This window comes from Cibotium barometz, chromosome 37 (assembly GCF_041138505.1).
Source record: "Cibotium barometz isolate CiBa-2024 chromosome 37, ASM4113850v1, whole genome shotgun sequence".
NCBI classification, from domain to species: Eukaryota; Viridiplantae; Streptophyta; class Polypodiopsida; order Cyatheales; family Cibotiaceae; genus Cibotium; species Cibotium barometz.
The window spans coordinates 36,016,251-36,503,022 of NC_141082.1; the positions used below are offsets into that span (position 1 = coordinate 36,016,251).

The 486,772-nt window shown below is 44.1% G+C and overlaps 1 protein-coding gene and 1 pseudogene across 10 annotated transcripts; one reads left to right on the forward strand and one right to left on the reverse strand.

The window, feature by feature from the left end:
• Positions 1-218: 218 nt before the first annotated feature.
• LOC147617231 (uncharacterized) lies at positions 219-258,348 on the reverse strand. 9 transcript variants are annotated; one of them, XM_086776855.1, is made up of 42 exons: positions 256,910-258,302; positions 204,720-205,150; positions 198,263-198,619; positions 197,690-197,902; positions 197,439-197,590; positions 195,615-195,819; positions 195,066-195,470; positions 187,100-187,354; positions 186,853-187,005; positions 184,023-184,283; positions 183,332-183,595; positions 182,978-183,229; positions 182,159-182,749; positions 151,813-151,971; positions 150,272-150,502; positions 149,340-149,843; positions 145,821-146,093; positions 144,603-145,538; positions 144,291-144,488; positions 136,801-137,013; positions 130,448-130,695; positions 129,905-130,196; positions 104,958-105,128; positions 104,556-104,792; positions 104,092-104,190; positions 103,852-103,959; positions 103,296-103,439; positions 93,437-94,165; positions 93,161-93,342; positions 81,672-81,882; positions 81,334-81,516; positions 73,233-73,478; positions 15,112-15,261; positions 14,171-14,957; positions 13,748-13,843; positions 13,480-13,634; positions 13,133-13,371; positions 12,820-12,926; positions 11,376-11,829; positions 11,103-11,202; positions 10,862-10,959; positions 219-722 (listed from the first exon to the last, which is right to left on the reverse strand). In XM_086776855.1, the coding sequence occupies exons 1-42, from the start codon at positions 257,961-257,963 to the stop codon at positions 626-628; spliced, it is 12,240 nt and encodes a 4,079-aa protein (XP_086632981.1). In that variant the 5' UTR covers positions 257,964-258,302; the 3' UTR covers positions 219-625. The 9 variants fall into 9 exon arrangements, with proteins under 9 accessions (XP_086632981.1, XP_086632977.1, XP_086632984.1 ...); XM_086776851.1 differs by lacking the exon at positions 219-722 and having other exon boundaries at positions 9,913-10,959; positions 256,910-258,241; XM_086776858.1 differs by lacking the exons at positions 219-722; positions 204,720-205,150 and having other exon boundaries at positions 9,913-10,959; positions 256,910-258,348.
• Positions 258,349-331,879: 73,531 nt separating this feature from the next.
• LOC147617232 (omega-6 fatty acid desaturase, chloroplastic-like) lies at positions 331,880-335,431 on the forward strand (annotated as a pseudogene). Its single transcript, XR_015262401.1, has 11 exons — positions 331,880-332,053; positions 332,169-332,312; positions 332,387-332,421; positions 332,681-332,887; positions 333,000-333,143; positions 333,260-333,411; positions 333,562-333,687; positions 333,829-334,008; positions 334,107-334,225; positions 334,849-334,963; positions 335,194-335,431. The product of XR_015262401.1 is annotated as an omega-6 fatty acid desaturase, chloroplastic-like (transcript).
• The last annotated feature ends 151,341 nt before the right edge of the window (positions 335,432-486,772 follow it).

A 486,772-nucleotide genomic window follows, 5' to 3' on the forward strand; every position in this document is an offset into this window, starting at 1 on the left:
TATCTTCTTTGATGAAACTTATGTCAAATTCTTGTAAAGTCATAATCCATTTTTGTACCTTTGGATTGTCACTTGGATATCTCATCACATGAGACAACAAATTACAAGAGGTAAGAACAACAAAAGATCTATAAATCAAATAAGATTTCAATATTTTAGTGGCATACACAAGTGTCCATATTAACAACTCAACCTCATGACATGTCTTCTCCATCTCACCCATTGTCTTGCTAATATAAAAAACGGGCCTCATATAAGATTGCTTTGTCCCTTTCTACATAAGCACTGCTACTACTGCATGCTTTCCAACACTAAGGTTCAGATAGAAAGGCTGGCTCCAATCTGGGGGCATCATTATTGGAAGAGCATAAATCATATCTTTAAGATTCTCGAAAGAATTCTCTTCCACTTGACTCCACATAAATGGATCTCTTTGACTGGCTTTTTGCAAAGGATAAACATGTTCTGCAAGCATACAAAAAGATCTAGACAAATACTTGAGTTTTTTTAAAAAACTCATTAGCTCCTTGGTTGACCTTGGGCTCTCCATTTATAGTAAGCCTTCCACTTTTGAAGGATCTGGGGCTATTCCATTTTCACTTACTTCATGACCCAAGAGTACCACTCAAGCTCTTGCTATCTTACATTTAGCTAGATTGAACTGGGCTCCATCATCATCAAGGCGTGTAAACATTGAGTCAAGCCTCTCCACATGTATCCACCTGTCAATGTAAACACGGAAGTCATCCATAAATATCCCAACAAAGTTTCCAAGGATTTTGTCTACCCAACTTTAAAAACTAACATAAGCATTGAGAAGTCCAAAAGACATAACTCTATAACAAAACACTCCCCATGGAGTAATAAGCTGGTCTTTTTCTGATTTTTTGGGGTTATCCTAGTTTGAAAATAGCCACTAAAACCATCAAAAACTAAGTATCTCTCATGCCTTGCCGCCTGGTCTAATATCTCATCCTGAAAAGGAAGAGGATAATGATGCCTTTTTGTAGTAGCATTAAGGGGTTTGTAATCCACACAAACTCTCCACTTGTTACCCTTCTTAGGCATAATGACTATAGGGGAAACCCATTCTGCATCATCAAGACAGAGTATATGAAACCAGTCAGTATTAATTTAGTGACTTCTGCCTCCAAGATCAGTCTTTGAATAGTCCCTAATCTTCTCAATTTCTGGGCTATGAGCTTTGCTCCCTCTTTTAATTTAATCTCATGAACCATACTCAAAGTACCTCTCATTTGAGTATAGTCTTTGGAAAAAAGTTTGGGGTGTTTGTCAAGTAATACTCCATTGCTCTCTTTCCTTATCACTGGTTGGATCACTTATGCAAGCATCTCCATAAGCTCAGTTTTTGGAATGTTGGGTTTCTCACCTTGAGCACAAGCTGGTCCCGTTGTGTGGTTAGTCATTTGCATGCCACAAATATCTACTTCAAGTTCCAAAAGACTTTAATCCATTGCTGATTCCTTATCAGTTTCATTTGAGAAGCCTATAGAATAAGCATCATAGCTATCAAAAGAGGCTGAACCAGCTCCTTTTTCTGACTCCAGCTTTTCCCCAATTTCTAGAATCTTGCCAATGTTTAAATCATATCTTGTCCTCTTCTCTTTAGGTCTGTCAACAAATAAATCAATGCAACCTCTATACCAAATCCTGCCTAGATTTCATTGCAATTAGCCAGGGTCTTCCCAAAATGATGCGATATGGCCCAACCCCTACTGGCATGACATGCATATCAATGACCACCTTTTGTCTAAGAATATTTAACTCCGTGCCCTCCATCACACCAAGACATTTACCTTTGAACCATTGGCCATTTTTACACTGAAGATAGACTTGCCTGTTACTTCTAAACCAAGATCATGTACAACTTCTTTACTCATGACACATACCTGAGCTCCACCATCTATGTAGACTTTGCTCACTTTCTTGCCCCATGAATCCAAACATCATCAATATGCAAAATATCGGAAACCCTACTTAATTGAACCACATTAGTCTCTTGCATTTTAAACTTAGCTCGTCTAACACTTGCAAGTTTATGCCATTGTCGTCTTATTATGGAGTTCATTTGTAAAAGCTGACCATACGTGATATCTGCCTTTTTGTGCTTCACATTCGCCAAGAGACTATAAGGAGACTTCCCCTCACCCAACTGAAAATCATCCATGCCAATCTTTCTTCTTTTAGCTTTAGCATTTCCTTGCATGCTAGATTCTGGTTTCTCCATGGTTGACTTTCCCTTTTCCCTTTTTTTTCTTGGCCCTTGATTCTTTATCTACACCTTCAAACTTAGATCTTTATATTCTTGTTCTTTTATTGGCCAACATATCATCTTCATCCTCATCTTCCTCAAAGGTTTCAAGTACATGCACATTACCCAAAGGACCTTGGGGTTGTGCTTGCCCTTGCATTGGTCCTTGATTTCCATTATTTACATTTCTATTACCTTCCAGCCTTTGAATGATCGGATACACATCTCCTGGCTCTCTCCTTGGTTGAGGACATTGAGGAGCTATATGTCCCCTCTCCCTACAATTGTAGCATTGGAAGTGTTCCATTCGATTTATTTATGGCCTTCCTCCTTGTGGTCTTCTAACTTGGTTCTGAATAACTTGCATAGAAAGATTAAGATTTCCAATTTGCTCAGTTAATCTTTGAATTTCTTGATGTAGACCATGTTGTCCTCTATTTGGCTCAACAGTCCTTAGAGTCTTAACACGATGCTCCCTTTCTACATGTATGTCAACAAGCAAAGGGTCCACGACATGTCCACATGTTCCATGGTCATATCTAGTTGATATGCCTATTTCTCTTTTCTTTCGAGCCAGCTCTTATTTCCTTACCTTTTTCTTCCATTGCTTTGTAGCCAACCTAACTGCCTCGTCATAAGTGTTCGGGTCCTTTGAGTTTCAGCTTTTCCTTTTAATAACACCATGTAACAATTCTATAAATTTGTCTTTCTTTAAGAAATCGGGTGGTAATTGATTTTCTCCCAAAACCCTCACAATTCTTCTCCATACCTCTTCAAACCTATTTACAAAGGCTATAATCCCTTCTTGTTCCCCTTGATACAATATATTGAGTTCCCTCCAAAGGTCCTATGGATTATCAGCCCTCCCATACTCCCTTCTTAAAGTATTCCTCAAGCGCTCCCAATTACCCTTGTCCTCTTTTGCTAACACATCCTCATACCACTCTCTAGCTGCTCCTTCCAGGAGTAACCCTACCATTCGGACTTTGTATGCATCATCATCCCTATTTTTGCTAAGGTCTGCCAATTCTATCCCTCTTAAAAGTATATCCACATTCTCCCCATTTTTTCCTATGAATAATTCATACCCTGAATCAGCCACCATAGGTCTTGAGTTGACCCACAAGCGGAATCTGACTTATTGATCAAAGCTCTAACACACATCTTCTTTCTCCTCTGTGGAGACACCACAACATGTGAGACTTGGCCTTTGAACCTGAGTGTCTCTATAGTTGACAAGTTGTACAGTAAATCCCTAATGAAGTTACACTAAACAATTCTCATCACACACCAGCACAAGTCCTCTTTCCTCAATCAAAAAAAACTTCTCTTGTTATGCAATAAAAGACATTTAAATGAAACTTTGAGACAATGGTAGATAACAAGAAAGCTCTCATTTTCACATTGAGTATAATATTGATAGCCAACTAGCAAACTAGAAACTGACATCATTCACAGTAACTGACAAACCTAAACTAGTGATATATAACTTGGATCAGTAGAGATCCTCTTCATCACACACTTTTGCATGCACGATTTCTTCTAGAAGATGTGGAGATAGGTGGACATCTCTCATCCATTTGGAAAGACTCGACAGTAAGAACCATTTGTACTCCGTTCTGAGGGAGCTAAGCACCTCCACAATGAACCCAAGACATAGAACATTTCTGACATGAGGCTCGAGGACCAAAGATTATATCATTGTTGTAAATTTGAACTCCAGCACCCATAACAAGAAGAGGTTTGTGATGTTTATGATGCTATTTAGAGAATCTCGACCAGACAATCAAAGTAAACCTTGGAAACCACTCAAACTTGGGGAGGCAACACCTGCCTACTTTCAAGATAATCTACTTATATATCCCTTGTCTCACTCACTTACAGGGGCAAAAGGTTTTATAAAGTGTATAATGATTCTACAATGATTGTTTATATGTCAACTCCAACTTTCATCAAAATCAAATGATGACAAGACCTTATCACAAATATCCACAACACAAAGGAGGCTGACATAGGGTTGGTGCTTAGACTTGCAACATCTTTCCTATTCTATTTGGGTGCTTTTAGGTGATGGAAAAAGAGGAAGGATCCCCTTTCACATATAACAAACACATGTTATTGCTTTGATATCTTTTCTTTTGTCTTCTGAGACCTTTTTTAAAAAGGTGCCTTACTCCTCGTCTTGGAGAATCTGTCATGGAGAGAGCAGAATTTTTGCTAACATCTGCAGATATAAGAGGTTGATACTTACAGTTGTTTCCTTGCATGATCTCATGTTTTTCATACAATAAAATTCCATCAATGTCATGGTCAAGGCTAGAGTTCTAGTGTGTGACAAAAAACCATGATTTCAAGAATGAGCTTGAAGGTGTAAGAGAGTGATGGAATTTCTAAAAAAATAGTAGAAAGAAGAGCTGAAAATTGAATCAATACCAAAAACTTGCAGTCTTATTCTCCCTTGAAGTAGTGAAGACCTCATGCACTTTGATATGTAGCTTCGACTTCTATTGTTGTCAAATTGCAGCAATGATAGGATCCTTCATATAGAAGCTTGGATAGCACCTTGATGTAGGACTATGAACTGGAAGCTTGTCAAACATCCCCTGTGCTCATGCTAGCCCAGAGCATCCCTCTCAGGCTAAGGCTTCCTATCACCCACCCTCTCTACTCAGTTCGTTGAGACTGGTTGGGCTTTTATAGCTGCGCGTCAACCATCCTTGCACACAGTTCCAAACCAGCTTCTCCGCTCTCGCTTATTCTGGCTTTTGCTTCCTGGCAATGGCCACCTCCTCTGATTACTGTTCTAGGCCGGCTGTTTCCTTACACTAATTGCAAACTATGGTTGATCTTCACTATCTAATGTTCCTACCTGGACTTTACCATTGTCTCCATTTTGCAGTGTCAAAGCCATGACCAACTGCATCTTGGATCCTGATTTCACCATCTGACAAGGATGCAACTTCACAAAAATAAGCCATGTCACCATTAACATGTGTTGCACAAATCTAAGGTCCTAGATATTGAAGGTTTAATGTTTGTCCTCCCCATCTAGAGTTTAGAAAAAAACACCTTGGAAATAACTGATAAAGAGCCATGTTCATATGTCATTGTTGCCTTCTCTTAATTGATCTTGTATTATATGTGCCATTAAGGGTTTTATGTGCCTTTATATTTGGCCTAGATATTGAGAGCAAATCAGATGCTCAACACCTGCTTAGACTAAGAGCCTCTCCAAGATGTTGTAATCCCACTCATGTGTGCCCAAGGTCAACAATTACCACTTCCATATTGCATTCTTCGTGGGTTGTGCCTTTAGCCTCAACTATTTATTGCTTTCAATTTAGACAAAGCTAGGAAAGAGATAAACCTTCTGTCTTTGTTCCTGTGGTCTCATAGACCTCGCGTCCCTAATTGAAAACAACGCTTAGTGATAATGACCTTTCATCTTTGTAGACATCCCACTTACCCGCTCTATGGACCTCATGAACTGTCACCATCACCTCACGTTGGTGTGCCACCAATGCTGGGGTGAGATCATTCCCCATGTACACCAGTGTGGCCTTGAGGGCAGCCCGTCTGTCTAAGAAGGTTGGTGGCATCAGTAGATAATTTGATGATGAGAGGCCACTCCCATGTCATATCCTTCCTTGCCCTCATGTATCTGCAAAGGTAGGGGGGGCCCATCCACTCCTTTCATTTGGCAAAGTGTCATGGCATCTACCTTGGGGGAAAATCCTGAGATGTAGCCCCTGCACTCGCACATGGAGGGTCCTATCTTTCTTGTGTTTCTCCTCAAGATTCTCATGTGTGATGCTCTATGGGGGTTTGTTCTTCTTCACCACCTCCACCCAATCTTTCTTGGTGGTTTGCAGTTCTTCCTGCCGCAACTTATCACTCGCAGCCTTTAGCTACTCCAAGTCTGTTCTTAGATCCTCTTGTATATTCAATTTCCCTTACTTCACTGTATGTATGGTCCTTGATAGCGGCCTTCAGGGCTTCCATTTATGGTGGGAGTTTCACTATCATGCAGCCTCGCCTGTTGTTGCATCTGGGTCTTTTTCAACGATTGAATCTCCTCCTGATGGTATAACTTTGCCTCCAATTCTTCAATCTTGCTTTTCTTACCCTGGACCTCCTTGAAGAGGCCTTCCAACTATTGGTTGAAAACCTTGTCCAACACCTTTTTCCGCTCAATCAATGCCTTCTCGATGTTGTCCTCCATGGTCTTGATGTATGCCTCTAGCTCCTGTAGGTTCATCTTGGCTATTCCCCCTAGTTGCTGCCTTGGGGGCTTGAACAAGGTGGGTGGGATAAGGGATACAAGGTGCCTGCAATGCGTCATAGATGGCAGCACCACCAACGCACAAAAAAACATGAGAGAGAGAGAGAGAGAGAGAGAGAGAGAGAGTATCTTGCATAATATCCTTAATGTTCAAATAGGTTGAAAGGGCAATGGTAGCTTGCCCTTTGTTTGCGAAAGCTTCTAGGTTGTATATAAATACCTAGAAGTCAACCCTTTTTAGTTGCATAGAGAGAGATTTACAGGAGCTTGCTTGGTAGGATCATGTTGTGCCGCACGTGGGACCATTGTATGTCACTTGGGCTATCCTATCGAGGTGGATGTCACTAACAAGCGACTTTTAGACTGGATCTCAAGCCGTATTGGGGATAAGGCTGTGTACTAGAAGTCTCAGGCATGGCCGTTTCACACCCGACTCTGAAAGTGGCACATGACATTATGCTTACTTCCTTGGTCTCGAAAGACTTTGATAGCTCTCACCCAGTCGCTCTTCGATTCATGTTGTGGAAAAAGAAAGGCAATAATCCACGGTTGTCTTGGGTTTCATGGAAGCATATTACCACCCCGAAGAGATTGGGAGGGGCATCTCTACTGGATGTCTGGGTACACCTTGCCTGTAGGTGGACTTTACTTTAGGCTGTGTGTGTTGATTCCCAACCATGGACAGATATGACTTGCATTTTTGGAGGATGTGGGTATTGTGCATGGGAAGACTTGGATTGTTGCATCTTGGTGGGATGTTTTAAATGCTTCACAATCTGTGCGTATATCTGCTTCTCCTCTATTGGATCATTTGGTTAAATCATGGCAAGAGGTTATACGGTTCACATCTTGGAGACCTCCAGATTCTCGTCAAGATGAGAACTCCCTGCTTGCAGAGGTGTTGGCCACCTCTCGTGTGACTACTTGGCTAGAGAAGAATAATTGTAGACGGCAATTCAATTGTATGGCGATATTGGGTGTTGTGAGGATGTTTGATACTTTGTTTCCTGGGCGGCTGCGAATGTTATCCTTCCACTATGCTTGTCATAGATTTCGTGTGCCCTGAGGTGTGTATTCGGTTTTCTCTGGGGCGCCTTCCTAGGATGGATTCTTCTCATGCATGGGATGATTGGGTGTTGGGTCGCAAGACCATGCTGTTGAAGGCTTCCGCTAATGTTGTATATCATCTTTTGGTCCAAGAGAAGGGTTGGATTGCAGAAAAAGCTAATAAAGTATGGAATGTTAAGAAAACGACCTCCTGGTGGAAGCGCATCCTATTTTGTGGTTGGCATTCGAAGCTTTCTTTTCATGGCAAAGTGTTTATTTGGCGAGTCATGGTTGGGGGCCTGCCTTTGGCCACTGCCCTTCAGCGTTGGAGACTTTTGAATGGCAACTGTTTCTTCTGCCAGACTTGTCCAGAATCTGGTCGGCACAAATTTATTTCTTGCTCGGTGGCTCGCTAGATATGGGAGTTCATCTTTTCAGTGTGGCAAATGGTGACTGGACACACTTTGTCACCCAAGCAGTGGATATTTGGACATGATCAACCCGGGGGGAACAATCAGCAACATGAGGTCTTCTTCTTTTTCTTTTGATGGTTGGGTCTTTGGCATAATTGGCTCATGCGAAATGCTTTCATCTTTGATTCACAATCAAGGGTGAAAGGTCATGTCCAACATGTTGGTGGTCTATTGCTTTGGCAATGGTAGCGCCCTCGAATCTCATAATATGCTGTGCAACAACAAATGTAGTGCTCCTCCATCTCTGGCTCTATCCAACAAATCTGACAAATCGTGTCCCCTGGAGGTATGCCTCTAAATCTACCTATCTTTATCTCTAACTGATGTGAAGAGGTGCGGATCTACCCAATGGCGCACCTCAATCCATGAGACAGATGGATATCCATGTATCTCGGTCTAAGTATAAAGCCATCCTCAATGGTGCGGAGAAGATGGTCTCTATAGAAAGCCATCTTCGTCCCCGACTCCTGTGAGGGCTCTAGCCATGTCCTCCTAGTGTCCAGCTGAATGAGGTCTTGTCTGATGACACTACTAATCTCAAGAATGTGTCAAGGTGAGAGAGGGTGCCTCCAGAGAGTACTGGAAGGGTGGAAGTCTGTCTAAACTGAACCCATGGAGCTCAAACCAGGATGCTATCTGTGCATACCAACATGAAGTGTCTCCCTCCATGGCTAGCTGATGAGAGGACTCTAAAGCAAGTCGTGCATACCTGTGTCGGGGAAGCTCCCAGGTACTATGAATGAAGGACACTGATCTGGCAAGAGCCTCGACTATGATCGGTGGTGCTCCCATCTCGGCTCTGATAATCTCATGGGCTATCGAGGCCTTACCCTGAATCATCCTGGAGATCATGGACACAAGCGGTCTCTCCATCGATCTCCATCCATCGTATGTGCGTCCTGATCGACTGTGACAATCTAGAGAGAGAGAGAGAGAGCGATCCCAAGTAATGGACGAATTCGGGGCTTAGTGCTGTGGCAGCTTTTGGCCATGGCTTCCGCGCATGTGATAGGCCGAGAGTTGGCTGCCTCTTGGATTTGGATCATCCGCACAGTTCCATTGCTTGCATAGTTAATAGAGGGTTTTTTCCCGGCGGCATCGTCACTGCTAGGGAAAATGTATCAGTTGTCTGGACTGTCTACTGTCTACTAATTCTGTCCCCCCTCCCCCCTTTTTCTGAGTTTGTTTGTGTTCTAGCCCAGCTGTTGGCCATGATGCCTATGTACATTACCTTTGCATAATATTACATTCTTACCTTTACGAAAAATGAAAGAGAGAACGATCCCAAATAATGCATGTCTTGTTCATATTTCATAAGAATCAGACCATCAAAGAAATATCCACGATGAAACTAAAGAACAAACAAATTGGGCAAAATGCTTTCAAGGCACACAAGCAACAAATTTAACTGACATGCAATATTGACATAAAGGCATCAGAAAACTGACCCTCCAGCACCTTGCAAGTAAACAAATCAACACAATGGTACACTGAGTGAGGTGGCATTCTAAAGAGTTTTAAAATAGCTAGAGTCCATGACAATTGTGTGCACGCAAGTATGATTTGTCATTCAAACAACACACAACTCTTGAATAGGAAGAGGATGAGTAAAAATTATGATATGAAGCCATGATAAGCTCCCTTGTGAAGTAGGCTTAAAACAAGTTATCATCTCATACAGACACTACTGGCACCTAGCTTGAGACATTCTATCACAATGTGTCAGCATGAGATTTTGAAGTAGAAATGTGTGCACCTTGCTAGTTATCTCTAATGTAGGGCTTCATAACTGCATCACATTTGGCATAAATCACTCTCAAGAGGAAGCATTCTTCAGGTTTGTTCAATCTTCAGTAACCATGTCAATCCACAAAAAGACATTTACAAAGTGAATATGTATTTAAGTAGTGCACACACTTCAAGTACTTCCAATCTTTCATCCTGGGACTCGTCCATGTTCACACATCAAGTCTATGACACCACAAGAACCCAGAGATCTTTGCATGTCCATAGCCTTATCATCGTAAGGGTAGTGTGCGGATGTCCCTATGGACATCAATATGCAATAGGCCATGTGCTCCATACAAAGGCAAAATGGACTGTGTGATGTCCCAAAGTGCCCATTACAAGACACAGAAGAAGGCACCGAAAATGGTGGATATAGAGCCTCTGCCAAATGTTTATACATATTTCCATCATGCTCCACACATCATTGTAACATATGTCAGCAGATGTGCTCTTTGGATGCTTTCATGTACTCACCATAGTGCAAACGTCCTCATCTACACAATATGCATGTGGAAGTTCTACTCACTGAGGGAGCATATCATAGCCACTCCACGCTGTATCCAGTGGCTTGAAGGGTGCTTAGAAGGCAGCCTTATACTCATGAGAAAGTTGGTTGAATGTCCTGTCGTGGCAAGGACTCCCCTTCTTTCTGCCGTCCTGTAAACCGGACAGTTGTAATGGGGATAAGGTTGGATTTTTGCTGCTGGAGAAGGCTTCAGCCAGACGATTGGGGCAGGCACATGGATAACTTTTGGCTTCGATTCACACAAACACCTCTCTGCAGGATCCCATGCACATCCCTCTAGGAAAAAACCCTTGATGAACACCCCCTCATCAGGTGCAGTTTTGGGTTCTTTTTCGAGAATTTGGAAGTCAAATGCAAGTGTATCAATGGCCAGCTTGTGTTTTCGAGCGTAGTTTTGCAGTGAGGCCGTCATGAAGGATTGTGCAAAGAAGAAACCACTAATCCAATGGATAACTGGAGGTCCGCTTTCATACCAGGCTTGTAGCATTTCGATACGTTTGAGGAGATCGGTGAAGTATGAAGAGAGTGATTTCAAAGAAGGATACGAGACTTTCTTCCAGATATCAGGAACCTAGAGAAAAGTGAAACAGATTAATTATCAGAATCCAAAACTTTGTTCTAGTTCCACTCCCACCCCCCCCCCCCCCCCCCCCCCCCCCCCCCCCCCCTTTATTTGCAGAGTACAACCAAACCAACCCCATGAAAGGGACCCACCTGGTTTACAGCAATACTGTGATAAGCCTTTTCTATTTCAGCAGACATGACGACCACTCCTCGTATTGCTTTCTCCATGCTTTTCAGTGTTGTCCTGATCCTGCAATGATAATCAGAGGGAGGTAGGTCTTATCTCAAACTCTTTGAAGATAGTCCTTCTAAACGATTAGGGTGTGATTAATCCTTTAATCAAAAGGGGCCGGTTCACATTTTCTTCATCCTCTACTGATTAAGGAAGGCAAGAGACACTTGCACAGTAGGGAAACTACATACCGATCAAGAAGTTTGTTGAAACGAGCCATTTCTTGGCTAAGGACCGAGTGCATGCTTTCTTCGTACAGAATGGGATACTTTCTCTCACAAGCCTCTATATCAAAGTTTAATGGAAGCATTTTTATAAGGTTTCCAACAACTTCCGCGATTGTTTCTGATGCTTTTGGGCCACTGGAGCTCCCCCCTCCTGTAGCCATTGAAGCTTGGAGCATGGATGTCAAGAGCAGGTTTGTCTCATTCAAGTCCTTGGTGATGTCTGCATTAGCATGTAAACCAAAGGCCTCTGGCATGGGGATCACAGGAAAGTCATCAATATGAGACAGGTAAGATCCCAAGTCCCCTGGTGATGGGGTGACATATTTTCCAGATTCTGAGAGCTTATAGCCAGTTTGAATTATATCCTTACAGTAGACTCTCTTCAAGATTGCAATCAGCAAGAGCCTGTCTTTGTCATCTAAAAATCAAATAAAAACATCAAATATAAACATGGTCAAAATCAAGGATGAAGGCAATTAAGAATGCCAACAGGCTCTAGCCCAAGCGGTAAAACCCTGGTCTGCCAATGTGCAGATCCAGGGTGCGAACCCTGACATATAAATATAATAAATAATCTCTGAGGGAAAAAAAGAAAGAAAGAAAAAAACAAACAAGCTGGTTCCCCCAGTTATTCTGAGCTAGAAGATCATGGAGAAGACTTGGCTGGAGGTGGTTCAGGTCATCCTCTCCTGATTCCAGCATCCCGGTTGATGTCCCCATTTGTAAAAGTCAAGGAGTGAAATGCACTTTCTTTATCTGCTCCCAGAAAAGAGACTTCTGTTGAGTCGTATAAAATCATACAAAGGGAGATCTCAACCAATTGGGGGCACTATGCTGCCATAAAATCCCCATAAGAGTGGAGGAGAAGAAAATACCATGGTTCCACTCTCTTATAAATCTGCTGCGTTTTGCTTGCGCAGCTCTAGAAGATCCCTGTATACGGGCCTAGATGGCCAAAAGAGTATGAACGATGTCACTCCATATACTGCAGATACACTGGGTGTCAAAAACATGAATAGCTCGGAAGGCCTCTGAGCATCTGGTCTTCCAGATATGCCACACCGTGATACTAGCAATAATCTCCCAGGTCGTGTCAATACTGGTGTGTAACGTAATTGAAGGATATCCTGAAGCAAACATCTCTGAGCTACTACGGACAAGAATAACAGGATCTGCATCACAGGTGGCCTCAAAAAGAAGCAGTGGGCCAGACTGAGTCAACCATGCAACAGCACTCACCTTCCCGTTTTCACCAGTTCTAATCCAAAAAAGAATGCATCTATGCACGATCATGGTCACCAAAAAACAGATTCATCGCCCAATATTCCCAATACATGGTAGAAGGGAAAAACAACAGACATGGAACATTTAGAAGAAAGCGTTTGATAGCTGTTGCAGATGCGGGTACCTGTAACCCGTCCGCCATAATTGCATTCTCCAGTGACATAGTTTAGTGCTTGTAATGGAAGGTTACTTGGAGTGCTTTCATTTATAAACATGTGTAGTTGGCGTACACTGCAAAATGTCAAAAGCTGATCAGCAAAGACGATAAGGATGCTTACACCAAATGCGTGCACAAAAGCTGATCAGCAAAGATGATGAGAGTGCTTACACCAAATGCGTGCACACACATGCTCACGCAAGCACACGCGTGGGCACGTGCACGTGCACAAAAAAAAAAAAACTGTTTTACATGCCTTTGACTGGCGTAATTCGCAAACCTGATTCTTAGATCTCCATCGTCAAATCCATAAGGTATGTTCCAACCCAAGGGCCCAAATTTTTTCCTTTCTTGAACCACGGCATGGAAGAAACACAGTCCAAAGAGGAGACATTTGAACACTGCAGGCTGATTACAGCTCTCGAAGAATTCCTCATTGCATATTGGGTCAAGCCCATATGACCTTTTCATATTTGCTCTCAGACCTTTTGGCGGCTCATTAGTCATCTTGACTCCATTCTAAACACATCATAAATAACGTTTCTAGCCTCAAGACCCTTAACATGGTAGCAGCATTCACTGTTCAAATATGGTCAGACAGATCTAATATTAAAAACAGAATAGTACCTGCAATACAGTTATTGGAAACTTCGGGCTTGGATATGATGTCATCCACAAGCGAAAACTCGGATTCACTTCACTGGGAACGTTTTCACATATCCTCTCAAGCTCTGGCATCCAGGATGGTGCCAGATGACAGTTCTGAAGTAGCACCCATGAACCTGTCCATATATAAGAGTACATTAAAAAAAGTGCCCCTCTCACATGAAATCACACTAGAAATGTATGCATGGTGTTGTGTTTCTTCCTTGCAGGCAAAAGTGGTTAGGAACACCTGTGGCCATAGCATCCATTATAAGTGATGCTGCTTTGGGTCCTTGACCTTGACCAAGGGAGACAGGTGCAATTTTATCTGCCATTTCCTTCTCAGCTACACGAAATAAGGAAAAGCACAGATGGACATTTAGCTTCTATTAAACAGGATGCTTGGGCATAATTGCATTGTTAGGGCCTTTACACAAATACTCCGCAAGATCTGGGATGGACAGGTGATGACGGGCTTGATTGGCCAACCATGAGCAGCTGGCCCCTGCCCATTGTCAGATCATCTAAGCACAAAAGACCTGCGGCGTATATCTGTAAAGGCCCGTCGGTTGCATTCTACTCAAAGCGAATTCAAAGAAAAAAAATAAATTTACAGCTAAAACTGAACCCATTGAACATGCACAGAATAGGTTTGTGAGGGTTAAGAACTCACCTGCAAATGTGAGCAATGCAGCCGTAGGATCACTTCCAGCTGATAAAACAAAAATAAGTGGGCAGATGGCACTTGACTCTTGGTAACATGCTTCAAGATTGAACTGTGGAGGCTGGACAAACTCAGGCCCCATTTGCTCAGCTACAAACTCATGAATTGCTGGGATCACTTTGTCTGGTCGAATGCAACGCAGAAGAAGCAATCTCTGAAAGGAGCCTAGTTGTGATAGTTTCCCAGGAAACCTTTGTTTGTGAGGCTCCATAGACTCATAAATGGCTTTCCAATCCGATGGATAGGTTGATATATGAAGGTCCAGGTGCTCAAAGGCTGATAGCTTACTGAGTCTCATGATTTCTCCCCATGATTTCTCAGAAAGCCATTCTGAAGCCGGGTTGGACCTCGCAACCGAAGAACCCATCCCTCCAGTCAAGAGAAATGTCCACTCTTCTGGAGATATCTTCTTCTCGACCTCCAAAACCCGATACGCCAAGAGGCAAGAGAACAAAAGCTTGTCCTTCTCAAATAAGGACCGGCATATGTTTTTGTAGAGAACAAGGAGGAAAAATTTGTGGATGATGGCCAGACGTTTTTTCAAATCAGATGACTTTTCACTTAGAGTGATCGATGTGACGAACAGAGAAGAAAACCATGGCAGGCTATACTGATACATGGGGTCGATATTAGCCAGATCAGAGATGCAGAAGAACAGGACAGCAGCAGATTCGCCACATGCTGCATAAGCTTTTCGAGCTTCATCAATATTTTTTTCTGTTTCTTCTGCCAACGTCTGGAGAATAATACTGGATTAGGCACTGTGTTAACAACAGGTGTGTAGCCTGGCGGTGAACGGTTTCTGCCCCCAGGGCCGGGCCCTGGATTAAAAACCTGCCAGCCTACCCACTGGACACTTAAAATTTCTTTAAAGATGAAAATTCACTAACCTGCTTCACTGTGATATCGTTGCCAACAGTCTTAGCCTCTGAGATTATTTTCACTGCAGTTTCATCCTCCAATATGTTGCCCTCACTGCTAGATAAGACTTGCAAAATTTGATCCTCCAACTCCTTGAGTCTCTTCTTATTTTCAGCACTCTGCAGGATGAAATTTTAGATCAGCAAAAACGTCCATGTTTACTATCTCTATCACCCCCCTTGATTGTATATTTACTGTTAATGTTTCTTTTTTTGTTCATACTTGTGTGTGACAATATATATATATATGTGTGTGTGTGTATCTGGCAAGCATTTTGTGGCACAAGCTTATGCAGATGATTCCTTCTTCATGCCACAAGATGATCCTCGTGATCTCCGCTTTGTGATGGATGCCTTGGATCTGTTTGGTACAGCTGCAAGTCTCCGAATTAATTTCCAAAAATCCAAGCTTATCCTTCTCAAGCCACAAGCCTGGCATGATGTATTGTGGCCAGGGACTCTTGTTCCCTCCAATCAGTTGGTTAGACATTTGGGTTACCCACTTGCATGGCACACGTCATTCAAACTCAGGCTGATTGGGTTTTGCAAAGAATAAATGCTAAATTGCAGTATTGGAAGTTGGCCACATGGCCCTTTTACATGTTAAGACTCCGTATAGTGCAGTCCATTCTCATTGCATACATACAGTTCTTTTTGTCTCTGCTTGCTTGGCCAAAGAATCACTTGGATGAGTACATGTCTACTATACTAGAGATACTTTGGCAACCAAGCACAATACTAAAGGCCTCAATTGCTGCGAAAGGAAAAGTTATGTACGCCAAGACATCATGGGGGCATACATTCTCGACCTTCATACTCATGTCATTGCCAGGAAAGCCACTTTGCTCGCTGATTTTGTAGCTCAAAAATAGCCTTGGGCACAGATGTTAGCAGTGAGCCATGTGCACCACTTTGAAATCCGCCACATTTGGTGCATGATCCATGACTACTGGGAAGTGATTTTGGGCACTTTTACAGGAAATTACCAGGCTACCCCTTCAACTCTAGGTTAATCATGGACTGGAAATAGCTAACAGAGAAACTAGAATGGCATGGAAGATCACCTGACGTTGGAAACACCATGTGCTTGGAAAGCATACATTGGAGTAGGTTGTTTCGTGCTCTGTTAGGCCTGCTTGAACCACGGAAAGCTTTCTTCCTGTCACAAAAGAGTGTACGTTTTGTGGCAGATGTGGTCAATGATGAAGGCTATGTTATCTCCTTCCCTTTCTCGTACTGGTACAAACCTATTCGTACCGTACAGTTCATATGGTATGGTTCCATACGGCATGATTTTTTTTTTCGTACGGTACGGTTTCGTATGGAACGATCCCCCCCCCCCCCCCCCCCAAACTTGAGACAAAAATTCCAAATGCTAAAAAAAAAAGAAATCCTGCTCAACCAAGATCCCAAATGCTTGCAATACTTTGCAACTTTCGTGTCTACTCAGCATTCCATATGAGGTTGCTGAGAGACCCAAAAAATCTGGCAAGGTAGACTGGTCGTGTACACTTGATTGGTAGGATGAGAAGAGAATCTTGCAACATCACTTGGAGATCCCTGGTAGAGGTAGGCTAGATAGTCAGATCCTCAAGTTATGTACGAAGGAGAAGATTTGGACAGGGCCATTTTGATCTACAGAAGAGTCCCTAAACCTATCGCCTTAGATGCACTGCCCATATCGGTGCAAGGACGGTCCCTTAGTCATAACACTACATTGGGAGACATTTGGAATCACATTACCCATATAGGCTCTTTTTTGGAGACAACTTGGAGATCCAACTAGGAGAGAGACATCTCCATGTTCTGGTTCATCATGCATTGTGGACTGCTCCCCCCCCCCAACCTTCCCTCACATTCAAGCTTAAAGCTCCATAATTTGTAAGTGTGAAAAAAAAAACCGTATTTTATCATACGGTATCCCAAAATTTCATATCGTACCAAGAATTCCCGTACGGTATCGTACTGTACGATATCGTATTTTCGTACCGTGACAACTATGGTAGCAGCAAGGATATACCAATTGATTATACCACCACCTTGGTTTTCAAAGCATGGAAATATGCTATGCAATATGAGAGAGAAAATTTTACAATAAACCAAGGTGTGGGTGCATACAGCACCGGATTTTGCACAAAGCATCAACACATCTCTTTCCCAGATCTCAGTCTAGAGACAAGATACAAACATCTCTAGAAGCTGTCCAAAACTGTCCTAAAACAGTCCCCAAAATCAGCCTTGAACCAGCTCCAAACACCGCCTGTTACACGGCCAGTAACATTGGAGGGAAGGACCCTGGCTGAATCCACACGTGGAGACTGCAAGGCTACTGTATGGCTGCCTAAACTGACCAGCTGAGAGAAACGATCAGCCTCAGTATGCTGTACAGCCAGCGTAGTGTAAAGAAACTCCATAAGATAGCTGTTGCGTACAGCTAGGACTCAGAGAAGAGATATAATAACTGCCTGCTGTACGGCCAGCGCATGAAATACCACCGCAAGGACTGCTGTCCGGCCAGCGCATGGAAACAATACCAGAAACTGCTGTACGGCCAGCGCAAGAAATGAAATGAAATGATATATTAACGTCTCTAAGAGGCCATAATGGCCTATGAGACCAAAACTGAGAGTACATCTGAAGTTGGTGTCTCATCAAAGAGAACAACTAAATGAGACTAAAAACTACAATAAACTGATTGTCCTACAGTTATAAGAACAGAACTGTAAGACTGCAAGATGATACCAAGTAGAAAATACTGGAAAATACTGCAAAATGTATATCAAGTAGATCCGTGTATGCTGATCAGTTGAAGTGTTGCCCTCTTCTTAGATCAAGTATCTCCGCCATGGGGCTATCTAGAATGGAGAGGTCGTAGAAGCGAGGTAGGCGCCTCCGATACCGAGCAATAATGGCTCTGATCTGGCGATGGTGAGGATGCCGTGGTTGGGATCTTGGTGGGCGTGGACGACGAGCATGACATAAGATAACTGCTCTATCGATGGTGACTGCCTGGGAGCGTGGTCGATGCCCTGATGGCCCAATGGAGGAGGTATCAGGAAGTGTGTGGGCTGGGTTGCTGGTGCTGGTGCCGGTGCCGGTGCCGAAGAAATCTGTGAGGGTCCTCTGTCTAGGTACATCATGGCTTGGCCTCCTGTATGCCAAGAGGGTCTCTCTGTGTCTCCTGAGCTCAAGTAGAAACAATCCCAGGCATCTCTGATCCTCAAACTCCATGACCCTGCGTAACGGCCCAAAACCCTCTTGGAAGAGGTAGTGATATCTCCCTCGGATCTCATAATATATTGTACATCGGCAAATGTAGTGTTCCTCTGTCTCTACCTCCTAATAGCATAGCTGACAAATGCGGTCATCCAAGATCTGATGCACATATCGCCCTGTCTCAATCCGCAGCTGGTGTGATGAGGTTCGGGCCTGCCCAATGGCACAACGTATCCCATGTGATAGGTGTACATTCATGTACGCCGGGCGGGTGATAAAATCATCTGGTGAGAGGTGTAGAAAATGGCTCTTGTAATGAGCCATTTTCGTGCGTAAGGGCTCAAGGGGGCTAGTCCATGTCCTCTCTGTGTCTACTCTAATGATATCCATCCTGATCATGCGGTTTTGCTCTGAGCGGGTGAGATCCAAAAATGGACAATCCAGCCTGTACTGAAAGGGTGGTAGTGCCTCTATCCGCAAACCATGTAGGTTAAACCATGATCTCATCTGAGCGTACCAACAATGAGTATCTCCATCCTCTGCCAACTGTATGGATGAGGTCAATGCCAATCGGGAGTACCTCTGCTGAGGAAGCTCCCATAGCCGCTGTAAAAAGGTAACTGCCTGGAATAGGGCCTCGGTTACTACTGGTGGGGCACCCAACTTAGCCCGAACAATCTCATGTGGTACTGCTGATTTGCTCCGAATCATGCGGGCAATCATCATAATCAGTGGTCTCTCCATTTGCCTCCATCCCTCATCTGTCCCTCTTTGAGATCTGTGATGTATACTGGGCCCCCAAATTGGAGCTCCGTACAGGAGGGTCGGTGTGACAAGCGTATCAAATAGCCACAATTTGGTGCATGGCTCCGGAAACTGTATGTGTGCACACTGCCTCTCAAGTGCCCCCAAGGCTGCATGCCCTCGAGCTAATCTAGCTGTTGCTGCCTCCTTTAGGGAGAAACACGGTCCTGTGAAAGTAACTCCCAAGTAGACATATGACCTGACGTACTCTACCGGCTCCCCTCGGAAAGTGAACCAAGGCTCTGATCTCGTCACCCATGCTTGTGTGGTGTTAAACACCATAACCTTGGTTTTCCCAAGGTTCACTGTCAGATCTCTATTCACACAGAAAGCCTGTAATGCATCCAGGTGTCTCTGTAATCCCTCCGGAGAGTCTGAGATTAGAACAATATCATCAGCATATAACAAGATGGGTATCAACACCCCTGCCAGGCATGCCCCTGGGCCTCCAATCTGTCTACATAATCAGAGACCGCATCAATGTACAGTCCGAAGAGGGTGGACGATAGCGGGCATCCCTGCTTCACCCCTATCGTGCTGGTCACCCTATCGGATAGTCCGCCGCCTGGAGCTCGGACTCTGCCTGTCACAGACTCATACAAAGCATATATCCCCCACTGCATATCCTCGGGTACCTCAATGTCATGCAATCTGCGCATAAGCCTGGCACGTGGTACGGTATTGAAGGCTTTGCGGAAGTCAGTATATCGTTCTCTTCTGTGCCCTGCCCTCTTCAATAAGTGCCCGAAGTGTCAGTATGTGATCCAAGGTAGTAAATCCTTTCCTGAAGCCAGCTTGTCCATGTGCTCGATGACCATGCCTCTCTGCCCATCGGCTCAGCTCCGACTCCAATATAGAGCCATATAGTTTGGCCAAGTAATGACCAATCATGATCGTCCTGTGGTTGCTTGGTGGTACAATGATATACTCTGTCCAGCTTGTCGGGAAACCCTCACAAATGGCACGATTAAACACATGTACGATGAGCGGAGCCAAAGTGTCTCGTGCATATGAGAAGTGCTCTCCAACTAGCCCATCATGATCCTGTGCCTTTCCATTTTGTAACCTGTTTATTGCATCTAGCACCATCCGCATAGTAAAAAAGGTGCTGCTAGCTGGTCTAGCTCCCAGTGGAGGGGGTGTGGGGGGGTGTCTTGGTGTATCATATAGTTCTCTAGCATAAGTATGCCATGCCTCAGGTGCAGTAATCGGAATACCAGGCTGTCTCTCCTGAAACATCTTCCATGCCCTCTCGCTGTCCTTCCCCAGGAAGAGTTGCTAGATCTCCTCCTCTAGCTTAGCCAGATAGGCTCGTTTCTTCCTCCGCACAAGGTGTCGAAAGATCATCCTGGCCTGTCTATGCGTGTGAGACCCAATGGCAATCTCACGCTATAGCTGTGCTCGTGTCTCACGACATTCATCATCATACCAACTGTTTTGTGGGGCAGTGCTACGGGGGTGGGTGGAAGGGATCATAGTGCAGGGAAAAGCGTATGAGGCGGATGCATGTAGTACACCTGCCAATCCCCTCGTGATCTCGTCTAGAGGGCTATGCGGGTCTAAAGCGAACAAGCCATCAAATACTGCATCTTGGTAAACCCCAACTGTCTCACGTGTAAACTGATATCTTGGGTACCTAGGTAGATGAGTGGCTGGCCCATCTCTCGGGGATCTACCTACTAGTGTGAAACTCAGGTATGCATGATCGGCTGCTATGCCAATGGGCCTACTGGGAATTGTGAAACCCCGCACATCAGGTATCAATGAAGGAGATCCCATCAAGTAGTCCACTGTGCTCGCTCCCCCTTTAGAGTTCCAGTGTATGAGAGCATCTGATCCTTGCCATCTCGATAAGCCATTGTATATGACCAACCCATGTGCATTCCCGAGTGTGAGAAAATGCCTGCCATAATCTGTAATCTCCCCCTCATCCTGTGCTGATCTCTGCAACCCTACATCCTCTGCCGTGATCTCCCGGTACATAGCCTCTTGAGTATCATACAGCTCTGTCTGCTCTGTGCTTGTACGTGCATTAAAGTCTCCCAATAGTAATATGTCTCCCATGCCGGCAAACCTCATGATATCATCATATAGTGGTATATAGGGTGACTCTCCTGATGGTGCAAACCTGGACTGGGCTGGGGGAGAGTAGCATACCGCCACATGTAGCTCGCAGAGCCCCTCTCTGCATATTCGGACCCACATGTACCTCGCATCTGCATCTCTATGTACCACATGTATTTTGTCACGAAGCTCCTCCCTGTAAAGTATTGCCACTCCTCCAGATCCTCTGGTACCTCCCATTGTGCGTGGCTGAGGGCGGAAAACTGATTCCCATCTATAACCCCGTACGTCAGGAACCCTCTTGTTTGTGCACTGATGGGTCTCCGTATACATAGCAATATCACTGTGTCTGAAAGTATCCTCAAAGTATCCTGCATCTGTTCTAAGGGCTCCATTGCAATTCCACACCGTGAATCGCAAGGTCTCATAGGCCGCGCACCGTCAAGCGGGCCTCCTCTCCGTAATGATGTCTCGGCCATCTCTATATACCGCCCATTTCCCCTCTTTCCTTGCCTCAAGCACACGCAGCAAGTGTTCCTTCCGGTGTGCTATCTGTGCCGGTGTAAGGTCCTCATCCAAATAAATCTTTTCCCCCTTAAGGGCCATCCTTTGGAGAGGAAGGCCTTCTTCTTCTCCAAGTCACCAAACCTGATGATCAATATCTTCGCCCTAGTTTCATCTCTGCCTACTCGCCATGCTCCGGTAATGGGTACATCAGTGGCTCCAATTTTTGTTGCAAAAGCTTTTGCATCCTCTTGGGGATTTCCCTTTTCTTCCCACCCAACTACACGTACATGTAAGGCACGTGCCCGTCTCTTGGCTTCCTCTTCCAATGTAGCATTCATCACCTCTACTTTATTGACTGGTGTATCCTTCTGTTTTTTTACTACTTCAATCCATGGGTTGACTTCCTCAATTTGTTTCTTTGTGGCACTGGCAATTTCAGCCCATGAATGCATTTCCTTCTCACCTGCAACCACTTTTGCCTTAACATGATTCCAAAGTGTTTTGCATTTCTGTGATGTCTTTTTCACGGTCAGCCATACATGTCTTCAAAGTGCCTTCGTACGATGCAACTGTTGTGCTAATCTCTCAGAGCATGTCATCCTTCCATTTCTGCATCTCTTTTTTCATTTCCGTGTGCATCAAGGCTTGGGCTAATTCCATCTCAACCCGTTTTGGGCTTCTAAGAGAGAAGAGAGAGAAAAACTGCAGTCAGCCAGCCCAGAGAGAAAGAAAGAAAGCTGTATAAATGTCTACTAGAGGCCGAACTCGACCTATGAGACAAATCAATGTACAACTATCAATGTCCTCTGGATGTCTAGAAAAAAAGGACAAAATAAACATGAAATAAACTATGAAAGTACTAAGCTAGTGGGGGGGTGTGATGGATGGAGCACTACTGCTAGAGGCTTAGTATGCAACCTATATGTGTAGGGTATACAAGAATGCAATGCAGAAAGATATATTACCATTTGCGAAAGGCCAAAGTGGCCTATGAGACCAAAACATAGTACACAACTGATGGTGTCTCATCAAAAGTAAGACAAAAAGGACTAAAACAGTCCAAAACAGCTATGAAAGGAAAATACTCCTACTGAGGTACAACAAAAGTGTATAATATCTACAACTAGCATAAGACTGGTGTAATCTGCTCATCTCAGTATCTCTCTCATGGGGTGCTGTAAGATAGAGAAACTAAAGTGGTGGGGCAGTCATCTCCTGTGGCGGGTGATGATGGCTCTAATCCACCGGTGATGAGGCAGCAGTGGACGAGGTCCTGGTAAGCGTGGGCGACTTGCTCGACAAAGTGCTATGGCTTTGTCAAGGGTGACTCCTCCTGAAGGACATCTATGGGACGTGTGGCTCGCTGAGGGGGTAGTGGAGGTCCTGGTTGTATCTGCCGGGGTGGTCCTGGCCTTGAAAAAATCTGTCATGGCTCCCTGGCGGGGTGGATCCTAGTGTGCTGTCTTGGCTCGTAGGAGAGCCTCTCGATGGCGTCTGAGCTCCAATAAGAAAAGCCCCAACCACCTTTGATTCTCAAACTCCATCACATGTCGTAATGGTCCAAAACCCTCTCGGAAGAGACACCAATATCTCCCTCGTATCTCATAGTACACAGTACATCGGCATATGTAGTGCTCCTCTGACTCCACTTCCTGGTGACATAGCAGACAAATGCGGTCTTCTGGCTTCATCCCCTCGTATCTGCCAGTCTCTACCCTCAGCTGATGTGATGAAGTGCGGATCTGTCCAATGGCATTGCGAATGCCATGTGAGAGATGGGTGTCCATGTATGTAGACCGTATCTGCCAGTCTCTACCCTCAGCTGATGTGATGAAGTGCGGATCTGTCCAATGGCATTGCGAATGCCATGTGAGAGGTGGGTGTCCATGTATGTAGACCGTGTCACAAAGCCATCTGGGGAGAGATGTATAAAAGGGTCCTGATAGTGGGCCATCTTCGTGCCTAGTGGTAGGGGGGGGCTGGACCGTGTCCTTTCTGCATCTAGCCTCATGATGTCCATCCTGATCACCCTATTCTCCTCAGAGTGACTAAGGTCCAAGAAGGGGCAGTCCAGGCTGTAATCAAATGGAGGGAGTGCATCAATCGTCATGCCATGTAATCTCAGCCACGTACACATCTGAGTGTACCAACATTGTGTATCGCCGTCTGCTGCTAACTGCCTGGAAGAGGTAAGTGCTAGGTGGGTATCTCTGTGTAGGGAGCTGCAAAAATGTCACTGATTGGAACAGGGCTTCAGTAACCACTGGTGCGGGTCCTATCTCTGCTCTGACAATCTCATGAGGTAGCGATGGTTTGCTCCGAATCATGCGTGCGATCATAGTAACCAGTGGTTTCTCTAGTACCTGCCATCCATCATAGAAATCTCTCTCTGGTCTAACCTGGTCGACAAGCGGCTCCCTCCTCGTGTGCTAGAGGCTGGGTCCCCATATGGGTGAGCCATATAAGAGTGTAGGTGTGACCAGTGTGTCAAACAACCAGAGTTTGGTGCACGGCTCCTGAAACTGAACGTAGGCACATTGTCTCTCTAGTGCCCCTAGGGCTGCATATCCACGTGCCAATCTAGCCTCTGCTGCCTGCCTCATAGAAAACTGTGGTCCGCTGAATGTGACTCCTAGGTACACATGATTTGGTGCACTCCACTGATTCACCTCTAAAAGTGAACTGATGGTCAGATCTAGTCACCCAGGCCTGTGTAGTATTGAAGACCATAATCTTAGTCTTCCCAAGGTTCACTGTGAGGTCCCTATCTGCACAAAACGATTGCAAAGCATCCAAATGCTGTTGCAAACCCTTAAGGTCGTCTGCAAATAAGTACAATGTCATCATAGCAGTATGGGTATCCAAACCCTTGCCAGACTGGCCCCCCCATCCTGTCAATGTAGTCGGATATCTCATCAATGTTAAGTCCAAAAAGGGTGGGTGATAGTGGGCATCGCTGCTTCACCCCAATGGTGCTAGTCACTGTATCCAACATGCCTGCGGGAGTCCATACTTTGCCTATCACCGCCTTATATAATGCATAAATGCCCCACTGCATCTCCTCGGGAACACCAATGTCATGCAATCTCCTCATGAGTTTGGCACTTGGCACCGTGTCAAAGGCTTTGCAGAAGTCCACAAAGCAGCATTATATCCTCTTCCCCCGTGCTCGTCCCTCCTCAATGAGAGCCCTGAGGGTAAATATGTGATCCAAAGTCGTGAATCCTCGTCTGAAACCTGCCTGCCCAAGTGCTCTGAGTCCATGTGTCTCAGCCCATCTACTCAGCTCTCGATCCAAAATAGATCTGAATATCTTGGCCAAGCAATGGCCAATCATGATGGTCCTGTAGTTCCCTGGTATCATGGGGTCACCACTCTTAAAAAGAGGTACAATAGTATGTGCCGACCAACTGTCTGGGAAACCTTCGCAAATGGCCCTGTTCAACATGTGTACTAGCAATGGTGCCAATACATCTCTGGCATGTGAAAAATGTTCTGCTACCAGACCATATTGGTCTTGGGCTCTTCCATTACGTAGTCTGTCAATAGCATCCAAAACCATCCAAATGGTGACAAAAGTACTATGATCCGGGCAAGTTGCGGATGAGGGGTGGGGGGGCTGCCCTAGTACTTCATATAAAGTTCTTGCATATTCATGCCATGCCTCAGGTGTTATGATAGCTATGGGTGGCTGTCGCTCATGGAACATCTTCCACGCCCTCTTGCTGTCCTGCCCCAAAAATAGTTGGTATATCTACATCTCAAGCTTGGTGAGGTAATCCCACTTTTTCTTCCACACAAGGCGTTTGAAGAGCGTTCTAGCCTATCTATGTGTGGAGATGCCAAGGGTGATCTCCCGTTGCAGGTGGTCATGAGTCTCGCGACATTCATCATCGTACCAACCATTCTGTGGGGCCATATGGCGAGGAGGGGTATACGGGAAAGCATATGCTGCTGAACCATGTAATACATCTGCCAACTCTTTCGTAAGCTCATTAAGTGGACTGCTCGGGTCAAGAGCGAACATAACATCATATACTGCACTGCCATATACCCTAGAGGGCTCCCGAGTAAAGTGATATCTTGGGTATTTGGTATGACTAGAGGGTGGTGTGCCTCTAACATATCCACAAGTCATAGAAAATGTCAAATATGCATGGTCTGCTGCTATCCCAATGGGTCTGCCTGAAATGGAGAGATCTTGTATATCATGTATCAAGGTAGATGAGCCCATCAGGTAATCCACTATACTGGCTCCTCCTTTTTTGTTCCAGCATGTGAGAGCATCTGAACCTGGCCAATGGGATAGGCCATTATAGATAACTAGCCCATGTGCACTCCCCAAAGCTAGGAAGTGTCTCCCATATTCTGTCACCTCTCCTGTGTCCTGGGCAGATCTCTGCATCCCTATCTCATCCGCTGCTAGCTCGCGGTACATGGGCTCATCCGTAGCATAGAGAGCTGATTGTTCCCGGCCTGTATGTGCATTAAAGTCCCCCGTTAGTAGTACATCTCCCAAGCTTGCAAATCTCATGATGTTCTCGTACAACGGCATATATGGTGAATTTCCCGGCGTAGCGTATCTGGAATGTGCCAGTGGGAAGTAGCATATTGCAATGTAAATGTCCCGAGGTCTATTTGTGCTACTTTGATCCACATGTAGCGTGCTCTGCACCTCTATGCATCACATGTACTGCCTCCCATAAGTCCTCCCTTAACAGTACTGCTACCCCCCCACTTCCTCTAGTCCCCCCCTGCTATGCGTGGTTGGGGTCAACATACTGATTCCCATCTATACCCAGGAACCTCCGGTAATTTACTCCTTGCACATTGGTGTGTCTTTGTATACATGGCAATATCCCGGCCTTTGAAAGTGCCCTCGAAGTACCCTGCATCTACCCGTAGGGCTCCATTGTAGTTCCACACCGATAATTTCAAGGTCCCATAGGCCACGCCCCGTCAGTATGACCGGCGCTCCCGGATGAGTACTTGCCCATCTGTATATACAGCCCACTTCCCCTCCTTACGTGCTTCGAACACTCGAGGCATGTTTTCCTTCTGGTGTGCTAGCTGGGCCGGCGTAACATTCGCATCTAGATAAACTTTCTCTCCCTTAAGTGTGGCCCTCTTAGCCAGAAAGGCCTTCTTCTGATCCATATCTGCAAATGGAGAAATGAAATGATATATTAACGTCTCTAAGAGGCCATAGTGGCCTATGAGACCAAAACTGAGAGTACATCTGAAGTTGGTGTCTCATCAAAGAGAACAACTAAATGAGACTAAAAAGTACACTAAACTGATTGTCCTACAATTATACGAACAGAACTGTAAGACTCCGAGATGATACTGAGTAGGAAATACTGGAAAATACTGAAAAATGTATATCAGGTAGATCCATGTATGCTGATCAGTTGAAGTGTTGCCCTCTCCCTAGATTAAGTATCTCCACCATGGGGCTGTCTAGAATGGAGAGGTCGTAGAAGCGAGGTAGACGCCTCCGATGCCGAGCAATAATGGCTTTGATCTGATGCCGTGGTCGGGATGCTGGTGGGCGTGGCCGACGAGCACGACATAAAATAACTGCTCTATCAGTGGTGACTCCCTGGGAGCGTGGTCGGTGAACTGATGGCCCAATGGAGGAGGTATCAAGAGGTGTGTGGGTTGGGTTGCTGGTGTTGGTGCCGAAGAAATCTGTCAGGGTCCTCTGTCTAGGTACATCATGGCTCGGCCTCCTGTCTGCCAAGAGGGTCTCTCTATGTCTCCTAAGCTCAAGTAGAAACAATCCCAGGCATCTCTGATCCTCTAACTCCATGACCCTGCGTAACGGCCCAAAACCCTCTCGGAAGAGGCAGCGATATCTCCCTCGGATCTCATAATAGACTCTACATCGACAAATGTAGTGTTCCTCTGTCTCTACCTCCTGGTAGCATAGCTGAGAAATGCGGTCATCCAAGATCTGATGCACATATCGCCCTGTCTCAATCCGCAGCTGGTGTGATGAGGTCCGGATCTGTCCAATGGCACAACGTATCCCATGTGATAGGTGTACATCCATGTACACCGGGCGGGTGATAAAATCATCTGGCGAGAGGTGTAGAAAATGGCTCTTGTAATGAGCCATTTTCGTGCCCAAGGGTGTGAGAGAAATGAAATGTTATATTAACGTCTTCAAAAGGCCATAATGACCTATGAGAGAGAGAGAGAGAGAGAGAGAGAGAGAGAGAGAGAGAGAGAGAGAAATGAAAATGAAATGAAATGATATATTAACGTCTCTAAGAGGCCATAATGGCCTATGAGACCAAAACTGAGAGTAGATCTGAAGTTGGTGTCTCATCAAAGAGAACAAGACTAAAAAGTACAATAAACTGATTGTCCTACAGTTATAAGAACAGAATTGCAAGACTCCGAGATGATACTGAGTAAAAAATACTGGAAAATGTATATCAGGTAGATCCATGTATGCTGATCAGTTGAAGTGTTGCCGTCTCCTTAGATCAAGTATCTCCACCATGGGGTTGTCTAGAATGGAGAGGTCATAGAAGCGAGGTAGACGCCTCCTATGTCGAGCAATAATGGCTCTGATCTGGCGATGGTGAGGATGCCGTGGTCGGGATTCTGGTGGGCGTGGCCGACGAGCACGACATAAGATAACTGCTCTATTAGTGGTGACTCCCTGGGAGCGTGGTCGGTGCTCTGATGGCCCAATGGAGGAGGTATCAGGAGGTGTGTGGGCTGGGTTGCTGGTGTTGGTGCCGAAGAAATCTGTCAAGGTCCTCTGTCTAGGTACATCATGGCTCGGCCTCATGTCTGCCAAGAGGGTCTCTCTATGTCTCCTGAGCTCAAGTAGAAACAATCCGAGGCATCTCTGATCCTCAAACTCCATGACCCTGCGTAACAGCCCAAAACCCTCTTGGAAGAGGCAGTGATATCTCCCTCGGATCTCATAATATGAGAGATTAAGTGTTTACTAAAGACCCAATGGGCCTATGAGACCAAAGTGATAAAATAATGTCCATGGCATATCTCATCATGGAATGGAAAATAAAACAGAAAGAAAACATAAACATAGCTATCTCACTGGGGTGATACAAGACTGTCCATGGAAACTCATCATGGAATACTAAGAACATAAAAACATGGGAGCAACATCAGGTCCGAGTAGATGGTATACCACTCTCCAAAATATCAAGCATGGGGCTAATGAGTATGGCCGAGAGGTCTCCCTCAGCTATGTCACGTGGAAAGGTAGCTCGATGGCAGTGGAGCATGTCTTGGATCTAGAGCTGATGAGGTGATCGTGGCTGACGGCGGGGTTGAGGACGTCCGGCACACTGGAGTGCAGAGGCTCAGTCCGAGGTAACTCCTCTTGGGCGAGGTAGTCCAGAGCAGCTCGTGGAGGGTCCACAAGATCCACTATGTCGGTGTCCTCCACCTCCTGGGTCTGAAAGAAACTAGTGATGGTTGGCTGGCGAGGGAGGGGGCGGGGTGGCTGGGGCCAAGGCTCTCTCAAGAAGGTGTCCCTGTGTCTGCGGAGCTCAGGCAGGAAGAGGCCCAGGCAACGCTGGTCCTGGAAGTCAATGATCTTGGAGAGTGGACCAAATCCCTCATGAAATAGACGGTGAAACCTCCCGTGGATCTCATAGTATACTGTGTAGCGGCATATGTAATGCTCCTCTGTCTCAACCTCTGTGTGGCATAGTCGGCAGATCCTCTCCTCTTTGGGTCTCCGTATGAGCTTCTCGGCTCTGAAGATGCGCTGAGCTCTACCTGTCTCCACTTTGAGGCGGCGGGATGAAACCCGTATCTGGCCAATCACAATCCGCATGGCATGGGACATGTGAACACTCAAGTAGCCCGGCTGCTGGATGAATCCATCCTCAGTGAGCGTGAGGAAGTCATCTCTGAAGAAGTGCATCTTCGAGGGGAGCTTTGGAGGTGTGATCCATGTGCAATGTGTGTAGAGGCTGACGAGGGATGCACATCATCGAAACAGCCCCAAGCCTTGCTTTAATAGAGTCGACTAGCTCAATAATAGCTATGCTTTCCCTTTTGGCCCAAAATAGCTGAACTTGCCCAACAATATCAACTTTATGCTTTTCTTGGCTTGTACTCCGAGTTTTAGCCCAAAATATCAACTTTTGTGCTTTTCCCAAGCTTGTTAGCCAAGTTTCAAGTAGGTGCCTCCTTTCCATGCCCAAAATAATAATATGTCCAGCCCTTCATTAATGATGTGTGAAAACACTGACTTACAAACATGGTAAGTCACTTTGATGAATAAAATCCCATGCTGCACATGTTGTATTGCCATGTTTCAGGCTAAACCTTGCCAATAAATGCTTTTGCTTTCTTTTGTGGAAAAATCCCTGTTCACATCTTGGCTCCACTCAGTGTGTGAAACATTGGTCAAGATTGGTGAAGGGACCAAATGGTGACAACTCTTCTACTTGGTTTTATAGAGCAAGTCAAGCCATGGGCACGTATATTGGGAGCTACGTGCACTAACATGCGTACCGATGCATATAGGCATTGGATTATCAATTATCATGATATAGTTTCATTGGCCGTATTGCGGACTCCTCATATGTGATTGCTCTTATTCAAGATTGGCAAGTTATCCTATGCCATCTACAATGGTTTGGTAGGCCTCCGACTTGGGGTAACTCAATGTTGTTGTGGAGTAGGGTATTTGATTGAGCACCATCCTTATAATATGTAGAAGCTTCCCTTTCCAAGAAAGGCCTACAATCTGTCTACATTGGGGATTTGTCACGTACGTGACATCGTGGATAAAAAAGGTTATGTTTTCACACGAGCTGTCAGTCAATGTAATTTGGGGACGCATCACAGGCCAATCTGGAAAGTCATTTCAGTCAGTCCCAATGCTTGAGGAGGCAATGAGACTTCCAGATTGGTGCTTTCATAGGCAACTTCCAAGATATACTCCTATTCGTTTTTACCAATTGTTTGCGGCCAAGGCTTACAGGTTGCTCCTACAGTCCCCATGGATTGAGGATCATGCAAATCGCCTCTAGTATATGTCAAAATCTCTTGCTTGGTGGAAAGCTACATTGAAAAGAATTTGGAAGAGCGGATTGTCCCTCAAGCAACGGTTGTTTCTATAGAGATGTCTAGTTGGGGTATTCCCAGTGAGAACTCTTTTGGCACAGAGGCATATTGCCACTGCATCTTGTAGATGGTGCTCCCATCCTAGAAATGAAATGTTATATTAACGTCTTCAAAAGGCCAAAGTGACCTATGAGACCAAAGTTACAACCATGTGACATCTGATACACTGTCTGGAAAAGAAAAGAAAGAACTGAAGGTAAGTATCTAGCCCTACAATACATCAGTAGGGAGCATCCGAAAGTAGCAACTAGGGAGGGTGGGAAGCTAATGCTACTAGTCAAAATGGGGTACATGAGTACATGGATACATGAATACATGAATATGGGGGAGTACAAAAGTGGCAATGAGTACAACAGTATATGGCTGGAGTGGTAATCATTGAAAGAGTGCACAGAGCGGAAGCAGAGTGGCACTAGAATGTGCTGAACAGAGAGTGCAAGAGCGAGAGAGATATGGAGAGAACTATGCTGAATATACTGAAGCAAAACAGTCCCAAGAAAGAGACACTACAAGTCTCATAAGTGAGGGAGCAAAATATGTACAAGATTGAATGAGAAAAGAGAGGCCAGCACCCACTATTTATAGTAGGGGAAGGCTGGCCGACTGGAGCTGCAAAACAGGCCGATTGGAGCTACTGGACAAGGCCGATTGGAAAATGCCAGAAAGGCTAGGAAAAATCCCAGCAAAATACTAGAAAAAGGGGTGGCCAGCCCACAAGCAAGGGCCATGCAAAAGGGACCAAATGGGCACCACAAAAGAGCAGAATCTGGGGATGAATGTGCTAACACCCCCTCTCAGCACTAGATGCTGAACAAACTCCGAGAATCCGAAGATGAGGGGCCAAGGAAGCCTGAGAAACCGGATTGGTGAACAAATCTGTAGCATTCTCCGCGGAAGGACAATACTCCAAATGCAAATCTCCAGCAAGAACCCGTTCACGAACATAGTGATACTGAATCTCAATGTGTTTCGTACGAGCATGAAACACAGGGTTCTTAGCGATGGCGATGCAACTCTAATTGTCACACCAAAGAAGAGTAGATCCGGTAGGAGGACAGCCAAGCTCCTCCAATAATCTCCGCAACCATATCGCCTCACATGTAGCATAACAAATTGCACGGTACTCTGCCTCGGTAGAGGAAAGCGCCACAGTAGGCTGCTTTTTATTGCTCCAAGAAATGGCTCCATACCCAAGTGAAAAAACACAACCAGTGGTCGAATGCTGTGTATCCGGATCTCCAGCCCAGTCTAAGTCAGACCATCCAACAAGAGTGCGTCCTTGGCCATAAAAGATGCCAAAATCCAGAGTGCCACGCAAGTATCGAAGAACTCTGAGAGCACACCGCCAATGCTGCTGACGGGGTTTGGATGAAGGAACTCAATAAACTGACTGCGAAGCATATGTCCAATTGGGAGTAGGTCAACCATACCAAACAACCAACGAGAATCCGATACTGTCCCTGATCAGTCCCTGGAGAAGCATCAAGTGAAGAAAGCTTCTCACCAATATCCATAGGAGAAGATACTGGTTTGCACCCGGTCATCTGAGATCTGTCGAGAATCTCCCGAGTGTACTTCTGTACTTCTGCTGAGAGAAGAAAATGCCCTTCGAGGTCTGCTAAATCTCAAAGCCAAGAAAATAATGCAAGAGGCCAAGATCCGTCATCTTAAAACTCTATCTCCAAAGCATCCATAACAGAATGGATCCGCACAAAATAAGAACCTGTAAAGATGAGGTCATCAACATAGACCACAATGATAACAATCAACCCCCTCTCAAGGAGGATATAAAGGTTCGAATCTGCGTGAGAACAACGTAGGCCGAGCTTCTGAAAGAACTCATCAATCCGCTGGTACCAAGCCCGTGGAGCTTGCTTCAGACCATATAAAGCCTTCTTTAGCCGGTACACATGATCCTGTTTTCCTGGAACAACAAATCCTAGCGGCTGATTAATATAAACCTACTGTGTAAGCTCTCCATTCAGGAAAGCCGACTTGACGTCCATCTGGAAAACGGGCCATCTATGATGTCCTGCAAGTGCAAGAACAGTGCGAATGGTAGTCATCCGGGCCGTCGGAGCAAAGGTCTCATCGAAGTCGACACCACGACGCTGAGCATAACCCTTGGCAACCAACCTTGCCTTGTGCTTGTCCAAATTGCCATCAGCTCGAAACTTCGATTTGAAGATCCAACGCACACCAATCACCTTACGCTGCAGTGGCCAAGGCACCAAAATCCAAGTGCCATTCCGTTCGATAACATCCAGCTCTGCCTGTATAGCACGACGCCAAGGCTCATGTGGAAGAGCCTCGTCTGCAGAAGTGGGATCAGAAGGACCATTAATGATAGTAGACATAAGAGCATAATTAACAAACATGTTGCCCTCATGAATTTGTTTCCTTGTAACTCTGGAAGAACGCCGAAGAGAACCAAGCGGAGGAGCAGAAGGAAGCTCATGTAACCCAGAACCACGAACTGTCTGATAATACCAACCAGGTACAGATCTGCTCGAACTCGCCGGAGGAGGAGTAGGGTCATCATCATCTGACTGAGTATCCTCAGCTGGAGGTGTAACAGAAGCAACAGGAGCAGGAGGAGGAGGAGGAGGAGGAGAAGAAGGAGGCGGAGACGGAGGTGAAGGAAGAAGAAGCTCACCACTCCCCTCTGAAGATGTAGGAGTCTCGTCGAACACCACATCACGGCTCACAACAACTTTACCGGCCTGAGGATCATAAAGACGATATGCCTTGGACATAGTGCTGTATCCGAGAAAAGTCATGCGCTGAGACTTTGAGTCCAACGTGGAGCGATGCTCCTTAGGCACATGAACATACGCCATACACCCAAATATTCGGAAATGAACAACAGAGGGCTTCTCACCATGGAAAGCCTCATAAGGAGTTTTATCGGGAAGAGCAACAGTAGGAGACCTGTTCTGAATGTAGACAGCAGTAGAAGCCGCCTCAGCCCAGAAACGTCGAGGTAATGAAGAATGCTCAAGCATAGCACGGGCCATCTCCATAATGGTCCTATTCTCTCTCTCGGCAACTCCATTCTGTGATGGAGTATATGATGTAGTAAGCTGTCTCCGAATGCCATGTGTCTTGCAATATTGCTGAAACTCCTGGGATGTAACCTCACCCCCTCCATCGGTCTTGAGAGCCTTGACCGAGTGACCGGTCTCTTTTTCCACCTCAGCTTTCCAATCACAGAAGTGCTGAAAAACCCAAGTATATGGGTAAAATCTTCCACCATCACGAGCATGTACAACGGCTTACTCAAAGACGCAGTACTCATAGGACCACATAAGTCTGGATGAATGAAAGCAAGTGATGTCGAAGACCTGTATGTCGCCTCCTTCGGAAAGGCGGCTCGGTGTTGCTTCCCCTGTAAACAAGAGGAACAAGCAGTAGACGGAGCCTCCGCTCTCTGTGGTCGAGTGTGCTCGTCGCCCTCTTCAGAGGGCCGCGTAGATGATCTTGTAGCTCACGACACCAGTGTGGCTAGGACGTTGAGCGAGTTGTAATGTTAAGTATTAGTAGGATCTCTCTCGTGGAAAAAAAAAAAAAGTTCAAGATCATGGTTAAGAAGATTGGGGAGTATGGCTCAACCCATACGCCCCCCTCATCCGAGAGCTTGCGCACTACATTGCTCGAGAAGGAGAAGTGCATTGTAGAGCAAGCGGCTGACAACACAAAGCGGCAGTGGGAGAGGAACGGAGTCTCCCTCATTGTGGATGGATGGAGTGACACCCGCAAGAGGAGTATTCACGGCATGGTTGCATATTCCCGCGGAGAGATGTACTTCATCTCATCTCATGATGCATCCGGCACTGGGAAGAGCGCGGATGTGCTTGCGGCGGAGTGGGCTACCACCATGGAGATCGTTGGCCCCGAGCATGTAGTGGGCTTTGTTGCGGATGGGGAGCCTTCCAATAGGGTGGCAGGAGCTATTCTCCAAGGTATGTATGGACATGTCACGGTGTCCTTTTGTATGGCTCATTGCCTAAACAACCTCCTCAAGGACATCGGGGCATTACCATGGATCAGCCCGCTCATTGAGGAGGCCAACACCATGGTCTCCTTTGTCCTCAACCACCAAAGACTTCGGCATGAGTTCAACAAGAGGTTCTGTCTCTCTCCTCAAATATTCCGACACCCGGTTTACCTACAACTTTCTGATGTTGGGCCGGTTGAAGGATTGTAGCGGTGCTTTGAGGGGGCTTTTCCTTAGCGACGAGTTTGTCGCCATGCAAGAGTCCCATACAAACACTGGCCAAGAGTGTAGGCTACGGGCAGATGACGCCTCTTGGTGGGAGCGTGTGAAGACCACAGATGCTATGGTGAGGCCCATAGTCCACCTATTGAGGATTGTAGACGCTATGCAACCATGCATAGGCAAGGTCTACGAGGCCTGGAATTCCTACTACTCTCCATTGCATGCAACAGCTTATGTGGTGGACCCAGAATTCCAAGGCAACAAGCAGGAGAGCGACCGGGAGGTGAGCGCTGGATGGAGGATCATCTTGGATCGTCTTGTGCCTGATGCATCGGTTAGGCGCAAGATCAGGGACCAACTTTCGATGTACAGGTCATTTCATGGCTTCTATGGCTGTCATGATGCACAGGTTGACCGCTCCAAAGTTGGTGCTGCTCTATGGTGGGAGGACTTTGGTTCAGATGGACAGGAGCTGCAGCAGCTTGCCATTCGCATACTTAGCCAGGCCGTCAGCTCCTCTTGCTTGGAGCAACTTTGGAGTACCTGCAGCCACATTGCCTCTAGGAAGAGGAACCGACTCGGGGTAGAGCGTGCCAATGACCTTGTCTTCGTCAGCGCGAACTTGCGCGAATGCTTTGCAAGAGCGTGACCAAGAAGGCATATTCCTTCACCGAGTGGGAGATGAGTCAACAAGAAGAGCAACAAGAGGATGAGGTGCAGTAACTGAACATCGAGGATCTTGCTCACATCTGCAAGAAGGCGGGCCTGGAGAAGATCCCAGATCTCCACTCTGCTGGGGCGAGTGCCGACTATACGGCAGATGGTGGAATGTGCTTGTAGGCGTTCCACCTTTGCGGCGAGGCTCGCTTCCTCTTTTGGCGAAAGAGAAAGCCTGATGGGGGTATCCTCAGGGGCGGGCGAGGGGGCTGCGGAAGAGTCCCTCTGAGGTGGGGCGAGAGGAGCCTCCATCAGTGTCTGAAGCTAGGTCGGAGGCGAAGCGAATGCGGAGAGTCCTGCAAGAACCGAGCTGCACAAAAGGCGGAAGGCAGAGAAAAACAGAGGGGACGAAAAAAACAGAAAGAAGGGGAGGGGGGTAAGGCGGCGGCGAAAAAGCAGGGGGGGGTGGAGGCAACGCGAAAGGGGGTGGGGGGGGAGAGAGGGCGGAGGCTGGCGGAGGGGTGGGTCGCTGAAGAAGGGGAGAGTCAGGGGGGCGCGAAGGAGAGGAGCAGGGGGCGGCGGGCGCTACAGAGCTGGGGCGGGGGGCGCAAGAAGACCAGGCGGGGGGGGGGGGGGGAGCAAACGCGAGGGCGGCAAAAAACCAGGGTAGGCGGGGGGAATAGACGCGAAGGCGGGGAGGGGGGAGTGCGTGCAGGTTGCAGCGCGAGCAGGGGGGGGGGGGGGGGGGGGGAGCGGAAGCTTGAGCGAGCCGTTTTCAGGAGGGCATACAACCTTACCTAGTGGTTTAGCCAAAAAAGGCAATGCAGGGCGCATATACACTGGGCGATCCACCACTTCTACCCATACAAGGCATCTATGCTTGATAAAATTGTGATAATCTTTGGTGGGTGACCAAGGGTGAACATGCACCATTTGTTGTCCAAAGAACAAAGGTGACTTTTCCAATTGCATTTGTTTGTACTGATTCAGTGAGAATCACCTCACAAAAACCTCGCACTGCAGAGTAAACCCCTTCTACGAAGCATCCCCCAAGCATGGATTTTATCCATTGACCAACATCTGTTGGAGCAGGCATTTTACTAGGGGAAAAAAGAATTACTGCCTTCTATGACAATTTCTTCACAAGATCAAAGAGAACATGGCCCAAGATTTTCAAACGAAAATTTGGCACAGGCGCATCACATGCTCGTCGAATGTCGGCAAATCCTTCCTCAAGAGTGTCACAAAACTGCTGCAATTCTGGATTGTCACAACGAGGAAGCTGCTCTAATTGTGTACGTTTGAGCTCGACTGAAGAATCCCATCTACGATGAGTAGCTATAGGCTGTGCCATGAAGAAAAGAAAAGAAAACACACTTTTTTTTTAGTGAAACTAGTCTCTCATTGGAAGATACAATGTACATTCATAGTTGTCCTAGAGCGGGGCAGCTACTAAGTTTAGAAACAGTGGGAAAACACTTCTAGTTGCAGGAGGAAAGCCCTCCGGTTTCATGAGAATCTTGGAGGGATTGCAGAAGGGCTCTCCAAAAGTAAGTAAAGAGCTGAACAGGAACTCCAGAGAAGAGCAGCTAATTCCGAGCATGGTAGATGGTCCACAATGCCCAGAATCTACTCCAGTCAAGGAAGTCTGTACACTATGGCAGATATCCAGGCCATCCGGTAGAGACCCATGCTAGAGCTCCTAGGATGATTGTTAGCACATTCATCCCCAGATTCTGCTCTTTTATGGTGCCCATTTGGTCCCTTTTGCATGGCCCCTTTTCCATTTGGTCTCTTTTCTCATTCAGTCTTGTACATATTTTGCTCCCTCACTTATGAGACTTGTAGTGTCTCTTGCTTGGGACTGTTTTGCTTCAGTATATTCAGCATAGTTCTCTCCATCTCTCTCTCTCTCTTGCACTCTCTGTTCAGCACATTCTAGTGCCACTCTGCTTCCGCTCTGTGCACTCTTTCATGGTATCATCGCTCCCGGTTTAGCAACCTCCTTGTTGCCCCAGTTTCAGCACTGTTTTCAGCACCCTCTCCTCTATGTTTTCTCTCAGATTTGCAGCCCTTTGCTGCTGCGTTTTCTGGACAGCACCTGCTGGTCACTTCTCTTCCAGATTGGCTTCACCAATTGCAGCCATCAAGTATTCTCTAATCAGCGTTTTCTTTCCACGTGGAGATTGGACATAGGCGGCCTGTTTTTCTTCAGGACAGCAGCCTTCTATGCTGCGTTTTCCTCTCCAATGGGCTCTCCCCTTTGCAGAGGGGGTCTATGGTGTTGCAGGCTTTGGTGGCACGCTTAGTACCTGTGGAGGACACTTCTTCTTCAGAGTTTGTGCATTTTTTGAGATTGAGCCCAAGCTTTTGTGATAGCTGCACGACTTCTCTTCATATGTTTGTTGAGTCTGCAAAGTTGGATGGTTCCAACTACACCCTATGGAAGGTGAAGGTGAAATCGGCCTTGCGTGGCGTGGATCTTTGGGATTGGCTTGTTACACCGGCCAATGCCACCCCTCCCACCCTTGCTTCCGGTGGTGCGACTTAGGCATAGCTTGATATTTGGTAGTCGAATGATCGATGCGTTTTCTCCTTTCTGATGTTGAACTATCAGGATTCTGTTCTCTCTCATGTGCGTACAGTAGATGTTGCACATGAAGTTTGGAAGGCTTTTGCGGATCTCTATGAGATTAAGTCTCCGGGTCGGATTTTGGCGTTGGAAAAGCAACTTATGAACTTATCAATTTCTGCCTTTCCATCTTTATCTGCTTTCATCTCGAAGATGAAAGATCTCCGGGATGTTTGTGGCAAGGACATCTCTACAGAGGACATGGCTATTTAGCTGCTCTCCAAACTTCCAAAGAGGTTTGATGCATACTTTCAGTCTCTTGTTTCTTCTCCTCGTCCTGTTCCAGTTACTTGGGAGAAAGTTCTCCCCTCCGTTATGCAGATTGAGTCTCGCTTTGAGGAGCGGGCTCGCACCTCTGGTGGCCCTGATGGAGCTTTGGCAGCACGAGATAAAGGGAAGAATCAACAAAAGAAAGAAAAAGGGGGTTCTGACAAGAACTCCAAGGATTCCGACAAGGATAAAGACACAAATCTTCAAAGAATAAGGACATTGAATGTCATTATTGTGGCAAGAAGGGTCACAAGTCACCCCAATGTCACAAGAAGAAGCGTGATGAAGCAGCAAAGAACTCTCCTCAACGGCGGTGTCTCAACCCAAGAAGGATGATGGCATTCTTCTCTTAGCAGGTACTCGGCGTATACTTGCTCTTGTGACTTCCCAGTCACGGTCTTGGATTGTTGATAGGGGTGGTACTGCTCATATGACACCCCATCGAGATTGGTTCGAGGACTTCACTGCCAGATCAGGCGACAGATTGTCGCCGTGGGCCACGTAATGATTGAGAGGCCATGGCGATGGAGGGTGCTGGCGTCGTGGATGGAGTAACATTCCAACTTGATGGTGAAGGTGATGGCGTGCATGATCCCGATCCACCACATGACTCCATTGTAGAGGCTTGAGTTCCTCTCCCCATCGTCGCGGGATCCACGGCCACTTGTGGTGTCCTTCTTGTCGCTTCGACTGCTTCGTAGACGCTAAGCTTGTCAAGAAGTTCCCGTCTCTTCTCGAGCGTGACATTCGTGCAAAACCTCACCTCATGCCCACTCTCATGCAAGAGGTGGGCTCGCACTTTGTCGGCGCCACCCGTTCGCCGGTACGGGCAAAGCTTGCATACCCATGGCCGAGAACCGCCTCCATGAACGGATGTAGTGTAGTTAACCTCCTCCCACCATGTCCATCCCGTTGTCCTTCTACGAGAAGCCCCGGCACGTGAGGAGGATGCCATGGTTGAAGATGGCTTGACTCTTGAGCCTTGAGGAATGTGAGAGAGAAAGAAAGAAAGAAAGAAAGATTTTATTAACGTCTTCCAAAGACCGAACTCGGCCTATGAGACAAATCGGAGTACATATATGGGGTATCCTCTGTCATCCCAACAAAATGAAAAAGTACTGAACAAAAAAGCTGAATCTGGGTGTGCAGGGGATGGAGCTCTACTACTAGGAGAATGCAAAGCTATAAGCATGGAGTATACAATCATGATATGCAACCTAGCTAGCTCCATCCTGTACCATACTGGGGGTATAAAATGGTGTACATCAATGAAGGGGGTGTCCACAGCTCCCTGAAGAACATGCCTGGGTGTGCTCCGAAGCGAGCCAGTCGCTCCGCACCCTCTCTGTGAAACTGAGCTCTGATCTCTATCATCTCTCTCTGGTATAGGCGTGGTGTCTGAAAGCCAGGTGTCCTCTGTCTCCTGCGGGCTCTAAGTGTCTCTGCTCTCTCGAGAGTAATTCCCTGCCGTGTAGGGGCTAGGAGGGGGATGGATCTCTGAAAAAATGTAGTAATCTGTGTCTGTCGCCCCCCCTCTGGAGCTGTCTGAGCCTGTAATAATGTCTCTCTGTGGCGCTGTATGTCTAGAATGTATCTCCCCAGTATGCGCTGGTCTGCTGCCTCAAAGATCTGGCGTAGGGAATGTGGCTCTCTGTATAAAATGGGATCTCTCTCTCTGATGGCTGTATATGCTCTGCATCTGCATACATAATGCTCCTCACTCTCCACCTCCTCTCTGCACAATCTGCATAACCTCTCCTCTCGGGGGATCCGTGCTGCTCTGCCAGTCTCAATCTCCAATCGGTGTGATGAAACTCTAAGCTGACCGATAGCCACTCGGGAGCCGTGTGGCAAAAAGCCCTCCATGTATCTAGGTCTCTCTATAAATCCATCATCAGTGATACTCATGAAGTGATCTCTGTAGTAGAGCATCTTCGGTGGAAGAGGCTGTGTAGGCGATATCCATGTCTCTCGTGTATAGAGCTGCCATAGATCCTGTCTCAATACTCTGTTCCTCTCACTATGAGAGAGACGTATATGTGGTGCATCCCTGTCATACTGGAATGGTGGTAGATGATCCATGTCTAGGCCATGCTGTGACAACCAATGTGTGACCTGTGCATACCATGATCCTCTGTCTCCTGCCTCAGCCAGCTGTCTAGATGCCTCAAAAGCTCTGTATGACAATCTGTCCTGTGGCATCTCTCTGAATCTGTCTAGTAGGCATATAGTCGGAAATATGGCCTCTACCATCATAGGAGGCGCAGCAAACTCTGCTCGGATAATGTCATGAGGTACTGACGGTTTGCTGCGTATCATTCGTGCCATCATGAGGGCCTGTGGTGAAGCATGTGGCTGCTGCTGAACCCATGGTGAAGCGTGTGGCTGCTGCAGAGAAGGTAACCCCTAGGTACACGTATGATGTCACCACCTCCACCTGGCGTCCTGAGAGAGTGAATGTCAGCTGACTCCTGCCCTGTCTCGATGTATGAAAGACCATAACCTTGGTTTTCCCAAGGTTCACAGTAAGACCCCTCTGTGTGCAGAAATCATCGAGTGCATGTAGATGCTGCTGTAGACCACCTGGAGACTCAAACACTAATACAATATCATCCGCATAGAGCATAATATGTACTGAGGTACCTGCTAAATCAACTCCATCTCCGCCTCCCCGTGTAATGAAGTCAACCACCTCATCAATGTATAACCCAAATAGCGTGGGGGAAAGTGGGCATCCTTGCTTCACACCAATGGTGCTAGCAATAGTCTCGAACATACCTCCTGGACATCTGACTCGCCCAAAAACCTGCTCATATAATGCATAGATGCCCCATGTCATATCTGCTGGTATGCCAAGAGACTGCAGGCGCTGAAAGAGCCTCTCTCGTGGTACTGTGTCAAATGCCTTGCGGAAATCCACAAAGCAGCAATAGAGCTTTCTCTTCCTCACTCTGGCCTGATCAATCATACATCTCAAAGTGAATACATGGTCAGTGGTAGAGAAAGCTCTCCTGAAGCTTGCCTGCCCTGATGAGCGTAAACCTGCTCGCTCAGCATATAAGCTAAGCTCTTGCTCCAGCACTGCACCATAGAGTTTGGCCAACACGTGGCCAACCATAACCGTCCTGTAGTTGCTCGGATCGAGCATATCCCCTGTTTTGTGAATCGGCACAATGGTGTGCATCGTCCACTCCGCAGGCAAACCCTCTGCTAATGCCCTGTTAAACAGGTGTGCAAGAAAACCCATATGGTCGGCGGCCCGTCTATGCTGTAGGTGGCGGATAGCTTCCTGTACCATCGAGTGGGTAAAGAAGCCAGCTGTGGTAGGTCGAGGTTCTTGTGGCTGAGGTATAGGTGGCTGCTGTGGGGCATGGTATAGGCCCTCTGCATATGTGTGCCATGTCTGTGGGTCTGCAATAGGTGTCGGGGTCCGGGGCTCTCTGAAGTGCCGCCATGAGACAGGGCTATCTCTACTCATGAAGAAATGAAAGATCTCTAGCTCCTATATCTCTGCGAAGGCCCGCCTTTTGCGGCGAGTAAGTCTCCTCATCTCTCTCCTCGACTCCTGCTCTGTGATGGCTCCCAAGGCTCTCTGTATGCGAAGCCGTGAGTATAGGGCTCTGCACTCATCATCATACCATCTGTTTTGGGGCATAGTCCCAGGTCTCGCAGGCTCTCCTGAGTGTACACGATGTGGGAAGCTCTGTAATGCAGCTGTGTGTAGGAGTGATGCCAGCTGGGCTGTAATGGTATCCATAAGTGCCAGGGGATCCATGAGTAGGAGCCCATCCTCTACTCTGCCAGTGTATATGTCTGCCATGTCATGTGTGAAGTAGATGGTAGTGTGTGGCGTCGGTATGTGGGGGGCTGGTGATACTGTTGATCCGGCTAGTGAAAATGCCAAGTATGTATGATCTGCCCCGATAGGACGAGGTGGAATGGAGAATGAGGTGACAAGCTGTGATGCCTCCAAAGACCCCATAATGTAGTCTACCACCGTGCCTCCGGTCCGTGTATGACCCCCATGTGGGAAGCATGTCAGCCCTCCTGATCCCAGCCACTGTAGCATCCCGTTATAAATAATGAGACAATGCCTGGCTCCCAACTCTAGTAAGTGGTCCCCATAATGTCCTCTGTCTGGTCCAGTGTCCTCTGATGTCCTACTAGCCCCTATCTCCTCTGGATCCACAGGGTGGAGGATCTCTATGTCATCATAGTCATACACCTCACACTGTCTGCTCTGTGTGTGGGCATTAAAGTCGCCCGTAAGAAACACTTCCCCTAGTGTAGAATAATGCATAATCTCCTCTGATAGACAAGTGTATGGTGAGGCTCGTGTCTCCTCCTCCTGTGGCATGTCCTCTGTAATGACATAGGAGGATCCTGATGGAGAAAAGTAACATAGAGCTATGTATATATGAAAAGATGCAAGGGGGAAGAGAGCTTGAGCTCTTGCAAGCATACACACACACTCACAAAACCCTAATAGAGAACACACAAGGTGAGAGGCTGAAAATCTTCTTCTTCTCTACTCAACATTCAACACACCATATACAAGAATAAGAGTACTCACAATATGAAAGGTACTCAACCAATACATACACGGGTTCTCTATAGTGTGAACCCGACTAAATGAGCTGGCACTATAACTATGCCAGTCTCTAGAATGGCTGTCACACAGCCTGTCATCCCACTGGCCGCATATCACCCAAGATCTCACCAACTATGCCAGTGGTGTAAGTGTGGGGCCTATCCCCCAGGCGGGTCATCAGTGTCCACCGCCTCACTAGATGAGCTCGATATCTCAACACTCCTCCTCGAGCTCAACTCCATCTCATGTACACCAAGCGAAGCCCTGAATCTGCGGAGCTTCTCTGTACCCAATGCTTTGGTGAAGATGTCAGCTACCTGATCCTCTGTACTGACATAAACAAGGTCAATGTCTCCTGCTAAGACCTTCTCTCTGACGAAATGGTAGTGGACCTCTATGTGCTTCGTACGAGCATGAAAGACTGGGTTCCTGGCCAACTATATACTGCTAATGTTGTCACAGAAAATGACAACTTGTCTATCCACTGATAGACCCAAATCTGCAAGTAGCTTTCTCAACCAAACTACCTCACATACTGCCATAGCAGCTCCTCTGTACTCGGCCTCTGTACTCGATAGAGCAACCGTAGGCTGCTTCTTGCTGCTCCAAGTCACAGCAGCACTCCCCAAAGAAAACATGAAGCCACTGGTAGATCTTCTGTCTGAGATACTACCAGCCCAATCAGCATCTGTGTACCCATGTACACATATCTCTGTCCCAGTCTCATAGAATAGTCCACAATGCAAAGTAGACTTCACATACCTTAGTATGCGTCTCACTGCATCCAAATGCGGTTTCCGTGGAACCTGCATAAACTGACTCACCAACCCAACAGCATAGCTCAAATCTGGTCTGGTGATCGTCATGTAGATCAAACTTCCTACTATGGTCCTGTACATAGTAGGATCCTCCAAGATCTCTCCTGAATCTGCACTCAACTTGCCATTCTGATCCAATGGCACGGAAATAGGCTTACAGCCTATCATACCATACTTGGACAATATGTCCAAGCCATACTGTCTCTGCAGTAATCCAATACCATGTGGTGACCTAATCACCTCAATGCCCAAGAAATATCTGAGCTCCCCCAGATCCTTCATCTCAAACTTCTGTCTTAGCAAGATCTTTACATCAAAGATCTCTGCATCATGGTCCCCTGTAATGATCAAGTCATCTACATAGATGACAACAAGCACAAGTCATCTACATAGATGACAACAAGCACAACTCCTCTATCACCATGTCTCACATACAATGAGAAATCTACATTGGCTACATGAAAGCCAATAGTGACAAGATATTCAGAAATCTTGTCAGACCATGCTCTTGGTGCTTGCTTTAAGCCATACAAGGCTTTCTTCAACCTGCAAACATGTTCGGGGTGACCCACATCCTCATAACCAGGTGGCTGCAACATATACACCTCTTCTTGCAAATCCCCATGCAAGAATGCATTCTTTATATCCATCTGATGTAAAGACCATTGCTTTGACGCAGCCACTGCTATCACAACTCTCACTGTTGCCATCTTGGCAACTGGGCTGAAAGTTTCGTCATAATCAATCCCATATGTCTGCGCATATCCTTTGGCTACCAATCTAGCCTTGTACCTGTTTATGCTTCCATCTTCACTGTTATGTTTAACTTTGTACACCCACTTGCATCCAATGGCTTTCTTGCCTTCAGGCAATTGCACTAAATCCCAAGTTTCATTTCCATATAGTGCATCCATCTCCTCATCCATAGCTTTCTCCCAACACACATTTCCAACAGCCTCATCAATGCATGTGGGCTCAACAACCTGCACAACCTTTGCCATATATGCATAGTGATGTGCCACATAATCATCATAAGTAAACCTCTGCACAGGGTTCTTCACTCTACCACATCTTCGCAGCTTTTCATTCATGGCTTCCATAGCCTTCTTTACACCAGGTGTTCTCATAGCTGGGATCCCAAGCTCCTCATCAAGGCTCATATCTGAGCCACTAGACTCTCCATCAACATGAGAATGCCCTGCAGAAATGTCAGGCATACCAAGGGGCTCAACCACTTTCTCTTTTCCTTTACGTGATGTAGTAATCACATTTGCAGGGCTGATATTATGACGCAGCCTGCCACTCCATGGTCTATCAACAGACCCACTAGATGAGGACTCTCCTGGTCCACTCAAAGACTGTGATTGCTGACCTGCATTCTGTGCAACCACACTTCCACTCACATCAGTCCCAACAGCTTCTTTTTCAGCAACATACCAGCTGCTCATCTCATCAAACACAACATCCCTGCTTATCCTCAGCTCACGTGTAGTAGGGTTATAACACCTGTATCCCTTTTGCTCAAGGGAATATCCAATAAACACACATTTTTCAGCTTTCGGATCCAGCTTAGTTCTCAGCTCATCTGGCACATGCACATATGCAATGCATCCAAAGACTTTCAGATGAGACAAATCTGGTTTTCTGCCAGTAAACCTCTCCTCTGGAGTTACATCATGTATGGCTGCAGTCGGAGTCCTGTTCATGATGTATACTGCTGTAGAAACAGCCTCAGCCCAATAGCAATGCGGCATATTCTTCTCTTCCATCAATGCTCGCGCAATCTCAGCAATGTGCCTGTTTTTCCGCTCAGCAACTCCATTTTGCTGCGGAGTGTATCTACATGTGAACTGTCTCCGAATACCATTCTTCTTCAAAAATTCAAAGAACTCATTGGAGAAGTACTCTCCCCCTCCATCTCACCTTAGGCACTTTACATATTTTCCTGTTTGCTTTTCAACCAAAACTCTCAAATTCTGAAAGTGAGTGAACACCTCACTCTTCTCCTTCATGAAATATACCCACACTTTCCTTGTGTGGTCATCAATGAAAGTCACATAATACCTACAGCCTCCCATAGATATGGTCTTCGTAGGACCCCATACATCTGAATGTACAACATCTAGTACATTTCTGCTCACATATCTGTTACGTGGAAACACATGCTTTGCTTGCTTCCCAAATTGGCATGCTTCACATATTTTCTGCATACCTTCCACTTTGAATTTTGGCAGCCCTGTCACAATTCCTTTTGTCTGCATAGACTTCAATCTCTGCACATTTACATGTCCAATCCTTTTATGCCAAATGTCTGTGTCTGCAACAATTCCTGAACCATTTGCAAACATCACAGCACTCATTTCAGGCATGTCTACATTCAACGTAAACATTCTGCCCACTCTGTTGCCTTTTGCAACCAACCTGCACTTGTCTTTAAAATCTTCAACATAACACCCATCAGGGTTAAAGCGAACCTGCAAACCCTGCTCAATCATCTGGCCAACTGAAACCAGATTCTTTGTTATGTTCGGTACATGAAGTACATCTGCAAGGTACTTCACTTTGCCATCATGCATGGACAATGGCACATCTCCAACGTGGGCAATTGGATGAGCAGTGTCATCCCCTGTTTCCACAAAACCTGGTCTTTCCGGGTTTTTCATCTCCTTGAACCACTCCCCATGACTTGTCATGTGGTTCGAAGCACCTGAATCCACATACCATACATTATCTTTTTATGCTGCATCAACATTTTCAGACATGGCATTCACGACATGCTGCATAACAAACAACCTTTCATTATCCTCATTATTTCTGCTTGAGGATGCATAGTTGTTTTGCTGCACTTTCCCATTTTGCATGTCAGCCTGCTTCTTATAACATTCTGCCTGCACATGTCCAGGCTTACCACAGTAATAGCATTCACATGCATCATTATATTGCCTTTGCCAATTTCCACGGCCTCTTTGACTCCCCCTGCCTCTGAATTTGTCTCTTCCACCTGTATGTTGTTGTTGTTGTTGATTCTGGGACTGTTGCTGTTGCTGCTGCTGCTGGCCATAATTCTGATTACCTGTTCGGCCACCTCCTTGACTGCGTCCACGGCCTCCTCTACCTCGTCCTCTTCCTGAACTCGTGTAGAAGGCCTGTTGCTCTGAACTGTTTTTGCTTTGTGAAGACTGTTGGTCTTCACCCAAGCTCTTCTCTTCGATAATCAGCATAGACACCAAATCTAAAGTTGGGAATGTTTTCCCGAGTCTGAATAGACGTCTTGAACGCCTTGTATTGTGGCCCAAGACCACGTAGACAGACTTCCACCTTGTCATCATCATCTACTGACATACCAATAGATGCAAGGGATTCCACAATACCCTTTATCTTCAACGCATAGTCATTCACAGACATGCTCTTTTTCTCCACAGTATGAAGTTCATTCTTCAACTGTATCTTGCGTGCCTTGGTATTTGTTTCATAGAGCTTTACCAAGGTGTCCCACGCCTCCTTCGGGGACTTGGCATCCTGAATGTACCCAATCATGGTGTCCTGTATACTAATGGAAAGCCAATACATAACCTTCCTTGCTCCTTGGTTCCAGTCTTTAAACTCTTTCACATCTGCAGCAGTCAGATTTATATCCGGTATCTCCGGTGCCTCTTCATGCTCACCTTCTTTTTCTTTTTTTTTTCCGGAAAAACGATCCTTCTATTAGTTAATGAGAAAACGCCATAAGGCTACAAAGCTCACCTCGCAAGGAGGGATAAAAACACAGTGAACACCTGAGCTCCACCCCCGTGGCTGGCCGCTCTCTGGGGGGGGCTACCTAGTAGTACATGTGGGAGGTGAGAAAAGCCAACCTGGAGGCCTATAGTGCCAAGTGACATCCTCGCCCCTCGCGGTGAGGAAAGGGCCAGGCTGCCACGTGCGGAGGAAAGCCTTGCGGCGCCCTCTCATGCGGTCCGAGTCGCCCTGGAGTTTCCCCCAGTGTCCTCTCAAGGTGTGAATGATGTCCACCCAGAGGGCCTGTATGACCTCCGCCGGTGGAGTCGCCTGACGGTCAATGGCCTCCCTGCATCGGGCTCTCCATATGTGCCAAGCCGTCATGCTGCTGATCATCTCCCATCTGTGCCCGACCCCCTCCTGAGGGGCTGCCGAAGAGAAGTCTGGCGTCGGAACCACCGCCATCGCCCTGTCAAAGACCTGGATGGTCGCACTGCCAGGGACGTCCTCATATCCAAGGGCCGGGCCGCTGTCCGTGGCCCAAGCCACCGCACCCCACGTCACCAGCATCTCACCTGGTGAGCCTGCAAAAACCATCCTGAGAGCGCGCTGCCATACCTGCTGTGCCTGTGGGCAATCCCATAAGCAGTGCCGCTGCGACTCCTGTGCATGGCCGCACCGAGGGCAGGACGCTGGGTGTCTGCCAAAAGCTAGCCAAGCCCCCACAGCCAGTCCTCTATGCGCTGTGAGCCAGAGAAAAAGCGTCACCTTCCGGGGCCGGAAGCTGGCCCAAAGGCGCTGCCAGAAGTCCCTAAGAAAGGCAGGGGAGAGCCCCTGTCGCCGCCAATGCTCGGCCGCCGCCCGGGTGCTCGCTATCCTGTGCCTCTGAATCCGCCGCCCCAGCCTCGCTGTGTACTGAAAAAAGGGGATGCCTGGGCTGGTGGGGGCCGAGTAGGGATCTCGCCAAAACCACTCACCTTGATCCCACTGAAGGCGAATAAGAGGCCTGCTGTCCCAAGCCCATAATCTCCAAGAACAGTCCTCCCCTATCGAGGCCGGTGAGGGGTCTACATGCCACTGTCTCTGATGAAAGCCGACCACCCGCACCCTCTGAAGAATACAACCCTGGAGCCCATCCAAATCCAGTCGTGTCCTCTGAAGCTGGCCACCCTCTCCCACCTCGAAAGTGAGTGGGGCGACTCTCTCCGCTGTGCCGCAGACCGCTAGAAGGATCTCATGCCGAGTAAAGACACCCATCCACTGTGGAGGTGGAGGGTCCTGTACTGGGGTCCGCCACTCCCGGGGGATGGCCGCCTCAATGTCCTGTCTCATCGACTCTCTGCCCCTCATCCCACTGAGTCTCCTCTCCTGAGCCTCTAGAGGCAGCTGCTGAAAACATATCCAGTCGTCTAGGGACTGGGCTGGGCCGGAGCTCAACGGGCCCCACGACACGTGAGGCCGCGATCCAACCATATGGCCACACTGGGAAGTCGAATCAAGGGGTTCCAGATCAATGGCTGCCTCAGGCGCTCCTCATCGGTGCCCGGGGGAGTCTGGAAGAGTGACGGCCTCAGATGCGCCCAGGCCCTCAGAAGGCTAGCTGCAAAACGCTCCTCAAAGCCAAGGCCTACTCCTCTGGATCACTGCTCTGTAAAGATCCACCTGATGCTGGGGGTCCAGGGGCCGCTAAGAGAAGGAGTGCGGCTGAGCATCCTGGAAACAAGAAACTCCTTCCACGGCTCAGCGCCTGGCAGGAGGCCACGAACTACCAACTTGCCAAGCAAAGCTCGGCTTTGGCAAATAGGATCAACAATGCCCATGCCGCCTCTCTCCCTCGGCTGAGTGATCACAGCCCATGCCACCTTGGCCCTGGCGGGCCGCCCGTCGCCACCGGACCAAAGAAAGTTCCTGATGAGCCTCTGCACACCTGGCCAATGCACGCCCGCGAGAAGGCCCAGCAAGAAGTGATGTACCACATGGTAGCAAGCAGAACTTGGTTGGCCACAACTACTCGGCCAGCCAGAGATAAACGAGCGGTACTCCAATACAGAAGCTTCTTCCGAATGCTCAGAAGAAGGGGGGCTATCTGCTGCTCCGGAGATATGTCAATGCCCACGTAGCATCCCAAATAACGCACTGTAGTGCCGGGGGGCAGCCACTGAAAACCATCAACTGGCCTCCAAGTCAAGGGGGCATAGAACTGACCCACAACCCACACGACTTGTGCCAGTTGATCAAAGCACCCGAAGCTCTGCAAAACCTGTCCATGGCTGAGGCGAAGTGGCGGAGGTTCTCGTCACCTCCCTGAAGATAGACAGCAGTGTCATCCGCAAACTCCGAGTCTAAGAGCTCCTCCGAGGTGCGGATGGGAAGCTGGAGGCCCCGCAAACCTGTATCCTGTGCCGTCAAAAAAGTGCTCATGGCCTCCGCCACAAAAAGAAAAAGAAAGGGCGCCAAGGGGCACCCCTGCCGCACCGAGCGCGAGAGCTGGAACCTCTCTCCGCGCACGCCTTGTATCAGCACCACCTGGCTATGAGCCGATGTGTAGAGTGCAGAGACCCCACGGATCCACTGAGGGGGGAAGCCCATCCTCTCCATAGTGCCTTCCAAGAAGGCCCAGTCCACCCGATCATATGCCTTCTCGAAGTCGAGAAGGAGCATTGCCAGATCCTCCTGCCGAAATCTAGCCAAAGCCGTAGCCTCCCAGAAAGAGAAAATGTTATCCAGAATGCTCCTATCCTGGATGAAGCCTGTCTGCGTGGAGTGGATGATGCCCGGAAGGTGAGGCTGAAGCCGCCTGCTGATCGCCTTAGCTAGGACCTTGTAGGCCGTGCCTAGCAAGGTGATCGGTCTCCACTGTCTAATCTCCAGTCTGTCTCCTCCCTCTTTGGGGATCAAGTGAATCAACCCCTCTGCCATGCTGTCCAGCATGACTCCCGACTCCATAATCTCCTGGAATGCCAATCTGAAGCCCCTATGTAATAGGCCCCAATACCTCTGGAAGAAAGCCACTGAGAGACCGTCCTCTCCTGGGCATTTGCCCCGAGGTAATGCCTGAAGAGCCTCCTCCAGTTCCGTATCCGAGAAGGGGGAGAGAAGGGAGTGCTGCAAATGGGCCGGCACAACCGGTCTCGTGAAGCTCCAGACTGCCTCCCGAGCCTCTCTCACCCTGTCATCTGCTGGCTCAGCAGAGAGAAGATCCCTGTAAAAATCTCTGGCTATCGCCCGAACCCTGGGGGGATCCACCACAACCTGGCCATCAGCCTGCCGAAGACGCCTGAGACCCTCTCCTCTGAAGCGAGGCCCTGTCGCCTCAAAGAAATCTCGAGTCACTCTGTCTCCAGCCTGTGTCCAAAAAGAAGCCCGAGCATGGAATCGGAACTCCACCCTCCTCTCCTCGATGGATCTGATCTCAGTGCGAGCTGACTCCATCTGCTCTGAGATCCAAGGGCTCGTAGGATCCCTCTCCTGGAGTCTCTGGAGGGACGCTAGACTCCTTCGTAGGCTCCTCTCCTACTCTCTGAAGGCCTCCAGACGGTCCAAGGCAGCCTGTCTGAGCATCCGACTGATCTCCTGCAAGCCACTGGCAAGATCGCTGGCTGCCGTTCCTCTCCTGAACTGCAGCTCCTGCCAGACCTGCTCAACTCTGATCGCAATCTCGGGCTCCTCTATGAGACAATCTGGAATCCGGACGCTCTGGCCCCGCTCTCCTCTCGTAGGGTCCTCGATCTCGAGAAGCACTGGAAAGTGGTCTGAAAACGAGGAGCCTGCAAGTATGCCCACAGTGCCACCTCTATCACAAGCCCACTCATCAATGTAAAACCTGTCGATGCGGGAAAGGTTAATTCCTGTGGCCCGTCTATCCGAGCGCGAAAAAGATAGACTCCCCTGCAACCTGCCAAACTCCGAGAGAGTCCACGGATCCTGGCCTCTCACCTGCAGCACTAGTTCCTCCCAGGCAGCAAGCTCCGGCCCATGAATGGTCTCCTGGCTGCCCCCCATCCTGTCCTCTGCATCCTCCAGCATGTTGCAGTCCCCTCCTAGGCACCAGTGGTCTGCCAAGGGGAGGGACTGCCTAATGGTGCTCCAGAACTCGGCTCTCCCGGTCGCCCCATTAGGGGCATAGAAGTTGAGGAAGCCAATGCGGTCTTCCCCAACCCGAAGGATGATCCACTGCGCTCGACCCTGGACCAGAGTGCCAGAGTCCACAACCTCGGATAGAAGCTGCTCGGTGACTGAGATGCATACTCCACCCTGGTTCCCCTGGGAGCCATATGCCGGTGACCAAAAAGTGTGACTCCTGCCTGGCAAGATCTTCCCGCAGGTGCGGGTACGCCCGGCAGAAAGGTGGTGCTCCTGGATGAAAAGGATATCTATGGGTCCTCCAACGAGAGCCCTCTGGATCTCTTGGCGAAGTCTGCCCCGACCAATGTAGCAGCGATGTCCACCGAGACCCTGGATGTTCCATGAGAGGATCCTCATGGATGAGCTATGGCAAGTGAAGCAGCCGCCACTGGCTCACCCCTCTCAGCCGGCCCGGATGATCTGCCCTCCACTCTGTGAGTCTTGGGCGCCGGCTTGGAGGGAGAATAGTCACTGTCTGTCCGGGTGCGGAGTCTCTCCAAAAAGAGGGTGACTTGTCTCTGTGTCCAGCCCCACTCCGCCTTCGCCCTGTCCAGGGCATAGGCGTGAGACCAATCCTCTGCATATATGTATCTAAAGGTCGGCTGCACCCTCGGGGCGGCATGGAGGAGAATCAGTAGCACCGCCTCAACTAAGGTGTGGACCGGATCCGCCCGCCAATCTCCTATACCAAACAAGCTCATGCGGGCTGAGTGTAATCGGGTCTGCAATAGGTCCGTGAGCCCCAAGTCGCTGAAGTGGTGAGAAAACTCCAGTATCTGATCACGCAAAACTTCCTCTACAGAGTTGCAATCCCATGCTGTGTCTGGGGCAACACTGAGAGGAAAGGAGAAGGCCACCATGCTGCTCACCACTGAAGGAGAACGAGAGGGATGGCACACCACGCAAACTCGCAAGGGCGCGACCAGTGTCTTCTGAGCTGGATGGCCACCACTCGGGTCTCCTGCAGGGGGTCCAGAGGCGGCATAGCGTGAAGGATGAACCCCCTTGCGGGGACAGGCGCATGCGAGATGGCCCATCTCCCGACATGTGTAACACTGGCCGGGGAGGCCCAAATACTCCACGCGCTGTATCAGATGTCCTCCAGAAAGACAAGGGAGGAGGATCGTCTTCGGGAGGGACTCTGGTGACGGAACCACAACACGAATGGCCGGGAGTCCTGCTGCGCGAGCAATCACTGAAGCCGCTGTCTGAGGCGTCTCCACCACCTGCCCGAACGCCTTGCCAATGGATGACAAGAGGGGCAAGTACTCCCTACGGAGTCCAGGAAAGCAGATAGTGACGGGGAAACCTGTCGCGCCTGCTAGCGGGTCAGAAGCGGGGTCGAAACCATGAGTCCATCGCGCCAGGAACGCCCGGGATGAGCGGAGGGCAATGGGGCTCCGAGCCAACACCATCTGAGCTGCCTGGGGGGACTCGAAATCCACCTGGTAGTAGCCACGTCCCAAAAAATCTACGCTGACGATCTTGGCGGGCACGCCAACAAGGCTGCCTTGCAGAAGGTCGCGAAGCTCTCTCCGCATCGGACGGCTACCCACTATCTTGCAGACCAAGGAGGAGGCCTCAAGACCGGATACTGTGGAAACAAACAACTGAAGATCTTCAGCTGTGAACTCCAGACAGAGACCGGAATCGGCAGGGGTAGTCGGAGCGGCTTCCATGGAGTCCTCCAGAGGGAAAAGGCTAGAAACCGGGGTCACCAACGGGAGGGACACAGCCCTGCGAGGAAAAGGAGAGGCGGAGGGCTACAGGATAGCGGAGGCGGGGCGCCGGGGGGGGGGGGGGGGGAGCTGAGGCGGGGGGGAGCTAGCGGTGGGGGGAGGGGCGAGACGGAAGGGGAGGAGAGGGAGAAGGCGGAGGAAAAAAAAAACAAAAAAACAAAAAAACAAAAAAACAAAAAAACAAAAAAACAAAAAACAAAAAACGCGCAACGGAGGAGAAGGCGGAGGGGGGAGAGGTGGCGGGAGAGAGAAGAGAGGCGGAGGAGACGAAGGCGAGGGGGGTAGAGAGGCGGGGGAAGAGAAGTCGGAGGAAGGAAGCAAGCGGGGGGGGGGGGGGGGGGGGGGGGGGGGGGATGGCGGGAGAGGCAGCGTGGAAGGAGGCGGAGGAGGATAAGGCGGGGGGGGAATGGCGGGAGAGGTAACGAGGAAGGAGGCTGGTGAGCGATGGCGGGGGAGGATGCGATGCAGAAGGCGGAGGAGAAAAGGCGAGGAAGGGCGCAATGAAGGGGGCGGGGGAGAGGACGGAGGAGAATGCGGGGGACTGGCGGGGGGGGAGAGGGGGGGGCGACGGCGAGAAGCAGCGGGGGGGGAGGGAGAGGCGGAGCTTGCAGGCGAAGTCGTACAGCAGTCGTGCGCTACCACTCGAAATCCACACACACCTCATGCTCACCTTCTATGTAGTCCCAATAGCCTTTTCCCATCAGGAAATTCGTCAACCTAAACCTCCAAGCATGGAAGTTATTCTTATCAAGCTTCTCAGCCACAATCTGAGTTATCCCATCATTCGACATCTTGCCAAACACACAATTTTACCAGAAACTGCACTCTGGTTTTTCTGCACAAACTGTTGTATTTTTGCAGAGCGGTACTGTAGTACTCTCAAATGTCACAACCAGTGACTTCAATGTGCATACATACACCCAATGGCAACTGTAGACCTCTTTGCAGCACCCACAGTGTCTGCACAGTCAATCTGTCTTCCTGCAGTTCTTAAAACAGAGTTCTACAGAGAATCGATGACTTACCCGCAGTGCTCGAAATCGCCTGCTTTCTGAAAAACGGAGGTCCAGACGCGCCCGAAACGCGTTTTGGCCCGAAAAATTGAGTCCGATAGGACTGTATAGTTGCCCTATAGCTTTACTCCCCCGAAGAAAGCTCCTCAATCAGAGACCGTTTGTTGGTGCCTCCCGTAGAGCTCCCGACAAGGGTGTAGTCACCAACACAATAGGGAAGAGTAGTTGAAGCTCTTACCCTCGTACCGCTTCTTGTGGTTCTCTTGCTTGCAGCTCAGCCCTTAGCACGAACCAAGCTCTGATACCATGAAAAGATGCAAGGGGGAAGATAGCTTGAGCTCTTGCAAGCACGCACACACACTCACAAAACCCTAATAGAGAACACACAAGGTGAGAGGCTGAAAATCTTCTTCTTCTCTACTCAACATTCAACACACCATATACAAGAATAAGAGTACTCACAATATGAAAGGTACTCAACCAATACATACACGGGTTCTCTATAGTGTGAACCCGACTAAATGAGCTGGCACTATAACTATGCCAGTCTCTAGAATGGCTGTCACACAGCCTGTCATCCCACTGGCCGCATATCACCCAAGATCTCACCAACTATGCCAGGGTGTAAGTGTGGGACCTATCCCCCAGGCGGGTCATCAGTGTCCACCGCCTCACTAGATGAGCTCGATATCTCAACAATATAACCCTGTCCTGTGAGAGCTGTAAGGTGATCCACATGTATCTGGCCTCTGGATCCTGTGCTACCACTCTCAGTCTCCCCTGTAGCTCCTGTCTAAATAGGACTGCTACTCCCCCCGACCCTATTGAGGTACCCTGGCGTGTGGTCCTCCTGTATGCTGACTCCCACTGGAATCCCTCTACTCGAGGTAGCCCTCTCTCTGGGCTCTGATGTGTCTCTGTCAGAAGTATGATCTCTCTCCCCACCATAACATGCTCCAGTCGTCCAGGCTGCACCCATAGTGAACCATTACAGTTCCATACTGCCATGTGTATCTCTGTCAGTGGCCTAGTCTGTGTCCCATAGGCCCAAACCGCTAATCCATGGGCCGGCCATCAATGATGATCCGACCATCTCGATAGAAGGCCTTCTTGCCTTCTCTCTTCGCGTGTAAGACTCGTGGCATGCAAGTTCTCCTATGCTCAAGCTGCATCCTCGTGAGATCATCATCCAAGAAAATAGGAGCTCCCCCTAAACCCCGTAGTATGACCCTCTTCCTCATGAAGGTGACCCTCTCCGTCTCTCCTGCAAACTGTAGGATGAGGGCTCGCTTGCGTGTTGAGTCTTTCCCGGCTCTCCATGCTTTGGTGAAGGGGAGAGGGTGCTCTTCCTTGTAGCCGAGCTTCATGCATAGAAGCTGTCCATCTTTCTCGAGAGTGGAGTCGAGTGTCTCGGCTATACCTGTGACTCGAATGTTGAGGCGGCGGGCATGCCTCATCTTCTCCTCCTCAATGGTGGTGTGAATGATTTGGTGTACTTCCATGCCCTTTGTGATCTCCTTGGAGATCTCTTCTTTGATGGCCGTGAGAGTGGTCATTGATCTCCCCTTCTTCCTTCTCAGTATTCTTGATGGCTACCATTTCAACTTTCAATGCATTCACCTCCTCCTTGAGTGCCGTGTTCTCTTGTTCGAGGTTCGTGACCCGTGCTTCGAGAGCTATTAACGTCTTCCAAAAGACCGAACTCGGCCTATGAGACAAATCGGTGTACCTGTATGGGGTATCCTCTGTCATCCCAACAAAATGAAAAAGTACTAAACTAAAAAAGCTGAATTTGGGTGTGCAATAAGTACAATGTGAGTGGTGAAGGGGATGGAGCTCTACTACTAGGAGAATGCAAAGCTATATGCATGGAGTATACAATCATGATATGCAACCTAGCTAGCTCCATCATGTACCATACTGGGGGTATAAAATGGTATACATCAATGAAGGGGGTTTCCACAGCTCCCTGAAGAACATGCCTGGGTGTGCTCTGAAGCGAGCCAGTCGCTCCGCACCCTCTCTGTAAAAACGATCTCTGATCTCTGTCATCTCTCTCTGGTATAGGCGTGGTGTCCGAAAGCCAGGTGTCCTCTGTCTGCTGCGGGCTCTGAGTGTCTCTGCTCTCTGGAGAATAATTCCCTGCCGTGTAGGGGCTGGGAGTGGGATGGATCTCTGAAAAAATGTAGTAATATGTGTCTGTCGTCCCCCCTCTAGAGCTGTCTGAGCCTGTAATGATGTCTCTCTGTGGCGTTGTATGTCTAGAATGAATCTCCCCAGTATGCGCTGGTCTGCTGCCTCAAAGATCTGGCGTAGGGAGTGTGGCTCTCTGAATAAAATGGGATCTCTCTCTCTGATGGCTGTATATGCTCTGCATCTGCATACATAATGCTCCTCACTCTCCACCTCCTCTCTGCACAATCTGCATACCCTCTCCTCTTGGGGGATCCGTGCTGCTCTGCCAGTCTCAATCTCCAATCGGTGTGATGAAACTCTCAGCTGACCGATAGCCACTCGGGAGCCGTGTGGCAAAAAGCCCTCCATGTATCTAGGTCTCTCTATAAATCCATCATCAGTGATACTCATGAAGTGATCTCTGTAGTAGAGCATCTTCGGTGGAAGAGGCTGTGTAGGCGATATCCATGTCTCTCGTGTATAGAGCTGCCATAGATCCTGTCTCAATACTCTGTTCCTCTCACTATGAGAGAGACGTATATGTGGTGCATCCCTGTCATACTGGAATGGTGGTAGATGATCCATGTCTAGGCCATGCTGTGACAACCAATGTGTGACCTGTGCATACCATGATCCTCTGTCTCCTGCCTCAGCCAGCTGTCTAGATGCCTCAAAAGCTCTGTATGACAATCTGTCCTGTGGCATCTCTCTAAATCTGTCTAGCAGGCATATAGTCTAGAATATGGCCTCTACCATCATAGGGGGCGCAACAAACTCTGCTCGGATAATGTCATGAGGTACTGACATAGTCTGGAATATGGCCTCTACCATCATAGGGGGCGCAGCAAACTCTGCTCGGATAATGTAATGAGGTTTGCTGCGTATCATTTGTGCCATCATGAGGGCCTGTGGTCTCCCTATCTGTGTCCACCAATGGGTAGCAAGGCCTGGCACCCATACCGCTGCTCCATACATCAATGCCGGTGTGACTAATGTGTCAAATAGCCACCCCTTCGTCCGAGGCTCCTGAAAATGCGCCTGGTGGCACTATCTCTCTAGCATAGCCAATGCTGCATATCCCCGTGTCAATTTAGCTCTGGCTGCTGAACCCATGGTGAAGCGGGTGGCTGCTGCAGAGAAGGTAACCCCTAGGTACACGTATGATGTCACCACCTCCACCTGGCGTCCTGCGAGAGTGAATGTCAGCTGACTCCTGCCCTGTCTCGATGTATGAAAGACCATAACCTTGGTTTTCCCAAGGTTCATAGTAAGACCCCTTTGTGTGCAGAAATCATCGAGTGCATATAGATGCTGCTGTAGACCACCTGGAGACTCAGACACTAATACAATATCATCAACATAAAGCATAATATGTACTGAGGTACCTGCTAAATCAACCCCATCTCCGCCTCCCCGTGTAATGAAGTCAGCCACCTCATCAATGTATAACCCAAATACCGTGGGGGAAAGTGGGCATCCTTGCTTCACACCAATGGTGCTAGCAATAGTCTCGGACATACCTCCTGGACATCTGACTCGCCCTAGAGAGAGAGAGAGCCTAGGCCCTAGACTCTAGAGGCTTGGAAGTTGGAAGACTCAAGACTCAAGAGGCTTGAGGCCCGAGGGAGAGAGAGAGAGAGAGAGAGAGAGTCTAGATTCTAGAATCTAGATAGTAGGGCGGCGGCCCGCGGGCCTTGTGTGAGAGCCTAGAGGCTTGGAACTTGGAAGTTGGAAGAGAGAAGAAGCTTGAGCCTTGAGAGTTGTGAACTTGTGTGTGCTTGTAGCCTTGTAGAGGCTTGTTCTTATATAGATAGGCAAGAGAGAGAGAGAGAGACGAAAGCCTCAAGGGCAAGAGAGAGAGAGAGGGCCAAGCCTCAAAGAGCCAACAGCCATAAGCGGCTAGAAACGGGAAGCGAAACGGCTAGAAACGTGAAGCGAAACGGCTAGAAACGGGAAGGCACAACGGCAAAAAACGCGAGCAACGGCTCTCTGTCGTCCCCACACAGTGCCGTCCCCGACCGGCGTCCCCCGTCCCTGCACCGTCCCCGTCGCCGCCCCCTATGAGAAACGCGCCAAGGGGGACGTCCGTCCCCGTCCCTGGTCCGTCCCCGTCCCTGGTCCGTCCCGCATCGCCGTCCCGGCGTTCCAAGCTGCCGTCCCCTCCGTCCCCTATGACTATGCTAGGAGCATTGGTGGGCTCCGTGCTTGAGACTGGCCCCACAACAGCTTCAGTGGTGGCTAGAGCAGCTGGGCTACCTTCGGTCAGAGTTTTGGTTCCTGACATCTCCTCCCTTCCAAAAGTCATTCAGCTACCTAGGATAGAGGGGGGGATGGATTGATAAGAGAGTGGAGTTTTCGAGGCTCCCGAACTAGTGTTTTATATGGAGGCAGGTCAGCCACACGGCCAAGGCCTGGCTGCCCTCGCAGGAGACCCCGACCTTCACTGCACAGCAGCAGGCCCCTGATGGCCCGCCCACAGATGCGGCTCCACAAGCAGCCTCCGGGACACCTGCTCAGCCCACCGAGACTCGGAGTGGCAGCCTGGACAGGGGCGCCGTAGAGGGAGACAGCCACAGCAGCACGCCCAGAGACCGATGCAGCAGCAGCCACAGTCTCAGCATCACTGGGTTCCCGTGAGGAACAACTTTGCTCCCCTCCAGGAGGAGACCCCAACGCCGACTGAGGACCAGGAGATGCCAGCACCCCCTCCTTCGCCCCCACCCCCCACCCCCCCTCCCCCGTCCCCCCCTCCCGCCTCGCTTTCACCTTCGCCTCCTCCCGTTCCCGCTCCGGTTTTGGCAGCGGCTCCTTCTCCACCCCCTTCTCCCCGCCCTCCTCCCCCTCCGCTTGCCTCAGCTCCCCGGGAGGCCCTGGCAATTCCTTGGCGCTCACCTGCAGTCTGGCGGGCACTGAGCACCGACCTTGCTCGAGCACCGCAGAGGAGACTTACCATGTTGATTCGGGCTTCACGGATATCCTCTATCCGCAGACGGCTGAGTTGTCTCGACACTAGACAGCGCTCGGAGGCCTTTGACTACTCTTTCACACGACTTTTTGGAGCGGAGGGGCCCCATGAGCCAGCACCCATCAGAGTTCATGTAGTGATACCTCCGGCTCGAGGAGAGGAGGCACTTGATTCAGCGGTGGCCATCTCCTTCCCTCTCTGTGGCCCTAGCGACCGGGAGTGGACTCTGGATCTCGCTCTTAGCATTTTGAAGACTCAGGCGGTTGAGTTTTCTCACCATGTGAGCGATCTGGAGGTGATAGACGCGATAGGCCGACTCTGAGAGTTGGCTCATTTTTTCTTTGATACCGGGAGTGTGGATGCCTCCGGGATTCGACATTTGGTGGTTCGCATAGTGGTAGACATAGCACGCGACCCTGGTTATGTATGCATACACGAGGTTGCTCTCTCTGAGCAAGAGGCAGTCGCCATGGGACACAGCCACTAGCGCCTGATCCGAGATTCTTGCAGCACACCGGGTGGCCAGATTTGTAGCCGCTTGGATGGCGACTATTCTCCATCCAAGCCGCTTGCGAAGGCCCGCCATACGGCTGAGACAGCCTCCACCTCAGCAGGTCATCCATGAGGATCATCTCATGGAATGTACAGGGCCTTGGCGGCGCACACTATGTACGTTATCGTGGTTGCTTGACGCAGGAGCTTCAGAGATGCCTCGTTGGGGGCAGTATTGATATTCTGATGATGAAGGAGCACCATTTGGGTGAGAGCAGGATCCAGAGATACGGTTCGGTGATGCTTGGTAGATGGGACACATTTTGGTCTGCAGGGTTTGGCCCCTTGGGTGGGCAGGGAGGAGTATGTATGGTCATTGCGGATGTATGGCGGCAGGCCATTATGGATTGCGGGGTCATTGTGCCTGGTACAGCACAGTATGTCATTCTGTGGATGCATGATGAGCTCTTTGGCGTGCTCAATGTCTATGCGTCCAACCATGCTAGTGCCAGAGCAGAGTTCTGGACTCTTGTTACGGATGCATTGCCAGAGGCCGCACATTGGTGTGTCGGGGGAGACTTCAACATGCTTGAGGACCCGGCCGATAGGGTGGGAGGCAGTCATGTTACAGTGCGGATCACTGATGCATGGCAGCATGAGGCTTTCTCCTGCTCTCAGGACAGTCTTAGTTTTTCTCGGTCGGATCGCCGGCAGGGAGGGACTAATCTATCACGAATTGATCGCTTCTATGTGGGCGACAGGTTCGGGGAGCGTGGGGGCTCCGTTGGCATTCGCGCTGGCACCTCTTTTTCAGACGATGCGCCAGTTATTTTGACACTTGAGGAGAGGACACGGGAGACCAGCTTGCAGTTGAGGATCCCAGAGAGGGTACTTACAGATCCTAGTCTTTCTGAGGACATTGAGAGGATATGGCATGATAGCCAGAGCTCTAACCAGGATGTAGCAGGCCAGTGTGCCCAGGGACTCATCGAGCTCAGCTCTTTTTTGCACGCTGTAGCCTTGACACACCTGGGAGAGACTCAAGAGCAGGAGTGTCGGTTGAGACATAGCCTTGCTTCGCTCCAGCGCCTTCAAGAGCAGCAGCCTACATGTGAGTGGGTGGCGTCCCAGCTGAGCCAGGCACGCCAGGAGGTTAGAGAGGCAGAGAAGCAGAGACATGAGTTCTACTATCGCCGCCAGGCCTCTCAGTGGACGCAGCTTGGTGATAGAGTGAGTGGGGAGTTTTTTGAGATTACTGGACCTTGCCATGCTCAAGCAAGAGTACGCCAGCTCAAGAGGCAGGACGGATCGGTAGCCATTGAGCCCGGGGAGATCAGAGCCATTGCCACTGAGTTCTATAGAGACCTGCTTTCAGCGGAGCCAGCCACCACGGAGGCTCGGATGCTCGTAGATAGACTGTGTGGGCCCATGTGCAGAGGAGGGTCATAGATCATATGCACACAGTTCTGGGTGAGCCTCTTTCATAGGTTGAGCTTGCTGAGGCTTTGAGGGTCCTTCCGCGCCATAGTTGCCCTGGGGAGGACGGATTGACGCCTGCCTATTTTATGCGCTATTGGGACCTTTTGGGGCCAGCCTCCGCAGGGGCTTTCAGTATGTTTTGGACACTGGGGTGATGCCACAGAGCTTTTCAGAGGGCTTGATCTTTCTTATCCCCAAGGGGGAGGGAGTGTCAGATGATATTCGGCATTGGAGACCTATTACGATCATCAATACTGTCTACAAGGTCTTAGCAAAGGCCTTGAGTTTGAGGATCCAGCCCTTCCTTGGGGAGTTGATTCATGCTACCCAGATAGGATTCGTCAAGAAACACAGTATCCTTGACAACATTTTCACCTTCTGGGAGGCGATGGCCCAAGCTAGATTTCTCGGTGAGGACTTGGTCGTGATGCTTCTCGATTTTGAGAAGGCATACGATAGAGTCGATTGGGATTTCTTAGAGGACCTGGTCGTGATGCTTCTCGATTTTGAGAAGGCATACGATAGAGTCGATTGGGATTTCTTAGAGGGCACTATGCTTCGCCTGGGCTTTGAGCCAGTTTGGATTCGAGGAGTGGCGGCTCTATATTCCACAGCTCGTAGCCAGGTGCTGATGGCAGGAGGACGGGGGCCGAGTTTTGAGTTGACCAGATCAGTCCATCAGGGGTGTCCTCTCGCCCCGTTTCTTTTTCTCTTCTTTGCTGAGGCTATGAGCATGTATCTGACGGCAGAGGAGGTTGGTTTGAGAGGACTGCAGCTCCTAGTCCGAGGTGAGGACCTACTCGATGCTGAGTTTGCTGATGACACGGGTTTGTTTTTGCATGGCCAGGAGAACAATCTTCAGAGGGCAGAGCAGTCGCTTCAGGTTTTTAGTGCAGCTTCAGGAGCATTGATCAATTGGCGCAAGACAGTGGCCTTTTGGATCAGTAGCGCTCCCACTCCGGCATGGAGCCCAGACCCGGGTTTTAGATGGATTCCTCCTAGCATAGCAGTGCGGTATTTGGGACGCCAGATTGGACTAGATCTGTCACCTGAGCAGCAGATCGCCCCGCTTCTTCTGAGCATTCGGAAGAAGCTTTTGTATTGGAGTACAGCTTACCTATCCTTGGCTGGGAGGGTGGTGGTGGCAAATCAGGTGCTATTAGCGACCATGTGGTACATCACGTCTTGCTGGATCTTCTCGAGCTCTTGCATCAGCCAGGTACAGAGGCTGATCAGGAACTTTCACTGGTCTGGGCGGGATGGTCAGCCAGCCCGGGCTAAGGTTGCTTGGGCAGTTATTACTCTTCCGCTGGCCCAGGGGGGCTTGGGCATTATAGATCCAGTTGATCAGAGTAGAGCCTTATTGGGGAAGCTTATTGTTCGAGGGCTGCTTCCAGGCGGCGTTGAGCCTTAGACTCCGTCTGGCAAATCATGCAAAAGTGAAGTGTCTGGGTATATGTATAGAAGTGCCAGTGACTGCTTTTGGTGTGGTTTGCAACATAAATTGCCATATCATGCCGGCTGGTTTGGGAGCTTATCCAGATTTTGGGCAGACCTTGGCTCAGACAGGTGGGTGCCATCCAAAATTGGAAAAGGGGAACTATAACAGTACATAATAGGAGAGGGAGAGCCAGGAAATTCAACATGAGTAGTAAGCGGGAAATGAAGAGTGAGCCTGAAGAAACAAGTGCTGATGAGTATACAGATAGTGAAACTGAAGAAGAGAGTTCTACTTCTGATGATGAGAGCCAGGTATCATTTATAATGAAGGAAGAAAACGAGCATGTGATGCAAGCTGAAGAGGAGTTAAAGAAGGAAGAAGAGAGCAGGCTTGAAGATATGGACAGTCTGATGCAGCCTCCATCACCCAGTGCAGAGAAAGAGAAGCTGTTACAGGGCATGCTGAATCCTAAATTGCAGCCAGTGGAGAAAGAAGAGTATATGAAGGTAATACATAAATTCCCTCATTTGTTTATTACTTCATATGAAGAGATTCGAGGATTCAAATGTGAACCAATGCCTATAGTAGTGAAAGAGGGTGTGAGGCCAGTGTTTCAAAAACTGAGGAGGATAAATAGAGAGCTATTGCCTGTATTAAGAGAGGAGCTGAGTAAGTTGTTAAAAGCAGGGTTAATTTATCCAGTAGATCACTCAGATTGGGCAAATCCAGTGGTCTTTACTCCAAAGCATACAGGTGGGTGGAGAGTCTGTATTGATTACAAGCCTCTGAATGCTGCAACAAAAAGAAATCACTATCCTCTGCCGTTCATTGATGATATTTTGGACAGGGTAGCTGGATATGAGAGATATAGTGTATGCGATGGCTTCTCTGGGTATTTTCAGATCTCAATTGCTGAGGAAGACCAGGCTAAAACCACTATCATTACACCGTGGGGTTGCTTCTGTTACCGAGTAGTACCATTTGGTTTGAAAAATGCACCCTCGTGGTATCAGAAAAACACTGATAGAGTACTTGCACCTCTTACAGATCATTTTGTGAGAGCTTTTTTGGATGATATATGTGTGTATAGTTCTCAAAAGGAGCATGGTAATAAATTGGAGCAAGTATTTTCTAAAATGGATGATGCAGGTGGACAGCTGAATCCAAAGAAGTGTCATTTGGGATATTCAAAGGTGAAGCTGTTGGGGCATATGATATCTCAGAATGGAATTGAACCTGATCCAGAGAAGATAAAAGCTCTTGTCTTATTATCTGCACCATCAACATCCAGGCAATTGCAGACTTTTGTCCAAAAGGTAAAATATATGGCAAGATTTGTTCCTTTAATGTCTCAACTGCTTTACCCTCTTCAGCAGGCTATGAAGAAGGAACCATTGCAATGGAATGAAGAATGCGAGGAAGTGTTTGAGAAAGTGAAGGAGGTATTGGGAGGTATTTCCAGTGTAAAAGCTCCGGATTTTTCTCAGGTCTTTTATGTGAATCCATCTTTTGGTCCGGATGTAGTTGGAGCAATCTTAATGCAGAGAGGAGATGAATCTAGATATATGAAGCCTGTATATTATGCAAGTAGAGTGAAGACAGAAGCAGAGAGGAAATATACTGAAGCTGAATTGGTTTTGTCAAGTCTAGTATATGCTTGCAAGAAATTCAGGTCATATCTCCTGATGAAACCATTTGTGGTGTTGACAAATTCTACTTTACTCCCTCAACTGGTGAATGGTACTTCACTCTCAAAAGGTATGATGCGATGGTTAGTGGAGCTTCAAGAATATGATTTCTCATTTTTGATTGAAGATACTTGCAAGGCAACTCTGGCAGATCTTCTAACATACAAGGATGGCCCGATACTGGTGAAGGAAGTGGATTCAAAGATAGAAAAAGAGGAACAAATTATCATTCTTGGAGCTCATGTTTTATTCTTTGACGGTTCATATAAGAGGAGTATACATCAAGCCACCGGGGGGTATATAATCCAGGATTCAGAAGGCGTGCTGATTCTAAAGGATGGGATACTTCTGGAAGCTGAAAGTAACAATGAGACTGAATACACAGCATTGTTTCAAGGGTTGCAGGCTGCTTTAAAACAGAAAATTCAGAAGTTAATCATAAAGGGAGATTCTCTATTAGTAGTAAAACAGGTCTTGGATAGCTGGCGAGCAAAGAATCCGAGATTAAAAGAATGTCTGGCTAATGTTAGAAGGCTGCTACATCAATTTACAGCATGGAGTATTCAACATGTGCGGCGGGAGGACAATCATATGGCACATAAGTTGGCTTAGGAGGCAATTAATCAGGATCCAGTAATTGCAAAAATCGAAGAGCCATTATACAGAGGGAGCGAATACCTGTCCAGAGTGGTGGATTATTTACTCTCAGGTCGCTTGCCTGAGGAGCTCAAAAAAGGCCAAAAGTATCATTTTATCAGGAAAAGTAAGCATTATGTCATGATTGGGGATGAATTATACATGCAGGGAGCTGATCAGGTATTGAGGAGAATTCCCTGGAGGGAAGAAATTTATTATATTCTATCTTCAAATCATGGGGGAGCATGTGGGGGTCATTATGCATTTAAGATCACCTTGCAGAAGGTATTACTGGAGGGTTATGTATGGCCTTCCATCCAGAAGGATATTCAGCACTGGTGCAGGTCTTGCCATGAGTGCCAGAGAATGGGGAAGAGGATCTTAAAAATGGAGCCGAGAAATATTATGCTGGTATATGACATTTTTGAAAGATGGGGAGTGGATGCAGTTGGACCACTTCCCAGGACAGCCAGAGGAAAGTGTTATGCGCTTACTGCAGTGGATTACCTATCAAAATGGGCAGAAGTGAAGGCAGTAAAGAGAGTGGATAGTAAAGAGGTGGCTGATTTTGTGTATGAACATATATGCTCTGCAGATTTGGTATTCCTCTGGAGATATTATCAGATAATGGACCTGAATTTCGAGGAGAGGTAGTTGATCATTTATGCAGAAGATTGAATATCAACCACAAGTACTCCACTCCTTATCACCCTCAATGCAATGGCTTGAATGAAAGATTCAATGGTGAATTTAAGCTGATGATAACCAAAATGACAGAAGGCCATATCAAGAATTGGGATATAGAGATGAATCGTGTATTATGGGCATACAGGGTTGCAGTAAAATCTGGTACACAATTCTCACCCTTTCATTTAGTTTATGGGAAAGAAGCACTCATGCCTATTGATGTGGAAATTCCAGCTTTGAAGTTCCTGGTTGAAGAAGGGCATGAGCCTATTGATTATTACAGAGAAAGATTACTGGCCTTACAAATAGTCCAGTTGGACAGAGAGCTAGCATTTGATCATTATGCAGCTATGCAATTGAAAAGACAAGAGAGAGAGAATGAGAAAGTGGAGCAGAAAAAAATTGAAGAGGGTGATCTGGTTCTCAGGTATAATAGCAAGCTGGATAGTACTTTTCATACTGCATTTCAGACAAAATGGGAAGGTCCGTATAAAGTTGAGAGAGAATTTGATAATGGGAGTTATCAGCTTGCTGATTTGAATGGAAAGAAGCATAAAAGGAGAGTGAATGGTTTACGACTGAAGGAATATTTTGCTCGATTGATGTTAGCCGTGAAAGAAGAAGATCAGGAAGCTTGTGATGCATGTCAGGAGGTTGTGGAGGATACAGAGGAAGATCTGAATATTTCATCCCTGTTTGTACAGCTGCTGGACATGAATGTCTCAGCAGAAGTAGGGGGTTGCTAAATATGTGTGGACAAAAAAAGAGTTGGTAATGTGTACATACGTGTACATGGCGTGTGTGAAGGTTTTGCTTTTGAAAGCGTTGCCAGGTGTACAGAGTAGATGGTATTGATGTGAGCATGTGCAGGCCTGTCCGGTGAGAGGTCCATAGGATGAGGAATCAGCTGCTCGGTCGCTGGAAGTGTGTGCGCGTCCCCAAGGATACAGTGGGCACTAGAAAGTTATGTTGGAAGATGTGGAAGCATGAGAACCATAAAATATTGATGTGCCCTTGAGCATAATGTGAAATGAAGAGTGATGTAGCCATTGTTGAGGTTTTAGGAAAATAAAATAATAAGTTACATTATTTATGTGGCCAAAAAAGCATAACTACGTGGCTGTTTACATTTTTGCCAACAACGGCCAGCACGTGAAGAAGACGCTGCTTCTGGAAGTTGGCGAAGTGCGGATGCTTGGAGGCGGCCTAGTACATGAAAAAGGGGGGATTCTAGAAGAGTTGAGGGAGTGCCGCTTGGGTGATAACTGGTGAAGAGCAGCGGGGGGGAGCAGACAGAATTGCCAAAGGAGAAAAAAGCTGCAGCAAGGGACGTGAGGAGGCCGCCTCTGAGAAGGGCGAGTGGATGATAAAGGAAGTGGTGTGTTTTGCTTGGACTGAGAACAACAGGCTGGCAACAGAGGGGTGGCCGAATACAGAGGGAGGTAAAGACGGGTTGTTGCTGCCTGGAGGACGAGTGGAGGGTCGCAGAGCATACAGGTGAAGAGTAGTCGCCTGGTGGATAAAGGGGTCATTTTCCTGAGGCGCCTGCAGACAGAAAGTAGAGAAAGCTTTGTTTTTTTTGGCTCGGGCGCAGCTGGAAGATAAAGCCAAGGTTTGCGTTGAAGGTTCGGGTGTTCATGGCTGCGGGCGACTAGAGAGTTGATGTGGTGGAAGGCGACGGCTGGTGAGAGAAACCGCCTTGGTGAAGGCCGCCGTTTGGATGGCTACCGTAAGGAGGACATGCAAGTAGGTAGAGTGCAGCCGGAAGTGCAGCTGAGGCACACGTGAACGTGGATTCGATGGGGTCCCCCTTGTGAAGTACAGCCACAGACGAGTAAAGCGAGTGCAGTGGTTTGCAGAGAAGCTGAGCGTGGGCTGGTGTTTGTGCGGGGTTTTGGAGAGCTTACGACTGCAGAGGAGCTGCCTAGGGTACGTGAAACAAAGGCTGGTGATATAAAGGGTGGCTGGTGAGGCCGGAAGCACGGCAGATAAGTTGCAGAGCTTGGGCTTGAAGTGTAACTGACAGAGGATCAGCACAGAGAGCCAGAGGAAGAGGGTGTGTGTGTGGTTTTTTGTGGATTTCTACCTTTTCTGAAGACTCAAGCCAGAGTTGTAAATTCTTTTGATTAGCTGTGGCTGGTGTTTGGTGATGCCAGAGAGTTCTTTTTGTTTCTGTGTTTGTTTGGGTACAAGTTGTGACAGCCAGATCTGAAATATAAAGTCTTGTTCATGCTCTTTGATCTGGTGTTCTCGTGTGTTTGCATGCATGTGTGGAAGTGTGGCATTCTATAAGGGCGTAAACAGCTTTACCGCTTCCGTGCCATCACCGGGGCTCTCTCAGAGACCTCCTTCTTGAGATGAGGAGCGGGCCAGACAGCCACTCATTTGGAGCCCAGCGGTACGCACAGAGCAGGGTCATATGCTGGGTTCTCGGCCTCGTCTAGCCTGGGGATCATTGGCGGCAGGCCCAGCCCGTAGTTTTGGAGACTGGCAGGCCTTCTGTTGTCTCCCAGAGGAGATCCAGGTGGAGAGGCTGAGTCACTTCAGAGGGGGGCTGATTATGAGGGATGACATTCAGGAGGCACTCACAGAGGAGTGGTTCACGCCTCTTGAGCCAGTGGCTCCACGGTGGATGGGAGCCTTTACACAGTTGGAGATCCTGATTGCTGTCAGAGCTTGCACTGAGGATGGTAGATGCCTCTACTATGAGATACAGGATGAGGGCAGACTTCAGAGAGTGGAGGCGGAGTCGCCTTTGGTTGCAGAGTGCATCTTTCAGAGGATACGGGTAGTGGCCGCCGCTTCCTGGAAGTGGCATATTCATCCAGACCCTGCAGATGTGGACTCTGATTGGTGCATATGGACATATGCTGCGCGCCCCTTGGCCCGGCTCCAATGGGACCCTGGCGAGTACGAGTGGCACGATCCTTATGCATCCCCCGAGGCCACAGAGATCACCTTTTTCCAGTACACTGTTCGGTTGAGGAGACATATTTTGAATGCGAGGAGGATGGTCTCTTTTGCTGTATCGGAGCATTGGCGGCTACAGGGGCTCTCACAGGAGTTCCTGCAGGATTTTTCTGGGCTAGTCGACAGGCACGCAGGATCTCGACTTTCCAGTGGCTGGTCGCCCACAGGGGCTCTGCAGTTGGCACCTGGCTTGTCTACAGTGGTCTTCCGGCGGCCTGCGTCCGATGCGGCCACCCTTTGGAGACACGGAGACATTGCCTATGGGACTGTCCTCAGGCGCAACACATTTGGCTGCGGATGCTGCGCATTCTGGCCCCCCTCTCTCCAGAGGGCATGTATACGTGGGGTGCCGTTGCTTGGTCGACTTCGTCAGGGCCTGCTGCGGGATATGAGACGGAGCAGGACAGCCAGGCCATCAGATTCATTAGGGGCCAGCCTCGCCTTGTTCCTTCACTGGATTTCTCGTCCGCCGGGGCTGGACACAGGAGAGGGATCTACGATGGGAGCTCCTCAGTAGCCTCACCATCTGGTTCACCTGGAGAGCCCGGTGTTTCAGGGCCTTTGAGGGGAGTCTGGAGCCACCAGCAAACATTGTTCGGGGGATTTAGCAGGAGTTGATCCACTCCCTGCGAGGACAGTATGACCACATCCAGGGCGACTCGGATGAGGCGATCTTGCGGCGCCAGGCCTTTCACACCACTTGGCGCAGCGGCCCCTTCTATACCCTACACGCGGGCTTCCTTCGCTGGCACTACAGGCCACCTGTTTGGTTTTTCCCCCCTCCTATTGTATGATATAGCCCCTCAGTTCTTTGTACTGATATTTGTACTTTTTTGCACCTAGGGAGAGTCTCCCTAGCTGCCTTGATTGGATCTCTGCTCTGTTTTCTTATGAGCAGGAGAGGGTCTTTTGTAGCCCTACGGGCGTTTTTTATATAACTAATGAAAGGATCTTTTCTCGGAAAAAAAACAAAAAAAGGTTGTATGCCCTCCTAGATCTTCTGGTAGCGTAAACACATTTAGTATCCTTTGGGGCAGAGACAAACAAACCTCTGACAGGGTAGCAATGGATGTCGAAATGCAAGGAATCCCAACACAAGAAGTTTTCTTTGAACTTAAATGGAAAATTTTGCGGGTTCTTGTTTCACTTGCAAAAAGTTTGGGCACATGCAGTCAGAATGTCCGTCGCTTCTACTATAGCCGCTTGTTGTGGCTACGCCCTCTCCACAAGCTGCTCTTGCGGCCTCAGTGCAAACTCAAAAGAAAAGAATTCTACTCAGTTAGAGCATGCATGCTTGGATAAAGGGAAAGCAAAAGTTGCAACAACAAGCTCTCATGTGGTAAATGGAAAAGATAAAGATAGACTTGATTTTGATGCATGGCAGACTCCCAAAAATGTGTCAAAACAAAGGAGCTCAAAAACCAGCCCTGATTAACTTGGCTACAATTGGCTTTCTAGATGACTTGAGGCCAACTCTGTCCACATATTTCTCCAAGCACATATTGTTTGCCGGATGGGAGTCCTCAACGTTATTCGTCTCTAATATGGAGAAATCTGACCAAAGGATGTTGAACTCAAAATGGCCTCAAAACAAGCGAAATGATCCTTTCTTCACCAAAGGAACAACACAAAGCCACACGATGCTTTCATAAAACACTTGAATCCAGGAGTCATGTGCCCCTAAATTAGTTCAGAAGTAGTAGAAACATGTAAGTAGTATCGAGGTGAGTCCAGTTGAGCACAATAACATCTCTAGCACATCCAAGTGCATGTTTTTAAGTGAGTAATGAGTCACCTCGTCTAGTTGCCTCAACCCCAATGAAAACAAATCCCTCCCCCCTTGGATGGTTGCACGTGATAAACAGGCCCAAAACTCACCAGTCAATGCTCCTCAAGTTCATCAATCAGCTTATAGAAATGATGTATTATCTGGGTCCTCAGTGTCTACTAGATCTTCCAACCTCGAGATTGGTAACTTCAATCCGTTAAGTCAACCCCAATATGGCTGATGAATAAACTTTTTGCCACACCACAATAAGGTAAAGGATTAGAAATCAGATACTCTTACTTCTTCTGCCTTCAAGCTGAATTGTAAAGAGCAGAGATCACTGTAATAGTGGTTATGGAACCATTAAAGAGAGCAACTCCTCCCTGACCAGTATACAACATGCAAAATAAGCATTTAATAATGCTTGCATGCATTCTGCTTCTACTCCATGGTTGGTCTGCTCAGACATTTGGTTTTTGGGCTCCATGTATTTTTCCTTTTGTTTCAAGCCCAGCACTCTTGCATTTCCCTTCACATGTCTGCACCTAGTCTAAGGTCCTGTTCAGTTCCCACATGCATTGGCATGATACACGTGGCAATGTTAAAAAAATACCTTCTCTCATAAATTGGTTCAATTGTCATGTATCACCTATGAGCAAGGGCTACACTATGAGCACGTGTCATGCATCACCTATGAGCAAGCGCTACACTAAGAAACTTAGCTAGCTGTTGCACACTCTTCCATTTAGTATTCCACCTTGGCTATTTTCAGGCATCTCCATAATGTCAAAAGACCCTCCTACAAAACATACATGAAAGCCATAGTTATCAGAAATTTCCAATAGAAAGAAAATGGGGAACCTCCATATGGGAAATGATATGCAAACAAGTTCCAATGCAATGTCATTAATTCACAACATAGGAAAGGAATAGCAATATGAATACATAAAAATCAAAATCCTAAGATACATGTCCAAAACAAACCAATACATTATGAGTTTTTTAGGAAACCAAACATTCTGATGGGAACCTTGCCGAGGAAACATGATGGAGAGATTAAGCACTAGCAATGTGCATGAAAAATTCCCAGCTTAAGGTAAAACTGATTGCCCAATGAAAGACAAAATAGGGAAAAATGAGATATTTGAGTCACCAGGCTAAACTGCAGAGCATCAGTCCCATTTCTGCAATTTTCAGCTGATTATGGCTTGTGCGAATCAGGCACACTTACAGGCAAGCAATGGAGAAGAGTCCACTCATGTTTTGAGAAAAAATAATGCAAAAGACTGACATCAAAAAAGGCTGTATCAGGAAGTGAATAGCGCTTCTGGCTTGCCGATTTCCTCCCCTTGCAATGTTTCATGCAAAACTTCGGTACATTTTTGATGTGGCTTAGAAAACGGGCTAAGCAAGTCAAAACAGGCAGTCCATAGCATTTGGAAACAGCCCAATAACGAACGTTGTGGCCAATTAGCTCTCTGCCGTTGCAATGGTGGGTGACAACGGCTGCCACCTCCCCCACATGTGAGAATGGTGTTGGGACCCTTCCAACATCACGAATTATCAAGGTCAGCTTTATCCTTTGCCAACACCCCTGTGCCCTTTCCGAAACATGGAATTGTGGCATGACATTAGAATCTAGACAATTGCAAACTTTGTTGCATGTGGGATCTCTTTGTAACATACAAGTGATTTTCCAAGTAAGTTCCCTTAAACTCTATATTCTTGATTATGTTCATGCTCATCTAGCAAGGAGAACATTGAAATTAGAAAGATAGATGGGAGGTGATGGCTGACAATGCAATCACCGATCTCGATATGCCCATTCTTTTGTCGTTGGGATGCCTAGCTGTTGCTGCTGCTGCTGTGATGCGAGTATTCTCTACTGCAGATGCCTACTCAAGCATAACAGCTGTGTGCAAAGGTAGGCTCAACTTAATATTCTGACAGCTTTGTAAGCACAAGGGTACAGCCCTACCAAACCTGCACACACAGCCCCCACCATCCCCTCCCCCCCCTCCTCCTCTCTCCCCCAGCATGCACATGTGCGACTGGTGTGAGTGTGTGTGCATGCACACACATGCGTGCGCGTATTATGTCTGTTGGACGTATTGCAACTTTATACATATTAATGCTATAAAGGTCGAGACAAAAGGGAAACAAGAAAATGTCCCTTATTTGTAAAGTTTATTGAACCATAAACCTTAACCTAATATAGGTATAGAGCATGGAAATACAGAAAAATATTGCAGTTCTTTCAAGTTAAACATCCAAAAAAAGTGAATAATTTACCTGGACAACAAGTTCATTCTTTTGTTGTTCTAAATCAGGCCGTTCTCGCGCTACCACTACACCTAAAAGCTGATCAGATAGTCCCTCCTTTGTTATCATGAAGTTTAGTAACGTGACTTTGACTGATGTTTCTGGTAGATAATGTGGATTTCTTAATTTTGTGGTGATGTAAAACCGAAAATCGTTGTTGTATTCTATAGTTGCATCTCCAAGTCGTATGCACATCATACCACCGGATTTGAAGACCTGTGAGCATAACGCGACTTAAAATTGATAACTGCATGCATCTAGGATTAAACTATGGCAACCTCTCTCTCCCCATGTTTCGAGGTTTATGTTCATCATCAGTTTACACATGGAACTAATGCAACACATGGAACTCTTTGTGTCTTTAGTAGATGTCAATAAAATCATTGCCTTATAGGAGTCAGATTGGCAGGGTAGGATGCTCGGGGGAGGACTCTTTGAGGAGGTCTCTAGCACCATCAGAGTGAAACAAGGATGCCCACCATCTCTGACCCTCTTTGGACTTTACATAGATGAGATCTCAAACTTCATTGACAGAACCGGAGGCAGAGGAGATTTTCTAGGAGGTATTCTTGTTTCCATCCCTTTAAATGCTGATGATATTGTGCTCATTGCAGATTCTGAGGAGGGGCTACAGAAGCACATGGATACTTTACAAGATTTTTGCACATTGAGGGGGCTCTCAATCAACCTTGGGAAAAGCAAGGTTATGATATTCCACACCTCCTACCCAGTTTTTGAAGGCCGTACACAGATCACTTATATGGGTAGCAGGGTTGAGGTGGTGCACTCATATGTCTATCTTGGAGCTACCTTCACGAGTCCAAGCTTCTCTATGAGACAGATAGACTCACTAGAGGATATGCAGCTCTAGCCTTATTGGGGAGGCAGTGTTTCCAGGCGCATTTTCAGGAGCAGAGGAACAAGGGTTGGCTTTTTGACACCCTAGTCAACTTGGCGCTTATGTACACAAATCCCTTCTGGGCACCAGATTTATCCCCGGCAGATTGGCAGTGCATAGAGCGTCCACAGATCATGATGCTATCACGGATGATACACGGCAAGCCATTTGTTCCCCACCAAATCATCCAGCCAGAGTTTGTTGCAGCTCCTATGTTGGTGGAGGCCCTGTTCCAGACAGTCACTTATATAAAGAGGGTGAGGGAGATGGATCCGCTTCAACTCCCTGACTTGCACTACAGTCATCACAGGAGAGCGGCCAGGGGAGAGCATTCATCTTGGTATGGCACAATATTCACCTGGTTTCAGGCACAAGGATTACAGATGGACCGGCTCCTTCCATTTCAGTATGATCCAGATTCCCCATACATTAGGCTCACACATGAGGATAGGAACCGGGTGATCCAATATGATCTACTAGGACTATACACACATAACACATGGATCATGCCGTAGTCCCATTGCCTACCAAGATACAATACTACAAAAATCATTTCTCGTTATCTATATGCCTTCATGTCGCATGCTATGAGGATAGCCATTGGCCAGCTTAGGGTATCATCCCATAGACTGAGGATAGAGATTGGTAGAACTGGAGTGGATACCTAGAGAGGACAGGATATGCAGACTCTGTCAGATGGGGGTTGAGTTGGAGGAGCACTATGTTGGCCGATGCCCAGTCCACTATGAGATCAGAGGGAGATTTCATTGTCTATTCAGAGAGGGCTTTGGACCTTATCCCGGCTCATGGGGTACCCAGATTAGAGGTGCCTTGGACTCTTCCTACTGGAGCTCAGCCAACATAGAGAGTCACTACTCAGAGATCCTCGTCCCCAACAGCCCTCCTCTCAGCTTACCATCACCAGTTTTTCCAACCTAGAGGGGTGGATAGGTAGGCACCAAAGCCCACCACAATGGATACGGAAACCTATACCCCTTGCAACAGGCCCATGGGAGCACTCCAGAGAGCTAGACACCCTTGTCCCATCGGACCCCAACCACACCCAGCTCATCAGCCCCGGATTCAGGAGTCCTGGCCTGCCATTGAGCAGCCTCATCCTCACAGTAGACTATCGACATCTCTAGAGCCTTCTTATATCACCCATGATGGACATTCTAGATGGGCCCTTGCCTGACATACAAGGTTCATTGACTGTTTTTATTCAGCTTTCCCATCCCCATTACTTATTGTATCCTATACCTGGAATAGTAGGATCTAGATTTTTCTTCTTGTATAATCTCAGAGTTTGAGATCTTAGCTTTCAGTTTTCAGTTTTAGTTTACTGTTGCTTTTTCTTATTTCATCCATGACGAGATTTCATGGACACTATACTATGTACACATCATTTTGGTCTCATAGACCCTTTGCGTCTTTTGAAGACGTTAATATAACTTTCTTTCTTTTCTTTCTCTCTCTCTCTCTCTTTTGGTCATGATGTATTTCATGGACACGATGTAACCTTTTGGTCTCATAGGTCATTTTGGCCTTTTGCAGATGTTAATACAACTTTCTTTCTTTCTTTCTCTCTATGAGGACACGTCACATGCTACGAGGATAGCCATTGGTCAAATTCAGGTATCATCCCACATCTTGAGGATAGAGACAAGTAGATATGAGGGCATAGAGGAGGAGCAAAGGATTTGCAAAAGATGTACCATGGGGGAGGTAGAGACAGGAGCATTACATATGCAGATGCCCACTGTACTATGAGATACGATGCTGATACCATTGCCTATTCAGGGAGGGTTTTGGCCTACTCTCCAAGATGAGCCCCCCACCCCCATCACCGATCAAGTCACATGGCATGGGTATGGCCAAGGGCTCTATGATGCCCCAGATCAGCCACGCCACAGATCCCCTGGCCAGACAGATCTTTGCTCTTCATGGAGGCTAATGTCACAAGGGGCATACATAAGCTTAAGAGTGGTGGGAAGGCCAAGGACCATGAGGATCTCCTAGATGAACAAATCATACATGCATGTGATACCCTTGCACCCTTCCTTGCTGAGCTTTTCAACACTGCCACATGTGAAGGCCTACCCCCCTCTTGGGCTACCAACACAATCTTTCCCATCCACAAAGCCGGGGATACCCTCAACACAAACAACTACCATACTATCACGATAGGACACATCCTAACCAAGATTTTTGGTTCAGTCCTAGAAGCAGAAATCAGCAATCATGTAGAGAGACATGGCCAATGAGCCAAGGGACAGGCGGGGTTCAGGAGGTCCTTCTCTACCTTAGATCACATCTTCACTTTGAGGGCCATTATTGAGGAAGGCAAGCATAAGGGGAGACAGGTGTACTGTTTCTTTGTAGATTCTGCAAAGCTTTGATAGTGTCCCAAGAGGCTTGTCTTTTCACGAGACTCCAGGAGCTTGAGATCCCAGCAGATATGATATGGGAAGTACTTACACTATATGAGCTAGTGACAGGGAGAGTAGAGGCACCTGGAGGTATATCGGAGATCAGGAGTACTATTGGGGTGAAACAAGGATGCCCACTATCACCCACTCTCTTTGGACTCTATGTTGATGAGATTGAGAACTCCATTGACAGATTGGGAGGGGCTGGATCTACACTGGCTGATACACTAGTACCCATCCTCCTCTACGCGGATGACATTGTCCTAATTTCAGATTCAAAGGAGGGACTGCAGAGGCATTTGGATGCTTTTGGGGCTTTTTGAGAGGAGCATGACCTCAAGGTGAACCTGGGAAAAACCAAAGGCATGATTTTCAACACATCTAGGGCAGCAGCAAAGAGAAATCAGTTTACATATGGTGGCAAAGTGGTGAAGATAGCCTCATCATACCGATATCTGGGCATTACTTTCTCAGGACAGATCTTCACAATGAGGTCAGCAGCACAGACACGGATGGCACGAGGGCCTGCAACCTTCTAGTCCCACTTCCAGGAACCAAGCACAAAGATTTGGCTCTTTGATACCTTGGTCACTCCCGCAGTATTTTATGGGATAGCTTTTTGGGGACCAGATTTAGGGCAAAAAGACTGGCAAAATTTAGAGAGGATACAGATCTTGATGTTGTCCAAGATGATCCAGAGCAAAGCATCGGTAACACATGAGATCATTAGAGCAGAGTTTGTAGCTACCCCCTTGGTACTGGATGCCCTTTTCTATACAGTGACATACTTACACTGGGTATACGCACTAGGTAGAGACCACCTCCGCAGATTAGCCGTAGGGTCCTTGCTGAGACAGGAGACAAAGGGAGTGTTTTGTTCATGGTATGCTCGTGCCGCAAGGAGATGGTTCGCCTCTCACTCCCTACGCATTGATGGTCTACCACCTTTCTAGTATAGCGTTGACACCCCCCTCTTGCCCCTCAATGCACCAAGAGATCAACTGCCTCATCCGCACAGACCTCACTCAATTAGACATCCGTATCACATGGTTAGACCCTCAGGAGCTGTCCACCAAATCTTGGTTCTACAATAAGCATTTCCTCAGGTTCACACCACATGGATTCATACAACGGCCACACTACCTACAAAGACACATGTCACATGCCATGAGGATGGCGATTGGCCAGATCCGAGTCTCATCACACTCACTCAGGATATCGACGAGGAGATATGAGGGCATACAGGAGGAGCAGAGGATCTGTCAAATGTGTACCATTGGGGAGATAGAGATAGAGGAGCACTATATCTAATTCTTTCTATTTGCTACTTCCCTTAGTGCTAGGCTTCATTATGGCTGAGTTTGCCCTGCATCTCCGGAGGTTTGACAGAACCTCAGTACGAAGGGCTTCGTGTGAATATATGCTCTTATGTGTGTGTGTGTGTGTGTGGAGTGCGTGTGTGAGAGTATCTCTTGATACAGAGTTCTACACCCACTATTGGGCACTAATGACGTTAGTGTAGCATTATATGGTAGTGATGTGTGTGAACACACTTAGGACCACCAGGGCATTTTTTCCCTCACTAGGAGATTTTTTCCCCCGTGAGAATGTACACCCTCTTATCTACTCATTTTGGGGTGTGTACTTATCTTTTGTATCTGGAACACATTTGTTCATTCTATTCTAGTGAGTTTGTGTGCTCTCAAGCTTCTCTATCTTGTGTGTGTGCATTGTTGAAACCCTAACCCTAATTCCAACAATTGGTATCAGAGCTAGCTTCCTTCACACTTGATCTAGTAGTCTGCCTCTCTCCTCACGACCCTATTTTTCTGTCTCGGATTGAGATACCCTCTTAGGAGAAGAAGGTGTATACTGTAGTGTGCTGTATACGAAGTATACTAAGTTTTCGAGGTCTGCGGCGTGATTCGGACGTGTTTCGGGCACGTTTGGAGCACCGCAAGGTTTCTGCAGACATTTCTGGAGGAGAGGCGTCATTTTGGATTGGTTCTGCTTGATTTTGGGTGTTTGGGCTGTGTAGCGGCAAAGATTTGGTGTGCAGCAACATCTACAGTGTCTTCAACAACATTGACCATCATACTTTTGCCAATAACACTCTATTCTCTACTCTGTGTTATTTTTCATACACTTTGCAGGTGATTCAGTCAGTTGGCAACCATCCAGGGTTGCATCCAGTGAATGCTGAGTACTTGCAGTGTGTTGAAAGATTTTGCATTTGGTAGAAAGTCATGGCTGGCAGTAGTGATGTATTCAACATGTTGTTTGCTGAGGACAAACTTGATGGGACTAACTACCCATTGTGGTCCTATATAATGAGGCATGTACTGGTTACTAAAGGCCTTTGGAATGTGGTCAGTGGTAGTGAAACTTGTCCTGTTTCACAAACCAGGTGCTGCAGGTACATCTGAAGTAGAATCTGATACAGATGTGGCCCCTCCACATGCACCACCAGTACCTCCCACTGCTGCTCAAACGAGATGGGATGGAAGAGATGCACAGGCACATGCATTGCTTGCACTTTCTGTGAAGCGAAGCATTATTCCTCATATTCGGTCATGTAAGACTTCAAAACAGGCATGGGATGCACTTGCTGCACTATACCAGGTGCGCAATGAAGCACGTGTTGTATATCTGTGCAAACAGTTGGAGTTTGAGTACATGAATGAGGGAGACTCAATGGATAGCTTCTTGACCAAGATCAAAGATTTTAAGGAGCAGCTTGCTAGTGTGGATGAGATATATCCTGATAGTACATTGGTGCCCATAGTTCTCAATACATTACCGGATTCGTATCAGAGTTTTGCCTCTACCCTTAGACGCATGATGAAGGGAAATCCAAATGCCCTTACATTTGATGAGCTGGTTTCAGTACTCTTACAAGAAGAGCAGTCTAGGCTCTCCATAGCCATACCCAACTTGCTAGGGTGTTTTCCAAGCTTCCAAGAGTGTTTCCAAGTGCTAATCACTCGGGGAAGACACAATCCCTGAAGCCCAGTCTCTTGGGCAGAGAGAAACTACTCATGGCCTCGGCGACGAATAGGAAGAGGTAAGGTGCCAGAGGACAGCCTTGTCTAACCAAGCAGGAGAGGGGGAATCTGTCGCCATGGGCTCCCTGAATGAGAATCTGGCTGTGTAAGGCCGAGTAAAGTCCTGAGACTCCACGAGATAGCCCTTATCCACATGCCCCTACTCAACATGCCAAGCTGTGCACATTGACAGCACATGTGCCACAAGTGCCATCCCCCCTCCCGGGCATCTCCCTAGACAGAGCAATCCAAGTGCCGCAAACTACACACCCGATACCAAATGGTCCGAGGAGATGCTCCACCCAACAGCTTCTCCTTGATTCATCTTCCAACAAAGTGTTGCATCAAAATGTATTTTGAACTTTAGAAACGGTACGAAATGTGCAAGAAACATTTCTAAGCTTTGAAACGTGCTTTTGACATGTTTCTTTTCTCTCTTTTTTTAAGGATGAGGAGGATCTTAAGGAGGGAGAGTAATGATTTCTCTTGCAGCTAGTAGGTTTCAACTAAAAGCCATTATCCATACTACATAGTAGCCTGAATACTGTTCACACTTCTATTTCATTTGTGTATAGTGTACTCAGTTAGTGGAATTGTCATGATTGTAGTCACTAGTTCAATTTGATCTTTGACATTCGGAGTCTAGAATCCAGACATTGTCACATTTGCGATGCTTTTTTCTATTATACAGCATGCGGCATGCCTTGGTGTTTGGCATGAATGATCGATCATATTTTATGTTCCGTGTTCTTGTATGGTCTTTTACTGCATGTTCAGTGTCTTTGCATCACTTTTGTACGTATTTAAATGGTGGAATGCTCAAAAAATACATTTTTGAACAAACATTTTATACCCCATTTAATATATGAAACATTTTATAAAAATATGGAACATATGAAACGTTTTGGTAACACATTTCTAAAATGCCTCCCAACACTACATCCACCTTGTTTTGCTTCCGTTTTTCCAAAATCTTCCCATCATTTAGGCCATCGACTCCCACCTTACTGCAGCAGGCTGTCATGTCTTCTTTTTAATTCCTCCTTACATTCTCCTCCCCATGTTCTCCTCTTTTCCCTCCTCTTTCCTCTTTCTACTCACCCCTTCCTCCTCCTCTTGTTTTTCTTTTTTTCTACTCCTTTTTCCTCCTCCATTCTGCTTCCTTCTGTTTCTCTTTTCCTCTTTCTTCTCTTCCTCTTTTCTACTCTTTCTTCCTTCTCTTCCTCATTCCTTCCAAAATCCTGCCATATCCTTAGTACACTTAATGTATTGCTTTGTAATTTCATTTAATTTACAAGAGACAGTGTAGTTCCTTAGCAAGTTACATGTATTTTTCAATCGTTCTCTAGTGGTTTCTATAAGCCTTGACTACATTTGTTGATAATTTAAAAACAATGGTTTGTTTTTTGGACCTTGTGATTTCTTTACCAGGACATGAAACATTTCAAAACAAGACCTTAAGACCCGCAAACCATTTCTTGTGACTATCCTCCTACCAAAAAGTTGTGAGTTTAAACCCCGCAATCTATTGGAAAAAGGAATATTCCTTACATAACATGTTACATCTAATGGATTGGTGTTTATAAACAGGGCAAACTTAAATAACCAAACTCATTTCCATCAACAGCACACTATGCTCACCATATCTTAGAGATGATTTTTCCAAAAGTTTCACATACAAAGGAGATTTGTTTTCTTACCTGTCTCAACAATAATGGCTCAAGTGATGGATCAAGCTCCTCTCCAATGTTTTCTAGGAGAACTGGCAGCCCAAATTGGATCGCATTCTCCAAAGTTCGCATGTATTCTCCACCCCCAGAAAGCTTAATTATTTGCAAGTTTCTTTCCCGCTCCATGTTTCTGATCCACTTGTTTGCCTGGCCCTAAAATGTTCATGGGGGAAATCTTAAAACATGAAGTAGTCCAAAATATGCCTTCTTTTCCCAAAATTATTTTTTAAACGTTCTACAAACATCCATTCTTTTTTTGGGCCTGAAATAGCAACTTGAATTTCAAGCAATCACAAACCTTGCAATACCTGTGGGTCTATTAATAAAGGCCATCTTCTGGAGTTGGCCACAATAATTCCATTATCTGTGGAGAAGGAATCATTGGGGAGCCCTGAAATGATCCAATCTCGAATTTGAACAGGATTCCCCAAAACCGCCTTCAAAGAAAAGCTTGGAGAGCGTGGCAAGTTTTCTGATCTACACATTGTCATCCACATTTCGACTATCTCTTGACGATAGCTGCCATTTAAGATTCACAAAAGATATAGAAGCAACTCGTGAATTGCATCCTGCTTTTTTTTAAAAGTATTTAATTACAATAGATAGTGTATCATTATTTTTCTAAACAACAGAATACTCTCAACAAAAGATAGGTGTGTCTGATGCATCTCTTCTCAAAGTTAATGAAACAATTGACGTAATTGTCCGTACAACAAATCTGTGACAATACATGCGGAGTTTGGGGTAGCCCCACTGTTCATAGATAGTCTCTTCCACACCATTACTTACATTCAGCATGTATCCCTCAACAGAGATGGTATCACTAGAGTCTTCTATGCAGCTGTATCATGAAAGGGAGAGGGAGCAGGACAGATAGGCCAGACTGCCCTCCATCTCGCGGAGAAGACAGCCGCCAGCCTTACCAAACCAGGTATGGTACTTGGAGGTAGATGCACATGGATTGCAGATGGATCATCTCCCCCCATTTCAGTACAACCTAGACTACATGCAGATGCACATGTCACATGCTATGCGCATCGCGATTGGTCAACTCAGAGTATCCTCCCATCACCTCTGAAAAGAGAATGCAAAAGCCACAAAACATCCCAGGAGAGGAGCGATATGTAGAGTATGCACCATAGGGGAGATAGAGGATGAGGCCCACTATATGTTCAGATGCCCAGCGCATTATGAGCTACAGGCGAGATTTCACTGCCTCGTCAGGGAGGGGTTCGGGCCACTGGTACGGGTGATGCAGTGTGAGGATCACAGATGTCTCCAGATGTACCGGATGAGCTCAGGTGCTGACTGAAGGAGGAAGAGTCAAACACAAGAGTTGTTAGAATCAGTGCAGACTGAAGCAGTGCTGACAGATACAGCGCTAACAGATACATATCTGACTGAAGGAGGTAGAGTTAGGCTCAGTACTATCTGAATCAAAACAAACCAACACCTTCAGTTTTTGTTTGTATTCTTTGGTGTTTGGGGGTGGTGCCTTGTATACCTGATCTCATCTTGCCTTCCTGCAGTGCTAGCTAGTTTTAGCTAGTGTGGGAGTTAAAAAAGCTCTCATAGACTGGTGCCCCACTAAGGAAGGCTCTGAATCAGGTATAGCTTGTGTTAAGAAGTAGGTATTATGGAGCACAGATATATGCCTACCTATTTGGGGATTCCTTTGTTCTTTGGTGAGGAAGTGAAAGATGCTTAATCATTTTTAGAAAATGTGACTTCGTGTATTTTGAGCAACAAAGATACACCAGTAGATAGGAGGACTACCTTGGTCTTGGGTCTGAGGAAAGAGGTCAAGGAATGGTTTAATAGTTAAGACAGATAGGTTCAGCAGGACCCTGATCAGTTGGAAGCAGCTTTCAAAACTCAATTTTGCAAAGAAAGAGATGCAACAACCTTATGGCAGAAGATTCTTGGTTTGAAACAAAAGAAATTGGATAAATACATTGAATATAAAGTGGAATTTCTCAAGTTACAGGGCAGGTGGATTAGAGCCTTAACCAATCCTAGAGAGGTGGCAGAGCTTTTGAAAAAAGACAAATTTATCGTAGGTCCACATCCTCTGCTGAAGGCCAAAGTGGAAGAGGTAGAACCTGCTAACTTTAAAGAAGCACAAGCCAGAGCCTTGTATAAGGCAAAGCAGTACAAACACAAGAAATACATGCAAGAGGCAATAAAAGATGAAGGACCATCAACAACAAAAGGAGGGGAAATAGAAATAGAGAGCAAGAAAGAGCGGACTATGCAAGGAGGACACCCTTAGGCCATAAGAATGAGAGATGGTGAGAACAAAGAAGCAGGTGGGGCAGATAGAGGTAGAGAAATGCAAAGAGGTAGAGGATGGATCCCTAATTTGCAATGTTGGAATTGTGGGGAGTTTGGTCATGGTATGAATAATTGCCCTTGGCTTAGAATGGAGCCTGGTCAAGCTGTCCCAGCTTATCCACAGGTTGTTTCACAAATACCACAGATTTTACCAATGGGAAATCAGCAAGTGCAAGGTGGAATCAACAAAGTAATCTATGAGCTCAAGGACCATGACAAGAAACACAAGAGAGGGTAGTACATTTGGTTGAGTTGGAGAAGCCAAATGAAGCAATGCAAGATGATCTTTCTATGTGTTCATCCACAATTACAATGGGCAAAGTTATGTCAGCTCGGATGACAATATGGGGTGTATGTGTGATAGTCAATTGATGAATGAATGAATGGGTTTTTGAGGAATTGTGTGAAGTTAATGGCTTATTTGATGAGAATGGTGAGAACAATAGTGATGGTGAGTACATATTGGAGATGGGATCTAGTGCAGAGGTAGAGCCAGGTGAGTCTTGTGTGTGTTTGCAAGAAGAGATGCCCATGGTAATGGAAAGCCAGGTGATGTCGTCGGATTGCTCACCAAAGAGTGATAGCCGTGAGTTAGGTAAGGAGGATGGAGAAGCGGTACATCATGAGGCTATGCGCATAGATTTTTCCACATGTTTTGAGAGTGTTGATACAGTAGGACGGATCGTTAGCCACTGAGCCCGAGGAGATTAGAGCTATTGCCACTGAGTTCTACAGAGACCTGCTTTCAGCGGAGCCAGCCACCACGGAGGCACGTGATGCTTGCAGGCAGACTGTGTGGGCCCATGTGCAGAGGAGGGTCACAGATCGTATGCGCACAGCTTTGGGTGAGCCCCTTTCAGAGGATGAGCTTGGTGAGGCTGTGAGGGCACTCCCGCGTCATAGTTGCCCTGGGGAGGATGGATTCACGGCTGCCTTTTTTATGCGCTATTGGGACCTTTTGGGGCCAGGCCTCCGCAGGGGTTTTCAGCATGTTTTGGACACTGGGGTGATGCCACAGAGTTTTTCAGAGGGCTTGATCTTTCTTATCCCCAAGGGGGAGGGAGTGTCAGATGATATTCGGTAGCGGAGGCCTATTACGATCCTCAATTTTGTCTACAAGGTCCTAGCCAAGGCCTTGAGTTTGAGGATCCAGCCCTTCCTTGGGGATTTGATTCATGCTACCCAGACAGGATTTGTCAAGGAGCGCAGTATCCTTGACAACATTTTCACCTTCTGGGAGGCGACGGCCCGAGCTAGATTTCTCGGCGAGGACTTGGTCGTTATGCTTCTCGATTTTGAGAAGGCATACGATATAGAGTCGACTGGGTTTTTCTAGAGGGCACTATGCTTCGCCTGGGTTTTGAGCCAGACTGGATTCGAGGGGTGGCGGCTCTATATTCCACAGCTCGTAGCCAGGTGTTGATGGCACGAGGACGGGGGCCGAGTTTTGAGCTGACCAGATCACTCCGTCAGGGATGCCCTCTCGCTCCATTCCTTTTTTTTTTCTTTGCAGAGGCTAAGAGCATGTATCTGACAGCAGAGGAGGTTGGTTTGAGAGGACTCCAGCTTCCAATCTGGGGTGAGGACTTGCTTGAGTCTGAGTTTGCTGATGACACGGGATTGTTTTTGCATGGCCAGGAGGCCAATCTACAGAGGGCAAAGCAATCTCTACAGGTTTTTGGTGTGGCTTCGGGAGCATTGATCAATTGGCGCAAGACAGTGGCTTTTTGGATCAGTAGCACCCTCGCTTTGGCATGGAGCCCAGACCCGAGTTTTAGATGGATTCCTCCTGGCACAGCAATGCAGTATCTGGGATGCCAAATTGCACTTGATTTGTCACTTGAGCAGCAGATTGCCCCGCTTCTTCTGAGCATTCGGAAGAAGCTTTTATATTGGAGTACAGCTCAGCTTTCCTTGGCTGGGAGGGTGGTGGTGACAAATCAGGTGCTTTTAGCGACTATGTGGTATATCACATCTTGTTGGATTTTCTCGAGCTCTTGCATCAGCCAGGTACAGAGGCTGATCAGGAACTTTCTTTGGTCTAGGCGAGATGGTCAGCCGGCCCGGGCTAAGGTTGTTTGGGCAGTTATTACTCTTCCGCTGGCCCAAGGCGGCTTGGGCATTATAGATCCAGCTGATTAGAGTAGAGCCTTGTTGGGGAAGCTTATTGTTCGGGGGCTGCTTCCAGGCGCTGAGCCTTGGAAGGAGCTTCTTTTTCAGCGGCTGCAGGCTAGAGCTCCCCCAGGAGAAGGGGGCACTTGGGCACTAGAGATACGGTGGATCTTCACAGAGATGAGGAGGACAGGCCTCAGTAGAGGATGGGAGGACAGATTTGCCTTGAGTATCTTGCGAGCTTGGGAGTTGCTAAGATCGGGGCTTTCTCAGAGACCTCCCACTTGTGAGGAGGAGCGGGCCAGATAGCCGCTCATCTGGAGCCGCGCGGTACACACAGAGCAGGGTCATATGCTGGGTTCTCGGCCTCGTCTAGCCTGGGGACCATTGGCGGCAAGCCCAGCACGCAGTTTTGGAGATTGGCAGGCCTTTTGCAGTCTCCCAGAGGAGATCTAGGCGGAGAGGCTGAATCATTTCAGAGGGGGGCTGATTATGAGGGATGACATTCAGGAGGCTCTCACTGAGGAGTGGTTCACACCTTTTGAGCCAGCGGCCCCACGGTGGATGGGAGCCTTTACACAGTTGGAGATCCTGATTGCTGTTAGAGCTTGCACTGAGGATGGTAGATGCCTCTACTATGAGATACAGGATGAGGGCAGACTTCAGAGAGTGGAGGCGGAGTCGCCTTTGGTTGCAGAGTGCATCTTTCAGAGGATACAGGTAGTGGTCGCCGCTTCTCGAAAGTGGCATATTGATCCACACCCTGCAGATGTGGACTCTGATTGGTGCATATGGGCATATGCTGCGTGTCCCTTGGCCCAGCTCCAGTGGGACCCTGGCGAGTACGAGTGGCATGATCCTTACGCGTCCCCTGAGGCCACAAAGATCACCTTTTTCTAGTACACTGTCCGCTTGGGGAGGCATATTTTGACTGCGAGGAGGACGGTCTCTCTAGCTACAGGGACTCTCACAGGAGTTCTTGGAGGATTTTTGGACCAGGCTCTGGGCTAGCAGACAGGCACGCAGGATCTCGGCTTTCCAGTGGCTGGTTGCCCACAGGGGCTCTGCAGTTGGCACCTGGCTTGTCTACAGTGGCCTTTCGCCGGCCTGCGTCCGATGCAGCCACCCATTGGAGACACAACGACATTGCCTATGGGACTGTCCACAGGGGCAACAGATTTGGCTGAGGATTCTACACATTTTGGCCCCCCTCTCTCCAGAGGGAATGTATACGTGGGGAGCCGCTGCTTGGTCGACTTCGTTAGGGCTAGCTCTGGGATACGAGACGGAGCAGGCAAGCTAGGCCATCAGATTCATTGGGGGCCAGCCTCACCTTGTTCCTTCACAGGACAGCCGGTTGGACACAGGAGAGAGAATGGGAGCTCCTCAACAGCCTCACCATATGGTTCACCTGGAGAGCCCGTTGTTTCAGGGCCTTTGAGGGGAGACTGGAGCCACCAGCAAAGACTGTTCGTGCTATCTGGCAGGAGTTGATTCACACCCAACGAGGCCAGTATGACCGCATCCGGGGCGACTCAGATCGAGTGATCTTGCGATGCCAAGCCTTCCACACCACTTGGCGCAGCGGTCCTTTCTATACTCTACACGCGGGTAGCCCCCGCTGGCACTACAGGCCACCTGTTTGGATTTTCCCCCCTCCTATTGTATGATATAGCCTCTCAGTTATTTATACTTTTCTGCACCTAGGGAGAGTCTTCCTAGCTGCCTTGATTGGATCTCTGCTCTGCCTTCTTATGAGCAAGAGAGGGTTTGTAGCCCATTGGGCTTTTTTCTTTTTACAACTAATGAAAGAATCTTTTCATGGAAAAAAAAAAGGAAGTTAGGCTAAATAGATGTTGAATTAAGTGGATGTTGACTAGTTCAGTGCTGATAGGATCAGTGCTAACTAAGGGAAGAAGAGGAAGTCCAGTGCTGAAAAGTTCAGTGTTGACTGGAGGAAGATTCAAGCACAAGAGCTGTCAGAATCAATGCAGACTGAAGCAGTGCTGACAGATATAGCGCTCACAGATACACATCTGAGTGAAGAAGGAAGAGTAGTGCTCAGTACTATCTGAATCAAAATAAACTTTAGGGAAGAAGAGTCAGAATAGGAGTTGACAAATGGGAGGTTGGTCAGGTCAAGAGTTGTCAGATATGAGTCTATTTGAGTTAGGTACAGTTAGATTGTGAGCTAGTCAATACTGAAGTGTCACGATCAATGCCAACTGAATCGATGTTTATAGAAACAAAGCTGACTGAAAACAAAAGTGATAGGATATAGAGCTCGTGTTGTCTAAACCATACCCGACTAATAGAGACAAAGGAACCAAGTTTACAGAGTAAGAACGGACTAAATCAGTGCTGAGTGGAAGAGGGAGTGAAGGAATGGAGCCGAAAGGATGAGAGTTGAAGTAGAAGGAATTTAGATCAGTGCTCATTGAACCCAGGTTGATTGAACCAGTAGAACCTGTATCTGCAGACTGAATCAGAACTATTTGAAGCAAAGGGTGTTAAGATCTTAAAACGTCAAAAGCAAGATCAATCTGAATATCTTGGATATGGGTTAGTCAATCCTAAGAGATGGGGAAATCCTCTGTCAAGGGCACATTGTGCGCCATGCATCAAAAGAAGATCGGGTTAATATTTCCGAACCAGGACGTGGCGGTGGATGGCAACGTGAACGAATCTACAGACGTCCGGGGGGGGGGGGGGGGGGCCTGGGAAGAGTTCTCTTTTGTTTTTAACAGCCCGCCCACCGGTCCCAACTTCGAAGCTCCTACCAAAGAAAAACCTCTATAGAGATCACTCCCTCACGCTCACTAAGGATTGATTCATCCAGTATCCGAGCTACCTAGGTGTTCACATGTTCCATGCCATAGGGATTGTGATTGGCCAAATACATGTTTAATGAGACTCCCCCGTTCGGGATTGATCACAATCTTGTCTTACACTTAAGCAATTAACACAATTAAACAAATTGAAAACGGCACGAGCTGAAAATTGAAATCACTTGCACACTGCACTAGGGCCGGGAAGGGCTGACTCCCCTTGTAATAGATTGTATTATCAAGGTTCCTCTTACAAGCTTCCCGGTCATTCACATGCCAAACTGTCTATAGGCATTCATGTAAATGAAAACAACATTGCAAACATGGTTGTTGATGCGGTTGATTACTTCCATAGCTTCTATTTGATTTCCGAGTCGCACTCCTTGATCTCTCATAGCTAATCAAATGCAACTATGCTCCATTGGCATCCATACACAAACATTGTGTGTGCCAAGACCAAGACAGGACCATAATGACTAGTATTCGGATCTTGAGTAAGTGAAAGAGAGCTTAAATGAGATCTTACCGCAATTCTGCTTCTCGCCTTTCAGTACAACCATCGTAATTCTCCTTCTTGTCTTTGATTGATGTCCACGCTTCCACGGGTCGATTTCTACTCCCAGCTGAAATTAGGGTTTCTGTAAATTAGGTTTTTCAGGAGGTATTCAAACTCCAAAATTAGGGCTTTTGGGTGCAATGGATGGCCTAAGCAGAGGGCTATAGATTTACTATAGTTGCCCCAAAAATAGGGTTTTTGATAAAATTAGGGTTTCTATAAATTAGGGTTTACAAAAAATTTGCAAACAACATAATATTTAGGAGGCCCCATATTCATGAATAGAAGAGGAATTTTGCAAATTGGTGATCATATGGAGACTATATAAGTAGAAGACAAGATTTCTCAAGCTTTCAGGGCTATGGGAATCATGAAAAAGAAGTAAATCATCTTTTCTATAAGTGTGTGTCCAAAAATGAAAAAAGAAGCCCCCATATGGTTGGTGCCCACTTGTAGAGACAGGAGAGAGAAGGAAGATAACTTTTCCCAACATGTAGAGGATGAGTGGAGGGTGCCTATTGGGCCACCCGTCCAAACCATCCCTCCTCTTGGCATGTGGGAGGCCGCCTAAAGCTCATAACCTGCAGAAAAGGGCGCTTGAATATATGCTTGGCCGACCGGGAGTGGAAACTCGTCCAACCTCTTTATAAATTGTCCGCCTGAACTTTAATAAAGTGTGGACCTACAAAAGAGAAACAATTGTCATTTGGTCAAAAAATGAGGAACATAGAGTAAAGGAGTATACTTACCACCTGTCTACATCCCACAAGCGAGGTCAGAAGACAATTTCACTCGCACGGTTCACAAGAGGGCGTCCCCAACTCATGAACTACATGCACAATTCACGCATGCAACAAAACAATTCATGCGAAAACAGGTTAAAAACCTTACACGCATAGATGCAATGCAAGAATGCACCATGGTGCAGTTTCCCATTTCATTTAGCTAGTAACCCATGGTACCATATTCTGGATATGGGCACGGATCAATATCCCCAGCCTACATAACCAGCCTATTGGCTCTTGGTGTTGACAACAAGTCCTCGACGATGCCAGACCATCTCATGGAACTCGTCTATAAGCCTGAAGCGCAGAGAATGCCCCAATATTGACATCCCCCCCCTGCTTCTAAACACTTGACCGCAGCTGAAATGCTTCCAGGTATGCTCAAAGGAGCTGCAGATACTCCTGAAAGTAAGCTTCATCCATCCACTTTGCATCCATGGGAGAATAATTCTCAAATTTCACAAGATAGTGTCTTTGTAGCTTGCCACTTGCAAGTATACGCTCTTTATGAAAGACAATTTGTTCGGGTTGCAAAACCTCTTCCACCTCATCCACTTCCGGTGGATCCTCTAGGATTGGTTCCATAGGTGGAGGTCCCACATACTTGCGCAAGAGGCTCACATGGAATGCATTTTATATCTTCTAATGATCTGGTAGATCAAGCCGGAAAGCCGCATCATTTATCTTTTTGATCACTTTGAAGGGTCCATAATACCAGGTAGAGAGATTAGGGCATGCTACCTCCTTATCAGGTCTCTTACTAAGCCTGGCTTTCTCAAATTTCAGCAATACCAAATCATTTTCTTTGATATCCAATTGCCTTCTATGCTTTACTTGAGAACGTTCAATGGTTGTCCGAACCTATGCATAGGCAATACCAAGGTCCCTTACGTACTCATTGGCAGCAAAAATTTCATCCTTAGTGCATAGGATGGGTGGCAATACCACTTTGATGAGATCTGCGAGAGGTTTCAATGTCTATTCCATGAGGGATTTGGCCAACTTTCTAAGGTGATTGAATTCTGAACCAGCATTGCCTAGGACTCTTCCTGCTCGAGCTTCGTAAACACAAGGACACTTTCTTGAGAGAGCTTTGGCCCCAGCCACCCCGACCCCTCCCTCACCAGCCAACCATCACCAGCTTCTTCCGAACCTAGGAGGACACCCATACATTGGATCACATGGATCCACCTCGGGTTGCTATGGATCCACCTCACCCAAGAGGAGTTACCTCAGACCAGGCCTCCGCATTCCAGCGTGCCCGACGCCCTTAGCCTCCAAGCGTTGGCCACGATCCCCTCATCAGCTCCGGATCCAGGACACGCTTTATCACCATCAAGCTACCTATCCACATGATGTAGCTGAGGGAGATCTCGCGGCTATATTTATAAGCCCCATGCTTGATATTTTTGGAGACTGGTAAACCATCTATTGGGAGCTAATGCTCTTCTCATGTTTCATGCTCCTGGTATTCCATGATGGGATTTCCATGGACAGTTTTGTATCCATCTTTGGAGATGGTTTTGATTTGTTCTATTTTATTGTCCATTCCATGATGAGACACGCCATGGACATTACTGTATCACTTTGGTCTCATAGGCCCATTGGGTCTTTAGTACATGCTTAATATATCTTGCTTTCTTTCTTTCTCTCTCTCCTGTTTTTTGCCTGCATTTCCTACACATTAGGGTTAAGCCTAACCCAACAAACGTAGCAATGATCCTTCTTTATGCATGTAAATGATAGATTCACATGTATGGTATTTTGACAATGGTGCTTGAAAGCACATCACATCACAACGCCAGTTGTTTACTTCATTGGGAGATGCCCACAAGGATTCTCGTCATGCATCTAGGCATCATGGTGATTATGCTCTTATGAGCATCTTGTGCGATGAAGAAGAGCCAATTTCATTTGATGAAGCACAAGAGGATCAAAATTGGATGCACGCCATGCAACAAGAATATGATTCCATTTTGAAGAATGGCACTTGGGATCTAGTGGACTTGTCTTTTGGCAAAAAGGCTATTGGCACAAAGTGGGTCTAAAAGATCAAAAGGGAGTCTGATGGTAGCATTGATAACTACAGAGCTAGACTAGTGGCAAAGGGCCATGCAAAGCAAAAAGGCATAGATTATGAGGCCGCCTTTGCTCCCACTTCACACATGACTACCGTCAGGGGTGTTATTTTATAGACATCTTTGTCATGGGTGGTGTGTGAACACTCTAGGACCGATAGGGGCACTTCTCTCATTGGGAGGTTTTTTCGCCGTGGAGAAGAACACACTCTATCTCACTTTTGGGGCTGTGTGTGTGTGAAGTGACTTTTGTACTTTAGGTCGCTCTCACTTATCATCTCCAGTTGCATTGTGGTACACCCAATGATCATCAATTATTGTGCCTCTTTGCTCCAACTGCTTCACTATGTGTGTTTGTGTGTGTTGTGCATTGCTGCAAACCCTAAACACCATTTGTATGCAGGTTATATTGTACTCATATCAAATTCAGCCGAGAGGTTGCAGAGGCAATTAGGTGCACTTCTGACATTCTGTGAGGAGAGAAATCGTCCAGTGAATCTTAACAGACCAAGAGGAAATGTTCTTTAACATGTCGCATCAGGTAGCCACACTAGACATACATTTCACAAGCAAGGCAGACCAAGACAAGATGCTATTTCACATGTCGCATCAGGTAGCCACTAGACATGCATTTTCATTCACAAGGCAGTTGAGATCCTCACCTCTTATGTATACTCGTGAGTCACCTTCACTGGGCCTTTTTTCACCCCACGCCCGGTGGCAAAGGCATGGATGGCTAAGAGGATATGGAGCCCTAGTCCACCCGCTAGAGAGGCAATGTTTCCAGGCCCACTTCCAGAACCAAGTACGAAGAGCTGACTTTTTGACACATTGGTCAGACCTGCCATGATGAATGGAGTTTCTTTTTCAGGACCAGGCTTCGGAGAGGAGGATTTGTGGAGGATAGAGAGTTTGCATGTTATGACACTTGAAGTCAACAGTGTACTACAACAGAGAGAAAGGAGATCCTTTGAGAACATCTTTATTGTAATAAGTACTACAGGAGAGCATTAAGCATTGTCCAAAGCATGTCCTTAAAAAGCTTTACCAAATAACCTAGGTGCCCCGCTACATACAGTAAAAAGACTCAGGTAAAAAACAAACCTTGCAGGGAATGCTCCAAGGTATGCTATTATTCCAGCAGCAATCAGGACATCACCGATCAGGTTTCCATATTGGTTTCCTAATTCCTTGGCTGCAGCCATCCAGCGAGATCTCTCACCACCAAGGCCTCCAATAAGCTGCTCTGCTCTCTCAAGCTTTATAGTACACATCTTCACATCATGCTGGGAGCCGGAAAAAGAAAAAAGGTTATGTGGTTGGAGAGAACCCAAGCACAACCAGATTCCTTGTATTCTTCTGAAGGCATAGAATCAATACCTGGAGATTCTCTTTCTTCAGCATGATTGCTTCAAGTTCCGCTTCTAGCCTTGCAAGTTTCTCGAGAATAACTTTCAATTCTTCTTGTTTCGCTCTCAAACCTTCCATGACTTGCTGATACTTCTCTTCTGCAGCTTTGAGTTTCTGCCTTTTCGGAGCAACAAATTTTGCCACAACATCATACTTGTCCATGGCAATAATCCATTTGCATAGCCCCTCGGCTGCGGCGGAGGCATTGGCTGCTCTCTCTGGAGTGAAATCAGCATTACTGATATAGTTCTGACGTACTTTTACCATGATCTTAGGATCTATGTTATCTTTATCATAATCTTTTAAATTCAGAAGGAAATCACGATTGTTCAGCAACGTCACTGAGGGTTTCCAATAGTCCAGCACAAAGCCACCTTTACCATCAGGTTGCTTTGCTGGTTTCACATCTAGGACTACACAGACGGCCTCCATCACCAGCTTCACAGCTGCAGGAGGGTTTGCCAACTTCTTCACATAGTTGATATCATTGGCTGAAAGGGTATCCAGAGCTGCTAATGCTTCTTCAAGAACAGGCATAGCACTTGCTAATGCAGCTTCGCATTCATCTCTTATAAGTTTTGCTTCGGCCGCCTGTTTACTGGCTTCTGCCTCGTCACGCTGTACAATGGACTTTTTTGGTTCAACTACCTCCTTTTTTTCCCGTTCCACTTTAACCATGAGCTTTTCTACCTCCTCCACCTAAATAATTGTATACCCAGATGCAAAACAAGTCAGAAAGTACAAAGCTGTCACAATGTACAATATGTTGGTAGCATCAAGTGAGACAAATGAACCACACTGCAGATGTATCCTCTTTGAGCCTTTTGGAGGAGAGAGAAAGAAAGAGAGATATGTTAACGACTTCAAAAAATGCAAAGGGTCTATGAGACCAGAAAAATAGTACAATGTATCATGATGAATACTTAACCATGGAAAAAGAAAAAAACCGTACGAAACTAGCTACATAAGCTAAAGTATCCATGTGATGCAACATGATAACAATGTGTGGTCATACAATGATACCATCCTGCTCTAGAATACAATGCAAAGCAGCTATAACATCTTCCCCCTTGTGACGAGGGGCGCCAGAGGCATTAGGCACACTGGAATGCAAACGCCTAGTCCCCTCTCGGGGGAGGTGGGTCCCTTTTTTTTCCCCGGAAAAAGATCCTTCAATTAGTTAAAGAAAACAGCCACAAAGGGCTAAGTACAACCACGAAGGGCTAAATACAAACTCGCCTCATATATGGGTGGGAAACAAGTGATCATAAGGGGAAGAGATGCTTCTCCTCCGGCTGGCTATTCTATGAGGAGAAGGCTATCTCATACAGGGGGAAGGGGGGAAGGGGCAGGGAAACACACAGGTGGTCTGTAATGCCAAATGGGGTCACCGCCTCTATCTGTGAGGAAAGGGCCAGGCCTCCAAAGTCTCAAGAAGGCTTCCCGCCGCTTCCGCATGCGGTCAGAACCTCTCCCTGTAACTTCCCCCACTGACCGTGGAGGGATCCCAAAGACAATGTCGCTGAGACTCCTAATGGTGGCCACACCGCGCCCAAGCCGCTAACCAACCTCCTACTGGCAACCAAGTACCAACCGCCAAACTCCTATGTGCCATCAGCCAAAGAAAGAGTGTGATCTTTCTAGGCCGAAAGCTGTCCCAAAGCCTCTTCCAGAAATCCGAAAGGAAATGCTATGATAGGCCCTATGACTACCAATGTGCTGCTGCTGCCAGTGTGCCATCTATGTCAGGCATCTAGATCTTGTGGCCTAGATAAGGGCCCAAACCGCTCTCTCAAGAGACAATGGAACCTCCCTCGAATCTCATAATATACGGTGCACCTGCATATGAAGTGCTCTGACTCGATCCAGTCTATCTCCTGTATGGTCGGCTCCTCCTGCTCATATACAAATGCCTACTCGCTCCGAGTCCTTGTGTCAAAGTTGCCTAAAGAGAACTTCGCCCAAGCATGAGAACTCAATGATGTTTACATGGAGGGGATAAAACTGCTCTCCCTCCTCTAGAATAGCATATGAGGACTTCCTAGGTGGAAAGTAAAATGCTGCAAAGTGTATACATCTCTCCGGTACCCACCCACATAAAGCGTCCCTCTGTGTCCTTGCAAACTATGGTGATCATGGGCTATAGATGTGTCCTGAAAGTACCTGCTACTCCGCCAAACCCGCGTACCCCAACACATCCTCTCGGTAGGTAGATGCCCACTCATAGCCTGAAATGCATGGTGTCCCCCAATGTCAAACCATGGTGTCCCATTGCAGTTCCAAACTGCCAAATCTAGGCCTCTTGCACCTTGGGCATGTTCGCCTAGGTATATCTTCTCCCCTCGAAGAGCTATCCATGTGTCCATGAAGGCCTCTTGGCTAGCAAGGTCCAAGAATTTCAGGATGAAGGGGCGCTCCCATGAGGTGTCTTGTCCACACGCCATGTGTCCACATAGGGAGTCCCTTCCACTTTGAATTTCTTGCATAGGGCTAGAGCGTCTACCTTGGGGGATTCCCCCTTCTTTAGTCCTATCACCCTCACATGAGGAGCAGGAACCTTCCTCCTCTTCTCCTTTTCCAAGGTATCATGTATGATGGGGGTGGATGTGGGGTGTTTTCTCACCACTTCTATCCATTCTTTCTTCTTTGTGGCCACTAAACCTTCATGCAGTTTGTTTTTTAGGCTTTCAACCTTCGAGGCAAGGGAGGGATTAATTTTCCCTTCTTCTTTCATCTATGCTTTGCATACATGTAGATCCTCCTTGAGGTCTTCAACTTGTGCTTTCCATTTTCCCACTTTGGTCACATGCGATTCCTTGAGCTCTTTAATTTCCCCATCCTGTGTATCTTCCTGGCATATCAGGATGTCCCTGATAACTTTCAGCCCATCTGTTGCCCATCTGCCTAGGGTGCGCTTCTCTGGCTTCTCCGAGCTTGCGAGCACGTGTTTCTCCATCCTGTTGCAATGATTGCATTCAGTAATGCAGGGCCTCCCATTTCCGGGATCTCTTCATCTTGGTGGAAGAGAGAGAGACATGTATAAGCATCTACTAAAGACCCAATGAGCCTATAAGACCAAAATGATAAAATATAATGTCCATGGCATATCTCATCATGGAACATAAAATAAAATGAGAGTAGAACAAAACAAAACTATCTCACTAGAGTAATACAAAACTCTCCATGGAAATCTCATCATGGAATACTAGCAACAAGGAACATGAAACATGAGAAGAGCATCAGTCCCCCAATAGATGGTATAACACTCTCTGAAATATCCAGCATGCAGCTAATGCGTATGGTGGGCGAGAGATCTCCCTCCACTATGTCATGTGGAAAGGTAGCACAATGGCGATGGAGCATGTCCTAGATCTGAAGCTAATGATCCAATCGTGGCTGATGTCCGGAGGGTGGGGGCACCAAGCAGACTGGAATGTCAAAGCCTAGTTTTCGAGGTAACTCCTCTCTTGCACGGTGGGTCTACAACAACGCAAGGTGGGTCCAGGACTCTAGGAGATCCAGTGATGGGTGTCCTCCTCCTAGTTCTGAAAGAAACTGGTGATGTATAACTAGCATAGTCACAAGAAGCGTTTCGAGCTTTTTTAGCTATTGTTTCAAAAGGTTTCGTCTCTCGGCTAAGAAACTGCCAAGTTTCGAAAAATCAATAATTTCATATAGTATAAATACTTAAAGAACTTATAGTAGCCATCTAAAAACAGATTGTAATGATGAAAAGATGGTGTCTTCTCACACATCTCGAGGAACCATCCTTATTTTGGTGAGGCATTACGAGAGAGAGAGAGAGAGAGAGAGAGAGAGAGAGAGAGAGAGCAAGAGAGAGAGAAATGAAATGAAATGAAATGTTATATTAACGTCTTCAAAAGGCCATAATGACCTATGGGACCAAAAAGTTACATCATGGTGGATCTGATACAATGTCTGGATAAAAAACCAGAAAATTAAAAATAAGGATGATACTACTGGCACCTGGAAAATGAAACTGGAACTGGAAGGTAAACAGAAACCCTTATAGGGTGTGAATATAGTGAGGGGGGGGGGGGGGGGGGGGGGGGGGTACGCTATGGAGGTGAGTGGAGTACAGTGAGGGGATACAATATCATGTGGGACGGGGGGGTACACTATGGAGGTGCCTCCATCTCATAATATGTGCCGCATCGGACGCTGGCGGATCTCCTCAATATCCTCTGTGGTCAGCACCCTGACTGGGTGTCCCGCATGTCTCGCAAGAATAATCCGAATCCGCCGCTGCAACCTCCGTCTATGTTGGGATGCCCTCCTCCGTAGTCGTGGGCATCTGGACCACCCAAGCTCAATCGCACGATCAATCAGTGTACCGCTGGTGTGGGCGGTATTTTTCGGATATGCGGATCAGATTCCCTTGGCTGGATCGTAATTTTACAAGGTGTTTGCACAACCTCACTTCCGTCAATCATTGCGTCAACTTCTCAAATTACACCATGGTTGCAGAGAGAGCTTGCAAGTTGTGAGAGCTATGTGCGAGAGAAAACGGAGAGCGAGAAAGCAGAGAACTTTGTGAAAGCACTTGGTGAGAATGAGAAACGTGTTTATGTAAGTTCCCTCCCTGAAAAAGTTCACGACAATGGACAAAAAATTGAGGTATGGATTCATGAATCATGGATTCAAGGAGCACAAATCAAGGTGATACATGGCAGCTAAGAGAAATAGAGTGCATGCCACCCCACGATTCAATACTAATTACCCAATGGCTTTACACATTACCCAATGCTCTCCCTTTGAGGGTTCTTGAATATAAGATTTGATAATGGTTTCACAAAAAAAAACAAGTAACAATGAAAGAGAGGTAGGCATGGTCAGCTTCAAGAGGGGTGGTGGATAGAGAAGACAGAAAGGTGGTGTGCCAAAGCGGAAGATCCCATCAAGTATTCCATGGTGCTGATATCTCTTAAGGTAAGGAGGTGAGGGCATCGGAGGAGGGCCATCGGGACAACCTGTTATAGATAACACAACATCGACAGCTCCTAGCTCTAGGAAACGTCTCCCATGTACCATGACCTCCTCGCGGTCCTTGGATGATCTCTATAACCCCATGTCAGTGATGTCCAACTCCTGTAGTTTGATAGGGTCATCCACATCAAGTAGCGGCACCCGGCCACTCCCTGTTCTTGCGTTGAAGTCCCCGAGAAGAACCACCTGCAGCTTGCAGCTGTGAGAACTCCATAATATCCCCAAGTTGAGAGAGAAAGATAGAAAATTATATTCACGCCTTCAAAAGACCCAAAGGGTCTATGAAACCAAAATAATGTATACTAGTGTCCATGAAATCTCCTCATTGATGAAATAAGAAAAAGCAACAGTGAGCTAAAACTGAAAATTGAAAGCTGAGATCTCAAACTCTGAGATTATACAAGACGAAAAATCTAGATCCTACTATGCCAAGTGAGAGAAAAGACAGAAAGAAAGAAAGTTGTATTAACATCTTCAAAAGGCCAAAATGACCTATGAGACCAAAATGTTACATCATGTCCATGGAATACATCATCATGGTACTGAAAGTAAAACTAAAAGAAAATATACGTGAAAAAAACAAAGAGTCTCAAGCTCTGACATCAGCCAAGAATATCTCGCATAAGGTGCTGCAACATGGTATCCAGTGTACTGAGGCTGAGAGAAAGAAAGAAAGAAAGTTGTATTAACGTCTTCAAAAGGCCAAAATGACCTATGAGACCAAAAGGTTACATCATATCCATGAGGTACATAATCCTGGGTACAAAAGAGTAATAAAGAAAGATAACAAAAATCTAGAACTTTAACATCTGATCTAGGTACATGAGCAGAGAGCTCTCATATCACCCTAATACATCCCTCATGGGCCGCTGTGACATGGTGCTCAAGGTGGTAAAACTGAGCTGGCACGAGAAGGTCCTACGATGATGGGAGATGATGGCCCGGATCTTCCTGTGGTGGCGTGGCCGTGGGCGAGGGCCATGGGGTCTGGGGCGTCGAGCTCTACATAACTCAGTGGTGGCTCTGTCGAGTGTCACATCTCTCGGCCGAGCTCCTACACTAGCTTGTGGTCTGGGTATGATGGGTGGATCGGCCCTGGAAAGAAAGAAAGATTTTATTAATGTCTTCTAAAGGCCTATGAGACAAAACCTATGTACATCATCATGATGTCTCAATGGACATCAAATGGATACAAAAGAAAAAAAAAGTACAAAGTACTGTATAATGTGGACATAAATCTCATACAGGGATCTGGTTAACTACTATGGGGTGGGTGGCAAAGAGGGGGGGTAAATACATCCAATAAAGCATCTAGCTCCAACCGGTGCCAATGACTAGGTGTAGGATGTCATACATCGGGTTAGGGGCAAGATATCTCCCAATCTGGGGTCTGTCCTCTCTGCTATGTCTCCTCAAGATCTCATCACTCTGTGTCTGGTGGAGACCTAGGGGGCAAGGGCCAGGTGGGCGGGGGCGTCTCCTAGATCGTAGCTCTCTTGCTCGGGCTGATGTCACTCCTCTGGTAGTATAGTGCGTCTCCGAGTGACCCGGGTTTGGACCGAAGGAGCTGTGGAGGATGTCCCACCACTGAGTGGCTGGAAGAAGGTAGTGATCCGTGTCTGAGATGTAGTATCCCTCTACTATGGGAGCTTCTTTAATAGCCGCTCTCTATGATGTCGTAACTCCATCACAAATCCCCCCAAGCATCTCTAATGATGAAACTGCTCAACTCTGCTGAGTGGACCAAATCCCTCCCTCAAGAGACAGTGGTATCTCCTCCGAATCTCATAGTATACTGGGCAATGACAAACATAATGCTCCTCTGTCTCCACCTCTATGTGGCACAATCTGCAGATACGTGTCTCCCTCAGGGCTCCTGTAGCTCTCCCTGCCTCTATCTCTAGAGTGTGTGACGATACCCAAAGCTGCCCAATAGTAGTGCGCATTGCATAAGACATATATACATCCATGTAACCCGGTCTCTGCACAAACCCATCCTCTGTGAGTTGTAATAAGAAATGATCGTGGTAGTGATGCCTCTTCACAGGAAGAGGCTGTGGAGGATCAATCCATGTATGACGTGTGTATAGCTGTATCAAATCCCGATGTATCAATCGGTTCCTCTCCACACAGGAGAGTCTCATAGTCTCATGGTCCTTATCATACTGAAACAGAGGGAGTCTATCCATACTCATCCCATGTAGTGAAAACCACTGTAAAACCTTTGCATACCATGACTGTCGCCCTGATGCTGCTACTCGTCCCCATGACTCTAGGGCCTGTCTCGGTAATCTATCTGGGGGCATGTGCCTAACCCATTGAATAAATGTCAGTCTGAAAGAGTGCCTCCACTTGCATGGGCCAAGATGCAAACTCTGCCAAAACTATCTCATCTGGCGTCGAGGTTTTACTATGAATCGTCCGTGAGAACATAAGTATTTGTGGCCGCTCTAAACCTCGCCAGCCGCTCACTGATAGTCCTAGAGCCCAGATAGGGGATGCATACATCAAGGCTAGTGTGACCATGGTATCAAAAAGCCATCCCTTTGTACGGGGTTCTTGAAAATGCGCCTAGTGACATTGCCTCTCAAGTAAAGCTAAAGCTGCATACCCTCTGACTACCGTGTCCTGAACTGCCTGTCTCATGGAGAACCTCCCCGCCAGGCTAGTAAAGGTGACACCCAAATATACATACGAAGTCACTACATCCACACGTCTGTCCTGGTGTATGATATGGGTGGTCTCTCTCCCCTGCTTCATGGTATTGAAAATCATAACCTTGGTTTTACTAAATTGACCGTCAGGCCCCTCTGATTACAAAACTCTCCCAAGGCATTCATGTGCCGTTGTAACCCCTGCTGTGTATCCGAGACAAGTACTATATCGTCTGTCTAAAGCATCAATGCTACATATAGATCTGCCAAAGATGATCAACTCCCCCCCCCCCTCTGTCCACAAAATCTGCTAGCTCATCAATGTATAATCCAAACAGGTGGGAGATAATGGACATCCTTGCTTAACACCAATAGTGCTAGCAATCTCCTCTGATAATCCACCCAAGCATCACACACGACCCAGAACTCTCTCATACAAAGCAATAATCCCCCATATCATCTCTGATGGTACCCAAGGTGTCTCCAATCTCTGCATAAGTCTATCGGGCGAGGCACTGTCTCAAATGCCTTGTGGAAATCCACAAAGCAGCAATATAATCTACGTCTTTGTGCCGTCGCCTCATCTATGAGGCTCCAAAGTGTGAAGATATGATCAAGAGTGGAGTGGTTTCGGCGGAAACCAGCCTACCCAGTAGCTCTAAATCTAGAGATCTCTGCCAATTTACTAAGCTCATCCTCAATGACCGAGCCATAAAGTTTACTGAGAAAGAAAGAAAGATATAATAAGCATCTACTAAAGACTCAATGGGCCTATGAGACCAAAGTAAAACAATAATGTCCATGGCATATCTCATCATGGAATGGAAAATAAAACAGAAAGAAACATAAATATAGCTATCTCACTGGGCTGATACAAAACTGTCCATGGAAACTCATCATGGAATACTAAGAACATAAAAACATGGGAGCAACATCAGCTCCGAGTAGATGGTATACCACTCTCCAAAATGTCAAGCATGGGGCTGACGAGTATGGCCGAGAGGTCTCCCTCAGCTATATCACATGGAAAGGTAGCTTGATGGCAGTGGAGCATGTCCTGGATCTAGAGCTGATGAGGTGATTGTGGCCGACCGGGGAGGGGGGGGGGGGGGGGGGGGGGGGGGTCGAGGGCGTTGGGCACATTGGAGTGCAGAGGCTCAGTCCGGTAACTCCTCTCGGGCGAGGTAGGCCCAGAGTTACGAGTAGCTCGTGGAGGGTCCACAAGATCCACTATGTCGGTGTCCTCAACCTCCTGGGTCCGGAAGAAACTGGTGATGGTTGGTTGCCGAGGGAGGGGTGGGGTGGCTGGGGCCTGTGTCTCAAGAAGGTGTCCCTGTGTCTGCGGAGCTCAAGCAGGAAGAGGCCCAGGCAACGTTGGTCCTCGAAGTCGATGATCGCGGAGAGTGGACCGAATCCCTCACGAAATAGACAGTGAAACCTCCCGCGGATGTCAGTATATATTGGGCAGCGGCATATGTAATGCTCCTCCGTCTCAACCTCTGTGTGGCATAGTCGGCAAATCCTCTCCTCTCTGGGTGTCCGTATGAGCTTCCCGGCTTTGAAGATGCACTCAGCTCTACCTGTCTCCACTCAGAGGCGGTGGGAAGAAACCCGTAACTAGCCAATCGCAATCCGCATGGCATGGGACATGTGAACACTCAAGTAGCCCGGCTGTTGGATGAATCCATCCTCAATAGTGAGTGTGAGGAAGTGGTCTTTGTAAAACTGCATCTTCGTGGGGAGCTCCGGGGGTGTGATCCATGTGCAATGTGTGTAGATGCTAAGAAGATCTGAGAGAGAGAGAGAGAGAGAGAGAGAGAGAGAAGAAACAAAGTTGTATTAATGTCTTCAAAAGGCCCGCGGGGGGGTGGGGAAATGTTCAACTCCCTGTCATGGAAAAAAAGGTGGGGTTGGACGAGCAAGTTTTCCCATCTGCCATCCCTGACTGCAGGTAAGCCCAAAACCACCAATGGGCAGGGAGGGTTGTGTAACCAACCTTACACGCAACACCTTGGCCGAAGAAATAGAGAGAAAATGTACCTTTCTCTTATCTGCACTCTTCATCACTTTCTCCAGTAATGTTTTTAAGGTCGAATAGCATTGTTCTATCGTGAAAACTATGTGCATGCATCTCCTAGATAACTGTTACATTGGAAGACATGACGTACCGTGGTGATCAACTTGGGTTTCAACTCTGTGAGCTCTTGTTGCATCACAGCCACCTGCTCAGCACTAGAGCTTAGTTTATCCAGGCCCACTTCATAACCCCGTTTTTGCTTGAGCTTTTCGTCCTGCTTTGCAATTAGAAGTGCCTACATCAAGAATACGGTGTCAATAAATAACACACCACATCTTTTCCGCATATGAAAAACCATCTATGCATATCTCGTTTCAAAAGTAATCAAGAATCTAAAACCCAGCATCCTTATCAACCTGGCAAGGTGTGATTCATAGGAAGCCTTAATAGGAGACGGTGACATCATGGACCATCTCACAAGCCTAAAGTCAATGCATGACCAAGGTGTCTTTATGGTTGGATAAACCATAAATGAATGCCTTAGAGAAAATTTTTGCATAAGCAAGGTGTCCTCATGGTTGGATAAAACCATAAAAAATTCCCTTACAGAAGCTTGAAGGACCGAGACGTGCTCACGGTTGGAACCGCAAAAAAAGATGCCTTGGAGAAAAATCCTGTAAAAGGTTAGTCTCTAAACACATGATAACCTGGAATGTTGATAGAAGCTCCAGGTATGATGTGGGCGTCACATAGTTGTATCGTCCCATCTTCAGTTTCAGCTCATGAGAATAAAAATGAACTCTTTCATGAAAGGCCTACGAAGAAGACAAAAAAAAAGTCAGATTAATGTCGGTTACCAAGTGGATCATAGAGAGCAAAAGTGTTTTTCTCTTGTTGACTCTGATAAATTTTCATAAAACCACAAGGTTATAGAGCTGTTATTTTACCTTACATATACGCACAATACTCATTCGTATACGGTCTTCCAATGGAATCTCTTTCAAAAACTTGTAGGCAACAGCCTCTAAAGCATCTTCTGGCCATTCCTGTGTTCAAATATAAAAAGTTGTTATGTATGTATTTATGTAATATGTACGTATTGTTTGTGTACTATATAGATTATTGTATTGTATGTATATGTATGGATGTATGTATGTATGTATGTATGTATTGTGTGTGTTTATGTATTATATCTATGCATCATGTACACGTGTGTTCTATGTATGTATGCATTTTATGTGTTCTATGTATGTATGCATTTTATGTGTGCTGGTTGTAATTATGAATGGCACATATGTATGTATGTATGTATACCTGTATGGATGTTTACTTGACCACATTTACAAGGATTCTAATTGAAAGGATTAAAACTAGTAGCTTATTGAAATTGTTTTTTTGTGATGATGACTACCTGGAACCAATCTATGGTGCAACAATTGACCAGTGATGGAAATTGCCGTATTCTGTCTTTAAATGCTTGCCCCACTGGACTCATACAAAAAATAACATGAAGATTCTGTTTACATTGATTTATGAAATGTCTCCAGCTTTCTACTGGGGTATTAAGCTCTACTCCATTCTTTTTCGCCTTCTCTTTCACAGCTTCTTGAATAGTTGCCTTCTCATCACCAGGAAAAATGTTTGGAACCTGTCACCGAATTTATTTGCTAATACTTGAGACACCACACACGTGCACGCACATGCACACACACACACACACACACACAACGGTTCTACACATCAATTGTTAGGAAGTAGTTATGATGAGTGTTTGCTACTTGCTAATAACAGTCTGAGTCATTATGCTGTGTACCTCTCCAGAGTTAAGCAGATTATTGATATCTTCAACAAAACCTTCATCCTTGATTTGTGTATCACTGAAGAGAAATATATTTGGTAGCCCTGGATCAGCACCCGATTTGCTTAGCATACTTTTCAAATCTTCTCTCCATTCAACCATGGTGTAACTTCGGCTAATCTCGACCTGGGTACAGAAGAAGGCTGGTTCTCAGTATTCCCTTGTGGTCTGCTTTTGGGTACGATTTAAAATAATAACAGTACCCTATACCTCATTGTAAGTTCTGAACAATACACCACCATATACCATTTGCAGTCATCTATAGGAGTAAAGCATAGGTTTTGTGCTTAAAATTGTACATGCAAAAAAAATCTAGTGTGAGATATGATAGTAAGTTTTCAAGCGCTGGCCCCCACTGTGGTCCTTGGGTCATCCCCATTGCTTGCACGTTCATATCCACCCACCCTTACCCCTCTTTACCCTTTCCTTACTATGGCCCAGCTCCCCCCACCATCATCACTCTGAAATACTTCGTTGTTGTGCTTTGGATTCAAGCCTCACTGTCATGCAAAAGAAATGGTAACAGTATTTCTCGCTCATAATAACCTTCTTCAGCCTCTTTACACAACTTATCCTTGCCCATGTCTGCTATACCACTTGCAGGGACACTTCCCCATAATAAAACTCAAGAACATTTACTTCTAGTCAACCCTTTTAAGCAGGTTTCGGGAAAAGATAGGTTCGACCTAGCCTAGAACTTGTTCAACTTTAGGAAAAACCTTCTCAAAATTATGGGAGAAGGAAAAAAACCTCTTCAAAAATTTCAAGATTTAGTAATATTTTGGAGAAAATATAAAGAAAATGCCTACTCAAAATGATAATTTCCTCCTCAGCCATGGCCAAATAGGATTCATGTAAAGGTTCAGTAAAAAGAGTTTCCCGAACACTGCTTTTAATGTTCTCTTACAATAGTGCATCTTCAACCAGCCAAACTGTTCTTAATGAAATGGCAAGAATAAATATCTCTCTATACCTGGCCCAAGCCTAGCACAACATGTGTTACTTCTAGAAGCACTTGCCACCTAATGTATGGGCATTCCAGTGGGCTGCATCGCACGTGACGACCTTGAAGCCCCAAAAAAGGTCCAAAGAGCAATATGAATACTGTACCCAGTCCCCCCCTCCCCTCTCGCTTTTCTACTCCAGCCCACCTCTTCCTCTGGTTCGCCTCCCTCCTCCTCTTGCCAATCTCTTCCCGCAGCTTCGTCCTCTTACTGCCCTTCCTCCTGCCTGCAGTCTTCAGTACGGAATACATTCATCGGGTTCAAGTCGGCCTTCCATCTTTGAGGACACTTAGAAAGGAAGATGGAGCAGAGCCAGAGGTCAACGGGGAAGACGCTATGGTTAGGTATGCTTAGACAGTTCTTCTAATTGTTGCATATCTATGGAAAAAGAAAGACCTTTTTGTCGTGCTTGTGTACGTTGTTTGTTCCCTAGAAGTCCTTGTATGCGTGTGTTTGGGAGTGAAACCCTAGGCCTTGATAGTTTTTCTGGACGTGAGGTTTTGAGACTATCGGCTGTATCATACAGAGAGCTCATCGAGTTCAGCAGAAGGCTGAATCCTGTGCACGGGTTTATGCTTTTTGGCTCTACTGCACACTTTTGTTGTACATAGCTGTAAACAGCATTACCTTAGATGAGCAGACGACTGAGAGAAAGGGGGAAAACCCTAACGCATGTATGGATAAGGCATGACTATAGAAGGGTGCAGGAGAGGCTGTGAATTGTAGCTTGCTGGGCAAGCTTTCTGGCTGCCAGATGGCGCTGATTGCTTGACAGACACAGGCATGGAAGTCTGACTGCGTTTGATGTACAGCAGCGGAGGCTTTCACGTGTGTGTCTACGGGGCAAACAGTACGGCTGAATCTGGCTGCAGGCATGGGTGCACTACAGGGCTTATACACTATCCAAGAAAAGCAAGTATTTATGCTATTTTGGGTGTACTTTTTTAGCATTTGTATACTTGTCTTTTCTTCAAGTTTAAGGGTAAGAAGTGCTAGTCTTTTGAGTGTCTGTAGGCACATGTTTGTTGGAGGAAACTTGCTTTTTCTCGGACATGCTTAAATCGGCCCCTTGTGTATAAAAGGCTGGCTGTTGGTTGACCTTGTGAACATCCTTGTCTTGCAGAAAAATGTGCTCTTTCCTTCATAAGCTGAGTGAATCCCTACTACACCCTCTTCACAAGCTTTCTTTTTTTTTGCCAAGAAAGAGACTTCTATTAAGTATGAAAAAGGCATACAACAATCATGGCTATAAGCCGGAATAGAATAGAATCACCCCAATATGTAAGGTGATCTCAACCACTGAGGAGCATCATGGTGCCATGAAAGACCAGTGGGACTAGAGGAAAAGAAAATGCCATGGTCCCACTCCCGCATAAACACAACGCGCTTTGCTTGCGCGGAATGAGAGGACCCCTGAATACGAGCCTAAGTAGCCATGAGAGTATGGATGATATTACCCCATATAGTGCTAATGCACTGAGACTCAAAAATCAGGATGCCCTCAATAGACTCCATGCATCTAGCTCTCCTGTTATAATACTAGCAACAATCTCCCAACTGGTGTCAATCCTCTATCTTGGGGGTGTATAATGTGAGTGAGGGACATCCTACAACAAACCATGCTGGGCAATACCTCTACAAATTAAAATAGTAATGTCTGTATCATTGCCCTCATAGAAAAGCAACGGACCAGACTGGGAAAGGCAAGCAACTGCCCCCAAAGTAACATACATGGCACAGCCACTCAATTTGCCGATAAGTTAGGCTATAGAACCCCAAATGCGTTGTGGAGTGCTACATCCCCATAATTAATGTTGCACAGTCTCAGAATTTGCTGCACATCTCGGGAAAATAGGTGCTACACCAAAAACGGATCTCCATTGATTGGTAGAGAGACCACCATGTAAAAAAAACAAAAAGAAACAAGAGATTTGGCTCCTTCTGTATGAATGCCAAAGCCTATGCCAATATCTACTCTGTATCTCTAGAGAGATATCAAAACTCTCCCAATGAGGCCTGAGAGTAGCGATCCTATGCATCTAAAAAGCCTGGCATTCCAGACGTGATGGGATTGGAGACATCAATCCACTCCCACTCACCTGGATCCCACTGAATATATCTGATAGGACTGCCACCATACACCCACAAACACCAAGAGCCATGAGTCACTATCTCAGAAGAAGGATCAATAAGCTGGTGCTTCCCCGAACGACCAACAATCCTCACTGGACTAAAGTCTAAGCCTGGCATCAGGAATGATCCCCTCCATGCTACATCTCCTCAATCTCCATCCAGGCATGATAGAATAGATGATACAATCTGTAGCCTCCTCGCCCGGGAGAGAAATGACCTGTAGAGGTACGCCTATCCTAGAAAAAATGCCTAGCGATCTCAGATGATAATCTCCATGAAAGGTCCCAGAGGACCACTCATGCGGTATAGCTGCATCAATCTGATCAATTCGTATGCGAGAGCCCCGAAGATGCTAAATGGATGCAACTCTTTGATCCACCGGAAGACTCTTAAAGGTCTTCCAAGCACAAACTGTATATGCACATCTCTCCCATCCTGACCACTGCATGTAGCGAGATGCACCAAGTGGCCAACTGGCCTCATCCCTAATGAATTGGTTCCACATAATAGGTTATCGGTCAGCCTCATCCAAAGACCTAGGAAGCCTCTGTCGCAAAAATGGTCTCATGCTTCTCCATGCTCTAACAATGGAGACAATAAAAGGGAAAGATGGTGCCCTGATATCTGTCTCCGTGAATTAAAACCATACACTGGGCAGCCAATTTCTCCCAAAACAGGGTGTACATATGGAAATTTGAGACAAGAAAAACTCCTTCCAAGGCTTACTGCTTGGTAGGAAACCTCTAACCACAAGTTTGCAAAGCAACGCCCTGCACTAAACATCCGGATCAATAATATTCAGCCCCCCCTCTCATCTATGCTGAATAACTGTAAGCCAAGCTACCCTGGCACGTGTGTCTATGGTGCCGTCCAAACCCGAGCATAGAAAATTACGGATCAACCTCCGCAACTAACCAATGCATGCACGAGAGAAGAACCAACAAGAGGCAATAAACCAAACTCAGGCAAGTAATACCTGATTAGCCACCAATGGTCTGGAGGCTAATAAACTCCAACCCCAACTTAGCATCTCAAATATCTAGTAGTGCATCCTCTACTGATCCAAGTAAAACCAAGCTGTGACTCCAAGCAACTCTTGGCGAGTCACTAATCCAAAAACCAACAAATTTGTGCCAATTCATAAGGGCCCCTACTGCCAAACAAAACTCTTCCACTGCCACCTGGAAGGAACATAAACATGTGAGGCCTCCAACAACATGGTTGTGTCATCAGATAACTCAGAGTCGACCATCTCCTCCTAACTACGAATAGGCAACCTTAATCAAGAAATACTAGCAGTGGAACGGAGGAAGATGCTCATGGCCTCTGATATATAATAATGGGGCTAAAGGGCATCCCTATCGTACTGAGCGAGAGATCTGAAATTGGTCTCCTCTATCACCGCAAGCAAGCATACTACTGAGGGCATCACGATACATGCATGAAACTCCCCTGATCCATCTCTAAGAGGAACCCATATGGCTAAGAGTACCCTCAAGGAAGTCCCAATCCACTCTGTCTAGCCTTGTTAAAATCCAAAAGCAGAATGGCTAAAGGCTGATTACTCACTTTGGCCCATTCCACGGCCTCCCAAAATGACAAAATGTTATCAAAGATGCTCCTTCCGTGTAAGAATTCATTCTGAGTATCATGAATGACATCCTGCAAAATTGGCTACAATCTAATGCTCACTGCCTTAGCTAGAACCTTATACGCAATCCCAAGTAACGTGATAGGTCTCCACTGTCCAATCAAGCTCTTATCCCCACTCTTAGGCATAAGGAAGATAAGCCCCTCAGTGAGAGAAGAAGGCATAGAACATGTGTCCCACATCTTTTAGAAAGCCGATGTGATCTTTGCGCGGATCTCATCCTAAAAAGTAACAATAAAAACAGGGGAGAGACCGTCCTCCCCTGATGAGGCAAGGCATGACGAGCATTATTGAACTCTTGCATAGAAAAAGGGGCATGACGAGCATTATTGAACTCTTGCATAGAAAAAGGGGCATCCAGAATGGCGCACATCTCCTCAAAAATCAAATGTGGCACTGCATTCCAAACCTTCCTCTGTGCCCTGTGTCTCAAGTCAGAATGAGGCTCACTGCTAAGAAGCTGGCGATAGAAATCTGTGGCAATCTGTCTAACCATAAGAGGATCTGAATGAAGAGTGCCATGTGAATCTTGCAGCTCCCTGACACCATCTCTGGCATGAGATGTGCCGTGAGTAGCAAAGAAGTGTTTGTTGTATCTACCACCCATTTGGGTCCAAACCAATTCCTCGGCATGGTAGCAGTACTTCGCACCCTGCTCAAGAGAGTGATGAAGCTCTGCCCTAACACTACATAAAGAATCTACAACCCAGTGAGCATGAGGGTGTTTCTCGTACTCTCTGTGTAAGGCAGCCAGTCTACGTCTAATAGCCCTTTCTAAATCCAAGGCTTCTTGCCTCTTAGAAAGGGCACACATGTGATAAAAGTCACGGCAAAACCACAACTGAAACATGCATACAATGTAAGCTCAATAGGGCATCCCGTGATAGACTCAACCACGTATCCAACAGATAAAGATATAGAAAGAAAGAAAGAAAGAAAGAAAGATTTTATTAACGTCTTCCAAAAGACCGAACTCGGCCTATGAGACAAATCGGAGTACATGTATGGGGTATCCTCTGTCATCCCAACAAAATGAAAAAGTACTGAATAAAAAAGCTGAATTTGGGTGTGTAGGGGATGGAGCTCTATTACTAGGAGAATGCAAAGCTATATGCATGGAGTATACAATCATGATATGCAACCTAGCTAGCTCCATCCTGTACCATACTGGGGGTATAAAATGGTATACATCAGTGAAGGGGGTGTCCACAGCTCCCTGAAGAACATGCCTGGGTGTGCTCTGAAGCGAGCCAGTCGCTCCTCACCCTCTCTGTGAAACTGAGCTCTGATCTCTGTCATCTCTCTCTGGTATAGGCGTGGTGTCCGAAAGCCAGGTGTCCTCTGTCTCCTGCGGGCTCTAAGTGTCTCTGCTCTCTCGAGAGTAATTCCCTGCCGTGTAGGGGCTGGGAGGGGTATGGATCTCTGAAAAAATGTAGTAATCTGTGTCTGTCGCCCCCCCTCTGGAGCTGTCTGAGCCTGTAATAATGTCTCTCTGTGGCGCTGTATGTCTAGAATGTATCTCCCCAGTATGCGCTGGTCTGCTGCCTCAAAGATCTGGCGTAGGGAATGTGGCTCTCTGAATAAAATGGGATATCTCTCTCTGATGGCTGTATATGCTCTGCATCTGCATACATAATGCTCCTCACTCTCCACCTCCTCTCTGCACAATCTGCATACCCTCTCCTCTCGGGGGATCCGTGCTGCTCTGCCAGTCTCAATCTCCAATCGGTGTGATGAAACTCTGAGCTGACCAATAGCCACTCGGGAGCCGTGTGGTAAAAAGCCCTCCATGTATCTAGGCCTCTCTATAAATCCATCATCAGTGATACTCATGAAGTGATCTCTGTAGTATAGCATCTTCGGTGGAAGAGGCTGTGTAGGCGATATCCATGTCTCTCGTGTATAGAGCTGCCATAGATCCTGTCTCAATACTCTGTTCCTCTCACTATGAGAGAGACGGATATGTGGTGCATCCCTGTCATACTGGAATGGTGGTAGATGATCCATGTCTAGGCCATGCTGTGAGAACCAATGTGTGACCTGTGCATACCATGATCCTCTGTCTCCTGCCTCAGCCAACTGTCTAGATGCCTGAAAAGCTCTGTATGATAATCTGTCCTGTGGCATCTCTCTGAATCTGTCTAGCAGGCATATAGTCTGAAATATAGCCTCTACCATCATAGGAGGCGCAGCAAACTCTGCTCGGATAATGTCATGAGGTACTGACGGTTTGCTGCGTATCATGCGTGCCATCATGAGGGCCTGTGGTCTCTCTATCTGTGTCCACCAATGGGTAGCAAGGCCTGGCGCCCATACTGCTGCTCCATACATCAATGCCGGTGTGACTAATGTGTCAAATAGCCACCCCTTCGTCCGGGGCTCCTGAAAATGCGCCTGGTGGCACTGTCTCTCTAGCATAGCCAATGCTGCATATCCCCGTGTCAATCTAGCTCTGGCTGCTGAACCCATGGTAAAGCGTGTGGCTACTGCAGAGAAGGTAACCCCTAGGTACACGTATGATGTCACCACCTCCACCTGGCATCCTGCGAGAGTGAATGTCAGCTGACTCCTGCCCTGTCTCGATGTATGAAAGACCATAACCTTGGTTTTCCCAAGGTTCACAGTAAGACCCCTCTGTGTGCAGAAATCATGGAGTGCATGTAGATGCTGCTGTAGACCACCGGGGGACTCAGACACTAATACAATATCATCAGCATAGAGCATAATATGTACTGAGGTACCTGCTAAATCAACTCCATCTCCACCTCCCCGTGTAATGAAGTCAGCCACCTCATCAATGTATAACCCAAATAGCGTGGGGGAAAGTGGGCATCCTTGCTTCACACCAATGGTGCTAGCAATAGTCTCGGACATACCTCCTGGACATCTGACTCGCCCAAAAACCTGCTCATATAATGCATAGATGCCCCATGTCATATCTGCTGGTATGCCAAGAGACTGCAGGCGTTGAAAGAGCCTCTCTCGTGGTACTGTGTCAAATGCCTTGCGGAAATCCACAAAGCAGCAATAGAGCTTTCTCTTCCTCACTCTGGCCTGATCAATCATACATCTCAAAGTGAATACATGGTCAGTGGTAGAGAAAGCTCTCCTGAAGCCTGCCTGCCCTGATGAGCGTAAACCTGCTCGCTCAGCATATAAGCTAAGCTCCTGCTCCAGCACTGCACCATAGAGTTTGGCCAGCACGTGGCCAACCATAACCGTCCTGTAGTTGCTCGGATCGAGCATATCCCCTGTTTTGTGAATCGGCACAATGGTGTGCATCGTCCACTCCGCAGGCAAACCCTCTGCTAGTGCCCTGTTAAACAGGTGTGCAAGAAAAGGAGCTAAAGAATCTACTGCATATATGAGATGCTCACCCTGCAGGCCCATATGGTCGGCGGCCCGTCCATGCTGTAGGCGGCGGATAGCTTCCTGTACCATCGAGTGGGTAAAGAAGCTAGCTGTGGTAGGTCGAGGCTCTTGTGGCTGAGGTATAGGTGGCTGCTGTGGGGCATGGTATAGACCCTCTGCATATGTGTGCCATGTCTGTGGGTCTGCAATAGGTGTCGGGGTCCGGGGCTCTCTGAAGTGCCGCCATGAGACAGGGCTATCTCTACTCATGAAGAAATGAAAGATCTCTAGCTCCTGTATCTCTGCGAAGGCCCGCCTTTTGCGGCGAGTAAGTCTCCTCATCTCTCTCCTCGACTCCTGCTCTGTGATGGCTCCCAAGGCTCTCTGTATGCGGAGTCGTGAGTATAGGGCTCTGCACTCGTCATCATACCATCTGTTCTGGGGCATAGTCCCAGGTCTCGCAGGCTCTCCTGAGTGTACACGATGTGGGAAGCTCTGTAATGCAGCCGTGTGTAGGAGTGATGCGAGCTGGGCTGTAATGGTATCCATAGATGCCAGGGGATCCATGAGTAGGAGCCCATCCTCTACTCTGCCAGTGTATATGTCTGCCATGTCATGTGTGAAGTAGATGGTAGTGTGTGGCGTCGGTATGTGGGGGGCTGGTGATACTGGTGATCCGGCTAGTGAAAATGCCAACTATGTATGATCTGCCCCAATAGGACGAGGTGGAATGGAGAATGAGGTGACAAGCTGTGATGCCTCCAAAGACCCCATAATGTAGTCTACCACCGTGCCTCCGGTCCGTGTATGACCCCCATGTGGGAAGCATGTCAGCCCTCCTGATCCCGGCCACTGTAGCATCCCGTTATAAATAACGAGACGATGCCTGGCTCCCAACTCTAGTAAGTGGTCCCCATAATGTCCTCTGTCTGGTCCAGTGTCCTCTGATGCCCGACTAGCCCCTATCTCCTCTGGATCCACAGGGTGGAGGATCTCCATGTCATCATAGTCATACACCTCACACTGTCTGCTCTGTGTGTGGGCATTGAAGTCGCCCGTAAGAAATACTTCCCCTAGTGTAGAATAATGCATAATCTCCTCTGACAGACAAGTGTATGGCGAGGCTCCTATCTCCTCCTCCTGTGGCATGTCCTCTGTAATGACATAGGAGGATCCTGATGGAGAAAAGTAACATAGAGCTATGTATATAACCCTGTCCTGTGAGAGCTGTAAGCTGATCCACATGTATCTGGCCTCTGGATCCTGTGCTACCACTCTCAGTCTCCCCTGTAGCTCTCATCTGAATAGGACTGCTACTCCCCCCGACCCTCTCGAGGTACCCTGGCGTGTGGTCCTCCTGTATGCTGACTCCCACTGGAATCCCTCTACTCGAGGTAGCCCTCTCTCTGGGCTCTGATGTGTCTCTGTCAGAAGTATGATCTCTCTCCCCACCATAACATGCTCCAGTCGTCCAGGCTGCACCCATAGTGAACCATTACAGTTCCATACTGCTATGTGTATCTCTGTCAGTGGCCTGGTCTGTGTCCCATAGGCCCCAAACCGCTAATCCATGGGCCGGCCATCAATGATGACCCGACCATCTCGATAGAAGGCCTTCTTGCCTTCTCTCCTCGCGTGTAAGACTCGTGGCATGCAAGTTCTCCTATGCTCAAGCTGCATCCTCGTGAGATCATCATCCAAGAAAATAGGAGCTCCCTCTAAACCCCGTAGTATAACCCTCTTCCTCATGAAGGTGACCCTCTCCGTCTCTCCTGCAAACTGTAGGATGAGGGCTCGCTTGCGTGTTGAGTCTTTCCCGGCTCTCCATGCTTTGGTGAAGGGGAGAGGGTGCTCTTCCTTGTAGCCGAGCTTCATGCATAGAAGCTGTCCATCTTTCTCGGGAGTGGAGTCGGGTGTCTCGGCTATACCTGTGACTCGAATGTTGAGGCGGCGGGCATGCCTCATCTTCTCCTCCTCAATGGTGGTGTGAATGATTTGGTTTTCTTCCCTTTGAGTTTCCTCTCTCACTTCTTTACGGATGTTCTTCTTCACCACCTCGACCCATCCTGACTGCTTGGCTTCGAGCTTTCCCTCCATGTCCTTTGTGATCTCCTTGGAGATCTCTTCTTTGATGGCCGTGAGAGTGTTGTCATTGATCTCCCCTTCTTCCTTCTCAGCATTCTTGATGGCTACCATTTCCACTTTCAATGCACTCACCTCCTCCTTGAGTGCCGTGTTCTCTTGTTCGAGGTTCGTGACCCGTGCTTCGAGAGCTATGATGTGCTTGTGTAGTTTGTTTTCCACCTCATTGAGGTTGGAATCGGATGTCTTCTTGTTCTCCTTGATTAATGCCTTCATTGCCATCTCGAGGGCCTCGAGTTTCTCTTGGAGACTCGGGGCCATTCCTCCAAATCACTCTGCAGTCCTTCCCACAGGCAGGGAGGAGAGAGAGAGAGAGAGTTATGTTTCTGCCTTGGGGGCCTGAGCAGGGGTGGGTGTGGAAAGGGAGCCAGAAAATGCGAACTGGCGGGGGGCAGCAGAAGGGCGTAAATGGCGAACTGGGCAGCGGGGGCAGAAGAGCGAAAATGGCGAACTGGGCAGCGGGGCCAGAAAATGCGAACTGGCGGGGGGCAGCAGAAGGGCGTAAATGGCGAACTGGGCAGCGGGGGCAGAAGGGCGAAAATGGCGAACTGGGCAGCGGGGGCAGAGAATGCGAACTGGCGGGGGGCAGCAGAAGGGCGTAAATGGCGAACTGGGCAGCGGGGGCAGAAGGGCGAAAATGGCGAACTGGGCAGCGGGGGCAGAGAGGCGAAATGTGGGTGGGGAAAGGGGGCCAGAAAAAAGGGAATAGGGAACTTTGCACGGTACACCACACTGAGCGGGGAACAAGCCCCACCCCCTTTCAAGAATTTATTCAAGAACAATCCACGGGCATGCTAGCCAGGATCAATACACCCATGAATTCCAAAGGAAACCAAAATGTCGATGTAGTATATCCAAGTCGATGTCAATGTCGAGGTACGAGATCTTTGATGCAGAGCACACCACGGGGATGACCCATAGGAATCTCTCACCGGGCTAGTACTAGATCCAATATCCAAATCCAATGAATTCAACTCCAATGAATCCAAATCCAAATCCAAGTCCAAGTCTAAATCCAAGTCCAAGTCCAAGTCCGTAGTTTGAACTTTGTACACCACGTGCTCAAGGGATGATATCAGTAGTAGACTCAATGCCCAAGTTGGAGCAAACGCAAACCTCAAAGCGAGTCCTCTCACGAAGAAAAACATATACATATATATGTATCAAATCAAATCTTCAGCCGGTAACCTATAGATGGCTCAAAAGTAGCAGAGAAGCACTGTTAGATGCTTTGCTAGGCGTCAAATGGACAAGTCCGGGTGATGGTGCTGAGGAAGCACAGGTGGTACAAGCACTGAGGAGTTGGTGATGACTGTACAGTTTACTATTTAATATAAACAGTGTTTTAACAAAAAAAAAAGCAAATGATTCCGACAACTCTGATGGCTGTTGGCAGCAGTAGTGCAGGCGGCTGACGCTAGCTGCGGTAGCTAGCTGGCAGCACTGCTGCAAGGGGGGCTTGTATAGGCAACGCAAGGGCAAGAATAGGCAGCACAAAGGCTGGCAGCAACGCTACCTGCTGGCTGGCTGGCTAGCTGGCAATGCTGGCAATGCTGGCAACGCTGGTGGCAGCCAACAGCAGCACACAGCTATTATAGGGTGGCATAGATGTCTACTACAGGACAGCGGAGCGCTGACTGGGACAAGCGCAGGCCGACGGCAGAGAACTGAAACAGGTGCAGATGGCTGCGCACAGCAATAACAGCCTTGAGGTGGCGATGAAAGTGATAATGATGATGGAGAAGATGTTCTTCCAACTTCGTTGATAGCTCCAGGTGCTACAAGAAAAGTTCCCACCTTCAACAATGATGAGAAGGGAGAGGTTCAAGCCTTTTTATACTTGTAAGACACCCTGCTTTTTGCCAACCATCATGCTTTTGCTTTGCTTTTCCCTTTTGACGAGCTTTTCTAAGTTCTTTTATGCTTTGCTTTACTAACTTTAGCCTTCAGGACCTTGCTTTTTGGCCCTGGAGTTGCTTTTTGAAAAAGTGGCTTTTAGCTTTTTCAGCCGGCTCTGTCTCCCCTTGCCAGTGATGCACCTAGCTCGTAGTCAACCCAGTTTGACTTTTTGCTATTTCTTGTTTTTTGACCAAGATTGGTGCTTTTTCTTGAAGGCTTCCAAATTATTAAAAGGGCTCAGAAAAAGGCAAGCTGTGTATGTCGTTAAAATGAATCCGGTAGACATAAAATGCAAGGCTAAAGAACCAGAGTGGTTAAGTGAGTATGCAAATGTATTTCCTGAAGAGCTGACTGAGATGCCTCCGTCTCGTGAAGTAGATCATGAGATCGAATTAACCCCCGGAGCTCAGCCGGTAGCCCAGCGTGCATACAAAATGCTAGTCCCTGAAGCCATAGAACTTAAGGAGCAGTTAAGACAACTGTTAGAGCAGGGATTCGTCAAACCCAGTGTCTCACCTTGGGGTGCGCCCGTTCTCTTTCAAAAGAAGAAAGATGGAACGTTAAGACTCTCTATTGACTGCAGAGGACTGAATCAATTAACAATTAAGAATAAGTATCCTATTCCTAGGATTGATGAACTTCTGGATCGGTTAAGTGGTACCCAAATGTTTACAAAGATAGATCTCAAATCCGGGTACTACCAGATCAGAATCAAGGAGCAAGACATCCCAAAGACAACATTCAATACTCGCTATGGGCATTATGAGTTCACAGTCATGCCGTTTGGATTAACTAATGCCCCGGCGACATTCAATCGTCTTATGCAAGATATTCTCAGAGAATACTTGGATGATTTTGTTCTTGTCTTCTTTGATGATATCTAAGTATACTCGCCTAATGTGCCAAAGAGTCAAGGCAGAGAGAGTCAAGATGCCAGGGAAACTGCAGCCTCTAGACATTCCACAGATGAAGTGGAAATGCATCACTATGGACTTTGTCACTCGATTACCTTCAGTGCAATCAGGTTACAACTCCATTTTTGTGATAGTTGACAGGCTAACCAAAGTTGCCCATCTGATTCCAGTGAAAGAAACATACTCTGTAGTGGATGTTGCCAGAGTTTTCCTTAAGGAGATCTTCAGATTGCATGGTTTACCCAGGAGGATAGTAAGTGACCGAGATCCCAAATTCACAACGAAATTCTAGACTGCATTCTTTGAAGTAGTAGGAACTTCCTTGAATCTCAGCACAGCCTACCACCCCGAAACAGATGGCCAGACGGAAAGGGTGAATCAAGTAATTGAAGATATCCTTCGGTCATGCTGTAGCAGGGAACCCAAGAAGTGGTTAAGTCATTTGCATCTGGTCAAATTTGCTTACAATGCTTCTTATCATCGGAGCATTGGGATGAGTCCTGTCAAAGCTTTGTATGGACAAGATTGCCTTACACCGTTGACTTGGTCTGACCCATTGATCAGAGTCAAAATGTCCAGACAAATGCTTGATGACATAGACCAGCAAATGCAATCAATCTGTAAAGATATAAAGGCAGCCCAAGACACACAAAAGCAGTATGCAGATAAAAAGAGATCCGAGAGAGAGTTTAAAGAATCAGATATGGTCTTCATTCGAGTACAACCAAAAAAAAGTTCCTTATCCTTAGGGAAGTACAAGAAGCTCTCTCCCAGATATTGTGGGCCGTATGCTGTCATAAAGAAAGTGGACGATCTAGCCTACAAACTTCTTCTGCCTCCCCATCTCAAGATACATGATGTATTCCATGTCAGTTTGCTTAAAAGTCCGTATCTAGCCCGAATCACGTGCTTGATGATGAACAATTGATCTCTCCGACTCAAGGCCAGATGGTACTCCAACCTGAGGAAATCCTTGACGTTCGGGAGAAGATTCTCAGGAGTAGAGTCCTCAGAGAATTCTTAGTAAAGTGGAAGTTCTTCCCTCTAGAAGACGCACCCTGGGAGAAAGAAGAAGAGTTGGCGAAGGATTACCCTCACTTTGCGAGATGAGGACGTCTCGCATTTTTCAAGTGGGGGAATTTAAGATTCCTCCTCAGCCTGAATATCAAATAAGCCTCTACTTCAATCCCTTGTAATCACTCTATGATTCTAAATACAAGAAAATATCATTTTTCCTTGTTTTACTTAGTGAGATAAAAAATTCTAGAGAGTGGTAAATCAAAATTGAGATATTTTCGGATAAATAAATTCTTCAAATATCAAAAAAATGTTTCCCTGAAACAGAAAATCAAAATAGATTTTCCAAGATGCAATTGGAATTAATTAAAATTGATTCACAAGACCTTAGCTTAAGGGTCCAGATTTTCGAAATTTTTTTTATTTTGGTCAAATTAAGGTTCCTATGGACCAATAAGATTAATCCAAGTGTTGGGACAAGATATATTCAAAGAACAAAAGAAAATACCCAAAAATGAGTAAATGCCCACATAAGACGAAGAGTTGACCAAGTACTAGGTTTATTAGTTAAAAATTATGGTGTATTAATAAAAAAATGAGATATTTTGGAGTAATCATTCATTTTTGACACGTGTAAGAAAAATGGAGACCTTCAAGGAAGCGCCTATTTCACATGCTTGGATGAGTTTAAAACTCAAAAATAATAGGATATTTTTATCTCTCCTCTCTCCTAAATCAAACCAAATCAAAAAGGAAGCCAAACTAGTCCAAAACTTGTCCAAATTCAGTCAAACTCAAGCTGAAAAATTCTAGAATTCAGTTGGACTCAGTTAGTGGCCTCCCTCTCCTATAAATAAACCCTCATTCCTTTGTATTATTATCTGTGAACTAAACTATGCCAGTATTACTCTAAACTAAGCTTAATTTCTATTATCCTCTAAAAATCTCTACAAAATTGAAGAGATTGGAGCTTCTCTCTCTCTTCAATCTTCCTTAGTGACTCCTACGACATACCAAACCAATTGATTGGTTGCAAGCCTCTACAGTGACTAAAGAATCAAGCATTTTAGGAGGTAAACAGTGGATTATGGTCTTTTTTTTATAATTTTTAAATGTTTATTTCTTCTCAACCCCTCTCAAGCTTGAGAAGCTTTAATTTGAATCGCTTTTGAATATTATTGAAATGTTTTAATGTATTGTAATAAAGAAACACATAAATTTTTATTTATGCTTAATTTTATTGGTTTTTAAGCATTTCTCTCTCTCCCCCCAAAGAAAGGTCATTCCTATGACCTATTCTCAATCCAAATGAAGCTTCTCATGAAGCATTTCTCTAATCCAAAAGTAATTTTTATATTTGTCTGATTGGAGGTCAAAATAATAGCTTTTCAATGCTTTTATGATATTTATTTCATAGAGAAATTATGAATCAATCCATAATTGGATAATGATCCAATTAGTGGTCATTCTAATCATACTAATCATATTAAACTTCATTCTCTCAATTAAATTGAGAATTATCAGTAATAGCAGCGGAGCTGTGATAAAATTTCTGTAAAATAAGATTTTAGTTAAATTTATCTTTTTGTATAGATAAATTTTTATGATGAAAGTGGAATTCCCACCATATTGGAATCCAATTAATTCAATGAAGAAAGTATAATTCCTAATGCAAAGGAATTAATGAAGATTTTTATTTAATTTTTAAAAGAAAATATAGTTAAATTTATCTTTTTGTATAGATAAATTTTTATGATGAAAGAGCAATTTCCACCATATTGGAATATAATTAATTAAATGAAGAAAGTGTAATTCCTAGTGCAAAGTAATTAATGGAGATTTTTATTTAAATTTTAAGAGAAAAATTTAATTAAATTTATCTTTTTGCATAGATAAGTTTAAATGATAAAAGAGGAAGTCCTACTATATTGGAATTCAAATATTTAGATGAGAAAAGTGAAATTTTTAGCTTAAAGAAATTAATGATTATTTTTATGTAATTTTTAAGAAGAATTTTAATAGATTTAATTTAGGAAAAAGAGAAATTCCCATGATAATTGGATTGCACTCATTGAAATGAGAAAAAGACGGATTTCAAGTTTATTCAAAAAAATAGGTATTGATATTTTAATTAAAAGATGAATTTCCATGATAATTGAGAAAAGATGGATTTGAATTAAATTCTAATGTCAAAAGATGAATTTCCATCATAATTCTACCTAATGAATTAAGGTTGAGAATTTATTTGGGAAAAAGAAAATCTTGGATAATTGAATTGGTAAAATCACTAAATGGATATTTACCCAAAACAATAGATGTTTAGTAGTTGAAAGTAATCATGGTAGAACTAAACTGAATGAATTTAGTTAGATTACGTGAGGTCGGACAGTAAATCTAATTGTTCTTCTCTCGATCTGAGTCAGACAAAAACTTCGTGACCAATTCCAGTTACTCAATCCAAAGAATAGACCACCGGAACTAATCTAGTTTTTCCCTGACCAATCTCACCAAGAATCTAGTTGGATAAATGGATAAAATAACGGGTAGATTACCCTCATGAGAGATCAAGGATCCTCATTATGAAACTGGGAATTATTGGAAAAAGGGTCTTTGGAACCAATCTCAAAGTGGAATCTCACTTGCATTGGAAACTCTGTTTTTCATTCAAAGGACTGTGTTACGCCAGAATGCTGGAGGAAGCATTTAGCTTATGTTTTTCTAAAGGAGGTTCGTTGGAACAGCTAGCGGGGAGTCGTCAAGGGACGTCGCCCGTGGCAAAGCCTGCCGAGGTCTCGACCAACCTCGGTACGGTTAAAATGGTGCGCTTCCGGTATGATGGGCAAGGGCCGACGAAGCGGTCCCTGAGTGAAGTGCTAGGACACCTAAGGAGGATCCGAAAGGGCTCTGACCAGGCGATGCACGGGCTCACGGTTGCTAGGACACCCAGGCGTACGTCGAGGAAGATATCTAATGGACAAAAAGGAAAAGTTTTTGGAAACAAAAATTTGATACTAGATCTGGTTGGTTGGCCAGCTGGTCTTCAACGGAGAGTTCAAATGATGCATTTTTGTAATACAATGGACTTGGAATTTTGAAAAATGATGATCGGAAATATTATGATTTTATTCAAGGATTGTCTTAAAGCCAGTCGAATCTGTTATAAATGGCAATTTCATATTGGGTGTGTATGTGGTGTGCCTATTTGATTTTCTTATGAATCGCCGGGTAGGAGACCTGGGAACTCTTTTCGTCGGTATCCGGGCAAAAACCCAATCAAATCTTTATAAAGGAATCCCACCAAGCCTAACCCATGGGCTAGATGGGATTAGGCTGGATCGGAGAATTCCTGAGAAACAACTAGATACGATTAGTTACGTTAATCAGTTTAAACCCTGAGAAGACCTTGTTCTATGGGAAGGGATCATCGGCTGTGCCTCGGAGGGACCGCCCCCGGGCTAGCCTCTCGTCCCGGACATCCCCACGGGCGAGGCCCCAAGTGTGCAGGACCCCCGCCCCGCGCGGGAGGCCGACGCCGCTTCCGCCGCCGGGCAAGAGCCCCAGAGCCGGCGCGCAAGGACCTCACAAAACACTTATGGCCATATATATAAGTGAATTTCTCTCATAATACACCATACTCTCCCATTGTGCAATAGAGTCTTGCTCTTGCTTATCCTCTTACTAATCTCTCTCTAATGCATGCTAGTGAGTATGTGAGTGATGTGAGGTGAGAAGAAAGAAAGAAAGAAAGATATATTAACGTCTATGAGAGGCCAAAGTCGGCCTATGAGACAAAAAATAATACAACTGTGTTCTTCCGGTCATCGGAAGAAAAGAAAGAAAAGAAGGCTGTGAATGGCGTGAACATGTACCCTGAGTCTGAATGAAAGCGAGCTAGCCTCTCCTGTGTCTCCATCTGGTGTCTCATTCGGATAGCTGCTATCTCTCGGTGACGGAGTCGGGGTGCTCTATGTCCAGTCTGTCTAGGTCTCCTCCTGGCTCTCAATTCCTCTGCTCTCTGTGCGGTCACCCCACGTGGTACATCAGCTGGCACTGGCATAGCTCTCTGGAAGAAATCTGTGAGCTGGGACTGTCTCCCATCCCTAGTGGGAGCGGGTGTCTGGAGGAGTCTCTCTCGAGAACTATGAAGCTCTAGTAGTTGTCGCTGGTCCGAGGCCTCCATCAACTGATGTAGTGAAGAGTGCTCCTCAAACAATCCTGCATATCTATCTTTGACCCCCTTGTGGGCTCTACATCTACATACAAAGTGATCCTCAGTCTCCACCTCCTCGCGGCACAATCTGCATATCCGCTCAGCTCTGGGAACCCGTGCCGCTCTCCCAGCCTCTATCTCTAGCTGATGTGATGAGACTCATAGCTGTCCAATAGCAACGCGAGAGCTGTGTGGCATGTATACATCCATGTACCGCGGTCGATGTATAAACCCATCCCCTGAGATGCTCATAAAGTGGTCTCTGTAATACAGCATCTTCGGTGGTAGTGGGCTCTCTGGTGCTGTCCATGTCTCTTGTATGTAGTGCTGCCATATGTCCTGTCTCATCACTCTGTTCCTCTCATTGAGAGAGAGGTAACCCCGTGGAGCAGACTAATCATACTGAAAAGGTGGCAACCGCTCAATGTCTATCCCATGATGTGAGAACCACTGTAGCATCTGTGCATACCAAGATCCAGTGTGTCCAGCCTCGACCAACTGTCTAGATGCCTCAGAAGCTCGGCGAGATAATCTCTCCGTGGGCATCTCCCTCATCCTGTATATAAAGTAGATCGTCTCGAACAATGCCTCCACTGCCATAGGTGCTGCAGCAAACTCAGCTCGAACAATGTCGTGCGGGACGGATGGTTTGCTGCGTATCATCCTCGACAGCATCAAGATTTGTGGTCTCTCCAGCTGTACCCATGTGGAGGCTGCAAGCCCTGGTGCCCAAACCGCTTCTCCATACATCAAGGCTGGTGTCACTAATGTATCAAAGAGCCACCCCTTCGTGCGGGGTTCCTGAAAATGTGCCTGATGACACTGATGCTCAAGGCCAGCAAGAGCTGCATACCCCTGGGTCACTGTCTCGGACTGCCTGAGCCATGGAGAAGCGTCCAGCTGAGCTAGTAAATGTGATGCCAAGGTAAACATAAGAGCTCACCACCTCGACCCGCCCTCCAACTAATGTGAGTGTAGTGTGGCTCTTGACTGCGGCGGGTGAGGTGTGGAAGATCATAAGTTATAACCTTGGTTTTCCCAAGGCTCACTGCTATGAGACCCTGCTGTGCGCAGAAGTCATCAAGAGCCACAAGGTGTCTTTGAAGCCCAACTTGCGTGTCGGATACCAAGACGATGTCATCAGCATAAAGCATAACATGGACAGTAATACCTGAGAGCTTAACCCCAGAGTCTCCTCCCTGTGTGATGTAATCGACCTGCGTGATGTAATCGACCACCTCATCAATATAGAGCCCAAAGAGCGTGGGGGAGAGCGGGCACCCCTGCTTCACACCAATGGTGCTAGCAACTCTGTCGGACAAGCCTCCTGGGCATCGGACTCTCCCAAAGACCTGCTCATATAGCCTGTATATGCCCCACATCATGTCTGAAGGTATGCCTAGTGTCTGTAGTCGCCGAAAGAGGCGCTCTCTGGGCACAGTATCAAATGCCTTGCGGAAATCCACAAAGCAACAATAGAGCCGTTCCCTCCGTGCCTTGGCCTGATCAATCAAGTACCTCAATGTAAAAATGTGGTCGATGGTCGAGAAGGCTTGACGGAAGCCTGCCTAGCCTGCTGCTCTAAATCCCCCAACCTCTGCATGAGTGCTCAGCTCTGCCTCCAAAACTGCCCCGTATAGTTTGGCCAATATATGGCCAATCATGATGGTCCTGTACTTTCCGGGGTCTAGTACATCTCCTGCTTTATGGATCGGCACAATAGTGTGCATCGTCCACTCAGCCGGAAACCCCTCTAACAGAGCTCTATTGAAGAGATGAGCAAGAAATGGTGCCAATGTATCAATAGCATAGATGAGATGCTCTCCCTGTAATCCTGTATGATCTGTCGCCCATCCATGTTGGAGACGGCATATGGCCCTCCTAACCATAGGTGGGGTGAAGAAGGTGGAGACTGTGGAGCATGGCTCTGTGGGCTGTGGTATAGGGAGCTATGCAGGCACATCATAAAGTCTCTCTGCATATGTCTGCCAGGTCTGAGGATCGGTAATAGGTGTGGGAGGACGGGGCTCTCTGAGTCTCCTCCAAGCAGCAGTAGCATCTCTGCTCATGAGCATGTGATATGTGTCCCAGTACTGAGCCTCCTCATAAGCTTGCCGCTTATTACGGCGGGTGAGAGTATGCATCCTCCTGCCTGCCTGCCTCTGGGTGATCTCCCCGCGAGCCCTCTGCACACTCGGAGACTGCGGTAAAGGTTTCTGCACTCATCATCATACCATCGGTTCTGGGGCATGCTCCCAAATGTAGGTGACTGTCCTGTCTGTATGTGGTATGGGAAACTCCTCGCAGCTGTGGAGTGCAGTACATGTCAGAGCTGGGAGGTGAGCATAGCCATGGGTGCCAATAGATCTAAGGCAAATAGCTGATCATGAACATGATAGTCGTACACATCGGCTAGGGCCTGAGTGAAGTGGAAAATAGTGCGTGGTGGCTGTATGATGGGTGGGTGGGTCTCCAATAAGCTCCTGAAAGTGAGGGATAGGTATGTATGATCCGCCCCAATGGGGCATGGTGGTACGGTGAAGTGAGAAACCATATCTGCTGCCTCCCGGGATCCCATCACATAGTCCACTGTACTACTGCCACCTCCCACTGGAAAGCAAGTCAACCCACCTGAATCTGGCCACTGAGTCATCCCGTTATAAATAACGAGATGGTGTCCGGTCCCAAGCTCCAACAAATGTTGCCATATCCAGTGCTGTCAGCTCCTCCGTCAGCAGAGATCCGAGTGGTCCTTGTATCCTCTGTAGCTAGCGGCTCTAGTCGTGGTACAACGCGACGGTGTGACAACGCTCGCGGGAGATGCGGTGGAATTGCTTCTCAAGGAGTTGTAGAGCTTGGAGCCCTCAAGAGTTACGAGCTCGGCCATTGGAAAGATCCTCACGACAGATGCAGTTCACCAGGTAATCTCTTGTTAGATGTGTTTCAAGGGGGATTAGGGTGAGCCATAGCATGGCCGCTCTAGGAGGAGAAGGTTTTATATAAGTATGCATGCTCTCATCTCCCCTGTATATGCTCTTATAGCTTATATAAGTATGCATGCTTTCAGCCCCCATGTGCATGATGTGGTCACCCCCATCGTTTACATGTTTTTGTGCCATCCCTTGACCTCCATTCTCTACCCATATGTATGCTAGTATCTCCCCCTTGTGGCATGTGTCTACTTCACCCCCCCTACCCACGCCAGGCCTTCATTGTGCCCCCTACTTCTACGTCTATCCACCTTGATTTTGTGTTGCCACTTCATTCCTTTGGTCCTCACCCCTTTATAAGGACTGCATGGTAGCCACTCCATCATCCCCGATCGAGGTTGCTTCCCCTTGCCTCTTCTCTAAAGCGGACCTCTAGCTCCTAGCATAAATAGTAGCCTCCCTTGCCTCTTCTTTGAAGCAGACCTCTAGCTCCTAGCATATAAATAGTAGCCTCCCTAAGGTACTCCTAGCATATAAATAGTAGCCTCCCTAAGGTACTCTACATTAGTTTGCAAGATTGTGGTGGGTAGCTGCTTAGCACATAGCTATCTTTGTGACTTACTCCAGGCCAACCTTTTGTATCTATGCCTTATGCATCACCTTTTGGTCCAAAAATGATGCCAATTACAGGGACTGTCCCAATGGACAAACATGGGGGAAAACATGTTGAGATGCACACACATGCATCAAAGTCTCGTGACTTCAAAGCCGGAGACAAATCTGTGAAGTTTGACACATATCATGGAGAATATGATGCATCAAAGGCACTTGCTTTTATTGCCCAGTTTGATATTGCTTTCAGTGATGAGGATTTCACTCAGAAATCCATGATCCGGCATGTAAGCATGTTCATGAAAGGCACTGCTGCCCATTGGTGGCTCACGGAGAAGCTCTCACCGAATCCTGTTAGATCATGGAAAGAGTTCAAGGAGAGGTTCTCTACTAAATTCTTGCCTTCCTCTGCCAAACCTGACGAGCCTTTAGACAATCTCACAGACAATGACGATGAGACTCCTGGGGATGGCCACATCTCGGACATAATGCTGGTGTACCCCCAATGGCCAACCACGTGTCAACTTTTAAGCTCCTATGTGCCAGTTGTTGCCACATGAAAAGGGTGATCTTCCACACCTGAAAACTATCCCACAACCACTTCCAAAAATCTGAGAGAAAGTGTGGCAAGAGGCCCTGAGACCACCAATGTCCAGCTGCCACTGGAGTGCCCTTTACCTCTAACATCTGAATCCTGCGGCCTAGTCATGCAGTGTAAGCAAAAAGGGGGTGCCAGGCATCTCCTCATTGTTCTTTGGATCCTACCATGTCCACTCTCCCGGGTCCCACTAGAGACTCGTGAGAGGCTGACCCTCCCACATCCTTAACCGCCAGAGTCTCTCTTTGGCCACGTTGGCCGGTGGAGGGTCTATGTGCCACTCATCTGCATGAAAACCAATCACCCATGTGGATACCGGCCAACATGGCTTCTCCAATAGCCCACATAGCTGTTCATAAACCCATATGGCTACAGCATAAGCCCATAAAGCTGTCCGTAAACCAATATCGTTGAGATACAATACCCCATGACAATAACAAGTGCCCAACGGCTCAAATACATGTACAATTGCTGTAGTAAGTACCCAATGGCTGTCCATATATAACCAATTAAAAAGACAAATGCCCAATGGCTGAAAATCATAATATAATGATCGAATACCCTTGTGTTCACAATTTCTTCATGATGGAAGTCTTCTAAATAGTCCTAAAATCAAGTAGAGAGCTTGCTTCAAGGTTTCTTTGTGATGGAAGCCTTCGAAACAGTCCCCAACAATCAGTGGTATACTTCATGGGCAGCCTTGTGAAGAGAGAAAGAGAGCGGCTAGCATTAGGGCATCCTGTAGCAGTGGTAGAGAGCCATAACCATAGCGTAGAGAACCCTTAACAATAGAGAAAAGTTGCCAAAATGTGTGTCCACACCTCATAATCCCACTTGTCAAAGTAATGCATACACACGTGCCCCAAATGTGTGTCCACCCCACCATAAAGCACATGTCAAATGCATACCCACACACCTTCCCAATAGTGTGCAAAATATCCAAAATTTCCACCCTCGTAAGTAATTTGTTTCACAACACATAAAAGGTTGGGTACCCAGCTTATAATATATATGAAGCCTTTTAAATAGGAGGTGGGCATTCTATAACTTGTCCACCCACACCATAAGGGAGCGTGAACCACCATAAAAAAGCATGTTTCAGTGCGGAATCCTTCCCCAAGTCTTGGGGACCTACCATGCATGCTTGGAAGTCCAATGTCGCACCATAATCTGATTTTGGGTGCCTAGTTCTTGTGTTGGATAATCCCCCATTCTCAAAGCTTGTACTTCCAAGTATCTAGATGCCCTCTCTTAATCAAGCTGCCTAATCACTAATATAGAGAAACTCTAATGCAAATCTACACCTCAAATACCATAATAAGGATTAAGTTCACTGTGAACTGCTAACTATCACTGTCAACTGCGAACTAGCACTGTCAATGTTGTGAACAGCTAACTAGCACTGTAAACTGCGAACTAGCACTGTCAAATGGTAACTAGCACTGTGAACTGCTAACTAGCCGTGTTACCAATTGCAGGAAGGAGAGTTGATTCAAGGTGGAAAACTGGATTAAGCTAGGATTAACACTCACACCCACACTAAGTGTTGATAAATAACCACTATGCATAATGAGATTAACCACAATGAATGAGACCTAACACAATGGTTAACTCATAAAGACAAGAAAGGATAGTTTCAACTAAAGATCACACAGAATTATATCAACCAAAGCAAGTTACACCACATAGTACTCTCTACTTACACTCTGGTAAGTGAGCTAACTGAATTTATACGCCTCCATGAGCTAGGCGCCTAGACACTTTGCTCTCCACCTTTCCTAAATCTTCTCCAGCTCTCCTACACAATAGGGAGGTGCCTTGATCAGTGGAGATTCATGCCACCTAGGAGTGCCACCCAACCCTTGATGCATCACCAAGCTTTCTTGGGGCTCCAATATCAATAATAGGCCAAGGTCCACAGTCCCTCGAGGATGCCCGCACGGCGCAGGCATGATCAAAGACAGTATTTCATGCTTTCTCACAATGCCTATGGCCTAGTGCTTCCCTCTCTCTTCAATTGGAAGCACATTAACTTCCAATGAGATTGTGGCTGGCACTATTGGGCCATGTTCACGACTACCATTTATGTTCTGGCCACAAGATTGCGATTGCAGTGGCACTGATTTTGGGATAGACATATTAAGCAAGAAAAGAAAAAGGAGGGATATGTGGGGGAGGGAGGAGCTATGTTGGTGCGCATAGTGTCATGTCAGATCACCCTGATGAAGGTGCCCTCCTGCTGAACATAACAAAACTTGTTTGTTGGATGTAGCTTTGCATCTAGCAACAGAAGAATTCAGCTTTTGAAATGATAAAATCGGGGAAAATGGTAAAATATTAATCCAAAAGTTTATAGCAGATTCAACAAATCTAAATAATTTTCACTTTAAAAAACAAAAAGAAAAACTACCTCGGTAAAAAGCCTTTAGTGTGTATTTTACCTGGAAAACCTGCATGGCACAAACACTAGCTGCAAGTCGAGTTAGACTTTGCCTACCACTCCCACCCACCCCGACTAATAGCATATGTCCACCCGGCTGTTTCAAAACTCTGCAAATTCTGGAAACATGCTCAACAGCAAAAAGAAAGATGGCAAGGTTCATTGGCCTTTTACTGACTCCATTGTAGTCTCTAAGATAGTTTTCCATCAGTGTTAAAAGACTTGGAACATTGAGAATCTCATCATAAGTGCGGGCCTCGATGTCTTCATTTGTGTAGTCTCCAAAGAAGCACCTAGTCACAGTCAAAGCCCAGCCAAATTGGAAAAAAGAAGGCATTTGTTGACATTATTCGTTGAGGTAATGTTTTGGGGCTTTACACATAAATCCACCCATCCATTTTCTGTCAGAAATTTGACAATGATAGGGTTGAAAAGGTGGACTTGTTGGACAGGCACTACAGCCCATCCATCCAAGAGTTCCACTGCCACCTTTTTGAGCATGTAAAGACCCCTGAAATTTGAAAATTTAAGAGTTAACTCATACCTCCTCATTTCAGTCTGTCCAATAGTGGTTGTCAAATCAGATAGCAGGTGAGAAAACAACTTCTCGAAGTCTTGATGAAAGTGGTTTTTGGTGAGTTTTCCAAGAAATCTAAGTAACCAATTCCGGTCTTCGTCATCCACAAGACGATCATAGAAAACTCTCAATACTTCATGAGTCCATAGCCTAATAAATTGCTTTGACCCTTCAGGACCTTGAGCCACTGTTGAAGGCTGTTGTAGCATCATGCCCTGATAAGATTGATGACACGGTTGTGTTATCGGGACACACAGGGATGTGTGTAGGCAACGGAAAAAACTTTTATATCACATTGTTCAGCTGACACATTTCAGATACAAGAGAAAGGAAAAAAAAAATGCAACATGATCTATTCTGCAACTTTGTGCCGCCACAAAGCCTTTACAGGTGATAAGCCCATTAATATAACTGAAGGTGGCAGAGCAGGAGGTGATATGGGCTTGTAGGTACTATACGAGCAGGTCATGGGCCAAGTGCTAAGCCTACATGGGTTATCAAAGAAATATAGGCGTAATTAACTTTCCAGTTAAATCTTGGGTTATCATATCTATATTGCACTGAGGTGAGACAGTGCTGATCTTTGAGACTCTTTGGCATGCATGTCAATGAACTAGGTCACTTCATTGACAAGCTAGGAGGAGAGGTCTCTATAGAAGAGAAGACGATGGCTCCAATCCAGACTAAGCAATTGCACATTTTTAACACAATCCATACTCCCCTTCACCTCTCCTCCGCCACCCCTCCCTCGTCACCTTTCCTCCTCCTTCGTGATTACTTTGCCTCAGTCCCCACCTTTTCTTTCTCTTTACCCGCCTCTGCGCCCGCCATTGCCTCCCTCGCCTCCTCCCTGCACAGCCCGCCAGGCTGTGACCCGTCCCCTCCTGCGTTCCTCTGTCACACTTCCTCCTCCTCCTTCCGGGCGCCACCTTTCCCCCCTTTCAATTCCGCGCTTCTGCCCCTTCATACGCTGGTCAAGTGCTTTTAGCTTTCTGGTAATTTCCCTTGTGGCAAAATTCGGCAACTTCTAGTCTTGACCCCCCAGGACTCAATGGCAGCCGCTCCGTCATCACGAGGCAAGCACCAGACAAGGAGCTTCTGACACAGCCATCTTGAGGTTCTTGAATGCCTCCAAAGCTCGTGGAGTCATTCGGATCCACTGCCTTCTAGTCTTGACACCCTTAAGCAAATCTGTAAGATCCGTCGAGAAGTCAGAGAACCTATCAATCTAGGTGGAATATGCTTGGCATATCTCCACAAAGGATCGGATATCATATGTTTGGTTTTTTTTTTTAAGCCCTTCGTGGTTGTATCTAGCCCTCTGTGGCTGTTCTTTCTCATTAGGATCTTTTTCCATGGAAAAAAAAAGGATCAGATATCGTATGCAGTTTTTGGTATCTCCCAATTGACTATCTAGGCCACCTTGGCCAGATCAAGTCAAATGCCCTCAACACTAATTATGTATCCAAGATAGTGAACCTCGAACAGATAAAATTCTGACTTCTTCTCATTGACATAGAGCTCGTTGCTTTCCATCAACTTCAAAACTTTCTCCACATCAATGTCATGTTGCTAAACCATAGCTGAAAATACCAGTATGTCATCCAAAAATATGAACATTTACTTGCCAATCAAGTCCGTGAATATCCGCATCATCATGCGGTTGAATGTGGTTGGGTTGTTCGTCAAGCCAAACAACATGACCACAAATTCATAGTGAGCCCATTCCGTACGAAAGGTTGTCTTGGGGATGTCCCCGTTGACAATCCTAATGTAGTGGTACCCACTCTTCAAATCTAGTTTTAAGAATGTAATCTATTCGAGGCATCGGGACTTACCCTTGATAGTCAGCTTATTAAATGCACGATAATCAACACACAATTGGAAAGAATCATGTTTTTTCTTGACGAATACGATTGGGGCTACAAATGGCGATCCACTAGAGCGTATGAAAGCTAGATTGCAACAATTCTTGGAGTTGGCGGTCCAACTCCGATTCCATTGCCCTGGACATGCAGTATGGAAACTTTCGGGGGATCCGAGCCTGGGTGGAGGTCTATCTTGTGGTCCTCCGGTCTAGATGGGGGGGAGCTAGGGAGGGAGATTGTCCCGAAGAAAATCCTTTTCGAACTTTTCATGGAGAGCCTGGTACTTCTCAGAAGCACTCGCCACCGTCTGGGCAGCCAAGATATAAACCATTGCACATTGTGTGCCTTTCCGTATTTCTCATTTAGCATGCAAGTGGCTTAAGAGAGGAAAGTTCGGGATTCCTAGTCTTTGGGGCTTTGGACACATTCCAAGTAATCTGGCAAATGTGCTTGTCCCAATTAATGTTTCGCTGGAAATTGGGAAACCATTGAATTTTCAAAATTATGTCTGCTTCTACAAGAGGAGCAAGCATAAAGTCTCGCACAAACTCTATGCCCTGAATCACCAGCTTGGCACCTTGAGCTTCAAACTCGATGCTCGTTGTCACGCCTATGCTAAATCCCTCAACCTTCTTGTCTACCGAAGTCAGCAGAAACCGGGCTCACCGAGCAGCCTATTCCGTGACCACATCCTCCATGTTGCCCCCGCGCTGTCAAACAAGAGGAAGACTCTCTGGCCACCTATGTAGCCAAAAGTCTTGGGCAGTTCGTTGGGCTCTTACTACAATCCCTAGAAGTGTGTCCTTTTGTGTAACAAAATAAACACCTATCCTCCTTCTTGTATTGAGTTGTCTCGTCTTGACTCAGTTTCCCACCTGTCTTGCCTGCTTGAGCTTTCTGGTTTGGAGTAAGCTTGGGTGCATTAGTCGAGTTCTTGCAGCTAGAGGCTCCTGCGCTCTGTCCTAGGGAAGACCCCGTCTGGTTCTGGCTTGTTCTCCCTGAAGCCGGTGTCTTGGGAGTGAAAGCTGAGAAGCCTTAGGCTTTCCGCCATTGTACTTCATCTTAGCAGTTTGCTCAAGCGAGAGTGCAGCTTCGAAGGTCGCTGGCCAAAACATACACACTTCCCACTGGATTTGCATGTCAAGGCCCTAAAGGAATTGCACTCTCTTGTCCTTGTCAAAAATTGCTTATTGCAAACATAAGTTCGAAATTTTGTTGGCAAACTGTAGGACTAGTCGCATGTTTTGACGCACCTCCCTCAACCCGTCTTAGACCGCTCCAAGTAATGGGGGCGGTAGAAACCGCCGCTTAAGATGGAGGACAAACTCATCCCAAACATAAGCTACCATACCTAATCTAGTGTGGGCATGAGCCCACTAGCCACCATAAAATGGCCACGCTTTCTAAATACCAACTAGCCAAGATTACTCTGTCAGTATCATTTTTTCTAACAGCAACAAAATAAGCTTCAAATTGATGCAACCAGGAATAAAGAGTTGTGGGGTCGAGGACGGCCCTAGTGGAGGATAGCCTGAGTTTAGGATAGCCCTGATGTTGAGGACATCCAAAAATGAGGATGGTATGAATTTGAGGACATCCCAAGTTCTGGATGTCCGAAGTGGAGGATATCCCAATTTAAGGAAGGCCCGAAGGTGAGGACGTCCCAAGTTGAGGAAGGCCCGAAGGTGAGGACGTCCCAAGTTGAGGATGTCCGAAGTGGAGGACATCCCAAGTTGAGGATGGCCCGAAGTTGAGGACATCCCGAGTTGAGGATGTCTTGGAGATGGGGACGGCCCAAGTTAAGGAAGGCTGGAGGACCAAACAAGTTGAGGATGGCCCGAAGCTGAGGATGTCCAAAGGGGAGGATGGCCCGAGGTTGAGGATGTCCAAAGGGGAGGATGGCCCGAAGCTGAGGATGTCCAAAGGGGAGGATGGCCCGAGGTTGAGGACGTCCGAAGTTGAGGAAGGCCCAAAGCTGAGGACGTCCGATGTGGAGGATGGCCTGAGGTTGACGACATCCGAAGTTGAGGATGTCCAAGGTTAAGGACATCCCCAGGAGAAGGTGTTTAGGCGGATGTTGTTGAACTTGACTCACATAGATAACAAGAGCTTTACTGATCCAGTCAAGCTATTCATGGACCACTAAGCATAGAACCTCACTAAATGCTAATGATGAACGCCTAAACCAAGAATGATTATCAAAACGAGCATTAACACTTTAAGCATAACCCAAGTGAGATTAGACAATGGCAAGAGCACAATACACAAACAACCACATAATGTATGATCACAAAGCAAGGTACATCACATAGCATGCTCTCACACTCACATAGTGTGTGCCCATGAGTATTATAGGCACATTGGATCTAGGTGCCTTCTTCCCCCAAATCTCTCCACCTCCCTTACAATCTTTCCACCTCCCTAGATGCTACGGGAGAAGCTTAAATCACTGATGATGTATGGAAGGATTCACGCTTAGACCTTAGGTTAATATTTGTAGCCCCACAAAGTAATATTAGCCGCATGGGTGGACCGTTAGAGCTTAGGCTAATATTTGTACCCTGACAAAGTAATATTAACAACCACAAAGTTCCACTAAAACTAAGGTATGGATGCTACATCATCCTACCTCCAATACTCTCTCTTTATCAAGCATCAATACCACGCAGGGTGTGCCTGACTCAAGTACTCACACAAAGTAAGTGCCCACTAGCTACAAAGAATGTTTACATCACATAGAAAACTATAAAGCTCTTTTACAAGGAATAATCAAGATCGATAATATTTGCTACTTGTTTGTTGTTGGAATCCTTGGCTTGCTCCTTGTCCTTCACTTCCTCCTCGTCCTTCTTCTTCTTCTTGAAGCAACTCTTCATTATACGTCCTTCCTTCTTACAGTGGTAGCAAGTCCTGAGGAGCCTCTTCTTTTTCTTCTCCTTTTTGTCTTTAGCAACAAATGCCTTATCACCTAAAGATTATTTTGACCGATTGTTTGTCTCTTGCCTTGTCTCTTCTAGAATAAAAGAAGAGGCTACTGATGAAAGAGTAAGATTTGTTTGATTTGCTATGGCTGAAACACGAGACTCATAGGTGGAGGGCATACTAGCCAACAAGATAAACATTGCTTTCTCCTCATCAATGTTATCTCTTGCACCACTAAGTGGGCACAGTTTCTTGGGCCACTTGCCTTGCAAATCTCTCATCTCCGTATCTCTATAGTTCCAGTTCCAGCTCCCTTCACTGATCATTGGACTCCCAATTCCTGCCAGAGATGGAAGATTTGCAGCAATATTGCAGCGTGGCATATTTGAAGAGTTCCATGTAGTAAGACTATTGAGCGTACCCTAACTCCGCCAGCAAAGTCCATCCGGAGCATCTGGCTTGATATCATTCATACCCTCCATGGACAGTGGGGGAAGCTTCAGGGTGGCTCCGACCACATGCGGAAGCACCACGAGGCCTTCTTGACGATTTGGCGTCACGGTCCTTTTCTCACTAACGGTGGTGGTGAGTCAACTTGGCATTATAGACCACCTCTATGATGGTCCCCACCCCCCTCCCACACACTCACACGTTGTATGAGGCATCTTTCTCCTCCTAGAGCGGCCAGTCGGGAAAGAAGAGCATCCTTCCCCCTTTTTTCAGTTCGTTCGGTAACTAAAAGACGGATCTTTTTCCCGGGGGAAATAAAAAACCTCATAGCACGGACGTTGGCAGGCAGGGAACGCGCTTAGGCAAAAGCGCTACACGCAGCAACAGCCTTCCCAGGACAGAAAAAGGAAATCGAAAGCAAGCAATGAAATTGGAGAGAAGGCTGGCTGGACCGCGGAGGGGGGGGGGGGGGGGGGATTCTTCAGCCCATTGATTCCAGGTTATAACACCAGCAAATGGCAAAACACAGGCTAAAATTTATGTTGCTCGCTGCCACTAAATTAGATTAACAGGTGGAAAAATCTCTGCTTGCTTTCACCAGAAGTGTCTTTAGAGAGTATCCTTTCTAAAAGGAACCCAGTCGTATGGATTCTGGAAAACATATCGGTCAAGGACATTTATCTCAAGAAGGACAGAAAGCTCATGGGCGTCAATTGCCCATTTCAGAACCTCAACACTGGTCTATTCATACTTAATAGAAGTCTCCTTTCTGCCAAAAAAAAAAAACAACAATATGAAAAGTCATTCATTGCAGCAGATGCGCATCCTCGATGACATAGGCACAGTGCAACAACTGCCAACAATATTGTAACCCTTGTGATTATGCAAAGAACCCTGTTTTCCATGGTCAAATACAGCAAACCAAGATCAGAAATCACTTTCGCTCATCATGTTGGTGAGTCCAATGACTGACAATGAGGAAAACAACTTATATCTTCAAAAAGGTTCTTAGCAAACAGCAGTCGAAGATGCATGTAGTCTGTATGTTACTTGACTCTAGTTATTGTTACAGAAACTTACTTGAATAACTTTTGCATAGTCTCTAAGATTGAAAGTATAATGTGATTTATTTGGTGTTGGAAGAAGATGATCTTTAGCTTCATTGAATACATCCATTGTGGCAGCAATGACACGTGGTACCAGAATTGTAACATCATGCGGAAAAGAATATCTAGTACAAAGGTGCCACCTTAGTATCGTGGAGAATATTAAGCAAAGTGAATCTTCACCAACCTGAAAAGAATAGATTTCATTTAGTAATAGTGCCATACGTTTTTCTAAATGTTATACACATGTTTTTTTTTTTTTGTAAAAACCACTATTTTTATTAGGTCAAATGTAGAGAGAGAGACCCCCTCAAAGCAACAGAGGTCTCACTGATGTGGAAAACTAAAAACAATGGAAAAACAAATCCATATGCGACTGATCTAACAGTTGTAGCTAATAGCAATCATGCAGAGATTGTCACAATGATTGATGGAAATACTTATACTTGTCAATCGAGGTGGACTGAAAACCAGTCAATTATGAGCAAACCAAACTATCCACAGAGCCCAAAATCACGTCCATTGGAAAACTGAAGTCATCTATGTAAATCTCTACTCATATCTGTCAAATATCCAAAAATGCTGACAGAAACATGCACCTAGAAATCTGGCATTCAAGCATCTAGATAAATGATGCACAAAATCTTGTGTGTCAAGGCAGCGCCATAACAAGCGATGAATGGTCTCATTCAAGCAAGAACATCTTGGATAATGAGCAGAAGCAATCTCTCTTTTTGCCAAAATGCTACCAAGGGGAAGTACTCCTGCAATGCATCGCCAAAAGAAGACTCTCTGTTTGAGAGGTAAATTGCTTTTCCATAGCCTCTGCAAAGTTTTTTTTCCACCATATCACTGTCTTATTCATATTCCATAGCATATTTCCATGCTCTGAAAACCATGGTGGTGGTATAATCAATGGTAGATCCTTGCAACTGTGAATGGCAATAAGGAAATTTCACAGTAACAAAAGTCTCCTCTCTATGGAATATCCAATCTTCCAGCCTATCTTGGCCAAGGTCCAATACACCATTCTAAAAGGGTTGTAATTGTGTTTGGATTTTCGGCCATGTAGGCCTATAATGCATACCTAAACCCCATCTTCGTTGAGCCTATGTGGAAGATACAACACATCCCTCGGGGGATATGAATCTTGCATAGGTGCAGAACAGTGTCATTGGGCTAAACAATCTATCCCGGCCATTAAATGCTATGCCAATCCATCTCCTTCAACGGCGGTAATTTTGATTTTTTGAAATTTATGAGCACGCCTGCTGCCTCTCCAAAGAGCTCAAGAGCTTGCATAAGTACTTTAAGATCATTTGTTGTATTCTTAGGGAAAAAAAAAAAATCATACGCACATAAGCTTGAGAAACCAAAGCACACCCATTTGGTAATTGCAACCCATGTAACTCCCCAATATTAGTGAGTTTCTCCATGTAGAACAACAAAGGATGAGTACAATAAAGCACTTAAGGGGCATCCTGTCTAACACATTTTCCTAGTACCCATTCAGAGGACAAATTTCCCAGTACCCATGTGACTGCCCAGTATTAGTGAGTTTATCCATGTAGGGAAGCAAAGGAAAGTGGCGATTACATACAATAAAGCACTTAAGGGGCATCCTTGTCTAACAAATTTCCCAAATACCCATTGAGAGGACAGTCCTTTGCCCAAAATACAGCATGCCATACTGTCTTCATAAAGCCAGTAAATAACATTCGACAGTTTTTGCCCAAACCCAAGCTTTGACATGACTGCAACAATGTAATCCCATTGAAGAGTGTCAAATGTTTTGCTACATCAACTTGCAATAATAAGAGATCCTGCTCTATATATTTTGCATATTCTATCCACACATAGACATAATCGATATTATGAGTGATCTATCATCTGGGAACAAAGCCATACTGTGCAAGATGGAGGCCTCTATTCAAAATCTTTTTTAGTATATCAATGAGCATTTTTGTGATCATTTTATAGATTATTCGCATCAAAGTAATGGGTCGCCAAAAATTAGATAAATTTTGACATAGCTATTTTTTGGGCACAACTTTGACGAGCCCCTCTTGCCAAGAGGATGACATAACTCCTTGCAACCATGATTGATTGACCATAAGCAACAGGGGCTACTCAAGTATTTCCCAAAATTGGAAAAAGAATTCAACAGTCAAACCATCCCAACCTGGAGATTTCCGTCGGCCTAAAGATTTAACAACACCACATTGAGCTCTAGAGCTGAAAAAGGAAGTTCCAAGGTCTCTTGCTTCTTGTGCATCCATATTTGACACCACCTCAAAGAGGAGGTCAAGACAAGCACTAGAGATACTAGATGTCAACGAGACGTGTGAAGCAAAAGAATGCCAAAAAAAAAAAGCAATGCATTCTTGTTCTAATTGCATAAGATTTTGCATCCATTCACACCAGTTCATGAAATGCATTGCTTTTGCCATGTTGAATGCAAACTTTTGAAAAAAGCTTTGGAGGAACAACCCTTGTCCAGCAGGAGTTTTTGTTGTTATCCAATTTGCCATTTTTGCAGCTTTCGTTAATCATTTTTATCCAGTTCATGTCAAGCATAATTCAATTGCATTTCTTCATGGAACAACAAAAACAAATATGGCTAAGGTCTTCAAGAACTTGCAGTTGATTTTTCAGCCCAGTGATTTGTTATCTTTTTTCCCCTAAGTACCATTTTTCATAATATGTTATTACCCCTTGTATTCGCATTGCAAAATGATGCCAAGCAATGTCTATGTCCTCATACATTTCAGCTTTTAGAGCAGCACACACCATTTCCTGAAACAAAGGGTGAATGAGATAACTATTACTCACCATAGAAAGTCGTTTGGTGGGCAATTATATATCATCAATGGGAGCACCCAAATAAAGACCCAACCATAAGGGAGCATGATCCGAGAGTCCCAGGGAATAGTCAACCAACAGACGGCATGCATGAGGATCAACATTTAAAATATACCAACGATCCAAACAAGCACGATAATCAATAAGGGCATTGTAATAGAATGTAAACCCTTTTACATCCGGGCAAGTTTCTCTATTGCATCCAGACGACATAATGCATTTTTCCATGAGATCCTCTCAACCGCAATCATGTGACAGCAACCACAAGTATTGTCCTCTCGTGATGGTAAATTATTAAAATCACCAAATAAAAAAGTATTAGTCATCCATGAATACTGCATAAGTTTTTGCCAAAGCAAGGCACGGCGAGCACATTTGTAGTATGTACATATTTCTGCTACCATGAGTGCCCAAGGTTGTTCTTGTGCAAGGAATGTATGTAGCAACGTTGCTTTTCTTGCCAATATATGATAATGAATATTAAGAATGTTCCGTTCACCATGTATTTTGGGCAAACAAACTCTCTCATATCTTAGTAGTCTCTTTACGATGCTTTGGTTTCCACGGTACTTCTATTGTCTATGACACCAAACCATCAATCCGAATCTTTGACCATATCATAAGCGGCAAGAAAATCTGAATGTATGCCATAAGAATAGCTTGGACAATTCGAAGCCGCACATGAAGAGGCCAAGTAGATAATTGCCAGTAATCTAGTTTTGCTTGCACTTTTTGAATGACCCGTTCAGTGGCATCCCAGTAGGACACATTCCATCCTAATGGATATCCCAAGTGCCGAACATTGTCAGTGGGTGGAAGAAAACTGTCCCGGCCATAATATGTTGTGCCAATCCGCTTCCTTCAAGGGAAACAATTTTGATTTCCTTCAAAGATAAAGTCATTGACACTGGAGAACTGCATGGGTTGCAGTTGCCAAAGGGTCGTGCTTTGGTAGCTCAAGCTTATGCTAATGACTAATTGATCTTCCCTAAAAATACAACGCATATCCTCAATGTACTTATGCAAGCTCTTTAACTTTTTGGTGAGCTACAACGCTTTTCATAAATTTCAGGAAATCTGAATTGTTGCCCTTGCAAGAAGCAACTTGGCACAGCATTTTATGGCCGGGACAGATCCTTCCACCCACTCACATTGTTTGGCACTTGGGATATCCATTAGGATAGATACCATTGAATGGGTCATTCAAAAAGTGCAAGAAAAATTAGATTACTTGGTATTATCTTCTTGGCCTCTTCATGCACGGCTTAAAATTGTGCAAACGATTCTCATGGCATAGATTCAGTTTTTCTTGCTACTTCTAATATGGTCAAAAATACAAATTGTTAGTTTTATGTCACAGACAATGGAATTATTGTGGAAGACAAAGCATCATAAAAAAGCACTTAGACTTTTAAGATATGAGAGGGTCTGTTCGCCCAAAATGCATGGTGGACTGAATGTTCTTAACATTCATTATCATGTATCCTTCCACCCACTCACATTGTTTGGCACTTGGGATATCCATTAGGATAGATACCATTGAATGGGTCATTCAAAAAGTGCAAGAAAAATTAGATTACTAGTTATTATCTTCTTGGCCTCTTCATGCGCGGCTTAAAATTGTGCAATCTATTCTCATGGCATAGATTCAGTTTTTCTTGCCACTTCTAATATGGTCAAAAATACAAATTGTTAGTTTTATGTCACAGACAATGGAATTATTGTGGAAGACAAAGCATCATAAAAAAGCACTAAGACTTTTAAGATATGAGAGGGTTTGTTCGCCCAAAATGCATGGTGGACTGAATGTTCTTAACATTCATTATCATGTATTGGCAAGAAAAGCAATGTTGCTACATACTTTTCTTGCAAAGGAACAACCTTGGACACTAATCGTAGCAGCAATGTGTACGAAGTTTCAAACATGCTCATTTGGCAAATGGTAGTTACAATATTGGGATATACTGTTTGGATGTGTGCACGGCAAAATTCGTGGTTGCCTGTATACAAGCAAATTGATTGTTGACTGAAGAGAAGTGCTACAATATCTGCATTGGTCAGGAAGACCTCCACAGATAGGGAATTCATTGAGACATGAAAATATACACTGGAGTAGAGCTTTTGCTATTCCATTTGCGATTACAACACTTTGATCATCTTATTTTTTGTCTATTAAAGGAATATGTACTATGCAAGATGTCATATCCCCTTAGGGATATGTTTTATCTTTCCCACAGGCTCAAAGACAAGGCATTTGGGTATGCATTACAGACATCCATGGCAGAAAATTGTATGCCAACTGCAGCCCTTTGAGAATAAGTTACATGACCCTCAACACAGTAGGCCTGGAAGATTGGTTACTACAAAGACAGAAGGCTCTTGTTTTAGTAAAATTTCCTCTCACAAATCACTGCAGCAAGAGTCTATAAATTGATCATTCCACGGCATTGGTTCTCAGAGCATGCAAACATGATATGGCATATGAATAAGTCGGCAAAATGGTGGAAACAAACTTTGCAAAAAATATGGAAAAGCAAGTTGCCACTAAAACAACGACTATTATTGCCGGAGTACTTCCTGTTGATAAAACTTTGGCAAAAAGAAAGATAACTACTGCTCAATGCCCAAGGAGTGCATGCTCTAATGAGACCATCCAGCACTTGCTATGGCGTTGTATTGATACCCAGGATTTCATGCATAGTTTATTTGTGTTTGACTCCCAGATTTCCTGGTACACATTTCTCCAAGAACTTCTGGATCTTGGGCAGATATGAGAGGAGGCTAGCAAAAATGGGTCCATTTTTGGAATGGACAAGATTTTGGGCTGCCTCTGACTTTGAATTGCACACAATCAACTAGCCTTCCAATCACCCTCGATTGACAAGTATTACTATGATCGGCAATCATTGTGGCAATCCTAACATGACAGTGTACTCTTTGTACAGTAAAGTAATAAAACAATGGTTTTACTCCAAAAAAAAAAAAAGTGAGAGAGAGAGAGGGGGAGAGAAATGAAATGAAAAGAAATGATATATTAACGTCTCTAAGAGGCCATAGTGGCCTATGAGACCAAAATTGAGAGTACATCTGAAGTTGGTGTCTCATCAAAGAGAACAACTAAATGCGACTACAAAGTACAATAAACTGATTGTCCTACAGTTATAAGAACAGAACTCTAAGACTCCGAGATAATACTAAGTAGAAAATACTGGAAAATACTAAAAAATGTATATCAGGTAGATCCATGTATGCTGATCAGTTGAAGTGTTGCCCTCTCCTTAGATCAAGTATCTCCGCCATGGGGCTATCTAGAATGGAGAGGTCATAGAAGCGAGGTAGGCGCCTCCGATGCCGAGCAATAATGGCTCTGATTTGGCGATGGTGAGGATGCCGTGGTCGGGATCCTGGTGGGCATGGCCGACGAGCACGACATAAGATAACTGCTCTATCAGTGGTGACTCCATGGGAGCGTGGTCGGTGCCCTGATGGCCCAATGGAGGAGGTATCAGGAGGTGTGTGGGCTGGGTTGCTGGTGTTGGTGCCGAAGAAATCTATCAGGGTCCCCTGTCTAGGTACATCATGGCTAGGCCTCTTGTCTTCCAAGAGGGTCTCTCTGTGTCTCCTCAGCTCAAGTAGAAACAATCCAAGGCATCTCTGATCCTCAAACTCCATGACCCTGCGTAACGGCCCAAAACCCTCTCGGAAGAGGCAGTGATATCTCCCTCGGATCTCATAATAGACTGTACATCAGCAAATGTAGTGTTCCTCTGTCTCTACCTCCTAATAGCATAGCTAACAAATGCGGTCATCCACGATCTGATGCACATATCGCCCTGTCTCAATCCACAGCTGGTGTGATGAGGTCCGGATCTGTCCAATGGCACAACGTATCCCATGTGATAGGTGTACATCCATGTACGCTGGGCGGGTGATAAAATCATCCGGTGAGAGGTGTAGAAAACGGCTCTTGTAATAGCCATTTTCATGCCCAAGGGCTCAAGGGGGCTAGTCCATGTCCTCTCTGTGTCCACTCTGATGATATCCATCCTGATCATGCGGTTTTGCTCTGAGCGGGTGAGATCCAAAAATGGACAATCTAGACTATACTGAAAGGGTGGTAGTGCCTCTATCCGCAAACCATGTAGGTCAAACCATGATCTCATCTGAGTGTACCAACAATGAGTATCTCCATCCTCTGCCAACTGTATGGATGAGGTCAATGCCAATCGGGAGTACCTCTGCTGAGGGAGCTCCCATAGCCGCTATAAAAAGTTAATTGCCTCGAATAGGACCTCAGTTACTACTGGTGGGCACCCAGCTCAGCCCGAACAATCTCGTGTGGTACTGATGATTTGCTCTGAATCATGCGGGCAATCATCATAATCAGAGAGACACACACACACACATAATGAGAGAGAGAGAGAGAGAGAGAGAGACACACACACACACACATATATATATAGCTCTTGGAATTTGAACTCTTGCCTCCATTTGGGCAGCGTCGTAAGATAACCATTCAGGCAAGGGCCCATCAACAATGTTGCCATGCTTTATGATGGATGGAGGAGATTAGTGGGTAATGGAAAGAGCAATCGAACTTACTTGAGAGATCGCAATAGTGTTAAAATGCCTTAAATATCTCTGTGTAACATAGTTTCTCCCCCCTCCGGGAGGGCCCATAGCCGAAACAAACTGAACATCCACAATACCTCGGAACACATTGTCCCTTCCGTACCAGCCACCATGATCCATATACTGCCTGAGGAGCTCTATTGGAGGTTGAGCCCCGTACACTTCAGGCTGCAAAGAAAGAAATAACAAAGAAATCAAGGCATCAAAGATTTATTTATACACCTTACAGGACAAATATAATTACATAATGGTAATGTTATGTGATGTTATCCTTTTACCTACCTGAGGCATGTTTAAGTCATCCACAAATATAATGAGGCGCTTTCCCAGAGGTGGTCCATAAACTCCTCTTTTCCTCCTATCGAGTTGGCCATCAATTTGATTCTGAGTCATGTTAGCTGAGGTGCGTGCTGAGAAGCACACCAGCACAGACATATATATCTCTTTTGAGAGACCCCGAACAAGGTGTTGATTGATGTATATAGTTTTGCCTGTGCCAGTGGGTCCGACAAAAAGCATGGGAATGCCAGCCTGAATGCATTGGTTCAATAAATATGTGTACCTCATCGTATCTTTCGTAGGTACGATTATTTCATTGAAGTTGGCAGTCTCTGAAATATCAACAGGAATGATCAGCTCTGTCCAGAGGGTCCATTTTGACAACCCCTTGTCGAACACATAGTCATACATTGTAGCCCCATCATCACTCGGCATCAGATCTACTAGTAGAGTCTCAGAATCTGTAAGGATGTACACTTCGTAACCCTCTGGAGTATGGCCAGTTGCCAATTTCCTAAAGAATGTTTCAAATCCTTTACGCCCGTCATCCTCTGCAGTGCAACCGATGGACCAAATAAGGGAAAAAACAAATATGGAATCGATCCATATTTTCCTCTTCTCTTTTCCCATGGTTTTGACTGATTCCTCATTTTTGAATTCATCGATCAAAGAATAGAAAAGTCTCATCAGCCCCACCACGAGATTCGTGTCAGCCGTCTGCGAGACTTCTCTGATATTTTTGCGAACAAACTTGATGCAAGGGGGGACCAGCCACTCAAATAATCCTTTAAGATGAGCTTTGGTTTGACCGTGGATGCTCATGGGGAGAGTTTCCATCCATGAAAGCATAAGTGGATGCCATCCCAACTGATGAGGTTCTAAGTATACCATACCACATCGACTTACAGTTGCTGGTGATGCTACTGCAAGGTCACCAACCTGCACCAGAATGTATTTTGTAAATCCCATAAGACACATGTAGATGTGTTCATAGTCATTTCTGCATATACAATCAAGCTTAGAATGTGTGCACACACGAATGTGTGTACACGGGCACAGGCATGTGCCTGCATGTGTGTGCACCAACATGTGCATCTGTGAGACCTCTGTCACTTTGAGGGGGTCTCTGTCTGTATATTTGAAACAGTGGTTTTCACAAAACAAAACAAAAAGTGTGTCTGTGTGAAATCAACACATCAGTTTGGCATGCAGTCATATTACCTCGAAAATCATGTTCATTGATGATGACATTTGAATAATTTCACTGTTCGGAAGACACAACTTTTTGTTGTCATCCAGAACAGTATTCATATTTTCAATCCAAATAGCATCAACTGGACCATCCAGAACAAGCCATTTACGATCATCCGAAGGGTCAGATGCCTGCTCTCTGAATCTAACAGCTAGAACACCATCAATCCATTCTTGAGTGACAGGATCTCCTTGCCCATACAATTGTCCCATGGTAACAGACTTTGGATTCACAGAGGCCACCTGAAAAAAAATATATATACATCTTGTTGAAAGGAAGATGAATATAATTGGCACATTACTTGAAGAGTACAATTTTCACAAAAAAAGAGTGCAGTCATGAATCATTTTTGATCCTCTCATAAATGGTCTACTAAGGATGTAGTCGTATAAGAAACTGGCTGACGTCCAAAATTCATCACCACAAAGGTGTGGCCGGTAAGTAGTTGCAAGGATCTTAATTTTCAGATCCCTTAGTAGGCATTGCAATGGGTCTAACCGTGGCTCCATCAGCAAGTTTGACCAACAATGTGGTGTCATCCATGGTAAGCACTCCCCATTTTTCTCAGCATTGTTTTGTAACATTGCTTACTCTTGCTCCCCTTACCAAGATTGCTATGACTTGGAGGCCATCGAAGATTATCGGTAATGCCGCATTGAGTTCTTCGCCTTCAAATTATTGTCCAAGCTTATTCACTCAAACCGTGGGGGTGCGAGTTATCTTGTGGGGTATAATGAGTTCCTCTTCCTTAGATTCATTAGAGCTGTCAAGCTCCATAGATTCGTGCATGCCTGTCCCAAGGCGTCCCTCCATCCAATCCTTTAGATTATTCCATAAGCTTGGGCTACCTTAGAGCAAGGTGCCGATAGGGATTTGGATTTGAGAAGAGAGGAAAGAAGAGAGACTTGCAATGTCTCTTGGAGAAGAGGTTGTCCCTTGAGGAAGGTTGGTAGCTTGGTTTTAAAAACCTTCTTTTAAGTGAAAGAGAAAATAGAAAATGCATGGTACTTTGTTACCTTCTTTTAAGGCAAAAAACATGCAAGCATCTTGTACACCAGTCAGAACTCTATCTTCCGAACCCTAAACTCAAGGAGGACCATGTCCCAATAGTTGCCTTTTCGCAGACCCTGTAGATGGGTGGAGAGCCCAATGGTTAAATGTGTTTGAGTTATCACGTATGCAAGGGAATGTAACGTGCCTTGGTGCATTTGTATAAAAAGGAAAGTTTCCCACTCATGAAGCCATTAGTAGAAGTTTCCATTTCTTGCTGGTTCACTCTCTTTATAGGCATTGAAGTCAGCTACAGGCTGGCGATCCTGCTGGGGAGCGGTCGAGTTTCCATTACTCCCCCTCCCCAAACTTCTCGGGCTACCCTCTGTTGGTTGTGAGTTGCCTGAATATTCTGACCTTTATGCTGATCTTCACCATGTGCTCAAGTCAATGCTCATTTACAGTAGCGATCATTGTTATTGATGTTCCTTGCCCTCCTGGTTACCCAGCATTGTGTACTCATGCACACCAGCTCCACTCGGTGTCACCCCTTGGCTGCAATGTTACCCACCTACTCGCTGCATCACTTGCCTTTGATTGCACCACCCTTGCCTCCCTACCCACTTTGGCTCACTTCCTGCACACATCCTTTGCCTTCCTCTAATACCGGTTGCTAGCCTCTGCATTGCCCTGCTTCCAGCCTCCACCCTACTGCCTGGGCCTCCTGTACACACCCCGTCTGCCCCTCCAACAACTTTCTGGCTTGCCCCCACACTCGACCCATGAAATCCTCGTGTAGCCATATACACACAACACACAGCAAGAAGATCAGTTCAAGGGTGCCAATATTAGAGCTCAGCCAAGAGAGGGCAGAAGCGCTTGACCACACTGTGCATTCAGAAAGGAGTTTTACCCGAAGGATGGGGATGGCTTCCTGGAGAGGTGAAGGGAAGGGATGCTTGTGGATCATTCTCAGCTTGTGGACATGTAACAAGGTTTTTAAACTGGACCTTGCGGGGGTCCCCTTGCGAATGCCAGGGGTTGTGGCCGCTGCTAGATTCATGGGACAGTACCCTGCACATGTTCAGGTTTTTTTGGACTATAGCATGTCTATGGTGTCCATGCCCAAAGTGTAATAGCCCCCGAGCTCATGAACAAGCTGTGCTGGTTCGCTCACATGGCCAAGCAGTACCACATTCGGCTAGGCTATATCCTGCAATGAGGATTTCTGGTGCATCACTTCATTCCTTGGGTGTGTTTCCATGCCTACATTTATGTCACTGTGTTCATTCGTGTGTATAAGGTTTGATGGCAGTATGGGTCGAATGCATTTCAAAGCCACATCTATGTATGAGAGCGCTTAGGAGCCACATGGTGCATGGTGCAGTTGGTTATGTAATAGGAACCAAGGGGGCGGAGGGTTTGACCCAACCTTGGTGCAGTATGGAGGGATGGCCAGTAACAAATATGCAAGCATGACTTTGCTTTTTCTCATGCTTATAAGGTTGATTTTGGTTATCTTGATATCCTTGTACAATAGTGGATATACACATGGATGAATCACTTATGTATACATAGCATGTTTATTCGCTGGGACGGTGAATTCTTAAGATCCGCGGGAACTGTAGATGGACTGCCCGATGGTTAGGTGTGTGTGAGTTACCTTCTTTATGCTTACAAAACCAGTGATTTTGATTGAAGTGATGGCGTACTGGTCTCCATCAGCTCCCCGTACCTCTACTCTCTCACTGCTCTCTACCCTCCCTGCCGATTAGCTGCCCCCGCCTCTACTGCCCCCTTCTCTCTCCTCCCCCGCCCGCCCGCCCCCCTTGCGGCCCCCGCCCGCAAGGTCCATGCTGCCCTCACCGCCTCCCTGCTGCTGCAGCCCCCGCTTTCCTCTGTTGCCCGTGCTGCCTGGCCTTCTCTTCAGCCCCTGCCCTCTTTGCTGCCATTTCCTTCCCTTCCTGCTCTCCTCTCCGCCTCCCTTCTCTTCACTGCCCTTCCTCCACCTCGCTCAAGAACTGATTATTCTTTAACAGGTTTCAAGTCGGCCTTTCTCTGTGATTAGCATCAAGGTTAATCAACCCCCTCCAGCCACAACCCCCTCCAGCCAGGCAAACCATCCAATTTTCACAAGATGCAAACCTTCCATGGACGTTAAGATATCTCAATACATATATGTTCTCGAGACATACTAGACCCCTCTCCCTCACTTAGTGATTACCAAGTGCATTGCATACAAAACTAGAATCCTACAAGTCCTGAAAGTCCTGATCGAGGACAAGAACCCTACTTTTCAACCATATGAGTCCCGCTGAAAAGACTTGAACTGTAGACCCTACAAATTGTTATTATTAAGCATATCTATATCGAAGTACATACAAGACAAAAACATATATTACGCTCGAAATCTTGGGTATTGCACAATTTAAGATCAGGGATACATATACATTAAACAAGCAGCATGAAGGGGGTTATTACTAGACAGAATATTTTACCTGAACCTTTCTCTCTTCGTTCAAACCTGACCCCGCCAGGTCTGAAAGTGCACGTTGAAGGATCCGTATAGCAGAGGTTTTACCAGAAAATGGTTGTCCTACTAACATAAGCCCATGACGCACTACAATCATTTCATAAAGCTGGATTATTTTTGTCATAAAGTAAGGTGTTGCTTGCAAGTTGAGCTGCTGGCAATTGTCCTTAATGGCCTTGTATAAATTAGAATAATCAGGCTCAGGAAGCACTACCCCTGGGAACAAATCAGACACGATTCCATTGAACAACGGCACATCCTGAGATAAAAATTTGCAAAGGTTTACATCAATGATAGATCGTAACATCAGAACGAACTCGTCCTGTTCAGGATAGCGTTGCTTCAAATTTGAAGCTGCTCTGAGGACAGCCATCACTGCTCTCATTCCATAATCATAATGATCTTGACTTGAAAGTTGCTCACTGCAAAGTTGATAGGTAGCCACAATCTTCCTTGCACAATCTCGGGCCTGATTGGCATCATAAAATTGGAACAACCAGACATTTCAAAGGTAAAAATTGGGTGACACAATACAGTTATGTACAAATGTATGTCATGTCTGTATGTATGTATGTATATGTACTTTTATGCACCAAGCACCATAGCTCTTGCATGAGTTGTTTCTGCCTCCGATGTGCATGTTTCATCAGACATCTCGACACATGCATGCGTGGGTGCGTGGGTGTGAGAGAGAGAGAGAAAGAAAGAAAGAAAGAAAGATATATTAACCTCTGTAAAAGGCCAAAATTGGCCTATGAGAGAGAGAGAGAGAGAGAGAGAGAGAGTTGTTTATAACGTCTTTGGTTCCTTTTGACCCCAAAATTGAGGAGTTAAGGCATCCCATATTAGTTTATTGACACCAACTCATCCAGGCTCCCAAAAAATCATGGTAATTACCAGAAGATAACCACTACTGTATAAAATGATCTCACTAATCATGGCATAATCAGGCACCATCATGGCAACTGTTCGGAACAATGCCTTCAAATTGTCCGGAAGTTCACTTCTCCCAGCATAACCAGGGTTCATTGTTATAAATACATTACAAGTAGGCTTTAATGTCAGCTCAGTCCCTTCGAAAACAAATGTTTTGACTTTGTTCTGTATTGCAAGCTGAATTTCCAGCACCTGAAAGATTGGAACAAAATACAAGAAAATATAATGGTCTCAACTGTTTGCATGTGTTTCTGTGCATACATGTGTGTGTTTAAGCCTACATTGTTGTGCCTTGATGTCTCTCGATCATACTATGCTTTTGGTATAAAAGAGGCTATGTCAAAACTATTTTAACCCCTGAGAGGCAATTATCACAAGAAGAATAGAGTGCCTGCCGTAATACTTTTCTTCCACAGAACATCGTTCTGTCGAACCTCTCTAAGACCTATCTATCCAGGGCCAAAGTTCATGGAAGACCACGCATCTTGTTTTCCGCTGGGAGATGATCAGTAGCATGAGGTATGACAGATCTGAGGACCCCCTGCCATGAAACCATTGAGGAAACATTGTTCTGTCCAACCTCTCTAAGGCCTATCTATCCAGGGCCAAAGTTCATGGAAGTCAACACATCTTGATTTCCGGTGGGAGATGATCAGTAGCCTGAGGTATGGCAGATCTGACAACCCGCTGTTGTGAGACCATTCAGGAAACAGCTACTCTTCCCACAGAGTCAGTGTGTTACATCTGGATAGACCTCATCCATACCCTCTGCAGCCAATGGGACTGCAACTCCAGGACAAGCAGCTTTTCTTCGCATGTGAAGCATCTGAACTTTCTTGTCTGGAAGCAAGGATGGCACCACTTGATACTACAGGGCCTCAATATGGTTCTTCTTTCGACCAGAGATTGAGCAGTCAGGTCAGCAGGCATTGCAGCTAGCCCCAGAGTACAGCCGCACCAGAGGTACACTGATTGATTGGGCTATAGAGCTGGGGCGGTCCAGGCGCCCCAAGATGAGAGGCCCATCTCGACACCGACGGAGACTACAACAGAGGATCAGGATCATACTAGCACGGCATGCGAGACGTCCAGTCAGAGTACTCACCATGGAGGACATTGAGGATATCCGCCATCGACCGATGAGAGACATCTTTGGATAGTGATGTGTATGATGCTTACCTTTGTTGCTGGAGTTTTCCTCCTAGATGTTATCCATTAGAAGTTCCTGGTACCGTACTTTTCCTCATAGTTGTTTCAGTTTCAGTTAGTTGTTTAGTTGTTTTTAGCTTTCCTTACACAGACATTGTATCAGATCCACCAATTGTTGTAACCTTTTTGGTCTCATAGGTCATTTTGGCCTTTTGAAGACGTTAATATATCATTTCATTTCTCCCTCAGCAAGCCATGAGCCATGGAGAAACCCTACCCCTATCTTTTCTCTGGTCTTTTACCTCATTAGATGGTTGGTATCTATTTTAAAAAGAGTTTAGCAACGATTGTACCTGTTGTGCAATGACTGACAGAACCTCCAAGTCGATGCGGTTAAATTCATCAAAGCACGCCCAGGCACCAGAAGCTGCAAGACCTTTGAAGAATTTGGCCATTGCAAGATAGTCTAAGCTGTCACTGCAATTGAAGACAACACATTGGCGTGCCAGTGCCTGTCCTTTAGAAAATCAAAAAAAGACTATATTAGGTGGAGTAAATTATTTAAAAGTGTTTATGTCTAAGTGCACAGTAATTCTGTGAATAGACTCTCTTAAACACCTAAAAACATTGAAAAACACTGAATCAGTTACATACTCATGCGCCCACACGTAAACATACCCACATACACGGCCACCAATGCATGCATGAATCAGTAACACACTCATGCACGCTCACGGCCACAAATGCATGCATAAATCAGTCACACTCATGCACGCTCACATCTAAACATACCCACATGCACGGACATCAATGCATGCATGCACCCCTGATCACAGAAACAGAGATGCCCTCTTTTTCCAACATTATTTGGCTTATAAGTAGATGATCTCTGACTCCATTGATAGTCTTCGTGGACCAGGCTCCCCATTGGCTGGCACACTGGTCCCCATCTTGCTCCACACACACAATATAGTGCTTATTTTGGATTCAACAGAGGGGCTACAGAGACATCTATCGGCACTGCAGGCCTTTTGTGAGCAGCAGGCCTCGTTTCTCCCCTCCAGCTTCTCTGCCACATACAAGCTGCCACCGCCCATTGTTTAACACCGCCCCCAGTTCGGACCTATTCACCACTGCTGCCCATGCCCTTGTTGTCATCGCCACCCAGCCAACCGTAGCTGCTTATGTTTCACCCTTTCTGTCGGTGAATTTTTTCTTGCCGCCCTCTTTTCTCAATTCTGCACACAAGCCTTGTCACTGTCTGTTTTTCCTCTTTTTTCCTTCTGTTTACACCTTGCCCAGATCATTCAAAAACAAATGTCAACTCCACCCTCCAATAACAGAATGACACGCTCAAATAAGTGAAATGGCCACTTGGGGAAGCTGATGGAAGCAATCAGTAGCATGGTTGCAAACATGGCATAGCAATAAGCCTGCAGACATCAGGAGCTCCACGAGAAAGAAATGGGGATATTGAAGACCAACTATAGGGCAAAAAGGGCATTTCGGTGCAGCTATGTGTCTTTTTTCAAGAAGTTCTCCAACTGGGAGCACTCCAAACAAGCATCGCCATAAAAACAATCTAGATTTGAATGGCAATTTAGTATGCCAAATTTTCTTTAGATTTTGCTTCCACCAACGGGTTGTCTTAGTGAGGAGCCAAATCCTATTAACTCGATTGACAAACCAAGGCGTAGGAATAATCAACCTGTAGATCAAAGAAGCCAAAACCTAAGGGAAAGAAAATCTAGGATAAGGACCTAAGGTCTATGGAAAATCCAATCCTCCGTTCTTTCACCACCTGGAACAACCGTAAAAGGAGTAAAAGGCTGCAATTGTTCTTGTAACATGCTCCGTAAAGGTTTGCAGTGCATACCGAAGTGCCAATGGCTTTGAGCTCGAGGAAAGGACAAAACATTTCGTTCATCATCAACATCTTACCAAACCCGAATGCCTTTTGTAAAAAGAAACAAAGCTCGCCAAGGGGATCAGAGAGCCAAAGGAGTAGGGAATGCACGGATCCAAAAGATATTTTCTTGTCTCCAATCTCAGGAGGTCTACCCGACCACTGAATATATTGTAGAACAAGCTTCCAGTCTGCAAGGAAACGAGAGACATAAGGGCATCGAGCAATCTTACCCTCCACATAGCCAAAAAAAAGTTCCCAATGAGTTAGCTGCCATTTGCCAAATGCATGTGTATTCACATCAAAGCAAAGAGCTGCAATCATAAGCATCCAGGGTTGTTGCTCCACAATAAAAGTCAAAAGCAGAGTGGCTTTGTGTGCATTTTCGGAATGTTCAGTTTAGCCATTCAGAATGATAATGGATATTCAGAATGTTAAGCCCTTCATGCATTTTCGGCAAGCATATGAACTCATACTTAAGGAGTCGCAAGGCCTTCTTATTATGAGAATTTAGCCAAAAGATCTCAATGCTTTTAGTCATAAAACACAAGATTTGGTTTTTAGACCATGACAAAAGAGGGAGAAAAAACTCAATGTACGCCATCAAAATCGATTGAACTATTCTCAATCTGACATGAAGTGGCCAATTAGAAAGTTTCCAATATTCCAATTTAATCATAAGTTTTTGCAACACCCAATCTATAGCATCACGAAGTGAAAGATTCCATCCCACAAGATATCCCAAATGTCTGACATGTTGTGTACGTGATATAATTTGCCCAGGTCATAGAATGTTGTGCCATTGAACTTCATTAAGAGGCAACAATTTTGATTTTTTTAACTTGATGAAAAGACCTGCTCTACCAATCCAAACATATGCAAAGAATTCATGAGACATTGCAGATCTGATTGCATATTCTGAGGAAAATATAAAGAGTCATCAGCATATGCCTGAGCAACCAAATGCCGACCATTAGGGAGACGAAGCCCATGAAATCTGCCAGCCTCAATGAGCTTATCCATATATGTCAAGAAGGGATGAGTAGCAATAGTATAGAGCAAGGCACTAAGAGGGCAACCTTGTCGATCAGAACTACACCAAACCCATCGAGAGGATAAGACTTTTCCCAGAATGCATCTGGTAGTGCTATCTCGATATAGCCAGTAAATTATGTTCTACATTTTTGGACTGAAGCCCAACTTTGCCATAACTTCTGCAACGTAGTCCCATTGGACATCAACCTGCAATAAGAGCACATCCTCCTTGGTATATTTTGTATACTCTATGCCAACATAGACACTAGCAATTATCTGTTATTTGTCTATAAGGCACAAAACCATATCATGCTCGATGGATACCCCTATTCAAAATCTTTTTGAGTCGATTGGTGATCATCTTAGTGCTCAATTTATAGATCACTCGCATCAAGGTAATAGGACGCTAGTCAAAAAAAATTTCACAAATCCTTTTTTGGCACCAATCTTATCAATCCCTCCTGCCAAGCACAAGGCATGATGCCCGAATTCCAAGCCTCATTGATATAAGCAAAAGTGATTCTTCAAGCATAGGCCAAAACTACAAAAAGAACTCCACAGCTCATCCATCCCATCCAGGAGTCTTCCATTTACCAAGCGCCTTTAGTGCCCTGTTTAGTTCCACAGCTGAAAACATGGGCTCTAAATCAACCGGTTCATCCATTTACACAATGTTAGAAACACGAGACAAAAGCTCCTGCCTAGCCTTACAAATATCAGGAGTCATCTAGAGCGGTGTTGCAAAAACATGCTAAAAATGCATACACATTCATGCTCTAGCTGGTATATGTTCTATGTCCTATTGCCATCATCTTTCATCACTCTAGATATACATTGTTTTTGTCTAGAAACATGCAAGCTTTTGAAGAAAGCTTTGGATGAACAACCCTTATCCAAAAGGGGTTTTTGGCTTAATCTAACTTGCCATTTCTGCAATTTCCAATGATCGTTGAGAGCCAACGCATGCTTTGCATAGACAATATGATCCTCCTGTTGGCCGAGATAGCATGCCAATATGACTAGCTGCCTCTAGACACTACAGCATATTCTTCAGCTAATATATACGTTGTCTTTCATCCCCCAAATAATATTCATTGATAACCGTTTGCATACGGGTAGCAAAATGATACCATGCAATGTTTATGTTCTCATACATTTCAGCCTAGAAGGCGTCAATAACATCAGTAGTCATATCTTGAAACAGTGCATGTGAGAGATAGGTATTGTTCATCAATAGAAGCCGTTTCGTAGGTAAGAAAATCTCATCAAGAGGCATATCAAAGTACAAACCCAGCCAAACCGGCGCATGATCAAAAAGGTTCAAGAGTAATCAATACATCTACGACATGGAAAGTGTCAACATGATCTGCATGTACCAGCGATCCAATCTTGCACGATAATCCGAGTGTGCATTATGGTGGAAAGTAAAACCTCTCTTATCAAGAGAAGTGGCTATCCATAAATCTCTCAATCCAAGGTCAACCATGACATTTCTTCAAGCCACTTTTTCAAAAGCAAGCATATGTGAATGACCCCGAGTGTTGTCTCCAGGAGAAGGGGATTTATTAAAATCCCCACAAATAAGGGCATTGGACAACCAAGGATACCAACTCATAAAATGCCACAAATGAGTTCGACGGACTAAAACTACAGGGGCATATACAGAGCCAAACTCATAGAGCTCCCCATTGAGGATGCACCACAAAATAATCAGTCTACCATGTAGATCATTATAAGCCACTCCATGCTGTAAAATCTGCTTGACCAGCACACAAACACTAGAGAAAGAACTCAAGCTAGCATAATATATACAATAACCACCAAAGAAACCTATCTTGCCAGCAAATTCATGCTGGTTATGTTCTTGAAAGAACATGATAACTTAAGCCTCTTAGAAATTCTTATCGTGGTTTATCCCAACTTCATGTCTTTGTAGCATGTGTATCTAAATGATTCTCTGATATCGGGATGCATCTTATGTACATATTCCTAAACAAGTCTCCAATTATCACAGGAACACAAACCCTATACATTGTATGATACACATTTTATAGGTGCATTTGTCACGTGGGTCATCACCAAAGGACACATCTCTTCAAAGGGACACATCTATTGATTAAAGGACACATCTCTACATCCAAAGGACACAACTATTCATTCAAGCATCACACTCTTTCATCAGGGATGTGCCTCTTCATTTGTACCTCTTCAAGCCCTATTTAACAAGGCCTTGTGTCTCAATGCAAACAACACAGCTTTCCGCTCTTTGCCTCATGTTTACTCAAGTATTTAAGTATTAAGATATTATAATCATGTTTAATTAAGCTAAAAGCTTAAAAGTGATATCAGAGCAAACAAACTCTAGCCTGTAGGATGCCCACAACCAAACCCTAACCCTAAACATCAAAAACCCCTAACCCTAACCCTAAAACTCAAAAACCCTAAATCAGCAAATTAACCTTAGAATTAGGTATAGCAAGAGTTGTATGGAAGAGCAAGAGAGAATGCCCTGTTCAATTTTGGCCCCTTTGCCCAATTTTGCTTGATTTATGAAATCCCCCAATTTCCTACAACACACAAAAAAAAACAATGGCAAGCTCTAGCCTCACCAAGGTACTCATAGCATAATATTGGGTCATCTGTCGCATCTTTTCAAGCGCCGGTTGGTGGAGGCTTTTCCAAGCTAAATCGCCATTTTTCAACGGTCACCTCCTTTAGAAGTGAAGCACCAGGATTATTATTGAAATTAACAAACAATATTTATAAGCCTTTTTTTTAAAGACTTTAAAGGCTTTTTAAGCCTTAATACTTAAAAGCCTTCCAAGCCGCGTAAGGCAGCCCATGGCCAAGCCCAACTAGCGAGTCAAATTTTTAAAAAAATAAAAAAAAGATGGCCGCCTAGTCATCCGGTTAACCGCCAGCCTCTCAACAAAACAAAAGAAAAAAAGAAACAGGCCAGCGTTTGCGCAAACAGGCCCCCCACCCACCCTATTCGACAGATTTCGGCCGGTTACCCTCCTCAGTGCCTTCTTCCGAGCGACTTTCTACGGCTAGTCCAAAGAGAAAAAGAAAAAAAAATACGGCCAACCCCTCTACGCATATCTTGGTGGTTTCTCTTTCTCTGGCGACAAGCTCTCCCCCTTCTGCACATGGTTCCTGGCCTGCACGTGTTCATGGCATTGTTTCAACCTTTCAGCATCTGCTTAGCACCTGACTCCTGCAATACCTGCATTCAACCGAGCTTATTCAAACACACAAATCTCACGTGTGATTAGCCCATATACCTTGTTGTTTTCATAATTAAAATAAAAATGCAAAATACAGCACAAACAACAGCGAGAACAATGTGGCACTTTAATGTTCAAGAAAGCCACAATTCATTGTCGTCATACGGGTACTACGCACTTCAGGTGTGCAAATCGGGATTTATGGTTTACATAGAATTTACATAGAAATGAAAACTCGTGTGCTTCTTCTTCATCGACAACAACCAGTCCCATTTCTCTCGGTTCTAGCTGAACTTCCTACCAATCATATTAACAAAAAAACCTGTTTCTCGCTTTTGAAACCTCGAAACTTCGAACCAGTTTTTTAAACCTCGAAACTTCGAAACGGTTTTTAAAACCCTCTCGAGTACGGCAGTTTCGCCTAAATTTCAAGTTTTGTTTCCCCCCCCCCCCCCCTTGATTTTTCCAGGATTTTTTTATTTTTGTTTTTCTTCCATATCCTCCTCATCACCTTCCTTCCCTCTTCTTCTCTTGCTTGCCTCCTTCCCTTTTCTATCTTCTGCTACTTCTTTCACATCTACTCCTCCTACATTCTCTTCTCCTCTCCTCTTCTCCTCTCTCCTTTCCCTTTTCCTTCCTTCAATGTCTTCAATCTTTCCCAATTTCTACCTTCTCTTCTTCAATTTCGTAAGAGTCCTTGATTGAACCACTTGTGGCATCTAATCAAGCAAAATTGCCATAATGCCTCACCAAAATAAGGATGGTTCCCCGAGATGAGTGAGAAGAGACCACTTTTTCATCATTACACTATGTTTTTATATGGCTACTATAAGTTCTTTAAGTATTTATACTTTATGAAATTATGGATTTTTCGAAACCTCACGATTTCTTAGCCAAGGGACAAAACCTTTCGAAAAAAAACCCCCAAAACCTCGAAACAAAAAAAACCTCGAAAAGTTTCTTGTGACTATGCTACCGATACATACAGGATGGTCTCTAACAATCTCAGCAGCTTGTAACCTACCTTCTCCAATTCACATAATGTATCTGCTCCCCCTACTTGCTGATGGTTCTCACTAGGGCCCAAAGGCGTCAACAACCACAACCCCTGGAGCCTCAATTTGCAGAGTCTTCATCTCAGCCTACTACTATGGAAGACAAAACCCACCAACCTGGCCATCCAGCTCCAGCAGATTCGCAACAGACTTTGCAGCAGATGCAACAGCAATTTCAAAAGCAACTTCAAGAGTTCATGGCTACATTGGCTTCTCAGATCCAACAGTTGCAGACGGATCACCATTACCAGTTCTCTACCAGCAGTCGACATCACAGCATCAATACTAGACAATGAAGATAGCATTCCCCTGAGGTGGAAGGTGACGATCTTAAGACTCTTTATCGTCTTTTGCAAGCTAGTAAAACAAAGAAATTGGGAGTTAAACCCCCTGAGTCCTATGGAGAACAACGCAATAACTATACACTTGAACAATGGCTTTACAAATTTCGCCTTTATTTTGACTCGATAGTCCTTACTGATGCCAAGAAGATTACATTTGCCGCATCCTTGCTTAAGGATACTGCCTTACTTTGGTCGCAACCGCGACAACATGTTGGAAAAATGATTACGACATGGGAAAAATTTGAGCGGGTCATTCGTAAGTAGTTCATTCCTGCCAATGCGGATTTTCAAGCCCGAACTCATTTACGCCACTTAGACCAAACTGGTTCTTTGGCTTCTTATATCTCGTAGTTCACTAATCTGCTACTGGAGATTGATTTTGTCCCAAGCGCACGAGCTTCATGCCTTCATTGAAGGTTTAAACCCCACACTTCGTATCCATGTGCAAAAGTATAACCCTGTCTACCTTCCTACTGCCATTCAATATGCCAACCATGTAGCAGATCTAAATCCGAATTCTCAAACATTGGCCTCTCAAGGTAATTATGGCAATGGTTCACGTATGGCTCATGAAGGTTATCAACAATCCTCATCAGACAACTTTCAATTCTGACCCAACTCCCCTTGGCAACATTCACAGCAGTCTCGCTGACAAGAAGGGTCATCTTTTAATCATTCTCAACGTCAACAGTTCCTTCAACCACGTGCATCCGTCGATCGTGGACGGGACTCTAGAAGTGACCAATCTCACACTCCTCGTCCTGCAATAGCTTCACCTTCTCGTGGACAACAAAAGACAAGATTGTGCACAATTTGCAATGGCAACCATAGATGGTTTAAATGTCCTAAACGACCCAATGCTTCTCAAAACCGTAATGTCGAATCTTCAACTTCCGAAGACTGCTCCGATAATTCAAAAGGAAAACATGCAGTAGCTCGTGCACTTCATGTTAGTCCTAACCTTGACACAGATATGGCAAACGTTATTTAATCAGTTGATGACAACATCGAGAATTCTTCCAGCATGACTTCAGAAGAACAGCAAGATGATGTTGAAAAGACCTTGGATTCTTTATCTCAAGATGATGAGTCACCAACGATGGACTTCTTTGAAGATATAGAGATTACAAAAGCAGATATAACCCTTGTTTCAACCTTACCCACATGGGATGACACAATCGATATCAAACAAGAGGATAAAGTTTTCAACACTACAGAGAATTTCAAGCATTCTTCTAACAACCTGGATGAGTATTTCACTACTATGAAGCGGAACACTTCAACAAATAGTAAATACTATTCAAGTATCATCAAGAGAATTCATGGTTGAACCTTCAGATTCTTCTATATCACAATATAGCCAAGTCAAATTCAAGCCCAACATTTGGAAGCAAACAAAGAAGAAGACATTAAAGATTGATGCTACAACTTGGGATTTAGCATTTAAGGCACAACAACAAGACAATAGAGGAACTTTTTCAATATTTCTCAGTGCAAGCTTCACCACAAGCATATATGGTCTAATGATGAAGATCTTCAACAAAAGTCTCTTATTTAGCCGGAGTCTTGTTTTAAGTGAGAGGAAATCTCACGATTGTGACTTAAGCTCTCTTAATTATCCTTAATGATCCTTAATTACTCGTAATTATTGAAGGGACACCAGTGAAGGGTCACACCCTATCACACGGGTCATCACCAAAGGACACATCTCTTCAAAGGGACACATCTATTGATTAAAGGACACATCTCTACATCCAAAGGACATAACTATTCATTCAAGCGTCACACCCTTTCATCAGGGATGTGCCTCTTCATTTGAACCTCTTTAGGCCCTATTTAACAAGGCCTTGTGTCTCAATGCAAACAACACACCTTTTCACTCTTTGCCTCATGTTTACTCAAGTATTTAAGTATTAAGATATTATAATCATGTTTAATTAAGCTAAAAAGCTTAACATCATGAACAGGTGAAAAGAGATGTTAAGTAACCATCATATCTCTATCACCCTGCAAAGCCCGAATGCCACCTTTCACAACATTAGACTAGAGCATACCAGCATCTAGCTCTGCAAAGGTAGATGCAGTACCAGAAGATGAAGTACTAGTCTGCACAGATGAAGGATCACACCAATGATGGAGTTGTAGCTTATAATCTTACTGGCATTAGGGGTTTCCAGCCGTCCTTATAAAAAGCATGACTACGCACATTTATAGCAGCTTTGTCCTTAGAAGGCATGTTTTTTTGCATTGTCTTGTTGGAGTGCTAATTGTGGTTGCACATCGCCTTTTTCTCTAGTCTGCATACCAATCATAGGTCCTATTTGACGTATCTTAGATGGAAGGGCATTATCATCAACCAAAACTGCCGCCATCAAGGAATTAGCAGGCAGGTGTAATTTGAGGGGAGGGCAGTCATCTGCATAGTGTCCAAATTTATGACAGCGTAAACAAGCTCCTGCAAATGTGCCCCATTTAAGCTCAAAACATTCACCCATATGCATATCATCTACTTCCATACTTATCGATTCAAGGGTTGGTTTATCTGTGTCCCACAAAACACGGAACTTATTACGATTACCCATGACATTGGGCGGGCAGATAACCGTGCCAAGACTTTGTGCCAGGTACAGACAAGCATCACAGAAAATCATAGGGAAGCCAACAACCACCCAAACTGCACAACGATGCCACACAAGCGCCTGATAGTTAGTCGCAGGGGTCCAAGGTGGCACATGGACCATCTGCTAACCATAGAACAAAGGAGACTTTTGAAATAACTGCTGCTTGAAATCAGGCTACATAGTAAACACCTTCTACATGTAAACCTGCAAGCACTATGTTCAACCACTGAGAGAATTACAGCCTGTTTAGAGAACTTTTTTACTTTGGGGAGAATTACATTCTTCAAGATAGTACACAGCATAAAGAAACTGCACAGGAGGATCCCCATGTCTTGGCTTCTTGGAATCTGTGACATCAACAGATTTTTCATGTCTTCTTTCATAGTGGATTACCTGTTCCTGTTGTCTCATGGAGTCAAAAGAAAAACCAGCTGCATCCATAGCTGATGGAGAGCGCCTGGAGAAGATGCTCACAACAAAAAGAGATGAAGCTGAAGATCTGTGAACTAACAAACAGTTCATAGAAAACAGAAGCACACACACACAAGGCAGCCAAGAGGCTGAAGAGAAAGCAAAGACGGAAGCTATAAAACAAGAAGAGGCAGTGAGCAGCAAATAGATGGAGCAGAGCAGCGGGCGAGCAAGGCACACACATGAAAAGTGAAGCAGAAAAGCAGGCGAGCGACTAAGCACACACGCACACACGCACAAGGGGGCGAGCAAGTCGATCACACAAGGAGGTTGAAACAAATGAGAAGGGTGAGCAAGTCAAGCAAGTCGAGAAGTTCTACAGGCAAGCAGGTCCACAGGTGAATAGGTCAAGCAGATCGAAGCAAGCAGGTCGACACCAACACACATACGCACACTTTTTTTTTTTGGTGAAAGCCATGCCTCTATTAACAATGAGTTATGTACAATAGAGGAGATTCCCTTAGGGAAAATCCATCTTCAAAGAACTTCAGGAGCAGTGGAAAAACACCTTGAACTGACTAAAAGCCATGTCCTCCATCTGTAAGCAGTCATGGAGGGATTGTTGCAAATTCATCTTAAAGTAAGCATATGCCTACAAAGGCGTGTGCCCAAACATAGCATTATTTTGCATCTTCCATATTGTCCATAAAGCCCAATATCTAGTCCATCAGAAGAAGACATCAAAATAGAGGTGTAGAATAGATCCTTTTTGATCGGAACATCTTAGCAAGTGAGCTGCCCAGCCCCCCCCCTCCTGCACTGTGTCGCTGCTGGCGCCCACACCCCCCCCCCTCTCCCCCCACCTGCTCTTCCCCTTCGTTGCTTGCCCCTCTCCCCCCCCCCTGTTTGCACCTGTGCCCGCACCCCTGTCCTGCCCAACTGCAGCCCCCCCTCCCTACGTTGTTTCTTCCTACGCCCGCCCCCCATCCCTTCGCCGCTTGTGACCCCCTTTGTTCCTCCGGCAACGCCCTCAGGTTGTGGACTGTTCTCTATTTTCAGCAAGTTTCGGGCTCTTCTGGTCTTCGCCCCAAGAGGACTCCATGGCAGCCACTCCATCTCCCTTGACCGAGGCCGCCATTACCTGCTTTTCGTTTTCTAAAGCGGACCTACAACTTCTTGCTACGACTGTCACATCCCTAGAGGCCTCCACTCTGGTATGCAAGATTGTCAGTAGCCGACCCGCGTGTGGCCAACTCGGAGATCTTCTTCAGGCTAGCCTCCTAGGTGCGCCTGCAAAGTTCGCAGATATTCATCCTTTGGGGCAACTACCAGGTTGATTTCGACTCACCAGCGGCGTCTAATCTTGTCATGCAACTGAGCCCCGTTGCACTACATACAGCCCAAGCCTTCTTTGCACGGTGGCAACACGGCTTCGACCTAGCATCCGACTCTTCAGCTGGAGTTTCAGGCTTTCCCGTGACATTCTACTTTTCAGGCCTCAGAAAGGAATACATTCCTCTCTCCCGGTGATTGGTGGTGCCATCGGGAGAGTGATGGAACCCCCCCCCCACCGTTGCCTCGGCCCTCGCACGAGCATCCGGGATTCCATCTCTCCACATGTGTGTTGCCTCACCGGATTCTGTGCCTCACATGATATCTATTCCCAGCCTTCGAGGTGACCCCATTATGCAGTGAGTGGAGTATTCCGTCCTTCCAAGCCAATGCTTCATTTGTAGACACATGGGTCATTTGGCCAAAGCTTGCCCTCGGCGTCAGTCTAGGAGACCGCAGCCCCCACCCCCCCCTCCTTTCCGCACACCAGGGGGCAGAGGGAGGAGCACGTTCCAAGGCAGCGGAAGACCAGGTACCGACCATGGATGACCCTCCAGCCGAAGAGTGGCGGACGGTTGGTCCCCGCCAGGGTCGCCAGCCGAGCACCAGAGCTAAGCATCGCCACCCTGCAGGCCAAGCTAGCAACATGTAGGAGGATTCGGTTCTATCAAAGAAACATTATGAGCATTTATCTCAAGATTTTCCCATTGGCGACGCGCCCTCGCCAATCCCGGAGAGGGCCCCTCCGGCCCCACCAGTACGATGACCGATCCCTCGTCGAGATTCCCCAACCGACCCCCATTGTTCTGAGAGGCCGACCGGCCTCTTTGAGCCCCCAGTGAGCCCATCCCCGCAACCGTCCTCTCCGATGGAGAAAGGATGGACTGATTTTGCAGCCTGTAAATCAGCCCAATCTCTTTGAAATCTTCATGAGTATTATACATTGGAGGCATAGATGAAAGGTCCTCATGATAGGCAGTGGTGATAGCATTCACCTTGGGCCTATGAGATAATGCATCAGCTACTAAATTATTCTTTCCAGAAGTGTGAAGAACCTGAACATGGAAATAAAATTAGCCCACCGCATCTGCTTCTCTTGGAGTTTTCTCTGTGTGAGAAAGTGCCAGAGACTCTGATGATCTGTTTTGACCATAAATTCAACACCTAAGAGATGGTGCTTCCATATGGTTAAAGCATTGATACCTTATGTACAGGGTTTCACGATTTCCAGTCGGCCCATTGGCATAGCAGCCGATCATGCATACCTGAGTTTCACACTAGAGATGGGCCAGCCACTCATCTACCTAGGTACCCGAGATATCAATTTACACGTGAGACAGCTAGGGTTTACCAAGATGCAGTATCTGATGGCTTGTTTGCTTTAGACCCGCATAGCCCTCTGGACGAGATTACGAGAGGATTGGTAGGTGTACTACATGCATCCGCCTTATATGCGTTTCCCTGGCCCCCCCCCCCCCCCCCCCCCCCCCCCGGCCGCACAGCACTACCCCACAGAACAGTTGGTATGATGATGAGTGTCGTGAGACATGGGCACAGCAACAGTGTGAGATTGGGACTCACATGCATAAACAGGCCATGATGATCTTTCGGCACCTTGTGCGGAGGAAGAAACGAGCCTACCTGGCTAAGTTAGAGGAGAAGATCTACCAACTCTTCCTGGGGAAAGACAGCAAGAAGGCATGGAAGATGTTATAGGAGAGACAGCCTGGTACTCCGATTACTGCACTTGGAGGCATGGCATGCTTATGCTAGAGAGCTGTATGATGCACCAGGACAGCCCCCCACCCCCCCTCCACTGGAAGCTAGACCAGCTAGCAGCACCTTTTTTACTATGCAGATGGTGCTAGATGCCATAGACAGGTTACAGAATGAGAATGGAAAGGCACAAGATCATGATGGGCTAGTTGGAGAGCACTTCTCATATGTGCGCGATACTTTGGCTCCGCTGATCGTACATGTGTTTAATTGTGCCATTTGTGAGGGTTTCCCGGCAAGCTGGACAAAGCATATCATTGTACCACTCTTTAAGAGTGGGGACCCCATGGTACCGAGCAACTATAGGTCGATCATCATTGGTCATTACTTGGCCAAACTATATGGCTCTATATTGGAGTCAAAGCTGAGCCGCTGGGTAGAGAGGCATGGTCATCGAGCACAAGGACAGGCCGGTTTCAGGAGAGGATTTACTACCTTGGATCACATACTGACACTTCGGGCACTTATTGAAGAGGGCACGGCACAGAAGAGAAGGATATATAGAAGATAGGGATATATTACTGCTTTGTGGACTTCCGCAAACCCTTCGATACCGTACCACGTGCCAAGCTTATGCACAAATTGCATGACAGTGAGGTACCTGAGGATATGCAATGGGGGATATATGCTTTGTACGAGTCTGTGACAGGCAAAGTCCGAGCTCCAAGCAGACTATCCAATATGGTGACCAACACGAAAGGGGTGAAGCAGGGATGCCCGCTATCACCCACCCTCTTTGGTTTGTACATTGATGTGGTCTCTGATTATGTAGACAGATTGGGAGCCCCAGGGGCATGCCTGGCAGGGGTATTGAGTACGTCAGGTCATATGTCTATTTGGGAGTTACTTTCACATGACCATGTTTCTCCCTCAAGGAGACAGCAGCAACTAGATTAGGGGCATGCAGCCTTGGGGGCACTTGAGAGGCAGCGTGCACACACACAGTTTCAGGAGCCGGCACCAAATTGTGGCTATTTGATACACTTGTCACACCAACCCTCTTGTATGGAGCTCCAATTTGGGGGCCCAGCATACATCACAGATCTCAGAGAGGGACGGACGAGGGATGGAGGCAAAGGGAGAGACCACTGATTATGATGATTGCCCGCATGATTCGGAGCAAATCATCGGTACCACATGAGATTGTTCAGGCTGAGCTGGGTGCCGCACCAGTAGTGACTGAGGCCCTATTCCAGGCGATTACCTTTTTACATCGGCTATAGGAGCTCCCTCAGCAGAGGTACTCCCAATTAGCATTTGACCTCATCCATACAGTTCGCAGAGGATGGAGATACTCATTGCTGGTATGCTCAGATGAAATCTTGGTTTGACCTACATGGTTTGCGGATAGAGGCACTACCACCCTTTCAGTACAGCCTGGATTGTCCATTTTTGGATCTCACCCGCTCAAAGCAAAACCGCGTGATTAGGATGGATATTGTCAAAGTGGACACAGAGAGGACAGAGCCCTTAGGCACGAAAATGGCTCATTACAAGAGCAATTTTCTACACACCTCACCAGATGATTTTATCACCCGCCCGGCGTACATGGACGTACACCTACCACATGGGATACGTTGCGCCAATGGACAGATCCGGACCTCATCACACCAATTGCGGATTGAGATAGGGCGATATGTGCATCAGATCTCGGATGACCGCATTTGTCAGCTATGCTACCAGGAGGTAGAGACAGAGGAGCACTACATTTGATGATGTACAATCTATTATGAGATCCGAGGGATATATCACTGCCTCTTTCGAGAGGGTTTTGGGCCGTTACGCAAGGTCATGGAATTTGAGGATCAGAGACACCTGGGATTGTTCCTACTTGAGCTCAGGAGACAAATAGAGACCCTCTTTGCAGACAGGAGACCAAGCCATGATGTACCTAGACAGAGGATCCTGACAGATTTCTTTGGCACCAGCACCAACAGCCCAGCCCACACACCTCCTGATACCTCCTCCATCAGGCCATCAGGGCACCAACCACGCTCCAAGGGAGTCACCACTGATAGAGCAGTCGTCTTATGTCATGCTCATCGGCCACGCCCACCAGGATCCCAACCACAGCATCCTCACCATCGCCAGATCAGAGCCATTATTGCTCGGCATCGGAGGCGCCTACCTCGCTTCTACGACTTCTCCATTCTAGACAACCCCATGGAGGAGATATTTGATGTGAGGAGAGGGCAGCACTTCAACTGATCGGCATACATGGACCTACTTGATATACATTTTCGAGTATATTCTACTCAGTATCATCTAGGAGTCTTACTTACAGTTCTTATAACTGTAAGACAGTCAGTTTATTGTACTTTTCAGTTTCATTTGGTTGTTCTCTTTGATGAGACACCAACTTCATGGTCTCATAGGCCTTTATGGCCTCTTAGAGATGTTAATATATCATTTCATTTCATTTCTCTCCCAGCAGCACCCCTCCCCCGCCCCTCCACCCCTCCACTCTCCCTCACCTCCTCCCCCCCCCCCCTCCCTTCTGCCTCTCCAGAGCACTCTCGTAGCCCCCCAGCATCCCCTGACCCGAAGAGGAGGCAACCGGCAGGATCCGTCCATCGCTTGATTCACCGATTCTCTAAGCCGGTAGAGATGACCATTGCCACTTCCCCTGTGAGGGCTCTTCCCCTAGAGTCCGCACGTGGGGCTCCAGGGATCCTGGGACAAGCAGTGGATTATAGTTTCTTTCGATGTCTGTCGACTGAAGGGACCGACATTTTCGAGAAGACATTAGCCTCTATTTGGGTATGTGTTGTTTTTCACCACTCTAGGCCCTCTACGCCAGATAATGGCGCGATGATCTTCTCTTTCCTCTTCAGTGCAGCCCCAGGGACAGAGTTGGATCCCGAGATGGTGGCAGCTGCCATCCAGGGCCAAGCAGTCAACTTCTCCCAGCACCTCCAGGATCTTCGCATCACCGACATTCTCACCCATTTCTCCCCCTTGGCTAGGATGGAGCTTGGAGGTTCTGCTCATCGAGGCCAGGGCGGAGAGATGGTACTCTCCAGCTTGGAGTTGCTGCTTTTTGTCTTCATGCATACTTCTCTCGCGGTACCTCTTACAGATACCTCTATTGTGATAGATGGAATCCGGAGCATGCATACACTCGTGCTCATACAGAGAGGTGTTACATGGAGGACAGGATTAGTGCCCATCTAGAGCGCCTTCGCCCCCACACGGATTGTGATTATTCCCCATCTAAACCCTCGCCTAAGACTCTTCGAGTGGAGGGCAGCTCCGCTAGTGCCACATCACACAGAGAGACTAATATGCGGATTGCTACATGGAACATTTAGGGTTTAGGGGGGCCTCAGTGCTTTCAGACACGAGGTGTCCTACGAGGTGAGCTCTAGAGAGCCATGGTTGGGGGACCCATAGACATTTTATTCCTCCAGGAGCATCACCTCGCAGAGGGGTGCACCCGCAAATGCAAGAAGATTCTTCCAGGAAGGAGTCACGCTTTTTGGTTCCCATCTTTCAGCCCCTCTGGGACGCAGGGAGGGGTGTGTATTTATGTCAGAGCAGTTGCTGCCGGCAATGGCTGGCTCAGGAGTCATCGTCCCCGGGTGTGCACAGTGGATTACCATTACTATTAGAGAGGATAGCGTTGGCAACGTTTACGCTCTCAACGTTGCTGCAAGTAGAGCCCTCTTTTGGAGCTTAGTATGGCAGGCCCTCCCTCAAGCTGACTTTTGGTGCTTCGGCGGTGACTTCAACATGATAGAGGCAGTAGAGAACAGACTTGCAGGTGGCACGGCCACAATTTCACAAGCAGAGTACTCAGCCTGGAAGGAAATGGTTCTTGCAGTCAGGGAACAAGACCCTTGGCATCTTCCAGAGTTTGGGCGTAGCAGCCTTCGCTTCTCGAGATCGAATAGGAGGAGCACCGACCCCAACCTCTCTAGACTTGACAGATTTTACATGGATGAGTGGGCTTGCAACCAAGGGGGTATGATTGGTATTTTGGCAGGCACTACATTTTTTGACCACACCCCGATTATTTTGTCCTTAGAGGACCTCTCAAGGCGTGACAAGCAGATGAGCTAGAGGATCCCGGACAGCCTCATTCAAGACCCTGAGATTTGCAACAGGATAGAGCAGATATGGGTGGGATTGGATTTTCTTTCAGGCTCTACTGTGTGCACAGTGGATGAGGGCTTAGGAGAGATCAACTATTTCTTGCAGGAGGCAACCCAAAGCCGTTTAGAGGGTTTCCGGGAGCAGGATGGGAGTTTGTGGAGGAGTCTTGCCTCTCTACAGCGGCTTCAGGAGAGGTCCCCGGATAGTCAGCGGATCGAGAGTCAGCTTGCCGCCACTCGCACAGAGATTAGATCCATAGAGGAGAGGGTGGAGTACAAGTATCATGCCAGGGCCTCTTTCTAGACACAGGCAGGTATAGAGTCACAAGGGATTTCTTTGAGATAGTCAGCCCCCACAAGAGGAGAGATGGTACTCGCACGTTGCATGGCCAAGATGGAGTTATTGTTTCAGATCCCCCCAAGGTGAGAGCCATCGGCACGGACTTTTTTCGATCCCTCCTCACTGGTGCCCCAGTATCTCCACAGGTGGTGGAAGCACGCGAGAGGGTTTGGCGGCATACCACAAGAGGAGAGATGGTATTCGCAGGTTGCATGGCCAGGATGGAGCTTTTGTTTCAGATCCCCCCGAGGTGAGAGCCATCAGCACGGACTTTTTTCAATCCCTCCTCACTGGTGCCCCAGTATCTCCACAGGTGGTGGAAGCACGCGAGAGGGAGGTGGTTCCCCCTTCTCTTCGGTCATTCTTATTGACACCTTTTACTACTCGAGTTGGCGGAGGCAGTGATGGCACTTCCCAAGGGCGAATGGGGTTCCAGACTCTTTCTTCCTTCGCCATTGGGACCTCATGGAAGGTGGCCTTCATGCTGCCTTCAATGAGATTATGATCACAGGTGCCTTGCCGGAGAGGCTCTCAGAGGGTTTGATTCACTTGATTCCCAAGGTGGGTGGTGACAAATTGGAGTTCCGACAGTGAAGACCCATCACTCTTCTAGGCACAGCTATAAGATCTTGGCCAAGGCCATCAGCAGGAGACTTCAGCCTTTTCTCCAAGACTTGATCCACGACACTTACACCGGCTTTGTTCACAATTAGAGCATTCTGGACAACATATTCACCTTCTGGGAGGCGAGAGCTTCGAGCAGGATGCGGCAGTAGGACCTCATTGTGCTACTCCTCGACTTTGAGAAAGCTTATGATAGGGTGGATTGCAGCTTTCTGGAGGGCACTATGAACTGGATGGGATTCCCCATGGAGTGGATTCGTGGAGTCTCGGGACTTTACTCAGCCTCACATAGCCAGGTTCTCATTCAAGGAGCCCGTGGCGAAGATTCCCCCTCTCTCGCTTGGTTAGACAGGGCTGTCCTTTGGCACCTTACCTCTTCCTATTCGTCGTCGAGGCTAAGGTAGTTTTCTCTCCACCCAAGAGACCGGGCTTCAGGGATTGCGTCTTCCCCTCCGCACGTAGGAGGAGTTGCTACACTCAGAGTTTGCAGATGACACAGCAGCTTTCCTTGCAGGAGATGTGGGGAATCTACAGAGGTTTGCGGAGGCGACCGAGGTTTTCTGTCGTGCTTCAGGAGCACAGATCAACTGCCACAAGTCGTGTGATTTTTGGGTAGGCTCAACACCCGCCCCGACTTGGCGACCAGTTGGGGATTTTCAGTGGATCCCGAGGGGCACTCCAGTTCAATACCTTGGTTGCCAGTTGGCATAGATATCTCTCCAGAGGAGCAGCCCACCCTACTTCTTCTGAGTATTCGGAAGAAGCTTCTATATTGGAGCTCAGCAAGCCTCTCCCTTTTGCAGGCAGAGTGATGGTGGCGAACCAAGTATTGCTAGCCACCATGTGATACATCACTTCGTGCTGGCCTTTTCTCGGGCATGCATTGGCCAAGTTTAGCGGTTGATCCGGCACTTCTTATGGGCCAGAAGTGATCGGAGGCCAGCCAGGGACAAGGTGGCATGGCTAGTGATCATTCAGCCACGTAGTAGAGGGGGGCTTGGACTCATCGATCCTGCTATTCAGAACCGTGCCCTGCTAGGCAAGTTGATTGTCAAAGGACTCCTTCCCAGTGGTGAGCCCTAGAAGGATTTCTTATTGGCAAAGGAGCGGCTCCGGCAGCCTTTGATCTGGAACCCCTTGATCCATTTACTCAGTGGCCACATGCTGGGGGCCCAGCCGCATGTATCTTGGGGAGCCTTGAGCACGGGACCAGCGAGGTCTCTTGGAGATTGGATTGCACACAGGCAATTACCCTTGGAGGAGCAAGAGAGAGGCCTGACAAGGATCCGGGGCCGAGATAGGCTCAACGTCCACATTGACTCATCTATCCCTCAAGAGTGGCTGATGCCTATCCCAAACCCAACCCCCCCAGTGTGGTTAGGTGTGTTTACAAGACACGATATCCTCGTGGCGGTCCACGGAGCAGATGAACACTGTGGTCAGCTCACTTTTTCTATTGGATCCCAGGGTAGACTAGAGAGATCAAAGCTTCCCTTGGAGGATTTGAGAGGCTGCACCTTGCAGATAGTGAGGGTGATTGGTTTTCGGGCACACGAATGGCACATGGATCCAACACCAGCCACGGTGGCGGGGGAGAGACTATGGTGGCTATAGATTTGTGAGTGCCCACCTCTCACGCGGCTGCAGTGGACCCGGGAGAGTGGACTTGGCATGATCCTGAGGATCGGGAGGAGACTCTTGAGCCCCTTTCTTTGCATATACAGCACGGCTAGGCCGCAGGATCTAGATGCTTGAGATAGATGGCACACTGGCAACAACAGCACATTCGCAATCACAGGGCCTATCATAGCGTTTCTTTCAGATTTTTGGAAGAGGCTTTGGGACAGCTTTCAACCTAGAAAGATCACACTCTTTCTTTGGTTGATGGCACACAGGAGTTTGGCGGTTGGTACTTGGCTGGCAGTTGCAGGTCGGTTAGCGGCTTGTCTACGATGCAGCCACCATCAGGAGTCTCAACAACATTGCTTTGGGATTACCCGAAGGCTCAACAGATTTGGCAGCTGATTCTCCGCATCTTCGCTATGGACAAGGCATCGACCCTGATCATCACTTGGGGGGGGCACTGTCGCTTGGGCCACACAGGCACGAGCGATCAGGACTTATGAGGAGGATGGGGAGGGCTAGCCCTTCAGGTCTCTCACCATCGTATTGCAGCAATACCAGTCACACAGCCCCTCCTAAAAGTGACTAGCAGCTAGGCTCATGCCAGAGGTGGGAGATTTGCAGTGGCATCACAGCCTGGCACATTTAGTGTGCTGGATGTAGTGAGGCCATTGAGGGTACCCACACTCCGCCGGCTGAGATCATCAAGAGCATATGGCTTGATATTATTCACACCCTCCGCGGTCAGTGGGGGAAGCTACAAGGAGGTTCTGACCGCATGTGGAAGCCGCGGGAAGCCTTCTTCAGACTTTGGAGGCCTGGCCCTTTCCTCACATATAGAGGCGGTGACCCCATTTGGCACTACAGACCACCTATGTGGTTGTCCCCCCCCCCCCCCCCCCCCCCTCTTGTATGAGATAGCCTTCTCCTCACAGAGCGGCCAGCTGGAGAAGAAGCATCTCTTCCCTTTATGATCACTTGTTTCCCGCCCTTTTATGAGGCGAGTTTGTATCTAGCCCGTCGTGGGTGTACTTAGCCCTTTGTGGCTGTTTCCTTCTTTAACTAATTGAAGGATCTGTTTCTCGGGGAAAAAAAAAAGAAGAAGACATCAAAATCAGGAGAGTTGGGCACACCAATCCCAAATATCCAGAAATGCTTGCCATATCGCTTGCCAAGGAAGCAACGTGAGATATCATCAACCAATCTTTGAAGAAACTCCCTTGTCTTCAAACAATGCCATAATAGAGCTCCACATCTACAGCAAGTACTCCAGCTATCCGTCTTTTAGCAAGCATCTCCACAACAAGGAGAACACCCACCAAACAATGCCAAAGAAACAATCTTTGCTTTAAAGGGAGCGTACTTTTCCATATACTCCGGAGTTGTTTTTTCAACCATCTTTCACTCTTTTGCATACCCCATACAATGTTACCATGTGCATGAATCCAAGGTGGTGGGAGCAGATCATTATACATGCTAGCTGCAATTACCTTATCCAAATGTAATCCCCTTGCCTTTTCAGTTTTCCCTTTCACTTTCCAATCACGAAGCCTATCATTTTCAACCAGAGGAGGCTATGGTTCTGTCAGAATACGCAGCGGAGATGATGACCAGGTCTGGGAACACAAGAGCAAAAAACGCATGCAGAAAAACAGCACAAGAGAGAGATAGATGTAGGCGTGTAACTCTGCTCTGATATACACAAGAAGATCCCGAATATGATACAATGAGTGGTATGGGGGTGGGGGCCTATTTATATGCCCCCACATGTGCAGTCGGCCTGCTGAAAAAGGCTCCACGACTGCATATACAGTCGGCCAGCAGCATGCAGCCAGTCGGCCAGCTCTGAGGGTCCACGACTGCATCAAATACAATCGGCCAGCTCCAGTACACACATCTGATGTAGTTGGCCAGCAAATGGATCCTCCTGCCAACTCAGGACTGCCTCCCAAGCCATAGAAAAATGGGAAAAATGCGGGGAGTGAGGAAAAATGATAAAACACCTGAGAAGGGCGGGCACACCCACAACAAAGGCCCTGGTGTATAAAACTGGACAGGAGATGACTTCTAACACCCCCTCTCAGCTCCTGGTTGTGTAACCAACCAAAGGGAGCTGGGGTGCCGCCCGAGCAAGTCCTGAGAGAGCGACTTCGTGAAGAGGTCCACCGTACTGTCCTCCGTTGAACAGAACTCTAGCAAGATGTCATCAGCAACGATCTGTTCATGAACAAAGTGCCTCTGGATGACCATGGGTTCCTCCAGTGGAAGCCCAAGCCTGCAATGTAACCTTTGCATCCGCACCACCTCACAAGCATCACAAACAGCCCGGTACTCTGCCTCTGTTCTCGACAAGGCAAAAGATGACTGTCTCCTACTGCTCCGTGAAACTGCTCCTGGGCCTGAAGTAGAGCTCCTCGTGTCCGGATCTCCTCCCCAAACCGAGTCACTCCAACCGTGGAGTCGGACACCATCCAACAATCCCCCTCCTGTGTACAAGAGTCCATGATCCTTCGCATGCCGCAGAAACCACAGGAAATGCAATCCTGCCTCCCAAAGAGACATCTGCAACCATGAGCTCAACTGCCTCATCAGGAAGCTCCCGTCCAATCTGGTGTCCATCAACCAGATCAATGAACCATACAGCTTCTGAGTCATAGAGACATCACACTGCTCACAAGGATCAACACTTGTTACGGTGCACAAACAAGTCCTGGAAACCTGATGAAACCTATCAACCACCCCCTCTGAATCTGGAACCACAAAGCCTGGAGAAACCACCTCCTTCTGCAAGTAAGCACTTGCCACCTGCCTGGCTTTCCGAAAGGTCCCCGTGGAAAGAACATCACAATCTAATGGAGGTTCTTTGTCCCGAATACTACGAGACATCAGAGCATAAGTGACCTGTTCAGCTTCCTCTGACTGACGAACACAAGAACTATCAGTACTGGAAAGTTCCTGCCAACTGCTACCATCTACAGGCAAGCTATCCACCACCTGGTCTCGGAAAGCCCGCACCTGCAGCGTATCCACACTTAAGTGGCCATTACCAGACTGCCACTCATCACAAACCTGAGGACCTGGGAGAGAGAGTGCTGAAAGCCTGTAGACTCCATTCTCCACTCCACCTTCCCAAACCACTTGGCCTGTTGCTTTGTCCCGGAGAGCAACAAAATGCTCATCAAACTCCACCCGTACGCCAGTCTTGCACACCTGATGCATTGACAATAGATGAAAACCAAGTGCCGGAACATACAACACCTGGGAGGAATGCTTCCCCCCTCTGCCATCGGGAACTATCTCCATCCTGCCCTCACTGTGAACTGGGATAGTGGATGTATCCCTAGTAAGAATGTGACCACAAAGCCTACAGAGATCCTGTAAACCGGAACGGGAAGGAGTCATGTGCCTGGAAGCACCACTATCGAGAATCCACTCCCGAGTATCTGTCGGAGAGTCCTCCAATCTCCTCCCTGCCTGAAGAAAATGAAACATCGGTGTCCATCACCTCCAGGTGCACAAAAGCCGGAGTCTTCATGATTGCTGTTGAGGAATCGTCACCCTTCTCGGTCTTCCGCTTGGGACACTGCCTCCAATAGTGGCCTTTCTCACCACAATCATTACAGGTCCTCTCTGCCTCCAGTTTCTCACGGTCAGCGTCGGACTTCTTCTCAGAAGACTTCTCCGATGAAGCCTTCCCTTTGCCCGAGTTACGGCCTTTCGACCGTTGGCCAGTAAAAGCCTCCGAACCTCCACCCTGAGGAGGGTTCGTGAATCGTTCCTCCTGGTCCAGGACCATGGGCACAAGCTCCTCCCACGTGATAGTGCTAAGCCTGCCACTCGTAATCAAAGACGAGTAAAATGCTAAGTACGAAGAGGGCAAGTGCGACAGTAACATTATGGCCATGTCCTCTGACGATATCTCCTTCCCAGCCTGAAGAACTTCCTGCTGAAGAGCCTGCAGCTTGTTAATATGCTCCCGCATTGTCGACGACTTTGCAGGGCTCATAACCCGCATCTGTACTTCCAAGGAAATCCTCTTCATGGGCGATACCCTGTAGTAAAGTGAGGCCAAATGCTACCATATACCTCTGGCCAGCGTCATATGCTTTACATGATTGATTACCTGCGGTGTGCAGTTGAGGAAAATAAACGAACGGACCCTGGCGTTGACACGATCCCACATCTGTGTTTGGGCCTCCCGGTCCTTTCGGGTTGACGGTAACTCCCCTTCCTCTACTTCCGGCCGTGGAACACCAACAACGATGAAATCAGCGAGGTCGTAAGACTCCAGAACAGATTCCATCATAACCTTCCATATGGCCAAGTCCTAAGGGCTATTGGAGCCTAGATTGGGTAATACTTACCACCTGTTCCAACTGATGGTCCACTGGGAACGTGGGAAGTGTGGGGATCTTCACACGTCTCTCGGCCATCTCAAACAGATCTGCCATTGCGGGGATGTACTCTGAATAGGGTGGGTGGGTGGGTGGGAACAAAGAAGAACTAAAACCTGCAAGTGGCTGTCCAGCAAATCAGCCCGCCTTCCTCTTGCTTCTCCTCTTCCCAAACAGTCCAAAACAATCCACCAATCAGCCACAAAACAGTCCCCCTCTTGCTCACACAAATCCCAAGAACTATCTAGAGCCTAGGGCTCTGATACCATGTCAAAATACGCAGCGGAGATGATGACCACATCTGGGAACACAAGAGCAAAAAACGCATGCAGAAAAACAGCACAAGAGAGAGATAGATGTAGGCATGTAACTCTGCTCTGATATACACAAGAAGATCCCGAATATGATACAATGAGTGGTATGGGGGTGGGGGCCTATTTATATGCCTCCACATGTGCAGTCGGCTTGCTGAAAAAGGCTCCACGATTGCATATACAGTCGGCCAACAGCATGCAGCCAGTCGGCCAGCTCTGAGGGTCCACGACTGCATCAAGTACAGTCGGCCAGCTCCAATACACACATCTGATGTAGTCGGCCAGCAAATGGATCCTCCTGCCAACTCAGGGCTGCCTCCCAAGCCACAGAAAAATGGAAAAAATAAGGGGAAAATGCGGGGAGTGAGGAAAAATGATAAAACACCTGATAAGGGCGGGCACACGCACAACAAAGGCCCTGGTGTATAAAACTGGACAGGAGATGACTTCTAACAGGTTCATATGGCTGCAATAACCTTTAAATCTTTCTCCATATCCGTCTCTAATGTAGACCCAAGTTATGTTTATTGCATGCCTCTGGAAAGGATAGCACATTCCCTATATCATCCACAACATCTTGAAGCATGTGTATACTCAAGGATGCTAAAAAGCATGCTTTATGTGGCTCTTGCATAGCTAGTGGTCCGTCAAACAAGAGGACCACCATTCTTGTAGCATATGGACAGCCTGCAATGCGACCCTCAAAACGGTCCAACACCAATTCCCAAAGTGACTTCACCCAATTTCCATAGGCCATAGTTTTCATGCCTGCGCACATAGCAAAAAGCATAATTGCCGAAGGCTACTCCTGCCGAAAAAACATTGGGATCATGGTAGCTTTTCGAGCCAAAACATGGTAGTAAAGGTCAAGAATATTCAAACCACCATGCATCTTTGGTAAACAAACATAATTGTGTGGCACCAGTCTCGGGGCTTTTTTATTCGTCTTGGTCTTCCAAAACAATTCCAAAGCTTCAGACATGAAAGAATACAAAAAAACAAAGTAGTAAATGCCAAGAATATTCAAACCACCATGCATCTTTGGCGAACAAACATAATTGTGTGGCACCAATCTCAAGGCTTTTTTATTCGTCTTGGTCTTCCAAAACAATTCCAAAGCTTCAGACATGAAAGCATACAAATCTTTCTTTCTCCAAACAAGCAATGGCAAATGGAATTGAACATAGACAATGATCACTAATCATACAATGTGTAATCTCACATGCAAGGGCCACGTTGAGAGCTTCCAATAAGCAAGTTTCGCTTTAAGCCTCTACAATACCCATTGTGCCACATTCTCAACCACCATATCCCATCCCAATGGGTATCCAAGATGCCTGACGATTTGATTAGGCTGAAGTATTTGTCATGGCCATAGAAGTCGGTGCCAATCAATACAATGTAACGGAATCAACTTCGACTTTTCAAATTTTATACATTTTCGTCCCAAAGCCCAAAGCAGCCATTACATTAGCTATGTAATTTAAATGCAAACCAAAAACTTGCAAGGCTCTATTTGTAAGTGGATGTTGATTTGAGTTTGGACTTAGCAGGATTTGCTTTTGAACTTTGTGCTTGTTTGAACTTAGCATTTGGACTATCTGGGTGATGTACCTGTAAAAACCAATTCCAGCTCTACCCTCTATGGGGAGCAAGCCAAAATAATTAGTAAAAGGAGAGTTTTTAAATTATACTACACTTACCAGTTTGTTGACATCGGTCACTGTATCAAATGCCTTCACCATATCCACCTGCATAATCAACACATCTTGTTTTGTATATTTGGCATATTCCATAGCAATATAGGCATTAGTAATATTATCCATTATTTGTCTTCTTGGCACAAAACCATATTGATGAGGATGCAATCCATCATACAAAACAGCTTTCAGGCGGTTGGCTATCATTTTAGAAGCCAGCTTATATATCATAGGCATTAAAGTAATTGGGCGCCGTTCGTTCAGCGTTTCACACAATTCCTTTTTAGGAGCCAACGTAACCAGCCCTTCTTTCCACGAAGCTGGCATTTCACCGCCCATTCATAAAGCATTAATCATATACACAATTGGGTACTTCAGATCCTCCCAAAATGTCTGAAAGAATTCCAACGTGAGGCCATCCCATCCAGGAGATTTCCAGTGACCCATGTCTATTAATGCATCTTGTAATTCGGAAACACTAAACAATGCATCAAAACATATGCATCTCCATTGGACACTATAGGATTTACACATGCCAAGAACTCATCCCTTGCATTCCAAACTTCTACTGTAGTTTGAGAAGGAAGCTCAAAAATGCGAGCAAAATGTTGCACACGTGTATCTGCCAGCTCAGCTTTTGTGCTCGTCCAATGACCATTAGCTTTTTTAGTTCAAGAAATCTTTTGCCTTCATTTATGCACATGTAGAATTTTGAAGCTTTGGAAGAGCAACCTTGATCTATTATTTGTTTGTGGCGCGTGCTTACCTACCATTTTTGTATCTTCCTTTGCTCATCCAGAGTGATGCAGGTTTTAGCCTCACACAATATCATCTGCTGCACCTTTGATAATGCATGACAATGGCGAAGTTCAATTAATGATTGTACTATTTGTTTTGCATCATCCACCCTTTGCCTTTGTTCTCCCATGTATCATCTACCATAGTCTGCAACAACAGTTTGCATGCAAAGAGCAAAGTGATACCAAGCTACATTCAGATCTTCTAACAATTGACCCCAAAGTGGCGCAATAGCATCCTTCACCATTGCTTGAAATATGGTATCTATAAGATAATTGTTGTTGACGATCAAAAAACGTTGATGCTGAAATGGATGTTCATGTACAAGCGATTGAAAATACAAGCCCATCCATAAAGACACATGATCTGACACTTGAGCAACATAATCCACCCATAGCTTGCATGTGAATGCATCATACTGCGGATCATTTAGCATGTATCATCTATCAAGACGTGCCGAATAATGATCTAGAGCATTATGTTTGAAAACCACAAATCACTAGCATCCATTTGGAGAATAAAACTCTATCGTTCATGTCTTTCTATCACTAACATATGAGATGCATGAGAAGTGATGTCTTCATCTCTGGGGGAGTTATTGAAATCCCCACATACAAAAGCATGTGTGAGCCAAGGATAAGAAGCAAAAGTTTGCCACAACCTTTGTCTCACAGTAGACAATTGGGAGGCATAGAGTCCTATGCAACATACATTGCATAGCCATCCATCTCCCAAGAGGATCATTGAATTCAAGCACTGGTTGCAACTCATGCCTTACAAGGAAAGCAACCCCTAAATATGTACAGGTTTCTACATAAAATATATCATAACTAGAGAAGTGTCCAGACTAGCCACTATACTCATGTTGATTATGTTCTTGGATACACAGCACATCAAGCTTCATTCTATTTCAATAGTGCCAAAAACGCCTCCATTTATTAAGATCACAGAGGCCCTACACATTATAAGCCAGACGCTTTATAGGAATCATTGACATCTCTATCAGAGAAAGTAAAAGAAAGCTAATTCACATCCATGTTGTGGTCACCACTGGCATCCTGCAATACATACCATATAACATCATTCTTATCCACAATTTGTGTGCCTACTTCACAAAGCTCCGCCCAATTTCTCGACACCACATCTATAAAAGGATTTTGATTCTGGCCTCGTACAGTTTGTGGCTCAGTCCAATTTCGGAAATGATATGTAGACCGGGGCGGCTGCTTAGCTGTTGTCTTTGGAGTCACAAATCCATCTTTTTCAGCCTTCCCTATGACATTTTCCTTTGCGGAAATTATTGTTTTATTATTAGCCAGGGTTCCATTAAGCATGGGGGGCTTACCCTTTAACTTTTCTTGCATCTTAACCCCAACTCCTGTGTTCACCACCTTGTTGACAGGTCGGACAACTTCCTGTTTTTGGGATGGAGATACAGCTTTTGGAGGGGGTTGATGTATTAGAGATGGACATTGCGAAGACATGTGCCCAAATTTGCGACATTGAAAACGAGAACCAACAAACACACCCCAATTAAGCTCAAAATATTTCCTGCCAGTGGCTAAAGGCCCAATTCCAGGTCTACTCACCCCAATAGAAATGTGCGGGATAGTGGGTTTTGAATTCCTACGGGAAGTGCACCACACCGGGCATTTATGCTTAATCACATTATGATAGTCCTTATTAGGTGACCAAGGCAATACATGCACCATCTGCGTGCCATACATCAATGGTGACATTTCCAGAAGCGTAGTACGATGTACGCTATCTGAGAGAAGCACTTCAAAAAAACCACAAGCGGCCCAGTACACCCCATCAACAAAACCCCCTTGCAAGACTAATTTCAACCACTGTGCCACTTCTTAAGCCTGAGGCATTTTCCCAGGAAAGAAAATCACTACTGCATTTTCAGAAAAACGCTTGAGAGGGGTGACAATCGAAGGCACCAGAATGTCGTAATGATGCTCAAGAACCGGATGTTTCCATTGTTTTCTGTTATCCGCAAAATCTTCAGCAAGCACGTCATAAACAAAGTGGTCTTCAGGAGAGCGTGCCACATCAAAATTGACTCGTTTATCTGTGCATAGCTGCTTATTTCTGTGTTCCACTTCACGACGAGGCTGGAGTAAACCATGAAGAAACAAGAGCACACAGACACTTATACAAACTCAAACGAAGACAAGGCAAGAGGTTAAAACAATAGACAAGAAAAAAACAGCTGTAAAATAGAAACAATAGACAAGAAAAAAACAGTTGTAAAACAGGGACACGCAGAAGACGACCCAAGGTCCAAACTCTCCACACAAAACCAACAGGAACAAGCGGGGGCCTATGTGGACAACGCGCATGCGAACACACACACACTTTTTAGTGAAACCACTGATTTTATCTATCTTAATGTAGAACCGCTACCACCCAAAGTGGATGGTTTAGAAAGAAGATAAATTTGGTTGCCACCAAAAGATAATGGCAAAATTTCTTGACCGTGTAAACTATAGCTAACCCTTCCCTCTCAGTGGTGGTATAATTTCGTTCTGTCTCATCGAGTTGGCAGCTAGTAAAGCTGATAGGGAAATCCAACTTATGTTCACTGGGTTGAGCCAGCACACACCCACACGCGTGAGTGCAAAGGAAGAAAACGAGAACAGCACAATAGACGCTGGAGAAGAAAGGGAAAGGAGGCAGAGCGCAGGACACGAGCTGGCGAGTAAACTCCACGCAGCACACACGCACATATGCATGTTATTGCAGGCAGCGCGCGGAGGAATCACGGACAATAGAACCACTCGGCAGGAATTCTCAACAGGGTCGCTCGACAGCAGATCCTCTCACAGAGGATTCACGGACAACAGAACCGCTCGGCAACTCCTCTTGACAGGGTCGTTCCCCACACATACACACCCCTCACAGCACTCACGCACACATGGACACACACGCACACATGAACACACATACACACATGAACATGCACACACCCATTCATCACAACCCCACACACACACAAATGCACGGACATAAACATACAAACATGGAGAGAAACACAAGCATCTAATGATAAGTGATTTGCCTTTATCTCTCTCAAGCCATACAATGTTCAGTCTATACCTTTGCAAGGTCCTTTGTAGTTTCTGTTTTTCCTGTGCCTGCAGGTCCTTCTGGAGCACCTCCAAGGTTCAAGTGGATTGCACCCATCAGCGTCCGATAGCATCTATCTGTTAAAGGGGTAATCACCAGTCTGCTAGAGTTCCCCAAGTACTCATAACCATACTCACGTGAACAGTTCATCATGCGGACAAAACATGTTTCTTTTTCCCAATACATCCGGAGCTGGCTTTGCCATAAAAAATCAGATTCATTCTCAATACCCTCCTTAGCCAAAAGCGCAACCACATCTCGAGCATGGACATCCATAACCACTAATGCACTAAGAGTGGCACGATTTAGCTTGGTCAGGTTTCCTCTTACTAAAGAAACAACATTGCCGAGCTGCTCTGTGCATCTCTTCTCGAAGTTACTTAAAGAGTTTCCACCAGTCAGAATGTTATCTGTGAGCATTTTGGTCCAGTATATGGCACTTACAACAAGAACGATTTGTCCAGGCCATTGAAGGACCCAATTCTCACGTGGCACCTCTGCATATGCAACCACAGATTTTGCACACTGATCTTGTAGAGACTGAAGCATTCCTTCTTCCACCTGTTCATAGATAACTGTTAAAGGAAGTTACATTTTCAAGAGAACAAAGAACTTTCAAAAACTGTTGTTTCTTTTCCCCAGCCTTTAGCCTGGTACTGAAGATTTTCATCTCCTGGCAGCAAGGCCTGGGCTCAATACCCGCCAACCTAAACCCTGAATGCACTACACGTAAATGTATCCCACAAAAAAAATGTTGTTGCCTTTGAGGAGAAAAGTATGAGGTTTTGCCTGTAAAAGCCATTTTTCTACAGCTCCTTGTGCTGTCTTCGGGTTGAACTTTTCCGTGAGTGCCACCACCTCTCCTTCAGCAGAAATCATTGCAGTGACATCAAGGTTTTTTTCAAATCTTAGACTGTTAATGCCCTCAAAACACTTCTTCAAATGGGGCTGCACCCGAAGTGGATCCTTTGTCTCAGAAAGGATCTCCAGCATCTCATCATTGGAGAGGAAAAAAAACCTTGGAAACGCTACTCTTTTCACCTGTAATTCAGAAATTTATAGGTGAAATCTCTTATCTTACGTAACCCTTAAATGGGAAATAATGAAGGCTTCAAAATTGCCAAATGTATGGATGGAGCGTACCTCCAGGTAAGATGCCAATCCCTTATTGATCGCTTCAAGGAGCCTGTTGGCCTCCTTAAGTTTCTGTAACCTATCAATATCTTTTGCAGCTTCTAAACAAGCAGGGTTTGAAGACGTTCTTTTCATCACCTCTCTCCAAGTTTGGTCCACAGTGGAGAACTTCTCCCCTTCCTCAGGCATCTGCCGCATAATGTCTTTGGAGCCGAAAATCGGCCCCAAGTATTGCCATGTTGCTTGACATTCCAACCAATTATCTAATAAATCCTGGGATTTGCGAGAAAATAAACACATCAAAACAGATCCTGTTAAGCAAATCTAAGCATGTGTGTATGCATGGGTGCAAGCTGAGTGTGCCTGCACATGCATGCCCATGCGTGCGTGCCTGCATGCACATCAAAGATCAAACTTGCATTGACTGTTGCATCCCATCAAAGGACTCATTAAAGATTATACTTGCATTGACTTCTGTGTCCCTCCATCAAAGGACTCACTGAAGACTAGCCTTCCATTGATTTCTACACCCTATCCAAAAGCATGCAATGGCAGGCAGAAGGATGCTGGAGTACGTGTGCATGCATGTGTGCGTGCGTGCAAGAGGGGCAACGTAGGAGGGAGGTTCGCCTATATGGGATTGTTCATTTGTGTGCTTGATGAGATGTCAGGATGAAAGAAAAACAATCACATAATGCACCTGCATGTTCAGCATGAGAGTCCGCCATTTGCCTGCCCTTTCTTGGAAAAACTTTATGAAAGGTGAAGCACACATAGATTGTATTTTCACCAGTTGATCATCAAGAATTTGTTGGATATCATCCATCCCTCCCAATATAAAAGTTCCAGAGTCTTTGTAAGGAAGGACCACAAATTCAACACCATTCCAATCTGCAGCCATTTTGTCTAGAGTTTTTTCAAAGGAATACTCTTTGCTTGCAATTGCAGCCAATGATCTTACCTAGATAAATAGACAATAGAAAATCTAAGTTTCTTCCCCCATAAAAAACACTTATATATTAAGTATGATTAAAGATGTAGACTCATATTACAAATACACAACACATGGAAAATAAAATTTTAATCCAATTATTGACTTTAAAAAATATTTAGGGAATTATTTTAGAAAGATAAACCATGTGACCATAGAAATTGTGTAGGATCTACTTCTACATACTTTCACCACAACCGAGGGCAATATGGCGCCAAGCATGTAACCCCTCTCCAAATCTCCAAATGAAGTGTACCACTTGTAGCCATATTTGGTAGTGATGTGTGTGAACACATCACTAGGATTTTTGGATGGTCCTAGTGTGTGAACACACTAGGACCAGCTAGGGCACTTTTTCCCTCTTTAGGAGGTTTTTTCCCCCATGCTAGTATACACCTGTCTTGGGGTATATTTATCATCTTTGTATAGTACACATTCATAATCTATCTATCATCTCATTGTGTGCTCCATAGAGCTTCTTCATTGTGTATGTGTGTGTGCATTCCTGCAACCCAGACGAGAGGGGGACTTGAATATTATCGATCCGGATGTTCAGTGCAGGGCGTTGCTCTACAAACTTGTGGTCAGAGGTTTCCTACCAGGCACTGAGCCTTGGAAGGATTTTTTCTTGTCTCAGATTTCCGGATGTATACCCCGGGTTGGGAGAGACTGGATACCAGCACATGGTTTTTGTTCACAAAGGATGATATCAGGGCACCATCTTTCCCTCTTATTGCAGCCATTATCAGAGCATGGAGAAGCATGAGACCTTTTTTGCGACAAAGGCTTCCTAGGTCTTTGCATGAGGATGACCAACAACCTATTATGTGGAACGAGCTCATTAGGGATGAGGCCAGTCGGCCACTTGGTGCATCTCGTTATATGCCGTGGTCAGGATGGGAGAGATGACCACTACCCTTATAAAAAAGCTGCGGACCGAACTAGGAGAGCCAAGCAATTGTCCCCCAAGTCACATGTATGGGTGGGCCACTCAATTCGCCCATAAGTTGGGGTTCAGAACCGCAAATATGCTGTGCAGTGCTCATCCCCACATAAACAATGTTGTACAGTCTCAGAATCTGCCGCACACCTAGGGTAGGAAGGTGCTACACTGAAAACCGATCTCCACTGATTGGTGGGAAGACCACCATGTAAGAATAACCAAAAGAAATGAGAGATCTGGCTCCTTCTATATGAGTGCCAAAGTCTATGCCAATATCTGCGTTGTATCATTGGAGAAATATCATAGCTCTCCCAATGAGGCGTGAGAGTAGGGATCCTATGCATCTGTTGAGTGAGGAGAAGCCTGGCATTCCGGACGTTGAAACTGAAAAAAGGAAGGGTTTTCAAAGGATCAAAGGCATCAATCCACTCCCACTCTCCTGGATCCCACTGCAGATATCTGATAGGACTGCCACCATATAACCACAAACACCAAGAGCCATGAGTCACTATTTGAGGAGAAGGGTCAATGAACCAATGCTTCCTCGAACAACCAACAATCCTCACTGGACTAAGCCTAGTATCTGGGATGATCTCCTCCATGCTACATCTCCTCAATCTCCCTCTAGGCATGATAGAGTAAATGATGCAATCTGTAGCCTCCTAGCCCGGGAGAGCAATGACATGCAGCGGTATGCCTATCCTTGAAAAGACTCCCAGCCAACTCGGATGATAGTCTCCATGAAAGGTCCTAGAGAGCCACTCATGCGAAATAGCTACATCAATCTGATCAATATGAATGCGAGAGCCCCTAAGATGTTGAATGGATACAGCTCTCTGATCCTCCGGAAGACTCTTAAAGGTCTTCCAAGCAAGAACTGTGTATGCAAAAAACTCTCCTAGTTTCATTCGTAGAGGTATTGCCCAGCATGGTTTATTGCAGGATGTCCCTCACTCTGATTATACAATCCCCAGACAAAGGATTCACACCACTTGGGAGACTGTTGCTAGTATTACAACATGGCAGATCTAGAGAGCTAGATGCACGGAGGCTATTGAGGGTGTCAAGATTTTTGGGTTTGAGTGCATTAGTACTATATGGGGTGATATCATCCATACTCTTATGGCTACTTGGGCTCGTATTCAGGGGTCCTCTCATTCTACGCAGGCAAAGCGCGTTATATTTATGCGCGAGTGGGACCATGGCATTTTCTTTTCCTCTAGTCCCACAGGTCTTTCATGGCATCATGATGCTCCTCAGTGGTTGAAATCACCTTACATATTGGGGTGATTCTATTTTTTTCCGGCTTATAGCTGTGATTGTTGTATGTCTTTTTCCTGGCACACAAGTGCTCAACACTTAACTTCACTTTACTTGCAAAAAATGTGAGAGTTCTAAAGTTATATTGGGTTCATCAAGTTACTAAAATAATAACTGAAACCCAAGAATACAAGTGTTTTTTGAGAATCGTACATAAATATTAAGTGTTGGATGAACTCACGGCCCCTTCTGGGCAGCGTGGTTCAATAGCCACTCGAGAGGGTTCACCAACAAGGATACAATTGTTTTAAAACCCAGTCAAAGCAGAGTTCTTACCTCTTCAATCTTAGACATGATCCCAAGCTCAAGAAGATTATTAACACTAAAATCCGCGTCTGCTGTATATGGCACTCCAAGAATAACAAATATTTGTGACCAATGTCGATCCTTTAGTGCTTCACTAGCAAGCTCTTCAATCAAAGGCAATACCTGCAAAAAAACCAATAAGCCTTCACACATGTCCTAGTCCCAAGTTTATATTGCCAAGCAGACACGAGACATCCTTCACACAATAAATACTCACCTTTTTGAAGTCATCGATCGTGTCTTTCAACCTAAACACAACAGTGTCTTCCTTGCTTGCCTTGCCCATTTTATAGGCCTCTTTTGCATACTCATCCGTCTTGCTAATGATCTCAGGGCCATTCAACCTCCTCACATGGCCAGTTCTCCAGCTCTGGGTCATTGTAATCCAATCATTGAGAGATCTCCAAACTCCATACCTCATGTTGTACTCCTTTTCAGTCATTGTCAGGTTACTTAAGTCATCTATGGCCATCTGATGAGTTAGAGTCTTGATCAGTTCTTTTGTAGTGTATTAATACCAACAGTTTGCAGCCGATAAACATCTTTAATGTCTTTCAAAGAATGCATGTTCGCACCCTTCCTTTCAATAAAAACATAAAAAAGAAGAAGAAAAAACACATCAACTGGAACAAATTTTTGAAAAAAATGGGTGGCAGATTTAGAGGCTTCTGCACTGGGACAGCAATTAGGTTATCCGTGGGTCCCTAGAGAAACTACCACCAGGTACTTGGTTTGTCACGTGGATGTAAATATCGGCCTTGTTCAGCTGTTTGCACTACTCTTGGAGAGTATTTGAAACTGAAGTTCAGCCACGTAACTCAAGCACACTTAATTATTAATGCAAATTAAACACTTGTGAATGGCCACACCCACATTTAACACAAAACTTGAACCACAAAACTGTAAAAGAGATATGCGCAAACGATACCACACTACGGCTGGAATGGGCCGACCCCCCCCCCCCCATACACCCGAAATATTTCATTACCGAGTATTTCACTTGTACAAGCTTGGGGTCCTCTTCTCCATGACTGGAAAAAGGCCAAATTATCCAAAAATACACTTCTAGCCCATCAACTTATGAGAGTGGTCTTGGCATTTTGGATCCCAATATTCAATGCAAGGGTCTATTGACATGGTTGATAGTTAAAGGTTACCATTCAAGCAAGTAGCCCAACAAAGAACTTCTTATTGATCAGCTTATAAGGGGCGCTCCTACAAGGGTTGGTAGCGTGTGTTGGCAGTCACTATGCCTAATTCTATATAGATGATAGAGACCATCACTAAAGCCCTGAGGTCTCCCTTCACTGCAGCTATTGTCAGTGCATGGTCTAAAGTGAGGCATGGTTCGAAACACAAAAGAATTTTGTTGGGCCAAAATGTAGACTGATAGCAAACAATATTTCATTCTCTCTTAAGGATGCCAAGTCAATAAGGTGCAATGCTTAAGACAAGGTGACTGGTTGCATGGGAAAGTGTTTCCATAAAATGTGTGGTTTGATTATTACAGACCAGCCAAGGGATTGTATCATTTGGGTGGTTGACTAAGATGGCTAGGATTCCAACCATGATAAAAGATAATGACTTCACGACTTACTCGGTCATTTGGGGTAAAAGTCATTTTGTCTGATATCAGGGCACCATCTTCCCCTCTTATTGCAGCCATTATCAGAGCATGGAGAAGCATGACACCATCTTTGCGACAAAGGCTTCCTAGGTCTTTGGATCAGGCTGACCGACAACTTATTATGTGGAACAAGTTCATCAGGGATGAGGCCCGTCGGCCACTTGGTGCATCTCGTTACATGCAATGGTCAAGATGGGAGAGATGTGCATACATAGTTCTTGCTTGGAAGACCTTTAAGAGTCTTCCGGTGGATTGGAGAGCTGCATCCATTCAGCATCTTAGGGGATCTCGCATATGTATTGATCAGATTGATGCAGCTATTCCGCATGAGTGGCTCTCTGAGACCTTTCATGGAGACTATCCTCCGAGTTGGCTGGGAGTCTTTTCGAGGATAGGCATACCTTTGCACATCATTGCTCTCCCAAGCCAAGAGGCTACAGATTGCATCATCTATTCTATCATGCCTAGAGGGAGATTAAGGAGATGTAGCATGGAGGGGATCATCCCATATACTAGGGTTAGTCCAGTGAGGATTGTTGGTCGTTCGGGGAAGCATTGGTTCATTGATCCTTCTCCTCAGATAGTGACTCATGGCTCTTGGTGTTTGTGGCTATATGGTGGCAATCCTATCAGATATCTTCAGTGCGATCCAGGAGAGTGGGAGTGGATTGATGCCTTCCATCCATTGCAAGAGATGGACACGTGCCTTACATGTACGCGTAGTTGGTTGGGAAGATAAGGGGAATCCCCAAGAGGATGCAAAAGCTCTTGCAACAAAAATTGGAGCCACTGTTGTACCCATTGCTGAAGCATGGCGAGTAGGCAGAGATGAAACCAGGGCGAAGATACTGATCATCAGGTTTGGTGACTTGGAGAAGAAGCAGGCCTTCCTCTCCAAAAGGATGGCCTTTAAGGAGGAAAAGATTCATTTGGATGAGGACCTTACATTGGCACAGATAGCACAACAGAAGGAACACATGCCGCGTGTGCTTGAGGCAAGGAAAGAGGGGAAATGGGCGGTATACAGACATGGCCGAGACATCATTACGGAGAGCAGGCCCGCCTGACGGTGCACAACCTATGAGACATTGCAATTCACGGTGTGGAATTGCAATGGAGCCCTTAGAATAGATGCAGGATACTTTCAGGATACTTTCACACACAGTGATATTGCACAAACACGAGGCCCATCAGTGCACAAACACGAGGCTTCCTAACGTGCGGGGTTATAGATGGGAATCACTGTTCCGCCCTCAGCCACACACGGTGGGAGGTACCAGAGGATCTGGAGGAGTGGCAGTACTTTTCAGGGAGGAGCTTCATGACAAAATACATGTGGTACATAGAGATGTAGATGCGAGGTACATGTGGGTCCGTGTATGCAGAGGGGGGCTCCGCGAGCCATATGTGGCGGTATCCTACTTTCCCCTAGCCAACTCCAGGTTTGCACCATCAGGAGGCACCCTATATGCCACTATATGATGATATCATGAGATTTGCCAGCATGGGAGACATTACTATTGGGAGACTTTAATGCACGTATAGGCATAGAGCAGATAGAGCTATATGATACTCATGAGGCTATCTACCGGGAGATCACGGCAGAGGATGTAGGGTTGCAGAGATCAGCACAGGATGAGTGGGAGATTATAGAAGGAAAGGCACAGGATCATGATGGGCTAGTTGGAGAGCATTTCTCATATGTGCGTGATACTTTGGCTCCGTTGATTGTACATGTGTTTAATCATGCCATTTGTGAGGGTTTCTCGGCAAGCTAGACAAAGCATACCATTGTACCACTCTTTAAGAGTGGGGACCCCATTGTACCAGGCAACTACATGACAATCATGATTGGTCATTACTTGGCCAAACTATATGGCTCTATATTGGAGTTGGAGCTGAGCCACTGGGCAGAGAGGCATGGTCACAGAGCACAGGGACAAGCCGGCTTCAAGAGAGGATTTACTACCTTGGATCACATACTTACACTTCGGGCACTTATTGAAGAGGGCACGGCAGAGAAGAGAAGGATATACTACTGCTTTGTGGACTTATGCAAAGCATTCGACACCGTACCACGTGCCAGGCTTATGCACAGATTGCAAGACATTGGGGTACCAGAGGATATACAGTGGCGGATATATGCTTTGTATGAGTCTGTGAAAGGCAGAGTCCGAACTCCAGGCAGACTATCCGATCACGATAGGGGTGAAGCAGGGATGCCCGCTATCACCCACCCTCTTTGGGTTGTACATGGATGTGGTCTCGCATTATGTAGACACATTGGGAGGCCCAATGGGATGCTTGGCAGGGGTGTTGATACCCATGTTGTCATATGCAGATGATATTGTTCTAATCTCAGACTCTCCGGAGGGACTAAATAGACATTTGGATGCATTATAGGCATTTTGTGCAGATAGAGATCTGACAGTGAACCTTGGGAAAACCAAGGTTATGGTGTTTAACACCACACAGGCATGGGTAATGAGATCAGAGTATCAGTTCACTTTCCAAGGGGAGCCAGTTGAGTACGTCAGGTCATATGTCTATTTCGGTGTTACTTTTATTCATGAAAAATTTATAGGTAAGGGGTTTTTTAAATACCCCTTGAACGCACGTGATACGTGGGGTTTCTTATACGCATTTGTCAGCTATGCTACTAGGAGGTAAAGACAGAGGAGCACTACACTTGCAGATGTACACTCTATTATGAGATCCGAGGGAGATATCACTGCCTCTTCCAAGAGGGTGTTGGGCCATTACGTAGGGTCATGGAGTTTGAGGATCAGAGATGCTTGGGATTGTTCCTACTTGAGCTCAGGAGACACAAAGAGACCTTCTTGGCAGACAAGAGACCGAGCCATGATGTACCTAGACAGAGGATCCTGATAGATTTCTTCGGCACTAGCACCAGCCCAGCCCAACCCAGACACCTCCTGATACCTCCTCCATCGGCCATCAGGGCACCAGCCACGCTACCAGGTAGTCACCATTGATACGCAGTCGTCTTATGTCGTGCTCGTTGGCCACGCCCACCAGGATCCCGACCACAACATCCTCATCATCGCCAGATCAGATCCATTATTGCACAACATCAGAGGCACCTACCTCGCTTCTACAACCTCTCCATTCTAGACAGGCCCATGGCGGAGATATTTGATCTGAGGAGAGGGCAGCACTTCAACTAATCGATCTACTTGACATACATTTTCCAGTATATTCTACTCAGTATCATCTAGGAGTCTTACTTACAGTTCTTATAACTGTAAGATAGTCATTTTATTGTACTTTTCAGTTTCATTTGGTTGTTCTCTTTGATGAGACACCAACTTCAAATGTACTCTCAGTTTTGGTCTCATAGGCCATTATGGCCTCTTAGAGACGTTAATATATCATTTCATTTCTCTCTCTATGTACTATGTTTTGGTCTCATAGGCCACTTTGGCCTTTCGCAGACGTTAATATATCCAGGCAGATCTTCTTAGCCTCTACACACATTGCACATGGATCACACCCCTGGAGCTCCCCACAAAGATGCACTTTTACAAAGACCACTTCCTCACACTCACTGAGGATGGATTCATCCAGCAGCCGGGCTACTTGAGTGTTCACATGTCCCATGCCATGCGGATTGCAATTGGCCAGATACGGGTTTCTTCCCACCACCTCAAAGTGGAGACAGGTAGAGTTGAGCGCATCTTCAGAGCCGAGAAGCTTATACGAACACCCAAAGAGGAGAGGATCTACCGACTATGCCACATAGAGGTTGAGAAGGAGGAGCATTACATATGCCGCTGCCCAGTATACTATGAGATCCGCGGGAGGTTTCACTATCTATTTCATTGAGGGATTCGGTCCACTCTCCAAGATCATTGACTTCCAGGACCAACGTTGCCTGGGCCTCTTCCTGCTTGAGCTCCGCAGACACAGGGACACCTTCTTGAGACACAGGCCCCAGCCACCCCGCCCCCTCCCTCAGTAGCCAACCATCACCAGTTTCTTCCGGACCCAGGTGGTGGAGGACAACGACATAGTGGATCTTGTGGACCCTCCACGAGCTCCTCTGGACCTACCTCACCCGAGAGGAGTTACCTCGGACCGAGCCTCTGCACTCCAACGTGCCCGACGCCCTCGACCCCCCCGTCGGCCACGATCACCTCATCAGCTCCAGATCGAGGACATGCTCCACCGCGATCCAACTACCTTTCCACGTGACATAGCTGAGGTAGACCTCTCGGCCATACTCGTCAGCCCCATGCTTGACATTTTGGAGAGTGGTATACCATCTACTCGGAGCTGATGTTGCTCCCATGTTTTTATGTTCTTAGTATTCCATGATGAGTTTCCATGGACAGTTTTGTATCACCCCAGTGAGATAGCTATATTTATGCTTTCTTTCTGTTTTATTTTCCATTCCATGATGAGAAATGCCATGGACGTTATTGTATCACTTTGGTCTCATAGGCCCATTGGGTCTTTAGTAGACGCTTAATATATCTTTCTTTCTTTCTTTCTTTCTCTTTGCCCCCTTGTTCTATTCCCTTCTCTCTCTTCGCCCCAACTCCAGCTACGCATCCTTTCTCTCTCTTCGCCCCCCTTTCCCCACCCGCCCTTGCTCTGTTCACTTCTCTCTCTTCGCCCTTGCTCAAGCCCCCAAGGCAACAACATAATCCTATCTGCTGCTCCCTCTTGTCGCCCCTGTACTTGCCTCCCCACTTGCAGTTGGCCACCTATGGGGGCCACCACCTGAGGAGCAGAATCAGTACTAGAAGGGGTACCCCTTCAGTCCAACATGGACAGCTTGCCAGCAACAAGGACTAGAGGTGAGAAGGAGAGGAAATACAAGTCGATTTGGGCAAGCACACAGAAGATCGACGACCCCCATATCAAAACATGCCTGACCACCATGAGAGAAGTATGCAAAATGGAGGATACGGACATTGAGCACCTACATAAGAAGCTCGGGGAGAACAAGGATAGTGATGACCTTATGTATAGGTTCCATGCCTCCTTGCAAGAGGAGATGGATAGGTCGAAGGCAAACATGCAGGTACATGGCAACTCAGCTAAGCAAGATGCAGGAGGAAATGGTCTAAATGTTTGACGCAAAAACCAACCACCATAGCTCACTAATCATGGAGCTGGAGGCCCAAGTCGCCACCCTTAAAGTGGAAAATGAGACCTTGAAAGTTGAGGGCACGTACTCAAGTCGAAGAAGGAGAAATTCAACTATTCCTCAATGATGAGCTGAATACACTTAGAGAGCAACTGAAGACCCTGAAGGAACAAGAGGAGAAGAAGGCAAACGAGGCAACCACATGGGCCGAGATGATTAAGAAGACACAAAAACAAGTGGAGGAAGCGGGCAGCCGGATTGAGGTTGCCAAGAAGCAACAGAACCCATGATCATCCCCAAACATCATCGATGACACACTCGAAGAGGAGAAAAGAAGGAAGATTAGGGCATTGAATGTGAGAGTGCTGGGATGGAAGGAAGGAGCCTCGCCGAAAGAGGACGCCATAGTACTATGCAGAAAACTGGAAATCCCTGATACCCCCTTCGTCGAGGGATGCAGGGTGGGCAAAGACATCACCAAGGAACGCGCACTCATCCTCAAGTTTGCGGGGTTGGAGGCAAGGCAAGCATTCCTTACCAAAAGGCGGGCACTAAAAGGAGAAAAGACTTCCCTCGAAGACGATCTCACACTAGCACAGGTGGCACACGAGGGAGTGCATGCCACGCATCTTGGATGCACGGAAGGCAGGGAAATGGGCAGTGTACAGAGATAGGAGGGTGATCATCACCGAGCGATGTGCCCAATGACAATGCGAGACCTATGAGACCAAGCTAGAGATTGCGGTTTGGAACTGCAATAGCGCCTTGAGGACAGATGCAGGTCTGTTCGAGGAGACATTTAGAGGGAGAGACCTTGTCTTATACACAGAGACACATCAATGCCAGGGGAGTCGGCTTCCAGAGGTGAGAGGATACAGATGGGAGTCTGTTCACCGCCCACACCCACGCACAGCAAGGGGTACCCGGGGGTCGGGAGGGGTGGCTTTACTATACAGGGAGGAGCTTCAGCATGTGATACAGGTGGTCGGACGGGATGAGGCTGCACGGTTTTTTGGGGTGAGGATCCAGACAGAGAGGGCCTGGGACATCTACCTTGCAGTGTGCTACAATCCACCCTCCACTTCTAAATATGCCACCCATGGAGAGTCCCATACCTGCCCCTTTATGATGACATTATGTACCTAGATCAGATTCTATAGCTCTAGATTTTTGTTATCTTTCTTTATTACTATTTTTGTACCCTGTCAAAGTCTGTCTCACAGATAATCATTTTAAGTTCAGAACTCAAGACTAATAAGAGGTGTTTGTTCATAAGAATGGAAAGCACGTAGTAACTTAGTTGAGTCCGTCATCTTTGTGTGTAGATATCGTAAGGCCATAATATGATAAATCCTTAAAGGCTTAATTTCAACCCAAAGAATTTGTTTGCTTGATTGTACACACACACCCCTACCCACATACACACACAATTATGTTAACCTGAAATAGCCGTTGATATCCTCTATACGTCTCCAGCCTTACTCGAATCTCTGAGATCCTTTCACTTATTAAAACTAGCTCTGTGACTATTTCTTTAGGATCTGATTCTGGCATCAGATACTTCCCTGAGTGTAGCATACCCAATATATTTATAAGCCCTTCATTGACACCATTAACCTGCCGATCTAAATCTGCCATCATTAAATTTTTCTTTTCTTCAATAAAATAATCAGCCGCCTCAATAGAGTCACCATACTTTTGAACAGCATCATGCAAATCATCAAGCTTGATTTGATCATCCGTTGGAATTTTGACTTCATATGCGGAAAGCAAGGAGTACATCTCATCCACAATTGACGCCTCTGCAAGTACAGCTTTTCTTTTCTCCATTGTTATCTCATAAGTCTATCATAAGAAGGTGCAGAAAAGTATAACCTCGATAATAAACAAATGTAAAACACAAAGCCATATTAATATATTGACCCAAAAAAGAAAAGATTGACTCAAATTTGCATTTTCTTGGGTAGATGATTTTTATCTGTTTCACACCTTTATAAATTCAACAAAGCCATCAAGCTCAGCTGGGCGCATGCACAGGGCGTGTATTCTCTCTTGGAACTTGGCCAAAACCAGAATGGTTTCATCTCTTGCTGCAGCAAGTAAAAGACCTTTTATCACATCGAGAGTTCTGGTGGTGATGGGTAATAGAGAGTTTCGTAAAGATTTTGAATCCACATGAAGAACTCCAATAACACTGCAAGAAAAATCTTTTTGTTGTGATCGTGGTGTTACCAAAGAAAAGCAATCGATGAAAGGAAAGAGACTCTTTTGGCTCATGTTGGCAATAAAATTTCTTTTTTTTAACCATAAAGAAACTTCTAATAAGTATGATAGAAACAACAAAGAGCCACGGATCAAGGTATCAATACACCATGCATAGCATGAATCAACCATATAGGTGACCATTCACCAAAGAATTTCTTCTACTTGGCAATCGCAGATCTGGATGAGCCATGTCTCTTCGACCAAATGGCCATATGTGTATGCACATTATCAATCCAGATGCAGGAAAGGGTGTGAGAAGATAGGATCTGAGCCTGTTTAGAAAGTCCCAGAAAACACGGAAGTTGATTGATTTTGATTGGTCTTTCACAGAGGAAACTGATACCATTGTAGCAGCATTGGAAAACATTAAGTTGATTGATCTTCACACACAATTGGCTAATTAAGTTTTTAATTAAATTCCCATAACTAGTATTAAGGGCCACCTATAAACAATAATTAGCAAAAAAACAGCTTAAAAGATGTGTATTTCTCCTTTTTAGATCATTAATGTCATTACATGCATGCAGACTCTTATATTAAGCATACTTTGAGCTCTTCGGCAATGCATTGAAGGTTGCCAAACTGCCCAGAAAGTTTGGCATAGGATTGCCTCCCTAATTTGCATGTTTTGATAAGTTTCTTCATTTAATGCTTGAGAATTTGTTGCTTAGTTAGTAAAGTAAAGCCAATAGCTAGTTTGAGACGTCACCACCACGCATCTTAATCTCTCGGGTGCATAGAGGTGAGGTGCACTTTAGAACTCTAGCTAGGGTCACCCTTTTCAAACACGTTGCATTGTTGTGGCTTTAGAGATATTTGCCTGAGATGTGGGTGTACAGAGAGATTGAATGGTTGTTCAGACATATCATGCTTATCCTCTTTGCAGCATTTGGTCTGATACTATTCATATTTGTGCTGCAATGTGGAGCATGACATAGGGCAGGTCAAGCCCTTGCAAGATTAAGAGCACTACGTTCGTGAAAAGATTGGATCACAGCAGTTGTGCTTGAAATAGTTTTAATATAGAATGGAATTTGTTTCCAGGTTAGCCCAAATAAAACAGTTTCAGAATTTGGCTACCAAAAAGTCAACCACAACTCCTGAATGCAAATAAACAGGGGTGAGAATGAAGGTAGACAATGTGTCTTTGTCTATCTTAAGGAATTCCAAAAAAAACTGTAAGGGGAGAAGCGCATCAGCCCTAAAATGCGGCTAAATCATGTACATAAACTTTGTTTCTATCAGAAATTGGTTATTCCCAAATTTTCAGCAATCGCAGAAGTTTCAGTTGTACTTCTGTTTTGGTCATTTCACTAACATAGGTTTCATATGAGCTGAAACAAGTACAAATTAGTACTATATTTGGAAAATAATTTCATGACTTCTTAAATCTCAGGGTAAAAATACTCATCATTATTTTAAACAGTTCTTCTTATGAAAATTTTCCTCTCAATACTGCCACTCTTCTTTCCACTGTAAAGAAAGTTTCAGTCTAGCAAGACAAAGCTCATTATTTGAATTTAGTAGCAGTAGTGCTAAATGACTGACCAGCCAATCCGCATCTTTTCCAGATCTATTCGCCACTCCCTCTGGCGGGCAAGCTCCTCTCTATATTGCCGAACTGTTCTTTTTTCCGCAATATACGTTTCATGGTTCCATGCTTCTCCAAACAAATACAAAGGCCGGTATTCTTGAAACATCTAACACAAGACAAACATAATTTGATGAATCACTCTCATACAAAGCTAGCTTCGGATAGATAGAGATAGTGCTGTATATCTTAAAGCTCATCTCCCAACCTGTGAATATTTTCGAGCTTCCACAAAAGCAGCCCTTATAATATGCTCGATATTACTACGACACAATAAGAAGTGCTTTGATTCTCTAAGTATGTTCACAGGATTGAGCCCAAATGATTTGGTTTCAAAAAACGATGAGTAGACTCTCATGTACAAAAGTCGGGGAGCTGTTTGCAAAATCTGAGTAATCCCTTCCATTGCAATTCTGAGGGCCTGTATCATGGATGGGGAATTTCTTTAAAGTAAGAAAGCCCTTGATAAGGCCTATGATTTCTAAAACATAAAAACAGAACCATTGAAAGTTCTTTAGAATTTAAAAAAATTCATCGGGCTTCTCCATATTATTAGTAGTGCGTGTGCATGTGCATGGCACGAAAAATAGGAAGAAAGGCACAAAGCTGAAGGGTGCAAAGGATTCTAATAAGTTACATGTTGCAAAAAGCATAACAAGCTAAATACATAAGAAAATATCTAAGAAGCGATCAAAGGATGCAATGGACTCAAATATGTTTAGCTTTGCACACAAGAAGCAAGGTAAGTCTGGAAGAAAACATCTTCAAGTATTCTACTTACTGCAATGATTGCATCTTCATCAGGTGTAAAGGCTATGTGTGCCTCGGAAAAGGATACTGCTGTGATAAAAACCCCTTTTGAACTTTTTTCTAGACCAGTTCGTGTAGCTTCCAAGAAATTATACAATTCCTCAAGTGACATGATACTGCGGTTTAAAAGGCTCTCCACAAACATGTAATCAACCAGCCTTATAAATTTTCCAAGCATCTTTTCTTCGGCCATGACTCGGCGATATGTTTTTGCACGCTCTATCTTTTCATTGCGTATGCTCACCATGCCTTGCACTTTGCTGCCTCTAGGCTGATGTAGATTAACACCAATGACGTCATCAAGTTCATGTTCATCACGCACACTTTCCTGCGTAACAACACATTGTCTGGATGTTTATATTTGCAGCAACTTCATAACTAAGAAATCGAATAACAAAGAACATCCTTGCCCTCGAACAGCTATGGGGTATGGTTATCCCTCTGTGGATCATGCACATGTAGCATGGGTTAGCAATTGGCTATAGGGGGATTTAGTTAATAATCCAATAAAAGTAGGGTTATCAATAGCACTTGAGGGGACCATATAAGCGCATGCATGTGCACATGACTGAGTGTTGAACCAACAGTGTGTGGGTCTCAATCTAGCCACTGTAGAGGAATTTCAAATCCCTTGGTGCCTTCTGTGTGCAATACGGAACAAATTCATTAAGCAACCCATGGGCAAGGAGGTCAAAGGTTTAGATCAGCACACGAAACACTATTTGGGGAGGCCTGAGAAGTCGATCCTCTGCCTAAAATGTGAGACATTTAAGCCGGAAATCAAGAGGAACTAAGGAAGGTTCTCCGAGGAGTAGATTAGCACATGCAACATTGGGAGATCGGCAACGTGGACTCTGATCATTGGGGAGGGGTGTTGTCTAGCACCTAGCCAAGAGTGCACCCAACCGCCTGGTGTAACTAGGAGCGCATACATCGAAGCACTTCATCATTTACTTGACTAACAATACAATAAACCACAAAGATCATGCCACACAAGAAAAGATCACAGTACACCACTCTGGGGGGGGGGTGAAGAGGGGCGTAAAACTTCAGTATTTTATCACCCTAAGAGAATGTCTGTCTCTGCACAAGCTCTATCACAGGCCTATCATCACACCAGGCATCCAAGATAATGAACTGGAGTGCCATCGGGATCCACTGAAAAGCCTCAACTCGCCTTTATTCTCAAAACAAGAGAGCCTCCACATGTGCTCTAAAATGTGCAAGGAACAAATAATTGATCAGGTTCGAAAGCTCCCTGTACCTGAGCTGTTGCGCGCACCTGAACCTCCACTTCCTCTTGTGCGCAACTGGAGTGCCACTCGAGATCCATTGAAAAGCCTCAACTCACCTTCATTCTCAAAACAAGAGAGCCTCCACATCTGCTCTACAATGTGCAAGGAACAGATAATTGATCAGGTTAGAAAGCTCCCCATACCTGAGCTGCTGCGCGCAACTGCACCTCCGCTTCCTCTCGCACTCAACTAGAGTGCCACTCGGGATCCACTGAACGCCTTCATTCTCAAAACAAGAGAGCCTCCACATGTGCTCTAAAATGTGCAAGGAACAGATAATTGATCAGGTTCAAAAGCTCCCTGTACCTGAGGTGCTGTGCGCACCTGCACCTCCGCTTCCTCTCGCACCAGCGCCCTTCTCTGCCCACTATCTCTTCTCCCGCTGCCCTCTCTATCCTGCTCCTGCCCGCTCTAACCTCCCTGCCATGCTTTGCTGCCCACGCTTTTGCTGCCCGTGCTGCCCCCATGCGGAAGAGAGTAGGCAACCCTGTTTGACCCCAATAGTACATGTCCCCACAGAGAGTCCACCTGGTGCAGCACGAACTCACCCAATGACTACCTTGTATAGGGCCATCACACCCCAAATCATGTCATGTGGGAAATGCAGCTCCTACAAATGTCCTAATAGGTCTGATCGGGATGGAATCAAAAGCTTTGCGAAAATCCACAAAGCAACAGTATACATGCTGCTTCCGTGACTTGCCCCCGGCCCATAGAGTGAAGATATGATCCAAGGTGTAGAAATTCCTCGTGAAGCCTCCCTGACCTGATGCTCTGTACCATAGTCTCAGTCATAAAACTGATATATGCCTCACCTGTAAGCCCAACCGGGTGTGCCGTGACAGATTCAACCACGTGTCCAAGAGATAAAGATAGAGAGGGGAGAGAGAGAGAGAGAGAGAGAGAAGGGAATAGGGATCTTGCACAGTACACCACACTGAGCGGGGAAAAGCCCTGCCCCATTTCAGGAATTTATTCAGGAACAATATATGGGCACGCTAGCCAGAATCAATGAATACAAAACAAAATAGATATGCCGATGTAGGATATCCAAGTCGATGTCGATGTCAAGGCACGAGATCTCTGATGCCGAGCGCACCACGGGGATCTCACCGGACTAGTACAAAATAAAAATATCCAAGTCCAAGTCCAAGTTTCAATCCAAGTCCAAAGATCTCCAAGCTTTTAAACACGACACACAATGGATGTGTGTAATAAATGAAGTAATCGTTGCCCACATGTATGGAAGATGTCGAACTTTGATGTAGGAAACAATCCCCAACAACTAATATCCAAGAACTGGACAGTGGTGGCAAGGATACTTTCAAAAATCAGCCGGCACACGGGTGTCTAAGAGGAAGATGCTAGCAGCGTAGGTGTCACAACCTGGCGGCAGTGCTAGAACAGGCAACTCTTGGCGGGCTTATGGCAACAGGTGTTGCTAGTACTGATGTTGGTGGTGACGCTGTCTGTAGGCAACAAAGTAGAGCGGGCGGAACAGGGCGCTACTGGTTGCTGGCGGCGGACAGTGCTGCTGCGGACTGCTATTGGTGGTGGTAAGCGGCGCTGCTGAGCAGAAGCAGGCGAAGCAAGCGCTACTGCTTATGGCGCTGGGGGTGAAGCCGGTGGAGATGCTGGGGCTGAAGGCAGCACTCAAGCAATGATGGTTCAATGATGCTCTTGATGGCGTAAAGTGGCAGCAATTCGGCCAGCGTAAACGACGATCAGATGGTGGTGATGATGATGATGATGAATCCAAGTCCAAAGATCAATCCCACGCTTCCAAAATCTTGTTGAAGATGATGATGAAAGAAGATGACAATGATGAGCTCCAAATCTTGATGATGGTTGTCACCCCTTCAATGATCTTGTTCATGGTGCTACAAGAGAGGTTCAAGCCTTTTTATACTTGAGGAAGCCTTGCTTTTGGCCAAAAAGTGATGCTTTTGCTTTGCTTTTGCCATTTACTTTGTTTTTGGTCTTTTTAATAGTAAAATATTACTCAACTTTAGTCAAAAGTTCTTGTTTTGCTTTTCTAGCTTCAGGGCCTTGCTTTTTGGCCCTAGAGCTGCTTTTTGGAAAAGCAGCTTTTTGCTTTTTCATTCGGCTCAGTCTCCTCTTGCCAATGGTGCTCATAGCTCGCGGTCAACCCAGTTTGACTTTTTGCTTTTTCCTACTTTTTGACCAAGACTGGTTCTTTTTCTTGAGCAAACCTTATGGTCCCTCTCTCCATGTCTTCTTCCACCTGTCTGGCTTCGGGCATGGGTTTCATTGTCACGTGCACACCAGTCAGGTGTACAGTGACATGGCATCATTCTATGGCATCATTAGCATCATCAGGAGTCATCAGGCATTATTCAGGCATTTATGCAATTTTATAGGTATTTTACTGGCATTTATGGGGCAGCCGCCGACAGCATTTTGTGGACATGGCATCTGGCTGACAGCCCTATGCTGGCCGACCAGCAGCATGTTTGCATATATATTCAGTCCACTCCCCATTCAGGATAGCAAGCTCATCAGAGAAGCATTCAGCAGCGTGTTCTCCAACGCATCTCCTCCAGGAAGCATTGGGAGCAGCAGAACCAGCCAACGCATCAGCATTCAGCAAACGCATCAGCATCAGCATCATCTTCAGCAAACGCATCATCATCAGCCCTCAGATCTGCAAGCACATCTGCGTTTCATCATCAGGTCAGCATTCAGCATCTGTTCCAAAGCCTCCCTTCAGCATTTCCTTCCAAGGAGACAAGGGAAAGAGTGGACAGCAGTTCATCCCGCATATTCAGCATATAGGCAGCATATTCAGCAGTACAGATCCATTTGGATCTCATTGTAACCGCATTCATTCATATAATATAGCTGCATTGCATTGACACCTATTTGTCTATCTCTTAAACATCATTAAGTGCAGTTTATCTAGACTAAGGTTGTGTTTACGACGGTCATAAGCTCTCACATGTCACATTCATCATGTAAAACAAAGCTAGGAGGGCCAAATAGTTACATCACCGCTCCATAGATCTTGGCCATTGTGTGAACAATATAGTCCTGTAGTTGTGGGGTCTCTTGCTTTGTGGATGTGGCGCAGTGGCATTTGTCATCCAGGATAGTGGAAAGCCTTTACAAAGAGCTCCATTGAAGAGAGATGCAAGGATGGGGGCAAGCATATGTTGCCCGTGAGCAAAGTGTTCTTCGTGCAACTTTTTTAGTGCTCAAGTGACATTGGTGACATTGAAGAGGAAAGACGATGTGGGTTGTGGGGTGTGTCATGTGGGGTATGAGCTAATCCGGCACTTCATAAAGCTATCGTGCATAGGCCTCCCAAAACGCTAGGGTCTGCCCGGTGTGGGGATCCTTTTTTCCTCAAGAATGTGCCAAACGTCTGAGTTATCCTCACTCAAGAAGAGCTGGTATAACTTTTGTTCTCATCTAGCAAGAAACACACGCTTCTTCCTACTACAAGTGATTTGATGGAAGATTTTTGCAGCTCACATGCTGAGATCAATCCATGTTCTCTCTCGCGTAGGAGGCTGAGCCTTGTGGCTTTGCATTCCTCATTATACCACCCATTTTGAGGCTGAGATCCCATCAGTAAACTGGCTTATGAGCATGTGGTGTAGGGAAAGTTTGGCATGGGTGGAGTCATAATGGCGGATGAAAGTTAGAATGTGATTGTGGATATTGGGATGGACAGGTCAAGGGCTGAAATATGGTAGCAAAGGCGATCCTCATAAATGTGGTCTAGATTGTGGTGAAAATGGATACGAGTGAAAGTAGAAATTGGGAGAACTGGTGGGGAGGTAAAGCAGGGCATGAAACGGTGAATGAAAGGTAAGTCGCGGTTGGGACACACAATATAACAGAGGAGAGGTGGAAGTGCAGGATGGCTGGGCAGAGGCAGAGGAGAGGCAGAAGCGCAGGCGTGGATGGCAGGAAGGGCAGGCAAAGTCAGAGGCGGTGGGAGCAAAGGCGAAGGCGGGACAGGAGGGCAGAGGCGGCAGGAGCAAAGGATGAAAATGGACAGGCGGGCAGAGGAGATGTGGCGGGAGCAGGGTGGCATTGGCTGCAGACTGAAAGTGAGCAGAACGCGGCCAGCAGGCAGCGAGAGAGAGAGAGAGAGAGAGAGAGAGAGAGAGAGAGAGAGAGAGAAAGTCGTATTAACGTCTTCAAAAGACCCGAAGGGTCTATGAGACCAAAATGGTGTACATAGTGTTCATGAAATCTCGTCATGGATGAAATAAGGGAAAAAAGAGAGAGAAAGAAAGAAAGAAAGATATATTAAGCGTCTACTAAAGACCCAATGGGCCTATGAGACCAAAGTGATACAATGATGTCCATGGCATATCTCATCATGGAATGGAAAATAAAACAGAAAGAAAACATAAATATAGCTATCTCACTGGGGTGATACAAAACTGTCCATGGAAACTCGTCATGGAATACTAAGAACATAAAAACATGGGAGCAACATCAGCTCCGAGTAGATGGTATACCCCTCTCCAAAATGTCAAGCATGGGGCTGACGAGTATGGCCGAAAAGTCTCCCTCAGCTATGCCACATGGAAAGGTAGCTCGATGGCGGCTGAGCATGTCCTGGATCTGGAGCTGATGAGGTGATCGTGGCCGACGGGAGGGGGGGGGTCGAGGGCGTCAGGCACGCTAGAGTGCAGACGCTCGGTCCGAGGTAACTCCTCTCAGGCGAGGTAGGTCCAGAGCAGCTCGTGGAGGGTCCACAAGATCCACTATGTCGGTATCCTCCACCTCCTAGGTCCGGAAGAAACTGGTGACAGAGCAAAATGATGAGGGTCGTGTGCTCAGCAAGAAAATGATGGTTGGAGTGGGCCATTGGAGCAAAACAATAGAATCCCTCCTATGCAGAGAGTTGGTCAACCGTCCAAAGCCCCCCACCACCTTGCACGCAATTTTTTGCCCAACTGATGGCCAGCCCCTCATGCTTTGTAGCTAACTTTTCGAAGTGGCCCATAGAGACAAACAAATTATTGCTTAGACCTGCCTTTTACAAAGGCACGCCAAAAAGACTCTTCTACAAAATTCTAAAAAACAATACACAGAACATTGGCATATAATTGACAATCACAATGTGGAAAAAGGAAGTAACCAAGACTGTACTCGAAAGATTTGAGCTTGCTTCTTCACATCTTGGCAAATCTTTCCCAAAACTTGTTGTACTTTTTCTGAGCATGCCTCAACAGCTGGACTCGCAGCATGATGGCGCTGTTGGCTTTGAGCTTCCAAGAACTCATCCATGGTATAAAGGCGATTCGACGCAAACAACAACATCTTAAGGTCCATCAGATCATATATATATCCATGGATTTGAAGCAATGCATTAAGAAAAGCAGGCTTCCCCTTGAACAGTTTTAATATCAATGTCTCGCGCACACGCTTGAAGTTTCTCCGTCCAACATGTTTTCTCCAGATTGTGAATGCTTTTTGAATGAGGTACTTTCCAAAGAAGTTGATACGCCGTAGTGACAGAAAAATATTTTTCTCATGCAGCCATTCCTCTAATGAAATGGAGGTACCTTCGATGCCAGTTCCTAAAAAAACTTAACTTATTATAAAGTTAAAAGGGACATATGTTACTGCTTAAAAATGTCTTATTAAGCCGATCTTGTCCACTCTAAACATATACACATCAATGTATAATGATAACAAAAACAACTAAAAATAAAGGACACGTATAACTTAGACAAAAGCATGCAAAACAGTAAGTTTGTTCTTCATACATCCAACGAAATGTAATGCAGTCCCAGTAGACAAAAACACCTTCTGAAAGGTTTACAACCATGCCTAATTTTTCCGCTACAATGCCTCTAAATGGGGATGAGTCTCTGCACGATGTGTTGCATTGGCATCCTGTTGCGTCTTCAACAACTACTCCTCCAAGATTAGTTTGGGCATATGTGCTTTTTTGAGGCCTTCTAAAGGCCCAGGAACATCTACATTGCTCATGTCAATGCTGCAAACAATCTAAATGCTGCTTAGGTCTAGTTTAAATCTTCCTCCTCAAGTACTGCCACCTCACCTTTGGGCATAGAAATATTTCTCTAAAGTGGCTCATGGCTACATTCAACTTTGTCTATGGACTTGGATTGTATATATATGCACCATAAATTACAAATCATGTTGTATGTGGAGGCACATTTATTTCTCCCATTCTTCTTTCTTCCACCCCTCCTCCTCCCCCCCACACCCCCCCCCCCAAAAAAAAAAATTTACACCATAAATTACAAATCATGTTGTATGTGGAGGCACATTTATTTCCCCCATTCTTCTTTCTTCCACCCCTCCTCCTCCTCCCCCACCCCACCCCCCGTTCTTCTTTCTTCCACCCCTCCTCTCCCCCCCCCCCAAGAAAAAAAAAAAAGAGAGAGAGGCCTCTGTAAAGTTCTAAAAAACATAGAATTGAGGTCATTTTAGAAATTATACTCCTAAAGACACTATTAGCAAAACCAAACGGGGATGATGTGGTTTCAAACGATGGTAAAAACAAAGCATCCTTCCTTGTAGAAGGCATCTAAGGAGTAGCCAATCCAGATGACGTATCTATCATCAAGGTCACAACTCATCTGATCACATCCACCATACACTAATGGATTCACTCTCCAAGGCCCCTCCAAGACCAGAGTGGCACGAAGTACACTTCCCTGCACCCTCCAAGAAGCATTTCAGCATCATGCCTGCCGAATGAACCATCAAAAGGTGCTTCTCCTCACTACCCAAAATTTCATAACCAAAACACAACCACTAGGCTGCCCCATAATTTGCCAAGCTTTTTTTAAAGAAACTTCAAAAAACGTTTCAAAAAACGCCCTACTACCTAGACAAGGAACAGGTCACTTAGTGACAAAAGATAAAATCATGAACCACAGCCTAAGATGATTTGGATCTATCATATGGGCCATGCTGCCTCTGATGTCAACTTAAAAAAGGTATGAACAAATGAGTTACTCGTAATAATGATCTTATTTCATAGTAACTTGCTCCGAGGGACACTTGCCACTCTAGTTTGTCTGCCCTAAGGATCCCCAAGCAACATGTGCCAAGACTCAACAGAAATGACCTCCTCTCCATGATGATAATGTAATGTGCCCAATCAACTTCTATGTTGTACTCATGGTACGGACTAAATACCAAAATCATGTGCCATCAATGGTGCAACTATGAAACTCTCTGTCTAACTATCCTTTAGTGTTAGTTCCAACCCAGCACTTCTAACAAATTCTCAATAAACACCACATGGAGAAGCATCAAACTATAAGGGTGTGTGTCACGTAGCATGGCTAAAGCGGTTTAATTACTTATTAAACAATGCAAGAATTGCAAACAATGGAATGGAAAAGCATTTTCTCAATGCTCCACCCTCGTGTTGCCACTATCAGAATGCAGAGCGGAAATGAAGACAACTGCTGTAGAGAGCAATACAAAGATGAAAAGAGAGAGAGAAGCTATGTAACTCTGCTATATACACCAATAAAATCCCGGAAATATATATGATGGAGTGTGGGGGCAAGGGGCCATTTTATATGGCCCCTGGCTGCTGGTTGGCCAGGTGCATGCAGTCGGCCAAGACTGCATGACACAAGTCGGGCAGAGAAGACACAGTTGGCCAGCATCTGGGGCAGCCAACAGCCCATACACAGCTCCAAAAAAATAGGGAAAAATACAGAGAGTGAGGAAAAATTGGGAAGACACTAAATACGGGCCGGCACACCCACAACAAAGGCCCTGACATAGTGTACAGACAAGAGATGACTGCTAACACCCCCTCTCAGCTCCTAGCTGTGAAACCAGCTGGAGTGCCGCTTGAGCATAGCCTGAGGTAGAGACTTTGTGAAGAGGTTTGCAACATTGTCCTCCGTCGAACAATAAAGAAGCAAGATGTCACCAGCCAAGATCTTCTCACGAACAAAGTGATATTGTATCTCTATGTGCTTGGTCGGGGCATGGAAGACCGGGTTCCGAGCAATAGCGATCCAGCTCTGATTATCGCACTGGATGACTGTGGGCTCCTTCTGTGGAAACCCAATCTCGCCAAGCAACCTCCACAGCCACACAACCTCGCAAGCAGCACCACAAGCAGCCCGGTACTCTGCCTCTGTAGGCGACAAGGCAATAGTTGGCTGCCTCTTGCTACTCCATGAAACAGCTCCTGAGCTGAGGGTAAAACTGTAGCCTGATGTAGATCTCCTCGTGTCTGGATCTCCTCCCCAATCTGAGTCACTCCAACCTTGGAGTCGAACTCGTTCCGTCGTTTCACCTCCAGTGGTGTAGAGCAGTCCAAGATCCTTCGTACCCTGCAGATACTGCAATCTTAAGTCCCAATGAGACTTCAATGGCGTCTGCATAAACGAGCTCAATAGCCCCACAGGAAAGCTCAAGTCCAATCTAGTGTTCAGCAACCAGATCAATGAACCAACCAGCTTCCGGTACAGAGGCATCAACTGGCTCACAAGGATCATTCACTATAAGCTTCGTGTTCGGGTCCATCGGTGCTTGCAGTTCTCCATCCCAAAGGCCTCAAGCAACTCATGGACATACCACTACTGAGAGACAGAACCCCCTCTGGGTCTGCCAGGTCTCCAATCCCAAGAAGAAGTGGAGTAAGCCTAAATCGGTCATCTCAAACTCCTTTGACAAGGCAGCCTTCATCACTGCAATGTGCTCCATATGATCGCCAGTGAGAATGAGATCATCCACATAAAGGTTGATCATGTGACCATGCCGCGTTCCCGAAAGAGGTATAGGTTAGGATCTGCAACCGATCTCTGAAATCCAATCCGTAGAAAGAAGGAATCAATCGTCTAATTCCAAGCCTTGGGAGCCTGCTTAAGACCATACAAGGCCTTCCGCAACCTGTAAACCATCCCCTTTGATCCTGGAGCCTCAAAGCCTGGAGGCGGCTCAACAGACACCTCCTCCTGCAGGTCACCATTAAGGAACATAGATGTAACGCCCATCTGAAATACGGGCAACCGCTGAGAAGAAGCAAGGGCAAGAACGGTCTGAATTGTGGTCATCCTCGTTGTCGGTGCAAAGGTATCCTCATCGTCGATGCCTGGCCGCTAAGCATAACCCTTAGCCACAAGTCTGGCTTTGTGTTTGTCCACCGACCCATCTGACGTATACTTGGTCTTAAAGACCCACTTGATACCAATGACGGACCGTTCTAACGGCCTCAGAACCAACTCCCAAGTGTTATTCTTCTCTATGGCATCCAATTCCACCTGCATGGCTTTCCTCCAAGTATCCTGTGCAAGGGCTTCCTTGACGGAAGTGGGCTCTGTGTCCTGCATGATACGAGACATCAAAGCATAGTTTACCTATAAAAGCTCTAATGAATGACTTTTGTCACGAACTCTATGCGATCTTTTGTCCGTCCTCTGTGGTCCATTCAGAGGGAAGCTCCATAACACCCGACTCCCGAAGAGTGTCTACCAACCACCTTGGTACTCGAACAGAACGTGGAGCCTCCTGCTGTAGCGGGGGCTCATCTCCAGCTGCGGGCTCAACCTCCTCAACTGACTGAGGTTGTCTAGCTCGAACAATCGACTGGGAATCATCATCAGAATCATCTGGGTCCAAGAAGTGGTGCTCATCGACAGTGGAAACTAGAACATGCTCATCAAAAACCACATCCTTGCTGACGACGACCTCGTGCCTTTACAACTTGTGTCCCTTGGAAAGAGAGTTATATCCCACAAAGACAAGCTTTTGGGACTTTGAGTCAAGCTTCCCCCTCTACTTCTTTGGAATGTGAGCATATGCATCACCACCAAACACACGAAAATGGGAGACATCTGGTTTCCTACCAAAATACGCCTCAAAGGGAGTCATGTTCGGTACTGACGTCGTCGGAGAATGGTAGAGGATATGGACAGCCGTAGAGACAGCCTCTCCCCAAAGTGGACGAGGAAGATCATGATGCTCTAGCATCGTCCTCGCCATCTCCACCACAGTCTTGTTCTTACGCTCAACTACTCCATTCTCTGACGGCGAACCTATATTGGCCAGCTCCCACTTGATGCCATGGTCCGCACGAAACCGCACGAATGCATTGGAAGAAAACTCTCCTCCTTTGTCAACCCTAAGAGTCTTTATCTGCAAGCCAGACTCTTTCTCCACCATCACATGCCACTCCTTGAACCGAGCAAAAGCTTGGTCCTTCTATGAAAGAAAATAAACCCAAGAGAATCTACTACAACCATCAACAAGCAACATGAAGTACAAAGAACCTCCCAAGGATGGCGTCTGCATAGGTCCACACAAGTCAGTGTGTACCAACTCCAAAGGTTTCGAAGCCCGCCTAGAAGCTTGCTTCGGAAAAGATTCCTTGTGCTGCTTACCACCACGAATGCAAGAACTACAACGTCCCTGCCTGTTGCCAACATCTGGCAAGCCAACCACCATCTGGTCCCGGAAAGCTCGCCGCAACGCATCCACATTCAAGTGGCCAAACCGAAAGTGCCACAAATCACCAATCTGATAACCTGTCAAAGAGGGGAGTGCTGAGAGTTTGTATATACCATTCTCCACTCCGCCTTCCCAAACAACTTGGCCAGTCTTACGGTCCCGTAGAGCAACAGAATGCTCCTCAAACTCCACCCGGAAGCCAGTCTTGCACACCTCATGCACTGACAACAGATGAAAACCAAGTGCAGGGACGTAAAGAACACGAGAGGAATGCTTCCCCCCTCTGCACCTCAATCAGCAAACCCTCGACGTCCCACTGTCTCCAAGCTTCAAGCCACCTGGGGCTCTGATACCATGTCAGAATGCACGACGAAAATGAAGACAACTGCTGTAGAGAGCAATACACAGATGAAAAGAGAGAGAAGTTGTGTAACTCTGCTATATACACCAATAAAATCCCGGAAATATATATGATGGAGTCTGGGGGCAAGGGGCCTTTTTATATGGCCCCTAGCTGTTGGTCGGCCAGCCCATAAACAGGTCGATAACAGCCTGGCTGCTCATGACTGCCACCTTGACCAACAAATACCTGGTCGGCCAGGTGCATGCAATCGGCCAAGATTGCAGGACACAAGTCGGGCAAAGAAGACACACTTGGCCAGCATCAAGGGCAGCCGACAGCCCATACACAACTCTAGAAAAATAGGGAAAAATACGGAGAGAGAGGAAAAATGGGAAGACACTAAATACGGGCGGGCACACCCACAACAGAGGCCCTGACATAATGTACAGACAGGAGATGACTGCTAACAGCTACTACGGGTGACAGATGTGCTCTATTTTGTAAGGCCCCCTTTATGAGGAGTAGCCGTTGTGGTGAGCACCCGGGCACCCAACAGTTCCTAATTTAGACATTGGTTGGTGGCCAGATGGATAGGAGACCGCTTATGTAGACTTGGCACTCTACCAAGTAAGATGCATGCTTCTGCGGGCTATGTGACCGCATTAGTGGGTGCTGGACAGCAAACTGAGGGCACATTGTTTTCGAGTTGTGGGGGGTCGTTTGAGGGTCCAGACAGTCTCAGATGGCCGTGGGAGCTGCCCTGTAGCAATCTAGTATAGTCCGAGTCAGATGATATGGTCAGTTGGTCATTTTGGACCCAATCATGGGTTGGCCGATATGGCCAAGACCCACGTTCATGCCAACTTTAGATACTATATACAGACTAGTTTGGCAGCCTTAGTTCATCATCGAGTTCACTGTGTTCAAGCACTCTTATAAGCAAGACATTCTCCATCCAGAGTCAATCTAGATCGCCATCAAAGCTCCTTACCTTGAGCACATGGGTGGGTGGACAACCATGAATTTGTAATCAATTAGATGACCATAGTGATGTATCTAATGATCTTGATGGGCATTTGACTAGTCATGATCATTCGGCTAGTCATACATCCCTAGTTACACATGGGGAGGACAATTCACATGTTGATGAGCACATCATAGACCATGAGGAGCATAGACCCGACATTCTAGTATTAGATGTGTTGGGCTACTCCTCTGGAGTTGTCACATGTAGAGAGATTTTGGATACGACCACTACTCCTACTTTTTATAGCATTCCTGGCAGCATTCGTGTGGATCGAATTGTTGTGATCTCTAGGCAAAGCATGTTTTGGCAGTTTGCTAATTGAAGGCAAATTTGGAGAGATAGCCCAACTTACAATTAACGCAACCACTCGTACCCACCCTCCACCTTTTGGTGATGGAAAGTTGGATTGAGCAAATTACACTCTCTGGAAGTTCAAGATTAGATCTATTCTTGATTCATATGAGTGGTAGGAATTTGCAACAAGGGTTGATGCAAAGCCAGGTCCTCCTTTGGATCCAACAGATCCATTGCAGACCATACTATCAAATCCTAGTCTAGCTTTGGCATGGAGGTGAAGAAATGCAAATACGCTATGTGTCATCATCACCAACATCATTAATTCGGTAATGACCCTGATTCAACTAACTACCATAGCTTCTGAAGCATGGCAAGTTCTAAAAAACTAGTAAGAGACGAGGAATCTGACAAGTATTCAAAACCTTGAGAATCAGCTTGCAACAGAAAGGCATTCTGAAGAAGAAGCAGCAAAGCAATTCATATCGCAGATAAAGATTCTACAAGATCAGATGGCGGTGGTGAAAATCACTAAGACCAATGAGGAAATGGCACGAAGATGCATCAAAGTTTTGTCAAAGTCACGCAGCAGCAGCACACACACCACCCTAGGACACTGAGCAACGTCGGTGGCTGGGCTCCCATCTCCTTGCCGTTGCTCCCCCCCAAAAACCCAGCCGAAGGAGATATCTATGACAAAGTGCCACCACACCCTATATATGGCTCTTTGACTTACCATGCTCTTGCATATGGGATAATCCACCACAACTTCTAGTCATGCGATAACCCGAGAGTAGCTATGATAATTGCCACCTCAAACACCCTCCTTCAATTCGAGCACCTCGATCAAACAGAGGTTAGGACCACCCAGGACCACACAGGCCGAGCTCTGATACCATGTCAAAGTCACACAGCGGTAGCACGCACACCACCCTAGGGCACTGAGCAATGTCGGTGGTTGGGCTCCCATCTCCTTGCCGTTGCTCCCCCCCAAAAAACCCGGCCGGAGGAGATATCTATGACAAAGTGCCACCACACTATACATATGGCTCTTCGACTTCCTATGCACTTGCAAGCCTAGAACAGTCCCAAAACAGCCCATCTCTGAGCCACAGTTTGCAACCTTCCTACAGCCCCTTGGAAGATTGCATTGGCCTCGAGATTGGACATCATTGGTGCTTCTACATCCGTGTACAGTTCAACCCAACTATTGGTCTTCCGAAGGTCTCATGTTTGGCTTACCCACAGTCCCCAATCAGTCATACAACCATTCTCTTCAAAGTAATAAAAGAAAATACTCCTAGCAATAGGAGGGGACCCTTCGGTGGGTAATTTGGGACCCAATAAGGTGTTCAGATCTCTCTCTCTCTCTCTTAGAGAGATGGACTATTGTGATCAAAGATGCTTGGGTTTTTATCTCCCGGAGACATGGATCCTCACATCGGAGACAGTGCCTACACCCGAGGATTCAGAGCATCATTGCGAGGCATCGGGCTCGTCCGACCAAGCATCTTACTATGGCAGATATCCAAGCCATCAAGCAGAGACCCATGCTAGAGCTCCTAAGATGATTACCACTCCAGGCATATACTGTTGTACTCACTATCACTTTTGTACTCCCCCATATTCATGTATTCATGTATCCATGTACTCATGTACCCCATTTTGACTAGTAGCATTAGCTTCCCACTCTCCCTAGTTGCTGCTTCCGGATACTCCCTACTGATGTATTGTAGGGCTAGATACTTACCTTCAGTTCTTTCTTTTCTTTTCCAGACAGTGTATCAGATGTCACATGGTTGTAACTTTGGTCTCATAGGTCACTTTGGCCTTTTGAAGACATTAATATAACATTTCATTTTTCTCTCATCTCTTAGAGTGTGAAGTGATAAAGTGGATTGCTAAAGACTTGCGAAACTCAGGATAAAGAAGGCGGTGTGAGACTTTGTGTGACAAGATTCTACATCTACACATAATTCCGCTGCATGTTACATAAAAGTAGCTTTCCAAAGCTTGAGTTGTAGTCAATACGCCGATGTATGGTGGAGCATGGCTTTCTTTGTTAACGTTTGGCCTCAAATCCTTTGTTTCACATAAACGGGTTTACTTCATTAAAAAAATCTTTCTTGATGGCAAGAAAAGTCACAAATTTCCATTCTAAAATCTATTCCAATACAATCTTAGAAATCCTCATCTAAGACTTTCATAGGCCACAACATGGCCCTCATGGTACAAGACTTCTCCAATGCAATCTCCTCTTGACAAACATCCTGGCAGAATGTTAATCTGATGACCTTCCGATCTATCTAGCTTCTTGTTTTAGCTTGTCAGGACAATTTGCAACTATATGTCCCTTGTTTCTCATAGAATGTGTAGCGAAAGAAGGGAAAGTGGAAACACGGGAGAGAGTGAGAGAGAGAGATGGAGAGGAAACACAGGTGAGAACCTGCCCTCAATATCATCATCCAAAGAAATACATGTCCCGAGCAAAAGGGGAGAAAACCTCGTATGTGAGGGACTGCAGCAAACAATGCTAACAAGCAGTGAAGAATGAGGGAGGAAAGCCAGCTATATATATGCCCATATGAAGGCAACCGACTAGCATCCACACGACTAGGTAAATGTCCACGACTAGGACAAATATCCAAGGCACCATAAAATGGGAAATAATATGGGAAAACATATGTGACGGATGACCAGCCCCTCTAGCTAACATGGTCAGCCCTAGAGGCTAAAATAGGACACTAAACAAGAAGCCAGCAAGAAGGGGATGATGTCTAACACCCCCTCTTAGTACCAGATGCTGAGTGAACTCCAAGAAGCTGTTGGGGTAAAGGCATTATGCCCACCCTTGTAGTGTGTACAAGCCCATAAGTTTTATAGTACATAGTACACTTAGTACTTTTAATGTACTAAGTGCACTATGTGTACTAGAGCAAATATACATGTGTGATAGGGGAGTCACACACTCATACTTTTGTGAGTTGACTTATCCCCACATCTCTCTCTCTCTCTCTCTCTCTCTCTCTCTCCCCCCCCCTTCTTCTCTGTGTGTGTCTCCCACATGAAACCCTAATTGTTTCAGCTGAGCTTCACTAGCTCCTTCAACTGGTATCAGAGCACGAAGGAAATCAGTTTGGCCATTGTGCAGACAGGGTTTTATCCCACATCTTCACCCTGCTGGCTGTTGCGTTTCCATGTTGCTACACCTTTAGCCTTCGAATCTCTCTGTGATCACTTTGCTTACAGGTAGTAGCTTTCGCTTCACACACCATAACCTCCAGTGCAGGGCAGCGCGCAGCATTGAAGAGCAAATGCCATAACGAGCAGCAGCGCAAACGCCATAACGGGCAGCAGCAGCAAACTCGACGTCGTCTTCTCCTGTGCGCAAATGCGGCTTGAGCTGCGATCTTGGTTGGGGAAGACACTGCAGACGGCTATAAAGAAGGCGGCTTGAGCTACGTCTGGTTGTGGAAAACACAGCAGTCAGGCCAGCATCAGCAGGTTCGCTTCAGGACACAGCGACGCTTTGGCTGCGATCCACGGTGGTTTGTGTAGGCGGCTGCAGCGAATCTGTGTGCATCAATTGTAAGGGTAAAGTCGCGAGGTACCGCCCACTTGCACGTATATACCATCCATACCTGCACAGCAGCAGCAAATACGACGCCCCCCCCCCCTTTTTTCTGCAAGAGAAATCAAAAATTTTCTGAGGAATTTGCTTCAATTTCGGGATTTGCATGTCCATTATTATCAATTGAGCAGGTACAGGTCCTAATGGCTCAGATTTGAGCACAATTGGCAACATTGGGTGACATTGGTCACATTCCAGGTCAATTGGCAGGAAATTGGGTGTCAACATTTGGGGCTTTTGATGTAATTGTGCCATTGGGCATTCATACATGCCGTATGATGTGAGCAATCTCACATTCGAGGCAAAATTGCAAGAAATTGGAGTGCAAATCAAAGGGCTTTTGTGCCAATTGGGTTGTTTTGCATGCAGGCACGCACTGGCATTTCATGCTTTGGGCAATGTGTTGATGCCTGTCAAGCACTCAATGTGCCAGTAAATCAAGGGGCTTTTATGTATTGGATGTATATGTGGCCAGGGGGAAGCATTGTGAAGACTCTGGATGCCTTCATGTGCATTAATGTACCATTCATGATCAGAAATTGATCTTGAATCAAGGGGCTTTTTCAAGATTTTGTGCTTGTTGAGCTTGGCAAAGCAGTAGGGAAGACTTTTATGTCTTGAACCCTCAAGTAATCCACTTGCAGTCAAGGGGCTTTTGCCCAATTTCTGTCCGGGACTGTTGTATGCAGTGGTGGGGACTGTCAAGGTCTGATTTTCACTCATTTGGACAGCCAGGAGAGCATTTATTGCTACTGTACTTGCTGGTACAGATTTGGTACAACTTCGTACAAGTTTTGGCATGGCTGTACATTGATTTGAGTGAGGAAAAGGCTCATTTTCAACTGTTGTATTTGCCGGTACAAATTTGGTACATCATTGGTGAGCACTTGGTACTGTTGTAGAGTATTTTGGAAGGGGAACAGAGCACATCTAAGGAGCTGTCATAAATCTACAGCAACCAGATTTTGGTGATTATATCACATTCAGTGGGAGGAGAGTTGCATTCGTGCTTCCGCAGTGGGAGATAAACTTTGGGAGAACAACTGTGAGCACTTTGTGTGCTTTTGGTGCAGTGTTTGCACATCTTGCAGGGAGTCAGGCATTGACTGTGTCAAAGGTTGCATATTGCTATGGCAACCACAGGTGAGAGCTCTTCATTCCTTCACATCAAAAAGCTTGAAGGCTCACATAATTATGACATTTGGCAAACCCAGTGCTATAATGTGTTGCTCCAGAATAAGCAGCACAAGCCCATCAAAGAAAGGGGTGTAATGCCCGCTTCTCTTACTGCTGAAGAATGGGAAGATATGGATGAGCTGGCAAGATCCACCATCATGTTGTCTGTGTCAGACACTTTACTTTTCAGCATTCGTGAAGAGAAGACAGCTTGGGGAATGTGGCAAAGATTGCAGGACTTGTATGCCCAGCAAAGTGCGTCAAGCAAAGTGTATTGGTCGAAGAAACTCATAGGTCTTCAAATGAAGGAAGGGGCGTCTATGACAGCCCATCTAAATGAGTTTAATGGTGTTGTCACCCAGGTCATCAATCAAAAGTTGGCAATGGACGATGAGTTCAAAGCCACCTTTCTCTTATGCACCTTGCCAGAGAGTTGGGACACATTCAGGACAGCCACTAGCAATTCAAATGCTATGCTGTCATATGCAGATGTGGAGGGTGCTCTCCTTCAAGAGGAGATGAACAAGAAGAACAACTCTGTTGGAAAGTCCAATGCAATGAATGCACGTGGGAGATCCCAGCAAAGGGGTAAAAGCCAAGAACGGGGAAGGAGCAAGTCCCGCTCCAAAAAGGACTTGGAATGCCATTATTGTGGCAAGAAGGGACATTTCAAAAAGCAATGCTACAAATGGAAGAATGATCAAAAGGAAAAGGGCAAAGGCAAAGACAAAGACAAAAATGAAGCCAAAGATGCAAAGCCAAAAAGCAAAAGTGGAGTCAAGATTGAAGAAGTCAATGTGTCACATGCAGGTGACAGTGAGGATGAAGTCCTATTCACGCCTTCACTTGATGCCCATTCACTCCTTGCAGGAAATGGTCATGGTATGCACTCATGGATCATTGATTCAGGTGCCTCCTTTCATGTCACAGGTTGCAGAGACTTGTTTGTCAAGTATACTGCTGGCAATGAAGGAGTAGTTTATTTGGGTGATAACCATGCATGCCAGATTCTCGGCAGAGGTGATGTGAGGCTTGTGTTTTCAGATGGCTCACAGCTTATGCTCCATGATGTCAGGCATGTGCCTGAGATCAAGAAGAACCTGTTTTCTACTGGACAGCTTGATGATGCTGGTTATGTTACCACATTTGGTAGTGGAAAGTGGAAGATTAGTAAGGGCTCACTGGTTGTTGCCTGGACACTCTTTACTTAATGCATGCTGGTGTTTGTCACCATGCTAATGTAAATGCAACCGAGCTGCCGGAAATCTCTATGTGGCATAGCCGGTTGGAACACATGAGTGTCAATTGTCTCATTTTGGTTACTTGCCTTCTCTAAAGTTCTCAAGTTTTCAGTTTTGTGAGCATTGTATATATGGCAGGCAACTCCAATGCCCCCACAAGAAAGCTCTTGGACAGAAAGATGCTCAGTTAGAGCTTGTGCATACATATGTATGTGAGATGCCTCAGCTTTCTTTGGGAGGGGCAAAATATTTTGTGTCTTTTATTGATGATGCCACACGCAAGGTGTGGGTTTATCCTCTTCGTTTGAAGAGTGATACATTCTCAGTGTTTGAGAAGTTTGTTGCTCATGTTGAGAATCAAACTGGCAAAACACTGAAGGCTTTGCGTTCCGATAATGGTGGAGAGTATATGTCCAAACAGTTTCAGGACTTTTGTGATGCTAAAGGCATCAAGAGGGAGCTCTCTGCTCCTTATGATCCTCCACAAAACGGGACAGCAGAGAGGATGAACAGGACCATTCAGGAGAAGGTCCGTTCTATGTTGTCACATGCTGCATTACCTCATGGTTTTTGGGCTGAAGCTGTTATGACAGCCGTTCATCTTATAAACAGGTCACCTAACATGAGGCTTGGTGGGAAAGTATCAGAGGAAGTATGGACAGGGAAGCCTCCGTCCTACAAGCACTTGAGAGTGTTTGGTTGCGTTGCGTACGTGCACATACGCAGGGAAATACGCACCAAACTTGATCCTCAGTCTCACAAATGCATATTCCTAGGATATGGTGACAGAGGTGAAATGGGGTATAGACTTTGGGATGCAATGAATATAAAGATTATACGCAGCAATGATGTCATTTTTGATGAAACATGCATGTATAAGGAGCCTGCAAGGCAACAGGAGCCTGGCAGAGTCATCTTTGATGATGATGGACATCATGGACAACAACCAAGGGCTGTAAATCAGTCATTACATCAACAAAACCAGCTCTTAAATGGTGCTGAAAATGGTCCAAATGGACAGCCAGAGATGGCAGAAGATATCCCTATGGATATCCCACAGTTAGAGGAGATACCGGGCATGATCTTTCAACCTTATGGCATGGAACAGGAACCACCAATAGGTGATATGCAGGCTGGACAGCAACCTGCAAATGATGGTGTCACATGCACTCTGCACTCAGTGCATGGTGACAAGATGGCTCATCATCAGAAGTGCAACAGTTGTACAGTTGTAGAACCCAATAGGATGATATTTGTCGTACGCCGTGACCCCATTGTACATCCTCAGTCCAGGATAAGTCAGGCACGAGCTACGTAGGTCATTCCTCAGCTTTAGTGGGTCAGTCAGTCAATTAAGTCCCTTAACCCACTTGGAGAGAATCGTTCATGCATGTAGAGTCACTAGAAGCCTTAGGGTTTGCATCAGAAAGCACTCTGCATCTTGCATAATATGCATACATATGCCTGTGCATCATTTAGAACATCCCCAAAGCCTTAGGGAATTTACTGGGATTTATCTGGTATTTTTCCCATATTTATTAGTATTTATTTATCATTATTTGCATTATTGGGCATTTATAAATATTAACTTTATTAAATGACCAACCTCCAGTTAGTATAAATAGGCTTGCCTAGAGCCTCTTTTGTCATTCAGTCTTCATTGTGCTAAGAGCTCTCCTCTTTCTTGCTTTCAGCCCAAGACTAATCCAGCCCTAGTGCCCATAAGCTTTCTTCTCCAGCCCCTTGAGATCCATAGCTTCAGCCCAGCCCTAGGTGCCTATCTTCAGCCTCTTTCAGCCCTGAATTCAGCATCAGTTCATGCCCACAGTTCAGCATAGTTTAACGCCAGCAATCAGCCTTCATATCTGCGTTTTTGCACAGCCATACAGCAGAAGACCTCTGCGTTTTTCTGTCCAGCAGCCTCAGTTCCCTGCAGCTTCTGTCCAGCAGCCCCAAGACACTTGTGTTTCAGTCCATCAGCACTCCAGACACCTGCGTTTCTGTCCACAGCAGATTCCAGCCCTGAAGCAACAGTCTACAGCAGTTTCCAGCCCTGAAACAGTTGTTTGCATCAGTGTCCAGCATTCTGTGCATCATCCACACATTCAGCAGTCATCTGGTGAAGGTAACACAGCATTCATATGTGTTTTCAGCATTCTAACAGTGTGTAGAACAGTCCACCTTCTTCTTCTTTGAGCCTCAGGTGTGCAGCCCTTCCTCATGCCCTTGGGAGGAGTGCATAGGCTCGAGATCAAGTCATTGAGGTGTTTCTACAGCAGTGTACAGATCAGCCGCTCTCCGATCCTCCGAGATCTTGCGTTTGGCTTATCTACAGTCCAAAGTCATTCTCTCTAAAGTAATAAAGCAAATACTATCTCGTTATCGGGATAGGGGGCCCTTCAGTGGGTAATTCGGGACCCAATCTGGTGTACAGTTCTCATCTATCTCTCTCTCATCTCTTTAAAGTTTGAAGTAATGAAATGGATTGCTAAACTCACGAAACTCAGGATACAGAAGACGGTGTGAGCATATTGTGTGACAAGATCAACCAATACAAAGACTTCCGCTGCATATCACATTGGTATCAGATTCAGATAGTCCACACACACCGTATCCTAGCGTGGGGGCATCCTCCCGGATGGTTAGATTGCGTTCCGGCACGACCACCGACTTCAGCATCATGTCTACAGGAGAGAGTACTCATCAGCCGGAAGACGTCTCCCCCGAAGGAGACCTTGCTCTTCCGCCTACAGCAGACACCATAGCTCTTCTTAGAGCTCAGAACCAGCTACTCATGGAGCGTCTCCAACTCTTGGAGGCAGCAGCAGCACGTCCTTCTACACCTCCAGCAGCACCCGACTACATCTCCCTCTTCTTTCAGATGGAACAACAAAGGAGAGAGGACGAGGCCCGAAGGCGAAGAGAAAAAGAAGAAAGACGGGACTATGAGGAAGCCCAACGCAGGATCGACGAAGACCGGCGTCAGGCTGAACTCGCCGCTCGGGAACACCAACGTGAGCTTGATCGAGAACGTATGTTACTCGAACACCAACGGGAAAAGGAGGCCATACACTTGAGGTATCAGCAGCTCTCCTCAGTCTCCCCAGTCATAGGTGTCACCAGCCACCATCCCGCAGCAGCTTCAACCACCATCATTCGCAGTCAACCGAATTTCAGCAAGTATGATGGTAAGTGTGATCATTCTTCAGTTAATCAATTTATTCATCAGTTTAATGCTCATTTTCCATTAGCTAGGATCACAGACCCTCAAGACAAAGTCCACTTAGCGGCTCCCCAACTCACTGGTAAGGCAGTCACTTGGTGGCAGCATTGGTCTAGTATTCATACTGACCAGGCCACAGGTGTCACAGCCTTTGACTGGGACATCTTTGTCCATGACCTGAAGACCAGATTTCTCCCGCCCCAGTACATGACCGGTCTGAAAGACGAGTTCTATGGACTCAGACAGAACGGTTCCCCAGTGCTTCAGTTTTCCGGTAAGGTTATTACTTTAGCACAGCAGTTAGGGTTATCTGAGCAGGCCAAGATGGAGCAATTCATTCGTGGATTGGACTCCAACATTCGGTTCACAGTTCGTAACTTTGAACCAAGTACTTATGACCGGGCTTTGACTCTTGCTCAGAATGAAGAAATGAAGCTCAATGGGGGCAAGCCCAAGCAGGCATCTCAGTCCAGTACCAAACCCCAGCAGCAGCAATCAGCTGCACAGACAGGGAAAGGTAACGCATCTTCTAAAGATGCTAAGAAGGACAGCAGTAATAGCTCCAGTTCAGGGGGTAAGAAGGATAAAGAACCTAAGAAAACCCCTGATGAAAAGGCTAAAGCAGGCATTACTGGAGGTTATCTTCCTCCAGAGGAGCAAAAGAAATACCAGTCAGAAAATAGATGTTTTTTCTGTCATATTATAGGGCATGGTAAGAAGGATTGCCACAAATGGCAAGCGGCACAAGCTGCCAAAGCTCCTTCTGCCACAGTTGCCACAGCCTCCCTAGCTCCTCCAGCCCCGCCTACTACCTCAAATGCAGTTCAACTTTTACCTTCCATGCATCCTATACCATCCGTGGTATTTGATGCTAAGCAGGAGGGTGAGAGCGATGCTGCTCTAAAGAGCCTCATCCGAGCTTATGGCTCTGCCCAGGGCCGACAGTTTGTAGTCCTTTTCGATATGGGTAGTTCTGAAGACGCCATCTCTCCCCAGTTGGCTAATAAATTGAACTGCACTTTAGTCCCATATCATCTGGATGTGGACGGGTTTACACCTGGTCTTCACACCCACATTTCCCAGAAGGCACAGCAATTTGCCTTTGAAGTTCAGAAGGCCTCATTTCAACGAGATTTCATCGTCTCCCCTTTGTTAGGGTGTGACATGATCTTAGGAATTCAGTGGTTCCGTCAGTATGAGCCTATTCCCAATTGGGGGCAGGACACTTTTACTATTTGTAAAGGTTTGCCTGAGCCTGTCATGATTCGTGGGGATAGAAGCATTCTTGGCATCCCATTGATTTCCCATCTCCAGGCCAGACGAGCTATCCGCAAGGGAGCAGAAGGAGCACTCCTTTATGTTCGTGCTCAAACAGCCCCTCCCTCATTAGTAGCATCCCTCACATCTTCAGTCCCTCAGTTAGCAGACCTCCTATCTAGACACCAGGACATTATGCTTAGGGACGATCTCCCGCCCAGTCTCCCACCCTCTCGCCTTGAGGACCATCACATTGATTTGGTCCCTGGATCAGATCCTCCTAGCAGGTTTCCCTATCGTCTTTCCAAGACTTTAGAGGGCGAGTTGGAAAAGCAGTTATCTGAGCTTCTCCGAGCCGGATTCATTCGGCCTTCTTCCTCCCCATTTGCTGCACCTATCCTATTTGTCCAAAAGAAGGACAAGTCTGCACGCCTTTGTGTAGACTACAGGGCATTAAACAAACTCACTATCAAGAATAAGTTTCCTATGCCCAGGATAGAGTACATTTTGGAGCGTTTAGACGGTGCTAAGTTTTTCACTAAGATCGACCTCAAGAGTGGTTACCATCAGGTCCGCATTTTTGAAGCTGACATTCCAAAAACAGCTTTCAGGACAGAGCGTGGTCACTACGAGTTCGTAGTCATGCCTTTTGGGCTTACAAATGCACCAGCAACGTTCAATAAGATGATGTCTAGGATTTTCGCAGTCCACATTGGAAAGTGTGTTTTCATATTCCTTGATGACATACTAGTCTTCTCAGCCACTGCGGAGCAGCATGAGAAAGATGTGGAGAAAGTCTTGCAACTTTTGCGAGATAATCAGCTCTACATAAACGCCAAAAGTCTATCTTTGGTGTTAAAGAAGTTCAGTATTTGGGCTACATCATTGGTTCCGATGGGATTAGACTGGACCCCTCAAAGGTTGAAGAGATCTTAGATTGGGATATTCCTAAGACCGCCCAAGAAATCCGTTCATTCGTAGGTCTTTGTCAGGCCTATAGCACACGTGTCCATCAGTTTTCCAACCTTGCAGCACCTCTTACCGACTTGCTCAAGGGGGTGAAGACTCGCAAGCAGAAAGTCTCAGTTACAGGTAAGGCACTTGATGCATTCCGTGCACTCCAGAAAGCTGCCTCAGAAGCACCTGTATTAAAGTTAGCATCATGGGACGAACCTTTCGAGGTCATCACCGATGCCAGCAATGTAGCCATAGGTGCAGTCCTCCAGCAGGACAATAGACCCGTGGCATATTACAGCAGAAAGTTGGATGTCGCCGAAAAGAATTATTCGGTATATGACAAAGAGCTTTTGGGTGTGATCACAGCGCTCAAACATTGGAAGCCTTTTCTTTATGGACAGGCTTTCACAGTGAAAACAGACCACCAAGCACTTAAGTGGCTTCAGACTATGCCAAGTGCCCAGTGGAGTGATCGACAGGCCAGGTGGAGTCAAATCTTCCAACAGTTTGGAGGTATGATTGAATACATCCCTGGTAAGTATAACCCAGTAGCAGATGCTCTCAGTCGAAAGTCCAGCATCCAAGCAGTCCAAGAAGCTACCATTCTCGAAATCACGGGGAAGGACTTGGATAGTATGAAAGACCAATATGTCGACTCCCCTGAGTTAGGTACTCAGTATAGTTTGGCCCTCACTTCTGAGCCTGGCCACTATTCAGTACAGAACGGTTGGTTGTTCTACAAGAACCGTCTCTGTGTTACTCGAGAAAAGCGTTCCGCTCTTCTCCACGATGCCCATGACTCCTTAGTTGGAGGACATAGGGGTATCAACAGTACCCTCGAGAAATTGGAACGGTCCTTTTATTGGCCAAAGATGAGGCGTGATGTCTATGCACATGTACAAGCCTGTAAGATTTGTCAAAAAGTCAAGGTTCCCCATACAAAGAAGGCAGGTTTACTTCAACCTTTGCCTATCCCCGACCGACCTTTTATCGACATATCTATGGACTTTGTAGGGCCTCTACCAGCATCCACTGGATCCCGTAACACTCAGTGTTTTACCATTGTGGATCGCTTTAGTAAGTTCTGCATGCTCATCCCATGCAAGCATACGGCCACAGCCGAGGACGTAGCCCGTATGTTTCTCAAGCATTGGTATCCAATTTGTGGTTTGCCTAGCACCATAACATCAGACAGAGATTCCAAGTTTACCTCGCATTTCTGGAGGGCATTATTTGAAAACTTTGGAACTAAGTTGCAGTTGTCTAGTGCATTCCATCCCCAGACAGATGGCCAGACAGAAATTTATAATCAGTTGGCCTTTGATGTCCTCAAGTCATACTGTCATGACCAGCAGTCCAAATGGGAGCACTATCTTCCGTTGGTCCAAGCTATCTTGAACGACACTCATTCATCCAGTGTCGGACGGACTCCATATGAAGCAGCCTTTGGTCGCCGTTTTTCTTCTCTTATGACGAGAATGGTGTCTCCATGTTTAGAGGCTAATAAAACCACGGAAGCATTTTCCGAGATCATTGAGTCAGTTAAAGACCGCTCGACCAAAGCTCAGGAAGCATATAGCAGACAGGCAAATAAATCTAGACGAGATGTCCACTTCAAGGAAGGGGATTGGGTCTATTTGCGTATCATGAAGCAGAGATTGAAACAAGTGGGCAAACGTTGTCCCAAGCTTTCATTCCGTAGTTTTGGCCCTTTTCCAATAGTTAAGAAGATAAGTGATGTCTCAATGAAATTAAAGTTGCCTGCCAGTTGGACAATGCATGATGTTTTCCATGTTTCTTGGCTAAAACCATATGTTGGTCCAGAAGTGTTTGATGTTTCAGATGAACAGCAGCCAGACGTGGTAGATGAGGCAGAAGTTATTGAGCCTGAACAGATCCTTCTTCATCGATGGAAGCATGGTTCCGGTCGACGGATTCGTCAATTCTATACGAAGTTCCGAGATCGAGGTACCCACGAAGCCGTATGGCTCGACGAGGAGTTCTTCCAGGAGTATCCCCAGATATTGGCGGACTACTTGGAAGCCATGAACCTGCCGCCAAGCTAATCAGGAGGGAATGTCACATGCACTCTGCACTCAGTGCATGGTGACAAGATGGCTCATCATCAGAAGTGCAGCAGTTGTACAGTTGTAGAACCCAATAGGATGATATTTGTCGTACGCCGTGACCCCATTGTACATCCTCAGTCCAGGATAAGTCAGGCACGAGCTACGTAGGTCATTCCTCAGCTTTAGTGGGTCAGTCAGTCAATTAAGTCCCTTAACCCACTTGGAGAGAATCGTTCATGCATGTAGAGTCACTAGAAGCCTTAGGGTTTGCATCAGAAAGCACTCTGCATCTTGCATAATATGCATACATATGCCTGTGCATCATTTAGAACATCCCCAAAGCCTTAGGGAATTTACTGGGATTTATCTGGTATTTTTCCCATATTTATTAGTATTTATTTATCATTATTTGCATTATTGGGCATTTATAAATATTAACTTTATTAAATGACCAACCTCCAGTTAGTATAAATAGGCTTGCCTAGAGCCTCTTTTGTCATTCAGTCTTCATTGTGCTAAGAGCTCTCCTCTTTCTTGCTTTCAGCCCAAGACTAATCCAGCCCTAGTGCCCATTAGCTTTCTTCTCCAGCCCCTTGAGATCCATAGCTTCAGCCCAGCCCTAGGTGCCTATCTTCAGCCTCTTTCAGCCCTGAATTCAGCATCAGTTCATGCCCACAGTTCAGCATAGTTTACGCCAGCAATCAGCCTTCATATCTGCGTTTTTGCACAGCCGTACAGCAGAAGACCTCTGCGTTTTTCTGTCCAGCAGCCTCAGTTCCCTGCAGCTTCTGTCCAGCAGCCCCAAGACACCTGCGTTTCAGTCCATCAGCACTCCAGACACCTGCGTTTCTGTCCACAGCAGATTCCAGCCCTGAAGCAACAGTCTACAGCAGTTTCCAGCCCTGAAACAGTTGTTTGCATCAGTGTCCAGCATTCTGTGCATCATCCACACATTCAGCAGTCATCTGGTGAAGGTAACACAGCATTCATATATGTTTTCAGCATTCTAACAGTGTGTAGAACAGTCCACCTTCTTCTTCTTTGAGCCTCAGGTGTGCAGCCCTTCCTCATGCCCTTGGGAGGAGTGCATAGGCTCGAGATCAAGTCATTGAGGTGTTTCTACAGCAGTGTACAGATCAGCCGCTCTCCAATCCTCCGAGAACTTGCGTTTGGCTTATCTACAGTCCAAAGTCATTCTCTCTAAAGTAATAAAGCAAATACTATCTCGTTATCAGGATAGGGGGCCCTTCAGTGGGTAATTCGGGACCCAATCTGGTGTACAATTCTCATCTCTCTCTCTCTCATCTCTTTAAAGTTTGAAGTAATGAAATGGATTGCTAAACTCACGAAACTCAGGATACAGAAGACGGTGTGAGCATATTGTGTGACAGGATCAACCAATACAAAGACTTCCGCTGCATATCACAGATGGTCATTGGGTACGGAGGTCCACAAGACCCTCCAGACCCCCTGACAGGTTTGTTCCAGGGGTTGACTACTTGATGCTCACTGACTGTGGGGAGCCCTCATGTTATAAGGAGGCTTTATAGAGGGCAGACAAGGCTCTTTGGGAGCGTGCTATGAAGTCAGAGATGGATTCTCTGCACAAAAATGGAACATGGAAGTTGGTGCATTTGCCTGCAGGCAAGAAGGTTTTGCCATGCAAGTGGGTTTACACGCTCAAAGTTGCACCTGATGCAAAGCCAAGATACAAAGCCAGGTTAGTGGCTAAGGGCTTCAAGCAGGAATATGGTGTGGACTTTGATGAAATCTTCTCTCCAGTGGTCAAAATGACCACACTTAGAGCTGTATTAGCTTTGGTTGCTCATGATGATCTGGATTTGATTGATGGATGTGAAGACTGCTTTTCTTCACGGTGATCTCCATGAGGAGATATATATGCAACAGCCAGAGGGTTATGCAGTGAATGGAAAGGAGAAGCTTGTATGCAAGCTGAAAAAGAGTCTTTATGGGCTCAAACAGGCACCGAGGGAATGGTATCATAAATTTGATACATTCATGAAATCCCAGGATTGCAGGAGGAGTGACATAGATCACTGCTTATACACCAAGAAAGCTTTGGATGGCAGTCTATTGATCCTCATCTTGTATGTTGATGATATGTTGATTGCCAGGAAATCTCGTAAAGAGATGGATGCCTTGAAGAAGAGGCTGCATCAGACCTTTGATATGAAGGATTTAGGTGATGCAAATCACAGTTTGGGTATGCGGATACTTCGGGATAGAAATCAGCATATGTTGTATTTGTCTCAGAAGGAATACACTGGCAAAGTTTTGCAGAGGTTCAATATAGACGGGGGGAAGAAGACTAGTACTCCTTTGCCTCCATATGTGAAACTCAGTGCTATGGACAGCCCACAGTCGGATAGTGATAGGGCTGATATGGCCAAGATTCCGTATGCTTCAGCTTGTGGCAGTCTCATGTATGCCATGGTTGCTACCAGGCCGAACATTGCATTTGCAGTGGGAGTGATTACTAGATACGTGGCCAAACCTGGCAAGAAGCATTGGGAAGCAGTGAAAGGTGTCATGAGATACCTGAAGGGCACACAGGATATGTGCATCTGTTTTGGCAAACAGGATGCATTAGTGCATGGTTACACGGATTCGGATTATGCCGGTCATCCAGATAACCGGAAGTCTACTACCGGTTATGTGTTTACATTCACAGGAGGTGCTGTGTCATGGATATCCAGGATGCAGAAGTGCACTGCCTTATCTACTACAGAGGCCGAGTATATTGCAGCCACAGAGGCTTGCAAGGAGGCATTATGGCTATCTCGGTTAGTGGTTGATTTGGGCTATACAGGGGATATTCCATTGTTGCATTGTGACAGTCAGAGTGCCATCCAGTTGGCAAAGAACCCTGTCTTTCATGCAAAGACAAAGCATGTGGATGTGAAGTATCACTTTATCAGAGAGGTGATAGAGAACAAGCTGATTCAGCTTGTCAAGATTCATACGGATGACAACCCGGCTGATCTGTTGACAAAGAGTTTGCCTCCAGAGCGGTTCGCTCATTGCAGACACTTGATGGGCATTGGATGAGGCCAGTTTCAGCCTTGATATGGCCTTGTATATTATCATGTACATGCTGATTTTTTCTTTTCCTTCACTTAAGGGCACACTGCCTTTAAGTGGGAGGTTGTTGGGGTAAAGGCATTATGCCCACCCTTGTAGTGTGTACAAGCCCATAAGTTTTATAGTACATAGTACACTTAGTACTTTTAATGTACTAAGTGCACTATGTGTACTAGAGCAAATATACATGTGTGATAGGGGAGTCACACACTCATACTTTTGTGAGTTGACTTATCCCCATCTCTCTCTCTCTCTCTCTCTCTCTCTCTTACACAGACATTGTATCAGATCCACCAATTGTTTTTAGCTTTCCTTACACAGACATTGTATCAGATCCACCAATTGTTGTAACCTTTTTGGTCTCATAGGTCATTTTGGCCTTTTGAAGACGTTAATATATCATTTCATTTCATTTCTCTCTCTCTCTCTCTCTCTCTCTCTCTCTCTCTCTCTCTCTCTCTCTCTCTCGGCATGGGAGACGTCCAGTCAGAGTACTCACCATGGAGGACATTGAGGATATCCGCCATCGACCGATGAGAGACATCTTTGGATAGTGATGTGTATGATGCTTACCTTTGTTGCTGGAGTTTTCCTCCCACATGTTATCCATTAGGAGCTCCTGGTACCGTACTTTTCCTCATAGTTGTTTCAGTTTCAGTTAGTTGTTTAATTGTTTTTAGCTTTCCTTACACAGACATTGTATCAGATCCACCAATTGTTGTAACCTTTTTGGTCTCATAGGTCATTTTGGCCTTTTGAAGACGTTAATATATCATTTCATTTCATTTCATTTCTCTCTCTCTCCCTTCTTCTCTGTGTGTGTCTCCCACATGAAACCCTAATTGTTTCAGCTGAGCTTTACTAGCTCCTTCAAAAGCCAGAGACACCGTCCTCGATCAAAGATGAAAGACTACAGAAACAGGTACCAAAATAGCTCCACAAGCAATCTCCTCAGCAACTCAGCTACAAAAGCAACAGAACAAGCTGCTAGGTACACCGCTCCTCTTGAAGAAAACAACCAAGTACGTTGCGACGTGCTGCTCCAAATAATGGTTCCAAACCCAAGTGCAGGAACACTCCCCGCAGTTGAATGTCGTGTATCTAGCCTGGAGAAGGTATAAAAAACTTTATAACCAACCAAGATCAGATCCTGTATATAATCAATCCTGGGAGAAGCAAGTTGCTCCTCACTAGAACCCTCAAAAGAAATAGAGTCAATCTGCTCCAACTCTGTACCAAGAGTAGCCAAATGCTGTACAAAAGCATCCTCTGAGAAGGTCGGCAGACTGGTACAAGCCCAACCTGATTCTGATCCAAATCCAAAAAACTCTGGAAGTACCACTGTGCCCCTGGCACGGTTAGCAACCACAGATCCAAAACATCCCACACCGGGTCCAAAAAACCATCCTCCAAAACAACCAACCTGCAGAACTGGCAAGGGGAGGGGCATCCTCAGAAGCATCACAAAGAGAGGCAGAGGTAGGCTCCTCACAATGAGGAAGGGAAGCAGGAATATAAACTGCAATCGTAACAAAGTCCTCAAGAGCATCACTAAGAGCGGAAGACTGTTCCATAAGTAGAATCAGATCCCAAGAATCAGCAACAAATAAATGATCCATGTGAAAGGATCACACCTCACAGGCAAAACACCCTCCTTGTTTTGCAAACACTACAAAGAACACAAGCTCGGACAAAATAAACTCTGCTCAAGATCTCTGAAAAGATCACAACTCTCCTCCAAAATCTGTAAACCCTTGTCACAGAAGAGAGTCTCCACAAATACAAAACAGCTCCCAAAACTGATCCTCAAGTGAAGTAGCTGGAGATGGGCCCTCTCTAAGTGTAGAAAACTCCTATGGGAGGCAAAACGCAGCCAAAACACTGTTGTCCAGCAAAAACAGCACTCCACCGCCAACAGAAGGCAAGGAACATGAAGAAACTGGGTAGTTGTGAAGGCCAAGAACAAAACACAGGTATAGATGCTCCAAAATCAGCAAAACACTGACTAAAATCAAAAATTCAGTATCCTCCTCAAGTACCAAACTGCCTCCAAAGCCACAATCCAAAGAAGAAACCCCCTCTGCAAGGGATTTGTGTCCACTGGAGAAGAAAACACAACACCAACAGAAGGCTGCAAACCTGAAAAATTCAAGCCAAACAATGTCCACACCTCCTATGAGGAAAAACGCTGAAGAGAAGGTACCTTCGGGTCCAACGGATGAAGCCCAAGTGAAGGTAGAGCTACCAACAAGATCAGTTCAAAAAAACGCAGCAACTATGGCTGCAAATCTGAAAACGCAAAGGTAAAAGGAGCAGTAGAAAGGGTTAAACTCGAAACACAGAAGAAATAGGTACACCCAAGCCTCCAATCATCAAAAAACCTATAGGAGAAAAAACGCAGTATGTAGGCTGCTGCTGTCCTACATAGAATAGGTGGCCAGATGCTGCAAAACTGTTGTAGAAAACTACCTGTAGAAAAATGTAGCACTCTAGGTGCTGCTGCCCTGAAAACAACGCAGAAAACAGGTGAGGGGGAAGTCTCAGGAGGTCAAACCGGCTATGGATGACCATGGGCTGCAATGGAGAAGCGCCTGAAAGAGGCAAGCGACCAGCAGCAACCTGAGAGAAAAAAAAAACGCAGATCTGTTCACCTTGCTGAAAATGCAAAAACGCAGGAGGGAGAGGAGGGAGCATCCAACTTAGGTTGTTGCTGCCCTGAAAACAGAGCAGAAAAAAGGTGAGGGCGAAGTCTCAGGAGGTCAAACCGGCTATGGATGAATGGAGAAGCGCTTGAAAGAGGCAGGCGACCAGCAGCAACCTGAGAGAAAGAAAAAAGGAAATCTGTCCACCTTGCTGAAAATGCAAAAACACAGGAGGGAGAGGAGGGAGCATCCAACATTGTTCTTCATCGGCGCTCTGATACCATGATAGAATGTGCAGCGGAAGAAGGGGAAGTGGAAACACAGGAGAGAGAGAGTGAGAGAGAGAGAGATGGAGAGGAAACACAGGTGAGAACGTATCTGCGTTTTGCATTAGCATGTTGCCAGGAGTGTTTAGGGCTGAAAGAAGACTCCCAGAGCTTCCGCGTGTTACATGGAAGAAGCAGGCGACCAGCAGCACTTCTGAGAAAAAACGCAGATCTGTCCACCTTGCTGAAAATGCAAAAACACAGGAGGGAGAGGAGGGAGCATCCAACATTGAAGATCACCGACGCCCTGATACCATGATAGAATGTGCAACGGAAGAAGGGAAAGTGGAAACACAAGAGAGAGAGTGAGAGAGAGAGATGGAGAGGAAACACAGGTGAGAAGCTGCTCTCAATATCATCATCAAAAGGAATACATGTCCCGAGCAAGAGGGGAGAAAACCTCGTATGTGAGGGACTGCAAACAATGCTAAGCAAGCAGTGAGAAATGAGGGAGGCAAGCCAGCTATATATATGCCCATGAGTAGGCAGCCGACTGGTGATAAAATCCTCCATGACTGGGAAAATACCCAAGACCCCATAAAATGGGGAATAAAGTGGGAAAATATATGTGAGGGGTGACCAACCCCTCTAGCTAACATGGTCAGCCCTAGAGGCTGAAATAGGACACCAAACAGGAAGCCAGCAACAAGGGGATGATGTCTAACATCACCTTCCGCTGTGCACTATCACCTCGGAGTGCCTCCACATCCACCGACGCAAGCCTTCGACACCAACCACCTCACGAAGTGCGTTTGCCTCACATCGACGCGAGCCCTCGTCATCGACCATGCTTTAGCTCCGACATCATCTTTGCTTCTGCATTGGTTTTCTACTCAGAGTCTCCTCACATCAAAGGGCCTCTTGTACATATTTTCACTCTCCATCATATATACACTCACTCACCCATTTCCTGCTGTGTTGTTTTTCTCTGATCTCTCGTACATCTTGTCCTTTTGTCCTTTTGTCCTCACAGCGGTTCAGCAAACAAAGAGGACCAATGCAAACTTTCCAATCGCATAGAGTTACCGATTAGAAAATCGCTTCCCACCCATTTGAGGTTTTTCAATGCAGTCTTGCAATCTTGCACCATTCTTGTAGTATATGGACAACCCACAATGTGACCCTCAAAACGGGCCAATTCCCAATGTGAATTGAGTCATTGACCCAATTTCCATAGGCTATAGTTTACATGCCTGTACACATAGCTGCAAGCATGATTGCCCAAGGCTGCTCTTGCCGAAAAAACACAAGAATTATGATAGCTTTTTGAGCCAAAACATGGTAGAGAATGTCAAGAATATTCAAACCACCATGCATCTTTGGTGAACGAACACAATTGCGTGGCAACAGTCTCTCAAGGCATTTTTAGTTGTCTTGGTCTTCCAGAACAATGCCAAAGCTTCAGACATGAAAGCATGCAAATCTTTCTTCCTCCAAACAAGCAAAGGTTAATGGAATTGAACATAGGTATTGATCACTCATTGTACAATGCGTAATCTCACATGCAAGGGCCACGTTGAGTGTTAGAAGTCATCTCCTATCTTTATCAGACATCAGGGCCTCTATTGTGGGTGTGCCCGCCCTGTATAGGTGTTTTCTCATTTTTCCTCGTATTTTTTTCCCATTTTTCCCTATTTTCCCCATGGTGTGGGAGGCAGTTTTCTGCACCCTGGCTGATCCAGATGGTGGCCGACTGCTGGTCGGATGATCTGGTTCCTGGCCGACTTCCCTGTGTGGTCCCCGACCTCTCCTGCATACTAGCCGACTATGCACAGCTGGCCGACTGCATGTATGGGCTGGTCGTGGATATGTAGGCCAAGTCGGCTGTTTTTGCACAGGCCGACTGCATGTATGGGGCCATATAAAATGGCCCCATGGCCCCCACATCATTGTATCCAGTTTTCAGATTCGGGATCTTTGTGTATAGAGAAGAGTTACACGCCTATCTCTCTCCTATTCTTGTGCTGTCTATTTTCTGCACTCTGCTTGCTCTTGTGGTCTCAGATTTGGTTATCATCTCCGCTGCGTATTTTGACATGGTATCAGAGCCCTAGGCTCTTGAAAGATCTTGGGAGTTTTCTGAGCAAGAGGGGGATTATTGCGTTGCTGATTGGTGGACTGTTAGGGACTGTTCGGGAAGAGAAGTAGCAAGAGAAAGGCGGGCTAAGTTGCTGGACAGCCACTTGCAAGTTTAAAGTTTTTTTTCCGACCCACCCACCCTTTCAGTTACATCCCCGCGATGGCAGATTTGTTAGAGCTGGCTAAGAAGCATGTGAAGATCCCAACACTCCCCACGTTCCCAGTGGACTGTCAGTTGGACGGGAACAATTATGGCATCTGGAAGGTTATGATGGAGTCTGTGCTGGAGTCATATGACCTTGCTGATTTCATCGTTATCGGGGTTCCACGGTCGGAAGCAGAGGAAGGGCCGTGAGGAACAGACACAGATGCGGGACCATGTCAACGCCGGGGTCCGTTCATTTATCTTCCTCAAGTGCACACCACAAGTAATCAATCACGTTAAGCATATGACGCTAGCCAGAGGCATATGGCAGCACTTGGCTTCTCTTTGTAACAAGGTATCGCCCATGAAGAGGATTTCCTTGGAAAGGCAGATGCGGGTTATGAACCCTGCAAAGTCGTCGACGATGCGGGAGCACATTAACAAGCTGCAGGCCCTTCAGCAAGAAGTCCTCCAGGCTAGGAAGGAGATATCATCAGAAGATATGGCCGTTACTTTGCTGTCCCACTTGCCTGCTCAGTATTCCGCTTTCTACTCCTCTTTGATTACTAGTGGCAGGCTCAACACCATTACCTGGGAGGAGCTTGTGCCCATGGTCTTGGACCAGGAGGAACGTTTCAGGAACCCTCCTCACAGCGGAGGTTCAGAGGCCTTAACTGGCCAACGGCCGAAAGCCCGGAATAACAAGGGCAAAGGGAAGGCTTCACCGGAGAAGTCTTCTGATGAGAAGAAGCCTGAAACAGAACGAGAGAAACTGAAGGTCGAGCGGTCCTGCAATGATTGTGGCGCGAAAGGCCACTGTTGGAGGAAGTGTCCTAAGCGGACTGGGAAGAGTGCTGATTCTTCAACCTCAGCTGCAAAGACTCCTGCATTTGTGCACTTAGAGATGATGGACTCCGATGCTTCATCGTCTTCGAAAGAGGAGGTAATTGGCTTCACCGCGAAGGATACCCGGGAATGGATTCTTGACAGTGGTGCTTCCAGGCACATGACTCCGGAACGTGACTTCTTTTTGGATCTGAAATGGCAGTCAGGTCGCATTTTCATTGGCGACAACTCCACCATTCCGATACACAGTGAGGGCCGGATGGAGATTATTCCCGATGGCAAGGGGGACAAGCATGCCTCCCGTGTTCTTTACGTCCCAGCTCTTGGTTTTCATCTTCTGTCAGTGCATGAAGTATGCAAGACTGGCTTTCGGGTGGAATTTGAGGAGCATTCAGTTGCTCTACGGGACTGTGAGACTGGCCAGGTTGTTTGGGAAGGCGGTGTGGAGAATGGTATCTACAAGCTCTCTACACTCTCCTCATTGACAGGTTCTCAGGTCGGAGATATGTGGCACTTTCGTTTTGGCCACTTAAATGTGGATGCACTGCGGTGAGCTTTCCGGGACCAAATGGTGGTTGGCTTGCCAGATGTTGGCAGTAGGCAAGGACGTTGCAGTTCTTGCATACGTGGTAAGCAGCACAGGGAATCCTTTCCGAAGCAGGCTTCCAGGCGGGCTTCAAAACCATTGGAGTTGATTCACACTGACTTGTGTGGACCTCAGCAGACACCATCATTGGGAGGATCTCTCTATTTCATGCTGCTTGTTGATGACTGTACCAGATTCACGTGGGTCTACTTTCTTTCACAGAAGGACCAAGCTTTTGCACGGTTCAAGGATTGGCATGAGAGGGTGGAAAAAGAGTTTGGCTTGCAGGTAAAGACTCTTAGGGCTGACAAAGGGGGTGAATTCTCCTCGAATGTATCTCAGATTTTGTGCAGATCATGGCATCAAGAGGAAACTGGCCAATACAGAATCGCCTTCAGAGAATGGAGTTGTAGAACGCAAAAACAGGACTGTGGTGGAGATGGCGAGGACCATGCTGGAGCATCGTGATCTTCCTCGTCCACTTTGGGGAGAGGCTGTGGCAACGGCTGTCCATACCCTCAACCGGTCTCCAACGACTTCAGTACCTAATATGACTCCGTTTGAGGCATACTTTGGCAGGAAACCTGATGTCTCGCACTTCCGTGTTCTTGGGAGTGATGCGTGTACATATTCCGAAGAAGTAAAGGGGGAAGCTTGACTCCAAATCCCGCAAGCTTATATTTGTGGGGTATAATTCTCTTTCCAAGGGATACAGGTTGTATGATCCAGAGAGGAATGAGATTGTTGTCAGCCGGGATGTGGTCTTTGATGAGCATGTTCCAGTATCCACTGTCGAGGAGCCGCCACTTCTTGGAGATCCAGAAAAGTCTGATGATGATTCCCAGACCATTGTTCTGGTTGATCAACCTCAGTCAGTACAAGAGGTTGAGCCCGCAAAACTGGAATAGAGCCTCCTCATCAGCATGAGGCTTCACGATCCGTTCGAGTACCCAGGTGGTTGTTGGACACCCTTCGGGAGTCAGGTGTCACGGAGCTACCCTCCGAATGGACCACAGAGGACGGCCCTCGAAGATCACACAGAGTCCGCGACAAAAGCAATACAGCGGAGCTTCTTCAGGTGAACTATGCTTTGATGTCTCGTATTATGCGGGACAAGGAGCCCACTTCCGTTAAGGAAGCCCTTTCACAGGATACTTGGAGGAAAGCCATGCAGGTGGAACTTGATGCCATCGAGAAGAACAAAACATGAGAGTTGGTACCGAGGCCGTCGAAACGGTCAGTCATTGGTGTCAAATGGGTCTTTAAGACCAAATATGCGTCAGATGGGTCAGTGGACAAACACAAAGCCAGACTTGTGGCTAAAGGTTATGCTCAGCGGCCAGGCATCGACTACGAGGATACCTTTGCACCGACAGCACGGATGACCACGATTCGGACCATTCTTGCCCTTGTTTCTTCTCAGAGGTGGCCAGTGTATCAAATGGATGTAAAATCTGCGTTCCTTAATGGTGACCTGCAGGAGGAGGTGTATGTTGAGCAGCCTCCAGGCTTTGTTGTTCCAGGATCAAAAGGGATGGTTTACAGGTTACGTAAGGCCTTGTATGGTCTTAAGCAGGCTCCCAGGGCTTGGAATCAGAAGATTGATTCCTTCTTTGTTCGGACTGGTTTTCAGAGATCGGTTGCAGATCCCAACCTATATCTCTTTCGGGAACGCGGCATGGTTACGATTATCATCCTTTATGTGGATGATCTCATTCTCACCGGCGGTCATGTGGAGCACATTGGCGTGACGAAGGCTGCCTTGTCAAAGGCATTTGAGATGACCGACCTGGGCCTACTCCACTACTTTTTGGGATTGGAGATCTGGCAGACCCAGAGGGGGTTTTTGTCTCTCAGCAACGGTATGTTCATGAGTTGCTTGAGGCCTTTGGGATGGAGAACTGCAAGCCTATTACTTCGCCAATGGACCCAAACACAAAGTTAACTGTTAATGATCCTTGTGAGCCAGTTGATGCCTTGCAATATCGGGTGTCAAGTTAAGCAGAAGGGGATGTCACGTAGACATATCTATACAGAAGGTGCAGGACTTCGGGTGGAAAAATGGTCCCATGGGCCATGTGAGCCCAGTCCGGGACAAGTTAAGCAGAAGGGGATGTCACATGCATCCCACCTTGGATGTCACATAGACATATCTATACAGAAGGTGCAAGACTTCGGGTGGAAAAATGGTCCCATGGGCCATGTGAGCCCAGTCCGGGACAAGTCAGCCAAGGTTCCACTCCAGTCGTCCGAGGTCAAGTGTGCATTGTCCTGCACATGAATCGGTGCCAATCCACGCTGAGAATCTCCCTCTAGAATGATGTCAGTGGTTATGTGTCAAATCCCCACGGATCTCCTCGTGATCATGCCTGGTACGAGACTCGAATCCTGCAAACAAACAAACAAACAAGGAGGTGCAGGCCTGACTCACCTCCCAACCATGACAGCCGTGGGCAAGCCCACAGTCTTGGCTGTCCCTGTCAGAATATGCAGCGAAAATGATAACCAAACTTGGGTAGACAAGAGCAAGTAGAATGCAGAAAATAGACAGCACAAGAAACACAGAGAGAGAGGTGTGTAAACTCTTCTCTATACACAAGATCCCGCAGAAAACTGAATGAGGAAGTGGTGGGGGCATGGGGCCTATCTATATGCCCCATGTGAGCAGTCGGCTAGCACTGGTGGCCCTCCACGACTGCATGGGCAGTCGGCCAGCAATAAATGAAGCCCACGACTGCATACAGCAAGTCGGCCAGTAATAAAACACTCCACGCTTGTTGATGGGCAGTCGGCCAGTCACACGTCTGTTGATGGGACAGTCGACCAGCCACTAGGTGCTCCTGCCAACTTCTGGCGTCCCTCCACACCACTGAAAAATGGGAAAAATAGGGAAAAAATACGGGGAGTGAGGAAAAATGATAAAACACCTCATAAGGGCGGGCACACCCACAACAAAGGCCCTGGTGTATAAAAGTAGACAGGAGATGACTTCTAACACCCCCTCTCAGCTCCTGGCTGTGAAATCAACCCAAGGGAACTGGAGTGCCGCCTGAGCGTAGCCTGAGGTAAAGACTTCGTGAAGAGGTCCGCCGCATTGTCCTCCGTCGAACAATAAAGTAGCAAGATGTCACCAGCCAAGATCTTCTCAAGTACAAAGTGATATTGTATCTCTATATGTTTGGTCCGGGCATGGAAGACCGGGTTCCGAGCAATAGCTATACAACTCTGGTTATCGCACTGGATGACTGTGGGCTCCTCCTGTGGAAACCCAATCTCGCCTAGCAGCCTCCGCAGCCACACAACCTCACAAGCAGCACCACAAGCAGCCCGGTACTCTGCCTCTGTCGAAGAAAGGGCAATAGTTGGATGCCTCTTACTGCTCCAAGAAACTGCTCATGAGCCGAGGGTGAAACTGTATCCTGAAGTAGATCTCCTCATGTCTGGATCTCCTCCCCAATCTGAGTCACTCCAACCTTGGAGCCTCACTCCATCCCCTCCTGTGTAAAAGAGTCCTAGATCCTTCGTACTCTCCAGATACCGCAAGATCCGCAATCCTGCGTCCCAATGAGACATCAATGGCGTCTGCATAAAAGAGCTCAATAGCCCCACGGAGAAGCTCAAGTCCAATCTGGTGTTCAGCAACCAGAACCAACTTCCGGTACTGCGAGGCATCTGTGTGGGAGAGAGAATTAGGGTTAGGTTAATTCATGTGGGAGACATACACAGAGAGAACAAGGGAGAGAGAGAGAGAGTTGTGGGGATAAGTCAACTCATGATGTGAGTGTGTGACTCCCCTATCACACATGTATATTGCACTAGTACACATAGTGCACTTAGTACATTAAAAGTACTAAGTGTACTATGTACTATAACTTATGGGCTTGTACACACTATAAGGGTGGGCATTATGCCTTTACCCCAACAACCTCCCACTTAAAGGCAAAGTGCCCTTAAATGAAGGAAAAGAAAAATCAGCATGTACATGATAATATACAAGGCCATATCAAGGCTGAAACTGGCCTCATCCAATGCCCATCAAGTGTCTGCAATGAGCAAACCGCTCCGGAGGCAAACTCTTTGTCAACAGATCAGCCGGGTTGTCATCCGTATGAATCTTAACAAGCTGAATTTGCTTGTTCTCTATCACCTCTCTGATGAAGTGATACTTCACATCCACATGCTTCGTCTTTGCATGAAAGACAGGGTTCTTTGCCAACTGGATGGCACTCTGACTGTCACAATGCAACAATGGAATATCCCCTGTATAGCCCAAATCAACCACTAACCGAGATAGCCATAATGCCTCCTTGCAAGCCTCTGTGGCTGCAATATACTCGGCCTCTGTAGTAGATAAGGCAGTGCACTTCTGCATCCTGGATATCCATGACACAGCACCTCCTGTGAATGTAAACACATAACCGGTAGTAGACTTCCGGTTATCTGGATGACCGGCATAATCCGAATCCGTGTAACCATGCACTAATGAATCCTGTTTGCCAAAACAAATGCACATATCCTGTGTGCCCTTCAGGTATCTCATGACACCTTTCACTGCTTCCCAATGCTTCTTGCCAGGCTTGGCCATGTATCTAGAAACCACTCCCACTGCAAATGCAATGTCCAGCCTAGTAGCAACCATGGCATACATGAGACTGCCACAAGCTGAAGCATACGGAACCTTGGCCATATCAGCCCTGTCTCTATCTGACTGTGGGCTGTCCATAGCACTGAGTTTCACATATGGAGGCAAAGGAGTACTAGTCTTCTTCCCCCCATCCATATTGAACCTCTGCAAAACTTTGCCAATGTATTCCTTCTGAGACAAATACAACACATGCTGATTTCTGTCCCGAAGTATCCGCATACCCAAAATGTGATTTGCATCACCCAAATCCTTCATATCAAAGGTTTGATGCAGCCTCTGCTTCAAGGTATCCATCTCCTTACGAGATTTCCCGGCAATCAACATATCATCAACATACAAGATGAGGATCAATAGACTGCCATCCAAAGCTTTCTTGGTGTACAAGCAGTGATCTATGTCACTTCTCCTGAATTTCTGAGATTTCATGAATGTATCAAATTTATGATACCATTCTCTTGGTGCCTGTTTGAGCCCATAAAGACTCTTTTTCAGCTTGCATACAAGCTTCTCCTTTCCACTTACTGCATAACCCTCTGGCTGCTGCATATATATCTCCTCATGGAGATCACCGTGAAGAAAAGCAGTCTTCACATCCATCTGAATCAAGTCCAGATCATCATGAGCAACCAAAGCTAACACAGCTCTAAGTGTGGTCATTTTGACCACTGGAGAGAAGATCTCATCAAAGTCCACACCATATTCCTGCTTGAAGCCCTTAGCCACTAACCTGGCTTTGTATCTTGGCTTAGCATCTGGTGTAACTTTGAGCCTGTATACCCACTTGCATGGCAAAACCTTCTTGCCTGCAGGCAAATGCACCAACTTCCATGTTCCATTTTTGTGCAGAGAATCCATCTCTGACTTCATGGCACGCTCCCATAGAGCCTTGTCTGCCCTCTGTAAAGCCTCCTTATAACATGAGGGCTCCCCACAGTCAGTGAGCATCAAGTAGTCAACCCCTGGAACAAACCTGTCAGGGGCTCTGGAGGGTCTAGTGGACCTCCGTACCCAATGACCATCATTTGCAGGTGGCTGTCCAGCCTGCATATCACCCATTGGTGGCTCCTGTTCCATGCCATAAGGCTGAAAAATCATGCCCGGTATCTCCTCTAACTGTGGTATATCCATAGGGATATTTTCTGCCATCTCTGGCTATCCATTTGGACCATTTTCAGCACCATTTAAGGGCTGGTTTTCCTGCTGTAATGGCTGATTTACAGCCCTTTGTTGTTGTCCATGATGTCCATCATCATCAAAGATGACTCTGCCAGGCTCCTGTTGCCTTGCAGGCTCCTTATACATGCATGTTTCATCAAATATGACATCATTGCTGCGTATAATCTTTTTATTCACGGGATCCCAAAGTCTATACCCCATTTCACCTCTGTCACCATATCCTAGGAATATGCATTTGTGAGACTTAGGATCAAGTTTGGTGCGCATTTCCCTGCGTATGTGCACGTACGCAACGCAACCAAACACTCTCAAGTGCTTGTATGACGGAGGCTTCCCTGTCCATACTTCCTCTGGCACTTTCCCACCAAGCCTCGTGTTAGGTGACCTGTTTATAAGGTGAACGGCTGTCATAACAGCTTCAGCCCAAAAACCATGAGGTAACGCAGCATGTGACAACATAGAACGGACCTTCTCCTGAATGGTCCTGTTCATCCTCTCTGCTGTCCCGTTTTGTGGAGGATCATAAGGAGTAGAGAGCTCCCTCTTGATGCCTTTAGCATCACAAAAGTCCTGAAACTGTTTGGACATATACTCTCCACCATTGTCGGAACGCAAAGCCTTCAGTGTTTTGCCAGTTTGATTCTCAACATGAGCAACAAACTTCTGAAACACTGAGAATGTATCACTCTTCAAACGAAGAGGATAAACCCACACCTTGCGTGTGGCATCATCAATAAAAGACACAAAATATTTTGCCCCTCCCAAAGAAAGCTGAGGCATCTCACATACATCTGTATGCACAAGCTCTAACTGAGCATCTTTCTGTCCAAGAGCTTTCTTGTGGGGGCACTGTAGTTGCCTACCATATATACAATGCTCACAAAACTGAAAACTTGAAAACTTTAGAGAAGGCAAGTAACCCAAACGAGACAATTGCTCCATTCCCTTGACACTCATGTGTCCCAACTGGCTATGCCACATAGAAATTTCTGGCAGCTCGGTTGCATTTACATTAGCATGGTGACAAACACCTGCATGCATGAAATAAAGAGTGTCCACCTTAGAGCCTCTGGCAACAACCAGTGAGCCCTTACTAATTTTCCACTTTCCACGACCAAATGTGGTAACATAATCAGCATCATCAAGCTGTCCAGTAGAAAGCAGGTTCTTCTTGATCTCAGGCACATGCCTCCTGACATCATGGAGCATAAGCTGTGAGCCATCTGAAAACACAAGCCTCACATCACCTCTGCCAAGAATCTTGCATGCATGGTTATCACCCAAATAAACCACTCCTTCATTGCCAGCAGTATACCTGACAAACAAGTCTCTGCAACCTGTGACATGAAAGGAGGCACCTGAATCAATGATCCATGAGTGCATACCATGACCACCTGTAAGAAGTGAATGGGCATCAAGTGAAGACGTAAATAGGACCTCATCCTCACTGCCACCTGCATGTGACACATTGATTTCTTCAATCTTGACTCCACTTTTGCCCTTTGGCTTTACATCTTTGGCTTCATCTTTGTCTTTGTCTTTGCCTTTTCCCTTTTCTTTTTGATCATTTTTCCATTTGTAGCATTGCTTTTTAATGTGTCCCTTCTTGCCACATCAATGGCATTCCAAATCCTTTTTGGAGCGAGACTTGCTCCTTCCCCTTTCTTGGCTTTTTCCCCTTTGCTGGGATCTCCCACGTGCATTCATTGCATTGGACTTTCCAACAGAGTTGTTTTTCCTGTTCATCTCTTCTTGAAGAAGAGCACCCTCAACATCTGCATATGACAGCATAGCATGCGAATTGCTAGTGGCCGTCCTGAATGTGTCCCAACTCTCTGGCAAAGTGCATAACAGAAAAGTGGCTTTAAACTCATCGTCCATTGCCAACTTTTGATTAATGACCTGGCTGACAATACCATTAAACTCATTTAGATGGGCTGTCACATAGACGCCCCTTCCTTCATCTGAAGACCTATGAGTTTCTTCAACCAATACACTTTGCTTGAGGTACTTTGTTGGGCATACAAGTCCTGCAATCTCTGCCACATTCCCCAAGCTGTCTTCTCTTCACGAATGCTGAAAAGTAATGAGTCTGACACAGACAACATGATAGTAGATCTTGCCAGCTCATCCATATCTTCCCACTCTTCAGCAGTAAGAGAAGCGGGCATTACACCCCTTTCTTTGATAGGCTTGTGTTGCTTTTTCTGGAGCAACACATTGTAGCACTGGGTTTGCCAAATATCATAATTATGCGAGCCTTCAAGCTTCTTGATGTGAAGCAATGAAGAGCTCTCACCTGTGGTTCCCATAGCAATATGCAACCTGTCAATGCCTGACTCCCTGCAAAATGTGCAAACACTGCACCAAAAGCACACAAAGTGCTCACAGTTGTTCTCCCAAGCTTTATCTCCCACTGCGGAAGCAAGAATGCAACTTTTCTCCCACTTTATGTGATGAAATCAACAAAATCTGGTTGCTGCAGATTTTGGACAGCACCTTAAATGTGCTCTGTTGCCCTTCCAAAGTACTGTATAACAGTACCAAGTGCTCACCAATGATGTACCAAACCTGTACCGGCAAGTACAGCAGCTGAAATTGAACCTTTTCCTCACTCAAATCAGTGTACAGCCATGCCAAGACATGCACAAAGCTGTGCCAAATCTGTACCAGCAGGTACAGTAGCAATAAATGCTCTCCTGGCTGTCCAAATGAGTGAAAATCAGACTTTTACAGTCCCGAACACTGCATACAACAGTCCCGAACAGAAATTGGGCAAAAGCCCCTTGACTGCAAGCTGATTTCTGAGGATTCAAGGCATAAATGTCTTGCCTGCTGCTTTGCCAAGCTCAACAAGCATACGAACTTGAAAAGCCCCTTGATTTAAGATCAATTTCTGATCATACATGGTACATTGACGCACATGAAGGCATCCAGAGTGTTCACGATGCTTCCCCCTGGCCACATATACATCAAATACATGAAACCCCTTTGATTTACAGGCACATTGAGTGCTTGTCAGGCATCAACACATTGCCCAAAGCATCAACTGCGAGTGCCTGCATGCAAATCAACCAAATCGGCACAAAAGCCCCTTGATTTGCACTGCAATTTGCTGCAAATTTGCCCAAATGTGCGATTTCTCACACCATACAGCATGTATGAGTGCTTAATTGCACAATTACCTCAAAAGCCCCAAATTTCGACATCCAATTTCCTGCAAATTGATCCTGATTGTGACCAATGTCACCCAATTTTGCCAATTTTGCTCAAAATTGAGCAATTCGACACCTATACCTGCTCAATTGTTGATTGTACTTGCTCAATTGCAAATCCCAAAAAAAAATTGAGGAAAATACCTTGTAATTTCTGATTTTTCTTCAATTTGCAGGCTGAATTTTGTTGTTGCAGGAAAAGGGGGTGATGATGCTGCTGCTGTATTAGTGCAGCATGAAGGACTCCTTTGCAGCAGCTCGTGCGGCTATTGAAGCAGCACCACACTATTGGGAAGCACGCAGGTTGATGCTGATGCGCCTGCAGATTGCTGTGCGTGTACGGATGCTAGGCTGCATAGCTCTCCTCGTGGGCAACACAGTAGACGTCTCCTCGCTGGCCTCCTCGCTACCTCTGCCGACTTCCAGCCCAATACACAGCCAGGACTTGATTGGCTACGACTTCCAGGTTGCGTTGGAGTCTTCGCCTGCTGTGCGCTGGAACTCTGCGCACCAGGTTGCGTTGGAGTCTTCGCCTGCTGTGCGCTGGAACTCCTGCTGGAACTCCACGCGCGTATGCTGCCTTGCTTTGTAGTCGAGGTTTTATGCCACGGGGCAGTTGAAATCGCGCTGCTTTTACGTGTCCAACGCCCAGCGCTAATACGCTTTGTAGCCAGCCGAATCACGACCAAACGCCTCAACGCCCACTGCCTACGTGTCCGCCTGGCTGCTGTGATTCAGCGCAGAAGTGGCTGCCCGCCACATTCTCCTTCCGCCCACCTGCCTGCAACTGCTGCCTTGTGGTTCGCTTGGTTGCTGCGACCCTGATGCAAGCCTACGACTGGCTGTGTGGCTGTCTACACACTGTGCGCTGCTACTCTTGCACTGCCTGCCACACTTGTTGCATAGCTCAGCAGCCAGGAGAGAAATCAGCGCCTGTATGGTTTTGCAGCAACTCTACCCAACAGATGCGACTGAAATTCAGGGAGGGATCACTAAGCTCTGATACCAGTTGTGTGGGAGAGAGAATTAGGGTGCTACCACGTATGCAAGAACTGCAGCGCCCTTGCCTACTACCAACATCTGGCAAGCCAACCACCATCTGGTCTCGGAAAGCTCGCCTCAATGCATCCACATTTAAGTGGCCAAAACGAAAGTGCCACAAATCTCCGACCTGAAAACCTGTTAACGAGGAGAGTGCAGAGAGCTTGTAGATACCATTCTCCACACCGCCTTCCCAAACAACCTGGCCAGTCTCACAGTCCCTTAGAGCAACTCAATGCTCCTCAAATTCCACCCGAAAGCCAATCTTGCATACTTCATGCACTGACAGAAGATGAAAACCCAGAGCAAGGACATAAAGAACACGGGAAGAATGCTTGCCCCCCTTGCCGTCGGGAATAATCTCCATCTGGCCCTCACTATGTATCGGGATAGTGGAATTGTCGCCAATAAAGATGTGACCTGACTGCCGTTTCAGATCCAGAAAGAAGTCACGGGATGGAGTCATGTGCCTGGAAGCACCACTGTCAAGAATCCATTCCCGGGTATCCTTCACGGTGAAGCCAACTGCCTCCTCGCTCGAAGATGATGAAGCATCGGAGTCCACCATCTCTAAGTGCACAAATGCCGGAGTCTTTGCAGCTGAGGCTCAGGAATCAGCACTCTTCCCTGTCCGCTTAGGGCACTTCCTCCAATAGTGACCTTTCTCGCTCTCGTTCTGAATCAAGCTTCTTCTCAGAAGACTTCTCCGGTGAAGCCTTCCCTTTGCCCTTGTTGTTATTCCGGCCTTTCGACCGTTGGCCAGTTAAGGCCTCCGAACCTCCGCTGTGAGGAGGCTTCGTGAAACGTTCCTCCTGGTCCAAGACCATTGGCACAAGCTCCTCCCAGGTAATGGTGCTGAGCCTGCCACTCGTAATCAACGAGGAATAGAAAGCAAAATACTGAGCAGGCAAGTGGGAAAGCAAAGTGATGACCATGTCTTCAGATGATCTCTTTCCCAGCTTGTAGGACTTCCTGCTGAAGGGCCTGCAGCTTGTTAATGTGTTCCCGCATCGTCGAGGACTTTGCAGGGTTCATAACCCGCATCTCCACTTCCAAGGAGATCCGTTTCATGGGTAATACCCTGTTATACAAAGAAGCCAAGTGCTCCCATATGCCTCTCGCCAGCGTCATGTGCTTTACATGATTGATCACTTGTGGTGTGCAGTTGAGGAAAATAAAGGACCGGACCCTGGCGTTGACACGATCCCACATATGTGCCTGTGCCTCTCGGTCCTTCCTCGTCGACAGTAACTCCCCTTCCTCTGCTTCCGGCCGTGGAACACCGATGATGATGAAATCAGCAAGGTCATATGACTCCAGCACAAACTCCATCATGACCTTCCAGATGCCGTAATTGGACGCGTCCAACTGACGGTCCACTGGGAACGTGGGAAGAGTCGAAATCTTCACGTGCTTCTCAGCCATCTCTAGTAAATCTGCAATCGCGGGGAGTAAACTGAAAGGGAGGGTGGGTGGGAAAAAAAATCTATAAAACCTGCAAGTGGCTGTCCAGCACCTTTAGCCCGCCTTTCTCTTGCACCTTCTCTTCCCGTACAGTCCAAAACAATCCACCAATCAGCAGCCTAACGCTCCCCCTCTTGCTCAAAAAAACTCCCAAGATCTATCACGAACCTAGGGCTCTGATACCATGTCAGAATATGCAGCGGAAATGATAACCAAACTTGGGTAGACAAGAGCAAGTAGAGTGTAGAAAATAGACAGCACAAGAAACACAAAGAGATAGGTGTGTAAACTCTTCTCTATACACAAGATCCCGCAGAAAACTGAATGAGGAGTGCTGGGGGCATGGGGCCTATTTATATGCCCCATGTGAGCAATCGACCAGCACTGGTGGCCCTCCACGACTGCATGAGCAGTCGGCCAGCAATAAATGAAGCCCACGACTGCATACAACAACTCGGCCAGCAATAAAACACTCCACGCTTGCTGATGGGCAGTCGGCCAGTCACACGTCTGCTGATGGGACAGTCGGCCAGCCACTAGGTGCTCCTGCCAACCTCTGGCATCCCTCCACACCACTAAAAAATGGGGAAAAATAGGGAAAAAATACGGGGAGTGAGGAAAAATGATAAAACACCTCATAAGGACGGGCACACCCACAACAAAGGCCCTGGTGTATAAAAGGATGACTTCTAATAGCCCCCACCGAGCCACGAGCTGAGCTAACTAGGTTGACATACCGACCAATCTCCTCCTCGCGACGTCCCATACCGCCACGAAGCTGCCCTCGCGGGCCTCGAGATTGCTGCCAGCCTCGGCTGCGTAAAGCAGGTGCACGTCTGCACTAGATCCAAGCTCCAAGACCATAGAGCTCTCACAAACTCGCGAGACTCTCTATATCCCAATAACTAACCTTGGCCACCTTTTTATAGGCTCTTGGCTGGTCATCGGGCGTCCACACTTGAGCGCCCGCCCGTCCATACTTGGGTGCCCGCCCGTTAGTATATCCCTAACTCAGCTCGTCAATCAGCCTGCCTAGCTCCAAGCTTCCCCAAGCCTCGAAACTAGTCTTGCGTGCGTGTAGCATACGGTAGATACACATGTGCACATGACATACTCCCCTTCCTCTAAGAGCTCACTCCTGAGCTCACTAAAAAGCCAGGGTAATCTCTCTGAAGAGTAGTCAATGTCTCCCATGTAGTGTCCTCCTCAACATGATCCTTCCACTTGATCTTGTATTCCGTGATAAGCGTATTACGCAATCTTCTTTCACGAAATCCAAGAATCTTTTCAGGTTCGTGCGGAACAAATGTCATGTCCTCGACATCTATAATTTCTTGAGGAGTAACTAACTGATCTGTTTCACCCAGTACTTCCTTAAGTCTACTGACATGAAATACAGGATGAACTTTCACATGAGAAGGCAAATCCAATTCATATGCAACTGAACCAATCCGTCATGTAATACGAAATGGTCCACAGTATCTAGGGGATAATTTCGGAGATCAACCTGTCCGTAAAGTCTCAGAATCTTTCGAAACTCGCAAATACACCATCGTTCCTTCAGAGAACTCTCTGGGTGAACGATGTCTATTAGAATAAAACCTGTCTCGGTCTTGAGCACTTCTAATAGATTCCTTCGCAACTTGTAACATTTCCTGCATATCTTGCAAAAAATTACGTGCTGCATCATGCTGAAGTCCTGAGAATCCTACTATAACAGGTGATCTAGGTTGAAAACCATACATAAGCATGAAAGGACTAAACCCTGTACTCGTATGATTAGTACTGTTATATGCAAATTCTAACATAGGAAGATAATCCTCCCATGAACTCTGTCTTTTGGATACATATGCTCGAAGCATATCCTCCAAAATCTGATTCACTCTTTCAGTCTGGCCATCAGATTGAGGATGATCTGAGGAACTCAAATTCAAAGTTGTTTCCAACTTCTCAAAAACAAGTTTCCAAAAATCACTTGTAAACTTAGAGTTCCTATCACTGACTATGTCCTGCGGTAACCCGTACAGTCTAAACAATTGCTCAATAAACTGTCGTGCTAATTGCGTAGCTGTAATAGTCTTCCGGGTCGGTAAAAATCTAGCCATTTTTGTCAAGCGATCTACCACAACCCAAATAGAATCGTGGCCGTGATGTGTTCTTGGCAATCCGATAATAAAATCCATGGAAATACTTTCCCATTTATTACCTGGGATTTGCAAAGGATGCAACAACCAAGCCTGTCTAAAGCGTTCAGCTTTATTTGCCTCACAAATTTGACACTTGAGAACATAATCTTCTACATACCCTTTCATCTTTGGCCAATAAAAAGTGTGTTTCACTAACGATAGTGTCCTGTGTACTCCAAGGTGTCCAGCAGAAGGGGCGTCGTGACAGTCCTTAATGTCCGGGATTTGTGGTACACAAATTTTGTCATTACGGAATTTAAATCATTCCGAATCATCCACTGGCCTCCTGCAGCCTGAATGGTAGACTCCTCAATCATCGAGTCTTGGTCAATCAATGAGCTCCCATCCTGGATCTTCTGCCAAAATGGACCAAAATAACTATCACTCCTGCAAAGCCCTCTCAATGACTGAAATAAGTCAGTAGAAATCTCGGTGAACGACAAAGTATTCACCTCTCTAATTCGACTAAGCGCATCTGCAATACTATTCATGGACTCTTTCCGATAACGGATCTCAAAATCAAAATCTTGCATTAACTCCGCCCAACGAGCTTTCCTTCCTCTCAAATCATCCGCATCACACACATACTTGATTGACTGATGATCAGTCAATACCATAAACTTGGAGCCATATAAATAATGTCTCCAAACCTTGAGAGCATAAATCACAGCATAAAGCTCCTTCTCAAGGGTTGGCCAACGAGATTGAGTGTCGTCTAGCTTTTTACTTTCAAAAGCAACCGGTCTACCATCTTGAAATAGAGCAGCCCCGATAGCATAGTCACTGGCATCAGTTTCAAGAACATAAGGCCGACTAGGATCGGGTAATGCTAAGATAGGTGCTTCCTTGACTTTATCTTTCAAAAGTCTGAAGGCCATATCCAAATCGTTATTCCAAGTGATAGGCTGATTCGACTTACGTCCACGCCGAAGAAAAACTACAAAACCGAGAAAAGAACGAAGTTGTTTCATTGTTCGCGGTATAGGCCAGTCCAGAACCTTCTGAACTCGGTCATAGTCAATGCTCAATCCATCTCTAGTGATCTTGTGTCCCAAGTAAATGATTTCCGTCATAAAGAACTCACATTTACTTAACTTAGCATATAGTCGATTCTGTCTTAAAATAGATAAGACAATCGTGAGGTGTTTGACATGATCCTCAAAAGTACGACTATATATCAAAATATCATCCAGAAACACCACCACAAATTTTCCCAAATGTTCACGAAAAAGATCGTTCATCATTTGCTGGAAAGTGGCTGGAGCATTGGTTAACCCAAAAGGTAATACGAGAAACTCGTAATGGCCGTACCTAGTCCGAAAGGCGGTTCTTTCGACATGCCTTTCATGAATACGTATCTGGTGATAGCCAGTACGTAAATCTATCATTGTCAAATATTTCCTTCTTGCTAACCGGTCAATCAGGTCATCTGATCTAGGGAGAGGATAACGGTTCTTAATGGTCAACTTGTTCAATCTCTTGTAATCGATACACATTCTCCACGTGTTGTCCTTCTTTCTCCTAAGCAACACAAGTGCACCCCAAGGTGATTTACTTGGACGGATCTGGCCCATCCTCAAATAATCTTCGAGTTGTTTAGCCAACTCATCTTCCTCAGCTTGGCTCATCCTGTAAGGTGGAATACTGACAAGATGAGCACCAGGGATCAAGTCAATACGATGATCTACCGCCCGTTTAGGTGGTAAACCCAATGGCAGTTCCGTAGGAAATACGTCTTGAAACGAATCAAGTATCTTCTGTAATTCTTTGCTTTCAAACACACTTAATTCATTTACATCCAAGAAGGGATGAGAAAGGAAGAAAGTGGAATCAATACACAATGGAAAGCGGTATACAAAGAAGAATCCATTATATTTCCAAAATCAATTGTATTTACAAGAGGTCCCTGAGAGGGATGAATACAGTCACCTAAAATACTATACTTGGTGTCCCTATGCTGAAAAGAAAAAATATGACTAGACCAATCTATCTGGACTTGAAGCGTCTTAAACCACTCAATCCCTAATAACAAGTCTACATTTTCTAGATGCATTACATAGAATTCCAGAGTGTCTTTATAGTCCTGAATCTGGATTGGAAGCATCTCCACCTTTTGATCCCATACTTGCCTTCCCGCAGGTAGGCGTACCTCATAGGTATGATCGCTGGGTGTCGTATCAAGACTCAATTTCTGCACAAGTTTGTAGTTAACAAAGTTGTGTGAGCTGCCAGGGTCTAAAAGAATGTGAATCTTATGGCCATTCACTTCTCCATAAACGCAGAGAAGATCATGCAAGCCAAATACTTTAGAATTGAACAGACAATCAGAACAAGTACTAGGACGAGAAAGTACAGTAATTGACGTACCTGTCAAAGACAACTGGTTAGCTGCCTTTGGCTTGGGTCCTGCGTTTGTCTTGGTACCCTTTTGCTTTGGGCACTCGTTACGCATGTGTCCTTTTTCTTCGCAGATAAAACAACGTCCTTCCTTCTTGAGCTTTAAAGCCCTAAGGAGTCGTTTCTTCTTCGCTGGTGTCAGGGTTGAGTTCCTTCCACCAAAGCAAAGCTTTGCCGAACAGGAAACCTGCTGCTAACTGGATCTTTTTTCCATCATCATATGGATGAAACTGAACGTGAACTTGCCACTTATGTAGCCAAGTGTCTACGATCTCCTTTGTGCGCTGCTTTTGCTCGCCCCCGAATGGTTCCGGAGTAATGTTGGGGCCTAAAGCAGAAGCCAAGGTATCCATACCCGATAGAGTAGAGAGGGTAGTGGTCAAAAGAGCGATGGAGTTCTACAAAGCTTGCATCTGGACTGTGATTTGTGCCTGACGTTCCGACGAAGAAGCTTCGAGAGCTACTTTGAACTCTTGGAAATCTGATTTTGACACATAATCGTCAAAAAGATCGACATCGGTATCTTCCGTAGCCGGCAAGCCTTCGCGTTCCACAAGGAGAACCAACTCTGATTCTTGGGTCGACATCGTGAAGAGGGCAAGTGGAGAGAAAATTCGATCTTTGCACAATGAAAGTGCAAGGGAACTTGAGAGCTTGAGAACTTGAAAACTTGAGAGATGTGTGGCAAGAAGCCCACTTAAGGGGTTTATATAGCCTGCCCCAAAAGCTTCTTGAGCTTTTGCTTTTGTGCTCATATATATATATATATTCTAAACTCTTATTATAATTTTAAAAAAAACACTTTTAACCTTGGAGGAGGGGGTTTTAAACTTTTATAATTAAAAAAAATTAAACTAATAAAAAAAACAAAAGCCCAAAAAAAAGGCGTGTGCTTTCCTTGTTTTTTTGTCTCTTCCCTCCTGGATTAGAGCTGCTGGCGTCACCCACCGGGCTACAGGCGTGTGCTTTTCCTTGCCGTCGGCCACCTCGCCTGTCGGCTACTATCGTCACCTGTGTGTCTGCTGGTACCATCGCGCCAACCTACGCCTCCTAACCACAAGCGGCATGGGCCTGGGCGCCTGCCTGGCCTCGCCTGGGCGCCTGCCCGCCTGGCCTAGGTGCCTACATGGGCCTGGCCTGGGCACCAGCCCGCCTGGCCAAAGCGCTGCGTAGGCTTGGCTGCCTGGCTGCCTGGCTACGCAAGCCCATGCGCCCGCCTGCAGGGTCACCTACAGAGGCCTGGCCGGCTGCCAGCCTCCGATAGCCAAACGCTAACACCCGCCAGCGCCTCCTCTCACACGCTTGCTCTCTTTCTCTCGCTCTCGTTCACGTTCAACCAAAAGCAACGAAGATGCTTTTTTCTGTTTTCTCTCTCTACGTTCGTGCGACTGCACAAACGATTCATGCCTCTTCATTGCAAAGCAAACGACCCTACTTAACTACCACCTCCCATCAACATGGGTTTCTTTGATGAAGAAAAACACATACTGAATCTGAAAACAGCAGTATGCACAGAAAAAACAGCAAGCTTTTTTAACACATACCTTTCTTCGACCTCATCTTCTCTACCTACCGACTTGCTCGTTCACGAGGTATGCTCTGATACCACTGTCAAATCCCCATGGATCTCCTCGTGATCGTTTCTAGTACGAGACTCGAATCCTGCAAACAAACAAACAAACAAACAAGGGGGTGCAAGCCTGACTCACCTCCCAACCATGACAACCGTGGGCAAGCCCACAGTCTTGGCTGTCCCCACCAAGCCACGAGCTGAGCTAACTAGGTTGACGTATTGACCAATCTCCTCCTCGCGACGTCCCATACCGCCACGAAGCTGCCCTCGCGGGCCTCGAGATTGCTGCCGGCCTCGGCTGCGTAAAGCAGGTGCACGTCTGCACTAGATCCAGGCTCCAAGACCATAGAGCTCTCACAAACTCGCGAGACTCTCTATATCCCAATAACTAACCTTGGCCACCCTTTTATAGGCTCTTGGCCGGTCATCCGGCGTCCACACTTGGGCGCCTGCCCGTCCATACTTGGGTGCCCGCCCGTTAGTATATCCCTAACTCAGCTCGTCAATCAGCCTGCCTAGCTCCAAGCTTCCCCAAGCCTCAAAACTAGTCTTGCATGCGTGTAGCACACGGTAGATACACACTGTGCACATGACATTATGTGTATCTGGTATGACACTGGATGACAAACCGTTGTTTAGACAGGTAGGATTTGCAGGTAGAAGGGGGCATCCATTAGTGCTACCCCAGAAAGGGGATTATACCCCATGGTTGGGCAGGGGGTAGGCCTTAGACCACCCCAAGGGGCCCATGGCCCTTGCCCACCAGCCCAGGAGGGGCTGGCCAAGACAGCCTGCCCAGCCCCTCCTGGGCTGGTGGGCAAGGGCCATGGGCCCCTTGGGGTGGCAGCCAACTTGCCTTGGGCCAGCCCAAACAGTTGGCTAGCCCATTGGGCAACCTGGACTGCAGGCGGCCAGCCAGAGCCCAGCAGGCTGTCCAGCAGCCTGCACAAGTGGCCAGACAGCCCCAATGTGAACACACCTAAAAAACAGCATTTAATGCTAAATAAATAGGTCGTGGAGGGAAATATAGCTAGCTGACCAGTATAAGTTGGGGGTATATTTTAGTTCATCTATCTCAATATTTCATTAAGGTGCTGAAGCTAACTCAAGGGCCAGGACAGCCAAGGAGAAGTTAACACAAAGGGGTGAACCGTGAAGGATTGAAGGTCAAGGGCAGAGGATTCTCCTCAAGCCAAGAAGGTTCAGGTTTAGTCTTTTATTTTCAGTTTTGCATCATTCTAATAAAAGCAAATGCACCATTCGTGGTGGGGGCCCTACAAAGGGTATTCGGGACCCAATACTGTGTCCTCCTCTCCCTCTCTCTCTCAGGGTACATGTTCATGCCATTCACAGCCTCAGCATCGGCGATGTATGATATCTTATATCCCTCTTTATGGCACTGGATGGAGTTAGACATAGATCTGCATAGCATGCTTGTACTACCCCTTCAGCATATAGAGATGCATCTTGCCTTAGCACTCCATCCACATCCCCACCCCCCTTATATTGTTTGTATATGGGCTCCACCGATCCATGATGATTCACAATTGTATCCAGACACATGCACACTTTTTCTTTTGTTTCTTTTCTTCCGGTGACCGGAAGAACACAGTTGTATTATTTTTTTTGTCTCATAGGCCGACTTTGGCCTCTCGTAGACGTTAATATATCTTTCTTTCTTTCTTTCTTTCTCTCTATTTTTCTGCACATCTACATTCAGTTTTGTGCATTAATTCCGTAGCGACAAGCGTGCTGATTTCTGACCATTGAAGTTACCGACCCCCCCCCGAAGCTTCTGCATGTTACAAATACCCATTGCACGATTTTTAAACCATCATATTCCATCCCAGTGGGTATCCAAGATGCCTAACGCTAACGATTTAATCAGGCTGAACGATTTGTCCTGGCCATAGAAGTCAATGCCAATCCATGCAATGCAATGGAAACAACTTTGACTTTGCCAAAAAACTAACACCCATGATGCATGTGAGATGGGTTGGATCATTTTTAGGCATAAAGAAAGAGTCATCTGCATAGGCCTGTGCCATAAAGTGAGTTCCATCCGAATTCTGCACGTCATGAAGCTGTCCTATTTCCGTCAATTTGTCAATGTACAAAAGCAAAGGATGTGTAGCAATTGCATATAGCAATGCACTCAAAGGGCAACCTTGTCTTACCGATCTTCCCAACATCCACTGTCCGGAAGGATCCTTACCAAGAATACATTGTGCAATGCTATCCGTATACAACCAATAGATTACATGTTGCATTTTCATCCCAAAGCCCAGAGCAACCATTACATCAGCTATGTAATCCCATTGCATTGTATTAGGACAACTTGCCTTCATATGGCCCTAACACCTGCCCTCCCTAATGTTCTAGGGGTCTGCTAGTGCTTCGGAACCTTCTTTGGATTGGGTTCACCTGAAGACTGGGTTTGGTTCTGTGGAGCCTTCTCAAACTTAAAGTTTCGTTTACACCTAGAAGCCTACTCATAGGTTTTTGTGGTTTGAGGTTTCTGAGAGACGTTCTTCTAAGTCTGGCCGGCCATCGTCTCCTCATAAATCCTAGCATACCAGATGGCATCCTCCAGTGTCCTGCTATGATTATTCTTTAACTGGGGCTTGTATTCCCGTGCCAACCCACTAAAAACCCACACAATGTTGTGACATCCATGTGTGCCACTCAGGACTATTACTCTCTGAATCTCTATAAATACATGTCGAAAGACATGTTCTTCATGTCCAACTCCGTAAACTTGGCCACAATATCAAACTCATCCTCCACCTAGAGGAACTCATCTCGAAACACTCTCTCGAACTTCCCCCAAGTACTCGGTTTATTCTTGAGTTCTCTCCACTATGTCAGGGGCCAAGGCTTTCCCCTTCCGGAGACCCCTAACCATCAGAACCTTCCTTTTAACTATGCGCCCCCTCCCCTTTTTCTTGCGTTTATAAAAACAGCCCCATGCTTTTTCTTATAACAAAAAATAGCATAGCTTTCCTTTTTATTTTAACGCTACCCTGTAGATGGCTTTAAAGCCTGCTTTTTCTGGAAATAGCCGCCTGCAGCAAGCTTTTTCTGAAAAATCAGCGTGCCATCTTCTCTGCTCTCTGTGTCCACCTAGCTGCCCATGTGCGCCAGCCTGCCTGCTGGCCTGTACAGCCGACAGGCTCTGTACAGCCTGGTCCAGGCACTGTACAGCCTGTATAGGCAGCCCTTCCTGTGTATCATCTGCTCATGTGCAAATAGACAGATCACGTGCCCAATTCCCTGCGTAGAACAGCCCCCTTCAGCACCTCATGGAACCTGCATATGATTGGCTGGTTCCTTAAAGTGTGTTCCATTGTGGTGCTGCCCCACTCCCTCTCGGGAGTGATGCACAAAGGAAAAGAGAACACTGTTGCTCCGACATCTGAGGGGATAAGGCGGGAATGGTGGACTACATAGACCTGGAGAAGCACCAACATGAAACTGCCCCTTAATCTCTCAAGCATCTCCTGCAAGAAGACAATCACATAGCCAAGAACACATAGATGACCGTAATGGAATTACGAAGTCCATCATCATTCTCCGTCTACTTCCATTCAAATCCGTCTAGCACTTATGAAGTTCTGTTCGTTTAGTCCGAAATTCTTTGCTGAATTCCATCTACAGGCTGCTCTGTGCTTTCGACTACTTTGTTCGCTGGCGAACAGGGGAGTCGAATAATGAGGACTGGGATTGCCTTTCATAGAAGGATTTTCCCCCTTTTGCTGGTAGGTCCAAAAGAGGACACAAAGATAGGGATTTTTGAGAGGGGTTTCACCCCTCGTTTCTGCTTCAAAGGGCAGGCAATTGCTGCCTGTCTGCAAAGATTTTCATGTGCTTGCTTTGTTCTCTGTCTTTGAAGCTTCTCCTGACTGCACATGCATGGAGTCTTTTGAGCTTGCAGCAATACTGCTCGGCTGCCCTGTGGCAACTGAAGCATCCGTTCTTACAGGTGTGATTATTTTGCCTCCTAAAACAAATGTTTGATCTGCTTCTTCTGTTAAGATTCCAACTTGTCTTAAGTTTTGTAATAATAACTCCCATGATGCTCAAAGAAGATTATACCACAAAAAACCTCCATCAACACATCTAGGCCAATATTCATGACAGACTTATGGCATTGTGTGTTGGACTAAAAAACTCTTATTTTAACAAAATTATGTCATGGAAAAGCACAGTTTATAATGTCTTTGTAAAGGATAGGGTAATAACCTAGTCCTGGCTCAACGTGAACCATGCCTGCAGCAGAGATTATAAAATGTTCCGAGTCCACCTTTGCCCTTGGGACAACAACAAGGTCATACGGTGCGAATTCCTTTCCCATATTGACTCGGTTGCAATAAACAAGCTCAACTGGGCCTCCACTTTCTAGCTCTGCGAAATACCGGATGGCATCATCACCTGTTCTCAAGTCTGAAAACTTCAAACCCTCGTCTGTTTCAAGGAATGTTTCATGCCATAGTAATGATCTCCCTACTTCTGTGTGCTTAGTGATGCCCTCCTTGGATGATGGAGGACCCCTTGAATCTGTGTTCTTGTTGGTAAATACATGACCCTTGAGAACCCTAATTTCCTGCTTGGTTATATGGGTATCACAGCCAGGAGGCTCCAACTTAGTAGAAAAGGTGTCATGTGTGGAGGCTGCATTTGTGAAGGGATCTACAATTTGGAAGAGAAGGGCGCCCTCAGGACCATCTTCTCTTTCTCTCTGCCTTCTCCTGGGAAGCTTATACATAGCTTCCAGCTCCTCCATATCTGGTACGGCTAACAAGGTTTTAGGCTCCTTGACGACAGAATCCTCAGGATGCCATACCCCAAACCGACCTATTGCAGTCATGGAGCTTGAAGAGCAGCAAGCCACAGCATCAAGGTACTCATAATCAGCCTGCCCAAAAGCCATTATACTGTTGTTGGTGGTGTGAATGAAAGGGTCTTGCTGCCATCTGTTAGAGTCTTTCTGTTCTGATACTTCAAGATTTCCCTGCCCAAAAACCGTAATGTTGCTGGAATGATCACTGTAAGATTCTTTCTGTTGTGGGTCTTGAGGATTTGCCTGCCCAAAAACCCTAATGTTGGTGGGCTGCTGCTGTTGTCTTCTCTTTCTGGCTTCTTGCCCTGATTTATGTGAAGGGGAGCTCTCTGTGTGCTCATCCTTCTTCTTTTTCGGCGACCCATGTTTGCGCTTAATCCCAGCAAAGTGCACAATGTTGTATGAAGCGCTTGGGATCTCGCCTAAATGCGAAGATAAAGAAGTTGGGTTCTTCATGATCTTCTTCAAACCTTAACCCTAATTTTCTCTGCAGCAGGTACGCTTGAAGGAAGCAGAGGCTTCCTCATTGCGAGACAAGACAGTTATGATAATATATCTATACAAAGCGTTTCGATGGTTCATTCGTTTCCTTGTCAAAGGAAACCTACACTTTTTGACAGTTGCAGATAACCCTGCAAAATACTATCGACATTCTCCCTCTTTTTTTCCCTTTAAAATTTTTCAGAGGAGTTATTTAAGCCACTATGCATGCACCACTACCATTTTTAGGTACTAGTACTCAACCCGCGCGAAGCTGAGACATTAAGAAACGAAACGCATGAATGGAAGCCAGAATACAAAGGGTCGATCAAAGGGATTTTTTCCTCTTATTTTTTAGAAATGCTGGATTTCTCTTTTCTCTCCTCTCCTTGTGCCTTGGTTGTCCAATGTAAAACAATAGATAGGATGTTATGGAGCTCCCTTTTCTCTTATTCCTTTTTCAGTGTGGGTGGCATTGTGGAGCTATCCCATTCTTAGGGGTAGGTTTTTGTGGCTCTCCTTGCATAGATTTTGTTTCTATAGTAGAGTTTGATGGTCTCCTTGACATTTGTGCTTGGGATTCTAAACCATTGTATTTCCACTTTGAGCTTCAAAAATAAATCATTGGTTACCCACACTGCCTACTAGTGATGTAGCCATTTGTTAGCCTTTGATTGGTCCTCTTCTTGTCATTGTCCTTCTCTTACTTTTGCTACCTTTTTGTTGGCTTTTGGGATTAGCTATTGCAAGGGTGGGTCTCTTTGTGTTAACCACTTCATTGGTTTGCCAAATAGGGAAGTCACATACTTCGTGTATATACTTGCTTAAGGCTAGAAATAGTGGCCCTAGACCATTTTTAAGTTATAACTAGCCAGGTGTGATGAGCACTAGCCATTTGTATATATAAGTCAATTTTGCCATTAAGCAATAAACGTTCATTCCCTTGCATTAGATTCAAGTGAGCTCTCCCTCTTCTCTACTCTCCCTCGCTTGCTTTCTTGTATTCTCGTGATTCTTTGCTTAGCTTGATGGTGGCTTGTATAGATAGAATTGAGTGTAGGCTTCTCCCTTGAGTTTCATTTATACTCTCCTCTTATGAAAGAGAACCACCTCAAAGGCTATCCTCTTAGTGCCTCCATCTAGATAAAAAGATTTGATTGCATAAAACCAAGCTTATCTAGTGTGATTAGGAGTGATTATCACTCCGAACACATAAGGTTTAATCTCCAAGTGTGTAGCCTTGGGAAAGAAAAATTAAATAACCTAAGGTTCTAAGGTTTGGGATGAAAAACCATGGTTTGAGGAAACCAAGGGGAATTGTGGAGGTGGTAAGTGGAAAATGGTAAGTGGTAATATATACATGGTCTTTTGTTAGGTGGTATTGGTAAACCATGGAATGGCTAGTGGTTTTTTGCATGAGTGGTGTCGGGCTCCATCAACTCTAGTTGCACTAGTGCATGGTGGGTTGTTGTTCTAAGCCTTAGTCTAGCCCCTTTTTATGTGAGTTAACTCATCTAAAGTGATGTGCATGGTTGACTAGGACTCATAAGTACAAATTTAGGTGAAACTCCATGCATATGAAGAACCCTCAACTATTTAAAGAGATCCTCTCCCTCATTTTTTACTACATGCCTATTTAGGTGAAATTCCATGCATATGAAGAGCCCTCGCCTATTTAAAGAGATCCTCTCCCTCTTTTTTACTACATGCCTGGTAGAAGCATCATCATTAGCTTTGAAATTTCTCTTTTTTACTTATGCAATACTTTTATGACATCTTACACCTAGTAGTACTAGCTAATGTAGTAAAAAAGGGCATTTAAGCCATCTTGGAGAGTGAAAGGGAACTAAATCTTATGCTTGAAGTAGGCATATATTTTTTAAAGGATCGAAAGTGATTTTCTTCAACCAAACAACATCAAGCCAAAGCTATTATTCATGTAGGTCTACCTTTCATAGTTCAAATTTTAAAAAATAGGCAAGTACATATCCCTTTCTTGGTATTCAGATCATTGTATTGTGAATTACCATTTATTTCAAATCTCTAGTTCACTAAGAATTGCCAAACATATAAAAATGAATTTTTAATTAAAGCCTATTCACCCCCTTTGGTCTAGATATTGCAAAAATTGACTAAATGGAAGATGATTTTGATACAAATAAACCCTTATAATTGTATTTTTCTAGCTCTCTAGTTTTTTGTAATTTTAAAAAACAAAGAATTATATTTTAAACATTAGTGCTTATACTTTAACCTTAGAGGGATCTCAGATCTTCCTCATATAATAACATAAGGTCCACAATATCTTAGTAACAACTTCTTGCACTTCCCTAAGGATAAAGAACTTCTTTTGGGTCATACACAAAGAAAAACCATGTTGCCTTCTTCAAACTCTCGCCACTCAACATTTTTGGATCTACGTAATGTTTTTGTCTATCTTGAACAGCTTTGATACCTTTTCTTATAGACTACATTTGGTTGTCCATTTCATTAAGCATTTGCTTCAGAATCTCTACCTTGATTAAAGGGTCAGACCAAGTCAAGGTTGTAAGGCAATCTTGACCATACATAGCTTTGAAAGGACTTATACAAATACATCGATGATAAGAGGCATTAAAGCGAACTCTACTGGATGTAGGCACTTTAACCATCTTTTTGGCTCACATCCACAAAAGGCTCTGAGGGTGACTTCAATAACTTGATTAACCCTTTTAGTCTGACCATCGGACTCAGGATGATAAGCTGTGCTAAAATCAAGAGAAGTCCCAATTGCTTCAAAAAATGACATCCAAGTCCAACTAAATTTTGCATCTCTATCACAATTCTGCAGGGTAATCCATGTAAACAAAAGATCTCTCATAAGAATATCATAGCAATGTAGTGAAGGTCTTCTTGTATAAGATGTACAACCTTTGAAAATCTATTGACCATCACAAATATGGAATCATATCTAAAACTAGAAGGTTATCTAGTGATGAAATCCATACTAACGCATTCCCATTTCATTATCGGAATCAAGGGATGCAATTTTCCAAGAAACTTGACTCTTTTAGCTTTGATCTTTTGATAGATAAGGCATCGACGGACATGATTCACTACATCCTTTTTGTTCCTGGCCAAAAGAAGCTTTTCTTAACTGATGTAAAGGTCTTTATATAACTAGGATGTTGTGCGATTGGGCTATCATGAGCTAAGATTCTATTCTTGAAATTCTCCTTGCTTGGGACACATAAATGATCGTTGAAATACAAGCTTCCATCTTCAAATTTATGTCTTTGAACTTTGTTCATTTCTTGAATTGTTTTTCTTTCTTGTCTTAATACGGCAATAATTGGGGCAAAGAATACATATATCCCAATCTTTTCTTTGATTTTTGCCAAGAGGGGATTTGATATAATTGTTATGGTAAGTAAAAATACTTTTCAACTTAAGGGATCTACATCTCCATTTTCTTTTCCAAATTTGTACTTGATTTCAAAATCAAACTCTTGCAATATTTGCATCCATCTTCTTTGACACATATTGAGATCACTTTGTGTAAATATCCATTTTAGACTCTTATGGTGTGTTACCAAAATAAATCTTTTTCAAGAAGATAATGCCTCCACACTTTTAATGCCTCAATGACCACTAAAAGTTCTAAATCATGGACCGCATAATTTTGCTCATGGGATCTGAGATTTCTTGATTCATAAGCTACTGGCCTTCCTTCTTACAAAATAATATTACCAATTGGAAAGCCACTTGCATCAGTAATCACTTCAAAAGATTTATCAAATTTTGGCAATTTCAGTATGGGGTTGGTCACTAAAGTAGTTTTAAGTTTGTCGAGCGCAATCTAATGGACATCTAATTGAAGGGTGAATCTTTCTTTAGAAGAGTTATCATAGGTGACACAATCTCGGCATATCTTGGGATGAATATGCGATACCACCTTGTTCATCCAAGAAATCATCAAACTTTCTTTACAGCTTTTGGTTCCAGCCAATCTATAATTTCCTGTACTTTGGAAGGGTTAGCTAAGGTACCATCTCTAGACATGATAAGCCCCAAGTATTCTATGTGATCAATGAAAATAATGCATTTATTTTTCTTATTCTTCCTTAAGATATCCAAAATCTTTTGGACATGCTTTTCATGATCAACTCCATTCTTAGAGTAAACTAAGATATCGTAAAAGAATGCTGAAATAAAATCATCTAGATGTTCTCTAATATATTTTTTGCATTAGTCACTTGAAAGTTCCAAGAGCATTGGTCAATCTGAAGGGCATAACTATAAACTCACCCAACTGTTTTTGGTTCTAGACAATCTATAATTGCCCATACTTTGGAAGGGTAGCTAAGATACCATCTCTAGACATAATAAACCCCAAGTATTCTATGCAATCAGTGAAAATAATGTATTTACTTTTCTTAGCAAAGAGTTTATTCTTCCTTAAGATATCCAAAACTTTTTGAACATGCTTTTCATGATTAGCTCCATTCTTAGAGTAAACTAAGATATCATAAAAGAATGCTATAACAAAATCATCCAAAATTTCTTGCATTAGTCACTTAAAAGTTCCAAGAGCATTGTGATCAATCTGAAGTGCATAACTATAAACTCACAGTGTGCATATCTAGTATTGAATGTTGTCTTCGATTTGTCTTGGTCTTTGATTTGGATTTGATTATACCTAGATTTTAAATCAATTTTGGTGAACATCTACGCACTATGTAATTTTGGTGAACATCTGTGCACTATGTAATCGATCTAAAAGTTCGTCAGTCCTGGGTATCACAGGTACTTATTCTTGAGAGTGAACTGATTCAATCCTCTATAGTCAATACACAATCTTAGAGTTCCATTCTCTTCCTTTGAAAGAGAACCGGTGCATCCCACAAGGATACACTAGGCTTAATGAAACTCTATTCCAATAGTTGCTTTAATTGCTCCTTAAGTTCACTTGCTTCATGTGCAGCCATCGTATAAAGCCCTTCTTGAAAGTGGAACAGCTCCCAGTATAAGGTCTATATCATGATCCACTTCTCAGGTTTTAAGGGCATTTCAGTCAATTCCTCAAGGAATACATCTGCATATTCACTCAACTATTTAGATTCAATTGAACCTGAGTCTTTTCTAGTAGAGTTAAGATTAACAAGGTAAATTGTGTCTTTCTTCCTAATCCCCTTGATCATTTTGGATGCCTTTACCAACTATAACTTTGGAGATACGGTGACTCTTGGTGTCAGATCAAGACCCAACACTTACGTGGTTTCGGACCACCTAGTCAGCTCCTGAAGAGCAGTGACTAATGGCAGCTGTACCCAATGCGACTGTTTCAAACCACCTAATCGGCTCCTGAAGAGTACCTGAAGAGTAGTGACTAATGCAACTGTACCCAATGCGACAAGCCAACGCTGGCGCATTGAGCTGCCGGTCTACGTAAGCTTGGGGAGTTAGTCGTGACTACAAGCAAGTTAGTTCCTAGGTCCTTCATGATTTCAGATAGGAGTTAACATCCAGACAAGAATGCAATTAAGGACACGGAATAGATAGAACTATGAAGTGTAGAATAGAGACAAGTGAGAGACTAATCCATGAGACATTCTTTAATATTAGCTTGGACTCTCATACTACATAATCACTCAGCTCATGAACTCCTAAGCTCCACTATCCATTATGTTGTCTATCCTCTCTAGTCCATACACCCGAGAATAATCCCCTTAGCTGCTTACAGCCATCCGGGCAAACCCATTTGCAAGAAGCCATTACAAAGTTACAAAGCAAGAAAGATTAGTTTGTTACCAAATGGGACAATTTGGGCGGCAACCTGGGCAACCACCAAACGGGCTAGTTGGCCCCACCAATGCATGGCGATCAATGGTGGACATTACGTCAGTGAAGCCCATTGTTCGTGTTGTTGCTTTGAAAATTTTTAAATTTTTTTGGATCCGAATTGTTTCCAACTTCAAACCATGTTATCCAAATTTTTACTGCTTATTCCACCCTCCTTTTTCTGGTTCGGCTTGTGCAACAATGCCCCCTGAAACAAACTTTATTGGCCGATCTTGACTATATCTGGGCTCATAGGCTTTTTTTCTACTGCTCACCTAGGCATACTCGAGCCCTGTTAGTTCATTGGCTCGTCTAAACTACACGTCAACTGGTTGTGCCTCCGGATACTTTGCTTTAGCTCTCTTCATTGCATCCACTACCATGCCGGTCGTGAAGGCATGGGGCTTTGTCTGTTCCAAAGAGATAACACCTTCTTCAAAAACCGTCTTCTCCGGTTCTCTTGGCCCTCTTCTGCCGTCTCGGCACCACTTCCACCCATAAGGTGGTCTTTTGAACGGTTATGATCTTGGCATCCCCTTCTCTTTGATTGTCACAATTGCACCAAATTGTGCATGCATTTGAGAGCGGGTTCTTTCTAGGCGCTTAGGCTCTTTTGGCCTAGTTCCTCCTGCAGCTTCCGTTGTATCTCTTCCTACACCGTCTTCTCTCTTTTGGCCCTACATTGGAAGTCCCGAACCATCTTTTCTTTGGATTGTATTTCCTTAGCATGGGCTTCTTCATGGCATCCGTCTACTTAGCCTTCTTCTTGATGTGGCGTTAGCTGTTTTGTCAATGCGACGTTCATCTCATTTCAGCCCATCTTTCCTCCTTTTGCCCTGGTCACCCTTGTGGGTGTGGCTACTTCTACTTCTTTCTTCAATGCCTTGATGGTCTTGCCATCCTGCTTTTGTTGTTCTTTGTATTCTTTGATGAGTGCTTCCAGTTCCTCTATCTGGACCCGTAGAGTCACCTCATCAATTGCTTTCTCCTCCAATTTCTTCGTGGATGCCCATGCATGCTCCTTTAGTTTGTTCGTAGGATGAGGTCCATTGTAGAGCCGGTCCACAATATAAATTCCTTTCCTTTACTGTCTGTTTCGGCTACATGCTTCTTCACCTCTCCTTTCAGATGGTGAATCTCTTCTTCCATGCTGTTGGCGCCACCCCTGCCTACTGCCCGCTTCTTTTTCCACTCCACTAGTGGGGCTGGTGCCTCAAGTACTTTTGCTAGTTATGGGCATGAGGTTGGAGTCAAATTGGGATGTCCGGATCCTTCGTCCGGATTTCTTTCGCATGTCCAGTGGGGAGCTATCTGTTTGTAGGAAGGTGTGGGTGCTTGCATTACTACTGTTAGCTTTTCCAAATAAGCTCCCCACACCTCCTTAAGGTCTATTAGTGCGTGACTTGCCCACTACTCCATCTTTTCTGCATCCATCTCATATACTTTGGGATACTCATCAACATCTAGCACTGCTAATCTTTCTTCTACCTTCACCAGCTCTAATTTCTCTTTATCGGCCTTGTTCTAGACGCCCTTATGACCTTGAGGTGCTCCTCGTGGATCACGATAACTTGTCATTCCATTCTTTCTTGCTTTTCTATGGTTTGGTTAAATTCATGTTGCATCTATAGTGTTTCCTGGTTCTTCATGGCCATATTTTCCTTCATCTCCTCCACCTCCTTTTTCATTTCTTTGTTAGCCTGCTAGAGCTCCTTAATTTGCCTTTGCATGTCATTTAGCCGGCCCGCTTCTGCCCTTCTTCTACGCAGCAGAGGTTCCTATTGGCTCATTATGTTCTGTAGAGTAGAATCTTTCTCTTTGAAGATGGATTGGAAGTTTTTCATTTCTTTTAGCCCATCATTCATGCATTGTTGTAGATAAATTAGGGCTCCCTGCACCCATTCCATCTCAATTGTGTCCAAAAAGCTTGCCTGAGCTGGCACCATCTGTGCTGACATGGATATAGAGAGTTCTGGCGATGGAGGCTACGTATCCAGCTGTAGAGTTACGATGGAGGTGGCCTCCTACTCGCGTTGCTCTAGCCTCTGGGACAACATACTAGCTCGACCAGGTCCTCCTTGAATTGCTGGCAAATTGGCACTCCATTCCTCCGCTAGAAGTTTTTCCTTTCTTTCTTGGCTAATCTTTTTGTCCTTAAACTCAAACACTCTCTTTTTTCCGTATCCCGAGATGGCATGTTCCTGAGACTTTCTGGAGGGCTTTAAGCTTTCCGACTTCCATAGTGCACTCTTCTTTGGGCCCTCCTCCTTTTCCTTCTTTGCTCCTGGTTGAGCCTTTCCTTTGAACAATGCATCCAAATATGGCCCAATCATTGTCTTCGTGTTGGGCTTGATGAGCTTTTCGATCTATTCCTTGAGGTTTTGATGATAGAGTATCTCTTCCCCGGCCACTCTTGTGCCAGCTTCTGCAATCTTCACCATTCCGAATGTTTTTCTAGACATGCAGTAAGGCTTGCCGGTGAGGTTTATCATCTCCACCACAAACCTCATGTGTTTTTGCCTGTCTGTGAATTGTTCCAATTATTTTGTATTCTTTGGCTCTCCCCTCTAGTGGGTCAAATTATTTAATCAGGTCGTCATCCTTTGTAGGCTTGATCTTCATTTCTCCCTCTGTCGGCAATTGGAATACCTTGACCACATACAAGGATTGAATTTCCTCTTCTCTCCTAAGGGCAGAGTAATGATGTTGGATTTCTGGAGTTGTTCCAGTTGTTTCCTAGCTCTGAAGTTATGCTGGAGCTCCTCTCAAGGTAGCTCTGCGAACTACTTCAGGCCCATCTTCTCTAGCCACCTTCTCCAGCCACTCTGCATATTTATCTACTTCAAGCCCATCTTCTCCAGCCACTCTGCATATTTATCTACTTCCACCATCTTGTCATGCTGGATGACAACTATTCGACTTCCACCATCTTGTCATGCTAGAGATAGCTAAGGCTGAGTGAAAGAAGGCAAGGATCACAACAAAGCTTAGCAAAGAAAGAGTAGGAATCGAGCGAAGCAGAGAGCTTTTGCACAATAGCATGCAAGTTAGACGTTCGATTAAGAAGGTGCATCGCTTTCCAACTATGTCACATGGGGCATGCCTCCCCTTAGTGCGACCATAATTGCCTGATATTTCCATGATCCTCCCCGATCCTTTTCAAATTTTTTCTATAAGTGCCTATTACACAAGCCGTGAGGTGGGGCGAAGGTGATGTAACACCTTTCCCTTTCATCCATGCATCGTTTTTCGAGATAGTAACATCAACTTTCTCGCCACTTGCATGCAGTTGCTAGCTGGCTCCTTGCTTTCTGTGCACACTGAGATCATATTTATACCGACAGTTTCTAATTTTAGATTTTGTTCTTTTCCATTTTCGCTTCCTCCATAATTCTATCCCACTTCAAATTCTTGATCTTGATTGGACTCGGATTCTGCTTCTTGGAGATTCTTCGAATATGGATGCGCTTTTCCTGCTTGGGTCCCTTCCTGTTATGGCATCCTTCCATGATAAGGCTTTAGCCTATATTCGTTCACTAGTTTCTTTAGCCTTTCACCATCCACGCTTACTAGTTGGAACTTTTCCATTCCCATTTTCCTGACAATTCTGAATGGGCATGTCCATCTCATCTTCAGCTTTCCTGAGTGAGGTCCCATTCTTGAGAATAGCAGGATTGCGTCTTCTTCCTTGAAGATTTTGAACTTTGAGTTCCTGTGCATCTAGAGCTTTCTTTTTTTCTACATAATCTCAGTGATGACTGTCCACACACTATGTAGTCTCTTTTCATCCAGTTGCTCGATTCTGTTTACTTCTGAATCTTCCGAAGAGAGTCTTTCTGCCATGACTATCCTAAGGCTTTCTGTGAGGAACTGCATGGGCACTACTGCTTCCAGTCCATACACCATACTGAATGGCATAAGTCTCATTGCATTCTTGTAAGCTGTTTTGAATACCCATAATACTGAATGTAGCTTTGTGTCTCGGTCAGTCCTGTTTTCATTTACCGTCTTAACCAAAATTCCTTTTAGGATTCTGTTGGTGGATTTTGCCTAACCATTTGCCTATGGGTAGTAGACTATTTATTTCTTATGTATGATCATGTGTTGCTCTATCAGCTTCTTAATCACTTCATTGAGGAAGTGGCTCCCTTGACTATCTCTATCGGGCATCCGAATCTTGTTCATGATAGTTTCGTGCATAAACTTTGCCCTACTGACAATGCCGTATAGTCTTTCAAAGCCTTAGCTTCTACCCACTTCGTGCAGTAATATGTAGCCAGTATGTATCTGTTCCCTGTTCTCTAAGCTACTAGCTTGAATGGGCCTACATCATTTTTGAAACTCCATTTCTGAAATAGCTCAAGTGGGAGCGTGATGCATTCTGTCTACATCATTTGGCTGCCCTAGCCTTTGGCGCATGTCAGACAACTTTACAAAATTGTGGGCATTTTTTAATGTTGTCGACCACCACAGTCCTGGTTGAAACACTTTTTACTCCATGACCTCTCCAAAAAAGTGGCCTCCACTTATCCCTTTTGATGTGCCTCTGCTAGCACAGCTTGCTGTTTGTGCTTAGGAACACACCTTCTCAGAATCTGGTCAATGCCCATCTTGTAAGGTTGTCTTGCCACCACCATGGATGAATTGCTCCAAAAAGTCAGCTTTTTCCTCTGATCTCTGGACATATACTCCAAAAAAGACAATTCAGAGAGGAACTGCAACATCTCATCATACCAGCTTCGTATCTCTCCATCTATTATGAAGAGGTGTGTATCTGGGAAGTCATCCTCCACCCCATCTGGAGTTTCTCCTGACTCCAATTTGGACAGGAAATCTGCCATTGCATGTTTGTTTCGTGAGGTGTGCTTGATGGTAAACTTAAACTCTTGTAGCAAGCAGCATCCATTTGGCTAACTTTCCTGCCATGTCTGGTTTGTTTACTAGAGGTACAAGAGTGCTTTGTGGTCCACATGAAATTCAAAAACATGACCTAACAGGATAATGCCTGAATTTTTTGATTGAGCAGATCATCCAAAGTGATTCCTTTTCTGTGGTGGAATAGTTCCTCTCTGGCTTTGAGAGTCTTCTACTTACATAATAGACTGGTCAGAAACTGCCTTCATGTGACTCCTACACCAAAGCATTTCCAATGGCAAAATCAGAAGCATCCACGAATACATGAAACACTAGATCAAAATTGGTGCTGATGATAGTATTCGCTTCAGATTTCGAAATACCTCTAGATAGGCTTTTGACCAGACATATTCTCAATCAAACTATACAGGGGTATTACCATGTTCGCCAAGAACCTCATGAATCTGCTGTGCTACTTGATCAGTCCCAAAAATCTCGCTAGATCCTCGACGTTCTTGGTCGGTTGGCAGCTTTACAATGATCTCGAGTTTTGCCATATCTACTGCCAGTCCTTCTGCAGACATTATGTGCCCTAATAGAGATCCGCTCATGACAGTAGAGGCACACTTGGATGGATTGAGGCTCAATCTAGCTGTTCTACACATCTCCAGGCACATCATTAGGTGTGTTGTATGTGGTCTTCTTTCTTTCTAAACACACTAAAGTCATCCATGATGAAGACCCTCATGAAGGTCATAAAATATGTCTTCCACCATCCTCTGGAATGTGGCTGGAGCATTCTTCAGCCCAACGGTCATCACATTGGAGGAAAAAGCCCCCTATTCTATTATAAAGGCTATTTCCTCCTTATCCTCCAGAGCCATGTGCACTTGGTTGTACCCACCGGCGGGTTGAACCCATCTAAAAATGAGTATCTCTCATAGTATCCAATAGAGAATCAGCTTGGCCTATGTGCCAACACAGGACAACCTCGCCGATCTTTTCACAAAGGCGCTTCCTCGTGAGAAGTTCGAAGCTTTCCGCAAAGCTTTGGGCTTGCTTCCCCTTGTGGACTGATCTACTTAGGGCATGGCACTTCCCTATACATGAGTGCCAGCTCTCGTTCACACCATTACTCCCAAGGGGGATTTGTTGCCATATATATAGGCAGTGATGTGTGTGAACACACTTAGGACCGCCGGGGCACTTTTTCCCTCTTTAGGAGGTTTTTTCCTACGGCTTGTATATACGCCCATGATTCTAGGGCTAACTTATCTTTTGTACATTGACACAATCTAATAAATTGTGTGTTGTGTGCATTCTTGCTTCTTCTTCTCCAAGCTTTGTGTGCTTTCCTGCAACCCTAATTCCACTACCTTGTAGCACCTCCAAAAGTTTTCCTCTAAATTCTTGATTCAGTTTTGCGCTAACTCTGATTGTTATGGACTCTTGGTCATCTCCTAGAGGTTTACTTCCTTAAGCTCATCTTCCTAGACCTTGATATTTTGTCTCTTCAATTGGTCTTCTTCCTACTTGAGAACAACCATGGCCTTCTTGTGCTTGGCCTATATTTTTGCCAACCTATCTTGAGTGTCTTCCTCATCTTCCTTTGTACTTTATTCATTCATCAACACCTCAAGATGAGCGACTAGGAATTCTGGATTGTATCTCTGTATAATCCGCTCAATGCCTACTTCAAAGAGTGACAACAAGTCTGGATTTTCTTTCAGGATCTGCTCTTCCTTGTCATCTTCCACCCCTTCCAAGTAGTTTAGGCCTTCTGGCTGTTTTGGAATCTTGGTCATCTCCTAGGTTTACTTCCTAAAGCTCAGCTTCCTAGACCCTGATATTTCGTCTCTTTAGTTGGTCCTCTTCCTACATGAGAACAACCATGGCCTTCTCTTGCTTGGCCTATATTTCTGTTATCTTGTACTGAGTGTCTTCCTCATCTTCCTTTGTACTTTCTTCATTCATCACCACCTCAGGATGAGAGACCATCACTTCTGGATCATATCTCTGCACAATTTGCTCAATGTCTACTTCAAATATAGTGACAAGTCTGGATTTTCTTTCAATATCTGCTATTCCTGGTCATCTTCCACCCCTTCCAAGTAGTTTAGGCCTTTTGCATGCAACGGTCAGTTGGCTAGATTTAACTTATCTTTCCCTACAATGGAGATGCATGCCTTCTTTTTCCCTCTCCAGATTATAATCCTAGCCATATCATCCCAGTTGTGCTTAATTCTTCCACTTCTGAGCCACGGTCTTCCAAACAACATGGGGTTTGCCCCTACGATCTTAATCATCTTCAAGACTATGAACATGACAGTGAACATACATCCTGCCACCTTAATTTGTTCTCCCCTGATGATTCCAAGTGGTCGGACTCTTCTCTGATTGGCCATTCAGACTGCATATCTATAATTACTAGCTTCTTCGCGAGGCTGTTTGATATTATATTTACTCCTGATCTTCCATCCAGGATAACCCTTAACACTATCTGCCCTCTGATTTTAATGGTCCCTTCCAGAATGTCTATGTCACAATCCTGGATTGTTTCAACATTCCTGCACTCTGCAGCCTGAATCACCATTTCCTTCGCGGGCATTTGTACCAATCTTTCACTTGGCACTATGGCTTGGAATAGCTTTTGTCTGTAATTGGACATCGGATTCAGCATTTGATCTAATGTGATGTTCAACTTCATCTTGCTGAGATCCTCCCACATGTCATATTCCTCCACGAGGTTGCTACTCCTCACTTTGTGACTAGGCATACTCTGGCCTCCCTCTGTACACTTTTCCTTCTTTCCCCTTGGCTTCTCTTTCCTTATCTCGACCTTTCCCCTTGTCAATTTTCTTATCCAGACTTGCTCTGGATTTACTTCCATTTCCTTTTGTAGGTTTGGGCTATAATGGGCTCTAGCATAGCGGCGTCTTGCCTGTTGTAATTTCTTCCAACTTCTTGAGTAGGCTTGTCCTGTCTCCGGATTCGTGTCAGCATGCTCACTCAGGAGCGGGCTTTCCTGCATTGTCTGCACCATTCTTGCCTGTTGCAATTTGTTCCCACTTATTGACCAAGCTTTTCCTGTTCAAATTCGTGTCAGCATGCTCACTCAAGAGCGGCTTCCTGCATTTTCTGCACCATTCTTGCATGTTGCAATTGCTTCCCACTTCTTGACCAGGTTGTCCTGTTTGGATTCATGTCTGCATGCTCACTCATGAGCGGGCTTTCCTTCATTGTCCGCACCATTCTTTGTGCACTCTGCACAAGCCGGTGATTTACTCTTGGACCCTCTACTCCCCTACCCACTACTCTGGCTTTTTCTTTAAGGCCCAATGGCGACTTAGTTGATAGAGCTAGGACTTGTTGTTGCGGCTCATGGTGCTGCCTTTCCACCACTCTCGGATTCTTTTTTCGAGTGCTGTAAAAACATGTGTCAGTGGGGTGTGGTTGCTCTTTTCGCAAATAGCACATGGCTGCCTATGTGTTTTTCATCTGAAACTCTTCCTTTATATGGCCCTGGTTATTACACTTCGTGCACCAAATGTCCAATCTCAGTCGGTATCCTGCATGTCAGCCAGCAAGCTTGGCTAGGGCGGCCTTCAGTTCTTCTTGAACATCCACTGCTTGCTTCTTTTCTTGCATTTCATCTTTTGGGGCTTTCACTCTTCGGCATCCAAAGGAATCTCATTTTGGGGTGTCTTCTCCAGAATCTGACACAAAAGTTTCTTCTTCCATCTTCTTTCTTTTGTCCTTCTTTTTCTTCTTGTGGTCTTTGCTTGTCTACTTCAAGACCCCCTCAGCTTTGGTTGCTCCTGTTAACACTTGTTCAAAGATGGGGGTCTCCAAATCATAAGAAGCTACTGCCGTTTGGAGATTCTCCCTCAATCCTCTCATGAACCCCTGGCTTAGTGTGGCTTGGGCAGATTTGTTGGGTTGATCTAGACGCATTAGTAGTGCTCTGAACTCTGCTACATAATCCTCTATTGGCCTCTTCTTCTGAGTCTTCCTCAAATGTCTGAAAGTGCTCCATACCATATTGAGCGTACCAGCTGGAGGCCTTGCCACCCAGAGTTGTTGCAAAGTACTCGGTCTTTTGCGGCAATATGGGGCTCGGGTGGCCAAGAAGGTGGTCTCAAAGGCAAAGGCATGAGCATCTAGATCCTCCTCACTCTTTCCCTTAAACTTCGGGTATTTGAGAGACATCCTTTCCACAACTACCAGTTCTTCTTCCTCTTAATGATTCTGCCTCCTGTTTCAAAGCTCATGTTGCTCTTCTTGTCCCTCCTGATTTCTTAGAGGTTCCTAATTCTGCCATTCTTGCTTGAGCGGAATCCCTTTCGAAAGTTTTCTTGGACGATGTGGTGACCCTTCACTTTGTACGGCTTCGGATTGCCCGCTGGCAGTACCGCATTGCTCTGCTTGGGCTTTCTTCATTATCCATGCACTGTCCATTGCACTCCTATGACTCCCTCATGAACATACTCGACATGCTTCCTGTGTAGAACTAACCTCTACCTTCCTACTCCCCTTCTTGGCATATCATTCTCTACTAGGATTACCAAAAGTGTCGGTGTTTAGTCAAGACCCAGCACTTATATTGTTCCAGACCACCTAGTCAGCTCCGGCAGAGCAGCGAGACGACTAATGCAACTGTACCCAATGCAATAAGCCAATGCTGGTGTGTTGAGCTTCTGGTATGCATAAGCTTGGGGAGTTATTTGTGACTACAAGTAGGTTAGTTCCTAGGTTCTTCATGATTTCGGATAGGAGTTAACGTCCAGACAAGAATGCAATTACAAAGAATGGAATTGCATAGGAGTTAACATCCAGACAAGAATGCAATTACATAGAATGGACATGGAATAGACAGAACTATGCAGTGCAGAATAGAGACAAGTCCAACCCATGAGACATTCTTCAATATTTCTTGGACTCTCACAATACATGGAATAGATAGAACTATGCAGTGCAGAACAGAGACAAGTGAGAGACCAACCCATGTGAGACATTCTTCAATATTTCTTGGACTCACAATACAATATACTGGCAATCACTCATCTCATGAACTCCTGAGCTCCACTATTCATTTAGTCATCTATCCTCTCTAGTCCAGACACTCGAGAATAATCCCCTTCGCTGCTTACATCCATTTGGGTACTACCTGTTTGCAAGAGGCCGTTACAAAGTTGTTACAAAGCAAGAAAACTTAAACCCTAGTTTGTTAAAAAATGAGATAATCTAGGTGGCAACTTGGGTGGTGGCCAAACAGGTTGGTTGGTTGGTTGGTCTCCAATAGTGACTCCAATACTTTGGACTTTATTTTGATGAAATCCAAAAAAGAAATGGCTCCTTTTGGCAGTGTATATCTGCTTGATTTTGGGTAAGCCAATCCATTCCGAGAAATCCATCATAAATTCTTAAAGGCAAGACTTTGAATTTGTATTCATTGGAATTTTCATTTAGAGTAAATTTGAGATTATCTATCTCATGATGTGTGAACAAAATTTTCACACTGGTAAATTTAACTTGCATCGGTTTACCTTGTTTCTCGTCTATCTCTAACTTTCGTAAAAGCAGGCATGTGAAATGAAAGAATGAGTGCTTTTTGAATTAATCAAATGCTCAAATTGCTTAGCTTAATAGTTCATATGTGCTCAAATGATAGAAAATTCCTTATCTTAATAGTTTGTAGGTGCTCGAATGATAGAAAATTGCTAATTTTGGCCTTGATGCTCAATGGCAGCATGAATTATGCCTTTATTATCTTCTTCCAAATCTTCTTCTACATTGGCAATAGTGATAGCTCGAATGGCGGCTGGTTGAGCTGAAACATTTCTTCTTTGATTTCCTCAATTCTAGGGTGAAGGGTCTTGATAACTTTGGGCAAGAGTAAAAGGTCTCTGGTTTGGACAGATGCTACTAGTCTTTGAAAATGAGGTCTTTCATTGGATAAGTAAATCTGAGGTATTGGGACATTTACTCATAACATGCCCTAGGTTGTTGACACCTGTAACATCTTCGTTCCCTTCTGAGCTATTATAAGGATCTGTCAGTTACTTAGGAACTTCCTCTTCTTGGTCCCATATTTTAGAAATCTTGGTTCAAATTTTGAATTTTATTTTTCTTTGCCTTGGGCAAATTTTGGTTTTCACCTAGGTCTAATGATCTTTTCCAAGCTATCAGGGGCATTCTTCTAGCTTGAGGGTTTTATTTTGGAAAAATTTTAGTGGTCTTTCGCCATATGCACTACTTCTCTTGGTTTAGCATTCTTGGCCAGCTTATCCACAAGTGAATTGAGCTTTTTTTTTTACAAACCTATTAAAAAGCAATGTGGTATCATCCATAGATGTCATGAATCACATTAGATTTGCATAAGCTTGATAATGTGCATTGACATATTTTCCATCTTGGAATAACTCGAAAAATTCATTCATCTTGTCCTCTTCGTATCCTAGTGGGAATTATCTTCAGAATAGATATACCTTTAGAATGGATATATCTTTAAGTCATTCCATTTTGAGTCATCTTATCCTCTTTGTATCCTAGTGGGCATTATCTTTAGAATATATATCTTGAAGTAGTCCCATTTTACTTGATCTTGATTTAGATGACTTGCCTCAACATGATTCTTTGAACATGAACGAGCCAAACCAACAATCTTAAGACGGGGGCCAAGGCCATCTTGCTCCGTTCATTATAACCTGTAATATAAAAGTATTCATCCATTGCATCCACCCAGTTATGAACAATTTCAACCACATTAATTTTTTTGCCTCAAAAAGGTATTGGTTAAGATTTGTGTAGGGCTTCACGAATATCACTATTAAGTTCTTCCAACTGGATATGAAGATTTGCCGACTCCACTCATGAGATGATAATTTTGAAAAAGATAATTACACACTTAAAGCTTAGAGATAGTGACTTGAGTGCAGGTAAGATATCTTTATTTACTCAAAAGCTCTTATTATATTGCAATGGGGAAGTCTAATCCCCCCTTCCAAACAAGCAGAACTTTCAATACTGTCCCCCATGATTATAATTTTTTGGTAGGGAAGATACAAACTTAGATGGTTTAATCTAGACAAGTACTGATATATGGAATATTGACTTCATCTTCTGATACTGTATTTCTTTACTAAATTGAGTTTCTTGGTAATCATGGCTAAATTCATATTTGAAGTATAAAAAGTAAGAAAATCTTGACAATAAAATTTTCCTCTCTATCGACCCAACATTGAGGCCATATAATAAAAAGTCCTTGGTAAGGCTATCCAAAATAATACTTTCTAAACTTGAGATATTATGTGGAATCCTTGTTTTTTTGTAATCATATGTTGAAAAGCGACACTAATGGTTGGGTATTCATGATCAATGATCTATTGATGCTAGATCATTACTGCATCAACCGTACATTTATTAACATCCTAAAATTAAAGACAATACTCATCAAAGGAGAAATCTTTATTTGTATATTGATTCTTATTTTTGTACAACACTACCTCTTTTTTTTCAAAAATATATTTTGGTTTAAGTACTCTAATTCTTGCACGGCAGGTCCTATGATGTCGTTTGCTATTATTAAGATTTGGAGAGATAAGAATATGGGTTCTAGGGATAAAGAACCTAATAGCTCTATGAAAATGTGTCTATGAGTTACAAGATATCTTGGTATAGATGCATAAATCTAGAGTCTACTTATTATTCCAAACTTGTAGTGAATCATGGTTACACAAATATTCTCTCTAAGTATGCCTACCTGATGGCAACAAGCATAAACAGTACTAAAACATATGTTATTAACAACACACCACTGTTGCCTCTGTTTGTGCCACATTAGAAAGAAGAGTTATTCAAAATGATGCATCAAGATAATCTTTTCACCTTGATTTGGGAAGATAGAATTTTAAATACAAATGCTATTATGTCATCTCATCGAGACAACCCCAATATACTGGATAGGTAAGGCCAGGTTTAACTATCACACCATTCTATATTTTTTCATTTACTTAATTTATCTTATCAATATAATTTGAAAACAAGGAAGAAGATAATGAAGACAATCAGAAAAAACATCATATATACATCAAAATTATTTATATACAACATGGATTCTGCTATGGGCACAATCAGCTCTTACACACTCTGCATCTTCCGTAGGAATAACTATCATATCTAGGGGGATATAGTCCCTAAGAAATCTCCATAATCTATGCTAAAGAACACGATCTAGAGTAAGAGTAAAACATAGTACTAGCTCGCGTATAACTCTGAGCCACATGAGTACCATCATCATCGTAAGCGTTCTCCCAGAATATGGAAGTCAGGCTATAATAAACTAGACTCTCACTCGCTCACTCAAGTTACTATAAAAATCATCAGTTCTCCTAAGTCATGAAGAATGGTCAATACATCCGTGGATCAATGTGGGTTGTGTGAATCAGGTAGTATCTCCTCTATGAGTTGAGGTTGTGTGAATCAAGTCCTAGCTCCTCTATTAAATTGAAGTTCGCAACACATTCTATCTCCTCTATGAATTGAGGTACCCTGGAACTCTAAACACAACTAGGATCTATTGAGCCATCTAAAAAAAGCCGAAGGTGATACATTTCCATTCCTTTTTCTAATATGGCTAGCTAAATCAATCACACTAATTTCAACCTAGGCTCTAATACCAGCTATGAGACCCCCATCCCTTGCAAATAATCAAAATAGCTACAACAGAAGACGAATTAGGGTAGAGCATCTCATTTGAGTCTCACTACTACGACACTATCCTAATGTAAGATATTCCAATAAATTCTCTCACAACTATTCTCAAATGCATAGGATTCCTCCAAGGAAGTGTTCCTCTAGAATTCTCATGAATAAAAGTCATATCGGTGTCTCAAGAGACCACCAATCCCTCGATCATGGAGAAGACATTTTTACTCGAATTATCACTTTTTTAAGAACAAAAATCCCATTTTACCCAAGTTTACTAAGTTTTTCAAGCAATTTTTTGGTTTCATTTCACGTTCGCCTTGCCTCTTACTTTCTAATGGCGCATCCAATTTCTACTTTGACTAGATCTATAGGCATAGCCTAGATCCCATTCAATCCCTTAGGGTATAGCCTGCCACCCTACCACCAATGGACCTATGGAGCCGGTGTGAAGTCACACATCCATAATTGATATTCCTTAGTCATTACTCACACACCCAATGAAAACAAGTTAAGCACACACCACCCACAACACAAAAATCTTCAAAATTTACAAGCATACTTAAAACTTTTATGGGTACAAAAAGACATACATACTAAGAATCATACCGAAAACACTAAAATATTATCCATCTTAAAAAATAGTGATAATATCACATGTATTTAAAATATCTTCTCAAACCATGCCTCTACTCATTGAACCAAGAAGATATGCACCTATTAGAGCCCACACACTCCAACTTGTGCTATTGTCTAATAAGGATCCCACAAGTCTCACATCCCAGATTGGTAGCAGCACTTTTTAATGGCCATACCTTCCCAAGGCATGAACACTCCAACCTACATTTGCGCCAGAGTCTTGTGACCAGACACATAAGTATAGCCCAAAGCTTCCTAGCCTAGTACACTATGATGGAACCACCTCGGTCTTCATACCAGGCATATTAGGAGCACACCCACCACGGCCAACTGAGATGGGTCAAGGTCTCAAATGACTATCTTCATGATAGGGCTCACCACTTGGATGATATCCACCCAACATCATATCAACTTGTGAGGTATCTTCACAAGTTCCACTAAGTATATAAATAATTCGGCCATGTATATTACAACAATATCCAAACAAATAGCAAACGTGACCAAGTAACCATGCATTATGCATATATCACGAAACATGGTAAACCATTGCAAGTTCTGATGAGATAGTCTCGATCCTCCATCAAATCTTTAAATGCATTTCCCGATCCAATCTCTTTGGTCCAATCCTTCACAATCCTTGAGCAACAATTGAATCCATCCTTTAAGCCATAAGTTCTTTAAGGGTCAACTAATCCTTTGATTTCTTGATTTTCAACCCTATCCTTTAGTTAGACTGGTAGTATCACGTTTCTAAAAGACACATACTCTTAATTTAAACTAAACACTTCCATGATGGGTTAAGGCCTTGTATCTTTAATCATACATTTTGAGGTCAGATCTAAAATTTAAGTCATACTCCTAGCCTTGTAAGGTTTTGGTCATAACCCTATTCTTTAAGTTATACTCCTAGCATTGTATTAATAAGGTTTTGGTCATAGCCCTTTTCTTTGATGATCATTCTCAATGTTAACCTGACGGACATTAAGTATTCTGAGTCATGGGCCGGGCTTGTCGGCACCACATGTAAAGGATAAAGGGATTGGGTGATCGCCGATGAGAGGTGCACATCGAATATCATTAGGATAAGTGTTAGGACCGGCCGGATGCCCATGTGTGAACGGCTAGGTCACATATAAGAGTCAAATATAACCCTAAGAACATTCATTCTCAAATGTGTTGAATGCAAGGAGTGCTCTTGCCTTATCTTCTCCATCCCATTCTCCTACGTGCGTGTGTGTGTGTGTGTGTGTGTGTGTGTGAGAGAGAGAGAGAGAGAGAGATAGCGATCGAGCACTGCGCGGCGGCACGGCGGCGGCGGCGGCTCCTTCTTTACTGCGGCGTGAGAATCCTTCACGACGGTGGTCTGAGCGGTGAGTGACACACCTTTGCTCCCTATTGAGCTTGCTAGTTTCTGGTTGTATGCTTGCAGCCATTCGTGGCTCGCTTACGGTGCCGGGCAAGTCCCCAACTCTGACACGTGCAGCAAAGGTGTACATTTTTTGCGCCGCTGCTGGGGAAATGCCTTGCACCAAGCTCCAGATGCAGCTCAGGCTGCTGCGTGAAGTGAAATTTATACTATAGGAAAGGGACAAAGAGGTGTGATTGTGTGTATGGTGTTGATTTCCATTCGTTTTTCTACATTTCTATTTTTTTCCTGCATTTTTGTTTTTACACGGGCATCTCCTTAGGTCTGTGTGCTGTGCGTGCGTGTGCGAACATAAACGAGGGGCTGCTCCCTTAGTTCGGCATGACGCGTGCCCAAACAACAGCAAGGCGCTGCGGCGACCAACTCTAAACCCTAAAACATCAAAAAAAAATCAAAAATTAATTTATTAAAAAAAAGAAATTTTTTATTTGGAAAATTTTTTTTGAAAAGAAAAAACCCTCTATTGGTCCCGGCCTCGGTCTCGATCTTTTGATATATATATATATAGGAGAGTGAGCCTCCATAGCTTTCTTTTAAGTGAAAGCCTAAGGGGAGTGAAGCTCTATATGTAGCCCCCCAAGGAGTGGAGTGGTCATGTGGGATAAAGCCTTCACCCTTCCCCCCACCACAAGCAACTAGAGTGTTCTGAGGACCACGGGAGCTCCGGATAGGCGAACACTGTGCTGTAAAGCACGCTAGGACCCCTTGAACAATACACTCGTCTTGAGCTATCACACGCCCTAGTCCAGGTTTGCCATAAGTAGGGGGGTAAAAACAGGTTGAAAATGAAACAAAAACAAGTAAAAACGGGGTGCGAAACACCTGAGAAACCACTTGTGTGGGCTTCAAGGGTAGTTACCAATGCCCGTAGGGTACCCACATCACATGCATCTACGCTCTGGTCGGGTGCTAGAGTCTGAGCAACTACAAAACATTTCAGTTTACGTAGGCTCACACCATCCCGCCACGTTAGCATCTTGGCCTTCAGTTAGAACCCAAGGAAGTGCAACCCAAGATCCACGTTAGCATCTTGGCCTTCAGTTAGAACCCAAGGAAGTGCAACCCAAGATCCACGAATAGCGGCTAGTGACTCGTCCTCCGACTCTGAAGTCATGGAAGGGCACCCTACCAAGAACTCTGAGGAAGCAAGCCAAAACGTGCCAGTTTGGGCCCCACAACCCGGATCTAGCATGTTTAGTCATCTAATAGAGACCTTTAGTAGAGCTACACGCTCTGAACATGCGACAAGTGAAGTAAACGAAGGAGGAGGGGAAGTAGATTCGCCATTCACATCTCATGTAGACCCTATCCTCCCAAAGAGTGTCCATGTGGATATTCTACCCACTTCATTTAATGAAGGCCCTACTGAGCTACCATTTTCTGACGCTCTTCCTAGGTCCCTAGAAGTCAATCCATAAGCAGTGACATTGCGTCCACTTCAAGAGAACCATTTGGCATGCCAAGTTTAGATGGGATATTTCTCAATGAAAATTGGGAATATGATCAATACACGGAGACTCTGACTGACCTATACACAGGTGACACATACCATCTAGGTTGGTTAGAAGTCATACGATCTACATCAGTGCCACCAATCTAGATGAACAACAACAAATGATATGTGAGGTTATTCATAGAATTATCCAATTCGAGAGGCAGAATAGGGGAGTGAACCTAGTTTCCACTGGCCCTATGAGATTTTTGGATACGGGCGAGGACAAACAACCAACCCTGTCACAATTGGAGACTCCCTCGGTGAGTCCCATAGATCCATCGTATGTTGTTTCGCCTGGAGTCTCAATGCAGGTTGAGCCCACGAGCAGTAACTTTAGCTTTCCAACTTTGGCTCAACTTTCCATTAGGGAATCCACAATGCCTACTCCGATGATGAGCATGACGAAAAGTGCACCCGTTACCACTGTAGTTAGTACAACACCGCTACTTAGTGGTACAGTACCTACAATACCGCTACTAGTGCATATCGACCATATGTACCTATCGCTACTCATGCTCAGGTAGCTCCTACACCTCCTCTTATGCCAATGGCGTATGCTCCCTGAATGCCTTACCACAACCCTTATCCAAGAGGAGCTAGGCCTAGTCACATATCCTATCCTACATCAGCTACATATATATCAAGACCACTGCCAACTCCTGTCAACCAGGCCATCCCAGAAGTGCCTCCACCAGCTATGCCTACTCACTTAGGTGATTTAGCAGCGTTTGCTCAAACGATCGGACGATCTATTGCGAAAAACATGCGTGGCATGCATGAGAGAGAGCCTAGAAGCAAGAATACATACGTGAGGGTGTGCTTTGGGGAGTAGCATCTCAACTCCAAAAAGCTGAACGGGAGGAAGGAGAGTGAATGAGAGACTTTATTAGTCGACTAAAGCATCTAAATTCTCGCTGTACTCTCGATGAGCGCTTCAATAACAACCAACTTCTTGATAGATTCATCCGAGGATTGCGCCATGAGAGGACATATACAATGGCCTAGTCATTAGAGGTCTTACGACGTGGGAAGCAGTCTCACTGCGACGAATGCAATCTAGTTAGAAGACAACTTGATGATTGTAGGTAAAAAGGTGTCTTCGGAGACAAAGTCTGTCAGTTCGCAAGTATCTGGGCACGAGCCAATGACTATAAAACCTATTGCCAAGGAGCCCAAGATATCCAAAATGTCTGTAGTACTAAGGCTCTCCAAGAATACTTTAGGGGTAATCGAGCTCCTCAAAATAGCCATATGTACCCAAGAAGAGAGCAACAATGGTGTTCGGTTTACTTAGGACCACACAGCACGAGTGAATGTCCCACATTCAGAGTTAAATTCAATGGGAGTTGGAATGCATGTGGTAAATATGGCCATCAATCTAAGGATTGTCTAGTAATTAAGCATATGTTAGCAAATCAGGCACCACTAGCCTGGTCAAACACACCTCAAGTGCCCGCATTGATGCCTGCACCACCTGTCGAGAGAAACCGTCACAACACATAGTTCCAAGGAACCCAAATGTAGTCTAGTCTGTGCCGTTACCACCGCCAGTGCTAGGACCACAACCTCCACATCCGAGGATTACCCCTATAAATCAGATGGGTTGTGAGTCACATAGTGCGTGTGGGGATTATGAAGAGGATATAGACCCCACTGTTTCATATGGGATTGATACGTTTGAAATGACTCCGTAGTACTACATTTCGGGCAAGTCAAGCCTGTATATCAAGCGGCTGCTCTCGCCACACAAGAGGGAAAAACCTTAATACCGTGGCCAGGAGACCACCTCTTCAATGCTACGATTGTGGTGGACCGCATCGTGTAGCGGAGTGCCCTAATAGGCTACAGAAGATCACTGCTCAAATGCAACCAAATCAAGGGAGCATGTCGGGAATGCCGGTACTTACATGTAATCGTTGCGGCATAGATCATTTGATTGCTCAATGTCCACATAATCCGAGTGCACCCAAGATTACACCATTGAATTTGGTTGAGGTCACCAATGAGGCACTAGGAACCACACCTGTTGTACCCGCGAATGTAGTCACACGATCAATGCTTCAAAATCAAAACTACATTCTTGAAGAGAGGGATACTGCATCAATTGCTCGAGAAAAGAAAACGAGAATGCGATGGAAGAGATCGCTTAATACCACAAGCTCCAAGCCTAGTTCAAAGACTAATATAGGCACAGGAGACGACCCCGTGTATATGAATGATCTTGAAGATGATTCTGATTCAATAGAAACTATGGGGACCAAAGCCACTACTTTAAGGGAGGAACCCACTACTTTAAGGGAGGAACCCACTCGGGAGCTCATCGAAGGAGAATCAAGCGAATACATAAATCAGGGGAAACAAAGGGAAACTCCTTCGGCCCCACAACCTAATCAGAGCTAATGCCCCATCGGCTACCCAGACTGACTAAGACTCCCAAAGACAAGCCACGTGGGCCAAAAACCCTCAAGAAAAAGATTGGAACTTACCCAAAAACAGTTGAGGAGATTGAATAGGTGCAACACTTAAGGGGTTTGGTGGAAGAAACACAAAGAGAACTGGAGCCAGCAGACCCTAGAAGAATCAAAATTCCAAACACAGTGTTTCCTACACAAGTTCAGCCTCACAGGAGCCATAAACCATTAGCTATACCTAGTATCATTCGGGACGAAAGTGAGGATAGGACATCAAGAAGTGGGCAGACACCCTTCTTGCTTGAAAGAATGTTTAGTGAGGGAATGCCTGACCCCATGGAAGAGGAAGTGATTCCATCTTCACCAGTCCCTAGTCAGGGCCAACATCTCGAAAAGTACCGTTGAATGTGTCTAAACTAATGGATTTCATGTCCTCTAAAATCAGAACCTCGATCATATCCAAGCTATACGGAGATCCTGATCTATTCTTAGCTCTTTGGGCATTTCTCAAAATGGAGAACTGAAGGTGGGGTTATCACAATTTGCAAATATGGATAGACCCGACACGCTTCAAGATGAGGAGGAACATTTGGATCTACGGCCCAACCTGGATGAAGACTCGGTCGTTGAAGTACCTGTTAACAAGTTGGGACAGTACTTTGAAGGTGACGAATCTAATGCAACCCTCCCCATTACTACCAAGGGATTAACTCTAAAGGGAATCCTTGATGGTGGTGTTGGAGTGAGCATTGTGACTAAAAACTGGGAATCTATGGGAAGACCTCACCTAGAAGTCACAAACATAGTGGTTAAGATGGCAAACGGAACTATAGCTAAACCTATTGGAATGCTAAGGGACCTTAAGATCAAGGTTCTGGGATACAAGGTAAGACATACTTTCATTGTAATGGATTTCTCTAAGCATCCTATGTCATATCAAATGATCTTAGGATGCCCCTTCATGAGGGAAGCACAAATGGTGCATGTCATATCGAAAAACCATGTCTACTTACAATTCTAGGACTCTGTCATTTGAGTTGATCTTGAGAATGGTCGCGCACATCCTTTAGGAAGCAAGGTTATCATCGATAATCGATCAGATACCACTATTCACTCAGCTCCATTAAAGTATTGCTATACATGCAAAAAAGAGACTGATGATGGGAAAGATTCTCCTTATATGGATGTCCTACCGGGCATGACTGAGTCGGATAACGTGGATTGGGTACACCTAGCGGCAACCATAGACACATGGGGAAATAGAGGCACAAGTTGGGTAACGCCTGAGGGGCAAGGTATGCCACCATTAGTGCTAGTAAACATGATAGGTGTTATGCACTTGACTCCTGATGGTAAGAAAGTGGCAAACTCCCTTGACACTGACAGTAGCGAAGACTCTGACCAATGTAACTCTGAGTCTGAATCTCAAGAAGAAACTAACTCTGAGCCTGATAGGGGGTATGAATCAAATATTCACCCAAGTGTGGAAGCAACGTGCTCAAGGCCTAGGACAGTGACCTCTTACAGTTCATTCGAAAGTGAGGGACACAAATGAAAATCGACCAAGTGAGTGCGAATCTAATAGAAACAAAAATCAAAAACTTGGTAAGAAGAAAACGAGACATAAGCGACAACGTTATCAAGCTAATGTACGGACTACAATAAACAAAGAGAGATCCACTGCAGAATGGCTTAGTTATGTAGGAGCTATTGATGCTCATCGCGGAAGTTAGCGGATAATTGGGGATAATACCTCCAAAGTGTCATGTGGTGCATTCCACAACCTCATGACGTCGCCCAATTAGAAATCGAAGAGAAGCCGAAACTAAGTCGTACTACGGAGAAGGCGCCAAAACCGAGAGTTAGCTCAGCAACAAAAGGATGCGAAATTAAAAGAAAAAAGCATGGCACAACAAGAATTGGTAGACTTACACCCAGCACCCAAGCATTTCAAATCGTTTACCACGGGGGAACGTAAAGTCGTCTACACAAAAGCCCAACGAACGCCTACCAATGGGAGTAGCGGTGTCTATGATGGCCCGGTGGTAGTTAAGGAGATAGAACTAGTAGAACCAGGTGAGGAGTCTAACCTAGTTTTTATTGCTCAAGACCTCACCAAGACGGAAGAAGCTACACTTAAGAGGCTTCTTGAAGAATTCAAGGACATATTTGCTTGGACATACCATGATATGAAGGGTGTTCCACCCTCTGTGGTGCAACACACAACTCCAATGATTAGCACTGCTAAACCAGTCCAGCAATGTCCCTACCCAATGAATCCTAAGTATGCAAAGATTATGCAAGAGGAAATTGAAAAGCTTATAAAATGTGGATTCATATACCCTATTGAGCACTCAGAATGGGTTTCTCCGATAGTCATTATACCAAAACTCATAGTGTGCGTTGATCTCAAAAAGGTTAATGCAGCCGCCAGAAGGGATCATTACCCCTTGTCGTATTTATTCTAAACATGTGCTTGAAAGAGTTGCAGGTAAGGAGGCTTATAGCTTTTTAGATGGGTACTCTGAATATAATCAGATCACAATTGCAGTAGAGGACCAAGCTAAAACAGCTTTTATAACAGAGTTTGGAGTGTTTGCCTTTTCCGTCACTCATGGCCTTTGGCTTGACCAATGCACCTACAACATTCCAACGATTAATAAACACAGCCCTTTAAGGAATATCTAAGGGACTTTTGTGAAGCTTTCTTAGATGATCTTTGTGTTTATTCCTCTTGGGACGAGCACTTGATGTGTTTACAGAAAATATTTGAAAGGTGTAGATTATATCGCATCTCATTGAGTCCTTTCAAATGCCAATTTTGGGTTAAACACGAAGTTATTCTAGGGCATATAGTGTCTAAAAATGGGATTTCCACTGACGAGAGTAAAATCAAGGTCATTCCGGAATTGCCCCCGCCCACCAACTATAAGGGAGTCCAACGCTTTATGGGCCATGTTGGTTATTATCGAAGGTTTATTTTATTCTTCGCTGAGATAGCTCAGCCATTGTACAAGCTTCTCATCGAGTTTATTTGGACTGAAGATTGTGGCCGTGCCTATGAGCTATTAAAGAAGGCCTTGGCGAGTGCTCCAATCTTGAGAATGCCTAACTAGGATTTAATCTTCCATGTGCATATTGATGCATCAAACTTTGCTCTTGGGTGTGTACTAACTCAACCTAGAGAACATAAACTAGACTACCCCATTAGCTTTGGCAGTCGCCAGTTGAATGATACTGAAATGAACTACACCACTACGGAGCGAGAAGGGTTGGCAATGATATATGCAGTAAAGAAATTTTGTTATTACCTTCTTGCCACCAAGTTTATTTTCTATGTGGATCATCAAGCATTGTTGTATCTTGTAAACAAACCATGCTCCACAGGAAGAATCACACGATGGCTATTGATTCTTCTTGAGTTTGATTTCACTGTTGTTGTGAGACCGGGCAAAAAAAATGTCATGGCTGATCATTTGTCTCGCATACCTAATGGTGAAGCTCCTACGGGAGTTGATGATGACTTACCTGACACTTCCTTGTTCATGGTGGAGACAATGCTTGAATGGAGTGAGAAGATTGTTAACTTTTTGGTTAATGGCTCTCCACCTAAAGAGCTCTGTAAAGACCTAGCTCAAAAGCTGATCAAGAAATGCGAACCCTAATGCCTGATGGCCGGGACTCTTTATAAAAGAGGAAAGGATAACGTTCTTAGGCGTTGTGCCCAAGAGGATGAGTATCTATATATTTTGCAAGAGGCACATATGGGCGTAGCCTCACTTCTCAGGAGACTTAACGGCGTGAAAGATCTTACAATCAGGGTATTGGTGGCCCACTATGTTCTAAGATACATCACTTTTTGTGAAGGGTTGCGATGAATGCCAACGCTACAAGAGACCCCAGCGGAAAGATCGGATGCCCCTACATCCAATTAAAGTAAACCAACCATTTGAAAAGTGGGGTTTAGACTTTGTAGGTCCAATTAGCCCAGCGGCCCGCAACACACAATCTCGCTATATTATTATGGCCACTGACTATGTGACTAAATGGGCTGAAGTGAAAGCGACACGTAAGGCAGATGCGAGGACAACAGCTAAGTTCCTCTTTGAAAATATAATCACACGCTTCGATTGTCCTTTTGAACCTTTAAGCGACAACGGTACACATTTTATAAATGAAGTGATTAAGGAGCTCACAATAAATTTCATGATATCCCATTATAAATCTACTCCGTATTATCCGCAAAGCGAATGGCCAAGCCGAGAGTTCCAACAAGACCATAATCTCTGTTCTAACAAAAACTGTTTGGGCTCATCGCACGGATTGGGATCTAAAGCTTATGACAGCATTATGGGCCTATCATACTGCTGCGTACAAAGTGGCTATTAATTGCACACCATTCAAGATGCTATATGGCCAAGAAGCAGTCATGCCGTGGGAATTTGTCATTCCTAGTCTTCGTGTTGCTACTCAAGAGGGTTGGGATGGTAATCCCTTAGTAGAGCGTTTGTATATCCTTGAGCGACTAAACGAAGAAAGACAATTGGCTGTGTACAATGCCCTTGTGGAGAAGGATAGAAGGAAAAAATGGTTTGACCGCCACCTGAAAGACAAGGACATCAAAGTTGGGGATAAAGTCCTGATGTATGGAGTGCATAACGAAAAGAAGAAGCTCAAATATGCTGGTAAGGGACCGTATAGAGTATGTGAAATTACCCCGCAAGGTACCATCCAAGTGGAGACTCTCCACAGAGTTGAAACTATTGGATTCCTCAATGGGAGTAAATTCAAAAGATACTATGACCCCCTGAGCCAAGAGGAGTTACATGCAATCCATCAGAAGAGGGCAGCCAAAGAACAAGTTGAGCTTAAGAAGATACAAGAAAGAGTTGAATCCAAAGAACGTCAACAGCGTGTTAGGCGCCAACGAGAAGCCAACTTGGAAATTACGCAAGCATTTTTCGAGGAGGCAGAGGAGGATTCACTGGAATCTGACCCGCCTCTAAGATACCCAATTGAGCTACAGAGTCCTTACGGGGAAGTGCTGTATAATGCATTATTGGATACGGGAGCTCAACACAATTTGCTGTCATATGGAGTGTGGTGTCAACTTGAAAAACCACCTTTAGTCAAGAGTGCTATCCAAGTTAAGGGTATCAATAAAAAGAAAACCCCTGTCTCAGGAATTCTCCACACTCCTGTTGCCTATGACAAGGGGACCGTAATTCAAAGCTTTTTGGTTATGCCTACTCGTACTATGGAGGGAACTGTAAACTTAGGGCGCAAATGGATGTTAGCCACCAAGTGCAATATTGATTGGGCAACCAGGCGAGTCACAATGCAAGAACCAACACTCAGTCTGACCGCTCAAAATTTCGCACCTAAGCCATCAACCCTGGACAAAGCGCTAGATAACAAAAAATCACAAAGTCAAGTGGCCAAACCATCTTTCATTGTTTGCCACCCCTCAAATGCTTCAACGCCAAGAGTGGAAACATGCAGTGTGGTCTCCAAGGCTCCGCTTACTATACCAAAGAGTACATACAAATGGGTCCCAAAAGCTTCGCTAACGACTACCTCCACTGTTCAATCTCGTTCAGACAAGAAGCCTCGTAGTAGGAAAGCAGCTACCCGCCCGAGAAAAGGCAACGTAACATACGTTGGATTCCTAAAAAATTATTAGCAGCCCAACGGTACTACGAAGGGAATGACCAAATTTGGGTCCCTAAACATAAGCTATATCCCTCTACATCGCCTGTAAAACCTTGCAAACCAAGCGTTGCCACCCCAACGACAATTCAAGACCGTGGTAAGGGAAAGGTAACGGAGTGCTCCGCACCACTTCTTCCAAAGCTAGTTTGGATTCCTAAACGATATCGATCGATACCACCTAGCTCAGGAAGGGGGGAGCCACATGAAGCTTCTAGCTCCTCATGCCAGGCACACGTTGATATAGAAGTTTCTGCACGCTCTCCACCTACCCTTGTCAATACCCACCAAGTAACTGATGAGTCTACGTCTCCCCTTGTAAAAGTATCGTCGAAAACCATTTCCTCCGTTCATTCATGGGAGCGTACACTACCATCTCTGCAATTTGATGTAGCCCCCACAAGGGTCATAAAAAGCTATCTGATCACATCACCACCTATGACCCGCTCGACAAATTGGTTCCAAGAGGCTGCAACATCATTGCAAAAAATATGATCTACCCAAGGAAGGGGGGAGCATGTACTCACGTTTGATATTCTCTTACCTCCTCCCCTAACCTTCTCCCGTGACCATGTAATTCCCAAATACAAGGGGATGTATATATATATATATATAGCTTCATACACACAAAAAAAAAGAAAAGAAAAACAAAAAATAGTAAAAAGAGCAAGAGCACATTAAGAGGAGAAATATCCGCACACAATTAGGAACTAGATTGACCCGTCTTCATAAACCTACTGATGCTATATCTGTGTTTGCAGATATGGCAAATGCACGAGCATCACACACTTCATCCACTCCCACTTTTGGTGAGGGGTGTCATCTGTACCTTTCTCAGATATTTCACATGTGCTATCCTGTAATTAAAACCGAATTCGATCATATAGATGTACTAGCCAGAGAGGAAAATGTTGAGGAATTAGAATGGTTGATTCGCTTATTGACCACGACTGACCCCTACTCCGTAGAGGACGTATCCCCGATAGCCCAAGACTTTCCTTTTCCACAGGATGACTATCTTTGCATGGTTACATTCTTGATGAGTTTATGTGGATGGGAATACAAAGAAGATATATCTGACGATGAATGGACAGATGAAACTCATGGCACTACCGAGGCGGACTTTATTTATTTGGATGATGCAGATAGAGGCTTAGCCTTAGGGCTAGAGCTAGGACTCTACAACATCCTCTTACCTTGATCCTCAGTATTAGTGTGGTGACTGGTAGGTAGGTTAATGTTTTCAAGTTGTTTTTAGTTTTGTGTGCTTAACAAGTCCTTATTTTTTCAATTGATGTGCCTCTCGAGGTGGTATAGTGCTTGTTAGTTAGTTGTACAGGTTGAAAAGTTTGAGGTGGGTTCGCTTTCAAGTCCTAAGATTGCCGCAATGTTCATACATAAATATCTCATCAAATTGCGGGCATTTCTCATCAAATCAAGGAGATCTCCAAAATACAGGTGTAATTCTTCCATGCCCACTCTCTTTCGTTTTTACTGTTCAATTAATTGCATGAACTATAATGCATGACCACATGGAATTTGTCAAAGCACTACTTAGTTTTTGAAGTTGCCTACTAACGTGTTAGTGTAAATCATTAATGAGTTTAACCTTATTGGATATATTCTTGAGAATGCATGAAGTCTTTAATTAAACCTGGAATACGGTTTTCTTAGGTCTAGGGTCAAACCATCTTAATGTTTGACACCTGGCCATGTGTGTGTTGACCTCAAGACATAGCTTTTACCCCTTTGTCGAAAGGATGTAAGAACATATTATAGTTCAAGAGCGAAAATCAAAAGAGATAAATAAAATAAAAAGAAAAGCCTACAAAAAATGGCAATGCAAGTCTATTATGTGCTTTAATGTTGGCCTATCACCCTATTGACACTTGGTAGGCAAGGAGTAGTCTACTCCAGACCGATGCCCTGGGTTGGTAGGGGGTAGCCTTGCCTAAGGTGAACTAATAGATTCCTGGAGAATGCCTTGTGTTAAACATAGCACAGGATCGATGTTAGTTTTGCTTTAGGGAGGTCGCCATTGTGTGTAAAAATTGTCACGTGCATAAAGAAATAAAGGCAAAAGGCTCCTATAACTTTGATGTTTCTTGTGTCCCTAGGCTCGTGGTATTAGTTTGTTCTTAGAGTAGACACATTGTGGTCATCTGTTTCTTTATTAAGCTTGGTAATTTTCCTTGACTTAGGCTAGTTATAGACCTTGATTAACCTTCGACACCTTGCTAACTCTTGAATTACTTTCAATAATTTTAAACTCATGTTAATTTGCTACGCTAGCTCATTCATGTGACCCCTTTAACTAAGTTCTCATGGCAACATCCATTGTGGTCTAACATGCTTGATTTTATTACACTCTATATCTTTTGATTTCCAGAATACTTTCACTCTACTTCCCTGTTTTGCAGACGGCCTACCACAACAAACCCTATCAAGCTTACTATACCACAGCTTCCGAGGACGGAATCTACATCAGGAAAGGGGGCATGTTAACCTATAACGGACATTAAGTATTCTGAGTCATGGGCCGGGCTTGTCGGCACCAGGATAAAGGGATTGGGTGATCGCCGATGAGAGGCGCACCTCGAATGTCATTAGGATAAGGGTTAGGACCGGTCGGCCATGTGTGGACACCCATGTGTGAATGGCTAGGTCACGTATAAGAGTCAAATGTAACCTTAAAAACATTCATTCTCAATGTGTTGAATACAAGGAGTGCTCTTGCCTTATCTTCTCCATCCCATTCTCTTGCGCGCGCGCGTGTGTGTGTGTGTGTGTGTGTGTGTGTGTGAGAGAGAGAGAGAGAGAGAGAGAGAGAGTCTAGAGAGATCGAGCACTGCGTGGCGGCACGGTGGCGGCTTCTTCTTCACTGCGGCACGAGAATCCTTCACGATGGCGGTCTGAGCGGTGAGTGACACACCTTTGCTCCCTGTTGAGCTTGCTAGTTTCTTGTTGTATGCTTGCAGCCATTCGTGGCTCGCTTATGGTGCCTGGCAAGTCCCTAGCTCTGACACGTGCGGCAAAAGCGCACACTCAATGTCTCAATTTTTAGAACTTACTACTTTTAGTTTTCCAATGAAAAAACTTCAAGGTTCTTTATTCTCTAAGGCCTCTTCTTCTCTTTTCCATAGGGTTACTCTTAGCCATATAAGAGATTCACCTAAATTTAAGGTAGGTCCTATTCATGTTTCAACCAAGTATTTTCTTTTGAATCATCTCATGTATGGATTAAGTCTTTATCAATTCTTAATTTAAACTATAGCTCTTCCTTAATTTGATTAAGTCAAGCCACTATTCTAAATTTAGACCTTGGCCTTAGTTTATCGGGCCACTAATTGATATTTGATAACTTCTCTCTAGCTTACCCTTATCTCTCTCTACATTAATGCTACTTTCTTTTAGGATTTCATTGGGACCTTTCATTTCATCAATATTTTCTTCTAAAATTTATACCCTTAATGACACTTCTACCCTTCATTTTCTTCTTAATTCTAGTCTCTATGGAGAAAATCCCCATTAGAAGTGGCATTCTCTCTCTATAGCTTACTAGTCTTTCTCTAGGGTTAGAGTCAGATTTATTACAAAGTCTGGGAATTTGAACTGTTATTTTATCAGCACTTCTTAAGGGTTTCAAACAAGGAAGACCTTTAATAGGTATATATGTGCACATAAATGTATACTTTAACTCTTAAATTTTATTCATTATTCTTAAATTCTAGGCAAGGACTTATTATGTATATTTTTGGGACCTAATTTATTTTCTTCTCCTTCAAAACTAGTTTCCTATGCAATTCCTAGAACATAAACTACAACTAAATGAATAACTTCCATGCATAAGGGTGCACATAAAATTTTATATTTTTAATGCTAACTTAATTTAATCATTTATGGTCTTAAGGGTTACTACCTCTAAGAACTTTTCTAACCTTGATTAAGGTTAAAAATCTAGGTATGATTATATACCACTATGGCTCAAGTCCTCCTAGTAAAAAATTACCATCCTTAGACTAAGATTCAATACCCATTTTTCCACATATGCTAAACTTCAAGGGTTATATTCTAAGGTCAAAGCCCACTCATAAAGTGCTAAGAAATCTCAAGTAAAACCTAAGGGTGATTGCTTAATTTTCAAAAAGGTCAATTTATAGCTAAGGATATCAAAAGGCCCTCTAAAGTTAAACACTAATGTTTAAAATACACTTTTTTGTTTTCTAGAAATTACAGAAAATGAGAGAGCTAGAAAAATACAATTGTAAGATTTTATTTGTATCAAATTCATCTTCTATTTATCAAAGGCTATTTACTTACTACAGTGAAGAGATATAGTTAATTTTTGCAACATCTAGGCCAAAGGGGGTGAATAGGTTTTAATTAATTAAAAAATTATTTTCATATGTTTGGTTGTTCTCAGTGAACAAGAGATTTAAATAAATGGTAATTCATGATACAATGATTTAAAATATCAAGAAAGCGACATGTCTCTGCCTATTTTTAAAATTTTGAAATACGAAAGGAGACCTACTTGAATAATAGCTTTGGCTTGATGTTCTTGCACTACAGGTTGAAGAAAATCCACACCTACTTCAAGCTTGGGATTGAGTTCCCTTTCACTCTCCAAGATGGCCTAAATGTCTTTTTTAGCTAGATTAGCTAGTACTCCTAGGTGTAAGATGTCATAAAAGTTTTGAAGAAGTATAAAAGAGTATTTTTCAAAGCTAATGATGATGCTTCTACTAGGTGTGTAGTAAAAATGAGGTAGAGGACCTCTTTAGATAGGTTAGGGCTCTTCATATACATGGAATTTCACCTAAATTTGCATGTATAAGTCCCAGCCACCATGCACATCACTTTAGATGAGTTAACTCAAGGAAAAATGGGCTAGACTAAGGCTTACTAGTACAAGAGCCCACCATGCACTAATGTAACTAGAGCTAAGGAAGCTCGACACACCACTCATGAAAGAAATCACTAGCCATTCGATGGTCTCACCTAACAAAAAACCATGTGCATATTACCACTTGTCATTTTTCACTTACACCCACAATTCCACTTGGTTTCCTTAAACCATGGTTTTTCACCCCAAACCTTTGAACCTTATGGGATTGAATTGATTTTTCCCAAGGGTACATACACTTAGCTAACCCTATTTAATTTATTTTTTTCTAATATGCTGATATTGTTGCCCAAGGTCCTCGACCTAGGGTGAACCACACATTTTGGATTTAATTATGGGTTCAAAATTTTTAAATTTATATGGGATCTAAGTGCTTTCACACAAGGATACACACACATATGTGTGTACATGTGCACAATTGTACATGTACCCCTGTGTGTACATCTGCACAATTGCACTTTTATAACTTTCTGAGCATATGAACCTTGGTTATTATCTAAAATTAGTTTTCAAAGGCTTTTTCTTATTTTTGACCCATGTGTATAATTATTCTTCAAGAATTCTCAATTTTTGAGCCGATTTATTTCTTTTATTTAAACACGGTTAGGAGGGATCTTACACTTGTAGGATGACCAATGCCATTGCAAACAACATAATCCAACCCTATGGGGCAAGCACATGGGTTCTCAATTGTTATAAGCTTACAACCTTAGAGCCAGGTAGGCGTAGGACCAGTGCCATCGGAAACTACATAATCCAACTCTATGGAGCATGAAACTTTGAACCCAGAGACTAAGGGGTTTATGCAACCATCCCCTTTTACATTCCACTACCACCACATGAATATGTAGAAGACATGCTAAGGATGGTGTTTGAATGGGAAGGTCGGTTACAATGAATGTAGTACCTAGAGGTTTGAAATGGGAAGGTCGGTTATAGTGAATGTAGTACCTAGAGGTTTGAAATGGGAAGGTCGGTTATAGTGAATGTAGTACCTAGAGGTTGGAAATGGGAAGGTGGGTTACGGTGAATGTAGTACCTAGAGGTTTGAAATGGGAAGGTGGGTTATGGTGAATGTAGTACCTAGAGGCCCACATTAGAGGTTATGAAACCATCCCCCGCCGCCACCACATGAATATGTAGAAGACATGCTAAGGATGGTGTTTGAATGGCAAGGTTGGCTACGGTGAATGTAGTACCTAGAGGTTTGAAATGGGAAGGTGGGTTGCCATCAATGTAGCACCTAGATGCCCACATTAGGGCAAAACCAAGCTAACCCACATCTTGAGGATGATGACCAAGTTTGCTGGAATGGGAGATCCCATCTAATACCCAAAGAAGTTCAGTCAAGTTTGTGAAGCCATGAGAAGAATTGATGATCCCACCAAGATCAGCTCATTTGGACTTTGCCTTCAACGTAAAGCAGACCAGTGGTCCAGGGTGATAAACTCTCTTAAAATGGGAAACTATGAGGTCTTGAGACACTTTCACTACTGTGGGATTTTTACCCAATAGAGCTAGATGGGCCCCCATAGCTTAAATCTACAATCTTAAGGAGAAATAGACTTTCATTGTGGGATTTTCACTTAGTGGAGCTAGATGGAGGCCTATAGCTCAAATCCACAACCCCAAGTAAGAGAAAGGCAAGATCATGAGGGAAAAACCAAGTATCTCGAGGGAAAGGCTAATCACATGGGGTTTGAGGTGCAAGATGCTTGGGGTATGAGGAAACAAACCCTAAGAGGCATTACCTTAATTTGATCTATAGTTGACGAATTTCGCTCTGCAACCTACCGGTAGCATGATTTTAGGCATTTTCAACAAAACTAGCCAGTGATTCTTGGTGAGAAGGGACGCCTAAATGTGAGCAAGGTAGCCCTTGAAGGGCTTGGAAATGCTTGAGTGAGTGAAGGGAACAAGCTCTTGCAAGCTTGGCCATAAGAAGAGGATGGGGATAAGGTTATGGTGGTTAGATGAGATTAGTGGCTTTAATGAAGTGAATTAGTGCTAATAAAGTTGAGATTAGGCTACTAGAAGATCATGGGGAGAGGGGCATCTTTGATACCATGTTGAGAAACATGGGCATCTCAGACATGTGCATGGCTATGGTGATTATTACCATTCCTACATTAATCTAGTGATTAATGTAGGATTAGTATTAATTCTATATTAATCTAGTGATTAAGCTAATATGAGGTGGGTAATGCCTAAACATAAACATGATGATTAATTGGTAAACTAATTAAGCTTATACTCAAGCATATTTAGGTTACAAGATTGAGACTTGTACTCATAAAGTAGCTTGAGAGCTTGCTTCATATTTCATTAAAAATGACCCCTTTTTATATGAGGGAGGTACAACTTTGCTTTGCTAGCTCATATGGGATAATTTAGCTTTGGTCATGTTGCTACTTGGCAAACAATGTTTTCTTTGCCTTGCTTAACTCACTCCCTACTAACTTCTATGCTCAGTGGCACCACATTTCTCAACATTTAGTCTTTGCTAACAAAGCACAAAACACAAATAGGATACAAAAATTATGTTATGATATATTGTACCATTTTTATGTATAGACTAGTGTTGTGGGAGGTTAACATAAACCCTAATAGTAATTGCAATAAATAAAATAGAAAATTAAATAGAACAAATAAAATACTCAATACACAATGTTGGGTCCAATTTGCCTCCACACAAGAGTGAGCCCACGCTTCCTCTTTGTGTACTTAAATATATTTCATGGGTAGCTTTTGGGGCTCAAAAATAATATGCTTACAAAAATGTCGACTTCTTCAAGAACAATATTCTTCAAAAGTGGCTTGCTTCAAAAATAGCTTTCTTGAGCGTGCAAGCTAGGCTTATTTAAAAATAGGTGTGAACCTTGAATATTATAAAAATGCACATGCCTTTAAAAATAAAATATGCAAACAAGAGCTTTGTCCCAATTAACATGTAAACATTGCTAATAAATATGAATAGTCTCCAAATCAATTAATGGCACTTATCAAAAAAATCAAATATTATTCATCGACATTCAAATTTTGATTATCTCAAGATATTCTTGACCAACACAGCTTGCCTCCATTATTCGGTCCAATGATCTACACTTGTATCAACTAAGCCAATCAATTAAAAAATAAACATCCAAATGAAACTTCATATCAATAAGATGATGCAACCAATATTTCCATGCATGTATGGATTCACCCACGTACGCATAAAGTAAGGTACGATCGATTAGATTTAGAAAAGCATCCCAATCTAAAATCGTCTAGGAGAATTCATAACATAAAAACCTAGGAATAAAATATTCAATGAATTCTTTTAAGAATGCATAAATACACAACATGGGAATATACAAAATATTCAATGAATTCATCCTCATGACATGCCTTGAGGTTGAGAAGCAACTGTCCTCAGTTGTTACAAAATCATTAATAATAATCATGGGCTAGTATCCCTGTAAGATGCAATCAAGCATGGATAGGCGACGAGGGCATGATCAGGTAACCATTGAGAATCTTCGATGGGGTATCCTTTATAATTGATTAGCTATCGATGATAAACATTGCCTTCCCTTATGGTTGTTTGCTCATGGTCCAAAATATTTTTTGGTTCTATAATTTTAGAATCTTCATCTAATATTGGTGGGTCATCATATACTGGATAGGCAGGAAGAGGTCCTCTAAATGGTTTTAGTAGACTAATGTGAAAAGAGTTATGAATATGCCAATGTGATGGAATATCAAGACGATAAGCATTGTCAGAACCTTGAATGGGATGTAAAATGTAGGGGCTAATTTAATTATGGGATGTCTATCGACACTTTTGAGCCTTATTTTTTCAACACGAAGCCATACATGATCACCTTAGCTGAAAGTTCTACACACCTCATCTTGGGTAGAGAGATCATCCTTGCTACCATGTTCCTCAAACTCCTTCACCCTCATGTAGAGCAGTTCTTTCCTTTGTTTTCTAATGCTGGTCACTTCCTTTCTAATGCATATCAGCAAGGAAAGATCTAATAGCCTGACTCCAAGCCTTGTTGGCTGGAGTAAGACCTATCCCAAATAAGTCTCCCCAAATTTTTTTTATTTCCTCCTGGAGAATGGGCAACTTAAATAAGCTAGGGTCAGTGTGAAACCATTGATTACACACCTTTTTGTCATAGTTGTCCAGTATCAAGATAATGGGATAATGGTTTGAGAGGCATGTAGAGAAGTCAATTTTGCATGCACATCTCACAAAGGTGTTACACATACTTCTTCTAACATACCCTCTGTCCAGTCTTGCCTTCCTTGCTAGCTCACCCAAAGCATAGTTTTGCCAAGTGAAATCACCAATGTTGCCCATGTCACAATCCTGGACTGTTTCAACATTCTTGCACTCTGCAGCCTGAATCACCATTTCCTGCGCGGGCATTTGTACCAATCTTTCACTTGGCACTATGGCTTGGAATAGCTTTTGTCTGTAATTGGACATCAGATTCAGCATTTGATCTAATGTGATGTTCAACTTCATCTTGCTGAGATCCTCCCACATGTCATATTCCTCCACGAGGTTGCTACTCCTCACTTTGTGACTAGGCATACTCTGGCCTCCCTCTGTACACTTTTCCTTCTTTCCCCTTGGCTTCTCTTTCCTTATCTCGACCTTCTCTTGTCAATTTTCTTATCCAGACTTGCTCTGGATTTACTTCCATTTTCTTTTGTAGGTTTGGGCTATAATGGGCTCCAGCATAGCGGCTTCTTGCCTGTTGTAATTTCTTCCTACTTCTTGAGTAGGCTTGTCCTATCTCCGGATTCGTGTCAGCATGCTCACTCAGGAGCGGGCTTTCCTGCATTGTCTGCACCATTCTTGCCTGTTGCAATTTCTTCCCACTTATTGACCAAGCTTTTCCTGTTCAAATTCGTGTCAGCATGCTCACTCAAGAGCGGGCTTCCTGCATTTGTGCACCATTCTTGCATGTTGCAATTGCTTCCCACTTCTTGACCAGGTTGTCCTGTTTGGATTCATGTCAGCATGCTCACTCATGAGCGGGCTTTCCTGCATTGTCCGCACCATTCCTTGTGCACTCTGCACAAGCCGGTGATTTACTCTTGGACCCTCTACTACCCTACCCACTACTCTGGATTTTTCTTTAAGGCCCAATGGCGACTTAGTTGATAGAGCTAGGACTTGTTGTTGCGGCTCATGGTGCTGCCTTTCCACCACTCTCGGATTCTTATTTCGAGTGCTGTAAAAACATGTGTCAATGGGGTGTGGTTGCTCTTTTCGCAAATAGCACATGGCTGCCTACGTGTTTTTCATCTGAAACTCTTCCTTTATATGGCCCTGGTTATTACACTTCGTGCACCAAATGTCCAATCTCAGTCGGTATCCTGCATGTCAGCCAGCAAGCTTGGCTAGGGCGGCCTTCAGTTCTTCTTGAACATCCACTGCTTGCTTCTTGCATTTCGTCTTTTGGGGCTTTCACTCTTCGGCATCCAAAGGAATCTCATTTTGGGGTGTCTTCTAAAGAATCTGACTCAAAAGTTTCTTCTTCCATCTTCTTTCATTTGTCCTTCTTTTTCTTCTTGTGGTCTTTGCTTGTCTACTTCAAGACCCCCTCAGCTTTGGTTGCTCCTGTTAACACTTGTTCAAAGATGAGGGTCTCCAAATCATAAGAAGCTACCGCCGTTTGGAGCTTCTCCCTCAATCCTCTCATGAACCCCTGGCTTAGTGTGGCTTGGGCAGATTTGTTGGGTTGATCTAGACGCATTAGTAGTGCTCTGAACTCTGCTACATAATCCTCTATTGGCCTCTTCTTCTGAGTCTTCCTCAAATGTCTGAAAGTGCTCCATACCATATTGAGCGTACCAGCTGGAGGCCTTGCCACCCAGAGTTGTTGCAAAGTACTCTGTCTTTTGCGGCAATATGGGGCTCGAGTGGCCAAGAAGGTGGTCTCAAAGGCAAAGGCATGAGCATCTAGATCCTCCTCACTCTTTCCCTTAAACTTCGGGTATTTGAGAGACATCCTTTCCACAACTACCAGTTCTTCTTCCTCTTAATGATTCTGCCTCCTGTTTCAAAGCTCATGTTGCTCTTCTTGTCCCTCCTGATTTCTTAGAGGTTCCTAATTCTGCCATTCTTGCTTGAGCGGAATCCCTTCCGAAAGTTTTCTTGGACGATGTGGTGACCCTTCACTTTGTACGGCTTCGGATTGCCCGCTAGCAGTACCGCATTGCTCTGCTTGGGCTTTCTTCATTATCCATGCACTGTCCATTGCACTCCTATGACTCCCTCATGAACATACTCGACATACGGACGTGCACCTTCCTCTATTGATTTACCTAACTAGCTTTTTTATGTCATAAGTTTTCTAGGTGAATCTACATGTTATGTGCAACTCAGACATGCTTCCTGTGTAGAACTAACCTCTACCTTCCTACTCCCCTTCTTGGCATATCATTCTCTACTAGGATTACCAAAAGTGTCGGTCTTTAGTCAAGACCCAGCACTTATGTTGTTCCAGACCACCTAGTTAGCTCTGGCAGAGCAGCGAGACGACTAATGCAACTGTACCCAATGCAATAAGCCAATGCTGGTGTGTTGAGCTTCTGGTATGCATAAGCTTGGGGAGTTATTTGTGACTACAAGTATGTTAGTTCCTAGGTTCTTCATGATTTCGGATAGGAGTTAACGTCCAAACAAGAATGCAATTACAAAGAATGGAATTGCATAGGAGTTAACATCCAGACAAGAATGCAATTACATAGAATGGACATGGAATAGACAGAACTATGCAGTGCAGAATAGAGACAAGTCCAACCCATGAGACATTCTTCAATATTTCTTGGACTCTCACAATACATGGAATAGATAGAACTATGCAGTGCAGAACAGAGACAAGTGAGAGACCAACCCATGTGAGACATTCTTCAATATTTCTTGGACTCACAATACAATATACTGGCAATCACTCATCTCATGAACTCCTGAGCTCCACTATTCATTTAGTCATCTATCCTCTCTAGTCCACACACTCGAGAATAATCCCCTTCGCTGCTTACATCCATTTGGGTACTACCTGTTTGCAAGATGCCGTTACAAAGTTGTTACAAAGCAAGAAAACTTAAACCCTAGTTTGTTACAAAATGAGATAATCTAGGTGGAAACTTGGGTGGTGGCCAAACAGGTTGGTTGGTTGGTTGGTCTCCAATAGTGACTCCAATACTTTGGACTTTATTTTGATGAAGATCCAAAAAAGAAATGGCTCCTTTTGGCAGTGTATATCTGCTTGATTTTGGGTAAGCCAATCCATTCCGAGAAATCCATCATAAATTCTTAAAGGCAAGACTTTGAATTTGTATTCATTGGAATTTTCATTTAGAGTAAATTTGAGATTATCTATCTCATGATGTGTGAACAAAATTTTCACACTGGTAAATTTAACTTGCATCGGTTTACCTTGTTTCTCGTCTATCTCTAACTTTCGTAAAAGCAGGCATGTGAAATGAAAGAATGAGTGCTTTTTGAATTAATCAAATGCTCAAATTGCTTAGCTTAATAGTTCATATGTGCTCAAATGATAGAAAATTCCTTATCTTAATAGTTTGTAGGTGCTCGAATGATAGAAAATTGCTAATTTTGGCCTTGATGCTCAATGGCAACATGAATTATGCCTTTATTATCTTCTTCCAAATCTTCTTCTACATTGGCAATAGTGATAGCTCGAATGGCGGCTGGTTGAGCTGAAACATTTCTTCTTTGATTTCCTCAATTCTAGGGTGAAGGGTCTTGATAACTTTGGGCAAGAGTAAAAGGTCTCTGGTTTGGACAGATGCTACTAGTCTTTGAAAATGAGGTCTTGCATTGGATAAGTAAATCTGAGGTATTGGGACATTTACTCATAACATGCCCTAGGTTGTTGACACCTGTAACATCTTCGTTCCCTTCTGAGCTATTATAAGGATCTGTCAGTTACTTAGGAACTTCCTCTTCTTGGTCCCATATTTTAGAAATCTTGGTTCAAATTTTGAATTTTATTTTTCTTTGCCTTGGGCAAATTTTGGTTTTCACCTAGGTCTAATGATCTTTTCCAAGCTATCAGGGGCATTCTTCTAGCTTGAGGGTTTTATTTTGGAAAAATTTTAGTGGTCTTTCGCCATATGCACTACTTCTCTTGGTTTAGCATTCTTGGCCAGCTTATCCACAAGTGAATTGAGCTTTTTTTTTTACAAACCTATTAAAAAGCAATGTGGTATCATCCATAGATGTCATGAATCACATTAGATTTGCATAAGCTTGATAATGTGCATTGACATATTTTCCATCTTGGAATAACTCGAAAAATTCATTCATCTTGTCCTCTTCGTATCCTAGTGGGAATTATCTTCAGAATAGATATACCTTTAGAATGGATATATCTTTAAGTCATTCCATTTTGAGTCATCTTATCCTCTTTGTATCCTAGTGGGCATTATCTTTAGAATATATATCTTGAAGTAGTCCCATTTTACTTGATCTTGATTTAGATGACTTGCCTCAACATGATTCTTTGAACATGAACGAGCCAAACCAACAATCTTAAGACGGGGGCCAAGGCCATCTTGCTCCGTTCATTATAACCTGTAATATAAAAGTATTCATCCATTGCATCCACCCAGTTATGAACAATTTCAACCACATTAATTTTTTTACCTCAAAAAGGTATTGGTTAAGATTTGTGTAGGGCTTCACGAATATCACTATTAAGTTCTTCCAACTGGATATGAAGATTTGCCGACTCCACTCATGAGATGATAATTTTGAAAAAGATAATTACACACTTAAAGCTTAGAGATAGTGACTTGAGTGCAGGTAAGATATCTTTATTTACTCAAAAGCTCTTATTATATTGCAATGGGGAAGTCTAATCCCCCCTTCCAAACAAGCAGAACTTTCAATACTGTCCCCCATGATTATAATTTTTTGGTAGGGAAGATACAAACTTAGATGGTTTAATCTAGACAAGTACTGATATATGGAATATTGACTTCATCCTCTGATACTGTATTTCTTTACTAAATTGAGTTTCTTGGTAATCATGGCTAAATTCATATTTGAAGTATAAAAAGTAAGAAAATCTTGACAATAAATTTTTCCTCTCTATCGACCCAACATTGAGGCCATATAATAAAAAGTCCTTGGTAAGGCTATCCAAAATAATACTTTCTAAACTTGAGATATTATGTGGAATCCTTGTTTTTTTGTAATCATATGTTGAAAAGCGGCACTAATGGTTGGGTATTCATGATCAATGATCTATTGATGCTAGATCATTACTGCATCAACCGTACATTTATTAACATCCTAAAATTAAAGACAATACTCATCAAAGGAGAAATCTTTATTTGTATATTGATTCTTATTTTTGTACAACACTACCTCTTTTTTTTCAAAAATATATTTTGGGTTAAATACTCTAATTCTTGCACGGCGGGTCCTATGATGTCGTTTGCTATTATTAAGATTTGGAGAGATAAGAATATGGGTTCTAGGGATAAAGAACCTAATAGCTCTGTGAAAATGTGTCTATGAGTTACAAGATATCTTGGTATAGATGCATAAATCTAGAGTCTACTTATTATTCCAAACTTGTAGTGAATCATGGTTACACAAATATTCTCTCTAAGTATGCCTACCTGATGGCAACAAGCATAAACAGTACTAAAACATATGTTATTAACAACACACCACTGTTGCCTCTGTTTGTGCCACATTAGAAAGAAGAGTTATTCAAAATGATGCATCAAGATAATCTTTTCACCTTGATTTGGGAAGATAGAATTTTAAATACAAATGCTATTATGTCATCTCATCGAGACAACCCCAATATACTGGATAGGTAAGGCCAAGTTTAACTATCACACCATTCTATATTTTTTCATTTACTTAATTTATCTTATCAATATAATTTGAAAACAAGGAAGAAGATAATGAAGATAATCAGAAAAAACATCATATATACATCAAAATTATTTATATACAACATGGATTCCGCTATGGACACAATCAGCTCTTACACACTCTGCATCTTCCGTAGGAATAACTATCATATCTAGGGGGATATAGTCCCTAAGAAATCTCCATAATCTATGCTAAAGAACACGATCTAGAGTAAGAGTAAAACATAGTACTAGCTCGCGTATAACTCTGAGCCACATGAGTACCATCATCATCGTAAGCGTTCTCCCAGAATATGGAAGTCAGGCTATAATAAACTAGACTCTCACTCGCTCACTCAAGTTACTATAAAAATCATCAGTTCTCCTAAGTCATGAAGAATGGTCAATACATCCGTGGATCAATGTGGGTTGTGTGAATCAGGTAGTATCTCCTCTATGAGTTGAGGTTGTGTGAATCAAGTCCTAGCTCCTCTATTAAATTGAAGTTCGCAACACATTCTATCTCCTCTATGAATTGAGGTACCCTGGAACTCTAAACACAACTAGGATCTATTGAGCCATCTAAAAGAAGCTGAAGGTGATACATTTCCATTCCTTTTTCTAATATGGCTAGCTAAATCAATCACACTAATTTCAACCTAGGCTCTAATACCAGCTATGAGACCCCCATCCCTTGCAAATAATCAAAATAGCTACAACAGAAGACTAATTAGGGTAGAGCATCTCATTTGAGTCTCACTACTACGACACTATCCTAATGTAAGATATTCCAATAAATTCTCTCACAACTATTCTCAAATGCATAGGATTCCTCCAAGGAAGTGTTCCTCTAGAATTCTCATGAATAAAAGTCATATCGGTAACTCAAAGAGACCACCAATCCCTCGATCATGGAGAAGACATTTTTACTCGAATTATCACTTTTTTAAGAACAAAAATCCCATTTTACCCAAGTTTACTAAGTTTTTCAAGCAATTTTTTTGGTTTCGTTTCACGTTCGCCTTGCCTCTTACTTTCTAATGGCGCATCCAATTTCTACTTTGACTAGATCTATAGGCATAGCCTAGATCCCATTCAATCCCTTAGGGTATAGCCTGCCACCCTACCACCAATGGACCTATGGAGCCGGTGTGAAGTCACACATCCATAATTGATATTCCTTAGTCATTACTCACACACCCAATGAAAGCAAGTTAAGCACACACCACCCACAACACAAAAATCTTCAAAATTTACAAGCATACTTAAAACTTTTATGGGTACAAAAAGACATACATACTAAGAATCATACGGAAAACACTAAAATATTATCCATCTTAAAAAATAGTGATAATATCACATGTATTTAAAATATCTTCTCAAACCATGCCTCTACTCATTGAACCAAGAAGATATGCACCTATTAGAGCCCACACACTCCAACTTGTGCTATTGTCTAATAAGGATCCCACAAGTCTCACATCCCAGATTGGTAGCAGCACTTTTTGATGGCCATACCTTCCCAAGGCATGAACACTCCAACCTACATTTGCGCCAGAGTCTTGTGACCAAACACATAAGTCTAGCCCAAAGCTTCCTACCCTAGTACACTATGATGGAACCACCTCGGTCTTCATACCAGGCATATTAGGAGCACACCCACCACGGCCAACTGAGATGGGTCAAGGTCTCAAATGACTATCTCTTCATGATAGGGCTCACCACTTGGATGATATCCACCCAACATCATATCAACTTGTGAGGTATCTTCACAAGTTCCACTAAGTATATAAATAATTCCACAATGTATATTACAACAATATCCAAACAAATAGCAAACGTGACCAAGTAACCATGCATTATGCATATATCACGAAACATGGTAAACCATTGCAAGTTCTGATGAGATAGTCTCGATCCTCCATCAAATCTTTAAATGCATTTCCCGATCCAATCTCTTTGGTCCAATCCTTCACAATCCTTGAGCAACAATTGAATCCATCCTTTAAGCCATAGGTTCTTTAAGAGTCAACTAATCCTTTGATTTCTTGATTTTCAACCCTATCCTTTAGTTAGACTGGTAGTATCACGTTTCTAAAAGACACATACTCTTAATTTAAACTAAACACTTCCATGATGGGTTAAGGCCTTGTATCTTTAATTATACATTTTGAGGTCAGATCTAAAATTTAAGTCATACTCCTAGCCTTGTAAGGTTTTGGTCATAACCCTATTCTTTAAGTTATACTCCTAGCATTGTATTAATAAGGTTTTGGTCATAGCCCTTTTCTTTGATGATCATTCTCAATGTTAACCTGACGGACATTAAGTATTCTGAGTCATGGGCCGGGCTTGTCGGCACCACATGTAAAGGATAAAGGGATTGGGTGATCGCCGATGAGAGGCGCACCTCGAATATCATTAGGATAAGGGTTAGGACCGGTCGGATGCCCATGTGTGAATGGCTAGGTCACATATAAGAGTCAAATATAACCCTAAAAACATTCATTCTCAAATGTGTTGAATACAAGGAGTGCTCTTGCCTTATCTTCTCCATCCCATTCTCCTACGTGTGTGTGTGTGTGTGTGTGTGTGTGTGTGTGTGTGTGTGTGAGAGAGAGAGAGAGAGAGAGAGAGAGAGAGAGAGAGAGAGATAGCGATCAAGCACTGCGCGGCGGCACGGCGGCGGCGGTGGCTCCTTCTTTACTGCGGCGTGAGAATCCTTCACGACAGCGGTTTGAGCGGTGAGTTACACACCTTTGCTCCCTATTGAGCTTGCTAGTTTCTGGTTGTATGCTTGCAGCCATTCGTGGCTCGCTTACGGTGCCTGGCAAGTCCCCAGCTTCGACACGTGTAGCAAAAGTGCACATTTTTTGCACCGCTGCCGGGGAAATGCCCTGCACCAAGCTCCAGATGCAGCTCAAGCTGATGCGTGAAGTGAAATTTATACTGTAGGAAAGGCATAGAGAGGTGTGATTGTGTGTATGGTGTTGATTTCCATTCGTTTTTCTACATTTCTATTTTTTTCCTGCATTTTTGTTTTTACACGGGCATCTCCTTAGGTCTACGCACTGTGCGTGCGTGTGCAAACATAAACGAGGGGCTGCTCCCTTAGTTCGGCGCGACGCGTGCCCAAACAACAGCAAGGCGCTGCGGCGACCAACCCTAAACCCTAAAACATCAAAAAAAAAAAGCAAAAATTAATTTATTTAAAAAAAGACATTTTTTATTTGGAAAAAAATTTTTGAAAAGAAAAAACCCCCAATTGGCCCCGGCCTCGGTCTCGGTCTTTTGATATATATATATATAGGAGAGTGAGCCTCCATAGCTTTCTTTTAAGTGAAAGACTAAGGGGAGTGAAGCTCTATATGTAGCCCCCCAAGGAGTGGAGTGGTCATGTGGGACCACGGGAGCTCCGGATAGGCGAACACTGTGCTGTAAAGCACGCTAGGACCCCTTGAACAATACGCTCGTCTTGAGCTATCACACGCCCTAGTCCAGGTTTGCCATGAGTAAGGGGGTAAAAACAGGTTTAATTTGAAACAAAAACAAGTAGAAACGGGGTGCGAAACACCTGAGAAACCACTTGTGTGGGCTTCAAGGGTAGTTACCAATGCCCGTAGGGTACCCACGTCACATGCATCTACGCTCTGGTCGGGTGCTAGAGTCTGAGCAACTACAAAACATTTCAGTTTACGTAGGCTCACACCATCCCTCCACGTTAGCATCTTGGCCTTCAGTTAGAACCCAAGAAAGTGCAACCCAAGATCCACGAATAGCGGCTAGTGACTCGTCCTCCGACTCTGAAGTCATGGAAGGGCACCCTACCAAGAACTCTGAGGAAGCAAGACAAAACGTGCCAATTTGGGCCCCACAACCCGGATCTAGCATGTTTAGTCATCTAATAGAGACCTTTAGTAGAGCTACACGCTCTGAACATGCGACAAGTGAAGTAAACGAAGGAGGAGGGGAAGTAGATTCGCCATTCACATCTCATGTAGACCCTACCCTCCCAAAGAGTGTCCATGTGGATATTCTACCCACTTCGTTTAATGAAGGCCCTACTGAGCTACCATTTTCTAATGCTCTTCCTAAAGTAGAGGTCCCTAGAAGTCAATCCATAAGAAGTGACATTGCGTCCACTTCAAGAGAACCATTTGGCACGCCAAGTTTAGATGGGATATTTCTCAATAAAAATTGGGAATATGATCAACACACGGAGACTCTGACTGACCTATCCACGGGTTACACATACCATGTAGGTTGGTTAGAAGTCATACGATCTACATCTAGTGCCACCAATCTAGATGAACAACAAATGATATGTGAGGTTATTCATAGAATTATCCAATTCGAGAGGCAGAATAGGGGAGTGAACCTAGTTTCCACTGGACCTATGAGATTTTTGGATACGGGCGAGGACAAACAACCAACCCTGTAAAATTGGAGACTCCCTCGGTGAGTCCCATAGATCCGTCGTATGTTGTTTCGCCTGGAGTCTCAATGCAGGTTGAGCCCACGAGCAGTAACTTTAGCTTTCCAACTTTGGCTCAACTTTCCATTAGGGAATCCACAATGCCTACTCCGATGATGAGCATGACGAAAAGTGCACCCGTTACCACTGTAGTTAGTACAACACCGCTACTTAGTGGTACAATACCTACAACACCGCTACTAGTGCATATCGACCATATGTACCTATCGCTACTCATGCTCAGGTAGCTCCTACACCTCCTCTTATGCCAATGGCGTATGCTCCCCGAATGCCTTACCACAACCCTTATCCAAGAGGAGCTAGGCCTAGTCACATATCCTATCCTACATCAGCTACATATATATCAAGACCACTGCCAACTCTTGTCAACCAGGCCATCCCAGAAGTGCCTCCACCAGCTATGCCTACTCACTTAGGTGATTTAGCAGCGTTTGCTCAAACGATCGGACGATCTATTGCGGAAAACATGCGTGGCATACATGAGAGAGAGCCTAGAAGCAAGGCGGTACAAGTTGCCAAGCTCACTCAGAACTTCAGTGGTAACAAAGATGTTAGGAAGAAGCACATTGAAGTTTTTGAACACGTGTGTGATTCGTTGGAAGAGCACAATGAGCTACATAAATGTAAAGCCTTAGGCTTAACCTTGAGTGGAACAGCTGGAGATTGGTATCAAACTTTAAGTGTTGAAGAGCGTACTCACTATCCCACTCTCAAGAGATTGTTCTTGAAAGAATACATACGTGAGGGTGTGCTTTGGGGAGTAGCATCTCAACTCCAGAAAGCTGAACGGGAGGAAGGAGAGTCAGTGAGAGACTTTATTAGTCGACTAAAGCATCTAAATTCTCGCTGTACTCCCGATGAGTGCTTCAATAACAACCAACTTCTTGATAGATTCATCCGAGGATTGTGCCATGAGAGGACATATACAATGGCCTAGTCATTAGAGGTCTTACGACGTGGGAAGCAGTCTCGCTGCGACGAATGCAATCCAGTTAGAAGACAACTTGATGATTGTAGGTAAAAAGGTGTCTTCGGAGACAAAGTCTGTCAGTTCGCAAGTATCTGGGCACGAGCCAATGACTATAAAACCTATTGCCAAGGAGCCCAAGATATCCGAAATGTCTGTAGTACTAAGGCTCTCCAAGAATACTTTAGGGGTAATCGAGCTCCTTAAAATAGCCATATATACCCAAGAAGAGAGCAACAATGGTGTTCAGTTTACTTAGGACCACATAGTACGAGTGAATGTCCCACATTCAGAGTTAAATTCAATGGGAATTGGAATGCATGTGGTAAGTATGGCCATCAATCTAAGGATTGTGTAGTAATTAAGCATATGTTAGCAAATGAGGCACCACTAGCCTGGTCAAACACACCTCAAGTACCCGCATTGATGCCTGCACCACCTGTCGAGAAACCGTCACAACACATAGTTCTAAGGAACCCAAATGTAGTCTAGTCTGTGCTGTTACCACCGCCAGTGCTAGGACCACAACCTCCACATCCAAGGATTACCCCTATAAATCAGATGGGTTGTGAGTCACATAGTGCGTGTGGGGATTATGAAGAGGATATAGACCCCACTGTTTCATATGGGATTGATACGTTTGAAATGACTCCGTAGTACTACATGGAGGATCATTTTGGGCAAGTCAAGCCTATATATCAAGCGGCTGCTCTCGCCACAAGAGGGCAAAACCTTAATACCGTGGCCAGGAGACCACCTCTTCAATGCTACGATTGTGGTGGACCGCATCGTGTAGCGGAGTGCCCTAATAGGCTACAGAAGATCACTGCTCAAATGCAACAAAATCAAGGGAGCATGTCGGGAATGCCGGTACTTACATGTAATCGTTGCAGCATAGATCATTTGATTGCTTAATGTCCACATAATCCGAGTGCACCCAAGATTACGCCATTGAATTTGGTTGAGGTCACCAATGAGGCACTAGGAACCACACCTGTTGTACCCGCGAATGTAGTCACACGATCAATGCTTCAAAATCAAAACTACATTCTTGAAGAGAGGGATACTGCATCAATTGCTCGAGAAAAGAAAAAGAGAACGCAATGGAAGAGATCGCTTAATACCACAACCTCCAAGCCTAGTTCAAAGACTAATATAGGCACAGGAGACGACCCCATGTATATGAATGATCTTGAAGATGATTCTGATTCAATAGAAACCATGGGGACCAAAGCCACTACTTTAAGGGAGGAACCCACTCGGGAGCTCATCGAAGGAGAATCAAGCGAATACATAAATTAGGGAAAACAAAGGGAAACTCCTCCGGCCCCACAACCAAATCAGCTAATGCCCTCTCGGCTACCCAGACTGACTAAGACTCCCAAAGACAAGCCACGTGGGCCAAAAACCCTCAAGAAAAAGATTGGAACTTACCCAAACCCAGTTGAGGAGATTGAATAGGTGCAACACTTAAGGGGTTTGGTGGAAGAAACACAAAGAGAACTGGAGCCAGCTGACCCTAGAAGAATCAAAATTCCAGACATAGTGTTTCCTACACAAGTTCAGCCTCACAGGAGCCATAAACCATTAGCTATACCTAGTATCATTCGGGACGAAAGTGAGGATAGGACATCAAGAAGTGGGTAGACACCCTTCTTGCTTGAAAGAATGTTTAGTGAGGGAATGCCTGACCCCATCGAAGAGGAAGTGATTCCATCTTCACCAGTCCCTAGCCAGGGCCAACATCTCAAAAAGTACCGTTGAATGTGTCTAAACTAATGGATTTCATGTCCTCTGAAATCAGAACCTCGATCATATCCAAGCTATACGGAGATCCTGATCTATTCTTAGCTCTTTGGGCATTTCTCAAAATGGAGAACTGAAGGCGGGGTTATCACAATTTGCAAATATGGATACACCCGACATGCTTCAAGATGAGGAGGAACATTTGGATCTACGGCCCAACCTAGATGAAGACTCAGTCGTTGAAGTACCTGTTAACAAGTTGGGACAGTACTTTGAAGGTGATGAATCTAATGCAACCTTCCCCATTACTACCAAGGGATTAACTCTAAAGGGAATCCTTGATGGTGGTGTTGGAGTGAGCATTGTGACTAAAAACTGGGAATCTATGAGAAGACCTCACCTAGAAGTCACAAACATAGTAGTTAAGATGGCAAACGGAACTATAGCTAAACCTATTGGAATGCTAAGGGACCTTAAGATCAAAGTTCTGGGATACAAGGTAAGACATACTTTCATTGTAATGGATTTCTCTAAGCATCCTATGTCATATCAAATGATCTTAGGACGCCCCTTCATGAGGGAAGCACAAATGGTGCATGTCATATCGAAAAACCATGTCTACTTACAATTCTAGGACTCTGTCATTTGAGTTGATCTTGAGAATGGTCGCGCACATCCTTTAGGAAGCAAGGTTATCATCGATAATCGATCAGATACCACTATTCACTCAGCCCCATTAAAGTATTGCTATACATGCAAAAAAGAGACTGATGATGGGAAAGATTCTCCTTATATGGATGTCCTACCGGGCATGACTGAGTCGGATAACGTGGATTGGGTACACCTAGCGGCAACCATAGACACATGGAAAAATAGAGGCACAAGTTGGGTAACGCCTGAGGGGCAAGGTATGCCACCATTAGTGCTAGTAAACATGATAGGTGTTATGCACTTGACTCCTGATGGTAAGAAAGTGGCAAACTCCCTTGACACTGACAGTAGCGAAGACTCTGACCAATGTAACTCTGAGTCTGAATCTCAAGAAGAAACTAACTCTAAGCGCCTGATAGGGGGTATGAATCAAATATTCACCCAAGTGTGGAAGCAACGTGCTCAAGGCCTAGGACAGTGACCTCTTGCAGTTCATTCGAAAGTGAGGGACACAAATGAAAATCGACCAAGTGAGTCCGAATCTGATAGAAACAAATGAAAATCGCCCAAGTGAGTCCGAATCTGATAGAAACAAAAATCAAAAACTTGGTAAGAAGAAAACGAGACATAAGCGACAACGTTATCGAGCTAATGTACGGACTACAATAAACAAAGAGAGATCCACCTACAGAATGGCTTAGTTATGTAGGAGCTATTGATGCTCATCGGAAGTTAACGGATAATTGGGGATAATACCTCCAAAGTGTCATGTGGTGCATTCCACAACCTCATGACGTCGCCCAATTAAAAATCAAAGAGAAGCCGAAACTAAGTCGTACTGCGAGAAGGCGCCAAAACCGAGAGTTAGCTCAGCAACAAAAGGATGCGAAATTAAAAGAAAAAAGCATGCCACAACAAGAATCGGTAGACTTACACCCAGCACCCAAGCATTTCAAATCGTTTACCACGGGGAAACGTAAAGTCGTCTACACAAAAGCCCAACGAACGCCTACCAATGGGAGTAGCGGTGTCTACGATGGCCCGGCGGTACCAAGACGGAAGAAGCTACACTTAAGAGGCTTCTTGAAGAATTCAAGGACATATTTGCTTGGACATACCATGATATGAAGGGTGTTCCATCCTCTGTGGTGCAACACACAATTCCAATGATTAGCACTGCTAAACCAGTCCAGCAACGTCCCTACCCAATGAATCCATTCCTCTTGGGACGAGCACTTGATGTATTTACGAAAAATATTTGAAAGGTGTAGATTATATCGCATCTCATTGAATCCTTTCAAATGCCAATTCTGGGTTAAACACGAAGTTATTCTAGGGCATATAGTGTCCAAAAATGGGATTTCCACTGACGAGAGTAAAATCAAGGTCATTCCGGAATTGCCCCCACCCACTAACTATAAGGGAGTCCAACGCTTTATGGGCCATGTTGGTTATTATCGAAGGTTTATTTTATTCTTCGCTGAGATAGCTCAGCCATTGTACAAGCTTCTCATCGAGTTTATTTGGACCGAAGATTGTGGCCGTGCTTATGAGCTATTAAAGAAGGCCTTGGCGAGTGCTCCAATCTTTAGAATGCCTAACTAGGATTTAATCTTCCATGTGCATATTGATGCATCAAACTTTTCTATTGGGTGTGTACTAACTCAACCTAGAGAGCATAAACTAGACTACCCCATTAGCTTTGCCAGTCGCCAGTTGAATGATGCTGAAATGAACTACACCACTACGGAGCGAGAAGGGTTGGCAATGATATATGCAGTAAAGAAATTTTGTTATTACCTTCTTGCCACCAAGTCTGTTTTCTATGTGGATCATCAAGCATTGTTGTATCTTGTAAACAAACCATGCTCCACAGGAAGAATCACACGATGGCTATTGATTCTTCTTGAGTTTGATTTCACTGTTGTTGTGAGACCGGGCAAAAAACCTAATGGTGAAGCTCCTACGGGAGTTGATGATGACTTACCTGACACTTCCTTGTTCATGGTGGAGACAATGCTTGAATGGAGTGAGAAGATTGTTAACTTTTTGGTTAATGGCTTTCCACCTAAAGAGCTTCGTAAAGACCTAGCTCGAAAGCTGATCAAGGAATGCGAACCCTAATGCCTGATGGCCGGGACTCTTTATAAAAGAGGAAAGGATGACGTTCTTAGGCATTGTGCCCAAGAGGATGAGTATCTATATATTTTGCAAGAGGCACATATGGGCGTAGCCTCACTTCTCAGGAGACTTAACGGCACATATGGATGTAGCCTCACTTCTCAGGAGACTTAACGGCGCGAAAGATCTTACAATCAGGGTATTGGTGGCCCACTATGTTCCAAGGTACATCACTTTTTGTGAAGGGTTGCGATGAATGCCAACGCTACAAAAGACCCCAGCGGAAAGATCGGATGCCCCTACGTCCAATTAAAGTAAACCAACCATTTGAAAAGTGGAGTTTAGACTTTGTAGGTCCAATTAGCCCAGCGGCCCGCAACACACAATCTCGCTATATTATTGTGGCCACTGACTATGTGACTAAATGGGCTGAAGTGAAAGCGACACGTAAGGCAGATGCGAGGACAACAGCCAAGTTCCTCTTTGAAAATATAATCACACGCTTCGATTGTCCTTTTGAACTTGTAAGCGACAACGTTACACATTTTATAAATGAAGTCATTAAGGAGCTCACAACAAATTTCATGATATCCCATTATAAATCCACTCCGTATTATCCGCAAGCGAATGGCCAAGCCGAGAGTTCCAACAAGACCTTAATCTCTGTTCTAACAAAAACTGTTTGGGCTCATCGCACGAATTGGGATCTAAAGCTTACGACAGCATTATGGGCCTATCATACTGCTGCGTACAAAGTGGCTATTAATTGCACACTATTCAAGATGCTATATGGCCAAGAAGCAGTCATGCCATGGGAATTTGTCATTCCTAGTCTTCGTGTTGCTACTCAAGAGGGTTGGGATGGTAATCCCTTAGTAGAGCATTTGTATATCCTTGAGTGACTAAACGAAGAAAGACAATTGGCTGTGTACAATGCCCTTGTGGAGAAGGATAGAAGGAAAAAATGGTTTGATCGCCACCTGAAAGACAAGGACATCAAAGTTGGGGATAAAGTCCTGATGTATGGAGTGCATAACGAAAAGAAGAAGCTCAAATATGCTGGTAAGGGACCGTATAGAGTATGTGAAATTACCCCGCAAGGTACCATCCAAGTGGAGACTCTCCACAGAGTTGAAACTATTGGATTCCTCAATGGGAGTAAATTCAAAAGATACTATGACTCCCTGAGCCAAGAGGAGTTACATGCAATCCATCAGAAGAGGGTAGCCAAAGAACAAGTTGAGCTTAAGAAGATACAAGAAAGAATTGAATCCAAAGAACGTCAACAGCGTGTTAGGCGCCAACGAGAAGCCAACTTGGGAATTACGCAAGCATTTTTCGAGGAGGCAGCGGAGGATTCACTGGAATCTGACCCGCCTCTAAGATACCCTATTGAGCTACAGAGTCCTTACGGGGAAGTGCTGTATAATGCATTATTGGATACGGGAGCTCAACACAATTTGCTGTCATATGGAGTGTGGTGTCAACTTGGAAAACCACCTTTAGCCAAGAGTGCTATCCAAGTTAAGGGTATCAATAAAAAGAAAACCCCTGTCTCAGGAATTCTGCACACTCCTGTTGCCTATGACAAGGGGACCGTAATTCAAAGCTTTTTGGTTATGCCTACTCGTACTATGGATGGAACTGTAAACTTAGGGCGCAAATGGATGTTAGCCACCAAGTGCAATATTGATTGGGCAACCAGGCGAGTCACAATGCAAGAACCAACACTCAGTCTGACCGCTCAAAATTTCGCACCTAAGCCATCAACCCTGGACAAAGCGCTAGATAACAAAAAATCACAAAGTCAAGTGGCCAAACCATCTTTCATTGTTTGCCACCCCTCAAACGCTTCAACGCCAAGAGTGGAAACATGCAGTGTGGTCTCCAAGGCTCCGCTTACTATACCAAAGAGTACATACAAATGGGTCCCAAAAGCTTAGCTAACGACTACCTCCACTGCTCAATCTCGTTCAGACAAGAAGCCTCGTAGTAGGAAAGCAGCTACCCGCCCGAGAAAAGGCAACGTAACATACGTTGGATTCCTAAAAAATTATTAGCAGCCCAACGGTACTACGAAGGGAATGACCAAATTTGGGTCCCTAAACATAAGCTATATCCCTCTACATCGCCTGTAAAACCTTGCAAACCAAGCGTTGCCACCCCAACGACAATTCAAGACCGTGGTAAGGGAAAGGTAACGAAGTGCTCCGCACCACTTCTTCCAAAGCTAGTTTGGATTCCTAAACGATATCGATCGATACCACCTATAGCTCAAGAAGGGGGGAGCCACATGAAGCTTCTAGCTCCTCATGCCAGGCACACGTTGATATAGAAGTTTCTGCACGCTCTCCACCCACCCTTGTCAATACCCACCAAGTAACCAATGAGTCTACGTCTCCCCTTGTAAAAGTATCATCGAAAACCATTTCCTCCGTTCATTCATGGGAGCGTACACTACCATCTCTGCAATTTGATGTAGCCCCCACAAGGGTCATAAAAAGCTATCTGATCACATCACCACCTATGACCCGCTCGACAAATTGGTTCCAAGAGGCTGCAACATCATTACAAAAAATATGATCTACCCAAGGAAGGGGGGAGCATGTACTCACGTTTGATATTCTCTTGGCTCCTCCCCTAACCTTCTCCCGTGACCATGTAATTCCCAAATACAAGGGGATGTATATATATATATATAGCTTCATACACACAAAAAAAAAGAAAAGAAAAACAAAAAATAGTAAAAAGAGCAAGAGCACATTAAGAGGAGAAATATCCGCACACAATTAGGAACTAGATTGACCCGTCTTCATAAACCTACTGATGCTATATCTGTGTTTGCAGATATGGCAAATGCACGAGCATCACACACTTCATCCACTCCCACTTTTGGTGAGGGGTGTCATCTGTACCTTTCTCAGATATTTCACATGTGCTATCCTGTAATTAAAACCGAATTCGATCATATAGATGTACTAGCCAGAGAGGAAAATGTTGAGGAATTAGAATGGTTGATTCGCTTATTGACCACGACTGACCCCTACTCCGTAGAGGACGTATCCCCGATAGCCCAAGACTTTACTTTTCCACAGGATGACTATCTTTGCATGGTTACATTCTTGATGAGTTTATGTGGATGGGAATACGAAGAAGATATATCTGACGATGAATGGACAGATGAAACTCATGGCACTATCGAGGCGGACTTTATTTATTTGGATGATGCAGATAGAGGCTTAGCCTTAGGGCTAGAGCTAGGACTCTACAACATCCTCTTACCTTGATCCTCAGTATTAGTGTGGTGACTGGTAGGTAGGTTAATGTTTTCAAGTTGTTTTTAGTTTTGTGTGCTTAACAAGTCCTTATTTTTTCAATTGATGTGCCTCTCGAGGTGGTATAGTGCTTGTTAGTTAGTTGTACAGGTTGAAAAGTTTGAGGTGGGTTCGCTTTCAAGTCCTAAGATTGCCGTAATGTTCATACATAAATATCTCATCAAATTGCGGGCATTTCTCATCAAATCAAGGAGATCTCCAAAATACAGGTGTAATTCTTCCATGCCCACTCTCTTTCGTTTTTACTGTTCAATTAATTGTATGAACTATAATGCATGACCACATGGAATTTGTCAAAGCACTACTTAGTTTTTGAAGTTGCCTACTAACGTGTTAGTGTAAATCATTAATGAGTTTAACCTTATTGGATATATTCTTGAGAATGCATGAAGTCTTTAGTTAAACCTGGAATACGGTTTTCTTAGGTCTAGGGTCAAACCATCTTAATGTTTGACACCTGGCCATGTGTGTGTTGACCTCAAGACATAGCTTTTACCCCTTTGTCGAAAGGATGTAAGAACATATTATAGTTCAGGAACGAAAATCAAAAGAGATAAATAAAATAAAAAGAAAAGCCTACAAAAAATGGCAATGCAAGTCTATTATGTGCTTTAATGTTGGCCTATCACCCTATTGACACTTGGTAGGCAAGGAGTAGTCTACTCCAGACCGATGCCCTGGGTTGGTAGGGGGTAGCCTTGCCTAAGGTGAACTAATAGATTCCTGGAGAATGCCTTGTGTTAAACATAGCACAGGATCGATGTTAGTTTTGCTTTAGGGAGGTCGCCATTGTGTGTAAAAATTGTCACGTGCATAAAGAAATAAAGGCAAAAGGCTCCTATAACTTTGATGTTTCTTGTGTCCCTAGGCTCGTGGTATTAGTTTGTTCTTAGAGTAGACACATTGTGGTCATCTGTTTATTTATTAAGCTTGGTAATTTTCCTTGACTTAGGCTAGTTATAGACCTTGATTAACCTTCGACACCTTGCTAACTCTTGAATTACTTTCAATAATTTTAAACTCATGTTAATTTGCTACGCTAGCTCATTCATGTGACCCCTTTAACTAAGTTCTCATGGCAACATCCATTGTGGTCTAACATGCTTGATTTTATTACACTCTATATCTTTTGATTTCCAGAATACTTTCACTCTACTTCCCTGTTTTGCAAACGGCCTACCACAACAAACCCTATCAAGCTTACCATACCACAGCTTCCGAGGACGGAATCTACATCAGGAAAGGGGGCATGTTAACCTATGACAGACATTAAGTATTCTGAGTCATGGGCTGGGCTTGTCGGCACCAGGATAAAGGGATTGGGTGATCGCCGATGAGAGGCGCACCTCGAATGTCATTAGGATAAGGGTTAGGACCGGTCGGCCATGTGTGGACGCCCATGTGTGAATGGCTAGGTCACGTATAAGAGTCAAATGTAACCCTAAAAACATTCATTCTCAATGTGTTGAATACAAGGAGTGCTCTTGCCTTATCTTCTCCATCCCATTCTCTTGCGTGTGTGTGTGTGTGTGTGTGTGTGTGTGTGTGTGTGTGTGTGTGTGTGAGAGAGAGAGAGAGAGAGAGAGAGAGATCGAGCACTGCGTGGCAGCACGGTGGCGGCTTCTTCTTCACTGCGACGCGAGACAATTGTAAGATTTTATTTGTATCAAATTCATCTTCTATTTATCAAAGGCTATTTACTTACTACAGTGAAGAGATATAGTTAATTTTTGTAACATCTAGGCCAAAGGGGGTGAATAGGTTTTAATTAATTAAAAAATTATTTTCATATGTTTGGTTGTTCTCAGTGAACCAGAGATTTAAATAAATGGTAATTCATGATACAATGATTTAAAATATCAAGAAAGCGACATGTCTTTGCCTATTTTTAAAATTTTGAAATACGAAAGGAGACCTACTTGAATAATAGCTTTGGCTTGATGTTCTTGCACTACAGGTTGAAGAAAATCCACACCTACTTCAAGCTTGGGATTGAGTTCCCTTTCACTCTCCAAGATGGCCTAAATGTCGTTTTTAGCTAGATTAGCTAGTACTCCTAGGTGTAAGATGTCATAAAAGTTTTGAAGAAGTATAAAAGAGTATTTTTCAAAGCTAATGATGATGCTTCTACTAGGTGTGTAGTAAAAATGAGGTAGAGGACCTCTTTAGATAGGTTAGGGCTCTTCATATACATGGAATTTCACCTAAATTTGCATGTATAAGTCCCAGCCACCATGCACATCACTTTAGATGAGTTAACTCAAGGAAAAATGGGCTAGACTAAGGCTTACTAGTACAAGAGCCCACCATGCACTAATGTAACTAGAGCTAAGGAAGCTCGACACACCACTCATGAAAGAAATCACTAGCCATTCGATGGTCTCACCTAACAAAAAACCATGTGCATATTACCACTTGTCATTTTTCACTTACACCCACAATTCCACTTGGTTTCCTTAAACCATGGTTTTTCACCCCAAACCTTTGAACCTTATGGGATTGAATTGATTTTTCCCAAGGGTACATACACTTAGCTAACCCTATTTAATTTATTTTTTTCCAATATGCTGATATTGTTGCCCAAGGTCCTCGACCTAGGGTGAACCACGCATTTTGGATTTAATTATGGGTTCAAAATTTTTAAATTTATATGGGATCTAAGTGCTTTCACACAAGGATACACACACATATGTGTGTACATGTGCACAATTGTACATGTACCCCTGTGTGTACATCTGCACAATTGCACTTTTATAACTTTCTGAGCATATGAACCTTGGTTATTATCTAAAATTAGTTTTCAAAGGTTTTTTCTTATTTTTGACCCATGTGTATAATTATTCTTCAAGAATTCTCAATTTTTGAGCCGATTTATTTCTTTTATTTAAACACGGTTAGGAGGGATCTTACACTTGTAGGATGACCAATGCCATTGTAAACAACATAATCCAACCCTATGGGGCAAGCACATGGGTTCTCAATTGTTATAAGCTTACAACCTTAGAGCCAGGTAGGCGTAGGACCAGTGCCATCGGAAACTACATAATCCAACTCTATGGAGCATGAAACTTTGAACCCAGAGACTAAGGGGTTTATGCAACCATCCCCTTTTACATTCCACTACCACCACATGAATATGTAGAAGACATGCTAAGGATGGTGTTTGAATGGGAAGGTCGGTTACAATGAATGTAGTACCTAGAGGTTTGAAATGGGAAGGTCGGTTATAATGAATGTAGTACCTAGAGGTTTGAAATGGGAAGGTCGGTTATAGTGAATGTAGTACCTAGAGGTTGGAAATGGGAAGGTGGGTTACGGTGAATGTAGTACCTAGAGGTTTGAAATGGGAAGGTGGGTTATGGTGAATGTAGTACCTAGAGGCCCACATTAGAGGTTATGAAACCATCCCCCGCCGCCACCACATGAATATGTAGAAGACATGCTAAGGATGGTGTTTGAATGGCAAGGTTGGCTACGGTGAATGTAGTACCTAGAGGTTTGAAATGGGAAGGTGGGTTGCCATCAATGTAGCACCTAGATGCCCACATTAGGGCAAAACCAAGCTAACCCACATCTTGAGGATAATGACCAAGTTTGCTGGAATGGGAGATCCCATCTAATACCCAAAGAAGTTCGCCTTTTGAATAGTTCCTAGCTCATAGTACCTAGCAATATATTCACTTATAAAAATCAAAATGGAATCTCCGTTGAAGATCAGCAAGATCAACCAACAGATCCATATATAAAGAGCCATGGACTCATTCATTGAGGACCAGCAAGGTCAATCAACTAGATCCATGCCCGAATTCAGAAAACAACTTCCAATATCTTCCACGACGTATGTGTGGGTATCTTTGGCGACCCAGAGCCCGAGCACCGTATGGTCAGCACCCTCTAGGATCCTTTGCAGGTCACCTAGCGCTTCACTCATAGGCCACTTCCTTAGTCCCTCATCCACCGTATCGGAAGCTCATGATTTAAATCGAGCCGAGGTTGGTCAAGACCTCGGCCGACCTTCCTAATTGGCCTCTAATGTGTGGATAATTGGTGGAATTGCAAGCACTGCCCTCTGGTGCACCTCATGGTGATTTGGTTCCACTAAAAAAGCACCAATTTGGTCCTCAATTGTTGGAGAAATCAGCCTCCATCAATAGCATACCTTGTGAAGCCATGAGAAGAATTGATGATCCCACCAAGATCAGCTCATTTGGACTTTGCCTTCAATGTAAAGCAGACCAGTGGTCCAGGGTGATAAACTCTCTTAAAATGGGAAACTATGAGGTCTTGAGGCACTTTCACTACTGTGGGATTTTTACCCAATAGAGCTAGATGGGCCCCCATAGCTTAAATCTACAATCTTAAGGAGAAATAGACTTTCATTGTGGGATTTTCACCTAGTGGAGCTAGATGGAGGCCTATAGCTCAAATCCACAACCCCAAGTAAGAGAAAGGCAAGATCATGAGGGAAAAACCAAGTATCTCGAGGGAAAGGCTAATCACATGGGGTTTGAGGTGCAAGATGCTTGGGGTATGAGGAAACAAACCCTAAGAGGCATTACCTTAATTTGATCTATAGTTGACGAATTTCGCTCTGCAACCTACCGGTAGCATGATTTTAGGCATTTTCAACAAAACTAGCCAGTGATTCTTGGTGAGAAGGGACGCCTAAATGTGAGCAAGGTAGCCCTTGAAGGGCTTGGAAATGCTTGAGTGAGTGAAGGGAACAAGCTCTTGCAAGCTTGGCCATAAGAAGAGGATGGGGATAAGGTTATGGTGGTTAGATGAGATTAGTGGCTTTAATGAAGTGAATTAGTGCTAATAAAGTTGAGATTAGGCTACTAGAAGATCATGGGGAGAGGGGCGTCTTTGATACCATGTTGAGAAACATGGGCATCTCAGACATGTGCATGGCTATGGTGATTATTACCATTCCTACATTAATCTAGTGATTAATGTAGGATTAGTATTAATTCTATATTAATCTAGTGATTAAGCTAATATGAGGTGGGTAATGCCTAAACATAAACATGATGATTAATTGGTAAACTAATTAAGCTTATACTCAAGCATATTTAGGTTACAAGATTGAGACTTGTACTCATAAAGTAGCTTGAGAGCTTGCTTCATATTTCATTAAAAATGACCCCTTTTTATATGAGGGAGGTACAACTTTGCTTTGCTAGCTCATATGGGATAATTTAGCTTTGGTCATGTTGCTACTTGCCAAACAATGTTTTCTTTGCCTTGCTTAACTCACTCCCTACTAACTTCTATGCTCAGTGGCACCACATTTCTCAACATTTAGTCTATGCTAACAAAGCACAAAACACAAATAGGATACAAAAATTATGTTATGATATATTGTACCATTTTTATGTATAGACTAGTGTTGTGGGAGGTTAACATAAACCCTAATAGTAATTGCAATAAATAAAATAGAAAATTAAATAGAACAAATAAAATACTCAATACACAATGTTGGGTCCAATTTGCCTCCACACAAGAGTGAGCCCACGCTTCCTCTTTGTGTACTTAAATATATTTCATGGGTAGCTTTTGGGGCTCAAAAATAATATGCTTACAAAAATGTCGACTTCTTCAAGAACAATATTCTTCAAAAGTGGCTTGCTTCAAAAATAGCTTTCTTGAGCGTGCAAGCTAGGCTTATTTAAAAATAGGTGTGAACCTTGAATATTATAAAAATGCACATGCCTTTAAAAATAAAATATGCAAACGAGAGCTTTGTCCCAATTAACATGTAAACATTGCTAATAAATATGAATAGTCTCCAAATCAATTAATGGCACTTATCAAAAAAATCAAATATTATTCATCGACATTCAAATTTTGATTATCTCAAGATATTCTTGACCAACACAGCTTGCCTCCATTATTCGGTCCAATGATCTACACTTGTATCAACTAAGCCAATCAATTAAAAAATAAACATCCATATGAAACTTCATATCAATAAGATGATGCAACCAATATTTCCATGCATGTATGGATTCACCCACGTACGCATAAAGTAAGGTACGATCGATTAGATTTAGAAAAGCATCCCAATCTAAAATCATCTAGGAGAATTCATAACATAAAAACCTAGGAATAAAATATTCAATGAATTCTTTTAAGAATGCATAAATACACAACATGGGAATATACAAAATATTCAATGAATTCATCCTCATGACATGCCTTGAGGTTGAGAAGCAACTGTCCTCAGTTGTTACAAAATCTTTAATAATAATCATGGGCTAGTATCCCTGTAAGATGCAATCAAGCATGGATAGGCGACGAGGGCATGATCAGGTAACCATTGAGAATCTTCGATGGGGTATCCTTTATAATTGATTAGCTATCGATGATAAACATTGCCTTCCCTTATGGTTGTTTGCTGAGAGAGAGAGAGAGAGAGAGAGAGAGAGAGAGAGAGAGAGAGAGAGAGAGAGAGAGAGAGAGAGCGATCGAGCACTACGCGGCGGCACGGCGGTGGCAGCGGCTCCTTCTTCACTGCGGCCCATGAGAATCCTTCACGACGGCGGTCTGAGCGGTGAGTGACACACCTTTGCTCCCTGTTGAGCTTGCTAGTTTCTGGTTGTATGCTTGCAGCCATTCGTGGCTCGCTTACGGTGCCTGGCAAGTCCCCAGCTCTGACACGTGCGGCAAAAGCGCACATTTTTCGCTGCTGGGGAAATGCCCTGCACCAAGCTCCAGATGCAGCTCGGGCTGCTGCATGAAGTGAAATTTATACTGTAGGAAAGGCACATAGAGGTGTGATTGTGTGTATGGTGTTGATTTCCATTCGTTTTTCTGCATTTCTAGTTTTTTCTTGCATTTCTGTTTTTACATGGACATCTCCTTAGGTCTGCGCGCTGTGCGTGCGTGTGCGAACACGAACGAGGGACTGCTTCCTCAGTTCGGCACGACACGTGCCCAAACAGCAGAAAGGCACTGCGGCGACCAACCCTAAACCCTAAAACATAAAAAAATCAAAAATTAATTTATTAAAAAAAAGAAATTTTTTATTTGGATTTTTTTTTTGAAAAGAAAAAACCCCCAATTGACCCCGGCCTCGGTCTCGGTCTTTTGATATATATATATATATATATATATATATATATATATAGGAGAGTGAGCCTCCATAACTTTCTTTTAAGTGAAAGCCTAAGGGGAGTGAAACTCTATATGTATCCTACCCCCCAAGGAGTGGAGTGGTCATGTGGGATAAAGCCTTCACCCTTCCCCCCACCACCACAAGCAACTAGAGTGTTCTGAGGACCACGGGAGCTCCGGATAGACGAACACTGTGCTGTAAAGCACGCTAGGACCCCTTGAATGATACGCTCGTCTTGAGCTATCACACGCCCTAGTCCAGGTTCGCCATGAGTAAGGGGGTAAAAACGGGTTGAAAACGAAACAAAAACAAGTAAAAACGGGGTGCGAAACACCTGAGAAACCACTTGTGTGGGCTTCAAGGGTAGTTACCAATGCCCGTAGGGTACCCATGTCACATACATCTATGCTCTGGTCGGGTGCTAGAGTCTGAGCAACTAGAAAACGTTTCACTTTACGTAGGCTCACACCATCCCTCCACGTTAGCATCTTGGCCTTCAGTTAGAACCCAAGGATGTGCAACCCAAGATCCATGAATAGCGGCTAGTGACTCGTCCTCCGACTCTGAAGTCATGGAAGGGCACCCTACCAAGAACTCTGAGGAAGCAAGCCAAAACGTGCCAGTTTGGGCCCCACAACCCGGATCTAGCATGTTTAGTCGTCTAATAGAGACCTTTAGTAGAGCTACACGCTCTGAACATGCGACAACTACCCACTTCGTTTAATGAAGGCTCTACTGAGTTACCATTTTCTGATGCTCTTCCTAAAGTAGAGGTCCCTAGAAGTCAATCCATAAGAAGTGACATTGTGTCCACTTCAAGAGAACCGTTTGGCATGCCAAGTTTAGATGGGATATTTCTCAATGAAAATTGGGAATATGATCAACACACGAAGACTCTGACTGACCTATACACGGGTTACACATACCATGTAGGTTGGTTAGAAGTCATACATCTAGTGCCACCAATCTAGATGAACAACAACAAACGATATGTGAGGTTATTCATAGAATTATCCAATTCAAGAGGCAGAATAGGGAAGTGAACCTAGTTTCCACTGGCCCTATGAGATTTTTGGATACGGGCGAGGCCAAACAACCAACCCTGTCACAATTGGAGACTCCTCGGTGAGTCCCATAGATCCTTCGTATGTTGTTTCGCCTGGAGTCTCAATGCAAGTTGAGCCCACAAGCAGTAACTTTAGCTTTCCAACTTTGGCTCAACTTTCCATTAGGGAATCCACAATGCCTACTCTGATGATGAGCATGACGGAAAGTGCACCCGTTACCGCTGTAGTTAGTACAACACCGCTACTTAGTGGTACAATACCTACAACACCGCTACTAGTGCATATCGACCATATGCACCTATCGCTACTCATGCTTAGGTAGCTCCTACACCTCCTCTTATGCCAATGGCGTATGCTCCCCGAATGCCTTTCACAACCCTTATCCAAGAGGAGCTAGGCCTAGTCACATATCCTATCCTACATCAGCTGCATATATATCAAGACCACTGCCAACTCCTGTCAACCAGGCCATCCCAGAAGTGCCTCCACCAGCTATGCCTGCTCACTTAGGTGATTTAGCAGCGTTTGCTCAAACGATCGGACGATCTATTGCGGAAAACATGCATGGCATGCATGAGAGAGAGTCTAGAAGCAAGACGGTACAAGTTGCCAAGCTCACTCAGAACTTCAGTGGTAACGAAGATGTTAGGAAGAAGCACATTGAAGTTTTTGAACACGTATGTGATTCCTTGGAAGAGCACAATGAGCTACATATGTGATTCCTTGGAAGAGCACAATGAGCTACATAAATGTAAAGTCTTAGGCTTAACCTTGAGTGGAAAAGTCGGAGATTGGTATCAAACTTTAAGGGTTGAAGAGCGTACTCACTATCCCACTCTCAAGAGATTGTTCTTGAAAGAATACATACGTGAGGGTGTGCTTTGGGGAGTAGCATCTCAACTCCAAAAAGCTGAACGAGAGGAAGGAGAGTCAATGAGAGACTTTATTAGTCGACTAAAGTATCTTAATTCTCGTTGTACTCCCCATGAGCGCTTCAATAACAACCAACTTCTTGATAGATTCATCCGAGGATTGCGCCATGAAAGGACATATACAATGGCCTAGTCATTAGAGGTCTTACGACGTGGGAAGCAGTCTCACTACTGCGACGAATACAATCCAGTTAGAAGACAACTTGATGATTGTAGGTAAAAAGGTGTCTTCGGAGACAAAGTCTGTCAGTTCGCAAGTATCTGGGCACGAGCCAATGACTATAAAACCTATTGCCAAGGAGCCCAACATATCCGAAATGTCTGTAGTAGCTGACCTTACTAAGGCTCTCCAAGAATACTTTAGGGGTAATCGAGCTCCTCAAAATAGCCATATGTACCCAAGAAGAGAGCAACAATGGTGTTCGGTTTGCTTAGGACCACATAGCACGAGTGAATGTCCCACATTCAGAGTTAAATTCAATGGGAATTGCAATGCATGTGGTAAGTATGGCCATCAATCTAAGGATTGTCTAGTACTTAAGTGTATGTTAGCAAATCAGGCACCACTAGCTTGGTCAAACACACCTCAAGTACCTGCATTGATGCCTGCACCACCTGTCGAGCAACCGTCACAACACAGAGTTCCAAAGAACCCAAATGTAGTCCAGTCTGTGCCGTTACCACCGCCAGTGATAGGACCACAACCTCCACATCCGGAGGATTACCCGTATAAATCAGATGGGTTGTGAGTCACATAGTGCGTGTGGGTATTATGAAGAGGATATAGACCCCACTGTTTCATATGGGATTGATACGTTTGAAATGACTCCGCAGTACTACATGGAGGATCATTTCGGGCAAGTCAAGCCTGTATATCAAGTGGCTGCTCTCTCGCCACAAGAGGGCAAAACCTTAATACCGTGGCCAGGAGACCACCTCTTCAATGCTACGATTTGTGGTGGACCGCATCATGTAGCGGAGTGCCCTAATAGGCTACATAAGATCACTGCTCAAATGCAACCAAATCAAGGGAGCACGTTGGGAATGCCAGTACTTACATGTAATCGTTGCAGCATAGATCATTTGATTGCTCAATGTCCACATAATCCGAGTGCACCCAAGATTACGCCATTGAATTTGGTTGAGGTCACCAATGAGGCACTAGGAACCACACCTGTTGTACCCGCAAATGTAATCACACGATCAATGCTTCAAAATCAAAACTACATTCTTGAAGAGAGGGATACTGCATCAATTGCTCGAGCAAAGAAAAAGAGAACGCGACGGAAGAGATTGCTTAATACCACAAGCTCCAAGCCTAGTTCAAAGACTAATATAGGCACAGGAGACGACCCCGTGTATATGAATGATCTTGAAGTCAATTTTGCATGCACATCTCACAAAAGGTGTTACACGTACTTCTTCTAACATACCCTCTGTCCAGTCTTGCCTTCCTTGCTAGCTCACCCAAAGCATAGTTTTGCCAAGTGAAATCACCAATGTTGCCCATGTCACACAGTCCAAAGTGCTCAACATTGATCTGCCAGGATTGCAGCTCTGATCCTTTAATGACCTGGCCAAGGCCTCTGAACTTGTCCCCCCTAGTCTCCACCATGTTGAAGTCCCCCATTAGGATAATGGGGCCTGGGACCTGTCTTAGGGTTCTCCAGCTTCTATGGACCTACCGCATATAAGCCAATGAAAGAGAATGTGGACATTTCAAAGGCATCCTATTGGTCAAAAACATCCAATTGAATGTCTTTCAAAAGTCATCTTGGTGTTCAATGTGCATCCCTATTGCAACTCCTCCTGAGTCTTGAGTATGGGCAGTGTAGATCCATACATGTTCTTTTGAGATGGACTGGAGTCTTTTTTCCAATTCCAAGCCACTTACCTTGACTTCTGTAAGAGCTAAAAAGTCTAGTTTACCTTGCTTTTTAAACCATTGTCTAACCATTTGGACCTTGGAAGGGTTAGTAAGGCCCTTGACATTCAATGTGGAGCACTTCATTTAATTTTTCTCTAGGAGTTCACCTTCTTGGAACCTCCTTTGGTTGCTGATTGGGGAGTAGCGGAACCCACCAAGGAGTGTCCCCTTTTAAGTTCCTTTACCACCTCCATTTCATTTGAATTACCAATTTCAGTATCTGACTAGGCCAGGTTTATCTTACTAGGCTCTTCAATCAGGTGCTCCTCCTCTAGGGGTTGGTAAGAGTTGATCAAGTCATGGTCCATCTGGTTGATTTCAGCACTGATCCTAGTTCTATTCAAAGAAGTGGGATGCATAGTTTCTTGAGAATCCTCGAATTCCTCTGGGTTAGTAGGGGTATCCACTAGGGCATAAGAGTTAGCAAAAGCTCTATGTTGCCCAGGTCTGTGTTGCTTGAAAGTTTTCCTCGTGTGGGGGAGAGAGAAACCATCACTCTCCTCCTGTGGGGGAGAGAGAAACCATCACTCTTCTCCTTTGTTAAGCCATGGACATTGGGGGGGGGCTTTTGGGGGTTAGGACCATTGTTTTCTTGGCTTTTGCTAGTTGTAGGATGAGGGGAAGGGGGGCTAGGAGTTCTTATGCTAGGGTGCTTGATAGGGCAATTTCTAATGACATGTCCCTGCACTCCATAGTAGAAGTAGGCATTGGGGAGATGTTTAAATAGGACTTTCTACTAGATGTTATACTCCCCACAGTTAACTTCTATTTCATCAATTAGGGCTTCATCAAGATCAACTTCAACAAGGATTTGAGGGTGCCAGGTTGGGTTGTAGTCATTCTTGGGTCTTAATCCTAGGACTTTACCTATGGAGGAAACAATCTTCTTCACCCAGGGATAGAGATAGAAGGGGAGATTGGGTAGTTCTACCCATATAGGGCAGGTAGAGGGTTTGGGGCCATTGGGATTGAAGTCTTTAGACCATCTAAAGAAGCAGAAGGGGAGGTTCCTATCCATCCATTACCCACACAACCCATAACCTTTAAGGCCATATCAGAGTCCTTCATAAGAAAAATATAGTATCCATTGTTGGGAAGAGCCTGTATGACCTCAACTTCTAGGCCTATGCTAATCTAATTATCCCTTACCCAACTCCTTAGATACTCAACCGGTGGTCTTGGACGACCAAACATTAAACCGACTAAGCACCTGGCTGAGTAAATCCTTTCTAGAGCAAGCACCATGTCTGAGGGCAAACAAACCTGTGGTATAATGGAAGAGGGATAACCTAGATGGGAAGTAGATGCATCCTTCGGGGGCTCCTTGCTACCAGCCTCCTCCTTCTCTTCCATTTATTTTTGAAGCAGCAGGTTAAGTTCTTCGACACAAGCTCTTGAATCTTCCCGTTGCTTTTTGGTTTCAATGAAGTCTTCTACCATCTTGTCGTATCTCGTCAGAGATTCTCTGTTAGGATCCATAGCAGGGGGCCAAGAGGGAAAGTGGTTCTGCGAGGGAAGAGGATTGCCTGAGGAACTGGGGGCTCTATGTTGCCGGGGAGGGAAAGTGGTTCTGTGAGGGAAGAGGGTCGCCTCTAAGGAACTGGGGGCTCTATGCTGCCCGGCACTGGAGCGGGTGCCTTGTACCCTTAGCAAGGTCGGGGTACCCCTCCACTCCCCAGCGGGGGGGGGGGGGGGGGGGGTTGCTGAGTTGCCAATCCAATAGGCCTAGGAGCTTGGAGACAGAGGTGAAAAAAAGAAGAAGATGGGACGCTAATCTGTCAAACCCTAGCTACCATCGCTACTTCCCCGCTTTCCTCCATGATACTTCCATCCAACTTTCCTTCATTGACAACAAACGGTACAGGTATTACGCATTCAGGCCATTCATGTAATACAAAGCCAATAATACTTATTTCTGCAACACAAAGCTAGACGGCACTTCGAATTGAATAAATAGCCCGCACTCATAAGAAGCATTGTACTTCCTTTATTGGCCTGTCAGCAGCAGTCGGCAAAGGCCTTAGTGTTTGGTTTCATATTTTTCTCTAAGGAGAAAGCATGATGCCTTGTCATGGGTCAGTTATTCTCTAGCGGAACTCTCGAGGGTATTTTATCATTGCAAGGAAGGGGGATTATTAAGGGTTATCAATTATTTATGTCCCATCTCTCTCTCTCTCTCTCTCTCTCTCTCTCTCTCTCTCTCTTTTCATTTCGTCATTTTATTTAGTTATTTAATTACTTTCTTTTCATTTCTCTCTCTCTCTCTCTCTCTCTCTCTCTCTCTCTTTAGTTATATGGTTACTTTCTTTTCCTTTCTCTTTCTCTCTTTTCTTCATAAACTAATATTAATACTTTCTTTCTTTTCATTTTTTTATATGGCAATCCGTCTTAATTTTTTTAATTATTTAAAGAGTGCTCAAGAACACTACACCACAAAATTAACTCCAAGGTACACTTAATGCTTTTTTATGGTACCTTGGAGTGCTTTTTTTAAATGAAAGAAGAACATAACCCAATAAAAATTAACTCCAAGGTACGCTTTGTGCTTTTTTAAGGTATCTTGGAATGCTTTTTTTAAAATGAAAGAAGAACATAAAGTAACATTACCCCCCAAAGACTGGAGCCTTGTACTTCAACCTTTTTAAAATGAAAGAAGAACATAAAGTAACATTACCCCCCAAAGACTGGAGCCTTGTACTTCAACCTTTTTCTAATATATTCTGCTGTTTTTACAAAAAAAATTACCCCCCAAAGAATTAACTCCCTCTGTGGCTTCTATGGTACCGTGGAGTGCTTTGTTTAATGAAAGAATTCTTTTTTCAAGAGACGTGCTGTAACATTACCCCCCAAAGACTGGAGCCTTGTACTTCAACCAAGAACATAAAGTAACATCACCCCCCAAAGACTGGAGCCTTGTACTTCAACCTTTTTCTAATATATTCTGCTGTTTTTACAAAAAAAATTACCCCCCAAAGAATTAACTCCCTCTGTGGCTTCTATGGTACCGTGGAGTGCTTTTTTTAATGAAAGAATTCTTTTTTCAAGAGACGTGCTATAACATTACCCCCCAAAGACTGGAGCCTTGTACTTCAACCTTTTTTAAAATGAAAGAAGAACATAAAGTAACATTACCCCCCAAAGACTGGAGCCTTGTACTTCAACCTTTTTTCTAATATATTCTGCTGTTTTTACAAAAAAAATTACCCCCCAAAGAATTAACTCCCTCTGTGGCTTCTATGGTACTGTGGAGTACTTTTTTAAATGAAAGAATTCTTTTTTCAAGAGACGTGCTGTTGTATGCTATGGGGCGGTTCAGCAGCCACCCACGCGTGAGAAAACGAAAGGAGGAAGGGGGCATGGCGCTTGGACAAGCCCGTATCAAACAGCACTCCGACCACTCCACACAATATAGCCACGATGAAAACACCCCATTTTGGGTACACACCGGTCTTCTCCCATGCGCCGTTCACGCCTTGATAGTACACATTCTCAACCGTCCCTTGCGCACAGTTCACACTAGGCAGTCCACCGACCATAGCTCCCACGATGAAAACACCCCGTTTTGGGTACACACCGGTCTTCTCCCGGTTCACGCTTTGATAGTACACATTCTCAACCATCCCTTGCGCACAGTTCACACTAGGCAGTCCACCGACCATAGCTCCCGCCAAATAAACACATTTAAAAGCTTGGTTGCAGAAGATCCCCGCATCATTTCAAAGGTTGTGACCTGCGGTCGAGCAAGCCCTCTAGCTTTGCTTTGTCAAAGCTAAGCTTCTGGGCTTGTGCTTGACCCTGCAAGTTGCCTCTCTTCGACCGCCAATTGTTGGGGAAAGGTAAGTGTTCTGTGCATGCAACTGTGCACCTGCATCTGTGTGTTGAGAGAGAGAGAGAGAGAGAGAGAGAGGGGTAGGCTTCTCATTTCTGATGATCCATTTTGGGCTTGAATAGAAGAAGAAATGGCGGATCTCTGCCTAGACAAAGGCTCCTCTCTCCAAGCTTCCATGTCTATCCAAGCTAGAGCTTCGTGCGTAGTGCAGCCTGGTGTGCAGGGCAGGCATGCTCTTCTGAGCATGCCGCTTAACAGAAGCACAAGTAAGTTGCTTCTCTTCATCCTTTTGATGTGTGGTTATGTTGCATTAGGGTCTCTTATGTAGTACTTTTTGCAGGATTGAGAAAATTGGGGACCTCTACCCTAGTCAAGGTATTTCTCCTTTCTTTAGTGTGCAATGTAATTAATTTCCTGATAGGCAGAGGCAACATCACGTCTGCCGGCTACAGCCAGCAGGGTTTGAAGTTTGAACTTGAGTACCTGCCTTGAGAGTGGAACCCCATACCAACTGGGCTACATCTTTTTGCCTGATTCTTCTTTGTAATGCCTTGTTTTCTCCACTTTATAGTTGGAGTAAAAGCTCACTTGTGAGTTGCTCAATTTCTGGGTCTCCTTTTTTTTGCTTTTGCAGCCAACTGGATTTCGCATGGATAGAAAGACTACCTGCCAAACCCTAATGTGGAAGACTATTTCCGCAGTTGCAGCACCCATTGCGTCACCTCTTAGTGACCCTAGCTACAGAGCAAAGCTTGCGGAAGAGTATGGTTTTTCTCAAGTTGGAGAACCCATTCCCCCTGGTGTTACAGTGAAGAATGTTATAGATTCTTTACCACCTGAGGTGTAGCTATTTTTGCCCACTTATGATATAGATTTTTCCCTGCATTGATTTTTTGGAGGGTATTGGCTAAAGTCACATGCCTAAGCTCTTCCTTTTTCATGGTCCACCATAGGCCTTTGTCATCAATGATTTGAAGGCATGGCGGAGTGTGGTGACTTCAGTTGCAGCGTACACAGCTGGCCTCTTCATGATAGCAAAGGCTCCATGGTACCTTCTTCCCTTGGCTTGGGCTTGGACAGGAACTGCCCTTACTGGAGTAAGTACATATTAAAGTCAACATTGTCATGGTTGCCTTCTTACAATAGTTCATACACCTAATCTAACATCGTGGATGGCATGTGATGATGACCTGATGTTTTGTGTGTGTTTCAGTTCTTTGTTATTGGGCATGATTGCGCCCACAAATCCTTCTCCAACAACAAGTTGCTAGAAGACACTGTTGGGACATTGGCGTTCCTACCGCTTATCTACCCATATGAGCCCTGGCGCTTCAAGCACGATAGGCATCATGCAAAGTTAAACATGTAAATGCTTTCTTTCTATGCACATTATGGTGCTTTGTGCTTGCAAAAAGTGAATCAAACATAGTCATAAGAGGCCCTTTGGGTGTGTCGTTCTTCACTATTTGCTTCTCAAGCTAGATAGTGATGCTCAATAGGTGTGGTTCTTCACAGGCTTGTTGAAGATACTGCATGGCAGCCAATTATTAAAGATGAGTATGATGATTTCCCAAATTGGCTACAGTTGCTCCTAAGAATAGCCATGGGTCCTTTGCGCCCTTGGGCATCAATTGGTCATTGGTAACACTCATCCTGCTATAATGTTCTTCTAGGTGCCTGAACATTTCAATTTTGTGTTAAAAAAATTGGTTTAGAAGAAATCTTGTTTGCTTCAATCTGGTGAGGAATTTTTGAAGCTTGCCGCATTATGATTATGTCCAGGCTTGGTTGGCATTTCAATCTCGACAACTTTCGCCCAAGTGAACGCTCACGAGTCAAGATCAGTCTTGCATGTGTGTTTGCTTTCATGGCTATCGGGTGGCCAGTGATTATATACAAGGCAGGGATATCATGGGGTGGGTCAAGTTTTGGCTTATGCCATGGATTGGCTATCATTTTTGGGTAAGTGATGGTACGTCAGTTGGGTTCATTTTGGCATAATGAGGTTGGCTTCTGATGTGGGGAAAGACCTGAAGTGTAAGATGTTGCAATGCTAACAGATGAGTACCTTCACCATGGTTCATCATACAGCGCCCCACATACCCTTCAAAGGCGCTGAAAATTGGAACAGTGCACAAGCCCGGATAGGTGGAACAGTACACTGTGACTACCCCAGATGGTGAGCAAATGGTGCTGTCTTGTTTTGCTTTTGTCCCGGAAAAGTCTTGTTTTGCTTTTTTTTTGTACTAGCTCTACCTTGCAAATGCATGCCTAGAATAGCGATGCTGTTCAGCTAGCTGTCTCTCTTTGGACAGCTTTAAGGTGTAATGCATGATCATATTCTAATTTCAAGCATTATGCGGTTAAACTGTTATTTCTTGTCCCAACTGAGTTAGTGTAGTGGTCAAAGCTTGTGACTTGTAACCTCTAGGTTATGAGTTCAAGTCCCACTAGGCTCTTTCATGTTATAAAGGGACACCTATGCTCGCTTGATGTGTTTGGTTGCTCGGGCTCTTGCCCCTTGAACACTAAGTGACTCCTCCTCCTCGGGTGGTGGATCACCCGAGATAGGAGGATCCATACGAGACCCCTCCGTTGTTCCAGCGCTCGACTCATCGCGGTGGTCATGGGGGATGCCTAATTCGTGGCTCTTGCCCGATGGTGCGTGGTCCTTGCCCGACCATGATAATTGGCTAATTGTTGGAAGGGGAAATCGGCTTCACCCACTTGAGTGGGCCCCGGGTGTGTACGAAAAAAAAAACTGTTATTTCTTAAATATTGACCGTAATGTGTTCACCTCAGGCTTGAGATTCTATGTCACGACATCAGTGTGCATATCCCGCACCACATCACACACAAGATTCCTAGCTACAACCTGCGGTTGGCAAATGAGTCTTTACGCCAGAACTGGGGCAAGGTATACTTTTTACTCAAGACATTCATGATGGTTTGTTTCCCATGTAGTGATGGTGGGTAGCTGAGGTATAAACCATCGTGATGGTGTGTAGGTAAAGATGTAGTTTGTATGCATGTGAAGCCCTGTTGTTTTCTTTCTGTGAAGTTGGAGGTCTTATGACTGCAGTCTTTCTATTTTTGGGTGTGCTGTCAATGGCAATGTCTATTTATGGTATATTGTGGTGGTGGCAGTACTTGACTGAAGCAAAATGGAATTGGAGGTTAATGAAGACAATCATGACAATTTGCCATATATACGACGAAGAAGAGAACTATGTTGCTTTTAATGAAGGTAGAGATGAATTGAAGGTCATTGAGACTCTAACAAAAGTGATGCCCAACACCCCCTAGGGGGGAGCAGTGTTCGAAAAAAACCAAAATCCTATATCTTTTTATACCTTTAATCTGAAAAATCAAAAGTAAGTTCTTATATTGCCAAGTGTAAAATTTTTTCTCTAAAATTCTTGAAAGTTTTATAAGTTTTATTCAGAATTTTACACTTAAAAAACTCTTGCGACAAAATAACTCGAGTATCAAGAGAATGTACTTAAAAAATGTACTTAAAAACGACTTTAAAACACTCTCGCAACAAAATGATTGGTGACATTAATAGAATTTACTAAATTGTTGATTGTCAAATTCATGAGTAAAATGATATTTATCATTAAAGAAAATAGAATTTTGCTTTCACAAGAATATCATCCATGCTTGTGCATAAATGCACTACAAATATTGCATTGCGTCCTAAAAGAAGCTAAGACTAGTTAAAATTATTTTACTCACAAGCTCCCAAATCCTTCATGCTCCTCCATCTCCTAATGAAAAGAAGATTGTATTATACGCTAGTACTTTGCTATGAAGGCATTAATAATGTATTTAACCTTTAAAGTTTTTAGAAATACCTTTTAGTCTTCATTTGTAAAAGCATGTCTTGTCGTAATGGCATCAAGCTTCCAAAGCTCTATTGCTGAGCTAAAGTCGAACTCTGACATTGGAGGACCTTTGATGGATACTCGCATTAAGGAAGTTGTACTCTTTGTCGTCAATCTATTCCTCAACTTTGATTTGATAATATTCTGTATACTAAAGCCACGCTCACAAATTGCAGTACTAGAGCATTGGACTAATGCAACTTGCGCTAGCTTTAGCAACCCTTCATACTTTTCTTGTAGAGTGATATTGTTACTTATGTAAGACCAAGTGTCCCGCAAATTCCACCCCTTCCAATCATTAGTGGCTTGAATCTTGAATGTAAGGTATTCTCTTCGAAGAGATATTGGATCTACAAATTTCTCCATTAACTCACCATTTGCAAGTTTGCTTTCTCCATAAAATGATATCAACCTGTCTAATTCATCAGCTCCAAAATTCTTAAGTAGCTTTCCAGGAGGATAGCAAGATGGAGAGAGTATTTTAAAACAAGCCAAGGTAGAGTTATCCACAAATCTCTCTTTCAAATCTTTAATAACACTTAATGTGAATGCTTTTTGAAAGCTAATAACCAATTCAATATCAGAGCCATCAGAAGAGAGAGATATTTCTGCTACGAAAATGGTCACCTTTTATTGAAGATCGTAAACCATGGAGAAAACCCTTATCTGGTCCATAACCAGGAATAATAGGAAAACCCCTTGTATCTTCCTTTCTTGCATTCATGTCAATATTCGGTTCTGACACAAACTCTATTTTCAATGCACAAATCTCAACATTCACAATGCCAGGAATACTAGTAATATCAACATATGACTTTTGAAATATTTTACTTAACTTTGTCAAATGTTGATATAGATCTGCTAAGAAATGTAATGCATAAATGAGTTCTAGAGAAGATAATTTGCTAAAGACTACGAGATTCTCACTCTCAAAGAACTCAAGAAGAGGCTCTAGTGAGTCACAAAACTTTGCTAAAACCATTGATCTACTCAACCATCTAATTGAATGAATTTTATCCAATTGAATTATTGAGCATTCAATTCTTCTTGTAATTCTTTTAATTTCTCTTTGCGGATCACACTCTTTCTAAAAAGAGTTGCGACTTCATTAGCTGTGGAATCAATAGCTTTTGCAAATGGGAACTTTTCTATGCTTTTAGGTGCACAAAGATTTGTGCGATGAGCCACACAATGCATAGATGTCATGAAAGGACAAGACTCCTTTAATCTAGTAGACACCCCGGATCTCTTTCCTATCATTACGGATGCACCATCAGATCCAAATCCAACCAACTTTCTTAAGTCCAATCCATTTTCTAAGATCAATGTTATTAAAGAATTATACAAGCCCTCAGCAGTACGATCCCCAATAACATCTACAAGTCCAAAAAAAGATGTACGTGGACAATGATTCTCTAGATAAGATGCATATACTATCATGTGCTCATCGATAGATATATCTGTAGATTCATCTATCATGATCCCAAAACAAGGAGATTTTTTTAATCGTTCTACTATATTATGTGACAATGCTTTTTCAATATATTGAACAAAAGTTGCACAACTCTTATCATTGTTGTACATATGTTCGGGTACATTGGGAGTTTTGCATTCTCGCAGAAACTCTAACGTTAACACAAACTTGTTTAATGGGATATCATTTTTAGCAAGAAAATAGGCAGTACGAAATAGATTAGTAATCTCTTCGTCATGTGTTTCATTTTGTTTGCTCAATCCTACTTCAAGACTTCCTCTTGACATAGAACGAATCAATGATAATCTATGTGTGCGAGAGCGTGCATGTGTACTTAGGGCACTATGCTGCATGTTTTGTGCACCTATTGTTGCAAACTCACTTTTGCAATTAGGATCCTCCATGCAAACCTTACAACACATGTGTGCTTTCTCTCTCTCAAATTCCAGCCAATGAAATTCACTTCTCCAATTTTCACACCACGATAACCTAGCTCTTTTTCTACGCATAGCCTCTTTTTCATCAATCTCTTCGCTGCTTACAATAAAATCATTAGCAATAATTTCTTCGTCAATTTCTTTACTTGACCTTTTACCTTTTTTCTTCTTATCCACAATAACTTCTTTACTAAATCCTCCAAATCCGAGTAGTGTGGATTGCACAAAAGCCATCTGAAATATTTGAAATGTATTATTATGATAATATGTTCCTTGTAAATTAGTGTTTTACCAAGAAATAGCAAGTCATGTCAAGTTGTATGCCTCAACATATCTAAAAATTAAAAGAAAAAAGATGTTGAGTAGTTGTGAATGAGAGACATAGAGAAGAGATGCAAGCCAGAAAAGAGATGGAGAGAGGCAAGCTAAAACAAAATTTACCCTGACCTTAATCCTGCAAAGTTTGATGCCAATCAATGATTTGTGAAGTGTTCGAACTTCGTACCCGAGCCACAACCTATATCAATCCTGCATAACCTATAGCATGTTATTTCACTAATGTGAATCCTTCTCCCTCTCAATCGTCTCCTATCAATTCTCTCTCTCTCTCTCTCTCTCTCTCTCTCTCTCTCTATATATATATATATATATATATATATATATATATATATATATATATATATATATATATATATATATATATATATATACCTATCAATTCTCTCTCTCTCTCTCTCTCTCTCTATATATATATATATATATATATATATATATATAGAGAGAGAGAGAGAGAGAGAGAGAGAGAGAGAGAGAGAGAGAGAGAATTGATAGGAGACGATTGAGAGGGAGAAGGATTCACATTAGTGAAATAACATGCTATAGGTTATGCAGGAGAGAGAGAGAGAGAGAGAGAGAGAGAGAGAGAGAGAGAGAATTGATAGGAGACGATTGAGAGGGAGAAGGATTCACATTAGTGAAATAACATGCTATATATATATCCTAGAGATCATGAGCATCTACGGTCTCTCCATTCGAACGCCAATCATATGTGGAGAGGTTAGGGGCCCATACCGGTGTGGAGAGGTTAGGGGCCCATACCGGTGTGCTGTTGTATACATCATAGCCATAGCCATCCTTTGGTGCGAGGCTCCTGGAAGTGAGCTTGATGACACTGTCGCTCCATCAATGCAAGGACATCATAACCTCGGGTGAGCCTGTCTTGTGATGCCTATCTCATGGAGAAACAACTCCCATTACTAGTGAAGGTAATACCCAAGTATACATATGATTTTGTCACCTCCACTTGACTGCATCTATATGTGATCATTGTATCTTTCATAACCCGTTTGGAAGTGTGAAAGATCATAACCTTGGTTTTCCCAAGGTTTACTAAAAGGCCTCTCTGTGTACAAAAATCATCTAAGGCGTCCATGTGGTATTGCAGTCCCTCTTCCGAGTTAGATATCAGAATGATGACATCCGCATAGAGTAATAAAGTGACCAAAACCCCTAAGAGTGATGCACCACTCCCTCCTCCGCTGTCTATGAAGTCCATGACCTCATCTATGTACAGGCCAAAGTGTGTCAGGGAGAGTGGGTAGCCCTATTTCACCCCCATAGTGGTATGTATCTCCTCTAATAGACCACCTGGGCATCTGGCTCATCCCATCACCCTCTCGTATAAAGTAATGATCCCCCATATCATATCTGAAGGGACCCCAATAGTCTGCAATCTCTATAGGAGCTGGTCTCGTGGCACTGTGTCAAATGCTTTGCAGAAATCAACAAAGCAGCAATAGAGTCTTTGCTCTCGTGACTTGGCCTGATCCTCAAGGTGAAGATATGATCCAGTGTGCAGAACTTATTGGCAGAACCCATCTATCCTGGAGCACGAAGACCCTCCCTCTCGGCTAGAGAGTTGAGCCCTATCTCAAGTACTGATCCATATATCTTGGCCTTAATATGGCCAACCATGAGAGTCATGTAGTTCCCAGGGTCCATCGGGTCACCTGATTTGTGAATGGGGGTAATGGTATTCATGCTCCATGTGTGTGGAAAGCCCTCTACAAGTGCCTTGTTGAAGAGATGTGCAAGGAAAGTAGCTAGGGTGGTAGAGGCATAAGAGAAGTGCTCACCTCGTATCCTTGTATGATCTGCAGATCTCCCATGATGTAGCCTCTTAAGAGCTTTCTCTACCATACTTGAAGTGAAAAACGCAGAGGTGGTGGGTTGAGGATTGGGTGGAGAGGGTAATGGAGGCTGATCTAGTACATGGTAGAGGGACTTTGTATAATCATGCCAAGTGGCCGGATCAGTGAGATGGGTGTGGGTGGTTGTGGCTCACGAAACCGCCTCCAAACCTCTTTCCAGTTAATGCTCAAGAATAGTTGGTACAATTCCCACTATTGTTCGATTTTATTTTTCCTTCTCTTCCGACGAGTTAGAGCTCGGTTTAATCTTTGAGCTTCATGATCAAAGATCTCCCCTAGTTAGGCGAGCACAAGTCTCACAACACTCGTCGTCGTACCAACCATTCTGGGGCATCATCCCTACTTTAGCTTTAGAGGGGTATGGGTGGTTGAGGGAAGCTGGCAATGGCAGAGGAGTGGAGTAGATCAGTCAAATGTAATGTGAGTATCTCTAGAGGTGCCATGGGATCCATGTCAAGTAGACCATGGTAAAGGGTATCCTGATATATGTGATCACAGTCATGAGTGACATGGACAGTGGTGTGATGGGTGGAGGTGGGTGCTGAGGCGGGGGGAGGGGGGTTCGCTATCATGGTGAAAGACAAATATGTGTGATCAGTTCCAATGGGTATAGGGGGTACTGAGAAATCATGTATGAGATGAGTTGTCTCCCGGGAGCCTAGGATGTAATCCACTGTGCTACTTCCACCTCCATGTGGAAAGCATGTAAGTCCTCCTAACTATGGCCATCTCTCCATCCCGTTATAGATGAGGAGATGGTGGCATGATCCTAGCTCTAGAAGCTCCCGTCCGTAGTATTTAACTGGCTTAGTATTTGCAGATACCCTCCGTGATCCATATTCCTCATCCTCTAGAGTAGATAGCTAAATGGGATCTCCCTGGAAATCATATGTAGTGCACTATGTTCTCCTCGTCCTGGCATTGAAGTCTCCCACTCGTAAGACCTCTCCCAGTTTGAGGTACTGTGTAATCTCATGTGAGAGCGCACTGTATGGTGATGTAGCTCCTTTAGTCTCCTCCCTCTCCTCTATTGTAAGGTCCCTCCCAAGCCATGTATGTATGTGTCTCTTTTAATATAGATTTCAATAAGGAAAGAGAGTGCACTTAGAGAAGAGTGAGACAATAAGGCTAGAAACATTAGGAAAGTGTTAGAATAAAAATATTATTGTCTATTCTACCCGCGTAAGCTTGTAGACTAGATGCCTTCCGGTTATTTTGACTGGCTATATGACCTTATTCTGAGTTTTTATCAGAGAGTTATGGCCGAAATAATTTTTTGATTCTGTCAGGGTCTCTACACAGGGAAAAGTGTAAGAAGGCAGGAAGTAGACTCAAGGTAATCCTAGAGCTATGAAAAAATCTTTTATGCATATGTTTATGCATACAAATCATTTATGATGAAAATCACTCTTTTAATATAAGAGAAGGTTAGATTGCTATGGTCTTTCGGAGAAAGAGACCAAAACTCCCTAGCTTTTCTTTTAAAGAAAGAATAGTATGCCGTAGTCTTGCAAGAAAAGGCTATTTTGCCATAGACCTTCGAAAGAGAGGAAAGTCAGAGTACGAGTAAGAGGAGATAAATCTTGGGGATGATCGGATGATTTCAATTCGTAACAGAAGGTATTACAACCTTATCTTGGAGAAAATTTCCTACTCATCGACACCTTGACCATGCAGAGATTCAAGGATACGATTCATAGGTAAGACCTAGTTCTATCCCGCAGGGGGAGCATGGTCTTCTAAAAATCAAATCACCCATAGAGTAATTGATCATAATTTGGGCAACTACTAGTCTTGATTCCTAGAGACATTCCTAGAGACATTCCTAGTAAGGCCCGGAGTTGGCCCATGGTATCCCTCATACCATTGGGAGAATGAGGTTTACCGATTGAGGCGAGTGATTGTGATGCTGCCTAGTTCTGAGGGCCCAGGCTAGTGCGGTGAATTAGCCTTCCCTAGTGTATAGACATCCCTCTGAGGGGGGCGGGAGGATCAAGCGACGGAGCCTGGGGGGTGACATGCCGGCTTGAGTCCTCGCCAAAGGCCGATGATGAGGTGTATGGTCTCGTAGGGTTTTTCCCAGCATCATGTAGAGGCTGGAAGGCCGAATTCTAGATCATCGGCAGTATAAAAGAAAAGAATAAGAGAGCCGGTTCGGCTTGTATGGAATTGATTCATGTATAAACTTATAAATCTTATCTTTGGCATTATTGTACTGTGGAAAAAGGTTGTTTTGACAAACCTTGTGAAAAGGGCCTTAATTAAGGAACATTTTTATTTATATCAAACAGGGTGTAGAATTAATTAGAAAATAAATTGACGCGTGAGTAGGGTAGAAAATGGGAGGATGGAATGCTCCGACGGCACCATCTTACGGACGGGTGGACCCGATTAGTCGGGTAGCTTTCCAACATGTTAAGTGAAAGCCCTACACTAGATAAATATGTTCTCGGGCAATTCTATTTTAGAAGACGAGGCCAGCGGCTGTGCCTTGCATGGATGAGGAAAAAGCAATGTCTCTAGGAATCAAGACTAGTAGTTGCCCAAATTATGATCAGTTACTCTATGGGTGATTTGATTTTTAGAAGACCATGCTCCCCCTGCGGGATAGAACTAGGTCTTACCTATGAATCGTATCCTTGAATCTCTGCATGGTCAAGGTGTCGATGAGTAGGAAATTTTCTCCAAGATAAGACGTAGGTGACTATCTTAAGTGTTTCCCCTATTTTGGAAGGGGGGAACCTTACATCTATCTCCTCTGTATTCGTGGCATAATGTGAGGTGTCTGGTGGAAAGTAACACACAGCAATGCACATAGTCCTAGCCTTTGTTAGCTGAAATCTCACTCACATAAAATGGGATTGTGGGTCTTTGCTGATAATGTTGATCCTTGACTGAAGAATAGAATGGCCACTCCTCCCGATCCTCTAGCTCTACCTGTACTCCATGTGCTCCCTCTGAAAGTTGATTCCCATTAAAATCATGTTATATATGGTAGACCTCTTTGAGGGCTCTGGTGTGTCTTTGTAAAGAAAATAATGTCCATGTTCTTGATCACATCATCCATTTGGCCTGGGTCCGACCATAGTGCTCCATTGCAGTTCCAGACTGCAAGCTGTATTTGTGTCTCATTGACCGCGCACCTCCATGCGATCATCTTGCCATCAATGATAACATGGCCATCTCTGTAAACTGCTTTCTTCTCTTTCGCTCGAGCTTCCTGTACCCTTGGCATGAGTTGTTTTTGGTGTTCCACCTGGGCTTGTGTGAGGTCCTCATCTAGATGGGGTTGCCCTCCAAACCTCGAAGGATGACCCTCTTCTTGAAGAGGTCAATCTTCTTCACTTCATTCTCAAACTGCAAGATGAGTGATCGTGGGCATGTAAGGCCCTTCCCTGCCCACCATGCCTTGAGGAAGGGGATTGGGTCTTCTTCCTTGTATCCCAATTTTTTGCATAACTATTTCCCATCCTCTTCGGGTGGTACCCTCATTTTCCACCATGCCAATCACTCTCGTATATTGAGTCTTCTTGCCTGCCTCATCTTCTCTTCTTGGATGGTTGCATTCATAATCTCCACTCCATTAAGTCCCTTGGACTTACTTGTACCACCTTCCACTCCCTTTTTGCCTCCTCTTTGATGCCTTTCTTGACCACGTTCTTCCACTCCATGGAGAATGCATGCTTGGTAGCCTCAATCTTAGCTTCCATGTTGTTATGGGCTAATTTACCTGTAATATGCGGAAGCTTTGGAGAAGGATCGGTACTTCAAAACTCAGAAATCAGCACTCTTTTCGCGACGGAATTAACGCATAAAACTGAAAGACGATGTGCAGAAAATAGAGAGAGAAGGGGGAGATGGAGAGGACACAGTATTGGGTCCCAATTACCCTCTGTAGGGCCCCCACCATGGATGGTGTATTTGCTTTATTAGAATGATGTAAATTTGAAAACAAATACAAGGTACTTGACCTTTTCTTGGCTGGAAAACCTGCCCTTGACCTTCAGTCCTTCACCCCTTTGCTTTAGCAAGTTCTTGGCTGTCCTGGCCCTTGTTTGCTTGAAGCACTTGGTGAATTATGAGATACCCTTGTTGAATTCTTGGCTGGGCTTTTATACCCCCTTTTGCATCCATTCGGCCAGCTAATAAAAGCCCCACGACTAGGTTCCATTCAATAAAATGCTTTCACACTTAATTAAATGCTGTCCAGCCTGCGCATGCTTTCTGGGACAGCTCTTGGCTGCTGGGCATGCTGCGCAGAGGTGTGGGACTGCCCCTACACCTGGCCTGACCTGCTGGGTAGGGTTTCAAACCCTGTCGGCTGCCTGTCCAGCAGCCCTAGGACTGGCCGACAGCCCTTCCAGCCCATGCCTTGGCTGGTGGGCAAGGCATGGGCCCTCCTGGCCCCTTGGGGGTGGTTCTACACCTCTCCCATGCCCATACTAAGAGTGCAAGTGCAATTCTTCGCACTGGGGTAGCCCTATGGGCTGGCCCCATCTCTACATGCAAACCTACATGCCTACAGAGGTCTGGCATCCAGTTACAAACCAGATACACAGAACATTTGACATCATTCCAGAGGGAGACTCACAGCGCGGACTGGCACTGTTTCATGTGCAGGACAGTGCACACCTGACCTTGGACTCATGTGCAAGACAATGCATACCTGGCCTCGGACGACTGAGATGGATCCCTGGCTGACTCGTCCCGGACTGGGCTCACATGGGACCAGTTCACCATCCCAGGTCCTGCACCTTCTGTACAGAAATGTCTACGTGGCATCCAAGTGCGGGATGCATGTGACATCCCCTTCTGCTTAACTTGACGGAAGCTACATAGCCTCCAAATAATCCGTCAAAATAATGCCGGATAGTCTTCGAAAAATTCTTTGTCGAGCCATACCGCTTCATGAGTTCCTCGGTCTTGAAACTTCGTGAGAAACTGTCGTAGTCTTCAGCCTGAGCCATGCTTGAAACGGTGCAGAAGGATCTGTTCTGGAACCATTACTTCTGCTTCATCAATAATGTCTGGTTCCGCTTCGTCTTTGACCTCTGAAGGGGGTGGACCTGCATATGGCTTTAACCAACTGACATGAAATACATCGTGCATAGTCCAACTCGGAGGTAGCTTTAACTGCATAGACACCTCATTAATCTTTTTCTGGATGGGAAATGGTCCGAAGCTCCTGAAAGACAACTTTGGGCATCGCTTGCTTCAATCTTTGCTTCATAATCCGAAGATGCACCCAATCCCCTTCCGAAAACTTCATGTCCCTTCGGTCTTTATTGGCCTGTCGAGTGTAGGCCTCTTGCGCTTTAGCCAATCTGTCTTTAACGGACTCTAGGATCTCCTGGTAAGACTTCGTCACTCTGTTTGCCTCAGGTACTGAAGACGAATTCCTGGTTAGCAACGACTGGAAAGGCCTTCCAAACGCTGCCTCATATGGAGTCCTGCCAATAATAACTGAAGAAAAAGAGTCATTCAAAACAGCTTGAACTAAAGGCAAAAACGATTTCGACTTACCTTGCTGATCGTGGACATAACAGTTCAGCACATCAAAGGCCAACTGGTTGTATCTCTCTGTCTGGCCATCTGTCTGTGGGTGGAATGCACTGGAAAAATTCAACTTAGTACCAAAATTATCAAACAATGCCCTCCAAAAATGACTGGTAAACTTGGCATCTCGGTCTGACACTATGGTCCTAGGAATCCCACCAATCGGGTACCAATGCCGAATGAATAGCTGGGCAACATCCTCGGCGGTCACATTGGCCCTGCAAGGAATAAGCATAACAAATTTGCTGAACCTATCAACAATAGTTAAACACTGTGTATTACGCTTACTCGGACTGGGAGGCAGATTCGTGACAAAGTCCATCGAAATGTCCTGGAAAGGACCTCAGGAATTGGCAAAGGCTGTAACAACCCTATCTTCTTTCCACGAGGAGCTTTCACCTTTTGACAAATGTCACAACGTTGTACATATGTAAACACATCACGCCTCATCTTTGGCCAATAGTATTGCCGTTCTAATTTCTACAGAGTCAAATTCATGCCCCTATGACCACCTGTAATGGCGTCATGGGCATCATGGAGAAGAGCTGCTCGGAATGATTTCATGACACATAGTCGGCCTTTGTAGAAAAGCCAACCATCGCGTATCAGAAAATGGCATGGTCCTGTGGCATCCAATGCCTGTTCCCACTGCGTACCGAATTCCTCGAAATCCGCGTACGTGTGCTTCATGTCTTCTAGTCCTGTACCAACAAGGTCAAGTCTAGTGGTCTGAATCGCAGATACTTGTCCCTTCCTGCTCAAAGCATCGGCCACTGGATTGGCCTTTCCTGGAAGGTACTCAATCATACCACCGAACTGCTGGAATATCTGACTCCAGTGGTGTTGTCGATCACTCCACTGTGCACTTGGCATCGTCTGAATCCAGCGCAATGCTTGATGGTCAGTGTGGACCTCGAAGTCACGGCCATACAGGAAATGTTTCCAATGTTTCAAGGCCTGTATAACTGCTAGGGGTTCACGATCATAGACTGAGTAGTTCTTTTCGGCGGGCAGTAACTTACGAGACATGTAAGCTACTGGATGACCATTCTATTGCAATACACCTCCAATTGCGATGTTACTCGCATCGGTGATCACTTGAAATGGTTCGTCCCACGAGGCAAGGGCTAAACAAGGCGCTTCTGATAAAGCCACCTTGAGGTTCTGGAATGCCTCCAACGCTCGTGGAGTCATTCGAATCTTTTGCCTCCTTGTTTTCACTCCCTTTAGCAGATCGGTGAGGTCTGCCGCCGCCGAGAGATCAGAAAACTTGTCAATGTGGGTGGAATATGCCTGGCATATACCCACAAATGATCTAATGTCATAAGCAGTCTGAGGTACTTTCCAGTTAACAATCTCGGCCACTTTAGCCGGATCAAGTCGAATGCCTTCGGCACTGATTATATATCCCAAGTAATGTACCTGGAACAGATAAAATTCTGACTTCTTTTCATTGACATAGAGCTCGTTGCTTTCCAGCAACTTAAGGACTTTCTCCACATCAATGTCATGCTGCTCAACTGTAGCTGAAAATATGAGTATGTCGTCCAGAAATATGAACACACACACTCCAATCAACTCCCGAAAAATACGCATCATCATGCGGTTAAATGTAGCTGGGGCGTTCGTCAAACCAAATGGCATGACCACAAATTCATAGTGGGCCCGTTCTGTACGGAAGGCTATCTTGGGGATGTCCCCCTCTACAATCCGTACTTTACCTGGTGGCACCCACTCTTTAAATCCAATTTAGAGAACACCTTAGCTCCATTCAGCCTCTCGAGAATATAGTCAATTCGAGGCATCGGGAATCTGCTCTTGATAGTCAGCTTGTTGAGTGCACGATAATCGACACACAACCGAGAAGACCCATCTTTCTTCTTGACAAACAAGATCGGTGCTGCAAATGGCGACACGCTGGGGCGGATGAAGCCAGCTTGCAACAATTCTTGGAGTTGGCGGTCCAACTCCGATTCCATTGCCTTAGAAAGGCGATATGGGAACTTGCTCGGGGGTTCCGAGCTTGGGAGGAGGTCAATCTTGTGATCCTCCGGTCTGGACGGGGGGAGCTGGGGAGGGAGACTGTCCCGAAGAAAAATCTTCTAGAACTTTTCATGGAGAACCGAGTACTTCTCGGAAGCACTGGGGCCACCGTCTGGGCTGTCTGGATGTAAATCATCGCACACTGTGCGCCTTTCCTGACTGCTCGCTTAGCCTGCAAGTGGCTTATGAGCGGAAAGTTTGGAATACCTGGCTCACACTTAATGGTCACCGGGGTGTTTGACACATTCCGATCAATCTGGAACGTGTGCTTGTCCCACTTGACATCAGGAAGAAACTTGTGAAACCACTGGATACCCAAAATTATGTCTGCTCCTACAAGAGGGGCAACCATAAAGTCACGCACAAACTCTATGCCTTGAATCACTAATTTAGCACCTAGAGCTTCATACTTGACGCTCGTTGTCATACCTGTGCTAAAACCCTCAACCTGTTTGTCCACCGGAGTCAGCTCGAAACAGGCACGCCTAGCGGCCTCTTCCGTGACCACATCCTCCGTGCTGCCGCTGTCAAACAAGACAACGACTCTCTGGCCACCTATGTAGCCAAAGGACTTGAGCAATTCGTTGCGCTCATACTCCTGGTCATGGGCGCCCTTCTGCTTATCTTCGAGCTCCCGGCTAATAATTGCTCCAACTGAAGCACCGGGGGTTGAAGAACTAGGGGTAGCCGCTGGGGTCTGTGTGGGAGCTGTGCTCACCACGGAAGCTGTGGAGGCGGCGGCGGCCTTTGGAGGTTTCTTCGGACAATCCCGAGAAGTATGTCCTTTTGTGTGACAAAAGTAACATCTACCCTCCTTCCTGTGCTGAGAAAGCTCCTCAGCATACTCAACTTGCCACCTGTCTTGCCTGCCTTCGCTTTCTGGTCTGGAGTAAGCTTAGACGCATTGTTCGAGTTCTTGGAGCCAGAGGCTCCCGGGCTCTGTCCTAGGGAAGACCCCGTCTGGTTCTGGCTTTTGCCCCCCGAGGCGTTAGCCTTTGGAGAAGCCGGTTGGGAAGTCTTGGGCTTGCCACCATTGTGTTTCATTTCTGCACTCTGCGCAAGCGAGAGTGCGTCCTCAAAGGTGGCTGGCCTAAACATACGCACCTCCCATTGGATTTGTGTGTCCAGGCCATACAAAAACTGCCCTTTCTTGTCCGTATCAGATAAGCCTAATTGCAGACACAAGGTCGAAATTTTATTGGCAAACTGAAGGACTGGTTGCGCGTTCTGACGTGCTCCCTTGAACTCGTCTTCGAGTCGCTCAAGGTAGTGGGGCGGTAGAAACCGCTGCTTAAGGTCGCGGACGAAATCGTCCCACACATAAGCTGCCATACCTGTTCTGGTGTGGGCATGAGCCCACTGAGTCCACCAAGGAATGGCCTCACCTTCCAAGTACCAACTAGCTAAGATCACTTTGTCAGTATCTGTTTTCCTAACTGCGGCAAAGTAAGCTTCAAATTGATGTAACCATGAATACAGAGTAGTGGGATCGAGTTTACCATTATACTTACTGAAATTCATTTTCTCGGGAAAATGATTCGAGGGCGCCGCCGGTGTCAATCTGGCGTCCAAAGCTCGGAGGTAACGCTCGTGTTCCACTTGTCGCATGGCGTCGTCTTCTCGTTGTCGAATCTCCAATGCACGCATCTGCATCTCAAGCAAGGAGCTTGGCTGCGGCTGTGACCCCGCGAGAGGGTCCCTGTGATGAGGATCTGGTATCTGGGATACGGAAGGAGAGGGAGGAGGAGATGGAAAACGCGACGCTGGAGAGCGAGAACGCTCCTCCAGAGCCAAAATCCGCGCCTTCTGCTCATCCAACTTGGTTGTCTGGTCTGCGATTGCTCGCATCATCTGCTGGAACATGTCTGTAACACTCAAGCCGGTTGCCCTAGCTGGGCTGCCTGGTGCACTCTGGTCCCATAGTTCTGGTTCTCTCTCGTCGCCAAAGCTCGCCATAGCGGGAAAATGCAATTCCTTTTCGGAACGCAATCTGACCATCCACTATCTGTGTGGGGGACTTCCGGAGGCTAAAAACCAACCGTCCTTCGAGGGACAGGAGTCACTCCGAAAGGGGTAGTCCACCGGCGTCTAAAAACCAACCACACGAGCGAAAAAATTTTCTGGTTTTCTTTGCTGAATCTTTGTCCTTGAAGTGAGCTCTGATACCACTGTAATATGCGGAAGCTTCGGAGAAGGATCGGTACTTCAAAACTCAGAGATCAGCACTCTTTTCGCGACGGAATTAACGCACAAAACTGAAAGACGATGTGCAGAAAATAGAGAGAGAAGGGGGAGATGGAGAGGACACAGTATTGGGTCCCAATTACCCTCTGTAGGGCCCCCACCACGGATGGTGTATTTGCTTTATTAGAATGATGTAAATCTGAAAACGAATACAAGGTACTTGACCTTTTCTTGGCTGGAGCCGACAGCCCTTCCAGCCCATGCCTTGGCTGGTGGGCAAAGCTTGGGCCCTCCTGGCCCCTTGGGGGTGGTTCTACACCTCCCCCATGCCCATACTAAGAGTGCAAGTGCAATTCTTCGCACTGGGGTAGCCCTATGGGCTGGCCCCATCTCTACATGCAAACCTACATGCCTACAGAGGTCTGGCATCCAGTTGCAAACCAGATACACAGAACATCTGACATCATTCCAGAGGGAGACTCACAGCACGGACTGGCACTATTTCATGTGCAGGATAGTGCACACCTGACCTTGGACTCATGTGCAGGACAATGCACACCTGACCTCGGACGATTGAGATGGATCCCTGGCTGACTCGTCCCGGACTGGGCTCACATGGGACCAGTTCACCATCCCAGGTCCTGCACCTTCTGTACAGAAATGTCTACGTGGCATCCAATTGCGGGATGCACGTGACATTACCTCCAAGAAAGAACTCAATTCATTCACTTTTGGAAGAGAAATAGAACACAATTGTCATAGGGCACTTACCAATGCTTCAAGCTCGTGTCCCTTCTTGAGGTCTCCAAGCTCACTTGAGAAGTTCCAATCCTCCAAGCTCCACCTCCATGCAGTCATCTTAGAGTCGCTCACACCACTACACAAGGCAATCACTCTCTCTCACTCCTCCATACAAGCATACAAACATACAAGTATAGCAAATATGTTAGAGTACTCAAACTCAATCTCTCTCTCAAGACAAAAGCAAGAACTCTCATAGCACAAAGGGGGATTGTGTCCATTCATGAGAAAATGCCTTATATACAATTGGTCCTTATTCACACTTGGGCTCCCAAAACTTACTTAACTAAGGCCTTGGGTGGCCAATATCTCATAACATACGACTTTTATAGTGCCTTTGCATGACACATATTAATGTCCTCAAATGGAGGAGCATATTTGTTAATCCAAAATGGGATCAATATCCCCCCCTACCTGATGGTTGTTCTGTCCTCAGAACCTATCACTGAGATTTAAAGACCTGGTCGCCAAACTCGACGATAGAAGTTATGGCGTGATTGAAGCTTTTTGAGGCCCTCTTATGAATGTAGCGTGTGATCTCCAGAACCCATTGTCAACCATATCCTCGAATGTGACATGCATGTATGTGGGTAGACACCTTAGGCGATGATATTATAATATCATGCCTCTATCACTAGGTCCTTGATTCATGTCGAATTGCAACTAATCAGCATCATATCCATCATATCTTTCTTTAGGTTGATCTATGACGACCACGATCAATTTCAAGAATTGAACCTTGGCGACAATTTTTGGGTTCGGAATGTGGCACCATGCATGTATCCAAGTCAGCAATTACTTTCTTTGTTCTACTATATCTGTAAATGTTGATGGCAAGAATATAGGGAAGTTGTAGCAGACATGTGAATCTCTTTGCTTTGCCTCCTGAAACTCCAATGGTGTCCACCTTCTTTTCAGTGGCATGCACAAAGTGTCCACTCTGTCGGTGGTGCACACATATATTGATGGCTATATTCTGGAATGGTAAGGTACTCTTTCCTCCAATTCGACTGTATACCGAAATCTTCCAGTTTGGGATTGGCATCATCTGTGACAATGGCTGTATAACCCCCTCGTGTGGACTGGATTAGGCTTGCTCCACCTGCAGACATAGTAACTGATCATGAATGTAACAGTTCTGATTTCCAGTAGATCTACCAAGTGTGGGTTTGCCAGCTTTGTATGTCGTGTCACATTTGACCATAACATGCCCTCTCTAGCCAAAGGCAACAACTCTTATAATTCTGGTTTTGGTGCTCTGAGAGAGTATGGTACATATGGCTGTTTTGTTGGAGTAACATTCGAATAGGTATAAGATTCCTCCTCAGCCTGAATAATGAACAAGCTTTTACCTCAATCCCCTGTAATCATTTCTTATTTTTGAATACAAGAAAATATTATTTTTTCTTGTTTTTGTCTAGAGAGAAGAAAAATTCTAGAGAGAGGTAATTTAATATTGATATATTTTTGGATATAAAAATTCTCCTAATATCAATAATATATTTTCTTGAAATAGAAGTTAAAAATAAATTCTCCAATGTGCATTAGGAATCAATTAAAAATGATATAAGGGACCTTAGCCGCCTAAGGGTCTAGATTTTTGGAAATTTTTGGATTATGGTCCAATTAAGGTTCTATGGGCCAATAGGATTAATCCAAGTGTTGGGATGAGATAAATCCAAAGAATAAAAGAAAATATCCAAAAATGAGTAAATGCTCACATAAGATGAAGAGTTGACTGAGTACAGGTTTATTAGTGAGATATTACTAAAAAAATGAGATTTTTTAGAGAAATGATGAATTTTTGACACTTTGGTAAGGAAGGGGAGACCTTTGAGGTAGACACCTCCTTCACATGTGTGGGAAGGTTTTTTAATTTAAAAAAATTGTGATATTTTTATCTCTCCTCTCTCTTGGATCAAATTGGATTAAAAGGGGAGCCAAATTGGTCCAAATCTTGTCCAAATTCAGCGAAACTGAAGCTGAAAAATTCTAGAACTTAGTTGAACTCAGTTAGTGGTCTCCCTCACCTATAAATAGACCCTCATTCTTTTGTATTCTCATCTGTGAGCTATAACATGCCAGTATTACATTAAAATAATCATATTTTCTATTATCTCTTAAAAATCCTCTACTTTTGGGGAGATTGGAGCTTCTCTCTCTCTTCAACAACTCTTGGAGCTTTCTTCTCAACTCACTAAACCAATTGATTGGTTGGGGGCTTCACTTCTAGATAAAGAAGCAAGCCAAACCTAGAGGTAAGAAGGAATTTCATGGTTTTCTCAAATGATTTCACTTCTCAACCCCTCTCAAGCTTGAGAAGTTTCTAATTAGTTGTTTTTAATGCAAATCAAGCTTTCTCTAAGAAATTTAATGATTAATCACAAAAAAGTTAATCTTTATGTTTATTTAGAATGCTTTTTATGTATATCTCTCTCTCCCAAAAGAATAGTCATTCCTATGGCTAATTCTTTAGAAAAAGAATGCTTCTCATTGATAAATTCTCAATTCAAAACCAAACTCTAAGCTTGTTAAGCTAGAGGTTAAGAAAATAGTATTTTTATGCTTTTATGTTAATAAAATTATGGTAAATTTATGATTTAATTTCATAATTTGGATTTAAAATTAACGATAGTTCTTCTATCATAATTGTATTAAAAAGTCTTATTCTTTTTAGAAAAATTAAAAATTATCAGTAATAGCAGCAACGAAGCTATGATAAAATTTTTAGAAAATATTATATATCTTATTTTTATGCATAATGCTAAAAGAGGACTTTCTACCATATTCTAGGATTGGACATTCTATGCTAAAAGAACGATTTTCATCAAATTCATGGGAAACAAAATTTTAGTGTTTATGCATACATAAATAATTAATTAAAGAAAAGAGAAATTTTTGGTAATTTTATTTTATGCAAAAAGAGGAATTCCCATGATAATGGAGATCCATGTAATTAAATGAAAAAAGAGAAATTTTGGTATATTAAAATAATAAATATTTTTATTTAATTTTAAGAGAAAATTTAGATAGATTTATTTTATGCATGAGAAATTTTAAATGATAAAAGAAGAATTCCCGTGACATTTGAAATTCAATCATTTAAATGGTAAAATTAAAATTCTTGGCATAATTGAAATAATGGATATTTTTATTTAATTTTTATAAGAATTTTAGATAAATTTATTTTATGCATGAGAAATTTTTAAATGATAAAAGAGGAATTTTCATGACAATTGAAATTCAATCATTAAATGAGAAAAAGAGAAATTTTAAGCTTATTTTAAAAAATGAATATTTGTATTTAGTTAAAAGAAGAATTTTTATGGTATTTAAGTAGAGAAAGATTTGAATTAAATTTTGGTGACAAAAGAGGAATTTTTACCATAATTTCACCTAGAGAATTAGGGATGATAAATTAAATTGGTAGAAAGAATATCCTTAGATATTTTATGTGGATAAATCATCAAATTGATAATTATCTAAAATTAGACTAAATGGAAGAAGAGTATTTTTATAAAAATCACATATTCTCATATAGAATCATTTCTTAATCCATTATGGTTAGGAAGGAGTGAAATTCGTAAAGTGAAATTTTTCTTATGGTTAGAAATTCAGTAGATATTTATCTGAAGAAAATCCTTGGAATCAAAGTTAGAATTAAACTGGATAATTTTGGTTAGACCACAACTATGAGAGGGGTGGCCAGTAAACTACTTGTCCACCTCTCGATCTGAATCAAGCAAAAACCTCGTGACCGATTCCAGTTCTTAATACAAAGAATAGACTACCGTTGAATTAACCTAGTTTTTCCTTGACCGAAATCACCAAGAATCTAGTTGGACATTTAGTCAAATGGGTAGATTACCCTGATCTGAGATCAATGATTCTCATTAAGAAATTTTGGCTTAAAGGAAAAAGCGTTTTGTGGAACTAATCTCAAATCGAGAATTTTACTTGCATAGAACCTCTGTTTTCTTTAAAGTACTGTTTTACACCAGAATACTGGAGGAAGCATTTGGTATGTGTTTAACTAAAGAGAGACTCGTTTGCAAACAGCTGGCGGGGAGTCGTCGAGGGACGTCGCTCGCGACAAAACTTGTCGAGGTCTTGACCAGCCTCGGTATGACTAAAATGGTGCACTTCTTCCGATACGATGGGCGAGGACTGACCAAGTGGTCCGTGAGTGAAGTGCTAGGACACCTAAGTAGGATCCTAGAGGGTTCTGACCAGGTGATGCACGGGCTTGTGGTTGCTAGGACACCCATGCGTACGTCGAGGAGGATTCGGTTGAACTGAAAAGAACGACTTTTGTGAATCAAATTTTGATATTGGATCTCATTGGTTGACCAACTGGTCTTCAACGGAGAGTCCAAATGATATATTTTGTAATACAATGGACTCAATATTTTGGAGGATTATGATCAGTAATACTATGATTTTCATTGAAAGATTGTTTTAAAGACAGCCGAATAATCTGTTAAAATGGCAATTTCATATTGGGTGTGTGAGTGGTATGCCTACCCTAAATTTTACTTGAAGCACCGGCTAGGGGGCCTGGGGACTCTTTTCCTCGGTACCCAGGCAAAACATAACCAAATTTTTATAAAGGAATCCCACCGATACAGTGGTTGGGTGGTTGGCTAACCCATAGGCTGGATCGGGGGATTCCTGCGCGATACAAATAAGTTACGACTAGTTACGTTAGTTAGATTAAGTCCTAGGAAGACCCTTGTTTTGTGGGAGGAATCAGTCGGCGGTTGTGCCTCGTCAAAGGAGAAAAAAAGCGGTGATTCTATGGACCAAGTGCAAGTCTCTTCTTTGATCTAACCATGTGACTTTCGGGTTTGGTCGGATCAGTTTGGATAGTAAGACCTTGACTCGTTAGATCAATTCCCCCGTTAGAAGATTATCGTGGTGGAATCGCCCGTGCCTTTCGGGGCGAGGGAAGTTTTTCCAGGCTCGGTTTCGGAGGACTCGCCGGGCTAGTCTCTTGTCCGAACATCCATGGGCGAGGCCCCGAGTGTGGATCCCTGCCCCGCGTGAGAGGCTGACGTTGCTTCCGCCGCAAGCACCCTTGGAGGGGGAATTGCGGAGGGGGTTGGAGTCTCACAGCTGGTATCAGAGCTTGTTGAAAGCTAATAAGGAAAAATGAATTCATATCAGAAATTTATAATAAAAACTCAGAAAGAGCATTTACGTATCATATTTTCATTCCTTAAGCTTCATTAATGAAGATTTTTAATCAAAGAATTTGGTTTTATAGATGAAAGGTCCACACTTATCTGGTGTTCCTGATCTCACCCAGTCACAAGATATGACTACTTTCGCCTTCGAACATCTCATCTCTTTCGCTACAACTCGAACGAGCTGAGCTAGACTCGTAGGCCATTTCGAGGATTTATATCTCCCAAACCCAATGGAGAGACGGCAGCACAAGTGGTTTGCAAGGCAGTATGTCCATGCCTCTTGCGACCAACGCGTGATGCTGAGGCAAAATATCTCATTGGCCATGATTCTGATGAGGCTAAAAGTGATACATGGTGTTATTTTATATCACCCTATGCCTCGAGATTTTAGACTTTCCTGCCATATCTACAGACTTCTTAGTCGCTTTATTCCTAAGGAGAAGATAGTAGCTCCCTTGGCAGTAAGGGAATATTTGTATCGGGGCATGTCTGTAGCCCAGTATCGCCGTCTTATGCATTTCCCGAGGAGGTTTTGACTTTCTGGAGCCGAGATGCTCTATGTACATATTGCAACCTTTATATAAATAAAGAAATGTTTTGTGGAAAAAATTCCCTGTTGTGTAAGTGATTGTTTATTATATGACGAATTGATGAAGAAAAATCTGTTACTCAAACATATGTCATAGATCTCTAATAAGATCTTTTATCTTGTTTAAGAAATTATTTTCCAAACCTCTTAAGTCTTAGGATCTCGTTGATGAAATCAAAATAAAAATTTAATAATGTATCATTTTTGGCAGAATCATGAGGCGAGCGATCGTGGCCGTCAGCTAGATCCTCTCACTAATGAGGAAGAGCTTGATCCCAACGTTCGCAAGGCTCTTCACAAAACTCAGCCAGGACCCTTCAAAGGTGAAGGAGAGAACTTGGGCGAGGCTGTGGAGAGAAGTGGGTTGAGGCCATGGAGGAATATTTTAATGTCACCGGATACGAGAGGAGCAAAATGGCTCTCGCTAGGCTAAAAATTGTGGAAATAGCCAAGGTGGCATGGAGAAACCATTGCGACACCAACCATTTGGATAGGAATACCTAGTCCTGGAATGATCTTAAAGCCTATCTAAGGAAGAGATTTTGTCCCCTCGGATTTTTAAAAACCAAAATGAATGAATTCTTAGAGCTAAACCAAGGGAGCAAAACCATTGAAGAATATCACCAGGCATTTGCTCTTCTCCTCAAGTACTCACCACCGCTAGATGAAGAGCAACTCATGGCCAGGTTCATTTGGGGAATGAATGAACCTTTAGACACCCTGGTCAAGAATGCCGAGCCAGTGTCCATGGCAGAAGCTATAAGAATGGCGAAGGACTTCGCCAAAGCTTTCATTGTTAAAGTCCCCCAAAGCCAGCTCCCTCATCCTTCAAGAGATTCCAGACACCGGGAAGTTCTTCAAACCTGCGTCTAAAGAGACACCAAGGTCCCGGAGTCAGGAAGTTTCAGGAATGAAGGAAGACCTTTTCCTCGAAGCTCTTTCTCAGGAACTCCGGCTCTTTCAAGAATGCAAGGGGAAGAGCTTCGAAGTGAGAATAGGTGCTTCGGATGTCAGGGGATTGGGCACCAACTCATGGATTGCCCATCTCCTTTTGTGGGCCAAGGAAGCCAAGGTCCCAGAGTTCCGAGACAGACTCCTTCGTATCAGTTCATCTCCTCCTGCGCCAAAATCAGGGCAACCCTAGAAGAGTGCCAGCTCAGCCTGTAGCCTCCAATGCAAAGCAGTCTCCAAACTCCCTCCTAGAATTGGGGAAACCAAAGAGAGAAAGTTCCACCTCAGACTACAGCAGCTAGAGCCGTCACTATAGCTGAGGAAGTGGAGGAAGAAAAAGGATAGATCTATGCCGCAATAGAGCATTAGGGGAATAACCGTCAATTTTTAGTCCTCCAAACTCCAACAGAGTACCAGGGTAAGCAATTCAAGCTTTTGATTGATTCAGGTAGTACTCATTCTTTTATTTTCCCAGGATGTCTGCGTAAATTAGTCCTAAATCAAAAATTAGGAAAACCTATGCAAGTGGAATTGGCCAGTGGAAAGATTCTTTTCACACACCTTGAGACAAACCGTATTCAGTTTAGTGTAGATGGAAACGTAACAGAGTGCCAGTTCAGAGAGTCCTACCCTTGGGAGTCTATGATGGAATCCTTGGAATGGATTGGCTCCATAAGAATCAAGCTAACATTCACTGTCACAATGGAACCATCTCTTTCCTTGACCTTCACGGGAATAAAGTTCAAGGAACTGGAATTTCCGGATCCCCAGTGCTATAATTAGTCAATGCTTCTAAATTGTTAAAAGGACTCAGAAAGAGGCAAGCTGTTTATGTCGTTAAGATGAATCTGGTAGACATAAAATGCAAGGCTAAAGAACCAGAGTGGTTAAGTGAGTATGCAGATGTGTTCCTTGAAGAGCAGACTGAGATGCCTTCATCTCGTGAAGTAGATCATGAGATTGAGCTAACCCCCGCCGGAGCTCAGCCAGTAGCCCAGCGTGCATACAAAATGCCAGTCCCTGAAGCCATAGAACTCAAGGAACAGTTAAGACAACTATTAGAGCAGGGATTCGTCAGACCCAGTGTTTCACCTTGGGATGCGCTCGTTCTCTTTCAAAAGAAGAAAGATGGAACGCTAAGACTCTGTATTGACTACAGAGGATTGAATCAATTAACAATTAAAAATAAGTATCCTATCCCTAGGATTGATGAACTGCTGGATTGATTAAGTGGGACCCAAATGTTCACAAAGATAGATCTCAAATCCGGGTACTACCAGATCAGAATCAAGGAACATGACATCCCGAAGATAGCATTCTCAATACTCGCTATGGGCATCATGAGTTCACAATCATGCCGTTTGGATTGACTAATGCCCCTGCGACATTTAATCGTCTTATGCAGGATATTTATTCTCAGAAAATACTTGGATGATTTTGTTCTTGTCTTCTTTGATGATATCTTGGTGTACTCAAAGAATGCTGCGAAGCATGAAGATCATGTGCGCAAGGTCCTGGAAATCCTAAGTAAACACCAACTCTTTGCAAGAAGAGCAAGTGTTCTTTCTCTGCTGACCAGGTGGAATACTTGGGATTCATAGTATCAAAAGATGGGATTTCTCCTGACCCCGCAAAGATCCAAGCTGTCGTAGATTGGCTGGAACCCAAGACGGTAAAGGAAGTAAGAGGATTCCTAGGATTAACCGGATGGTATAGGATCTTTATACCCAGGTATGCTCAGATAGCATCCCCTTTAACTAACCTTCTCAAGAAGAGTACCCTTTTTCAGTGGAATGCAATGTGTCAGAGTGCCCTTAATAATTTGAAGACAGCCTTAGTAACCAACCCTGTCCTTAAATTGCCAAATTTTACCAAACCTTTTGAGGTAGTTACTGATGCCAGTGGGTTTGCCTTAGGCGGTGCTCTTATGTAAGAAGGTCATGCAGTAACAAATGAATCTAGAAAACTCAGAACACATGAGAGAAATTATGTCGTCCATGACTTGGAGTTACTCTCTGAAGTTGTGGAAACATTATCTTTTGGGACAGAGGTTCACCTTGATGACAGATCATCAAGGTCTAAAGTGGATCTTCACCCAAAGGGATCTCAACATGCGTCAAAGGAGATGGATGCAGACCCTGCTGGAATTCGATTTTGAAATTAAGTATCGGCCAGGGAAAGAAAATGTGGTGGCAGATGCGCTCAACAAAAAAGCCTCCTTGCTTGTAATTACAGTGGTGTCAAATCCATTAATCAGTGAAGAAAGGGAGAAAATCATGTAAGACAAATTCTTTGTCCCTATTGCTACCCTTTTGATGCAGGAAAGCAAGACTCCTCAGGAAATGAGTCGAGTTATTGGGTACAAATTAGATGAAGGATGCATGTATTATAATAATCGGCTATGCATTCCCAATGACAAGGGAATAAAGGGAAGAATTCTGAGAGAAGCCCATGATAGCCTGATAGCTGGACATCCAGGGTTTATAAAAACCTATATGTCTGTGAAGAAAAGCTTCTTCTGACTAGGACTCAAAAAGGATGTACTTGATCATGTACGGAAATGCTTAATGTGTCAGAGAGTCAAGGCAGAGAGAGTCAAAATGCTAAGGAAATTGTAGCCTCTAGACATTTCACAGATGAAGTGGGAATGTATCAGTGTGGACTTTGTCACTGGATTACCTTCAGTGCAATCAGGTTACAACTCCATTTTTGTGGTCGTTGTTGACAGGCTAACCAAAGTTGCCCATCTGATTCGAGTGAAAGAAACATACACTGTAGTGGATGTTGCCAGAGTTTTCCTTAAAGAGATCTTCAGACTGCATGGCTTACCCAGGAGGATAGTTAATGATAGATAGAGATCCCAAATTCACATCGAAATTCTAGATTGCATTCTTTGAAGCAATAGGAATTTTCTTGGATCTCAGTATAGCTTATCACTCCAAAACAGATGGCCAGACTGAAAGAGTGAATCAAGTAATAGAAGATATCCTTCGGTCATGGTGCGATAGGGAACCCAAGAAGTGGTTAAGCCATTTGCATCTGGTTGAATTTGTTTACAATGCTTCTTATCATCGAAGCATTGGGATGAGTCCTTTCAAAGCTTTGTATGGACAAGATTGCCTTACACCAATGACTTGGTCTGACCCATTAATCAGGGTCGAGATGCTGAGACAAATGCTTGATGATATGGACCAGCAAATGCAATCAATTCGTAAGATATTAAGGCAGTCCAAGATAGGCAAAAGTAGTATGCAGATAAAAAGAGATCAGAGAGAGAGTTTGAAGAATCAGATATGGTCTTCATTCGGGTACAACCAAAAAGAAGTCTTATATTTAGGGAAGTACAAGAAGCTCTCTCCCAAATACTGTGGACCGTATGCTGTTATAAATAAAGTGGGCGATCTAGCTTATAAACTTTTTCTGCCTCCCCATCTCAAGGTGCATAATGTATTCCACGTCAGTTTTTGCTTAAGAAATATGTACCTAGCCTGAGTCACGTGCTTAATGATAAACAATTGATTTCTCCAACTCAAGGCCAGATGGTACTCCAACTTGAAGAAATCCTTGATGTTCGGGAGAAGGTTCTTAGGAGGAGCAGAGTCCTCAGAGAGTTGTTAGTCAAGTGGAAGTTCTTTCCTCTAGAAGACACCACCTGGGAGAAAGAAGAAGAGTTGGCAAAAGATTACTCCCACTTTGCGAGATGAGGACATCTCACGTTTTTCAAGTGGGAGAGGATGTAAGATTCCTCCTCAACCTGAATAATGAATATCGTTTACCTCAATTCCCTATAATCATTCCCTATTTCTGAATACAAGAAAATATTATTTTTCCTTGTTTTTGTCTAGAGAGAGGAAATTCAATATTGAGAAATTTTTGAATATAAAAATTCTCCTAATATCAATAATATATTTCCCTGAAACAGAAGTTCAAAATAAATTCTCCTATGTGCATTAGGAATCAATTAAAAATGATATAAGGGACCTTAGCCTAAGGGTCTAGATTTTCAAAAAAATTTGGATTATGGTCCAATTAAGGTTCCTATTGGCCAATAGGATTAATCCAAGTGTTGGGATGAGATAAATCCAAAGAATAAAAGAAAATATCCAAAAATGAGTAAATGCTCACATAAGATGAAGAGTTGACTGAGTACAAGGTTTATTAGATAAAAATCAAGAGATATTACTAAAAAAATGAGATATTTTGGAGAAAAGATGAATTTTTGACACCTTGGTAAGGAAGGGGAGACCTTTGAGGTAGGCGCCTCCTTCACATGTGTGGGAAGGTTTTTTCATTCAAAAAAATTGTGATATTTTTATCTCTCCTCTCTCTTGAATCAAACTGGATTAAAAGGGGAGCCAAACTGGTCTAAATCTTGTCCAAATTCAGCCAAACTGAAGCTGAAAAATTCTAGAACTTAGTTGGACTCAGTTAGTGGCCTCTCTCACCTATAAATAGACCCTCATTCTTTTGTATTCTCATCTGTGAGCTATACCATGCCAGTATTACTACATTAAAATAATCATATTTTCTATTATCCCTTAAAAATCCTCTACTTTTGGGGAGATTAGAGCTTCTCTCTCTCTTCAACAACTCTTGGAGCTTTCTTCTTAACTCACTAAACCAATTGATTGGTTGGGGGCTTCACTTCTAGATAAAGAAGCAAGCCAAACCTAGAGGTAAGAAGGAATTTCATGGTTTTCTCAAATAATTTCACTTCTCAATCCCTCTCAAGCTTGAGAAGTTTCTAATTAGTTATTTTTAATGCAAATCAAGCTTTCTCTAAGAACTTTTATGATTAATCACAAAAAAGTTAATCTTTATGCTTATTTAGAATGCTTTTATGTATATCTCTCTCTTCCAAAAGAATAGTCATTCCTATGGCTAATTCTTTAGAAAAAGAATGCTTCTCATTGATAAATTCTCAATTCAAAACCAAACTCTAAGCTTGTTAAGCTAGAGGTTAAGAAAATAGTATTTTTATGCTTTTATGTTAATAAAATTATGGTAAATTTATGATTTAATTCCATAATTTGGATTTAAAATTAAGGATAGTTCTTCTATCATAAATGTATTACAAAGTCTTATTCTTTTTAGAAAAATTAAAAATTATCAGTAATAGCAGCGAAGCTATGGCTAAATTTTTAGAAAATAATACATATCTTATTTTTATGCATAATGCTATAAGAGGACTTCCTACCATATTCTAGGATTGGACATCCTATGCTAAAAGAATGATTTTCATCAAATTCATGGGAAACAAAATTTTAGTGTTTATGCATAAATAATTAATTAAAGAAAATAGAAATTTTGGTAATTTTATTTTATGCAGAAAGAGGAATTCCCATGATAATGGAGATCCATGTAATTAAATGGAAAAAGAGAAATTTTGGTATATTAAAATAATAGATATTTTTATTTAATTTTAAGAGGAATTTTAGATAGATTTATTTTATGCATGAGAAATTTTAAATGATAAAAGAGGAATTCCCATGACATTTGGAATTCAATCATTTAAATGGTAAAAGTGGAGTTCTTGGCATAATTGAAATAATGGATATTTCTATTTAATTTTAGATAAATTTATTTTATGCATGAGAAATTTTTAAATGATAAAAGAGAAATTTCCATGACAATTAAAATTCAATCATTAAATGAGAAAAAGAGGAATTTTAAGCTTATTAAAAAAATAGATATTTGTATTTAGTTAAAAGAAGAATTTTTATGGTATTTAAGTAGAGAAAGATTTGAATTAAATTTTGGTGACAAAAGAGAAATTTTCACCATAATTCCACCTAGAGAATTAGGGATGATAAATTAAATTGGTAGAAAGAATATCCTTAGATATTTTATGTGGATAAATCACCAAATTGATAATTATCTAAAATCAGACAAATGGAAGAAGATTATTTTTATAAAAATCAGATATTCTCATATAGAACCATTTCTTAATCCATTATGGTTAGGAAGGAATGAAATGCATAAAGTGGAATTTTTCTTATGGTTAGAAATTCAGTAGATATTTATCTGAAGAAAATCCTTGGAATCAAAGTTAGAATTAAACCGGATAATTTTGGTTAGACCACAACTGTGAGAGGGTCGGCCAGTAAACTACTTGTCCATCTCTCGATCTGAATCAAGCAAAAACCTCGTGAGACCAATTCTAGTTCTCAATATAAAGAATAGACTACCATTGAATTAACCTAGTTTTCCCTTGATCGAAATCACCAAGAATCTAGTTGGACATTCAGTCAAATGATGGGTAGATTACCTTGATGTGAGATCAATGATTCTCAATTAAGAAAATATGTATTAAAGGAAAAAGTGTTTGCTTTTCCTTGTTATGTGCTACTTCCCTTTTGAATTTACTCCTTTGCATGTTCCAGCTGCGCTTTCAAGTCTGTATTTTCCTTGATTTTTTGCACTAAGGTTTGACTAAGAACAAGATTATTGTTTTCAAGTGTTTGGTATCTCACTTCCTGCTCCTCGGTCGCCTTTAAGCTTTTTAGGATTACATCTCCGTGTGTTGCTTGTGCTGTTGTTAGATGCTCTTGAAGTGTTTGAACTTGATTAGTAGCATCCTGGACATGCTTCCATAGCGTTGCATTTCTATCATGAAGCATATGAGTTGTAAGAAGATGGCATCGCCATACTCTCTGCTCTTGTTCCCAAAGAGAAGCACTTGTTCCCAAAGAGAAGCACTTGTTGCTACTGCTCCTTCCAGTCCAAAGTGTGGCAATTGCAAGAGTCCTTCTAGGCCTTCCATAGTCTCATGAAAGAATTTGTCCATGATCCATGTTATGGAGGAAAGATGTCTATGGAATCCCCTTTACATCATCGAGACGTTGCCTTTTACTGGGGCTTGGTGTCTCTTCAGTCCTTTGTCGTTTCCTTATATCCAATGGCTCTTCGGGGAGTCCTTGGAGTGATGTGGCTTCTTCGTGGCCTTGGTGCTCTGCATTAGAAGACCTTTGGACATCTTTTGGGCCTTGTAAGGATTCCTAATTTTTAGGGATTAAGGTTAATTTTGTGCTTTCTTAAGGAGATAAGGTCAATCAAGAGGGCTAATTGGAGCCTATAATTGAGCTTTCTAGCTCATAACTCCCCTACAAAAATAAGGTCTAATGTTATCATTCTCTCTCCTCTTCTCTTTCTAGCAAGATCGTAACTAAGGGGGGCCCAAAATAGATAATTTTTTTTCCCATTTTGCAAGTTTTATACTTTGAAACTAACCCCATACCTATATATATGTAAAACATTCAATTTTTAACCTTGATTTTCCCCTAAAACCCACTCTATCTCATCATCGAATGCCTCCACATTTTTCTCCTTCATTTAATGCCGCCACCAAATCAACCAAATCAGAGATCTCTGATCACTTCCCATACCCATATATATGTAAAACATTCAATTTTTAACCTTGATTCCCCCTAAAACCCACTCTATCTCATCATCGAATGCCTCCACATTTTTCTCCTTCATTTAATGCCGCCCACTTCCCCACCAAATCAACCAAATCAGAGATCTCTGATCACTTTCCACATCAACAATCTCGCAACTAAGGGGGGGGGGGGAAATAGTGATTTTTTTCTCTCATTTTTGAACTTTTTTGCTTTAAAAGTTATCCCAAACTCATATATATGTCAAAAAATCAAATTTTCCCCCAAAATTGAACCAACTCTCTATCTCTCTACTCATCTCTCTACTGTGAGCTTGGCTTGCATAGCCTCACTCTATCCCTCTCTCTATAATCCTCTCATCTACTCCCAACTCTCTTTCTCTCTCTATTATGAGCTAATGGCCTACAAACACACACACACACACACACTCTCTCTCTCTCTCTCTCTCTCTCTCCTGACTGCATCCTCCCTCTCTCTAATCTCAACTCCTTGGAAGGTTATGGCATGCACTCATTCCCTCTAATCTCAACTCCTATCCCTCTCTCTCTCTCTCTCTCTCTCTCTCTCTCTCTCTCTCTTTACTGTGATCTTAGGGCCTCCCTCTTCTTTTCCACTATCAACTCCTTCTAAGCATGGCATTGCATAAAATCACTAACACTAATGTGCCATTGAATCGATGCAAGGTGGATTTGCATTTGCGGGTGTTGGAAGAGTATACAACTTAGGGAAAGGTTCATCTCATAGAACATGAGAGGAATGTATGTAGATAAGGGGGTCACACTAATGTGGATCTATGGGTTGATGGGCATCGATACCAGCTGACCTAAGAGCGCATTATCCACCCACTTTCAAAGACTTACCATCATTTATTCAGTATGTGGGAGATGGTGAGACAAAGGATGCTCGGCTACTGCAAGAGATTAGCAAGCAACAATTGACGTTGGCAGAGTCTTCTACTTGTCATCACAGTTGTATACGCTCCAAGTTAACCTTGCTAATGTACACCAAGGCTTCCTTTAGGCTCAAGTGAAAATCAAGGAGCTTGAGGGTGTAAATCAAGAGAGAGCACCATGTGTGGAAAAGCTTACACAGACCACCTCCCACATGAAAAGCACTCCTATTGGAGCTAGGGAGCGTAAGGCCACTCAACCACATTGAAACACTTGCCGTTGGGGGGGGGTGGGGGGTGCTCGTAAGCGGAGAATTCAAGCAGCGCAGTATGGCTCCTCTTTCTTATTCTCTAGCACTTCCAATTCAAAGTGCCAATGTAAATCAGGTGTGCACTTGTGTAATGTCAATGTAATTTTGCTGGTTTTTAGAGTATTTCTTCAAGATGCCACACGTTTTGATCAAACCGGGAATTGTAATGAGCCCTTGCGCTCTTTCACAAATGGGGGAGCATGTGCTTAAAATGATTAGGGATCTCCATTGCAAGAAGATACGTAGTATGGCTGTTTCCAATGAAATCATACAAGAGGTTTCCCAAAGTATCAGCAGTTTTGATGTGATTAACGCATGTGATGAGGTAGGCATTAGCACGAAGGGTTATAAATCTCTTCATCAATTGCTATAGGAGACACTCTTCGTAAGAAAGGTATCATGCACAACCTTTTCCTGCCACCAAAGAGGGTTCATCTAGCAAAGGGAGTGAGAAATGAAGATATAAAATGCGGGATTAAGGATTACTACCACATCAACGATACACTTTCCATTGCAGCATAGGGAAAGAAGAAGACTGCGGATGGTAATGTTTCATTTGAATTCAATGAGTTCAACATTTTTGTTGAAATGCGAAAGTTATAAAAGAAAATGATATTGTTCTATGGGTTGCCTTTTGGATGTAAGTAGGTTTCGTAACCTTGTACGCATCAGGTCTGTGCTCATTTACAGGGAAAAACTTAACATTTTATTTGATTTCTGTGTTTTATAGGTTCCAAGGTCTCCTTCGTGCTAAAGTTGGATGAGTGCCAAATTGTGAAAGGGAAGAAGGCTAGAGAGAATGAGTCACACTCATGAACCACACTATGGTGGCAGCCTTTAAGTCTCCAACTGCTACCACTGTTATAGAAGGGCCCGATGATGAGAGAGAGAGCACAGTTGATTTTCAAGAGCAAGGGAATGATAATATTTCACACACTAAACCATTGTTCAGTGTTCAATCAGAGAAAGATATATGGTGGTTAGGAGCATTTGAGGTTCCCAAGAGACACACGAGGGGCTACCATGGGTCTTTGAGAGGTTGCCTTGGGTTAGTGATGTGATAAAGTCACAAATAGAGGGTGAGAAGCTAGATGTTGATGGTTTAGGGAGATTTGACATTGATAGGCATCTTGGCGGGGATCTGAAGGCAATAAAGTGTATGCTAGGTTGCACTCAAGGTGAAAATATAGCTCACCTATTCCCTTGGTGCATACATGGATTGAAACAAAAAACTAAGAAGAAATGTAGGGGGACGGCCAATGGTGAAGAGGAATGTGAGAAAACAGGAAATTGTGAGGGAGAGTGGGATAGTGGTGTCCTTTCATCACCTATGTTGACTCCTCCAAATAAGGACTTAAGAGAACCCCATAATTCCTTTCCCTCTTAGGAATGTTCACTTTTATACTTTGCATGCTTTCATGTGTATCTTTGACCACCTCTTAAAGTGTCACATAGACTATGCGTTCACTATGCCTGGTAAAACTCGACAGGATGAGGCGATTGCTAGAGTGGAGAAGATTTTAAATGACATTGGTTGCCATGGGGGCAACGTGGAGATACAAGTTAACCAAAGGACCTCTGGAGTTTTCCATATGGTTGCTCAAAAGGTTTCAATAAGTGGAGGCAAGGCGAGAAGGTTTCTCCAGAAGCCTTTCAACAAACGGGACAAGGTTCAAAGAAATGCAGACATGCAACATGTCAAGGAAGGTGAAGATCTTCCCTGCAAAGAGATGGTAACTGTGGAAAGACAGGAATTCCTCTTTTTGCATAAAAATAAATTTATCAAAAATTTCTCTTTTCTTTAATTAATTATTTATGCATAAACACTAAAATTTTGTTTCCCATGAATTTGATGAAAATCATTCTTTTAGCATAGGATGTCCAATCCTAGAATATGGTAGGAAGTCCTCTTTTAGCATTATGCATAAAAATAAGATATGTATTATTTTCTAAAATTTTTACCATAGCTTTGCTGCTATTACTGATAATTTTTATTTTTTCCAAAAAGAATAAGACTTTGTAATACAATTATGATAGAAGAACTATCCTTAAACTTAAATCCAAATTATGAAATTAAATCATAAATTTACCATAATTTTATTAACATAAAAGCATAAAAAGACTATTTTCTTAACCTCTAGTTTAACAAGCTTAGAGTTTGGTTTTGAATTAAGAATTTATCTATGAGAAGCATTCTTTTTCTAAAGAATTAGCTATAGGAATGAGTATTCTTTTGGGAGAGAGAGATATACATAAAAAACATTCTAAATAAGCATAAAGATTAACTTTTTGTGATTAATCATTAAAGTTCTTAAAGAAAGCATGATTTGCATTAAAAACAAGTAATTAGAAACTTCTCAAGCTTGGAAGGGGTTGAGAAGTGAAATCATTTGAGAATATTAACAAAAACCATGAAATTCCTTCTTACCTCTAGGTTTGGCTTGCTTCTTTATCTAGAAGTGAAGCCCCCAACCAATCAATTGGTTTAGTGAGTTGAGAAGAAAGCTCCAAGAGTTGTTGAAAAGAGAGAGAAGCTCCAAGCTTCCCAAAAGTAGATGATTTTTTAGGGATAGTAGAAAATATGATTATTTTAATGTAATAATGGCATGGTGTAGCTCACAGATGAGAATAAAAAAGAATGAGGGTCTATTTATAGGTGAGGGAGGCCACTAACTGAGTCCAACTAAGTTCTAGAGTTTTTCAGCTTCAGTTTGGTTGAATTTGGATAAGATTTGGATCAATTTAGCTCCCATTTTGATCCAGTTTGATCCAAGAGAGAGGAGAGATAAAAATATCATAACTGTTTTGAATTAAAAAACCTTCCCACACATGTGAAGGAGGCACCTACCTCAAAGGTCTCCCCCTCCTTACCAAGGTGTCAAAAATTCATCATTTCTTCAAAATATCTCATTTTTTTTTAGCAATATCTCTTAATTTTTAACTAATAAACCTTATATTCAATCAACTCTTCATCTTATGTGATCATTTACTCATTTTTGGGTATTTTCTTTTATTCTTTAGATTAATCTCATCCAACACTTGGATTAATCCTATTGGCCCATAGGAACCTTAATTGGACCATAATCCAGAAATTTCTAAAAATCTAGACCCTTAGGCTAAGGTCTCTTATATCATTTTTAATTAATTCCTAATGCACATTGGAAAGTTCATCTTGAAATTCTGTTTAAGGGGAAACTATTTTAGACACTAGGGAAGATTTTATATCTAAAGATATCTCAATTTTGGATTATCTCTCTCTAGACATTTTCTCTCTCTAGGGTAAAACAAGATCTTTCTTTTATTTCAGAGAGGAAAATAATTACAAGAACAGAAGGGGAGGTTCTTACACCTTTACATCTCAAAAGCTGGAGGGAGGAATCTTACATCCTACCCCACTTAAAAAACTCGAGATGTCCTCATCTCGCAGGTGGAGTATAATCTCTTTCATCTTCTTCCTCTTCAATCACTTCCAGCGTTACTGCCTTGGAAGTGGATGGCTGATTTGGAAACATCTCCCTTTGACCTCCCCCATTCTGAGGCGGAGGTCTTACATTACTTGGATTGAAACTGAGGGTTGGTTAGAGGGTCTACCTTTGGGATTTCCCTGATTTTGACGGAAAGGAATCTGATTACTCTGGAAGGAAGGAGCTGGAGTCTGGAATCTTGGTCCCTGACTTCCCTGCCCCACAAACCTTGATCCAAAAGGAGTTGGGCAATCCATACTGCGATGTCCAAATCCTTGACAATTATAGCATTTCACTTCTTTGTTCAAGGGTGGAACTTCTAAAGTTGAATACCAGGGGATTGAGTTCCAGGAAAAGGACCTTTCTTCCATTCTAGAACTTCCCATATCCTGAGATTGACCTTGTTATCTGTTAGTCAGTGGGGGGAAGTTGGAATCACCTTCCTGAGCTAGAAATCTTTTGAAAGATGATGGTGCTGGCTTTGGCGCGGGACCTTGACATCAAAGGTCTTGGCAAAATCCTTCGCCATCATCCGGACTACTTCGACCATGGAAACTGGCTTGGCATTCTTCACTCTAGGACATTCAAAGGTTTGTTGAGTCCTCGCGAATGAACCTGGCCATCAGCTGTTCTTCATCAAGCAGTGGCAAGTAATTGAGGAGGAGAGCGAACGCTTGGTGATACACTTCAATAGTTCTGCTCCCCTGGGTTAATTCTAAGAATTCATTCGTCTTGGTTTCCCAAAATCTGAGAGCACAGAATCTCTTCCTTATGTAAATCTTAAGATCATTCCATGTCTGGGTGTTCCTATCTGGACGATTCATCTTGCAGTGGTTTCTCCATGCCACTCTAGCTGTTTGTACTATCTTTAGCCTTGTAAGAGCCATTTTACTCTTCTCATTGTACCCGGTGACATCGAAGTATTCTTCCATTGCTTCGATCCACTTCTCCTTAGCCTCGCCCAGGTTTTCCCCTTCACCCTTGAAAGGTCCAGGCTACGATCTATGAAGAGTTTTATGAACATCCGAATCGAGCTCTTCCTCATCGAGTTGGGGATTAACATTCCTACCATGACGACCTCGATCCATGATCCTATCAATACAAAAATTCTTGTTAAGTCCCTTTTTCCCAAACTAACCAAGACGCTCAGGTGAAAAGATCACTTTATTTATAATTCAATTCTGACTTTAGATTCTGGGGTTTCTTATACCTACGCAGAATCCTGGGATAAAGATCCCTTCTATAAGAAGAACACACAGAACTTATTATCAGAGATCAATTCATTCAGAACATATCATTCATATCCTTAACACAATAATGGTCCAGCATACCGAAAATTTCATTCTGAACATTCCTTCACGAGAATTTCAGTTATGCAAGTTCTCAATTTGTCATCCCTTAATTAGATTCACTGGGTCAAAGGTTAATAGCAGCAATCTGTCAGCACAATCCACTAATCTCATAGTGATTTACTGAAATCATAATCGTCATCCCAGTTACTAACATCATCAATGGGATTCGTCCATTCATCCTCATTGTGGCTTTGTTCTCAATTTGTCATCCCTTAATTAGATTCACTGGGTCAAAGGTTAATAGCAGCAATCTGTCAGCACAATCCACTAATCTCATTATGATTTACTGAAATCATAATCGTCATCCCAGTTACTAACATCATCAATGGGATTCGTCCATTCATCCTCATTGTGGCTTTGTTCAACTTATCTTCCTTCAACCAGAATTCAAGAATCATCATCTTTCAATCAGAATCCAAATCAACTCATCAATTCTCAACCAGAATTCTAAAATCATATCAACCAACATTCGAATTTATCCTCTGGATAGCATTTTTGCTTATAACTTCAAGGTCTTGGATTTACTTGTATATATTGTCAGTAAAGAGCTGCAGATATACCCACGATATATACGGGTAGTCACGGTCCTTGGAGTTATAAGGTAAATACCATCATATTTAGGTCTCAAGCAAGTCAGGGATTCCATACAATTGCGGTACTTCCATCTGAAGACCCAATAAGCATAATGTTAAAAATACAAGTGAAAAGGGTGTGTGCGGGAACAAGCCCTTGGTTAGAGGCTGTAAAAGAGAATGAGTAAATGTGAAAGAACCTGTGAAAAGGTGAGAAGAATCTACTGGGAGAGAATAAAGGGTAGCATGAGAAGATTTAGGAAGTGTGGAGATATTCTGGGAAGTGTGGAGGTATTCTGGGAGATATTCTGGGAAAAGTGAAGAGGTCGAGAGAATCATGAAAAAGAGGTGGACTGAATCAAGGAGAAATCAGTGGGATTAGTTGCTTTGATGTAAGCTCTATAAATTGAGGCATTGCCCTAATGAGAATTTGCTGATTTTTGAGTATCCATGCCTACATTAATCTATTTATTAATTACCCACTAATTTGCTGGTTTTTGAGTATCCATGCTTATATTAATCTATTTGTTAATTACCCACTAATTATATCTTAATTATTTGCTAATTACTTTATTAATGATGTTGATTCTAGTGTTTGATCCACCATAGCTCATCAAAATACCCTAATTTCAACATGGTATCAGAGCCATGCCTAGAATCCATCAGGTTTATGAGCCCATTATCTAATTAATTAGAATTAGTAGATAATTAAAAATTAATCAAATTTTTAGTTATTTTTCAACTAGCCTCTGTACCCCCAGCCAGTGGAGGAGATCCCTCTCCTTGCACACATAAAATTAGCCCAAACCCTTCTAGCCATAGATAGCCAACTCATTGCTACTCCAGCCAGTCAAATCAGAAGTGCAAACCGCCAATCGGATGAAGAGAAATCGTGTTTTTATCAAGCTCCGTTTTTCTACAGCCAGCAAATCAGTAATTTCCACTTGATCAAATCAAATTGCTCTAATTCCTCTTAGCCTCGGGAGTTTTTAAGCATGCTCTACAAGCTGGTGAAGACAAAATTCAATTTCATCAAGTCTACAATGAGATCCAAGCTCTTCATCAAATCTGCAGGTGACTTTGGTAAAACAGAGATTAAGCTTTCAATATTTGGTCAAATCTTGTGTTTATTGGCTTAATCCTCTACTAGACTCATTGCTATTGATGGTTTTGAAAGCATTTGAGCTCATTTGAAGTCTAAGGCACTAGATCTGGACTCCCCGCATACTCTGTTTTTTGCACACAAAACAGTGGATTAATTTACTAATCAGTGATTAATCAATACTAATCACTATATTTTGGTGCAATTGAGGGTTCAAATTAACCATTAGGTATATGATACAGATCCCTATAACTTCAAATTACAATTTAGAGTTGGTTTGATACTCCAACCATTCCGTACAAATTGGTTACCCTTGATTTAATGTAATTTCTGGTAAAATTGTGCTGATAAATTTGTGATAATCATCATTTTGCATTTAACCCTTGGTTAATGCCTATAAATCTCACTCAAAATCAAGATTATTCACAACCAGACTTGCATTTGGGAATGTGCATGAGAATGAATGCTATACGCATTATGTATTGGGCACATTACATCAGTGTAAAAATGGGAACAGACACTGCCCTTGTCCAGAATAAGGCAAGAGGTAAGACCTCCCGCATAAATTTGGGTTTGCATTGCATAATGATACAAGATAAACATTAAAAGCCCAAAAGAACTATCAACAAAACATTTAAATATGTTGCTCACATGGAGCCTGACAGACAAGCTCATGGCCCCAGCCATGAAAGAAGAAGAATATCTCTTTCCAAGAAGAGGATCCACACCGAGAAGAAGATCTAAAGGAAGAATTGAAGGAAGACATGGACACGAGAAGAGAAGCTGCCACAAGAAGAGAAGCTGGCCCAAGAAGACTGAAAGAAGACATGGATGCATGGAGAGAAGCTGCCACGACAAGAAGACTGAAGACAAGAGAAGATGTGAGGCTCCAAAGAGTGAGGAGCCATGTGAAAATCTCTGAGAGAGAGAGAGAGAGAGAGAGAGAGAGAGAGAGAGAGAGAGAGAGAGAGAGAGAGAGACCCCACAACCCAATGTAGCCTGCCCCAACAAAGTAAAACCACCTCTGAGCCACTGATGATGTAGGACACGTGGTAAGATAGATGTATATGTGAGCACTTTAGTCAAGGTCGCGGGCAACTATAGTAAGCCTTGGACACATAGAGAGAGAGTGTCAAGGACTATGAGTTTAGGGACTCGAGGCACTTGTCTCGCAGGCTATCAAGTAAGAGAGAAACTTGATATAGGGTCCAGGTGTGCTAAGATAACTTGAGGGGAGGTGTAGGCACTAGTCGCGGACTATCAAGTAAGGGGAGGCAAACTTGGTATAGGGTTTAGGTGTAATAGGAGTATTCACTTGAGGGGAGGTGTTAAAAATACAAGTGAATAGGGTGTGTGTGGGAACAAGCCCTTGGTTAGAGGCTGTAAAAGAGAATGAGTAAATGTGAAAGAATCTGTGAAAAGGTGAGAAGAATCTATTGGGAGAGAATAAAGGGTAGCATGAGAAGATTTAGGAAGTGTGGAGATATTCTGAGAAGTGTGGAGAGATATTCTGGGAAAAGTGAAGAGGTGGAGAGAATCATGGAAAAGAGGTGGAGTGAATCAAGGAGAAATCAGTGGGATTAGTTGCTTTGATGTAAGCTCTATAAATTGAGGCATTGCCCTAATGAGAATTTGCTGGTTTTTGAGTATCCATGCCTACATTAATCTATTTGTTAATTACCCACTAATTATATCTTAAATATTTGCTAATCACTTTGTTAATGATGTTGATTCTAGTGTTTGATCCACCATAGCTCATCACAATGCCCTAATTTCAACACATAAAGATTAACTTTTTGTGATTAATCATTAAAGTTCTTAGAGAAAGCTTGATTTGCATTAAAAACAACTAATTAGAAACTTCTCAAGCTTGAGAGGGGTTGAGAAGTGAAATCATTTGAGAATATTAACAAAAACCATGAAATTCCTTCTTACCTCTAGGTTTGGCTTGCTTCTTCATCTAGAAGTGAGCCCTCAACCAATCAATTGGTTTAGTGGAGTTGAGAAGATAGCTCCAAGAGTTGTTGAAGGGAGAGAGAAGCTCCAAGCTCCCTAAAAGTAGAGAATTTTTAAAGGAATAATAGAAAATATGATTATTTTAATGTAATACTGGCATGGTATAGCTCACAGATGAGAATACAAAAGAATGAGGGTCTATTTATAGGTGAGGGAGGCCACTAATTGAGTCCAACTAAGTTCTAGAATTTTTCAGCTTCAGTTTGACTGAATTTGGACCAGTTTAGCTCGCATTTTGATCCAGTTTGATCCAGGAGAGAGAAGAGATAAAAATATCACAATTGTTTTGAATTAAAAAACCTTCCCACACATGTGAAGGAGGCACCTACCTCAAAGGTTTCCCCCTCCTTATTACCAAGGTGTCAAAAATTTATCATTTCTCCAAAATATCTCATTTTTTTAGTAACATCTCTTAATTTTTAACTAATAAAACTTGTACTCAGTCAACTCTTCATCTTATGTGAGTATTTACTCATTTTTGGGTATTTTCTTTTATTCTTTATATTAATCTCATTCCAACACTTGGATTAATCCTATTGGCCCATAGGAAACTTAATTGGACCATAATCCAAAAATTTCTGAAAATCTAGACCCTTAGGCTAAGGTCCCTTATATCATTTTTAATTGATTCCTGATGCACATTGGAAAGTTCATTTTGAGCTTCTGTTTCAGGGGAAACTATTTTAGACACTAGGAAGATTTTTATATCCAAAGATATCTCAATTTTGGATTATCTCTCTCTAGGGTAAAACAAGATATTTCTTTTATTTCAGAGAGGAAAATAATTACAAGAACAGAAGGGAAGGTTCTTACACCTTTACACCTTAAAAGCTGGAGGGAGGAATCTTACATTTATAATGCCTTTGCATGACACTTATTAATGTCCTCAAATGGAGGAACATATTTGTTAGTCCAAAATGGGATTAGTACATGCTTCGGGCTAGTTCGTCTATGCGGGGTAATTCCCCTTCCTTTAGCATGACCTTCTTCAGGTCCTCTGTGGTGGTGGTGGCCATATCTTTCTTGAGCGCCTCCACTTGAGCTTGGAGGTGTTGTATCATCATGTCCTTACCTTCTATCTCCTTTTCCATTGAAGTGAATTTGCGGAGCATTTCTTCCTTTTATTGATGTTCAACCTTAGAATCTTTTGTGTGGTTATCTTCTTGCAGGACCAAGATGTCTCGTATGCACTGGAGACCTTCTTTAGTGTGAGCTCTAAGTCCATTGGTTTCCTTCTCGGGTACCAAGAGTTGTTCCATGCCTTTAATGGCATTATTGAGGGCTTCCAGGAGTGACCTAATAGTCATTGTTGAGTTAAAGTTTTCTCTGTTTTTGTTTGTTTTTCCCCTTCTTTGTTTGTTTCCGTCTGTCACATTATTGTTACTTCTGTTTGTTGTTTGTTTACCTGCTGTTTATTGTTTGTCTAACTATTGTTGGTTGCAAGAGAGACAGACTATTGCAGCTGTCGGGGTAGGGTATCTGCTTAGAGCAAGGTATCTACATAGGCTGTGCAGGTGTGGTGCAGGTGCTCACAGGCGCTCAGAGGTAGTGCTCACAAGTGGCCAGAGTAAGAGAACGGGTGGAGGGCGAGAGGGGGTGAGCGAGAGGGAGGGGAGCAAAGCACGAACAGGCGGGCGAGGGCAAGGGTGAGGGCATGGGCGAGGCCGCGAGGGGTGGGCGAGGGCAACTGAGAGAGAGAGAGAGAGAGAGAGAGAGAGAGAGAGAGAGAGAGAGAGAGAGATTACAACTAATGATTTTTTATTATGCTTTTATTCATGCTTTGTCTTTTATTGTTTAATTTACTTATGCCTATTATTCAAGATATGGTCTATAGACATGTATGTGATGAATTAATATCTCCTTGTCCGAGATCATGTCAGTGGTATTAGAGGTAAGATCTTTTTCAAGGAGAGAACTTGGATTTTGGAAACCATGTAAAAAAATCACTTCTCAAAAGCTTCATGGAGAAAAATCAAATTTAAAGGGCTTGTGAACAATAAAGGGAAATTGGTTTGCAGAGAGTAGCCATTATGAAAAAGGAATTGTTAAAGGCCAAGGTTTGAGCGCTTGCTTTTGACTTTTGGACAAAGGGGGAGCAAGTGGGAGACCCTTGGGCAAACAATATGAAGACATTAAGAGGAGCCTTGGCCCTAAAACTGGCCTCTTGGGGAAAGGGTTTCTAGTGTCGGTTTTCTAGTGGTGCTTATCCATCATGCATGCTTAGCCATCATGTAAGGTTCACATACATTTGGTAAGGAATGTTGAAATATATGATGTACAAGTGATAAACAGTGAGAGAAAGAGGTCATGTAGGTGTGAACACATCCCAAATAAAGTGGGCATGTGGGTGGAATAGGATCTAGGGTTGGCCCACCAACTCTAGCCCTTACTTTTTGTAACATAACACAACCAATACATGAAGGTGAAGGTTAAGCCAACTTTGGAGTGGCTGAAATAGAAGGTAATATAGAAGCTTTCTATACATCTTGTGTTCTTTCTCTCTCATATATGTTGCTCTATCTTGTTATCAACTATTGCATCCGCTATGCATTCTCCCCATAATTTTGGCATGGTATACAGAGCCTTGCAAAGGCTAAGTTCCCCTTCAATCCCCTTTTCTTTCTCTCTCACTATCATAAGCCATTCACATCTTCATCAAGAAGGACGGTGGTAGAAGAAGGTGAGAAGCAAAAAGGCATCGAGAAGGAAGTAAACAAAAGAGCTTCATCAAAGAGGAGATTCCGTCATCATCAAACAAGTTTTTGAAGCTTTGGGAGAAGAAGAAGACAATCCTCATCATCAAGAAGAAGAAGAAGAAGAAGATTTAGAAAGGTGCATGGGAGTTGCTTTGAATCTTTTGAAGTGTGGGGGGTATGCTCTCTTAATGAACAAGCAACTTCATTAGAAACATCATCAACAAGAGCATCCGCGAATCCCAAAAAAAACGCAGCCCGTTGAATTTCCATTGCAATTTCTCGTCCGTCAACGTACTTCCGTCGACGCCGCGTCCGTTCATAGATTTTGTCGGCGTCAACACTGCCGCCTTGAGCGACCAGCTGTTGTTACTTATGCAACAGCTTGATAAGTACATGTGACAGACAAGTCACAAGGCCACATCTTGGCAAGCAGCAGCTACGCCAACAAAACGCCCATCAGCCGTCGTCATAAGCGCCGTCCGTCACACTGCCTGCCGTTGCCATCACCGTCCGTCTACTTCGGCTGCTACAGCAACAAGCAAGACTCATGCAGATCGTCGAGGTGAGCAACGGTGCAACGCACGCACATCTGCATTTTTTTCCCCAAGAAAAAAAAAACGTTCAATCGTTTATTTCCTAAGGTTTTAAAAACCTTTTCTGTTATCCAAAGTTTAAAAAGAAAAAACCCTTCTCTATGGTTTTTTTTAAAACCCTTTGAGGCCTTTTCTCTCTAAGGTTCTTTAAAACCTTTATTTCCAAGGATTCTTTTAAACCTTTTCTCTAAGGTTTTTCAACCTTTTTTTTTCCCAAGGCTCACAAAGCCAAAGGATTAAAGAAGTTGATTTTATAAATCATTGAACCCCCTTCAAATCCAACTTGAAATGTATCTTTTGCAAGAAGATGGTTTCATCAAAGCAAAGTAGCAACAAGGGTGGTGCACGAAGCCACTATGGAAGAGATGGTACCAAAGATCTTACAAAGGTTGAGGGAAATTATGTAAATTCCTCAAATATTTTACATAAGAAACTCTTCTAATCGAGGAGTAGAAGCATGTTTGTTAGAATTAGGAGTGAATCGCATTTCTCTATAACTCATCACTTAGCCTAATTTATAAAGGCTACTACCTTGTCATCTATCCTATGGTTGAGAGGGGGGTCATTTTGTTCTTGTATGTCCAATGCTCACCTTGCTTCATGTTTGGCATTGTCCCATGGTGGCATTGAGAGGGGGTGTTGAAATATATGATATACAAGTGATAAAGGGTGAGAGAAAGAGGTCATGTAGGTGTGAACACACCCCAAATAAAGTGGGCATGTGAGTGGAAAAGGGATCTAGGGTTAGCCCCCAACCCTAGCCATTGGTGGACCCTATATAAAGAGCAGGAGGCATTACTTTTTATAACACAACACAACCAACACATGAAGGTGAAGGTTAAGCCAACTTTAGAGTGTCTAAAATAGAAGGTAATATAGAAGCTTTCTATACATCTTGTGTTCTTTCTCTCTCTCATATATGTTGCTATATCTTGCCATAACTATTGCTTTCGTTCTGCATATTCTCCATAATTTTGACAAGGAATTGGTGGTGGCAAATGCTCAGTAGCTTACCTTTCAGTATCTCTAAAAGAGTATACATATTGAGATGCCCATATATCTTATGCCAAAGTTTGTTGCTACCTAAATTGGCTTGGACTGCAAATGCCAAAAGCTCACACAAGTTGTCATCTCCATCAAGAATGACTACACCATGCTTGTCATCTCCATCAAGAATGATTGCACCATGCTTGTCAAAGTGAACCCACAAGTGATGGTTCGTGGTGGCTAAGACAAAAAGGAGGTTCCTTTTCATATATGGAACCCAAAGAACATTTGAAAGACTTTTTATACAACCTTAAGAGTAAACCTACAAAGTCATGGTTCGCCAAGACAAAAAGGAGGTTTCTCTTCATATCTGAAACTTGAAGAACATTTTTGTATAACCTTCTTTAGATATAAGTGCAATAGAACTTGAACCTTTGATTGGACACTTTGCATTGTTGGCCCACTGCCCCACCGTGATGTCGTCTCCCACAGGCTTTACGAAAGAATACCAATCCTTGTGACTAGTCATGTGCCTAGAAGACAATCGATGATCTAAAAACCATCATGTGTTGTAACATTACCTGTTTTATTGTACATGTCTCACTGTACACTTCTTCCAATGGAACATTACGTGTTTCACTGTATATTTTCTAGTGTACACTTCTTCAACGGTAACAAACAAATCTATTTCTGTAGCATGATTGGATTCTTTCTTGCTCTTTAACGTGCCATTGTTGGTATCGGCTTACTTTTTCTTACATTCTTTGGCTATGTGCCCTTTTCTTGTTATAGTAAAAGCATTTAACCTTTTTCTTCTAATTTAAAGAGTTTGAATCCTTACCCTTCTTCTTCGTGTTTGTGGAGAAAACCTGGTCGTCGCCACCATCTCCTCATTCGGCTCATTTTTCCTTGTAAGAGGAGTAGGCTTGACACAAACATTAAAAGGTGTAACAAAACTAACATATACTTAAGAGAGTGACGATGGTAAGGGGGTAGTCACAATAGTGTACTATTCCACCAGTTAGATCAAAGAAGATAACAAAAAGCTAACCATCTAACCATATTTGTATTAGATAAAGCCAAAGATCTCGAGAGGACTTCTAAGGAGCTACTAACCAATATACAGACACAACTTGTGGCTCACACAAAAGCTCAACACCAAAACAAACAGTTCAATGAGCAGCTCACTAAAACAAAGAAAAAAATCATCGATTTGGGGATGTACTAAAATATCTAAATACACATAGGATGCCACCACCCGTCAAATTCAAGAGACTAACGAAGCACTTAGAAGAGGAAATGATTTATTTCGAAAATGGCATTGTCAAACAATAAAAGCATTGAAGTCTCTTGCATAAAGCACACTCTAACACTAAACTGTAGTAAAGCTAGATGGAGGAAACCGTTATCCTTGAGGAGCTTAGACAAGGACTGCTAAAATATTGGAAAAGGCCCCCTCCCATAATGGTACCCTACCCAATGATTTTTGGAATTGTATTATTAGTAGAAGATAAGACGACACACAATGTTACATACAGGGCCATAAGTTGCATCAGATACTATAATCATATTAAGGGCTCTAAATAATGTAGATGAATCTACTTTAAGGGGATGGGCATAGAGCGAGCTTAAAGCGAGATTTTTTGGACAACCAATATCTCTTGATACCCTCTATTCCTTGTCTTCTCTCTCTTCTCCCCTCCTCCTCTCCCTCCCCTAGCCCGGCCCAGCCTTGCCCAACCCAACCTCCCCTCCTCCTCCTTCCCACCCCACTACACCTCCTTCATTCCTCTCTCTCTCTCTCTCTCCCTCTCCCTCTCCCTCTCCCTGCCTCTCTCTCTCTCTCTCTCTCTCTCATATTCTGTTAACTCGAAATGGAGCTGCACTCACACACACAATGCTCAATGACAAAAACACAAGAATGTAGTATAAGAGAGAATGGCTAGCTCAAAGGGGAGATATATGAAGCTCTCTATAAGTACAAAGGAGAAAGTGCAAAAATGAGCAGCAACCCTAAACAATGAATGAGGTTACTCATATACTACCTAACCCTAAGGTGTCCCTTCACACTGGATGGCCATGGGGAAAGACTTGGTGGGATAAAAGTGCCCATGGCATCACTACATAGCCTCACTGTAGGACTACCACAAATATCTAGCGAGCCCCCCTTATAGTATAAATGTGAGCTTTACAGAGATTGTAGATTGGTCTCTCAAAGGCCCAATTTAAGCTTTGCAAAAACTTTTCATATGATAAGGCTTTAATGAAAAGGTCTACCACATTATCTTGTGTACTGCAATAGATCATATTGATCTCACCTGAATGATGTCTCTCTTTGACGTAGTGGTAGTGCACTTGAATGTGCTTAATCCTAGCATGAAAGACAAGATTCTTGGATACTACCATTGCACTTTGATTGTTAGTGAGAATTGGAGTAGGGATGTATGAAGGGACATAAAGATCCTCCTTTAATCTTCTCAACCATACATATTCAACTGTCATCATGAAAATGCTTTCTGTATATTCAGCTTCATAGGTTGAGGTTGCTATAGTTGGTTGCTTCTTTCTTAGCTAGGAAATGCATAAATTGCAAATAAAGAAGGAAGTTCCAGATGCACACTATCGTGTGTCATTATCACCTGCCTAGTTTGAATCACTTAAGGCTTGTAGTTTTAAATCACCCCCCTTGGCATAGAACAATCCACCATGCAAGTATCTAAAGATATGTTTAAATGTTTGCCAATGCTTTTAGTTCTTGGGCAATGCAAAAATTTTGAAAGCTTTGACATAACAAACTAAATGCCTCGTCAAGAGTACAAATATATAAGGCATCCAACAGCTTGATCATAAGCGGTCATGTCAAATGATTCTCTAAGATCCTATAAACTGAGCTTTACACCAAGTTACATTGGTGTAGAGATTGGTTTGCAACTTTCCATATTGAACCTTTTGAGCAGTGCCTTGATGTACTTGGACTGCTTAATGACTATACCATCAAAACTGCATACCCAAGCACTAATGCAAAAGGCTAACATCTAACATCTTAAAATTTGAGGCAAGGTCGGCCTTAAAGGCTGTGATCAAATCCTCATTGGTTCTAATCCAACAGCATGTTATCAACATAGAGGATGGCAATGAAAGCAAATCTGGCTTGTCATTTTTGACATATAAAGTTCTTTCCGTAGGACTATTTTGAAATCCCTATCTAGTCAAATATGCATGAATTTTTTGATACCAAGCATTGAGGGCTTATTTCAAACCATATATGGCTTTCTTAAGCTTCCATACCTTCTGTTCTTGACCAAGTTAGGCAAGTCTAGCTAGTTGACTCACACAAAGTTATTCTTACAAGTCACCATTTAAGAATGTTATTTTGATATCCAATTGGTGTACTTTCCATCCATGTTGGGTAATCAAAGCAGTAACAAATCTAATAGTGGTCATATGAGAAGTGGTTGTAAAAGTTTCATCAGACTAATACCCTATATGGTGAGCCTATAGTGTTGTCTTGTTTTGTTATTTTCCCAAAAAGTCTTATTTTGCTTTTTGTACTAGCTCTACCTTGCAAATGCATGCCTAGAATAGCAACGTTGTCCAGCTCTAGTACCTAACTCTCTTTGGGCAGCTTTTAAGGTGTAATGCATGATTATATTCTGATTTCAAGCTTTCTACAGTTAAACTATTATTGCTTAAGTATTCACCGCAATGTGTTCACCCCAAGGTTGAGATTTTGTGTCATGACATCAGTGTGCATATCCCGCGCCACATCTCACAAAAGATTCCTAGCTATAACCTGTGTGATAGCTGAGTCTTTCCACTAGAATTGGGGCAAGGTATACTTTTCACTCAAGACATTCTTGATGGTTTGTTTCCCATGTAGTGATGGAGGCTAATTGAGGTATAAACCATTGTGATGGTGTGTAGTTGATTTTGTAAAGATGTGGCTTGTATGCATGTGAAGCCTTGTGTTTTTCTTTCAGTGAAGTTGTTAAGGTCTTATGACTCTAGTCTTTCTATTTTTTGGAGTGCTATCAATGGCAATGTTTATTTATGGTATATTGTGGTGGTGATAGTACTTGAATGAAGCAAAATGGAATTGGAGGTTAATGAAGACAATCATGACAATCTACCACAAATACGAGATATTCAAATTTTGCAATGGCTGTTGATTTGAATCTACCTTGTGCTTGGAGCTTAATTGATTGGATCTTTGTGACCAATATTTAATTGTCCTTGAAAGACAACAGTTTTCAATGTGCTTGCACTTGGTTTTGTTGATTTTATATCATGTATCATATTGGGATGGAATATTGATCTTTCAAAGCCAAAATATTTTCACAGAATACTGATTAGCCCATTGTGTGCCCTCTTGAGAAGATGCCTTATTCTGTAATCACCTTGGAAATTATGCATTATGAGTCTCTGTTTCTCTCTCTCTCTCTCTCTCTCTCTCTCACACACACACACACACACACACACACACACACACTTATTCATGTATCCTTACTCCAAAACAATAGATCCTTCTATTAGTTTAAAAAAAGACATTTGCACAAAGTAGACAACTCCTCTCAAAGGAAATTTGCACAGAAAGTAGACAACTCCTTTGAAAAGAGGTCAACATAATATTCTCTGATGAGGCATAGAGTGTAAGGCAAAAAGAGGTCCTTGGCTTACCGCTCTAGTAGGTAGACAACATTGCGAAAGGAGGAGGGAAGGGGCTAACCTTTTGGGAGGCTACAAGCACCTCTGCTCTCTAATATACGAAAGGGGCTGGGGGTTGGGTTGTGCTAAAAAGCTTTAGCTATGCAGTACAATATTTATAGCAGCTTCTATTGAGCCAATCAGCTTTTGCAAAGAGTTTGTTGGACAACAAGGGAGTCTCTCCATGCACAGAGATGCTCCAAGGTGGAAGGGAATGTGCATCTTCAAGTAGGACACTCAACTATGGCTTAAGCGACTATTGAATGAGTATTCACATAGTGTACATTTGTGAAAGTCCCTACTCTGTTGCAAAGGTGATATGAAAGAAGTTCAATACTATGTGTCCATGTCATATAGCCATTTGCCTTTACAATTAGAGCACTCAAGTTCTAGCCTTATTGCAGGGGCTAGGCCTGGCTGATTGCATCCCATGAGGTGAAGGTTGCCAATGGCCTAGGAGAGGTCAATGACCAAGTCTCACTAGTAAGCTGTTCCACTCCTTATCAAGGGCCACAAGGGAAGACTGTGGCCCCAACATCAAGCTTAGTGGGTTAACTTATGCATGGCCACACAAACACTTAGAGGCTACCACCTCATTGTGGTCCCATATTCCTAGGGGCCCATCAGGGGTCTCCTTTGGGAGAGCTGATATCGGTGTGGAGGCAATGATTACCTCCTTTTGGGGTCGAAGAAATGTTGAACTGAGTGAGAACTAAGTGACATCTAATGGTTTGTGCTAGATCGACATCCATAGTAGCAACCTAGGGGTGTGTGAAGAAAGCTTTTTTTTTAAATTTAGCTGTATAAATAGAACTACACAGCTGAATATACAAAAAGGATATACAAAATACCACAAAGAAAGGCATCAAAGCCTTATCCTTTAATCTTTAAACTCATGCTTTGTGAAGTTATATATTCTTGAGAACCATCAAATTAGCAAAAAGAGATCGGCAGATTACTAAAGCACTAGAGCCATATGCTTCAATATTGAAGCTATAATACATAAGACATCATCTTATCACTTCACTTCACTTCAATAAAACCTACTATATACACATGCTATATACACCTGATAGAAAACAAGAAAAAACACAATCCAAATTAGTTGTGTATGCAAAATGCACATTATACACTACAAGAAACAAAAATAATTATTTACATTGTAAATTTAAAAATACTTACAAAAAATTCAATTCTACAAAGTATCATAGATATGCTTCGAAGTTTGTGCTGCATTCTTCCATACACTAATTGCCTTGGAAAAGTCAAATTCCTCTACACTTGGCCCCTCAATTGAAACATGCATCAATGCCTCTAAGTTGTTTGTCTTAAGCTGATTTTTATGGTGAGTTTTGATTATGTTCTGTATAGAGAAGCCCCCTCTCACATATTGATGTACTAGAACATTGAAGCATTCCAACCTGGCTCAAGTGCAAGAGCATGGGATACTTCTCACAAAGAACATTTTTATTACTTATACGAATCCATGTCTCTCTCAATGGTAGATTCTTCCAATCTAATGATCCTTGCACTCTGAATATTTGGAATTTTATTCTCAAACATTTGTCATTAATTAGGCTTTCATAAAGTTCTCCATTTGCTATTTTTGGAGATCTATAGAATTGAACCAAAGTATCCAAATCTTTAGCTCCATAACACTTTAAAAGCTTCCCAGTAGGGAAAGAGGATGGCAAAGTATTTCGAAGCTACTCAAAATTGAATTATCTGCAAATCTATCCCATAGGGCATCCAACATTAGAGAACAATATTCCTTTTGAAATTCAATGGCAATCTGCAAATCAAACCCTACAGCACACCTTTGTATTTTAGCTCCACGATAATAATTTCCTTTTATTGATGTCCTTAAGGCTGCTAGGTGTCGAGACTTTGAACCATATTTTGGAATCAAAGGAAAACCCTTGCTATCATATTGCCATGCATTCACATCTATAAGAGGATCCATGATAAACTCCATTTGTACTGTACCCATGGCTGCATTTACCAAGCTTGGAATAGTTGTTACATCCACAAAGTCATTTTGAAATACATAGCTTAAATGTGAGAAATGCTCCAGTAAGTCTACAAGAAAATGCAAGCTGTAAATGAACTCAAACTGAGATACCCTCTCATGAAGAGGACAACTTTCAGCCCTTAGAGATTTCAGAAGTGGCTCAAGGACTTTACATATACTCAAAATCACCTTGTGTCCATTTAACCATCTAACTTTGTGAATGTTTTTGATGTGCAATGTAGGATAATCTAATTTCTCCTCCAACTTAGTCAATTTGACCATTCATGTGTTGAGCTCTTCTTTAATAGTGTCCCAACTTCATTTAAAATTGACTCGATCTTTCGAGAGCATTCACTTCCCTTCAATGCATCTGATGCACATAAGTGGGTCCGATGTGCAGCACAATGAATAGAAGTCATAAATGGACTACACTACTTCAAGAGTGTAGCAATAACTTTCTCTTTACCAACCATAACACAGGTACCATATGAACCAAAACTCACCATTTTTTACTCATCAATCTCATGGCATTTTAAGAAGTCCTTAAGAATTTCATGTAAACCCTGCTGACTTATCTTGCACCTCCACTAAGCCCAAGAATGAAACATGTGGCTCATGCATCCATATGTAGCTCCCATATATGATGAGGTGTTCCACTACAGATACATCAATTGACTTGTCCACATAAATCCCAAAGAAAGGGGATTGCTTCAATTTGCTCAATGTCTCCTAGCTGATACAACTATGATCAAATCCTCATTGGTTCCAATCAACAACATGTCATCAACATATAGGATGGTAATAAAAGCCAATCCTACTTGTCCTTTTTGACATATAAAAAGCTTTCTATAGGACTATTTTAAAATCCCTATCTGCATGAATTTTCTGGTATCAAGCCCTATATAGGGCTTTCTTAAGCTTCCATACCTTTTTTTCTTAATTAGGTTAGGCAAATCTAGCTAGTTTACTCACATAAAATTCTTCTTGTTTGCAAACAACAAGTCACCATTCAAGAATGCTATTTTGATATATCCAATTGGTGCCCTTTCCATCCATGTTAGGTTATTAAAATAGTGATAAATCTAATAGTGGGTATATGAGAAGTGGGGTAAAAGTTTCATCTCACTAATACCCTAGATGGTGAGCATATAGTATTGTCTTGTTTTGCTATTTTCCCAAAAAAGTATTATTTTGGTTTTTGTACTAGCCCTACCTTGCAAATACATGCCTAGGATATCAACGTTGTTTAACTAGCTAGCTAGCTCTCTTTGGGCAACTTTTAAGGTGTAATGCATGATTATATTCTAATTCAAGCATTATATGGTTAAATTATTATTGCTTAAGTATTGACCGCAATGTGTTAACCCCAAGGTTGTGATTTTGTGTCATGACATTAGGTCATTGAGACTTTAATAAAAGTGATGCCTAACACCCTTTAGGGGGGAGGATTGAGAATCTCATATCGTAGGAGATGTGAGCCCTTGTTCTTATTCAATTCGATAGATTTCAAGAAGACTCTTGAAATGGTAACCTGCCTCGGTAAGTGCACTCCATCATGCCTAGTTTACTCAAGTGTATAGTCTCTAGGACAAGTTTTCTAGATAGGTGGTCCATTTCAAAACAATCTAGATGCAAACCACTTCCTGAAGGACTACTGACTCTATCTTCAAAATTTTGCAATGGTTGTTGATTTGAATCTACCTTGTGCTTGGAGTTTAATTAATTGGATCTTTGTGACCAATATTTAACTGTCCTTGAAAGACAATAGTTTTCAATGTGCTTGCACTTTGTTTTGCTGAATTTATATCATGTATCATATTCGGAATGGAACATTGACCTTTCAAATCCAAAATATTTTCATGGAATACTGATTAGCTAGTTGTGTGCCCTCTTGAGAACATGCCTTATTCTCTAATCACCCTGGAAATTAAGCATTATGAGTCTCTCTCTCCCTCTCTCTCCCTCTCTCTCTCTCTCTCTCTCTCTCTCTCTCACACACACACACACACACACACACACACACACACACACATTTATTCATGTATCCTCCCTCCAAAAAAATAGATCCTTCTATTAGTAAAAAATACATTTACACAAAGTAGAGAACAGGTCAACATAATATTCTCTTCAAGAAAATCAATTATCAAGATTTAGGGTTCCCTTCAAGAAAACTTAATATCATGGATTAAGCCTTGATTACATACTAATCAACTTATTAAACAACCATGGGAAGCAACATTATGGACCTTATGCATTTGAAATGACTTCAGTATGCTATTGATCAACTTTAGATGAATAGGTTACAGTTTTAGATCAACTTTAGATCAATAGGTTATAATTTTTGGAGCTATTGCAATCTATAGCAAGTATTAGTTGGTTGTTTCAATGGTTCCATACATGCTATTGGAGATGCTACATGCATGATTGCAAGCTAATGGGATGTGTTGTTGCCATCATTAGCTATCACATGCTATGCATTGACACATTGAGCTTATTGGATGAATTATGATGGATATGGCACATGCTTAATTTGGATGCCTTCCATGTAGTTCTTGAGTCCATGGTGAGGGGCTTTGTATCGGAACCATTTGGGAAAGCATAAGGCTATTGAATCTATGTGTTGTAATGATTTGGCATGTTTCTATAAATGCCATTGGTATGTGTCTCATGCTTTGATCCATTTCTATGCTTTCCATTGATTCTTGCACCATTAGAAAACTAGTTATGTGGTGAGATACCTTGGCATTTGGAGGAGGGACCAAGGGGAGCATGGATTGAATCCACCTTTCCGGTGATTGCCATGGGAAAGTGGTAAGGTGGAGGATTAGGTACTTGGTGGGAAAGACATGGCCCAAATCCCTACTCTTGGATTTCAAACTTGAGTAAAGGGGTTGAAAGAGCCTGGCCAAGAGATTGGCAAGCTTCAACGCGCTTCATCAACAATCATCTTGTTGGTAATTGCATCTGGGGCAAAGCAATAGCACAAACAAAGTGAAAAGGATTGCAATTGTTTGGTATATGCATATTGCCCATGCTTGCGCATTATTTGTGGTAAATTTCAGATTGAGATCTGGTAGCAATTGCTTGAAGGTCATGCCAAAAATTCTTTAAAATGCAATGCCAAATGCTTATCTTGAGTCAATACACGCTATTTGACATTGGTAAGATCATTTGTAGTCAAGCTTGATGCATTGGAGACTAGTGGGACAATTTTGACTAACTACGTTGCAGAAAAGCTTAATTCAATCACAAACGGTGCGGGCTGTTTTGAAGGGGTTTGGAGTGTTGGATAGCACTACTAAAGAGATTTCTAACAAGAATTACAACTCCCAAATCAGAATTTACAAAGGCGCTGAACTTGGCATTTTCCACCGCACTATTTTTGGGGCAGATTATACAAAACCTTGGCCCAATCATAACTGCTTTGAGGTGGTGGAGAAGTGATCATATAGCATGAAAGTACATATTATGAACTTTCCATCAAGCCGATGCACACCCAGTTTGGAGACCGTTTGTCTAGTCAACTTAAAAATGGTTGACTTTTCTACGAGTCAACTTTGGTCAATAGGGCAATTGAATTTTTAGATCTATTTTCACATATCCTTGATCTACTCATATCAAGATAATTCCAATGACCCAAAGATCACGCAAATCGGGGTTCATTTGAGTGGTGTAGTAGAAAATGGCCGTGTGACAAATCTTAAAATAAAGAGGTATAATGCTCATCCAAAGTGGGATCCAAAGGGTGGTATACACTTTCTTCTCTCCATTGTGGACGTGACAAGATAAAGATTATCAAATTTGGAGTCTGTTTGAGCAAAATATGGCTTATTTGGTGTTTTGGCAGTTTTTGACCGCATTGACAAAGTGCTAAACCCTGATTCAGTTAAGAGGGTTTAGGGCTGTTTAGAAATAAATCATTAGGCTTCAATCCTTATCCCATAAGCTTCATGACAAGCTTTCAACCTTGTCAATCGGATTCCGGAATCACAAGTTGGATCAAATCTTGTATCGGGGGCATAGTTAACCAATTTTGGGTTTGGTACACTATTTGAGAGTCATAGATGATTATGATAGTGAGGATGATGAAAGTTATTATGGGGATGAAGATAAATATAATACCGATGAAATTATTTACAATGGAAGTTGTACCACGGATGATGAAGATTACATTGAAGAGGATACTTCCGATGGGAGCTAGAGACAATCATGAAGATTCAACATGCATGGATGATGATCAATGTGATGAAGACTATGAGTATGATCATGAAGGGCATACACGAGGTATGTATTTTGATGCTTATGCCTACAATAATAAATTTGGCTATGATTCTTCCTATGAGATCACTCATAGTAGCAATGATGATTGGATCCATGAAAGCGAAGTTGATTAATCAAGGTGGCTACAATTCTTCCTATGAGGTTACTCTTAGCAATGGTGATTGTTGGAACCCAATTGAGAGTGATCTTAAAAACTCAATTGATGAGGATAATGAGAGGATTTTAATGACATGCAAGCAAGAAGTAATGATTTTAATGACATTCAAGCAAGAAGTAATGATTTTACCAAGCAACCTTCTTCAAGCATATATGGTGTACAAGGGCAAGGCTTCTCTCAAGCAAGGCCAACCGGAGATTCTTCATTTTCAAAGGCAACGGATGGAAATGCCTATCAAAGGCCTTTATCAATTGAGAGTCAATACAAAGGACAATATGCTTTTGAAGACATAATGGTCATGGAACATTATGATGCAAAAGCAAGGTTTAGATTTTCTATGATGTATGGACTTTTGCATACAAGGTTATTGGAATCAATGAAAGTGCAAGCTTTTCTTGAGTATATGGTATCTACTCAAGTGAGTAGTTTATGGTTCAAAAGAGGAGAGCTATTTGCAAAAATATTGTTTGCAATCGATGGTGGTGAAAGAGTCACTTGCATGGAACTCAAGGATTGGATTCGTAATTGGGATGCCTATTTTCAGCCTTCTTGTGCGAGCTCGCCAAAGTGAAGAAAGTGACTTCTCATTTCAAAGGAATAGCTAGATCTTAGTGATCAAAGGAAATGCACAACTATAATTGAGATTGGCAAAATTTGGCATATGATGTTGTGCAATATTTTATAACCACCCAAGAGCAAAAGTGCTTTAGAGATTGATGCATGATATTCTCACATAAGGACTCTCTATCTAGCTATATGGAGAGATATTAGTTCCTTTTTCATTCCCAACATCAAAGAGAAGGAAAGTATAGAGGGTTTTGTGCAAAGATTAGACAAAGATTTCATGCAAGTATCTCAAAGTATTTTACAAATTGATGATCATGGTGTTAATCGGACTTGTCCACATGCATACCCAAAGGGTCAATCACAAAGGCAAGTTTGTTGAGCTAAGCAAGATAGAAATGAGTGAATTGGTGGTACCCATTCTTGGCTACACTTCATTCTTGAATGGGGATGGAATGCTTCAGCTCATGTTGAAAGATTTAGATATCAAGAATGATAAAAGAGGTTACCCGCTCACTTAATCTTTTGGTCATTTTGGACTATGATTATGTGGGTCTTGTGATTTCATTGAGGGTATCTTTAGGGTTAACACACTTGTTGAAAATTCTGAAAAGCAAGTGATTGTGAAACCATACACTCAAGTACAAGAAGTTTTGGACATTATCTCATGTACCGATAGTGTTTTAGCATGCATATATCTTTTTCTTATGATGGAAAAATCCATATATGTTGAAGTAGTGGTCCATTGTGAGCCAATGATGAGTTTTGGACATTATCTCATGTACCGATTATGTTTCGGCATGCATAGATCTTTTTCCTATAATGGAAAAATCCATATATGTTGATGTAGCGGCCCATTCCAATGATGAGCTTTGTGATGGCTGGAAATTCACAGCTCATTGATGGTTGTGTGAATGAGCCTCTTTCACCTTCTTCAAAGACTCTTCACACTTGGCTTGGTGATGCATCAATTGATGATGATGATAGTTATGGGCAATATACACATGTGGATTGGTACCAAGTTTCTTGTGGTGGGTGACTTATCTTTTCTTTTTTGGGTTGATATGGAGACATCCTCAAGAGATATCGATATGCATGATATGATGGAGTCCATATGAGTTATGGGTTTTGCTTTGGGTACTACACCTTCTATTGATGCATGTATCATGGGTATGATGACTTTGCAGAAGAGATGGATGCCTATGTTCACAAGAGATTGGATAGTTGTGCATCTACTTTGTGTGATGCTCATGATGTGGACATATGTGATATTCATAGTGTGAACAGCTTTGTTTTTGATCCACACCTATGGTAGGTGTTACACATGCATTGATTGTTGTGGACAGCCATTCTAGGGATTCACTTATGGATGCTTTGAAGGATGATCCATGGACTACATTCGTGAATCCAATTTATGAAGCTTGGAGTGGAAAGTGTATGATTATGAGCTCTACGAGACCACTTCATGTGTGTATGCTTTATCGAAGTCTAGTGTTGATGAGGATCATGCTTATGATGATGATCTTGAGGATTGTACCTTGGACATGTGGGTAGATTACACATGCGGTGATGGGTATGCACATCATGATTTGACATGTATTGATTAGAGTGTTGTGCATTACAGTGATGCCTTACACACACCTATTGGAGACGTTTCTTGTTTCTTGTTTCCATGATGTGTATGGTGACTCTCCATGTACATGGGACATTGATAGGTGCTATGCTCATTGCATAAAGGATGACATAGAGAGAGTCATACCTATGGAGGGATTGCCTGATTATCATTGTATTACCATCTATCATGAGGATGTGGATGATTATGATGATGCATGCTTTATGCTTGATGATGGATATGTATAGTGAGCATGCATATTTTTTTATGCTGTTGGGGCATTCATTTTTGGATGTGCTGATCTTAAGTGCCTTGTAAGTATCTAAAGATACATTTAACTACCTACCAATGCTTACTACCTGGGCAATGTAAAAACTTTGGAAGCTGTGACACACCAAACTAAATGTCTAGCTGTGAGTTGCACAAATATATAAGGCATCCAATAGCTTTATCATAAGTGGTTATGTCGAATGTTTTTTTGGGATCCTAGAGACTAAGCTTTACACCAGGTTCCATTTGTATAGAGATTAGTTTGCAACTTTCCATATTGAACCTTTTGAGCAGTGCCTTGATGTACTTGGAATGCTTAATGAATATACCATCAAAACTATAGATTGAGCTTTTCACCAGGTTCCATTGGTGTAGAGAATAGAGGATGGCAATAAAAGCCAATCTTGCTTGTCCTTTTTGACATATAAAGTACTTTCTATAAGACTATTTTGAAATCCCTATCTGCATGAATTTTTTGGTACCAAGCTATGAGGGCTTGTTTCAAACCATATAGGGCTTTCTTAAGCTTCCATACCTTCTGTTCTTGATCTATTGAAATCATGGATCGAGCTCTCCTAAACAACTTTCTAATAACAAGACATTTATCTAATCCTACACTAATGACAACACTAATCTAAGGTGGATAAAAATGAACAATACTCATGGTAATGAGTGTGTGCTAATTAAGTTCAGACTCAAGTTCAGTTAGGTTACAAGATGGAAACTTGTACTCATAAAAAGACTTGAGATGTTGTGCTTGTATTCCAATGCTTGAAACACACTCCTTTTATATGAGGAGAGTACAACTTAGCTTTTCTTGCATGTGGGATAATTCTCACTTGGTGATGTGGCTTCTCACACTCACTCCATATTTTCCTTGTGCTCTTTGGCACCACATTTCTCAACACCCCCCCTTGGTGCCAAATCTTTGGGCTACTCAAGGTGGTTGGATGTCGGTTACAAAATGTTGTTTTGAATTTTTGCTTTCTACATTCCCCTATGTGCTATGAGAAACTTTGGCCCATGTGCTACTTTGGCACTTCCCCCCCTTAATGGTAGATTGGGTACAATTTTTAGGCTTTCACTCTTCCTCTCTCTCTCCCCTTGTGCTAGGCTAGTTTGGCCTTTATGCTACTTTGGCATTATAGCTACTTTGGCTATGAATTTCAGCTTGAGTGTATCATATGGCCTTAGAGGCTGATTACATCACACTTTTTGTAGAGACAAGAGGGGTGAATTTCTAGCTTGGGTACATCATCGGTCCCAGAGGCTAGATACAAGCACTTTTTGTAGGAAGTAGGATTTCCAATTTTCTTGGTAGTGAGGTGGGTAGATGTAATTTCCCATTTATGGTTTTCACCCATATGCTTGCATACTCATGTGGTTGCGGCATTTTTACAAAGATTTCTGTGATGCATGCTTTCACAAATTTTGAGATCATGTTCCAACAAGTCATATGTTCAACCATGGAAGCGCATCCTTCTCCACCCCACCAAAGAGGTGTTAGTTGAAGAGTCCAAGTGGATGAACCTATGTATGAGGGATTTCAAGACTTCCTTAGCGACCTCTTGATATTAGGAGATAATTTTGTGGTTAATGCAGAGGCTAATAATGGAGGAGTTGATTTTTACGTATTAAAATGCAAGTGACTAAAACTAAAGGCAAACGGGCATCTCAAAGACATGTGGAAAAACATAGTCAAAGTAAGTGCATACTTTATTACTAGTTTGTGGTATAAAGTGAAAGCAACTAAAACAAAAAGTAAAGGGTCATCTCAAAGACACGTGGGGAAACACAGTCAAATCATTATTACTAGTTGGTGGTATAAAGTGCAAGATGATGGTTATTACTATTTTCTCAATGATAAATCCCATGTTTTCATCCTATTATTAAGAAACATGGGTATCTTGATCATGTGCATGGCTATGGTGAGGGTGAATACACTAATTATAATGTGATTAGTACTAAGCTGAGGTGGGTGATACCTAAGTGTAATCATAATGATGAATAGACTAAACTAATTAAGCTCTAGACTCAAGCACAATTAGGTTACAAGATTGAGACTTGTACTCATAAAGAGGCTTTAGAGCTTGCTTCATATTTTTAAATCACTAAGGTATTATAGATATTGCCCTACAAAATATAATGCTCCTTTGTTTCATCACGAAAGGAACCACATATGTGAAAGTGCACCTTATTGTTGTGCCTGTCTATTGCTCTTGCCTAGCAGCTACCTGTAGAGATTTGCTTCCAAATCAAAGGGAAAGAGATGAAGTTACCCTTATCCATGTACCACTTCCTTTGAACTCTACACATAAACCGGTGCTCTGATATCATGAGAAAAATGTGGGAGAGAGGGTGAGCTTGAGCTCCTTGCAAGAAAACACACACATGCAAGAGTAGACAAGTATATAAGAGAGATGGATGGTTGAATTTTATTTTATTTTATTCTCTTCTCTAACACCATAACATAAACAAATAAGAGTACATACTACGAGGGAAAATGCTCTCCTAATATAACATATTCTCTTCCCTTTTCTATAACTATCACATAAAGAGATAAGAGTATATATTATAAGGAAAGTACTCTTCTACTATTCTCTTCTCTACAACCATAACATAAAGAGATAGGAGCACATACTATAAAGGAAAATACTCTCCTAATATAACATACAAAGGTCGTTCCATAGTGTGAACCTGACTTTCCCAAAGAGAGCTAGTTCTCTAAGCAATGTTGCTATCCTAGGCATGTATGTAAGGTAGAACTAGTACAAAAACCAAATTAATACTTTTTTGGGGAAAATAGCAAAACAAGACAACACTATATGCTCACCTTCTAGGGTATTAGTAAGATGAAACTTTTACCCCACTTCTCATATACCCAATATTAGATTTATTACTGCCCAGATAGCCTAACATGGATGGAAAGTGCACCAATTAGATATATCAAAATAACATTCTTGAATGGTGACTTGTAGGAAGAATTTTATGTGAGTTGACTAGCTAGATTTGCCTAACCCGATCAAGAACAGAAGGTATGGAAGCTAATATGGTTTGAAACAAGCCCTCAAAGCTTGGTACTAGAAAATTCATGCGGATAGGGATTTCAAAATAGTCCTATAGAAAGCACTTTATATGTCAAAAAGGACAAGCAAGATTGGCTTTATATGACCATCCTCAATGTTGATGACATGTTGTTGATTGCAACCAATGAGGATTTGTCTAACCCGATCATGTTGAGAAATGTGGTGCCAAAGAGCACAAGGAAAATATGGAGTGAGTGTGAGAAGCCACATCACCAAGTGAGAATTATCCCACATGCAAGAGAAAAGCTAAGTTGTACTCTCCTCATATAAAAGGAGGACATTTCAAGCATTGGAAATACAAGCGTGCAACATCTCAAGTCTTTTTATGAGGACAAGTTTCCATCTTGTAACCTATCTGAACTTGAGTCTAAACTTAATTATCACACACTCATCACCATGAGTATTGTTCATTTTTATCCACCTTAGATTAGTGTTGTCATTAGTATAGGATTAATTTATGATTAGATAAATATCTTGTTATTAGGAAGTTGTTTAGGCGAGCTCGATCCATGATTTCAACATGGTATTAGAGCTTAGGTCTAGCTCTCTTAGCTTAGCTATAGCTCATTAGCAAGTGATTAAGAAGTGATTAGATTTCATTAAGTAGGTGATCGGGGGAGGTTAACTCATTTAGGAGTTGATTGTTTTTTGGAAGAGAGTGTTGTTTTCATCTTAAGAGAGAGAAAAGTAACTACAGCTCCATTGAGATTAAAGCAAGGTGAGGTCATGTGGCTAAAGCAACCAAAGAAAGTAAGCATAAATAGTTTTTCCATAGCACCTCTTCTGCAAAGACTAGAGCCAAGCCATAATAGAAAGAAAGAGAGATGTATAGCAAGAGTGTGGGGAAGATAGCATGAATAGATTTCAACACTACATCTGTATAGCGGCAAGAAGGGCAAGGAGCCAGCAAGTGAGAGAAAGCAAGAACTAGGTAGAAATAGTGAGCATAAGCAAAAGGCTCCATTGCCAAACAGCAATAGCATTTAGCTATCAGAAGAGCAGAACAGTCGCCACCACAGCAGAAGAAAGGCCATAGCAGAATCGATGAGCCAAGAGAAGAAAGGCCATAGCAGAACTCAAGACAAAGACAGAGAGCAGCACTTAACCACCAGCAAAGTTTGGACCACCAACAAAGAACTCCACAGACCGCATAGACTGCTACTACAGCAAGCAAAGCAGACGGGTTGGTGAAAACCTGCATATGAGAAGAAAAGAGATAGTTATTAAAAAGTTATTTAAAAAATAAAAAATAAAAAAGAAACCCAAGGGCATCATCACGTGCGCATTAAAGTTATATGTGAACATATCTTCATAGGAGTTGCTCACATAAAATATAAAGGCTTTGTAGACTTCATGCTCGTCTCACATTCATACTACAAAGTATATCTACATCACTGATGACAAGAAGCCTCATGAAATCAAGGGAAATAGGAGTTGCTCACATATTTAAATATAGGCTTTGTAGACTTCATGCTCGTCTCACATTCATACTACAAAGTATTATCTACATCACTGATGACAAGAAGCCTCATGAAATCAAGGGAAACATCAAAATCAAGAAAAGGCTACTCTTCCATCATCATCAAAATCATTGTAAAAGCGGCCAAATGAGCACGCTACTGTGTGTGAAAAGAATTTTGTGGTCCTGATTAGTGTAGATATATGCTTTGAAAATCCACAAACGGAGTGCAAGGACCAAGACCTATCAACTTTTGAACAAACCCATGAATTAGACCTGTCTACATCACCCACCTTTATCTCCCAAAAAAATATTCTTATGTGGCTTTTGCTGGAAGACCTTTGGCTGTTTGACTCAAACATCATCTTAGACAAATAGTGCACTACATCCCCGCCTTTCTCAACATTACCCCATCAATCTTTAGTTGTTTATTAAGTTCCAAGGATAGCTTCAAGCTTACTAGCCATAATCTTATATATGTAAGGTTGCTACTGGACATTATGTATGAATCCTAAGTTTGCTGTGGGAATGCATTCATCTCAATAAATATCTCTAATGAATATTAATATGGGTGATAAAATTTTAATCCTTGTGTTGAATCCATGTGGTGGATAGGTCCTAGCTTAAGGGTTTTAGTTTAGTATTATGTATGATGGTGACATGATCACATATATGCGTTATCACATAATTTATCATGGTGTTTATATATTGAGGATAAACTTTTGGGTTAGTTAGGGCTTTGGGGATATGTGTACAAGAGGATAGTTAAGCCAGTAGTCAAATTTTAGGATTTTGGAGCATCCTTGGACCCAGATGGATCTCAATATGGCAAAATATAGATCTAGATAACTAGATGAAGGGAAATATATTTGAGGTATCATATTAGGAACTCATCTTGTCAGTATCTCCTTCAAGAAGCATCTAATTTATGTCTACACATGTGAGGTAGATTGTTGCTAGGATGGTTTGCAGACATGTACATGGCCTACAAATAGGCTTACTCACACAGTTCCAAAACTAGATTTAGGACTTAAGGATCCTCACTTGGGGATAGTGAGGCATCATCTTATTGGATTTGGGGGTGGATGGACCAGTAGGGTGCTAAAAAAAGAAGCTGATCAGATAGATGCCTAATTGCTATCTGTCCAAACTGTAGATATCTTGATGAGATGATGAAGGGGTTTGCAAACTTCAGATGGGGTCAAGAAGTTGAATATACATGTGTCATGTGCATGCACACAGACATGCGCAATCTCTCTCTCTCTCTCACTTCTCTACACTTCTCTACACAAGCATACATGCATACAAGCATGTATAAGGCACATGTACTAGAGTACTCTCTCACACTCTCTCTCGAGACAAGGCAAGAACTCTCATAGCACAAAGGGGGATTGTGCTCATTCATTATGAGAATATACCTTATATACAATTGGTCCTTATTCACACTTGGGCACCCAAAACTTACTAACTAAGGCCTTGGGTAGTTGATATCTCATAATGTTACAACTTTTATAGTGCCTTTGCATGACACTTATTAATTTCCTCAAATGGAGGAGCACAATTGTCAATCCTAATTAGGATTAACATCCCCCCCTACCTGATGTAGGTTCTATCCTTAGAACCGCACTGAGGCCTAAATACTTGGTCGCCGAACTCATGACGATAGAAGTTGTGGCGTGATTGATTTCAATGGTGTCCATCTTCGTTTCAGTGGAATATATATAATGGATCCACTCTCTGTGTGGGAGGAGCACACATGTACTAGTGACTTTATTCTGGAATTGTTAAGTACTCCTGTCGCCATGCTAGCTATATACCAAAATCTTCAATTTTGGGGTTTGCATCCTCTATGACAATTGTTGTATAGCCCCCCTCGTGTATGGACTGGATGTGCCTTTCTCCACCTACGGAAGCAATAGTAGCTAATCATGAATGTTACAATCCTAATTTCAATGGATGTGCCTTTCTCCACCTACGGAAGCAATAGTAGCTAATCATGAATGTTACAATCCTGATTTCAAGTAAATCTACCAAGTGAGGGTTAGCTAGCTTTGTATGCCTTGCCACATTTGACCATAAGGTGCCTTCTCCAGCTAAGGGCAATAATTCTTCTAACTTCGGCTTTGGTGCACAGAGAGGGTATGGTACATAAGGCTGCTTTGTAGATGTAATGTCAGAGTATGCTTTTGGTAAGATCCACCTGTGTGGTAGGTTCAAAAGGTGTTATTTGCATTAACACCTTGAACATTAACTTTGGCTTCAACAATGGATTTCTTGCTCTGATGAATCCTTCATATTCTATAGCAAACAAAGACTCAAGAACAATATCATCAATAAAAGGTTCAAGAGTATCTTGTGGTAGAGTGTGACTAACCCCTTGAGTTGGCCATGGTGGAGATGGATGGGGTGCCGCGAAAACTCCTCGGGGGCAAGAGCGTTAGTGGAAAATTCTAATGGATGAGAAGGAAGACTAGAAAATATACAACCTACTTGAGACTAGAAAATATACAACCTACTCGGGGGCAAGAGCGTTACTAGAAAATTCTAATGGATGAGAAGGAAGACTAGAAAATATACAACCTACTTGAGACTTTTCGGTAGGAAGAACACTCAGGTATGGATTTAGTAATTTACTTTTTACTACAGTGGAAAATACAGGATAAGCTGGATGAGTAGATAAACTTGAGGTTTCCTCTTGACCTTCTCCAGAATAGGGGGTGGGTGGGTGGGTTTGTTGAGCTTCATAAACTCTTGTACTTACATGATGTCCTCAGGAGATATGTTAGGATATTCAACGTGTATTTCGTCTAAATTATAGATTACTGTAGTCAGTATGGCTTCTAGATGTTTATGTATATTGTAATAAAGTTTAAGAATGCCAAAAGGATGATAGAGGGTAGACTCACAGAGATTTAAGTGTTGATGGGTATTATACACCTCTAACCACCCATGACTAATTATCCATTGGCAACCTCGTAATTCGCCAGCATATTAGGAATATCATCTGGTACAAACAGGTCTAGTTTATCGACACTGCTGTTTAGGATGTCTGAGTTTTGTAACACCTGATACCAACTACGAAGGTTGAGCACAATAGGGTGTAATGGATAGAAGAAGACATCTTTTGGATCAGTTAGTACTAGCTCTCTCCCAGAAGATGCCCATAATAATGGTAGGGTCAGCATCACGTTATGTATTTTATCTAATTAGTGTCGAATCTCCTAGGCTTGTTAGTGTAGACAATTAGAGAGTCAAAGTCTGAGGAGGGTCCCGAGGAGTCGCTAGCAACGAACCTATCTCCAAGGCTCGCTCAAGAAGTAGGTGCAACTTGTCGGCAGGCTCCTATCTTTCACTTCATTCTCGAATAGCTAGTTGGCGCTCCAATTCCTGTATCCTTGAGTCTTTGGTGGTGAGAAGATCTGAGATGGCTGTTTCTATGACCATCTTGGCTGCATCTAATTCCTCAAATCTTCTTATGGTGGTAGCTTCTTGTGCTCGTCTGGCTGAGGCTTCCAACTCTTGAGTCTCTACAATCTTCTGAGCCGTTCAGCTGCCAATGCTTGGCTGGCTTGGAGCTGCATGGTAATCTATAGCATTTCCTATTTGTGGGTATTTATTAGCTTCTCCATCTCCAAAGATTTGGCATTGGTTGTCTCATTTAGGGCACTTACTTTCTCTATATTGGCTTTGTTTGTTTGTTCTCATTATGTCTGAAGCTGGAGCACTTTGTGATTAGCATCTTTGAGGGCTATAGATATAGATGTCAAGTTCTTTTGTAGTTCCTCTTCCTTGGCCTGGAATGTACTTTGGACCTCTTGAAGCTTTTGAGCATGGATGCTGGCCTATTCCTTAGTGTTCGCAACTTCTTTTTGAATCTATTCGTTGGCTTGCTCCATTTGAACCTTTAGGTCTGTATTTTCTTTAATTCTTTGTACGATTGTCTAGCTGAGAACTAGATTATTGCTTTATAGTGTTTGGTACCTTGCTTCTTGTTCTTCGGCAACCTTTAAGCTTTTTGAGATTACGTCTTGATGGGTTGCTTCTGCCTACTGTTAAGTGTCCCTGGAGTGTTTGAACTTGGTTTGTGGTGTCCTGGACCTGTTTCCATAGTGTTGCATTTTTGTCTTGAAGCATGTGAGTGGTTAGTAGATGACAATGACACACCCGCTATTCTTGTTCCTAAATAGAGGCACTGGTTTGCAGCTATGCCTTCCAATTCATAGTGTGGTAATTATAATAGACTGTCCAGGACCTCTACAATCTTGTTGAGGGATTGCTCGTAATCCAGATTATGTAAGAAGGACTTTTTTGGAATTCTATCTGCATCACCCAACCGTTTGTCATTTGCTGGGGCTAGTTGCATCCTTACTTCTCTTTCTCTTGGCAACATCTAGTCTTTCTTTGGGGACCTCTACATGTGTTGAGGTTGCCTCTTCATGGCTTGGTGCCCTTCTTCTTTCAAATTCTCTTGTTGTGTGGCTTTCTCTGTACCCAACTCAGCTGATGCATTCGGATCTGATATAATTGAATTTTGAAGTGGGGAGAGGTTTTTGAAAATGATCTGTGCTTCTAGGAGGGGGGCTTTGTCGATGTATTTTCGCTACTGTGCTTACTGGAGTTTTTGATAAACTTAAGCCCTTGGCTTCCTTTTGCTCCTGGGCCAGTTTTGCTTCTATGCATTGTGACTCCTCCGCGACACCAGGTATAATACCCCACATCTTCTTGTCGGTTTCTTTTTTCTACTCTTATTGATCTCCTTCATGATTTCCTTTGTGTCTTTTAATAATGCTTGCCCTTCTTTGCAACTCTCTAGAGGTGAGCACTGGTGGTTCTACTTGTGCTACTTGATGTTCTTGTTCTTCGTGCACTAGATCTGGAATAGGGAGCTGTGCTATATGATTCAACACCTTGGTAAGTAAGTAAGGATTGCAAACCTTTGACTGGTGTGCCTTTAGGTAGTTTTCCATCTCCCTATGAATGTACTAGGCCCAATCATCTTCATTTTCTTCATGCACCTTGGCGATTCTATTAAGGGGAACCCTGTTGTAGAGCGATCAACTAGTTTTACTTGCATAATGAGGGACATGTCTTTGCAAGCTTTCTCTATCACCTCATCTGTGATATTATCATATTCAGCCCAGTGTGGGTGGGGGTTAGATGGTTCGTGCTTTTGCATCCCTCCTGCTGAACTTCCTTTTAGTGGAGTGCTGCCTTAGCCACCCATTGGTAATTATCGAAGAAGGCACGTAAGCAGTTGCATTCATCCTCGGCGTTGTTGGCTCTGCCCCGAGCAGAGTTCCTGTGGCCGTTGTTGTTATGGGCGACAGCTGAGAGGGCATGGGTGGCGTGGCGGGCTTCTTCTTGGGTGGTGTTGGAGCTCGGTTACGGTTGCAAGGGTAGTGGTAAGGGTTGCCTCGCAATCTTCTAGGACTGTTTGCAGGCTTTTGTTGGTGAGGGTTGGAGATGCTCTTGGTTTTGCTCTGCTGATCAGCTTTAGCGAGGGCATGGCTTACTGGGTTGTTGTCACATGTTCATGCTAGAGTTGCATATAATCTATCATGGAGGTGGCTAGCTCTCTGGTTAGATTTGAAAAATCTTTTGCAAAATTGGGGATGGCGCCATGGGTGGGACCGAATGCCCTTGAAGTAGTCTTGCTGGGAGTGGAAGCACCCTGCATGGACCCATCGCAATGTGTCCATGGTGTGGCATTGGTAAAGAGGGTGAGGATGAGGGACCTTTGTCAAGAAAAATTGGAGGTTCAAACTTTTTTCATCCCCCCCCCAATTTCTCTCCACTTCTTGTCTCATTTCTCACCCACACAACTCTCATGGCTACCCCGGTACAGTCGGACTCATCTTATGAGGTCCTCACTCATACCCCATAGAAGAAGCCAAGCATGATGGCCATTGCTTCGAGGAATATGGAAAGCATCCCATTCAGACAAGGCGCTGATGAAGTAGGTCGAGGGCCACACCATACACAGCTTTATGAAGAATACCCACAAGGTTGAGCATAAATTGCTCTACTATATATACAAAACCTTGCTAATTGAGCCATAACTAACCCTGCCATAGTCAACCGCCTAGAGGAGATAGGGCTCTGTAACTTGCCCACACTGCAGCCTGGGGACCTGACTTCCTAAACTACTTATATTTCCTTGAAACTTTTGATGCTAGCCAAGCCACGGGGAAAGTGTTGGACAATGAGGGCTATCCATAGACAGTCCATCCCACCCTCGATCTCATTTGGGATGCACTCCATCTCCCACAAATCAAGCAACCTTACGTCCGATACATCAATGTGATGCGCCACGTGCGTGATGCTTTCTAGGGTCTGACTACTAAAGATGGGGTCAAATGGCAAAGTATCACTCGCCCTAAACTCATCATGCCTACTCAAGCACTCACTTTCCTTCTCACCATCATGTGGATGGGGATAGATTCAGCTGTTGCAACTTGTCCACCTTAGCCCATGTCCACCAAGGTGTACAAGTTAATTGGGTAGAGTATTTACGTAAGGAGCTGCATGCAATTTGTTTGAACCCCTAGGGCAAGCTCGTGGCATCGTCTCTCCTCACCAAGGTCATCTATCACGCCGTGGGCTGGGAGGAACTTCCACGCTAGTCCGCTTATATAGGGCATAACCTCCATCCTGCACCCAATCCGAGACCCCAAGCCCTCTCCAACCTCTCTGCCCTTCAAATGACATCATGTGGATCCTCACCAATAGGAGGAAGCCCATTGTTAAGTTAAAGCAACAGAGAAATCCCGAAACAAAGTGAAAGAGGAGGAAGACCTTCGTGCAGGACTGCCCAATTTTTCAAGGAGAAGTTAATCCAGACCCCTAGCCCAAGGAGCCATCAATATGGATTCATAAGCGTACAACTATGGATATAGAAAGAATATGGATGTGGGTTCATAAATAACAAGTGGGTTCATAAATAACAAGTGGGGATCGACAAGTGAATGGCCATGCGTTGCATTGAGGCGGAGTCAATGGCAGTGGCTTTTGAAGAAATGGTCGTGGGCTTTAATGAATGAATGGGCATTCCTTTGTGGAGGAATGGTTGTGGCTTTAATGAATGAATGGGCATTCCTTTGTGGAGGAATGGTCGTGGCTTGTTGACCGGGTCAGTCATGGTTCTATGAAGGGAATGGCCATGACTCTTAACACGAACGGTTGTGCGTGTGGACTTATGATTTTTTTGGCACCCTGTGAACATGTTTTGTACCCTAAGACTACATTGGTGTAGCACACCATTTTAGGTTTTATACTGACACCTTGTCCAATTATAGCGACATCAAGAAATGGGTCCAATGAAGTTTGGGCAAGGTCGGCAGCTCATCATCGTGAAGTTGTGCTACTTCAAAGGAGGGATCCGCTCGAGGAGAAGGTTTGGGAGAGGTAAGAGGTTGATTAGGGGTGACAAGGGAGTTGGATGATAAGGGTAGGTGGGGTAGCCGAGGTTGATGGGATGTCACTAATGGAGACAGTGGGAGGGGGTTGTGTAGCCTTGGCTTCCTGTGCTAAATTTTTTCTTTCCCTTTATCCTACAGAGGGGTAGTGGTGGCAACAACTGGGGTTTGCATTGGCTGCCATTGAACAATGCAGGGATTTTGAAAAGACGGAGTGTGGGCTTCAATAGCACAATAACTAGATTTGTCAATTGCCCTCATATAAGTTTTGGACAGTGAGAAGAGTTTTAGGCATCCACCTGTAAGTAGTTTTGCAGGCTGAGGATGAGCTAGGCGGGGATGACTTCTTTGTAGCTGTGAGGGTCTTTGCTGGATGTTCTCCCTATTTTTGTGGTCTTGTGGCTGCCGTATCAAAGGACACCATGAGAGTCGCCCATATGACAAGGAATAGGAGCATTGGGGTTTGCCAAAATTTTGGGTTTTGCCAAGTTTTGAGGGGAGAGATTGGATCTCTAGGGGATCCACAGAGTTGTCACACGCTTATAATAACCTTGGGCAATGAGGATCTTCTTGGGCACCCAACAGTAAGGATCAGTGGGTTAAGTGCAACGGGAGAGTGAGTGGGTGTCTGTTGATAGTTAGCGGTGTTAGTAGAGGGAGCAGTGTTAGTGGGCTCGGTTGGTAAGGTTTGTGTTGCTCTACGAAGCTTGGTGAGGATGAGGCTTTTGGAGTAGACGGGGTATATTGGCGAAGTAGAAGCATCTTTTTGGGTGGCATAGTTTTATGTTGGTCAGGAAGCAAGGTGATTTGCGGCGGCCAGTGATAGAAAGCGATCACCTTGTGGAGGGGAATTGGGTGGCTCAGGCTCTTCATCTGTCATATGAGGGCTATAACTTTCCCTGAGGTTAGTTGTAGTGGTGCCATTCTTGCATCCTAATCAATTTGACATTAGTTGTGTCCCATCCATCCACGTCCCAAAAGGATCTCTTCATGGATTGTTCTTGCAAGCATAACATAGAAGTTGCCTTCTAAGGGATTATTCTTGACATGAAATAGAATTGTAATAATACCTAAACATTGGATCGAATGCAAAGTGACAGTATTAGGTGACAGTGGACTGGGGTGTTCAATAATGATGGCATCCCAAGAGAGTGCCATGTGTCATAGGACATTAAGTTATGGTTATTAACAAGTGTGAGTTTTTATGTGAAACCCATCGCTGTGGTCATTCCTAGCCACAAACGTATAGGTTTTACTTCCCAGTCCTCTTCTTCTAGGTTGGCTACTTGGGCCATGTTTACTATGATTTCTTTGCCCCTAAGCTTTGCTTGTCATTCCTTGGCTTTGCGTTCTACCATTTCTTTCATCTCTTCATGTTGATGTTTTCTTTGTTTTTTGAGGAGGTGAATGGTTGTTAAGGTGTTTTGTGTGAGTGGTCCGTAGTAGTGCTTTAAATTTCTACCATTGAAATAACATAGCATCTCGACATTGCCAAGGGTTTCGATGCGCACTGTTCCTTGTGGGGTTATTTCAATCACTAGGAAAGGTCCTAATCCTCTGTATTTGATTTTCTTTTTGTGATTTTTAGTGCTACAGAGAAGGACCATATCCCTCTCATTCATTTCCTTGTCTTTAAGTTGATCATCAAACCATTGCTTGTGCCAAAGTTTTTCTACCAACATTCCATACATAGCTATGAGACGTGTTTCATCAAGCTTTTCAAGCTCCCAAATCCGGGGGCTCAAGATATTCCTAGTGAGTTTTTCTTGTACGACCACTCTCAAAATTAGCACTAAGAGCTCCATAGGCATGACCACTTCAGTGCCATAGGTTAAGCTAAAGGGTGTCGCGTTAATGGCCATTTTATATGTTGTGCGATAAGCCCAATGTGCTGCCGAGCAACTTTTGTTCCCAGTCATTGGGCTTGCCTCTACTATTTTGTTCCTACTAGTAATTGGGCTTGCCTTTACTGTTTTGAATTGAATAGTGCATACGGTCTTATTTGTGCTCTCATCATGGCCATTGGCTTGGGGGTAGTAGGGTGAGGACTTCCAGTGACCAAGAATTCTTGTAACACAAATTATATAACTTCATTAATGAAGTGTATACAATTGTCACTCACCATCTTAAGAGGGCACCCAAAGCGAGTGATCACACACTCATAAAGGAATTTTTTCATGGACCTTGCATAGGATTTTTTGGTGGCCCTAGCCTCAACCCATTTTGTGCAATAGTCCATGTGGTGGCCCGCTATGATGTACCGTTCCTAAGTATGTCAGGCAACTGGACTAATGGGTCCCACAAAATCAATGCCCCATTTTTCAAACAGTTGAGTAAAGGACATGACAGGATTGAGGGGCATTCTATCCTTATGGTGTGAATTCGCTACTCATTGGCATTCATCACATCGTTTAACATACTCTGCGGTGTCTCCAAACATAGTGGGCCACCAGTCCAGCCAATAGGATTTTTTCATGTAGTGATATCTACCGGCAAAGTGTCCTCCAACAATTCTAGAGTGGGCTTTATTCAAAATAGAGACATATTCATCCTCTCGGACACATCGCCTCATGATTCCTTCTTCTCCTTGCCTATAGATTTGCCCTACGATCAACTGATAAGGGGAAGCTTTTTTGATGAGGCATCTTGCTCTATCCTTGTTGTTAATTGGTGCTTCGGTGGATAGGCCATTAGCTAAGAATTGTGCAACATCTTCTCTGTGCTTTCTCATTTTATATCCACTTCTAAGCTTGGATTCACCACCTGAATATATATATATATATATATATATATATATATATATATATATATATATATATCCCTTCAAACACTTGTTAGTATCCGCCCATATTCATAGGGACAACCACCTCTCTCCTTCGCACCAGTGGCAGCAACACTAGCAAGAGACAACTCATCCTCTTCAGAGACGTCTACCCGATCAAAATAACCCTCCTCTAAGCCCTGGAGTAGCTGTGGCAACTGCACGACATGCCAGCTGTAAGGCCACGATCATCATTCATCTCTCTTTCTCTGTAGCAGTGCGCCCCTCTCCAACCTGCAGACGACCCTCCTCTCTCACACACAGTCAGCGTCCATCTCCCTTATCATCGGCCGCTATACTCTCCCACGTCCAACGCTGCGCTAACCAGAGACCAAAAAAACTGCTCCCATCTCCAGTACCATCCTTCGCAAAAGAAAACACCACCTCCCCCTACACAGTTCCAAAGCAGCGGGTCTTCTCACATCTAGCTTCTCCCACTCTTTGCTACGCACATCCCTCCACTGAGACGGCTACCATCACACGGTGCCAGTCCCTCGCCAGGCAGCTCCTCTGCAGCAAACAGCGTGTTCACTCTCCTCCACCACGATCCGCCTTGCTCGCCCGGTTCTACTCGGTCAGTCGGCGCTCTCTTCGTTGACGTACCCAGCCACCGCAGCCACCGAGACCCAAACAAGGCCACTTCTCTTCCTGTTTTGCAGACGACCTCCTCCTTGCAAAGCCGCCCCACCCCTCTCTTTGCTTCCTCTGCTTCGTCGCTTACCAGTCGGCAGCTGCAGCAACGCCCAACACAATACCCCCGTGCGCATCCAGTAGGATCGCCAGTAATCCACCCTTCACTACAGTTGGCGTGCTAAGAGGGCTCTCCCCACTTTGGTGCCGTTCTCGCTTGTTAATGAAAGCGGCTCCTTCTCTAGCCGGCACCGCACTCCTCACCACGTACCCTCCTTCTGGAAGAACCCGCCAGCTAGCCTGATTTGGCATCCTTTCGTTGAATACTCTTGCGCCACCTTTTTCTGCCATGCACACGTCCCACATCACCTTCCATTTATACTCCTTTCAGATCTGGCTCATGCACACATGTAATGGGCATCCCAACAATTAATCTCCTCCATGCTTCCATACTTTCAAATACAATCTGGTGCCCATTTACTTTTGAGGACGCACACACATACAAAGCAATCAAATGGCTGACACCATCTCCAGCATAACACGCTTCGGACAAGCTTGTTCTTCCAGAATTTCATCATTTTTTCCTGCACATACACTTCCATCAAAGCCCCTAGCTTGATTGCCGCATCCACGACACCCACACTGAGTCAATGGGTGCTCCCATGACCTTATCACAACACGAACAGCACTCATGTACACATGTACAAGTTGAGTCTGAGGTTCCCAAAAAACTACACACATATTTAGCAACCCCCTTTTTTTTGCTGAGACATTTATGTCCAGCAGTAGCTGCGCAATCAAAAACCACTTATCCTCTTGGATCAAACAGAAATCTCGGTGCATCTACCTTCCAATCCTTCAAGCATTTTCCTCTATCAAACAACCATTGATACACCCTATCATGGTCTTCCATTTTTAGCAACCCCCTTTGCTCTTTATATATGGCCTCATCACCATCCACTGTTGCACTTCCTCCTCCATACCAGCTCACATAACCTTGTGATGGAGACAACCACTCCTCACCTCTACTCCCCTCTGACACATCTGAGTCCCACTCATAATCATATACCGAAATAACACACATCTGATGATCAACTTCCACCTCATGGTCACCCAATTTGTAACCCACATCATTGGCTTCCAACCCTTCCTCTGGGCAAACTGCCAAACTGAGACTATAACCAAACCACTCATCCATATGCTGAGCATCAACATGTGGTGTGTTCACCATAAACCCATTTCCCTTCAGCCCATCAACATCACACATAACAACCTCATGCACTGTAGACTCATCATTGTCACTTTCCTGTAGTTTCTCCAGCTTCAAGACCATTGGCGATCCTTCAAGATTCTCCACATCTTGCACAGGCATCTCTACCAAGTCCAAGCTCCCCAAACTCCCAGGCAAAGGTTCTTGGTCCCCCTCACCAACAACAATAGCCTCACATGCATCCTCACCACCACTGACAACCGACTCATTCTCTTGGGCATGACAAGGAACACACACCTTATGATCAGCATCCACACCTGCGAAATCTATCACACCATCATCCAAAGTAGCATCCAACTCACCATCAATCACACCATCACTCCCTTCCTGCACAATTGGCATGCAAGTAATCTTCTCCAAGGAAGCCAATTTCAACAGATCATCCAGTGCATTATCAAGAACATTGTTCAACTCACCATCCACACTCTCACAAGCTGCAATATCCAACTCATCACCCGGATCATCCATACATACTCCATCCATAGTATCTTCATTAGTAACATTTTGATCATCACACTCCACCTTGACTGGCTGAAGTACTGACACCTACAAGTCATTACTCTTTTCTGAGTCAAAGAGATCATCCAAGTCATATCTATACTCAAACACATCAGGCTCCTCAACTTCAACATCACTTTCACAATCTGCAGCATCATCAATACTCCCATCCTCCTCTTCCTCACCTTTTGAAAGCTCTTCAGGGCTGATTCCAGAAACCTCATCCTTCTCCATTCCCAACAGATTAATCTGTCCCATATCCTGCTCTGCAAATGTGACCTTACAGACTTCATGAACATTGGGCTGAATTGCATCCTTCACCTGCATATTAGGGCCCATCACCTTATCACTCATTCCCAAAGATAATTGATATATACCACCATTAGCTTTGGCTGGTCTCTCACATTGCGGACTGATATGACCCCACTCACCACAATTCCGGCATTGGACATTGCTCAAATAGTAGCCCCGTCCTCTCCCTGTTCCTCCCATATTCCCTTCACCTGTTGACATATTGTCTCTTCTATTATTTGGTGCACCTCGGCTTCTTCCCTTTCCACCTGCTTCCATCCAATTCAAACTTAGAGACTTCATGAGCTCCACTGCATCATGTATGTCCCTCTTCAAAGTGTCCTCTTGTTCAGGAACAACAGCAGCTTCCCTTTCAGGATGTATACTCTCAATCTCTGGCATCTTCTCAAACTTCTTCGGCTCTTCCTGTGTTCCCATCTGCCTTAGACGCTTCACCTTCCACTCCTTCTCTCGAGCTACTCTGACAGCCTCCTCAAAGCTATCCAGGTTCTTCAGCTCCACCTTCAGACGGAGGGTTGGCTCCAAACCAGCCACAAACCGGTCTCTCTTTATCATCTGCGGGGGTACTTCAGGAATCAGAGCCTCACACCATAGACTCCACAGTCTACCAAACTCTATCAGATACTGATCCACATCCTGACCGTCCTTCTGCTGAATGTTACACAACTCCTTCCACACTTCATTCGGACTCCTCACACGGGCAAATTGTGCCAAAAATGCAGCTCTGACTACACGGTACTCAGGATCCCGTTGATGAATGTTCCAGTGTGTAGTCACAAACATCTGTAACCATGTTTTTGCATCACCCTGCAAGCAATAAGCCAAAACCTGAGAAAGGATCTCCGGGGTTGCCCTGTCTTTCATCAAGGCTGTAAATTCCATTTTCTCCAGAAACCTGACTACATTCTCCTGTGGCAATCCCCAATACTCTGGAAAATCTTGAGCCATCTTCCCAACCTTCTTCACACAGCCCCTGTTCTCTTTCACAAACCAGAGGAAATCTGCTCCTCTGTGGAGGCACCAAAAAGTGATGGCACGGAAGCGGTAAAGCTGTTTACGCCTTTATAGGATGCCACACTTCCACACACGCATGCAAACACACCAGAACACCAGACCAAAGAGCATGAACAAGACTTATATTTCAGAGTTACAAACCTTCATCTCTACGGGGCTAGACAAAAAACAGTAGAGCCTAATCCGCCTTCAGTCACCCTCTTTCACGTTAAAAACAACTGAACAGCACTTTCAGAAGGCAAAAGGCATTCATTCAACATCCTGGCCTCTACACACCTCTTTATACAACTCATACTCTGGCCACAACCATTATTTCCCATAGTTCATCAACAACACTAGAGATGATGCAACCCGCCTTTCTTGCTCTGGTTAATGATGTTCATTACCTGTTGATGCTTAATGTTACCATCATTGGAGGCAAAGATACCTTCATGACTTTCAAAAGCATTCTTGTGGGTTCGATCCTTAGCCTGTGCTTTCTCTTTTTATATCCACTTCTAAGCTTGGATTCACCACTTGAATATGAATATATATATATATATATATATATATATATATATATATATATATATATATATATATATATATATATATATATATATATATATATATATATATCCCTTCAAACACTTGTTAGTATCTGCCCATATTCATAGGGACAACAAATTCTAAGCTTGGATTCACCACCTGAATATATATATATATATATATATCCCTTCAAACACTTGTTAGTATCCACCCATATTCATAGGGACAACCACCTCTCTCCTTCGCACCAGTGGTGGCAGCAACACTAGCAAGAGACAACTCATCCTCTTCAAAGACGTCTACCCGATCAAAATAACCCTCCTCTAAGCCCTGGAGTAGCTGTGGCAACTACACGACATGCCAGCTGTAAGGCCACGATCATCATTCATCTCTCTTTCTCTGTAGCAGCCAGTGCCCCTCTCCAACCTACAGACGACCCTCCTCTCTCTCACACAGTCAGCGTCCGTCTCCCTTATCATCGGCCGCTATACTCTCCCACGTCCAACGTTGCGCTAACCAGAGACCAAAAAAAGTGCTCCCATCTCCAGTACCATCCTTTGCAAAAGAAAACACCACCTCCCCCTACACAGTTCCAGCAGCGGGTCTTCTCACATCCAGCTTCTCCCACTCTTTGCTACGCACATCCCTCCACTGAGACGGCTACCATCACATGGTGCCAGTCCCTCGCCAGGCAGCTCCTCTGCAGCAAACAGCGTGTTCACTCTCCTCCACCACGATCCGCCTTGCTCGCCCGGCTCTACTCGGTCAGTCGGCGCTCTCTTCGTTGACGTACCCAGCCACCGCAGCCACCCAGACCCAAACAAGGCCACTTCTCTTCCTGTTTGCAGACGACCCTCCTCCTTGCAGAGCTGCCCCACCCCTCTCTTTGCTTCCTCTGCTTCGTTGCTTACCAGTCGGCAGCTGCAGCAACGCCCAACACAATACCCCCCGTGCGCATCCACCAGCAGGATCGCTAGTAATCCACCCTTCACTACAGTTGGCGTGCTAAGAGGGCTCTCCCCACTTTGGTGCCGTTCACGCTTGTTAATGAAAGTGGCTCCTTCTCTAGCCGGCACCGCACTCCTCACCACGTACCCTCCTTCTGGAAGAACCCGCCAGCTAGCCTCATTTGGCATCCTTTCGTTGAATACTCTTGCGCCACCTTTTTCTGCCATGCACACGTCCCTCATCACCTTCCATTTATACTCCTTTCAGATCTGGCTCATGCACACATGTAATGGGCATCCCAACAATTAATCTCCTCCATGCTTCCATACTTTCAAATACAATATGGTGCCCATTTACTTTTGAGGACGCACACACATACAAAGCAATCAAATGGCTGACACCATCTCCAGCATAACACGCTCCGGACAAGCTTGTTCTTCCAGAATTTCATCATTTTTTCCTGCACATACACTTCCATCAAAGCCCCTAGCTTGATTGCCGCATCCACGACACCCACACTGAGTCAATGGGTGCTCCCATGACCTTATCACAACACGAACAGCACTCATGTACACATGTACAAGTTGAGTCTGAGGTTCCCAAAAAACTACACACATATTTAGCAACCCCCTTTTTTCTGCTGAGACATTTATGTCCAGCAGCAGCTGCACAATCAGAAACCACTTATCCTCTTGGATCAAACAGAAATCTCGGTGCATCTACCTTCCAATCCTTCAAGCATTTTCCTCTATCAAACAACCATTGATACACCCTGTCATGGTCTTCCATTTTCAGCAACCCCCTTTGCTCTTTATATATGGCCTCATCACCATCCACTGTTGCACTTCCTCCTCCATACTAGCTCACATAACCTTGTGATGGAGACAACCACTCCTCACCTCTACTCCCCTCTGACACATCTGAGTCCCACTCATAATCATATACCGAAATAACACACATCTGATGATCAACTTCCACCTCATGGTCACCCAATTTGTAACCCACATCATTGGCTTCCAACCCTTCCTCTGGGGGCAAACTGCCAAACTGAGACTATAACCAAACCACTCATCCATATGCTGAGCATCAACATGTGGTGTGTTCACCATAAACCCATTTCCCTTCAGCCCATCAACATCACACATAACAACCTCATGCACTGTAGACTCATCATTGTCACTTTCCTGTAGTTTCTCCAGCTTCAAGACCATTGGCGATCCTTCAAGATTCTCCACATCTTGCACAGGCATCTCTACCAAGTCCAAGCTCCCCAAACTCCCAGGCAAAGCATCTTGGTCCCCCTGACCAACAACAATAGCCTCTTATGCATCCTCACCCCCACTGACAACCGACTCATTCTCTTGGGCATGACAAGGAACACACACCTTATGATCAGCATCCACACCTGCGAAATCTATCACACCATCATCCAAAGTAGCATCCAACTCACCATCAATCGCACCATCACTCCCTTCCTGCACAACTGGCATGCAAGTAATCTTCTCCAAGGAAGCCAATTTCAACAGATCATCCAGTGCATTATCAAGAACATTGTTCAACTCACCATCCACACTCTCACAAGCTGCAATATCCAACTCATCACCCGGATCATCCATACATACTCCATCCATAGTATCTTCATTAGTAACATTTTGATCATCACACTCCACCTTGACTGGCTGAAGTACTGACACCTGCAAGTCATTACTCTTTTCTGAGTCAAAGAGATCATCCAAGTCATATCCATACTCAAACACATCAGGCTCCTCAGCTTTAACATCACTTTCACAATCTGCAGCATCATCAATACTCCCATCCTCCTCTTCCTCACCTTCTGAAAGCTCTTCAGGGCTGATTCCAGAAACCTCATCCTTCTCCATTCCCAACAGATTAATCTGTCCCATATCCTGCTCTGCAAATGTGACCTTACAGACTTCATGAACATTGGGCTGAATTGCATCCTTCACCTACATATTAGGGCCCATCACCTTATCACTCATTCCCAAAGATAATTGATATATACCACCATTAGCTTTGGCTGGTCTCTCACATTGCGGACTGATATGACCCCACTCACCACAATTCCGGCATTGGACATTGCTCAAATAGTAGCCCCGTCCTCTCCCAGTTCCTCCCATATTCCCTTCACCTGTTGACATATTGTCTCTTCTATTATTTGGTGCACCTCGGCTTCTTCCCTTTCCACCTGCTTCCATCCAATTCAAACTTAGAGACTTCATGAGCTCCACTGCATCATGTATGTCCCTCTTCAAAGTGTCCTCCTGTTCAGGAACAACAGCAGCTTCCCTTTCAGGATGTATACTCTCAATCTCTGGCATCTTCACAAACTTCTTCGGCTCTTCCTGTATTCCCATCTGCCTTAGACGCTTCACCTTCCACTCCTTCTCTCGAGCTACTCTGACAGCCTCCTCAAAGCTATCCACGTTCTTCAGCTCCACCTTCAGCCGGAGGGTTGGCTCCAAACCAGCCACAAACCGGTCTCTCTTTATCATCTGCGGGGGTACTTCAGGAATCAGAGCCTCACACCATAGACTCCACAGTCTACCAAACTCTATCAGATACTGATCCACATCCTGACCGTCCTTCTGCTGAATGTTACACAACTCCTTCCACACTTCATTCGGACTCCTCACACGGGCAAATTGTGCCAAAAATGCAGCTCTGACTACACGGTACTCAGGATCCTGTTGATGAATGTTCCTGTGTGTAGTCACAAACATCTGTAACCATGTTTTTGCATCACCCTGCAAGCAATAAGCCAAAACCTGAGAAAGGATCTCCGGGGTTGCCCTGTCTTTCATCAAGGCTGTAAATTCCATTTTCTCCAGAAACCTGACTACATTCTCCTGTGGCAATCCCCAATACTCTGGAAAATCTTGAGCCATCTTCCCAACCTTCTTCACACAGCCCCTGTTCTCTTTCACAAACCAGAGGAAATCTGCTCCTCTGTGGAGGCACCAAAAAGTGATGGCACGGAAGCGGTAAAGCTGTTTACGCCTTTATAGGATGCCACACTTTCACACACGCATGCAAACACACTAGAACACCAGACCAAAGAGCATGAACAAGACTTATATTTCAGAGTTACAAACCTTCATCTCTACGGGGCTAGACAAAAAACAGTAGAGCCTAATCCGCCTTCAGTCACCCTCTTTCACGTTAAAAACAACTGAACAACACTTTCAGAAGGCAAAAGGCATTCATTCAACATCCTGGCCTCTACACACCTCTTTATACAACTCATACTCTGGCCACAACCATTATTTCCCATAGTTCATCAACAACACTAGAGATGATGCAACCCGCCTTTCTTGCTTTGGTTAATGATGTTCATTACCTATTGATGCTTAATGTTACCATCATTGGAGGCAAAGATACCTTCATGACTTTCAAAAGCATTCTTGTGGGTTCGATCCTTAGCCTGTGCTTTCTCTTTTTATATCCACTTCTAAGCTTGGATTCACCACCTGAATATATATATATATATATATATATATATATCCCTTCAAACACTTGTTAGTATCCGCCCATATTCATAGGGACAACCACCTCTCTCCTTCGCACCAGTGGCAGCAACACTAGCAAGAGACAACTCATCCTCTTCAAAGACGTCTACCCGATCAAAATAACCCTCCTCTAAGCCCTGGAGTAGCTGTGGCAACTACACGACATGCCAGCTGTAAGGCCATAATCATCATTCATCTCTCTTTCTCTGCAGCAGCCAGCGCCCCTCTCCAACTTGCAGACGACCCTCCTCTCTCACACACAGTCAGCGTCCGCCCGTCTCCCTTATCATCGGCCGCTATACTCTCCCACGTCCAACGCTGTGCTAACCAGAGACCAAAAAAATTGCTCCCATCTCCAGTACCATCCTTGGCAAAAGAAAACACCATCTCCCGCTACATAGTTCCAGCAGCGGGTCTTCTCACATCCAGCTTCTCCCACTCTTTGCTACGCACATCCCTCCACTGAGACGGCTACCATCACACGGTGCCAGTCCCTCGCGAGGCAGCTCCTCTGCAGCAAACAGCGTGTTCACTCTCCTCCACCACGATCTGCCTTGCTCGCCCGGCTCTACTCGGTCAGTCGGCGCTCTCTTCGTTGACGTACCCAGCCACTGCAACCACCGAGACCCAAACAAGGCCACTTTTCTTCCTATTGCAGACGACCCTCCTCCTTGCAGAGCCGCCCCACCCCTCTCTTTGCTTCCTCTGCTTCGTCGCTTACCAGTCGGCAGCTACAGCAACGCCCAACACAATACCCCCCATGCGCATCCAGCAGGATCGCCAGTAATCCACCCTTCACTACAGTTGGCGTGCTAAGAGGGCTCTCCCCACTTTGGTGCCGTTCACGCTTGTTAATGAAAGCGGCTCCTTCTCTAGCTGGCACCGCACTCCTCGCCACGTACCCTCCTTTTGGAAGAACCCGCCAGCTAGCCTGATTTGGCATCCTTTCGTTGAATACTCTTGCACCACCTTTTTCTGCCATGCACACGTCCCTCATCACCTTCCATTTATACTCCTTTCAGATCTGGCTCATGCACACATGTAATGGGCATCCCAACAATTAATCTCCTCCATGCTTCCATACTTTCAAATACAATCTGGTGCCCATTTACTTTTGAGGACGCACACACATACAAAGCAATCAAATGGCTGACACCATCTCCAGCATAACACGCTCCGGACAAGCTTGTTCTTCCAGAATTTCATCATTTTTTCCTGCACATACACTTCCATCAAAGCCCCTAGCTTGATTGCCGCATCCACGACACCCACACTGCTCGCATGACGTTATCACAACACGAACAGCACTCATGTACACATGTACAAGTTGAGTCTGAGGTTCCCAAAAAACTACACACAGTGTAGTTTCCACCATGATCGCCAGGTGTTGGTGGCCAACCAGCCCGTTTGGTCGCCACACCCGGACTGACCTATTGTGCAGGAAACCATTATGGGTTGAGCCTTCTTGTTTTGTAACAAACTTGTAATGGTTTCTTGGAAACAGGTAGTACCCGGATGGTATGTAAGCAGTAAAGGGAAAATTATTCAGATATGTGTGGATTAGAGGATAGCTGAGTATCGAGTGGATGAGTTGAGCTCTTGCCATGGTACTGCTTTGTATTTGTTCAAGCTAATACTGAAGAATGTTGCTAGGATTGGTCTCTAACGTATCTCTGCTCTGCTTTGCACAGTTCTGTCTATTCTGCATCATACTATGTTAAGTGTATTCCTGTCTGGACATGAACTCCTATTTGGAATCATGACAAGCCTAGGAACTAACCTGCATGCAGACACAATTAACTCCCCTAGATTAAGCAGATGGGTAGATCAACGTGAACTCTTCTCCGGAATCATAACAGGCCTAGGAACTAACCTGCATGTAGACACATTTAACTTCCCTAGATTAAGCAGATGGGTAGCTTAACATGCCAGCAGCATTGGCTTAGACACATTGGGCATAGTTGCATTAGTCATTGCTCTTCAGGAGAGCTGACTAGGTGGTTTGGAACCACGTAAGTGCTGGGTCTTGACCGGATACAACACTTGCATGGAAGTATACGAATATGAAGGGTGTGCCTCATGAAGTGGTTAAACACACCATTCCCATAGTCGAGGGAGCAAGACTAGTAAAGTAGAGAGCCTACCCTATGAATCCCAAATATTCCAAAATGGTTTGAGAAGAAATCGAACGCCTCATAGATGCCATATGCATCTACAAAATAGAGCACATAGAGTGGGTTTCATCCATAGTGATAGTACCCAAAAATAATGGTAAAGTGAGAGTGTGCGTAGACCTCAAAAAAGGTCAATGACCAGGATACGGGACCACTGTCCATTCCCTTCACATAACATTTGCTCAAATGAGTGGCAGGAAAGGAAGCCTACAATTTCCATGATGGATTTTTCGGTTATAACCAAGTGTTGATCGACCCAAAGGTCAACATAAAACGGCTTTTGCCATAGAATGGGGTACCTATGCATATCGAGTCATGCCATTTGGCCTAACCAATGCCCCAGGCACAGCCTATAAGAAATATCTCTAGAAATTAGTAGAGATTTCCTTGCTAGCTTTTCCAGTCACACCAATTAAACTATGCAGAGCGGAACTATACCACCACGGAAAGGGAAGGGTTGGCCATGGTCTACATTATCAAAAAGTTTTGCCATTACCTTTTGGAGACCAAGTTCATTTTCTTTGGTTGACCACCATCAAGCTCTTCTTTACTTGGTGAATAAACCTTGTACCACTAGCAAAATTACCAGGTGGCTCCTAATTCTGCTAGAATTTGACTTTACCGTCCTAGTACAAAAAGGCTCACAACATGTATTGGCCGACCATATGTCGCACCTAATGGAGAGCCACCAGTGGGTACCAATGATGATCTGCTAGATACACCTCTGTTCTTCTAGCTATGTTTAGTTCAGGTAATGAACATCATTAACCAGAGCAAGAAAGGCGGGTTGCATCATCTCTAGTGTTGTTGATGAACTATGGGAAATAATGGTTGTGGCCAGAGTATGAGTTGTATAAAGAGGTGTGTAGAGGCCAGGATGTTGAATGAATGCCTTTTGCCTTCTGAAAGTGTTGTTCAGTTGTTTTTAACGTGAAAGAGGGTGACTGAAGGCGGATTAGGCTCTACTGTTTTTTGTCTAGCCCCGTAGAGATGAAGGTCTGTAACTCTGAAATATAAGTCTTGTTCATGCTCTTTGGTCTGGTGTTCTGGTGTGTTTGCATGCGTGTGTGGAAGTGTGGCATCCTATAAAGGCGTAAACAGCTTTACCGCTTCCGTGCCATCACTTTTTGGTGCCTCCACAGAGGAGCAGATTTCCTCTGGTTTGTGAAAGAGAACAGGGGCTGTGTGAAGAAGGTTGGGAAGATGGCTCAAGATTTTCCAGAGTATTGGGGATTGCCACAGGAGAATGTAGTCAGGTTTCTGGAGAAAATGGAATTTACAGCCTTGATGAAAGACAGGGCAACCCCGGAGATCCTTTCTCAGGTTTTGGCTTATTGCTTGCAGGGTGATGCAAAAACATGGTTACAGATGTTTGTGACTACACACAGGAACATTCATCAACGGGATCCTGAGTACCGTGTAGTCAGAGCTGCATTTTTGGCACAATTTGCCCGTGTGAGGAGTCCGAATGAAGTGTGGAAGGAGTTGTGTAACATTCAGCAGAAGGACGGTCAGGATGTGGATCACTATCTGATAGAGTTTGGTAGACTGTGGAGTCTATGGTGTGAGGCTCTGATTCCTGAAGTACCCCCGCAGATGACAAAGAGAGACCGGTTTGTGGCTGGTTTGGAGCCAACCCTCTGTTTAAAGGTGGAGCTGAAGAACCTGGATAGCTTTGAGGAGGCTGTCAAAGTAGCTCGAGAGGAGTGGAAGGTGAAGCGTCTAAGGCAGATGGGAATACAGGAAGAGCCGAAGAAGTTTGTGAAGATGCCAGAGATTGAGAGTATACATCCTGAAAGGGAAGCTGCTGTTGTTCCTGAACAGGAGGACACTTTGAAGAGGGACATACATGATGCAGTGGAGCTCATGAAGTCTCTAAGTTTGAATTGGATGGAAGCAGGTGGAAAGGGAAGAAGCCGAGGTGCACCAAATAATAGAAGAGACAATATGTCAACAGGTGAAGGGAATATGGGAGGAACAGGGAGAGGACGGGGCTACTATTTGAGCAATGTCCAATGCCGGAATTGTGGTGAGTGGGGTCATATCAGTCCGCAATGTGAGAGACCAGCCAAAGCTAATGGTGGTATATATCAATTATCTTTGGGAATGAGTGATAAGGTGATGGGCCCTAATATGCAGGTGAAGGATGCAATTCAGCCCAATGTTCATGAAGTCTGTAAGGTCACATTTGCAGAGCAGGATATGGGACAGATTAATCTGTTGGGAATGGAGAAGGATGAGGTTTCTGGAATCAGCCCTGAAGAGCTTTCAGAAGGTGAGGAAGAGGAGGATGGGAGTATTGATGATGCTGCAGATTGTGAAAGTGATGTTAAAGCTGAGGAGCCTGATGTGTTTGAGTATGGATATGACTTGGATGATCTCTTTGACTCAGAAAAGAGTAATGACTTGCAGGTGTCAGTACTTCAGCCAGTCAAGGTGGAGTGTGATGATCAAAATGTTACTAATGAAGATACTATGGATGGAGTATGTATGGATGATCCGGGTGATGAGTTGGATATTGCAGCTTGTGAGAGTGTGGATGGTGAGCTGAACAATGTTCTTGATAATGCACTGGATGATCTGTTGAAATTGGCTTCCTTGGAGAAGATTACTTGCATGCCAATTGTGCAGGAAGGGAGTGATGGTGTGATTGATGGTGAGTTGGATGCTACTTTGGATGATGGTGTGATAGATTTCGCAGGTGTGGATGCTGATCATAAGGTGTGTGTTCCTTGTCATGCCCAAGAGAATGAGTCGGTTGTCAGTGGTGGTGAGGATGCATGTGAGGCTATTGTTGTTGGTCAGGGGGACCAAGAACCTTTGCCTGGGAGTTTGGGGAGCTTGGACTTGGTAGAGATGCCTGTGCAAGATGTGGAGAATCTTGAAGGATCGCCAATGGTCTTGAAGCTGGAGAAACTACAGGAAAGTGACAATGATGAGTCTACAGTGCATGAGGTTGTTATGTGTGATGTTGATGGGCTGAAGGGAAATGGGTTTATGGTGAACACACCACATGTTGATGCTCAGCATATGGATGAGTGGTTTGGTTATAGTCTCAGTTTGGCAGTTTGCCCAGAGGAAGGGTTGGAGGCCAATGATGTGGGTTACAAATTGGGTGACCATGAGGTGGAAGTTGATCATCAGATGTGTGTTATTTCGGTATATGATTATGAGTGGGACTCAGATGTGTCAGAGGGGAGTAGAGGTGAGGAGTGGTTGTCTCCATCACAAGGTTATGTGAGCTGGTATGGAGGAGGAAGTGCAACAGTGGATGGTGATGAGGCCATATATAAAGAGCAAAGGGGGTTGCTGAAAATGGAAGACCATGACAGGGTGTATCAATGGTTGTTTGATAGAGGAAAATGCTTGAAGGATTGGAAGGTAGATGCACCGAGATTTCTGTTTGATCCAAGAGGATAAGTGGTTTCTGATTGTGCAGCTGCTGCTGGACATAAATGTCTCAGCAGAAAAAAGGGGGTTGCTAAATATGTGTGTAGTTTTTTGGGAACCTCAGACTCAACTTGTACATGTGTACATGAGTGCTGTTCGTGTTGTGATAAGGTCATGGGAGCACCCATTGACTCAGTGTGGGTGTCGTGGATGCGGCAATCAAGCTAGGGGCTTTGATGGAAGTGTATGTGCAGGAAAAAATGATGAAATTCTGGAAGAACAAGCTTGTCCGGAGCGTGTTATGCTGGAGATGGTGTCAGCCATTTGATTGCTTTGTATGTGTGTGCGTCCTCAAAAGTAAATGGGCACCAGATTGTATTTGAAAGTATGGAAGCATGGAGGAGATTAATTGTTAGGATGCCCATTACATGTGTGCATGAGCCAGATGTGAAAGGAGTATAAATGGAAGGTGATGAGGGACGTGTGCATGGCAGAAAAAGGTGGCGCAAGAGTATTCAACGAAAGGATGCCAAATTAGGCTAGCTGGCGGGTTCTTCCAGAAGGAGGGTACGTGGTGAGGAGTGCGATGCCGGCTAGAGAAGGAGCCGCTTTCATTAACAAGCGTGAACGGCACCAAAGTGGGGAGAGCCCTCTTAGCACGCTAACTGTAGTGAAGGGTGGCGATCCTGCTGTGGATGCGCACGGGGGGTATTGTGTTGGGCGTTGCTGCAGCTCCCGACTGGTAAGCGACGAAGCAGAGGAAGCAAGAGAGGGGTGGGGCGGCTCTGCAAGGAGGAGGGTCGTCTGCAAAACAGGAAGAGAAGTGGCCTTGTTTGGGTCTCGGTGGCTGCGGTGGCTGCGTAAGTCAACGAAGAGAGCGCCGACTGACTGAGTAGAGCCGGGCGAGCAAGGCGGATCGTGGTGGAGGAGAGTGAACACGATGTTTGCTGCAGAGGAGCTGCCTGGCGAGGGACTGGCACCGTGTGATGGTAGCCGTCTCAGTGGAGGGATGTGCGTAGCAAAGAGTGGGAGAAGCTGGATGTGAGAAGACCCGCTGCTGTGGAACTGTGTAGGGGGAGGTGGTGTTTTCTTTTGCGAAGGATGGTACTGGAGATGGGAGCAGATTTTTGGTCTCTGGTTAGGGCAGCGTTGGACATAAGAGAGTATAGCAGCTGATGATAAGGGAGACGGACGCTGACTGTGTGTGAGAGAGGAGGGTCGTCTGCAGGTTGGAGAGGGGCGCTGGCTGCTACAGAGAAAGAGAGATGAATGATGATCGTGGCCTTACAGATGGCATGTCATGTAGTTGCCATAGCTACTCCAGGGCTTAGAGGAGGGTTATTTTGATCGGGTAGAGGTCTCTGAAGAGGATGAGTTGTCTCTTGCTAGTGTTGCTGCCACTGCTGCGAAGGAGAGAGGTGGTTGTCCCTATGAATATGGGCAGATACTAACAAGTGTTTGAAGGGATATATATATATATATATATATATTCAGGTGGTGAATCCAAGCTTAGAAGTGGATATAAAAAGAGAAAGCACAGGCTAAGGATCGAACCCACAAGAATGCTTTTGAAAGTCATGAAGGTATCTTTGCCTCCAATGATGGTAACATTAAGCATCAACAGGTAATGAACATCATTAACCAGAGCAAGAAAGACGGGTTGCATCATCTCTAGTGTTGTTGATGAACTATGGGAAATAATGGTTGTGACCACAGTATGAGTTGTATAAAGAGGTGTGTAGAGGCCAGGATGTTGAATGAATGCCTTTTGCCTTCTGAAAGTGTTGTTCAGTTGTTTTTAACGTGAAAGAGGGTGGCTGAAGGCGGATTAGGCTCTACTGTTTTTTGTCTAGCCCCGTAGAGATGAAGGTTTGTAACTCTGAAATATAAGTCTTGTTCATGCTCTTTGGTCTGGTGTTCTGGTGTGTTTGCATGCGTGTGTGGAAGTGTGGCATCCTATAAAGGCGTAAACAGCTTTACCGCTTCCGTGCCATCACTTTTTGGTGCCTCCACAGAGGAGCAGATTTCCTCTGGTTTGTGAAAGAGAACAGGGGCTGTGTGAAGAAGGTTGGGAAGATGGCTCAAGATTTTCCAGAGTATTGGGGATTGCCATAGGAGAATGTAGTCAGGTTTCTGGAGAAAATGGAATTTACAGCCTTGATGAAAGACAGGGCAACCCCGGAGATCCTTTCTCAGGTTTTGGCTTATTGCTTGCAGGGTGATGCAAAAACATGGTTACAGATGTTTGTGACTACACACAGGAACATTCATCAACGGGATCTTGAGTACCGTGTAGTCAGAGCTGCATTTTTGGCACAATTTGCCCGTGTGAGGAGTCCGAATGAAGTGTGGAAGGAGTTGTGTAACATTCAGCAGAAGGACGGTCAGGATGTGGATCAGTATCTGATAGAGTTTGGTAGACTGTGGAGTCTATGGTGTGAGGCTCTGATTCCTGAAGTACCCCCGCAGATGACAAAGAGAGACCGATTTGTGGCTGGTTTGGAGCCAACCCTCTGTTTGAAGGTGGAGCTGAAGAACCTGGATAGCTTTGAGGAGGCTGTCAGAGTAGCTCGAGAGAAGGAGTGGAAGTTGAAGCGTCTAAGGCAGATGGGAATACAGGAAGAGCCGAAGAAGTTTGTGAAGATGCCAGAGATTGAGAGTATACATCCTGAAAGGGAAGCTGCTGTTGTTCCTGAACAGGAGGACACTTTGAAGAGGGACATACATGATGCAGTGGAGCTCATGAAGTCTCTAAGTTTGAATTGGATGGAAGCAGGTGGAAAGGGAAGAAGCCGAGGTGCACCAAATAATAGAAGAGACAATATGTCAACAGGTGAAGGGAATATGGAAGGAACAGGGAGAGGACGGGGCTACTATTTGAGCAATGTCCAATGCCGGAATTGTGGTGAGTGGGGTCATATCAGTCCGCAATGTGAGAGACCAGCCAAAGCTAATGGTGGTATATATCAATTATCTTTGGGAATGAGTGATAAGGTGATGGGCCCTAATATGCAGGTGAAGGATGCAATTCAGCCCAATGTTCATGAAGTCTGTAAGGTCACATTTGCAGAGCAGGATATGGGACAGATTAATCTGTTGGGAATGGAGAAGGATGAGGTTTCTGGAATCAGCCCTGAAGAGCTTTCAGAAGGTGAGGAAGAGGAGGATGGGAGTATTGATGATGCTGCAGATTGTGAAAGTGATGTTAAAGCTGAGGAGCCTGATGTGTTTGAGTATGGATATGACTTGGATGATCTCTTTGACTCAGAAAAGAGTAATGACTTGCAGGTGTCAGTACTTCAGCCAGTCAAGGTGGAGTGTGATGATCAAAATGTTACTAATGAAGATACTATGGATGGAGTATGTATGGATGATCCGGGTGATGAGTTGGATATTGCAGCTTGTGAGAGTGTGGATGGTGAGCTGAACAATGTTCTTGATAATGCACTGGATGATCTGTTGAAATTGGCTTCCTTGGAGAAGATTACTTGCATGCCAATTGTGCAGGAAGGGAGTGATGGTGTGATTGATGGTGAGTTGGATGCTACTTTGGATGATGGTGTGATAGATTTCGCAGGTGTGGATGCTGATCATAAGGTGTGTGTTCCTTGTCATGCCCAAGAGAATGAGTCGGTTGTCAGTGGTGGTGAGGATGCATGTGAGGCTATTGTTGTTGGTCAGGGGGACCAAGAACCTTTGCCTGGGAGTTTGGGGAGCTTGGACTTGGTAGAGATGCCTGTGCAAGATGTGGAGAATCTTGAAGGATCGCCAATGGTCTTGAAGCTGGAGAAACTACAGGAAAGTGACAATGATGAGTCTACAGTGCATGAGGTTGTTATGTGTGATGTTGATGGGCTGAAGGGAAATGGGTTTATGGTGAACACACCACATGTTGATGCTCAGCATATGGATGAGTGGTTTGGTTATAGTCTCAGTTTGGCAGTTTGCCCAGAGGAAGGGTTGGAAGCCAATGATGTGGGTTACAAATTGGGTGACCATGAGGTGGAAGTTGATCATCAGATGTGTGTTATTTCGGTATATGATTATGAGTGGGACTCAGATGTGTCAGAGGGGAGTAGAGGTGAGGAGTGGTTGTCTCCATCACAAGGTTATGTGAGCTGGTATGGAGGAGGAAGTGCAACAGTGGATGGTGATGAGGCCATATATAAAGAGCAAAGGGGGTTGCTGAAAATGGAAGACCATGACAGGGTGTATCAATGGTTGTTTGATAGAGGAAAATGCTTGAAGGATTGGAAGGTAGATGCACCGAGATTTCTGTTTGATCCAAGAGGATAAGTGGTTTCTGATTGTGCAGCTGCTGCTGGACATAAATGTCTCAGTAGAAAAAAGGGGGTTGCTAAATATGTGTGTAGTTTTTTGGGAACCTCAGACTCAACTTGTACATGTGTACATGAGTGCTGTTCGTGTTGTGATAAGGTCATGGGAGCACCCATTGACTCAGTGTGGGTGTCGTGGATGCGGCAATCAAGCTAGGGGCTTTGATGGAAGTGTATGTGCAGGAAAAAATGATGAAATTCTGGAAGAACAAGCTTGTCCGGAGCGTGTTATGCTGGAGATGGTGTCAGCCATTTGATTGCTTTGTATGTGTGTGCGTCCTCAAAAGTAAATGGGCACCAGATTGTATTTGAAAGTATGGAAGCATGGAGGAGATTAATTGTTGGGATGCCCATTACATGTGTGCATGAGCCAGATCTGAAAGGAGTATAAATGGAAGGTGATGAGGGACGTGTGCATGGCAGAAAAAGGTGGCGCAAGAGTATTCAACGAAAGGATGCCAAATTAGGCTAGCTGGCGGGTTCTTCCAAAAGGAGGGTACATGGTGAGGAGTGCGGTGCCGGCTAGAGAAGGAGCCACTTTCATTAACAAGCGTGAACGGCACCAAAGTGGGGAGAGCCCTCTTAGCACGCCAACTATAGTGAAGGGTGGCGATCCTGCTGGGGATGCGCACGGGGAGTATTGTGTTGGGTGTTGCTGCAGCTGCCGACTGGTAAGCGACGAAGCAGAGGAAGCAAAGAGAGGGGTGGGGCGGCTCTGCAAGGAGGAGGGTCGTCTGCAACAGGAAGAGAAGTGGCCTTGTTTGGGTCTCGATGGCTGCGGTGGCTGGGTACGTCAACGAAGAGAGCGCCGACTGACCGAGTAGAGCCGGGCGAGCAAGGCGGATCGTGGTGGAGGAGAGTGAACACGCTGTTTGCTGCAGAGGAGCTGCCTGGCGAGGGACTGGCACCGTGTGATGGTAGCCGTCTCAGTGGAGGGATGTGCGTAGCAAAGAGTGGGAGAAGCTGGATGTGAGAAGACCCGCTGCTGGAATTGTGTAGGGGGAGGTGGTGTTTTCTTTTGCGAAGGATGGTACTGGAGATGGGAGCACTTTTTTTGGTCTCTGGTTCGCGCAGCGTTGGACGTGGGAGAGTATAGCGGCCGATGATAAGGGAGACGGACGCTGACTGTGTGTGAGAGAGGAGGGTCGTCTGCAGGTTGGAGAGGGGCGCTGGCTGCTGCAGAGAAAGAGAGATGAATGATGATCGTGGCCTTACAGCTGGCATGTCGTGTAGTTGCCATAGCTACTCCAGGGCTTAGAGGAGGGTTATTTTGATCGGGTAGACGTCTCTGAAGAGGATGAGTTGTCTCTTGCTAGTGTTGCTGCCACTGGTGCGAAGGAGAGAGGTGGTTTTCCCTATAAATATGGGCGGATACTAACAAGTGTTTGAAGGGATATATATATATAGGTGAATCCAAGCTTAGAAGTGGATATAAAAAGAGAAAGCACAGGCTAACGATCGAACCCACAAGAATGCTTTTGAAAGTCATGAAGGTATCTTTGCCTCCAATGATGGTAACATTAAGCATCAACAGGTAATGAACATCATTAACCAGAGCAAGAAAGGCGGGTTGCATCATCTCTAGTGTTGTTGATGAACTATGGGAAATAATGGTTGTGGCCAGAGTATGAGTTGTATAAAGAGGTGTGTAGAGGCCAGGATGTTGAATGAATGCCTTTTGCCTTCTGAAAGTGTTGTTCAGTTGTTTTTAACGTGAAAGAGGGTGACTGAAGGCGGATTAGCTCTACTGTTTTTTGTCTAGCCCCGTAGAGATGAAGGTCTGTAACTCTGAAATATAAGTCTTGTTCATGCTCTTTGGTCTGGTGTTCTGGTGTGTTTGCATGCGTGTGTGGAAGTGTGGCATCCTATAAAGGCGTAAACAGCTTTACCGCTTCCGTGCCATCACTTTTTGGTGCCTCCACAGAGGAGCAGATTTCCTCTGGTTTGTGAAAGAGAACAGGGGCTGTGTGAAGAAGGTTGGGAAGATGGCTCAAGATTTTCCAGAGTATTGGGGATTGCCACAGGAGAATGTAGTCAGGTTTCTGGAGAAAATGGAATTTACAACCTTGATGAAAGACAGGGCAACCCCGGAGATCCTTTCTCAGGTTTTGGCTTATTGCTTGCAGGGTGATGCAAAAACATGGTTACAGATGTTTGTGACTACACACAGGAACATTCATCAACGGGATCCTGAGTACCGTGTAGTCAGAGCTGCATTTTTGGCACAATTTGCCCGTGTGAGGAGTCCGAATGAAGTGTGGAAGGAGTTGTGTAACATTCAGCAGAAGGACGGTCAGGATGTGGATCAGTATCTGATAGAGTTTGGTAGACTGTGGAGTCTATGGTGTGAGGCTCTGATTCCTGAAGTACCCCCGCAGATGATAAAGAGAGACCGGTTTGTGGCTGGTTTGGAGCCAACCCTCCGTCTGAAGGTGGAGCTGAAGAACCTGGATAGCTTTGAGGAGGCTGTCAGAGTAGCTCGAGAGGAGTGGAAGGTGAAGCGTCTAAGGCAGATGGGAATACAGGAAGAGCCGAAGAAGTTTGTGAAGATGCCAGAGATTGAGAGTATACATCCTGAAAGGGAAGCTGCTGTTGTTCCTGAACAGGAGGACACTTTGAAGAGGGACATACATGATGCAGTGGAGCTCATGAAGTCTCTAAGTTTGAATTGGATGGAAGCAGGTGGAAAGGGAAGAAGCCGAGGTGCACCAAATAATAGAAGAGACAATATGTCAACAGGTGAAGGGAATATGGGAGGAACAGGGAGAGGACGGGGCTACTATTTGAGCAATGTCCAATGCCGGAATTGTGGTGAGTGGGGTCATATCAGTCCGCAATGTGAGAGACCAGCCAAAGCTAATGGTGGTATATATCAATTATCTTTGGGAATGAGTGATAAGGTGATGGGCCCTAATATGCAGGTGAAGGATGCAATTCAGCCCAATGTTCATGAAGTCTGTAAGGTCACATTTGCAGAGCAGGATATGGGACAGATTAATCTGTTGGGAATGGAGAAGGATGAGGTTTCTGGAATCAGCACTGAAGAGCTTTCAGAAGGTGAGGAAGAGGAGGATGGGAGTATTGATGATGCTGCAGATTGTGAAAGTGATGTTAAAGCTGAGGAGCCTGATGTGTTTGAGTATGGATATGACTTGGATGATCTCTTTGACTCAGAAAAGAGTAATGACTTGCAGGTGTCAGTACTTCAGCCAGTCAAGGTGGAGTGTGATGATCAAAATGTTACTAATGAAGATACTATGGATGGAGTATGTATGGATGATCCGGGTGATGAGTTGGATATTGCAGCTTGTGAGAGTGTGGATGGTGAGCTGAACAATGTTCTTGATAATGCATTGGATGATCTGTTGAAATTGGCTTCCTTGGAGAAGATTACTTGCATGCCAATTGTGCAGGAAGGGAGTGATGGTGTGATTGATGGTGAGTTGGATGCTACTTTGGATGATGGTGTGATAGATTTCGCAGGTGTGGATGCTGATCATAAGGTGTGTGTTCCTTGTCATGCCCAAGAGAATGAGTCGGTTGTCAGTGGTGGTGAGGATGCATGTGAGGCTATTGTTGTTGGTCAGGGGGACCAAGAACCTTTGCCTGGGAGTTTGGGGAGCTTGGACTTGGTAGAGATGCCTGTGCAAGATGTGGAGAATCTTGAAGGATCGCCAATGGTCTTGAAGCTGGAGAAACTACAGGAAAGTGACAATGATGAGTCTACAGTGCATGAGGTTGTTATGTGTGATGTTGATGGGCTGAAGGGAAATGGGTTTATGGTGAACACACCACATGTTGATGCTCAGCATATGGATGAGTGGTTTGGTTATAGTCTCAGTTTGGCAGTTTGCCCAGAGGAAGGGTTGGAAGCCAATGATGTGGGTTACAAATTGGGTGACCATGAGGTGGAAGTTGATCATCAGATGTGTGTTATTTCGGTATATGATTATGAGTGGGACTCAGATGTGTCAGAGGGGAGTAGAGGTGAGGAGTGGTTGTCTCCATCACAAGGTTATGTGAGCTGGTATGGAGGAGGAAGTGCAACAGTGGATGGTGATGAGGCCATATATAAAGAGCAAAGGGGGTTGCTGAAAATGGAAGACCATGACAGGGTGTATCAATGGTTGTTTGATAGAGGAAAATGCTTGAAGGATTGGAAGGTAGATGCACCGAGATTTCTGTTTGATCCAAGAGGATAAGTGGTTTCTGATTGTGCAGCTGCTGCTGCTGGACATAAATGTCTCAGCAGAAAAAAGGGGGTTGCTAAATATGTGTGTAGTTTTTTGGGAACCTCAGGCTCAACTTGTACATGTGTACATGAGTGCTGTTCGTGTTGTGATAAGGTCATGGGAGCACCCATTGACTCAGTGTGGGTGTCGTGGATGCGGCAATCAAGCTAGGGGCTTTGATGGAAGTGTATGTGCAGGAAAAAATGATGAAATTCTGGAAGAACAAGCTTGTCCGGAGCGTGTTATGCTGGAGATGGTGTCAGCCATTTGATTGCTTTGTATGTGTGTGCGTCCTCAAAAGTAAATGGGCACCAGATTGTATTTGAAAGTATGGAAGCATGGAGGAGATTAATTGTTGGGATGCCCATTACATGTGTGCATGAGCCAGATCTGAAAGGAGTATAAATGGAAGGTGATGAGGGACGTGTGCATGAGAAAAAGGTGGCGCAAGAGTATTCAACGAAAGGATGCCAAATCAGGCTAGCTGGCGGGTTCTTCCAGAAGGAGGGTACGTGGTGAGGAGTGCGGTGCCGGCTAGAGAAGGAGCCGCTTTCATTAACAAGCGTGAATGGCACCAAAGTGGGGAGAGCCCTCTTAGCACGCCAACTGTAGTGAAGGGTGGATTACTAGCGATCCTGCTGGATGCGCACAGGGGGGTATTGTGTTGGGTGTTGCTGCAGCTGCCGACTGGTAAGCGACGAAGCAGAGGAAGCAAAGAGAGGGGTGGGGCGGCTCTGCAAGGAGGAGGGTCGTCTGCAAAACAGGAAGAGAAGTGGCCTTGTTTGGGTCTCGGTGGTTGGCTGCGGTGGCTGGGTACGTCAACGAAGAGAGCGCCGACTGACCGAGTAGAGCCGGGCGAGCAAGGTGGATCGTGGTGGAGGAGAGTGAACACGCTGTTTGCTGCAGAGGAGCTGCCTGGCGAGGGACTGGCACCGTGTGATGGTAGCCGTCTCTGTGGAGGGATGTGCGTAGCAAAGAGTGGGAGAAGCTGGATGTGAGAAGACCCGCTGGAACTGTGTAGGGGGAGGTGGTGTTTTCTTTTGCGAAGGATGGTACTGGAGATGGGAGCAGTTTTTTTGGTCTCTGGTTAGCGCAGCGTTGGACGTGGGAGAGTATAGCGGCCGATGATAAGGGAGACGGACACTGACTGTGTGTGAGAGAGGAGGGTCGTCTGCAGGTTGGAGAGGGGCGCTGGCTGCTGCAGAGAAAGAGAGATGAATGATGATCGTGGCCTTACAGCTGGCATGTCGTGTAGTTGCCACAGCTACTCCAGGGCTTAGAGGAGGGTTATTTTGATCGGGTAGACGTCTCTGAAGAGGATGAGTAGTCTCTTGCTAGTGTTCCACTGGTGCGAAGGAGAGAGGTGGTTGTCCCTATGAATATGGGCGGATACTAACAAGTGTTTGAAGGGATATATATATATAGGTGAATCCAAGCTTAGAAGTGGATATAAAAAGAGAAAGCACGGGCTAAGGATCGAACCCACAAGAATGCTTTTGAAAGTCATGAAGGTATCTTTGCCTCCAATGATGGTAACATTAAGCATCAACAGGTAATGAACATCATTAACCAGAGCAAGAAAGGCGGGTTGCATCATCTCTAGTGTTGTTGATGAACTATGGGAAATAATGGTTGTGGCCAGAGTATGAGTTGTATAAAGAGGTGTGTAGAGGCCAGGATGTTGAATGAATGCCTTTTGCCTTCTGAAAGTGTTGTTCAGTTGTTTTTAATGTGAAAGAGGGTGACTGAAGGCGGATTAGGCTCTACTGTTTTTTGTCTAGCCCCATAGAGATGAAGGTCTGTAACTCTGAAATATAAGTCTTGATCATGCTCTTTGGTTTGGTGTTCTGGTGTGTTTGCATGCGTGTGTGGAAGTGTGGCATCCTATAAAGGCGTAAACAGCTTTACCGCTTCCGTGCCATCACTTTTTGGTGCCTCCACAGAGGAGCAGATTTCCTCTGGTTTGTGAAAGAGAACAGGGGCTGTGTGAAGAAGGTTGGGAAGATGGCTCAAGATTTTCCAGAGTATTGGGGATTGCCATAGGAGAATGTAGTCAGGTTTCTGGAGAAAATGGAATTTACAGCCTTGATGAAAGACAGGGCAACCCCGGAGATCCTTTCTCAGGTTTTGGCTTATTGCTTGCAGGGTGATGCAAAAACATGGTTACAGATGTTTGTGACTACACACAGGAACATTCATCAACAGGATCTTGAGTACCGTGTAGTCAGAGCTGCATTTTTGGCACAATTTGCCCGTGTGAGGAGTCCGAATGAAGTGTGGAAGGAGTTGTGTAACATTCAGCAGAAGGACGGTCAGGATGTGGATCACTATCTGATAGAGTTTGGTAGACTGTGGAGTCTATGGTGTGAGGCTCTGATTCCTGAAGTACCCCCGCAGATGATAAAGAGAGACCGGTTTGTGGCTTGTTTGGAGCCAACCCTCCATCTGAAGGTGGAGCTGAAGAACTTGGATAGCTTTGAGGAGGCTGTCAGAGTAGCTCGAGAGAAGGAGTGGAAGGTGAAGCGTCTAAGGCAGATGGGAATACAGGAAGAGCCGAAGAAGTTTGTGAAGATGCCAGAGATTGAGAGTATACATCCTGAAAGGGAAGCTGCTGTTGTTCCTGAACAGGAGGACACTTTGAAGAGGGACATACATGATGCAGTGGAGCTCATGAAGTCTCTAAGTTTGAATTGGATGGAAGCAGGTGGAAAGGGAAGAAGCCGAGGTGCACCAAATAATAGAAAAGAATATGTCAACAGGTGAAGGGAATATGGGAGGAACAGGGAGAGGACGGGGCTACTATTTGAGCAATGTCCAATGCCGGAATTGTGGTGAGTGGGGTCATATCAGTCCGCAATGTGAGAGACCAGCCAAAGCTAATGGTGGTATATATCAATTATCTTTGGGAATGAGTGATAAGGTGATGGGCCCTAATATGCAGGTGAAGGATGCAATTCAGCCCAATGTTCATGAAGTCTGTAAGGTCACATTTGCAGAGCAGGATATGGGACAGATTAATCTGTTGGGAATGGAGAAGGATGAGGTTTCTGGAATCAGCCCTGAAGAGCTTTCAGAAGGTGAGGAAGAGGAGGATGGGAGTATTGATGATGCTGTAGATTGTGAAAGTGATGTTAAAGCTGAGGAGCCTGATGTGTTTGAGTATGGATATGACTTGGATGATCTCTTTGACTCAGAAAAGAGTAATGACTTGCAGGTGTCAGTACTTCAGCCAGTCAAGGTGGAGTGTGATGATCAAAATGTTACTAATGAAGATACTATGGATGGAGTATGTATGGATGATCGGGGTGATGAGTTGGATATTGCAGCTTGTGAGAGTGTGGATGGTGAGTTGAACAATGTTCTTGATAATGCACTGGTGGATGATCTGTTGAAATTGGCTTCCTTGGAGAAGATTACTTGCATGCCAGTTGTGCAGGAAGGGAGTGATGGTGCGATTGATGGTGAGTTGGATGCTACTTTGGATGATGGTGTGATAGATTTCGCAGGTGTGGATGCTGATCATAAGGTGTGTGTTCCTTGTCATGCCCAAGAGAATGAGTCGGTTGTCAGTGGTGAGGATGCATGTGAGGCTATTGTTGTTGGTCAGGGGGACCAAGATGCTTTGCCTGGGAGTTTGGGGAGCTTGGACTTGGTAGAGATGCCTGTGCAAGATGTGGAGAATCTTGAAGGATCGCCAATGGTCTTGAAGCTGGAGAAACTACAGGAAAGTGACAATGATGAGTCTACAGTGCATGAGGTTGTTATGTGTGATGTTGATGGGCTGAAGGGAAATGGGTTTATGGTGAACACACCACATGTTGATGCTCAGCATATGGATGAGTGGTTTGGTTATAGTCTCAGTTTGGCACTTTGCCCCCAGAGGAAGGGTTGGAAGCCAATGATGTGGGTTACAAATTGGGTGACCATGAGGTGGAAGTTGATCATCAGATGTGTGTTATTTCGGTATATGATTATGAGTGGGACTCAGATGTGTCAGAGGGGAGTAGAGGTGAGGAGTGGTTGTCTCCATCACAAGGTTATGTGAGCTGGTATGGAGGAGGAACTGCAACAGTGGATGGTGATGAGGCCATATATAAAGAGCAAAGGGGGTTGCTGAAAATGGAAGACCATGACAGGGTGTATCAATGGTTGTTTGATAGAGGAAAATGCTTGAAGGATTGGAAGGTAGATGCACCGAGATTTCTGTTTGATCCAAGAGGATAAGTGGTTTCTGATTGTGCAGCTGCTGGACATAAATGTCTCAGTAGAAAAAAGGGGGTTGCTAAATATGTGTGTAGTTTTTTGGGAACCTCAGACTCAACTTGTACATGTGTACATGAGTGCTGTTCGTGTTGTGATAAGGTCATGGGAGCACCCATTGACTCAGTGTGGGTGTCGTGGATGCGGCAATCAAGCTAGGGGCTTTGATGGAAGTGTATGTGCAGGAAAAAATGATGAAATTCTGGAAGAACAAGCTTGTCCGGAGCGTGTTATGCTGGAGATGGTGTCAGCCATTTGATTGCTTTGTATGGTTGTGCGTCCTCAAAAGTAAATGGGCACCAGATTGTATTTGAAAGTATGGAAGCATGGAGGAGATTACAAAGGGAGAGGCTTCTATTTATAGGGAAAAGTGAGCCTCTAACCAAGCAAACTGATTCTAAAATTTTCCAAATCAGTTTGGTCAATTTTCGACCATTTTTTGGTCAGTTTAGCTTACTTTTTGGATCTAGTTGAAACATGAGAGATGAGAGATGAAAATATCTCATTACTTTTGAGTTTAAAACTCCTCCATACATGTGAAATAGGCGCCTCCTTTATGAGGGGAGATCCCCACACTGAGGTGTCATAAATGCATCATTTCTTCTAAATATCTTTTCTTTTTTAACTAATAAACCTTGTCCTTAGTCAACTCTTCATCTTATGTGAGCATTTACTCATTTTTGGGGGATTTTATTTTATTCTTAAATTTATCTCCTCCCTACATTTGGATTAATTTTATTGGTCCATAGGAACCTTAATTTTGGAGCATAATTCAAAAAAATTTAAAAATTTGGTCCCTTAGGTGGCTAAGGTCCTTTATGCCTATTTTTAATTGATTCCAATTGCACATTGGAAAGTTCTTTTTGAATTTTTGTTTTAGTGGAAATCATTTTAGACACTAGGAGGATTTTTATATCCAAAAATATCTCAATTTTGAATTATCTCCCTCTAGACATTTTCTCTCTCCAGGCCAAAATAGATAGAAACAAGATCTGTTATTATTCTGAAAAGGGGACTGATTACAGGGGGAGAAACTGGACATCTTGAGGGGCTGGGAGGAATCTTACATCCTACCCCACTTAAAAAACACGAGATGTCCTCATCTCGCAGGTGGAGTATGATCTCTTTCATCTTCTTCTTCTTCTTCAATCATTCCACCGGTACTGCCTTGGAAGTGGACGACCGATTTGGGAACATCTCTCTTTGACTTCCCCTATTCTAAGGCAGAGGTCTTGCATTACTTTGGATTGAGACTGCGGGTTGCTTAGAGGGTCTACCTCTGGGATTTCCTTGATTTTGGCAGAAAGAAACCTGATTACTCTAGAAGGAAGGAGCTGGAGTCTGGAATCTTGATCTCTGATTTCCCTGCCCCGAAAACCTTGATCCAAAAGGAGTTGGGCAATCCATACTGTGATGTCCAAATCCTTGACAGTTATAGCATTTCACTCCCTTGTTCAAGGGTGGAACTTCTGAAGTTGAATTCTAGGAGATTGAGTTTCGGGAAAAGGACATTTCGAAACTTCCCATATCCTGGGCTTGACCCTGATATCTTTTAGGCGGCGGAAGGTTAGAATCACCTTCTGGAATTAAAAACCTTTTGAAAGGTAATGGTGCTAGCTTCAGCAGGACTTTGACATCAAAGGCCTTGGCGAAATCCTTCGCCATCTTCAACCATGGAAACTGGCTTGGCATTCTTCACCAGGATATTCAAAGGTTCATTCAGTCCCTGAATGAACATGGCCATCAGCCAGTGGTGGCGAGTATTTGAGGAGGAGAGCGAATGCTTGGTGATATATTTCAATAGTTCTACTTCCCTGGGTTAACTCTAAGAGTTTGTTCATCTTTGTTTCCAAAAAGCCAGGAGGACAGTCCTTAGGTAAATTTTGAGATCATTCCATGTCTGGGTATTCCGATCCAGACAGTTTGTCTCGCAGTGGTTTCTCCATGCCACTCTGGCTGTTTCTACTATCTTCAGCCTTGCAAGAGCCATTTTGCTCTTCTCATTGTACCCAGTGACATCGAAGTACTCTTCCATTGCTTCGATCCACTTCTCCACAGCCTCGCACCCAAGCTTTTCCCTTCACCCTTGAAAGGTCTAGGCTGCTGCGATCTATGAAGAGTTTTATGAACATCCAAGTTGAGCTCTTCCTCATCGAGTTGGGGATTATCATTTCTACCAAGACGACCTTGATCCATGCTCCTATGGCGAGTATTTGAGGAGGAGAGCGAATGCTTGGTGATATATTTCAATAGTTCTACTTCCCTGGGTTAACTCTAAGAGTTTGTTCATCTTTGTTTCCAAAAAGCCAGGAGGACAGTCTTTAGGTAAATTTTGAGATCATTCCATGTCTGGGTATTCCGATCCAGACAGTTTGTCTCGCAGTGGTTTCTCCATGCCACTCTGGCTGTTTCTACTATCTTCAACCTTGCAAGAGCCATTTTGCTCTTCTCATTGTACCCAGTGACATCGAAGTACTCTTCCATTGCTTCGATCCACTTCTCCACAGCCTCGCACCCAAGCTTTCCCCTTCACCCTTGAAAGGTCTAGGCTGCTGCGATCTATGAAGAGTTTTATGAACATCCAAGTTGAGCTCTTCCTCATCGAGTTGGGGATTATCATTTCTACCAAGACGACCTTGATCCATGCTCCTATCAATATGAAAATTCTTGTTAAGTCCCTTTATTTATGATTCAAATCCGATTTTAGATTCAACTGATTCTGGGGTTCTTTAGATTGGTCATGGGACAAAGATCTTCATATAGAACTCATTATCAGATAACAATTCATTCAGAACATATCATTCATATCTTTAACACAATAATGGTCCATTAGACCAAAATTTCCATCTAAACAGTCCTCCATGGGAATTTCAATTATACAGATTTTTAATTTGTCATCCCTTAACTTGATCCACTGGGTCAAGTGTTAACAGTAGCAATTTGTCAGCACAATCCACTAATCTCATAGTGATTTGTTGAAGTCATTATCGTTATTTCCAGTTACAAACATCATCACAAGGACTCATCCCATTCATCCTTATTGTGGTTTTTGCTCAGCTTATCGCTTTTCAACCAAAGGAATCATCATTTTTCAATCAGAATCCAAATCAACTCATCAGTTCTCAACCATAATTTAAAGTCATATCAACCACATTCGAATTCATCATCTCGATAGCATTTATGCATATAATTTCAAGGTCTTAGATTTACTCATATATACTGCCAGTAAAGAGCTGCAATTATACTCTCAGTATATACGGGTAGTCTCACGGTCCTTAGAATTATAAGGTAAATACCATCATAACTAGGCCTCAAGCAAGTCAGGGATTCCATATAATTGCGGTACTTCCATCTGAAGACCTAATTACCAATTTATGAATTTCAGTCTGAATAACAATTTGTATAAATTTTATCACACAATTTCAATCTTTTACTCCTACTTCATAAATTTTTGACATTTTTGGCTTCTCAGTTGATCCACATTAGCCAATTTGCTCTGATACCAGCTGAAAGATCCCTGTCCCCACCGCGCAACGAATTCAGGGGTGCTAGCAGTGGAAGTAGCACTTCTTGCGCACGGCAAGGTCCCTCACTCGGGGGCTCGCCCCCACGGATATCCGGACAAGAGACTAATCCATCGGTTCTTCCAAAACCGAACTCGGGAAAACTTCCCTCGCCCAGAAAGCACGGGCGATTCCTAATTTTTCTCTAACGTAGTCAAAAGCCTTAACTAACTGAACTGATCTGACCGAACCCGTAAGTCCCATAGTCAGATCAAGGAAAAGATTGCACTTGGATCATAGAGACCAACGCTTTTTTCCTCATTGAGAGGCATAGCCGTTGATTCTTTTCCATAGAACAATTTTTGTCCGGGATTTACTTCATCTATCGTACCATAACAGAATTGAGTCTCAATTCAGGGATCCATTAGTCCAGCCTAACCCCATCGGATAGCCAACCACCCAACCACTGTAGTGATGGGATCCAATTAGGAATTTGGTTAGGTTTTGTCCCGGGTTCTAGGGAAAAAAGTTCCTAGGCCCCTTAGCCGGATATTCATGCAAACTTAAAACTAGTCACACCACTTACACACCCAATATCAAATTGCCTTTTTCATAGATTCAGGTGTCTTTAAAATAATCATTTAATGAAATCATAGTGTCACTGATCATAATCCTCAAAATCTCCGACTGAATCCTTATTTCCAAACATTCCTTCATTGGTGTACCTATGGCATCATTGGCAACCAGAACGCTCACCACCTGTCCACTCAGGGGCCTTTTCGATGGTTCCTAGCTCATAGTCCTCAGCAATATTTTCACATATCAAAATGGAATCTCCATTGAAGATCAGCAAGATCAACCAACAGATCCATATAAAAGAACCATGCACTCATCCGTTGAGGACCAGCAGGTCAATCAACCAGATCCATACCCGAATTCAGAACACAACTCTTACTCCTTGTTCCAATATCTTTCACGACGCACGTGTGGGTATCTTTGGCGACCCAGAGCCTGCACCGTATGATGAGCACCCTCTAGGATCCTTCGCAGGTCCTTTCTATGCATGAAATAAAAATAAATCCTTTATGCATCTTTCTATGCATGAAATCAATTTTAATGAAAATAACACTTTTGAAATAAAAATAAATCCTTTATGCATCTTTCTATGCATAAAACTAATTTTAATGAAAATAACACGTTTGAAATAAAAATAAATCCTTTATGCATCTTTTTATGCATGAAATCAATTTTAATGAAAATAGCACTTTTGAAATAAAAATAAATCCTTTATGCATCTTTCTATTCATGAAATCAATTTTAATGAAAATAACACTTTTGAAATAAAAATAAATCCTTTATATATCTTTCTATCCATGAAACCAATTTTAATGAAAATAACACTTTTGAAATAAAAATAAATCCTTTATGCATCTTTCTATGCATGAAACCAATTTTAATGAAAATAACACTTTTGAAATAAAAATAAATCCTTTATGCATCTTTCTATGCATGAAACCAATTTTAATGAAAATAACACTTTTGAAATAAAAATAAATCCTTTATGCATCTTTCTATGCATGAAACCAATTTTAATGAAAATAACATTTTTATAATAAAAATTTCCATTATGCATCTTTCTATGCATAGAAATTAAATTCAATGAAAACAACACTTTTATAATAAAAATTTCCATTATGCATCTTTTTATGCATAGAAATTAAATTCAATGAAAACAACACTTTTATAATAAAAATTTCCATTATGCATCTTTCTATGCATAGAAATTAAATTCAATGAAAACAACACTTTTATAATAAAAATTTCCATTATGCATCTTTCTATGCATAGAAATTAAATTCAATGAAAACAACACTTTTATAATAAAAATTTTCATTATGTATCTTTCTATGCATAGAAATTAATTTTAATAATTAATATCAGTGATATCCATGCATATTCATAGGTGAATATGTACATGGAGTAAATTAGAATATTTCTTTTAGAATGCATAAACGGTGGGAATTACTCTTTTGGAATAATATAAAAATAAACTTTCTTTTTCACAAAATTCTAGAAAATTTTGCTTTAACCTCCTTTGTATGGCTGACCATTTCTCATTTTTAACATTCTATTTTCAATTTAAATTAACCCCAATTAGATGTAAAGGATTCTAATCTACACAATTTTCAATTTCCAAGAGAGTAAACAATAAGAAAAGTTTAATTAATCTTTTTGTGAAACCTTCTAGGATAAAGAAAGGCTGAATTGTAAAGAAGAGAAGGGGGAGGTCTTTTCATCAAGGCATAGCATTAGCATTTTCTTTAATCAACTATAAAATAAGAAAATCAAGAAAACCATAGATTTGAAATTAAAAAGTAAGAAAAATTTAGCTTACATGGAGTTGTAAGCTTTCCTTTGGCTTGAGGGATTGAGGGTTCTACTCTTGTTTGAAGCAAGAGTGGCCACCATTTACTTTGGAGAGGATTAAGCCAAAAACAATTGAATTATCAAGAAAATTCAATGTAATTGGCTCTGGGTAGAAGTAGAGTAACAATGCTTTAACACTATTAACCTTTTACAAAGGGGGAGGCTTCTATTTATAGGAAAAAGTGAGCCTCTAACCAAGCAAACTGATTCTAGAATTTTCTAGATCAGTTTCGTTAATTTTTGACCATTTTTTGGTCAGTTTAGCTTACTTTTTGGATCTAGTTGAAACAGGAGAGAGGAGAGATGAAAATATCTCATTATTTTTGAGTTTAAAACTCCTCCACACATGTGAAATAGGCACCTCCTTCATGAGGCGAGATTCCCACACTGAGGTGTCAAAAATGCATCATTTCTTCTAAATATCTCTTCTTTTTTAAATAGTAAACCTTGTCCTTAGTCAACTCTTCATCTTATGTGAGCATTTACTCATTTTTGGAGGATTTTCTTTTATTCTTCAATTTATCTCCTCCCTACATTTGGATTTATCTTATTGGTCCATAGGAACCTTAATTTTGGAGCATAATTCAAAAATTTCTGAAAATTTAGACCCTTAGGTGGCTAAGGTCCTTTATACCTATTTTTAATTGATTCCAATTGCACATTGAAAAGTTCTTTTTGAATTTTTGTTTTAGTGAAAATCATTTTAGACACTAGGAGGATTTTTATATCAAAAAATATCTCAATTTTGAATTACCTCCCTCTAGACATTTTCTCTCTCCAGGCCAAAATAGATAGAAACAAGATCTGTCATTATTCTGAAAAAAAAGGATTGATTACAGGGGAAGAAACTGGACATCTTGAGGGGCTGGGGAGGAATCTTACAGTCTTGTGAATGAGGTCGTGGAGACCTAAGTGATAAAGTTGCAACAGCTGATGGAGAGTCAATGGAGGACGTCTCGCGTAGCAAGGTCGGCCGAGGTCTTGACTAGCCTCGGTTTGATTTAAATGGTGAGCTTTCGATACGGTGGATGAGGGACCAAGGAAGCGGCCTATGAGTGAAGCACTAGGTGACCTGTGAAGGATCCTAGAGGGTGCTGACCATATGGTGCTCGAGCTTTGGGTTGCCGAAGATACCCACGCATGCATTGAGGAAGATAATGGAACAAGGAGTTAGAGTTGTTTTCTGAACTCGGGCTTGGATCTCGTTGATTGACCTTGCTTGTCCTCAACGGATGAGTCGATGGCTCTTTTATATGGATGTGTTGGTTGATCTTGCTGATCTTCAACGAAGAGTCCATCTGTATTTTTATAAGTGAATATATTTCTGGGTGGTACTATGAGCTAGGAACTATTGAAAAGGCCCCTGAGTGGACGGGTGGTGAGCGTTCTGGTTGCCAATGATGCCATAGGTACACCGATGAAGGAATGATCAAAAATTAGAATTCAACCAGATATTTTGGAGGATTATGATGTTTCATTAAAAGATTGTTTTAAAGACAGCTGAATCTGTGAAAAAGGCAATTTCATACTGGGTGTGTAAGTGGTGTGACTATCTTGAAGTTTGCATGAAGCGTCAGCTTACGGGGCCTGGGAACTCTTTTCCCTAGTACCCGAGACAAAAAATAACCAAATTTCTTAAATGGATCTTATCACTACAGTGGTTGGGCACTTGGCTAACCCATGGGACTGAATGGGGTTAGGCTGGACTGATGGATCCCTAAAATAAGACTCAATTCTGTTATGGTACGATAGATGAAGTAAATCCCGGACAGTCCTTGTTCTATGGAAAAGAATCAACGACTGTGCCTCTCGATGAGGAAAAAAGCGTTGGCCTCTATGATCCAAGTGCAAGTTTTCTGCTTGATCTGACCATGTGAATTATAGGTTCGATCAGATCAATTGGGTTAGTTAAGGCTTTTGACTACGTTAGAATAAAAATATCCTGGAATCGCCTGTGCTTTCTGGGGGCGAGGGAAGTTTTTCCGGGTTCGGTTTTGAAAGAACCAAGGGATTAGTCTCTTGTTCGGATATCCGTGGTGGGCGAGGCCCCGAGTGAGAGGCTCTGCCCTATACAAGAAGTGCTACTTTCGCTGCTAGCACCCCCAAATTCGTTGTGCAGAGGGGGCAGGGATCGTTCAAGCATACTCTCCCAGGAGCGGGCTTTCCTGCATTGTCCACACCATCCTCTATGCACTTTGCACCAACTTGGTGATTTGCTCACAGGCTCTCTACTGCCCTCCCTGCCCACTATTTTAGCTTCTACTTTTTTTCAACTTGGAATTGTTGCCTATCATCGTATTGACAAGTCCTTTGCGATCTTGTCATAGCCATCACCCATTGGTGGCTTTTCTTGTTGTTTTCCTACCCATTGGTCTACTTTTACCATATTCATTGCTGCATTAGTTCTTGCTGGGTTTGCCTCCCTTTGCGACCTTGCCTCTTGTAGTTCCTACTAATGGTGCTATAATATGGGGCAATCATTTTGTCTATGCCCTGGGGCATTGAAGTAGAAGCATATCAGCCTAACTCCCCTCTGCCCGAATGTTCCACCTTCTCTTCTATATGGTATGTTGTTTTGAGGCCCTGTGGGCAACTTGGTTGACAACTGAGACTTGTTACGGGGGGCTGACACTACTGCCTTTCCACCATTCTCAGATTCCTGTTCCGAGTGTTGTAAAAACACGTGTCAGTGGTGTGGTTGCTCTTCCCACATGGCTACTGCGTACTTTTCAATTGGCATTTTTCCTTTGTATGACCATGATTGTTATACTTTGTGCATGAGATGCCCGGTCTTAGTCTGGATCATGTGTGTCCTCCAGCAAGCTTGGCTAGGGTAGCTTTCCGTTCTTCTTGAATTGCCTGCTTCCTGCCTTTCTTCTTCCAAGGCTTTTGCTCTTCTGCATTCAACTTCTAATTGGAATCTGATCCTGAGGTGTCTTCTCTAGAGAATCTGACTCGAAAGTTTCTTCCTCCTTATTCTTTTATCCTTCTTTTTCTTATTGGGTCTTTTCTTGTTTGCTTCAAGATCGCCTCAGCTCTAGTTGCTCCTGCCACCACTTGTTCAAAGGTGAGCGTATCCAAATCATATACAAGGCCACTGCCATCTAGAGATTTTCCCTCAGTCCTCTCATGAACCACTCACTCAGTGTGGCTTGAGCAGGTTTGTTGGGCTAATTCAGACGCATTAGCAGGTGCTCAAAATTCTGCTGCATAATCCTTTGTTGGCCTTTTCTTTTGAGTTAGCCTCTACAACTTTTCTTTTGAGTTAGCCTCTGCAGCTTTTCCAATACTTCTATGATGGTATTTTCTCTCCTAAATCTTTTCAAGAAGGCTTTCTTTGATTCTCCACATGTCTAAAAGTGCTCCATACCATATTATGCATACCAACTGGTGGCCTTACCACTCAAAGTTGTCGCAAAGTACTCTGTCTTTTTTTTTGTAGAAATGGAGCTCGGGTGGCCAAGAATGTGGTCTCAAAGGAAAAGATGTAAGCATCTAGATCCTCCTCGCTCCTACCCTTGAACTTTGGGTTCTTGAGAGACATTCTTCCCACCTCTACTAGTTCTTCTTCTTCTTAATCTTCCTACCTCCTATTTTGAAGCTCTTGGTGCTCTCCTTCTTTGTTCCTCAGTGGTTCTTGATTCTATTGTTCTTGCTGGCATGAAATCCCTTATGGAAGTCTTCTTGGACGACACAGTTGCCCTTCATTTTTTGTAGCTTCGGACTGTCTGTGTGGTAGTACCACATTTCTCTATTGGAGCTCCCTTGATTCTCCATGCACTATCCATTATTGCACACCTATGACTCCCTCGTGAACATTCCCGACACCATTAAACTAGCTTTTCTATACGGACCTACTGTGCAAGCCTTACCTTAGAACTAGTCTCTACCTTCCTACTCCCCTACAATGCAATAAGCCAATGCTGGCACGTTGAGCTACCCATCTGCTTAATCTGAGGGAGATGCAAGTTAGTTCCTAGGCCTATCATGATTCCGGATAGGAGTTCAAGTCCAGATAGGAATGCACTTAACATAGAATGTTGCACAATAGACAGAACTATGTAAAGTAGAGCAAAGATAAGTTAGAGACCAACCCCAGCAACATTCTTCAGTACTAGCTTGAACAAATACAAAGTAGTACCATGGCAAGAGCTCAACTCATCCACTAGATACTCAACTATCCTCTAATCCACAAATATCCGAATAATTCCCCTTTTGTTGCTTACATCCATCTAGGTACTAACAGTTTCCAAGAAACCATTTACAAGTTTGTTACAAAACAGGAAAGCTCAACCCATAATGGTTTGTTGCACAATGGGTCAGTTTGGGGGCGGTTACCTAGGCCAAATAGGCTGGTTGGCTGCCAATAATGAAGTTCTCTTCGAATTTTGTGAGAAGAGAGATAAGATCTTTTTCTTCTTCTGAGAGAGGTCTTCCCCTATGTAGATGGGCTTAGGATCTTCCCCTGGGCCTTCTACGTTAATTTCCTTAACCTTGGCCGGACCATTATAAAATATTCCTCACTTCCCATCATGGGTTCTTTGGGCCTTGTCATATTGCATGAAATGGTCTCCAACCTTGTAGGCCGCCTTGAAGTGTTTGGGGACTTGTTCAGCCTCTTCAACCTTAGCGCTTTCTTTCTCCATTAGTCTTTTAGCTTCTTTTTCAACTCTAGGGCCATTTTTTGGGTGCTTTGTATGAAGAGCAGCAAAGGTGGAGCTTCCACAAGCTAGGTGAGGAGAAAAGAGAGAAGGAGCTATGGAGAGATTAAATCCTACTCAATGCCTTCATGTGTGCGTGTGCGAGCACGAGAGAGAGAGAGAGAGAGAGAGAGAGAGAGAGAGAGAGAGAGAGAGAGAGAGAGAGAGAGAAGAAGAGGGAGAAGAGGCAAGCAATGAGACTTTACCTTCATGCACACACTACAATCAAGCATGCAAGCATAGATCTACATAATTTTACCACCATATCCACGAGAGAGAGAGAGAGAGAGAGAGAGAGAGAGAAGGAAACTCAAATGTGATAATTTAATATTTCATAACTCCCTTATATATATGAGATGTCTTTTTACAATGGTCGGCTTTCCATTCTATAATTGGGGGACCAAAATATATTCTTCTAGCTCTATGTACACATAGGCACATTCTCATGGTGGCTAGCATTACACAAGTCGTAAGCTCGGTCATTCCATATATCTTTTACATGGAGCGCTTAGCGTAGCTACATCAAAATGAGTTACATGAAGTGTAACTATGCTTATTAAAAATAATGTTAACCAGTGTGGTTAACAATACAAGTGACTTAGTATCAAAATTTACTTATATATAATTGACTAGTTTTTACTCTAAGCTGGCCATACTTAAAAAGGTTTGGTCACTAGTTTTTACTCTAAGCTGGCCATACTTAAAAAAGGTTTGGTCACTAGTTTTTACTCTAGGTTGGCCATACTTAAAAAAGGTTTGGTCACTACTAGTAATAATCTTAAGAATTTATATATATGAAGTACTTAGCCTTTCCCTATTTGTTGTAACATGCAAAATCTCTAGGTAGTCTTCTTTCATCCCTAAGCATTGTAAAGGAACACTTAATGCAAGAACAATCAACATAAATAGAGAAGAGAGAGAGAGAGAGAGAGAGAGAGAGAGATGGTTGTATATTCAGTTTATTCATAAAGTAAAAAAAAGATACATGTTCTATGGCCTCTGGCCTTTCTAAAAAGGATAATAAACAGCCTAATCTATGACTAGTCTCCAGTAGGAGAGACATAATCTACAATGATCTAAACTATGCCTTTTACAGGCTTTTAGCAAAGCCAAACTACCTGGCCGACTGTTTTTAGGCTAGCTCCCATGGACGGTGTGCTGAAAGCGAGTCACTATCTTGAATGTCCAAGCCCCAAACAATTTCTCTAGCTCATTCCAAGAATCCTTAGATGTATCTTGTGATGAAATATGATGAATAAATCCATCTCCCACCAATCCTAATGCAACGATGGCTAATCCTTTTTCATTCTGGCCTAACAATTTTTTCTTTTCATCCCCTTCATACTCTGGACACTTTTCCTTGCAATTTACAATGCCCCATAGTCCATCCTTCATTAACATAAATTTGATCTTAACTTGCCATGTGTGGAAGGACTCTCCTTTAAACTTCTCAATCACAAATGAAGTAATCATTGAGGGTTTTGAGAAGTCCTTAACATTTGAGTATCACTCAAGGTGTGTGTCTAATCTAAGTATAAGAGAGATTTGGATGGAGAGATTAAGGCTAATGCAAGATATTAAACATGAAATCCCCAAAACAAGCCCTCTATTTTATACAAAAAACTGCCAATGTTCAAATGAGAAATTGACACCTCAAATCAAAGGGTAAAATGAATATGATGTTATAGGCTTATAGAGTAACTTCCCAACTTATAATTTTAGCCCTTACTTGCCTAAAAACACTAAAAGTAATGCATTAATTAAGGTGCTTAATCAGAGGCAGTTTTTGAAGTGTAGAGCAACATTGAAGTCGAGCTTATAGCTTAGATATCTCACCAAATGATATAAAAAACTATAGGCATACTCCACATGACCTTAATTACAAAATGGCAAGCTCAATTTATATGACAATGAGCTTCAATTTTCACCTTCTTATCATCGGGAATTTTTGCCCGCCACTACTTAGTTTTGGGGCTTTGTGGCTTGATGTTAGAGGTCCCTTCAGTGATGATAAGCCTTGCCTTGAAGTTTTATTAGCTCCAAATAGCTCTAATGAACTTCAAATGAGCTGATTTGATGATGCTCTCCACTCAATCAGTGAGATAGAAGAGAGGAATTAGTGGTTAATTAATACAAGGTTAATGATGCCTATTTTAGCTACTAGCTTGAGATGGAATGAATGAAGAGGCATGGCTCTAATACCATGTTAAGAAATCAAGTATGGTTGAGCTCATGGTTAATTAATACAAGGTTAATGATGCCTATTTTAGCTACTAGCTTGAGATGGAATGAATGAAGAGGCATGGCTCTAATACCATGTTAAGAAATCAAGTATGGTTGAGCTCATGGTGGATCAAAACATATGACAAACATGATTAAGCATATTGATTAAGATAATACACAAAATAAGATTAAGCTAATATCAAGATAATGACAACAATAAGGAGTAGACCCTCATAATCTCATTGTATTAGAGTTAATCCAAGTACATTCTTTTATAGCTCTCATGGAGCTCCATTTCACAAGATATGTGCACTCTTGTGCCATCCATGTGTCCATAAATGCTCACACTACACATGCCTCCTTGCACTTTCCATGTGCTACCTTTTTGACCTTTGACTTCACCTTTTACAAATGACCATACAAATCAACCTTTGACAATGGACCCTTAGTATATTCCTTTTCTAATGTGCATGCTCCTCCCCTTGCTCTACACGTGTTGCACCCTCACACATTGCATTTCTCAACATGTCTGAGCTTGTTGGCTAGTAGTGCCCTAACATAATGTTTATCAGCTTTAAATTAGGGATTAACATGTCTACGTGCATGCATATGACATCTTCCTCTGTTAAACTTGGCTAGTGCCCTAACCTAATGTTTATCATATGTAAATTAGCCTAGGATTAGCATGTCTATGTGCATGCATATGACATCTCCTTCTAGTAAACTTGATAATGGGATTCAACCTTTGACGATTGTCATCATCCTCTATCTCCACATATGGTCTCCCATACTTGTCATCATTTCCTTCGTGTGACAACCTTTTCACTAAAAACCTTGCCTTATATCTCTAAATCCACTTCAAATTTGATGTAGAGATCTGTGCATCTGTTCCAATTTGTCCCCTTTCCTTCTTGCCCTATCCCTAAACATAAACATGATTCCTTCCTCTTGAAATTAATCCTAGTGCCCTTGGATCCACCCCTTGGATGAGCTTCATCCTTGGAGTGCTCTATAAAAGCTTATGGGATAGCCCCAACTAGCTACCAACTCTCATGAAACCCTCCCCTTGGGTTTTCCTAACACCAACAACATATGGAATCTATGGGTAGTCTTCTTTCAGACCTAAGCACTATATAGGAACACTTGAGGCAAGAACAATCATCATAGACAAAGAATAGAGAGAGAGATGGTCAGTATATTCATAGAGTATAAAAAGGTATAGGTTTTGTGTCCTTTGGCCTTCCCAAAAAAGGATAATAAATAGCCTAATCTATGACCAATCTCCACTAGGAGAGAGATAATCTACAATGATCTAGACTATGCCTTTTATAGGATTTTGGCAACCATACTACCTGGCCGTCCACTATCGGGGCTAGCTCCCATGGATAAATAAATCTTATAAATCCTACCTACCAGAGGTACACCTTTACAATGTCTAACCAACATCAATTGTGTCCAACTTGAGCTTTTCCTAAGCTTAACTAAACCTAGCTAGTGCCCTAAACCTAATGTTTATCTATTGCAATTCAAGTATTAGCATGAAGCCATAATAAACTTGCTCATCTTAAGGTGCTCCATTGCTAAAGAACTCTTTGAATCTCCCATAGAAGGTAGAAAAGAAGAAGCAACAACATGTAAAGCAGCTTGTTGATATTTGAACAAGGCTTCAGACCTCACTGAAAAGGCAGAAACTGACTCTCCTTCCTTTTGGAAAATCTGATCCAATTGTAATAGTAAAGCATTTGGTGACTCCATTGTCCCAAATCTCTCCTTCATTGCTTTGGTCAACCTTTCCCAATCATTCTTGGGCTCCTCTGGCAAAGCCTCATGCCAAGTTAAGGCCACACCCTCCAAGAAATCCGGAAGTATTTCTTCCCTCTCCTTCATAGACCAACCCGTCAAGCGGCATGCTCGGTTAAACTCTCGGAGAAAACTCCCCAGGTCTTCTCTTTCCGATCCTTGGAACACCGGAATGTTGAACATCTTGCACCAAAAGATGAGTAGTAACAAGGGAAATTTATTTATTTCAAAATAACTTTTCTTTATTCATGCGGGACCTTGAGGTTAAAATAGAATAATTCTAAGTAAAACTTGCCCGCCGTCTCCACCAAAAAGATGTGACACAAAGTTGGGGTTTTGACTTCAGTCACTTCTTAGAATCAAAACACACTTGTATGAAACCTCACAGCCTCCTCACCTCCCTTTCTCTCCCTAGGTTAAGATAAAGATAAACACATCAAAGGTGAGATCATAATTCATGGAAGGAAAGATGAAAGGCTCAGGAGAAGCAAGAATTTCTGCCAGTCTGGCAGCTCCAAACAAGAGGGCAATTCTTTGTTGGAAGAAAATCTTCCGACTCAGGATGTGAACGGAAACATACGGGGAATGTTGGTAACGTTCATCCGTTCTCAAATTGGGCAATTTGGATGGAACATATTAAAGTAAAAGAATATAGCAATCACTTACAAGAGGATAAGACACATAGGATTTGCCTTTTGATAAGAGATTAGGAGGAATTAATCATTATTAAGAAGAAATAATGGCCAAAAGTCTATAAAAACAGAGATACACAGAGAATTGTAGTTTTAAATCCATATAGACTTTATAAAAGAGGATTATATAGGTACGTAGAGCTTGAAGAGAGCTTCACGCTTATATATAAACTTTCAAAAATGGACAATCAAATGAAAAGTTATGAGCATTTTACTATAAGACTATAAAACTGCCAAAATTAGCCTAAAAGTTAGCAACTTTGGAAGAAATTCTGATCATCAATGAAGTAAAGGATTAAGAAATTAGTTATATGAGTGGAAAGAGCATATAAAGAGCTTCTTAGATATATGATCAATTTTAGAAACCAATACTCGATTGATGAGTAATTACCGGTTGAAATTTGGGTATTGGACCACAAAAACTGCACTTCCCTCTCTTTGCATGAAACCTCAATTTTCACATAGCCTCTTGCTTTCATCTCCTTCATGATTCAAGCTAGAGGGTAAGGGTTAACATTGCTCAACGAATAATCGTAAAGATTTAGCTATGGTCCCCAAAGTCTTTCCATATGCTCATTACCACTAAAACCATTAGTACCTCCAAAGGAGGGTGGCAAATAAGGCAAGGGCTACCTTGAGAAGTCACAAGCCTACCAAGATAATAACTCCTTATCCCACTTATCATGAATCATCAAAGAGGTCCAACATTGGGTTAAGCATGAGGAGCTAATGCTAAATGAGGCATTCACATGTAAAGAGAGTGTTTGAATAAGGGTTTGAAGATAAGAGAATGGCAATGACACAAAATGCTCAATTGAGGAGGCTTCATTCATTGATTTGAAAGGGAGAGGAGGGCTCCTTTTATAGGTGGAGAATCACCCTCTCTTCCATTGTTACAAATTACAACATAAAAATCTTCAACCCTTCAGTGACATAAGGGTAGATGTCACCATCAATTGTCCTCTTAGGCTAAGTCTTCTATTGATTATTAAATTGAAGACTTTTTGACTTTGAAAGTGTGATGAGATAATAGCCAAGTCTAAGTGGCATGTAGGTGGAGATCCCACTTACACATGGCGGAATTCTCCTCTTCCATGTAGGCATTCTAGAAGAATCTTTCCCATGTAGGCATTCTAGAAGAATCTTTCCCAATTATGCACCTACACACACTCCTCCACATGCCTTCCACACTCCCCAACTTGTAGCCTTATGGTGAATACTATATTAATAATACAATTAAAATCCATGTAAGCATGAAGGCCCACTTTTATTTTCCACATCACTAGCCTATCTACCATACCAAAGTATTTATCAAGCATACTTGTGGCATTTACAATGTGTGCGCCCTAAATCAAGTAAAACCATTATATTTGAAGATAGAATGCTGTTATCACGGTAGCCGCCAAGCCACCGTATCACCACGCCGTTATTCCATTGTGGGTGCCGCAATCTTCTTGGACAAGCTTCCACCTTATTACCATTGAGAAACCATCAAAATATGCACAAATTTGAAAATGAAAGATATCAATTTTTCATGTCACACCACCCCTTGAATGCATGCACAAAGAGGGATCATTACTCTTTACCTTTTAAGATAAAATTTTAGATTAAGTTATAGGTGATAAATTATATTTAGTGTGTGTGATGGTTACTATGGTAGATACTTCCAACTTAGGATCCTATACTGGACGATAAAAAAAGACATCACTAGTTACACCTTGGGGGGCACGTAGTCGTGACGTGGGCAGTGTCGCTGGGAAAGCGCGAGGCTTCTGGCTGTGAGAGTAGCTTCCAAAATCCCAAGCATTAAATGTCTTCTCAGCTTCTCATGGAACAAAGTATAGCATGGTATTAACTCAATCTCTTGACTCAGGCATACATTCAATGGGATTGTCTCCACAACTCATACAAGACACACCATCTTCGACTCTGATGATACAAGGCTTATGGCAAGAGAACTCATCATCATCATCATATATCATCATCAAAGATTCATCATGGAAGGTCTTCACATAACATATGCTATAGGTTTGTACAAAAATGCTATATGTTTGTACAAAATGTTTGACATGCAACAACACTCATGAGACAAAATAATAAAACTCACAAGACATCACCAAATCCAAAGGGTATACATATCTTCAGCATATGCATGTCGACAGCCCATAGTATAGCACCCAGTACTCTCTCTTGTCAGCATCATGAGAACTGAACTCTACAAATCCATAACCTTCCGAGCACACGGTTTGCTTGTTTCGTATGACCTTTGCTGATAAGATTTGACTTGGTGTATTGCTGAGGGAGACTTTTTTTTTTTTTTTGTTGCAGCACTTATTCGCATAGGCCTGCTTGAGCAATGAACACCATTCATCTCTGACATAGCCCGAGTCCTCTCATTTTCATCACCAAACCTCACGAAACCATAACCCTTTCAGCGGTTCGTGATGGGATCTATGATCACTTTTGCACCTCTTACAGAAGGATAACGAGACCTGAATGTTTCTTGAAGCACATAATCTGTGACATCAATGGCAAGATCTCCCACAAATATAGAGTGGTCTGACCCTCCCTCTATTTGCTTCTCCCCGACACCAAATGAAGCCCAATTCAGCCTGAAGGCTTGCTCTGTTTGTGGCATCAATGTGCCATTGTAGGTCTGTAGTACTCTCTCTGCTGCAGCATCTCCTCCCTAGAACCCCCCTGGAAAAACCTCTTGTGGCTCTCTGCTGGAGAAGCTTCTCCTCCCCCGTCTCTACCCAACTGTACAAATACCCAGCCCACTTTTTCTCTGTCTTGCAGCTGCTGCGCCTCAAAGCTCCTAGCTGTTCCACCCCAGATGGTCCCCCTCCGTCAGCTACACTCCAGCACTTCACCCTTCGCGTCTGTTCTTCCACGAGGCGGCCCTCACACACAAGGCTACCTCTCTTTTTCTCTGCAGCAGCTGCCGCACCCTGTTCCCAGAACCCCCAGCTGTTCCACCCCACGATCACCTCACGTCAGCCTGTTCCCGCCAGCTTGTGTAGACAACTGCAGTGTCTCCCCCACAAAGTTGCGCTCCCTCCACGGCTATTTCTCGCAGCATACGAGCTCTGCCTTTTTCTCCGTGGCCCCCTCCCCTCTCCAGCCGACCTCTCAATCCTTCTTGGCGCCGTCCCTTCTCGAAGAACCCCCACCACCTAAGTGTTGCGCTGGCGAGGGAGATGGCTGCAAAGCATATCTCCACGTGAATTTCCAATAGCTGGCCACCTGGTTACTCATTTTATTTCTTTTTCCTTTAAAGCCTCAAGGATGGCTGCAATACTTAAAGGGCTCCCTGCTCGCAACTCTCTACATCCCCCACGCCAACTGCAATCCACGTTTACTCTTCTTATTTGGCATCCCGACCATCAATTGCCCACATGCTTTCATACTTCTTTCAAATGCAACCTGCTAGTGCCCGAACACGCACACCATATGTACACAGGCACAGGGACTTCTGCTAACCCTCGGAATGCGTAAAGGCATATACACATCATGTACACTGTGGCACTTAATCCCATGCATCTGGATTTACATTTAATGGCCTCACATGCATGGTTTCACACCATAGACGTGCCATGGCACGATATCCACCCCCTCTAAACCTGCACATCCTCTGGTATGTGCCACACAGGTCCTGGAATTCAGTGTCCATGCATTATTTGCACACCAACATTGGTATATGTACAAGCATCCAACTAGGCATCTTAAACCCTGTCAAACCTGACCCAGTTAGTATCACCCTAGTAAACATGAAACAATAGAAGAATATACATAGTGGTACTCAGGAAGGGTTATCCTTTGTTGAAACATAGCTTGACATCTTTACCCAACCTCCCAGCCTTCAGCTTTCACACATCCACCTGGATCAAATACCAATCGCTTTTGGCATATGTGCCATCTCCTTTGCTCATATGAAGCCCTATCCTCACTTAGATTCCCTGCATATGCATAATTACCCTCATCATTCAAAGTGGGATGCTCTTCAAAATGATTTGCTTCAAAATTTTCCTCAGGCCATGTTTGAAGCCTTTGCACCACATATTGTATGGCCACAACAAGTAACAACTGCATTAACAGCATGGAACACACACTTGATAACATCCCATCCAAATCTACCTTGCCTGGATCCAGCTCACCCACTGACAAACATTCATTCTTCTCATCCAAAGACGGAAAAGCATCAACACATACAAAGTCCAACAAGGCATCATCGAGAATAGCCTCCAGCTCTGGATCAATCTCATCACAATCATTTGGCTTACATAACACCTGCTCATCCTCACTTGCAACCAACAGTTGACTAGCATCAAGCATAGAAGAGCCCAAAGCTGATGGGGATCTATTATATACCATGAAATCATCCAATGCATCATCTAAGATAGCATCCAATCCAGGATCAATCACATTGAAGCCATTATCATCTTGCAATCCCACATGTTGATTATCATGAACATTCATACCCCCATAGCTATATCCATTTGGTTGCTCATATGCAGCCTCTTGAGGCTCTCTGACCACACTTTGCATATCATGCATGTTATCTCCCAGTATTTCTTGATACCTGTCTGCAGATGGGCTTAGAATTATGGGTCCCTCACCCGTGTACCCTTGAATCTGTATATCATTGAACCCTGTATGATCCAAAAAGACAGATTCAATTTCCCTCTCCAAATCATCGTCATAAACAGGCTTCCAAGCTCGAGATTGTTGCTCACAAATGTGGTTGCAAGGTAACCCTGACACTGATGACATAGCATCACCCTGTTTATTGTTGGAACACCCAGTTAGCATTCCAGGATAACCCAAATCCAAAGAACCTTGGCAACCAGCTTCAGAAGCAACATCACTGTTGGAATCACTCATATCACTCACCCCCTCTAAATCAATCACACATACTTGTGGCCCGTCTGCATATTCATGTACATCATCCTGCTTATAAGCATCATAACCAGATAAGAATGCAGTAATGATAGCATCTTCTTCTTGTCTTAGATCTTCAAACTCTGCAATCATGCTTTCAGCAAGAAGCATTGGTTCCTGCTGTTCTTCACACATATGATACGACACCTGAGGAATACCCTTCAAATGATCACTTTCGTCATGAGAATCCTCAAGTTTACATAGCTTACATGCTTCACAGCCCAAGAGGAAACTATTAGCGATGTCCTCTTCCTCGTGTATTGGGTCTTGAGCACCTGTCCTGAAGCTCTCTGAATCAAGTGTCTCCTCAAGCATAGGCATACACACATAATTTGGTATGATCATAGGACCCTGTATGTCTGCACCCTCAAACAAGGAAGACAGATTATACTTGCAGAGTTCACCCATTGCATCTTTATGAGGCTGTAGCAAAGCATCCCTTTTTGCACTGTGAAGGCCTTGTTGCTCACTAATGGCTTTTTGCAGTCCCAATTTAGCATAAACAGCCTCCACAATCTCTGTATCAGCCTTAAATAGCAATTGATTGTCCTCCATAAGACATGCATCGACAACCGCTTCTAAATTGGCTCGGATTGTTGCTGGAACACTATCACAGCTCACATTATACCTGGAACTCGCATAAATAAGTGCATCTGCAAAATCACTCCATCGTTTGGAGTGATACTCTGCTAGTTCCAGCACTTCATCTTTTAAATCAAGACTTATAAGGTATGCAAAAGATGCAATCATCATGTTTTCTGGAACCCCTTGATTCTCCATCTCTGTCTCGTAACACCTTAGATAGCTTTCTGGATCGTAACCATCAAATATATTGACCCTGTCATATACTAATTGCACCGCAATTTCCACTGCTTCCTGATTTCGCTTTTCTTCTTCAATCTTCCTGAACCGCTCTTCAAGCTCTTTCATCTCTGCATATAAATGCTCCATTTTGCTAGCCATCTCTACGTACTCTCACCCCAGCGGTCTCACGTCGGGTTCACCAAAAGCAGTCGTGACGTGGGCAGTGTCGCTGGGAAAGCGCGAGGCTTCTGGCTGTGGGAGTAGCTTCCAAAATCCCAAGCATTAAATGTCTTCTCAGCTTCTCATGGAACAAAGTACAGCATGGTATTAACTCAATCTCTTGACTCAGGCATACATTCAATGGGATTGTCTCAACAACTCATACAAGACACACCATCTTCGACTCTGATGATACAAGGCTTATGGCAAGAGAACTCATCATCATCATCATATATCATCATCAAAGATTCATCATGGAAGGTCTTCACATAACATATGCTATAGGTTTGTACAAAAATGCTATATGTTTGTACAAAATGTTTGACATGCAACAACACTCATGAGACAAAATAATAAAACTCACAAGACATCACCAAATCCAAAGGGTATACATATCTTCAGCATATGCATGTCGACAGCCCATAGTATAGCACCCAGTACTCTCTCTTGTCAGCATCATGAGAACTGAACTCTACAAATCCATAACCTTCCGAGCACACGGTTTGCTTGTTTCGTATGACCTTTGCTGATAAGATTTGACTTGGTGTATTGCTGAGGGAGACTTTTTTTTTTTTTTTGTTGCAGCACTTATTCGCATAGGCCTGCTTGAGCAATAAACACCATTCATCTCTGACATAGCCCGAGTCCTCTCATTTTCATCACCAAACCTCACGAAACCATAACCCTTTGAGCGGTTCGTGATGGGATCTATGATCACTTTTGCACCTCTTACAGAAGGATAACGAGACCTGAATGTTTCTTGAAGCACATAATCTGTGACATCAATGGCAAGATCTCCCACAAATATAGAGTGGTCTGACCCTCCCTCTATTTGCTTCTCCCCGATACCAAATGAAGCCCAATTCAGCCTGAAGGCTTGCTCTGTTTGTGGCATCAATGTGCCATTGTAGGTCTGTAGTACTCTCTCTGCTGCAGCATCTCCTCCCTAGAACCCCCCTGGAAAAACCTCTTGTGGCTCTCTGCTGGAGAAGCTTCTCCTCCCCCGTCTCTACCCGACTGTACAAATACCCAGCCCACTTTTTCTCTGTCTTGCAGCCGCTGCGCCTCAAAGCTCCTAGCTGTTCCACCCCAGATGGTCCCCCTCCGTCAGCTACACTCCAGCACTTCACCCTTCGCGTCTGTTCTTCCACGAGGCGGCCCTCACACACAAGGCTACCTCTCTTTTTCTCTGCAGCAGCTGCCGCACCCTGTTCCCAGAACCCCCAGCTGTTCCACCCCACGATCACCTCACGTCAGCCTGTTCTCGCCAGCTTGTGTAGACAACTGCAGTGTCTCCCCCACAAAGTTGCGCTCCCTCCACGGCTATTCCCCGCAGCATACGAGCTCTGCCTTTTTCTCCGTGGCCCCCTCCCCTCTCCAGCCGACCTCTCAATCCTTCTTGGCGCCGTCCCTTCTCGAAGAACCCCCACCACCTAAGTGTTGCGCTGGCGAGGGAGATGGTTGCAAAGCATATCTCCACGTGGATTTCCAATAGCTGGCCACCTGGTTACTCATTTTATTTCTTTTTCCTTTAAAGCCTCAAGGATGGCTGCAATACTTAAAGGGCTCCCTGCTCGCAACTCTCTACATCCCCCACGCCAACTGCAATCCACGTTTACTCTTCTTATTTGGCATCCCGACCATCAATTGCCCACATGCTTTCATACTTCTTTCAAATGCAACCTGCTAGTGCCCGAACACGCACACCATATGTACACAGGCACAGGGACTTCTGCTAACCCTCGGAATGCGTAAAGGCATATACACATCATGTACACTGTGGCACTTAATCCCATGCATCTGGATTTACATTTAATGGCCTCACATGCATGGTTTCACACCATAGACGTGCCATGGCACGACAACGTATGCCTATAGGGTTATACCATTTGTCTTGACTAAGGCACCAACAACATTTTAGAGATTCATGAATTAGGTATTTGCACCCTATTCGGGCAATTTTATCAAGGTTTTCTTAGATGGTTTTTGCATTTACTCTAAGCACACTCTAGGCAGATGGATCACTTGGAAACATTAAGGTTGGATTTGAAAAGTATTAAATGTAAATATATGTCTTAATCCTCACAAATGTTGCTTGGCACAAAAGAAGAGGTTCCCAATTGGTCATTAGATAGATGAAATGGGAATGCAAGGCAACTTGCAAGGACTTTATCAAAGAGCAAAGGAGTTAAAAGAATATTTTATCATTTATAAATTTGACCATGTTAATAGGAAGGATAATCAAAGGGCTAATGAATTAGTAACTCTAAATTTAGCTTCTTTCAAAGTGGCTACTCTTACCTTAATGTGGACACAGAATGATCAGAGCTCCAAGGGATTGCCCAGCACGCTACCAGCTATAGCTACCTATGAAGCTTACATAAAGTGGCATCGCCAACTCAATGGAGAGACAACATAATAGCAGCAAATACAAAGAGCATCGACACTCTGGCATCGCCAGCCCCAGCTTCGACAAGAAAAAAACAAAAGAAAAAACACCTCCTACGCTCAGACCTAGCTGCAGCCAACCAAAGGAAAAAAGAAACAACTCATACGGGCTTCGTGCTAGAGGCGGAAAAACCAAACAAAGGACATCACCACACCTTGGGTTCATGAGGCAGCACCCCCAACCAAAAAAAAACATTGCTCTCTGACTCCTTGTTACCAGCCAACTGGCAGCAAAACAAACACACGAGCTATGAGGCGGCAACTCAACAAGAACACATATACATGCCTCTGCTCTGCGGCAGCTATACAAGCAAAAAAACACACCCTGTTACCACTGGCAGCAAAACAAACACACGAGCTATGAGGCGGCAACTCAATAAGAACACATATACATGCCTCTGCTTTGCGGCGGCAGCTACACAAGCAAAAAAACACACCCTGTTTACTCTGCCAACGCCTCTCCTTTTATACTGTTAGAGCTTGAAGAGTTCCTATGGTGGAATCGGCAACTCCACGATTATCTGTGCCAAATTTGGTAAATGTGTGCCCACCTTCTTGCTGATCCTTGAGTTGAAATTTTCCTATGTTCAAGCTTTCTACTCCGCCTCTATTGACTCCCTACTGCTGTCACATGGTTTCCATACTTGATTTTGCACACAAAAGTATGTGAGGCCAAGCCCTTCCTCTATGCATCAGCATGTCATGCATGGCCAACTTCTAAAGACATCACTTTGGTGTGGATAGCCCTTCCTCCATGCATCAGCATGTCATGCATGGCCAACTTCTAAAGACATCACTTTGGTGTGGATAGCCCTTCCATAACAACAGATGCTTCCTCCTTTGCAAGCACACGACATGCTTGAAGAGCCATCACAAAGGTCCGCTTGTCTAGACCCACACCTTCTTCCTAATGCTACCACATTTTCCATATATGCCCACAAAAAGCATTTTCAACAAATATATCTACATTAAAGCCTCTCTTGCAAAGCATCAGCAATGTAGTAACTTGTCACTTTCTAATGACATTGCATTTCTAATATCAGTACATTCCACGTGTTAACAACAAAGGTACCTGAAAATCAAAGCCCTGCATTAGGCATCAGCATGTTATGCCTGACCAAAAGATAACCATATTATCAAACTCACGATGGGCATCCAAGTGCTATATGAACATGCATCCATATGTACATATGCCAGAAAAGCAAACTCAAAAAAACTCCTAACATAGTTTGCCCAACCCCCAAGTCTGCTAGATCATTTATGACTAGCAGAGAAAAGTAAATTGAGACCCATGTCACCACTTTCCTTACATTGACCTATCACAGCCTCAATTTCATACATGTCATCCTTAAAAATGGTCATCAATCTTGCATAAAAAAATTTTAAGCGCAGACCATTTACACTGGATGGATGTAGAGTTCCATCAAGGTTAGCCAATTGGTAAGTACCATTGGCAAAGCACTTCAACACCATAAAAGGACCCTTCCACTTAACTTGGAACTTTTTCTGAAAGGTGTTGTCCAATTTGTTGTTATACCTTAACACCATGTCACCTTTTTCAATCCCTTTACTTTTGATTTTAGCATTTGTACGCTTCATATTCTCTTCTTGCATTTTCTTACAATGCTCCAAAGCAAGAGATCTGTCTAACTGGACCTGTTGTAGATACAAAAGTCTTTCTTTGTATATATCTTTTGGGTCAATCATCAGTTTTTCAAGCATTTTAACTACTGGTAATTCCACCTCAATAGGCAACAAAGCTTCCTTGCCATATATCAAATGAAAAGGTATAAATCCTGTGCCAATTTTCACAGATGTTCTATAGGCCCACAGAGCACTAGGCAATTCCATATCCTAATTTTTTCCTTGATGCTGGGTTACCTTTGACAATATCTTCATAAGTTCACCATTGAATCTTTCATTGCGTTCATTACACTGTGGATAGTATGGAGTGGTGTAGTTATGCCTAATCTTCATTTTGGCACATACGTAACCTATCAATTCTGCTCTGAAACTAGGCTCTTGATCAGAAAGCAACTCAAGAGGTACTCCAAATTTGCAACAGATGTCCTCATACACAAATTTTGCAACATCTTTAGCACCTATCTGCTTGACTGCTTTAGCTTTCGCCCACTTAGAAAGATAATCCACTAGTGTCAATACATAGCTTTTTCCCCGACTAGTAATAGGTAATGGACCCACAACATTCCCCATTTTTCAAATACATCATAAGCTATTATGGTCTTCTGAAGCTCGGGTTTAAGTATCCTGTTTCCAAATGACTGACATTGTCTGCATGATTTGCACCAGTGGTGTACATCCTTTTGAACACTCGGCCATACATATCCTTCCTACAAAATTTCATGTAAAGTAATTTTGAATGCAAAATGTCCACCACAAGATCCTTCATGATTTTCCTCCAGAATCTAATACAACTCTTCCTTCCATGGCACACATCTTAAAATCAAATCTACTCCTTGCATATACATTACATCATCAATAAGTGTGTACTTTCTAGCTTTCCTCACAAAACCATACTTTTTAGGCTTCTCAATCTCCTCATGTATCTTGCCGGTTAACAAAAACTTCTCTTCTTTCTCCAAACACTCCCTTCCACAATACAGAGGTACATCAGCTTTGATTACAAAAACCTCATTGATCATACTCTGAGTAGCTTTATGTGCTTCTTCATTTTACTTACGATCTATATGGCGAATGCTCCATGCTTCAAACTTCTTAAGCAAGCCTCTAATTCTAAAACACATTTCTTTAAGTGAAGTGTTCTTGCTCTTCCATATTCGAACAAGTACTTGTTTAACAACAAGCAGAGCATCACCCTTAATACAAAGTCGCCGTACACCATACCTCAAACATATGTGCAGTCCAGCCTCCAATGTAGAATACTCAGCCTCATTATTGCTATGTGCATCCACCTTTATGCCTTTCTTACAAAGGAGCTTGCCCTGTGGATCATATAACACAAGACCTCCTAAAGCAGCATCATGACTTTTCCTATAAGAGCCATCAAAAAACAAAAGGTGTGCATTGCCAATCTCTACCACATTCTCAACAGTCTTCTTCATAGCCTCTTCTTTGATAAGGAGAGGAGTCTCCTTTAGGTCAAAAGATCTGCCAAGGTAGCCCTGGTGCTTTCCTCAACAAGAAATGAAAAAGAAAACTCCTGCAATTATACAACCCATTTCATTACTGCCTTTGACATGTGTTGCTGCCACTGATAAGATGTGGTAAAAATGTGTAGCTTGTCAAGAAAACAAATGGCCGAGGTAGAAGATAATGACGGAACCGTCCGCATACATATACCACACTTGCCATTACAAGCTTTTCTACCATAGTTTTGACCTTGCTAACATAATAAATTGGGCGCATAAAATGAGAACCCTTCCCCTTTTATAATAACATGGCACCAATAGCATCCTCTCCAAGTTCCAACAGATGCATTTACATAGAAAACCTATTCCAAATTAGGAGCCTACATGGTCGGCATAGCCCCCAAAACTTCCTTGACATTTTGAAAAACTTTTTCACATTCAATAGTCCAAATCAATGGATCATGCTTAGCTGCCTGTTGAAGGATAAAGCAATTGTGAAGAAAGAGAAATGAACCTGGTCATATACTTCACCTTTTGGATGAATGTGGCAAGCTATTTGTTGGTATCTCTAGGTAAAGGAAGAAGGATGGGAGACTTCACTTTATCTAAATCAGCTTCGATAGGGAACTTAGACAATAATTCTAAATACCTGTTTTTCTCCATGGAGGATAGATCTAGACTCAATGTCTTCATTAAAAGTTCTTGTTTTTGGCTTGGTTCCACCTTTGGCTGCATAAGCTACTCTATCACCACATGGGGTCCAAGTGTAACGTACCCATCTTCACTAATAAAGAAATGTCCATGTAATTATGAGTTTTTATGGTATAAATATCAATAATTTTATTATTTGAGTCATTTCCACTTAGAATCTTCAAATTCTGAGCCCAAATTTGGAATCTGCGCGCGATTTTACCCTAATATAGGATTTTACAGCATCCAAAACGGACACCGGATCAAGCCTATACGCTAATTTCAATCATTTTAGTTAGAAAACGGCGACCTTTAAACCTTAATAAATGCACGACCACACGTCCGATTGACGAACGGTCTGAACCCCTGCGACCAGGAGAACCTCCCGGACAAAAAAAAAATTTCGCCCCCCGGGGCGGTCCAGCACGCAAATCGAGGCGGGCGTCCCAAATTTGGGTACCCTGTCCCAAAAATTTGGTCCGTACACACTCACTAGGGCGCCCGTACAATGGCCGCCCAAGAACCAAAGGACGACCGCCCACTGTTTGGTCCACGCGTACCCTTGGGCGGACACCCAGACCGGATAAGGTACATGCGTACCACTCCTTTCCCAAACAACCGACACCGTACCTTTCCGGTAGACCCATGCAGGCCACTGATCCATAGCCTTTGAAGGTACACCGTCCTTTCGTCCCTGCTTTGCGCAGCGCCCGCACCCTCACCCCTCGGCTATATAAACCCCCGGGGTGCTCCTCAGTCGGCACGCACTTCTGTGTAGCGTATGCCCTGTTGTGCCGCCGTCCGTACCGCCGTAGCGTACTTGCTGCAAGTACAGCCGCCCTTGCAGCCACCCCTCTCACACCCCCTCATTTGGCTCTTTTCAGATAAGCCAATTTTCCTCCATCCTCCTCTTGCCATGGACCAGTGTCCTTAACTCTTCTCCCCCCCCCCGTGTGAATAGACTTACAGAGAGGCTTGCAGCAACCCCTCCCAGCCCTCTCCACGTTTTTGCCTTTGGCCTTAAGGACATCTCACAATCCCCCCCCCCATTTGCGTAGACTTTAGTAAGGGATTTTTGGCTCAAGCGAGGGTTCGTGCGCCATATTCTTTTGCTCATACGGTGAGCAAACGAGCTCGGAATTCAGATCCGACTGAAGCGTTTCAATCGCAGCAGCGAGCTCTACAAGACGACGCCTAAGATGGCCTCATCCCGGAGACGACAAAATATTGCCTCAAGAGGCGCACGTAACAACGAGATGGAGGGAGATGCGCCCAATGCGGCTCCAGTCCTCCCTTTTCAAGTCCCTCAAGGAAACGGTGGCCAGGTTAGCTTGGTTAATTTTCAAAAGAAGAGAATTTTTCTTAACTTAGTATTAATGAATGGTGTCTTTTTCTTTTAAAACGAGGACATAAAAGTTATATGAAATTACGAATTATGTGATGTTGTTTTCGGTAAATTTCGTTGAAATTGCTATCTTCATGAATTGTGAATGCTATACTTAGAAAATTGCATTGAAGTTGTTATCTTTGGAATTCAAGATTTCTTTTGGCTTCAACGCTAACTCCGTTCCGTGCTTGTGTAGCCGGGCGGCGTCATTAGCAAAGCCCGGGAATGGCCCAAGGTATCCCTCATACCTTTGGGAGAATAAGGATCGCCGATTGAGGCGAGAGATTATGAGGCTGCCTAGTTCTGAGGGCCCAGGCTAGTGCGGTAAATAAGCCCACCCTAGTGCGCAGACATCCCTCTGAGGGGCGGGAGGATCGAGCGATGGAGCCTGAGAGGGCGACAGGCCGGCTTGAGTCCTCGCCAGCGGCCGACGATGAGGTGTATGGTCCCGTAGGGTTTTGCCCAGCATGTAGAGGCTGGAAGGCCGAATTCTAGATCATCGGCAGAATAATAATAAGAGAGCCGGATCGGCTTGTATGGAAATGGATTCATGTATAAACTTTTTATATAATTGCATCTTGTCTTTGGTATGATTGTATTGGGTAAGAAGGCTGTTATAACGAACCTTGTGAAGAAGGGCCCTAATTAAGAAATATGCTTATTTATGTCAAACAGTGTGGTAGTATTAATTAGAAAATAAATTGATGCGTGAGTAGGGTGGAAAGTGGGAGGATGGAATGCCCTGACGGCACCATCCTACGGATGGGTGGACCCGATTAGTCGGGTAGCTTTCCAACAAATTAAGTGAAAGCCCTACGTTAGATAGTTAGGTTCTTGGGCAACTCTATTCAAGAAGACTAGGCCAGCGGCTGTGCCTTGCATAAGATGAGGAAAAAAGCGTTGTCCCTAGAAATCAAGTCTAGTAGTTGCCCAATTTTTGATCAATTGCCCTATGGGTGATTTGATGTTTAGGAAATCACGCTCCCCCTGCGGGATAGAGCTAGGTCATACCTATAAATCGTATCCTTGAATCTCTACAGGGTCAAGGTGTCGATGAATAGGAAATTTTTTCCCAAGATAAGACTTAGCGGACTATCTTAAGTGTTTCTCCCATTTTTAAAGGGAGGAACCTTACAATTGGTATCAGAGCGAGTTTGGCTCCTAGGAATTGCTGTTTAAGGACTGTTTTGTAATAAATGTTTTACCTAACATAATTAGTAAAGACATCCTACTAAAACAAAAAAATTAAATTGATGTTTGAATGATTGTAGGAAGAGGAAGATGCCTACTCCAAATTTCTAGTTTTCCAATGCATCTTCGAGACTGCTAGTCACTCCTCGAATTTCGAGTTCCGCGACACCATGGTGCAGATATTAGAGAAGATATCCCTCCCTCATTTCTCTCGTATTCAGAGAGGATGGGGTAGAGATTTCTGGAGTCGTGGGCCGAGATACTTCATCATCCGAGCAGATCAGATTGGGAACCTCACCACCGACCTTAAGCGGATTCGTTGGATTGAGAAGCTGAAGATGGTCCGCCTATTTTGGTTCGTCGGTACCCCCAGGGACGACACCTCGGTGACTATAGATGGGGTTCGCATACCTCAGGATCGTTGGGTGTATGACAAAGTGATGCAGGTCTTACCTGCTGATAGAGTAGCAGTGTTGGGACCCACCCCAATCTAGAGTTTACCACCCTTACCATCAGTTTTTAGAGTCTTAGAAACTACAGCGGAACCCCCATATTTCACATATGTGGACCGCTCTACCCTTATGTCAGAGTGAAGCCTAGGAATTTCCCTTGATGTCAAATAAGACTAATTATATTAGTCTCAGATCTTTGTAATAAAACTTGTCCTTGTAAATATTTGGAAATAAAATAATTTCAATGGTTTTGCTCTCCAAAAATTAAGCGTTGTGCAAATATGAATCTTGTAATCTTAAAAATTGTTTTTACGATGATGGCCAGGATGACCACCCTCCACTTCCCAATGCGCTTTATACCGATACCCAGGAGAAGAAGCTCCTGCTCAAGCAAATGCAACCTCCCTCCTTTAAAGGAGAAGGTTCAAAGGTTGAGAAGGATGCTGAAGTCTGGATTGAGGCGATGGACGATTATTTCTCTGCTGCCGGTACTGGAGTAGCAAATCAGTCTATGCTCGCACGGTTTCGCCTCACTGGGTGGTGGAGATGCTAAACTCTGGTGGAAACAGTGGTGCCGTGACAAGGAAGTCACCAAGCATTCTCAAACGTGGGAAGACATCAAGCAGGCAGTGAAGGAAAGATATCTTCCTCCATCCCATGAATCCATAAAGATGAATGAGTTCTTTAGTCTTAGACAGTGCAGCTTAACTCTTGAGGACTACTATTCCAAATTCATTACCCTTCGGAAGTATGCCCCAGCTATGACTACTTCCGAGCAAGTGGCTCGTTTCTGCCAAGGGCTAAATGAACCCCTAGATTCCCGCCTTGAAGCAATGAGGTCAACCACTTTACAGGATGCTCTCATACGAGCAAAGCCCCTTGTGAAAGAAATGAAGGCTAACAAACCGAAGAATCAAAAGAGATCTTACCCTGAGGCAAACCTTAGAGATCAACCCTACAAGAAACCTCAACAGAATTTCCCCTACTACAACAGAGGGCGACAAGGCAACTCTTTTGCCCCCCGCTCGTATGCTGCTTCTTCTAGAGAAGGCCCTCTGTGTTTTGAGTGCAATGAGCCGGGACACTTTAGAGCCAACTGTCCCAAGATGGCAACATCATTCCCCCAAGGTAACAGAGGAAATCAAGGCCGTGGAACCCCTACCCACCAAGGTGCAAGAGGCAGTGGTCGTGGCAGAGGCCGCGGAGGAACAGTTGCTAGAACTGCCTGTGTTATAAGTGAAGAACCAACCTTGGAAGAGGCTGAAGAAGAGCGCGCCACCGTCCATGCGGCAGTAGAACACCAAGGTCCGAATAAACAATTTGGTGTAATCCAAGCCCCCGCCACTCATCACGGTAAGCCATTTCAGCTTTTGATTGATTGTGGCAGTACCCATTCATTCCTTTCTCCTAGGTGCTTGCAAAAATTAAACTTGAGTCAAAAATCAGCTAGCAAAATGATTGTAGAGTTAGCCAGTGGGAAAGAAGTAGTATCTCGCCACTCTATAGGAAACCTTGATTTTGAGCTGGGTAATGAGCAAACTCATGGTCACTTTAGAGTCTTGCCATTAGGAATTTATGATGGAATCCTTGGGATGGATTGGTTAATTGCAAACAAAGCTAGCATTCATTGCAACCAAGGGAGTATCACTTTTGAAAATGAGCATAGCCAAGTAATATCTGTTCAGGGAATCACAGGAAAACCTAAGTCTAGGGTAGTCAAGGCAAAACATCTTCTCAAGGGGACACGTAAGGGTCAGCAAGTTTTCTTAGTCAAACTCAACAAAGTCATTGAACCTAGTATGGAGACAGAACCCTCTTGGCTCCAAGAATTCTCTGACATCTTCCCTGACGAGCTTACAAGGTTACCGCCTCCTCGAGAAGTCGACCATGAAATCGAGGTGATCCCTGGAGCTCAACCCGTCTCAAAAACTCCCTATAAAATGTCCCTTCCTGAAGCCATTGAACTTAAAGAGCAACTTTCCCAACTCATTGAACAAGGATTTGTATGCCCCAGTAGCTCTCCGTGGGGAGCACCTGTTCTTTTCCAAAAAAGGAAGGACGGGACTCTCCGCCTCTGCATAGATTATCGAGGGCTAAATCAAGTCACTGTCAAGAATAAGTATCCTATCCCTCGCATCGATGAACTTCTTGACAGGCTTCATGGGGCCAAAGTCTTCTCGAAAATAGATTTGAGGTCTGGTTACTATCAGATCAAAGTCAAGGAAGCAGATATACCCAAAACAGCCTTTAATACCCGTTATGGCCACTATGAGTTTACTGTAATGTCATTCGGGTTAACCAATGCTCCTGCAACCTTCAACCGCCTAATGCAAGATATATTCCGCCCGTACTTGGATGAGTTTGTGCTTGTTTTCTTTGATGACATCCTAATCTACTCCAAATCAATGGAAGAGCATGAGGAGCATGTGCGTAGAGTTCTGCAATTGCTGCGCAGACACAAACTCTATGCCCAGAAGAGCAAATGTACCTTCTTTACTCATCAAATTGAGTATCTTGGATTCATCGTCTCCAAAGATGGCATCTCAGTAGACCCTGCCAAAGTCAAGGATATTCTAGAATGGCCACCCCCTAAATCAGTTCGTGAAGTTCGTGGATTCTTGGGAATCACGGGTTGGTATAGGATTTTTATCAAAGATTATGCCTTAGTAGCTGCACCCTTGACAGATCTTCTTAAGAAGGATTGCAAAATAGTGTGGCTGCCAATCCATCAAAACAGCTTTGATCAGCTGAAAGTCATTATTACTTCTGCCCCAGTCTTAAAGCTTCCTGATTTCTCCAAAGAATTTGAAGTGGTTACCGATGCTAGTAGTCTAGCACTTGGTGGTGTCTTAGGCCAAGAAGGAAGACCAGTCGCTTATACTTCCCGCAAGCTGAAGCAATATGAAGCAAACTATGCCACCCATGATTTGGAACTCTTAGCAGTTGTTCATTGCCTCAAATTATGGAGACATTATCTCTTGGGAGGCAAATTCCAGCTTGTAACTGACCACAAAAGTCTAAAGTGGATCTTCACCCAGCCTAACCTCAACATGCGGCAAAGGAGATGGATTGAAATTCTACAAGAATATGATTTCGACATCAAATTCCGTCCTGGGAAAGATAATGTGGTAGCTGATGCACTTAGCCGCAAATCTTTCTTGAATGCAATTTCAATGCCAAATAATCCCATACTGGTCAAGGTGGAAGAAGTCTCATCTCATGACCCAGATTATCAGAGGATGATAAAGTTAGTAGAAGAAGGGGGACATTCAGAGAAAGAAAAGAATCTAATCAAGGGATACTCCACTCATGAAGGAAGCCTCTACTTCAATCACAGGCTATGTATCCCTAAGGACCCTGCTTTAAAGAAACTAATCCTCCATGAAGCTCATGATAGCCGTGCTGCAGGACACCCAGGTTATGCAAAAACATTAAATGCGGTAAGAAGGAGCTTTCATTGGACAGGCTTAAAAAATGATGTGCTTCGGTACTTGAATCAATGTCTCTCATGCCAAAGGATCAAGGCTGAAAGAGTCAAGATGCCTGGAAAGCTTCAACCCTTAGATATTCCCCAAATGAAGTGGGAGTGCATTAGTATGGATTTTGTCACAAGTCTCCCCACTGTTCAAGGAGGATATGACTCCATTCTAGTAGTAGTGGACTTACTTACCAAAGTAGCTCACCTTATACCAGCAAAGAAGACCTTCAAAGCTTCTAATGTTGCTCGTATATTCATCAAGGAAGTCTTCAAACTTCATGGTCTCCCAAAAAGGATAGTAAGTGATCGGGATTCTGATTTCACTTCAAAATTCTGGCAGTCTTTATTCCAAGCTCTGGGGACTCAACTTTGCTTTAGCACAGCTTATCACCCAGAGACCGATGGCCAGACTGAAAGAGTCAATCAAGTAATTGAAGACATTCTCAGAGCATACTGTGGACGGGAACCCAGAAGGTGGATTCAATACCTTCCTCTGGTAGAATTTGCCTACAATGCGTCTTATCATCAAAGCATAGGAATGTCACCATTCAAAGCACTCTATGGGCAAGAATGCTTGTCTCCTCTAAATTTCTCTGATCCGACCATAAGAGTTAAGGCATCCAGGAAAATGCTCGAAGAGATGGAGGAACAAACCAAAGCTATCCAAAGGGATATTAAAGCTGCCCAAGATCGACAAAAGCTTTATGCTGACAACAAGAGGTCTGAAAGGATCTTCAAGGAAGGAGACAAAGTTCTTCTACGAGTGCGCCCCAAACGAAGTTCTCTATCACTTGGGAAATATAAGAAGCTCAGCCCTAGGTATTGTGGTCCTTATACAGTTATCAAGTGTCTAGGTAAAAGTGCCTATAAACTCCAACTTCCAGCCCATATCAAAGTCCATAATGTATTTCATGTAAGTTTGTTAAAGCCATATGTCCCCAGTCTCGATCATATTCTTGATGATGAACAAGTTGTAATCCCTACTCAAGGAGTCCTTGAATTACAGCCCAATAGCATCATAGATTCTAGGGAAAGGCAACTCCGAAATAGAACTCTTGTAGAACATCTAGTTCAGTGGAAAGATTACCCTGAAGAGGATGCAACTTGGGAAGATGAAGCTACACTTTTAAAGGATTATCCCCAATTCATGACGAGATGAGGACATCTCGATTTCTTTAAGGGGGGAAGGATGTAACGTACCCATCTTCACTAATAAAGAAATGTCCATGTAATTATGAGTTTTTATGATATAAATATTAATAATTTTATTATTTGAGTCATTTTCACTTAGAATCTTCAAATTCTGAGCCCAAATTTGGAATCTGCGTGCGATTTTACCCTAATATAGGATTTTACAGCATCCAAAACGGACACCGGATCAAGCCTATACGCTAATTTCAATCATTTTAGTTAGAAAACGGCGACCTTTAAACCTTAATAAATGCACGACCACACGTCCGATTGACGAACGGTCTGAACCCCTGCGACCAGGAGAACCTCCCGGACAAAAAAAATTTTCGCCCCCGGGGCGGTCCGGCACGCAAATCGAGGCGGGCGCCCCAAATTTGGGTACCCCGCCCCAAAAATTTGGTCCGTACACACTCACTAGGGCGCCCGTACAATGGCCGCCCAAGAACCAAAGGACGGCCGCCCACTGTTTGGTCCACGCGTACCCTTGGGCGGACACCCAGACCGGATAAGGTACATGCGTACCACTCCTTTCCCAGACAACCGACACCGTACCTTTCCGGTAGACCCATGCAGGCCACTGATCCATAGCCTTTGAAGGTACACCGTCCTTTCGTCCCTGCTTTGCGCAGCGCCCGCACCCTCACCCCTCGGCTATATAAACCCCCGGGGTGCTCCTCAGTCGGCACGCACTTCTGTGTAGCGTATGCCCTGTTGTGCCGCCGTCCGTACCGCCGTAGCGTACTTGCTGCAAGTACAGCCGCCCTTGCAGCCACCCCTCTCACACCCCCTCATTTGGCTCTTTTCAGATAAGCCAATTTTCCTCCATCCTCCTCTTGCCATGGACCAGTGTCCTTAACTCTTCTCCCCCCCCCCCCCTCCCTGTGTGAATAGACTTACAGAGAGGCTTGCAGCAACCCCTCCCAGCCCTCTCCACGTTTTTGCCTTTGGCCTTAAGGACATCTCACAATCCCCCCCCCCTATTTGCGTAGACTTTAGTAAGGGATTTTTGGCTCAAGCGAGGGTTCGTGCGCCATATTCTTTTGCTCATACGGTGAGCAAACGAGCTCAGAATTCAGATCCGACTGAAGCGTTTCGATCGCAGCAGCGAGCTCTACAAGACGACGCCTAAGATGGCCTCATCCCGGAGACGACAAAATATTGCCTCAAGAGACGCACGTAACAACGAGATGGAGGGAGATGCGCCCAATGCGGCTCCAGTCCTCCCTTTTCAAGTCCCTCAAGGAAACGGTGGCCAGGTTAGCTTGGTTAATTTTCAAAAGAAGAGAATTTTTCTTAACTTAGTATTAATGAATGGTGTCTTTTTCTTTTAAAACGAGGACATAAAAGTTATATGAAATTACGAATTATGTGATGTTGTTTTCGGTAAATTTCGTTGAAATTGCTATCTTCATGAATTGTGAATGCTATACTTAGAAAATTGCATTGAAGTTGTTATCTTTGGAATTCAAGATTTCTTTTGGCTTCAACGCTAACTCCGTTCCGTGCTTGTGTAGCCGGGCGGCGTCATTAGCAAAGCCCGGGAATGGCCCAAGGTATCCCTCATACCTTTGGGAGAATAAGGATCGCCGATTGAGGCGAGAGATTATGAGGCTGCCTAGTTCTGAGGGCCCAGGCTAGTGCGGTAAATAAGCCCACCCTAGTGCGCAGACATCCCTCTGAGGGGCGGGAGGATCGAGCGATGGAGCCTGAGAGGGCGACAGGCCGGCTTGAGTCCTCGCCAGCGGCCGACGATGAGGTGTATGGTCCCGTAGGGTTTTGCCCAGCATGTAGAGGCTGGAAGGCCGAATTCTAGATCATCGGCAGAATAATAATAAGAGAGCCGGATTGGCTTGTATGGAAATGGATTCATGTATAAACTTTTTATATAATTGCATCTTGTCTTTGGTATGATTGTATTGGGTAAGAAGGCTGTTATAATGAACCTTGTGAAGAAGGGCCCTAATTAAGGAATATGCTTATTTATGTCAAACAGTGTGGTAGTATTAATTAGAAAACAAATTGATGCGTGAGTAGGGTGGAAAGTGGGAGGATGGAATGCCCTGACGGCACCATCCTACGGATGGGTGGACCCGATTAGTCGGGTAGCTTTCCAACAAATTAAGTGAAAGCCCTACGTTAGATAGTTAGGTTCTTGGGCAACTCTATTCAAGAAGACTAGGCCAGCGGCTGTGCCTTGCATAAGATGAGGAAAAAAGCGTTGTCCCTAGAAATCAAGTCTAGTAGTTGCCCAATTTTTGATCAATTGCCCTATGGGTGATTTGATGTTTAGGAAATCACGCTCCCCCTGCGGGATAGAGCTAGGTCATACCTATAAATCGTATCCTTGAGTCTCTACAGGGTCAAGGTGTCGATGAATAGGAAATTTTTTCCCAAGATAAGACTTAGCGGACTATCTTAAGTGTTTCTCCCATTTTTAAAGGGAGGAACCTTACACCAAGGGTGTCTTCTTCTTCCACATTAACCTGTGCCACAATTTCATTTTCATCCTTTTCTTTATCTACTAAAAGGAAAGCAACATCCACCTCCCCTTCACTGGTAGAAGAGCTACTAGTTTCTATTTCAAAATCTAAAGAGCTAGTAGACTCCTCATCACTAGAATCCTGCTCACCTACATCTTCCAAAAACTTTCTACTATGCATATTAAAAAGCTTCCTTTTACCTTTTTGGTTGTAGAGGCATACAGTACCATGTATCGAATCTTGCATTGCTCCCACTGCTTGCAACCAAGGTCTTCCAAGAATGATTGGCTCCTAACCCTGCTGGCATAACAGTACCATGTATCCAATCTTGCATTGCTCCCACTCCTTGCAACCAAGGTCTTCTAAGAATGATTGGATAGGCTCCTAACCCTGTTGGCATAACATGAAAATCCACAACTGTTTTAACATCATAGACCTCCACTTCAAGGGCTTTAACTAAGCCTAAACACTTGAACTTTTGATGGTTGGCCAGACATATACGGAAACCTAAAACAGTAAGACCAAGCTGCTCCACACAAGAGTGAGTAATGACACATATTTGAGCACCACCATCTACATAAGCATGCCCCATACTTTTTCCTTTATGCCAAACATCTACAACTGGGCAAATATCTGGAAGTTCTTCAATAGAGAGAACCTTCACTGATCCCTTCTTTGGCTTTTCTTCAATTGGATTAACAAGACTCTTCCATTCCTTCCTTAGTTTGGGCACCATTTCAATCAATTGTCCAAAAGTCACATTTACCTTTTTGTTGGTGATGTCAGACTTCAAGAAGCTATAGCTTGATTAGCCATCCCCCAATGGAAAATCAGACTTGGAATTTTCTATGAGGTCTCCTCTTTCTTTTGGCTTTGGCGTCCTCTCCTTCATGAACCTTCCCTTTTTTCTTGGTGGACCCTGCAACACCTCTTCCTTCCCTCTCTTCAGTTGTCCTCTTCCCTATTGGCATTACCACCACTTCTTCCTAATTCTTTGTCCTTTCTAAGACCACCACATTCACTACCTTAGTTTTCCCTTTTTCTTCATAAGTTAACCCACTAGGACCTGCTTCACCTTTAATTTCAATACCATAATCATTTGATCTATTAGGCAACTGTGAAGGTAGAGGATACATGTCACCTCCCATTCTTGGTAGTTTGTCACAGTCAGGGCTTAGATGTCCCAGTTCTCCACAATTGTAACATGTGGGTATAAATCTACGTCCCCTGCCATATCCACGGCCTCCACTATTTCCTGCCTGGCCTTCACCATTGGCTTGGTAAAAACCTCTTCCCTGTCCTTATCCACCACCTATATTACTCATAAGATTCGGGTTAAGATTCTTCATTAGATCAACCATTTGTCGCATGTCATGCCTTAGCCCATCATCTATGGTAGTGGCTGCTAATAATGCTGGCTTTATTTGAGGCATGGTGTGGACAATTGATGAATCAGTATTGTACATATGCCAAAAAACCAAACTCAAAAAAGCTCCCAACACCGCTAACTCACGGTCTATCTCTGCTACGATGAGGTCCACAATAGAAGAGCAACTCAATGCTAGACTAAGCCTAACACAAACGGGCAAGCCAATGTAACAGGCTAATGTGAAAGGTCTAATAACTAGTGTTAAGAAAATACTAATCTAGCGCTAATGAAGCTCTAAAACACCACTAATGTTAGATTCAAAGCCCACTAATTGTGCTTTAATCCAAGAGAGAACACAAAGGAAGAGATAGTGAAACAGTCAAAACTACGTAAGAGAATGAGGGGGAAAAAAGAACATAAGGCTTTTATAATCTTGTTCGAGGTCCCCTTGCATAAATTTTAGGGTTTACAAAATAAACTGCCCCGATGTATGTGTGGTTTTAGGGTTTGTATAATGAATGGCCTTTATTTAAGCATGATTTTAGGGTTGGTAAAATGAATGGCTTAGATTTAAGCATAGTTTTAGGGTTAGTAAAATGAACGGCCTTAGATTTATTGAGGGTATCTCGATTGAGATACATGGACAACTTCGATTTTAACCATGTATCTTGATCGAGATAAAGTTACGTACGAGTGGGATCACATCTTAGTATTGAGATACATGGATGGCTCCGGTTATAACCACGTATCTCGATCGAGATACATTTATGGCTAAGATCACATCTTAGTTTCTCAATCAAGATATATGAACGAGTGAGATCACATCTCACTATCTTGATCAAGATATGTCAACAATTGAGATCATATTTCCATATCTCATTTGAGATACATGGACCATTGAGATGGCATCACTGTGCATGCTAAATATACATCCAAGTGGGCATGTCAACCAAGATCCCTTGTGACATTGACGTGGATCCCAGTGGTCTTCGTATCTCGATGAAGATATCAAGGTGGCAGTGATGTGTTTTAGTGACATGGACCAGAGGCTGCTAGTGTGTCAGTTGTTGATGTCTCGATCAAGATATTGGGCTTTTGGCTAGGGGGCACGTGTCAAGTTGTTATTGATGTTGATATGTCGATTGAGATAGCCCGCTCATGAGTTTTACTTCTTACGTCGATGTCCTATTTTCCTTGAGAGTGAACAAAAGTGAGTACCTTTACCTTGCATCCACCCTAAATCATAGTATGAAAAATCCAAAAAGGTGTTGTATTGGTTATTTTTTAATGTGATGTATTCTATGATTATGCATATACAGGATGCATAAACGCCTATGGAGGCTTGGGGCACCTTAGTGAAGATATACCATATAAATACCCAACCTCGAAAGATGCGGCTAAAGTAGAAGCTACATAATGTGACCAAAGGGACGCTCAGTATAAATGATTACTCAATGAAGGTTAAAGGGCTTGCAGATGCCCTTCTTCTATTGGATCTCCAGTAGATGATAATATGATGTCCGTGACCTTGAATGGTCTTGGTAAAGAATACAACCCGTTTTGGACCTCCATTGAAGTTTGGAAGAAGGACTTTCCTGTTTTTTAGGAACTGATTGCTCTCCTCATCTGTTAAGGAGATGAATATTGGGGGAAGTTTATCCTTTGGAAAATCACATGAGCAGGCCTTCTACTCAGATACATGTAGAGATAGAGACAAATCATCATCTAGAGGTCGAGGAGAAGGCCGTTTTGGAAATAGAAATCACAAGCAGCAACATGAATCTAATGTACAAACAACTCGTAGTCGAATACTCAAAAGAGAAGGAGCCATCTCTAGATCCTACTGCCCACCTAGGCTTTATTCAACAAATACTTCAGTGCTTGATGGTCTATGATCACCACAAAGTGATGCCCTAATAAATAGTGTCTGAATTTCTGAAATTAGGACATTATGGCCAAACCCTCCCGCTCTGTGGTTGAGTAGTTTATCTCGGCCCTATTGAGCTACTTACTTGCATAGATGGATAGGTCTATCCATCTTTAGTTCTACATCTAGTTGTGCGAGCACTTCTCCTACTGCTAGTGCACTTGCATCCGTGTGCACATGGAAGATCAACTCCCAATTTGGGGTGATGAGTACCAGAGCATGCACCAGCATGTGCTTGACAAAAGTGAAGGCTCTCTCTTGATATGGGCCCCAATAGAAGGGAACATCCAAGTGGAGCATGCAATTGAGCGAAAAATAGATATCTGCATGCATGCAAACGAATCGGTGTTGGTAGTTTAACTTGCATGCGGTTAAGGATAGTAGCCAATGGCTTCAGTCCTAGTGGAGCCGCCATAGGGTTAGAAGAGGAAAATGCTGAGGGAAGAGTAAGGGAATGAGGAAGAACCCTACGACGACTAATTCGAAGAGGAGAACAAAGGGGTGAATTACATCCAGAAGCTCTAGTCTTCGGGGGCATACATAACACTTCTCTCACCATGATAAAAAATCACCAAATAATAAAAGGAAAAATTTTGAGACTATCCTTGACCTCTAGGAGAGTCCCACCGTGATCGCCAAATTTTGTCTTAGATGTGGATTACTTTGCCGATCCTCGCTAGGGAACTAGCAGACTATCTACACAATCACTATGGTTTAGGGAAAGGGAGTGTGGATCCTCTTAGGGAAGTATACTCGCCAAGGCTTGGTCGACCTCACTGGCTCAACATATAATACCTATGCTCCACACTATCCACCGTGCTCTCTGGCCACCTCTTAGCACCGCAGTATCCCCACATACCACTCATTCACACCACACATAGAGATAGAAAATACCACAAGAGAGTAATATTGTATACCAAAAATGCAGAGAGAAGAATACACTTGAGGAGAGTGTGATCCCCTTTTCTCCTCCCCCCTCTTCTTACAACCCTGGCTCCTTCTTGGGTGTCCTCCTCCTTGAAGTTCCAACCCTTCATCATGTTGTGTAGAGGGAAGATCCTCCGCTTTACATGTCACACTCATCAAGAAAAGCTAGATGGTGCTCAAAGAGGATCTCACCCTGCCTTGGGAAAGGGAGAGGGGTGTTCCCTCCATGAGTATACTTGACCAAAGAGGTGGCCATGCACATCCCTCAGGTGGATAGTACTCGTCGATGAATATCTCTCTACTGTAACGGAGGGGTGTTCCACTCATGAGTACCTTTGGAGTGGGTCATGCACATCATAAGTGCAACTAGTAGTCGGAGGACCCGATGGGTAGGAGACGTTACAGGGCACCGGCGGTGACGGCGATCAAAGTGTGGTCACGGAGGTCGGAGGTGATAGTGGGAGGAGTTGCTCTTGGTGGAGTATGGAGGACCTGGCTTCCTGTCCACACCAAGTATCTCCACGAACAATATATGTCTTATCACCCAACAAATTAATTCATGATCAATCTCAAGAGCAAGAGGCTTCGTGACCATTTATATAGGTCTAGACACTACATCTTTGATGAGTGTTACTATAGACCTTAGATAATCTCCAAGACAAGGGCACCAACTTTAGAGTCCTTATCAAGGACATGAGCATGGATAAGTTGGTAGAAAACTTACTCAATCAATTAGGCTAGCAATGGTAGGGCTAGCCCCAAGGGTAACCTTAAGGCTAGCCCCAACTAATTCCTCAAGCTAGACATCCACTGAGAGATATAGTTTAGTGTGCAATTTACCGCCAAAATCATACAAGTATAGTGTCTATTATTGAGGCCTTTGTGCTCATTACCAGCACCATAAGAACTATGACACAGCTCATTACCAGCACCATAAGAACTATGACACAGCTTATTATTGGTATCAAGGAAACTCAATAGGGTGGACTATGGCACCATGATAGATGCTTCCCTGTGCCAAGGAAACCATTAGCCTTTTCCAACCCCACCAATCGCTCCTCAATCTCAGCACAAGCTCTAGTGCTTGTGCCAAGGAAACCATTAGCCTTTTCCAACCCCACCAATCATTCCTCAATCAGCACAAGCTCTAGTGCTTACCTACAAAAACTCCTGACCGAGAGGTATATGTAGACCCCCCCATAAATCCACCTCTAGTACTACCACCTTAATCAGCCACACCAGTACAATAATCTACCTGTAGAGATAGAAACCTAGAAATTGAGTCTTATGAATAGCAAGACCCATACAAGCAACAATAATATGATCCCTATATGGACATGCTCCAACCATAGACTCTACCTCTCTATTTGAAGCCATGGTGCAACAAAGAGCTAGAGAGACCTCAAAAATATGGTACGTAGTAAAGAGAATGTGAAGAAGAGGGAGACCTTGAGTTCCTTGCAAGAAAACACACACACACAAATACATAAGAGAGAGAAAGACACAACAGAGAGATGGATGCTTGAATTTTCGTCTATCTTCTTTTCTTCTCTATAACCATAAACTAAAGGGATAAGAGTACATATTGTAAGGAAAAGTACTCTCTTACTATAACATATAATGATCAGTCTATAGTGTGAACCCGACTATATGAGCTGGCGCTATAACTATGATATACTCTAGTAATCCAAGTGTGGCTCTGTCACACAGCCTTTCATCCCACTGACAGTATATCAACCGTAATCTCACTAACTATGCTAGTGGCATAAGTGTGGAAGCTATCACCTAGGCAGATTATAAATGTCCACAACACTAGTTGAGCTCGATATCTCAACACTCCCCTAAAGAGAATGCAAGGGAGAGGGAGAGCTTGAGTTCCTTACAAGCAAACACATAAGAGAGATCAAGACACAAGATAGAGATGGATGGCTGAATTTTCTTATATCTTCTTCTCTTCTCTACCATAAACTAAAGAGATAAGAGTACATATTATAAGGAAAAGTTCTCTCCTAAAAAATGGTCGATCCATGGTGTGAACCTGACTATATGAGCTGACATTATAAGTATGCCATATGCTAGTAATCCAAATATGGCTGCCTATCATGCCACCTGATCCTCTCTGTTGACATATACCCCAGATCAACATCACCTACTAGAATCTTCTCCCTCTCACAAAGTGATGATGTACCTCAATGCGCTTTGCCCTAGCATGATATAATAGGTTATTGGCCAACTGTGTGTGTTACTACTTATGTTATGATGATAAATGACAATGGCCCTGTCCCACGGACTCACCCATGTCACCAAATAGCTTCTAAAACCGATAGCCCTCACAAGCTACCATAGCATCCCCCCTCTGTACTCAATAAGATAATTGTTGGTTGTTTCTTATTTTTTTCGGGAAAAAGATCCTTCTATTAGTTAAAGAAAAAACAACCACCACATAGGGCTAGATACAACCACGAAGGGCTAAATACAAACTCTCCTCATTTAAGGGCGGGAATCACATGATCATAAGGGGGAAGAGACACTTCTCCTTTGACCACTCTGTGAGGAGAAGGCTATCTCATACAAGGGGAGGGAGAGGGAAAAACCACATAGGTGGTCTGTAATGTCAAATGGGGTCACTGCCTCTATCTGTGAGAGGAAAGGGCCAGGCCTCCAAAGCCTCAAGAGAGAAAGCTTCCCACAACTTTTGCATGCGGTCAGAACCTCCCTGTAACTTTTGCATGCGGTCAGAACCTCCATGTAACTTCCCCCACTAACCGCAGAGGGTGTGAATGATATCAAGCCATATGCTCCTAATGGTCTCAACTGGTGGAGTGTGGGTACCCTCGATTACTTCATTGCATCTAGCACCCTAAATGTGCCAGGCTGCTATGCTACTGTAAAGCTCCCATCTCTAGCATGATCTTAGTTGCCAGTCGGGCTGCCTAGTCCTCCCCCATCCTCCTTGTAAGCCTTGACCACTCCAGCCTTTGTGGCCTAGGTGACAGTGCCCCATGTAATGATCTAGGTCGATGACCTGTCCATAGTGAAGATGCAAAGAATCTGCTGCCAAATCTGTTGAGCCTTTGGCAATCGTAAATGCAATGTCTCTAAGACTCCTGGGGGTAGCCTCACCGCGGGCCAAGTACCGACCGCCAAACTCTTATGTGCCATCAACCAAAGAAAGAGTGATCTTTCTAGGCTGAAAGCTGTCCCATAGTCTCTTCCAAAAATCAGAAAGGAAGCATTGTGAGAGGCCCTAAGACTACCAATGTGCTGCTACTGTCCGTGTGCCATCTATCTCAAGCATCTGGATCCTACAACCTAGCCGCGCTGTATATGCAAAGAAGGGGGCATCCAAAGTCTCCTCTCCCGATCCGCTGGATCATGCCAAGTCCACTCTCTCAAGTTCCACTAGAGGTGCATGAGAGGTCGGCACTCCCAGATCCATAGCTGCCATAATCTCTTCCTAGCCACCTTGGCCAATGCTAGATCTATGTGCCATTCTCGTGCCTGAAAACCAAACACCCTCACCCTCTACAAGGTGCAACCACTGAAATCCTCCAAAGGAAACTCAGATCTCTCTAGTCTGCCATGGGATCCAATAGAAAAAGTGAGCAGACCACTGTCCTCATATGCTCCGTGGACTGCCACTAGGATATCATGTCTGGTAAACACACCTAGCCACGCTGGGGGGGTCGGATCTGGGGGAGTGAGGCACTTCTGAGGGATAGCTGAGTCGATGTCGATGCTGAGCCTATCTTTACCCCGGATCCCTATCATGCATCGCTCATGCACCTTCAGGGGTAACTGTCTATGGGAGATCCAATCTCCAAGAGACCTGGCTGGTCCCATGCTCAAGGCACCCCAAGAAACGTGCGGTCGAGCCCCTAGCATATGGCCACTGGGTAAACATATTAGGGTGTTCTAGACCAAAGGCTGCCGAAGCCACTCCTATGATGCACTGGAGCTATCTGTCTGAGGGCGACCTAAGGTGATCCCAAGCACGAAGTAAGCCAGCTACAAACCTATCCTCAAAAGCTAGGCTAAAACCACGGGCTCGCAAGGGCCCCCAAGATCCATTTGGCACTCTACGGGCTATGGGCCTCCAAGACTCGAAGTGCGGGCTGAAATCCGGGCCAACAGGAAATCCCTCCAAGGCTCACCACTGGGATGAAGGCCTCTAGCAATCAACTTGCCCAGCAGGGTGCGGATCTAAATAACCAGGTCAACAAGGCTGAATAATCACTCTCCATGTCACCTTGGCCTTGGTTGGCCTCCTAGCACTTCCGGCCCATGAGAAATTTCAGATTAGTCGGCTGTACCTAGACCATACATGCCCAAGAAAAGGCCCAGTACAAAATGATGTACCACATGGTGGCAAGAAGTACCTGGTTCGCCACCCCACCACCTTGCCTGCTAGTGAGAGCCTTGCTGAGCTCCAATATAGAAGCTTCTTTCGAATACTTGAAATAATATGGCATATTCTTATCAGACATCAAGGCATGTTTGACTTCTACAATGTGCCTATTTTTCCTTTCCACAACACCATTCTATTGCAGAGTGTACCTGCATGTGAAGTACCTGGTTCGCCACCCCACCACCTTGCGTGCTAGTGAGAGCCTTGCTGAGCTCCAATATAGAAGCTTCTTTCGAATACTTGAAATAATATGGCATATTCTTATCAGACATCAAGGTATGTTCGACTTCTACAATGTGCCTATTTTTCCTTTCCACAACACCATTCTATTGCAGAGTGTACCTGCATGTGAATTATCTCTTGATTCCCTGATTTCTCAAGAAATCACTAAAGTTGTCGGAGAAATACTCTCCCCCACCATCTGATCTCAAGCATTTTATTTGCATGCCTTTTTTCTTCTCAACCAAGGCTTTAAATCTCTGAAAGTGCACAAACACTCCCACACTTTCCTAGTGTGATCATCAATGGTCTCACATAATACCTACAACCTTTGTAATTGTTGCAGTTTTGGTCAATCCCCATACATTCGAATGTATAATATCTATTAGCCTTGCACTTGTACTTTTCATGTGGGAAATCATGTTTGGCCTACTTACCAAGCTCGCATGCTTGGCCTACTTACCAAGTTGGCATGCTTCACATACTTTATGCATACCATCAACCTTAAACTTTGGTAAACTTACAATAATATTTTGGGCCTGCATCATAGACTTCATCCCACTGTATATTCATGTGACCAATGTAATCTGCACAATGACACCTGTCCTATGTGCAAACATAGCTGCCTTCACCTGAGGCATGTTCACGTCCAAAGTAAACATTGTGCTATTTCTGTTACCCTTCGTAACTAAGGGGAGATTGGTTTTGGAAGTCTTCCACAAAACACTCTTGATGATTGAACCTCACTTGCAAACCCTGCTCACCAACATAATTCAAGTTCTTCATAATGTTTGAAACATGAAGTACATTTGCCAAGTACTTCATTTTTCCATCCTGTATAGACAATTACACTTTACTAACATGTCCAATGGGGTGTGCAGTATCATCACCTATTTCTACATAACTTGGTTTTTCCATTTTGTACATGTCTCTAAAGCACTCACCACATGATTGGTCATGTGGTTAGAGGCACCAAATTCCACATACCAAACATCTCCAGATCCTGACACATCTCTTATTGTGGAATTGAGCATATGTTGCATCACAAACAATTGCTCGCTTTTGTCTTATCACCAAGTTTGCTTGATGATGCATAGTTGCCTTACTGTAACTTTCCACTTTTGGTATCATTCTGTTTTTATAGCAATCCTTTGCCATGTGTCCTAGTTTGCCATAGTAATAGCACTCTATGTTATTTGTATTTTGATATCTTTGCTAACCACGTCGGTCCCTTTGGCTTTGCCTCTAGAGTGGCCTCTTTCACCTATTTGTGCATTTAATTCATGCTGTTGTGATACCCAATGATTTTTATTTCTAGAATGTCCTCTACCTCAACCTCTAAATGATGGTCTGCCTTTGTCTTTGCATGTATTTGAGTAGAAGGCTTGCTCATTTGAATTCCTAGAGGATGAACCTCCCCGAATATTTATCTCCTCACGAATGAGAAGCGCAATCAGTTTCTAAAAATCTGGAAAGTTCTCTTGAACTCTAATGGAGGTCAAAAACTAGTTGTATTCCTTGCCAAGACCATTCAGGGTCATCGAAACAATATCATCATCATCCTACTAGTGATCCAATAGAAGCAAAGGCATATGCAAGCCCTTTAACCTTCACTAAATAATCATTTATACTCAGCTTTCCTCTGGTTACATTATGTAGCTCCTATTTGTTGGATCTCAAGGAGTGTTGCCTTCTTAATAGGAAAGCACTCTATTATGACTATTGGTTGTTCTTTGGGATATCTCATTTCCATATGCTCAACGTGGTCTTTTTGTCAATATAAAAGTGTATCATCATGTCTTGTATCTCTCTCAACTTCTTGTAATCAAGGCTAGTTTGTGCTATGAGCTTCATCCTCCAGGTGGTATCAAAGTCGAAACGGCTTAAGAGTCTTATATCCTTAACGGTTCTATTGAAAAATCTTTGATTATAAGCAATGATTGGAGTGTACTCTATAATTATGTAGTTCAAGTAGGTCTTTTTGAAATGGGAAGGTACAGGAGATCTCGGGAAGCGTGTCAACAAAAAAATATAGATGCAAGAGAACACTAGATTAGGTCCCAACAGCCTCCCCAAGCATGTGCCAAAAGCATCCCCGCTTGAGTTATAGATTTATTACTTCAAAAATAGGTTACATGGCTATTTTGCCCAAGCTTGCTCTACAAGCTTTCTTTTTACAAAAATTGGATGGTAAAATATTTTAAAAATCTCACTCCCGTGTGGACAGTCCTGCAGGTTGAGGAGACAACCGGGAGGTTGTAACTATCAGCACAAACAGGACATTAAACACATTGATGGTTTTACCACATTGGATTCACTCATAATATTCACTCCCAGTGTCCTCACATGCATCGCACGTGTCTTAGAGTTTATTGAATTCACTCACAAATCAAACTCACAGAACCTTTATAACGCGTCACACATGTCTTAGAGTTGATCGGATTCACTCATAGTCAAACTCCCATAATCTTTACACCCGTCACACATGTCTTAGAGTTGATTGGATTCACTCATAGTCAAACTCCCATAATCTTTACACCCATCACACATGTCTTAGAGTTGATTGGATTCACTCACAATCAAACTCCCATAATCTTTACATGTATCACAAATGTCTTAGAGTTGATTGGATTCACTCACAATCAAACTCCCATAATCTTTACATGTATCACAAATGTCTTAGCGTTGATCAAATTCACTCATAATCAAACTCTTATATTGAATTCACTCACAATGTCTTCATACGCATCGCATGTATTCATAGAGCACACCACACATCTCATACATGTCACAACTGGTTGAATTCATTCACAACCAACTAGGGTCACCCTCTAAAGAATTAGATTTGCTCTTAATTTTTATACCACATTGGGTCACCCTCATCAAGAATTAATTCATAAGAGTTGATCAGATTCACTCACAATCAAACTTACACATTCCTTACATGCATCACACATGTCACAGTTGATTGGATTCACTCATAACCAACACTCAATTTGTGATAAGTTATCTGTCACAGATAAATACCACTTAAGTATTCATCATAGACATGTAAAAGAGACATTGTATCAAGGACTTCTATGTGTAATAAGTTAGTGTCCCATATCACCAGAAATTATCCCACACAAATCTAGAGATAAGTATGCATCGTAATACCTCACACATGATTAATCTTGTGTACCATACCACAAGACTAATACATAGTGAAAATTTTATAAAGTATAGTTCAAGATGGAAGGGCCATTTCCTTCCAGAAGTTCTACTTTTGATGCATAAAAACACTCCTTGAAATTTACAAAAAGTCTTAAATAAAATTTGTTGTAGAGATAATTAAATGAATATGTTACCCTAAGAGTCGGAGTAGTCGTCGTGGTAGTCTTGTTCTTCATTATCGTCAATCATATTGAGTCCATATGAAATAAACTTACATAACAAATATTAAATAACAAATTATTTTACTTAATGACGTAAAATAAAATCTAAAAGTAAGAGAGTTTTACCTTGATGTATTGTTGGCTACTACAAAATGAAAAAGTATAAAGAATTTAAAATAATTTGCGAATAACTGAAAATGTAATTATTCGATAAAGATGAGGACTTATCGTGTGTAACTCAAGATGATAATTGTTGGAAACTCAACATGGCTCCATGGTAGAGATCATTGGTATAACTTGCACATTATGCTTACACCACATATAATAACATGCCTACCCTGATGCGCAAACTCAAGACTATGATTACGGCATAATTGCTTAAGAAATAATCACACAGCCTAGAATAATGTTGGCCCGAGCTAGGTGCCTAACCAAAAATTTTACTCATATCTATTGGCACATCTAGAGTCATTAAGTCCAATGTCTAAATGTTGAGAGTATAACAATAATGCTCAAGTCGATCTCGTCATGACACCACTAGAGTGATCCACATATCTATCAAAACAGGAGGGCGAGAGTACGTAATCGACGACACTGATGATGATAATCGCTTTTTTCTTTCTTTTTTTTCTTTATAATAAATAAAAAATAAAATTCCTTCTCTTCTTACTTACTTACTTTCTTTCTTTTCTTATTCTGCTTCTTTTCCTTATCTTCTTCTTATTATTCTTATTTTTATTCTTTCTTTCTTTCTTTTTTTCTTCTTCTTCTTCTTTTTTTTCTTTGTCTTTTTCTTTATCTTTATCTTCTTCTCTTTCTTCTTTTTTTTCTTTATCTTTTTTCTTCTTCTCTTTCTTCTCTCTCCTCTTCTCCTTCTTCTTTTTCTTTCTTCTCTCTCCTCTTCTTCTTCTTCTTCTTCTTTCTTCTCTCTCCTATTTTTCTTTTTCCTTCTTCTCTCTCTTCTTCCTTTTTTTCTCCTTCTCCTTCTCTTTTCCTTCTTCTTCTTCTTCTTCTCTTGCGGCTTTGCTCACGCTCCTATGCGGCTTGCTTTTATCCCACATGATGCTGTTGAGCATTGATGGAGAAGGTATAAAAATAGAAAATCGCCTTCTCTATTGTATTTATCTCTCCTAAGAGACACACGTGCAGCGCACTTGAGGTTGTCGCCATCAACCGTTAATGTGTCGGTCGATTTTACGCATGTCTCAACATCGAACGTCGATATGCCGGTTGATAGTGCACTTGGTGCCGTCGAACGTTGACGGTGTAGTGCATTGGTATGGATTTCATCATTGGATTATCTTATAGTTCCAGATATGATTCCATATTTGTGATGCTCAATAGATTTACAAAGGTTGCACATCTTATACAAGAAGACCTTCACTACATTGCCATGATATTCTTATGAGAGATCTTTTGCTTACATGGATTACGTTGTAGAATTGTAAGTGAGAGAGAGCCCTTCACGCTGCCGATGCTTCCACCCATCCAACACAAAGCCTTATACATATTAGCCTAACCTGCCTGGCGCCTCAAAGACCTTACTGACAAGCAAGATGCTAACCAGCCCCTGGTAATTGAAACTGTGAAAACCTTGACCTCGGTTGATACTCCTTTACTTGGCTCTGCATATGCACTTACTGCTGATGTTGGCAAAACGGCAGTTGCTCATGAACATAATACACAATGAACTTAATTAATTAAGGCATAACAAGAATTAATGAAAACACATAATGGGGCATAAGCATAGGATCATATTATCATCTCCTTTTCTCTTCCCCTTCATATAAGATACAATGGGGTGCTTATGGCAATGGATGAGTGATTCTTGGGCTACCCCTCTAGTCCACTCTCTAGTTTAACCCCCCAAGCATGTGGGTGTTCCCCACTCCCTTATGTAACCTCCAAAGTTTTCCCCACTATGCAAAGTTTACTTGGACTTGGGCATCATTTTTTGAAGCAGGACTTCTCTTGATCTTAACATAGATTATCATCCTGAGTTCGATGGTCAAACTAAAAGGGTTAATCAAGTTATCGAAGACGCCCTTGGGGCCTTTTGTGGATGTGAGCAAAAAAAGATGGTTAAACTATCGACATCTAGTAGAGTTCGCCTATAATGCCTCTTATCATCGAAGTATTAGTATGAGTCCATTGAGCCCTACCTAGGCATGGACTTTTATGACATAGGTCTATGATAAGGTTGGTGTGTAATTATTGGGCAATAATTATACATAATGCCCTATTAAGTGCAAAGGACCAAAGTTACCATGCTACCACTACCATAATCTTTTAAAATGTATTTTCTTTCATCCTCCCCCCAATGCACCTTAAGTATAACAATACAAAATTATAAAAGGTCAGAACTTGTAGGTGTGGTACAGACTGTATGACAAGAAAATCCTTAAAGGACATGGGTAGTTATGTCCTTACAAGTCTTCGATGCAGTTTTAATTGGTTGGTACAATATTAGGTAAACTTGTAGATTCAGCTCTCTCGACTCATGCCTCCAGACTCTTGGCTCACGTGTCCAACCGCACGACACATGTGTCTAAGCTCACCTCTTACA

Bases quoted from the DNA above. Each gene is read 5' to 3' on its own strand.
- LOC147617231 (XM_086776851.1), bottom strand. From the start codon at position 257,963: ATGAAGAACCCAACTTCTTTATCTTCGCATTTAGGCGAGATCCCAAGC. The intron at 149,844-150,271 runs GTAATTACCATG...GATGCCAATCAG, and splicing joins ACAGTAGTGGTTATCTTCTG to GCCCGAGATTGTGCAAGGAA. The intron at 104,191-104,555 runs GTAGTCATCATC...ATTTGAACACAG, and splicing joins GCACCATAGATTGGTTCCAG to GAATGGCCAGAAGATGCTTT.